Genomic DNA, 576,716 nt, shown 5'->3' on the forward strand with positions numbered 1-576,716 from the left:
CAAAGCCCACAAAATTACATACATTGTTTGGCATGAATTAGGATTAGAGCTGGCAAGAAGTAAGGGTGCTTGTTAAGTAGGGATTGTTTGGAGTCTGAAATGGTTGCATAGTTACAGGGGGAGATCTTGGGACTGTAGCATTGCAGCTATCAGCTAGCAGATATTGTTTTGAGAACAGCTGGTGGTGTCCTTGAGTCTGATACAGTTCAGAAGATTCAAGTTCTCATTAATACAGGAACATGTCTGAAACCACATCCACAATGACCACCCAGCTCCATTTTGAATGCCTGAACCATGGTTACTCCATTTTGATTTTGATTTTTAATGGTTAAAGCAGTTGTACAATGCATGTTTAATAGGCCATGAACAGGCTGTTTTGGTTAGCCCAAATTCAAGTCAAATCATGTATAAGCCAGAATGACTTCTCCATACCTTAATATGTGAAAAATTCTCCCATCACTCTTTGTGTGTGTGTGTGCGTGTGCATATATGTGTGTGTGTGTATGAAAGAGAGAGAGAAAATGACTCTCTGACTAGGTGAAAAGTTCTTTGCCTCTAGTTCATTACATGGCAATCCCGTATTCTGTAGGCACTGCTTTAAAGTTGCCATTTGACTGCTTCTTGGTGCAGGTCTGTCTATCCAAACACAACTCTTTCCAGTGTGGCAATTAATGTCAGTTTTGAACAACTTTACAACCCCAGAGTACCCTTAAATAATCCTCATGTAACTAACCTCAAAAAAAAAAAAAAGCTCAGACTGTTCAAGCTTCATGCTTCAGTGCAGGCAGGGCGTACCTAGGCTATAGAAACAATTGGGTCTAAAGGCAAAACTTCTCTCCCTTTTTACACTATTTCTTTTGAAAATCAAGGCAGAAAATGTTTCGTATCATAATTATGGTGATAATTCTGGTTTAGTTCTAATTCTTATTTTGTTAGTTGTATATTCCCCACTGTGTGTTTATATATGCAACACATATCCTAATTGTAGCTGATCCAACTCTTCTGTGGACAGGGGACATTTGGTAGAAGCAAGATGCTATGCTTAGCCCACAGAATGATAAATTTGGCTCTTTGATCTCTTAATAATCAAAGATTTCTGTTGCTTCCACACAACAGATTATAGCTAAAGGGTAGCAGAAAGAGATCTAGCTGCTTGTTCACTTAATACAAATATTTTTCCATGTCACTAAATAGCCTTAGAACTATTTTTAATGAGTAAATTTTATTCCAACTCCCAGATTTGCCTTACTTCGTTTAATTGAACCTCTATTGTTGTATTCAATTTTAATATCTAAAATTATCTTCATTTTTGCTTCTATAAAAATCTACACATGTATGTTTCACACACATTTATTTTTATTTCTTTAGGACAGATTTTTAGAAGTAGAATTACTGAACCAAGAGTTATATGCATCTTAAGGCACTTGATATGTACTACTAAATTGATCGGGGACATTTTTATTATTCCTCAGGTTTTCCAAAGGGATTCATTTGGCTTTAAAGAACATCATCAGTCATAATTGAATTCTCAAGTGCTTTTTTATATTGAATAGAAAAAGTTAACAAAAACTTTTTTTTAAAGATATAGACTGTGACATGGAAACATACTATAAAGTAAGAATCCTCAAAGATAAAATAGATAATAGTTCACCTAGGTGGATTCGTAAATGATTGAATCACTGCAATCGATGTGTGCAGCTTAACAACAGTCAATATCAATCTGTAAGTAGTCTATAGTGGCATGCCACAGGAGACTGTATTCAGTTCTGTCTTGTCCAAGCTTTTATTAATGATTTGGCAAAGAATGTCACCTTGTGTGTTTGCATATTGTTTGCATGTTTGGTTTACATTGTTTGGAGAGAGAAAACTAAACGTTTGGAAGATCAAATTCTAGAGAGACTCAGCAGACTAGAACAGTGGATAAAACTTAATATGAAAGTCAACTATGATAAATTTGCAAACTATGATGAATAGGAATATATTAGCATATGTGAAAATTAATAAGGATCATCATTTTACCAAAGCTGAATAAGAGGTCATTATGAGATAGATAATAAAGGTTTTATGATTTGAGATTTTATTACTAGATGTATATTCTCTAGAATGCGGGAGGTGATATAGCAAATCTATTCTATGCACCTCACACCAAGGACATTAGCAGTCTAGAATTTATTCAGAGATGAGCAACTGTCTTAGCATAAGTCCCTAGAAAACATGTTAATGTTTTATTGACTGATGCAATCTCTGGGCAACAAGAGTTATGGAGAATGAGAAGAGAGGCAGGGAAAGAGGGAAAGCTTACCAAGCCATCCAGAGCCTCACAAAAAACCCAGCCAGTTGCTCAGTCATATGGGATGTCTTTAGAGAGATACATAGAACAATCAGTAGGGGAGAGAAAGACGAACTTACCTGTGACTCCTTCCCATCTCTTGTCTGTATTGGATTAAAACTTGTTCACAGATTCGCAGACATAGAGATCAGACTTGTGGTTGCTAAGCGAGGGGGGAGGTAGAGAGGTGGACTGGGAGTTTGGGATTAGTAGATGAAAACTATTATATATATAATGGATAAACAACAGGGTCGTACTGTATAGCACAGGGAACTATATTCAATATCCTGTGATAAACCATAATGGAAAAGAATATGAAAAAAAGAATGTCTATATGTGTATAACTGAGTCACTTTGCTGTACAGCAGAGACTGGCACAACATAGTAAATCAACTATACTTCAATTAAAAAAAAAATTGTTCTACAAAACCATTAAGTGTCCTGCATTTCCAAATTGAATTTACCAAGCCCTCCGGGCAGCCACTAAGGAACCCAGAGACTCCATAGACCTGGTTGCTTTGACCTTGGGCTCTGGAGCTGCTGGAACTCTTTTAGCAGTAGATGATACAATGAAATCCTGCTGAAGCCCAGACCCAGTGGCAAGAGGATAGAGTTGGAAATCTTAGGAGATAAGACAATGGTGACAGTGATGGGGGCTCTCCATTGAGCAAGTACCCAAGGCCCAGGGAACAGGCTTTTCAAAGTAAAAATATGGAGGCACTGGATCCAACATAATCCACTACTTGATATAATTTACTACTTGAGCCACCCAGATGCATTTTCACCCTTTATTATATCCATATTCCGTATAAGAACTAGATGTTCTTACTTCTTCCTAAAATGAGAGGTGCAAGAACATTCTAGGAAGATAGTGACTAGTATCAACCTCTTAAAATCTAGAGACTGTCATACAGAGTGAAGTAAGTTAGAAAGAGAAAAAAAATATTGTATGTTAACGCATATATGTGGAACCTAGAAAATGGTAGAGATGAACCGGTTTGCAGAGCAGAAATTGAGACACAGATGTAGAGAACAAACATATGGACACCAAGGGGGGAACACAGCAGGGGGTGGGGGTGGGGGTGGGATGAATTGGGAGATTGGGATTGACATGTATACACTGATGTGTATAAAATGGATGACTAATAAGAAAAAAAGTAAATTAAATTTAAAAAAAGACTTAAAGATTAGCCCACCAAGCCCTAGCCCTTCACTGCTATAACTGTACCTGGGACCCTAATAATTATTGTCATCCTCCTTTATTATTCTTCCTGTAATTTCTCACCTTCAGCCAATATTTTGGCTGGTCTTGATTTCTTGCCAGGTAGAGTGGCACAAACCTTCCTTTTCAGGGGCCTTCAATGACCCATTCACGGTTATCATTGGGCATGGAAGCAAGAGTTCCCCTAGTGAATATTCTGGGTTCCAGACACAATTTGTTCTGCTCCTGCTGTGTAGTAGCAACCTGTTTCTTCATGTTAATCAGAATTTATTATCCCAGCCAATACAGAATTTCCTGCCTTTTTCTACCGATTCATTGGTATGATGTGTAAAAAATGGCCAGGTGGTAGTCTCAACTCATGCATCAATACAGCCATTGCTGTGTCCTCTTGTGGAAGTATCCTTCCTGGGAACCGGACTCCTAACTACAGGAATGGGATGCACCAGTTGTACAAGTGGGTCTCTGAGAATGATGGTGACAGGCACTAATTATCTCCTATTTCCACCACTTGGTTCCTAGACCCATATACTTTGTTTATTTGGGACATAGCACTACAAAAAACATGGTCGGTTGCTAGTCATACATGACATCTTGAGGCTAAGATAGACGGGCTCAGCTTTTTCCCCTCGCCCACCTATTAGTGGTCAGATTGCCCCATAGGATGTTCATTCTTAGCACTTCTGAGGTTTATTACCAAGCCCCTCTAGGCATGTTGAGGGAGTCAGAGTCTCTAAGGATCTAGTAAGATAGGACCTGGGCCTTGGAACTAATGAAGATAATAAGGAGAATTAGTGTGTGCCATATGAGGAGCTTTGGGAAGTACTAAGGTTATCAAACTCAAAGGATGGAATACTTAATTACTTTCACTAACTTAATATGTCCAATCATAAACTGGACAACTATTGGCTGAAGAATCTTAGAGTAGAATTTCAATAGTACCGTGAAGCAAGTAAATAGACATTAACAGGACAGTAAAGCTCTATTTATTAGGTAATTTTTCAACAGTTTCAAACAACCTAGAAAACCTAAACATACATAGAATATCTTTGGAATATATCAACAGCCAGTTAAATCCATTCCTGTTTAATGAGATTGGATATCTGATTTTTTTCTTTCTGGGACATGGAAGTAACCAGATTACAAGTGGAAACCTGACTAGGGCCACAGGTTGAACAGTGGTAAGTGAGTCTAGGCTACCTCACCATTAGGACCAGCAGTCTTGGGTCACTCATTATGGAAGTAACCGGTTCCTATAACCTTCACAATATGACTTAAAGGCACCATGATAAAATTAAATTTATGTTTGATTGACTCTGTTTCCATGTGATAATGAATACTACAATATATTAAAGTCTTTTTACCATATGTAGTTAAAATAAAATTATTTCGTGGAAAATATTAATTCAACTTATTTATAGAGCACTTACTTTGGATGCATCCCTATTGGTTGTCATATGCAGAACAGGAGACAGAAAGATGCCTCGGCTGTACCATAAGTATTTGCTTATTGATTATGGATCCACTTATGGCAAGGTCTACTCAATGATAATATTGTTTTTTAAATAATGACTAACTTACAAAGCAAAAAAGACATTTTTCTGCCTGTATATGATGTTAAAAGTGCTCTAAAATTGTAAGACCTAATTCTAAAAGTTATCTACCACTGTTCTGTTTATCTAATTCTGTATAACTCATCACACAAGAACTTAGTGGCTTAACAGAACAACAATCATTCTAGTATCTCTCATGGTTTCTGTGGCTCAGAGATTCTGGCAGGACTCTCAGCTGGGCAGTTCTTACTCAAAGTTTCTCATGTGGTTACAGTCAGACCATGGCTGGAACTAGAATAGCAGAGGTGGAAGGGAGCAGAATATCTGGGAATTGTCTTGGCATCTCTCTCTCTTCTTGTAAGTTCAGGCCTTTTCATGCGGTCCCTTTGCATGTGGTAGTTTGGGCTTCCGTACAGCATGGATGTCTGAGGATAGCTGGGTTGCCTACATTGCAGTTGAAGACTTCTGTGATGACTTAGCCTTAGAAGTCACAGAGGGTGGCTTCTGCCATAATCTACTGGTCGAAATAGTCACAAAAACCCACCCAGTTTCAAGAGCAGCAGGTTGAGTCTACCTCCTGATGGGAGGAGTATCAAAGTCACACCGTAAGAAGGGGCTGTGAATATTGTTGCAGCCATCTTTGGAAAATGCAATCTACTACAACCATGTTTAAATTATGAAAACTAAAAATTATCTGCTGAATCATCAGGATAATAATATATCTATGAAAGTTGCTTTACATTGTTGCATTCTGTAGAAAAACACTAATACTCCTTTAAAAATTAAAATAGTGCCTTTAAGAATGTGACAATACTACCCAATTTAACCTGCATATTCATTGTGCTCATATAATTCCAGATGTTGGGGATTAAAAAGGCAAGGAATAATTAAGACCTGATACCCTTTTACTCCCTTTATGTTCCCAAGTAGAGAATCAGAGCTCCTTTTACAGAAAATGGAACTTAATCACATATTTTGTTCATGACAAGTGAATCTGAAAAGCAGCAAAGAACTCTTGGCAACCTTTCACATTATGTAGTCAGAGTGATGACAAGTACCTCCAAAACGGGTGTCCTATGAAATAAATTGTTCATGAACGAAGAATCTGCACAACGCTGTCTCAGAAGGCTCTATGGGTTCCTCATAGCTGCTGGGTTACAAATGCACCGAAGCAATCTCAGAGATTCCTCTGGGGGTCCTTATAGCTAAAAAAAGAAAAAAGAAAAAAAACTACGAAGAGTTACATACACTGTAGGTTATTTGGGAATAAAAACACCAGTAAGCATCCTTGGGTTTAACCATCTCAGTGGATTTAGTTAACAACTCAGATCAGTATCTTGGTTTTAACATCTCATCTTTCATTGTAACGTGCCCAGCCCTTAAGACGTGTTTTCTTTGTTTCCCAAATTTGACTAGCATTTCAACTTTTTAGCTATTATGGATTTTTATGGATTCAAAAGTAATATGAAAAAAGAATTTTCACTTCATTACGTTCCATTATTTTTGTGTTCACACAATAACAGATTTTTAGTAATCGAAAGAGGGTTTCATTTTCTTTTTCATCTGTGAATAAGGCTGTAGTCTCTAGTTTGAGATCTTGTCAGTTTCCCCTTAGGATCAAAATATATAAACGAACATATTGCTTCATTTAAGGGGAAAAAGATGTAAATAAAGCACACAAAGAATTGGATGACTTGGCGGACTCATTCTAGACTGCTTACTTCTGTGAGGAAGGTAATGTTGACTATGTGCAAATATTTTTTGAAGGATATTTTTAAAAGCCTATGTTGTTATTTGGGGCCATCTCTACCTGGTGAGAATCTTTAGAACATAGTTATTTTGAAAATTTTATTTTTTGTTCCATTTCAGTGAAGGGAATCTCAGCCTTGGTATGAACCAGTAAGTAAAAAATTAATTCCTAATGTAGATTCCTAAAGTAAGCCACTGGAAATCCCAAATGTCAAAGTGGGAGAATTATGACTTTGTAATGTAGCCATAGCATTAAGGAATGATTCCTAAGGCATTTTTCAATCTGCAACACCTTTTTTAAAAATTAGTAAGAAAAATGACCTCTCTTCTTATTCGTTTTCCCAACACTGATGTATTTGACTTAGCAGTGTCTGGATCTAAATTAAGATTGGTCTCTAAAGTACCTTTTGGCGAAGGAAAACTATAATGATTTTATTACTCTTTTACATGAACTAAGAAAGGGAATTTTACAAGCATGAAGAGGTTCTTAAATAGAGTGGGTAATGCAGGAAAAAAGAAAGAATGAAAAGAAAAGCTAAAATCAAGATCCTTTTCCATTGCATTGTTTAGCTTCCCACATCACAGAAAGAAGGAAGGCTGTTTGCTCACTTGGTTAATCTCATTTTTCCATTATCAATGCACAGGGTGTGTTTTCCACCAGTTTGAAGCTGGAGTTGTAAAATGGACTCTAGAGTAATGTGAGTGAGAACAAACAAAAGGGGCTATTCTCTCCTCCCTGCTTGTGTGTCACTCCCATTAATGTCAGCAGGGATTATGTACTCACATGTAGGAAAATGTCTGTTTACAACTGGAGTGGATGCATTACTCTCCCCGTTACCACCATTTCAATTCATTGAAAATGGAATGGATTCACACGGGGTGTGTTTGTGTTTGCTTCAAAAAGGCATTCTTTTAGAATAGGCCACTGATGTTGTAAACCTAATTATGTTCTTTTTTTCCCCTGACATACTAAAGTAATACAGCTGGCTTTCACTATTCATTCTTGCTTTTCTGTGCCCTACCACCTAAACTTAAAAAAAAAAAAAGAAACAACAACAACAACAAAAAAAACAGGCAAAGCAACTTTTCAACTTCCAGCTCATTTACATTATTTTTTTAAGGCAAACAATATAGTTGAGTGATGTTAAGTTCAACAGATTGTAAATGGAACCCAAAGTACCTTGTTAAGACAAGATGTGTTTGCTGTCCACTTAAGCACTTCTTGTTGCTGGTAGTTTTCCCAAAATGATCTGGGTGTAAGTGATGTAGCTAGTGGTACTTGTGCCATGGAAATAGCCGTGACCTATATTTTCATGCTTCAAAGTAACCCTTATTCTGCTTAGGGTGCTGATATTCTCCCCCTCACTCTTGCCTCATTCTTTCAGAATAAGTCCTCTTGGCATAAAACAAAGCAAGCTCTCTGCTAACGTAGAAGCTGCAGATTTGTAAGCCTGCTGCAAAGATCTCTAACTTATCTTTGAGCCAGAAAAGTTGGTGTGATTAGCATGATGCCAAATCTGTTGGACCTCTTGCATGCTTCAGTTTCTATCAGTGCCCCAGTCAATAAGGCTAAAATTATACAGTCAGGGGTTTATTTACTTTAAAGCTGCTTGCAAAATATCAGGAGACTTTTCAAAGCATTAGCAACCAATTTAAGAGAAAATGAGTGGTAGAGGGGTCAGGGGAAAATATTTACTCTGGAAGGTCAATTGAATATTTGAAGAGAGTAACGGGTTTGGCTTCTAGGGTCATGTTAATGTACCTAGCTGTCTATTTGATCCTAAATAATTAAGCTGTAGAAGCAGGAGGTCGCAAAGTTGTTGTAGATTAGGTCCCCAGCAGGGACCATGCCTTGACATGGTTTGAACAAAAGGAGGGCTGTGTCTTGCATGTAAAGTATGGTTTGTTGCTAGGGCTGATCGATCCTGCTGTCCCCAATCCTTAGTCTGGGCAACTATACAAGAGATCAGAGCAATCACATTCTGTTCTGTAAAGCCATATGGGCAGCGTTTGTCCTGTGATCTGTATTTTATGTTACTGCCACAAATGATACTGATTCTATAGATGTGGCTGCTTCAGGGAGATGTACAAGCCCTCCCTGAAGCTGAGTATCACCAATCTTTGAGTCACACACACATTTCAACGCGGTTGGCTTTCTTGAAATTGAAGTACAACCCTTAATTATTTTAGTTAATTGCAATTACTGCACTTGAATTATATCCATGATAAATGAGCACTGGCATCTATCAAATTAACTTTTTTTTTTGTAGAAGAATTTGTGTTTTTTAAAGTGATTGTGTTATCTGCAAGAACATTTATGTTATAAAAATAAGGGGGTGGGAAGTGGAGAAGTGTTACACTTTTCCAGTGGTAATCTTACTATGTTTATGGCAGGTAAAATCCTCACAGATAGACGGCTGAGTTTTTCCTTTTACACATCACACTCTATGAATTTAGTGGTCACAAAGTTAATAATGATGAAAATAAGCAAAATGCTGTACTTTCTATTTTGATATTAATTTAATTAAGTTTTAAAATGTGGCAGAGCCAAAATCTTCTTTTCTTGCATTATCCAATTTAAAAGTCAACTGTTCAGTTGGGAGTTAGATAATTTTTCAGTCTCTATCCTTTGATTAAAGTAAACTGAAACTAAAGGTTTGTTTAGTTCACAGATTTGACTTTTAAAATTAAAATCATATTTTCCGGGAGAGATTTTTCCTTGCTGTTTCTATGCTCTGTACCTTAGTGGTTCTTTCAGGAAAGTGCAGGAAGAAATTTAAGAGTGTTTTCAGATACAAATCGTTCATGAACTCACCATGAATCTTGAAGGAAAAAAAAGTACGTTTCTTTGCAAACTGATATTTCTGCTCAAATTTTATGTATTATAGAGTTTCAAGTAAGAACTGGATTGACTCACCAGATTTTGAGTACTTTTTGGTTAGTAAAATCTAACCATGCGAAGTTCAAATTTGTGTAAATGGGTATAAATCGTGGTTGGATTGGGGTATTTGGTTTTAGGTAAAATAGAAAACAAAAGCTCTACTGACCTCAATCGAATTCAGGTGAGCAAAAGGAATTATATGGGGTTGAATGGAACAATCTTAAAATGTTTCATTTTATACCTCCTAGGATTACGCTCAAAGGTGTTTCTGAGATGTTTGTATTTGAGGTATCATCCTCACCAAAAATATGTTAAGTTTTGTAATAGCAATTATTGTCATCACATAATGCAGAAAAAGAGAATCATCAGCTAGCCTGACTCTGGTATAATCATAATATAAAATATATTTTACATTTAATAAAGGTAAATTATGTGTGGAAAAGTAAAGCAACCTATAATTAATAGGAACTTGGCTTGCACTAGCCAAAACACATCAAAGCTCTCTGTTCCTTATTGACTAATGTATGTGCTCTGGGCAATCCCCACCCCCCGTCGGTTGAGATCTTTTAAGTTTAATAGTATAAGATGTACATGGAAAGATTTTTTTAAATAAAGTATCTGCTTGTGGCTAAATTTTGTAGGTGCCCGATGATTATTCTAATAGGATTTTGACATACGAGAGAAGAGAGAAGTGTGTGTGTGTGTGTGTGTGTGTGTGTGTGCGCGCGCGTGTGTCGTAATTTCTCACTCTTTAATTGCAAGATGAAACGGGCACAGATGCCTTTTATTATCAGTGATTAAGAAGACACACACTTCTTGACAGAAAATTTTGTGTTTGTAAATGAAAATTAGCCCCTTGCTCTCTGCATTTAGCACTCCTTACGCCAAATGGAGGGAGAAGAAAAAGATATATTTAAGATATTAAAAAGAACTATGTGTTTATTACTCCTGAACATTCTCTCCTGTTAAATTATCAGGATAGAGTGCTTGTTTAGCCTGAATTATTCCTGTTAGTTTTTAAAGCACTTTTGAACGGTTTTCATTAAGACAAGGTATTGAAAGCTTCAAAACTGGAAGAAAATTGTGTCCCTCTTATAGGAAGCCATAAGATTAAAAAAAAACAAAAAAAACAAAAAAACCTTTGCCTGCTCTGAAATATGTTCTAACGGAGATTGGAGAACCAGACCAGAAGTTATTACAACCGTCTTTTTAAAAATGGAAATCAAGCTGAAACTGTTCATTTTATTGTTATTCTGGTGGTAGTTGCTGCTGTTGTTTTGACAGAGTGGAATCTTCCTTTAACTTAGCCCAGTGGAGACCTGGGTTTGCTGAGTGTCCTTGTCACCTTTCAAAAACAGGAATTTGATGAGTTATGCTGCAAGCAGGGGGCTTGGAGGAGTCTCTCAGCTGGCATATATTCCCTTTTTTAGAAACCGTGTGACTAAAGGTTTGCATAATTAAAGTTGCCCTGAAAGTGCTCACAGACCCCGGCTTCTTCCTTGCTTCCCTAACAGACTTTTGCTTCAATTCTGCCCAAGTAATCCATCTATTACAATTATTCTTACTAGAACCCCAAAACACTTTCCCCTATTTTCACTCTTATCGATCTATTCTAGACAGACCTGCTCCATCTTTTACTGTTAATTTTTTATTTTGTGTAATGTCTTTCTTAAGCTTTGCTTTATTTTTAATATCACTTGAAGTTGACAGAACTAATACAATGTAATATGATGTGTAATACGATGTGTATGTGAAATCATCTACATAATCTCTAACGGAGTCACCACATTTGGTCACAGAGCTATTTGATTTTTTTTTTCTCAATGCTATTTTCTTCCAGATGATAATCTCTACACATGTCTGAATAATGCCTTACTGCTTACTGAAGAACTTCAAAAAGCACTGAGAGAAAGCCTTCAATTTCTGTGAATCATCACAGGGCAAGAGATTATTGTAATCCGCATTTTATAGATGAACCCTCTGAGGTTTAAGTAATTTGGCCATTGCCTGGGTGTAAGACACGAAGCCAGAGTAAAACTCCCAGTGTATGATTTTGATCTCTGATGAACTTCTCTGTCTCTGAGCAGCGAGCTTGTTTTTCAGTTTTCTAACATGAAAGAACGAGGTTATTTGGTATGACTTCTATCTGTAAAAGGCGGAACTGACCTCATAATGTTAGATCATTTCCTAACCCAGTTTTAATTCACCTATAGCTGCTGATACAATTGAAAGCTTCTCTTCCAGTTTGCACTTGAGTTTTCTTATTAATCAAAAAACAGCTTAAGTTAGACTTTTGCAAGGGCCAAATATACCATTGCCAAAAATTCTATCAGTGGAAGAAGTGCTGACTGTATAGCTTTTTTTTTCCTTGTTGTTTAATTAAATGTTTGGATAATAATATCTGCATTACCATTCTCCCTAAATGGTAATATGTATAGTGTAGACTGCACTTAGGAGTTTTCTTAAGTGATGGCTTCAGGGTTTCTAGACTAATAATACAAGCACATCGTCCAGACCTCAGGATCTCTATGCTGAAATCTGACTCTACTATTCTAGAAATATTTATTTTTAAAAACTAACTTTGTTTGCTGTATTGCAGTAATAGCAGAATGTATAAGCCTGTGACATAAAAGGTGATTTTCATAACAAGAAAAAAAAATGTAATTGAAAGGGTTGAACAGTTAGTTCAAGCTTGTAATTAAAAAAACAATAGTTTTGAAACTTTATAGGAAAATAGTCTGGGATTTCTGTCAGTTACAAGTTCCAAATCATAAAATAGTTTTTTAAACAGAAGAAAAATTAATCAAAATAGTAAAATTAAGCCAGTTCTGGAAAAAATAAAACACCTTCATTTTAATCCACCTTGAAAGTGAAGATTAAGATTAATAAACTAAATAAAAGCTTTCTCTTCTATGTGGGACTTAGGATGTTACATCGTTGACCTAAAGATTCTCATTTATAACTCTAACTGCTTTCAGTGCTCTGAATAATTTTCCTTTCAGTCTAAAACTTTCCATCGTTAATCTCAGGCCAATAGTAACTTTTTGTAATTTAAAAAATATTTAAGGAAGAAATTAATAACACTATTTTGGTGATTCTTAAAGGGGACTTGACATATCCTCTTACATTTAAAATACTATCCAAATAATTCAAAATACACCCTCACATGTCAAACTTTCCCAAGGTCTTTAATTCAACAAAGAATTATTGCTCTTTGGAACTTTAAACATATAACAAATACATTTAGGTGCTAGAAATGTTTTTAATACATAAAGTATACAGTATTTCTAAAAATCTCTAATCTGTTGATTTTAGAAACATATACTTAAACACTGTACATTCCATAATTCCATAGTACCAGAACAGAGGATGTTACAAATCTAAAAGACAGTATTGCCTAAAGGTAGCGTAATTGGAGAAAATCGTAATTGTATTTTGCCAACTTGATTTTCTCTGATTAAAAAGAAAAACTTTAAAGTTGAAACAGTAAACATTAAAGGCAATTTTACATTACTAGCTTTAAGTGAATAATATGTAAATCAGAGTTGGGAAAAAATCTTTAGTAATTCAGTCACATGTAATATTCTTTTAATATTATTGCAAGACAGCTAAATGAAAGACAGAAGGTAATAGATGCTAATGTATTTGAGATTCAAATAAATAGCTTAGCTGCTATATTCATATTCACATTTTATGCAAAACTACTTTGAAACAATGCATATGTCCTATTTAAATAAAGCTCAATCAAGTACCTTGATCTCTACATAGAAGTAAAGCAGAGAAAATAATCAGTAATTAAAATGCAAGTTCCAAGGGGAAATAACTTTCAGAAGAAAGTCACAGAATCACCTGATTCTAAAAATGCCAGGCAGTTTTCATAACCACGAGTGCCATTTCTTAGCAGGTGGAAGTACAGTTTTTCTCACAGCATGTGTCTGTCAATAGCTTCATTATAAAGCTGGTAATATAATGAAAAATTTTTAAAAATGATTAGAATAATCTCTCACTCATTCTGGTAGCCACCATTTTAATCACTGCAAATTATATCCTTCTTCAGTGATACAACTTTCTCAGTTCTTCAGCTTTCTTCAAAAATTAGCGATTTTCATAATATGTTTCTGTGAAATCCTGAAGCTAGTAATCAGATAGACATCCTACATACTTCTTAAAATATAAAAAGACACTTCACATGAATGTATGTGTTACAGAGGGATCTAATAGGATTCATAACAATAGGAATAGAACAAAATAGTTCAGTTTTCATAAAAGTGGCCCTTTTAGTCTATCTAGTAAATATGAAAACAATTTAAGATTTGCATTTGAAGGCAGTAAAATGGCAGACAATAACATTCCCTTCATTATTATTGTAAAGCGATTAAAAAGATGAAATAAAACATCTACCTCTTGATTTATTTAGCCAGCATTTTATCTAAAATATTTTTTAAGCAGGTGAGTTTAAAATGGACTCTACCTACAATTTCCTTTTATGTTTAATCTTGCTTCCCTCGACTAATGACTTTATTATTGGAAAACTGCAGTTCATTGTTAGTTTCTCGTAACCCAAAAATAAACCTTGAGAGCTTTGCCCATTTGTGTTAACATTCCCCTGGTTTGTTCTAGGGGACTTTGCCTTGCACTTATCTCAGTCACTTCCCCAAAGCCTTAACCCTTCTGGTGTATGAACGTATTTTTATGTTCTCCCTTCCTAATGCTTCTAGTTCTCCTCATTTTAGCATTTTGGGAACTTCTATAAAGGCTCTGTAAATACCAAGTACAGTTAGTTGTTACCCATTGTTCATGGGGGCCAAGTGTAAACTTCTTCCCCCAAATCCTTGTTAAACATCTATTGTAAGGACTTAAGTGTATAAACCACTTTGCAGTTTACATTTGTGCTTCTGACTGTAAACCTGTTATACAGATAGAACCAAGGCCATGTATTGGATGAAGAAATAACAATGTCCATGTTGAAATTTACATAAGAATTATCAGTCCTGGATCCCGCCCTCTGTACTAAGCACTGCACTCTGTGCTTTATGTGCTGGTTCTCATATGTATGTCTTGCAATAAGCAAAGTCTTTGCAGTTTTCCTCATGCCCTCTTTTTCTTCCCCATCTCACAGCTGATCCCTCAGCAAATGCTGTCTGTTCTACTTTCAAAATATATCCAGAATATGACTGTTTCTTACCGCCTCCATGGCTACCATCCTGATTCAAGCCACCATAGTCTCTTACCTGGAATATCACAACAGTCTCTAAGGGGTCTCCCTGCCTGTATTTTCTCCACCACAGTCCCTTCTAAACACGGCAGCCAGAGTGATCTTGTCAAAACACAGGTCGGATTATATCATTCATTTGCTCACTGCCCTCCGTTGGCTGTTCATTTTACTCCCGAGTAAAAACCACAATTATGACTCTGCCTTAGTAGATCCTACAACACAGTCCATTCCCCTGACCTTCTACAATACACCAAGCTCTCTCTCAGCTCAGTCTCTGCCTCTGGTCATCTCTTTTCCTTAAAGATCTTTCCTCAGGTGTCATCTTGTCTGTGATTCCTCAGTTGGGTTCCCCACCTAAAAGGCAGTCATTTTCCCCATCTTGATTCTGCTTGTTGTTCTTAATGCTTTAGTTTCTTCTCCATAGCACTTAATACTATCTAACATACCATACATTTGCTATACATTTTACCGTATATTAATCATGGCTGAGCTCTGCCTGTCCCAATAGAATGTAAACTACATAAAGCAGTGGACGACACTCAATAAATATTTGTTGAATGAATGAATAAACACCTGCATGAGGTAGGCAATATTATTATTATCTGTATTTTAGCAATAGATAAATTCGATGTTTAGAGTGGTCAAATAATTTGTCTGAGGCCACAAAATCAGGTGCTCTTAACCACTACTCTGTTCAGCCTGTCAAACCAGAATGGTAATGCTTGAGTCTATTGCTTTTCCCATTTTACCATGTAATCTCCTACATGGCCTGTCCCTGTAAGACATGAGTCCAGACAAATATAAAAGTGTGAGATAGCACTCTAGCTGTGCTGAATATAATGGCTTGCAGAGAGTGGGTATGTAATGCATATTTGGTGGCCTGAGCTAAAAGGAAGGATAAGAATTATCATCTGGGTGTTTGCAACTTCTGTGAAATTTAAGGGGTAGAGTATTTATCATTAAATGACTCCATTTCTTCCTAGCTGGGTGACTGGGGGAAGGTCCTTCATTCCCCTGTGCTTCACTTTCCCATTTATGAAGTAGGGATGGTGAGAAGGAGTAGATGAGGTTATGGGTGGTACTTAACGCAGTGCCCAGCACATAGCAACACTCAATGAGTTACCTCTTGCTATTAGCATCATTACGGTTATTGCTGTTATTTTAGGTTAAATAAAATACAGACTCCCTACTGTGGGCTATGTATGATCTCACTTCTACCCAACGCTCAACTTCATTTCTTCTCCTCCCTCTCCACGTACTTGGCTGCAGCCAAGGCTTTCTTGCTCTTTCTTGAACCACTCATTTCCAGCTCAAGGTCCATCCACCGGCTGTTCCCCCAAGATTAAAAAACACCATTGCTGCCTTTTCACTCTTGAAGTCTCAACAAAATGTCACCTAGCTGCTGAGCGTGGCTTCTTTGAACGACCCAAACTAAAGAAACTCATGTCTCCCACCAATCACTCTCTCCTGGTTTTTCTTTCCATAGTTGGTGTTACTTAATTTTCTTTTCTTCTTTTTTTATTGTCCATCTGACCACCGGAATAGAAAATACAAGAGGAAAATGACCTTATTTCTCTTCTTTACTACATTTCCTTTGTACCTAAAGCAGTGCCTAGAACATATAGGTGTCCAGTAAACATTAGTGGAATAAATAAATGAGTGAGTAAATAAATAAATAGCATGCCTGGTTCAGTTTAGGACATTCAGACGTAGTAGAGCATGAAAACACATCTGACATAAAATAGTCTAGGAGATAGAAATGAGGGCTCTAAGGGTAGGACTACCCTTGAACAAAGATGTACATTTTGTTTAACCTCAGGTACAAATATTGTATGAAGCTCTTCAGATACAGCCCTTATATTTTCTCACAGCATTAAAGCATGGTATTCAGAAATGGTACAATTGCAGAACATTTTGAGGCTTGGTTCCCATCTGTCTTGAAGGGTATGATTTTGGTCCATGGCCCACTTTCACAGGGCTCTTTTCCCTAATATAGCCAGCATATCATTTGACCCCCTAATTACTGAAGATAATCTTAATCCCAATGCTTTTGAAGTACCTACAGGTAATGTGAATCATTAGAAGCATATGTCATAAAAACTGAAGACATTTTTCAAATCGCTTAAATTATAATAATTAATTTAATATACTTCATATGTTTAAACTATATTTAGTTTCAAGCCATATGCTGTCTTACATGAAATGGAGTTCCAGATTTTTCGATTGCTTTTAAAGTACAGTACCCAAACTGGAATTTGCCCAGCACATCAAGAGTTAACATGCCCACACTAGAGAAATGTCTAATATCTGTAATAAGTATTAAGAATTAAAAAACAAAACAAAACAAACTTGTCTTAAAAAAAAAGACCCACTTCTAGAGATACCACATCCCAAGTCGGTTACTGCTACACTGGTGAATGCTTGCTGCCTTCAGCAGCCTCAGCTTTCTGTTCAGAGTCCTGGGCAGCCGACTCTGCTAAGAATATTGATGTCAAAGCCTAAGATATGTTGCTGTCACAGGTTCTTAGCTCTATTCTTCAGACATCTTTTTTTTTTTTTTCCCCCGAAGAATCTGTTTTACAAAATAGCTTCCGATTTGTTTTGTCTTTTTGTCGTTAGATCTTTCTAGTTCTCCCCCATCCTTTCGGAGATGAGTTAGTTGTTTTAAAGTTTATCATTGCCTTTGTTTTTTATTTTGCTCAGTTTACTTTTCCACTGTTACCATGCCAAGGCCATGTAACAGTTAAATCGTGCCATTTGTGGCTTTCAAGATGAACCAGATAAAAGGCAAAGATTGCTGAGAATTTTCACAGTGGCAAATGAAAGATTTTATGACATACATGTAACTTGAAGTGGAAATATTCATCATCCAGCACTGACTTCTCTTCTTAGACTTGAAATGCTTTCTTTCGTTTAGGAGAGTATTTAATTTGTGGCTTATCTGGCAAATGCTAAGTAGATTCATTTTAATTTGCTCTCCCTACTGCTTTCAACAATTGTTGGGTAACTGGGCTGATGATGGGATGAAATGAAGAAAGACTCCTACTTTGTGAAATGACAAATCATGATTACAGGTATGATTAATTATTTAAATTCTACTGTATCAGTTCTTTGACTTTCACGGACTTATATGTAGAGAAACAATGACATCACTTTAGAAAACAATTTTGATAGAGATGGAATTTGTTTTCATCCTGATTCAGGACTTCCAGGGATTCTCTATTTTATTTAAGAGAAAAAGCCCCCTTGTTTCAATTTGCATACTTGGGGTTACTTCACTGATGTAATAACCTGTTCCACTGTCTACTGTCAAACAGTTGTACATAAAATCACCCTGATATTAATCTAGGGAGACACTGGCAACCAGAACTTACCACCACCTACATAGCTATATTTTGAAAGGTTCTTATTCCAAATACATGTGAATACTTGTGTGTTTTTTTTGTGGGGGGAGGGGTTGTTTTTTTGTTTTTTTATACAGACAAGTAGTTTTGCCACATGTGTAAATCCCAGGGAATCTAGCTGACAACATATGATATTCCCTATTCGATGTTTGTAAACTCAAATTAGCTGCAGAAAGAGTGATTTCCAGGCCAGTGTGTAACTCTGCTAACCAGCTGCATGGACAGGGCTGGCTATCTACTTCTGGACTTGCTTTAGCTAATGTCCACTGGAACATGAGAAGAAACATAAATAAGTTTTCTTTTTGTAAAGACTACTTCATTACAGGCCAGCTGTAACCGTAATGATCAACAGCTGTAAGTACACAGCAGCCAAAAGCAGAGAATTAAAGCATAATGGAGATTTAGGAAATAGAAGAATTGACAGGTGTTGGGAGGATGAATTATTGCTTAAAGTAATGTATGATTTAAAGTAGAATATTCTGGTAAAATGTTTATAGGAAGAACATTCCTGGTAGTAAAAAAATACTAGTAACCAGTACTTCAGCATTAAGAATTGGTCCTTAGTCTTTAATTATTTATTCACACTTTTAACTCTCATGCCCTATTTTTTACAAATGCTATGCCAACTAGGTTGGTGACCGACAATGGGTGAGCGTAGATTTTTATTTTGGTCTATGTGCATTTGGGGGAAAATGTGTCCTGCTCTTACCTTTGAATTATTGAGTACTTTTTGAAAAAAATGTTTCTGATCCACTTTATTTTCAAAGTTTTATTGTCTAATTAATTACATATTTTTCTGCTCAGAACATTAATATTAGAGCTATAGCTTTAAAAGCTCTGATTTTTCTCAGATAAAAGCCAACGTAATAATTTTATGATATCCCTCAGGATATTTCAAATATTACTAAACACTTTTATGACACATTTAAAATTTTGTCGGGCATTTCTACTGTACTATTTATTGAATTAAAGGAATTGGGTCCAGGATATCAAGTAATAAAAGCATTGTTTCCAAGAATTAATTTCAGCTCTACCAATGATTCTCTTTCTGATTTTAAAAATGTGATCTACCCACATTTGGTTCTCCAATTCATTAGATTTTTTAAAAGGTGATTGTCTCTATGAACTTTCAACATGCAATTTTGTGCACTCTTTAAATTGTTGCTAGTCAATAAATATTACTGGGAGTTATTTTATGTATAGTCTATTCAGGTTCATGCAATAAATTCTGCCGTTTGTAAATAATTAAAGAGCCGTTTGTAAATAATTTTTTAGATGATCGCTTTAGGTATAAAGTATTAACATTTGGGGATAGTTAAGAAGTAGGACGGAGGATGGTAGGGAAACAGTCTTTGCTAATCAACTCACTGTTCATTTTTATTTTTGGAACTGCCAGGTGATGATTTATATGTATATTTTCTTGTAAAACCACAATTCATTAACTTCCCTGAGACCTGTAGCTATGGAAATTTAAGTTACATTAAATCTGCAGCACCTGCTTGAACTTCAATAGGTTTGTGGCTAGACTCTCGGTCTCTTTCTGCAAACCTTCCACCGGTAGAAATGCCAGCGCTGCCTTCTGGCACCCTAGTAATGCCATGCTACCATTTTACAGCATATTGAGAACATGGTAAACACTTGAACCTCCAAAGCAGCAATGAGATCAGACTGCAGACTACTCTCTTATGGTGATGGTGCCAATGATAGCATTCTACAGAGCTACCCCCTCCAAAAAATAGCCTTCTCCTTCTCCTCACTGATACTATGTTCTTCTTTTTTTTTTTTTTTTTTAATGTTCTTCTTTTATTGAAAACCTTTTTCTCTTCTTTTTGCTATCCAATTTTACAATAAAAGAAATGAAAGGAGGCACACTTTACATAAATTAACATAAGTTAAAAGCATATCCTTTTATCTCTCCTAACTCTTGTCTCTATAACAATGAGGCTTATAGTGTCCTCCTTGTTCTTGCTGTTAAAAGAAAGTTTACAATTCATGCCGCAAAGTGTTCTGGTAAAGCCTCTGGCAAATGCATACAGTACATCAGCCCCGCCCTGGCCGAACTTTTAATTTGCATGCCTGTGTCTCTGGGAACATTCCGGAGCCTTCTAAGACAGCATTCCAGTGTTTGCCTCGGTAAGAGTCCATATGGCAAATGCCTCTGAGATCACAGAACTTTTCTTATTTGAGGCCAAACATACCCCCCTTTACGTTTGGAGTTCTCAGTAGGAGCCTAACAAAGATTCTGGAAATTATGAGAGAATAAAGGCAAAGTGGAGTCAAGATAATGAAGGAAGTATATTGGAAGACAAAAACCTATATGTGCTGATTAAGCGACCCTCACGTAATGCACATCTTGGAACAAGACATACTTCTTGCTCTTGGCTTCAGGAAATGAGAATGGAGAGGGCATATATCAGATGATGGAGTTGATTAGGTTAGCAGTTCAATTAAAATGTTTAAATGTACCCTCCGATACATACTGATTTTGCATTTATTTTACTTAGGGGGGAACCTCCCGTGAATGTCCTTTAAAATGAAAGAGCTAGAGATTTTCCGAGCATGTGATTTTTTGAATGTGGCACTTTTAGATGTCCTGAGTGTGCAAACAAAACTTTCAAGTGTGTGCTTCCTCAGCTCAGCCCTAGATGTAAAAGGCAATCATGCTTCTGGAAAAAATAAATCACAACATCAATTTGGTCTCTGAAATGCAAAATTACAACTTGGAAATCACATTTAGGACCTTGTCCTAATGATGAAGGAACTTAAAAGGAATAATAAAAGGAAAGCTATTTCTAAGCGAGTCTTTTCCCCTGAAGACATTGGTGGTTTCCATTCATTGCACAAGCATTCATCCAGTGCTTGCTCTGTGCTCTGCACTCCACGACGTGCTGGGGGGAAAGGGAAAATTACACCATAGTTCATCCCTTTAAACAGTCTAGTGGGGAGACAGACATATAATAGATGACTGTGAAACCACGAAGGGAGAGCATGACAGAGATGGCTACAGAGTTAAATTCCTATTCCCACCATCACTGCTAACCTGATGGGGTCAAGGGTCTTATGAAAAATAATCACTGACTGAGTCTTAAGGCTAGGAGTTAGCCAAATAAATTGGTCTGGGATTGGGATGGCAAAGAAGAGGGAGTGCGAGCACAGGTCAAAGAGGGGTAAGAAAGAGCCTGGAATGTTCTCTTAACCACTCAGAGTTCTGCACAGCTAAGGTGTTAAAGGTCAGGAATGGAGTGATGAAGGGTGATGTTTAAGAGGTGAGCAGGCATGAACCAGGTGATGTAGGCTCTTGAATGCTTATTAAAGAGCTTGGATTTTTTTTTTTTATTCTAAGTCTGGGTGTCCCAGAGTTCACGGTTTTTGTCATAGCTCGGCATCTCCTGAAATATATTCTTTCCATTTATCCTTCTTTTTACATCAGTAAATTTATTTTAAAGAAACTTTAAGTATGTTGGTCTCAGGATCATGATTTTAAAGGGGAGTCACTGGAAGTGCGTTGGGTGACAGCCATGAGGAGGTTTGGGGGTGAGATGGAGCTGGAGATGTAAACATGGAGGGAAGTGAACAAGTTCTCCGTTAGTGACGGGGACCCAGGACAGTGCTAACCACGCAGCTGGCCCTGAAGTCTGGCAGAAAGAGGAGCCTCAACTGTACAAGCCACAGAGACAAAATTTTCAGGGAAAACTAGGTTCCAGTTGAGGGCAAAGGCAAAAGAGTCCTCTGCCAACATTGGGAGGCTATAATAGAAGCTGTTAAATGAAACTTGTGTTCCAGAGGCAAGAAGCAAGGGAGGATGGTCTACAGTCAGGAGTTCCAGGGGAGGACATTTATGACAAGAACAACAGGTGGGGACCAGAGACGATGACAGTCTTTGTGGGGAGTAGAAGGTGTCAGTGAGAGCCTTGGAGAGTGAGTGAACTCGAATTGTCAAGTTTTTACCCAGTTGTGTCTATTGCAGAACTGATTGAGCCACTGGAGGTCCAGGATGGTATCAGAGTAGATTTGCGATGGTGGTTTGTTTTTTTTAATTTTTATCGGCGTATAGTTGATTTTAAATGTTGTCTTAGTTCCTGCTGTACAGCAAAGTGAACCAGTTATACATATCCACATATCCACTCTTTTTTAGATTCTTTTCCCATATAGGTCATTACAGAGTGCTGAGAAGAGTTCCCTGTGCTCTACAGTAGGTCCTTATTAGTTATCTATTTTATATATAGTAGTGTATATATGTCAACCCCAATCTCCCAATTTATCCCTCCCCCCACTTTCCCCCTGGTAACCGTAAGTTTGTTTTTTACATCTGTAACTCTATTTCTGTTTTTTAAATAAGTTAATTTATATCCCTTTTTTTAGAGTCCGCATACAAGTGATATCATATGATATTTGCCATAGTGGTTTTTGATTGCCCTTTATTGACCCTCTCCCGGAGTCCAAGCTACAAGGGAACCGAATTCTATTACAGTTAAGTCCTCTACATACGAATCTTCAAGTTGTGAACTTTCAAAGATGCGAACATGCTACGACCCAGACATCACTGGATCATTTTTTCAAGAGGGTAGATAGAATTGAATCCAGCAAGGAACCAGAACCTGTGCCATCAACATCAGGCATGAGTGACATTGCAGCTTGCCCTCCATCTCCTATTGCTGACGATCCTTCAGCTCTACCATCTCCCACCTCCTCTCCCTCCTCCAGTCAGTAACTCTTCTTGCCTGTTCACTGGGTGCCAGCCCCTGTATGCCAGCTGTCGTACTGTACCACTGCACTTTTCAAGGTACTGTACTGTAAGACTTATGTTTTCTTTATTTTTTGTGTTTGTTTGTTTTCATGTATTATTTGTGTGAAAAGTATTATAAACCTATTACAGTACAGTACTATATAGCCAATTGTGTTAGTTGGGTACCTAGGCTAACTTTGTTGGACTTAGGAACAAATTGGACTTATGAAAGGGCTCTCAGAATGGAACTCGTTCATATGTAGGGGACTTACTGTATTAGGATTGCAATGTTGACTTGGCTTCTTACTTGTGTGATCCCGTAGCTCAGTTTCCTTAGCAAAAAAATGGATATAATCACACATACTTCATAGAGTTGAGGCACTTGTTAAATGAAATAATGCATATAAAGTGCTAATCAGAGTAAGTGTCCCCAAATTTTAGCTAGTGTTAGATGGAACTTGAATCACTTGGAATAGAATGCTTTGCTCCATTTTCACTATTGCTTAATGAAGTTTTAGTGGAGTATCTTTATAGAGAAATACTTAGGGCATATATTACTCTTGGGTCGTATACAGAATACTTAAAACATTCCAGCATTCCAGGAACATTCTGTTGTTTTGTTTTGTTTTGTTTTGTTTTGTTTTGTTTTCTATTCCAGGCACTTAAAATTGTCTTTGAAAAATCAAAATCAATGGGACAAGCTACCTTCATGACAAATAATTTAGTCTAAGACACAAGATACGGTATTTTATAGCCAAAATGTACACCCATGCCTGCTTGGTGAGAGCTCCTTTTGGTATGTCAAATACCCTTTTGCTACCACTGCAATATGACTACCATTTCACCTCTGGGGAAATACTCATTTTTTCACTGTTTGCACGGCTTCCTATACAAAGTCCCTCCCAAGACATGTTCTTGTATTACTTATATATATTAAAGGAATGCTTTCCATCACTCAGAAATACAGTAAAGCCCTCAATATTTTTCCAGGAGCCAGCTCCTAAAGACTTCTTAATGGGAACAAACTATTGGAAAGGGAATGGTTATTACAGACAGGGAGGATAAAAGTTAGTGATGGCTGAATCCAAAGGGTAATATTAGGGGTGTTATGGGACCAAAAAATAGAAGGATGGGTTCTCCAGGTTTCCTTATCCTCATACCCTACATTTCCTTGCCTCTCCCAAGTTTCTCTGCCATCCTTATTCCCATTATAAACTTATTTGGCCAAATGTGGAGGGGTGAATAAAATAGAAAGCATTTTCCCAGAAGCTCAGGAAGCAATACCATTGGCTCCCGGAGAGATTGCCAGGCTCTTAGCTACCTCCCTATGGATCAAGTCCAAAGAAAGATATAGGAATTGATGGAATGGTGCAGTCAACTCATCCATGTTTCAGAACATGCCACGAAACAACCTGGATTTCCAGAAATTTTATCTATGCAGATTCTTACTATTCTCTGAATTGGCTCCTAAAAAATAGTAAGATTTATTGTCTTTGTTTCCATCCTTTTCTTTTCAAACTTCTGACATCAAATACTTAAAGCCTTCCCAGGATTTTCTGCCAGGAGGAAAAGTGATCTGATCAATTAATTTACATTGAAATGACTGTGACTACATGAGTTTATTCTCCCTGGGGTATATTTAAGGTCTGTTTAAAACGAAAGAAAAAAATCATTAATAATAAACCTTTAGAGAAATTGTATTGAAAGGGAAATTTCAGCCATCCTTAATTTTCATCTTCTCTGCCTATCCATAATATCTATTTACTTTCCAATAGTCTGTTCCTACGTGGTCCTTCACCTATCTGTAGATAATCCTAAAGGCAATATTAAGTTTATTTTTTTCTTTTCGTTTGCTACTTGATTTATGTGAAAATTATACTTAAAAGCATTTTTTCCTCATAGTTACATCATGAGAGCAGTTATGCCAGATTGTAAGCAAAAATGTAACTATTCATTTCAGCCTGATTCATCTTCACCTCTTCTTTCTCTTAAATGCCTTTCCTGCAATTTCCTCCTTGAAGTCTAATCTCATCTTACCTTCCAAGGTAATGAAGGGAAAACAAAAAACAGAAAAAGGGAAAAAAAATTCTCACCTGCAGTTATTTGTGTCTGAAAAATGAAACAGCAAAATACGTTTAATGTAATCTCAATATAAAAGTGAATATTTGTTCCACATATATATAATTTTACCTGGTAGAGGCTCTGTGTGTGCTGGTCCTTCATTAGCTCTCTGACCAAGTTTCCTATTTCCCTCCCCGACTTTTACTCAGCTACAACCACTCTGACCTCCTCGTTGCTCCCTCTGTTGCTCTCCAATTCAGAGCCTTTGTGTTGGCTTTTCCTTTTGCTGGGAGCAGCACTGTCCACTAGAATCTTCTACAATGATGGACCTGTCCTACGTCTGTGCTGTCCAGTATGCTATCCATGTGAGCCTAGGAGCCACTGTATTTGTACAGTATGTGTTTAGAGCCATTTTTTCCCTTAGCTACGTTACTCATTCTTTTCCTCTTTGGGGTCTTTAATGTCACTTTACCTAAAATTTTTGCACCCCCTTTCTCAGCATTTTCTATCCCCTTCTTTGATTTATTTTTTTCTTCTTAGCATTTATCACTATCTACTATACTTTACGTGTATTAGTTATCTCTTTAGTGCTTGTTTGCCTCACTACTATGTAAGCACCACGAAAGCAGGGAATTCTTTTTCTCTGTTTGTATTGGTTTTTGTTTGTTTTCATTCACTGTTGCATTCCCAAGAACCTAGAACAGTGTCTGGCACAGAGCAGGTTGCCCCAAATATTTGCTAATTGAATGAGTAAATGACTATAAATTAATTCTTTATAAAACAGACATCATGACTTTTGTGTTGGTCGTGACACTTGCTGAGGGTATTGGGGGGAAATAATAGAATAATTCAATTCCTCTAAAATTCCCTGTGCTTCTGAGTTTTGCACTACCCAAGCTCAAGGAGGAACTGCTATAATACCAGGCACTAGATGTTCCTGATGCTGTAAGTTACTGCACAGGCCTGTGTAATACTCCTGTGTAAATTTTGCTCGAGCTGGGAATCTGGGAATACCCTTTTTCTTTCTTTGTCCAACTACTTATTTGTCAATAAAAAAAAACTTTCAGGTTGGGTCAAAAAAAAATTCCCATTACTAAAAACAAAAAATTCTTTAAATGTATTTTATTGAAGTATAGTTGATTTACAACTTTGTGTTAATAATAAAAAAAGAAACATTTAAACACAAAGAAAATGACTCCATGATCACTTACTATTTTAAAAAATCAAACCTACTCCTTCAGCTGCAGCCACCTGGAAGTCTGTTATCTAACAGTATTATGTTCCCTTATGCTGCGCTACATAGGAGGATAGAAATCTAATTGACAAAAGCATACTTCCCTCACAAAAGTGCACAGAATTTTACTATATCCAATTAAAGCTCCGAATAACTTCCAAAAAAACCTGAAATAATACATAAATAAAAATTGCAAAATAATTCCTTTGGCCTTAACCATCTTAGCCCTCAGATGGCGGCTTTAAGAGGAATGGAAGAACACCAGTAACACACTGTAGATTTCATCTGATGCTAGAAATTATCTTGCTAAGGAAATATTAGGGAACAGAGCTTAAGTTTGATTTTATTTAACTGAGTATTGAACACAGTACCTTTATTTTTCTGGTTGATTTTGGGAGAAGGTGCTTTAAAACGTATTGAATGTGCCCATGATTCTAATAGAATGGGAGGGCAGCTGTCTGTCTGCACTTTTAACCACTCCCATCCCACCCTGCCCCCACCCAAGAAAAAATAAAGTCTGACACACATCATCAAGCTATTTCCCCATGATTACCTGCAGGTTAAACACTACCTTCTGAAGCAGATGGTCAATTGCCAGTCTAATAGAAGGAATTGTTATCCTTCCTCTCATCCATTTGAATATGCTTTTGATACTCTCAGTGCCAGCAAATTGCTACAGGTTCAAATAGTGCCCTGTGTATCATCGAGAAACTGAATAATTGAGACTGTCAGATAGCCTCTCTTTTCCCATCCTTTTCCTTTGTACAGGAAAATTGTTCTACTTTTATATAATTAACGTTCAAGAACACAGCACAAGGGAATACCCTGATGGGATCTTACAACTCCATCAAAATTAAAATCATAACAGTATGTAAGAAAAAGGATTAGCAACAAATGCAGAGTTCCCAGAGCAAAAAAAAAAAGTCTGTTTTCACAAGTGGGCATACTCTAGCATGAACCCAAATCCTTTTTGTTAGCCCAAAAAACAGAAAACAAAAAGTTAACTTGGATTTTTAGTTGAAGCTGTCACAAAGGTGAATTGTCCACCACGGTTCTATCACAGCACTGCAATTTTGTGTTGAAACTTATCTTTGGGAAATTTGTACTTATTAAAAGTGGGAAATTCTTGTCGATACAATGTCATTTATATCTCACATTGAAACTTAAATATTCTCAAATTCCACAGACAGATGTAATGATGTGGAATGAGCATAGAAAGAAAAAAGTTCGTTCAAGTTCAGTTATGCCGTTGACTGGCCATGTCATCTTTGGCAAGTTTGAATTTCGGTTCCTTCATCTTCCTACTTATATGGTTAATTTAGGGGTTAAATGTAAAGTAGATAATGTATCTGGGATGTTATGGATGCTAATAACTTATGGATATCATCATTATTATTATCATTATCATTATTAAATTGTGCAAGTGGTATAATTACAACTAAAACATATTTAAGAGAATGAATTCATAGAGAAATAAAGAAAAGGATCCACATCAAAGTGTCAACAGCAGTTGTATTTATGTGATAAGAAGCCTTTTTTCTAGTTTCCCATATATTTCTGAATTTTATTTAATAAATTTAATTTCACTGTTAATGAAAACATTTGTTTCCGTTTTTATACTAAAAATTCCTTCTATGCTTATCAATATGTTCTACCAGGAAAAGATAATCCAAATTATACATTGGTTTATATAAAATATGGAAGTGCTTTTTTAAACATTTTATATTTGAGAAATATCCAACTTAATCTGCCAATATAATTATCTCCTTAACACTTTTTAAATCTCTGTGAATCTGAAAGAAAACTAGTTTCAACTTATCAATTAACATTTTATTAAGAATTGTTTGATGAAGAAATGTTCTGAAATTTTTATAAATTTTCTTCTTTGAAATAGAAGTTCCTTTTCACCAAGACTGAACAAACTTCTATTCTGAAAACCACAAGATTTGAATAGAAATTCTGGGCAAACCATTCTTCCTATTCTAGTTTCTGCCTCACATCATAGCAGTTTAAACTTTCCACTAACAGCAGCTTTTCATTGAAACTGTATAGATTCACACATCTGAAAAAACTTCAGCCAGGGTTTAAGATCACTTCATTTTTGTAAGTTTAAGAACCAAGAGTAATCATTTTTTAGTAGAAAACTTTCCACAGTGTGTGTATATATATATTCTTGAATGCATACCGTCTCATAACATAATGGTCCCAGGAAAACTTTCTGCATTGATTTCTTTTGGCTCTTTTTTGGGTCATTTATCCTTACTCATTTATCCACCCCTTCTATTTTACTTGGTTTATTTTTCTTTGTTTGTTTGCCCTTTGTATAAGATATTACAGAGTGTCTTTGAGTTTGAAAGAAAAAAAAATAGAAAGAAATGATGGAAGGAAAAAAGGCAGAAAAAGGGAAAAGAAGAAAAAAGAAAAAGAAACCTACGACAAAAACTTTTCTTACTTCTTTCTGTTCGTGATTATCTCAGCCTTCAATGGCTGGTTAGCAAAGAGTCAAGTGCACAACACAAAGATTCAGTGAAAATTTGCCAGGAGGTGAGGGACCACTCTCTTTTCCCCGTACAGCAAAAAGACAAACAGGACTTCTTCAAATGTAAATCTCAACTCAACTATGAATATGAGGTAGCTGTCTCTTTGGAAAGATGCCTCCCCCTGGAAGCATCATTCCTCTCTCTGTGGCTTTCAGCACATGACGAAGGCTTGTTTGGCCTATTGTTCAACCTTTAGATCATTCTGAGACACCACGTAAGCATTCTTACCCCTTTCCCCCAGAAGGTGGCAGGTGCTTATTAAGCACACAGAAGGAGGTGTATTTTTCCTTTGTCACTCTATTTATCTTTCCTTGAGAGAGAAATCTAAATGTCCCTTGTCACCTTGAGCCTTCCACGAAATGGAAAGAGCTTTGCAAATATCCTCCACAGAACCCTCTGATTTCATTCATAACGTGACATGAGAGCTCAGAGCAGTACTTTATCTGTCATTAATCCCACGGCAGCATGTAGCAGTCATTAAGGGGGTTACTTACAGCTTTCTCACCAATGAATATACAGAAAGGAGTAGAAAGGAAAGTTGGCAGAGTCCATGACAAATGATCCCTGTGACTGGGAACTGAGACCCAGCTACTCCGACTGTTGGGGAGCTATTTCCCCTGTGTCAACACACAGCCCACAGGGAAGAGGTAATTTTACCATTTTATGATCTACTGTACTTGGCATCTGTTCTGGCACTGGAGACTGTCTATTTTGGGGATCAGTTGTATATTCCCAGATTGCCATTTTCCTCTGCCTTGCGCTCTGTTAAATATTCTACAGTATATTATCACTTCATTTGACTTCAGTTCTTTCCTCTGACAGTGGTGCAGGGCAGTCTGGACTCAGAGTCACTTCCTCTCTCAAACTCAATCTGTCTAAATGTCAAAAAGAAAAAAAAAAGTAGAACTCTTTACAATCCTAGCAATCTGGCATTTCTGAGGAAATATTTGATAGGTGTTGCATTTCTGAAGCTTTATTTGCTGGATGCAGGGGCGGGGAGGGGGGACACTTGGGGTTGAAAATACTGTTACTTTCAGAGTTCGCTTTTTCAGAAAAGTGATATTTTGTTCTTAAAAGCCCCAGTCGCAAAAACAGAGGCTGTGTTGACATAAAGGTTTTTTGTTTGTTTGTTTGTTTAGGACAGTCCTTCTTCCAACCTCTACTCACAGATCTCAGCTATCTGGCGACAAATTTGGGCAAATGACTTGGAACACAATTTGTAACACTCACGAAGCTGAGAATTTTCTGTGATTTCTTTCCTCTCTCCCCAGCTCCCCTCCTGGGTTCTCTCTTTATCCCCCTCCCCTTTTCCCTCTTTGTGTTTCCATGCTGAAAGATTGTCAAATCTACTGACATAAAAGGACAAATCCCAGAAAAGACCTTACAGAAGGTTTTGCTTTTGGGGAAGAGTGCCGGCATTAAATATTTTCAGGCTGTTTTGGAGCATCCTAATTGAAGGCTATCAGAAATAAAATTAGAGATGACTTCGCTAGGTCAGCAGAATTCAGTGATCACATATTACTCTGCAGTGGAGTAGCTGGGATTCATGAAATGCTTTACCTAAAAGGACTTCTACTGAGTAACTTTCAGGAATGCTCCTGTGCTTGGAAGCAGCGATGGATCGACGAATAATGCTGAATAACTCAAGCCACACAGAGACAGGATATGCCTGTTGCACCACAGATTTCTTAACTTTTAGAAGTCAGGGTAGCTTTTCATTCCTTTAGTTTCAGTTAAAAAAAAAAAAAAAAAGAACGAGAAGGAGGAGGAGGAGTCAGTATAGTCAGAAAGCAAGAAAAAGCAAGAATAGTGTGAAGGAGAGAAGAGCGCAAGGGAAATAATTTTGGTTGAGAGTCCACAGCATGAGTCAGGCTCCAAGCTAGGTATTTAAGAGACAATAACTCATGTAACTGTCAGGCCCTCTCTGGGAGATGTTTCTTTCTCCATTTTCAAAATAGAGAAACTGAGGCTCAGCCAAAAATAACCATTTGCCTAAGATTACAACATTAATAAATAGCGGAGCCAGGATTTTTTTTTTTTTCCTCTTTATTACTAAAGTCCATGCACTTCCCATAACTCTAAACTGAGATCTCAAGTCTGTGTTGACCAGGCTTTTTTTTTCTTCTTCTTTCTTTAGAGACTTGCCTGCTTTCTAAGACTTGAAGCAGATTGTTAACCTTCAAAATCACTGCCCACTCATCTGGCTAGAATGCATGCAAGGCAAAAGGAAAATTTATTCTGGATTAGGAAAATCATCACTAATTTCATTTTCTCACTCCCGAGGACAAAGACATGTTGGTCAAAAAAGAGGAATAGTCTGATAAATATTTTCAATTCATTTTTAATTTGAAAAAATATTGTGAAATATTTTTAAACTTTAAGCTATTTTGCATGGAAGGACTTTATCATTACTATAGTCGCCTATCTCTAGGCATTGAAGAAGAAAGAGGCTACATGAAAATATCGGCCAAAATTATGTATTAGGTTTCAGGAGATTACAACCCTAGCTTTGAAAATAAATAAAATTATTTTTTCTGTATTTTTAAAAATCTATTGCCATGAAAATACTCAGGATCACCTGAGTTCAATTTCTGACAAACATGACCCTGATTTTTTAAATGTCATCCAAATATGTTTTTAAATCAATAAAATTTCCAAGACAGAATTTCCTATTTTTCAAGTTTGGCAGCGTTTTGGTAAGGAATTCTGGGTCTCTTCCCACCCTTCCAATGTGGGGTTATTTTCCAGAAGAACGGCCAATAGTTCAGTTATCTTCTTGGAAGAAACAGAGTTGTCTGGTTCCCCTGCTGCCTTGTGAGTTATTTCTTAACTCGACAGGAATAAACCCATTCCCTTAGACTCACATGGCAGGGGCTGGATATCTGAGCCTGGTTTTTGGCTCTTTCGTCAGAACTCTTCCTCTGTTGGCAAGCCTGTGTTCTGGATGGTTCCTCTTTTACCAGAGGCACTTTCCGTCTACAGGTTCATGGTCCATATCTAAGCTTAGGAATGGTGGAGGGAGACAGCCATGGGGAGATCTGACCCTCATATTCCACACACTCTGTGACAGCAAAAATTTCTTTCAAAAAGAGCTCCAGTACAAGAGACATTTAGTCCAGTCTGGCTACAACATGAAGGATAAGCCTAGAGCAATTTACCCCATGTTACTCTTTCCTTTCACTCTGATTAAATGTGGTCTCTTTGAATACTCTTGAGTGGTAACTTCTAATACCACACCTAAACTTTTTTTTTTTTAATTAAAAGAAAAATAACGCCTGAAGGTACAAAAAGCCGTACAGCTTCTGACAAAGTAATTTCAGAAGGCAAATGATAGCTACAGACCCCAATCACTGTCATATAGTTAGACTGTACAAACAGAAAAAGGATGACTCTAGAATGTTGAATTCTTCCTGACAACATGATGTGACAAGTTTTGGATAATCTTGGGAGCAGGCTTGGGTTACAGTCATGGAAACTCATTATATACACACACAGACACTCATACATAAATACCATATATGTGTGTGTGTATTTGATGAATATAATGTGCTACTGTTCAGACAATTCTATTTAGGAAGAGAATAGTAAGTTTATTTAGGGAATATATGTACTTTGCAGTTAAGTGGGGATTATGTTTTTCTAAAGCCACTGGTAGGAACAATAAAGTTGCTTTATCAAACTATCATTAAACAAAGAAGCTGCCTTCTTCATCTCTATGTCACTCAGCCCAAAAGTAGTAAAAAATTCCCTGTCTCTGTTGCATCTTAGCAGTTTACAAACCACGAAAGGGGCAGGCACACCCCAACATTTCCATTTTAAACCATTTTTTTCAATGTGCATGTTGAAATGAGGGGACTGATGAATAGAAATTTATATTCCTGGTATAAGTCTGATTGATATCATTCCAGTGGTATTTTTGTTTTATTTCCACCGATCACTCAGATTTCTCTAGAAAAGCCACACTGCATTCACTAAATAGCCTCTAGCAAGGAGAATAAGAAAAGGACCATAGTTTTCTATCAGATTCATAGAAGAGGGTTCCTTTCAGGGAAGAAAGAACCTTGAAGTGTTTGCCAAGAATGTGAAATTCCTGGTTTATCTAGAGTTCAAGTGTCTTCTTGGTGATTCTTACGTAGGGAAAGAATTTGAAGTAAAGAGAAAGGTTTTTTAAAAAATATTATATATAGGGAAAGAATGTGAAGTAAAGAGAAAGATTTTTTAAAAAGTATTATATATTCCAAGGGAGCTGGACTGAGAAACTGAACAGCCTCAATGATCTATGGAAAACTTAGATGTACCTAAGAATTGTCACTGATCTCAGCTGTTCCTGAAACCTGGATTAAGCCATTTGTAGTGGAAATCTAACTGAGTTTCATTCACTTCATTTATTTGCCAGTATCTACTAGCTGCCACAAACTGTGCTGTGTGCTAGGGATACAGGAACGGAGTCCTGCTCTCACAAAGTTCATAAGCTAGTGGAAGAGAAAGCAATTAAACACAATGCGATTAGAAGAGATAAGTAGTATAAGAGAGATGCAACGAAAGCACTAAGTCTGGTGGGCTTTGCAGGGGATGATCAAAGAACACTTTCTGAATAGCATGGCACTACCATTGATTGCTCTAGGATGAATGTAGAAGGGATAGGGTGTTCCAAACCTGACCAGGAGGAAAAATCAGAAAACCTCAAGCCATTTATTAGCCATTTATTAGCTACTTGCTGGGGACAATGTGAGATCCTAAGCAGTAGAAAGGAATCAAATCTATTCCTTTACATATTCCAGTATTTGGAGTTTATCCTCAAAGGATTTTAATTGAAGGATTTTAAATAAGAGAGTGGCATGGTTAGATCCTTCTTCTTCCTTCTATGATTGGAGACAGGTTGCTAAGAGGCTTGGGGATAAGAGTTTGTACAACGGCACTAGTTTGTCAGAACCGTTGTTCAAAGCAGATTCACCAAAGCGGTGGAGACCCGCACATGGTTTCTGTGTTGGGATCTGATCATCAGACAGAAAAGAAAAACCCAGTTCTGCTCAGCAATTATTCACGGGTGGCTGTGGAGGAGTCACATGTGCTCTACACTATTTCAGCTAAGATTACTCTGCAGCCTCATTGAATATTTATCTCTGATTTTTTTTTTTTTTTTTTGGCAACAAAGACCAGTTCCGTTTCCTTTGAGTCTGTATGACTCAGGAAAGATAGATCATCTCTCATGACACTTAGGTAAAGCCAAAAGTTAAAATGATTTTTCAGGAAAAATAAACTTTTCATGTAAGCTTCTTTTCTAGTTAAATTTATCATTTCATTAACAGAGTGAACATAATGACTCATCTTTATCTATTTCTTTTCCTGTTTGGGGAAGTAAAGGTGGGACACATCTTACTTAAAAAGGCTTCAGGCAAGGACAGTTCCACTTTTGGCAGTAAGCCTGCTATTATTCCTTTAATAGGACACATTCACATTTCTTTCCTTATCACTACCGTTCTAAGCAAGCATTAGTTGCTAATATAAATTCATATTTAAACTTTTTTTCAAGTATACTTAACTTTTTATAAATCTGCATGGTGGGCTGTGCTGGTTCTTAGAATGGAATCCTCCACATAATCATTTGCCAAAATAAACCAATGCTCTTTTAATTCACTAGAAAACTCGTTATCATTTTACATTTGTAAATTAATCCATGAAGTTGGAATACAGTGCTGACCTTTCAAAGTGCCCCTTTATTAAGAATATCACTTCTTATGTTTATTTTCTGCCCCAGAAAATATGTTCTCTTTGTTTTTTAAGAAGACTCCATAGGACTTCCCTGGTGGTGCAGCGGTTAAGAATCCGCCTGCCAATGCAGGGGACATGGGTTTGAGCCCTGGTCCGGGAAGACCCCACATGCCTCGGAGAAACTAAGCCCATGCACCACAACTGCTGAGCCCAAGTGCTGCAATTACTGAAGCTTGCGCACCTAGAGCTCGTGCTCTGCAACAAGAGAAGCATCTGCAATGAGAAGCCCGCGTGCTGCAACCAAGAGTAGCCCCCCACTCACTGCAACTAGAGAGAGCCCACGTGCAGCAATGAAACCCAACATGGTCAAAAAAAAAGAAAAAAGAAAACCCCATAAAGACTTTGCTGATCAAGTCAGAACCCTCTAAAAGATATTTAAGAAAGTAATTGGGAAAATATGATTATGTTTAAAGGTAGAAAGGTCCCTTCTAAAAGTCAGATCCTGTTGTTTTTTTTTTTCCTTTGAGTCTCTCTTATGCATTTACACTACCCTCACCCTGTTCCAGGCTGTCTTTACTTCCCTATTGATTTCCTCTTCCCTTTTTCAGCTAGTTTATAATGTCATTGTCCAGCTAGCAAAAATAGCTAGAATTTATAAGACTCCATGCTAGGAACTAGGCATGTATTATTTCATTTAATCCTCACATTAATCCTAAAAGGTGGGTGTTACCTCCCCATTTCTTTACAAAGAAAATGAAGTTCAGAAGAGTTTAGCAATTTGCCCATGGTCATAAAAACAGACAGGCTCACCTGTATCCAAAGCTGATGTGCTCCCTGCTCCCACACTCAATCTCCCAAAGCAGGATCACTTAAACCTTGACATTTCCATGATCAAGAAGTCTTCATTAATTCATCATATTGAATCTATACTCCTCTGTTTGATTTTGAAAAACCTTTCCTAATTTGCTTCAGTTGAACTCAATAAACAGTCATTGAGGGCAGACTGTGTACCAGGCACTATTCAGGGTACCAAGGATGAAAAGAAGGATGATGTGTTTACTCTTCACATGCAAAGTCATTGGCCATCGCTCCCTGACCTCTTCACCTCTTCAGTCAAATCAGTGTCCTTCGTGTTCTTCGCGGCAGGCATGTTCTTTCTCACTCTCACACATTTTTTTTTTTTTTTGCCTCGTTGAACATTTTATTAACATGCCGTTTTAATATATAGGATAGACTTTCTCAAACTTTGCTCTTTGAGATATTAATAGGTGCTTTTAGAAAGAAAGAAAAAGAAGAAAGTAAATTTGGATACATTTGGCAAATGCTGTCAAATATTAACTACCCATTGGTTACTAACAATGATAACTAGCCTACAGAATTCTCTGAAATACCTGGAAGTAAAGAATTCCTAAATTTGTCTAAGCCAGTCTTTTCCATACTTTTTTGCCCACAGAACACATTTTTCTTCCAAAATTCTTAAACTTCATTGCATTTAGAGGAGAAAATTCTTAGGATGCATTCTCTCATTCTTCTTAAAATTTAGTTTACTCTTTTGAGTAAATAATCCATATGATTCAAAAATCAGAACAATATAAAAACGTTATATTTAGATTTTTCTTTTCTATCCTGTTCTTATCAATCACTCTCATGATTAGCCACTTTTTTAGATTCTTGAGTTTCTTTCTTCAAACACGAGGAAATTAAAACACATGTATATTTTATTTATTTATTTATTTTTAAATAGCACAATATATTACATTTTATTCTCTATGTCCTGTAGTGAGTTTTCTTTTGTATTTTCAAAGTATAGTCTTCTTGCGAGGCCTGATTTAAATCTCACTTCTTCAAGGAGGCTTGCCCAGTCCTTGCTGAAATAGCTGGTGCCTCATGGTTTAAACTCTCAGTATCTTATTGTTTCCTATCTGTTCTTTTGGTCTCACCAGTGAGATGATAAGCTGTGTTGAACATGGGAATCAGAGACACTGCTTTTATCACTTCTTACATACCACCAAGCCTGCAGTAACTGCTGAGTTAATCATCCTGTCTACACATTAGCAGTCAGGAGAGAAAGCCACAGAGACCTGTTGGAATCTGACTCATTGCCTAGAATTATGGGAACTTTCTCTCCACATTGCTGCGTACAGAGTCTTGTCCAGTATCATGAATCATAGAATATCACCAAATTAATTCTTCCCCAATATGAGAAAATAAAACATTGAACATATTAAAAAGTATGGTAAATCATAAGAGTAGGCTTCACGAAATATGGGCCATGTTCCTAGCTGTAACATTTCCAACCCTTGTATAAGCCAATAAACATTGTCTGCACCTATAGAATGAAAATAATTACTTATAGCTATTGACGTTGATACGTATAAGGCCAAGAATTAAAGTTCTTAAGATTTAGGTTACTTAAACAACAACAATAACAACTCTTGGAATCCTCATTATTATAATGTTTTGAACAAGCAGCTTTTTCAGAGAAATCCACTAAGATGATGGCTGCTGAAATAAATAAAGCATATTGCGATAAGATTCAAGTTCAGCCAGCAATGAATGACTGCCCACCTTGGCAAAGCCACATGCAAAACTTGAGGAGGTAAAGCTTGAACAAGACAGACTCCCTGTCTTCTAAGAGTGACAGTCGCAATGCCTCCAATTGACATTAGATATTTTGTGATGAGATGTAGAGAGGCAGAAATTGTTGTTGGCACTTGGACAGATGCCTGGGGGAGAGAAGTCTTCACGTTTATTTCCATAGAACAGATCTCATGTAGAGGACTTGAGAAAGGTTTAGGAATATTAAAATTTTATGAAATAAATAATTGTAAAATGATGAGATGCAAAACCTGGATATAGATATGATTGTTTTCCTTCCCCTCTCTCCCTTTCAATGTATTGAAACTCCGGTGCTTTTAAAGTGAAAGGTACTCCTTGATGGACACCCCTGTTGGTAAAAAATCAAGTTTCCAGGTAGACCAGGGAGCATGGTTTTCAGATTTTCTGATAACGCTATCAACTGAAATCTCAGTTCTAAGTACAGAATCAAACATCATTCCAATATCCTGCCAGGGTTGTCTTTCATAGAAAGAGAGAGATGGCAATCACATAACTAAGCCTCAGGTTAGAGCTGGATCATATTCACCGCCAGGAGTTTCTATGTAGGATATGGGAAGACTGGCAAGATAAGCCCTTCCTCTTTTGGCTACAGGGTTTCTGATGTGCCCCTGAGGTTTCTCTGTGTTAAATGGCCAATACTTTCCATTGCCTTTAAAGACACACACGATGCCCATTCCTTGTTTCTCTGCGCAGTACATTAAACACAGGAGGTTTTCTTCTGGTTCTAGACTGTCAAAAGAAATGAATTTAATTGACTCTAAAAAGGGCCAGAAATAAGCCTTTTTGTGACTGAGTTCTGCCATTTTTACCTGGAAAGAAGGATTATATCCTTTCCTGTGGCTGCAAAGTAGATGTTATGCTTGAGAAGAAGTTTTAGCCATTTCAAAACATGGCTTTTCTTTCCCAGTGACCCATCTGCACTCTCCTGTTAAGATTCTGAAATAAGGAAGTTAACAGGCTCAGAGATCCCACTGTTTCCTATTTCTATTTCCAGTAATAGCTCTCAGGGCTACTTTGTCACCAAGACCCACAGAATTGAATGTGATTGCAGCAAAAGGTACTATGAGTAGAAAATGAATTCCTTATGTTGAAAAGAGAAAAATGTGTGGGTGCTTTAGGAATGAGGCTGTAGACAATGGTAGACTTTTCAATAACATATTACAAAGGGATGGCTAAACTGACAGTTGATTAGATGATTGACATAATTTTTGAAAGTAATAAAACTGAATTTTCCAATTTATTATGGCTTTCATGCATTTTCCTTTTAAACTGCTGGTTATAATGCTTACCCCCAATTTTTATGTGCAATCTATTTTGATGTGTTTTGTCAGCAAAAATCCATAAAGCAATATGAACTCACATAAAGCTGACTTACCTTGTCGTTTTCTTCCACGAAGTAAAAGTCCTTGGCTGGAATCTTGACCAATGATTCTTACAAACAAAAGGCACCCAGATACCCATAGCTACTCAGTCAAAACTGAAATGGAGATGTCGTTTGAGATTTGGATGCTTAGTGACCTAATGAATTCAGAGAAAACTATTGGGAATTTGAACAATTATCTATCATACTGTGCCCTATATTTTCGTCCATAACATATGTCTAGGCTACCTTGTTTCACCCTTCTGCCATAACCAGTCTTTTTAAAATTTGACGAGCATATTCAGTGCAGTTGCATCGTACACAATGATTAGGTTAGAAATTCAGCTTGTAAAATCAATAATTACACAATAAAAATTACCAGTTAAAACCTCTTAAGTTACCCATGAGTTATAATAAAATGTGTATCATTTATATAAACAACCTCATACAATATGTGTACATATGTAATGTGTAAAGTACAGTATTTATTAGCAAATGCATTTTGTATAATTGTGGTAAAATATACATAACAAAATTTACCATTTTAACCATTTTTAAATGTTTAGGTCAGTGACATTAAGTGCGTTCACATATTTGTGCAACCATTACCACCACCCATCTCCAGAATTCTTTCCATCTTCCCAAACTGAAACTATGTACTCTTTAAACACTAACTCCCATCTCCCTAATGGCTGGCAACCACCATTCAACTTTCTGTCTCTGTGAATTCGATTATTCTAGGTGGCTCGTGTAAGTGGAATTGCACAATATTTGTCTTTTTGTGACTGGCTTATTTTACTCAGCATAATGTCTTTAAGATTCAACCATGTTATGGCAGATGTCAGAATTTCCTTCCTTCTTAAGGCTGAATAATATTCTGTTGTATGTGTATACCACATTTTGTTTATCCATTTATTTGGTGATGGATTCTCGGTTTACTTCTATCTTTTAGCTATTGTGAATTATGCTGTTATAAATCTGTGTGTACAAATATCTGAGTCCCTGTTTTCAAATCTTTTGGGTATATACCCAGAACTGAAATTGCTGGATCATATAGTAATCCCGTTTTTAATCTGTTAAGATACCACCAGTTTGTTTTCCGTAGCTGTATCATGTTACAGTCCCACCAGCACAGCACAAGAGTTTCAATTTCTCCACATCTTCATCAGCGTTTGTTATTTTCTGGTTTTGTGTTGTTCGGTTTTTATAATAGCCATCCTAATGGCTGTGAAGTGGTATCTCATTGTGGTTTTGATTTGCATTTCCCTAATGATTAGTGACACTGACCATCTTTTTATGGACTAATTGGCCATTTGTATATCTTCTTTGGAGATATGTATCTTCAAGTCTTTTGCCCATTTTTTTTCTTTTTAATTATTAGCACCTTTAATTATTATTCATTTATTTTTTTGGCTGCGTTGGGTCCTCGCTTCTGTGCGAGGGCTTCCTCCAGCTGCGGCAAGCGGCGGCCACTCTTCATCGCGGTGCGAGGGCCTCTCACCACCGTGGCCTCTCTTGTTGCGGAGCACAGGCTCCAGACGCGCAGGCTCAGTAGTTGTGGCTCACGGGCCCAGCTGCTCTGCGGCATGTGGGATCCTCCCAGACCAGGACTCAAACCTGTGTCCCCCGCATTGGCAGGCAGATTCTCAACCACTGCGCCACCAGGGAAGCCCTTTTGCCCATTTTTTAATCAAGAGGTTTTTTGTTGTTGAATTGTAGGGAAATTGATGCATTTTTAATGACATATACATTTGAACAAGTTGAATGCATGATATGATTCCATTACAATGCATTCTGGGGAATTCTGATTCAGGGGAACTTGAGATATAATGACTTACTATTCCACAGCCAATGCTTTGACAACATACTGGATGTTATCAATAGTAGAGGAAAAAGAATGAGTAAAGAAGATATTTAAGTAAAGAGAAGACAGGCAAAAACCACTGAATTGCTCATTCAGACAAACTTGCCGATCACTGTGTTAGTTCTGATGGGTAAGTTACAAATTTAGGAAGTGAGTGACTCATTTCTCCATTCCTTATGATTGCTACAGAAAGGATTGCGTGCACTCACCTACTCACCAGCAGTGAGCACCCAAACACACCGGGTCGGCTGGATGAGTGTTTCAAAGCTGTTGAGCAGGGCTGACTTCTCCGTTGCTAGGCTGTGCAGAAGCAGCCTCAGACTGTCTTCACCGAGCAGGTCACTGTGACCTCCAGTGTTCTGGTTCCACCTCTGAAATCCCTCCTCTAGCTCTGGAAGTTCTGCCAAACCCTCTTGACAGTAAATAGCCTACAACAGGTTAGTCCGCCGCCGCCGCCGCCGCCGCCGCTACCGGTGCTGCTGTGGTTTCCTAACTGTGTCTTCCTCACCTCTGTCTGGCCCCAACTTGTCGGTTCGCGTGTTTCTTCTGCTCACTCTGCCCATGCGCTCCTCACTTCAGCATCCTCTACAGCAGCGCTTGCGAACCCCGCCGTCATCCATCCCGAGCACGTGTCGCACATCATGGGAACCTGTTGCAGCAAGCACTGTTGGGGCCTGGGCTGTGTTCCAGAATCTGTTTGTCAGGGCTCCTTCTTACTGTGTAAGAAATGAGGATCGGGGATGACGCTGATGAAATTGTTTAGAAGGCTGAATGTCGTGCCTCTGGAGTAGGTCTAGGTCCTCTCATCGTTAGAAGGATGGGAGGGACTTGCCTTTCAAGTCTGGGTGGATGCACAATTGCAGGGATGCCCCGAGGACTTTCTACTTGAAATGCATGCAGGGCAAATCCCAGTTTGAAAACTCCAAGAGCTTGTTTACTTTGCCAACACTATGAAGGTTCTTCACTGATGCACAGACAGATTTTTTTTTTAACCACATGGAAGTCTTACAAGTTTTTTCATACTTCTCTCTATCATACACTTGAAACACTCTTCTTCATGCATTCCTTTCTTTATTCAACAGACAGTTCTTGAGCACTTAGCATGAACCAGGCACTGCGCTAGGGAAAAGGAAGCAAAGCATCTTGGTGGGTGAGATTGCATGCTTAGGGGCCATACTACATGCTTACGTGGCACTCCAGCTCTGCCACTCAGTAAAGGAACTCAGGGCAAGTGTCCCCACCCCATTAGTACTCATTTATCTCATTTGTAAAACTGCGAAAGTGATAGTATTCTTCATCACATAGCAAGGATAGCAAGGATTATCGGATATTGATGTATGTAAACTGCTTAGCACAATGCCTAGCTCGGAGTAGGCATTCAATAAATGAAATGACACTATCGCTGTTATTCTTGAATTGAGAGGTGGAATATAAGGTTTTTACCCTCAAGTAATGCATCAGCTAGTGTCGAGACAAGCATGTAATCAATTACAAGATAATCTAAGTACTATAAGGAAGATAGTGAGATAGAAGCTCTAAGAGGGGGCTAATTAATTCTGTCTGGAAGTTGGGGGTATGGAAGTTTTGAGCATGGCATCTCAAAGGAGGTTTTACTTGGGCTGGAACTTAAACAAAAAAGATTTTGACAAATCTTTTAATGTTGTAAGATTTTTTTTTTTTTTGTATTTAATGTGTTTCTCAAAATGCCCCTTCAGCCCTCAATATCCTTTCTCTCTTCCATTCCCAAGCCCACATTTTATCAGTCCTCTAATCCTTCAAAGGCTCTGCTCAAATGTCAAATCTTTCTTGATTCCTTCCCTGATGAATGAATAAATTAAATATCACTTGAAAGTATACTTGTATGCTGGGGCCTGAAAATAATTTTTCTTATAGAGAAATTTATTTTGTCAAGAGAATTGCTGTAATGCAATATAACCTGTATTAACATGAGTGCCATCAATCACTCTCTGAGATGAATATGATAAACATTTCCATTTTTGATCCAATTAAAGCTAGTGGAGCTAGAAAAAACCATATGGACTCCTTTTCTTTTTTTAAGTGGGGTATAAATTTTCAAGGCATAACTATCCAACTGATTCAGAGACAATAATATGCCAGTAGAGTTTGGATACAATCTGCTGATATAACATAAAGGTCTTAGAACAATAAACGAAACCCATAATATAAGGAACTGATGGCATCGGGATAATTAGATCCATCAGGACATTCAGTAACAACCAAATGAAAGAAAACCACAACCCAGCAAGCTAGAGGCATATTACTTGTCCCTTTCTGCTAAATAGCTCCAACTAGATAATATTCAGTGATAATAAGAATAATCAGTAAAGTTTACTGCATAAATAACCAAGGCAAATTATACCTATAATAATTCCAGAAAAATAAAACCCAGTAGGCAGTACACAACATACACCCTCGTTTTTATCTCCCACAAAGTATTGCCCAAGTCCTAGTGCTGAGAATGTAAATATCAGCTGCAACAAACACAGGACCATCATTCAGACATGAAATGATAAGCATATACCATAAGGGTTCTAGCAGAAAGGCATGAGAAACAGCTGTATCTCATGCAGCGAAGAGGAATATGTGAAGGGAAGATGGAGAGTGGGTTGCTGGGGTTAAATTAGCCATAAGATGCAGAACTGACATTTTTGCATAGAAAATGAATAATAAATGGATGAAGGGTTGAATTTTACAGAGAACACAAATTGGATATCTTATGTATAAATGCAGTCTATTGACATGTTTTGTTTGTTTGGCCCATCCAATATTTAAATTAATTTTTAATGAGAAGATTTCACATGAAAGTCCAGATTTCTCTTTTCATTTTAAAACTGGAAACTTGGATACTCCATGTGCAGATATTTGTAATGCTCTCACCCTCACCTCCTTTAATTCTTAACTCAAAATTCTAACTTCACAGATCACCTTATTTGCAGTCATCTCCTAACTATTCATTCAAAAATTGCACCCCACACACTCCCTATCACCCTCCTCTGTTTTGTTTTTCTCCATAGCACTTGTGACCTTTAATATGGTGCTTAATTTACTTATTTATGAAAGCTCCGGGTGGGCATGGATTTTGTTGGGTTTGTTCATTGTCTATTTTTCTCTATTTTTCACAGTGTCTAAAATGTGAATATAGTATACACTTAATAAATATTTATTAAATAAGCCAAGCTGCTTTCATTGGACAGGTTCCACAGCCCCCAACTCAGCAACCCCCAGTCCTCACACCTTAGCCCTCTCTCAACACATAGTTTAAAAATATCAGTTTCATTATAATCATACAGTACTCCTACAAGATTAAATGAACATACAAAATAAGTTTTAAAATACAATACACAATAGGCTGTGTCAAATGCTTTTACATACATCAACATCTGTTTTACAAAAGAGAAATCTGAGGTTCTGGTAGGTATGGTCAGTTGCCTAAAAAAGGAGACCTGAGATTTCAACCATGATTTGTCTCATCTCAAAGCTATGCTCTTAACCCCCAAGGGTCTTGGAATTTATTAAGACATAATATGAGTATTTTTATCTGTGGCAAAGAGAGATTGAAATGTCTTTATAAAACCAAGGCTTTATTCATCCTAAATCTAAGAAAAGCGAAAATACCAGCTCTAAGAAAAACAAAAGAAATGTTTCAGGAGATTACTCAAAGATCCCTCAGTAAAGTCAGAAATAATGTTTGAGGTGAGGAGTGGAACAAATACACCAGATTTGTTCTCTGGTGGGCAGTTCTCTGGAGGAATGGGCAGTCAATGGAAACACCTGCAGATTCTCCTAGTAAACTGTAAATCCTCCCACCAGCCCCAGTTCAAGACAGCGCAGAAGTTTAGAAAACTTCTGCTTGATATCACTCAAGTCTATGCAGAACCTGTATAATCCCAGAATCCTGATTTTAACGTCAAAAAAAAAAAGAGATCTGGCGGAATTGGCGATTCTTATCTCCACCATGGAAAAAGACTGTATGGGTGATTTGACTGTCAATCATGATCTGATTGGTGCTCTCACCTGACAAACGAGAAAATGTCAACTGTTGCATCCCTGTTTACTCTTCATGAGTTATGTGACTTTGGGCATATCTCCTCATTTTTTATTTTCCTTTGACATAAGCTTGGCTGCGGGAAAATTGCAGTTTCCATATGGACCTCATCAGTTGTGAAAAAAGACAAGGGGACAATAACATTTCCTGCCATCTTTGACTATAAATTCACAGAGGACAGTGCCTTGCCCCAAAACCTATAACAATACTTTCTGCTTCTGTTCATACTTGCTTTCCAAAATCCAACCCCAGGTAACATAGCTCTGATCACTCACAGGAAAATGTTGAGCCATAACTCCTTTCATTAAAGAATGGCCTTGGCGATTATGGATGAAAAACAAAAGAAACAAACAAAGTTATTTTGTTGTGTTGCTGCCATCATTAAAAAGCTTGGCTCAAGTCCATGCAAATATAGTAAGTTGATATTCAGAGAAAATAGCCACCCCTCGGGACTCCCCAGTTTTCTTCCTCTCCATTTCTGTCCTCATATGGCCGGAGGAAAGAACTGTTGCCTCCCTCTCACCTTCTTGCTTGACTGTTGGACTTCACAATCCCATCTCAATTGCCTGTTCTGCTCTTGTGTGAGGGTAATACTCATATTTCTGCATCCTCCCTTATATGTATGATGTTGGTATGAAACGAAATTTAAAAAATCACCTTGCTGGTAACTCCTAAAGACCTGTTTTTGTTTTTTATTTGGTTGATTGATTGGTTAGTTGGGCGGGCCTACTTTTGTTTTTTTTTTAATTCTTTTTTGATTATACTTTTTTCAATGTTTCTTAAGTACCATGATGGGGTATATGTTTTTGGCTTAAAGTGTTACACAAGTTTGATGAGATATAGAAAAATGTGAAGGTAGCCCCTTTGTTATTAAACAGCTCAGGTCCTGGCATGAAATGCCCCAGGCCTCAGCCCTAGGAAGCCTGGCATGACAGAACCTGTGGTCCCAGACAGCACAGCTCCAAAGGAAGTTCTCAGTGTGGTGTTTGTGCAAACAAGTGGCACCCCTCAGGTGGTGCTAAGATGCTAAGACACTTTAAGATGGAGTTTCAGAAAACTTCTGCTTGATATCACTCAAGTCTATGCAGAAGCTGTATAATCCCAGAATCCTGATTTTAATGTCAAAAAAAAAAAAAAAAAAAAAAAAACAACTCGGAAGGGGAGGTGATTTACTATGATTTCTCAGTCAAAATGAATAACTACTTGGTTGAATGGCACCAAAACCTGTCAAATTGAGGTCAAACGTAAAATGCCCTGATCTTAGGATATTGAACTCTGATCCAAACCATTCAGAGGCGACATGAGAGAGAATCAAAAGTTAGCATCCACAGTATTAATACAAAACATATTTAAAGATGTTCTTCACCCCTCATGGTATGGAAGGTTCATTAGTTCATTAACTGAACTTTTTTTTTTTTCAAAGAGATGAATTGATTTTGATATGTACCTTTTTCTTGCGATGAATAGAAAAAAAGAGGCCTTTTCCAACAGAAATATTTTTACATGCAGTCTAAGTAGGTATCCTCATGAAAACTTTCCTCAATTCTGGAATGTCTAGGCCCTCACTGTGTTTGAAGATTGCCACCGAGTGTGGAATTTGTTTTTTGCCCATCTCCTAGCTGCCCTGCACACTGAGATCATGAGGTACACTGCTCTTTGGAAAGGAAAAGTAAATATTGGGTTGCTCTAACTGAGGTCATAGTTTCTCCATGTCTAGACATCACTAGTAACTGGTGCCTTCTGGACCTGCTGTGCTTTCCATGGATTTATAAATGTATGAATTGCTTTCTATTTGGTTGTATAAAATGTACTGCACTTCCCGACAAGTTTGAAAATTGTATTTCAGATCTTTCCGATAAGTCTCTGCTTGAGCTATTTTTCCCTCCACCTAAAGCAAACGACTTACGTAATGAATTGGTGGACAATATGATGGACATTTTCCATATTTTCAAACTCACCAGGCAAATCATTTTTAATTTTTGTAAGCTAGCTATATTTTTATTCCATTGGTACGGTATCTTTCCTCAACAACTCTGAGTTTAAATGAAAAAGAGAGAGTAGAAAAAGAAATTTCTACTAAAAGTAGTATGAAAAAACAATTGCTTGTTGTAGAAAAAAGAATGAATGGAAATTATTTTTTCATTGTACACTTTTTTTCTCCTTGTTGATGGACCATTTGCTTTGGTTCTTTAATTGCCTTACTATGTCACAATATATAAGAAAAGTGAAGTATGGAAAAAGACACAGTCATACACATATGTTTTTAAAGATAGTCCAAGGAAATAAGTCTTTATGAATACGCCTGAACAATTTTACAAATGGTATAACTTTCGAATTCTATAGTGACTTTCTTAAACTCACCAAATAATCACAAATGCAGATCTATATATGTACTTCTGCAAACAAAAAATAATTTATTACTTGTTATGCCAATGTCCAAATAAAATTTAGGTTCTGTGTGTGTGCCTGCTAGAAAAAAAAAAAAAATGTGTTCTAAAAAATACCCTGTGAGCCTCTGTGAATATTTCAAGACACAAAGTATTTTTTTCAGCTTCTTTCTATTCTGTGCATAGGATATTGCATAATCTTTATGTCTCCAATTGATCCACATTATGTTATTTAGAGAAACACATTATAATGTATTCTTTGACATTTGATTCCTAGTGATCCTTCAGTTATTTGTGTTTTTAACTTGAAAATAAGATATTAGGAGACTACAAAACCGTTACAAAATCTCCTCCTTATACTTGCTATCAAAAAATTTTAAATTATGTTGATTTGCCTAAAGCTAATTGTTCTCTCTAGTAATCTCTTAGCAATGATTCCACTTTGTTGGTTTTGCTTTGGGGGAAGAGCAAACCTACCTTCATGCCAGCAGCAGCAGCAGCAGCAGCATAATAGTCTTGTCAAACTGTAGTATTATTGTATTAACCAAGCATTAATACAGAAGAGTATTACCCTTGCCTAAGTTTCAGGAAGGCCAAGCCGTAGTAATGAAAATACTTCCAGTTGGCTTTCTTCTCGATGTGTGCAGGGATTTTTGCTTTCTTGAAGGAACGAGGGGGTGTATTGATAATCCATACGTTGTTTCATTCACTTGCCCCATTTCTACTTGCCCTTCAGTTTGTCACCTTATAAAGCCTTCCCATTATCCTCCCATTTCTGTTAAGCAACCTCAGTGTTTCCTATAACATTTTGTACTCTCTATTAGAGTACTGGTCGTATTTTATTATATCAAGTTATTTCTATGTCTCTTTCCTTCTCTGAGTTTTCTAAAAGCAGAGACCTCCAGGGCCTTACCCAGCTCGTCAATAAGTGTGAATTAATTAACCAATTAATATGTATTAAGTGAATGTTTTTAAACTAGTTAGCATTTTGAAAGACAAATAATTTCACTCCGTAAGTTATATAAAGTAAATTACAGCTGAAACAAAGGATCGAATGTTAATAATAATACTATAATGAAAATATCAATGTAAGAATCAGGAAGAAAATGTGTTTTTCTTAGCAGTTGAATTTGCCTCTAAGAAATGACCATTTTTTGTTGATAGCTGCATGGGATAAGACCCTAAAAGCAAGACTGAGCAATAATAGTTATTTGCTAAGATTTAGGAAATCAAGTTCAGTTAAATTAAGAGCTTTTATTGTCCTAACTCAGAGTAAGTATGCAAAATTGGAGCAAGCACTGAATTGTTTCAGAAAATAGAAAGGATTTCAGATACTGAAAAAAAAATAAAAATAAAAAGAAGGAGAAAAGAAAGAAGAGATTTTTGACATACACAAAGGGAACTGGGGGGAAGAACAGCAATATCTATAGAAATACCATGTGAAAACCGTATGTATTTTGAGGGGTGAAGTGGAATCATGAATCCAGTTTCAAGATTGGTATAAGACAAGACCACACCACATCCGTGTTTACACTGGTCAATCTAAGAAGCATGCTTATTGATTTTGTGGAAGCATAGAAATGCTTTAGAGTCTAAAAGAATAGGAAAAATAAAGAATAATATTAGTATATTCAATTGTAAAAAATTAAAAATTTTATATCATAGAAAAATATATATAAAATTAAAACTCACCAAGAAAATATTGTAAGACAGGGTTAATTCATCTGTAAGAGCTCATAAAAATTCATAAGAAAACATCAAGACACTAATATGGTAAAAAAAAAAAAAGATGAAGAGACAGTTGATAATTAGTAAACAAACATATGGGAAAATGCTCAAACTCACTGGTTATTAAAAGCATGTAAATTGAAAAAAATAACAAGCTACCTTTTTATATTATTAAATAAGTAAAAATTTCAAGTATCGTTTTAACCTTGTATGAACGTAGATGTTTTCAAAGTAATATGCACACATTCTTTGCTATTGGCAGTTTAAATTGAGCAACTTTTTCAGGAAAAGAAAATGTTACTTTATGTTTCAAAACCCATAAATATGTTCATATTCTTTAACCTAGTATTTCTGGAATTTATCCCAAGAAAACAATCAAAAAGGCAGAAAATGTCATATGGATAAAGTTGTTCATGACAAAGCAAGTTAAAACTGTTGATTTTAAAGAGCAGTGATATTTTAAATGCTTTAAAAGTTTTACTTTACATTATTCTTGTGCTGTATATGAAGTTTTTTTAAAAAAACCTTAAAGCTTAAGTTTTTTAAAACAAGATTCTTCATTTTCTTTTTATCAAAACGTAATCAAGATCATTTTATTTTATTATGCAAATTTTGCTCAAAAATAGAGTGAACAAATACTATACCAATTAAAATATAGCTTAGAAAATAGTGCTTTGGTTTCAGAATTGTCATGATGTTGAAAAATACATTAATTGCTATTTCTTCCACTTAATTCATATATAATATTGTTCTGCTTTTAAACAAAACAAGATTGGTTTTACAGTACAATGCTGAGACATTATTACAGATTTCTAATAATATTTAGGCTGGGCAAGCCTTGTTTTTTAAGAATCCCTTTTTTATGATCAAAGAGTAACACATAATCACTGCAGTAAATTTGGAAAAAAAACAGAAATGAAGAAAAAAATAAAATCTTCAGCCTCCTATCACCCCAAGATAACCATTATAAATATTTTGGCCTCTACTCATTCTATATCTATGAACAAAAATAGAATCATAACGTGCAAAAATGTTTTGTAAACCTTTCTTTGCCTTCACATAACATGATGTATTTGTGCATTTTATTAAATATTCTGCCGCATCATAATTTTTAATCCCTGGGTTGTATCTAAACCTGCCTTTCTTTTTATGGATATATATATATTTTTAACATCTTTATTGGAGTATAATTGCTTTACAATGGTGTGTTAGTTTCTGCTTTATAACAAAGTGAATCAGCTATACATATACATATATCCCCTTATCTCCTCCCTCTTGCGTCTCTCTCCCACCCTCCCTATCTCACCCCCCTAGGTGGTCACAAAACACTGAGCTGATCTCCCTGTGCTATGCGGCTGCTTCCCACTAGCTATCTATTTTACATTTGGTAGTGTATATATGTCCATGCCACTCTCTCACTTCGTCCCAGCTCACCCTTCCCCCTCCCCATGTCCTCAAGTCCATTCTGTATGTCTGCGTCTTTATTCCTGTCCTGCCCCTAGGTTCTTCAGAAACTTTTTTTTTTTTTTAGATTCCATATATATGTGTTAGCATACGGTATTTGTTTTTCTCTTTCTGACTTACTTCACTCTGTATGACAGTCTCTATAAACCTGCCTTATTTAATTCAATATCAAGTGGTGAATTAGATCTGTTCTTCTAAAGGCAGAACGGAAAAAGAAAAAGTCATGCAAATGCCTCATAAAGAAAGATAAAATAATAGTACCAAAAAAACGTTTTAATAAAGAACACTTTTGTTCACTTGATCCCCTATAAGTCTGCTTTATGGAGCAGATGTCAAATGTTTTTGCTTTATTGTGATTTTTACCATAGCTCAAAGTCAATATTCTGCTGTCAGATGTGAGCTTATATGTGAATAGGAAAGGAACTTAACTAGGAAGTATGAAGCTCAGGGAATTGAATTTGCATCTAATTCACTAAGCATACATGTTTACATGACCTTTAGAAAAAGGAATTAAACCAGTTTTTCACTAGCTCTAGGCAATCCAAGTTAAAGAGGCGATTGAATCAAGAATCTGAAATACTCCTTACAAGATAGCCAGGCTAACAGAAAATTACATTAATTCAAATATATTTCACTATTAAATTCATAGTTGCATTAATGTGGTACTTTGAGCCTAGTAAGAAACTGGGTGTAACTTTTAGTTCTAGCTGAGTTGTTCCATGAACCATAGATTATTTTACAAAGCACCGAAACAATCCTACTTCTCCCCCAAAATTCAAAAGCAAGATTTTTAAAGTCCCATTTGGAAGCACCCAGATTTTCTTTTGGCACTATTTTAAATCAGTTCCAGAACTGTGAATAGAGATATTGTCTAGTATAAAATTGATGTAAAATCAGGAAGCATAGGTTAGGGGCCGCTTTCGTCATTAAATATCTATATGATATAAAGAAGTAACATAATCTTTGTAGGACTTACTTTTATCACCTGTAAAAAAAAAAATTGGGTTATGTAATCTTTGAGATTCCATTTAGCTCTAACACTTTGGTGTTCTAGTCTGCATTGCCCACCCTTTTTGAAAAGATAGCAAAGTGGTATGAGTACCTTGCAAGGGACCTGCTGCACTTTGCCGTTGCAAAGATGGGATAAAATAGCTAAATCTCACCTCGTTCTCAGACTTCCTGACTAATGCTGAGGAACATATGACTAAATATTTACTGAATGAAATGAATGTATGAGTAAACTGCTATAAATATGTATGTAGGGCAAAAAGAGGATTGGATTAGTATGCCAATACAGTATTATCTATTGCCAGGGTTGTATAAAGCACAACCCTATACATATTTTTTAATATTATTGAAGTATAGTTGATTTACAATGTTGTGTTAATTTCTGCTGTACAGCATAGTGACTCAGTTATACATATATTCTTTTTCATATTTTTTTCCATTATGGTTTATCACAGGATATTGAATATAGTTCCCTGTGCTATACAATAGGACCTTGTTGTTTTTCCATTCTATATATAATAGGTTGCATTTGCTAATGCCAAACTCCCAATCCAATCCTCCCCAGCCCCCCAGCCCCCTTGACAACCACAAGTCTGTTCTCTATGTCAAGCACACCTATACTAAGCAGGCATACAGTTCTCTTTCCTTTACTGTATACCAGCTGCTATATACAAAAGATTCTGACCTTATAGGAAAGGCAGTAAGAAGAGGACAGATTAGGGTCCAAATAGATGAGACAGGAATAAATATTCCAGTAGTTAAAAGTTATTTTAGTATTTGTCCTTTCTTAAAAAAAAAATCTATCTTAATTTCCTCTAAACATTTTACTTAGGAGAGCTGAAGAGATATGATCAGTGAACAGGAAAGGATCACCAATTTGGAGAGAATTCAGAAAAGAAAAATTAAAAAAAACAAGCTCCATGGATTTCAGAAAAAAATGATTAAAAGAATTACATATAGCCTGAGTGAGCAGAGACTGAGAATTTAACGATATTTTTGTTACATAGAATTAAGTTCGTACACTTGAGTAAGAGGGATGGGCAGGGTGGCAAAGCTAATGAAATTAATGTGAGAGTCCTGATATTTGAATCCATAGAACTGGATGAGATCACCTAGTAACTGATTGTAGGTAGATACAGATACAGATCTGTCACCATCAATTGTTGCCCTTGGAGTGTGTGTGTGTGTATACATCTATATATGTATATATATATATATATATATATATATATATATATATATATATAATTTTTAAATGCAGATGTTCATGGATTAAAAAGTGAAAAATCATTGTTTATTTCCTGCAGTTCTTCCACATCTAACTCTTCTCATCACTTCACCCTGCCAAGTCCTTCATCCTTATTATTTTATAGAAATTTTAAAAGTTTACCCTTCAAATGTATCACTGTCTCCCTGTGTAGCTTTTTTTGTCACTTAATTAAGACCTTTCCCACCTTGAGGTCATAAAAATATTCTCTAATATATTTTTTCCAAACTTCCAGCTTTGTTTTGTCATTACTGTTGTCATTGTTTTACTGTTAGATACTGAATATATTTTTGTGTGTGCTATAGGGTATGGGCTTAACTTGATTATTTTACAAAAACAACCAATTGTCCCAACAAAGTTAACAAAGTCCCTTTTTTCCCCACTAACTTAACCACTGTCTTTATCATTGTGTTGGAGAGCTGCTCTTTTTGTCACATCCAGCCATCTTCTACTAACAATAGCTCCACCTTCTTGGGGAGGTACTGTCAATCTTTGCTTCCACACAGTTCTCAAGGAGTTGTCAATGATATAATTCCATCTGCTGAGGCAAGAGGGATGATCAAATCACCAATCCAGGTCAGTCCAATTGTGTCTGTCAGGAATCTGAATTCTAAGAGCTGACACACTATGACAAAAGACAATAAATAGAGCCAATGACCAACATTTTGCCGAAGTCAATGACCATCCTTAGCCTTTTCTCACTTGCTCTCTCAGCAGCACGTCACATATTTGACCACTCCTTCCTGAACTCCTTTTCCCTAGTCTTCCACACCACTGAATCTAGTTGCACTGCTACCTGTCTCAGTGGCAGCCCTTTCTCAGTCTCCTGTGCTCACTTCCCATCCTCCTTCGTCCTCTAAATGTTACCTGGGGCTCTGAACTTAGCCCTCATCACTGATCTATCGCCTCTTTCTGAAATGATCTTACTTATATAATTGTTCAGGAATTTATTGTTTGCTTTCACTAAAATATAGTTTCTGGGAAGGCAGAATTTTGTCTGTTTTGTTCACTGCTCTATCTGCAACACCTAATATAAGTACCTGACACGTGGTAAGTGATCAATACATGTTTGCTGAATACCTGAAAAAGAATACAGCTCATTAAGAAGTTGTATTTTAAAGTATACATCTTTCAACATACATATTCCTTGTGTGTCTTCTGAGTATCAGGTACTATATTAGACACTGGCTATAAAATGACATAGAATATCATCTCTATACTTGAAGACATTATAGTCTAGTCAGTGGTTACCATAGAAAAAGAGATGCCTTGTAATTGCAATCATTGTTGCTTTTGTTGTGGTCATCCATTTACAATGCTTGGTGTCAGTTTATTTATCTCTTGTAAAAATAAAATACAGTGTGTGTGTGTAAAAAAAAAATAATAAATAAAAAAAGAAAGAAAAAGAAAAAGAGATGCCTTGAACATTATGGGAAAACCTCAGAATCAGGTGGGAAAAAGATAGGTGAGAAACTTTTCAGTAAAATAGAGCCAAGATATCCTCTGAGATTAGTATAGAAAGGAAAATAAGTTAAGTCCTTTGCACCAAGATAAAAGGCAATATCTAAGAGAAAAGCTTTATCTGGAAACATAGCCATAGATGGAAGCATCTGACTCTAAGTTCCATGACTATATTCTCACCATTTTGGCAACCATTAGCTAGAATGCTCCAAATGATCTAACTGTGAGGGGAATAATCCATTTCTAAAAACACCCAAATCACATAACACTTCATTACTCAAAGATAACATCTTCAGTCATACTAAGTAGTAAATCAGCAAAATTATAGCAACAGGCTTGCAATATATTCAAGAACTAGAGTACAATTAGTCTTGACTGAATTTTCATTATGGAGTTTAACATTTAATATATGATAATATTCATATATAGAAGTTTGAACTCTTGGTCCTAATGAGTCATTTTAGGGGCAATGGGAAGAGAATACAAACTATGCAGCACACCAGATACTGACAAAGGGCTTTACTAAGTCCTTCTACCATTCTGCTTTCAGTGCCTTTTTCTTGTCCAGGCCAGTTACCCTTTTCATGCTTACCTTCTCTTTAATCCAGAAGTCTCCAGAGACTCAGCCAACATCTCCCTCCTTTTTAAAACAGTTCCCATTATACGCCAAGTTGTGGGGAAATAGCCCATTCACAATAGCAACAAGAGATCTACAATATCAAGAACTAAATATAACAAATATGGAAGGAAACCCAACGTGAAGGAAAAAAAAAGTTTAATAGAGAGTATGAAAAAATATCTGAATCTATGGGAAGGCAAACAGACCATGTTTACATAAAAGGACTTATGTAAGTATGTCATTTCTTCCAAAATTAATTTATAGATTATTTGAAATTATTTGAAATTCTAATCTAACTGCCAATGATATTTTTGGAACTTGAAATGTTAAGTTCATATGGAAGACTGGGCAAAAAGAATAAAGATAATTTTGGAAGAAAATTAAAAAAAAAAAAAGAACAAGAGAGCATTTGCTCTCCAACAAACAAAATTTTGTAGTAATATAAATTATATACAACTGGTTTTGGAGTAGATGAACGGATCTAAGTAATAAACTGGAGAATACAAAATATGACCCACATGTGTAGAAATTAGCATATGATTATGTACATTCAAGTTCATTGGTTGCAAGCAACAGCCATGTGAAGTGATTAATTCAGAGATTTTCTGAGTAGCCCATGGAATGGAGAGTGTTTTAAATAAGAAATGCAGGAATAAGGGAAGCTCTGGGATTTTCAGTATTAAATAAAAAAGCACACAGCAACAACAACAACAAAATCTCATGGGTTATCTCTGCGTGGTGCCAGTATAGGTCTTTGGTGACCACAATAAGGTCAGTGAAGTGGTGAGAAAAAACTCTAGGTCGGTGTTGGTTGAAGAAAAAACGGAAGGGGAGAAAAAGAGAGATGATAAATGTATATAACCATTTGGAGGACTCCCGTTATGATGAATTACAGAAAAAATGGGTAGTAGCCAAAGGAGACAGTGGGTCAAGGAAAGTTTTTTGTTTGTTTTGTTTTGTTTTTTAAGATGTGTAATATTAAGACATATTTGTATGTCAAATTGAATGAGCCAGTTCAGAAAGAGGCATTAATAATGCTGGAGAGACAGTGTTCCATTATAGGAACAAATTTCTTGGGAAGGCAAGGTGGAAGTCAAGGTTTTTAACAAGAGAGAGAACATTTCTTTTATTTTAATAAGAAGAATGTAAAGTATATGGATTCCGATGCAAAACGATGGTAGAATAAGTAGTGGGAAGATAAAGCGGTTCTATTTTCTTCTGTGAAATATGCAATGAAGTTATCACCTGAGAGTGAATCAGGGATGGGAGAGTGGAGACTTAAAAAAAGAGAGAAGGATGAAATAGTCACCCCAGATTGAAAACATGAAAGCAAGTGAAGGGAGTTAAATGCAGTAAGATCTCCAGACAGTGCAGTAATGTGCAAAGTGAGAGCAATCAGTACAGATGCATGTTTGGGGTTTTTATCCTTAGTGTTTAACTTCTCTGGTACAGTAACGAGAACAGGGATAGTTAGATTTAGCACATAAAAAGCTAGGCTTGGATGTTTTCCAGACTAGATGAGAGGAGTGTTTAAAGGAAATCCAGGTTATATGCAAAGAGACGTTGTATGCTGAATCACAGAATTTAGGCTGGGTAAAGTGGGGAATGAGGATGTGAGGAGAATGATGCAGTGAAAACACAGTACAGTCCATGGATTAGAAGTACCAACCAGGTATCAGACTTGCTCGAGGAAGACTAGAGAAAGTGAAATAGGAAGAGTAGTAAAGAAAGCCAAAGGGTAGGATATTTGACTTCGAGATTTTGGATTTGCTCCAATTTCCCATGTTGTTAGGAAAAGGGAAGGGCAACTTGAGTGGGTAGCTGAGATCATTGGAATTAAAAGGTCACTAATTAAAGAGGTCAGAGAGATGGGTGGGTCAGAGACTGTGAACCTTCAAGTCACCAATTATAGTACTATCAGCAGTAGTGCTGAGGGAATCAGTGAGCTGGATGCTAATAAAACTAATCAATGAATGAGGATGACTTAGAAGGGGTCCGTGGTAACATACTTCAAAGAAGTTTTGAAGGAAGAAGAAAGAAGGAGAGTTTGGGAGCAGTAATATGAAGGAAGGAGGACACCCGTGCACATGAAGCCTTGAGGACAAAAATCAAACTCTGCTTAAGAGAAAAATAGTGAACAGAGCATCTTCAAAGCACAACCGTGTTTCAGTTAAAGCAACAGGATGAAGGAAATGTCCATAAAATAAACAGAAGATTAAAGTGGTTTATTGATGATGGACCATATGAGTTCCAGAAGGCCCAGTGGAAGAGTCCTGTCAGGGGAGAGAGGTGTTCTAAATAATACACTACAGAGAAGTGTGAGGATGAGTGCTCATACCATGCCAAGGCACAGAAGATGAGCTGAATGGCATGGGCCTAAAGCACCAGGCAATGAGCATCTCAGGGTGGTCTGCCACTCTGGAGAAAAAGAATTGAAGCAGAATGGAGCACGTAGAGACATTTTTCTTACATTTTTCACTAGGAATTCAGTTTGGGATTTTTAGATTCATCTTTGAATGAATTCACTGTAGGTGGCACTTACTAATCTATATAAAATCATCTTTTTAAGATGAAAATATTCATGGTTATTTTCATAACCATGAAGTTTAAAAACTTCAAATAGTATGGAGGGTTGTAGGGTGATATGTAAATGCCCCCTTTTATTCCAACTCACCATCGGATATATGCCCTTAAAGTAACTAGTGTTAACCATTTCTTACGTGTTTTTTCAGAAATAGTAAATCCAGAACCACAGATACAATTATGCATATTATCCTATACTTTCTTTTTTCCCTTTTGTTGAATAAGATGAAATTTCTTTAATTCCTCTAACAGCATACATCTCCATGCCTCATCCATTTACAGGCTGCATAGTATTCCATTATGAGATATCCTATAAAAGGGTATATGTAATATTACCATACTGGCCACTGTTATTCCTGAAGACTTAGAAGCATCAGGGCTAATTCTGATTAAGACTGTCAATCAAGTATCTTAGCAAAGACCTGACTCAGAGCAAATAAATGAATGGAAATACTGCCTTTCAGCAAGCATCTCACCTGGATCAGTGACTTGCTAGATATCCCTGCTACTGTTACATATTAAACAAGGAGTCAAAGCCATGATCAGGCTCAGTGGAACCACCATTCAGAAGGAAGCACTTGCACTGATGTTAATGAAACAATTTTTTTTCTGAATTACTGAGAATGGGAATGATGACTCATCTGTGAACTGGGATCATTTTATCTCCTGGTTTATCTCCTAGTGCCCTAGGAAATGGTACACTATTATCCTCTCCCTATGAATAATTTCTATGTGTTTTATTTAGCTAAATTTATATACTTTATGTACTCATTGCGGGGAAAAGCAATAACGAAAATAAAAACAATCACATCACAGTGAAAGGCTTAGCATCTGGCACTTTCTAGAACCAACGTTTCTACAAACTAGTTTTTGCAGAGATACTCCCCATTTTATAGAATAGATGTAGTCCTGGAAAATTGATTTAAACATGAAACTTTTTTTCCCACTGAATTTTATACAAAATGAAAAATAGTTTGCCTGATAAAATCCATAATCTGTTGATTTTTTAAAAATATTTTTAGAGCAGTTTTAGGCTAAAACCAAATTGAGAGGATGGCACAGAAGTTTCCCCTAAGCCCCTGCTCCAACACATGCAAAATGTCCCCCATTATCAACATTATCCATCACAGTGGTACATTTGCTGTAACTGATGAACATACGTTGACATAATCACACAAGTTTAATCACCTCCCGAAGTTCCCACCTCCTGACTCCATCACATTGGGCTTAGGATTTCAACCAATAAACTGGGGGAGGTAAGGGAGCGCAAACATTCAAACACGCAGCACCCCTCCTGAAGACTATATGGGTACTTTCTGTTACATTAGAAAAATTAATTCCTTTTTAAAAATTTTTATTGGAGTATAGTTGATTTACAATGTTGTGTTAGCTTCAGGTGTACAGCAAAGTGAATCTGTTATGTGCATACATATATCCACTCTTTTTTAATATTCTTTTCCCATATAGGCCATTACAGAGTATCGATTAGTGTTCCCTGTGCTATACAGTAGGTCCTTGTTAGCTATCTATTTTATATATAGTAATGTGTATGTGTCAATCTCAATCTCCCAATTTATCCCTCCCCCCCTTACCCCCTGGTAACCATAAGTTTGTTTTCTACATCTGTGACTCTACTTCCCGTTTTGTAAATAAGTTCATTTGTACCCTTTTTATAGATTCCACGTATAAGCGATACCATATGGTATTTGTCTTTCACTATCTAACTTACTTCATTCAGTATGACAGTCTTTAGGTCCATCCACGTTGCTACAAATGGCATTACTTTGTTTTTTTATGGCTGAGTAATATTCCATTGTATATACATACCACATCTTCTTTATCCATTCCTCCGTTGATGGATACTTAGGTTGCTTCCATGTCCTGGCTATTGTAAATAGTGCTGCAATGAACACTGAGATTCCTTTTTTTAAAAACTCATCATCAGCATGGTTATTATTTGTTTTCAGCCACTTTGAACAGGGCTTTCTGTCACTTGTGACTTAAGTATTCATACTGATGAAAGAAAAGGAACATGTGGGGAATTTTGATCTTCCTTAGCACAAACCCATAGTGCCCAATGGTAAAGAAGCAATGTGGAGAAGCAGATTGAAACCAGGCTCCCAGGCCACGTTGGTGTTTAAGGTGTTTATTGTTAGTACAGTAAGAATTTGTCCAAAAGTTGGCAATTGGGAAGTGATGTAATTGGTAGGGAGAGGCAAATGTGGCTACAGGGAGAAGACGCTCTAAATAATCCATGTGACAGATGACAAAGGCTTAAACCAAGTGGTGGTAATGGAGATGGGGAGAATTAGATGGACATGAAATATTCTGTAGAAAGATTTATAGGCCATAAATCATAGGCTTCTCCAGCTCTAATATTTCCCATTTATTTGACCAAATGACACAATTGCTAGTCTTCATTCGATATGCTTCCTTTATGTTCTAAAGATTTTTTTTTTTTCCATTTCAATTTTTATGAGTCTCTGGAGATAGCACTTGAATATCGTGGATCATTCTATTTCCCCCTCCCATTAACATCCCCTGCTCCTTCCTCACCCTTCCCTTCTCCAAAGGAATAAGATACATAAAATAATAATCAATGAAATTTGGACTCATTCTCCTAATAGCCAATATTATTCCTTAATTGTGTGTTTTTTTTTTAAATTCAGCAGTGTGTTTAAGGAGATAAATTAATCCAGCTGCCAGGATGACATGAAGGGAGACATAAAAGTTATTGCTTTGGGGGCTGCTTCAGGCAACCCTCTTTCATTTTGCTTTACTGTCTCCCTATCTGTTGGAAAGGGGAAAAATATCTTTGCTGTTCGCTGATCTCTTGCACTGTCATACACAACTAACCAAGAAATAATATTTTTCTAGGTAATGTACTTTCATGTTTGGTTTGATGGAATTTCATGGAGTCTTGACATAGTTTTGAAGTTCTCTTTAAAGATCCAGTGACTTTTGCATTTACTGAACTCCGCCTTACAGAAATGCGTTCTTTCAAACCTCCAAAACAATCTGCAGTAGCGTTTATTACTTTACTCCCCCTAAATCCAAATAAGCCAACAGTGTACAAGTCAGCAGCTTGGTAAATTATAAAGTGTGGGAATATATAGATTCACCTCACTTTACAGAAAGATGTGCTCCTGAAAAGTTAATCGGTTTTAAAATAAATCAATCCTATTTTTAAAACTCTGCGAAGTGGACTATTTAAGGGAACTCAGCAGCTAATCTTTTTTGTGTGTGAAGCTGTATCCTTTTGTAATGCAAATGTTCATGACTGAATTTATCTGCTTTATTATCTGAAAGCTTTGTATTTGGTTTTGGTTTTTATGAATGGCATATTTATATTACTTTTTAATGACCAGTAATTATAATGACAAGAATCTCTTTCTCAGTCAGGTACACAAACTTAGTACCAAGGTATAAATTCCCAAGAAAAGAACATTTCGTATATACTTCTGTTCTTTCTAAAAGAGCATCTCTACACTAAATTATCAATGTGGTGAAAATATCAATAATATTAACATTGGTAATAAGCATAAACAGCTAATTAAGGTCTTATTTAAATGACTATTGTCTAATATAACCACTTGCTTTTCACTCTTGTGATTCTCTTCATTAAGCTATTACTACCCCTAAACAAATTAACCGTTTTAAAAAATTTGTGTGTTCTTTTTTAAATTTCATATGCTATATATTTGAAAGCAGAAATCCAGACTCTAGACAACATATCCATGTATATGCACCCATAATCAAGGTACCATGTCATTATTTAGATAACAAATGTCTGGAATGGAAAGAAAACAGACATATGGGAGAAAAAAAAAAAAGTCTTGTGCAGTTACATGTTACAGGAATCTGTTTGTCATATCAAAGGTTTTGAAGCATCCCATAGTGAGAGGTACCAAGAAAGGGCTTCTTGTGCCAGAGCAGAGCTTCTGCTCTACCAGGCATAAGAAGCCCCTTCCGAGCAAAGGATAAAAAGTGGTTATCATAGATCAGGGAAAAGAAAATGTGTGATCAAGGGAACATGATGTGAACCCATAATTTTGGAATCACTTAGATGAAGAATGTGTTGGATAGCATGGGTCTTAAAAGAAAATAAGTGAAGGGCTAGAGAAGCATTTACATGGGCATGTTGCTACCATAATAAAAATTCTCAAGACTTCTACTGTAGTATGGGGGTGGGGTCCCTGAAAGGCTAAAACAAAACTTTAGAACATTAAAAGCATTGATTATTTAAGATAATTCTTCTGAATATTTTCCTTCAAGAGTGAAATTTCAGGGTCTTGGGCTAAAATTAGCATAATAAAGAGAAATTCAAGCGATGATAAGATCATTCCAATAATATGTATCTAATGAGTCAACTAACAATGAGTCTACTACTCAGCCCTCAAAATCATCATGTTTTCCTAACACAAATTATATGGATTTCCTTTCTAGTGAGAAGACACTGAGGAAATCTCAAGTATCCTCATCCTGAATCCCCTCTATCTTCTGATACATAATCAATTTCTTGAGCTGCACTGCAGTTGCCCCAGGAAACATTTCTTTTCCTTCCACTGAGCGTTTCCAAACTCTCCAGCTCTTAGTTGGCTTCATCTCACTAAGTCTATGCAAGGCTTGTGGAAATTTAACATCTCATAAGTTGGAATGTAAAACAAGAATGAAGATCTGTTTTAAAAAGTCATTTTAGACATATTTATAATGTCGTATTTCAGTTAACTTAATGGATGCCCTCCAACAGCACCAGATATCTATCTATAAAGTGCTTCTGTTAATTGTCTTGAGCAATTTTTTTTACTCTACCCAAGTCAGTACATTAAGTTTTCTCTTATTCTTTGACCATATTCTTTAAGAGCTTAAATAGTCATTCAATATATATTTATTAGAAGACACTGTTAATATGGTCAATAGACACGGAAGTACAGGATTCCTAGAACATAAATCTTGCTTCCAGGAGCAAGATGGTCTGGTAGGAAAAATAGGAAAGCAAAACAAGCAAAGAGCAAGAACATAGACAATAAAATGGGATAAGTGTTATGATGACCATAAGTGCAGGGTGCAGATGGTCTACAAAAGCAACTGTAATTTTCTGTGGAAATTACTTTTAGACTTGCTAAGACTATAATGTATAATGTTGAGTGGCAATGATGTTCAGCCGTTAATTAGAATTTTCATTTCCATTTGAGGGGAAAAAAAAGTAAAACTGAAAAGAAAGAAGATGGGTGATTTAACCGGTGAACCTATTAGATAAATGTCCCTTCATTATTCTTACCCCAGCCAGTCCCTTCAATACTCAATTGGGATGGTTTGCAGAGATTGTGGTGACACTTGATGACTTGTAAGATGTAAGAAGCAATATCCAGGGTTGCTTCTAAAGGATCATACTGAGATAAGAAAATAATAAACAATGAATGTGGATAGGGATAGAAGTCTTACTTTCATGTAATTAAGTTATAATGTGGAGCAAATAGAGACCAGATATTATACTTAGTACATTCATGTTCATACTTTTATGTATTTATACTATGCTTCTCTACAAATGCTTAAAATGACTTTTGAAATTTCATTAGCAGCGGGGAGGATATTGCCTACGTGATGAAACTGATGTGGTTTTGGATTAGATATGCTTAAATAGATTCAATGTTTGAACGTGATAGGGAAATTATAGATTATGAGATAAGAGTAGACATAAAGCCAATCACCTTATTTATGCAAATAGATTAATAAGAAAATATTGGTTTAGTTGGTTTGTACATACAACAAACAGAGGAAGATGATTTTCACATTTCTCATCTCAGTGACCTAAAACTCCAGAAGGTTAAATCCAACTAAATACAGAATATGTATAAAATATTCACCCTGGGAGTGGAAAAAAGTCTCTTATTTGTTGACTAGTAATATGAACTTCAATGAGACTGAGAACTCTAATATAGGGAAAACTCTAGGAAAAATTTTTTTTAGTCATCTTAGGAAAATAGAATGCTTGTAAACCACATTTTTATTCTTCTTCACTCTTTTTTTTCACTCCATCACCGGTCTTGATATGATGTAACACATTTTTTTAATTGCTTTTTTTCTTCTATCTTCATCTATCCTACTTACATTATCTGGATATTTAATTATTTTTCACTAGTGTGAACCACCTTTTAAGACAGGAGAATGAGCTGGTGATACCAGCTTTATGTATGGTTTGACTTGTTCTAGAATAATCCACTTACTTGATTTGTTAAAGCCATGATCCTTCCAGACTTAACTTTCAGATTTACTAGCCATGTAAAAGAGATGCTGTTCTCTCAGTGGGAAAGGATACCCTACAGAATGACTGCATCTCAGCACCCCTCCCCATGGAATGTTATAATGTTAACTCACACTTCCCTCAGAGGGAAAGCAATTCAAAGGTAAACAATCAGCTACCTCTCCCAGACATCTGACACATTATGTACAAAGTACCCTCAGTCCTGGAGGCTATTTTGTCAGCCTCAATCTTTAAAGTATATAGCATAAAGATTTAAAAGAGCCATCTGACAAGGGCATGGACATGCCTCAACCCTCACTTGGCTACATTTCAAAGAAACTGCACTGGCCACGTGAGCAGCTCTGCTTTATATCGTACAGAAAAGACAAATCTTCTGAACAAGGGGGGAAAAAAAATCTACCAGACTAGAAAACATTATGGCCAGCATGGTTGTGGAAGACACAGCATACCTGAGCAGTAATGAGCCTCATCCACATAATGTGAAAATGAGGTGATGTTTCTGGTTTGTTTTGTTTATTTCTTTTTTTGTTTGTTTGGGGTTTTTCTTAACCTGGTTTTTGCATCTGTAGGAGCTGAGTCTGATTGTGATCTCTTGGGGAGCATATGGTGATGTGCCATCAAGCAATGTAATCCTTTGGCTAGTTTGATAAAGATCTGTCCTTAATAGGCTATCTCATTTTCTTACATCGAAATACAGTTTTGTATTTTAAAATTATCCTTACTTGTGACACTTGCATTTCGAGTGTTTATATCAGTTTGTGCCAATTTACACAACTCCCAAGAATCCAGTTAATGGTCTAGAAGCTGGTTTCTTCAGAGTTTTTAAAAACTTTTATTAGTGCGTCAATAGCGTTTTTGGTGATCTTTATTATGTAATTATGAACAAATGCTCTATTATCAATTTGAATCCATTTGTCCACATGGGCATTTATGATCACGTCTATAGATTTTTACCTATGAAGAAACATTTTGGAGTAAATTGTTCTTGAATAGGAAGAATCACATTAAACTGCACAAGAGTCTGGCATTAGTCCCTAGCTCTCCGACAAAGGGAGCCTTGACAACCTTAGCAAGTATGGCCAAGCATGTTTTGGCCCACAAGGGTCCTCCTGTGTGTGTCCTACAGAGTTCCTGTTCCATACTGTTTGGTCTGTGTTACAATGGCTGCTTCTTGCTTTAAGGCCTTATGTGTAAGTTTTGGTTTTAGCACATGTGCTTGCTTTAAAAGAGTCTTTAAATATGAAACCTTCATCGACTGATGTCAATGGGAAGTTTAGCATTCTGCAAAGCATTTTGAAAGCCAGCCATTTGATGAGCACTTGCTTCCCTTTCTCTCTGTGTGATCAGAGATCCCCTCCTTCAGAGCTGTACAGTAATCTTCTGCAGTGTAGGCAATGGAATAGATGCTTTGAACTCCTTTTGCCCAAAAGATTATTTCCTACTTAATGTCTACACTGAAAAGAACCACTCTTTAGGCCCAACACCCCACTGCAAGCCCACAAAACTAGCCGAACGATGGCGTTAAAAGAAATAATAACACAATTTCTTCATTGGATGCAAAGAGGTGCATTAAAAAAGATGTCAGTTTTGAAGGCTTAGACTTGGTTCAAATTGCAGCTCCTCACTTACTATCTGTGTTGTCTTCAGCAATGCATGATTTAGATATCTGGGCTCCTATTTAACAGGGATTGTGAAACATAATGCCAAAGCAGCTGGCACATTAAACAGTTTTGAAGTACATGGCATTTGTGGTAGTGACTTGAGAATTGGAAAATTGGCAATAAGTGAAACATAAACTCTAACTACCCAAGAATGAAAGAGGAGATGGAAACGCTGTTTGGGTTTGCCATGTAGCTAAGGTGCCTCTCATGAAAGCACGTGTCCTAGACAAGTTTTGTCCCTCAAGGGCGTTGGTCCTCAAATGCCTAAGGCTGGGTTGGAAGTAGCCGTAATTCCTGACATGCATGATTCTCTTCTGTCATTGTGGTTCAGATAGCACTCCTCATCTGTTCTCCTGCCATCTGTGTTCAGGTGGGGTCTAGTACTGTATGTCTAGGAAAAAAATTGGAGGAGTAGGTAGACTTTGTCTTTTGTCCACCCTGACTCAACCATTTCTTTGCTTTTGCCTGATTAATCCTCTTGTCATGCCTCTCCACCCTTTCCTTATCTCCCTAATATATCCCCTTCAAACACTGTTTGGTTTTGTGAATCTTAATTTATGGACTTTAAAAAATATTTTAGTTCAAAAGGAGAATTATCAATGATAGATCATTGGTTCTTCACCCCATTCTCAACCCCTCTACTATTTCCTATGTCTGTCCTTTTGTCACAATTTTTATTCACTTTCAATTTGCATTCTTAAACTTTTGTTGAACAGGCTTATATGTCAGTTACTAAGGCATACAGACCCAAATCACACCAGTGCCCTGCCCTCAGAAAGCTCATGTTAAATGTAACAGCAAATGGTTAAAATCCATTCATGGATATTATAATGTATTTATTTATTCAGAAAACATATACTGAATGACTGCAAGGTGCCAGTCTCTCATTTTACCACTGGTAAGTGAAATGATTGCTTTCTATCTTGGATTTATAATATAGTGTTTCCATGATGGATTTATAATATACTGTGCGTTGGGGGGGCGGGAGATAAAAACTAATTATACAAATAATTATATGATTGCAAATTCTGATTAAGTGATGTAAAGAAATAACAAATGTATTACAGAGACTAACAAGAGACCAGAAATGCTAATTTTGCCTATCACGTGGTCTGGTAGGAATACATACAGGCAAATGGTCATACATACATATATACGGGAATACAGACAGGCAAATGAAGTTGGAAGCACTTTACAGCTTCTTTGCAGCATTGCCAGAAGCACTACTCCTATGCTTTGGGGCCATTATTAAGTGAAATAAGGGTTACTTGAACACAGGCACTGTCTTTCATAGCTGATTCTGTTTTTTTATCCACTTTGATCACTTCTGCCTTAAAATGTAATAATTATATTCTATTAACATTTAATATAATTATTGATATAGTTAGATATAGATCAACTATTTTATTAATAGTTTTCTGTTTGTTCCTCTGTGCTTTGGTACCCTTCTTCCCTTCTCATGTCTTATTTGAGATGATTTAAATATTTTTAAAAATTCCATTCTAATTTATCATTTGCCTTTTTAACATATATTTCTTTGTATCTTTTTAATGACTGCTCCAGGGATTAAAATATACAACCTTAACTTTTCACAGTCTAACTACAGTAAATATTGTATCACCCCAAATAAAATATAGGGAATTTGTTTATTCCCTCTACTTGAAACCTTTTATTCTAAGGTTGTCAAATGTAATCAATTTAATGTGCTACAATCCCCAAAAGAAAATATAAATTTTGCTTTAAATAATTCTATGAAATTTAACTGAACTTAGAATGAACATTTTTTTAAATATTTACACAGATATTTGCCACCCTCAAGGCATTTTGTTCTATGAAGATCAAATGTTCCTTCCTGTTTCATTTTCCTCAGAATAAAGATCTTTTATCATCTCTTGTACTGTCAATCTGCTATTGACAACTTGTTTAATTTTCTATTATCTGAAAATGTGTTTATTTTGCCTTAATTATTGATGGATATTTTTGGAAACTAAACATTTCTGAGTTGATAGATTTGTTTTTTTCTTTCAACTTTTGAAAAATGTTGGTCCACTGTCTTCTGAGTTACATAGTTTCAAATGAGAAGTCTTCGGCCATTTGAATCATTTTTCCTCCTATATATATGTTTGTTTTTTCCCTGGATTCTTTTAAGAATTTCTTTATATCTTTAATTTTTATCAGGTTGAGTATAATGTGCTTATGTTGGCTTCCCTTTATTCATGCTGTTTGGGGTATGCTAAGTTTCTTGATGTTGTAAATGTATGTCTACCATCAAATTTTGGAAGTTTTTGGCCATTATATATTTAACTGTTTTTTTCTGCTCTTTACTTTCTGTTCTCTTTCTAGCACTCCAATTACACACATGTTGTAACTTTTGATATTGTTCCACTGGCCCTTTAGACTCTGCTTACTTTTTCAATATTTTTCTCCTTTTACTTCAAATTACATAACTTGTCAGGATCTCTTGTCAAGTTTACTGACTCTTCAGCACTTTAGTTATCTTATTAAGGCCATCCTGTGAATTTTTAATGTTAGAGTATATTTCATTTCTGAAGTTTCCATTGGGCTAATTTTTTCATAACTTCGATTTCTCTGCACAGAGTTTCTAATATTTCATTCATTACCAATATACTTTTTGCATCCAACTGATGATAGTTCTACCAGCTGCTTTAAAGTCCTTGTCTGATAATTCCAACATATGATTCATCTTGCCTGTGGCCTCAGTCGATTGTCTCCTCCTTTCAGGACACTTTACATTTTCCTGGTTCTTTGTGAGGAGAATAATATTATATTGTTTCCCAGACATTGTGAATGTTGTGCTGTGGAGACTCAAAATTTGAATTTTGTTAGATTCCTCTGAAGAGGGTCAGCATTTTGTTTCAGCAGACAGTTTGCTTGCTTACGCCTAAACTGCAAAGTCTCACTCTCACCTCCGGTGAGGCAATTCCTATCTCGGTTACTCCTGTTGTCCTAATTTGAGGTGTCTGAAGTCTGCCTTGTACAAGTGTGAGTCGGGATATACAGTGGAATATTAGCTATAAAAAAGCGAAATACTGCCATTTGCAGCAACATGGATAGACCTAGAAAATATTATGCTTAGTGAAATAAATCAAGCAGAGAAAGAAAAATAATGTATGTTATCACTTATATACGGTAAATAATACAAATGAAAGTATATGCAAAACAGAAACATACTCACAGTAATAGAAAACAAACTTGTGGTTACCAAAGGGGAGAGGGAAAGAGGGAGGAACAAATTAGGGGTATGAGATTAAGAGATACAAACTACTACATATAAAATAGTTAAGCAACAAGATATACTGTATAACACAGGGAATTATACCCATTATATTATAACAACTTATAATGGAGTGTAATCTGCAAAAATACTGAGTCACTATGCTGTATGCCAGAAACTAATGCAATATTGTAAATTAACGGGGCTTCCCTGGTGGCGCAGTGATTGAGAATCTGCCTGCCAATGCAGGGGACACGGGTTCGAGCCCTGGTCTGGGAAGATCCCACATGCCGCGGAGCAACTAAGCCCGTGTGCCACAACTACTGAGCCTGCGCGTCTGGAGCCTGTGCTCCGCAACAAGAGAGGCCGCGATAGTGAGAGGCCCGCACACCGCGATGAAGAGTGGCCCCCGCTTGCCGCAACTAGAGAAAGCCCTCGCACAGAAACGAAGACCCAACACAACCATAAATAAATAAATAAATAAATAAATAAATAAATAAATAAATAAATAAATTTATTTAAAATATATATATATATATTGTAAATTATACTTCAATTAAAGAAAACATATTTAAGGGGGAGGGATAAATGTGGAGTATCAGATTAACAGATACACACTACTATATATAAAATAGATAAACAAGAAGGATTTACTGTATAGCATAGGGGACTATATCCAATATCTTGTAATAACCTATAATGAAAAAGTATCTGAAAAAATATGTATAACTGAATCACTTTGCTGTACACCTGGAACTAACACAATATAGTAAATCAAGTGTACTTCAATAAGAAAAAAACATATTCAGTAAATATCTCATTTGAGCTATTGTAATTTTCATTCTTAGACATTCCTCTTGTGTCTTTTCACAGCCTCCATATTTCTATTTCTTTATTTTCCTTTAAATACTACTATATATGATTACAATAGCTGTTTAATGCTTTTGTCTACTAATTTTTTCTTTGCTATTATTTTTATCTGTTTCTAGTGACTGATTTTTGTCACCTAGTTATGGGTCACATTTTCCTGCTCCTGGAATGGCTGCTAATCTTTCATTGGATGCTGAGCACTGTGGATTTTTAATGTTACCTTTCTAGATTTTGTTGTCTTTCTTTAATGGCTGTTGGCTTTGTTCTGAGAGACGGTTAAGTACTCACATTTTGATTTGCTCTTTTGAGGCTAATTTTAATTCCTAAACTTTGTTTGTGTGGGTCTCAAATAGCCTTTACTCTTGGGATATTTTAGTCTCACTACAAGAACCAGCCCTTCTACAATTTCCACCAAATTTTCCAGTTGACCATGAAGCAATTTCCATTCTGACTGGTGGGGACTTAAATGCTTCTCAGTCCTGTGTGAACTCTGAGAACAATTCAACTCACAGAACACCAGTTATAGTGTTGCACAGTCTTATGGATTTCTACCATACATACATGCATGTTTGTATTCCAGAGATTATAGAAATGTTTTTCATGATTCCCTCCTCCCCAGAACTATGCCACACAACTTCCCACTAGCTCAGACTTGATGACTTCTTCTCAGTTTTCAGACTTCTCAACTCAACAAGACCTCTACTTTCTACTTAGGATTCCAGCTTCCTGTTCATAGCCCAGAATGTGTCCCCAGTCAGGACAACGTAGTCTTAAGTTTTACCTCATTTTTCTCTTTCTTTCAGGGATTAAGGTCCTGCATTGCCGGTGTTTCAAAGTCTGAAAAGAGTTATTTTCTATATTTTGTCCAAGTTCCTGTTTTTTAAAACAGGAGGTTAAATATGGTCCCCATTCCTCCATTATCCCTTTAGAGTTTTTAACAAATATTTACTGCAGAAGATAAAAGTTGTAGCAAACATGATGATATAAAGAAGAGAGATGGTGTTTGTTGAGATGCTACAAATCCCATATTTGGTCATTAGTATCACATCTCATTCAAATTGCAAAGCAGAAAAATAATTGCTTAAATACATTTATTGATTGATTTCCTGGTATATTTTACTTAAAATATTATTAGCAAAGAGCAAAAACTCCAAGAATCTTCAAGTGTGGCTAGGAGGTCAGTTTTATATTCATATGATGCTAGAAGAAGAAACTTCAAGATATCAGTCATCATACCTAACAAATAAGATAGATGGCATTCCATACATATCCTTGATTACCTGTGACTGCGGGGTCAATAATTAATTAATTTTATTTTCTGCTTTAATAACTTATTGTAGCTCCAGATACTAGACTTAATTTAATGAAGAAAAAGATAGAATTTTTATCTAATATCCAAATACAAGACTCCAGCTCCATCATGCCCCTGCGCACACCAAAAAAACAAAACGAAACAAAACAAATTCTTCAGGCCTTTTTTAAGAGTCTTAACAAGTTTTGTAAGATAAATGTCAACAAATGTGAACAGTTTCAATCACACATACAATTATAAAGTTAGCACCAGCTAACATACTATTGTGCCTTTATTTATTATAAAGGATCATATTATAAATTTATTGGATAACCCTATGCTCCCATCAAACATAAAATGCATGACTTTAGAGTGTAATTAAACTATTTTAAGCTGTATATTTTACATGAACTTTGGAATTATTACCAGATATTTTTATTTTTCAAGGTCAACTTAGATGTTAGCAAACCATGGCTCACAGGCCAAATACAGTCCATTCCCTCTCTTTGTAAGTAAAGTCTTATTGGAACATATTCACTCCCATTTATTTCTGTATCTTCGGATGCTTTCATGCTACGATGGCAGAGTCCAGTAGTTGTAGCAGAAGCTGTAAGGCCTACAAAGCCTAAAATATTTACTGAACAGGAAAAAATAAATGTTTGTGGTGGTAGAAAGAAGAGATTAGAGAACAGGAAGGGAATGGTGGGCAATGAGTTGAAAGAGGTGGAAGAGGAATATGAAGAGAATTGTGTCCACATCGTTACTGTACATATTACTCTTTGATCCTCTGCCTCACTTAAAGTTAAAAATTTTAAGTTAATTTTTAGCATCTGGAAGAGAATCTAGAGAGCATTTAGACTTTTAATAAACTCCCCTAAATCCTACTGACTTCTTTCTTCACTCATGTGAAATAGGTTTGTAATCAGTTTTATACCAGATTAACATAAGACCAAGATGAAATAAAGAGTTTATGTGAAAATGTTTTCTAAACTGTAGAGTTGACCACCAGCAGGCACTCAATATATGTTTGTTGCGTGCATAACAGTTGTCTAGACCCCCTGGTTTTACAGAAGAGGAAATCAAGGCAGGGGGATTAGATGGATTGAGCAAGATCTCCCTGGTTATTTTGTGGTGTACGTGGAAATTGATCCAAGTCTTGTATTTTCTCTTTCAACACCATTTACACTGGAGCCCTAGATCTCCTTCTTCTGGATTCCTCTCCCCATTGCCTAACTTCAGGCTAAAAAAGGTTTACTCAACCCTATTCAACCTCCCATCCAGCTCATAAGTATATAGGTATCTTTGTAAATATTTGGCTTGAAACACTCATGGCTTAGGGTTTTGTTTTTAATTTTTCTTTTTTTGTATCTTTCCATCAGATTTGGGTTTTTTGTTTTATCTAGTTTTTTTTTTCATTTCTTTTTATTCTAGGGAATGAAATGGAAAGGAAAAACATATCCTGTGGTACCCACATCTTATATAATAACATATCATAATTAAGATTGAAACTGACACATAGTTACAGTGGATCTTAGCTGAAATAGAAACATATATGTATGTATGCGTACACTTCTATGTTGGGATACATATATGCACAGATGGAAAATAGATGCTTAAATACTACTTTACTTCCTTGAAGTGCCTATAGATTAGTACTGCCCAAACGTCAGTATCAGATCTAAATATGATTTTTCTTAATGTATAAAAGAAAGGCATAAGACCACTTTCTGTTAAACTATACAGTGCATCCCCAGGTATACTTTTAACCATTAGAAGCATACAGAAAAATCCTACTGAAATACAATACCACCCACACCAAGGGCACTTGAAATGTTCCTCCCAGCGAAAAAGATATTTTAGTCATTGTATCCTCAGTATCCGTAATGTCTATGATGTCTGGGGCTCGTGGTAGACGCTCAGTTGTTTAGCAAATGAATTTTTTCCTCCCTTGAATGATTCCTTCATTTCAATCTCTTACAGGGAAAAAAAATATTATATTAGTGAACAAAGAACTTTAAAAATTACATCTTTCAAGCAAACTCTAAGTTCAAAAGCATTTTAAAGCATTTTAATTTGTTTTGTTCTTTCTGTACTTGATGCCAAAGGCATGATGCTGCCTGCCTTTGATTGCTTACAGGTAGAGGCAACTTGAATCTGTTTTGTGGAGGATGCCAGGGGAGGTGAGAGGAAGCGTGAGATGGAGATATTTCAGAACCAGATTGTACTTGGACTTGTCACAAATCTCCTTTGGGGGAGCATGGCAGCTCCAATTCTCTCCTTGCTATGGGAACAACAGTAAAAGAGAGGAATGTCCTGACAGTTTGTGGGTGGGTGGACTCTGCCAGACCTGAAGAACCCACACTGTTCTCCACTTGAGCCCAATTGTGTCTGAATCACTTTTGTTCCCAGAGCAGCTGTCTTTCTCTTGGTAAAAGATAGTCACATATCCATACTTAGTAAACAATAGAGGCTTGCTGGTCACTCAAAAATTATTTAGATTCCTATTATTGGCATTAGTTGATAAGCACTTACCTCTGTAAAATGGTCCGCAGTGAGGGATCTGCATGTGTAGAATACTGTTGAAAAGAAAACCTGTATGAAAGAGGAAGGACTAGCATTTGGCAGGGTTATGCATGGTTTCATTTTTTTTTAAGTTTTTATCTTCTGAAATTTAGGGCAAAAATAAAAGACACAGAGAAAAATGCAGCTTGTGGGCAAGGCTTAGTTACCTTTAAAATGTAAACAGGGACAAATGGCAATACCACATCCATAAAATGGGATGTATAAGCAAAAGAGTTATCTTTTCTAAGAAAAAGTAAGTTGACTTACTTACTTTGGAAGTATTTACTACAAGAAAATTCATGTAACAACTTTATTATTGAATGAATAATATATATTAAATTTTAATTTTTTAGAAGAATGACAAAAATTTGGATTTTGGAAAAATATCAGCTATCAGCCATAATCCACCAACCAAATTTTATTTTTGCATATCATTTTAGAGTCCATGTCTACAAGTAACCATATTCTTGTCAGTAACAATTATTAAATACACATATACTATATAATTTTTCCATAATTAATTCAGTATGAATTTAAATCTGAACTATTTTGATGAAGACAACTCTCTATATGGCACTCTTTAGGGTATTGAAATGTCGGCTGTAGTTTTCAAAATTTCATTGGCAATAAATACTCCCTACCTATCTGTACAGACATCAAAATGTCTTTACACAGTCATCATTTATTTTGACTTATCAAATATCAGAGGGGAAAATAAATGAGTGTGTTTCTTAAGGCCATCTCATCAGTAGGTGTGGCTGGTATTCCCTGGCATGGATTTTCTAGTAGATGGCATGCCAAAGTCTTAAGGCTAAAAGTAATTATATGCAATGTAAGTTAGTTATTCTTTGTCAGTTAAAAGTGTCTTTTCAAAGAAGGATTTGACTCTACATATAATATAAACTATTTCAAGAACAGAAGTACAAGACGTACAAGTTAAATGACTTATTCAACTTTCAAACACAAAGTGAAAGTCAGAAAATATTGAGCGAGAGTAAGTGAAAAATACGTTGGAGTTATAAAGGCGTTTCTAGGTAAGGAATTTTACCTTGTTTACACTGAAAATAGGTTGGCAGCAGACTAGAAGTTATTGAGCACTGCCTTTTTCCTGTATTGTGTTACCCTTTTCCTCTATTGTATTCATTATATCCTAAGGAAAAAAATGTCATTGTATTGCAACTGTGTATTCAACTACACCTGTTATATAATATTACTTAATTTAGCTAAGTGATAATGTTTCCTAATGTTGACTAAAACATTTCATAAACTCTGGTAGTCAGACTGGAACATCCCCTGGTAGCACAATGATAATATGCTTTCAGTTAAATTATATGAAGTTGGGTAATATAGAAATATATTACTCTATATAATAAGACATAGAAATCTAATTATTTTAAATTAGTGTTACTTTGATAGCACTAAATTTCTTGCTAAGGACATCATGACCTTCTCAAGGGTTTTGGTTTAATCCAACTAATATTTAATAACAACTCTTTGAACTTACATTTTTATTCATCTCCTTTCCAAGTATTTTGTTTTAAATACATTGGTAATATTCTTTGAATCATAACTGTAATATAGTTTCTGACGTGTGCTAAACCAGGGATGTTTTCCTCTCTGGATCTTTACAATTTGTGTAAGTTACATGTATTATGCCCTTAATATGACACAATTATCACTCTAATTAGAGGCAGATGTGACTGACAATTATGGATGTAGTTTCTCTTACTTTCCGATCTAGTTTTAACACATCCCCAAATAATATGCTCCCCCTCCAAAAAAAATCCCCCCTAAAAAATCTGCAAACTTCTTTGTTAGGAAATTTCTACCTAAATGTTGCAACACTATAAGATTCTCAGTCCCAATAGGATTAAAAATAAAGAGATGAACTAGATTTGTGAATCTGAGTCTTCTCTTTAAAGCCACCAAACACCCCCCTCACCCCACTTCTTTGTGTTCACACCCTTGAAATATTTGCAGGCAGTTATCATGTTCCCACTTAGTCCTTGCTTAGCCAAGTTATACATACTCTTTTAATCTTTTTTCATGCAGTAAGTCAGACTCTTCCTTCTGATGTTGTCTGAACTCTTTCCAGTACATCCATATATTTTGAAATAGCATTCTAGTGTTGATGATATGTCCATTGTTTTCTATTTTAGAAAGCTTTTCATGGGACCAGAGCAACAAACTGAATTCTTTAGATAGAGTTTATTTCAGAGAGGACATGTAAATAATAGCATAATTATTACAAATTATCACTTGCCCATGTGACAATGGAGGGATGTCCCAATTTCACTTACTTTTCTACCTTTGTGGGTTATAGGGATAGATGATTTTTAAAGTCACATTTATTTTGTAAATTCTTTTTCTCCAAATGTATGTGAGGATGGGTTCTATAATATTTAATAATACCTTCCAAATGTCCCTTGGGTAAGTTTGTTTTTCACCCAATTTTATAGATGAAGGTCTAGTTTATAAATTATACTTTCACGTCTACTTATCTTTGCCTCCTCCCATTTTATGCGGGCTTGGCAATGGTATGGTTTTACAATGAAATCGACACACTGTACCTTGATCCATCAAGAGAATTTGAAATTCTTTATCTTGCTTTGCAGAAGACTAGGGGATTTTTATTTTACTGTACTTTACATTTTATGAAATGGAACATACACATTTCTCTTCTTTCTGCCTCCTTCCTTCCCCAAAGAAGTCCAAGCTTCCTTCTCCGATAATGCATATGAAACCCACCATCTCTAATACCATTTCAAATCATGGACTAAAGAGCTGTTGGTCCAGTTTTCATGTCTGTGTTTGTTAATCATCCTCAGTAATTTGGTGCGAAGGGAGATGAGTGAGGATGATAAGGAGACAGGAGTGGACTCTCTTATGTGAATATGATATTAGTGAGTGGGAAGCTGGGGCTTTCCTATTCCTAAAAGAACTAATTTCATGGATATAAGAGACAGTGGTTCTACAAGCCCTCTGCCTGAAGATATATGATTATTATCATCGTTACTACTCCATACTTCCCCAGAAAGAAGGCTGAACCAAAGAGCTGAAATCACTTGACAAAATCTCTGTTGATGAAAACCGTTGCCCAAATCTCTGCAAAAGGCACAAATGCGTTAGAGACCTCATCTTACTAGCTCATTATCATTCAAATGTATTGATAGTTTAATACTATCAGAATAAGATGAGGGCTGCATTGTTAATCAAAAAAGTTATAACCTAAGTAGGTTAGTAGGCAAACCTACTACTTATAACCTAAGTAGCTTAGTAGAAAAGATAAGTAGGCAAAGTAGGATTGAATGGTAAGAGAAGAGTAAACGGTCTGAAACAATGTAATTGGAAACATTAAAAAGGGCCACATAGCTGGTGTGTGTTTCCTTGAGTGTGATGGTTTGTCCAGGGAGAAGTTACCTAATGACAGTTTCTATCAAACTTCTATATGCAGATTTTTGGTATAGGAAAATAGGATATTCAATTTACTCTCTGAAATTTTCAGTTTTTATCAAAATATTTTGGTTATATAGACATAGTCACAATCTTATTATTTTTCCATAACTCTAAAATGTATTAAAAGACTCTAAAAACATTTTATTGAATGAAATCCCACTTCTTCAGTGAGCTGAGCCATTGAACAAAACTTACTTAGAATGTTGGGATAATTACTCAGAGATATTCTCTCACTGGTCAACCTAAAACTTTCATATAAATGCATACAAATTTAACTAGGGAATTCCTAGTTTCCTCTTTGAGGAAGCATTTCCTCTTTCAGGTGGAATTTTTTTTTTTTTTCCATAAGCAGATTATTTGGGAAAAGAGCCCACATATTTTTCAGGGAGGAATATTCTTCATTTAATTAATTTCTCTTTCTTTCCTTCTTCTGTCCTGCCTTCCTTCTTTCCTTCTTTCTTTCCTTCCTTCCTTTTTTCCTTTCTCCCTTTCTCCCTTCCTCTCTCCTTCTTTCTTCCCTCTCTCCAATTCTTTCTTCCTCCCTGTTTAAGGAAGAAAAGCATTATGTCCTACACCATTGCAAACTTTACAAGATACTGATGCACAATGTACCTAAACATGAAATGGATGCACGTGAAAGTCACAAGTGTGGTTTCGAATTGGAGGAGAGGAGTCCTGCCAGGATTGTCTCTTATCCTGCAATTTGTTGATTTTTTTTTCCTTTATCAAAGTACTTTTCTTGGCCAATTACAATCCATTTTGCAAGCGTAACTGCACATTAAGAAGTAAATATAGTAAAAAAAAAAAAAAAAAAGTAAATCTAGTAAAGATATAAAGAGCAATGTAAGGGTCAGTTTTCAACCTAAGCAAGTAAATATAAGGAAATATGAAAACTCAGGTAGCAGAGTGTAACTTTTTAAATACTACGTGGACTAAAGTAGAATCTATGACTTTGGCAAGGGTTGAAAGAATTAAATTGTTCTCAAAAGTGAACATGGATCCAATGATCATGTCGTTCCCTTGTTCACGTTCTTTTTCCTGAAAACAGACAGTTTGGTGTCAACTTCTCTCTAAAAGCCAAAGCATTGCTATTGAACTGGAAATAAACTCCAATCGTGTGTCTGAATTAGGAAAAGATTTGGACCTTGTGGGTGAGAAAATGTTCGGTGGCTTTCATTTCCTGCTTGATCTCCATTCTAGAGTGAGCTTCTCTCTCCAACTCTTGTCTTCTTCTTTTGGAGCCATGGCTGAAGGCAAACATGGGTCCTCCTGAGCCATGGAACAGAGAAGTGTTTCCCTCAGCCTCCTTCCAGGTTCTCCGACCTCTCACAGGTCATACTCCTAAGAACTTTCACTGCCATTTCCACTCAGCTTGAGAGGACTCTTTCCCAAGGGGAAGAATTCCAACAACATCTCGGGGAAGCTGAGTGGAAGGACTATCAAAGAAACAGATTTTGGTTGCTCTTCTCAGCCATTCTTTATAATGGTCACCGGCCCCCAGAGAGGCTAACATTCTCTGAGCATTTAGCGGGGCCAGGCACTTGGCACCACAGGGGTTCCACCTGGTGTCTTCACAGAAGGTGGGAGTTGAGAAAACCTTTATCCTTAAACTTCCCATTGATGGGATTTGCTGTTTGCTCTCCCACACTCACAGGGGCAAATTGGACCCAATAATCTTTAATATTTAAAGGTATTAGATACTAATATAATAACACTGTCAAATGCAGTAAACGTCAACTTTATCTTTATTTATTTATTTATTTTGGCCACCCTGCGCATCATGTGGGATGTGGGATCTTAGTTCCCCAACCAGAGATGGAACCCATGCCCCCTGCATTGGAAGCACAAGGTCTTAACTACTGGACCACCAGGGAAGTCCCTTCAAATTTATTTTTAGATGTCTTCTTTACTCAGATTTGCAAGGAACCAGAGAATGTAAATCCCTTTTAAGAGAACACTTTCTCTACTGTACAAGGAATCAAGTCACATTAACATTCACTGTAACTCTGCTGCTACCTGATAATAGAAGAAAAATGGTTTTAAAAGAATATTAGTAAAAAATACTTAAGATTTCTTGCTCAGCTTAATTCTACATGCAGGATCTAACCACTAAATCTATAATGGAAATGTTGCTTTTATTTTGGTTTTCCTCCTTTAGAGAAAAAAATTTTTAACACTGTTCTTTCAAAGATTCCCAAATGTAAAGCATATTGATTAAATGTTAACCTTTACCCATCATAAAATAGCACATATACAACAACAAAAAAAAATAGGGTAAGGTTTTCTCAGTTTTTAAGGATATGTTTATTCTTAACTATAGTAATTTCTCTTGTGGATCTTGATTCTTGGTCTTAGAAAAGTAGATTTCGTAGAATTATAGGCTGGCAAAACATCCTTTAGTTCGTGTAGGCTTCTTAAAAAGATACCTGTCTAGTATATCCTTCACAACTGGCAGAGAATGAGACTCCACACCCTTTCGTAGAAATACAATTCGTTAAGTCTCTAATCTGCAAGTTTTATTAAGAGGCTTACCTAAAAAACACACTCATAAAAAGACCAGTCTATTCTCATTTGGCTATTTTGAGGGGAAATAATAAGATCGTTTAGCTTTGTTCCTTGCAAGTATTTGAATATTATTAAATGTCAACTACGGCCTTCTCCAGGTTACATGACCAACATTCTTTTTGCCCACTTTGCCGTTCACAATTGCTTAGAGAGTCCAGAAAGAACTGAAACATCCTTAGAGCATAATATTGAATTTGAAAAAAAAAATGTTATGAAATGATTTGTGGTTAGAAATTAGGCTGTTGCTGAGTTTGTAGGATTTACTTATTCAGTAAACATGTCCAGAGTACTTAATATATATATGCCAGGCATTTCGCAAGACTCTAGGCATAAAATGTCATAAGACAGTTGGACAGCAAAAAATTACACTAGAATCTGGTAAATACTATAACAGAAATTTATATAACATGCTATGAGAACATAGGGAGAGAGCTCAGTCCAGAAGAGCTGGAAATATTTTCACACAGCAAGTGACATTTGAAATCGAGTGATAGCTCTTCACGAGAACTGAGCTTCATAGGCAAAGGCGGAGATTTCTAAAGTATCATAGTTAATAAGAAGTAATTCAATAAGGGTGAAACATAGGCCATGCATGTAGAAGTTTTGGCAGTTGGGACCAAAAGTTTATAATGAAGCCTTGAGTTGAGGATTATATACATTGCAAAGCATTTGGACTTTTATCATGTTGGTTCAATAATGTATGTATTCATTCAAAAAAGTCTTTGAACACATATGTACTGAGTACATACTATGTGGTGGTAATATAGTAAACACTGGAGGCATAGAAGCGAATAAAATAAAACTCCGTGTTGTTTAAGTGTTTATATTTTATGGGTGAAGACAATAACTAGTCAAGTAAACAATTGATATAATTTTAAAACAATAATATTAATATATTTGTAGTAATAATGTGTTTTTTAGATATTGTGTTATAAAGAAAATTAAAATGCTGTAAGGAGAAAGGAACTGATGTGAAATGGGAAGAGTGGATAGGGAAGTTTCTTAAGAAAGGTAACACCTAAAAGTTTATCAGTTTGTAGGGAAGTAGTGAGCCTTGTAAAGGTTCTGAGTAAAAAGTATTGAGGGCAGAGGAAAGAACAAGTTCAGGGACTGCGAAATGAATTTCTTAGATGATGAGAGACCATCACTGAAGTTGAAATACGGTGAGCCTTGGAGGATATGGCACTAACACACATTCAGAAACCCTGTCATTAACAAGAAGATGAATGAAAATATATTCTTCTTTATTAGGAAAAAAAAGCTTTACATAACAGAATTAAAATCCTTTCAAACTGTTAACTCTAAATTCCTTTTTATACTCATTGCCTCTCACCTAGAATGAAGGCTTTGGGATATGGGTAATTTTAGAAAAGACTAATTCAAATATTGAACATTTGCCTACATTTTCAGATCGTAAAGTTCATAAATGTTCATGGCCAGTATGGGAGAATGTTCCCTATTTTGACTTGGGAAAACTAGGCTTTCATTGAAATTGTTAATGAGAACAATTGCAGAAGAAATCTTGATAAGGTAAATAATGGCAACTCAGAGTTCAGTACATTCTGGGATTTCCCATTCTTTTGTTTTCCCTATGAAAAAATGCCGCTCCTCTCACTGTCATTCTAAGCATTTGTTATTAAGTCTTGATGCTAAAACACAGAGTGTTATTGGGAGATGGGATTTTTAAGGGTTGTTTCTGACAGCAGCTTGAAGTTTGCCTCTCTGCTCTGAATTGGATTTAGCTTCAATTTATGCTCTTGTTCATGTACCGTTGGAGACATGACAAAGGCAAATAGATTGACTAAAGGGACATCAGAGGCCAAGATGAGTTACCAAAGGAAGCATCTTTAGTTTCCCAGGCTCACAGCAGATTTTCAAGGCAAAAGAGAGTTTCACTCTCTACGTTCTCAGAGCTTTCCTTTGTAACAAGGACACTTGCTTTCCCCGTCCTGATTCTTTGTTGTTTTGAAATTCACGTGCAGGGGACAATATTTACCATGTTAAATGTCCTCAGATTTGCACTGCATTTGATTCTATGACTAACCTTCTCTTCTGTCACCTGACATTTGCCAGTGAATTTCTGTTCATAACTAAAGCCTTAGACAAAGACTTGATAGATCTTCCCCACAAGTGCACCCTATCCTGAATAAAACAAGCGACGGTTTCCCATATGTTTTATGAAGTGACACACAAGCTGTTTAATTACAGTGTGTCTTAAGAGAAGAGTTTGAAACTTCAGATTCAGGGAAAATGCCTTCCTTTTCTAGAGTAAAGCAACTCCCCAGAATTCCCATGGCCTCCCCCTATGCTCAAAGCAGGGAAAGATGTATCCCTGCTTCCTTGTACTATCACAGGTAAATAAGGAAAACGAATAGTAGCAGGTGTGTTAGAAACCAATTCAGGAGTGAGCAAGGAGGCGATGGCGGCATGTCGACTCTTGCGTGTCAGTGTCTCACGTCAATTTATGTTGAGTTCAGCCAAACTTCTTCCTCCTCTCTTCTCACTCCAAGGGCAAGCTATAAATCTCATCTCAGCACCTTAATTCTGGATAATGCTGCAAACACTTTATCAATAAATGTAGACAAATCTATATTTGTGTTTTATGAGTTGGTTGAGTTTACACTGTCGTAGGAGAGTTATAGCCACTGAGGGTTTAAAATATTTGCTTTGGAAATAGCAGAGTTTGAAGAACTCAAGTTCTCACTGACAAGGAGCAGAAGAGGACGAATAGGGGATGAGTCAAAGAGAGCCAGTTTGCTCTGTTCCAGACACTTTGCTACTCTTTGTACTTCCCACGGTCCTTCAGCCTGAAAATGAGATAGATGCCTGCCTGTCGGGGGAATGAACTTGAGGTTTAAGATAGAAAGTGTGGCGTTATTTTTCTACTTAGAAAGTATTTTGAATTCGTCTTTAAAATTTTAATTAGATAAACAGAAAAACTAAGAGAGAGTTGGATTTAACCAGTCTGTGGGACAAAAGCATCCCATAAAGAACTGTTAACCTCCTTAGCAACAATAGAGAGGAGAGGAAAACTGTGAAAGCACTCTTTTTTATATATATATAAATTTATTTATTTTATTTTATTTATTTTTGGCTGCATTGGGTCTTCGTTGCCGCACGCAGGTTTTCTCTAGTTGCGGTGTGCGGGCCTCTCATTGCGGTGGCTTCTCTTGTTGTGGAGCATGGGCTCTAGGCGCACGGGCTTCAGTAGTTGTGGTTCATGGGCTCTAGAGCGTAGGCTCAGTAGTTGTGGCGCACGGGCTTAGTTGCTCCGCGGCACATGGGATCTTCCCAGACCAGAGCTCGAACCCGTGTCCCCTGCATTGGCATGCGGATTCTTATACGCTGTGCCACTAGGGAAGCCCGAAAGTACTCTACTACCTTCTGCTTCCTTGTTCAATGCTGAGGATCATTTAAGAGCTTGTGATAATGAATGTGATATTTAGCTCCCTCTTTCTTCAAAGTGCGTGTATTTAAACCACACTGTATACCCATTCATTCCACAAGTACGTATTGAGTATATAATATACCATGTGCCTAGCACTATCCTAGGCATTGGAAACATAAAGGTAATCCATATAGACATTTTCCCCACTGTTCCATAGCTTATAAGCAAACGGTTAATTATTTAAAATGATCAAATACTCTCCTCTTGGGTCTGGAAGGGAGGGATTCAGGAAAAAGGGACAAAAAAATTCTAGTATAACGGTGCATTTGAAAAAAGTATTAAATAGGGAATCATGACAAATAGACCTAGAAAATAATAAAAGTGATTAAAAACTATTGGCAAAACAAACAGCCACGCAAAAAAGATGTATAAACATAATATCTACATGACTTGAAGCAAATGGTGTTTATGTGGTCATGTGCATGTAAACACTGATTATTAATCTAATTAAAATATTGCTATAAGTATAATAAGAAGCATGGGAAGAAAGAAGAGGGTTGGTATAAGTGATCTAAATTCCCATCTATCAAAAAGAAGTTTAAAGTACCAAAATTTATATATCAAGAAATTATAAGTATATTACTTAAAAATATGGAGATAAATTCCAGAAAATAACATCTAAAGAGTTAAATGTTTTTTGTGTCTCAGAGACAGGACTAAATAGAGAGAAGGCAGGGGGTAATACTTCTATAATAAATCTGTGGCAACAAATTGATTTTTTAAAATATGTTCATGTATTGCTTTAATTAAAATTAAAATAATATTAAAACTGTGCAGTCTTCCTTTGACCTCTTTCATATCCTTTGTGAGTCTGTAAGCTTATCAATGTTGAGCAGAGATGTAGAATACAATTGATGAACTCTTCACAGAATATTCCAAGTGGTATTACCCTCATATATCCCATGTTACTTATCAATTCAGTCATTTATAATAAAACTAGGAGCAAGGCTATAGGTCTTCAATGGCCTTCTTATCTGTCAAGTGGTTTTCAATTATAAATTAGCATTTTGGAAGGAGAGGTAACAGGCAAAAGATCATAAATATTAGAGGTGATCTAACTATGTGTATGTCCTAATACTAGAGAGACTTTGAGAAGGAAAATGGGGTGGTAACTCCTCCTACATAAATTGCAAATCACCTTGTACTTCCTAGGGAAATGTTTTTGGAATATAGGCAGCAGTTCCATTGCCCCTCACTATAACTTTGGTGATAATGTATGGTAATGAATGAATATTCAAAATTCTAGAAAAAACACATATACACATAAGCAAATTTGAAAGCTATCCTGCATTTTCCTATTTAACCAAACTCACACAATTGCTTCCTACCTCAAAAGCTGTTAAAACAATGCAAAAGGAAACAAACAAAAAGTCCTGGATACAGAATAAAAGAGATACCTAAATACAGAGAGTCATCTGTATCATTTATTGAAGAAGAAGCTTAAACAGCAGATGAACAGTTCAGTTTCAGAATTAAGGCTTGTTGCTCAGACTTTGAAATCCAACACATCTAAATTCAAATCCTGTTTCCACCTGGAGCAAATTACTTTAGTTCATTTAGCCTCAGTTTCCATATCTGCAAAATGGGGAATAAAAAGACAGTATTACAGTTTTGTGAGACTTACATAAAACAATGCCTATAAATCACATGGTAACCAAACACAGAAAACCACCTCTAAGTACAGGCAGACCTCAGAGATATCGCGGCTTCTGTTCCAGACCACCGTAATAAAGCAAATATCGCGATAAAGCAAGTCAAATGAATTTTTTGGTTTCCCAGTGCATATAAAAGTTATGTTTCACTATACTGTAGTCTATTAAGTGTACAATAACACAATGTCTAAAAAACAATGTACATACCCTAATTTAAAAGTATTTTATTGCTAAAAAATGCTAACCATCATCTGAGCCTTCATTGAGTCCTAATCTTTTTTGCTGGTGTAGGGTTTGAAATATTGTGAGGACTACCAAAATGTGACACAGAAACACAAAGTGAGCAAATGCCGTTGGAAAAATGGTGCTGATAGACTTATCCGATGCAGGATGGCCACAAACCTTCAATTTGTAAAAAACACAATATCTACGAAGCACAATAAAGCAAAGAACACTAAATTGAGGTATGCCTGTATAGGTTTTTTCCTTAATTATTAATGCCAAATCACACTATTGCATGCATAGTGCAGTTTTTAGTAATAATGATAACTGCCAGTCAGTGACTATCCCATTTGTACTCAGTGTTTTACGTGAAGGTCACTAATCCCCAGGAAACCCTGTGGGATTATCACTCATTTGACACAGAGAGAACATAAGCAAGCCCACAGAGGGAAAAAGGAACTTGCTCTGGGTCACACAGTTAATGTGTAGCAAAGATGGAATTTGAATCCAGAAATGTTTGACTCCAAAGACCCAGGCATTTTACGTTATTATTGTACATCACCAAGAATGCTGCATTTCTATCAGGAGGTCAGAATTATTAAATAAAAGTGCTACATTCAAAACGGGTAGAAGTCCCACGGAAATGAGAACAAGCTTCTAACTATGTTTAATATTAGTAACATTAATACAACAATGCTTTCTTACAGGGGCAATTTTAAATCTGTGTCCATTCAAATTAATTAAAGCAACACCTGTCTCCTTAAAAAAGAAAAATTAGGGCCAATACATTGAGCTGTATACGGGAATTACTTATTTGAGCATTAAGATAAAATTTAAAGTCTACTAATATGAGTCTCTAACAATGTAATATATTACACAGGTATGCAGGGCTTCTGACAGCAAAGTAATTTACATATATTATTTTAATAGTCCTCATAATTTTTCTGCTGGGAAGGTAAGTAGCAATTATTTCTCAGATTTTTCAGATAGTGAAACAAAAGCAAAGGGGAGGAAAATCTTTTATATGTATCTCTCAATAGATCTCAAATTTTATTTTTAACTTTGGGAGCATTTGCTGTATTTGAGGATGATTATAATAAAGTATGTCTCTATTTTAAGTGGGAACTAGTAATGACTAACCTTGAGGTATACTCTGAGTTATAACAAAATTGAGAAGTAAATCAATTTGTGTGTTCTTCCTACAACTACAAAAAATATCCAGGGGTACTCTGGCAACTGTTTCAATCAAATTAACAACAACTCTATCAAATAAGTCATTTTTGGATATCAACAGTTAAATTGACTTGAAATGCAAGTGACAGAACCACCCCCTGGAAAGCAATTAGCCATCAGATTCCGCATCTACCTCATACTGTGATATGCAATGCAAGAATATTTCCTTGGGATGGTTGTTTGTGATACCAGGATCACAACCCTCAAGTAAAAACTCAAACTATAGGGGGTAAAAAGTCAGCATGGAACTACCACTAGTTTTATTTGAAAACTCATCATATGGTTTTTATGAGTTTTCAAACAAACTAGAAAGATGAAACCAAAATGGAAGTAAGGAAATCTGATATCCCTCATGAGTCAGATTCTGTTTGCCTGATTGTGCCAAGTTGGGCTTTACTGCATCTGTGATGAGTAAATGGCAATTTAAGCGCACTAATTCGTTGCAGAATTCTCCTATCAGCAGTTTACTTAACAATAAGACTTAAATTAGTTGTCTCCGAATAGTGAATGATGTTACAATTTGATAGAGCAGTTGTCCTTTTGTTAATTTTGCTTTGGTGGGATACAGAAAGTTTTAATTTTATGGGAGAAAAGCTATAATAACTGATTGGTGCATTCCCTATGAAAGAAAATATAGGAAATAATAAAACTTTGCACAGAAGATGAATTTGGAAGTAGTCTCATTTTGCTCACCTATCCTACACATATTTGATGAGCACCTACTATGTGCCAGGCACTGTATTGGATAAAATGATAGGCAAAGACAGAGTCCCTCTGCTTATTACAGTTTTGAGGAGGAAACAGACATGCATCAAATAGTTATATGTAAATGTAAAATTAGAAATGAGGTAAATGTTATGAGAGTATATAACAGAGAATCTGACAATTTAGGGAAGTCAGAGAACACTTCCACTGGAGAAGTGATGACTGCATGTAATCTGAAGGGTGAGTAGGAATTGAGTGGACAGCAGGAGGAAAAAGCAATTTGAGCAAAGGAAAGACTATGTACAAGGGCCCTTTGGGAGTTAGCTCAGTATATATGAACACTGAATGAAGTTTAGTGTGCCTGAAATAGAGGCAGAGTGGAAAGGTTATATTGTACAATTATATTACATATAATTCATGTCAAGAGCTGTAGTGGAAAATTCTGTTTCCAGCCACAGTGGAGTAATGGGGACTAGATACACCCTCCTACCTTAAACAATGATAAAAAGAGATGAAAATATATGAAACAGTGATTTTTCAGGCATTGCTCAACAGGCAATGCAGCACAAGAATTACTACAGGAAGGGAAGCAAACTAGATAGGTGCTATGGGCCCCACCTACTGCCTAGAGAGAGTGTCCAGGCTACAAGGCAGGGAGGGAAAAACAAAACAGAGCCTGCAGGATTCTGAATTGAAGAGACCGAGTTGAGAAATTGGGGACAGCAGAGTAGAAAAGAAAAGAAAGATACACAGAAAAGGGAGAGCCACACAGAGAAATAATTTGAAAATCTACAGAAATCTGAAGAAAGCGCCTAACACCAAGAAAGAACCACCGGAAGAGACCAGGCTGAACCATACTGAAATATCATACAGAGCCAGGAATACCACTTAAAATAGTATAAAAAATTGAAGCACTCATATAAAAATCTAAAGGAATATATTCAGAATCTCTGTGCTGTAAACTACAAAAAATGAGTAAAGAAATTTTTAAAAGATCTAAATAAGTGGAGAGATGTATCTGTTTTGTGGATTGGAAGGACTCAATATTATTAAGATATCAACCTGATTTATTCAACACTACCCCAATCAAAATCCCAGGAAAGTTTTATCTAGAGATCAATAAGATGATTTTAAATTTTATGTGGAAAAAAAGAATAGCCAAAAAAAAAAAATCCTGAATAGGAAGGAAAAGTTGGAGAACTCATGTTCCTTGATATCAAGATGTTATAAATCGACAATATGACAATGTGATATGGTGAAAGGATAGGTACAAAGGTCAATGGAACAAAATAGAAAGTTCAGAAATAAACCCACAAAAGTGTAGTCTACCTGAAATTTTACAAAGTTTCAAAAGTCATTATAATAGAGAAAGAATAGTCTTTTCAACAAATAGTACTGGAATCATTGGGCATCCTTTTGTAGAAAAAGTAACTTCAACACCTGCCTCATATATTATATCAAAATTAAATCAAAATGTATCAAAAACCTAACTGTAAAATAAAACTATAAAACTTTTTAGATACAACTCCAAAAGTACCATCTATAAAAGGAAGCATGACCCATGCGTTAAAGAAGAAATCAAAAAGGAAATTAAAACGTATTTTGGACTGAATGAAATGAAAATGAGAGCATGATATGTAAAATTCACAGGATGTCATACTTAAAGAGAAATTTACAGCACTAAACCTCTATAACAGAAAGAAAAAATGTTTCTAATCAATGACCTAATATTCTATATTAAGAAACCAGAAAAATAAGAGGAAATTAGACAGAAAAAGTAAAGAGAGACATAAAGGGAAATAATAAAAGGTCGGAAAGCAAAGAAATAAAAAACATAAAACCAATAGAAAAAAAAATCAGTGAAACCAAAAGCTATTGAGGAGATCAATAAGATTGATAAGGTTCTAGCCAGACTGATCAAAAATAAGAGAATACACCAATAACCAATATCAGAAATGAGAGGAGGGGACATTATTATAAATACTACAGACATAAAAAGGATAAAAAGAGAATATAATGAATAATTTAGGTCAATACATTTGACAACTTAAACGAAGTGAACAAACTGCTCAAAGACACAATCTATATATACTAAATAAATTGAATATATTGTCCAATTCCTTCCCCCCCCCCAAAAAAAAAAAACTTCAGGCCCAAATGGCTTCCTAGATGGAGTCTACCAACTATTTAAGGAGTAAATAATGCCAATTCTACATAAGCTCTTGTAAACATTGAAAAGTAAGGAATAGGGACTATTTTTCAATGTATTCTGGGAGGTCAGCATTATACTGTCAAAATTAATGATATTACAAGGAAAGAAACCTACAAACCAATATCCCTCATGAACGTAGATGCAAAAATTTCTAACATTTTAACAAATTGACTCTAGTAAGAATAATATATCAATGGGGTTTATTCCCGGCAAGAATACAAAGTTGGTTTAACAAAAATTCAAATCATGCCATATTAACAGACTAAAAATAAAAAAGAAGAATAATTATTTCAATGGATGCAGAAAAAAAAAATTTGATAGAATTCAGTGTCGCTCTATAATAAACACTTTTAAGAAAGAAAACTGAGAATAAAAGGGAACTTCCTCAACCTGATAAAGGGTATCATCAAAAATCCTACAGCTAACATTACACTGAGTGATGAAAGATTAAATGCTTTCCCCTGAAGATCAAGAAGACCAGAGAGTATCCAATCTTACCATCTCTGTTCAACATTGTATCAGAAGTTCTAGCCAGTGACATAAGAAAAATAGAAAAGTAAAATTGTCTTTATCTCAGAAGACATGATTGTCTGTGTAGAAAATCCTAAGGAATATAACAAAAACAAACAAAACAAAGGCCGTTAGAACTAGTGAGTTTAGCAACTTTGCATGATACAAGATCAATATCCAAAATCAATTGTCTTCCTGTCATTCTTACAGTGAAACAGTTGCTATAATAGCAATTAAATCACAGACTCTAACACCGAAATTCATCCCACCTGAAGCCATGTTTTACATGCACTGTATTTTGTAGACTCATTAAATGTCTGAGTTAGAGTAGGTGATTTGATTTTTTTATTTTTACATCTCCATGACTTATTATTTTGTAGTTGGAAGTTTGTAAATGAGGTGATTTTAATACTGCCCTTAGACCTGGGTCAGGAACTTCTGCCCTGAACCCCATCTCCAGCTGCACCGCTTCCCACACTGGGGAGCAAAGAGGACATGCCCTCCTGGAGCCCTTGCTCCCACTTCTAGACCACACTCTGGGTACAACACCCTGCCCCAAATGGTCACTGAGTGGGCCTCTTCCCTGGGTCTGTCTTTCTAAGGGTGGACTGTACCGTAGTATGAATATTTCAAGGCCATTGGGTTGGCCCTGGGCTTCCCTTTGCTGTGGGCTGTTCAGATGTTGAACCTATAGGCTCAAGTGTCTATATGCATGGGCACAAGACGCTGTGGTGTGGAAGGAAGATAAGGGTGAGATAAGGGCGGGTAGGATGAGAATGGGTGAGCCAGGGGCATAGAGCAGCTCTTCACATTGGGCCACAGGTCTCCAAGTCTTCCAAGAATCCTACATTCAAACCTGGCCTTCTGGATATTGAGAAGTATATTTGTCAAGGGATGTGGATAGAACATATTTTACTTTAACCATTTCTTAAAACTTTTAAATGTTTAGATCCATGGCAAGTGGGCCACCATTTATATTCTTGTTCCAGGCTCTGCAAACATCCGAAGGAGGCCTGTCTTTAAACAGTAAAGCTTTAGTTGAGTAACTACTAGGTACCTATCGCTCTAGTAGAAGTTCTTGATGATGTCTACTCTTCTGACATTTCTAGACTAACCATTTTGATTTCTCACCTACGCCATAATCTCAGGTTAAGCAATTCACTGCCTCATAGTCAAACCGTTCATTCCTCTTCATCTCTTTCCATCAACAACTCTTCTTTTTCTAAGTCATCTTCTTTCATTGTGGTTTATGTTACCGTTGTTGATCTAGCAGACATTTACTTTTTCTCCATATGTAGTTTTCCATTTTGTTTCTGAACAGGTGCTGTTCGTTGCAGGAGAATTGTGGGTATTTTTTCTTATTTCAATCCTGCCTCTAAACCATCAGTTCTTTCTAACTGAAACAAGAATATAGATTTTGTTATAAGGAATAAAAAATAATTCAGAATTTTAAAAGTACAGGCTGATCATATTCTCTAAAATATTTACACCTGTTGCACTGATGAATCTCGTCTGGCTTCTAGCAAATGAATTATAATTTATTTTGTTTATTAAAAATGGCTTAACCAGGAATAAAAACATTTTAACACACTGAATCCAAAATGAACCTGTTCTGTCACATACTGTAGGTCTTAACTTCTCAGAAAAACAATTACTAATAACTCCTCAGGGGTTCATTTCAAATGTCACTTTTTCCTTTGCTGTTCTCTATCTTCTAAGTGATACTTTTGCTTACCTTTGGCTTTCTTTGGCATTGACAGCTGAAGAAAACCATCCTAATTAAAAAGTTTGGCTTTTGAGGTGAAATAGCCTATCTTGTGTATTTCACTGAGCCTCTTTAATTGAAAAATGTAAATATTTTGAGATGATGTGCTCCATTTCTGTCTTTTTATTATTTGCTTTAATTTGTGTCTGTATGCACCATGGTTATGATAATAAATAATCTGGCTTTATAAGTTTGTATTAATGTCTCCATAAAGCTACAAAAAGCAGCTGCTGCCTTCATCTCATTTTATCTTTTTAAATTCCTCTGTCGCTTAGCATTTGTTTAAATCAGTTTAACTTTCCTTACAAGTCATGCCTTGAATGTGATGCGGGGCTTCTTAGTGATTTAAAATTTGCCATTTAGGATCAATTACTTCTTCCTTTATGTTAACCTTGAAGCTAAAGTATATGTGTTAAAAAAAAAACAAAAAAAACCATACATTTAAGAAATGTTAATAATCTGCAGATTTTCTCCCACCAAGCTGCAGAAAGAACGAGGTACGCCTTAGCTATCATTGTCATCATCATTAGCATAACATTAGGTTTATTAAATTATTTGTAAAAGAAAATCATTTCTTAGAGCAAGAATCAGATAGGAATCAATAATGTGGAAAGGAGTGGAGAAAAAAGAATAAAGAAATCAACCTGAAAGCTGTAGAATCTACAGTTTGTAAAATAGTCAGCCTCCAGACAGTTTTTTGGAAGTGAGGAGCCATCCAGTTTTAAGTATCTGAAAGCCAGAAGATTGTGTTTTTACCCATGAAAATCTGTACTGTTCCTCCTGGTTAGGGTATAGTTTTACTTAAACAGGCCAGCATTTATTTTCAGGAGAGAAAGTGATAGATGGTGGCTTCCTGCTTCCATGTGTGCTCTTCTGTGCCCAGGCACAATCCAGTTGACTGGAAAAGGAGAATGTGACCAATCCTCCCATCCCACTATTCACCCACTGGCAGGGCTCAAGGCCTGGTGCCAAGGCTCTGGCAGGTTTGAGACTATTTCCTGGCAGCCATTGGCTTTGAGAGGCCATATGACTCTGCTTCTGTCCGCCTGGATTTTGTTCTGAATTTCTTAAGGGCTTACTTCTGAGCAGCATCTCGGCAGCAGCAGGAGCCCTGGGATTCAGTGAAGCCATGTTAGCCAGGAACTCTGGAGCCCTGAACTGCCCCAGGCTCCTGCCAGCCGCTCGCTTCAGGGCTTCAAAGGAGGGCTGGGCTGGAGGACCCAGGATGCTTTGCAGCGGCTGCCACAGCCCCTCTTTAGAAGCACCATGGTAGCCAACAGAGAGGATTCTGTGTTACGTACAGTATGACCCTGGAGGTGCCAGCCAGCTGCTGTGACTCAGCTAAAAACAGGGAACTCGCTGTAAGAGAGAGGGAGTAAAGGGGAGAGATTACTGAGGGGGAGGGAAGAGAGGAAAAGCAGCAGGAGTTTATGATGCCCAGAGTGTGTCAAAGAGCTCAAAACACATTTCTGAAAGAGCTTTCTGGATGGGCCAAAGGAAGCCCATCTCTGTGAGTCTCAAATCTGCTTGGGCAACATAATGTTTAATGGCCTTGGTATCTAATGAAAACAGGCAGCAGAAGGATTAGGGCAAACCAAGAAAATAAATTCTCTGTCCTCTGACTCTCAGGTGCCCTGAGGAAATGTGTACTACTTGGTCCTTCCAGATTTCATTTGTGATCAAACACACTGATGAAAAGAAACAATCACTCTGAGTGCAAACTTATTTTTTTTTTTTGCTTTTTGCTTTTTGCTTTTTCCTATGATGCCCTTAGAACAGGAGAGGTTACTATCTGAACTGATAATCTCAGAAGCACCTCTGAATCCAAATTGTCAAGAACATAACACAACGTGGGGGAAATTTACTTATGAAATATTCTATTATGCCACTCCCCTTGGCTCTGGACAGTTGTTTAAGGAGAAAATTGATGCTCAGCTAAAGGTAGGTGTTAAACAGCAATCTCAGTTTTATTTTGTGGAACATTTGCTAGTGTACATTGCTCAGTTCAAAGACGGAAACTTATAGACATGTAGAATATAAGATGCAAAATGCACCTTGGCTGAGAAAACAAAGACAGGCTTGGGAAAAGTGCTAGAGAGGAGACATCACAGGAAGAAAGGAACAAGATTTGATTCAATCAGCATTTTAAAGCAAAGACCAAGATACTCTCTCCTTAACATCCCATATGAAGAAGGCATCTCTGAGATGATGCAATGATCAGTCTGGTTGGACAGAGAAGAAAATCGAGTTTGTGTCTTTTATCCATCAGACTGGAGGTTGTGAGTGAGAAGGAAGCTTAGGGTTAAGACACCGGAATGATCAAGTTTGTTCATGACAAGCAAGAAGGCGCGTACAGCACATCAGCTCAGGCCTGGGTGTGTCCAATCCTGGCAGAGTTTCTAAGGTGAAAAAACCTTGAGCAAGTGGTGACAGCCATCCTCTGGGAAAAAAACTTGGTCTCCAGAATTTTCCCAACGATTTTTTTGCTGGTCGGTTCAGCTCTCATGAAACATGTCAAATTGATAGCAAAGGAAAAGAGGCTGGAACCAGGTCTAAGGTTTGGATTTGCTGTTTTATTTTTTGCTTTGCCTGTCCATGCCAGCTGGATAGGTAAGCAGATAGGTTTGATTCAAGAAGAATAATTTTCCTCTTGGATCCAATTCACACATAAGCTTATGAAAACTGGATCCTCAAAAGAAACTTAATGGGATTTCTGACACATTATTTTTATTGTGGAGTATATGTTCTTGATAAGGGGCATATGCTAAGAAAAGGAGAAGAGAAACATATATTTTCTTTTTCACAGGGGCTCTCTTTTGAAATTCTGTTTCCGTGTGAGAAGGAACTAGTATCTCCTCGGCAGGCCTTCTGATGAGTGCTTGAAAGCAAACTGAGGTTAAAAGAGGGCAAGTTAGAGTTAAGGACGGAAGCCTCATTTCTGCTTAATCCTAAAAGATTATAAATAGCTTCAATAGGAAAATGATATGAAAAGAAGCATATGATCAGAATATCAGAGAATGGTGTGAGGAAGGAACATAGAATCAGTAGAACTAGGAATTCCTCTAATTCAAAGAGTAAAAGAAAACATCGGGTGACATCTTCCCAAATGCCCACCATCTTGCCATTGAAATAAGAAGGCCATGAGAAGCAACAAAAATGAGGATGAAAGTCTGGATGATCTGCCTGACAAACTGGACTGCTTGTAGCCCCAGGTGAGATGGGGAGGATCAACTGGCTGGATTTCAATACTTATTCACATGGTTTATGTGACTCATTTATTCCAAGTCCCATTTGACCACACAGTAGTCCTTGCCTGATTCTGGGTATTTGGTGTGTGGTTTACTAAGCAACTGCCACTCCTAGTAATTTACTTGGAAATTTTAGGACCCAGTACTGGATTGAATGGCAGTCCTTGAAGAGAGTCATCCAAAACCTGTGACTATGACCTTCTATGGAAAAAGGTCTTTGCAGATATAACTGTGAAGGATATTGAGATGAGCTCATCCTGGGTTAGTATGGGCACTAAATCCAACAACACATGTCCCTATGAGAGAAGAAAAGGGGGAGAAAATGCGCAGAGGGGAAGACCATGAGAAGACAGAGGCAGAGATTGGACTTACACAACTATAGGCCAAGGAATGCCAGCAGCTTCCAGAAACTAAGAGAGAGGCAAAAACAGACTCTCTTCAGAGCCTCCAGAAGAAACCAACCCTGCCGACACCTTGATTTCAGACTTCTGGAAATGGTGAGAGAATACATTTGTTGTTTCAAGCCAGCCAGTTTGTGGTCATCTGTTACAGCAGCCCTAGGACATTAAGACGGACTCTCTTCAAAGCCGGCATTGCAGGACTGGATGTGCTGAAGATGGGACGGGGCAAAAAAAGCAACATGGCTTGATTTGAGCTGATTATAATACATGTCTATATGAATTCCTCCAGAAATTATAAATGGCTTGGTAAATCAACTCAAGCCATGTGTGAACTGAGCCCTTATTATGTGCTGAGCACCATGCTAGGAGGTCAGACAATAATCAGCTCTCCTGCCCTTAGGAAGTTGATAGTCTAGCTGCACACAGAAAGTTTTTACAGATCACCAAAATCCCCTGGGAGATGGAAGCTCATGTTTGGGGGATACGAGCACGTTGGGAATCACCAGGTCTGATTTTCAACATTGATGAACCCAAGTTTCATCCTGAGTACCCCACATAGTGTCTGGAGTAGTCTGGGTGGGGGAATGTGTTAATTGGATAAATGAATAAATGGATGCAATTCTTCTTGCTCGAAGGTAAGGGCCCCAGGGAAGATATCAACAGCAGATGGTTAATAGTAGGTGGGATCCATCAAGGCCACAAAGTGCGGAGGGGGTTTTGGGATCAGCCCCAGAATCCCTCTTCATAGGTCTCTTGATTCCTCAACTGCTCTATCAACACTTTAAAACTCCCTGATTTCTTTGACCCTCACTCAGTTAATTGCGTTCTGAATGAACATCTGCTCCAGGGTGCCGTGCAATTTCCGATGCTCGGTTTGGAAAGGACCCATGAGCACGATGGGGGAGGCGTCTCTGGAGGCTCCAAGTCTGAGAAGTCTGCTCTTTTCACAGCCGGCACTGCTGTTGGTTTTGCCTTCTGGCTTACAGGAATTGGCTTTTACGTTTCTTAATTTAGACACGAGCGGTATGGAGACATATATGTATATACATATATGTTTTTTTCCTGTCTGAGAAGAGCGATGTTTTCTGTTGCACAAATATGGACAACTGCCAGGAGCCAGTAGGCACACAGAGCAGCACACAACCCACAGATGCATCACCTCGTGGCATGAGGCTGGGCCCTGGGGACTCAAGGTCTTTCCTGGGATTGGTTTAGACTGTTCCTTTGTTTGTTTGTTTGTTTTTAAATCTGATTAGGAAGCAGGATGTTTAAATAATAATTATGCTCATTCCATAGCAGGGGAGTGAATCTCTTCTTTCTGGTGTTTCCAAATGTTTGAGAAGGCATCATGTTATCAGAATCCCCAATCCATGTAGCAAGTAATATAACAAATAGTATAGCTGATAATACAAATAGCTACACTATGTGCCAGGTGTTATGCGAAGTGCTTCAAGAACACTTCGTACCTACAACAAAATGATAAGGTCTGAGTTAGTAGCCGTCTCATTTTAACAGAGGAGAGACCAGAAGCAGAGAGGCTGTCACTTCCCAAATTCACCTAATGTCACAGGTCAGTTTCCCTAGAAGTAGAGCCAAAGTAGTCACTTATTTAGGAGAAGACTGGAGCCTCAGCTGGCGTCCACCGTCACTCTGATCCCACATGGAGTTCTGAAGTACAAGGCACACCATAGATTTGTTCCCACCTTGAGGCAAGAAGAGGTCTTCTGTACCAGGCTGACAGCCAGCCTCTGGCTCTCAGGAGGTCTTCGCATTTTCCCCAAAGGCAATTCTCTGAAGCATGGGGTGGTTTGAACACGGTTGGCAGCCAATATTCATAGCAGATGCCGTGCGTGCAAAGGTTGGGTAAAGGGAATCTTGATGTGGCGATCACAGCGTCCACTACTAGTTAACAAGCAGAAGAACTTGGCTTTAAATCCCGTGTGACTCTAAAACCCAGGCTCTTAATACTGTGCTAAATTGTAAACATGAAATCTCTTAACAGGGTTAAAAAGTGCCATTTTTTTTTATCAATCTCCAGCTTCCCAGGAATATGCAATCTCTTATACTGACTCCCAGAGAAGGTGTCAATAAAATCTCATACCTTTTCTTTCACAGTTGAAAATGACATGATCTCAGAGCTCTTCTAGGTGCTGCAGAATACAGTACCCACTCCTGGCCCCAAGGCTACTTGCCTTCCCCCCAGCTCACTCACAGCTTGTGCCTCCCACTTCCCTGTGGTCCCCAAGTTCATGATGAAGAACAGAGCCTGGGCAACAGCTGCATTTGGACATGTGTATCCCTGCTCCTTGCAACCAGCAATAAACAAGAAAGAGTAAGGAGAGAGAAAAACTTGTTAACACCATGCTGTATCTAAACAAGCAATCCCAGATGGCATCCTTTATGCCTTCTGCCTCTGATAAGAAAAGATTGAGCAAGGAAAATAAGCAGCAGCTGACAAGCCATACCCAGCATTAAGACCAACAGGAAGAACAGACCCCAGCTCTGTGTTCTGTCCTCAGTCATGGCTCAGCACCCAACCCAGAGGCCTGCCCGCCTTCAAACACCTTCAGCTGTGTGACTCTTACATGGAACCAATAGTCATGGAAGGTTATGGGCCAAAAGATTTTTCTTTCTGGTTCAACACTTAGTTTGCTGATGAAGACTGAGGCATGGAAGCATTAAGGTGATTCACTTAAGGGTATTTTGTTGTTAAAAAGACAGAGAAGAACTGAAATTCACAAGCTCCTGACTCCTGGTCACTGTTTTTCCTGGAACCCAAGGTTGACTTTTCTTTAAATGTGTGTCATTCATATATATATATATATATATATATATATATATATATATATATATGTATGTATATATAGGTACGTATGTAGATACATATATGTGTGTGTGTGTGTGTGTATGTATTCCTTGAACAACATTCCCTGCACTTCAGTTTTTCCATTGGCAAACTGAAGATAATAATTGTACTATGGAGGTTTGGGAAGCATTAAGTAAAACAGTCCATATGCAGAGCTTAGCAAAATACCTAACACACAGTAAACATTCAATGAAGTTAACACTTGCTAGCATTTGTCTATTGACTCAGGTAAAAATATTGAATACCTTCTTTGTGCCAGGGACTGGGATAAGTCCATACAATATGGTATCCTTACACAAAAAAAACTCAGTCCAGTTGTTTTAAAATGCTGTCTTGGAATTAAATGTAGCTTATGACACTTCACTATTTCAACATGGACATTGTTTATGTAAAGTGCAATAGGACATAAGTTTTAACAGGCTCCTTCCAAAACCCAAGTCAGCAATAGTGTTTATTAGTGAGAGCATGATGCTGAGATGAATTAATAGACGTGTTATAAAACGATGTGGAAGGAATACCTCAATGTTGCCACTAGACAACCCATTATATCCTAACCAACCAAGCATCAAGGATGGTTTTTATTTTCACAACTCGATAAATGTGAAGTAGTCAGAGATGGTGCTGAAATGATGCAAAAAATTTAATGAAAACCCTAGAACCAAAGGTCAAAGGCAATAGTGTGGCTTTTCACACAGATGTGAAACCCAACTGGATTTGACATTCTCCCATTCCTTACAATTCCAGAAGATGGCTGAATGTTCCATCTCAGCAAGAGACACTGAGATTAGACAAAGGAAGAATTTTCTGATAGTCAAATTCCAGAAAGCAAAGGTTAGGAAGTCATAGATGACACAAATGCATCCTTTGAAAATGCAAAAATGCAGCAACTCTTTAAAAAGAGCTTAGATAATGGAATGGAAATGAGTCAGAAATATGCAAATTAAATTCACTTGAAATATATATGTCTTTAAAAATTAAGTGATAAATTGCTTTGCCAAATGCTTTTTGTATGTGATTTACCACCCTCACACACCCATATTTAAATTGGAGTTTAAGATGCTTTTCTTAACCGCGAATGAGTGTTCAGGAGTGACTGAGAAGGTCAGAGGGGAGGTATTCTTAAAAATGTGAGAAGAAATGGCAGAGTTCTTAGTTCAGCATAAAAGGCAAAAGAAAAATGAGGGTAGTATAGCACAAGTAGAGGTAAACCAATACAATATCACAGGAATTTTAGTAAATTGGTCGGAGACAACTGAAGGACTTACATGCTGTAATGAGCCCAATGTGAGATGTTCCTTAAGAAGAGGGAGCTCTCATCATCCAATACACTATTCTTAGTAATTAACATAGAGCTTAGCACATTGTCCATTCATGAAATGCTTATTGAACAAATCTGTGTGCATTTTCCTGAAATCCTCATGCACGCCTTCTTTGGAAGTTGTCATCACAGATGAGCCTTAACTCTTCTAGGTACTGGGAGATGACAGTGCATTTGGTTGAGATGCTGTTCACTTAAAAAGACCTACATCTGATTGTTTCCAGGAAGAGCTACAATCAGGCCGAGAACAGCAGTGGATTAGGGAAACTAAGGTGCGGCAAAAGATGGATAGAACTCAGGCTAAGAATGAAAATGGGAAAAAAGAAGTTGAGGAAGTCAAAGTTAAAAGTTAAGCTTTCCAAACTGGAAAAAAAAAAAAAAAAAAACAGTGTCCCAAAGCTGACAGAAAGCGGAGAACGAAAAAGCCGGCACCTAGCCAGGGGCAGGTATGGCCCCGAGATCCCTCGTCAAATTGCATTCATTAAGTCTATGCCGGTTTTTGTATATCAGTTATACCTCAACAAAGCTATTTTAAAAAGTGATGGAGGCCATGCAGTGAATGAAAGCAAGGTGCCCAGCTGAGAAAGCAGGTACAGACTCATGGCTCCAGAAACATAGCCACCTTGAATTCAGCGAAGCCCTGATTCAGACAGGAAGACGTGGATGATGTTACTGCTGCAGCAGGCATAGATGATGACAAAAGGAGAGAACAGAAGAGCACCCAGAACCTCACAGTCAGCTGAAAGATGGCACCTGCCTTTACTGGGCAGCTTCTGACCCGGGCTATATTGAAAGCTATTGTGGAACCACAGTCAGCAGAGCTTAAAGGCTCCTTGAAAATTGATACATATTTTTCCAACGGTCTGTAAATCCCGAGAACATTGATAATGCCCTGCCGCTCATCTGACATGAAAGTGACTAATGCAGAGCTTCCCAGTGTCTCTCCTTCGTCCCATTGATTTCCTTCTCTGCACCATGAATGTGGGAACAAATGAAATGTGTTCTCTTCTGCATAATTTCTCTCTGCTTGCTTAAGCAGTGATCACACATCTTTCATTTTTTGTCACTGAACTTTCAAAGGTCTTAGCATACTCTAAGTTCACAATGTCAGTTACAAGAACCACTGACAAATGTATTTTCTCACCCTTCTCGAACCAGTTTGCCAACGTAATTTCTAAAAAAAAAAAAAAAAAGGGAATGTACAACAGATACTCAGCAGATATTTCAAAGAGTGTAAGACAGGAAGAACCTCTCCAGATGGCCAAACCAATTGCTTGCCCCATCTAAGGGCTCATGTGTAATTGCAATTCATAGGGGATTCATGTACAGTTTCCCCTAGAATTCCTCAAGAAAAATGGCAATTCATTGTACCTTGTTCCACGTGCTGTTAGAAAGTTCTATGATACAAGGAAGTTTGACTCTCTGGAGTTCATCATGTTTGATACTAGTTCTACCCTCTGTAAGAACAACATTTTTATAAACGTAAACCTTTAAAATATTTGAAGACACTTACCCAATCAGACAAACACAAATCCCCAACCCTGAATCATTTCTTCTGTGTGTTATAATACCCAAGTTTGCATATGTCATGATTTTCATGTCTCTCAATATTCTGGTTACTCTCTTTGAGTATAATCAGTCTGTCAGCGTCCTTCTGAAAATGTGTCACCCAGAAATAAGCTCAATTTTCCAGGTATGACCTAACCTGTGCAGAGAGTTTTATGTACTTTCCTACCTGACACCATCTTTGATGCAACTGTGATTGCATTAATTCTTCTGGCTGTGCATTACACATTTGACTCACTGAGTTTCCAATCAAGCTAAGTCTTGAGGTATTTTTTATATATGCTTCTGGGTAACTACAGTTGCTCTAGTCCATCAAATTGAACAAATAAATGAATGAATACAAGCAAAAATGCAAAGATCTTGAAAATGATATATGTCTTTCTTACTAATAGCAGCTTAGCTATTAGAAGACATTCGAGCAGAAAGAGAATTGGGAAAGATTATTTTTACAGTTAAAGCTGATTTTTTAAAAATGTAAGTCTAGGCTAATTTTTTTAATTTTATTTTATTATTTTATACAGTAGGTTCTTACTAGTTTCTATTTTATACATATTACTGTATACATGTCAATCCCAATCTCCCATTTCATCCCATCACCACCACCCCCCGCCACTTTCCCCCCTTGGTGTCCATACGTTTGTTCTCTACATCTGTGTCTCTATTTCTGCCCTACAAACCGGTTCATCTGTACCATTTTTCTAGGTTCCACATATATGGAACCAGATATGTGGAACCTAGTCTAGGCTAATCTTGAGTTTCAAGTTCATTAAAGAAATTATCTGGTTCACATTTACGTGTTGCATCTATAGTGGTTCTGACTTTTAATTTATACCTGACCTCATTTAGATAATTATTTTAGACAAATCACTATCTTCAACTAGTAATGTATTGTTATCAGGCCACAAAATGTCTTTACAAACTAGATTTCCCATTTGCTGAATGGTTTTAAGAGTTTTTAAGCACCACTGGGAATCTATAAGTCATTTGAAATTTGGTTGTTAGCGTTAAGCACCATATAAAGTTTAAACCAAATTAGTATAAAGCAAGTAGTTTAAAAATGATTTGGAATTTTCTGATAGGCTTTTGCTTAAAAACAGATTTGTTGCTTTGCTTCCCAAAAAAATCATTTTCTTGAAGTTTGAAGCACGTTTCTTGATAAATGATGATTAGGAAATCAGTACCTTACATTATTATTTTATATCATATTACTTTTCCTATTTTTCCTCAAAAGAAGGTTGAGGAATCAAGATGGTGGTCTACTTTATTGTTTGTAGGTTAAGTGAAATGAATTCTCAAATAAAATTTGACTAAAAATACCAAGTCCAAGACTTAGCCCCATAATGAGTTAAGAGAGGTCTATAAAGCCCTGAACATGTGGAGGACAGTTGATACTCCCCCTGCCTGCATGTCACGGGATGCATATTTGGATCTAGAGGAGAAAAGAAAGGGACATACAGAGGAGAGAGCATGGGACAAATCCTCACAACCGAACATGATAAGCCTCTAGGTATTTTTATTAACTCCTTCACAGTAAGGGTTGGGTGCAAAACAGTTTGCTGAACCTCGATATCAGAAATTTGGAAACCCCAGATGTCTCTGTCTTCCCTGGCCATAGAGCAATGCAACGCACCTCCATGCCCTGAAGAGGAATAAATATGTACGTTTCAACTAGAAGCCATCAATCCCTTGGAGCTCTGTCTGTCAGTCATGTGCAGATGACCAAGGGGAAGGGTCCTCAGGTGAGCACCCCTACGACGGCCACGAGAAACATTTTAGAACGACCTCATTGTAGAAGCACATGTTAATAAATACATTCGTGTCCTTATATATGTATAAGCCAGTACACTCACATCTACACATGCAGATAATTTTACATCTCTAGGTTCAATTAGACAAAATAGGTCTATTGTGTGAGAACAAGCCATAGGAAATCTGCCTGACAGTTACAAGTATCAGGGAAGGCCTAGTGGTACATAATGAATCACTGTTGTTGAAAGAAATAGCACAAAACAGCTATTATTTCTTAGATGAAGGTGAGGCTATTCTGGCTCTTTGGGTGATTGTAAATAAATCTTTTGCAATGTCCTGGAACCTGATCAGCCAACAAGAGAAAGAACAGTTGTGAAGCTTCTAAGCTGTTTGACCACAGCCTGAGCTGAGAAGGGAAAATATTCTCCTTGAAAATCTTCTTCCTTATACCTTCCGCATTTACAGGGCTTGAAACCAAAGTGCACCACCGCCCGTACTCCCTTTTTTCTCCTTATAAATGGAACAGAAGTGTTGTCCTCTTTACTGGGAAAAGTTCGCCAAAGGGTTCAAGTTTTTCTTTCATTTGATTGCCAGTAACAGCTTTATGTGATGCCAGTCGGCAGACGCAGTGTGATCCCAGGCTCAAACAGGAAAAGGTAGTGGGGCCAAGCGGTACGAAGCCTCGGGGGCATAAGAGAGCCACAAAACTGTTGAAACGGCCTTCTCTGATGAGTGGGCAAGATACGTGGAGAAGGCATGGAGCCCAGCCACAGAAGCACATTCGTCTTGGGTGGAGTCTTTTGTAGTAAAAGACGAGGTAGACGCTGACTGTCCCTGGCTCAAGATCTGAGTGGAAAGGTTGGAATGTCTGTTGTTCCCTGTAACTTGTGGATCAAAACATCTGGAAAAGAAGGAGAAGGAAAACAGGCAGGAACAAATGCCCATGTTGGGATCTGCTATTAAAAAAAAAAAAAAGATAACTTAGAGCAACACTCATTGGGAAAGTTACTCTATACTTGAAAAAGTTTGAATTTCCATGCCTGTGTCGACTCAAAAGTCCACTTCCCAACCCAGTGGATCACTGATCACTGCAAGGTTCAGGGCCCCATGGAAACGTGCATGAGTTGCTGAGCCCCCTCTGGTATGTGTCATATTCTAGACCCATACTGTCCAGTACAGTAGCCACCAGATGCACGTAGCTCTTTGAATTTAAATTAATTAAAAGTAAATATATTTTTAAAAAATTAGTTCCTTAGCCACATTGACAACATTCACGTGTTCAGTAGCTACGTGAGGCTGTGGTTGTCATATTGGACAACACAGAATATTTCCTCAGAGCAGAAAATTCTATCCGACTGCACTCTTCTAGAATATTGACAGATTTGTGAATTTCTCACAGATTTCCTTGGCGAGGTATAAAAGGAGCAACACCGGCGTGGAGCCACCTGAAATGGTGCCCTGCAGTTAATCTTGTGTGGAAAACCTGGTGCTCCATGAGAAAAACATTCCCTTTAAAAAAATATACCATCCTCTATGCCCAGCTGAGAAAATAGGAATACCCGTGACATGTTCTGAGAAGTCCCGTAGTAAAAACCTCACTTGTCATTGATTAACCCAAGTCCTTCCAAGATAACTTAAACATATGACCTCTATTTACAAGACATCTATTAACTTTTCACAGAACTTGGGTTCCGTGAAGCACATCTTGAAGACTTTTACCCTGAAAGGAGATCAAGCCAAGCCTCTACATTCACCTGCCCACCTAGGATCACCGCAGACAATTAGGACAGTCCGAACTAGAGTAAATTGACCAGGGTCTGACCAGGTGGGATTTAGGCATTCTGATTTTAGCGAAATCAAATTGGCAGGTATAAATTAGAAAAGTTCAGTGGTGAACATGAAATCAGGTACTTCTTAAATGTCATTCCTGGAGATACTGACCAGATACACACCGCCCTTTCTAAAACGGATTGCTGATTATCTACCTGAAATCGAGTCTATCACATAATCTATCCTGGCTTTATCTCCCATAATCCTGTGACATGGAGTCCTCTTATTTCATAAAATTTACTGAGCCAAGCTTGTCAAGTGGAATTCCTCATTGGATTTCTCTGTATACACGAGCTCCAGAATTTTTAATCTTCTCAGCTGACAGAGGCTTAACATTTCTTAAGAAAAATAGAAACAGAGTTTGTAAGCAAGCCATATATTCTCAGTTCACTGATCCAGCACCGGTGGCAGGGGCTGTGTGTGTCGGGGGCGGGCTTGCTGGTAGGGGGGGATCGTGAAGTCCCTGCCACTGAAACGCTTTGCCTTACTCCATGCAGCAGAACCGGGATTCCTTCAGGTTCCCTCAAGTTTCTTTCCTCTTCTTTCCTCCTCTCCTCTTCTTTTCTCTCTTCTCTTCCTTTCTTTTCTTGGCTTCACTTTCTTTTCCTCTTCCATTGAGTTGGTCTGGTGGCGGCATTGCGCTCCAAAGGCTCTTAGTATCCAGGACAGCCTCCTGCAAGTGTACGTCAATGAAAATAAAGAGGTGCCTAGTATCTCTCCTCTAAAAAACGTCAGCAGTTCCTCCTTAGAACTTTACACCCTGGTATGAGTGCTGTGCCATGTGAACAGAGAATTATAAAGTGAAATTAACTCCATACGGATTTCCGGGTTTTTCTCTCTGATGTCTTCTCACCTGAGGGATTTGTTCTTGCTCAAGGACCCTCAGGTATGAAGAGTGTTAATGCTAAAAAATACAAAAAGAAAGGAAAGAAAAAAAGCCTCTGTTGCTCATACTAATGCCACTAACACGAGGATTCCTGTTTAGAACCATGTTCTTCAAGCCTCGGACTAAAAGGCTTATTCAAGATGACAGCAAGATTCAGGTTAATAATATATTTGGGCATTTTAACTTTAAAATGTAACACGGATTATGTGGTCCAGAGTCAGTGATGTATAGTAAGAGAAAGCTAAGATAGAAGGTTTAGGTTCATTGGCTAAATTTATCTAGTGTTTATATTTGCAATACAAGTTGTGAGATTAAAAGGGTAATCATTTAACTTTTTATAAGGAATTTTTTTATAACAATACAGAGTGTTTGTACATTACCTATTGCTATAAGTCAACCACAACCCAAGAGAAGGTGTTTGAAAATATCCAGTTTCCCTCAATGGAAAGGAATCAATGTTAACAAATAAAATCCCAGCAAAAAAAAATCATTTTGGACAATATTATAATAAGGTCATCTCCCATGTGTTTTAAAAAATATTAGACAAGTCTAAATATACACTGACAGTATAGTTCCTGCATCATCATATTAGTGCTTTATTCTGGGGCACTAATTCAATAGAGCCTCTCTTCCATGAGTTGCAGAATTTTTTACTTTGGCAATATAAATAGCGCTACAATATAACTGGTTCACAAATCTTATTCATCTGTTGAAGACATGACCTGGATAGCTCTGCAATAAAAGCAAGCATAACAAAACTGTTTTGCTGAGAAAAAACCCCACGAGCCAGCAAATATAAAAGAAAGCTGAAGAAGTAAATATGGTGTTGGTGCTAATCCAAAATTATGTGGGTAAATGTCATCTAAGTGGATGTATTTTCTCCTTTTGAGGTTCTCATACTTCACAGTGAGTCCAAGCATCTCTTATCCACTTAGTAACTAGAAGCAGAATGAGTTTGCTGGTTTCCTTAATGAACTAATTTCAAAATAGCCTTGAATTACACCAATATTTTTGCTTCTAGAGATTGTACCCGCCTTTGTTGTTTCAGTGACTCCGGGCATAGTTTTCTACCATACAAACCCCTGGAGGAGCGTTCTTGTGAGAACAGGTTTTCTGTAATCTCAAAGCACCTAGATTCTAGGAAATATTCCCCCTTCTTGCCCTTGCTTCCCAAGAATCCTAACTTCAAATACCTTCATCTGAGCTTTATGTTCCCTGAAAGGAACGAAATTGAAAGAAAGCAGGAAATGAGAATTAGATGTTATTTTGTCCTTTCTAAAGTTGAAAGTACAATTTATTGAAAAGAGGTTTTACTATTTCAGCTACATATATCTCTATTTCTATCAATACTTTTAGGATCACACATATTCATTTCAGCGATTCCTCCTGTAAAAGCTTTGTTTAGATCATAGAACGTTCACTCACTCTTGCACGGTCATCAATCTGGTTCTTTTTACCTGCTCCCCGTTGTGAATGTTAGGAAAACACAAAAGCATAGACCTGCAGCAAATAATCAGTATAATGTAAACGCATGTACGCGTAATAGTAGCCAAAAGGAATAAAAGTAAGAGAAAACACATATCTTCTAGGCTTTGCTAATTTCCTAAGTGTGGGCCATTTTCACTGGACTCTTCAAACAGTGTTTTTCTGTCAGTCCCAGATGAAGATGTAGGACATCTAATTACTAAAAGGTCCCTGCTTTATTGCCCCCAGAGGACTATTTATTGTTCACCTTCTATGTGTTTTCATTGTACTATGTTTACACGACTACAGAGCTTTCTTCACATGCTATTACGTTTGCTTGTCTTTCTCCAGATAGATGGCAAATTTAAAAGGCAGGGATCTTATTCATCTTTGTCTCCAGCTTCTAGAATAGTACCTGGTACATAGTAAACACTTATGTTAAATAAACATTAGGTTGCATTTAATTTTTCCCAGTAGAGGTGTGTGTGTATGCACACGTGTGTGTACAGTGTACGTGTATGATAGCAACATTCAGATGAGTGATAATTTATTTTGAGCACATATATGCACACACACATATATTGATCATTTATATTCGTTTTGTACCCTCGCACACATGAACACATGGCAAAGACGATGTGATGTTTCAACACCGTGCACGTATGAAAATCGAACTTTGATTTCCAGCTATCAGGAGAAGTTATGTTTTATTTTCTCTAAGAAGCAGCATACTCTGCTTCCATATAAATTCTCCTAAATCATGACACTGATCTTGTTCCTTATCTGCTGAGAAATCTTCACTGAGTTCTCACTACCTACATATTAAAATCTAGATACTTTCACATTCTTTTTGGCTTAACCTTTTCCACTTCATTCCCCATTATTTCTGTCATTCAGTAATCAATGCCCTGACCTTGTTTACTCACAACTCCAACTCTGCACCTTTGATCCTGCAGGACCACCACACAGAATATTTTTTTCCATCTTTGCATATCCAAATGTTACCTCTCCTGCATGGCTCAGGTGAAATGTCATCACTACCTTCTGGAAAATTTCTCGATCCACTAGTGTAAAGTTAATTTCTCACCTCTCAACATCTGTAGCATTTGCATCTCCTCTGAACTCCGATAGCAGGTGTGTTTCCGGCTTATTGATCTTATTGAACCAGCATTTATTGAATATCCACAATAATCAAGCACAGTTAAAGTCTCAAGGGATTGCCCGTCTAATCAACTCACTCAGGGTTCTCTTTAGGAGAGAAACAGCAAATGTTGGGTGGATGTACTCTAAAAGGATCTTTTTAATTTACCGTTTAATATGACCAAAAGAACAACTGAGAAGAAAGTAAACTACATAACGAGGCTATGCACAAGGTTACCATCAACCCAATTTATACGTAATGTATGATCTTCATTTACTATCTATTAACTATCTATTATATCTGTAGGCATATACAAAATGTTTAGTGAATTATGAATAATATGCAGGCCCTGTGTGATTATAATTTAACATGGATACTGGTAACATCTTTAGCCAGAAGTCACTGGGCTAGACTTACCTCTTCACTTCATCCATCACCCTGATTTTTTTATTGCCAATCTCAGATATCTACTTGTGCACCTCAAAGGGATCTGCATTCTCCCAGACATTTCTTCATTTCAGTGGCAATATTAGAATTTCCAAAATGCCCACTCTAACATTCTCCATCTCTTTCTCAATTTTTAAACCCGGAGGGTTTCCATTGTGCTAGCTACTCACAGTTTCCTCAAGCAGTTGCTACAGAAGTACAAGGTGAGGAAACGGTAGGTGTTCCGTCTGAGTCTCTCAGCATTTTGGCCTCTGTGACACTCCCAGTCCTGGTCTTAGTGACGTTCCCCATCCTAGGTTAATATGTTGAAATAACCCAGCTCCTAGACACCCAGGTTCCCACTGTTGGCATGGGGGTCTATCTGTAAGAAAGGGAAGCTGTGTTAGCTACCCAAGGAGTACACATATCTCAAGTCTAATTCAGGATCCACGTTTCCCACGTGATGGATGCCCTTGGATACTGCACTGTTTCTTAGCCCAGGCTTCACAGTACAGCAAGGGTTGACCAGAAAGTGACAGTGGTTTGAAATGATCATAGATGAGCCTCACTAGGGGAAAGCATGAGATAACCACACTAAAGACATTCGTGTGAAGCAGATGGAGCTGTTAATTCCACAATCTTGATTTCTATGCCAGAGGAGAAGAAAGCGGCCCGGGAAGAACTAGAGAGGGGTAACAATCAACTGTTGGTAGTTTTTTTAATGCCTGAGCTGAGGGAAGGCAGAAAAGGATGAGATAAAAGAACACACCTACTACATCCAAACATTTATCCCCAAAACTGCAGGAAACTATTTTTCACCCCATAAGACTAACGAGGTGAACTTTTGTTAACAGTGTTGGTCCGTTTTCCGAAAGCAAAATTGGTGCTCAATAAACACTTGACACAAATTGCTTCTTCCTCCTTATGTCTTTATTATGCCTACTCAGATGGTATTTAATGAGAGACCCTTGCCTAGTTTTCTCAATTCTGGGAGGACCGCCTTTGACTGACATCATCTATACCTTTCCATATAACAGTGGCTGTAAAAGATGTGGTCCCCTTTGTGACCCCTCAGAATACACATTCACACACACACACACACACACACACACACACACACAAATATTGGATTACCTTCTGTGACAGTTGGAAGGAAGCTGTTGGTGCCTCCACTGGGATTAGAAGGGTAAAATAATATATTCCTGGCAAAAAGCTAACAAAAATCTTTTTCATCTATGGTTGTGTTGTGTCTCCCGCTACAAGTGTCCCCAAACATACCCTAGTCCTGTGTTCAGTCTAGTGAGCATTTTAACTGCTGTATATTAACGAGTCTCACTTTAAGGATGACTTCATACATTATTCATCCAGCTGTATTACAAGAAACTTGAAGGACAGTTCTGCTGTCTTCATATCCCCTCATCATTCACCCTATACAGAGTAAGAACTTAATGAATAGTTTTTTATTTACAATTATAGCCATAGTCTAATTCCTTAAAATTCTTCTTATTTGGGAGTTTCTTACACTGTACTGTTTTATTTTGAGCTGGTGCATGTGCTCTTGTGTGCCAGCAGCACAAAAGATACCATACTGACAGAGTGTTTCTTTAAACAGTTCTTTCATCCACCCTTTTTTGTGGTCACCTCATGGCAACTCATCATATTGAATGGTTATTTACAAACCTTGAGACTGCTTTCAACTTGGTCCAACCAGTAAAACTGTATTAGCATGAAACTAGTTTGCGTGCCAGTGGATTAGATATATACCATATTCTAATTAGTGATCTTTTATCATTTATGTCTTGGAGGTGTCTCAGGAAGGAAGGAAGGAAGGAAGGAGGGAAGGAAGGAAGGAAGGAAAGAAGGAAGGAAGGGAGGAAGGAAGGGAGGAAGGGAGGAAGGAAAGGAGGGAGGGAGGGAGGAAAAGAGAGAAAAAAAGGAAGAAAGTGAGAAGAAGGAGAGAAAGAGAAGGAAAAAATAGGATCTAGTAGTCCCATTATATTTTATAACCAAATTGATTATATACAGAAAGGCATACCTGAAGAAATAAAGAGAAACTTAAAAGATCCTCAAAACTTGGTCAGTTAATTCTGCAGACTGACCAACTTCGCCTCAAAGATGTTTACACGTTAGAGTGAGGAATTTGGTCATTGGTATTCAATCTACTGGGGCATGAACAGATTATTGCAAAAGATTTCTCTGAATCTTGATGTTGGTGTCAACTTGGAAATTAATAGTTAACAAAATTATGCCACTATTGCTATGAATTAACTTGTATCTTGTAGGATCTGAATAAGGTCTGTCCCTGGAAGGCAGCAGTCACTTTCATCCTTGAGTATTTATAACTGTTTTTAGTATCGAGCACTGAAAGTGTTGTCTTTGGCATCCCCCAGCACCTCTTAGGATAACAACTCTACCAAATATTTTCAAGCACGACGCAGGTTGTAAAGAATGCTTGTAAGTCCTATCTCTCCTTTGTATGGCTCACATTCTAAATAGCAAGTACACAGAAGTTTCCTTAATCCCTTTCTAAGAACTTCATTTTCCTTTTTTCTTAAGATTATTTGGCTTTGTATTCTGCTTTTTCTATTTCAGTGAAGAGAAACTTACCACAGTTTTCAGACTGGTTAGGGATGAAAGTTAAACATTCCTGTCTCTTAATGTTTCAGCAAACATGGGAGGGTCAGGAATTGAGTTAGTCATCAAGTATTTATCAGCCATCCACCATGTTAATAGTTCTTAGCACATGATTTAAATGATGTCCAAATTCTCCTCTTGACTTAAGGCTCAGGTCAAGTGCCACCTCTTCCGGGAAGCCTTCCTGACTTATTGGCTGCTTTCCATGTTCTTCTTCACCATCATGAAATCCCATAGCACTTTTTGTTTCTGCCATATTTGTTGGCCTTTGATTTTCATCTGCCATATGTTGTTGCCTGATTCCTTTTTTATGTCTAAGATTTTCTCCCCTGTGAGAGTATAAAGTCCCTGGGGGATATGTATAGATAATATTTGACTATAAAACTATAGAAATGATTTGTCTCATAAAGAAACCTGAACTTAGTCATCCAAGTGAGAGCCCTCACCTTCCAAGCAACCACTGTGCTATGGAATTCTTGTATTGGAAGGAAATTGCCACCACTCAGAAATATCTGGGGGCCTGCCCTAAGAATCTATGACCAAGCAGATTCTTTGGAATATTCCCTAAGATGACAAATCTTTGACTTTTGAAGGTGGATTTGGGTTTTGGAAACGGCCAGGAGTCATTTGGGGCCTGGAATTATGAATCGTCCAGTGATTAAGAAGGCGTCACAGTTTCTAGTGAGGAATAAAGTAAGACTCTAAAACATGGACACTGATTTTTTGTGGGTTATTTATAAACCAGCTGTGATGGCAACGCCAAGGGTGTAGGGATACATGTTTTAAAGAACAACACTTCATTATTCTAAGCGTATTTCTTCCAAAGGTGACTCATTTGAAGGAGATGGTTCTAACTGTGAACAAAATTCCTGGTCATTTGGTTAAAAAAAGAAATTGGTCCTATTGCTTCATACACATACATCCTAGTTCTGTTGATGTTTCTAGCCCAGTGCTGAGCAGTAGGTTATAAATAGAAACTACTACACATTCTGAAGCCAGATTGTCTGGGCTTGAGGTATGCCTTTGCTGCTTCCCAACTGAGTGACCTTGGACAGGTAACCTAACCTCTCTGTGTCTCAGTCTCCTCACCTCTAAAATGGTATGGTTCATTTGTACCATTTTTTTAGATTCCACATACAAGCGATATCGTATATTTGTCTTTCTCTGCCTGGCTTACTTCACTCAGTATGACAACCTCTAGGTCCCTCCATTTCACTGCAAATGGCATTATGTCTTCCTTTTTTATGGCTGAGTAATATCCCACTGTATATACGTACCACATCTTCTTTATCCATTCCTCCACTGATGACATTTAGGTTGCCTCCATGTCCCGGCTATAGTAAATAGTGCTGCAACTAACAAGAACCTCCTGTAGAGCATAGGGAACTCTACTTAGTACTCTGTAATGACCTATATGGGAATAGAATCTAAAAAAAGAGTGGATATATGTATATGTATAACTGATTCACTTTGATGTATAGCAGAAACTAACACAACATTGTAAATCAACTCTACTCCAATACAAATTAATTAAAAAATGAAATAATAAAATAACATAAAATGGTATGGGTTTCTGTGAAAAATTAAATGAATTTACATATGTGAAGTGCTTACAAACGAGCCTGGCACATTGTATTCACTAGTATATTAGTTATTCAAGTAGAATTGACTAATTAATATTAACTTATTATTTTATTGTTCTTTTTAAATTATAATCATCATCATTTTAACTCAAAGTTGAAATCACATTTTTAAAAGTCACCTTCTACAAATGTGATCTTTTTCAACTTATATATGGGAGGACATTCAAATAATGCTCTCCCCATGGGGTCATTACTTACTACCTGTGCCACTGGGTCTGCCCTAACATACTACAGCGTAGAGACCATCAGCCTGAAGATATCATGAGTCAGAAAATCTTCACATTTCACTGGGTGTTATCTGGTCTCGGCATAAAGCAGCACACTATACAAAATAGGAGGTAGAAAGGAACTTGGAAAGAGGCAAAAGAAAATATCTGGGTTCTGGACTGAGGCACCATACATGTCAAAAGGCTTTGAAATACCTGGCTGCCTTTCAACATTCTACCCTTTAAGACCACAGCTCTTAGTTACTCTGCTATATACAAGTGCAAGACACTTCTACTACCCATCTATCACTTGGGTTACCCCAAGAAACACAAATGAATTAGAGGCCATATATCTCAGCTCTCCAGTGCAAGGGTAAGTGTCCCTTTCCTCATGGATCACGAAACACCAAGGACAAGCAAACCCTCCTTCTCTTTTTCATGGCCTCAGATATCTGACCATGTGAGCAGGAAGACCCTGTGACTCTCCAGTGATGGGGCAGCTGCCCCTGCTTCCCGCCACCTGGAAGTGGGTGGCCTTAAGCTGACGACCCATTAGTGTTGCAAACATGTATTGTGTTGAGTCCATCATCCTGTTTAACTTGGCATCACCTCCAACCACTCCAACATTTGTGAATGAGATGACTGCCAAATCGGTATGTTTCGGATTCAGTTACACTTAGCCCATTATCTCTAAGTGCTTTCGTGGTGCCTATACTGATGATCAACCCTGCCTTCAATCTTCTTTTTTTAATAAGACTAAGTTTTCTCTTTCTGTCGAGGAGATTGAAAGCCACGAGACTCTTTCCAAACACTTTTCAGGATCTGCAGTGGCATTTTCAGTGGGAAATTGGCAAGGGCTTATGTGTGAATGAAGACAAAGAAAGCCAGTGAGCAGTCGAAGCTACGCAACTGAGCGTCTGCTTGTCCACATGTCAGAGAAGAAATGTGCAAATCTTCCTTCAACTCCTAACAGGGTATGTCTGCCTGAAACTCATGAGGTCTGATGCATTTTAGGAACTTAAACAGAGGAGGAAGAGAAGGAAAAAAAAAAAAAAAACAAAAAAACACAAACCACCTAAAGCATTAATGCAAGCTTGCCTGGAAATGTCATTCCTTTAACAACTGTGTGTAGTCACACCCTTCCTCTACTGCCTCCAGCAGAAAATGGAAGATATGACATAGGTTGTGTCTACACGGTGCCAAGCATCTGGGTTAAATTCGATCTTGGTGTTTTGATCTCATATGGACATAGGGTTATTTTTTTAACACCATCTGCAAAGCTGACATAATCTATGTCAGCTAAGATAGTACAATCGCCAGACTGCGGAGAGTTTCACCAGATCATAAAATTTTCACCAGCCTTTCTTTCAGTGACTACTGTTTTATCATCATTTTAAAAATAAAATTCAATTAATCACTTCCTTGTATAGGAAGCTGCTAACGGTTCTTGTTGAGATGGCTGTTTTACAAGCAAGATATATAATCATCTTGACCAGAAGAATCAGCTTCGGACAGTGTTTGAATGGCCAAATAGTAGATTCTGGAATGATTAGCCAAGTTTTCAGTTTTCAGCTCAGCTATTAGCCAAGTTTTCAGTTTCAGTTATCCAAGAACTTTGGAGTTCTTGACAAGCCTCAAAAAATACTAAGACATTAAAAGAGGTAATGATGTAAAGCAGAAAGAATATGGACTTTAGATTAAGATAAACTGGTATATGAATGCTAGCTCTGCCTTGTGATATCCTGAAAGTTATTTAATCTTCTAAGCCATAGCTTTCCCATATGCAGAACTGGGTTATAGTATTACATAACAAGTTAGAGTCGTTGTATGACTATCAGATTAAATGGTAGGTGCTCAAAAACATAGTAGCCATTATTCTTTTATTTTTATTCTTATTAAAAATGACAATATTCTAAGCAAAAAGAAACATGTAACTATTCTTAAATTCCTTGATCTGCTATTAGAGATGGGCTCAAAAGATGCGAAAGAGACATGGAAGAAAGAGCACTAAGCTGGAGTGAATTTTCAGTCAGTCAATGTTCCAGAACTTGTTGTGGTGACCTTGGACAAGTCAGTTTCCTTGTTTGGGCTTCATATTATTTATCCTCAATGGTGAACAGGTTAGATCTGCTGTCTAAGATCCCTTTAAGCTCTATTATCAATGTTTCAAAAGTTTCAATAAAGCTAGAGCTAAAATGGGTATGTGAATACAATTCCTCCATTTTTGGATTTGATTGTGCTTAATCAGTATTAGTTACTGAAACAGGTAGAAGTAAAGGGCAATCGTGTTGAGACTTTGATATTAGTCACCATTACTACTATATTCTGTATTGCTCAGATACTTTAGGTTGTACCGGTGGCTTTATTTTAAAATTCTTCACTATGACTTCCTGTCTTCACACTGGCTTTTACAATCTGATTTTAACTCAGCAACTTCACTGATATCCTGGTTGGAAAAGTCAACACTTCCACTCTTCTCCACATCTTACTTGGCACCTTGAAAAGATTGGGGGATCAGGTAGCAGCATCTAAAGTTTATGCTGATGTGTGTGAGAGTTCCATGGAATTTCATTCTTTTTCTCCACTCATGTGTGTTTTCCTAATGTCTTGTCTTGTGTGTGTTCACGGAGGGCAGAAATGATTAGCTTTCATCATTTTTTAACAAGGGAGGACACATCCAGTGGGAATCTGTTCTGTTATTGAAGGCGGAGGATTTGCTACGTCTGAGTGGCAGAACTTCACGTCAGTTGTGTATATTTCCTATCAACTGCTTCCATGACTTCAGTTGCCAAGTACTTGATTCTTGTATTTTGGTACCAGCATCACTGAGCTCAGCATGCTGAGATTTCTCCTCCCTCCAGTGAATTAAGGGGTGTTTTTAAGTCTATGTTTAGAAATGTCCAAACATGTTTTCTCTGACTAATATTATAATAATTCCCAGAAGAAAGGCAACATTTTTGGCTTTTTAACACTCTGTTTTGATCCATCATGAAGAAACCATATTTCTTACTTACCTTCATCAGCTTTTAAACATATATAAAATACTGGATTGAGTGAAATAATGTGAAATATGCCACAGAAATCGGGCTAATATTAGAGTGATCATTTTCTTAAAAGGATGGGTCTTATGTAAGTAAACACGACTAGAACTGAATTTTCTAGGTGCCAATCCAGCATAAGTCACTTACATGGATTAAGTAGTGAATACATGTTTGTAAAACCAAAGAATAAGTAACAGTAAAATATAAAAACATACAAAATTAAATTTAAAGGTGAGAGGACTATCTCTAAGAGTATGAAAAATGCTTCTTGAATATGTAAAGAATACCTGTCTACAATATGAAGTCCTAAACAAGACTCTTTAAAAAGTAATTATTGAAAAAATAAAAAAGGAATATAAAGGCCACAGATAGAATTTAGAAGAATTCTCTACCTTAGAAAAGAAGGCAGTCTATTACTCTAGAGGCAGGAAATAATGCAAAGTAGAGTCCTTCTCAAGAGACTAGACTTGAAGATGTTCGGCAACTTGAAGACTGACAAATTCCTAGAGTTAGCAAAATGTGTTTGTCCTATATTTCCCTTTCAAATGTTTAATATCACATTTTTTGCAGTCATTGAAAGTTTCCAAATATGAGTATAGCCATTTGACTTATGTCTACATTAGTCAGAAGAGTAGATCTAGAATACATGTTATCATTGCACTGTACATTTTAATTCAGATTCATCATCACTAGTTTTCTTTTTCTTCAAACATGGCTAAAGGATTTAAAGGCATCTAATATTTTTCTGTGCTTTATTATGAACTGTGTTTTCATATTCAACTTTCTAATATCATATTTTTATCCTATGCCTTTTATGTTGATTTTCTCTAGACTAACAACATCAACTGTTTTTGTTAGAGTAGACTAAGCTCCTGAGACTATTACACCCCCAAGAATCAGTAAGGTAACAAATAGGAGTTTACTTTTTTCTTAGGAAGCAAGCCTGGGCAACAGCTTTAAGTCAGCAGCATCTCTGCTTCCTGCATAGGCTTTCAGGGAAATTGACTAAGATGGACACTGCCATTTTTAACACATGGCTTCCATCATAGACTTCTCCATTATAGTCTTCAGAAGTCAGAAGGAGTATGGTAGCCCATATCGCTTCTGCTCACATTGCATTGGGATGACCTCAATCATATGGCCACATCTGAATTCAAAGAAGGCTGGGAAATACGGTCCAGCTCTGTGCCCAGTAAGAAGGGTAATGTTTACTTTGGTTCTCCATCTACCAGTATTTACCCACCATATCATTCTCTTCCCCATACTTCTCTTTTATAGCATGAATAGTTATTCCTCTCCATCTTTCTTCACTTTTACATTATTTCTAACTCAGATCCCATTTAATTTGGAGGGCTAAAACTGAGAAGAAATTCAACCCAAGAAATACTAAAAAGCCAATCTTGAGGTGGTTGTCTGGCTTAAAATGAATTTTTTGTTTGTCATCAATAAATGGGATTAAAATAACAAACATCTGAATCAAATTGTATAGTTTGTATCCACAAAACTTATGTGAGAAAAAGTGTAACATGGTTCTAATAATAATAAAGACTAAATCTTAATAGTTACTGAATTGATCACTCAAGAGAGGTAACAAGTAGAGCTATTGAAACAACTTCCATTTATATTTAGAGAGAAATCTAGAGGTTATCCAATGTTCTTTTACATTTTATTTTTAAGCCTTTAAATATATTCAAATTCAGCAATAAAATGACATAATATTTCTTATATTTGATATATTTGTTAGGTGATTGTCACAACCTCTCATGTTATTTAAGGACCTTGGTGATGACACATCAAAAATGAAGTACAGAGTAAAGCATGTAGAAGCTGCACAGTATGTACTAAATGCTTAATAAACCTTAGACATTATTATTTTTTTTATAATCAGGCAATTATTTTTCCTATCCTATTACTTGTTTTCTTTATAAATGGGCCCCAAATAGCTTAATTGAAATTAATGTAGCAAGAGGGAAGCACACTTTAAAGCAAGAGGTAAGAACTTGCCTTTTTTGGTGGAGGGAGGGGAGCATCTCTGAGATTTAGTTATCTCACTTTTGAAATGGAAGAGAATGCCTCTTCCCAATGCCTGGCATGGATCCTTTGAAATCAAATGAGGTTTTGCATGTGAAAGGACTGTGAAAACCCAAACCTAGTGGCTCTCTGACTTTTATAAATTTAGTTATTTGCAACTGGCCCCAGAGGTCCTTAGGATGAATATGTTTCTAATTCTGTTTAAACACAAATTTGAATCCACACGGTTCCTAAGTAAAAAAGATTCTGCTATTTTAAAAAGCATATTTAGCTACTGCCAGGATGGTGTACCTAAATCACATAGCTAGTAGATATTTTTGAAGATAGGATGTAATAGGAGTGAGGAGGAGGGGAGAAAGGGAACTAACCCAGTGTGTCCCTCTTGCATTCCAAATGCAATCACAAATATTAATATCCTTGCATGGGGATGATGAAGAGAGACCCTCAAGGGAACTGAAATCCTATGGTCCTGAGTAAGCACTGTCCTCTGTGGTTAGAGAGTCGGGAAAGCACAGTGCTGGCATGAGTCAGTTAGTCAGAAAGGCTGAAGGAAAGGGGAAGAAGCCCTGGCCAAGGCATCAGTTGGCTTATTGGTCAGAAACACCCTCACAAACCCTGAAGGCATCACTTAAAAATCATCACTTATTGCCTACTGTTCTTTACAGGGTAAATTATAAGCTATAGAGGTATCTATGGATTTAGGGATTTGAGATCCCTCTGAAGAAATCTTTTGCAAATATAAAGGGCTCTAAGGTCATCCTGAAGTTTTAAATGGACCCACACTTCCTGTATTTAGAGCAAACTTTAAAAATAATGTGGAATAAGAAGCCATTAAAAGACAGATATTCATGTCATTTATCACAAGTTAATTGATTTGGAGAAATATTTTCCTCCTCCATTCCAGCAGCTGCCTGTTTCTTTTTTAAACTACTTCACCTCCTATCACAGAGCATTGTCTATTGAGGTGCTCCTTAGCTATGCAGCTGGAATGATAGTTGGCTTCTTAAGAATTGAGATTGGAAACTTGCTGATGAAATTGCAAAGACACCGAGAGGCTGATTTGGCATTGCCCAATTCACTCTTTATTAGTAGATATATTACAATCAGAGCTAGTCTAGTCGATAGAGAGGGCTTGTGTTACTGCAACATTTGCCATACACATGCTGAAGAGAACGCAATATGTAGTAGGTTAATTAAAATTTTATTAAATAAACTGATGGTCCTATTTTATAATTCTGACTCTCAGGAACCTGTCTGGTTTCTACCCATTGGCACAATAATCAGGTTTATGTCACTAGCAATTTCTCATGAAAACTTGGATTTCTAATGAATCTACATAAATTTATGATGTAACTGTAGTACTTTTCCTCAAGCATAGATAAATGACTTTATTTTCATAGATTCTACTTTGTTTCAAATTATTCACTTTCCTTAGAAGGACTTCAGGTTGCCAAAATTCAGGTCCCCGTATTCTGCTCTTGAAAACTGTTTGCTCATGACCAGTGGACACAAAGTCAAAATAGAATACACATGACCTCTTGCTTATGAGATGGCTACACGTCTCATTAAATCATGATATTGAGACAATTGCTCAGCTGGCCCGCATAGGATGTGAAAAGAGCTAGTAAGAATGGAAATGGCTTACATGTCAATCCCAAACACCCTAACTATTCCTCCCCCCACCCTTCCGACCTGGTAACCATAAGTTTGTTCTCTAAGTCTGTGAGTCTGTTTCTGTTTTGTAAATAAGTTCACTTGTATCATTATTTTTTTAGATTCCTCATATAAGCAATATCATTCGATATTTCTCTTTCTGTCTGACTTACTTCACTCAGTATGACAGTCTCTAGGTCCGTCCATGTTGCTGCAAATGGCGTTATTTCATTCTTTTTAATGGCTGGGTAACATTCCATTGTATATATGTACCACACCTTCTTTATCCATTCTTCTGTTGATGGACATTTAGGTTGCTTCTACACACTGCTATATTTAAAATGGATAACCAACAAGGACCTACTGTATAACACAGGGAACTCTGCTCAATATTCTGTAACAACATAATTGGGAAAAGAATTCGAAAAAGAACAGATACATGTATACGCATAACTGGATCACTTTGTTGTACACCTGAAACTAACACAACATTGTTAATCAACTATACTCCAATATAAAATAAAAAGTTAAAAAAAATAAAATAAAATAAAAATAGGAAAGAAAAAGAATGGAAATGGCTTGGAAGATTGTACCAAGGACAGGAAGAGAAATGCATTGGTAGTGAAAGGAAGTTGCAAGGGTTTATGACCATTATGCTAGAGTTGTTTTTTTCCAACCCAGTGAGATCTTTGAGAAAGTCATAATGTGCTATGACAAAGCCCTACCTCTTCCTGTTACTTCATACCCGTCTGCTGTATTTAGCCTAAGCCATCTCTTGCCTGGTCATCTTGTGGTTCCTCTAGCACACTAAGCTGGAGTGCCTTTGACCTTGACATCCCCTTTCCTGAAAAAACTGACCTTGCTCTTGTGGCTTGCTGCTCACTTCATTCAGATCTCTCGTCTAATGTCTCACTTTGAAAGGTCCTGCCTCTCTACTCCGTCTAAAATAGCCCCCTCCCTCTCCCTACCACTCTCTTCTTTATTCTTCTTGAAACTATTTCTCTTTATCTGACTGAAATTACCTTTTATTTATGTTGGTTTATTATTTTATGGTTCATCTCCTCCACTAGAATCTGAGCTCCACAAAGGCAGTTTGTCATATTCTCCACTCTACCCTCATGGTCCTGAGAAGTTCCTAGGATAGAAGAGATGCTCAGTAAGAGTGTGTTGAATGAATGAACGAATCAATGAATGAATGATATTTTGCAGCCATAAAGTTCAAATCCTAGATTGCCTGAGATCTGATGTTGTTTCCTGGTCCTCCAAATGAGGACAAGAATTTTTCTGCTTCCAAGATACTATGAGAATAAAGTAGAATTATGTATGTAGAAAGACTTATAAACCATAAAGCACTATATAAAAGTTAGTGACTGTCACTGCTCAGGCACTGTGGTATGATGCAAAATTAGCTGACCCTGAGTTCAAGGTCAGACTGTTAATGGGGGCTTTGCCATTTCATATGGCATGTGCCTTTGAACAAGTATGTAACCCTCTGTACCTCATTCTCCTTTTCTGCTGTGTGAGAATAAAGTGAGATAATGTATATGCTTGCACTTGATCTGTAAAGCGATACAGGAATATATCACTTGTCTGTATAGAGCAGAACCACTCCCCTCACTGCCTTTATCCCTGATCTCCCATGTTCATTTATATACATGAAAATGTATACAGATGAGAGGGAAAGGTAAGCAACTTATTCTGTTACCAGGCTGATGCTTCCCCAGAGGTGGAAAGAGAACTTGGAAAATGGATGAAGGTATAATCCATAAATAAATAAGTCAAATTATCAGATAAATTTATATGCTACTGATGTCACCATGATGCCAGAAGATAACCTTTAAATTTGTTTTAGGTTAAATTCTAAAGTTAACCAATTCCCTGGAATTCTTCAGCTGCAAAGAGCCTGTGAAGATCCTTGACACTTTGGTTCAAGTTAAGCCATGCATGAATTGAACCTTCTTTAGATTATCTGCTCATGCTCAAAGCACTGCATTAATCAGAGAAGGAGGCTTCAGTCTTGGGCTTGTTCTCAGAGGCTCTGCCACATTGTGTTGCCTTTGATGAAAAGCTTAAAAGGCAGAGAACAGGAAATCCTCTCTGATTTCATTGTTTGCTTTGAACAGTTCTTTCTTCTTAGGAACAGTGTTGGTTTGATTAAAATGGCTAATAATCACTACTATTTATTGAACATTAATTCTGTCCCAGGCACTGCACAAAGTAGTTTCTATACATCTTTACATTTCACTCTCACACCAGTGCTCTGAAGGAGATTTTATTATCCCCATTCTACAGAAGAAGAAACTGAGACTGGGAGACGCAGAGAAGTAAAAACAGTTCTGCTGGGCTTCCCTGGTGGCGCAGTGGTTGAGAGTCTGCCTGCCGATGCAGGGGACACGGGTTCGAGCCCTGGTCTGGGAAGATCCCACATGCCGCGGAGCAACTAAGCCCGTGCGCCACAACTACTGAGCCTGCGCGTCCGGAGCCGTGCTCCGCAAAGAGAGGCCGTGACAGTGAGAGGCCCGCGCACCGCGATGAAGAGTGGCCCCCGCTCGCCACAACTGGAGAAGGCCCTCGCACAGAAACGAAGAACCAACACAGCCAAAAATAAATAAATTAATTAATTAAAAAAAAAAAAAAAATCTTTAAAAAAAAAAAACAGTTCTGCTGTGGTCACCTAGTGAGAGGAGCATAGCTAGGGGGAAACCACATCGATCTGGCTCCCAGGTTTATGCTCCTAACCACTAAACTAGAACCGATAGAAGCTGAGGCCTGGAAGGAGTTTGGGAAAGACCAAGGGAATCGTTTCACATTTCCTGGAACAGTTTTTGAGACCTCTCAAATTGTAGACTACCAACTCCATCCATTGACATTGGAAAACCAACAATTCCATATCTCATTTGGTGTCTTTGTATATCATTACTTATTTTGTTCTCTGAAATTTGATTACCTGATTTTGTACAATGAAAATATGTCACCTTGGAATAATTGATTCAGAGAGATCATTTTGAAGTACGGACATAGTGCCTGGCATTGGCTGGATTTCAGGCAATGTATGTCGTAGCCAGTTAACTAGAGTTATGTATATTGATGTTAGCACTGTGGTTGCAGTGTGGGCTTTGGAATCAAGCTGGACGGGCCCCAAGCCCATGATCTATGATTCTGAGCAATTGCAGAATCTCTCTGATGCTCAGTGTCTTCATCATTTAAATGAGGGTGATGATAATTCCTATCTCACGGGCTTATTTTGAAAGTTAAGTAAGATAATGCATCTTTGATGTGAAGATTACTTGAAATCAAGTGTGTTAAGCATATAATACAGAGGTAGCACTCTTTTGATAAATGTCAACAGCAGTAATTTTTTATAAAATAGAAAATGTTTTTTGCAGAATCAGGACTATCAGATATATTTTCATGTACAGTATAAATAAGTATATACAAGTTGTTTATAACCTACATATTTCCAAAAAGGATTTTAGATTGCTAAATCGATATTTTACCCAGTGGCTGGCCTCTAAGCAGATCACTGTCTTTGAATATTTGGGAAGAAAAATTAATCTCTGTAGCCTGAAATCAACCTACAATTCCTTCCAGCATTTTTTCATTACTCTCAAAAACAAAAAACAAAATCTCTGCTCAAGATTAACAAATTACCCTCAGTTTTTAAAACATATTAGCATTTTTCAACACTGCTTTCCTGTTCAAATTCTCTGCCCTCATCTATTTATTCTTCAAATTAAGTAGCCACGCCAAAATCTCCTCTCTTTTCTTTTCTTCTGAACTCAGCCAATACTAATGGACTGTCTACTCAATTGCAATTTATCATTTTTCACCTGATTTTGTTAGTTGGATTTTCATGTGATTTTATGTGTCTTCTCTGACCAGCTAGACGGTAAGCAGACGGTCCTATAACTTCTCTGTACCATTCACATTGTGGAATTTTAGTTTTATAAATATTTATTCATTATTAAATTTTCATATAAAATCGTTGACAAACAGTAGGTAAGGAATGAATGAATTCTCCTTTCCATGGTAGTTTGTGCCAAAATCCAGGCACTTGGATTATATTTACACTCCAGCATCCCAACTTTTGAAAAGTCAAATTTTAGTCATACAGCTAGATTTTTTGTTGAGCAGTGCTATGTAAATTTTATCTTCATTTGTTTAGTTAGTTCATTATTCATTTTTGAATATCAGCAATTGACTTAATTACAAGCAGTCAATTTTTTTGGTTACTACATAGACATAATGCTAACAGGATCAAATGCTGATGTGCCCCATTTAGTTGATACTGTATTTAATCTCATAGTTTACAAGAAGATGTATAATAGCTCTCGATAATATAATAATTTGGTAACCGAAGCAAAAAATGGATGCTTGCTCTGATCAACTAGCATACCACTTTGTCCCAGACAATGTTTTCAACAAAGAAATGAAACAAATTTTAGAATCTTGATAAACCTGTTTTTACACACCCACAGCTGATTCATGAAAATCCTTAAACCAATAGCCATTTTATCAAGCTTTGAGTGTCTAAGAATTATTTCTATTATGTTGAGGTTTTCAAAAGTGACCATTCAATTTTAATATTCTTGGTTGATTTGGTAAATGCTGAGAGCATGATTTACATTTTGGTCATGATGTTTTCAGGTAAGTTAATAGAATAGATAATTCAAAAATAGATTCCATGTATGCACATAAATCCGCCCTTATTCTCACTGCTAAAAAGAGAAATGTGGTGTTTGCGGGATTTCCTGAGATCAAATATTTTGATGTGTTCCAGCCAGGCACTCAATGACATGAGAGGTATTGACAAACGCACAGTCAATCAACAGTGGCTGAGTCTAGACAAAACTTGAGGAACGTGTGGGAGGAGCCAACACATTTTGGTCATTACAAGAGTTGTTTACACAGCTCCAACCTTCTGCAAAAACACAAGAACTTTTTCAAGGATCACTACTACCTGGATACAAAACCTTGAACAGCCACCCATGGAACCAATGTGGATATTGGAAGTTTTGGAAACCAATGTGGGTATTCCTGATGTGTTCCCACACTTCCAAAAATCCCTCTTTAAGAGCATTCATTGCAATTTGTGATATTACTTATTGGATTGTTAGTCTTTTATGCCAGGCTGTGAGCTCTCTGAAGAAATAGTTGTGTTTATTTTGCTCTCTATTCTACCCCTTGCATCTCCAAGGCAGTTGGCACATGACAAGTCCTTAGTAAATATTTGTGGAAGAAAGGACGCAGACAGGTTGAGAAGAAAATAGTGATGTGTGGGGTTAGCAGAGCCTGTTTTAGAAAAAAGTGGTGAGGTTTGGTTCCAAGGTTGGCCTTCAGTGCCCTTGTGTTTGTCCCGTTTCAGACTTCTTTTTCCCACTTCTGAACCCTGCCCTCCCATCACCCATGGCACTCCAGTGAATGGATCCTGCTCTGTACTCACAAAATAGGTAATTTTATTGACGAAGGCTACTCAGTATTATACCATCACTGCAGCCTTTATTCTTAATCCTTAACCCCAAAGTGTCAATCATTAACAGTGGTGTAGAACAGAGCAGGTAGAGCAGAAGTTTCCCAGTACCAGATACAATCAGCTCTGCTTACTGTAAGACCAACTATCCCATGTAGGCAAAACTTCTACATTCATTCATTCAGTTTTGTGAGTCATTCATTTAACCACTATTTATTTAACCAGTATTTATTGAGCATCTTTTGTACGCTAAGCTTAGTGCTGGTCAATGTCATCATAATCTGAAAAGAAAATAGCAAACTTACAAGGAAATGACCAAATTTCTCTTTGGGGGTCCTCTCTTGTTTTCTTGAACCAGCTTTCAAGATGTGAGAGTATGAGAGACCAATATTTATCCAGTCATTGACTGAAAAGGTACAAGCAAATCTTAAGTTGCTTTCAATCTTCAAGGAAACAAGCATCACTTAAGGAAGGAGAGCCAGTATGCCAGGCAACCTTTGGAAATCTGACTCTCCTTCACTGAGTCATCCAACAAACCCTGTACTGAGCACTGTCTGTGGGGCACCCACTGTACGAAGCCCCAGGACATGCAGATGAAAGAGAGTTCCCTCCCTAAGAAGGTCACAGTCTAGCGACAGACAAGAACAGACAAATTAACACTTACAATAAATACAGCCAGATAAGTACAGGGCAGACGTCAGCAGAGGGTACTATGGCAACCCCAAGGAGGGGCACACAACTAAGCCTGAGGCAGCGGGTAAGGCTTCCCAGGAAAGATGACACTAGGAAAGAGGGAGCAAGCCAGGTGAGAGGGTGTGGAGGAGAAGGGCTTTTTCAACAAAGGAAGCAGCAAACGCAAAGGCTCAGAGGTGAGAGAGAGCAAAACACTTGTGGGAATCTACACATCATTCACTAAAGTAGGGACTTACTCTGGAAAACAGCTGAAATGAGGTAGCCCAGCAGGGATGGATTATGAAGGACATATCTGGGGAGCCACCAAAGGTATTAGAAAGCTTATGATGTGATGGAAGTAGCCTTTTAGAAAATTTATTCCAATAAGATGGATTAGACAGAGGGAAATGGGAGGGGAGGGTCTAAAGAGGTGAGTATTTTTATTTATTTGTATGCTTTTATGTTTTATACTCAACGTTGCTCTTAAAAAAGATTTTAGAGTCTTAAAAAGACATACAGCGCAGTGACATAAATTATTAAGTAATGTTAGAAATAAGGCAAAGGCAAAATAAAGGTAGGGACATGAAATGAGATAGAACAAGAAAAAAAAGTATACTATGCACTTATAATCAACATCTAAGGGAGGCAAATTTAGCTCTCAGCTTCCTATGAGCCAATGATTTATATATCCATAGGATAAACATGTTGATCAGGATTGTCCTTGTGCTATGATTTGAATGAATATCTACTAAAGAGTCATATACAGGAAGTCAGGAACAATCTTACCCTTTGTTAAAACAAACTCCATGAGTATAAGGATTTTTTTTCATTGCTCTATCTTCAATGACTTGAAGAGTGATATATATCCAGGGAGGGATCAATAAATATTTCCTGAATACATGGATGAATGAATGGATGAGATTAAATAAGTAATTATGAATTAGAGTATTCTTTCTCCAAAAGTGAGATAAATAAAAGCTGGGTGAAAGTAGACCAGTATAGAATAGATCTATGGGATCCCTCAACCATTTAATCTATCAGAGAGATTAATGTTTCAACCACAATCATTCCCTGAAAAGAGAATAGTAAAACCAAACTTTCTGATTATTCTATCAAACTTTGCCACCTTGAGAAGAAAAGGAAGGAATTTAGACAATTTTCAGTCTATCTTAATGAGCAGCATTTTCATGAGGATTCTGAGAGTCAACCAAGCAAGAGTTTTTATGAAGGTATTTCAAATAAGACTCTAAATTTAGGATTAAGATATCATACCAAAAAGTAACTTAATAAAAATGAATTATGGGCTATCTACTCTGTTCTCTAATAGTCTGGCATAATCTAAGAATAGCTTTTAGAAGAGCTTCATGAATTTCTTCTAAAAAACATCATGAATTCCTCTAGAAATATTATTTCTCCTTGCCAAGCCATGCCAAGTATCAGGCAGTAGTGAATTTAGAATTAGACTCTCTGACAATTATCTACTAGGCAGCCATTTGGTTTGTCCAATTCAGGTTAAAGCCCTTAGCCAAACTGTGGATGAAGCTGATAACCTTTGAGACTACTGTAAAGCTTAACTAGGATAGTCATTGGATATAAGGAAATTCCTTTTCTATCCAGAAATAAGCAAAAGGGAAAGGAATAACATCAGGTAAAACCAATACATCACTGAAAAGATACTCACGTATGTGTTCTAACACAAAATTCTACATAATATGACATGACCGGAGCTATAGTCTGAAAAATGTAAAAGGTGGTTTGACTCTCCACCTAGGTAAGGACTCTCCTAGGTCCTTAAAATATATTAGTAAAATACACACAATAATGTAACTTTCATATATACCCTTGACACTGAGGTAACTGTATGGGGTGACTTGATCAATGAATTTATTGATAACAAAAAAAGTTAAAAGTTGTCAAATACTGATTAAAATGATGGCTTTTATTTTAAAATAGTGACCCATGGCCTCTTGTTGGGACAAATGTTATCCAGCTGGGCCAGTTTTCTTTTAAGGTCAACCTAGGTCATGGTAATAAAGCTGCATCATATGCTTAAAAAGGGATATTCACCTTTTATTGACAAAGAAAATGGACGTGCATCCTGATGATAAAAATAATATGAGACTACAAGATTAGAACATTAGAAGGAACTCATGCAAGTACAAGATCCAGAGGTTTAGGTTTCATCAGCTTCATGGAAAATTTGATTCTCCTGGAGGGTCTATTCACTAAGAGAGAAAATATAGAATGAGAAGATTTTCAGGGTCAGTGATAAAATAAATTTTAGATATGTCAAGTTCTGGTGAGTCATCAAAATGAAAATGTCCAGTAACTAATTGGATATACAAATCTTGCCTTTAAAAGAGAAGTCTGAGTTGGAAATAGATAATTTAAGGGTGATCATTTAGATTTAAATCTATGGCAATGACTTAGAGGGAAATCTGAACCTAGTTATTAAATACAGAAGATAATTTTGCTCTGTGAGAGTCACAAGTCTTCTTTTCAACTGCTTAGCTCTAAAGCAAGACCACAAACATTAGTAATTTATTAAGAGAAGTTTGAAGATCATTACGTAAGTAATCTCAATTCCTGATACCGTGTCAGGCAAAATTGGAGGTGACATTCTCAAACTCTGGTTTCATCATCTATAGTCATGAAGTGGAACAAATCAAAGGAGGGTAAAGCATTTCTGAGAATGAGTAATTGGTGCAGTAAAATTTATAGGTTAAAGGAAGTCTCAGTTCTGTGAAGATTGAGTTAACAACAAGTTTAAACAATGGAGTGATGTATCATGGCATGTTTCTTATATTCTGCATATGTTGGAAAGGCTGATAAATTCCTCAGAAGACTTTAATTTGGGAATTTTGAGAGTCAAAGTTGACCTAGGACAAAACCATGGAGTTAGCAGAATGTGGTTTTTAGACCTCCTTCCACTAGCCCTTGTAGCTTCCCCTTTCCCCATCCCCTCTCCCGAGTCTCAAGGGTCTTATTGCTGGTCTAGGTGCCTTGAGTTTCCAAGCAGAATGATCTGATAACCTTATTCATTTCAGTGGATTCATTCATGCATTTATTTATTCAACAAATATTTATTGAGTATCTATCTATTCTGTCTCTGTGTTAGACATTGTCCTATGTCTTAGAATACAGTGGTCAACAGATAGATGAAGAAATAAGTAGATATAGATGGATTGATTGGTGATGAGAGAGAGAAGAGCGGGAGGGAAGGAGGGAGGAAGGATGGGAAGGAAGGAAGGAAGGAAGAAAGGAAGGGGATATGAAGCAGGATACGTGATATATTAAGTAAGAATTTTAAAAAGCTGAGAGAAGAAAATGATACTATTTCAGATATAATTTTCATAGATGGGGATATTTGTACCTATGAAACAAGTGGAATGACATAATGGAGCCAGTTATACAAAGAATGGAAGAAAAAACCTATTTAGACAAAGTGAATAGCAAGTGTGCGGCAGATTGTATTTTCCAAAGATGGCCAAGACAATATGTGCCATCCAATATGCTCTACTTACAGTGTGCCACTGACGCTCCTCCCTTAAACCTGAGCAGAGCCTAGTGACGGACTCCTCCTCACTGGAATCTGGTGGAAGTGACGCTAAGTACTTTTGAGACTAGGTCCTAAAATTGCTATGCAATTTTCTCCCATTCTCTTGGGATGCTTGCTTTTATTACTCAGTTTCCACGCTGTGAGGAAGCCCAGGCCACAGAGAGAAAAAAAGCAGGTGTTCTAGCCAAGAGCCGCAAGTGAGTCCCCAGCCGATAGCCAGCATCAATCACCAGACATGGGCATAGAGGTGTTTCCAGGTGATACCAGAGTCCCCCCCCCAGCCTTTGAGTCTTTCCAGCTGAAGATCAGATGTCACGGAGCATACGCATGTTGCTGCCATGTCCTGTACAAATCTGTGATCTGCAGAGACCGTGAGCATAATAAAATGCTTGTTTTTTGGGCCACCAACTTTGGAGGTGATTGTAATTCAGCAATAGGTAACTGGGACTAAGTACTAAAGCCCATAGGTGAGGATGAGCACAGGATATTCAATAAACACATGAGGGCTACCGTGACAGAGCAGAGTAGCTTTGGACTGGCTGTAGGGATACGACAGAGAGCCTGGTAGGACAGAGCACCTAGGGTCTTTCAAGCCATAGAAAGGAGTTTAAATCTTTTCTAAGTGTGATGGGGCCCCATAACCCTATTCCTATTAATCTTTTGAACTCTTAGCTTCATCAGCAAAGAAAGGAATGAAAATAACACCTACTGCTTGACAGGGTTGCCGCAAGGTGATCTCGTGTGTGTGAAATCACTCGGAAAGGAAAAAGCATTCCAGGTTTTAAAAAGTTTGGATAAATATGATATACAAAATTAGTTAAAGTTTTAGGCCGAGAAATTTAAATGCATCAAATTTTCTTTTCCATGTAACTTTCCATTTACCAATTATACCATGCCTGCCCATACGGGATTATTAGCCAACTTGAAATATATACATCCCATACCTGACTTCAAGCCGATGGTCAAATAAATGTGGTGATATATCTGGTAGATAAATGGAAGATAACACTTGCAAATCTTGCTGGGAAAAGGGGTGATGGTATTTATATAGAGAGAGGGAAAACAGGAACTAGTGAACGTTTTGAACTCTTTTCTTTGAAAGCCACCACTCCTCTCAGAAACCCAAGGAATATGGATGCCAGTGAACTCTTCATTACTAGCTGGGTTTTTGACCCAAACTCCATGTAGAATTTCAGTGATCTAGGTTGGATTATCAGAGTTCCTTTTTATTTTGACTAGATTGGCTAATGCAGACGAGGACCAAAGCCAACTCTACAGGACTCTTTCCCCAAAGCCAACACCCAGGGGAAAAAAAATGATAGCAGTGGCGTGGTGATGGATGGAGAAAGACATGCACCTGTAGTTGGATTCCTTCTGCAGAGAGAAAGAGAGAGAGAGAGGGCGCGCACTGGGCTTAGACCAGCTTGACAGCTTCAGAAAACAAACACAGTCGAGAGAAAGAGCAATGGCTGGAGGTTGTCTCATTGGTGAGCAGCTTCGGCTCCCTCATTGATCTCCCCAGGTTAAGGAATAGCAAAGCTGTTATGAGCAATAATAATTGTAGTAATAATAACATTTATTTAATGCCTACTGCTTTGTATGGAACACATTTAATATTCACAATAATTTACAGATATCCAAGTAATCACTGATAATATTATTATCACCATTTTTCAGGTAAGGAAAAATGAGACTTAAAGTGGCTAAGTATTATACAAGTCAGTTCAGCTAGTAGGTATTGGAGCTGAGATTTGAACTCTGATTTATTCTGACAACAATGCCGGTAGTCTTAACTTCTAAGATGTATTTTGTTCCTAATTTCCAAAGGGAAACCACACTCAGTACATTCCAACTTTAGGTACTGCGAAAGTCCTTCCCCTCTGGCATTGTGCATCAATCTGTATGGTCACGCCTCTTCCTTGGGCTTGGAGTAAAATGTCTGAAAGTTGACCACTCCCTGTTGGGGGTAAGGGGAGTAGAGAAGTTGCACAATGGGAAGGAAGCTTCACCAATGGCTTTCAAAGACTGATACATTAAATTCATCAAACTTATCCACATGAAACTACTCCAGTTTCATCATCATTGGTATAGTTTATATATTCTTTAAAATTTTAAAAGCATAATCTACTTTTGGGAAAAATAAGTTATATATATATTTTATATTCTAAATTCAAGCCCAAAACAGTACAGGCAGTTGCCTATGTGAGATGATTTTATACCTTTACTTTAAAATATCCTCCCCTCCTTGGTCCCTAGTGCCTGAAATCCTATCATTAGATGCTCATTCCTTGGAGAGCATTGTCAGACATTCAGATGATGGAAATTTTTATTTTTCTTCTAGAAGTCTGACTTTGAAGACACAGCCTTCATGAATCATCTAATTCATTATTTGTGATAATAATGGACATTCTGACTAGTGCATGTTCCAACACAGAACTGGGTGCAGAGATCAGATAAAAGGCAAGCAGACAGACCATCACAAAAGAGCTTTCAAATCCCATTTAATGATCAGTTTCTAAATATTTTACAGCTTCAGGTACTGCCAAATTGGGCAAAAAAGGAGACAGTCAGAAGACATTGTAATGGAGATTTCTGTCCTTTTCACTGTGCATATTCCCATGAGTGAGCTCTTTTTGACTTCAAATAGTATCAATGGATTACATTTTATGTAGGAGTTAATCACCATTCTTTTCTTCCTTCCTTTCTCCCTCCCTCCCTTCCTCCCTCCCTTCTTTCCTTCCTTCCTTCCTTCCTTCCTTCCTTCCTTCCTTCCTTCCTTCCTTCCTTCCATCTTTTCTTTCTTTCTTTCAACTGTTGAGCAATTCCTCTGTGAAACACTCTTTTCTCTTGACGTTTGTGACATGATTCTCTGCTGATGTTCCCCCTACTTCTCTGGCCGCTCCTCTCACTTTCCTTTGTCAGCTCCTTCTTCTCTATCTGGTGCTCAATAGGCCTCAGCTTTCGGTGTTGTTTATCCTCACTCTCCATGTACATCTTAGGTATTTTCATCTGCTCCCATGTCTTTGAATACATCTGTAAAAGAGCAACACCGCATTCGTATTTCCAGCCTGCATTTCTCTTTGTAACTTCAGACCGGTATAAGTGACAGCCTACTTGAAATATCTACTTGCATATTTCAAATGTAACATGTTTAAAAACCAACTCTTTGATCTTCAACATTTCTTTCCCCCAAAGGCCTTTCCTCTAGTGTTAACCTTCTCCATAAGTGACACCCCCATTCCCTAAGATACTCATGCCAGGGGTCTGCCCTGGAGCCTCCCTTTCCTACACCCCTACAAACAATCATCAATTCCTTTTGTGTCTACACATGAAATATACTTATCATTCATCTGCTAAATCCATCTCTACTGCCTGCCTCCTAGTCCCCAAAAGTCATCTCTTCCCTAGATTACAGATTCCTATTAAATTTAGGAATGATTCCATAACAGTCTCCCTATAGCCAATTCTCTAATACAGCCCTTTCCATTGAACTTCAAGTGATATCAAAAGTCTGTAGAAAGGGATGAAAAGTCTATAAGGAACACCCCGTCTGGCAGGGGTCTTCTCAGTGTAGTTTCTTCACTCCTAAGAACGAGACAAAGGGAGGCAACTGTTTTTTTCTTCCTCTGGGCATGTTTGAGTCTGGATGTGACACACGGGCCTGTGGGCAGCCATCTTGCAAAGGTGAAGGAAACACAAGTGAGAGCAAAGCTGAAACACTGAATCTGGCAGAATCAAAAGATGGAAGGAACCTGGATCCACGACAATAGCATTGAGCCCTGATGAAGTTCATACCCTGATGCTCTCTGGTGGAGCTCATTCTATCTCTAGAATTGTTTATGTGAGATGATAAATGTATTTATTATTTAAACCAGTTTGAGTGAGAGGTTTTGCTACCATAGCTGAAAGCATCCTAACTGATAGAAGAGAGACCAAGAAATCAGTTTAAACCTATAGTAATTATAATCTAAATGAGAGACCACAGGAGAGAGGAAAGATGGATTATATGTTTAAGAGATTTAATCAATAGGACAGATACAGAGGAAAGAACTAACATGGGGGAAAAACATGAACACAAAGTAAGAGGGAAAATGTAATAATTACAACAAAAGTGCAAACAAAAGACTATGTGAACTCAAAGGAGAGAGTTCATTTCTCAGAAATAGGTGTTAGGAAATGCTTTATAATATAAAGATATATGAGATAGAACTTAACAGAAAATAGAATTTTGACAGGCACCAAGGTGAAGAGATAGCTGCAAGCATAAAAAAAAATTATAAAGGGAACATTCCAGGTGGGGAAAGTAAAATAGAAATGTAATACATTTATAGGAAAAAAAAGATTGAAAAGTTCCCCGAAGTTTGAGTTTAGAAGTTCAATGCACTATCCATTGTGTGACAGAGCCCCAAAGTTTGAGTTTAATGTGGTGGATGATTATATCTACTGAAGGTACATTATATTTGCTGCTAAAAATGTTTCCAATACCTTTCCAAGAAAGATTCTCTTATAAAGGTGCTCTTCTGGGTTGTATTCTGAATTTGATGGTCTGCTAAAGCAGAATTAATTAAGAATAAACTCATTTATTGCTAGTAATTTTAATAGATATTCATTATTTCCTTGGTAGATGAGATATTTAATATTTTTAATGATTTCCAAGTTCAATATGACAATAAATACTATTAATTTTCCCTTACTACTGGTGTTAATTTTCTGAAAGATTGTGGTGCAGGATGTTAAGATCTTATTTTTTTAATAGGATTAATAGGGCCAAGATCATGAAAAGACATGTGATGCCTTTTTGAATTTTTAATTAAAATTAAATAATAAAGGTAGAATATTAAAGAGATCAATGAAATGTTGTACTTACTAGGTTAATAGCAATGGATTTGAAGCACATTGAACTATATGAGATTATCAATATTTGGTCATTTGACCTACAAAGTGTATGTTTCAAACAGTTTAACCTGATATTCTATTGACAAGTTCTTATTTATTAACAAGGATATTATAGTTTTAAAATACATTAGTGAATTTATTCTGATTTGTAGTAAATAATTTTCATTTTAAGAGACATAAGTGCTAGTGATTAAGGGCATGGACTCTGAAATTAGAGTGTCTGGATTAAACCCTGGCTCCAACCCCCACATATGCTAGTTTTGAACAAGTTACTTGACTTTTCTCTGCCTTAGTTGCCTATTCTATAAAATGGGTATAAAGATAGTACTTACTTCATAGGATTATTCATGAGGAGTAATAATTACATCTAAAGTATACAGAGCAATGCTGGGCACATGGTAAATCCTCAACAACTATTAAATAGTAGTCATAGTCATCGTAGTAGTAATAGTATTCTTTATTTAATATTCAAAACTTTAAATTTAATGAATCAGAGTTATTGGTACCTATCAACTGAGTCCTGTTCTATATTCTTCCCAAGATAATAGGATAAAAACAACATCAGTCACTTGTATTTACTCTATTAAATATTACTAAATTGGATGTTTCCCATCTCTTTCCTCAAAGGAGAGCTTTAAATGGCCTCATTCCACACATGGGTGACAGAATGCCAAAGGTCATACAGTCTGTCCTTCTTAAACAGTCTCAATTTTCAACCTCTTCCAACACCAGACAATGCTTGCATAGTCAGATTAACTTCATTTGATCTTCATTTGTTTCTCTCTCTGATACATTGAAAAAGAAAATTCTATTTCCCTTCTGCTTTCTGGAATCTCTTCCCTTTCAATTCATCTTTTCAAATCTGACTTTTTCTAATGAGCCTGACCAAGGCGTCACTTGCAACTCACATATAATGGAACTGTATATTTCACATTTGCAATAAAATTTTACAGAAATAAATTAGCATGTGCTAGTATTTTATATGAGGGAAACCATAGTTTGGATTTGGGAAAGGATTATATGTTTTTTTATCAAGTATCTTTCTTATGATTTTAAGTAATAGAACCCTTAGCAAGTCATAATAGTCATGTAATCTAGTGCACTCAATTAAGGCTTTAAATAGGTGGACTTTGTTCTATTCAGGACTTCAGGTGATTAGATAAGTCCTATCCACATTATGGAGGGCAATCTGCTTTACTCAAATGTCATCTATTTAAATGTAAATCTCACCTGAAACCACCCTCACAAAAAATCCAGTATAATGTTTGAACAAATAGTTGGACACTGTGCCCAGTCAAGGTGACACATAACATGCACCATCACCTTTACCGAGAAATATAAATTTATGTGTTTAAGGACAATGGACCAGCTGGTCAGTTCCTCTACAAAGGGGATTTTACCATGGTTAGTTTATTCTTTTCAGGGTTTTTAACCTACCTTGTCTGATAAGAAACTTATGTTTACAGGTATAATCAACACAGATTCAATTCTTTGACTCAGGTTCACATTAAGCAAATTCACAGATTGTATAAATATAGTTATGTTTGTGTACACAAAATTCCAATGTGTTCCTTGACAATGAAGAAAAACTGTGAAGCCAAGACAAATGAGTGAGTCCACAAATATTTATTGAAGGCTGCCATGTTCCTGATACCATGTGGATGCTGAGGAATGTAATAATGAACACCACAAGCTTGAGTCCTGCCCAAAGGCAGCTTGCAATCTAACTGGTTGTATTGGAATGTGCCAGACTATGATATCTGTTCTTCATGTGTTGTATTAGTTTTTATTGATGTGTAACAACCTACCACAAACTTAGTGACTCGAAACAATGCCCATTTATTAGCTTACATTTTTGTGGATCAGAAATATGGCCTGCTGTAGCTGGATTCTCCACTTAAGAGGATCACACAGTTGCAATCAGGTGTCAGTCAAGCTGAGTTCTTGTTTGTAGACTCTGGAAAAAATCTGCTTCCAAGCTCATTCTTGTTGGCAGAATTTAGTTCCTGGAGGTTGTAGGACTGAGGTTCTTCCCTTCTTGCTGGCTTTCAGACAGGGAGCACTCTCAGCTCCTAGAAAACTCCCTCCAGGAGCAGTTGTACCTCAAAAGCATAGCATATGCTCTATCTGTCCATCTATCTGTCTATCTATCTATCTATCTATCTATCTATCTATCTATCTATCATCTATCTATCTATCTATCATGTATCTATCTATCTATCATCTATCTATCTATTTATCTCTACCTCAATCTCTATCATTTCTATCTCTATCTCTACCTCTCTGTTGTTGCTGAGAGTCCTTTTTACAATAAAGCAGGATTTCTCAACTTCTGCACTATTGACATTTGGGGCAAGATAATTCTTTGTCATGAGGGGGCTGTCCTGGGCATTGGGACAGTAAAATCACCCTTGCTTCAGTTGTGACATCCAAAATTGTCTCCTACCACTGTCAAGTATCTCCTGAGGGATGAATAGTTCCCACTGAGAAGCACCGTCTCAGGGCTTTGTTATATAGCCAAGGATCAGATGGCTGCGGAGTAAAGAGAGTTATGTGAACTTAAAAAATTCCTTTCAGTCTATCCATGTTGCTGCAAGTGGCTTTATTTCATTCTTTTTTATGGCTGAGTAATATTCCATCATATATATATATATACCACATCTTCTTTATCCATTCATCTGTTGATGGACATTTACGTTGCTTCCATGTCCTGGCTATTGTAAATAGTGCTGCAATGAACATTGGGGTGCATGTATCTTTTTGAATTATGGTTTTCTCAGGGTATATGCCCAGGAGTGGGATTGCTGGATCATATGGTAGCTCTATTTTTAGTTTTTTAAGAAACCTCCATACTGTTCTCCATAATGGCTGTACTGAGTGAAGTAAGTCAGACAGAGAAAGACAAATATCATATGCTATCACTTATATGTGGAATCTAAAAAAAAGGGGGGCATACAAATGGACTTATCTACAAAACAGAATAGAGTTCCAGATGTAGAAAATGAACTTATGGTTACCAGGGGGTAAGGGGGGAGGGATAAATTGGAAGATTGGGATTGACATACACACACTACTATATATAAAATAGACAACTAATAAGAACCTACTGTAGAGCACAGGGAATGCTACTCAATACTCTATAATGACCTATATGGGAAAAGAACCTAAAAAGGAGTGGATATATGTATATGTGTAAGAGATTAACTTTGCTGTACACCTGAAACTAACACAACATTGTAAATCAACTCTACTCCAATAAAAATTTTAAAAAATCCTCTCAGCTAAGGCAGCTTTAAATTTTCTCACCCTATGCTATCCCTTGGTGAGGAAACTGTAATCCTCAAGTTCCCTTAACCAAGGTAGTTTTCTTCCCCAACAGCACTTAATAATGTGTCTTGCCCTTTCTGATCACTGTGTCTATCTCCCAATCTATTCTATTGATTATATTTCTGCTTATTAAATGAAAACTCTGTCCTCCCTCTCTGGGATTACTTCATGCTCACCCTGATGGAAGGTTTAAATGTCTCTTACCTCTTTAATTGCACCCTAAGGGACCCCCACTTGGTTTACCTTGGTTTGCTTCTAATGAACACAAGCACAATCATCATGCTTGGATTTAGTTTAATTCAAAGGACATTTTCAAATTCTTACAACATGAGGAGAGGAAAGATTTCTCATATTTTATATTTAACATCCATTTCTCTTCTATCTTTTCTTTCTTTTTTCTATAATTGAAATTATGTTTTTTAGATGTATTTTTCTTTTTTCCCACTAGACAAAGGGCTCTCTGGAGGCAAGGACTTTGCCTATTTTACTCCACACTAAAAAACATAGACCTACATAGTGCCTGCCTTGTAGTAGTACTGCTCAATGAATATTTATTGAATTAAAGAAATGTGTGTGTGTGTGTGAGCCCTCACATATACCTATGTATTGATACATGCACATACATAAAGCATTCTGAAGAAACTTTAACATTTCTATCATTACAGAATATCCTCGCTTCACCTTCAAACAAAGTAAGGTGTCTAAAAATATACACTTAATACGTGTTGCTGTTGTTTCTGTTCGATGGGGAAAAAGGACATCGGATGGCGACTTTGAGACAATAGCATGGGTGAGGGCTGCTGTACTGACTTCAATGTTTAAATTCATAGCCATGGAGTTATTTTGAAAACTGGGTTAAGTCAGGGAGGCAAGCCATGTCTATCATAGTAATTCTCTCCAGTACCCAGCAGGCATATGTCTTTTTTTTTTTTTACTTTTCTAATGAAAATAAAATAAAATTTAGAAGTACATGCTTTATTTAACCAAGTGACACAAATAGCTTGAATAGCTTCCTCAACGCAGTTTCTTAAGTATAGTCACTATTATAGTTGAATTGCTATGATACATTCGGGTATGGTGATTAACAAGTAATATAAATGATACATTTTAAACCATAGCATAAATCTGAAGAAGTGAAGTCAAAGCTCTCATAATTTCTTCACTCCCCTTTCAAAGGTCAAACAATTTTCCCTCCAAAAGGTAGAGCATGTGGTGCCAGCTGTGATCTTACATCATGTTACTTAACCCCTTATGCCTTGGGGAGCTCATCTATAAAATAATGATCAGATTATTTACTGAACAAGGTTGTCATGCCTCACACATAGAAAGTGATTAATAAGTCCTAACTTTTCTTCTCTGTTGGCAGTCACCCTTTTGTAAGAAATACCCCTTTTTATGTACCATAAAGAAAAAAAAAGAAGGGGTTACCACTTAAATTGTGAGACAATGCTATCCTTTTATGTAGTATAGACTATAAGACATACCCTAGTTCTTGAATGTTAAAATATAAAAAACAGTGTGTTTTATAATGAAAGATATATACATATTTAAAGTTATTTAGAAAGGAATCATTCACACATTCACTCATTCATTCAGAAGACTTTTCCTGAACAGTATGGAGGTTCCTTAAAAAACTAAAAATAGAACTACCACATGACCCAGCAATCCCACTACTGGGCATATACCCTGAGAAAACCATAATTCAAAAAGAGTCATGTACCAGAATATTCCTTGCAGCTCTATTTACAATAGCCAGGAAACGGACGCAACCTAAGTATCATCGACAGATGAATGGATAAAGAAGATGTGGCACATACATACAATGAAATGTTACTCAGCCATAAAAAGAAATGAAATTGAGTTATTTGTAGAGAGGTGGATGGACCTAGAGTCTGTCATACAGAGTGAAGTAAGTCAGAAAGAGAAAAACAAATATACAGTGACCAGTATTTGTTATATAACACATATATATGGAATCTAAAAAAATTTTTTTAAATGGTTCTGATGAACCTAGGGACAGGACAGGAATAAAGATGCAGATGTAGAGAATGGACTTGAGGACATGGGGAGGGGGAAGGGTAAGCTGGGATGAAGTGAGAGAGTGGCAAGGACATATATACACTACCAAATGTAAAATAGATAGCTAGTGGGAAGCAGCCGCATAGCACAGGGAGATCAGCTCAGTGTTTTGTGACCACCTAGAGGGGTGGGATAAGGAGGGTAGGAGGGAGGGAGACGCAAGAGGGAGGAGATATGGGAATATGTGTTTATGTATAGCTGATTCACTTTGTTATACAACAGAAACTAACACACCATTGTAAAGCAATTATACTCCAATAAAGATGTTAAAATTTAAAAAAAAGACTTTTCCTGAGCACTAATTTCAAATGGTCAAGATAAAAGTTAGGTTTAGTTTCTTTTAGGTTGCACAGTTATTTACAGCATTTTAACAAAAGATTGAAATAAAAGCTAGCATTTTATTATGGTACTAGTATTAATTAACCATTTCTTTAAGAATTGACTTATTTTCACGTTCTGTGAAAAAATATCTGAACCAGGCTTTGGCTTAGATATTCAGGACAGAAAGATGATAAGGAATTGACCATGTGCCGGAGGCATTCACAGTCCAGAAAGGAGACAGACAAGTAATTATAATACAATGGAATCGACTCACTGTCAGGAGAGCACAGGGAAGGGAGCAAATACTGTGCCTGCTCCAATGTACAGTGACCGAAATGTAAGGTGATTTCCCCCATTTTCACAATAAGAAGGAAAAACAGAAAGAAAATAACTAAACAACGTTTTTGACCAACCTGAATTAATAACATTTTAGGATGATGATGAATTAGTTAAGAACAATTTCCACTATTTAATTTGTTGACCAGATTATAAAATCTATTTAAAATAAGATATCAATTTAGCAATTCTGTTTTTATACCATTCACATATTCCATGAAGCATTTTTTTCAAACTCTTCCTAGCACTTTGACATCAATATCTTTATCATCACTAGAGCTGCTCCTTGACCCATCAAACTGTTTTTTTTGGGAACTTGCCATCTTCATTTTGTCTGAATTATTAGAGGTATAGCATTTGTTTAATCTTAATGTCATCATTGAAAATTTTATCCAAAGTCTCAAGTGCCTATGCAAATAAACATTGGAATCACTTAAAAAATATTTATCCTTTACAAATAATATTTTTGGGATCTCCACATTATAACCACTTCCTATACTACATTTTAAGTGACTGTTAAAAGACTTATTTTCAATAATATAATTTTTCAAGTATGATATCACACAGGAAAAAATAATTTTAAAATCTGTGTAAATGTATTTGCCAGCTTTTATTACCCAATTTCATCAGGGGCGTCTCTAAGGACCAATAGCAGTGGGACTTCCCTGGCGGTCCAGTGGTTAAGACTTAACCTTACAATGCAGGGGGTGTGGGTTCAATCCCTGGTCGGGGAGCTAAGATCCCACATGTCTCGGGACCAAAAAACCAAAACATAAAACAGAAGCAATATTGTAACACATTCAATAAAGACTTTAAAAAGAAATGGTCTACATCTTTAAAAAAAAAATAGCAGTTATTTCTGCTTAATATGACTTCCCCCAAATAAATTGTTATTCAAAATAGAAATGCAAAGAATTTCCCATAATAGAAAATACTTTTAAAATAATTAAGGTGCCCCTCCTTTTTTTTGAAAGATGATTTTGAGAAGGAAACTCACTTTACATTCAGACATATATGGTACTCCCGAGACCATCATGGGAAAGTTGTATCTTTGGAGGATATGTGACCGAGTCAGAACTTGAAGGATTGGTTGGGTATTCCTAAGAACAGAATGAAGGAAAGAGAGGAAGAAATAAGGTACTCCCGAGACCATCATGGGAAAGTTGTATCTTTGGAGGATATGTGACCGAGTCAGAACTTGAAGGATTGGTTGGGTATTCCTAAGAACAGAATGAAGGAAAGAGAGGAAGAAATAAGTGTATTCCATGCAGAAGGAGAATGCAGACTCAAATACAGTATCTTCAGGAAAAGATAGCTGTATTCAGCAGGAGCACAAAGTACAATGTAGGCGAGAAGTGGGAAATAAAGCTAGAGAAGCATGTAGGTCATGTAGAGCTAATGGATTTCACTTTTATCTTAGAGGCAATGGGGAGTTTTATGAGGTTTTTAAACAGACAAATGATAACATTAGATGTTTTTAAGGTACGTAACATAGCTAAATGCCAGTGACATTACACTAAAGGATATTTGTAGTGAAATAGGTATAATGAAAGCTAGGCCTGTGCGAAATGAATTTGCTATCCACACCCATCATTTTTGTTTCTGTACCCAGTTTCCCCTCTATAGTATATTCATTTTATTCTATACAACTTGCCCAGTATCCCCATATACTCTGCTTCCTCCTCCTCTATCAAAAACTTCTCTTGGAGAAAGGAAACTTCTCATAGACGTCTCATTTAACCCAACAGACGTCATGAATAAGTCTTATTATCACGATTTTACAGACAACAAAACTGTGCCTTACAGAGTTTAGGTAAGTTTTAGAGCTAGAACTTCAGAAACAGGTCTCTGGGAACACACATACTTGTTCTTAAACATGGTATAATATACAGGTCTAAAACTGTGCTGAGTTTGATGTGCAATATCGGGGAATTTACAATCCAACCAGGGAGGAAAAACTAACAGATGGGGGAACAAAGAGGGAAGAAGTCAAGGGTGTATATAATTTAGTAGTACATTCAATTAGAGAATTAAAGAGATCTTTGGGAGATGTAAGAGTCATGAAAAAAGAACCTTGAACATAGAACTTAGATAGCCAATGAGCAGGGGTGATGGGAAATCTGACAGTGGGAAGTGCAAGAACAGACACATGGATCTAGAATGTTCAGGAACATAAAGAGTGACTAAAATAGGAAGAGGTTCCAGTTACAGGAAATGAGATTGGATATGGGTAAAGGGTTTACATATGAAAGACTCTGGTGTCAAATAGAGCTTACACCAGATGTGCTAGTCCTTGTAAGTTATGATATGCTGTAGGTTTTGATATGATGAAAAAGATAAATATCAGAAGATTCCTCTGGCAGCCATATACAGGATGGATTAAGTTTGGGAAGGGACAGAATAGAAACAATAATAATCCAGGTGTGGAATAATGACAGCCTGGACTTTCTTTATCCATTATGTAAAACTCATTGCAACAGTCATGTCTCTGAAGCTTTTCAGAAAATAATACAAAAACATGGCCTTGCCAACTTGGAGATTACCAGTTTCACTGGACAGAGGCCATGGACCAGTGAGTCACTGGAGACATTTTAAACAATGCATTCAGACAGTCTCACTTTGTATTCAGCTGCAGTATACCTGGAAGGTATGGCAAGGTTATCGTCAAAAACTGTGCTGAATAATTCTGTGATGCATAAACCAGCCATTCAACCTATAGAACTGCAGCCTATGGCCCAACCAGCAAATGGAATTGCATGTTGAGAAAAAAAAGTCATCTACTGTTGTACATTCACGTCAATAGGTTCCACTAATTGAAAAAAAGGTTGAGTTTATCAAGATTTAGAGAAAGCAACAGTTTCTGTGGTCACTCTCAAATGACAGGGAAAATCCCTCAATTTGCTGTCACAGACAATGTCTTTAATGTAGGAAAATGGAAGAAAAAATGTTAATGTTGTTAAGCACTTCAAATGTTTTTGGATTCACGTTCTTTTTCTATTTGCTTTTTTCAGAATGTTTCTGCCTGTGTGCTCTGTTTACTAATGTGGACAGTGTAATAAAGGCTTCCAGGATAGAGGTACTCTTCCTATTGGTATTCTACAGGGTAGACAGAATCTACTTTAGGAGCCTATATGGATAAGCAGCTGAATTTACTTAGATGCTCCTGGCATTTCAGAGAATTTAGTGCTTCTCTCTGCTTTATCCCTTTAGATCTTACAGGAGAGGCAGAACCTACACTTGCCTAAAATAATTCACCAAGGAGCAAGAGTAGTTCTAGGAGTGACACCCATGGTTTAGTGAGTGATGTCTCCTGAATTATTGTCTCATCAGATATGGAATGTACATTCTGCTGTTAGGTTGGAGTCATTCTGGGAGAAAGGAGACAAAGCCACGTGACATCTGAGGACAGCAACAGGGGGAGCTAGAGAGGAAATGGGGAACCTGAGAACTCTGGCCACAGTATTCATTCAACGCAGACCAGCGCTGTCCAACAGAAACGTCATGAGAGCCAAGATGTGATTTTAAATTGCATATGCCATTTTAAATTTTCTTGTACCCACATTAAAAAAGTAAAAATAAACAGGCAAAGTTCATTTTAATAATATATTTCATTTACTCTAATATGTTCAAACTATCATCATTTCAACAAGTAATCAATATAGACATTATTTATGTATATTCTGTGTTCTATTTTGTACAAAATCCGGTATCTATTTTACATCTTCAGCACATCTCAGTTTGGACTAGCCATGTTTGAATTGTGTAATAACTACATGTGGTTAGTGGTTACCCTGAGGTACCCTAACCTTTCACAAAACTTTTTAAGCCAAGAAAGGTGTTCTCATTCTGAAATAAGCATGGAATGTCACTGAGATAAGCTCATCAGGGTTGAAGAAGAACAAAGAGAAGGAGGTGCAAAAAATCCCTCAATATTACAATCATTCTAACCCAGTGTTGAAGTTTATTCTCACGAGGGAATTCTCTCCTTGTGTGAAATGCAGAGAGCTTACAAATGAGGACACAGTAGTAAAGGTGAATACCGACTGATGGTGAAGGTTTTGCTGGCCTCCAACAAAATGAGCAGAACAAAGAAAATGTAGTGAGATTTCCATAAAGTAAAATGTATTTAAGTTAGAGTGCATCCTTTTATTTTGATTGTCTGTTTTTCCTCTTTTGTGTGTCAAAAAGTCATCTCTTCTACCAAATATTAGTAATATTGTTGGAGGATGTGTTTTTAATGTCTCCCATGACAAAATAAATTTTGGCAAATGTATATTGATTCTTTAAAAATGTCTGTTTGAAATATGAAAATCATGAAAATAAGTCTAGAGACAACTGTTACAGGTGATAGAGACCTATTTTGGGAATCAGAAGTTCAAGTCCTATTTCTGCAAACACCTTCAATGAGTCTATTCCTATTTTGTTACAAACATTCCTTTGTCTTATGTTTTAAATTCCACATATAAGTGAAAAGATACAGTATTTGTCTTCCTCTGTCTGACTTATCTCCCTAAACGTAATACCCTCCAGGTCCATCCACGTTGTTGCAAATGGCAGACTCACAGTTACAGAGGACAAACTTGTGCTTCAGTGGGAAGGGGGTTAGGGGAGGAGCAAGATAGGGAAAAGCGGTTAAGAAGTAGAAACTACTACATATAAAATAAATAAGATACAAGAATGTAACGTACAGCACAGCGAATATAGCCAATATTTTATAATAACTTTGTATGGAGTGTAATCAATAACTGTATTGAATCACTATGTCATACACCTGAAACCAATATAATATTGTAAGTCAACTATATTCAATCAATCAATCAATTAATTAAAACAAAAACAAAACACATTCAATGGCCTGAATCCACTCACTGAGTCTTTCTGATGCTCACATATCCATCTGTAAAATGAGAGATTTGGACCAGGTTGCCACTAAGGTAGATTATACCTATGAAAATTTTTGCTTTTATGACTCAGCTAAGATCTTTTTTAGAGGGCAGTGGCAAGATACCAAAGGCAGACAGTGGCTCCTGACACAGAACTGGTGCATATTTCCACTAGAGGCAAATTATGTGATCCCTTTTTCAGAAACTCCTCCTTCAATGCCTATGAAAGAAGATATGTTACATAAATAATTATTATCAAAGGAAAGATTTGCTTCTAAAATATAACCTATATGTACATGGTGATGTAGACATGTAATACCTTCTGAGTCATACCGACAGAGCTGCCCCATCTCCTGACATGACTAATACACCTTCCCCAATCATTATGTGAAGCTACATTATGCTTTTGGCAGTTAAACTGACTGATATTTGGCTTTATCATTTTAATACTTCTATAAAATACCTGTTTAACCTGTTCTAATCTGTTGGTGAGTAGGAGTTGAAATAGTTTCCAATAGGTAAACTGAAATACCTCTCTTGATTTATTACCTAAAGTTAAAAGGAAGAGGAATTGAGGATATAATAGTATTTGAATATATTGTATAAAAATAAAACTGAAAATTATCCACTGTACAATAGTATTGATATTTCACTCAAGTTAATGATGTTAAATATTAAGCCCCTGTAGAACTTTGCATAGCTTTAAGTCTGAATTCTGCTACCTGGAACTTACTGGCCTTTGGTAGTACTAGCAAGGATCAGTCTTCCATGCCAAAGCTTTCAAACTGATCTTTTGTTTTTAATTGTCTTGGAAATGTGCTGGTGCCCAATTTTGAAAAGCAGAACTAGCTTTATAAAGTGTGTGTGAGAGGTGGACTTACTTTTTGTTGCTTAAAGTTTATGTGTGGCTATTATTTATGACTCTAGTTCCTTTCCATTTATATTCTTCATGACAGTAAATAATGAATGAATGAATAAATAAATAAATAAAAATAAAAGTAAATTTTAAAAAAGCTTGTCCCCAGTCAGTGGTCATGCCCCAAAACAAATTTTAAGTGCTTCAAACATCTATGAAAAAATATAAATGGAAAATATAAAAGTTAAAAGTGAGGGTTTTTGCAATAAAACTCTTTAAACCCTAACCTTCCTAGTCTGATGTTTACTTATTATAGAGCACACTTCCCAGTATAGACCTTTAGCTACCAAAGAGATAAATTTAGCTTGATTTCCATTTACCTTATGTATATTTAGACCTTAAATGAGTCAGGTTCAACAATTTTTAAATAAAAGTTTCCATGATTTCAGAAAGTGAAAAAGTTCCATATAATAGTTGAGAAGTGACATTTACTAAAAAACAGGCTGATCACATTATCATTTTCCTCTTCACATTGGAGAAATAAATAAGCTATTCTGGCCTTCCTTCTGAGTAGTAATTCAATTATTTGGAAATTACATGTATGCTTATTATCTGAGAAAAATAGCTGAATTCTAATCATTTTAAATAAAGATGAAGAAAATACATAGACGAATCAGTTCATCTAATATAATTTTTCTCTGCCACGTTAAGTTTTTGGTTGATAGATGTAATAGATTATATCTATGCATACATGACTAAATACAATAGAAAATATATGATTTTCTGAAAATTTAATATTTAATGTTTCAGCAAAAGCAAGGAAGTAAACCAGATTTTTTCCCCCTGAGTTACTTAAAGCAATTCCTCTTAATATATTTAGAATAGAACTAAATGTATGTTTCTAATGTGCCTTTTTAAATTTGAACAGATGATTTCTTTCATCTGAACAGTTGAAGATAATGAAGTCATTTCTGCAATAATAAATCTCTTCTTTGCAAGTATTTGTCCACCGGTAATGAGCAAGTTAGGCTATCTTAGCGTTTGTTGAAAAAGTCCACTTTCTCTTAAGCATATGAATTATGTTATTGAATCTGGACTTAATATTACTGAAGTAGTCACATTCAATCCTTTGTAGAAACAAGAATAAGAATAAAATATAATTGATCATTTCCTTGGTTCTGCACTTAAAACTGAGTTGTTTAATACATAGCGGGACACCAAACTGTTCATCCAATAAGCATTTCTTGAAGAGCTTTTGTTCATGCATTTGTTCCTTTGTCCTGCAAAAAGTTTTTGAGTCCCTACTATGTATCAGTCATTGTGTTGGACACACAGAACACGTTAATGAAGAAGACCTTAGATGGCCTCCATCTGCATGGAGCTTACAGTCTAACATGGGGAGTTCCACATCAAATAGGTGTGCAAGTGTGGTGAATGTTATAAAAGATAAGAGGGCATGGAGAAGATTATGAAAGACAAAGGAAAATTGAAATGAGAGTTTATAACAGCTCTTTCTGATCTGAGAGGCAAAGAGAAAAAATTCTCATGAGGTAGTGACATGTAAGCTGAGAAGTAGAGAATGGGTAAGAGTTAATGTTAGGTTGGAAGAAGAAAAGAGGGAACAGACAGAGCATTTTAGACATGGGTTGAAGGTCCTCAATCCTGAGAGATGATGGATGTTTGAGGCATAGGACGAGCAGACGGAAGAACAGTATAAGATAAGGTCTCCAAGAGCTGGTCAGGAGGTTCATGGTGCAGGATCTTAGGGGCTGTGGCATGGGCTTTGTATTTTATACCAAGTGCAATGGGAAGCCAGAGAAAGGTGTTAAATAGGAAAAACCAATCTCAGGATGGAGTGTGGAGAACAATTTGATGCAAGGCAAGAAAGAAGCAAACTGTTATAAGGTTACTGTAGTAGTCTAAGCAATAACGCAGACCAGCAGCATGGCTGTGACGATTGAGAGACGGTTGTAGATTTTAGATAATTAGAATATCAACCAGTAGGACGTGGCTATTAGCTATGTGGATAGAGATAGACTCCTAGATTTCTGGCTTGGGCAACTAGGAAGATGGTGGATTTTTGAGGAAACCAGACCAGGAAGACAAATTCAGGGAAAGTCAGATGAGCTCACTTTGAGCATGCTGCTTTTAAGGTGCCTGTGAGACACTCAATTGTCGATGACAAGTAAGCATTTGAAAACATGATCTGGGGCTCAGAAAAGAGGTCTGAGCTGGAGATATAAATTTCAGATTTGCTTTTATGGATGGTAATTGAAACCATGTGAGTATATGAGATTGCCTAAGGAGATTTTGTATAGAATGAGCAGGAAAGAAGTTACAGGACAGAGCTCTGAGAAACCCCACTACCTAAAAGTCAGACGGAGAGGAGCAAGAAGAAGAAACTGAGAAGCAGTAGTCTGAGTCATAGAAAGAAAACCAAGAGGGGAGCCCACAGAAAAGAGAGTTTGGAGGAAAAAATTGATCCAAAGTGTTGAATTCTGTTGAGAGGTCAATTCAGGTATGTGCTGTGTAGGAGAAATTGTGCTGAGGACTCTGGGGAATACAGAGATGACAAGACATGGACCTCACCCTCAAAGAGCTAACTAACCAGTGGGGGAAATGGGCATGTAATTAACTTTCGACAGAGTAGAATACGGAAGTTCTTGCTAGGTTACATGCAGACACTTGGAGAATAAGGAAAAATTAATGTTATTGTCTAAATGATTTGCAAATTTGGTTTTAAAAATTTTAGGCAAAATTCATATTTGAATGCTTTGTTGAGGTATTCACTTTAACAATGGCATTAAGAAAAATACTGTTCTACTTTATGTATGTGTTGTTTGGCTGGTACAAAGCAACCATGTATGGCAAAGGAGAAAGAAATACTTTCCTGTTCAGGAATCTGAGAGTTTTTTACTCTGGCTCAGTAACTCAGCTACATATTAGCTTATTCAATGAAGAGGTTCAGGATTTGTTTCTTCTGGAGTTGGCTTTGCCCCATCCCGGCCACTTCATAGAGATCCAGGAATTTGGCCTTAAAGAAGATTGGACCTTAAGGCAATGGAAGATATTGTTTTTTCCTCTTCAGGGTGACAAAATGGCCCATCTGTTAAAATGCTCAGCAGTAGCTGGGACAAATGTCATAGGCACTTAGTAATTCAAAATTGGAGATAATTTGGACACACCATAATTCAATTATTACTTAAACTATCATTAATTATTTAAAAGTTTTTCCCAAATATTTATACATTTTGTATGTATATTTCTAAATTTATCTTACAGTTCAAAATTTAAACTTTCAAAAGAAACAAATTCAAAAGTTCTTTTTAGTAAATTATTATATTTGCTATTTCCTTTAAATAATGACCTCTCCCAGGAATTTAACATTCGTTTTCTTTCATTTTCACCCTTATTTTACCAAAATTTCTGGCAGTTAAGCCTGTTTTTTTGTTTATTTGCTTTTGTTGTTGTTGTTGTTTTAGGAATACCTTTGTTGTGTGAATGAGACATTGTTGTAATATTCTTATTAATACTTTTTAATATCATACTGCCTCATGCTTAAAAGCAAGATTACATTTCAAGAAAGAAAATGCCTCATGCTTAAAAGCAATGATTACATTTCATTAAAATGATTTAATTTAGAATATTCATTAATTAGCTAGAATTTCTCTTTATTTTTATGATAAGTTGATAAAGCTTTATAGACCGTAATTAAAATTATCAACTTAATTTAAATACCTTGAGAGACTTTGTCTTGGACGTTGATTTTATCTTACCATAGGGCATAGTAGGCAAAAGGCCTTTTGGTAGCCCTGCTGATATTAAGATGCTCTTCTAGCCCATAGCCTCCCTCTTAGCCTTCTTAAATATGTCACTAAAGAGTTATCATTATAATCTGAAAATATTTAAAGTATGGAAAGAAACAAAAAAATACTGGTTGTCTTGGGCATAGTGAATTATTTCACATAAACTGTATGAATCTCAAACAAATTGGACAAGCCTTTATATTTATAGATGTATGTATTGAATCAAGTTGTAGTTCTGTATATTTTGATAAAAGTTCATATCTTAGGTGACATTTAAGGCTCTTTTGACAGGAACAAACCGGGAATTAAAATTTATTTTCTTCCTAATATATTCTAAGAGAGTATCCTTTTTGTTTCTCTGGGAAATTTTTTATTGACATTTCAGAGCATCTGTCACGAGAGTTTATATTTATCAGTTTGCTTAGTGTTTTTAAATTTAATCCCTAGCAATTTTGTCATCAGAAGGTAGCCATATTCATAACAACCCACTTTGGGTTTAATTCACATGTCAGAGATTCAACACATGTGGTTTCCTTTGGGCTCGACTGGTTGTGACTCAATATATAAAGAGCTAAAGGAATACAGGTGTCAGACGTTAAGCTGCATTCTCTGAAGGATGCTGGAAGGAGCCAGGGGAAGGGGGAAGCAGCACGAAATAGTGTGAATGGAGGATCCAATTTTTGTTTAAAAAAAAAAAGAGAGAGAGAAAGGGATGTGTTTAAACATGCATGTGAATAGGGCAGTGAGCTTGGAGATGATTTTTTAAAACCTTCTCTATATTTTCTATTGTGCTTGAATTGTTTTTACTGAAACATAATCAGTACAAATATCTATATTGTTTTCATTTTGGAGGAAAATGATGTAGACAGCTATTGAGAGGAGAATCTTTTATATATCAAATTTGAATATTTAATTATTAAGGACAATTTTGAGCAAGAAATAGCATTAATATTTTGTTCTTATGTTTTAACATTTAAAAATGACCAGTGTAAACCTGAGTTCTATTGCAATTCTGAGTCTTTAAATAAGACACTCAAATAGGTCCTGCATATGGATTTTACAGATTTTAGTTTCCAGATTTCAGATTTGAGGGTGCATACTTTCCTCTACAAATTTGCAAGAAATTTCTGCAGTGTTCATTGGTGTGCACAAAACATCATTTCCAAAACTGAACTCTCTCTTTCCACCCACAGACATTTTAAAATATTCTTGAAGTATTCCCAAATTAATCTAATTAATCCCCATAACTCTGTAATACTCCTCCTGTCTTTTTTCCCATTCCTTTTTACCTTTTGCTTCTCACTGTTGCTCTTGCTCATTCTTGGGAAAACACTTGGATGGACTGGAAAGAATTTCAAGTTAGACAACTTGGACTTGAGTCACATCTCAGCCACTTACCAAGTGAATAACCGTGAGTATCAATTAACCTTTCATGTAATTGTCTCAACTTCCTCATCTGCAAAGCAGGGATAATAACACCTGCCTTAAGTGCCTCATTGTGTGGATGTGGGGATCAAATTATAGGAAGTATGTACACTATAAAGTAGTGTACAAGGACAAGGTAGTGCTGTGATTATTAATATTATTTTTAGTAGGTTCAGGAAGGCTAACAAAGGTCATGTGTTATCTTTTGGCTGTCTTTATCTCAGACCATAAAAGATAAAGCATTTAGAATTTTGAAAATTACAGTTTTAGGAGCATAAGTAGAAGGTCACAATTGTCTGGACAATAACAGGGAGGTTGGAGAGAAATATGAAATATGTAAATATGAATGCATGCTTGTAGGTATGAGAAAATTGAGTTGCATGCTAACTGGGTCAGTGTATATTTCCCTTTGGGTGTGGAAATGCAGAGACAAATTTTCTTGAGTTTATCTCAACAGTTCTGTGTTCCATAATTTATTTCTTTCTATGTCTTAATTTGTAAAATGAACTTAATAATATCTAATAATAGGATTTTATGGTGGTACTGCTTTATGGTATTAAAGAAGGACTTAGTCTCATGACAATTTCAATAGATTCAACCCAACAAATACCGATTAATTAGTGACTATGCACAAGATATTGTACTTGGCAGGTAGAGAAACCACCAAAATGTAGGATGTAATCCTTGGCCAAACATACATTCTGAAAAGTAGATAATATGTACAAATAAATATGATGTAAATTAAAAAACCAAGTGCATAATGGGGGTAAAAACAAATTGCCATGGGATTCAAAGGAGGGAAGAATCAAACTTGGTTGCATTAAAATCCAGAAGCTTTATAGGAAGGCAGAGGAGTGTGAGATAGTGTAGTAGTGTAGTTTGGCTCCCAGAGAGGATTGTCATAGTGGCATCTGACATAGACCTCGAAGGATCGTGATAAGGAGGAAGAAAGGCAGAATTCATTCATTCACTTCTTTGAGATTCAGCATGAGCGTATTTTTGGCCATGCATTGTGCAAGGACCTGAGAATATGATGGTGGAGCGATTACATATGAGCTGTCATTAGGCAGTAAGAGCAGGGGAGGCAAGCATGAGGCACCTCATTCAGTTTGGTGGGAGCTGCAAGGAGAGAGGATGTGGTCATAGGATGTGTCCTGGGAATAAGGACATGTTGAAGAGGACAGAGAATGACCAGTTGAAGATGGAAAGGCATTTTTGAACCTAGAGATGAAATATCCAGGAACCGGTTTTGAAAGTTTAATCTGACAACAGAATTCAGAATGAATTGAGGTGATTTTAAATACCCAGGTGCATATTGAGGACTTCATGTGAACGTAAAACATTTTATGTATATTCTTTCCTTTACTCCTCACAATGGTACTTAGAGGTAGGTGTCATGATTCCAGTTTTAAGGATGAGGGAACTAAAGTTCAGAAAAGAAAAATGACTTCTTCAAAGCTATAGAGTTGATGACTGGCAATGCTGGGATTTCAATCCTGACATTGACTCCGAAGTCTGTGATCTTGAACTCTGCCCTACGCTGGGATCCCAGGGAGAAAGAAGTGAGCAGATGGGACCAGGCTGTCATCCTTGACCCTCAGCACTGACCATGTGGAGTCGTTCCATCCGGTTGACTCATTTTCACAATGGGAATTTGATGAGAAACTATGCAAGACATTCACACATTATTCATTTATTCATCCCTTCAACAAAATTCTTATTATGTCAAGTGTGGTGCCAGGTGTTTAGATATGAGATGAATGAGAATCTTTGTCTTCAAAGAGCTTAAAATCTAAAAGAGGGGAAATTTGGGTCAACAGGCTAATTCAGGGCACTGAGGTAAATACTATGGTAGGAGTCAAGGAGAGGATCTATAGGAACAAATAAGAGAAGCCGCTGATCCAATGCAAAGAGGGTCAGGGAAGGCAAGTGGAGGAGCAGCCTCCAGCATGAAATGGGAAAGGTAACGGGGTGCTTGCCGAGGAGAAAGCAGTGAAGCCCAGGGAGACAGACAAGGAGGCCGAGCACACGTGGGATATTGGCGGGCCTGTGAGTAGTTTAGTACAGCTGCCTAGTAGGGTTATCCTACTGGTGGTGAGAGAGGCGAGTTCTAGAGAGAGAATCTAGATCTTTCTGGGGCTGGATTGTGAAGAGCTGCTCAGCCTTCTGGAAAAATGACACCTACACATTACTAGTGGGAGTGTAAATATAGCCAAGTCTTTAAACAACATACTACAAATGCTTTAGAATTGTCATACCCTTTGATTTCATACTTATGACACCTCTGGGAAATTCCATTGAAGGAAATAATTTGAGATGTAGACATAGACTTATCCCCAAAGTTATTCACTGAAGTTTTACTTATAATACCAAATTTAATTAAAACCTAAATGCTTAACAACAGAGGGACGACAGTTCAGCCAGTCATGGTGCTTCAATATGAATGTGAGATACAGCATTGCTATACTATTATAGAGAGTTGAACCTCATTATTTGTGGATTCCATATTTTTTTAATTTTTATTTTATATTGGAGTATAGTTGATTAACAATGATGTGTTAGCTACAGGTGTACAGCAGAGTGATTCAGTTATACCCATACAAGTATCCATTCTTTTTCAATTTCTTTTCCCATTTAAGTTATTACAGAATATTGAGCCAAGTTCCCTGTGCTATACAGTAGGTCCTTATCGGTTATCTATTTTAAATATAGTAGTGTGTACATGTCAATCCCATGGATTCCATAATTTTAAATTGCCCAACTCACTAAAATTTATTTGTAAGCCCCCAAATCAATCCTCATGCACTTTACAGTCATTCACCGACATGCAGAGAGCAGCAAAAAAGTTGAGTCACCAAAGACATACATTCCCAGCTGAGGTTAACAAGGTCACTTTCTGCCTTATCCTTTCAGCCCTCATACAGTAAACAAGGGTCCTTTACACTTAAGGTCATTTAAACTTAATGCCACATTTTGTACATTTTTGTGCTTTTTTTTTCTTGGTGATTTTGCTGTTTAAAATGACCCCCAAGAGTGAAAGTGCTGAGGTGAAGTCTAGTGATCCTTAGCCCAAGAAGGCTGTGGTGTGACTTACACCACACATGAGAAAATTCACGTGTTAGATAAGATTCGTTCAGGCATGAGTTACAGTGCTATTGGCTGTGAGTTCAATGTCAATGACTCAACAACATATTAAGTAAGCTCTCTTTAAACAGAAACACACTTAACACAAGGTTATGTATTGATCGGTTGATGAAAGTGTTGTGACTGGAGCGTCCCAGGAATCTAACCCCGTTTTCCCCTAGGAGCAAAGGCTCAGGATTCGCTAATTCAGTATTATCAACAACTCTAGGAACATAACTAGCTCAAATAATGACTGTATTTATACACATACATACATATAGATGTGTGTACATGCAGGTACATACATACCTATGTGTGTGTATACACACAGACACACATTACCTAAGTATTAACTAATTATATATCTTTCTGTATTATAGGAGAGTAATTTTCTAGTGATTTTTTATAACATTCTGTATGCCCTATACCCCTAATTCAGAATGAAAGAAGATTGGAAACATGTAACTAGAGGATCTGCTTTGTTTTAGCAACATTAATTTAAAGTGATAGAATAATGCAACTAAATAGCAGCAAACTTAGATATTTAATTCTGCTTCAGTTGAACGGCATGGGGATAGCTAGAAGGCTCGTTCGATATTGTGTTTAGAGGAAATCAAGGGCTGAAGTCAATATTCCCTTAACCTCCCCTGCAAAGAAGGCTGAGACACTGTCATATCATAAGCTCGTTCTCCTTAATCCTCACCCTCCTCTGTAAATTACCTCAGCCTCTGCTGATGTCACGAAGCTGAGTTGATGAATATCTCAACTACAAAGCTGTTTATATCTCTTGGACAAAGTCCACATGGGAAGGGTGATTTGCTGAAGGGATGATTTGGAATATTTTAAAGGTAACCGAGAGAAAAATCATTTTTGCCTCGGTGCATGCCTAGAGAAGGTCTCTGAGACATTTGGCTAGGAAATAAAATCATTTGACTGGGATAAAGCCAAGAAAACATATATACACACAGTTTACAATGGCTGCACATGAAACCACAAGACATGCCCCACAGTAACAGGATTAATCAAAGGATTCCATCAAGGTCCCACCACGTGGTCAGAGGCAACAGAAGGAGATTCAGTGAGTTCTTCTAACCATCTCCTTAGGATTCTTCATTCTTGTTTAAGCAGGAAACGCCATGATGGCAGTTGTACGGTTATGACCAGGATGGCCAGATTTGGATTAACCGTGGAGAATTTTGACAACGAAACCTCACTGTTTAAGAACCTACGGTGGATCTGTGCACAATACAGCTCAAAGGAATCAACTAAATCGACTTTCTTTTTATTCTCCCCTCTTGTGGGAGTGCACCAGATTGGAGGCCGACTTTGGGGAAGCCGGTTCCTGGGAGCAGATATCTGAGGGGGGAATCCCCCTGTCATTTCTATTCCAAGTTTTAGCATAATTCCTCAAGCACAGACTCTCTAAGATACCTTGAGTTATTTACTAATATTTAAAGAGGTTATTTGGCATGAAGCATGGAGTATAATTCTTAAAAGGAGCTGACAGCAGAATGCATTTGTTAACTAGAAAGACATGTCTAAACTTTGCCAAAAGAAATACTGTGCACATCGAGCACTGTTGATGGCGAGGGTTGTTTTTCCTACAGACGTGTTTGTGTACGTGTGTCTGTGATTTTTTTGTTTCTCCTCAATTTCCACTGAACACGCCCCGCCCCTGTGTCTTGGACCCTTTTTTGAACAAAATACTAAAGATAAAGGAAAGACAGGCTTGCAATGGCCATGAAGACTCACCGCTCCCCCCATCTGCTCCCGGGGCAGTATCTTCTTCTGGTTTAGGATTTAATATTAGACCACCCCTACTGTCCTCCCATCTAACTTGTTTATACTTTGTTCATTTGCTTCATTTTAATGAGGTGATGAATAAATGCGCTTTACAAGGAAAAGGGACTATCAGGGCTAAAGACTGGATTGCTCTGTTCATTCATACACTAGGTGAGGTGCAAACAGGCAAAATGCAGCTCTATCAGTAATCACACATTTGGCCTGGGGGGAGACTCAGTTAAGTGAAGGTAATTAATTTTTCCTCCCGGCTGCTTCATTCCTGGGCCTCCTCAGAAGGGGAGTTGAGTTCTGGTTACTGATTTCTTTCTTTCCCCAGACCACTGACTAACACATTTTGTTTCTCCTGCAAGCTTCATAATACCAAGATTTTCAGCATGCAGTGAAAATGTTGAAGTGTGCCAATAGCAAGTAATGACAAATCAATATTCTATATAATTGTTTGAAAATGCTCTGAGAGCTATCAGAACTATCAAAATGAAATACAGTTTAAAGTATAATGTCTAGGGATTCATGCTTGGGTGCCAAACCATAAAAGTAAAAGCAAGGAAATGATTACTATAAAAATCAGGGCGGTGGTTACATTTGAAGGGAGGGAACAGCTACAGTTAGGATGAGGTACGTGGAGGGGTTTTTGAGTAGCTGGAGAAGTTCAGAATGTTGACCTGGGTGGTGGGTATTAAGAAGGTGTTGACTTTATAATAATTCACTAAGTTCTGTAAAAAAGTTAAGTAAAATTCAGGATAGTTGGTGCCATTGGTAGAGAGAAGGGACCGGCCTGAGAGGTACTTCTGGGATGCTGGCATTGCACTGTTTCTTGATCAGAGTAATGGATATATGAGTTTGTTCAGTTTGTAAAACTTCTTCCAGCTGACTACTTAGGTACAGTAGTTTATATGGAAATTATATTTCAATCAAAGTGTAAAAATTCAAAACTAGACTTCTCATAAGTCTTTAAAACAGTTACTAAGATTTCACCCCAACTCTGTTTCTACCTCCAATAAATCTCTTAGTGATTAACAAAAATTCTTTGATTTTCCTGAACTTTTCAGTGAAAAAGCCAAATCAACTACCAGAAATACAAACTGTGCTCATGTTGGGGGCTAGACGTGGAGGGAGGAATTTAGAAGGTGGATTTAGAGAAAAACAGTTTATCTAGGGAATGCCATAAGACTTCCCGAGGCTACGACTTTCTATATATACAAAACAACATTGCACAACCCAAGGCAGCAGGTCAAAATAAATATATAGTAGCTTCTCAAACTTTGACCTTGTATGTGTTAGGATAACCAAACAGCACTCAATGAGAGTGTTTTGATTTGTTTTTCAGTTTGCTGATAGGATTTTTCTTTCTCCTGGGCTGTGAGGTCCTGTTAGGACTGAAGCCAACAGAGATATTTTGGTAGCTGAATTAAATTTTTTTTCCATCTATTGAGAATGCTCCTCACTGAAAGTCAAGTCGGAGTCCATTTGGGATGTAATCTAATCTTTTTAATAGCTGATAAACGGAAATGAATAGCTTCTTGGATGCAACAGAGGTGCAGCAGGTTTGAACAGCTGGCATTCTCCTTTTTTTACATGTCCATGCAAAGACAAACAGCTCTTCTAAAATATGGTATGGCTAGAGAATCAAGCAAGCAGATTATTAACCATGTTCTGATTTTTTTTTTTTCCGCAGCATTTTACACGATGTTTTTTTTAAAATAGGTTTGTAAAAACATAGGAACAGTTTTGAAAATCCTAGTTGAAAAAAAAAAAAAAAAGACTGCATTAGAATGCTCTGCTGAAGATGTAGTGGATACAAAGACTGTAGGAACGATAACAATAAAGGGTGTGGGAAGACTTTCCCTGGCATCACGAAAATTAACGTGGGCAGATTGTCTTTAATCATCACCTAAACTGACAAAAAGAAAGGGCAAGGATTTCTGAGTGACGAGAGGAAAGTGCTCTTTTTCTAAACCAGGATTACCATACAGTTCCCCAAGAAAAGCCGGGGTGAAGGTAAAGGAAATACAGTTTAGTGTAACATCCCTTAATTATTTACAGATGTTTATGAAACTCCTAGTTGTCTCATCTGTTCAGCAGGGGAAAAAACATAAATGGAAAAACAGGGATCGTATCCCTCTGTCTGCTATCAATTAAATCATCAAAACAAAATTATCATTCAAATTACAGTGTATCATTTCACTTTTAGAATGTATGGAGGAAAACCATCTATGAAACAGAAATCTGTAAACCATCAAAGCAACAAAGCAACATTAAAGTTCAATAAGCAGTTTGTTCATGCATATTTTAATCTAGTTAAAAAATGGAAACCATGTTCACGTGGTCAAAATAACACTTGCGTCAAAGGAGTCTTTGAGGTTCAATCCAGTGAGACAGGCAAACGATTTTTGTGAAACCCCAAAATATTTTCAAGAGGAGAAAGGGTTCCCTAGAGATCTGAATACGGTGGCATTAGTGGAATTTTAATGTGGGAAAGTATCTAGCATTAAGGCAAGCTTGTTAGAGGGAGAAAATATCAAATGTTCAACTTCTAAATGTGTTCTTTTCAATGATTATGTAATTGAGAGCTGTTTTTTATTTTCTATTAATACTTACATTCTATTGTTTCCTAACATGCATATGCTAAGCTTGCTTTGTATTAAGTCCTGTGTTATTGTGTCTTGCCATGTTAAAGTAATTATCTGTCTCTACCAAAGAGATTTATTACCTTCATGAATCTGACCATACACACATCTTAAATAAATTAATGAACTGACAAACAAAGAGTGCCCCATCATTCTAAGTAGCTGACAACATTTAAAAAGCAGTCACATTGCAGTGGCAAACGTTTTAAAGAGATGGGCACCTCTGGAAAAGCAAAGGAAATTATTTTCTGAATAGTCATTTCGGCAAGTATCCTAATTGGATCTAAAAGTTAATCAAAGATCAATGCTACTACTCCATTTTTCTAGAATATGGTTTTGTTAGAGATCCTTGAGTTATTTTCTACCAAAAGACCATGTCACACTGGTGTTTCTCAAGAAGCAGTTTTCTGGATTGGCTTAGTTACTTTATCCAAAACATACTGACCAGTTTGATTTAGTCATTTGAGACCAGGTATGTGGAACTTATTGAAGATGAAAAAAGATTATTTATTTATGGACATGTGTAAAGAATTAGCAAAGAAAACAAACACTAGATATGTTTAAGCAGAAATAGTTTTCTCCAATAAAAACTAAAAAAAAAAAAAAAAAGATTGTATTTCCTTAAAAAGACTGCATTGTCATATTTTTAATCTGAAATTTAAATGGTGGCTAATCCTTAGGACTGCCAAATTATCTCTCACTCCCCTAAAGAATAAAAAAGGGTCCATTTCTCCTTGTTTATCCATATTGTTCTTTTGAATTTTTAAATATAATTGCAGGAGGAAAATAAAACAGAAAATTCATGACTGATAATTCAAGAATTATGTTGACCTGATTTTACCATAATTGAACTATAGGAGGTAGGCACAGAATTTTCTCTGAGCCAGATTACTGCTATGCTACTTTTCTTTCACGTAGCTAGCAAAGGGTATTATTTTCTTATTAAATTTTAAGTCGATAAAATGGATACAGCAAACATTTGATTCATCACAGGATCAGGGATGTCTCATTTCTGCATTTAAGAATCGTCATAGGAAGCAGGGAGAGTGTTTACTTCTGGGTCTCATGGATCACAAGTTTTGAAAAATTATTGAGACAAGTGGGCTCTGCTAGGTGCACAAGTAAGCAGTTCCCAAACATTCATTTTTATGGTCTGACAATTATTTTTTTCCCCATGAACAAGGCTCTTAGGAAAGATTTGGAAACTTGATTCCAAGAGAACTTCTAAAAAAAAAATGTCACAAAAACCAGTAATTCCTCCACCACACAAATGTCTTCACTGTTGTGATTTCTTAAGGATGCTAAAAGTGTTTTTAACCTGCCAGATTATATTTGAGGGTTCTAAAATGTATTTTGTAGAACTAGTTAACATATCAGACCCACATTTCAGAGACTAACTTTTCTAGTAAACAAAACGCTCATGTTCCCCTAGTGAAGTATACATCCTACATTTTCCTAAGCCGCTTGACACAATTTTTAAGTTTTTATTCCAATAGATTATCAAGGCATTTTCGATTTGCTCACAGAGGATTGATGTTGGTTTTCTTTCCTTAAAATTCAAAATGAAATGCTTACCTTGAAAAAGAAAACAAAATTTCTGTAAATTTAATTTAAAAGTGTAATTTTCATGAAGATATCAAAAATATTCATTGCTAATAATAAAAATATTCATTCTAATTCATTGTTAATAATCTTTTTTATAAGCCCAGTACCCTAGATCTTAAAGTGTAAGCTTGTAATGTTTTCTATGCATTAAAACATAAGTAACTATTGCTTGCAGTTTGGATACACTACAGTAGTTACTACCTGTTCTATATATCACTGTATTTTATCATCATCGTCATATCATAATGAAAATTTTCCAAGCACTTGTTGTGTGTGATGCACTGTGCTAAGTGCATTATGTGCATCATTTCATTTCTTTATTTAGCTCTCACTTCCAGGAAAGTCTCATAAAATCAGCACTTGATCAGGGATGTCTTAATGTGAAGTTGTCTCTTGGTGGGAAGATATCACCTAACAATATTGGTCCACATATTTAATGTCGCTATTTGAATTAATGGAAAAAAAACTCTTAACAATTTTGTTCCCTTGTTCTTTCCAGTGCCCAGTAGAAAAGGAGATATTGGTGGGAGGAGGGTGTGGGGAAGGAGGAGGGTAAAAATAATTGCATGGGGAGAAATAGGAGAGTGGCCTCTATTTAGATTGGAGGGAATGGAATTATTTTCAAATACGATACTTATTTTCATTATAAATTTCTCCTTACATGTAGAAGAATGCAATTTATTGTGAATGCTATTTTCAGTGAGTGTTCAAACATACACAAAACTGAGCATTCTGAGGCCTGTTTTAGAAATGCCATATATTTCCCTCCCAACTAAAAATTATTTCTTTAGAAAGGAAAAACCCCAATGTTAGCAATATTTTCTTTAAACTGTGCATTTCAATTTTGATTCTATTGTGTAACTTTAGGAGAAGGACTGCACCTGAAAAACATTCAAATTTCATTTTATCTTTCATGTCATTTGATACTATTCCACACTTCCAGGAATTCATTTTTGTTTTTTATGTTCTTTCACAGATGAAATAATTTTAAGTTGAGTTGAGCTTAATTTTAACCCTTTGGCCAACAAATAGAGCTTTTTAATCCCCCCAACTCAACTTTTTAAAAACGCTGATTCCATATTTCTTAGGTAATTTAGCAGTGGCAATTTATGGATAAAATTTTATTACTGAGGATAGTTTTTCTGTTACTAAAATTTCCTGATATTAATCTCGGTACAAATAATTTTCTAAGAATCCCTTTTTTCCTTCTTCCCTGTTTCATTTTTATTGACTATTTTTTCTCATAATGATACTCCATAAATATTCATGGGTAATAAAAGCTGTCCTGTAAACGCAAATATGCTTTAATGAAACTCTCCTCTACCAAAATGAGGTGAGTGAACATTCATTATTTTGCATGTCCTGGAAGAGAATCATTTCCAGAAGTAAGTTGCCGGTGGTATGAGTTCACGCAGACACTGGCCTCTAACGCATTCCCCATTTCAGCGCTTCACTAAGAATGTTTTCTAATAAGTCCAGCTTTGCTAGTTCCTTTCAATATATAACTTGATTTTAATGTCCTTTGGCTAGAATGCAGCACTGTTTTCAACTTTCAAAGAGCTCAGAGTAAATATAAAGTTGTGTGCTTCCAAAACAGTATGATCCTTTGTAAAAATTTCAAATGGGCCAATCACGCTTATTTAAATCCTACAGTGCAGTAAGAATCTTTAAAAAAAAAAAAAAAAAAAAAAAAAACAGCCATCTACGAAGAAAAGGAAAGGAAAAAAAAAAAAGAAAGACAAGCTGTTCCTTTAAGATAGAGAAGATCTTTTGGGGCAGTCCTCACCTATTCTAAAGAATGTAGGTGTGGAGAATTAAAGACTGTTTCACCTGGGAAATCAGAGGAACTAAATCCTTACATTGTAGGAGCAAATTATATAATGTATTTTTTCTATCGCAGAAAAATATGCAAGTCAGAAAGTAATGTAAACTATTCAATAGAAACTGGTTTATGATTGTAACACATTTATTAATTCTCCTAAGAGTATCACCTATTTTTTAAATCAACTGAACCAGCCCCAAAATGCATTAACTTAAAGGGAACATTGAATATCACAGTAATTTTTTTTTTTCAGTTTGTTGTCTTTTTTTTTTTTTAACATCTTTATTGGGGTATAATTGCTTTACAATGTTGTGTTAATTTCTGCTGTATAACAAAGTGAATCAGCTATACATATACATATGTCCCCATATCCCCTCCCTCTTGTGTCTCCCTCCCACCATCCCTGTCCCCCACCCCTCTAGGAGGTCACAAAGCACCGAGCTGATCTCCCCGTGCGATATAGCTGCTTCCCACTAGCTATCTATTTTACATTTGGTAGTGTATATATGTCCATGCCACTCTCTCACTTCGTCCCAGCTTACCCTTCCCACTCCCCTTCGTCCCAGCTTACCCTTCCCACTCCCCTTCGTCCCAGCTTACCCTTCCCACTCCCCGTGTCCTCAGGTTCATTCTCTACGTCTGCATCTTTATTCCCGTCTTGCCCCTAGGTTCATCAGAACCTTTTTTTTTTTTTTTAAGATTCCATATATATGTGTTAGCATGCAGTATTTGTTTTCCTCTTTCTGACTTACTTCACTCTGTATGACAGACTCTAGGTCTGTCCACCTCACTACAGATAACTCACCTTTGTTTCTTTTTATGGCTGAGTTATATTCCATTGTATATATGTGCCACATCTTCTTTATCCATTCATCTGTCGATGGACACTTAGGTTGCTTCCATGTCCTGGCTATTGTAAATAGAGCTGCAATGAACATTGTGGTACATGACTCTTTTTGAATTATGGTTTTCTCAGGGTATATGCCCAGTAGTGGGGTTGCTGGGTCATATGGTAGTTCTATTTTTAGTTTTTTAAGGAATCTTCATACTGTTCTACATAGTGGCTGTATCAATTTACGTTCCCACCAACAGTGCAAGAGGGTTTCCTTTCCTCCACACCCTCTCCAGCATTTATTGTTTGTAGATTTTTTGACATCACAGTAATTTAATAAGGTTCATTTTTCCATAAACTAAGTTTTTTAACTTTATGGTTTCTCATAGAGAGAAACTTTTAAAATCAGCTGAATTTGCCTACATGCAAACAGTTTTGAGGATAAAACAGTTATTTGAAAACAAGGGAAATTCAGTCTGCTTGCAGAGAAGCAAGTGTAGCATGTTTTTTTCCTTCTTCTAATCTTTCCACAGGTCATCAATCATGAATTTTCCCTGGTATGTTGCCGAAGCAGGCAGTGAAATGCGCAGCTGTGGGTCTACCAATAGGAGGGTTTCCCATACCTGCACATTTTAATAAGTCATCTAAACACAGCCAGAAGGAAACCCAAACTTTGTTTTTTTACCTCATCTGTGATTGTAGCTGACATCAGAGTGTTTTGGCTGAATGTATTATTCACTTCAAATAAGACACCTGCATGTTTAAAATGAGAAGACATAGTTTAAAATTTAATAACATTAATAAATTTATAAATTAACAAAGTCAATTATGTATTTTGGGCATAACTATAATTTTTATTTTTCATCCTTTTTTTAAACACCTCAGTCCCATTAAATCTGTGGCTTTACCTAGTACTTTCTGTGTGTTTCAATGTCTTCTCCTCTTCATTTGGCATTTATAATTATAAATCAGTTCATCAAAGCAATATGGCAGATAATGTGATAGGCTTTTCCATATTTCCAGATAATAAAAATTTAGGATATTTTCTAAGGTTCATGAACAAAATGTGCTACAAAGAAAGACAGGACTTAAAAGCAACCAGTTCCTAATTAATTTCTTGAATCATTCTCTGCCACTGTTTCTAAAAGTGGTCCAAGGCTTCAAAGCTTACACTACAGTTTTCCACTAAAAATGTGATGGCATATTCATATTTGCCTTCAAGAGGCTGATGCACTTTTAAAAGTGAAAAGTGGAAAATTTAAACATGTTCAGGTTAACTCAACAAACAATCACTGAGCATCTATAATATGCAAGCATTATCCTAGGCACAGTGGAGTACAAAGGTGATCAAGATATGGTCCTTCACCTTAAGGAGCTTATGATATATAAAAACAGGAAATAAACACATAGAAAGAAATATCCAGGAACATATGGGGAATATCATAATGAAAAGTGAAGCTGCTACAGATCTGAGAAGACTTCCTGAAGGAAGGGGCACTTAAGATGAGTCTTGTATTATTGGTGTATTAAAATCTGTGAGATGTTGTGGGATAGGTCTTGAGAGGTTGACAGGTGGGTACTAGGTCTTTAGAGGAAGAAGCATGGATTTTCTCCAGTGCCTGAGAAGGGCTTGAAGCAGCAGACATAGATTGTTTTCCAGCTCATTCTAGAGTCAACGTAGAGGGAGGATGACACAAGAGGACAAATATGGGGGCAATGTACCCACTGCTGTATTTAAAATAGATAACCAACAAGGACCTACTGTATAGCACAGGGAACTCTGCTCAATATTCTGTAATAACCTGAATGGGAAAAGGATTTGAAAAAGAGTAGATACATGTGTATGTATAACTGAATCACATAGCTGTACACCTGAAACTAACACAACATTGTTAATCAACTATGCTCCAATATAAAGTAAAAGTTAAAAAAAAAATGAGATGATTCCAAAGTGTGATCTGCAGACAGCAGCATGGGCATAACCTGGGAGTGGAATCTCCTCCGGTTCCACCCAAACCCTAATGAATCAGAATCTGTTTGATCACGAGCTCCTGGTTATTCACGTGCTCACGGAAGTTTAAGAAGCACTGATCTAGACTAGAGTGAGTGGGGCTAGGCAATGGGTTAGAGTTTGAGAGTAATTGAGAAGGAGGAGCCTAAGCCTGAAGGGGTGAGAGGCACTGCTGGTGTCTTGCACGCCTTCCACTGGAGGCTAACACACTAACGAGCCATAAGTATGAGCGTAAATGATCTGTTCAAAGGCTGGAGAAACTTAGCTCGAACACAGTACAAAGCAAATGCAGAGTAAAGAACAGGTGACAAGGAGGATATGGGAGAAGACATTTTTAAATTTTAGCAAAGCAAAATGTGAGATAACTGGGAAATTCAAAGGGAAATGTCCATTAGGAGTTTTGATTTACATATCTGTAAATCTGAGGAAAGGTCAGCGTAGAGCTAAAGATATGGGAACCATCAGTCTATATTTGGTTGTTAAAATCATGATAGAGGGACATAATAACACGGGGGGGACATGTTGACTTAAAAGAGAAAGAGGATGCAGAATTCCTGAGGACAACCCCAGTTGAGAGAAAGAAATTAAGAAAGAGAAGTCAAAGATTCCTGAGAACATCCAGGAGCCCAGGGAAAGGAGTATTTCAAGAGACTGTGTTCAACAAATTCCAATGCAGCAGGGTTCCAGGAAGATTTATGTCTACGGGATTTGGCAATCGTTTTAGTTCGAAAGCTGGAACATTCATTTCTTAAGGAGACTCAAATTCACAGACTCTGCTAGCTAGCTCATATTACTTTTATAAGTGAAATAGCAATCGTTACTGAGTCAGAGTCAAAAATGCAGTCTATGTTGGTGGTTTTACCCAGTATTTAATTTTCTTCCTGACATTGAAGATTACATCAGGTTTCAGTGGGATTCCCTAAGATGACACCTGAAGATCCAGGTGCGATGTAGCACAGGTAGCCCTAAAATCCCTTGGGGAGTGAGTCACACGCTAAAGGTTAATTTTCTGGCAGATTAGCTGGCAGTGCAATATTAGTTGTAGGTAGTGGGATCCTGAGCTTGGGATTTGAAATCAAGCATCTCTGTGGTCAAAACCCACTTATGTCAATTACTAACTTTGCTCATCTGGAAAATGGGATGAATAATGTTTGTGGAATCACTGAATTATTTAAGGGAGAGAAAGAGGAGAAAGAAGTCCTGCAATTTGGCAGACTCAATCATCCTCTCCTCCCCACCCCTTTAGAATCACATTGATTTTGTGACTATTACCAAAAGGTAAGTATAATTAAAAAGTTCCTTATCTCACCTTGAAATTATTTAAAAAATTATAGTTTGGATGATTATCAGAGGGCAACATAGTAGTTGTAATTGTATTTAGTATTAGTAATATCAGAAATACTACAAATATTAAGAATTTAGAGACCTGGATGGAAAGTTCAGTTTCCTAAGTAATTAAGTGAGCAATAGTCATTTATCTAACATATGTGTAGCACGCTCATTGTAGATCAGTTCTTTGGTAGGAAAGACAATGTAAATTCCATGAGGGAAGAGATTTGGTTGTTTTAATTCATTGCTGTAACTTAGCATATAGTAAGAACACTCAAATATCTATATGTATCTGGGTCCTTAAGAGTTTTAAATTTTTGTTGTACATCTGAATTATTGTAGACCTCAATTTTATCATCTATAAAATGGTATCTAGGGTCTTTTTCTGCTCTAAGACTCCATAATTTTACAGTCATGGACAGACTACAAGAGATAGACAACTGTATATATAAATCAGAGCAGGAGCAATGAAACTGTCCATTTAGTTCATATAATTTTTTATTAGGTTGTTGAGACTGGGCTGCCATTAATAGTCCAGGTAGAGAACATTCGGCATATATTTTTGTACCTACTGTGTGCTAAGCACTGAGAATTGGTAAACAAAGTTGATACAGGCTTTGCCCTCACGGGATCTATAGTTCACCCTCTCTTCTGTATCCCTGTACCCAGTGGCATTAAATGTGAGATGGCTGGCCGGGAGATAGCCTGCAGTTTATAACCATGATAAAAAATGAATTAAACTAATCTATACTAGAGTTAGTCCCATTCCACTGAAGGTTACCAAAAGACAGTGGTTTGCAGAAGATGAATTAGTACTAGAATAATTCCTTCCTGACAATTAACAGTTGTTTGAGATAAACAAAACAGATTATAGTCTACCATTGTAGCCATCAGCAACCAGACCAAGTAGGGAGAAAGTATGCAGGCAAGCAGAGAAGGAAAAAGAGAAGTAAATAAAACCACACAGAGGTAGAATCACAAGGGCGGTGAAAGAGCAAGGGTGACATAAGTCACGTTGACAGCCTACTTGGACTGAGCCTGATCCAGAAGAATGTCTTTGCAAGCAATGGGTTTAAATCCCATGGGCCCTTGCTGAATGTTTAGTTGTATTTCCTGGTGTCTGGTGATAACCCCTTACCTACAGCCCAGGAAGATATTCATCACTATGTATGTAAGCCTTTCCATAATTTATCAGCCCCCCCTTTATTTTGTGGACAGTATTTCACATATGTTTAGAAACACCATCTCATAGCTATTCCCACTGGTTGTTTTACTATTTATTTATTGTGTAACAATAATTTTGTTACACAGTGATGATTTATAAAGTGTTTTTTAAAACTTTTGTTTAATTGTGAAATGTGATTCCATTTTCTTATTTCTATATGTTTTCCATTTTTAGAGTAATAATGATTGAGTAATTACCATTTAATTTGTCAAGATTTTCCCCTAGAAGATGTTAACAGTAGTTCTTTAACCTGAGAAATTAATATTAGTAATATTACTCTTGTTTTTGATATACTAACATGTTGTGTGCATTTGTAACTTATCTTTAATTAGTTGAAAATTTTCAACTAGTGTGTCTGAAAATACACTGTTTTGGCAGATGTTTATATACAAAAATAAAGTCACATTTCTCTGAAGCATTAGTACTTTTATAGCAAACCTAAAATGTTTTCATATGTACGGTTTAAAACGTGATGTAGTGAAAGTGCCTATTTGTATGCGTAGCTGCTAATTAATGTTTCCTTAGGCTGAGAGTAATACATAAATGTGTACATATTGACATGTATTTAGTATAGGCAAACCTGTGTAAATAAATCTACTTAGCCATATGTTAAACAATCAATACATATCACCTCCTAAATACAAAAAAGAGAAGCCCAAAATGCCCTGTAACCTGTTACAAAGTATTTTAAGGACCTCAAAACACTGGTTCCTCCAGGATCATTAAACCTGAACGCCAGATAGTTTCCCATCTTTTACAGGACCACGTATCCATGTTGTCTTCATAGAACTTCTACTAACCATTATAAAGTCTGCAAAGTTTAGAAAAACAAGTTTTCCTGTCTTGCAGAATTTTTTGAAAAGGGGACTATAAAATCACAAAAATGAGCATATTTGCTAATAAAATCCAAGAACTTGATTTTGAATCAAGTTTTATTATATGATTTGAAAACAAACCTTTCTCCTGATTTTACAGCAACTTACTTAACTTTAGAAATAAAATAAAAGGAAACTATCTTTAGTGATCTTCACATCACTTAGAAGGAACAATGTGGAATTCAGATTTCATCTTGGATTGATCCCATGTGATTTCTATATGAGGGAGCTCTCAATTGCCATGGCATAAGAAAATCTCCATACACTGATTAATATTATTAAGACTTTTAATTACTAATGATCAGAGTGCTGAAAATAAAAATAGATTTTTATTGTTCTTGTTAATGTTACCATTTTATTTCAGAACACGAACAAGGAAGGGTTATCCTCATTGCTTAAGAAAAGATGTTGTAATGTTAATAGGCAACAAAAAATAAGCAGAACCACTCAACTTCTTTCTTTCCAACTTTTCTATCAAGGAGCATGATCTTCAAACTGGAAAAGTTAGAACAAACATTGTTAAGAGGGAATTGAATTCCAACATAGATGAGCAGATAGTAGAAAGTACCTAGCACTTCAAATGAGTTCAAGTCTCCTTATGAATAACATCCCATGGTGCTGAAAGAACTTGCAGATGTGATGATGAAACCAGTGTCAGTAATATTTAAGAAATCACAGACGACAGAAGAGGTGCCAAAAGACTGGAAATGTGAAAATACCCCAGTTCTCTGAAAGGGGTAAAAGCAAATTGCATCAACTACATGTTGGCAAACTTGTCAGCCCCCAGTCAAATTCAAGATTATGTTATCAAATAGATGGCTTATAAGTAAGTAAGAAAAAAATTCAGTAATACTAGAAGTTTTCATGGGTAACCTAAAAACAAATATTGCCCAACTCACCTCATTTCTGAATTTCAGTACAAATCACTATTAACTAAAATGATTGTCAAAAACAACTTAAACCAAAGCAGTAGGGTATTTTAGGTGATAAAATTATTTACTAGTTCAGGAGAGATAAAAATGTATATATCAAGAGCTGTCTGAAAGGGACTTGTGGTTCTTAATTGCCAACACGCTGTGTTAGGCGGCTGGGTGACAGCGATGCTGAAATGGTGACAACGTGGTAAGGTCTATTAATTTCAGGTGAAGGAAAACAGTATTACCGTTGCACCTTCAACTAATCAGAGCTCATCGTGACACTTCTCATTTCCAGTTTTGGGGGCACCAACATTTGGAGGATGTTGCCAAAGTGAAGCCTGTCTAAACAAGAGTGAAAAGGCTGATGAAGGGCACTTGAGAGTGGCAAACCACTGAGGGACTTCAAAAGATTGAAAGAGTCATTTTCAATGATGTAAGTAGAAGGACACAGTCGTGAATAGCTTGTTTTGAGCAGATACAGAGCCCATAGGCAGGAACAATTGGTGGATGTTGCAGGAAACCAGGGAAGAGGTTTCTTTCAATGAGAAATACCAAAAAATGGATCTGTCTCTCTTATGAGGCAATCATTTTCCTGTCTCTCTCTGGGAGTGTTCAGGGAGAGACTGCATAGAACAAAGGAACTTCTACATTGTTTGGGCAATTGATCAAGTTTTTAGATTCCTTTCAATTCTATGATTATTTGATTCTAAGTATTTCTAACTACCACTTAGTATTCTTTGGATACCAAAAAAAAAAAAAAAAACAGTAAAAGAAAGAAACAGAGACAAAATAGCTTGAACAGTCTCTAAATATTTAGAAAAAGTTGACTGAGTATAGTAGTTTTTCACTACCATGAAGAAATGCATTCAGATGTCGTCATACAAGATATCCCAGAAAAAGCTCTATTTTAGCTTTCTTCTTTAGCATAGGCACAACGTTTATGTCATCTTAACGATGAATATATATTTTGCCATTTTATCTGATTTGTTGTTATAAAAGAAACATGTTTAAGTTGTATACTTACACAAGCTCAGCATCATCTTCTCTTTACTGATTTAGTTAAATATAGATTGCAAGACTCTGAAGTGAGCAATTGGTTGATGATTCTCAGAGCCTTTTGTGCTAAAAATTTATGACTGAGAAAGTAAAGACTCCCAACCAAAGAAGATTGACTGTAGCCACAGCTCCTGACAGGATGGAAATAATTTGATAATGTGAAAAATACAACCATGTTTACTCTGTTTCCATGAGCTACTCAAATTCAGCCAATGTAGTAAGATATGTCTTCACAAGTGACAACCTATAAAAATTTTGGACTCCTAACGAAGGAAATTTGCATGTTGGTTAAAGAAAAAGTCTTTGAAATGTATATTCAAATCAATGAGCCATGTGCAAAAAAAAAAAAAACTCTCTCTAAAACAGAGCACTCCCTTGAAAAATGCTAGTACCTCAGTGCATATTTTAGATGGAACGGGAAGTTTTAAGATATGGAAAAAATTAATTTACCAGTTAGAAACATGTGAAGGTTCTCCTTCAAAATTAGAGAAAGCAGTTCTATTGTCTTACAGATCTTGCTCACTACACCATAAATATTTAATATACTTAACTATGGACTGATAACATCAAGGAATATTTTTGAACATATGCAAAACATAAGCAACTTAGCTAACATGACTTTACATATTCATTATATAAATTTCAATGCTTGCTCAAGTTGTGGGGAAGTAATTTAATCATCATAATGAAGTGCTTATAGGAGAATTACACTATTGGCAAAAGTTACTATATGTAGTTGAATTTTAAAAATAATGTTGTACAGCAAACTTCATATATAATACATCGCATTATAACAAGGATTCATATATGCCAAAAGGTAAATTAAGACCCACCCACCCATTCCAACCCCCAAGCCTATATGAACTATGTACAAAAAAAAAAAAGAAAAAGAAAGAACTTGATGCACCTCTTTAGCCCTTGTTTTGAGTATTACTCCTAAATCCTATATCCAAACATTGTGAGTGATTTCACGGTATTTCAAAAATGAGAAGAGTTACTGCATGTATAATTTTATGATTAAAATAATCAAACAGATATGAACAGAAAAAGAAAAATCTTAGGGTATAAAACCTTAGGAAACAGAGTAAAAATATAAGAACAAATTAGTTTTAGGAAAAACATAGCATTGCTCAGAAGAATGCCAAATGAGATAAAACATAAGATGAAACATTTATCTTTCAGAAAAGCATTAATTTTCCTTCCCAAATAACTCTCGATGAATTTGTTAAGCAACAAGATAAGAATACATGAAAGAAAAAGGGACCAAAATACAAAAAAATGCTCTGTGAAGGTATGTTTTGTTATATAAAGGTATTTAAAGGGCATTACAAGTATATTTTCCTTTAGCTTCTTAAAGATTGAAGAAGGGCATCTATATTAATGGAGTTTGCAGTTGGATGCCAACATTATATTAAATTGTCAACACTAAGAAATATGTTAAAATATGAGTCGTCCTAAAGAACTGGAAATGGTTACAGAAATAAGGATATAAATTAAACAAATATAAAGCAAAATGTCTGTGGAAAATCACTGAAAATGTACTATTCTGTGGTGAACCTAAAAGATACTTAAGAATTGTCATAGATCATTGGTTCCCTTCCTTGGGTCGTGACCCAGATTAAGGTTGCTGAGGGTCTACAGAAGGGTCAGGAAGGATCCTCAGGGGGAAAATGTGTTCCCTGACCTCCTGGATAAACAGAGAATGGCACAGGAGAAGGAGGTGTATTTTGGTCTTCTCTCCGCCCCTCCCCAGAGTTCCCTCCACCCAAGGAAAAAGGAAATAGTAGGGAGGAAAAATAGGATGCTGAGAAGTCTTTTTCTGGGCCACAGCATCAGAGCTGGCAACCAGTATTTACAGATCAACACCACACAAATACCTTCCTTTCTAGAGCTGGCTGCCATCCATAATCCTCACTGTCTACCTGGGACTCAGGGAAGCCAATGACCCACAATGTTTCATTACAATAATCCTTGTTATGTATTAATTTCAATAGCGCAAATAGGTGGAACTCTTTTAGTAACTTTTATAGTCTGGCCAATGAAACCATAGTGATGACCAGTTTATAGCTTCCTTAAGGGAAAATTGAGAAGCAGGGTAGTAGATGATAGAAATTGAGGGGAAATAGTTGGTTCACAAAGAAATATACTGAGGTCCAAAAAGGAAGCAGTGTTTTTTTTTCCTTTCTGGGATTCAAATGAGGAAATTCAGAGCAATTTTGATTTTTCTGACTGAGAGCCAAGAACAACTAAAATAATGAAGAAGCTCCAAGGATATGTTGGAGGAGAAAAAAGATGCGTCAGTTCAGCCGCAGAACGAGAAGCCTGCAAACAAATGAGTGTGGCAGGCAGTTCAGGTGACTGGTAAGAATAACATTGTAACTAACACTAAAAATTTAGTTTGAATAAACGGAGAACTATTTCCAAAAGATGAGCATCTAAACATCTAAGCTTGGATATAGGCTTTTAAAATGTTGGATGGCACATTCATTTCTTCATAAGATGAATCTTAGACAATAACTTAGTACTATACTTTCAGAAATGAACCGCATAATCAGTTGCTATTTCTCTAATGGCTAAGACTTCTGTTCTATTTACACTGAAGGGAGAGATAATTTCAACCTGATCGTTTTCAGCTCTGAAATATCATTTCGGGTGCACACTGCCAACCTGTAGACCATCTCGGGGGTTTGCACACTGTAATCAGGGTTGCACTGTCCAACATTCTTTTCCTAGAACAATAAAGCCCTCCATACCTTTTCAACTTGTCACGTTTTCACTGCATTATAGAATTTAAGCAAGCTTTGAAGATGAAAAAGACTGTACACAATGCTTAAGTGTTACTATTATTATGATGATGATGATACGATCTACAAGATGTACAAGGACATTTTGGGATGAATGTATTATGAGTCACAAAGTTGCAACTGAAGACAGCTGTTTGATTGCTACTTGAGAGAGTGGAGTTGAACAAGCCTGAATATGGATGATCTCATTTGGCTTTATAAAACTAAACAGAGCACAGGCAGTTAGTTGGATAATATATCTCCAAGGGAAAGAAGAGTTAGTGTAATTCATCTCTCTGCTGTAGTGTATATCATGCTCTTGCTTATAAATGCCAGATAGGATTTCTGTTTCCAAAAGGTCAGATTATCTTTAGCATGGTGACCTCCCTCTTCGGTCACAACACATAAGCTTGCATTTTATTATTGTTTTTAAACTTTAGTTATGTTTTTCACTTTCTTGTTTTCTTTTATTTCTCGCCACTCGATTTTCATTCTTGTGTTATTGATATTTTCCTTTACCATTTTCTCCTCCTATGGGAATAAAGAAAAAGTTACTTAGAACATTGTCTAGTATTTATGAGCTCCTGCTACAGTAAAGTAAGGAGAAAAAATATGGTTTAGAAACCTACAACCCACTTCACGATTCAAGACACAAAGAAATGAAGAGTGAAATAATTATATAAGATTAAATAACAAGAAATGTCGAGGCTATCATGTGGTCAGTTACCATATGAGTCATATAGACCCAAAGGACTAGAGATTTAGGCATGGAATTTATCACAATATATTAACCTGGACTAGTAAATGTTGTAACAAAGAAGTCAGACTTTCCTAAAGTCATAGTGTTAGGAAAACAGGAGCAGGAATGGCATTTTAGACTGGAGGAATGCTATGAGACAAGTCATAGAGGTGGAAAGGAAGAGGTGCTTTCATGGAATGGTATGGTTGGAATAAAGAGTCCATGGAGAGTTTCTGGGAAAAAATGTTGGGAAGGTTGCTGGAGAAAGATTTAGACAGTTGTTGAATCTAGATTAAGAGATGAAACTTCATTCTGAAAGTCTAGGGCAGTAAATATCATGGTATCACATCTGATTTACTGATTGATCTATAGATAGATTGATTTGTAGAGGATGATCTGAAATTTGTGTTAACAAAGATTATGAATTGGCTCTAGGAAGGATTTATTTTCAAGATTCAGCTGGAGAGAGTGCCATGAATGTGGACTTAAATGTAATGGCCATATGATGCAGAATGCACACTAGTGTTAACTCATCTGTGGGTAAAGCAGTATGGAGTCACTGAAGATTTCAATAAGAAGAACAACTGGACTAAAGGCTTAAAAAATTTCTTTAAGAAATATGTAAATCTGGGGGCTTCCCTGGTGGTGCAGTGGTTGAGGGTCTGCCTGCCAATGCAAGGGACACGGGTTCGAGCCCTGGTCTGGGAAGATCCCACATGCCGCGGAGCAACTAGGCCCGTGAGCCACAACTACTGAGCCTGCACGTCTGGAGCTTGTGCCCCGTAACAAGAGAGGCCGCGACGGTGAGAGGCCCGTGCACCGCGATGAAAAGTGGCCCCCACTCGCCGCAACTAGAGAAAGCCCTCTCACAGAAACGAAGACCCAGCACACCCCAAAATAAATAAATAAATAAATTATTTTTAAAAAAAGAGAAAACTACAGACCAATATCCCTTGTAAATCAACGCAAAGTCCTCAACAAAATACTAGAAAATCAAATCCAGCAGCATAAAAAAAAAAAAAAAAAGAACTGTGTAAATCTGGATTAGAGAAAAAAGACAATGGAGCAAACCAACAGGCATGAGATAGAGGCCTTAATAAGGGGAAATGGCTGTAAGGAAGGAAAAATGATAGAAATAAATGGCATGATAAAGGAAAAAAATCAATTAAGGCCTAATGACTTGTTCCTATGGGATATGGTTGATAATGAATCAAAGATGAATACACAGTTTTGAGCTTGGGAGACTGAGAGGTTTAGTCTCATAACTTAAAAATGTACTTTTGGGGACTTCCCTGGTGGTTCAGTGGCTAAGACTCTGCACTCCCAATGTAGGGGACCCGGGTTCAATCCCTGGTCAAGGAACTAGATCCCACATGCCACAACTAAGAGTCCACGTGCCGCAACAAATATCCCATGTGCCACAACTAAGACCCGGTGCAGCCAAATAAATAAATAAATTTTTTTTTTAAATGTACTTTTTCTTTGCATATGCCTCTCTGACTTGTGGAATATGGATCATTGAGCAAACGGATTGTGTATTCTGAGTGAGTAATACTCCAAAATGGAGTGGAAGGAATACAAGGAATGTTTGGTTGGTAGACTTGGAAAAAAGAAAAACATATCTAAGATAGAGGTGATTCATTATAATTATTGATAATATTTGACTGGTGATTTTTTTTTAAAGAAAAGAATACATGATTTTCAGTGGCTTATATTGCATAAGTGAAGGGTGGATGTATTACACTTTCTTGACCAAAATGCATTACAAGGGTTGAGTGTGTAAGTTCCTAAAAGGCAGAGATCATATATACTTTTGATAGCAAACACATAGAAGTGGAAGCTCTTTGGAGAGCTCCAAATGAACGTTTCCACTGAAAAGGAAAGTATTCATTTGATTTTTTTTTTTTTTTGTCCAGAAGTGGTCCGATGGACCATGTGAAAATGAGGTCTTTCATCTTCAGATCACACAGCTCCTAAAAACGTAGCTTTTTAAATCATAAATTTTTCTTACTAGGTTGTGACACTTTGGGTAGTACATAAGATAAATTAGGCACCAAATTATAACATTTGGGAAGACTATCAATGGGGAAATTGGTCAAAAAACATTCACCAAGTAGAGCAGTGAAACTAATCCCTCTTCCTCAAAATTTATCATTGACTCTATCTTATATACAGCACTATCTCAAGAGAGAACATCCAAGGTACACAAGGTCAAAATTACTAGTCATATACTATTGTTTCACTATAGAAATATTCATCAGAGACTTAGTCACATATTCCCATAATATGCTTAAATGTATTTTACTTGTAAGAATTTGTTTTAGGCGTAGTTGTGAGGAAAGATATTTGTGTTAAGTCGCATTTTGGTTTTAATTTGCTAATTTTTGAGAGCTGTTTCTCAAATCATGGATGTAGAGCTATGCCATGTGATATATAGCTTAAAGTCAAATCCTGAAAGAGATAACCTACTTCTCCAAAAGCCTGACATATCTAAGAATGGCTTGAACTCATATGACATAAGCTAACCTAGAAATGGATGGGGAAAATATCATAGCGCAGGAACTAAATTTGGTTCCGTTTCTTTTTTTTTTTTAATAAGTGGCTGTGTGAACTTGAGAATGTTACTAAATTTCTCTGGGTTTTCACGTCCTTAGCTGTGAAGGGAAAAGATTAGACTCGATGCTCTCTCATGGAACTAAATTTTATGAGGTTTTATCATGTGGAATCTATGTAGGTGGCCAAGCAGGCTGAACAGAAACCCATGAACTTTGATTCTGAACCCTATCAACACAAGAAAGTCTGGAGCTACTGGCTGACTGCTTTTTACATGCTACTACATTTCTTCACTGACTAATACATAGGGAAAAAATCTGAGAGGAATACTAAATGGAAACTTGATTATAGCGCCCCAGCAGCTCTAGAGGATCAAGGTTAGCTGCCTCAGAAGGTATGAAATTATAGAGCCCTGCCCAGTGTCTTCAAAATATTCTTCAAAATAGTCTTGGTTCCCATGGGCACTTTTATGCCATGCTGGTAAAGTTATTATCAGTGCTTTGTTTCTTGAGACGATTTGGGCAATATGTACCAGAATTTAAAATGTGTACACCCTGTGTCCCAGCGATCCCCCTTCTAAGAATTTCACCTAGGAAGATAACAATACATGGGTGAAATGTTCATGACGCTGTGGTTTATAATGTGAAAAATTGGGAAAAATCTAAGATTTAGGAGATGAAAACTCTAGCCATTAAAATAATGATGTAAATAGAATGGGAAAATGTGGAGATTTTATCAGGTATAAAAAGGAAATTAAGGACCTAGATGCCTGATATACCATTTATGAAAAATTTTGTATGTGTATACATATATATATACACACACACACACACACACACACACATATATATATATAATGAATTGGTAGGATTTCAGAATTTTTAAATTCTGTTTTGGAACTTTCCTATAGCACTTGAATTTTTTAGAATCAACATGTACCAATATTTCAAAAACAGTAAAATGAATAAAGAATAATGTTGGCTCCTAATGAGCTGAAAAGGAATACAGAAGAACACCTGGGTAACAGCTATACCAGTGGTGAGCATTCTTTTTGGATCATGGGTAAGTTGTGAAATATTAAAACTGGGAATGCCTTGTTTTTAGAAAACTCTTCAGTATCAGGAATTACAATGTCTGCAACTGTGCTTAAGTACTTGTCACATTATTGTAACTAAAGGATTTCCCTTTTTTTCTGGCTTAAAATCTCTGAACTTATATACCTATCAGGTATTATACTATATGATAACTTTGCTTGAGCTTTGAAGGGCAAGATTTTGTTGTGATTTTTTTAATGAGTATGTTTTGTCTTTCCTTGATAATCCTTGTGGGATACTTCTTTTGCCTGTCCAACATTTGAACCCACTCTTCACTATGTGACTCTTTGTAAGGAGTAAAGAAAAACCTCTCCTTATAGAAGCTAATCATGTGAGATACTTCTTTTATGGTATCCCTGGAGAGAAGGCACAGCCTCCACCATCAGACACTCCTGCATCAGACTTTAAGGGGCTATAATGGCAAGAAGAGGGAAGTAAGGAGGGATACTCCTTCTTTCTTGGTGGCAGAAACAGTGGTGATGGCTGCATGGGCAAGATTCTGGGGGCAAAAGTGCCAGCTGTGCTAATGTCGCATCTTGGGATCAGTAGTGGCAACAGAGATTTCTTTATCAGTCTAGTTCTGAAGACAGTTTCACGTGTTGTTTCTGAAAGCTAAGCTTTGAGTTGGTTTTCAAGCTCTCCCAATGATTGAGCAACTGAGAACACTTGTAATAAATTTATTTACTTCCTGATCATCCATTCAGCTTGCACCTGAGGACTCTGCCTGATACACTCATACTCTCTGCTTCCCATCATCAAATGTACACACATACCTGTATCTTTACCTTTCCTCTGATACCAGGGGGCGTGGATGCCCTCCCCTATCCAAGGGCTACAGATATGCCATCTGTCACAACCTTAAGGACTTGTCTTCTCACCTTATGTCCTCTTTTATCAATCTCTCCCTTTTCACAGAATCTTTCCCTGTGAACATGCAGACATGTTGATGGATCTGCCGTCTTTAAAAAAGGTGTCTTGCCCCCATACTTTCAAGTAACCAAGCCTCTGGCTCCTTAATTGCCAAACATCCTAAAAGGGTTATGTGCTCACATTGCTTCCAGTTCCTCACCTCTGATTCATTCCCAGCTCTCTCCATTATGGTTTCGGTTCTCATCATTCCACTGCAACAGATTGTGACAAGGTCTCCAACAACTGAATGCCATACAATCAAACTTATGTAACTCAACCTCTTAGCTTTCCCTTTCTTGCAATAGTTTCATTCCTCTTGGATTGTTTGCACCTTGCCCTTGTTTTTTATCCTTCACATGGGTTGTTTTCTTCCCAATCTCCTTTTTCTGGCTGAGAAGAAATTTTTGTCCCTGGTTGATCTCTGTAGTCTCGGTCCTAGGTGCTCATCTTTTCTGTAATTTTTCCAGGAATAACGTGATCTATTTCAATGGCTTGACATGTCACTTGCATACTGATGATGATAATGATGATGATGAGATATATATCTATATCTATCTATCTAGATCTAGATTTAGATCTAGATATATACATATTCTTTCCTTCCCAGATCTCTTTACTATGAGTTCTAGATGTCACATCTCCACTTAAAAGTTGCACTTGCCCCACTAAAACATATTCCTTCCCTAGCCTTCTCCTTCCTAGTAAATGGCACCGCCATCACCCTATTTCTTCAAGTAGATAAACTGGAAGGCATCCTTGCATCCTCCTTTCCTCTTATTTCTCATACTCAGTCCATCAGAAACACCTACTGATTCTGCATGTAGATTAAGTCTCAAGTCTGCTCACTTCTCTGGCCTCTTTGGGCACTACCCTAATCTCTTACTTAAAGTACTAAGTACCCTGACAGCCCTATAACCACTCATGCTTCAACTCTTGGCTCCAATGGCTTTTCCCTATAAGATCATAAGCTCTATGACAGACGGGTTCTTGTCGGTCTTGAATTTCTTGCTCTTAGCCCAGTGCCTTATACATAGTAATATACAATTGATTAGATTCAACTGGCAGCAAGCTGAGCACTAACTTGTTCTAGAAAGCTGAGTAAAAATCAGCAGATGGTGATATGAATCGGATTTGGATGCTTTATAAATAAAATTAAAATCCCCATTATCACAGCTGCCAACTAAAGAACTTCAGTGATAAAATGGAATATTCAAAGTAGGTGGACTGAGAGGTACATTCATGTTAATGACATTGCAATTTATCTCATTTGCAATGGAAATTGCTCTTAAAATAATTTAATACATCCAACTACTATTAATTAACTGATTAATATGACAAATAATTGCTGAGCACCTATTATATGCCAGTTACTGTTACCAATGCAGGAATCCAGCAGCAAACCAGACAGACAAACCTCCAGCACTTATAAAGCTCACAGTTAGTTAGGAAGACAGACAAATCAGGTAAATAAGTAAAATTCATAGTATATCATATACTGATAAACATGGAGGATAAAGAATAAAGCAAGAAAAGAGGGTGTAACGTGTGGAGAGGGATTTACCATTTTGAGTAGCCAGGGAAGGCCTTGCTGAGGAGCTGACTTTTAAGTAAACACTTGGATGAAGTGAGGGAGAGAGCCATGGGGAAAGCATTCCAAGCAGAGGGAACAGCAGGTGCAAAGGCCCTGAGGAGGTAATGTGTTTTCATATTAAATGAATATCAAAGAGGCCAGTGCTGGAGTGGAGGGAACAAAGGTGAGAGTAATAGGAAATTAATTGAGAGGCAAAGTGGGGAGTGGTGGTGGGATTCTTCCAGTGTTACAGTGAGGGCTTTGGCTTTAATGCAGAATGATATGGGAAGCTATTAGAATACTCTGAATAGAAGTGTGTTACATGATCTGGCTCAGGTTTTAACTGGATCATAAAATATGTTTCACTTTGATTAGCCTGCAAGGTTAGTTGAGTGATGCCAATATAAACCAGGTTCAAAATTATCTTAATTACAGAACTTGTACAAATATTCATTACAGTCATGTACTTTAGAGCATGTTAGTTATATGGTTTTCTGATACTTTGGCCCAAGCAAAAAAATAAAGACCCATTAAAGACAATGAAATAATGCTCAAGAGCACTTACAGTACTTATATTTCTTTATTTTAGAACAATTAATTCTAAAAAGAAAAAGTCACTTGATAAACACAGTATTTATATAACTGACTAATTTTTAGTGAGTGAAAAGATTATTTTTAGCCTAGTAATTATATATCATCATTAAGTATAAAATATAATATGAAATATCTTAATTACTTTTTTAGGGAAACTCTGGGGCCAGACTGCTTACATTTAAATCCTAGCTCTGTCACCCATCAGCCATGTAATCTTGGGCAAGTAATTTCTCTGTGTGCCTCAATTTCCTCATCTCTAAAATGTGAATAATAACTCCTTCAAAGAGTTGTTTTGACAATAAAGGACTTAACGCAGTGCCTGACACAGAGTAAATGTTCTATAATAATAATTATCATTATTATTATTATTATTATTACGGTTGCTTATTTTAAAGTTGTTGCATTTAAGAGGGAACAATCAGATGAAAGAATCTTTAAAGAACCTTTCAGGTCTAACATTTTATGATTGTATTTGGACTAGAGTAAGATTATGTTGCATCTTGCCTCACACCACAGTTTTATTTTTTATAAACAATATTTCATGGGTAAATTGGAAAATATATGTTAGAAGGTCAGAAGAATTCCAATATTTTACTTAACAGATTTTTTAGATTTGGCATAATATCCGGAGTCTAGGTATCTTGTGCTTTTAGTGTCTCATACATTGTCACAGAATAACCATGTTTTAATATGTGCTGTGTTTATAGGTAAACATAAAATAGACACCATCAGAGCCACATTGCATAGAGTTCAGTAAGTAATAATGAAATACAATGTAAGGGGTTGGTATTTAATCCCTATTAAAAATGATAACAGAAAGATCAGAAAGATCATTTGAGTCTGTCTCCCTAGATATCTTTAGGACAATAAACTTCTTTTAGAGCTGAAAGCTTATAGACGTGATATATGTAATCATCATTCATACACCGAGGCTAACACTAAATGTAAACCTCTTGCACTGAACAGATTTTTTTTCTTTTCCATTATAGTTTATTACAATTTATTGAATATAGTTCCCTGTGCTATACAGTAGGACCTTGTTTATCTATTTTATATATAATAGCTTGTATCTGCTAATCCCAAACTCATAATTTGTCCCTCCCCCTGCCCTTTCCCCTTTGATAACCATAATTTTGTTTCCTATGCACCAGATTTTAATCTTGTCCCTCATCATTCTGTGGCCACCAATGACTTTCTATGAAATCTCCATTCCCACATGTGGATTTGAATTCCTTGGTCATCTTCTTATGGATGCTTTCAAATATAGAAGGATTATCAACATGTTATGATAAACATTTTGCCTAGTTAGTCTCTTACTTCCTTCAGCATATTTTGAAGGGTATTGTACAAAAAACAGTCTTCTATTAATTCAATAATAGTAATTTGTGAAGTCAAGGACACATGTAATTTAAGATTATTAAATACAACTGCTGATTTAAACAAACAAATATCTCAGAGCTTCAGAGAGCACAGGGTATCTCAAACATTCTGCTATTGTTCACAGCAGTTATTGGAATTTGTTTTTGGAGATATCTACTGCATTTCCAAATAGTTTCTAACATCGTCATCGTCTTTGCCATTCGAGGGTGAGGGTGGATTTGATGTTGAATACTGTCAAAAATTACACAGAGCCAAGTCTGGCAAGTAAAATGGCTCATCGATCTGTGCAATACAATTTTGGGTAAAACATGAAAATTTATTTGTTTGACTCTCTTATAATTGGCTAGAAATGCAATTATAATTTTTTAAGTTCCATAATAGAACAGTTCTGTGATACTAATTCACATTAGTTTAAGCCATAAGTAAACGGGAGAACTAAGGGGTTAAGGCTGACTTGGGGTGCAGTGTAATTCAGGGATCCCAGCAATGTTGCAGAACCCAAATCTCTCTCTCTGTGTCTAAAGTCTGTTCTCTCTGCATTCTGTGGTGACAAGACAGCTGCAAGAGCTCCACCCTCGCATCTTCGCAGGACCAAGTGCGTTGGAATGAAAGATCCAGATTTTCTCTCCAATTGTCCCCCAGGTGTCCGTGGCTCTGACTCTGTCAGGTTCCTGAATGTGAAGCTCTGATAAGCAAGGCCAGAGTCGGATGCTTGCTTTCTTGCAGTGAATCATCATTATGGATTAGAAACGGGGGCTTCTCTTCCTTCAGAGGGAAACTAGTGGACCTTGCTAGGGAAGAGAGAAAGGTTGTTGGTAGCTGAAAAATAGCAAATGCTCACCACAAGTGGGGACACACACACACACACACACACACACACACACACACACACACACACTTCGTATTTGCAAGGTTAAGTGTCAAGTCAAAAATCATAGGTTTTAATTTGTTTCCCAGTTCTGCCACCAGAATTAAAATATAGTATAGTGGGGCATTAGACCCTTGACCCAGCTAGTTCTACACCTGACTACATGTGACTTTGGCTATGTCTTTGCATATGCCTCAGTTTCCTTATCTATAAAATGGAAACAACGGGAAAACACTCTACCTCTTAGAGTGTTTATTCAGACTAAATGAATTAATAGATGTGAAATACTTAGAGCCTGGCACATAACAAGCCCTGCACGAGTGTTAGCCATTATTATCACTTAAGTGTGTCCTTGAGCATTGCAGTCATTCACTGCCTAGGCCTCTGTTTCCTTATTTGTAAAATGAGAGGGAGGATCTACACTGTAATGGAAAGTCAATGCTCCATAACTGTGCTTTCAGAAGCATACCCTCTAAATAGCCTTTCCTAAGGAAACTTTGAAGCAGGAGGCCTAAAGCCTGGCACAAAGGGGCTAAATTTTACCATGACCTCAGTAGAAATTACATAACTTTCCTCTAATTATATTCTGAATGAGAAACGAAACCCACTGTCAAAAATATGGCTAAGGAATATGTATGTGTTAGAATAGCTTGTATGTAGTTGAGTCATAAAATATCTTCATAAAGCAAAATGATCCTCAGCACTTCACTCTGCTCTATCAATAGTGTATCATACTGGACACATGACAAAACACTGAGCAAGATTTTAAGTTTGACTAATGACATTAAAAATCACAGTATAGTATTCTGAGCAGTTCATGCAGTGTGGTAGCGCAGAGCATAGAGTTAACAACTGTAGCCAGTACTTGAACCATCTTTAGAACATATTCCGTATATTAATCTATACACATTGTTCAGATGTACCTCACAGACGGGGTTGTTTCTAGATGGTTACTTTATGTTCATTTTTACTTCTGTGGTCTAAAGGTAGAATTGCCTTTACTCACCTAACATGAGGTCAAGATATGAAGTGACATGTCTCTTTAAATAAAATAAGATTTGGTTTGAAGTACCTCAAATTTGCACTGGACTCTTAACTTATACAGCAATTAGAAACTCAGAGCATAATTGAAGTAGTAGTTGCATTCTTCATATGTTTTGATGTTTGAGAGACAGAATAGGAGATATGTTTGATGATGTTTCCTTGTTGAAAGGGCCTCAATATACATGTGAATATATGTATATGAACATTTATGTATTGTGGTATGATATTCTGTGTGACTGGTTAAATAATTTGACATGAGTAGTTCAAGGATCTTGCTCAGGACTGCTTTTAAAATAGAAGTTAAAGAAGGTTGAGAACATATTAGGTAGTACTGTCTAAAAACTTAGTTTAAGAATAATAGGAAAAAAGAATAATTAAATCATTTAATAAAAAGCTACTCACATTGATCATGTAACTGTCATCTGTAGTCATTGGCATGCCCCTTATCTAAAGATCTCAGATATTTTTGCAAGAGGTGAATAATATAGTTAGAAGTGAATAATATAGTTAGAAGTTTCAAATATTACCAGTGTTCTCAATCTCTAAGTCGTGAATTTCTTGGGGCTCAAGAAATTCCCCTTATTCCCAGGAGTCTTACCTTGTTTATCTTACTGACTTAATTAGCTTTGAACTATGAGTGTCTGTGCTTCTCTTTCCAGACAGAGCTAGCTCCAGAGTCTAGACTAGAGCAAACTGCAACAATTGTGCAGAGCTCTGCTCTGCTGGGGAAACCCAGCAGCTGGGGCTGCTGCAGCAGATTTGTGGATGCTGGCTGTGGAAGAAGGAGGAGGGCGTGGGAGTTAATACAGTAGAGCACAATGATCAAAGACAATTATCACAGTTTGTAAAGCATTGTCTACCCCTAACTTTTGACAACCCCATGATGATGCAGTAGCCCCAGTGCCTAAGCACTGCAAATACATGACCTTGCCCCCCATATCTGAACTACCTTATTCCCAAAAGTTCATGCCTTCTTGCATTCACCCAGCTAAACTTTATCAAGGTCTTTCTTTGTATCTTAACAGTTGTAATGAATTATTTAATATATGTCATGGTCAAAGGATCACTCTCTCATTCTTCAGTGAAGACAAAAATCACATGGTGTCCTTATTTTAAATGCATTCTCAGGCTCCACCTCCATTCAATAGGTGAGGCCCATACATGTGTACTTTTTAAAAAAAAGCACCCAAGCTAGTTTAAGAAGTACTTAATTAGACCATAAAATCCATAAGATGGGGGGCATGTCAGCTCACTTACCTCTGGGGCACCCAACACCTAACACAGTGTCTGGCACACGATATACTCAACATATATTTGTTTCACTTTATTGAACTATAGTTTATTGAATTATAAGGACTCTGCTAGACCCTAGGGTACAAAGATGATTTTATTAATCAGAGTCCAGGGAGATAAAACGAGGCACACTCAAAGAAAAATTTGAAAAGTGTTTCATTAAGGATCATTTACAAAGTAACGGCAGAGTTTAGGGACGCAAAAAGAGGTGGTGAAGCATCCAGGGCCTAAAAACCACCAGAAGCAGCTGCTCCTGGGCCTAAAATCACAAGGGGTCAGGGTGGGAGGGCTTATTACTGGAGCCCTATGAGAGTGTATCCATGGCAGATGGGCTGCTGGACAGAGAAAGTCAAGGGAATAAGTACCCTGACTGTCTCTCCTCCCATTCTTTGAGCTCATGATGTCATTGGTCAAATCCCTCCAGAATACAGATCGCAAGGGAGCCCAGGAGATGAAGTGGTTCTCCTCTCATGGCACAGAGCAGAGAAAATGTGGAGTGTTGCTTCCTTCCAGAAGCTGATAGTTTACTGTCCTCTGAGCAGTGTACAAGTACTGATGAACAAAGTTTGGAGTCAGAGTAATAACTAATACTTCTCATTTGATCATTTGTCCATGTCTACGTGGATGTCTGTACACCAGACCATTCAAATTGTCTAGATACACCAAGGATGAATCACTTGTGTGAACACCAAGGTGGAATGTCAACTAAATGGAAGTTTTCATTTACCAGGTGGTCACACACTCATAGACACATGCACATGTACACACACACACACACACACACACACACACACACACACTTCCACGGGATTCATGTGACCTTGTGAAACGTGATCCCTGTGAGAACCTGGAGGTTTGGATCTATACCCTCAATTAAATGTCACATGTGTTTGATAATTTAGTATATGGAAAAATGAACAGTTATCAGTAGATTGGCATATGCTAAACTGATTCAATATTTTTATGTTAAACAATAAAGAGAAAAAACACTGTGAATGTTTAAAGAGATTGTTTATCTCTACCTCACTTCTATAACTTTCCTAATGTATACTTCTGGCTCCTAAAACTACAAATAATCCCTTCCCATCTAAGAATTCTCAGCTTTCAGCCTCATTTTCTATACGCCCACATTTTAATGCCTAGGATTTAGTTAAAGATAATTTAATTCACTATTTTTAGAGCAACATGGAATTATGAACCCAAACTTAACGATAATGAGGACAATATTTCAGAGCAGGACAAACATCTTCTCTGATACAGTGCCAAAAATATGCTGCTGAGACGAAGCCCACCCTGAAGCTTCAACTGACACATAATGCATCAGCCCATATGTATTAAGGAAAAAAAGAACAGAAAGAAAGGAAGAAAAGGCCACATGGAGCATTTGAAACTTGCACTCCATAGTGTGTTTCTAAGTAAAATGTAAAGAGCTTGTTCCAACCTCCAAATTCAATTTAACAGATGTTACTGAGTACCTATGACTCAATGGTCTTCTGCCCTCAAGGATCTTACAGTTTAGCAGGGGAGGTGGTTAGGTCAACAAACGCCATTATATAAGTCACTGTGTTGAATCGCCACCTAGAGAGAGAAGCAAGCCTGTGGAAGCTTACTTCCTGCATTGCTGATTCTGATTTGGAATTTGGGAAGACTTCATGCAAAAGGCAGAATCTGAGTTTGATCTTAGAAGAAGACAGGGTATTCAGCATGGAGATCTGGCATGAAAGGGCCCTTCAAAGCCTTCTAAGTAGAAGGTGGTGGTAAGGATAAAAACAAGACATTTGAAATGTCAGATGGATCTGGGGAAGGGCGCAAGCAGTGGGTCAGGACCGTGTGGAAGAACGGAGTGAAGAATGAGGCCAGAAAGGTGTTGGGGACTAGGTTATGGGAGGCCTTGAACGCCCTCCGCCCTTTTTGGTGTAATTCTTTTGGCAATTGGGAGTCGCAGGATTTTTGTCATGAGGAATAAAAAATGAAGAAGGGCGATGACCTGATCTGGTAGCTCTGTATGATAATGAACAGAGGGCGAGAAAGGAAGGAGGAAAAGCTCCATGGGATGTCTTGGGGGAGATGATGACTTTTTAATTTGGGAAGGGTCCATGTGGATGGAAAGAAAGGCAGTAAGAGGTACAAAAGTCTTTAGAAAGGGAACAATGGGAAGACTGGGCAACTGATTGGACGTGGGCCCTGTGGGGAGGGTATTGCTAAAGATGTCAAGTGTCGAAGGTTTCTGGTCTGGATGACTCATGCCTTTACAGGAGATAGGGTTTGTCTCTTTCCTTCCTCCTTCCATGTTGTCTATCTTTATAGGCTCCTCTTCCTAAATTATGATATTCAATATGTATCACATCATTCAGATTCACAAGTTTGAATTTCCAGTGGAATATTTCAGTCTGAAATTTAGGCAGAATTGGGTGCTGGGCTTGCTTATATACAACTGAGAGTTCATTGCACAAAATTGGAAGAGTGAATGGGATGAGAAAGTATCACGGCAGAAGATCCTAGAGCAGAAGTTAGAAATATGGAGAAAATTGGAAAACACCTACTTTTCAGGGTCAGATGGTGAATCAGATGTAAATGCTCTCTCTGACGTGAGACAAGGGTAGTGAGTCCAGCTATTTCCCGCAATGGCTTGGTTTGGATACACAGTGCTGAGCTAGCCTATATAAATCTACTGTCACTCCAATGGATAGTATATAGTTGGACATTCATAAAACCTAATGAAAAAGCAAGAATTGTTATTATTATTCTCAGACACCCAGGCAGGGATTTTGTGTGTATGTTCATGTGTATGCATGCATGCTGTGTGTGTGGGTATGTGTGTGTGTGTGTGTGTGTGTGTGTGTGTCTACACCTCAGAAATTTGTTTCCTCTTTTAATTAAATAAAGCCCATATTTGTTGGCTTTTAGGGTGGGCTGCAAGGCCCATCTGTTTAACTAGGCAGTTGCCTGATATTGCAGGGGGAGGATTGGCAAGTGTTAAGTGTGAATTTGAAAACAAGATACAGGCTATTTAAAGCTGAATTTATCTTTAATAAATTCACCCAGAGGTGTTCAGGAATAGGTAGTTTGCAAAATGATCATAATTTTGCAGAAGAGTGTGTTTTCTAAAAGGTTGAGTGGTGTGTGATTGCAAGAAGAAAGGGACTCAGGGAAGTTCATCTTTGATACACACTCTGTTGCTTGTCTCACTCTGAAGTAGGGCAGCCTGCTTCAATAACTGCTTTTGATATGCTGGAAGGCCAAATGGTCTTCCATTTCCTATGATATAGTACGGTCTTGAGAGCAGATAATACATAAATATTTTCTTGTTAGTATGTGTTGAAGCAGTTGGCATTTAGGACAAGGGCTGTCAATCTTTGAGGTTTCTGAAAGGAATTGCAATTTATGATGCGTTAGAGTAAACAGTTGGATTACATTTCTGAAACACGTGTTCCATCAGGTAAAATCATTGTGATTACAGGCACTGGAGCTGTAAGTAAGTTATGTGCTAAAAGGTTGAAATGTAAAACAAGTAGGCTTGTGCTTAACTACTAATCCGTCGTTGTATCTCTGCTGAATAAACTACAAGAAAAGGGGGGAAAAAGAATGTTTACAATAATAAAACAGAAAAAAGTGTATTATGTAATTTTGAGAAATAAATAAGCATTAATACAGCGCAAGGAATTGTTTCATCAGTGGTCCAGCCATGAGAGAAAATTCCAGAATTCAAAGAATTAAGGAAGATTATAAAGAAGTTATTTCAGTTGGAAGTTATTCCTTTTATTTGCTTTTTAAAATTTCTCTTAATTTTTTCTTTATTTTCTGATGTATCCTACAAAAAGGCAGGTTGTCATTTTAACATCCAGGCTCCATTGTTCAGAAATGCATTGCAAATAAAAACGAAAGAATAGAATGGTTTTAAGAGCTTTGCATATGTTTGACAGCAGAAGATAATAAATGTAAATAAATCTTTAATATTTCCCCTAATTCAGTTTGTGCCATGCAAATGTCAGGACTATAAAAACAAATCAACAAACATTTGAAGGAAAACAATATACATAGCTTATTTTATATATTAAAAACAACTGTCAAACAATTATGACCTCATGTATTAGCTGGTTGTTTTGAAATATTCCTACTAGAATTAAAAAATGCTAATGCCATGAGGGCCTTTGAGATTAAACATATTGTGTCAATCAAGAGCATATGTAATATATCTAAACCATGAGGTAAAATTTTTCTTCATAAATTATTTCATAAATAAATAAGTAATTTGCTTGAAAAAGTTTACAAAAAATATCTGTGCTTCTATTAAGTTCTCCACAGATCTTTTGTGGTTAATGTAAATGGATTGATACAGACAGCATTTTGATCTGCCGTATATTCCAACTCAAAATACTAAAAGGAAAATGAAGAGATTCTTCATTTCTCAGGCAAACTTCAGCAAAATTGAGTCCGTGAAACTTCATTCATTACATTTTTAACTGACCATGAATTTGTTGGCTTAGTACCTGAAGTGTAACTTTATCTTTTCAATTAAAGGACATAATTCACCCTCAGACCTTTGGCTTTAACTTTTTATATAATATATAATTTGGTGTACACTTAATGGTGAAATTTTTTATTATTACAGGTGGAAAAACACCAGCCATCTCAAGGGTTTTGTGCTCGCAAAAGCGTGTAATTTTGTTTTTTTGAACCAAGTTAATCAATGACTGTTTCATGTGAGTAAATTTACACTCTTGACGATTGCCATAGACTTGAGGGTGACAGAGAGGAAGATCACTTCCCTTTTTAATATATCATTTAAATCTTGGCGAGCAGATGGAGATTAGGGGACGAATCCTTGTGATAGATTGTACTATTTAACTTTGCTGCTAAGATGCTGTAGCCTGTTTTTATCAGTTACATACCAGCTTCAGCAGTTTTAGGTGGTATTAACCCTTTAAATACACAAACGGTTTTACTATTCAGATACATATTTCAAAATTTATTTGATCTAATATTTTTAGTTAGTCATGGCTAAAGAATGTTTCACTCAGATCCTTTTTTTTCCTGAATAAAAATGCTTCTCACTGTGCCGTGCATATTTCCATAAAAGTTGGTAAGCTAATTTATGGCTTAAAAAAGAAAATAAAATTCTATATTTAATATATGAATACTTTTTACAGTGGAAATTGGTGGTGGACAGTATTAAATGACTCTGGTGTGGAAATACGCAGGTGGTCATTAGTAGCTGACTATGAGATTTACTGAAGATTTTGATATTAATTTTCTCTGCAAGCAGGACTATATGTAAATCTAACTCTCTTCCCAAATCCACTTAAATTGATGATAACATATGAACAACTCCATGCATACGAGGTTCATTGTCTTCTCACTCCTCTAGGGAATATATTGTTTGCCTCATTGTAAAACTGTATTTTGACTACTCTTTTACCTGACTAATTTCTCTACTGCAAAAGTACTATTGTCTTTCTACTCCTAAAGAGTGTATGGGACAGGATACTAAAATTCTGGAACAAAAGTGGTACAAAAGGAGTCACATGTCTGCCTGACTAGGTGTTATTAAGCAGAAATGAAGACCTTACAGAAAAAGCAGTAAAGTTCTAAAGAGCATATACTTTTTTTTATTTAATGATTGGATTTTTCACTTCTGATAATAGTATGTTTCAAAAATATACTCATCTTTTCTCTGAAAAGATGCAAGAATCATTTAGTGAAAATATTTTAGAGGAAATTACTTCATCTTCAACTCACAGATTCACGATTCGTACCTCTCTAAAACTCTAATTTTGATCATTTTATAGTTTGGAGAAGGAAGGATGTTTCTCCTTTTAGCACAAAATGAGTTTAAACTGACTTTCACTAGCGAAAAAACATGCCACTTAAAGTCACCCCACTGAAGAAAATGAAGTCCAAACGCCCAAGAAATGTTTACTTAGTTTTTAACACCTACCATACTTCAAATCCTGTCTTGGTCCTCTTTCATGTATTGTTGATCTTCAGAAGTTAAAGAAAAGAAAAAAGAAAAAAAACAAACTCTCAATTCAGTAACTTCACGTTGAGAGAATTTTATTTAACAATGAGGGTATCTGAAGATGTGAATTGGTAAAAAGAATGTCATGCTTAAGTCAGAATTCCTTATCTGCTACTAAAACCCCAAAGAGCAGCAGGTATTAATCTTGCCGCATTTGAATAATGTTCCCATTTTATCTATTTTGTAGTACCCCCTTTAAGCACCCATTGAGCTTGCTAGCTTCTCTCCAGCTCAGAAAACCATAGCAACCTCAGTCCTCACTTCTCCAACTCAGGATAGAGTTCAAGTTGTTCCCCTCCAGCCCTTTTGCCATCAAACGCAAGGGAAACCCTGACCACCGACTAGGTGTCCAAAGACTTTCAAGTCCTAGAAGAAGGGCGGGGGAGGGGACACACACACACACACACACACACACACACACACACACACACACACACACTCCTGCGTCGTTTAATTGGGAGCGAGAAGAGAAAGTAGCAACTGAAAAGGTAAACACTTTTAGAGTTCTTTTGATTGTTTAGGAGAGCATCTCCGAGTGTTTGGGGACCGTCGGTTGGGCCGCCGCGCACTGGCCCCCACCTCCCCCCCCAACCCCGCGCCACTCCCCAAGGTAGGTCCTTGTCTTTATCACATTATTCCTAAAGCTTGCGGATCTTTCCTCCTTGTCCAGCTCGCGCGTTCCCACATGGGGGGTGGGGGAGGAGGAGGGGGGAGAGGCGGGGCGGGAAGGTAGCCGGGTCCCTGCACCGCGCAGCTCTCATTCGCCTCGCTCCGACTCGGGCGAAGTTCTCGCGCAGCCGGCTGGCCGCGGCCGGGGCCGGTCCGGGCGGGCGGCGGCGGCGGGTGCTCGGAGCCGGGCGGGGCGGCGGCGGCGGCGGCGGCGGCGGCGCGGGGACGCGCGCTGTCTCTTTAAGGGAGCTCGGTCTGGGGTGGCGCTTTCCTCCGCGAAGGCTCCTTTGATATTAATAGTGTTGGTGTCTTGAAACTGACGTAATGCGCGGAGACTGAGGTCCTGACAAGCGATAACATTTCTGATAAAGACCCGATCTCACTGCAATCTTAAGCGTCCTCTTTTTTGGTGCTGCTCCTTTCTCCAGACCCCGCGTCCTCTCGATCGCTCTCTCGCCTTCCTAATTTTTTTTTTTTTTAAACAAAAAACAACACCCCCCCTCCCCTCTCCCACCCGGCACCGGGCACATCCTTGCTCTATTTCCTTTCTCTTTCTCTCGCTCTTTCTCTCTTTTTTTATAAGGGGGGGCAGGGAAGGGAAAGGGGGGGGAGGCAGGAAAGACCTTTTTCTCCCCCCCCCCCCCCAATAATCCAAGATCAACTCTGCAAACAACAGAAGACGGTTCATGGCTCTGGCCGCCGCGCCACCATCTTTCGGGCTGCCGAGGGTGTTCTTGACGATTAATCAACAGGTAAGGAGGGGAGGCCCGGGCGGGCCGCGGGGCCGGGGGCCGCGGGGGGTTCGGGGGGCGCGGGTGCCCCTCTGCCAGGCCCGGGGAGCCGCGACGCGAGTGCTGCGCCCGCTCGTGTGTGCGCAAAATGTGGGCGATCGCAAGCGGGGAGCCCTGGGAATTAAAAGTGACTTTCTTTGAAAAAAAAAAAAAAAAAAAAAAAAAAACGCAGAGGGAGAGTGTGCAGAAAGCCAAGCGCAGGCTTCTCGGGTTTCACATGCATTTTCTTTCTTCCTTTTTTGCGCGTGTGATTTCTTTCTTTCTTCTTTTCTGCTCTCTTTTGCCCCCTTCCTCCCTTCCTTTTGGTGGGTCTAAGGCATCTGAGTCTTAGAAACGAACGACTTCAAACTGCAGTAGCCCTCGGAGTCAGGAGGGTCAAGTTCAGCCGCCGGGGAGGAGGAAAAACAAATCCCCATTTGCCAAAAAAAGAAGTTTCAGTCCGGTGCCCCCTCCCCCTCGCAGCCCCACTCCCCCTCGCTGTCTCTTTCTGGCTGATTTTAATTCTCTCCTACCGGGCGCAGCGGAGGAGCTCGGGGTGGTAGGACCCGAGGGGCCGCCGCCGCCGCCGCCGCCGCCGCCAGTTTTCTGGGGCTCCTGACAAGCGGGGAGCAGACTAGGCACCAGCATGCAGAGTAGTAAGTTGGGCGAACTTGGGAGGGTTGGGAGGGTCTCAGAGAGGGGCCTTCGTGTGGTCCCCAAAGTGGGAAAACAGTACAGGACTGGCGTTGGCTTTGAAGAGTTTGCAAAGCCAGGCTTCAAACTTTTTTCCCTTAAAGGCCCAGCTGGGCTGTAGATGGAGGGTGTCGCATCCCCCGATGCTCCCGCCTCTGCGCGGCCCAGGGCAGCTTGACCGAGGGGTCTGTGCCCTGTCCGTGCCATGTGGCAGGCCTTGCAGCCAGGGCGCTTCCGTAGGGGCTGAGGAAGGGGCCGACTTCCTCTGCGGTGAGGATGGTGCGCCCTGTGTCGCGGGTCAGCGGACACTGGCCGGTGATTAAATGCCTGACAGCGGTGGGACATCCAGGCGGACGGGCGCTTCGCCTTCTGTCTAGTTCCTGTTTGGGTTCTAGAGAAACGCATCTTTGAAAGGCCAAGGCAAACACCGCTGTCCCTTCAAATAACTCCAGGATTATAGGACCCCATGAATAATTTGAGGGTGAGGCGGAGGTGGGAGCCCTTTGAAGTGCAAAGCTGTTTTTGTGGCTGGGAAAGCTTTTTTGTTAGTACCTGTGTGAGATGGTGGTGTTTCCCTTTTTCCCCCAGGGAAGTCAGTAACTGTTTTATGGCCCTAAGACTCTAAAGCAATTTAAGTTAGAGGGCGAGAGGGACTGGTGGGTGTCAGAGGGCATCTTGGACGTCTTACATTTTAGGTCTTGCTTTACTTCCTCATATCTTTTTAGGCCTCAGAATTGATACTATGAAAGTGAGTAAGAGCGATGGATCTTAATGATGAATCAAAATTATGGTAGCGTATTCATCCTTATCCTATTTTGGAAAATCACAGCTAGAGTTTTAAGTGAGGTAAGTGAAGTGAGAAGCTTAGCGGAGAAGTTAAATCCACTTAGGCCGATTCATTGAACTTTCATAGATTCATTGAACTTCTGTAAACGCACCAGGTGAACAGGAAAGGGTCTGAGAGCACAGCAAGTACAAAGGGAAAATGCAGATAGGGCCTGAGACAAAATTACCAAGAAATGCTTACTCTAGGCCTGCTTGTTGGCTTAAAAATTTGATTGTTCCTAGCAAAAATAAAATAGGAAGCTTCCAGCCACCTCTTTCGAGTCCTCCAGCTCTTAAGTTAAAACCTATGGATCTTGCTGGCATCATGTTACTTTTCCTGCTGGTTTTAGGAAAAGTTGATCATTTAGAAAAGTCTGCCAGAGTTAAAAATGCAAGGGGCAGCAAAGGAAAGTCATGCGGGCGGCCAGTTCTTGACGTGGACAAAATGAGAATGAAAGTTTCTGAGCTCAGTGTTGTAAAGTTTCTTACATGCTACTCATTTGCTTAGGCCACTTTCTCGGATGTTCCACCAGTTAATGTATAAAAGCAAACTAGCTCTAAAACGGTGTGGGTTTTTTCTCTTTCCCCAAGTATGCCAGGGTTGTGAATAAATACAGGGTTTGTATGGGAAGATGAATCGTTTCCTGTAAGTTGTGATGCTCACAGGACAGTCTGGAAACGATACCAACATTTTGAGGATTTTTTTTTTTTTTTTTTTTACCTTTAAGTGAAAGTTTATTAATGACGTGCTTAATCTTAACAAGTCAAACATATCGTTCTTAGAGCTTCTCTGTCCTCAGATTTCATAACTTCATTTTTAAGCTATACCCTTGGATGGAAACATCTCTAGATTCAGTTAATATACAGGGCCACCAACGTGCTAAAGTTTGACAATTATTTCTGGATATCAGTAACGTGAAAATAAAACTCCTAAAGGGAAACAGAGTTTTAGTGCCAACATTATGACTTGATTTCTCTAAATGAGAGGCATTCCCAAGCTTCATTAATACTCTGTTGGCAAAGTATTATTTACCATCGGCGAGTTGACGTTTATGGCTTCCTGATATATCTGTTATATGTTAGGATATGTGTGTGTAGAATACTTTTCCACTCATAGTAACAAAGTCGGACCCTCTCCAAATAAATGGTGGAACATAGCAAGTTCCTCACAAAAAAGTTAGTCACTCTTTAATTTTAGACGCTGCAAGGGTCTTTGCTGCTTTTTAGATTTTGTCCTTTGTCTCTTAAAGGTAACATTAAAAGAAGGAGGAAAGTGTCATAGTAGCTGGGAAGTCTGACTTGATTTTAGAGCTCAGCATTTTGAAGAGTAGGATTTTATAGGATTTTATAAACTCTTCTACATACTTGCTTAAAAATTGGTTAGAATCCGTATAAGTGTGCTAGTCATAAGTGACTTACACATGGCCCTACCATATTTTCAGTATTATTTTTACTTTTCTTTTAAGTCACATACCACTCCTGAGTTTCCTCTGATTTCCACAGGGTAGGTCTCGCTAATACACACAAGGAAATCTTCATTCATAAGGAAAACCTTCAAAGCAGGGAAATGAATTCATCTGTGGAAAAGCTGCTTTTTAAGATTCTAGTATTTCAGTGATGTTTCTATTATTATTGTTGTTATTATTTTTGATGTGTGTGTGTGTGTGTGTGTGTGTCTGTGTCTTGTGGGGAGGGAGAGCGAGAGAGAGAGAGCGCGCGCGAGAGAGAGAAGAAATACAGACTACAGTTTGCAATTAATGACCTGCACATTTGTACTAAATACATAGGGTGATAAGTTTTAATAAACTCTTGTCTTACCTTCTTTGTTGAAGTAAATAAACATTACTGAAAGTTTTCAAAGGGCTTGCAGCAAATTGTTTTTGAGCTAGAACTTTATTTTGAATTTGAAATGAGCACAGATATTGATAACAGGCCTTTAAATTTTTTTAATAATACATGTATGTAAAAATTTTTTTCCTTCAATACCCCTTTTGATAGCAAACAATGTAACAACACTATACTATTGTGTGCAAAACAAAACAGACTTTAAGAAAGTTAGGGGCAGGTGTTTATAATGGATTTAAAGGGAAAATTATTATTTTTGTAAAAAGTGATGCACTTAAAATAAAATGACTGGTGCACATTAAAACATATTCTTATTAAGATATTCTGTGGTGTGTAAAATGCAGCCATTCATTCAACAGGCTGACAACTTTCCACTTGGTATTTGCCTTTGCTTAATTTAGTTTCCGCAGGACAGCTAGTGTGGTAGTCTGCCTCTGTTTTTGGCAGGCATAGAAAACTATAAACTCAGACAGTTTTGTCCCAAATACTGCAGCTCACAAGTTACAATCAATTTGATAAAAACAGGCAAGTTTTATGGACTTGCTTTCTGTTGTTCACCCTTGGTCAAGCTTTCAGGTAACAGAGGGTTCTTTCTCTTCCCCTCTTTTGCTGGTTATAAGTACTAATAGCCTTGATAACTAATTCTGAGTCTTGTTTACTCATTTAGCTTCCTTATTTATTGCTGATTGAAATTTGGGGAAATTAATGACAGCATGTCTAGACTTGGTTTTACTTTTACTGTCTATCTATGTGATAACATAGATAGACATATTCTATATTCATCTTTTGATACCACCATACAGAAATAAGTGAATTCTTTGTTACTATTCTAGTTATGATTTATGGAATTGTAGGGTTCCTCTTAGATAAAATATGAAGCAACTCTTACAGCCTTTGTCAAGTAGAAATTTAGTCTGATTCTCTCAGGGCACTTGTAATCATCATGGATAGAGAATACTAACGCACTTTGCAGTTCTTTATGTTGAAAAAAATTGAGAACAGTTTTTTATAATTATCAAAATTATTTACCTCCTAAAAGCTTTAACCAGTAGATTAAAGTAAATATGTTAAAATACCAAGTGGTATTTTATACACTGTTCAGTAGCAAACAGTGTTGCGGAGGGAATAACCACTTTTAAAAATTTATCCTCGGGTGTAAGTGGGTCTTAAGCCGTTTGTTTATTTGTATAGGATATTCTATTAATTATATATGGCCTATCACTCAGTGGTTCTCAGATCCCTGGGAACCAAATTCGTTGGCCTTTGATTTGGTTCTCTGATGGATATAATAACGTAGAACTTGGTTTAGGTTAGAAAGAGCTTTGGGTTTACGGAAACCCCTTTGCTGAATTTGCAGAAGGATCTATGGATGAAAATGATCTAAATTGTTAAGAGTGAGTTAGATGAAGAAGCTGGCTGGTTGCTGCAGCTGTAGTAGCTGTTATGGTAGCAATGTCTACTTTTTGTCGTTAAACTTTTTTTTTCCAAAGAGCACAAATCCAGGCAGCAAACTGAAGATGAAATTATCTATGTACTTCACATTTGAAGCATCAGTGGAAATCATTTTCTGATTCAAAGTTATGATCGAAATACAAATAACATCAAAACACCCCAAAGAAAGACATGAAGGATACGCTTTTTGTTCCTAAGTATGTTTCATTAAAAATAAGAAAGAAAACTTTTAATTTTTAAAATGTTTCTAGCTCTTTAAAAACCTGCAGTAAATACTTTACAAGTGGCTAGACACCTTCCCTGGTGGTTTAGTTTATACAAGCAGGAAACTTTCTCTCTTACTCTTTCTCTCTCTCTTTCTTGTTTTCTTTAAACCAACTGACGTAATGCCAAACTTTGCTTTAAAAGAACAGACAGAAGTAATTGGTAGCTTTTAACTTTTAATAATGTTCTGGATTGGTTTTAGTGGCCAAAATGCCATTTAAAAAAAAAAAAAAAGTTCAAGTAAGAACGGGCTTGTGGCCTGAGGAAGAAAGGCTCTGTTGATGCAGTTATTTTTATTCTGTTTTTCAATCTGTTATTAAAAATCTTTCCTGCTGAGCCCTGCTGGATTTCTCCAATTGCTCTCTGTGATGGCTGGTGCATTTCAGGTTACCGTAACTTAAACAGTTTTTGGGTTTTGGGGAGAGTGGGTATTTGTGTTGCGTTATTTCTTTCTTATTTGGGGGAAAAAAATTTGTTTTTGTTTCATTTGACATGAATTAATTAAGATTATCAATGGCGACAGGTCAATGAATACGTTTATATAAAGAATGCTACACCTGTTAGCAGGAGTCTGAAATGTGGAAGTTTAATTGTGACATTAATCATTTTTATGTGCAGAGGAAGGAAAATAGATGAAACTTTACAAAAATATATTTTTAGATTGAAAGCGTTAATTTTAAGGGTCATTTTGTTTCTATGGGCGGCCCTTTTTGCTCACAAATTCAGATGATAGTTTTTAACCCTATTATCACACAGTGTTTTTAGTTTCCTTTTTTTTTTTTTTTTTTTAATAGTCATTTTCTCTCTTCCTGGTCTTGTATAGGCAAACAGAACTTTCTCCAGTTAAGAGATAACTTGGTGATGTTGGTTGACATCAGGGCAACTTCAGAAGCTGGCAAGTAGGAAAATCTTTTCAGAGGGCAAAAAGATTTGTGCCAGTTTTTCCTTCCTTGGAGAAAGACGTTCCACCCAGAAATGGGGCCCTGTGCCCCATTTGGTGGGCCAGAACTGACTATCGACATTTCTGGTAGGAATTGTTCGGAAGGTTTAAATCTTATGGTTACTTGTCTTGGTTTAAATCTTACAGTTACTTGTCTTGGACTTTGCTTTTAACCCCAAATTTGTTCTGAGGGTTTTTGTTTTTGTTTTGTTTTCCTTTTACACAGAGTGTGTTTTAGAAATAATACATACTGAAAATTAGGTATCATACAGATACCTTAAAACGTCTTTTAAGGCATTAGTAATTATCATGAAAAGCATTCCGTATATTCAGGGAAGTAGAAGAGTTCCCTGCGTGGAAATTTGATGGTTTTGATTTACCTTACGTTTTTCTCATTTTTTCTTGTGAGAACTACAGATTTCAGTTCAAATCAGGCATTTTTTCTCTGCTAACCACTCCTTTACATAAGGATGTGTCAGGAAAAACTGTAGGAACTTAAGCTATAACTTGTTCGCATCAGCATAGAGAGAGTATCTTAGAGTGAGTCTTGATTTATTTTTTACAAAGTTTTCAAACAGGAATTTCAGGTGATGGGTCTCTCCGTCACTACGTTTTTATTGAATGAATATTGGTTTATTACTGCAAAACTGAGGGAACAGTAATAAAGTTTGGTGAGAAGAGAAAAAAAAGGAAGAGAGAGGTGTTCAGAGCTGCAGTCCTTTAATATCAGTAGTTTGTTTACTGTTCAGTGGTGGGGAGGGGTTGGAGAGGCTTTGTGGAAGATGATACCAAAAAAAAAAAAAAAAATCCATCAATTGCGCATAGGATCCCCTCCCCTTAAGGTTTACTTAAACAATATGTTTCGGTTTTGCCTCAAGCCATTCCGCACCACTTCTGCTCCAAGAATCCACCACTATCTTGGTTCCTGAGCAATTAAGGATGACCCTTTCTGTTATATAATGAACTGCAGTATTGTTTGAACAAAGGTAATGTATTTTGATTTGTGTGATATTCTGGTAACTAGCAGTAGGATGTCTGTAGTATGAGAGGAAATCTAGCATTGTGAATGCTTGCAAATGGTTGATGTATCCACGGTATGTTTAAATTACTGCTGATATGTGTGCATGCTATTGAAGGTATGTGTTATGTATGTAGTATTTGTGGATGGACAATACGTAGATACACCTTGATGGTGGAATCCACTTTGCTAAACAATTAACTCTACACTTTAAAACATAAATCTTTTAAGGAGATACATGACCTACTTTATAAAGTCTCGAAGTTTGAAATGAGTTTGGAGTTTAAACATAATGAAGCCATCACGATCATAATACTTATACCTACGCTGAATTTACTAAGAAATTTAAGAAATGACAAAAAAACTGTACATCAGAATGCCACCTTTCAGTGTATCTAAGAAATGCTTCTGCAGATAATTTTTTTAAAATCCCAAATTTCTGTTGAGAGGAGCAGTTAAGTGACGGTGCTGTTTCTGAATATGTCTTTTTAATGGATAGCACTTTATAGTTTACGATTCTGTCATCTTAAAACGTTATGTAGAAATAATAGGGAACATGTAAAGACTTTGTACTATGATCCAATGCGTTTATCCCTAGGGTGATGGATTCTGTGCGTCACCCAAATGTGATGCTATTTGCCAGGCTTGTAATACTGGTTTGAGGGTTGCTGTATGTCCTATTTCATCAAGCAACACAATACAACAACTTTGGTATCTAGGTAATTGACGGTCAAAATACGTTCTGGAAAATGTTCTAAATACTTTTAAGTAAGTCAGAAGTTAACTTATAGATTCAGTTTATTTAGCATGAATAAACAAGTGACTCACTGTCAGCTATTTAAGCCTTCTATTATAGACAGTGTTAGAGGGAAATATACAAGTGTCCATAGTTTATTTTCTGATTCTTTTTTCCTTTATTTAATGGGAGCATGGTTCTCTTTTTTGCATTTATAATTGCTTTATCTGTTAATTATTTGTATCCATGATAGTGAGTAGTATTATAAAGAATAATAAACATATTCATATTACCTAATGTATATGTCCCAAGCTTTAAAAAAGCATTAATATTACATTATTAAATTATTAGAGTAACCAAGAATGAACCCAGTAGAGGATGATAGATATACCACAACTGCTATTTAGACATTAAATGTATTTTAGCTGTAGAAAAAGGAGAGGAAAAAAGATTTTTGCCTCAAAATTTTTTTTCACTTGTAGAATTTGGACAGAATTTATGAAACTTACAAATCAACAAACATTTTTTACTATAACATGTGTTTCTTGGTTAGATTCTACAATATGGCTTTCAGTGAATCCTTGTGAATCAGTATTTCTGTTTCGCCTTATAGAAGCATGTATTATATCTGAGATCAGATACAGCTATAAATAGTGTAAATCTATACGGCAGACGTTAGTTTGTGGAATCTGATTTCTCTATTACATGATACACTTCATGTGTAAAGGGATCAAGCATTACTAATCTATTTTAGCTTTATTGTTTTCTCTGAGCTATGCACAAGTGTAGCATATGAATTAGTGACTTCATATGAACTATGTACATGTACATGCATATGTCTGTATTCTCACTCGTATAGAATGTTTTCGCATTACAGGCACCGAATGGAATTTTAACATAGTACATATTTTTTTTGAAATGACTTTAGTCTTTGTAATATCCATTTTAATTACTTAATGCATCCCAACACCTATCTGAGGGTTAATTTAATTAGAATTTTGGTTCTGAAATGAGAGTGAGAGTGGCAAAACAAATTAAAACTAACTTCTACTTGTGACTTCTTTGTGATGTCAGTATCCACACATCTTTAGCTCTGAAAGATGCAGAAAGAAATACATCAGCCTGTTTTTTCTTTCAATATATATATATATATATATATATATATATATATATATATAAAACTTTTAATCAAGGCCCATGTTATTAAATTTTCTCAATGCATATTAGTCTGATTGTTAAATAATTAATAGTTCTTTACCAGTTATTTATAGATATATCTTTGAGATTGTTTAAAATCATGTATTTTTCTGTATTTGGCTGCTAAATTTTTATGTTAATAAATTGATTAAATTATAAATTGAAAAAACACAAATTATTATGTTTAATACTGTCTTTAACTTATTTTTGGAAGTATTTTTTTTAAAGATTATTGCAAATTTTACTCCTCAGGTTTGCCAACTTAGGTACGTTTTAGAAGCTAACTTTAGGTACAAGTGGACAGTGTAAGCAATAACACATTTAAGTAATGAGTAATATGAAACCTCATTTTTCTGTAATTTACAAGCAGATAGTAAGGAGATGTTTCTCTTTTGTATTTAGAATGAATTTGCATTACATTCATTGGATGCAAGATGTAGTAAATTACTTTAAGAAGCTCGCTGTCATCTAAACCCCAATTACAATAAACTCTTTATTTTACTCTCTGTCCCATCACTGTTTATTCTACTTTTAAATGTCTCGTTCTTAAGACAATTTATGTTGTTGAAAGAGTGTCCTCATTATTTACATTTTACTTTTCCTTTGTACTTTGATAAGCTTTAAATAAGAAAGCTGTCACTCAAGATTTCAGGCCAGTAGTAAAAAATCATAAAGTACACATTTTATGTGTAAATGTTTGTGTATGATCTTGCATGTTCACTTTGTCAAAACATTCCACTCTTTAGCATTCCCCATATTTGTGTACACTCTGTACACACCTGTCTTGTACTTTTTACTCCCAGGATAGTTCAGTAGATCATTGTTAACATTTAATTATGTGTATACATGCTTGTCTCACTCCCTGAATAATTCCATTGGCAATAATAAAAATTAAAAAGTGAGACCAGTGATGATCAGAAATGGAAAATAGGGGGGTAGATATTAGCGTAAGCAGATTTCCCTCCTTTTTGTTTTTCCCATTTTCGGTTCCTATTTAAAAAGATTTATGTATGTATATCTGAGCAGAAGAGGGATTTGGATACTGCACAATCCATTATAACATAAGGAACTGTTGCTGTGTATGGCTTTCCTTATTTATATATTTTTGACATGGAAAACTCTGACCTCTTTGCCTGTGGTACTTGGGAATTTTAGATAAACCCCACTGGGGTCCCACTCATCAGTTCTGGCTTTGCGTGACAAAAAGCATCCTCTAGCTTCTGGTGTGCTACTGTGCTGTTTCCCTTCAGGAGTGGAAGCCCTGTAAGTTAATTTGGCATTTGAAAGCACAACTAGAATTTTTCGTTTTTGAAAATCCTCTGGATGGTTTTCAGAGGAGTAAGCAGAGATCATGGGCAGCGTGATGTTGTTCATCTCAGGATGCTAAAGAAAATTATGCTGAGAGCAAGCATGCTTCCTCTGGATTATTCTGCCATGCTTTATTACCTTTTTTTTTCCTCTTTGGGATCTAATATTTCAGGTTTTGGAGGAGTGAGGCTTTCTCCTTTCAGTGGAAAAATGTGCCAGCTCTAGGATTTTTACTTCCATTTCTTTATAATATTTATATTTTTAGGGAGAGAGGCATGAGAAGAAGAACTTATATACTGTAAAATAATAATTTGATTTTATTGTTTGCTCTTGAGCAGGCCTTTGCCATTCCATTTCTATGAGGAAATGCATCCAATGAAATTAAATAAAGTTGTGGTATAATTTTGCAACAATTCTAAGCACCAACTGTGACATATTTCTGGCAAAAAAATTAAGGCAATTTTAGATACTCAGTGCTTCCACCAAACTCTGTATTCCAAGTTTATAAATATGAATTTGATCGTTTGATCATGGATGATGCTTGAAATGAATGTATCTTGATTCAGGGAAGAGAGTACTTAAATTATGCTCACCATCAATGTGCTTTAGATTTGCAAGAAATAGAATGCCAAGCATCATGCTTTCAGCCCTTTGAGATCTTTAGGAAAGAGTTTTACTTGTTTATGGTAGCTTATATTCAATAACATCAAGCACAGGCTGTTTATCATATTTGTGCCTTGAGCTGTAGTGAAGTTCAGTAAGTGATTGTATTTCCATCAAGGTTTGGGGAGTAATGAACACTTAGTAGCCATCTGCTAAGGATGGTTCTGAGGTTTGGAATTTGTAACTGATTTTTAGGAGCTACGGCGCAAGTATAAAATAGGTGGAAATACTCAGTGATCTCCTTTTATAAAAGTTAGTTCTGTCTTTAATGTCTAGGAAAATATAGCAGTGAATATTTGCTTTTTGTATGTTTTGTCTCCAAGCAGAGGAAACTGACAGTTTTATGTTTTAAGTGCCGAAAGTTGTTCTTGGCTATGCACCCCCTAAGTTAATCACTGAGATGTTAACTTGATTTTCTGTCTTTAAAAAGTTTTCAAATTTTAAAGCACAGTACGCTTCCATTATCTCCAAATTGACATCCTGCGTTCTGGATTGGTTTTTAGAGAAATGTTCTCCAAATTCTCTTGAATTGCTTTAAGTCCATTGATTTTGAAATACTGAGTTTTGCTTTTTTAAGCTTTTCAGAAAGGAGAGGAAATACTTCATCTTTTGAGGCTTTTCTTATTATAGAACCCTTTTTATCTCCCATAAAATGCAAATTAATTTTGCATTCATTTTTTATTCTTGTGTGTGTGTTATCTTTTCAGAAACTCATTTTGAGGCATCAGAAATTGATCAGTGATTTGAGCTTCCCTTTCACACCTTCCTCTGATAAGATATTTTGGTCATTTCTAAGGAGTCACTAAGGATAAATCCTTTCTTATGTCATTTGCACAGTTTTATTTTTACTTCAAATGAGTGGTATTCGAAAAGCATATATTTATTCCTTGAGGTTAATTGCAAAAATTATGAACAGTATAAAATAACATGACATTTAGTTGTTTCTCATTTGCGTCTGAGGCAATTTGTATCTAAAAATTTGATTGAAGGAAAAAGAAAAAATATTTCAACCAGCCTTGAAATCAGTGTCAGATAGTCCTACGGAATTTTCCAAAATTAGTAAGAAAATGTGAAATATTTTCAATGCACAGGGTTAAAATTAAACTGCATATATAGTGGATACTTTAACCTGACATATTTTACTGTAAAACTGTTTTAGTATAAAGAAAAATTCCTCTGGTTTTGCCTGTATTTTATTTTTTTGCAAACTGCTTTGCTTAAAATGATTGGCATCCTTAAATTATAGTTTTGTGTAAAACAAATAAGGCTGCTACTTAAAGAAGCAGCGGCTCTGCACATTCATCTTAAAGACTATTTTGAAATATTTTCATTTGGAACAAGTGCATCAAGCCCTAAAGAAATAGGTACCAAATTGCAAACTAGTATCCCAAACACATCACCCAGCTATTCACTGAAAGTGGGATTGACTCTGAGAAAGCACATTATTTCCATTCGCAGTGTAGTGTTTTTAACAGTATTTTGGTGTCTCCACTGGTAGAAACGTGGACATTTCAACCAACCACCTCCTTGTTTGGTTCCCGTGATGTCAGGTGAACATTTTGCCAGAACTTTTGGTCTGGTGTAATCAAACCGTGTTGTGGAATTAGGCTAATATGATGATTTCAGATCATGTTTAATGTGTTATTTTGAAAAGATACTTTAAAAAAATTCACCTATTTGGAATATAATGGAAGAGCCTGGGCAGTGTTTTTAGATTTGATTCCAAGCCTCTAGCTACAGATCAAGAAGGACAAAATTCCACAGATATTTCTTCTTTTCCTAATGTAGGAGAAAATGGGGCTTATTTGCATAAACACTTCTGTAGAAATAGTTGTTCAACTTTATTTCGACCAAAGATGATTGTATAAAATTGGAGCAAACTTTCTGAGCCCGACAATATTGTGCATTTTAGTTCCTTCGGTAACATGGATAAAACCATGTACAAAAGGAAACTAAGAAAAGAATAAATTTCATCTCCTGTTGGAGGTTAGATGTAGAGTGAACTGCTTAGTCTCTGAGAGAATTTTCCTAGCTCTGTGCCCCATTTCCTTGGCTGGCGGGTACATTTCATCATGTGCATGAGTGTACAATGTTCTGCTTCCCGCATACATGTGCACATGTGGATCTATTCTGAAGAGTCTTTTAACACTTTTTTGTTGAGGAAAAGTAGACCGTGGCCAAGGAAACACTTCTTTCCTCAATGGCTGAACTTTCCTTGGATGGTCCGTTTTGTATCTGCTGCTCAAGTTTAAATTTTGTTTCTTTGTTTTTCTTTAATTCAGGTATTGTTCAGAGTGACCATAGGGTCCTGCTTTATTTTGAGTGATAGAAGCGGCATGACCTCTATCCATTTGAGCAGACTCGTCTTATTTTACAAAGGAGAAAACTGACAATTAACTGAATTTTCCATGATCACACAGCTAGTTAACTAAAGGACTGAACTAGAATTCGTGTTTGATCACCATCCTCATTTATATCTATAACACTAAACAATTTTGACGTTTGTTGAGGAAATCTGCCTGCTATTTGCTATTCACTCATCTTTATTTTTCCTTTTGTGGATGGATGGGAGAATAGAATTAGAATACCATTTAGTATGCATTGGGGAATTGATGATCATATAATAAGTCAGTTGGTATATTCCATATTATTTCTCTATCAATATCTTATGAAGATATGGGAATCAGATATTTAGTCTAGAGGTTACCCTGGAAGGTTAAAACGTTACTGCAGAAAATCTAGGCTTAATGTCTCTTTCACACACCTGAGCAATAGATGCCTCTTTGGGTTCATATATATAAAATCCGGTTGGTCTGAAGAATTGGTTATAAAATGATCATTAATAAGAATTTAACTTTGTATTATTATTCTCCTTTTAACTTAAAATACCTCCAACATTTATCTATTTTGAGACCAGTTTAAAAAAAAGCAATCCATTTGAATTAAGGACTTTTTTTATCTTCCAAGAAACTGAGAAACTGGACTTTTCTTTACTCATAACACCCATAAGCCCCTTGGCAGGTTGAAAACTACAGACAACATCTGTGAGATTAGGCCTGAAATGTGCAATGAGTTATTAAAATGTGGTTGAGAAACCATTTGTGGCATTTTACATAGACTCCTCAGCATTTATAAAAACAAATTAACAAAAGAATAATGAAGGAACCTCATTTATTTTAAATGCTTTTCTTATCCTGTCTTTTGAATGATAAATTTCAACCTACATGTAGTGAAAATGAACTATTTTAAAATATAAATTTAATCTATATTTTTTATCATTTCTTTAACATTCCATTTTTATCTATGACGCCGCTGTACAATATGGATGCAATTAACATTTCTTTATTGGTTGTAGTTAAGCTAATTTTAATCATTTAATCTGTTGCATTGGAAAAACGGGAAAAAAAATCTCTGTCTTTTTAGACATCTGAGGTATTTCATGTAAATCTCTTGTTTCTTTTTAGCTTTCAGTCCTAATAGCTATATTATATAATTTAAAATGTTAATGCAACTCCCCCATCAGTGAAATTCGTGATTTCTACCCCCCCATGCCACCATTTCCATTTCTGTTTTAAAGAATTGTGGCGAATGCCATGCAGAAGGGTATTGGACCCAAGACCTCCCCAAACTCTTTCAAAAGACAGCTTCAGAAGCGGCTTTGGAAAGCAGGAGGAGGTGTGTCCACCGCTGAAATGGGCTGGTTTGGTCCAGGGTCTGTATTTGAACTCGCATGTTCAGTTGCAAGGTGAAGATACCTGTTGGTCTGGCTTTTGTTTGTCTGGGTTTTCCTCTGTTTCTTAGCCAGAGGGCAGACTTTTTTTTTTTTTCCTTTAAATATGGTTGTTTTGTTTCTTCAATGTTTCTTTCAGGTGAAAACCCTTTATAAATGGCTGTGGATAGTTATTCCTGTAAAAGGATATAGTTTGCTTATGGAAGATTATCATATTCAGTTAGTTAGAGAGTAATGGAATGATCTTTAACATTAAAAAGCAGTTCTTCCAAAATGGATTAAGGAACCATTTTGATTATTATGCTGATCATCCTACAGAGCGAAAATCTCTTTCTTGGTGTAGTGAGCATACTATACAGAGCAAGGCTGAAAACTTCCATTATTATTATATAAATATCTAGGATTTTCCCCCTTCTCCTCCTCTGGCTATTATTTCTTTATATAGGTTTTACTTTTTACTTTTTTTTTTTTGCCCCGGCTGTAAATTACAGTTTAACATCCAATGTATACCTAATCGAACCATAGGAAACACTATCAGTGCCTATCTCGCCCTAGTCTGTCTTTTTATTTATTTATTTTATTTATTTATTTTTGGCTGCACTGGGTCTCCGTTGCTGCACACAGGCTTTCTCTAGTTGCAGCGAGTGGGGGCTACTCTTCGTTGTGGTGCACGGGCTTCTCATTGCAGTGGCTTCTCTTGTTGTGGAGCACAGGCTCTAGGCGCATGGGCTTCAGTAGTTGTAGCATGCGGGCTCAGTAGTTGCGGCACACGGGCTCAGTTGTTGTGGCTCGTGGGCCCTAGAGCGCAGGCTCAGTAGTTGTGGCGCACGAGCTTAGTTGCTCCGCGGCATGTGGGATCTTCCCGGACCAGGGCTTCAACCCGTGTCCCCTGCATTGGCAGGTGGATTCTTAACCACTGCACCACCAGGGAAGCTCTCACCCTAGTCTTTCTTAATGATTTTCTTAATGTTATTTTGGAATTTATTTTTCTACTTGATTCTCTCCCTTATATTCCAGCTATCTATTTTTCTCCTTTGACTTTAGGAGATTGGAACTTTATCCTGTATTCTTGGCATTGCAGATCAAAATAAATTTAAAGTGGTTCTTACTCTGAGCTTTGTTTATCAGAAAGTACTTTTTTGTTGGCTTTTAAAACAGATCAAATCCAGATAAGGTTTAAATGAGTTTTTTGTATTTCATTTTTTCTTTCCACTTATTAAGGGATTTGCTTTCCTGATAAATCAGTATACATTTAATTTTATTTTATTCCCCCTGAATCAAAACTATTCTCCCTGAATATATTCACTTACTTTTGGTAAACACCTTCTCAAACAACTTTAAACCATTTTATACTTGTTCTCACAGCACGTATTTGTGAACAAAAACTATCCTGGATATTTTATAGAAGGTAGTTAAATGGCATTTATCTTCTGCTCTTTTGGATTATAATCCAATTGCAGTTCTTGGAATCTAGGAAAAGTTCAGTTGCAATTATATAGCTAATGTATGGTTACTGAAGCTGAGAGATAGGTTATGGTTTAAGCACTGTATTGATTTTAGGTAACAGTCGGCAAATAATGAAGGTAGTTCCCTTGACAGTTTAGAAAAATACAAGGTAAAATGAAACAAAAGGCTACTTTTTATTTATTTCCAGATGGATTCCATCTCCTACTGGGCATGGCACAAAGTCAAAACGCTGCTCTTTGAGGTTTATTAATTAGAATGTTTCTAAGCCAGATATGGAATCCTGTCTCCTTTTTCAGATAAAAGGTAAACCTACTCATATATAAAAATAATTTTAGAGGGGGAAAATATTGAAAGCCTGAATCTGGGGCTCTTTTCATGTACATCTCCCTGACTCCTCCATCTGTGGACACTGCTATATTGAGGACACCAGTGGCCTCATGGCAGCCGAGCCCAATGGTCTTTCCATCCGACTGCACCTCTTAAATGAATTGGATGCTGCCAGCCACTCTCATGAGTATCTCTCTTGGCTTGGCTTCCGGGGCACTGCATCCCTGCCACACTCGTTCTAGTCTGTGCTTGACTTTCCTCTTAATCTCTGCAATTTTCCTTGAGGATTATATGCTTTCACCTTTTGATCTGAATGAAATCATTCCAGTGTTTTATCTCTAGACCCAAGTTGACTCTGAGTTCGGGTTTATCACCTGTTTGTCATCATTAGCTTGGCATGCGGGACCCTAAACTCTGCTCCCAGTTTATCAGTTCCATCTTTACAATACCATGTGTTCTATCCTTAAAGTAGTATTGAGTTCCAGAACATGGCCAAGCCTACCTTCCTTCATGTTCTCCCCTCTCTGAAATGCCTTTCTTTCAACCAGGCTTAACTATAGGAATTCTACCTATTCCTCAGATGTTGACTTTTGTATTTCTTCTTTCTGAAGCCTTTCCATTTCCACTCATTTAGATTTAAACATCCTTGCCCTATGCTTTCACTTATTTATGGCTTTAGTATAGCCCATACCAGAATCCACTTGGCATTGCAAGTGTGAGGAGAGTAAAAGCATACCCAATTTCTGTTCTTTTTACAATGCCTTGGATACAGTGGGTTCTCAAACATGTTGTATTACATTGGCACTTAGGAGAAGTACACTTTGGCCAGAAGAGCATAAGACTTTTAGGGGTTGAGAAAATTGTGAAATTGGATTGTCAGGTTTCAGAGAGGAAAAGGATTATCTGATGTTGCATAATTGATAGACATTTTTTGAAGTCTGCCCTAATGTATTATTCCTAAAGTGTCATACTGCTGGTTACAACTTATGTTGTATTTTGCACTGTGGTTTCAAATTCTGTCTTTTACTGATTAATGTCCTTGAACCAAGTGTGACGGGGTCAGTGAAACCGAGGCAAAGGGAGACCCAAATACATTGGCGAACCTTAAAAAAATGAAAACCCACACCACGTTGTTGCGCTTTATTGATATTGCAGTTGAGGTACCACAAAGTAATCAAAGATGCAAATTGATAAATGTTGTGCTCTTAAAATATGAGGGATAACAGTGTTAGCCTCTAAGGCCATGAGTGGGGAAGGTATAGTTTTAACTTCCATGTGTTGAATATTTGTCAGCCAGATGTTGTGTTCTGATATTTGTGGCTTATGTATTGGCTTCATGGTGAAAGTTACCTGTAAGTGGTTGATACTTGGATGCTAAGTGGGCGAGGATGATTTAGACCTTCAGAAGGAGATATCCTAACGAGGATATTGATGAGTAGGGTTTGTCAGGAGCTGAGAAGAACCATAAGTAATGCTGCTTTGGGAAGTTCAGGTTTATGGCAGTGAGAGGATATTGAACCCCTCTTTGCTCTTTTTAATATCCATGTCTCCTTGAGAGATGACCAGTAAAGTGATAACTAAATAATAGCTGCTGAGACATTTCTCATGTTGAAAGAAGAGTGTCTGAGACTTCTTTGAATACTTGATTTTTACTAATCACTTTAATTTCATCTTAAAAGCCAAGGAACAATTTTTGAAGCTTTTTTTTTTTTTTTATAAGACCATACCCTTAGCCTTCTTCTCTCTGTAGTTTTTTCTTTTTTAAACTAAAAAACTTTCTTTTATCTGAGAATTGGGAAGTCCCTTTGATTTCATGTGTGAATCTGTTAAGCACTTAAATATTCTTTTAAACAGCTTTGGGAAAGTATTAAGACTTGCTATTATTGTGTATTCCCAAATCTGTATGGACCTGGAGCCATGAAGGCGAAATCAAGGAGAGGATCTATTTGATGAATTTCTTTACTTCTAGGACAGCTCATTACTTGTAGGCCTGGTATTTGTCTATTTCTTCCTTAATAACAAAACATTCCAAAGCTTCCTAGAAACCGTAGCTAATTGCATCTTTCAAACATAGTTTTCTGATGTCACCTTGTGTCTATCAGCAACTTTAAAAATCTTTTGAAGGAGATAGTTAAAGAGTTTTAAAAGTAATATCTGTCTGAGATTTACAAACTATTTAAGTGACAGGAGAAAGCGTTTCCTCGAAGAGTACATTCTAGTTAATGAGTAGGGGCTTTTAAATCTTCTGTACTTTTCCACAACTGAAGGGGTGCATACTTTTGGTTGAAAGTGAGTAGGCGAAATTTAGTCCTGCTGTTCTGGTAGTCTTGGTGGTTTAGAAATCTCTTTATTGCAGTTTTATAATCCCTGACATGACTGTCCAGCTCTCGTGTCTGCTAAATACAGAAATAGAGGAAGGAAATGTATGTTTTGGCTCCATTCAAATGGAGCTTATCAGACTGTATGTAGGAGGAGTGGACTTTGTTGAAGATGCCTCTGTTTGCCAGCTGGATAGCATGTGCGCTGGGCGAGTTTCCTGTCTGCTAAAGCTGTGTGCTGCCCTTTAATGATGGGCAGGAGCACATTATTAAATGGGTCGTGGTGTTTTCACTTGTGAAAATCAGGGTGCAGAGGGCATGCAAACTTTGCCCAGAGGCTGGCCACAGTTTGCATAGAAACGAGTGACTCGAAGCAACAACTGATTTGGTGGGTGCGTGGCGAGCACTGATCACTAAAAAAGAAATGAGGGCCACCACCGGCCACAGGTGAGCTAGCTTTTGCAGGGGAAAGGCTGCATCCCAAGAGGTTAGTTTTCCATTAGGGGCCACCTGCAAATGATGATAATGGTTCACAGTTGTCGAGCACTGCTTGAGTGGCTTGTCTCCACTTGAGACAGGAACTGCTGTCATCCCCATTTCTCAGGGAAGTTTAATCAACTGCTTAGGCTACAACAGGGTGCAGTCACAGCATTAGGACTTGAACCCAGGCAGTCTGGCTGGAGCACTCAGGCTCGGTCAGTTCTGCTTTATTTCTCATCTGCGGTGAGCACGGACTTGCGATGCTGTATGTTCCGGGGATTTCAAACACTAGGTGACTGTCATATCAGCAGTGTTCCATTCGGCTTTCTACTTAAGCCCTCATCTACCTTTGTTTATTGTCTGAGAGATAAAACCATCGCCTTTATATATAAGACATTTTAAGTCTGGTTTGCGTCATAATTCATGTTCAACTTGCATTCTTTCTATAGCGATAGCTGTAATCTCCCGTTAAAAAATCTATATTAGTCTAAGTGACTGCCTCTTCTTGGCTCCATTACAGCAAAAAGGCTGTGATCAGCAAACTCTCGTAGGGGGAAGTTGTTGATTGACGTGGGGCTGTGGTGCTGTCCTGGAAATCCTCTGGGCTTTGTGTTTCTTAAATTATTTGCACTCCTGGGTAACTGCCCCTGCACCAGATGGGGTCTTGACAGCGTGGCTTTCTGGCTTGGCTTCTGTTTGTTACAAACACATAAAAAGCAAAGGTTGGATTGGGTGAGACATACAAATAAACAAGCAAAACCTTTCGTCATCTAAATATCAGCCGATTTGTCTCTGTTGGATTAATAAAAAAGTAATTTATATTTTATGAATGAGCTTTAAAGCCCCAGTGTGTTTTAGTGGTTAGTACTGCCCCAGAATGAAAAGCCAAGAGTAAAATTGCCTTCTTATTTTGAGGGAGAACTAAAAAATCAGAACCGCAGATCAGTAACAAGAATAGGATTCCATTTTCTTGCAAGGGCTTCTCAAGAAGCTCGAGTCAGAGTGAATTGCTGGTGTCTGGGAAGGAGGCTGCTTGCTGTCAAGGGCCCTGCCTTTGAAGCTGCAGCGACCGACCCGAGCTTTGGGTGTGTCGGTGGCGCTCGCTGTCCCCTGCGCCCCGGGGCCGCTGCAGCCACGCGTGCTCCCCACCGGGCTGTGGGCGTGTTGTCGCAGGAAGTCCTACGGAAGCAGCCGCGCTCGCCGTCCGGCTTCCTCGCCCGCTTCCCGGTGCGCGGAGCTCCCCGCCGCGCCGCCTCCCCATCGCCCTCCCTGCGCCCTGGCTGCACGGGGACCCGCGTCCTACCCGCCCGCCGCCCGCCCGGCCTTCCTCGCGTTCCTCCTCGTGCATCTCCCGTCGCCTTGCCCTTCTCCGCACTTCCCAACTTGGTTCCCTCTCTCCACGAACTCTTTCTCCTATCTTGGTTTCTCCTTTGCATCCTCTTCTTCTGCTGCCCCTGTTGGATGTGACGCTCACATTTCACTTGCTTCTGCCTGCCGATCCCCAGATGGGTTTTTCAAACCCTCACTCCGCTTTAGATCTTCTGATTCACCTGTGATCAGTGTACCTTTGCAATTGACATGGAGAGACAGTGGCCAGTGGAGATAACTGAAGTTCTTGTTTTTCATGAATTGAAAAAAAAAAAGAAAACTATTATGAGCCTTTCAATCAGTTACATACTTTCTCATACAGAGTTTTCAAGGAGCTGCTTAAACCTCTGTTGCTGATATTTTGAAGTATGTGTATTTACACAGACCTTCTCGAGTAGATGGAGGGATTGGATCTCCTGCATTCTCAGTCAGAAAGCTATGAATAAAATGAACACAAGAAAGTCATATGCACCAAGTCACAATTCAGGTTATAATTTAGTAGTCTTCATAAGCACATGAAGCCTTTTTGGAGTGCCAGAGGCTTCTGTTTTATTTTTGGTGTTCTGGGAATTGAGGCCTTTATATTTTTCTTGAATTACAAATTTGGAGACAGTTGCTCTACATGGATCCCTATCAAGTTTAATCCCTCTCTACATTATCAAGTTTATTTTTAAATTAATTCTTTTTAGAGCCATGCTTTTTATATCCTTTCTGTTTCCTTTTCTGGAAGCCCCTATTATTATGGCCATATCATGAAACATCAGTACTTTTAGTAAACTTGCTCTTAAATTCCCTACTGCAAGAGATATTTAATAAGTATTGAACTTTATTGAGTCATATAATTTATATCCATTTGCTTCATTTTTGCCTTGATGGTTCCAGTATGCCTGACATGAAGAAAATAGTTGATATATAGCTGGATCTGAGGGGTCCATTTTAACTTGTAGATGATAGGATTTCTATATTGATGCCTTGGTTAATTTTAAAATTAAGAAAAAAAAAAAGGAAACTTAGATCCTCCTTTTTAACTTGTAACAAATTAACTTCTAGTATTGAGTTCCATAGGGAGAGTATGTAAGTTGATATCATAAATTGATTTCATAAGACAGTATGGAACTCGAGATGTTTGAAAAAAAGTTGACCCTTAAATATGTGAAGTGATTTAATACAACACATCTTTTAAAAGTAATACATTGCAAAGAAAATGATAATCTTATGATAAAAATGTCAACACATAACTAAACCCAATTATTAGTAGGCACTGTTCTGTCCTCAAAATTCTTAACTGAATAATAACTCTATGAAAACAAAGTACTGAAGTCACAGCGCCAGGAGCACTGGTTCTCATATACAAATAATAAAGACTGAGCCTACCATACATTTTTCTTATTGTTGGAACCACTATTCCTGGAGTTTAAGAGGTATTTATTACTTCAGCGGTCATAAACATGCATCACAGTATGTTTTAACCTTTTTGGTTTTGGTGATTTTTTTGTTTTGTCTTTTTCTATTATCTGAGGACTTTGTCCTCTTTCCAAGCTTATTTGTTCACCAGCTATGTAGAAAATAAAATAAAGACGTTTCAGCCATCTCAGTGCCTCCAGGGCCATCTGATTGTCTGGAATAGGTTTATGTCCAGCTGTGTTCGGAAGATCCATAGGTGGTAGCTGTGTTTTCTTATCTGTGGAGTGGCTTTGTTGGAATAAAATCAGAATTAAAGTCTCTAACATCTCTAGTTTACAGCCTCCCCATCTATAGGCTGTGAGTCATATTACTTGGGCTCAGGTTGTGCTGAGAGGGGAAGAGTCAATTTAAATAATACATGTAGAATGGTTTCGGTGAATGCCAAAGGGCTGTGTGAATATTTATTATTATAATAATAATTATAATCATTGTTCTGTTTCTAATCTTTATAATTTTCATATATCATCAACTATGTGAGTACTCATTAGACTGTTCAAAAATGGTATTTCTAAGGCCTTATTTTAACTTTTAACTTAAAGAATTATAATTAGGATAGATACAGAGCGGAATTCTAGCTGTCAGGTATTATTGGGAAGTGTGGCATCAATTTATTCCAAAAGACTAGCTGGCATTGTTCCCTTGGAAAAATATATGCCTTAATTCATCAGTTCTTCTGTTTGGATTTCTGTTGTATAAACTTTGGTGTTTGAGGCCACTCTGAATTGTAAAAGTTCTTGAAAGAAATGTTTTGGGTTATTTTTTCACATTGTCCATCTGTGCCTCATTCTTTGGGTCATTAATGACTTATGCCATCATTTTTATTTTAAATTGCATTTGTGCTGATACTTAAGTTTCATATATGACTTTTTTTAATACATGACTTTTTTTTTTTAACATCTTTACTGGAGTATAATTGCTTTACAATGGTGTGTTAGTTTCTGCTTTATAACAAAGTGAATCAGCTATACGTATACATATGTTCCCATGTCTCTTCCCTCTTGCGTCTCCCTCCCACCCTCCCTATCCCACCCCTCTAGGTGGTCACAGAGCACCGAGCTGATCTCCCTGTGCTATGCAGCTGCTTCCCACTAGCTATCTATTTTACATTTGGTAGTGTATATATGTCCATGCCACTCTCTCACTTCGTCCCAGCTTACCCTTCCCCCTCCCCATGTCCTCAGGTCCATTCTATACATCTGCGTCTTTATTCCTGTCCTGCCCCTAGGTTCTTCAGAAACATTTTTTTTTTTTTTTTAGATTCCATATATATGTGTTAGCATACGGTATTTGTTTTTCTCTTTCTGATTTACTTCACTCTGTATGACAGACTCTAGGTCCATCCACCTCACTACAAATAACTCAATTTCATTTCTTTTTATGGCTGAGTAATATTCCATTGTATATATACAGTGCCACATCTTCTTTATCCATTCATCTGTTGATGGACACTTAGGTTGCCTCCATGTCCTGGTTATTGTAAACAGAGCTGCAGTGAACATTGTGGTACATGACTCTTTTTGAATTATGGTTTTCTCAGGGTATATGCCCAGTAGTGGGATTGCTGGGTCATATGGTAATTCTATTTTTAGTTTTTAAGGAACCTCCATACTGTTCTCCATAGTGTATCAATTTACATTCCCACCAACAGTGCAAGAGGGTTCCCTTTTCTCCACACCCTCTCCAGCATTTATTGTTTGTAGATTTTTTGATGATGGCCATTCTGACTGGTGTCAGGTGATACCTCATTGTAGTTTTGATTTGCATTTCTCTAATGATTAGTGATGTTGAGCATCCTTTCATGTGTTAATACATGACTTTTTGAAAGCCAGAGATTTTGTCTCATACCTTACTTTTCGTATCAATTTTATGACATTTCTTCCTCTTCTCCAAAGTGAGTCTTACAGAATTCCCCTTCAGAATTAATCACTGTCTTATTTGTAAGTAGGTTGTGGTAACTTGTTCAGAATGCATCAGACCCTTTCCTGAGGAGTAGTTTCTCACAGATAATATTTTGTGATTCTCCCTGGACATTTCAGAATTTATCATTTTTTTCCCATATATGGGATATGTGCTACATGATCATATACACTTTGTGAATAAAAATGATTTTTTACTACTGAGGTCGCCCAGTTTTTCCGCAGGAGAATAATAAATAGTTACATGATTTCATAGCCACTGTAGGTTGTATTCCATGGTACAGTGATTCTGAGGCATCATTTGCAACCAAATGTCCTAAGTTTTCAAGCTAAGTGTGTGTGTGTGTGTGTGTGTGTGTGTGTGTTCTCTTTTTTTTTTTTCCAAGAAGTAAGCATGCTTTTAACATCAGCGGTAAAGATATTTATTTACAAAATATGTCTATCAAAAATAACAAAATGATTAAAATTAATAGAGGTTTTTTTATTAAGGTTAGAAGCCCAAAGCAGTTTCTTAACAGTGACACATAAGATGCCACTTATATTTTCTAGGGGAAATTACAATGAACCATTAGAATTGTTTTTTATTTGATAGAAAAGAGATCCCTACTAAGAGCACTAATCCTAAATTTTTGTTGGCAAGTGCTGCTGTCAAATTATATTTGGAATAAAAAATTCATAAGTTCTGACTAGGGGCTTGTATTGATGAGGTGACTTGAATTTCTCTTTTTGCTATGCAAATTTTCAAATAATGGAGGAAGTTTTAGAAATCATTCAAGAATTTCCCAAATGGGACTGTCAGAGGGTCTGAATGATACTGAGTCTCTGCAAACTTCTTTGTCATTTTGACACAGTTCCCTATTTATTTTGTGTTCTGCGCTACATGACTCAGTAGGTTCGTATCTATATTTGTGTTTGTATTTTATATTGTATTTTGATTATTATGCACATATATAGTGTTTGTTAATAAGTATGTGTCTATTTAAAAATACTCATATTCCTTAGGCTTTGGAAATTAAGGAAACTGAAAATGGGACTTTTTCCTCTCCACGTCAGTTTTTTTCCTATACAGATCTTCAGTAACTGGAAGCCATTCTATATTCTGGTAATCTGATAACCCATTTTGAAATGCATTTGTTGAGCTCATCGTAATTCCATGTGATTCTAATGAAAGGCATGTGAAGGTAAAGATTGAAAGAATGAACCATAGTTGGTCCCTGTAGAGACCCTGCTGCTGCTTTTGGGCCATCTTTAACCTGGCACCCACTTGTGTTTTTACTAAAACGGAGTTTTCTAAAATTTAAATGATGTCACATTTGAAAGCGATGCCAAGCAACAGTGTGGCAGTTTCTAAATTTTGTGAAGCTAAAATCCCTGGTTACAAGAAAGCATACATGTCACAGATGAGTAGTTAGTAATGACTTCAGTTTAACAGGAAAAGAGCAATTCCCATATGCTGATTCTAGTCTCAAACAAAGAATGTTATAGAAAGATTGCACAGTATTTAACAAGCTGTGAGTTAATGTGACAGTGTCAGTGGATCTAGTTCCAGAAGGAGAATCACTTTACCATATTTCTTCAAAAATATTTAAGTTCTACAGCAAACTTGCTGCAAATGAATCCAGACTGTTCCCCACTGCACCCCATCCCCCAGTTTAGGCAGTAATGCTGAGTTTAGTTAAGCAGATTGCTCAGGACTGCCTTATCCTAAGTACCTGGATACCTAACTCTCATTGTCAGACTCTGAACCTCAGAGGCTTGCCTCCCATGTAAGGGAGACTGGGTATAGATGAGAGAGTTACCCCTTGAACCTTAAGTATCCAAGACTTGGTTTTCAGTACATCAGTTTATCTCTTCCTGAGAGCTACACCCCATTTGGAAATAGACTGTATCCCTCCACATTGATGGACACCTTAGAAGTCAGGACAGTGAAGTAAAGTTGTATTGCTTTCAACCCTTTGGAACACGTACTGCGGACAGTCTTTGATTTGACTTGTTATCAACAGTTCATTTCCAAGGCCTTTCCCAGAGACTTGGTCTCTCTTGTATTTTCATATTGGCACTATGATTTCTGTAGAGCTATGAGCTCTAACAAATGGGTGGGTTTAATTTTGAATTGTAGGCTTGACTGTGTCCCTTTAGAGCTTAGAACTCACTCATTATTTTGCTGTTGCAAAGATTCTTAAAGGCAGGGATAGAGAGGAGCTGGGGAATGGGGGAGAGGGTCTTATTTCCGTCAGTGATTTAGAAAAAAGTGCATATTTTCTGTCAAGGAAAAAGATAACCTTTTTCAAAATCAGAGAACATTGTTTTATCATCTCAGTAATGAAACTGTTTCTCTTTTTCCAATTAACATACATCATTGGATATTAGGAGAGGGAGGTACGTAAAATTAACAATCTATCATGAAGAATTTTTACAAAATGCCTTTTATAAAGGATGTTTTTTCTTTGAAAGCAATTATAAACTTGATAATTAAATGAGATGCAAATATGATTATATTTAAATAATATTTTCCAATCTTCTTATTGCATAAGACATTCCCTGGTAATAGACTGTGTAATTAAGGCGTTCTGATTCTATAAATATACATTCTGCTACTACTGGGTATTAACTGCTTTAAGAAGTTAAGGGCTTCTAATTTGTTAAACGAGACAATGCTTACACTGATTACCTCATGAAGTGACATAGGCGACAGACATTCTGCTGCCACTCTTTGATTTAGCCTGTACTTCTAGTACACAAACTGTTTAAGAGAGATGCTGACTTAAAGCAAAAAATTCAGTGACTTTTGAAAAAAGTGAAAACGAGAAATATAGTCAAATTTATTTTTTTTTCTTTTTCTACCCCAAAATGTTTGGTTGACTGCTTTTTAAAAAATCGTATAATGACTGTGAATTTACCTGTTCAAGAAGTACATCTTGCCTCCCAATAGATACTGGCATCTTGATGTCAGTTTTCATTCAGAGTATGTATAGTGTGCTTGCCCTGTGTGCTGTCTACGCTAGGAGCCTGGAGTCTAGCAGGGAAGAGTAGAATGCAGGCCAAAAGTTATACCACATTGCCTTTTACAGTCTCTTGTCTTACGCATTTAATTTGTATCCGCTTCTCTTTTCATTTCCTTTAAAAAATAACTTTGTAGAATAGACACGTGACACATATTTTACAGGAATAAAGACAATACAGGTAAACTCGAAGAGGATAAAACCTGGCTAGAACCACTCCTGATTGTGGTTTATATGCTTCTGTAATCCTTTTGAGTGTGTGTGTGTGTGTGTGTAACTGTGTGTGTTTAAGTGTGTACAGTTCTCTATTTATCCTATTCAACCTCAAAAAAGAAGCAGTTTTGCCAGGGGTTGTTTTTGGAAGTACAAGGAGATCTCTGCCCACAACTTTTTGCAAGCTCTATTACTTCAAACCTGTAACCTGAAATTTTCTGGCTAAAAATGCAGTGTGTCTTGTGCCTAAGGGTACCTTCTTGGCCTTAATACAGATTGTCAGGTCACCTTGTTTCATGCCCTGTGCTCACTCTTCAGGTTTTCTGCTATAGTCTTAGAGGAATTGTTTTGAGTGGGCACAAAGAAGGCTGATCTCTGCCTAAAAGTGACCTGATTTTGGAGTGTTCCTACTTTAAAAACAAATTCCATCTGGATTTAGAAGAATGGGACACTTGAGTGGTGACCAGGAAGTAGTGCTGTGAAACGAAATTTTAGATGGATCTTTAGTACTTAAATCTGAGGTCTGCCAACTCTTCCTCTGTGTAGATCTGGCTTGAAATCTTTATTTAAAGGTGTGTTGTGCTGGGGTCTTCCTGGCCATTATTTTAACTACTGACTTCCATGGATCAGAATGTACTAGTTGGATCGTTACAGAGTTTCTGACCACATTCTGACTGAGTTCCCAGTGGGACTATGAAGATCTGGGATCATTTTGGAAGGCTTGTTTTTAAGTTACTTTGGAAAACTTCATAAAAGGCCGCAAGTCTAAGAACTGAAGAGTTAGAATGGAGTCAGGAGAAACAGGGCTAAAATAAAACACTAAATATGGGCAGGCAGTTCAGAAACAAATGGGTGTCAAGTAGCTAGGTTAGTTAGCCGATTAACTATTTTTGTCTTTTCAATAAGCTTCAGAAGCTTATTCACTAAATTTCAGTAACTTCAGTAAGTCCACTCAACAAATATTTACTAAGTAGCACCTACTCATTTATGGGTACTGTAGTTGGTCATGAGACTATCAATATGAATGACCGAAGGAAAACACCGTCCAGGCAAGGATTTAAAGTTGGAAGCAGATACATAAAGTAGTAATAACTCCCAATTTGAACTATAGAAAGATATAGTGACACATAAATGCTTAAATAATCCATATCATTAATGTCTTGCAAAGGTATGTCAGTAACCCCATCCTCTCATCTGAACTGGTAAGAAATCTCTGATGTTTTTTAACGAATTCACCCTTCTTTTATGATCAGAGTTGAAACATAGTTGATTGTCTGAAATACATAGCATTCTTCATTTTTCACTTTTCTTCAATGAACACTTCAGACAAGGTCTAGTTCAGTTTTCCTAATCTCTTCTACTTGGAAACTTCAAGTGGGTTCCTGTTTTCTACAAGTGCTCCAGCCTCATCAACTGGGATGCAAGATTCTGTCTTACTAACCTTTGCAACCACATATTTTAGTAATTCCGACTCTTCCCTTGACATGTTTGTATTGGAGAGTAACCCTTTGTTTCTCTTACATCCTGTTTTCTGAAGCGCTGTTTTCTCTTCCCCAGAGCTGTGCATTTCTTATTTCTTCCTCAGGGTCGTCTTCACTCTCATCTCCCTTAAATGTTTCCACTGCTCTTGGCCACATTTCATTCTTTTATTATGAGTGAAATAAATAGTGGAAATAATAATAATACTCATAAAAATAATAGCAGACATTTAGGACCTAACTGTTTGCCTCCAAAGGAATTTATTGTTTGCACTGCTGATTTTGGTGCATAACCCTATCTCATCCTGTATTGTTACTGAGATGCTTACTGTGAACTTTCCTTCTTTGACAGAGGGAGCTCGTTTCTTAGAAAGCAATAATTTTCTCTTAAAATTTCTTCTCTTTTTGGTAATCAGCAACATTGTTTAAAATATACTATGTGCTCAATAAATTTAGACTGTATGAGTGAATTAATTGATTAGAAATTTTAGTATGAAATGCCTTTGCCCATAAGCAGAATGTATATATGATATTCAGCATTGCTGTGGTACCTTATTTTCCAGACTGATGAACCAGAATCGTTTTTTAAACCATTAATATTCTGCATTTGTGGCGGAGTAAACAGGAACCTTATTGAGAATGAAATGTGAATTAAATGAGAATTAAATATCAAGCTTTTGGGAAGAGATCAATTTTCAATAGATTATACATATACACATAACCATTAATATATTAATATATAAATGAACATAAATTCATTCAGAATATAATAGTCCTATTTCCAGGATTATACTTAATTGCTTATGATAAGAAACTATAGGACTATTGGCACTATCTTATCATATGGTAAAAAAATTGCATTGAAGTCAGAGACAGTATTTTTAATATTAAATTATTTTTATCTCAGTAATGCTTTTTCCATAACGTAATTATATAGAAGATTTATCCATATTCCAGTAGTAAACACTTTGAATGAAGAGTTTATCTAAAGTTTTGTGAACATGGATGATAAGTGAATTGTGTACTCTTTTCAGAAAAATAGGAATTTCCCACAGGATTTATGCTTTAATCCTTTATTTCACAGAATTGAAAACTTTAACCGAACACCACTGAAATGGCTAACCCCTCGGAACCTCCTTCAGTTGCATTAAGAAGCCACGTCCCCTCTTGAGGGAGAATGGCCTTTTCCACTTGCTCTTTCTCCTGCCTGACTCCCTTAGTTCTCTGCTCTCGCCTGGCCAGCTTCTGCTCTTTCAGTTTGCACTCATTTTTCACCCCAGGACCCTCTCTTGTTATACCAAATCTGGATCAGGCACCTCTCTGTCCTGGTTTTCTTTTCTCTGGCTAGACTGGAAGCTCACGGAGGGCAGGCTTCCTGCTTGCCTCCTTCCCAGCTTCTTCTTAGCACCTAACTCGATGCCCACAAAAACACAGGTTGAATGAATAAATGTGATGTTAATTTATTCTTGAGTATAAGTATCAGTAATCATAGCATATGGTCATTTTTGTCATAGTTGCACAAAAAAATAAGATTTAGTGCTAAACGGGTACTGATGCCTGCAGAAACGCATGACCTGGGTTGCTGGGAAAAACATTCTGGTAGTCGCTTGTTTGGGTAATCATTTGCAATTTTTTCATGAGAGTGAGGTGAAGGATGCACAAGGGGATAAATTATGAGACATTATTCTAAGTATAAGTTACTGAATCAGACTAAAGCGGTTCTCTTTCAAGCAATATTCTGGGTCATCAAAAAATATTCTTGAGTAGTGCTATCTTTTAACTTGTTAGCACTATCCAAAGTATTTCCTGTATTTTTTTCGCCATTGATACTCTGAACTGTGGGCCTTACCTGCCAGAGTCCACCTCCTCTTTTAGCTCATTTGGATCATATTGATGATACTTTGTGAAGGAGAATTCCATGTTTATTTTCATAAACCAGGGCAGGATATTTGGGGACCTACAGCCTGTTTTTTTTTTTTTTTTCCCTCCAGAATATGGTATACACTTAGTAGGCTACAATTTTCTTAGAGATTTCTGTCATGTGTCACTTGTAATGTAATTTGTTCTATTTCAACCTTAAAACAGGGCATTCTTAATATTATAATAAGATTAAAAGGACTGTATGTCACTGTCATGATATATTAACTTTTTCATGAAGTCATTTTGGTAACAGCATTTTATTTTCTGAATAGAACCCTGATTTGTAGCCTAAATAACCAAGGCATCATTTGCAGGTATGAAGATAATAATAATATTACCAGATCCCAGTATTGTTTGTTCAGGTGAACTCTGCAGTAATCTTGATTTTGAAATAACTAGGTAAAACTGTCATTGTGAAATGTCAGGTCACAAAAAGTTCAAAAGAATCATGGAAGCAGTTAATTTTAAATAATACAACATAGTGCCACTGTTTTCTAGGCATTGTGTTGCTCCTTTCTCAAACAGCTTTTCCCATCCATACCTCAACTTGTTTCCTGGAGTCAACAGGTAAATATATAGAGCATTAATGCTTTGATGTACAGGAAGCGTACAAAGCGGGGCCAGCCAACCAGTTCTTGTTCTGCTTCAACCAAAGCTTCTTAAGCTCATTTAGATGACTATATTCTCGGACTTTATGGTTCTCTTTGAGAAACTCCCTGAAATAGTCTTAAATTATCATATCACACAAACCTGGAGCGATTTCCGTAGGATAAAATGTGATTGTATTATATGTCTGCTTGTACCTACAAAACAAATACTAAACGTCCCAGGAAATATATTTAAGAAATGCTGTGTTCGAGTTTCTCTGTTAACGTTTGTATGCTGCTTGTTCATTCCTTTTTGGAAGCCACGTGATAATAGAAGCCAAAGTCTTAAGAAAATATTAACCAGGTGGAAAGTTTAAAACTGATAGAATTTTACCTATTAACTTATCTTTTTTGTGCAAGATGAGAAACACCTATCATTGTTCGATGTGTGAGATGGAATACCTTATTACATAGACTGAGAGCAACTACCTTAGATCAAGGTAGAATCTGCTACACTTCATTTAAACAGGGCATTTATTCAGCCTTATAAAAATACTCAGGATTTCAATGTGTGGATTCTCTGAAAAAGCCACAGTGTTGTTTGATTGGCTGTTTTTCATTTATTCCAATCCAGTCTTCTCAGGTAAGCGGGTTACTTTAACCCCTTTTCAATTCCAGTTTTCCTGTTTGTTAAAATAGGGCGAATAGGTTCCTCGCAGGTTTCAGTGAGGACTAAATGAGAAAATTATGTGAGCCAAGAAGCAAATGGCTGGTACATAATAGATACTCAACAAATATTTGTTCTCTTCCACCTTTCCTTAGCCTGTCTCTGTGGTCTTATGCATGTAGTGTGTCCTAATGATACACTTAACAACTACAGATATGTGTCTTTGCTTTGCACCTTTCTGACACCCCTCCACTACGACCAGAGTCCAAGACCAAGATCGCTCTCCTGTTTCCTTGGATATTATCTTTTCCTTTCTTAGGGTGTCTGTTGCTTTTTGCTCCTGTTTTTACCTCTGACCTCTTTTTAAACCTTTCACCCTTTCAAATCTCTTTTTCCCAGAACTCTTTATGTTCTTCTCCCTTCATTTCTCTTTTGTTCTTTCTTCTACTACCTTGTTGCCTACTTGGCACATCTGGGCTCTTTGTGCCCTGCAACTTGGCTTGAATGGTCAATGATGACATTCCACTCCATTGGATGGCTTGATTTGCCCATAAAAAATATCAGCTGACAGGATTCCTCTCAATATATTATGTACTCCGTGGTCCCTGCAGAGCAACTGCTATTTCACCGAAAAACCACACACACACTCTAACTTTTTATCTGAAAAATGCATAAATCATAAGTCTGTACTTCAGTGAGTTATTACAAAATAAATACACTTGTGTAACTATCTCTCATGTTAACAGAGACATCGCTAGGGCCCTCCAAGCCCAATTGTTGTGCCCCCTCCTCTTCTGTTCCTTTCCTTCCCACAGGAGTTAATCACTCTCCTGACTGCTCACACTTTAGATTGGTTTTGCTTGTTTGAGGCTTTGAGTGCGTTAGAGCACAGCATTCATAATGTATTAAAAGTATGCATTATTTTATGTCTGACTTCTCAGTCAACATCCCGTTTGTGAAATTCATCCATGTTGTAGTATGTAATTTATTTATTTTTATTGCAGTATAATATTCTATTGTATGACCACACATTCCATTGTATGTTGCAACTTTTAAACCTGTTCTGTTGATGAACACTTGAGTTGTTTCCAGTTTTGACAGTTCAAATAATGATGTGAGCATTCTTGTGAATGTGTGTGTGTGTGTGTGTGTGTGTGTGCGCGCATGCACACATTTTTAAATTGAACTTCTGGCTTTCTGTCAGTCCAGATGCTTTAAGTTGCTAGGAGTCTGATCCAGATGTTTGAGACTTTTCTGTATTCTTTTATGTTCCAGTCTGTTCCTTTAAAGACAGACATTTATTTATTTTTATATATTATGCTATTAGTACAGAATATTTTGAATTTTGGAATGTTAGAGGATACATGGTGAAAAATTTGTAAATAAAATTTATATATATAAATGCATGTAGTTATAGTAAATATTAATATATATTGTAAATACATTAAATACCATATGATATTCACATATAGAATAGAAATAATCATGCAGATATATGAACTTGTAAAATTCATTTTACTGATTATAGTAACATTATTATAGAATTATTACTATATAGAGTGTGCTTGATTTTTAATGAACCTTCCTCTATGTAATTCAGTTCACAAATATTTTCAGTATGTAAATTTATATAGACATATATAGGACCCAAATCAAACCAACATAGTTGTGTGATTCACAGTTTAAAAAAACAAATTTAATAATTCTTATTTCTTACAACTTATGCATTTATTGCTCTATGACTATGGATCCAGAACTATGATATTTGATTCTTTGTTCAGCTTAAACAATGTCAAAATTAATACTTTGAGTCTCTGTATGTCTTGATTTGATTTGTTATTAATTATGTTAACGAGACAACTGTAACAATATTCTAGTTTTTATTTTTGAGAGACTATCTAATGTCCAGAGATTCAGGCCTTCCTCGAAAAGATAAACACTAAGCAGAGATTTCTAAGTGTGCTAACATTCATCTATCCAATAAGAACTTTTGTGAGTGTCTACTCTGGGTAGTAGGCTAGTCTCAGTGGGGAGGGCCATGTTAGTATCATTGAACTTTTAAAAAACTTGTATGTCCCTAGCCTGAGTATGCTACTCTGTTTCCCTCTAATAATCATTATCATAGTGTGTCACTGTTAATGATGAAGTGTGTTGTAGCCTCTGAGAATCGTTGATAACATATAGATATTTGAATATATAAATTCATTTTTTATCAATTTTTATTAAGTAGTCACATACAAGAATGGATATATATTAATACTTTGAATTGACATTAAAATATTAATAATGATATTTTCTGGTCTGGAGGACTTCACAGTCTAGGGAGGTAGCCTAAAGCATAAACTCATAATTACATTGTGTGTGACAAGCACTTAAAAAGGAGATGTGCATACATTGCCACAGATGATAGTAGAAAAGACTCAACTTTTGCTCAGGGGAATTGTAAAGACTTTGTAGAAGTGAATCCATTTAGGGACTTGAATAATTTCATAACCTTAGTGATGTGCTAGGTGTTAGGAGGAAAATTCAAACATTAGAATAACCCAGTAGTCCATGAGAATATTGGGAAGATTGTATATTTGCTTGACACAAGTATAGAGTAATTAGAAATTACTAATTGGGGTGCAGGTGGTGAAAGTCTTTTCTAAAGGTATGTGTGGGTATGTCTGTGTGTGTGTGTGTTTAGATAGATTCTTAGGTTTATATTGAACTTAAATGGGAAGATTGAGTAGATTAGCTATACAAAATATTTAATGAGTGAGCTCATTTCTGCCCTCACTGATTCTAGAGCCCCACTTATATGCATCATACCGCCGTTCTTTCTTGCTTGGTGAATGGTAAAGGAGGTGCTGTGGCGTCCATGAGTAACCTGAATATGTGGTCATCCTCTCAGACTTGGCCCTTACCATGACCTCACCACTATGTCTGACTTTGCATTTAAAATTAACTTCAAATAAATTCCCTGTTTCACATTTACTTTGGCATCTACCCAGCCTATTTCTATTTTTAAATTTATTTTTAATCTTTGTTTTCATCTTTGGGGGTAGGGGGAAAGCAATAGCAATAAAACAAAATCCAAGAGCCCATGAAGAAAGAGCTGAGATTTGCAAGGGTGAGGTAGAGAGGCCGCCCTCTCTATATACATCGTTGCTCTTCTGCATCACCCAGAAACATGAACTCGACTCTATTAAGCTATACTAGAAAGGATGCAGTCACAGACTCAGTGCTAAGACACATGTTTCCTGACTGTGGTCCAGACACTGGTGTTTTATTCTTTATTATGGGTACAGATGAATCTGGAAGCAGAGGCTGAGTTTGGGGGAATGGGATTTATTAATAACCAGAGAGGAGCATGTGGGCTAGACGTATTCTCTCCAGTATCTTCAAGCAGTTGAGAACTACTGATGCTGTAAGTTCCCTCAGTGCAGTCCTGGGTCAGTCTCTGACTGCTTTCCACACACCATAGTTCCTTAAACTCCCTGCCATATTTCTGTTCCTAAGTTTAATCAGATACATTTTAAGTTATTATAAAAGACTGAGACACATTTAGTGTACAAGGTGGTAGTGCTTTAAATTGATGAACTGTAGTGCACAGCATTAGAAAGAATAACTGAAAAAATAGGACTTTTTTATGCAATGATATCTGTGTAAACTGTTTAGCTCAGAGATAACACTGGGCTTATAGCCATACATGCTTATGCATATATGATTTGGACATTGGAGATCATAGTGTGCATTGATGTTTATCTCCTGCCTTTTTTTCCCCCTGATGTCCTAGCATGACTCTTACCCTCTGCCATTACACATTCTTTTTTTTTTTTTTTTTTTTTTTTTAATTTTTATCCATTTATTTATTTATGGCTGTGTTGGGTCTTCGTTTCTGTGCGAGGGCTTTCTCCAGTTGCGGCAAGTGGGGGCCACCCCTCATCACGGTGCACGGGCCTCCCACCATCGCGGCCTCTCTTGTTGCGGAGCACAGGCTCCAGACGCGCAGGCTCAGCATTTGTGGCTCACGGGCCCAGCCGCTCCGCGGCACGCGGGATCCTCCCAGACCAGGGCTCGAACCCGCGTCCCCTGCATTGGCAGGCAGACTCTCAACCACTGCGCCACCAGGGAAGCCCTACACATTCTTTTAAAATACTGAATCTAAATCTTTCATGATAACAGAGCCCGATCTTCTTCTAGTGTTGATAACCATGCTGGAAAAAAACCAAAACAAAACCCTTCAAAATTGTCAACTTCATATCAAAGCATCCTAGTTTCCTTGCCAAATTGATGATAGAATACTTATTTTGTTTAAAAACATTACCTATGCTTTTATTTAATATTTTAAAATATTCCGTATGCATAAGGCAAGAGGATAGTTACCGTCCAGAGCAGCACCTCCCACTGTGCTCAGCGGAACATTAGTTTTGTTGGTAAGTGGTAGAATGTGACTTAAAGCCAATTGAGATTTGGGAAATTCCAGTCCAAATTGAACGGACTCCCCACTGTATAACTCCCAGGACTTTTCAGAGCTGTAATCGCTAATGTACATTGTGGATCTATGAAGAAGGGGTATAAAGTAATATACAGTTTCCATTAAACTTATTTTGACCAAGGAACCTCCTTACATTTCTTTTTTTGAAGCTAATATCATGGAAAGAATGTAGAGAAAATTCTTGAATTTCTTGTCATCTGTGCTTAACTAGTTACCATAGTAAAATTCCAGATAGAGCGTAGCTAAATTTGGGGTGAGCATAGGCAGTGTCCAGAAATAATGGTTTATTCAAAAAAAGTTCCTGCAGCTGAAGATTTCTAAGCCTGTTACCTACCCAAATTACGAAGGAATTCTGTGTGTACTTTATTTTTCCTTCATACATAAAAGTTTTCTCATCCTAGGAGTCAGGAAAAAGTGGTTTAACCTATTCTATCAGAAGTTGCTTTCCAGTTTTAAAATACTTCCCATTTAAAACAGGACCAGTTTTCTTTGAAAAATTTCAGTGTACTTAACAAAAGAGAAAAATGATTCCAACCTGTGTGTGTATAATTTGTTTTTTGCTTTTATCAGAAGGGAAAATGATGCTAAGTTGCTTACATTAAGCATTTAGCAATAACTAAGGGGGTGTCTAAACCAAATTTCATGTCATTAGTGTGTATTCATTACACAGTGTGAAAGATATCTTTGTACTGTTTGTTAACTTAAGTGAACTTTTAAAAATACATACTACACAGGGAGATCAGCTCGGTGCTTTGTGACCACCTAGAGGGGTGGGATAGGGAGGGTGGGAGGGAGGGAGACGCAAGAGGAAGGAGATATGGGGATATATGTATATGTATAGCTGATTCACTTTGTTATAAAACAGAAACTAACACACCATTGTAAAGCAATTATACTCCAATAAAGATGTTAAAAAAAAAAAAAGAATCTAAAAAAAACCAAAACAAAACTAAATAAAGATCCCTGGCCTCTTGGAACTTATATATAGAGCAACACTCTGAACTTACTAATAATTTCCTTTCATTGCCTGTATGCATTTGCTGATTCCTCATGATATTTGTGCCTTACCTGGTAGGTACTCATTGGACTATTGGTCTCCGATGGGTGAGACCTTTTAAGCTGCTTCCTTTGGTACCTTAGGGATGAGCAAGTGGTACCTTAGTGGTTTGCAAGTTACTTACCAGAGTTGTAAGCAAGAACTGTTGAATATGGTGGCACAAATTTATGTTCCCCATCACTTTGGCTATTTTATATACATATATATATATATATACACCCACACATACACACATATACATGTATACATTATGTTATGTATTATATATGACATTTGTTAAATATCATATTATGATAGTATATTTAACACATAGATACACATGTGTTTAAAATACATGTGTGTGTGTGTATATAAAACCAGTATAAGCTCACAATATCCTTCATGGCGATTGTTTTAATCTTGTATCTAGTTTGGCACTCTTAAAAAAATGAGCAAAAACTTTGCCTAATACACTTAAACAATGCTGTGAAGACAGTGAGCATTCGTTTTGAATTGTCATGGAATGCATCTGTTAGGTTCACCATATTGTACATGTATGTTAATTTACCAAATGGATTGGCAGTGATTGACACAGATTTCTTACGGGAGGACACACACAGCTGTAAGCCAGTTACATAGCTGGATTGAGGTAATAATTGAGATTTTCTTTACAATTGAATAACAGATTAGAAAACAGTCAAAGCAGCATCGATATATTAAAATTAAATTACCTTTAATATACAAAGTTTTTTTTGGCAAATGCTGGGAAGAAAGTCAAAGGCATTCCTATGGAGCACAGAGCTCATTATTTTTGTTATCAGTAGAAATCTAATTTACATACAAATAAAATGTCAATTCCCATCATAACCATCAAGATAAAGAGCTGCATGTATACTTTTCTATGAGCTATTCTTTTTGAATTTAAGTGCTGTGTTTGGCTCTTTGCCGGTGGACCAGTTGAAATATTCTCAGTTTAACAGAGAAGAAAGGATAAAGTTGAGCCTGGCCCATGCACACTTGCAAAGTCAGACTGGCCTGTTTGAATCAATAGTTGTCATTGTAGATTATTTTAATTATTTTTTTTTCTTGGAGAGGAATACAAAAGGAAAAATGACTTATGTATGGGCAGTGAATGGTAACGTTTCTTAATTTGCTTAGTGAAATTGTAATCTTATACAAATCAGAGTCTTTAATACATTTGCCTCTCACCTGTTACGAAGGGAAAAATAATGCCCTTTCTCTCTGATTTTCCATGATGTACACTTGCTCTATTTTAGTTATCCCATTTAGTGAAGTAGGCAGATGCTTCATTTTTTCAGATATATCCTACAGTTTCATTTAGACTTCTAGTATAAAGTTTTTAAACGCAACCCCCCAAAAATTTTTTTTGTAATTTTTTTTTTTTTTTTAGACTTTTTGTGTCATGCTGTGGAACTTGAACTTTATCTCATTGGTAATTTTTCAGCAGGGAAATAGCATAGGCAGAGTTGTGTTTTTATTTATTTATTTATTGTTGGCTGTGTTGGGTCTTCGTTTTCTATGCGAGGGCTTCCTCTAGTTGCAGCGAGCTGGGGCCACTCTTCATCGCGGTGCGCGGGCCTCTCACTATCGCGGCCTCTCTTGTTGCGGAGCACAGGCTCCGGACGCGCAGGCTCAGTAGCTGTGGCTCACGGGCCCAGCCGCTCCGCGGCATGTGGGATCCTCCCAGACCAGGGCTCGATCGAACCCGTGTTCCCTGCCTTGGCAGGCAGACTCTCAACCACTGCGCCACCAGGGAAGCCCTGTAATGTTTTTAATAAAAGTAAGTACTTAATGAAATTCTTTCTCTAAGATGTACATGGATACGTGGATACTCATTTTGGCAAATATGACACTATTACTTATTTACCAGACTGTCTCCTTTTACCTAAACTAGTACATCTGAAATGAGATATTTAAAATATAGAGAGCATAGCATGATGAAATAAAAGCCTAATAAAATGTGTTTGGGCCAGGATCAAAATTCTTTGAAATCAGATATCTAAATAGTGTGCATTTTATCTCAGAAAGGCTCAGGGTTAGTTCTAGTGTGCAGATGACTGTTAATGGGCTTTGTGCTCTGAAGCGTATGTTAATAGAAGTGATCATTATGGATTAATTTGATGTGAATTAATAAGAGATTTATTTGATGGGAGTTGTTTGAAGGTGATGACATTTAAATCTCAACAGGATTTAAGATGTCCAGAAATACCTTTAAAGATTCAGGAATAATCAATTCAGAGAGAGCAAATTAAATAGACATGGATAGCAAAGAATAGGATCTGACACTGGATTTATGAAGTTTGAAGCAGTTTACAGAAAAAGCGATCTACCATTGAAGTATTGCCCTGGAATCTGAAGAAACAGAAAACATTTAAACTCCTTCAACAATTCTTGGGTTTGTGAATTGGATAAACAATGTTCTCTTGCATTTTATAGTTCACTTAAGCAATCTGATTTTGATCTGTATATATGGAGTAGACAGGATTCAAGTTTGTTTTTTTTTTTTTCCCTAAACCAATGAGCAAACACATATGTTCTTTAAAAACTGAACTTTATATGTTGTTCATATGGAAGCTATCTAGTTTGCCATGAGCCCAAGATTCGACCTTCCTTTTATTTTGCTATCACTTGCTTAATTCTTTAAATTCTTTGTGGGGGACTTTTGATCAAAAGAAACAATTTGCTCTTCTTTTTTCTTTCTTTTTCATTTTTAAAATAAAAGCTACATGAAATGTGTAATTAATAACTCAGTACTCTTGGGCTGTTGATACAAAGAAGCCTGGAAGAAACACATATTAAGGAGAAGACTATGATATCTTTTCTTTTTGTGTAAAGCTTTGATTTTAAACCCTTGAAAGATTTATTATCTGGAAAAACAATAAGAAAATGTCATCTGGTATTATATATTATGATGATAAGAGCTGCTACTTATAATAAAAATCATACTCAGCAGAATTAGAGATTGAGGTCAGATTACATAGTCTTGCTTCCCTATCTTTTTAGTCTTGTTCGGGTTTTATATATATATATATAAAGATGTGTGTGTTTATATATACGTGTGTGTGTGTGTATGTATATCGATATACATACACACACATATATATGTATATGTACATACATAGAGAGAGAGAAAGTATCAGTTGAAAGTGCACCTACTTGAAATTATTGTTTGGAAAAGTACTCGAAAGTTTCAGCTTTTTTTTAGAAAGAGGAGTTCCTTATAATTTTTTCTTTACTTTTGAAAAATAGCCTTCCTCTCTTAAAATGATGACAAATAATAAAATGAAGTCCTCTTGCTGGATGTGTTCAGCACATAGCTGTCGTTGGATATACATGTGTTGAATGGATGAATGAAAGTTGGAAAAAATGGAAAACAGTGAATGGTAGGTGTCAGTGGTATTTATGCTACCCTTAGTTGTTGATGGCTTAATATTTTGTAATGTTTCAAGAAAATTAGGTAAAGCTTTTCTAAGGTAAAACTAAAGTGCTTAAGCTATTAACCAGAACCATCATGGAGTCTTAGAGGCAGAGTGCAGGTTAGAAATAATTTATTGTAATTCCCTCATTATACGGATAAGAGAGGCTCTGGGAAGGGAAAGGGCTTGCCCTTGATTACATCAGCTGGTGATCTGAATCAGGTTCAGAAACTGAATGTGATTTGTGTACCCTTCTGCCTTCTTAGGTTTTGATTCTTTATTGTGTTTCGGGTCAAGATGCCACAAAGAACATAGAGTTTATATCTCTTTCCTTCAAGGAGTTTCTCATCTAATGGAAATAAATTCTTAACTTCATTTGCATTGGATGGTTTTGTGATCTCAGCTCTCTTTTTAAATTACTGTGATAGTTGATTCCTTTGGTGGGATAATTCATTTGATTATCTATGGCAAGGTTATTTGAGCAAGAGTATTTCATAAATGTATGTGTGTGTATATATTTTTATACATACATATTTATATACATACGTACTTATATATTCATATAGATGAAATAAAACTAAATAAGTAATAGTCAGTTTAAAATATCTGGGTAATAATAGAAAACTTAGATTCCTTTTGCTGTGAAGGTGCCATTCTGGGAACATAAGTCCATTTTTTTCTTGTTATATTTAAGCATTTTAATCAGTGAGATGATGTAGTTACCGGCATTATATTTTAAGCTCTAATGCTGATTGTTTCCACTGCATAAACCTGTCTCAGTGATACTGTAACACAGAAACAGTGCAGTACGCTATTGCTTTTTTCTAATAAATTCTTCTACTAAAAATGCAAAGAAGACTTATAGATTTAAGTTTTAGTTTAGGAGGAGATAAGAATAGGAATTGAGATTTTTGCAAATGGAATGTCTTATATCTCAGTAATAAAAATTAATACAGTTAGAGCATTTTTAGGAAGCTAAATACGTTTTGAACCTGCTTAACAATCTTGGCACGTGATATGCATTCATGTGTTTGTACAGGTGGAAAATGATGTAAATGTGGAAACGCTCACTGTTACCCTCTGGCCCCCTAGCCAGCCCCCAGGTCGGTTTTTGTCTCATAATGAAGTAGAGGACTGAAGTGGGCACTTTTGAGCCTCGTAGCGCTCATGTAGGTTCTTCAGCTCCTCCTTGTCCAATTCACTTTTCGTTCATTTTTTGCCCCGTTGTCTAAACGGTTGTCTATAGTGGACCTTCTGTAACTGGCATTTTGAACTTTTGTGGTAGTCAGTGTGAGGGATATTGCTGTACAATAGAATGAAAAAGTTTAAAACAGAGTTGGCAAAACTGATGAGTAAGGCTCATTGATGTGATTATATATATTTTTGTATATATACACACACACACGTGTATATATGTAGTACATCTGTTTAATTATATTATGACCATTAATGCAGTATCTGCCTCAATAATTTCATTCAGATTAAAAAAAAATGATATAAGGATGGTTGAATGCTGGTTCAATCATAGCTTTACAATCTTATTTATCAAGAGTGAAAATATGACTTAAAAATAACTAAAAAGATAATACATGTTATAATATGTAATGTTTCTGTAACTCTTTGTAAGGCGTACTTAGATCTGATGCAGAATTCCTGATGGCATTGAAATAGCTCTTTTCTCAGCCTCGTGGTATATGTACACTGGTACTGTGAGTCTGGAGGAGACTGGTTATGGGTACCACTCCATGTCTTTAGCTGTGACGGTGCAGATAGGCAAGTGCACTTTGTATCTTTTCCAGAAGCAGGCTACCTCCATGATTACTAATTAAGATGTTTTATCCCCACCCCAGAGTAGGTAAGTATTGTGTTCCTTAAGGTTCAGCGGGAGTTCGAGGTTAACTAATTTTGCCAACAGCACAGTCTGCTGTGAAAATGACTTCTATAATCTTTTATATCATGGTTCCTCCTTCTCCTGTTGCTTTATTAAAACCCAGGGGAGGGAGAAAAATCTTGCTCAAGATTTACTCATGCTTTTATCAGGTATCTTTCAAGCAGCTTGCGGTGCTGGCATATTAATGTGTTTTAGGTGTGATCCATTAAAATATGTTTACATCATTTAGGAAGGAAAATATTTTTTGTTTTGTTTTGCAGATGTACAGATCAGCTCTCAAAATGTCTTCTGTGTCTTCTGAGCGTCTTCTAAGACAATTGCATTAGCCCTCCTGCTAGTTGACTAATAGAATTAATAATTGTAAAAAAGCACTCTAAAGCCACATGCCTTATGAAGTCAATGCTGGGTATGATTTTACAAGTATGTGATCTATTTTTTCAAGTGAAATTGTTAACTGGAAAAGTTCTTGGCACACAGTACAATGTCATGCAATCTGTTATTTGTCTTAGAGATAATAACTTGAGGGTGGGTCTGGTCTTACGGTATCTAACTTATGAGTTGCTAGGGGAGTTTCTTCCACTTAGAAGTATTGCGAATGTGCTTATATTTACATAATATGTCATTCTGAAAAATTATAGCGATGTAATTCCAGTAAAAAATTATTTTTTCTCTAGCTACTTCAAAGTGTAGTCAACTAAATTAACCATCATTTTTTTAAAAGCAGCTAAAAAGAACATGCCCCTTCCCCCCAGAACAAAAAAAATAAAACCCAAATGACCTTTCTGATACTTCTTTGAAGTTTTAGCAGTTTAACATTCTTTGCGATGTATATTATTAAGGGCCCTATTCAGTGAGTCATATGGGTTGTAGAGGTCTGTTCTTGGGTGAAAGAATGAACTGAAATTTGAAAGGATGATAATTTAATCCAATCATATTTTCTCTCAGTCACTATAGATGCTGGTTGAGTAGTTTTTAAACTATGACCCATTACTGTTCTTCATGATGATGATAAATCAGCAAGATCCAACTTTTTGGTTCTGGAAAATACATTAATTTTTTTCAATTATTGACATATTTATATCTGTTCATTTCTAAGTATTTTATCTTAGTTCCCTTGCTGTGTAAGATGTCGCTGTTTTTCTCATCGCCTTGACCTTAATATATGGGCATAAACCATTTTCTTTTCATTTGAATGGAAGGATAATCTTAATGAATTGGATTATTTCATCCTTTTTTCTTCATGAATCCTGCCTTTCATATAGATTTTTATCTTTTCTGTGTAGCCTTATTTATTTCATCTTGGTGCATCACTGTTAGATTTTATTTATATGATGGAGGAAATGTTAAAATCCAATGGAAAAACAAACAAACGGGAAATTCTGGAGGGAAATGCATGAAATGCTGTATCAAATCATCACATTTTTGTATGCAGGAATGACTGATACTCTATAAACTAGTATTTCCTTTTCTGTAGACCAAGTTAAAACAGTATATTTTTTACTCAAACTCTTATATTTTAGACTGTAACTTATTTCTTTTAAGCTTCCCTTTTATTCTTTCCTTTTTAGTTTTCCCTTTGTTGACTACCAGTAAAATTGCCCTCCAATCTTCCATGTGTTGGTACAAGTTCCCAAGTTCTGGCTGTTCTGACAGAGGAATAGAGGTCTAAAATGTCAACAGCAACAGATAAGACATTAAAATGCACACATTAGAAGATAAATTAGTTAGCTAGTGTTCCATTTTTTTTTAGCGATGGTTACCTGACTGAGTTAATTTTAGGAGCTAATGGTAATGACACCAAGGTGAAGACCATACTGCCTCCCTTGCCCCCATGCCAGGCAGGTTTACATGCCTCATGACTATCACCTTCACTGGAAACCCCAAATGGTTTTTCTTTTGGTTGTTGTTCTCGTTCCAAGTGGGAGATTCTATGGATATTTTGATGACTAACATTCTCGGTGTATAAGAAGAGCAGTATACTCTCTTAAGTACAGTTACACTGTTTTTGACATTGTTCAAGAAAGTGAATTATTACCTTGTAACTGATTCCTTATCCTGTATCTAGTGCATTATCTTGGTTCAGTGATTCATATTATACAAATTTTGCTTGACCAGCTTTTCAGAAGCGAAGATTTACCCATATATCCAAAGCCAGTGTGGTTCCTCAGCACTTGTGGGAAATTATAGATGAGAATGACTAAAACATGCTATTAATTTAGATTTTCTAAGGACATTTTGGATAATCATGGTGTAACTAACTCTGTTAAATCTGCCCTTGTGGTAGCGTCAGCTAGTAAAGAAAGAAGGTGGATTTTTCCAAGAGACAGTTGGGGTGACGACATACGGAGCCCTTGCAGTTTTTCGGCTGGAGGCTGAAGGAACACGGGCCATGAAAGTCAATTCTCCACAAGCCTTTGTTACTGCATTCTTTTATTGACACTGTACAATTTGTCTCTTATCTCCGTATACCCTTAGAGTTCTGATTCATTAGACTCCCCACAATGTTCTTATGTGGACCCTAACTTGAAAGGCACAGTTGAGCTAGCATGTGAAGGTGAACCATAGGAAACTGCTAACAGTTTGCCATGTTGAGCTACAAAATGGCAATGTCACATGGTTCAATTGAATATTTTACTTTAGTCAATTTCCAGTGTGCTCCTGATGGTGGGATAGGTACTGTTTCCAGCATGCTGTGCCTAGAAACCCTGGCCTTAGGTAGGTTCTCATCATGCCAGATGGAGTCCTAGTAAAACCCAACCTGGCCACTATGACGTGTACCAGGTCCCCCTTCTTTCAGGCAAGTCCCCCAAAGGGGGCTTAAAGTAATTTATCGGTATGGCAGAGATGAAACATTTGTTATCCTCCATTTCTGGAAGTAAAGGGGCAGTTTTCACTTTGTTTATAACATGCTCTTTCTGTCTTTTGACTGTGAGGATATTTTGGTTGAAACTATATTGGTATCTTGGTTGCACAGTGTGTAACAATATCGAGTTTCACTTTATAGTTGTTTGTATACACATATACGTATCATAAATAAACACATAATGTATATTCTATAAACATAAACAGGTGTATATATTCTATAAACATAACGTGTACATATTACACATAGTATATAACACGGATAAATATAGAAGCATTTATCTATCAACTCTTAAGAAAGAAGCTGAGCAAAAAATATAATTGGCAGCCAAGATTAAGTAATAGGAATGATGATAGAGCTAGTAATAATAATACCTTGGTATTCATAAAACCATTTAAAAATAACAAATGAGCCACCCTTTGTGACAAAAATAATTCTAAATGTAAATCGTTGGCATCAGTCTCAATTTTTTGCTATTTTTTAAAAAAATAGCAGATTTTTTTTTTCCTAGAGAAAATTTTTTATTATGTGCCTTAAAAAAAGCCTTGCATAGAGTAAGTAAAATGTTCTAGATTAGATTACATGCCTGCAAATTTCAAATAACCCTGTATCTTCCTTTTCCTTGTATTTTAACAGATATGGTCCGGAAAAAGAACCCCCCTCTGAGAAACATTGCTAGTGAAGGCGAGGGCCAGACCCTGGAGCCTGTCGGTACAGAAAGCAAGGGATCTGGAAAGAACAAAGAATTTTCTGTAGATCAGATGTCAGAAAATACGGATCAGAGTGATGCTGCAGAACTAAATAATAAGGAGGAACATAGCTTGCATGTCCAAGATCCGTCTTCTAGCAGTAAGAAGGACTTAAAAAGCTCAATCCTGAGTGAGAAGGCTGGCTTCAATTATGAAAGCCCCAGTAAGGGAGGAAACCTTCCCTCCTATCCACATGATGAGGTGACAGAGAGAAATATGTTGGCTTTCTCATCTCCAGCTGCTGGGGGAGTCTGTGAGCCCTTGAAGTCTCCTCAAAGAGCAGAGGCAGATGACCCTCAAGATATGGCCTGCACCCCATCAGGGGACTCCTTGGAGACAAAGGAAGATCAGAAGATGTCACCGAAGGCTACGGAGGAAACAGGGCAAGCGCAGAGTGGTCAAGCCAATTGTCAAGGCTCAAGCCCAGTTTCAGTGGCCTCAAAAAACCCACAAGTGCCTTCAGATGGGGGTGTAAGACTGAATAAATCGAAAACCGACTTACTGGTAAATGACAACCCAGACCCGGCACCTCTGTCTCCAGAGCTTCAGGACTTTAAATGCAATATCTGTGGATACGGTTACTATGGCAACGACCCCACAGATCTGATTAAGCACTTCCGAAAGTATCACTTAGGACTGCATAACCGCACCAGGCAGGATGCTGAGCTGGACAGCAAAATCTTGGCCCTTCATAACATGGTGCAGTTCAGCCATTCCAAAGACTTCCAGAAAGTCAACCGTTCCGTGCTTTCTGGTGTGCTGCAGGATATCAATTCCTCAAGGCCTATTTTACTAAATGGGACCTATGATGTACAGGTTTGTGCTTTGTATTGTGATCTCTTTGTACAGAAAATGTTGTTAGTAACGAAATGTGAATTTTTACATGTTCGTTGAAATCAAGCTCCCAGTACCAAAGGGGTAGCCTGCTCAATGGAGCAGAAGAGAGACGCAGTCTGTAGCTGTTTCATCCAAATGTGTATTCAGAGTTATCTTTAGCCTCTCATCATGGAAAATAATCCCAACATTTCTATTAGGCTGGGAAAAGTTTTTTCATGGAATTAGCTTGGCTTCATATTTCTGGACATATTTCATGGTAATTTGATGTTTTCAGAGTCTTCCAAAAATGGCACTAATCTTTATGGTTCTACATGATAGTAATTCGTGCTTTGTTCTAGTTTTAGATTATAAATCTTTTGCTATAGCCTTTACTTCAGGGAGGGTCTTTCCTGTGTCTTGGATGAGGATTTAATTTTACACTCTGCCAAACTGGACCAGAGTTGGGTCACACTGATGGTTGCAGAGATGTACTACTGAAAAGGCAACATAATTGCAAATGAAACTTTGGGAATAAAATTTTACATTGATTTAAAAAGAAGTCAATGTGAGTAAGTACTAGGGACACCAGAATGACCTTGGTGTGGACCAATAAAGCATTCCTTCCTGCATTTAAAGAAAATCATAATTTATGAAAGCATTTAGTAGTAATTTAGATTTCTACTTTTATTAAAACTGGCATACCTTTTTGATCTACCCCTTCTGTGTTAGCTTATGGCATATGTGAGATAAAAAAAAAAAAACCTACCATTTCAAATAGAATGAAATGCAGAACGGACTCAAGTAATGTATTCATTTCATTTTAGCAATTTTAGTATAGTTGAAACTGACAATCAGCTTGAGAAAGTGTATTAGTTTCTGTTACAGTCTGTAGATTTTTATTGTATTATTAGGCCAGGGTTTTCAAAACATATTCGGTTTAATATTAACCTTCTTTAGGAATGATTAGAAGAAGTACCTGAGAACTAATGAAATCGCATCACACTTATTTGACCTCCTCAATCCCTGAAAATATCAATCATTTTTATCAACTCAGTGGCTACAGCACATTTGTTCTAGACCTCTCTTTTGACCTAGTGCCAATTAAGAAAGACAGGCAAAGGGGTTATAAATAACAGGTAGTGAATATATTTTGCAATACTTGTAAGAAGGATCAGAAGAGAAATTTCCAAGTCCTTTAAAAACGTCAGAATGGCAATCTTTTCACTTTAAGGGAGATAAAGAAGAACTCTTAAAAAGCCAGTTTCATCTTTGTAAAGCTCTCAAAATTCCATCTTACTTTGTGAATTTCCACAAATAGAATGATTTCTGTGGCGCAGCAAATTAAGCCAACATAGTTATTATGCATGAAAGCTACATGCTTTGAACTGCTGTCTTATTAAAGATCATTTCACTGGCTTGTGTCAGATACACTCTGCTGTCAAACTATGATTGGAAAGCAAATACGTGTTTTAGATAAAAGGGTTAGAAGTGAATAATGTCAGTATGTGAAATGGTGTTTTATAATTAGCGGGGAATATGATGTTAATACCTGGATTTCCGGCCGGGGTTTCAGTTTGTTCACTCTGGGGACAACTTCTGAGGGAAGCTGATCTGGGCTGTCAGGAAGGCTCTAAAACGAAGATTACTAAGGGCCTATAGTTTGGAAGAATTCAGATTTTTAAACACACTTCCATTTCCCCCAAACAGTTATTTGTTAGGTTCCTAGTTATTTATAGTAAAGTTTATGTTTGGGTAGAACGAGCTGGACACTTTTCCTGGGCAGTGATTTTAGAAATAAAACAGATGTGGGAGCTATCTGAGTTTGAACTAATAGAACTAGAAATAAAACAGCTGATCCTAGACTCTGCTGTCTCCTAAATCCTCGCAGCAGTGCCCAGTAAAGAAGACAGAAATGGTAGGAAATCGCACGGAGGGAGATAATCTTGTTAAAATCAATTTTTTTTTTCAAAGAGAAATAATATGGCTAAAAATAGAAAACAGCGATCTATGGAAAAAGTGACTGATTCTTTCGAAGAAACAATTGGAGAGAGAAAGAAGCCTAAAGAGAGTTAACTTTCTTCAGTTTGGGAAAAGCACACTAAATGTACTTTAGGCCAAATGTTAATCTTGAATACTTTACACACACACCAGATGTTGATGCAGAAACATGTCTGAAGATAAATAACTTATTAATATTTTTATGCTGAAATAAATATCAGGCAGCTTCGCTATATGCGTAAATTGAATAAAAGCGCATCTGAAATCCCCCTTTTTCACCCACATATGTTTGTGTTGCTGAAATGCCGTTTGAGAGGTTCTTTCCTTGGCATGTGTGCTGTGTGGAGACTAAAAGCTGTGGGATGTAAAATGCTGACTGCAGAATTTCTTTAATGCAGTTTTGTCAGAAATTGATAGCAAGTTAATGGCTTGTGTGTATTCTGATAAAGAAGATGTTGGTAAATACGAGGATTAAAGACAAATAATCATTCCATTCCAGGAATTATTGATATCAATCTGTAACTTAAGCTCGTTGAAGTAATAGATGAGCGATTCATTAATCTCTTTAAATTAAACTTTTTTTTTTTTTAACATTCAGGACAGTTGGTGGTTAATGATAGATTTATGACATTTTAGGCCAAGAAAAAAGGAACAGAAGCCAGAAGTGGAGGACTTAAGGACTCTGTGGCTTTGATCTATATTTTGGTTTGGCATGGATGGTTTTAAATAATTCAAACTGACTTGAGTGCAAACATGAGATATACGGTTGGGGAAAAAGAAATAATTTAAACAAATTTTAAGATTTCTAGTTCCAAGTTCAGATTATTTGACATATATTGAAGTTAATAATTGAAGTTTTGACCTGCTTTTACTGATGGTATCCACTTCTGTGTAAGTTTTATTACACATCATGAAGTCAAAGAATTACGAATTTGTAAAAATAGTGTCAAACAACGTTTCTTTGTACTTCATAATCGACAAAGCCCCGGCCAGATAATGGAGGTCATTTTAAAGGGCCATCATAAAATCTGGACTGTCACTTCTGAGTCTGTTGAATTCAGATCCCTCACACACCATGAGGTAGCATACCCAGCCCTGAAATCAGAAGAGATATAGACCTTTACCAAGAAAAAATAAGGAAAGATACAATGGCTAGCTTAGGACTCATTGACTTGACCCGGATGTTAGTTTCTCAATTTTTAAATTTCCCCTGCGTGTTTTATCAATTATTGTGCTTAAATTTTTAAAAATAATGGATGTGGCATGGTGGCTAAGCCCTTCATGCAATTTTTACTACCTGTATTCAGCCCTTGAGGCTCACATATAGACCGATAATAGGACAAGAGATTGAGTTCTTCAGAAAGTAATTACAGCCTCTTTCTTTCTAATCTGCTTTATTATGCTTATATTTAAACCATCGCTGAATGGAGGCCTGCGTTGCTAAACGCGGACTTTGCTGTTTCATTAGGGCTTAATGTGTGGTGCATTAGGGTGTTTGCATCATCTTTATGGGGGAGCTCTCAGATCAAGTTATAAAAGTCGGAGTCTTGTCAAGTTGTGCTTCCCACGGGAAAGTGTTTAAGCTAGCCCAAGTTTATAAATGCTCACAGTGTATATGGTGCCTTTTCATATTAGGAAACCTTTCCTGTTATTCTGCATTATTCAGGCCTCTAAGAAGGGAGCTACAGGATGCCAGCTATTAAATTCATTTTGGCCCTGAATGAAATTTTAAGGTTAACAGAAGAATCTCAGTGATTGTCTTGTGTTTGAGTTAGGAGCCCTGCGTTTCTGTTTTACAAATATTTTTTATCAGAGTTGCACAATATGTCATGTTAGAAGCAGGAAGAACAGATTTTCGAGCTAGGAAGTCATTTTCTGTGTTTGCATTTTCAACATATTTAACTCCATGAGCTTTATAAATTCTTAACATGTGCCCGTACATTCATTTGAACAGGGGGCTACAGTTTGGTCTGGAAAAAAAGAAAACTCCAGAGAACATTCATCTTATTTTGGTCTATTTTGAATTTTCTTGAATTTTAACCTCCAAATATTTATTTTTTGCCTGGCTGTTTCCTTTGATCCTGGAGCAGGAGGGAAGCTGTAGATCTTAGCAGGTTCTGTTGCTTTGTTCTTCTGAGTTGAGGACAATTGCTCTTTAGAAACGCTGGTGAATGAGACTTGAATCACTTCAGACTCTCTCTAGAGTACGGAATGTTTGGCATATGAACCCATACTTATTTTCAGGACCGTGTCTCTTTAACAAGTAATAAAGTGTGCAAAATAAAACATATGCTCACCCTAAGGCCATAAAAGCAAAGCAGTGTTCTGGCATTTACCAGGTTATTTTCATCATGAAGATAGCTGAGCTTTATAATGTAGCCACACGGATGGAACAGTTTGACCATCTTCACTAATCCTTTTACCTGCATGATGGTTAAATCTCCATTTGGCTTTGTTACAAGAGGGTCAGTATGATAAATGTCAGTCCCTCTTTGATTTTCAGTCTATTTGCCATCGTTTAGAGAACATGTATCACTTTCTTGAATATCTGTATTTCTCTCTAAGCAGAATGTTTAGAAGAAGGAATCATGGTTATCAGTGCATTCAATCGAATTTAGCATTATTCAACTCAATAAAAATTTTATCTCCAAATGGCATGTTCTGCTAACCATATCAAGTCAGCAGATTATTCAGTGCTTTTTGTTTCTTGGGTCATTGTAATTATAGCATATGTGCAGCTGTTGGAAACACAGATACATAAGTAGTATGCTAACTCCAGGAAAGTGGGGAGAAAGAGCCGTTCTCTTTCATTTTCTGATTTCCTTCCTGGAGTCTGTGTCTGAAAATCGTTAGACCATAGACCTCTTGAATTCTTCATCATATGATTCTGAAGTTTAAAGTCAATGTTATGCATGTTCAGAATATCAGAGAAGACCGTGTTTAATTTTAATTGGAAATCAAATATAAAATTTATTTTTCTGTATTACTTTAAATATGATCTATCCTTCTTTTATTTTTTAGCTTCCATAATCAAAATTACACATATGTCCTGTTTTGTCCCCCAATTTTGGATTCAGTCCTAATAAGAGCTAGCATTTATTAAGGGTTTCTTATGTGTATATGTAGATCTAAGCTCTTTATGTGTATTAATTAACTCATCTTCATAAAAACCTTTGAAGCTGACACTACTATTACGTCCATTTTAAAAAATGAGGAAACAGACATAGAGGGATGAAAGTAACCTGCCCAAGCTCACAGAGTTGAAGTGGGGTAAATGGGGTGTAAACCAGGGTAGATAGGCTACAGAAAGTTGTCTTCACAACCACTATGATATATGGCCTTCCCAATTGTAAGACTGAGTTTACTGCAACTAGAAAAGCAATGGAAGACAGACCAGCCGCATGTAAGGGAGGAGATATAAGACTGGTACGCCAGGGCTGTTTGATGCATACTCTGTGAATTGCATTGAATTTGGGGACTTCAGCGATTTCTTTGAGATGATCTCTTATCCAAACCCTGGAGTGTAATGCTGCCTTATTTGAACTTACTAGCTTATAATTGAAATCATTGAAAAGAGAATTAATTTTGCTGATTTGTCTTTTCTTAATTACTGTGATTCATTTTCACTGGTACTTTGGCTGCAGAAACTAGTTCTGATAGAGTGCATAAGGGCCAGATTTTGATTTTATCAATTAAGGATGCAGTGCTTTATCCCCACATTAAGGGACACTTCATCCATGTATTTGATTTACTTCATAGTTCCCTTGTTTGAAGGACTTCGTTTTAGGATTTTATGATTCAGTAGATGGTCTGAGAGTTGTATTCCCCTCTTTTGATTACTAGGCACAATCTAGGTTGGTTTTTCTGTGAAGATTCAGTGTTAAGGAGATGCACCCAGCTTCCATTTATGTTCTCCAAGGCTGGGTAATTAAGGTTTTACTCTTTGCCTTTGAGTAAGTAATGGAATGGGTGTGGAGGCAGAGGAACTCAGAATACTTTTAGACTGTCTAACTTGAGTGTACTCATTCCCCAGCCATGCTCAGAGCTGTGTGAGGTCCCCGGATGCTGAAAGTGAAGAAACTGGGGGCTACCATGAGGGGCTTGAGAATTCAAAGAAAGTCTAATTGTCCAGCAATTCTCCTTTAATATTTAGATGACCTGTTGATGTAAGATAAAGAACACCTGCATTCTTTCATGAGTCCAGTAACATATTGGGAATCTTAATAATAAACAGTGGTTTGTTCTAAGACCTGTTTTTCCAGCTGATGGGCAGGTAGCTCCACCTCGATATTCCAACTGGCATCTCAAAATCGACATGTGTAGAAGTAAAGTTGTTAGTTCCTTCCCTAAAACAACTTTGTGTTCCTCTCCTTTTTTCTAGACTGCCATTTTCAAGTCAGTCAGGCTGGAAATGTCAGTTCTCCTGGATGTCTTTCTGATTTGTATCTCTGTCCAAATAATGGAGTGATTTGTCCTGTCTTTCCTTCTTTATTCTTTCCCCGGCACCACCCTTTTTTGTTTTTTTAATTTATTTTATTTTATTACTTATTTTTGGCTGCGTTGGGTCTTCGTTGCTGTGTGTGGGCTTTCTCTAGTTGTGGTGAGCTCGTTGCGGTGCGCGGACTTCTCATTGCAGTGGCTTCTCTTGTTGTGGAGCGTGGGCTCTAGGCGCGTGGGCTTCAGTAGTTGTGGCACGCGGGTTCAGTTGCTGTGGCTCGTGGGCTCTAGAGTGCAGGCTCAGTAGTTATGGTGCACGGGCTTGGTTGCTCCGCGGCATGTGGGATCTTCCCGGACCAGGGCTCGAACCCATGTCCCCTGCATTGGCAGGTGGATTCTTAACCACTGTGCCACCAGGGAAGTCCCCCCCGGCACCACCCTTAATGTTTACTTAGTAAATTCTTAGTGGCTTCTTTACTTATTTACTTTCTCTTTCTGTTCCCTTCTGTTCTTTCTCTTCTCATCTGCTCTCCCTTCCTTCCTACCCCTTCTCGCCTTCCTTTGGTTTCTGTTTCTTTCTGTTCTTTTTCCTCCCTCCTTCCTCTTTACCCTTCCTTTCCTCCATCTCTTCTCTTACCCATCCTCCCTCCCTCCCTTCCTTCCTTTCTTTAATGTTTAAAAATTCCACTTAGAGATCTGTCTTCCTGTGTTTTGTAGGAAGTATAGGTCTACTTTCTATAAAAAAAAGCAGATCGTTTTAATTATACTTGTATAATTCAATGTAGACTCTCCATTAAGACATCACTTTTCCAAATTCTCTCTCACCCCCAAACTTCCTCCACATTTCCTGAAAGCAACTTGCACTGTTTCATCTTCATTTATGCTTTACTCATTTTGTTTCCTGCACCTGAAAAACCTTTCTGAGATCACTGCCTTTGAGGCTCATCCCAAATGCCAACTCATCTGTCCACAGCTCAGTTGTCACCTCCTTCCGGAAGCCTTTGTGGACCAGTCAGTGTAGGTTAGGTGCTTTTCCTCTGTGTGGTCATGGAACTTGGTACAGCTTTCAGCAGAAGCACATATTCCACTGTTGTCATCTATTTACCTGGGAACTTTATGCACTAAAATTGCAGACACGTTGGGGGTTTGGGACTTTGTCATTTCCTTGTGTCTCCCAGTGCTTGGCACATAGTAGGCATGCCACAAATCACCCTTCCCTGGAGGAAGGATGTTCCACAGTGATTCAACTCTGTTTGCTCATTAAGACCCTCTTTAGGACAAACATGCAATTATTGTTTATCTCCGTTATGAGCCAGCGGCAATGGCAGATCAGCTGGAGGAGAGGAACGCTGTGGATAATGTACTCCACTTGCACTGCATTTTCAGTTTTCTTTTGCATATTTTCCCCTAAGAGATTACCTTCTAAATTAGTGAGACTGACTTCAAGGTTTACCGGTTTTCTATCTGTCCAAATACCAAATAACCATAGAAAATTAGATTGATATTATGCTGAGTAAAATGAGAAAACCAGTTTGGGATAGACTGTTTATTATTGTAAATACAAAACATTTATTATAAAAATGTAGATAATTAAGGATAAGCAGTATTTTACCCTTATATTTGCACCTCTACCAATTTAGGTTTTGCCCTCACCCCCCAAAAAATTAGTTGGCTCTTATAAATCCAATGACAAAGATGTATATGGGATTTATTCCAGCGACACAAAGAATAGGCTATGATAGCATGCGACTGAGCTGACTGCCGTTTAATTAGATTTGTTATTGAAATTTTTAAATACTTAATTTCCATCAAAGGTACATCGTTGAGGCACACTCTATATTCTGCAGTGTGTTTTGAAGCATTGTACAACGCGGAAACATTCCCTATGTAGATTAGCACATTGATTCTGAATTTAGTTATTTTCAGCCAAGATTGGCCCTGACAGATTTCTTCACGTTATTTGTGACTTCAGTATTTGAACAGTGATTTTTAACAACTTAGTTTTTTACAGTCGTGGTTTTACTTTTTTGACGATCAGCCCGTAACCTCAAGTCCTTTTAAATTAGTACCCTCCTAATTGTCTCTGTTGCTATCAATTACAGTCCTTGAATATGAACCACATCTGAGGAAGAGTTTGTGTTTAGTTCAAACAACTCTTTTTGTTCCATTGAAAATAAGTACATTTGCTAAAGTGTCATTTTAAGAGTTCTGAGGCTTTAAAAGATCTTTCCCTTTGACATATTCTTTTAGATACTTTTCTTACTAGTTTTTGTTCCATATTATTAGGAGGAAAGAGCTAAATTGAGGTTAAAGACCTTGAAAAAAAGCCAACCTTTTATATTTTTAACTTCTGTAGTGAAACATTTTTGTGAAAAGCCATATGTAGATAAATTATAAATGAAAGGCATGGAACAAACTACATGGAAGGAAGAGTTTTTAGAACTGAGGTTAAAATAGAATAAAAAGGCATCAGAGTCCTCAATCAGTGAAAAACAACTTAAAATTTGTTCTTTTTCATGCCTTAACAGGTATCTTGGGTGTTTCTGTATAGCTCTAATTCACAAGCAAATGACCCCATAGTCATTTGTTTTTGGGTTGAAAGATGCAATTTGTCTTGTCTTTTGAAGAAGCCCATATGTCAGGTTGAGTCAATGATAATAGGGCCGTGAATTAGTATAGCTCCCGTAGCCCAAGTAAGTGGGAGATTTCACATCTCCAATAACTAGTTCGTTCATTCAACCAAAGTGTATCGAGCTCCTGCTTACTTCCAAAGATGAATGTAATACCATTCCTTCAGTCCAAGAAGGAATGTAAATGGAAGCATTAGCTTAGTAACAACAGAATTGATCTTTTACGTTTACAGCTAAGAATACTAGGGGTGACAAGTATTTGAGTTTGACTTTACCACTGCCCCTTCTGTTTAGTCTTTTCATTTCATTGGCGGGAGAAATTCAAAGAGATAGTTCATTTTATTAAATAATAGTCCCATTCATGTGAATAGTACTGTAGAGTGTGCTGTCTGATATGGTATTCACCAGCTACATGGGGCTATTTAAATTTCAATTCATTAAAGCTAAATTTATGAAAAATTCATAAAAACGACAAATTAAATTAAAAAAAATCAGTTCTTCAGTTGCACTAGCTCTGTTTCAAGTGTTCAGTAGCACTTAGCTAGTGGCTGCCGTATTGGACAGGGTAGACTACAGAACATTTCCATCAACTCAGAGTTCTGTTGGACAGCAGTAATGTAGACTTTTGCAGATCACTTTTTGGATGCATTCTCTCACTTTATCCTCACGATAATCCTATAAAATGGCAAAGTGTACAATATTATTTATAGCCACAAAGATGATGAAACTGAGGTGCCAGAAGGTTAAATAGTGTGTCTTTCTACAGGATTTAACTTGAGAACTTCCCTTGGGAGCAAACAAATGCAAGTAAAGATAAATACAAATAAATAAAGGATTTTACCTACAAATTTTGATCTTAAAATATAAGTAATTTAAAAGCAGAGTTGCGGTCTAGCTTTTCACTGTTGTATCCTGATGTCTGTCACAGAGATTGGCACAAGCTAAATACCCAGTAGCTACTAAATAGATGAATGAATACGTGTAATTTTTAGTCCAAACAGAATTTGCAGTTTAATAGGAATTTTTAAATGTGGATATCTGTATCAAAGGCACTGCTGGATTATGGGTTATCATGAAAGTTCTGGTTAGCAAAACAAGAAAGACTGAAGTTTACACTCTTTGTTCTGCTTGTGGTCTCTTTTTAGTATAGCCATAGCTAGGGAATAAGTTTTTCTATTCCTTGCTGGGTTCAACCGTTTGGAAAGTTTGAAATAATTCTCTGAGTGTGTAGGTGCTGTTTCCTGGCAATAAGATTAAATAAACTGTTGCTGCAAAACATTGATTTTGCATTAACTGTTCTTGCTGTGTATTTGGGTGTAACCTAGAAAAGAATTGTTTTAAGTCAGCATTTGTGGGTCATGAACATGAAATGGGTATGGTTTAGTCTTAGGTATGGTGTCCTAAAATAATAAATTATATTTTATTTCAGAATTCAGTTAAATGATATATTGTACAACAGTCATATTTCACCATGACTTAAGGTACATCTCTTATAGAGATAGCATAGAAATGGCCACAAATGTAACCTTAAAACCTTATTTTGGAAAGAGAAAAGGAATAGAACACTGAGTAATTATGTTTTCCAAAGTTGGCTTTTATAATATGTAAGATATGTAATTCTAATATTATATTAGCTTTTAATAATAGGTAATACTAATATGATTAACTGCAATTTACCAGGAAGGCAAATAGATAATCTGTACAAGTGTCAGTATTTTTGTTCTTGCCATTAAGTTAGATCCTTGTGTTATTTGGTTGCTTGGGTGGTTTTTGAAAGGGCAGTGGGTAGTCTGAAGGCACTTTTCAGCATAAAGTATATAAGCATTAAAAGCATCCTAAACAATGGAGTTGGCTGAAGACACAACCTTTAGACACATAGACACTGCCAACTTTAAAGATTTAATGCAGTTTTCTTAGTAGCTTAGTTAATCCCAGACCAAAATGATTTACTGGCGGTTTTTGGTATGAAATGTTCTCTTCACCTGATATTAGTCTTTCTTAGCGTGGATTTTCTGACTCTTAAAGTTGATGTCAAATACTGAAAGGGATGTTGTGATGCTTCATAATAATTTAAATTCCCTTCAAAATCATAAGTTTAGGGCTTTCTTAAGATTGTATGTGCTCTTTGCTCAGCCCTCTCAGTGTGGGCATGGAACATGAGGCTTGAAGATTGCAAAATCACAGAAATCGTGATGATGTGTCATGGTTTCTCAGGAATCCCTGTTCTACAAGCAGAAGTTCGAAACATTTTCTGTTAAGGAAACTCAGCAACTCTGAAGCAATGTGGTAGCTCAGAGAAGCAAATTTCCATGTCTAGAGCTTGTACACTAGCTTTCTTTGCTCACATTAGAGAAGGTTGGGATAGTTCTGAATTTGCTCCTTTTGATTCAAGTTGAAGTTCCTGAACCAAGTACCTGAGTAGGTGGCATCCCACTGAAAGGTTCATTTTGTTTTTGAAAACAAGGTTCTTCTCACCTCTATCGAATTGCGAAATGGATGAATTTTACAATATTATGCATTACATTTCAGTGCAAATTTTATTTGCTTTGGTCACTAAAGTGTTAGGTTAGAATGGTGTTAGACTTCTCTTGTGTCGTCTGGCTTTGACAATCTTTACACCAGTGATTGTCAGGTTGCTGCCTGGGAGGGTGCCCCCCATTCTTGCCCTTCTGCTTAGATAATGCTCTGCTGTCAACAGACTGAAATCTGGGTGTTTGCCGTGGTGAATATAGACACTGTTTAAAGTGGAATATTGTCATCCTTCGATTAACGGCTGTGGGAGAACTTCATAATTTATTAATCTTAGTGTACAGTAAATGAGCTGTTGATGCGTTCATGCACATTTCCTCCAACTGTAATATTGGAAGTAAGTTTAAAGGTGGCCCCCAGTGAGGAAGCTGTTGGCCAGAGAGGTTAAGTAATTTGATCCAGGTCACACCTCTCTTTAAGTGGCAGAACGGACTTCAATCTTCGTCCTGTATAGTAGAGAACAACTATGTCTCTCAGTGCGCTAAAAGAATATTATTTGCATATTAAGTAGAATCTTTTAAATGATTTTGAGATGCTCGAGACTTTTCTCATGGAGTGATTTGGATGTGAGCAGTGATCACACATGTCATTTTTGAGCAGCTGTGGAAGAAGGAAGAACATGATTATGCCACGTGCTTAATCTATTACATCTGGTTGCTGGAAAAATTCAAAAATTCCCTGATTGTTGAAAGAGGAAATTTCTCCCCCTTTGGAGCATTTCTGTCAAAAACTCTTTTAAACAATGAATTTTGGCTGCTGGGTGGTGGCACTTAGTTATGCTGCCTGATGTGGTGCACCCAGAGAAGAGTTTTAGATAAAATGCCCTTTGAAGGCCTTGATTGCCCTAACACTATACACAATTTTATAATTTTGGATAGAAAACAGAGCTGTGGTGATTTTTATGGTGAAATTGTTTTATTTTGGCCCTTGACTGTCCCCATGACCCGCTCATGGGAGGGGCTGAGTCTTTTCTATGAGACAGAGCCTTAATCAAAAAAAAGCCCTGGAAGGTTTTCTTTATTTCATTTGTCCTAGATTGGGAAACATTTTAAACTCCTTACATTGATCCTCCTTCACCAAGATTTCAAGCCCACCGATGATTTCATTTTACTTTCAGTCTAATTGTGCATGCTCGGGCTTTAACCATAAGCCATTTTGTGTGGTCATTTAGCACCTTTATTTTACCCAAAAGATAGACTTCATCTTTGCAGCCTTATTGCTGTAGGAACTGAACAGAGGATTTCCTTGGAGGACACCTGCGTTGAGTAATCTCTGAGCAACTGCCCCTGGTTTTGATGGCAACCCTTAGCTTTGTGAGAAGAAATCCCCACGTGATTTGGCTGCTTCCGTGGGAATGGGATTTGAAGGAGGCAGTAGTAAAATCTCTTTAAAATTGAAAGTCTTCTTCATAGGTTTTTTTTTTTTTTTTTAAGTATATATTATTAAATCCTTTGCATTAGTTATAGTACTTTTATTACTTACCTTCATCAGATACTTTGGCCAAAAATGTTTTGCATAATGAGCCTCTCATAGAGTTGCTATTGAGTAACGAAGAGTGAATTTCTTTGGCTCTGATTATTCAAGTGATTTCATAATAAGCAGAAGTACTATTGTATTTTTGGATGTGGAATACTTGGCAGTGTCACCTCCTCCCTCCCACAAAAAGCACTGAATTAATGATACCTTTAAAGTAACATCCATTTCTTCTATGCCAGGTCACTTCAGGTGGGACATTCATTGGCATTGGACGGAAAACACCAGATTGCCAAGGAAACACCAAGTACTTCCGCTGTAAATTCTGCAATTTCACTTATATGGGCAACTCATCAACGGAACTAGAACAACATTTTCTTCAGACTCACCCGAACAAAATAAAAGCTTCTCTCCCCTCCTCTGAGGGTGCAAAACCTTCGGAGAAGAACTCTAACAAATCCATCCCTGCACTTCGGTCCAGTGATTCCGGAGACTTGGGAAAGTGGCAGGACAAGATCACAGTCAAGGCAGGAGATGACACTCCTGTTGGTTACTCGGTGCCCATCAAACCCCTTGATTCCAGACAAAATGGTACAGAGGCCACCAGTTACTACTGGTGTAAATTTTGTAGTTTCAGCTGCGAGTCATCGAGCTCACTTAAGCTGCTAGAACATTACGGCAAGCAGCATGGAGGAGCACCGTCAGGTGGCCTTAACCCAGAATTGAATGACAAGCTGTCCAGGGGCTCTGTCATTAATCAGAATGATCTAGCCAGAAGTGCAGAAGGGGAGCCAATGACCAAGGCAGACAAGGGCTCTAGTGGGGCAAAGAAGAAGGACTTCTCCAGCAAGGGAGCAGAGGATAATATGGTCACGAGCTACAATTGTCAGTTCTGCGACTTCAGATATTCCAAAAGCCATGGCCCCGACGTTATTGTAGTGGGGCCACTTCTCCGTCATTATCAACAGCTCCATAACATTCATAAGTGTACCATTAAACACTGTCCATTCTGTCCCAGAGGCCTTTGCAGCCCAGAAAAGCACCTTGGAGAAATTACTTATCCATTTGCTTGCAGAAAAAGTAATTGCTCCCACTGTGCGCTCTTGCTTTTGCACTTGTCTCCGGGGGCGGCCGGAAGCTCAAGAGTCAAACACCAGTGCCACCAGTGCTCCTTCTCCACCCCCGACGTGGATGTGCTCCTCTTTCATTATGAGAGCGTGCATGAGTCCCAAGCATCGGACGTCAAACAAGAAGGCAATCACCTGCAAGGATCGGATGGGCAGCCGGCTGTCAAGGAAAGCAAAGAACACTCATGTACCAAATGTGATTTCATTACCCAGGTGGAAGAAGAGATTTCCCGACACTACAGGTAAGCCGTACGGGGGAAAAATAGTGAGAAAATGATAGAAAGTCTCCAGAGGGCTGACCCAAGAATTGTTGGGAATGATTGTGGTGACCTTGGGCAGTTATAGAACAAGATCATGTTCTGTAAGATCATAGACTGCAGATTCTATATTGGTAGATGTAATAACCACAGATTTTAATTTGGTCACTTGTTTCAAACTGTTTACTCTTATGTTTCATACCATCTACTGAATATATTTTAAAATTCTCAATGATGCTGATATTGCTGATGGTTTTACCGCAATTCATTAATTTGTCCTCGCTAAGTATGAACCCATATTCCATGATTTTTGATGGAGCGGCTTCCAAATGAAAGATACCACTATAATATGTACTATTCTCTATTCCAACTGGGAAACAATCCGCTTGAGAACATGTTGCTCGTTTTTCTTTTAAAATGAAATCGGACATTCTTCTAGTTTTAAAAAATTAAGCAACATCCTTGTTTTGCGTACAGACAGTAATGTGAAGCAGAGAATTCTGTAATATGTGTGACTTTGGGTTTCTGTACACTCTGAGCGAGTAAAGCTGCTTAAGTTGTTTCAGATTTGTAAATAGATGTAGGGTGTGTTAGTGTTTTCCTTCTACTTTCATCTTATTCTCGTTATAGACATTAACTTTCCCAATTCATCTTTCATACTTTCTAGAGATGAGTTTAGAATACATATCTTTATTTCATTTATGTATTCATTTCTTAACTAATTAACTCCAAAAATACACATAGTGCCAGGCATTGATTATAAAATAGGAGAAAAGAACATAAACATAGTGCCCTTATGGAACTTATGATTTAGTAAAATCCTGGTTGCATAGTGCATTCAGATATTACTTCCAGAGTACTGGGTACTCTTGTTATCATGCCTCTAAGCATCAAAGTCAAGAGCTTTATTTACTATTTTTAAGGGCTTTTCCATATGCAAACTCAATATCCTAGTTTAAAAATCTGGTTATTTAAATGTTCCCATCCCGAGATTTTAAGTAGTTCCTCCTATTCTTTTAAAAAGTTGTGTGTTAGTACCAATGTGTGTCTGTTTTCTCAGTCACCAGTAACGAAGCAGTTTATGTCCAACAATAGGCTAACAATGTTACATGTTAATTTGAAGGGCATCCTAATGTTCACAGTGGATCTAAACGTTCAGAAAACACTTCCTTGAGATTTTACACTGTTTAATTTATAAGGTCAGCCCTGGGAAAGACACAGTCCTGCGATCAAATATGTGTTCACACTTGCAGTGAGTGTTTCTGGCTCTTTTGATGTTAGCTGCATGCTTATTTTTTTCTGGGGCAAGCAGACATTAGCTTTCTTCCGAGCCTTGTTTGTGTGTATACTGTGCATGTACATTTCTTAAGCGATGTAGAAATTAGATAACCCATTCTTTTTTTGAAGGAGGAGGCTTTTTTTAATCATGAAGAAATTAGCCAACACACACACACATTGATGCATGTAGATACCAGATCCCTTGGATGAGTGGCTTTTTTTGAGGAAGCTGAGGCTATTGGTTGAAAACTTGGCTGGAAAAATAGAGATTCCATATGTTTTGGTTAAACAAACAAAAAAAAATCTAAGAAATAAATATGAATAAAAATACTACTGAATAATCTCAGAGTTTAATTAATATTCAGTAATGAAAGTAAGCTCCAGAGGGAAGAGACTAGTCCTATTTTGTTCATTGCTGTATCTGCACGATTTAGCATAGTAGTGCCAGGATGGTAATAGGTGCTCAGTGAGTACATCTAAATAAATGAGATCCCTGTGAGATTTTGACTTCACAGTATAATAAGTGACTTCATGAATAAGTCAAAATCTCCATGGTGAGTTTTAATTTAATCTTTGACTATTGTATGGTCTTGGAACCCTTCTGAGGACACACAAAATGAAAGTACATTTTGAACTTAAGTCAACTTAAGTCAACCTTCTCAGTATTTTATTAGATTAAAAATAATTAGCAGCACTTGTCTCTAGGTCATTATAATCCTCTCGCACTTATTCTTAAAACCTGATGTAGTTTGTGTGATCCTAGGTCCTTTAAGGTGCTCTGCTTGAGTTCTTTTAGAAATATTTGAAATTTGGAGACTTACTGTTTCAGGAGCCACAGCTTGGTAAGAAGTATAAAGAAACTCTACTAAAAGTTGAACAGTGGAGGCTCCAGGGATGTGAAAACAAATAGTCTCATGAATGTTGAAAACTTAATCTGCTATCAAAGCACTTCGCCCAAATGCTACATTTTGAAGGTAGTGTAGGAGGAGAGAAGTTTACCACATCACAATACTATCTTTCTAGTTACATTTATATTTATTCATATTATTCATGTTGGGAAACTTTTACCACAACTCTGTTATTACTGGGGAATATTCTAGGCTTTTGAGTACTTTATGTACAAGACTTACAGTGTACTAAAAAAGATAGCACAAACAGAGAGCTGTACAATGTGTGAAATCATGTAGCTATAAAATAACTACAGCTAAGAAGCAAGAGAGTTGATTTAAAGCTATCAGAGAAAAACCTCAGTGTGGATTTCATTCCATGGGCATTTTCCTAAAGAACCAGTTTAACCTGAGTTGAACTGCCAACATTATCCATTTAGTAAGTGAAACTTGGCCAGTTCTCCTTTCTTTATGTTTCATATTTACTTATGATACCCTGTAGTTCACATCATGGACAGAATTGTCATATTCCACTCATGTTTGTTTCTCACACTCCATTTCTTTTATTATATATTATTTAATTAACCAGTGTACCCATTCTCTGACTACCATTCTCCTAATCAACATTTTCAGTGTTATAACTTTGTGTTTCTAGAGTCGTGGGAGGAATATCTCCTTACAAAGCAACTATACCAGATAAAACATAATTTCTTAGCGACTTGTTAGACTTCCATGAATTAAGTGAAAGTTCTGAAGCTTTTCTCTTCGCCCCTTCACCAAAAGTGAGCTAAACCCAGACTGGGGAGAGCAAGCAGGGAATGCAAGTTTGCATGGATGAAAAATGCTGACATTGATACTGCAGTTATATTGAGACTAAGCCCAGAGTCACTGGCAGAGAGAGGGCGTTGAATCCATGGGTTTCACTCTAAGCTGGCACCTTGAAGTTGGCTAATGTGATGCGACATTACTGCCTTCCTCTGACTCCTGTCAGAAGTAAACACAGATTTATCTCCAGGAAATTATTCCAGTTTTCACCTCCATGTTACGTATGGCTTAAGATAAACCTTATATGAGCTTCCACATTACAACAGTTTACCATATGAGTGTGGATGTAAATCACTACATGTGAAATCAGTAGGAAAAGCAAATAATAGCTTTAGATACCCAGGAACTTCAGATCAGCAGTTTTCATTTAGAAAATAATAACTAATAAATGTTTAAAGAAATGAAAATTACACTTATAAATTGATCAAGCTACATGAGACTATAAATAACCAGGAATATTCAAAAAAGAAACAATAGCATTTTTGAATGGACAATCTAATTATTGAAATTTAAAACATGTGGATAAGTTAAGTAATATATTAGCAAATGAGTTAATCAGAGGTTAAATCTGAAGATATTAGCCAGAATACTTAAGAGAGGGGAAGGGGATGGAAAATATCAAAAGTGGATATTAAGATATGAAAATACAAGAAGCTGTTCTGACATGCATCTAATTAGAGTCCCAGAAGAAAAGAATATTGAATGGAAGATAAGCAATCAATATTTGAGAAGATTATGGCAGATGAGTTCTTAAAACTGATGAAAGACATAAACACACAGATACAAAATAGGATAGCTTATGCTGAGCAGAATATGTAGATCTTCCTCGACTTATGATGGGTTTATGTCCCAATAAACCCAGTATAAGTTGAAAATAACGTAAATCAAAAATGCATTTAATACAACTAACCTACTGAAATCATAGCTTAGCCTAGCCTAACTTAAATGTGCTCAGAACACTTGTACCCTATAGTTGAGAAAAATCTTTTAACACAAAGCCTATTTTATAATAAAGTGTTGACTATCTTATGTAATTTATTGAATACTGTACTGAAAGTGAAAACCAGAATGGTTGTCTGGGTACAGAATGGTTGTAAATGTACTGGTTTTTTCCCCTCCTGATCATGTGGCTGACTGGGAGCTGGGGTTCCCTGCTTCGACCCAGCATCATGAGAGAGTATCGTACCACATATTCTGCATATTATTAGCCCAGTAAAAGATCCAAATTCAAAATTCAAAGTACGGTTTCTACTGACTGCATATGGTTTTTGCACCATCCTAAGGTTTAAAGATTGTAAGTCGAACCATCATAAGTTGGGGGCCATCTGTATACAAATAAATTCAGTCATAGACATCTTGTAGTAAAAATTGACATGCTAAGGCAGAGAGATTCCTTAGAGCAGCTAAAGAGAAACAACAGCTCAACTATTCAGAAAAGACTATTAGGTTAACAGTAGACTTTATATCAGCCACAGTGGAAACCAGAAGATGGAGGAATACTATTCAGTTTTGAAGGAAAAAAAAAAAGTCAACCTAGTATTCCCTACCTGTCAAAACTACCTTCCAAAAATAAGAGCAAAGACATTTTCACATAAACAAAGACCAGGGAACTGTGAGTAAGTCTCAACAGCCATAGCATGCCTAATTTATGCAGTTAAAAAGGGATAGACTGAGTTATTGGGCAACACTATTATGTGAGTTCGCAGGGAGATTGATCAGAATTAAGGTGTTCTAAAGTGCTTGAATTGTCTGGAGTTAGTGAGTTAGGACTTTGTTATGCATATTTTGATAACTTTAGGGATAACTAATGAAAGAGTAGGAAATGAGTACATAACTTCCAAAGCTTTAGAGGAGAAAAATGGACAACAAAATAAACAGCACCCATAAAATTCAATCTTTTTTTTAATGTATCCTTTTTTAGAGGATACATGGGAAAAAAGTAGACAAATAGAATTTTTAAAGGAAGATGGTAAAAAAAAAGTCCAGATATCAAAAATCGTAATGAACCTGTGGGGATTAAACTTTCCACTTAAAAGATATTATCAGACATATTAAAAAAAAAATTTAACTATAAGCTGTTTATAGGTTACACACTCAAAGCATAAGGCTATGGAGAGTTTGAAAGAGCAAAATAGACTAAGTTATAGGCGCAAATATAAACCAAAGAAAAATTGAGGTAGCTTTATTAATCTCATACAATTTAGACCCTAAGACAAAAAGCATATGCGGGAAAAGTCATTACTAATGATAAGAGGTTCAGTTCATCAGGGAGATATAATAATTCCAAATATATAAAATATAAATATAAATAAATATATATGTAAAGCAAAAATTGATCAAGAACTACAGGGAAAATATGACAAACCACAATCACAGTTGTACATTTTAGGAAACCTCCCTTATTAAAGGTTGAACAGAAAAAATTTTTCCAAAATATAAAATATTTGAGCAACAAATTAAGAAAAGTATTTATTTATTTATTTATCTTGGCAGTGCCGTGTGGCTGGCGGGATCTCAGTTCCCTGACCAGGGATTGAACCTGGGCCACGGCAGTGAAAGCCCAGAATCCTAACCTCTAGGTCACCAGGGAACTCCCTGTTTTTTTTTTTTAACTTGATTCAATTAAAATACATAAATTCTACACCCAACAATTGGAGAATGCACATGCTTTTCAAGCAGATATAAAATGCTTATAAAATTTGACACATACTAAGCCAATAAGAAATCAGATTTCAAAAAAACAGTATCATATAGAACATACCCTTATACTCAGTGTAATTAAATCAGACCTCTATAGCAGAAAGGTAAGGATAGATGAAATCACACAAGGCAAATATTAACCAAAGAAAAAAATGAGGTCATTTTATTTATTCCAGGAAACATAGGTGTTAAGACAAAAAATATATAATGGATAAAAAAATGGATAAAAATTGCCAGTACTTATGATTTTATAAAGTGAATTTAGCAAATTCTGGCAATATCAGATGCCCGTGTTCCCAAAGACCATGTAATTTCACTCCTCAGAAGAAAACTTCTTGTATGGGAGCACTAGGAAACGTGTGCAAAAATGTTCAAAGTAGTATTTTTTTAAAGAGCAAAACAACCGAAACAAAAATTAAAAAGCAAAACAAATAAGAAAAAAACCTCAACTATACATAAGAGGTTAGTTAAGTAACTTATAGGTTTGTCATACAGTGGAATATTATACAATAGTGAATTTGAATAAATGACAGTTGAATACAACATGGATGTCTTATAAGTATAATTTTGACCGAATAAAAACAAATCAAAGACAACTATTTGTAGCTTCATACCACTTCATAGAAGTTCATAAAAGAAGTTCATAAAAACTAGCAAAACAAAACTGTATACATATATTCATATATATTTATATATGTATACACCATGTGTATTTGTTACATTCATATACATATATTGAACTGTACCATAGACATTATTTTCCCTCCATAAATATATCATTCTTTCTTTTTCTGTATATATATATGTGTACATAGACTCTTTGTCACTCTGTATCTCTCTATAGATAAAGAATATATATACATATATCAATCATATTTTATGATCCTATGATTATGTTCATTTTCATTTTTTGCTAAACCTAGATATGAATGTGTATATATGTGTGTGTACACGTGTGTGATTAATATTACATGATAAAATTTTAAAATAAAAATGAGGCATAAATTCTCATCAATACACATATCCAATAAATATTTGAATAAATAGTCAACTTCCCTTATTATTAAAAAACTACTTGAAAATCAATGATATAGTCATTATCTACCTAATTGACTAGAATGTGGGAAAATGTATATATTTTTTGGTAGTGTATGTGATGAGAAGCATATGTCTGTTAGAGATTTATGAATGCATTAAAATTTTTTAAACAGTGATTGAATATTTTATACATAAAATATATATCTCAGGCTAAAGCAAATAACATTGGATGCAGCAGCTGATTAAATTAATGTAGCTACTGCACAATTTCTACCTTAAAAGAGCTCTGGGAAGGAACATGAACTGTGTGCTCTGCTAGTTCTGAAGAATAGATTTTATGATAAGCACTTAATTATCAGCACATCTGAAAAAGCTAAGTACACAGTGCATTAGTACAGAGTTTCTAAAAGGGTGAGTACCAAGATGGTTACATCTAGATTTGTGTATTTTATGTGTCATGTTCTTTTAAACAATACCTAATAAATCAGTTGCCTGTAAAACCTTGAAATGGACATCATGGTTCAAGTTGAAAATTCCCATTGTGAGAGAGAAAGTTACCCAAGGTATTATAGTCCATCAAGAAAATAACCCACAATTGCACTACCTTTATTTGGATACATTATTTATTAGAAATTTCAGATTTAATGGTCCTGAAGACTTTATATAGGAACAGTTATCAAGTCTTAGAATAAGATAAATTTTAGCCATGATTTACATTTCATATTATATAATTTATTTCCCTTTTCTTGTTTACTGTCTACTTCATGGGAAGATTTATTTTTCTGTTTTGAATGTTTGGTAGGGATATCTTCTTTTTGAAAGTGAATCATAAAGTGAGATTTTTCAGCTATGACATTAGTTGTGTTTTCTTCTACCACGTGAAGGTGAAATCACCCCGTACCCTTCTAAAAAAACCCAGGCACTCCAAATGAGTAAATACTCATCATATTATTTCAGTATAAAAATACAAGATGAGTGGATTGAATAGAATCTTATTCATTCAGAATTTCAATTTTCCTTAGATTATATTTTGTAGACTACTCCTTTGCACTTGACTAAGGCTGAATATTAAATTTTCAACTTTTAAAAGTTGATTATCGGTTACCCACCTATACATCTGTAATTCCTTTTCTGTTTTTGTCCCTCAAATACTTTCTTCAGATGCTTTTCATTCCAACATTCAACAGTGCCAGTGACCTCCAGTGCCACACCTGTAGACTCTTATGACACAAAAAATGACTAATTAGTTGTCACATGTACTGAACTATATTTAAATTAAATCACTTCATTTACTCTTTCTTTGTGACAATTTATCTGTAGGTATTTGTTTCCATAATTACCAAAAAATACCTTTGAAGTCTTAATTGATTAGTATTTATAATTTATTCATTTACTTTGATGTCCATTTAGTCATTGAAGAAGAAAAACCATGGTTAAAACTATTGGAAGTGAAATACAGTTATTCGGTGAAGGAGAGCTTTTTAAGTCATGGCATAAATCTCTGGAAGTTAACATTAAAAGGAAAAAAACAAAGCGTTGTTTAGAGCTGACTCCACAAATACTGTGAGCTGTTTGTTATGAAAATCGAAATATTATCAGAGTAGAGCAAAAGACTAGCACCTTTTAGCTGATTTTTTTCTAGAATCTAGAAAACCTCAGTTCTTTATGAATTATGAAAATAATTTTTAATCTCTACTAATGAATAAAATGCTACTGCTAGGATAAAAGGTATTGAAATATGAATGGATCTGAAATAAATGCTTTTTTATAGCACATGAAAATTCTGTCAAGTAGGATAAGGAATAAAACATCTTTTCTCAAAGAAATTTTAAGTCACTTGAATTAAGTACAATTTGGTTTTTTTATGCAGCTTGATGTAGTTTTCTCTGGAGGCAAAAGATGATTATCTCTTTTATCAAAGTTGATTGTGTTCATTGTCTAAAGTTTTGCACTGGAAAAATTGAGATTTTATGTAAGTATGTCCCAAACATTGTATGGGACATACTTACATTAAAATATTATTTGTTTATTATCTGAAATTCACATTTAACTGGGCATCCTGTATTTTATCTGGCACCGATAATGGTAGGGAGATCTACAGACTGCCATCTTTTTTCCTCAGGTAGCATGAAGAGAATGTTTGCTATCCAGTTGGCAGCAGAGTATAGAATTTAAATTAATGCAAATATATTTGCAGTGTCTTTAAAATTAGTTGGGCTTAATGTAGCTAGAAGTTCTAGGAGTTTTTAAATAATGAAGAGTTTATTCAGAGAACCATTCAAAATATACCATCTGCAAAATATCTATGTACTTCTTAATATTTCTCTGCTGCTTTATGACTTTACATATTAAGTCTAGCATTACCAGAGCTGTGGTGGTTCATTCCTTTGGTTATTAAGTAGATATTTACTGTCTGGATGTTCGGGGTGGAGCTGGAAGGGATATAGAGATGTGTGGGCTTTGATCTTGATTTTAAGGCAATTACAATATAACTGTAAAGTAAGACATACATGATTATTTGGTAAATGAGAGCTTTTTAAATGATGAAATAAATCTTTTTATGCCATCACTTAAATCAAAGGCCATTCATTTTAATAAAACGCAATGTGAAAAAATTCCTCTGGATGACAGAGTTTCAGAGTAGCTCAGAGGATGGTAGGTTTACTCTTGGGTTTGAGTCATTTGGGAAGTCTTTACGGATGAGAAGGTAGTTAAGGTGGGTCTTGAAAAATGAAGAGAAAACTCCCTGAACCTTCTGAGGTTTTCATATTAATGTTGATAAAATGAAATGCATTCAGTAGGTTAGAGCAGAGTCCAAACTAATGTAGTTTCTCAATGACTAAACTTTAATTCTTCAGTAATGTTTCTTATACTAGGCATTAAAATAATCTTTTTATTTTGGGGGGCCATGGCATTAAGTTGAAGGGCTTTTCAGTTATTGTTGAGAGTGACACAAGTCAGAAATATACCCAAATCTTTCAGGAACTAATTCCTGAACAAGCCAGTAGTGTTGCATCAACTACCAAACAGCATACATGCAAGAATAACTATGGACACGAGCTAAAATACTGCATCACGCGCTCCGTATTATTTTATGAATTGACTTGTCTGTGCTTCACATTCTTATTGTGTGAAGTAGGGATGGAAATAGGTACTATGTGTGATTGTTGTAGAGTAATATATATAAATGGCCTAGAACTAAAGAATACTAAAAGATGATCCCCAAACAGTGAAATAAAGAAGATGAATGACTATTTGGGGATTATGCTTGACAATGTCATGTGTATAGTTTTAGCTTATAAAGCTGTTAGGGTTGACTTTCGGAGGTGGGAGTATGTGCTTTAAGAGGGAAGACGATGTTACTCATCATAAAGAATTCATTTGGGAATGTTCTTTCAAGTACTGAGTATACATACTGAGAGTTCATTCCAATCTAATACTCATCTTGACGTATTTCTGACTATGGTGGCTTCATGACTTTTGCTATTTAAGGTGTGGTCTGGGAACCAACAGCATCAGAATCATCTGAGATTTTGTAAGAAATAGAGACTATTGGGTACCACCCCAGATGTCCAGAATCAGAATCTGAATTTTAACAAGATTCCCAGATGATTCTTCTGCATGTTAGGGTTTAAGAAGCACCGCTCTAGATGTTAGCATAGGTGATTGAAAAGTTCCATGTTGCTCCCAGCTTTTGAAAGTACAGTGATGTTGTCTTTTTAATATATTTCCTATCATTTATTTGATGACTATTATATGGAGAAAGAAGTCCTTCAGTTCTCTAGAGTATTATGCAGCAAATTGCCTTTCCTGCTTCACCTCAGGGTGTTCAATGGCCTGAAAGATGGAGCAGTTTAGCAGTTTACTGCTTAATTGTCAAGCTTTACGCTCTTTTCATTAATAGGAGTCACACTCAGAATCTTATGATTCTGAATAACAAAGATAGTAAGGGCATTACCTGTGTTTTATTAGAGTCACAGGTGGTAGAGGATGTCTTTGAGTGTGTTCATTCAGTTGTTTTGAACCAGGATATATCTACTAATGCAGTTTGTGACTGGTCCCTGCATGGGTGTCCCCTGAAGACCTTACTAAAAATTCAGATTCTCAAGTTATGTCCAGGAGATTCAGATCTTCAACAGGGCAACTGAGAGGCCCTGGAATCTGTATTGCTAAGAAACTCCTTCAGTTGCAGCGCTGCTTGCAGCCCGTTTTGCAGACCATTGCTGTAGTCAGTCTCACTTCTGCCAGTTAGAAGACCTTTCCCTTCTCCTCATGTTTTCAATTTTTAGCCCTCATTTTTCATGGTCAGTATTGTCAGTAATTTTATTTATTTTTGTATAAAGTTAAAAATTCAGGCAACAGAGGATAGAAAAATAGAACATCAGTCTGGAAGGTAGAAGCCCTTTATTCTTGACTTGATGTTGACTAAATGGACACGGCACTGTCTTCATTTTACTTATCTATAAAATGGGCTTTATACCTCAGTGGAATGTGAGATCACATATGTGTGAGTGCTTTGAAGTCTTCAGAAGAAAAGGTGTGTGCATTGAGCTTGTTATTGCCACCTCGTTTTAATATCCTTCCTGTTAGTATGTGTTTTTCTTTTCAATGTAAAACCCAGTTCTCACTGAAAACTTATCTCTGCAGTTTCTGTCTCCTTTCTGCTTTACACCCAGCCTCACCGTCCTCTGCATTCGGACAGTCCTCCAGCACCTGTATCACGGAAGGTTTTGCCTTGATCAGTCAGAATAAGAGCTCCTCTGTGGGCAGATCAGAACAGCTCTTGCCGAGACCTGCAAGGAGTCAGGGAGTTGTCCGTTGGGACAGGAACTTGAAACTAGAAAACCTAGAAGCCCCCAGACACCTTGTTTCAGAGTGATACGTTGTGATGAATTCATTGCCTACACAGGACACACCCAGAACTCCTTGTATATTTAGGAGGACATGTCAGTCAAATACCAGTTAAAGGTTGGATGTATTCATCTTTTTTTGGTGAAGGAATAGGTTGGCTCAAGGACATTTCTAGATTGCAGAGTAAGTAGATATTGAAGGCACATAATCTTAATTACTGAGATATATTACTAGATATATTATGGTTCTAAACCACCCTCCTGAATACACTTACAAAGCATCCCTACCTCTGAAGACTTCAAGAAAACACAGGTAATGCCCTTTCTGTCTTTGTTATTCAGAATTTTAAGATTATGGGTCTGACTACTATTATTGAAAAAAGAGTAAGGCTTGACAATTAAGTTAACTGCTAAACTGCTCCATCTTTCAGGCCATTGAACACCACTAGATGAAGCAGAAAAGGCAAAAAATATATTCCACCTGGTAATGTCTTAAAACAAAGGATCTTCTAGGAAATAAACATGGTTTTAAGAAAGATGTCTGTCATGGTTAAGGTACCTGGGGGAGTGGAAAAGAATGATACCAAAATGCCAGTTGGTAAGTTTTAGCTCCTTTGACTAGAGTGCAGAATGCAGATTCACACAGAAGGGGGGCTTTATTTAATTTTAGGATTTATACTGGTTAACTCATACTAGAGGCACTATTGTTTTCATTTTGCAGGTGAGGAAATTGAGGCAGGTTCAGTAAATTATCCGAAGTCACATATATAGTAAAATACAGAGCCAAGCTTGAAACTTAGGCATTCTGGTTCTAGAGTCTTACTTTTAAGTGAACTAAATTGCTTCTCCAATAGAACTATGAATCTGCTGTTTTAAAATAATTTGTCACATGGTACTCTAGTGTCTCGCACTTCTTCTCTTGTGTGTTGAAACTTTTTCCTCGTTGCTCTAGAATTAATTGTCTTTATTTCTTGAAATAATGTCACTGTAATTCTTGGGAATATTTGTTCTTTGGAATTTTTTTGTACTTTGGTAGAAGTAGCAGTGGCCATTTATAGTCTTAATTTATGGGCAGGGATCCCATCACAGTTTTCAAGCAGAGACTCCACCAAGTCAGGGAAACCATAAACTCTCTGCCACAGTGGGTAGTGAGCTCATTAGAACTGTCTTGGGGTGAAGGTCAATCAGAGCTTGTGAATGTGCTTCCTGAAGGTTGTTTGTTTGTTTATGTTTAACTTTTATGACTGAATAGATTATGTGGTATATCTTCAGTAGGGTATTTCCTGAGTATGTTTTGAGCTTTGACCATTCTGATAAACCCATTTTCATCTGTCTGATCGAGCTTCATAAAAGCTAAGCTAATAATTTGGGGGTACAATTTTTGAGTTTAGGAGTTTATCTTCCATTGTTTCAGATTCAAATATAGTTATGGTAGGAAGGTTCTCTGAATGAGGTTCCCAGAGGTTCTAGGTTCTATATTTTGAGTCTTGCCTATTGTCCTCTGTGATCTTAATTCCATTTTGGGTTTTCTGGCCTCGACTTTGGTGGCAAGATTCTTACTCGTCATCCTGTATATTCTCTCCTTAAGAGTTAGGTTTCTTTCACTTGAGAAAAATTCATTTTAATACTTTTATGATCAATTCATCATCAAATTATTTTTCATTTATTGTATTTCCTTTTATCTTTCCTACTTCATGAAGAAAAATAGGACAAAAGATTGAAAACAACCTCCTGTAAAAAGTAGAAGTTAAATATCCATATTTATTCAACCAAATGTAAGCTCTTAATCACAAGAAGATAATCATGTACCAAATTAAGTACTCTCTACAAATGTTGGCTGAGATTTTGTTACATGTCTTAATACCTTTGAATTTTGCTTCCATAAAATAGGAACGTTCTTTTGGATTTTCAGCCATCAGACAGGTCTCGGAATGAAGTCACCCAATAGAGAAACTTTTACACTCCCAAAGTGATTAAAGCACACATTTAACTATGCTACTCCTCTGCCTATAAGCTTGCAGTTGCTTCCCTTTCCCTTTGAAGATACCTACCTCCTTGCCGTGGTCCACAAAGCTCTAGATGACCCTCCGGCTTGTTGATTATTATGCTTGTTGATTATTATGCTTGTTGATTATGATGCTTGTTGATTATGGTGCTTCCTCTTATTTATTCCTCTCAAGCATCAGTGGCCTCTTTCAGTATCTCAGGCTTGCTGGAATGTACTGCCCTTTCCCCTTCCTCCTCCTCCAGCAAGGATAGCTCCTTTCCATCCTTGGCTTTGATAAATCGCCCTCAGAAAGGCCTTCCTGAGGACCTTAAGCAGCCCTTCCACCCCCTTACCATCCCATCCTTTTCATTCTTAGCACATATTACTCTTTGCCCTTACATGTTTATTTAGAGACTAATGTGAAGCTTGTCATTCCTGACTAGACTCTGAACACCAGGTGGACAAGGGCTACGTGCCTTGTATTCACCAATGTGTACCCAGTGCCTGGCAAAGTAATATTGTGATGATTATCTACAGATTACATATAGGGGTACCCACTTCGCAGTAGCTTTAAGTAACAGCTCTCAAAACTTATTTTGTTATTTTAAGTTGTAACTCCTAACACATTATATCGTGGAGTAGCAAGTGTTTCACGTGGTTATTTAATTAGAGAGCCATACAAGGTTTTTACAGTTAAAGACTGTATGCCTTATTCCCAGTTATTTGTGTACCTTTCCGGTATGCCTTTTAGGATACAGTGCTTCGGTTCTTCTTTGTTAATCAAACATTTTTCTTAATTTAACAGTTACCGTTCTGTCTTTAACAGCAGGAGATGCTATGAAATCCAACAATAAGGTCTCCTTGTTTTGTGCCTTATAAAAAGAAAACACACACATAAACATACATTCACACACACTCTTTTAATGAATATATCTGTACAGCGCCTATCATGCTGCTTGGTACCCAACAGACACTCCATTTGTTGAATGTTCATAAGTCCTTACAGATAGAAAAAATTTGTCTTAAAAATCTTGAGCCTCTGGTATATCTTATTTACTAGATTATGTAGCTCAGTCAACCACATTTCATTGATTAAATGGATTTAGATTTTATGATAGAAAAGAACATTGTAATCAGTTCAGTAGAATTTATTTTAATATATGTAAAAGCTGTATAGAGCACTTCAGCACTAGCAATGTATATATATTTATAGTGAAAAATATCCCAGTTTAGTTTAAATAAGCGGAAAGAGAAAAGTCCATTGATGAAATCAAGTGTAAACATTTATGAATATCTATTAAATAATATAGAATTGATGATTATCCGGTCACAGTAAAATGAACAGAGCAGGTCCTTCAATAATAAAGCAAATCAACCAGTTTTAAATGTGACTTGTCTGGAGTGTGTACGCATAGGTGTGTCTGTGTGTGCAGGTACCTGTTATTGCTAATATAACAAACGGGAATATTGCATTCCTTACCTAGAACTGAAGATGCCAGTTAATTACATGCCAGTTTCTAGGTATTGAGACTATTGTTATTTCATTCTACCTATTACATTACAGGAGATAAAATTCAGGTGCTTGAAGACTATTTTTTAAAGCCCTTCTGAATGCTAGATTTCGAGTAATGGTTTTCTTCTTCTGCAGGAGAGCACACAGCTGCTACAAATGCCGTCAATGCAGTTTTACAGCTGCCGAGACTCAGTCACTACTGGAGCACTTCAACACTGTTCACTGCCAGGAACAGGACAGCACTACAGCCAACGGCGAAGAGGACGGGCATGCCGTATCCACCATCAAGGAGGAGCCCAAGATTGACCTCAAGGTCTACAGTCTGCTCAATCCAGACTCTAAAATGGGAGAGCCGGTTGCCGAGAGTGTGGTGAAGAGGGAGAAGCTAGAAGAGAAGGACGGGCTGAAAGAAAAAGCTTGGGCTGAGAGTTCAAGTGATGACCTTCGCAACGTGACTTGGAGAGGGGGGGCGGACATCCTACGGGGCAGTCCATCCTATACCCAAGCAAGCCTGGGGCTTCTGACCCCTGTGTCCGGCCCCCAAGAGCAGACAAAGACTTTAAGGGATAGCCCCAACGTAGAGGCTGCCCACCTGGCGCGCCCTATTTATGGCTTGGCTGTGGAGACCAAGGGCTTCCTGCAGGGGGTGCCTGCAGGCGGAGAGAAGGCTGGCGCCCTCACCCAGCAGTATCCTGCATCCGGAGAAAACAAGTCCAAGGATGAATCCCAGTCCCTGTTACGGGTAGGAAGGTTTTATTTTTTTAAAATAATTCCTATATCTTGAAGGGAAAATGGGGAGAACGTACATTCTCTAGAGTTAGTATCATGACTTACCAAGTGCAACTAAATGATGTGTATCAGTCTGGGGATGTATACTTAATAAGGCCAAAGTGGTAGAAAGCAGCTCACGTGCGTTTGTGTGTACTCTACACATACTCGATCGAGTGGGTAGAAGTCACTTGTTTGTCACTACTCTCAGCTCCGATTGAATGTTTGTTAATCATTCCTGGTGATTATGCAAAACGATGAGGCCACTTTTGGAGAAGGGAGGCTCAGAATCCCAGAAGGATGCACATTTGTTACATTAAAATAATGAAATGACTTGTAAATTTTAAGGTGGTGTGGCACCGTCTATGGTTAATAAGGAAATTAGCAGAGATTTAAATCGCTAAGAATGCAAAGCCCTCAGTGAGACGTTAATACAGAAATGTAGTGTTTTTAAAACTCACAGCGTAATTATGTACAAATGACAATGCTTGTTGTTTTGTTGCCAAGAGGGGGGAGAAAATGAGATAGACTTAAGTGTGAATGGCGTGAAGAGCATCCAAAGAAGAGAACCATGAATTTTACATTATCGGGCTCTTGTAGGGAGAAAGACACAGTCCTGGGTGAAAAAGAAACTAAACAAAAGCTCTGTAAGATAAGATCCTTGCTCACTCTCTTCATGCTGTGTAGACTGTGAATTGTTGAGAAATATTTTAGATTTTGAAAATTCAGGAGCTCCCAGTTGAGTGATGCTTGCTTTTTGCCTAAGGCACTACCACTTCAACATCTCACCTTGACTTTGAGAAGTTTTGAGCTTTCCGGATGATTTCAAAGCTTTGTTCCTTCATGGAAGGTAGGATCAGAAACCAGCTAACCTTTACAAAAGAGCTGGTTAGGAAATACAGTTCAGCCAGCCCAGTGCTTTGACCTGGAGGTAGGAGACCACCGAGTTCTCTCTGGATGTATTCTGGGGAGAAAAATTACTCTTGCCAATGTCAGCTTGGCTACTCTGCTCTCATTTCGTGTAGATTCTCCGAAGCTTATCTGTGCTTCTCTGGCTTTCCCTAGTGGAGTTGAGAAACGCCCCTTGGAGGAGCACAGTTAATTATAAAAGTTGTTACCTTTCCCATCCGCAGTCATGCCCTGGAGCTAAGAGAAGGGCTTGAATGCAGAAGAGGAGATGCCTCCTTGTACACTGAGAAACAAAGAATCCTTCCTGCCCGGAAGGAGCAAGCTTATCATAAATAACTTTGGAAAGAAGAGAAATAGTTCCCGTGCTTTTCAAGTGAGTGTTCAATTTAGGGAGCTTCTTTCATATATTATGCATCTTTATCATTGTAAATGCTCATCATTTTCTTAATATATGAGGACTCTTCTGATCTCAAGTGGCTCTTATGGTTTCTGGTTATAAGTCAGGAAAGACGTGTCCTAGGATTTTTAAATTTCGTGTTGCATCTTGAGAGCGTGGTGGAATTGATTTCCTTACATCTCTATCACTAGAACTCCCCACTCTTTTTTCTTTTTTTCCATTTAAAACTGTTTTCATCCATGACATCTTCATCTGATACCAAATTGTGTGACTCTTTTAGACTGTTTCTGGAATGTTACCTTTTCTGCCACTGTTTGTAAACACTAAGAACTTGGAACGAGCAGTAATTTATGAAGCAGTGCAATCTAAAACCTGAGCAGGATAGTTCTATTCTTTAAGCAGCCTGAGGATGATAATACTTTTCTAAAAAAATTGTTTTTCTCAATTCCTCCACTTCCTTAATTCCCTGACTTCAACTTTCTGTTACATCATTTTAACTGTCTTTTCAGTTCCTCCACATTAGCTGCTGAAGTAGGAAATCTTCAGCAAGAGGCTACTTAACTGCGTTCTACAGTGAATATCAGATTCCTAACTGTAGGATTTGTGATACTTAAAGGCCATCGTCTACTAAATTTTGAGAGCTGACAAAAAAGTATATATATATATATATATATATATATATATATATATATATGGCATATTTTAAAGTGGCCTGGATCTTTCTTCTGTGATTTTAGTAAAATTTGATCTTTAAAATTTATATTTTCATTGCATTTGAATAGTGCTTTTGGAAATCACCCATTTTATTGGACATTTGCGTTAAGGAGGTGTAGCTGATTTGATTTATTGTGAAATATTGGGTCGGCCAAAATGTTCATTTGGTTAGTGAATATGCTGTTCAGTAAAGTTCTTGGTGAAATGAAAAATGTGGCTTTTATTTTTACTTAAAATCTAATGAACTTTTTGGCTAACCCAATATTTAGTATATTAACTGAATTTAAAAGTTTTAATTTACACATATCTTGCTGATCAGCTTTTTAAGATAATTGAGAGCCCATTCTGATTGTGAATGTGACAAGAATTCTATTTTGGTGAATTCTGATTGTGAATTTGACAAGAAATCTACTTTGGTGGTAGAAATTGGTATTGCTAAGTTATCATGGCAAACATATACTTCTCATTCCTTCCTCTGCCATCAGTCAGGGGAAACCCAAAAGAATATTGCCATCATATTTACTAAGGCAAAACCAAAGTACTTTAATTTTGTAATTTTAGAGGTCTAGTTAGTAACAAAGGTGTCCTGTAAAAATTTATAAGTACACAAGTGAAATATGCACATACAATTTCCATGTTTTAAATGAAAAAACAGGGGTCTGTGTAAGTATATATCTACAGAATGTAATATTCATGTTTGATTTTAAATAGTAGAATGAAATGTGAAATTAACTTGCTGTTTGGTATGTTTGTTTTGAAATAGTAAGCAATTTAAGAAATGGAAAATAGGTTTTAAAAGCGATTTTTTAATTAGAGCATCCAGTAAAGCATTAATAGGACAAATATAAATACATTTATACATGTAGTTTCTGATACTAAAAGTAAAAACTTGACTATCATCTTTGACTACTGGGCAGAGTGATTTCGAGAATTAAGTGTGGAAAATGTGTCCAACAGAAAATGTTAATTTAAAATAGTTTAACACTATGTTGCTAAATAATGGAAACATTTTAAAGAGTATGCTGAATGGAGTTAGGGTCATGTCACAAAGCACATCATTAAAATATCACTTTCTGAATATTAGTCTTTCTGTTACATGTTTCTAACTGGTTGCAGTTATGAAATTCTGCTGCACTCAAAGTGAGGAAGGAAATATAAGAATCACAGAGAAGAGCTCAAGTTTCAAAATACTCATTAGTTTTCTTCACTTCTTTCTTTTTCTTTTTTTTTTTTTTCTTAGGTCAGTGTTTGGCTTTTAGTTTGACATTCAGTGGCAGCTCATTTATGTGTATTTTCATTTGGTGAATGCCTTTAGACTTTCCTTGTTACTAGAATGGAATTGATCTTGTTATAAAAAATTCTAAATTGTGTATGTGACCTGTGTTGATGATTGTGCTTTGAGTACGGCAGGGAGCACATTAACATAAGCTTCATCTTGTAAATTGCTTTATGAAAATCAGGGTTTTGTGTGCACTAACAGTATTTCTATAAAATCATGTTTTTTCTTTTTATGAGTAGAAAGAAATATTAGCCCCTTTAGATGCTTTGCTAGAAATAGTCCAAGTTTATATGTAGAGTTTAATTGTTCCTCTTTTAAAACTTCTAGAATAGATCTTACAAAACATGAATAAGCTCCTGAAAATGTTTTGAAAACGCAGCATTTAAATTGGGCTCCATGAAGAGGTTAACGTCTTTAGTACCGTCTTGCTAAAAGCAAAAGTTAATTGGTTTTTTATATTCAAATAGATGTTCCTTTCTCATTTTAAACTAAACAGTGTAGTATAGTCAGAACTCAGTATAGTCGGTGCTCTTTTCTGATCAGCTTCTTGTATAATTTTTATTTTAACAAAGGCATTTATTTATTTAATTATTTGGTAGCTTCTTAACGCAGATGTAACTGTGTTCGTTTTATTATTTCCTGGTTGAGAAATTCTAGGTTTCATTCTTGTAATTAACGTGTTAGATTGGATTTTATAACACAGAAAGCTTTGTCTTTTAACTGATAACCCCATTAAAAGGAAGCAAACACCTGTTATTAAATTTCACAAAGATTTTGCCAGTATCAAATGCATTTTTTTCAGTTTTCAGTGAAACGCAGAAGTATAATTGTTTAGTTGGCAAATCTATACTTATGTAATACACTTCTGCATGTCATGTCAGGACAGAACGTCACAGTCAGATAACTCATAGGCTCTAATTCTTCCACCAGTTCAGATGCCCTAGTTATCAGTCCACTTTCCACATGCACCTAGGGGAAAAATAAATCTCTTTGTGAATGATTTCGGTTTGCAGTGTAAATTTATTTACGGATTTGTCCGTTTTAACATGTACAGTTTGCACTGCTTGGTTTGGGCAGAGATGCCTAGCCATGGGCTGTGGAGTTGAGTTTCAGGTTCTTGGAGTTGAGATCCGAGTTGAGCCATTGGCTCAGAGAAAGGGCCTCCCAGGATCCCGTTCATTTGTCTGCTAGAGAGGATCATGATGCCAGCCATCCTCTCAGGAGTGCTGCGCAGCTTAGTTAATTAATGTTTGTCAGGCCATTTGAGATCGTCAGATGCAGGGTTCTAGATAAGTGCAAAGTAGTATGATTATTTGTTCGTTTTGTAAATGTGATACCAAGACAGTACAAAGCAGATGTTATTTCCCCCTTTCTTCAGCAGCGTTAAATTTATAGTTTAAAGATTGTTGATACCGGACAGCCCATTGAGATGCAAAAATGTTCTTTTGGGGACAGTCCATTGGCAGTCAAAGAGACGTTTAAACAAGCGACAGTGTTGAATGCCTTTACAACCATTGACAGAAGACCGCAGGAACTTTTTTTTAACTAAAGATGATCTCAAGTGAAAAGTCTGATATTTATTGTTTTGCTTCATGTTTAATGAAAATAAAAGCAGCTATCATCTAGGTACTGTTGTCTAAACATAGTGTTTACATACATAACCATTTTCCTGACCCCATTTGAATTTTTTTATATTTGCATATATTGAATACCAAAGAGAAAGGTCTATACCAGGAAAAATAGGAAGTATACACCTCCCTAATCATTAGCTATGAAATAGTAGTTTTTAGGCCATGTTGGTAAAGTTTCTCTTTAAGTAGCCGCTGATATTTATTTTGCCTAAGAATAAAATGTTAAAAACCATTTACTGTATCCAGAGATTAACAATCCTTGTATATCTCTGTGCTTCTGCCCTAGATAGATGCATTTCTATTGTCACCTATTAGAAAAGGATATGGTTTAAATTCAAATATATAATAGATTTATTTTAAAAATAACAATTATTCATCTTCTTAGTTATGTTTAATAGTGAACATGACCATTTTAATTGTTTTTATTAAATAAAATCTAAGTAGCTTTTTTTTCCTTTGTTGGTTATTCATCTTTTATATTGGTATACCATATTTGACAATAGATCACTACTAAAATCAATTTGATACATATATGTTTGACTAATGGGATTTTCTATTATTCTGATTTCTTTCTTTTAAGTCAACTCCCCTGGCTAAAGTATTTTTTAAAAGCACATTTTTTTTTCTTTTTTTGTAACCTAGGCTTTTTGTGAAGTCTGGCATAGTTCTGCTGGCCCAGGTTTCTAAGGCAGGGGAAGCAGATGTATCTTTTAGTGAATTGGGCTGTAAGTTTGTAGTCCCTGTGAAATGGTATCCTTCAGCACGGTATCTGTTAATTATTTCCTGTATAACTATCTTTTGCTTGGCTTCCTTTTTTTCACGGACGGCATGAGTCAGAAGATAACAGGGCCCAAGAAGGACCCTATTGTTGAGTGTTCTGAGATGTTGGAAGTGAAGAGTATACAGAAGGTGGCCCAAGTTTCAGGAGCACAGATGCAGAATGATTCAAAAGTGTGTCAGCCATGAGCTGCACAGCCTCGATGTGAATCTAGTATTTTTCTGGCAAAGTCCAGTCTGATGGGTGGGTTTAACAGAAGTGTTGATTACCTAAAATCCAGGAAAAATGTTTACCTTGGATTTTTGTGTTTTGGTATTTGCTCCCACCAAAAAAGTGAATATTGTTTCCTTTGTCATATTCTTTTACTCTCCCTTCCCTTTGACTCTGTTAGTGAACTTTCATTAAGTGTTTATAGACAAGGACATTGATTACTAAGATGGTCTACCAATAAACTCAAGGAAGCTTGGCAGGTAGGCTACTGCCGCGTGTGGTTGGCTACTAGTTCAAGGAGATGCAGATAGTTTCAGTGAGGCTCCAAGAACCTATTTCCTTCATTTTGGCGAAGTAACATTCTCATTTATAGATGTTTATAATTAACTATAATTTACAAGTAAAACAGAATCGGGGTTATGACGTCATTTTGGAAAAAATCCACAACACTTTATCTTACGGCATATTTTTTATGTTGTTATCAGTGATTAGGAGTAAGGCAAAGGAATCTTACTTTCGTTTTGTTTTTGTAAGTACAGGACATTTGTGATGTGATCAGTTGAGTGGTATCATCTCTCATGTTAGGATGATCAAATAGCTCTCGCACGTAATTTTACATGTTAACTTGCCTTTTTAAAAAGAGTTTCTCAATTTCTAAGATTTAATTTGGGCATATTAATTATGAAAGCGATGAACCATTTCATGCCCTGGAAATTTACCTATCTGTAACATCATGATTAATCAGAAAAAACTAAGGATATACAGATATATTTCTAAAAGGCAGAATACACTGTATAATATTTAAATGAGAAAATACGACTGATAATAAATGGTGTCCCATGTCCAAGTCACTGTCATCGAAGTGGGTCATTTTTAAGATACAAAATAAATTCACTCATAAATAATGCTTAGAGAATAATATCCTAGAAATACGTAATTAAGGAGAGCTGTTAAACTAAATTGACTTATTTAATGATGAATGCAGATAATCGAGGAAAAAGCAAATGATAATCTTTAAGAGCTATTTCTTATGTATATGAAATATGACAGATATCCAATAGCCAGATAATGGTATGATATGCTTCCCTTATATTATGTGTACAGCACAGTTTATTTTCTAGAGGAATTTATTTCCAAGTACGACCTATGTTCTTATGCAGATTTGAGTCATGTTTCTTAAGGGAAAGCAGTCAACTCAGATAGGCTTATCTTTTTTAGGGGAGAACTCTCTCTTTCCTTGTTTTCCTTTTGCCTCCCTGGATGATGTTTTTACCACCCTTCACAATTTCTCAACCCAGTTTTTGCCTTCCTTGGATGTGTGTTGGATGTGGTGGGTAATAGTGTGGGCTTTGAGGGAATATAAGAGAGAACTTGATTTTTCTCTTTAAAATATGGAATTTAATGATCTTTAGTTTTATTTGTTGCTGAAATATTTACATTGATTCCATTAGAAAGTATTTTTTCTTTCATAGGATTATCAGAATGCCACATAGAATAGTCTTTATTATTTCTTAATAACGTGTTAAAAAGACAAGGGAAAGAATACTTTCTCAATTAACATTGAGTTTGTGATTGCTATAGGCTAAAAATACAGAATCTCAAGCCATTCTTTTTTTTTTTTTTTTTCCTATTTATTTATTTTTGGCTGTGTTGGGTCTCCGTTGCTGCGCGTGGGCTTTCTCTAGTTGCGGCGAGTGGGGGCTACTCTTTGTTGGGGTGTGAGGGCTTCTCATTGCGGTGGCTTCTCTTGTTGCAGAGCACGGGCTCTAGGCGCACGGGCTTCAGTAGTTGTGGCACGCGGGCTCAGCGGTTGTGGCTCACGGGCTGTAGAGTGCAAGCTCAGTACTTGCGGCACACGGGCTTAGTTGCACCGCTACATGTGGGATCTTCCTGGGCCAGGGCTTGAACCCATGTCCCCTGCATTGGCAGGTGGATTCTTAACCACTGCGCCACCAGGGAAGCCCTCTCAGGCCATTCTTAACCCGTTAATGACGTTTATGAAAACATGCCCTGATGTTATTTATATGCACAAGTTAGGTCAGATTTATGTATGGGAATCTAAACGTTTACAAATATTACATTTGAGAGAGCTATTTGCTTTACTTAAAAATAATCATTCGCTTTAAAAAAAACCCCAGAACCTCAGTATGGGACTTTTAAAATTTCTTCCCTGATACCTTGAAAAATGAAAATGTTTTTATTTACTTATAACTTTTTAGAAGCTTATCTGTTTTGCAAAGCATGCTACAGTTGAAGCAGTGTTGGTCATATTATAGAAGATACACATGTTTGGCTAATCTAATTCTTAATGTCAGGAATTTACAACCTAAATTTTTCTTGATAATTCAAGAAAATCCATTACTTCGCCTGAATCATATAACTGATTCAAAGAAAACTGGAGGTTTTTAAAATGAAGACTGTCGCAATGGGCAGTCTATGGTCTACAAATTAACTATCCCCTTAATATGCCTCTCAAAACTTTATACTATGATAATATATCTCATGTAGGATTTTTTAAAAAATCAAATCAAAATTTAGAGCTTACCTCAAATTTACATATGATTTAAATATTTTTCAAGACTCCAAAATATATCTGAATTATTCTTTAGTAGTGTGCCGAGCCCTTGGAGGTTACAGCTGGGTTTAGAGGTGGGTGTGTTCCACCTTTAATGGAGTGTCTCTGGTTGTGATTCAGGCTTGACAGGATTGTATTTTCCAGTAAAATTATATTTTATGTTTTCTTTTTACTCTTCCCTTGTGATGTAGTGGAAAGAGTACTGGATTGGAGGAAAAGAGGCTTTGTGTTCTAGACTCACTTGGTGACTAACTGGCCGTGTGACCACCATGGATGAGTCACTCAGTCCTTATGTCCTGTTTCCTTCTTTGGAAAATTATGGAGATAGAAGCATACAGTTGCTCACATCTCTTTAAAATTGCAAACTCTGGGGCCAAGCACATTTTCTATAAAACCTTAAACATTTAGGTCTGTGAATTGATACCCAAGGCAACTTTAAGACAAATATCTTCTATTGTAGACTTAGTGATGCTAGTGTCCAAAGAGATATCATGTATTTGATGTCCAAGTTCCTAAGTTAGATTTCCTTCTAATGACTAAGAACCCATAAATTATAAACAACTGTCACAATACAGTCTAAAATCTTCAACAGGGGCTTATCTTATACAAGAAAGCTCATTCTTTGAAAATAACTTTGTTTCAGGGAATCATGCTATTAAGGGTACACTTATGAATCCCGATAAAGGGAAGTCTGCACAATGAGAAATAAAATAATTCTGGTGAGCATATGACATGTTCAAAGTCTATTTCTTCAGTTTCTTGGCATTGAGCGATGTTGCCTGTTTTTTTCACAGTCAGATGTTCAAATCAGAATTTTGGATGCAGAAACTAATTTTAGTAGGTGGGGTGCAAATTTCTTATGAGTCCATGAATAGACTCTAATCCCAGCTGTTTCATTACAATTATAAAAATAAAATTGGCTGTGAATCATTCAAACTCTATTTAATGGATGTGAATAATTCAGTTTCGCCTCACTGAAATCGTAAAACTATAAACCTATCTTAGATTCTTTGTGCTCCTTCAGAGTTAATACCTCATTATTCATATATGAATTATTTGAAGTGTTGGTGGTCATGATGAAAATGACCATATTTCCACTCAGTTCCTGTGGGTTTCAGGAGAGAAGGTGGCCTCTAGGGCGGCGCTGGTGATGGAAACAAGAAAGAAATTAGGAAGAGTCTATGAAAAGAGAAAAGGATATCGAATTAGTATTTGTTGGCATTTTCTTTCCCATGGAAGAGTCTATGAAAAGAGAAAAGGATATCGAATTAGTATTTGTTGGCATTTTCCTTCCCATTATATGTTCATTACATACATTTTAGAAAATATAAATAAGCAAAAAAGAAGAAAATGACTACTCAACACTTTAATCTATCCCTTTCTGGAGACACACACACACTCGAAGACATGCACATACAAACATAGACTTATATGTTTATTATTAAATAGCCTTCCATTTCACTTTATAATAAATTGTAAACATTTTCTCATATTAGTGTTTATTCTGTTAGTATTTATTGACTTCATAATATTTCATTATGTATTGTACTAGTTGTACCAGAAAAGATGATTATTGATTCCTTGTTGTCAGACATTTAAGTTACTTCCAGTTTTTGCTGTGGTAAATAGTGCTGCATTGAATATCCTTGTAGCTAAATAATTCTGTCTTGCTTGCAATTTTAAATTGTTAGAACTGGCTTCCCTATAATCAGGTTCCTCCATGGGGTGACACAGTAGTGGAGTTTATTGTCAAGTATTGGTCACTTTACCAGGCTATGTGTATATATACTGTTGGGAAATGGGAAAACATTTTATTGGTGAGAATTGCCTCACAGTGGTAGCTAAGAAATAGAAACCCCAACATTTTCTTTAAACATTATTGTGGGGGAAAAGTTAGTATGAAGGTTTGAATAAGGTGCATTTCTGAAGCACCAACATAGATTCAGTGAAGTATCTATTTCACTTTTACAATCAAAACATTCCTTAGTCACCTTGACATTCAAAGAGTATTTAAATAGTGTAAGGTACTGAAATGAGTCTTACAAGGTAAATATATATATAATATGTATATATATGTATACATGTATACTTAATATATATGTATATATGTATTTAATATATAAAGGGATTTCACTGTCTCCAAAAAGATTCTTAAAGTTAATATGTTTTGGTGATCACATAAAGTTGGTGCCAGCAGCTATTTAGTGAAGTACTTGGTACACACACAAACTCTGTTTTAAACTATTTGAATTTATTTTAATTTACTCAAGGGTCATTTACATAGTTTAAGGTAAGGTAAGAATGAAACTCAGGTGTTAAAGGGAAGTGTAGAAAACCATTCTAAATCCCATTTTCATTTTCTTTTTCAAGCATCTCACTGCTATATGCAAAGTCCTTTCAAAGACTAGAAACTATTTGTGTTTATAGTTCATGAAATTTTAACAGTATACCCATTTGTTTGGGGGATTTGAATGCATAATTGGTTGTATCTAAATTTACATACATTAATACTCATCTGGGTTCAGGCTTTATTTTCAAAGAACCAACATGTGTTAAACCAAACTAACCTAGACTCAGACTTGAAAGAAATAGAAATCCAAAGCAAAAGATAACTTTTGTAGAATCATTCCCTGATGTACTGGTCTCTAACTTTTCTTGTCCCATAAATAATAATTTAGCACCTACTTTGTTTCAGGAACCATGAAAGATCCTATAAAGAGTATGGATATAAGTAAATCAGGGTTCTTGCCCTCAAGTAATATACAATCATGTATAAGTGATAAGCTAAGTATACAGACAACGATAATAAAAGTGAGACTTCCATAAAAGGGACAAGGAGAGGAGAGCAGTGGTCTTTGGGTGTTTAAAGAGGAACAGACCACATTCAGTTGAGTGATTGAAAACAGTTGTCATACATAGAGTTTTCTGAGATGATTTTTGAAAAAAAGACTAAGCTTTCAGCAAGTGAATATGACTGCATGGAGGGCAAGCTCTGTAGAGAGAACAATGTGAGTTTAGCTGAGGGCATTTTTAAGATATAGATGATGGAAAAGCTTGATCAAAAGGTATGTGCAGTATAGTTTGTGTAGCTAAGACCTGACATATAGGTTAGGAGAATTTCCTTAAATGCTTATTTGAAATTTTTTATTTCAGAAGGAAATAAGGAACCATCACAGGATTTAGATCAAAGATACCTTGATCAAACCTTTACCAAGGTTAATATCTATCCCATTTTACATAGGATGGCTTGGAAGGGGGTGGATAGGTGGGCAGAATTGTGATAAAGGAGATTAATTAGTAGGTTAATCCCTTATCCTATGACTGATAACAAAGGCTACACTAGGATAGTGAAAATGAGAGATTATTTTTATAGATATGCTAGATGTAGAATATTCAAGAGGTAGCCAAGTTGACATGTGTGGGTGACCAAGAGGAGGGAGGTTATGATGAATGAGGCTTTAAGTTTGGATGACTGGACAAGGAGACCAATAATAGCTAACATTTGATAATCAACAACTATGGGCCAGGCTCTCCTTTCTATTTGTAATAACTCATTTAATCTTCCAAGTAACCCCATGCCATAGAGGATATCTTTAATTCCATTTTACAGAGGAAATAGAGCCTCAGAAATATTAAATCACTTGCCCAAAGTCACCCAGCTAGTAAGTGACTGGGTCATGCTAGACCATGTCCATATAGGCTGACTTCAGAGTCCATACTTTTCTAAATTGCTTTTTGATGAATGGTAGTGCCATTAGCAGAACTCTAGCGTGAGCTTTTTTGTGAGTGTTAAATAAGGTAGTCTTAACACCTAAAAGTTTGCAGGGCATTCAGATGAAAATATCTAATGGATAGCAAGAAATGGCATTTCTCATAGGAGGAGGAGAGAGGAGTTGGAACATTCCAACTCCAACAGAGGAGTTGGAATGACTTCTAAATGAACCGACATTTCTTTAATAGTTGAATTTATATTGAAAACCTAGTTTGTACAGAATATTCTAGGAGTGATACCAACATGGACAAGCTATGGACACCGATTCTTTAAACCATTTGTAAACCAGTCTGGGAGATAATGTTCAGAAACATGATTATGGTATAAGGAAAGGAGTGCCAAGTGCCATGGAGTGAAACAAGTAAGCTGTAGTATTTAATTTAATTTAATATTTTAGCATTTTTTATTGAAGTATAGTTAATTTACAGTGTTGTGTTAGTTTCAGGTGTACAGCAAGTGATTATATATATATTCTTTTTCAGATTCTTTTCCCTTATAGGTTTTTATAAAATATTGAATAAAGTTCCCTGTGCTATACAGTAGGTCCTTGTTGGTTATCTATTTTATATATTATATATATATGTATAGTATGTATATATATATATAGTAGTGTGCATGTGTTAATCCCAAATTTAATTTTTTTAAGAGGAGGAAATTATTCTTAATTGAGCCATCAAGAAAGGCCTCCTGGGAGAGGTTGCTTATTGGTTGGTTCAGAAAGGGTTGGGGTTTGCATAGGTGGTGATAGATGGGGCAGGGGATTACTGGGGTGTAAGAACGAAATAAACCAACAAAAAAGAACTTTGGTGTTTGGAGAACTTGAGGAACAATCAAAGTACAAAAGTCTAAAGATAATCCAAGTCAAAGGTGAGCTTTGTAACTGCAGCTTAAAAAAATAGCATAGTAGATGAGTCCTGCTCTAGAGTGACAGTTACTATTTTGACATTTATGAGATTAAATTTTAAGATCCTCTGTGTATGGAAAAATCTTTTGTTAATTGATAGGGTTCAGAAATTTGCAGAAACATTCATACCTCAAGATCTTATTATTTGCACGATAAACCCAAAGGAAAGAATAAGCTTTAGAACAGAGTTGGGTTATTTAAATCAAAGTCTGAAGGAAGAATTTAATAAAATCTTTAATTAGTGTAAATAAGCATCAGAAAGTTACGTTTAATATATATATATATATACTTTATGCACAGTATATATGTAAATTACTCTTTTATTCAAATATAAATTAAAAATAATTCTACATAGGACCATACCATACATAGGTTCAAAAGAAATATAAATGAAAAAAATTCTTGAAAACCTGTTTAAAGTGTATGCCATACATACTATACTCATTTGATTGATTCATTATATATAAGAACTATTGTCTTTTGGTTTTATATATTGGTGTTCTGATTTATTCACTAATCATTTCTCTTAGCTTTGATTCCTTGGCTCATTTTCATGTCCTATTTAATGTCTTATTTAGTCATTGAGAAGAAAGAGAAATCCTTGCCTGTGATATGTCACCTGTTGTTTAATGGCTAAAACTGTTACATATCTTTATACTGTATTACATTAAGTCATTTTAAAAGCATTGCTTTCCCTTTTGTTTAAAATTCCTACAGTCCCTGGGATATTGGTAGGGGGTTAATGGAAGTCTTGATTAAAATCTCCCAAGCTTCAAGGCTTTCAGTTCTGTAAACAATTTAGATCTGAGAGATAGGCTTATGTCTTTTTACTAGTCTATTTACTGATTTAATGTTAAGAAAAAATCATAAGTTTATTCTTTATTTTTTCGGTAATAAGTATAAATTAAAATGCATTTTTAGAAAAATCAACCACAGCCCACTGTGTGATGATCACAGAATTTATGGCAGTTCTTTCAAAAACTCTCTGTAGACACAACATCATCATTTAAAAGTAAACGGGCTGTCTTTGGTGTACTGATTTTCCGTTATTAAAGATAAGCCTTTTAAGTTTTATATCTAGAGTGTTTCCAAGAGATTCTTTCTACACTTGCAGGACCATGAACTCTAATCATGACTTAATCAATCTCACTTGCTTCATAATATCTAACCAAACCATAGGCGGATAAAGGCTCTGAAATAGGTAAAAGTCATAATGCACTTGAAGTTTACACTTAGACCCACAAGCTTAGATTCATTAATTATCCATCTTTGTGACCAGCCCAAACCGCTCCCACCTTTCTATGACTAGACAGTGACCGCACATTATTCAGGTTCAGTCAGATGTCTTAACTGTTCTATATTTAACGAATCAGATGAGTTTTAAACATGGCTTTGAGTTGGGATTCGCGTGGAATTGAGTTGGCACCTCTGTAGTTTCCAGTCCTTATGATTTTAATGTATGAATTTCATTGCAATGTTGAGATTTTTGTGATATTCTCTGGACCTGAAATTGAGATCCACTGAAGTACGTGTCTGTGTGTGTGTGTGTGTGTGTGTGTGTGTGTGCGCGCGCGCGCGCGTCTGAGGTTTTTCCCCTGAAAGCAAGGGGTATTTGGACAAGTTTGGAACACAATAGAGCAAAGATATGACAGAAACAGCAAATATTGGATCTTATAGTTTATCCCTTTGTGATTTTTTCTCCCTCAATAGATTGTGAGCTCCTGAGAGAGAAGGGCTATGCCATTTTTATATTTCTATTCGTCATCGGCCTTGCCATACTGCTCATCTCTTAGGAAGTCTAGAATCAATGCCTAATTAATTGAATGGAATTCTATGACTATATATCCACTTTTTTAAAAATTGGAAAACTACCTTTTAATTTCTGTGTGAGCCTACAATACTGCTAGTATAATTTTTACCGTTAATTAAGTTTATAATTGCAAACATTAATATTTGAATACTCTTTTTAGGACTAAAGGATTAGGTAAGTTATTACTTACATGCAATTTTTTCCAATAGCCTTTAAAGTATAATACTATTTGGTGAGTTGTTTACGCTGGGTAAAAACATCATAAAATTATACCAGTTTTGGTTTCACATTTTAAAAATTGAGCTTTACTGGACCATTTATAAATTTGAAACTTTTTCTGAGTTATCTGGTGAAACAGTGATTTCTCAGGGTTGACAGAGTTTTTTGATACAGGAATCTAGAGAAGCAATCTGCCAATGTGTTTCTAGGCTTAGAAGAGTTCCAGTAAAACCTGTTTATCTTTATTTTTAATTCACTTATCCAAAATTTATTTTCTTTGTGTAAATTCTTTTTAAAATAATAACTCTAAATCCCATTTTGGTTGAAATAATCAATCTTCTGCACAGCTAATGGTTTATAGAGCATGATGCTGAACACTGCTGAATCTCAAATGTGGGAAGAAAGTTTCACTATTCTTCTCTACGGTTCCCTCTAAGGAAGGGAAACGTTTTAGAACATCGGGTACTGGGTTCAAAATAAGAGGGAATGGGCAGTGGGACCATTTATTCCAATAATTTTATGATCAAGTCAGGGAATCAAAGGCTTACAAGACTAGAAAATGTGATGTGAAGAAGAGAAAGATATTCATAGATAATATTTTTCCTTGAGCCTGCAGCATCCCATTTGCTAGAGACGAACCCAGAAAGGAGAGTTCGAAAGCTTTTGTGAACTCAGGAATACATGTGTTGTTTTTACTACTAACCCAAAATCATCATCTTAATCTCCTTGCCTGGAAGAAATGCATAAAATAATGGGTTTTGTCTATGGAATTGAAATCTACGAAGTCAGGGAGCTTTGTTCTTTAAATGGAGTTCTTGTTTGTTTTCTTGACCCTTTAGGAAAGTAGTAGGGGGAGAGGAGGGAAAAGGGGTATAGCTGTAATGCAAAAGAAAACTGGTGAATTACCCTGTTCTTCTTGGCCCTGATGTTGTTGAATTGTACCTACACTATGGTATCCCTCTGGTACCAGATTCATTGCCTTTCAGGGTTGGAATCCATGCAGAGAGGAAGGATTCATGAAGAAATAATCAAAATCATAGTCTTTTACTGTTGTCTTGTTCTATACAGTCGGTTATTTTTGTCTGGGTGGTTTACAGAGATGTAACTCCTTCAATCATCTAAATGTGATGTAGTAAAAGTCATTTGCAGGAAGTGAAACCTACTTTGTTACTTTTTTTCACTCAAAGGCTAATGTGATTAGCTCTAAAATATTTGTTCATCTTTTTTATCGAGTATTTGAACTATGCCTATGGAAGACATATGGATTTAAATAGTACTTGGCTTACCATCTGCTGATAAGGGAAAGTGAGATGCTAAATCAGAGTGGCAGGAAAGTCTATTTCAGTAGACGCTATTTCAATCTGAAATACTGTAGGCAATCTTACAGAGTATTTTAATTGGGATTATATTGACATGTGTTAGTAAAAGGAGTATATTTGCTGGAATGGTTCAACTTATATAATCATTAAATTTATATATCAGTGTAGAGATGTGGGGCAGTGCAAAATTTTGATCCCATTAATTGTAGATTTTTCTTTTTTTTCTAAAATTGTCATTTGTGGGAAAACCTTTCTGATTCATTCATTTTAGAGCAATGGTACATTTTATATCTCATGCCAGAAATCAAAACATAAAACATCAACTTTTCAGATAAATTAATTAGAAATTAAAAACCATAATTTATTCTTTTAATACAGTGCTCATTTGTTGAATATTTTTATTGTAAACTGCATTTTGAAAATCCTTTTTAACCTTGGAGAGATTAGAAGAAGAAAAAGAGAATATCTGCTTTTATGATGATAAAATGCTGAAAGGTCTATAATTGTGCCATATGTATGTTTCAGGTTAAAATTTCAAGAATGTAAAGTCATCTAGGCATTAAGAATTCTATGAAATATAGTATAATTTGAATCATATACAAGTATGTGCATATATATGTATATGTGTATTTATATATTATACATGAGTATATAATTTTGATTAAGCCTCACACCGGGTTTATATTTGTTAATAAGTAAAAAGTTTTCAAGTTAATCTGTCATTCTTTTATAAAACATGTGTCTGGCACATCACTTATGGTTGTGGTGACGCAGGGGTCAATATACACATAGTTTCTGCCTCCTGGGAGGAAGTACAGTAAAGAGTGCTTCACCATGTCCAGAATTATGCCAAAAGCCTTCATAGGCATCATCTCACTTAATTCTTTGAACAACACTGTGATACTGAACATTTGCAACCCCATTTAAATGAAGGCACAAAGAGGGCTTCCCTGGTGGCGCAGTGGTTAAGAATCCGCCTGCCAATGCAGCAGACACGGGTTCAAGCCCTGGTCCGGGAAGATCCCACATGCCACGGAATAACTGGGTCCGTGCACCACAACTACTGAGCCTGCACTCTAGAGCCGGCGCTCCTTGACAAGGGAGGCCACCGCAATGAGAAGCCAGTGCACCGCAGCAAAGAGTAGCCCCGGCTCGCCTCAACTAGAGAAAAGCCCCGGTGCAGCAAGAGACCCAGTGCAGCCAAAAAAAAAAAAAAAAAAAAATTAAGGCACAAAGATATAGAGAAGTTGAGTAAGTTGCCCCAAAATAACATGCAGCTAGTTGAATTAAGTTTGAAGGTTATGTGGCAGAAGCCCATTGTGCATTGGGCTCTGTGCTCAGTGCTAAGTGCAAGATGAATAAGACAAAGTCTTTGCCCTTGAACAAAATCTACAAGATGCCAGAAACATAACAGGGTGATTTATGCAAAGCAGAAAATACAGCAGCAGAGAAGGCGGTGCTGAGTGCAGGTAGCTATCTTGGCCTGGGAGGTCCTCAAAGACATACTGGAGAAGATGATGTCTAAGCTGAATTTTGGTTTGATGAATAAAGGTGGAACAAGAGGCCAAGGAATCACAGCATGTGTCCGGTGCTGGAGTCATGAACTCGTATCCGAGCAGTTTATCTAGAGCAGTACTGTGCAGTCCAGTAGGAACTCACCACACTTGGTTATGGAGCACCTGAAATGCCACTAGTCTGAACTGAAATATGCACACCAGATTTCTAAGACTGGGTCTGAAAAAAATCAATATTAAAGCTATCACGTTATACAATTTTATATTAATTACATTTTGAAATGATAATATTTTAAATATATTAACTCCAGTAGCTGTATTTAACAGGTTTGCTTTGATTCAGTGAATTTGACTCACTGATTGAACAAATCAGAGATGGTTTGGTGTCTTGGAAACCTTAGAATTTCTGCATACTGTTGCTTCTGTTGATATTGTTTTGTTGGTGCATTTGAGTTATTGAGTTGACAGATTTTGGATGCGTTGGCTTTATTCAAGAAACTTCTGGGCACCTCATCAGTTTATTTCCACAGGAAAATATAAGTGAGGTCCTTAAATCGTATACATAGTACCTCATTTCTTAGAACTCGTTTTTTTTAATTTGGAAACTTTTCATTCAGTTTCTTGCAGGTAGGTCTGTGGTTTTTAAGATATTTAAGACTATTCTTTTTCTAGTCTGAAATAATTGCTGTTTTGAACTTAAGTATTTTCTAAACATTTTTTTGCAAAAGTATATTATTTTCAAGACATGGAACCTCAGAAATTTCTGTTATACTTTGTTTGGTGCCAACTTTTTTCTCCCCTATCATGAAATTTACTACATTAGTTTTCTTTACTAAGGAGCTTACGGGGGTCTAATTGAGAACAAGATCTTACAATGTGATTGGCGAAACACAGGTCAGCACTGCAGAGTCTCCCGAGAAGCTCTCCTTCCTTAGATTATGTGATGCAACTTGGTACTGAATGAACCCCATTCAGTTGACATTGCCGGGTTCCACAACGAGGTCTCAAGACACGGAAGGTTTTTCTCAAAAGAAGTTATTATTTATTTTTGTAACCGTTCACTCTTAGAAAGACCACAGTTAGGTTTAGCAGAACAATATTGTCATTGATTTATTACAAACCACCCCAGAACTACTGATGGGTTAGTCATGTCCTTCTTTTTTTTAATAGATCTTCATTGGAGTATAATTGCTTCACAATACTGTGTTAGTTTCTGTTGTACACCAAAGTGAGTCAGCCATATGCATACGTATGTCCCCATATCCCCTCCCTCTTGAGCCTCCTTCCCATCTTCCCTATCCCACCCCTCTAGGTCATCGCAAAGCACCGAACTGATCTCCCTGTGCTATGCTGCTGCTTCCCACCAGACAACTGTTTTACATTCGGTAGTGTATATATGTGGATGCTACTCTCACTTTGCCCCAGCTTCCCCCTCCCACTCCGTGTCCTCAAGTCCATTCTCTATGTCTACGTCTTTGTTCCTGCCTTGCAACTAGGTTCATCAGTACCATTTTTTTTTTTTTAGGTTCCATATATATGTGTTAGCATACGGTATTTGTTTTTCTCTTTCTGACTTACTTCACTCTGTATGACAGACTCTGGGTCCATCCACCTCACTACAAATAACTCAATTTCACTTCTTTTTATGGCTGAGTAATATTCCATTGTATATATACAATGCCACATCTTCTTTATCCATTCATCTGTCAATGGACATTTAGGTTGCTTCCATGTCCTGGCTATTGTAAATAGTGCTGCAGTGAACATTGTGGTACATGACTCTTTTTGAATTATGGTTTTCTCAGGATATATGCCCAGTAGTGGGATTGCTAGGTCATATGGTAGTTCTATTTTTAGTTTTTTAAGGAACCTCCATACTGTTTTTCATAGTGGTTGTATCAATTTACATTCCCACCAACAGTGCAGGAGGGTTCCCTTTGCACCACACCCTTTCCAGCATTTATTGTTTCTAGATTTTTTGATAATGGCCTTTCTGACCGGCGTGAGGTAATACCTCATTGTAGTTTTGATTTGCATTTCTCTAATAATTAGTGATGTTGAGCATCTTTTCATGTGCCTCTTGGCCATCTGTATGTCTTCCTTGGTAAAATGTCTATTTAGGTCTTCCACCCATTTTTTAATTGGATAGTTTGTTTTTTTGACATTGAGCTCCATTAGCTGTTTGTATATTTAGGAGATTAATCCTTTGTCCATTGTTTCATTTGCAGATATTTTCTCCCATTCTGAGGGTTGTCTTTTCATCTTGTTTTATGGTTTCCTTTGCTGTGCAAAAGCTTTTAAGTTTAATTAAGTCCCATTTGTTTGTTTTTGTTTTTATTTCCATTACTCTAGGAGATGGGTCAAAAAAGATCTTGCTGTGATTTATGTCAAAGAGTGTTTTTCCTATGTTTTCCTCTAAGCGTTTTATAGTGTCTGGTCTTACATTTAGGTCTTTAATCCATTTGGAGTTTATTTTTGTGTATGATGTTAGGGAGTGTTCTAATTTCATTCTTTTAGATGTAGTTGTCCAGTTTTCCCAGTACCACTTATTGAAGAGTCTGTCTTTTCTCCATTGTATGTTCTTGCCTCCTTTGTCATAAATTAGGTGACCATATGTGCATGGGTTTATCTCTGGGCATTCTATCCTGTACCATTGATCTATATTTCTGTTTTTGTGCCAGTACCATACTGTCTTGATTACTGTAGCTTTGTGGTATAGTTTGAAGTTGGGGAGCCTGATTCCTCCAGCTCCGTTTTTCTTTCTCAAGATTGCTTTGTCTATTTGGGGTCTTTTGTGTTTCTATACGGATTGTAAAATTTTTTGTTTTAATTCTGTGAAGAATGCCATTGGTAGTTTGATAGGGATTGCATTGAATCTGTAGATTGCTTTGGGTAGTAGAGTCATTTTCACAATATTGATTCTTTGAATCCAAGAACATGGTATATTTCTCCATCTGTTTATGTCATCTTTGATTTCTTTCATCAGTGTTTCATAGTTTTCTGAGTACAAGTCTTTCACCTCCTTAGGCAGGTTTATTCCTAGGTATTTTATTATTTTTGTTGCGATGGTAAATGGGATTGTTTCCTTAATTTCTCTTTCTGATTTTTTGTTTTGGTGTATAGGAATGCCAGAGATTTCTGTGCATTAATTTTGTATCCTGCAACCTTACCAAATTCATTGATTAGTTCTAGTAGTTTTCTGGTGGCATCTTTAGGATTTTCTTATGTATAGTATCATGTCATCTGCAAACAGTGACAGTTTTACTTCTTCTTTTCCAATTTGTATTCCTCTTATTTCTTTTTCTTCTCTGATTGCTGTGGCTAGGACTTCCAAAACTAGGATAAGAGTGGCAAGAGTGGACATCCTTGTCTTGTTCCTGATCTCAGTGAAATTGAAACCGTAATTAAAAATCTTCCAACAAACAGAAGTCCAGGACCAGATGGCTTCACAGGTGCATTCTATCAAACATTTAGAGAAGAGCTAACACCGATCCTTCTCAAACTCTTCCAAAAAATTGCAGAGGGAGAAACACTCCCAGATTCATTCTGTGAAGCCACCATCACCCTGATACCAAAAGCAGAAAAAGATATCACAAAAAAAAATTATAGACCAATATCACTGATGAACATAGATGCAAAAAGCCTGAAGAAAATACTAACAAACAGAATCCAACAACACATTAAAAGGATCATACACCATGATTGAGTGGGATTTATCCCAGGGATGCAAGGATTCTTCAATATATGCAAATCAATCAATGTGATACACCACATTAACAAATTAAGGAATAAAAACCATATGATCATCTCAATAGATGCAGAAAAACTTTTGACAAAATTCAACACCCATTTATGATAAAAACTCTCCAGAAAATGGGCAGAGAGGCAACCTACCTCAACATAATACAGGCCATATATGACAAACCCACAGCAAGTGTCATACTCAATGGTGAAAAACTGAAAGCATTTCCACTAAGATCAGGAACAAGACAAGGATGTCCACTCTCGCCCCTCTTATTCAATATAGTTTTGGAAGTCCTAGCCATGGCAATCAGAGAAGAAAAAGAAACAAAAGGAGTCAAGGGATCAATCCGAGAAGAAGATATAACAATTATAAATGTTTATGCACCCAACATAGGACCTCAATACATAAGGCGAATGCTAACAACCATGAAAGGAGAAATCAACAGTAACACAATCATAGTTGGGGACTTTAACACCCCACTTACACCAATGGACAGGTCATCCAAACAGAAAATAAATAAGGAAACACAAGCTTTGAATGACACAATAGACCAGATAGATTTGATTGATATTTATAGTCATGTCCTTTTTATATATCAGAGAAGAGCACTCTCCTGTCTCCTTAAGTGAGAAAAAACCAGGTTGCCATGTCAGTATTTTAATGTTGGTGATGGCAGATGGCCCAATCACAGTAAATGCTTTTCCTAGTCTCCCCCTTTTTCTTTCCCATCCCCATTCTTCCTTGCACTCCCTTCCCTTTAGCTATTACATTGAGTAATTCTGTAACTACCCAGAAGCTCCCTTTGCAAAGGAATGATTTGAAACTCAGTGTTTGAGAGGAATTAAAGCCTAGTCCCTTAGAACTAGAAGATCATTGCTCCCAATGTTCTCCTCTCTGCCCCATCATGAACACTGAAAGAGGAGTTATTTAACGGTACTCCACAGCCATCCTGAGAGAGTTGCAGGAAGTATGGGGAATCATATCCACGTTGTGGATTCTATAGTGAGAACAGAAATGGAACCAAGGATCACCTGAGAAGGCCACCTTGGTAGTGAGAGGTAGCTGGCACGTGCTCTCCTCTTCTGCCCGTATTATGTAGGTGTAACTTGGTAGGTGGTACCTTTCTTAGCCAGGCTACTTGCCTCAGGGATTTGGAAGATTTTATGTTATCAAGCCAGTTAGAGCTTAAGTCACTGTACCAGTGTGCCAAATTCTCTTTCCTATATTTGCCTTGAGTATGTTTCTGAATATATAGGAAGACTTTGTCTTGGATGGAGAGTTATAAATTTTTTTTTAAATACTCTTTACTGAGCAACTTCCATCACTGTTAGAGTGTTGTCAAAGATATCTTGTTCACAGATTCTTCCAGGCTAGACTTCTAGAAGTGGAATTTCTACATCAAACGATATGCACCTGAACATATGGGCAGGTAATGCTGGATTACTCTCCTGTTTCTGATATCAGCAAATGCTTTGAAAAATAATTGTGTCTCTTCCGAATTTTGCTAGATCAGAATGGCAATGAAGGTAGGAATGAAGAGTCAATGTGTGGAAAAAGTGTAACTAGGAATTCTTGTACTGACATTTTTTGTCATGTTAGTCCCTGGATGGCATTTATTGGGAATCACTTATTTTCATGACGTGGTGAATCTTTTTATCCCTCTATCTCTCTGTCTTTGGAAAGAGTGTATCTTGGATTTGACTGATACATATGACTTAACAGTGTCAACCAGCCTTACCTTTCGATGGTGCCAACTGCTACAGTTTTAAGAAATATTCAGGAAAAAAATGTAAATTTTTTCAGATGAGTAAGATGTGCAGGGTGATTTAAGGTAAAAAGTGGAAACATAAATGCAGCAAACATACATAAGGTACTGAAGTGATTATTATATTTAGCTCAGATATCAAAGCAATGGAATTGTCTTAGTTTCCCAATTTTTTCCTCCATTTTCCATCTTATTTCTTTTCTTTCATAGAACAGTCTGATGAATTTATAGGTACCAATCCATTTTTAGGTACTCATCTTTTGGAAAAATTTTGATTTCTAACTAAACCTAGGCAAACCAAAAGTGTATGACTAGCCCAGATTTTATTATCACTTCCGTAGCTGTCTTAGATTTTTACAGATAGTCAGAGGATCACATTGCCGTGACTTTGTGAAGAGTCGTCATCCCTATTTGGAAGAATAAGTGGCAAAAGTGATGACATTCTGGTTCTTCTCACTGTTCTCTGATTTCTGGAGCACTGCCATTCTCCACATTTCCCCTGGCCTTAAGAATGCCAGCTGGCTGTTTGAAAAAAGAAGAAGAAAAAAAGAAATGCAAAAACAACAACAGAAAACCAGAAATCATGGCTTAGGGAACCTGGACGCAGCCCCTCCCTTAGTGCCCTATAGCCTGTAGCTCATTGGCCAGGCTCTTTCTGCTCTTTTGATACTCTGCACACCTGGATCCTTGCCATTTTCACCTGGATCCTTGCCATTTTCTATTCTGCCAACTGGCCTTGGGCAGTAGGTCAACTGCTCTCCTCTTTACTCCAGGCTTGGAGGAGTGGAAGTGCAGCTTCTTTCCACAATTCTGATCTCCCTGCTTTGGGGAAGCCTTGTTGAAGACTTCATTTAATGAAGCCAGCCTGTCTGTAGATTGCTTACATGCAGCTCTTCCGATCATCTGCTAAGATCTTAAACAAAGGGGCTATATGACATGTAGACAGACAGACACACACATATATATGCACACACAAACTTGTGCCAATGATTGTATGGCTAGATACGCATGCACACAATTCAGCATGTCCATTTGGCTTTAGTATATCATTTGACCACGCACTTGCCAACATATGTGTTATAGTGGAGGTATACCTTATGAGAAAATGAAATTGCAAGATTAGGTAGACAGTGTTGTTCATACGTGAACTTAGAAATACCTTCCCTTGAAAGTTTCAAGGAAATGTTTTTGTTTCCTTTAACTTGGTGTGATAAAAAAAATGTTGCCCTTTGGAGAAATCAGAATTATGAAGCATATGATGCTTTTCATTTCTTGGTGCTGTTATTTTTACTACACCAAATAGGTATTTCAGATGGGCATTGTGAATTACCTCAGTTGTCAATGCAGTCCATAAACCCATGATTCAGTTACCTTGCTTTTGCTCATAGGATCATTTTCTCAGCTAGTGCACCTTGGAAAGACAACTTCTGCAGTTTCCACCAAATTACAGAAGCTGAGACAATCGGGTGGAATTTTTTCTTTTCGTTTTGATTTACTTTGCGATCCTTTGCTTTGTAGTACTTTGGCGAGCTCACTAACATATGAAAGCACAGGCTCATGAAATGGAAAATAAAATCAAAACAGGAAACTCCAGTCTGTATCGCAATAAAGAAAACAAAAATGCATTGTCATTTTTTCCAATGCAATTAAAGAAAAAGAGACCGCTGATATTACATTTATCTAATTAGCGTCTCTGCAATGCGAATGCTTCATCTTCATCCACTTCTTTGGACATGTGTGTATGCTGTCAGACTTTCCCAGCAGAATACCCAGTTGAGATTTTGAAAATAGCCTTTGAATCTTGTTGTAGGCCAGCCTGCTAAAAGGTGGTGTTGGAGGAACCACTTGTGAGCGCTTTCTGAACTTAAGAAGAAAAACACCTGTGCCGTCAGCACTACTTCCAGTCTAACAAGCAGTTCGCCTTGTCATGCGTCATTTAACTACTTTCGCTCTGTCAGCCAGTCTTTGTTTCACACCTGAGGGTTGTCAGGTCAGAAGTCAGAATAAAAGCCCAACGTCTCTAACTTGAATTTCAACAGCGAAGGAAGATGAGGATTTTTAAAATACCGAGCCAATTTAGTGGTCCAATGTGTACCCAGGGGCATCTTATACCCATGTGGCGATAACGTGTTAAACGTCATTTTTCCCTAAGAATCTTCCTTTCACTCAGCTGTCTTCTAGAAACCCAGATGTTTATTAGAAACCTCTATTTCTATGTTAAAGAGCATGAAGAAGTGTTTGACTGTCTTTGGTATGACCCTTTTCTCAACATTCAAGGGTATGTGCCATTATTTAGAAACCTGTGCAAGTTACATCCAGTGACGTTAATGTTCAAAAGATAACCGTGGGTGCAGACAGTGGTCAGAGAAATAGCCTTCCTCAAAAGGACAGACCTATCTAATCAGTTCGTGTATTGTGGCCCCTTGCTGTAGCGAAACGTGTTTCTCTCATCCAAACCTGCTGCACGAATGGACAGAAATCTTGGGGTCCCAACATCATGAGGGGGTTGGTTGAATTCAGCATTTTGGCACCAAAAACTGGAAAGAGATAATTGATGGCCCATGCGGTATGTGTAATGGGTACTATCAGCTGTTTAAACATACACCAGTTATTTTCAAGCTTTCCAAACCCATCTGTCACCATATTGTCCAGTCACATGAAATAAATTGTCATTTCTCTCTGTATAAACTGATATAGTCCTAATTGATTTCTGCTTTAAACTTTTGTGTAAATAGACCTGTGTCATCAGGCTCTATTGTTTATTTGTTTCTGTGCTTGTTTCCCCTACCAGTAATTTATTGCACAATTTTTGCATATTTGAAAAAGGAAAAAAAAACAGGTATAACAGATGGCCACATCATTTAAAAGAAAGTGTTAAAGACACTTGATGTGGGATTAAAAAACACCTTGTGAAAATGACAGCATAGCTTCTTTTCCAATGTGTAGAGATGAGTCAAGAAGAGCATAGTATGTCTTTATTGTAAATCCGAGTAATATATCTCATGGTGTCTCACTTAATCACTGATATTTTTCTCTCTTCTTCTTCACAATGTAAAGTGTGATTTGACATAAAGTCCTGGGCCTTTTGGCAATGTTGGCAGGCTCAGTTCGTAACTGGGGGTGATAGGAGAAAGGTGTGAGCACTTCTCTCTGCAAGATCTGAAGAATGTGTAGGATGCTTCCAGTTCTCTAGAGGATTCTGTGGGGCATTAGGAGGTGTGTAACCTAAGAGGAAAGTGCACATTTTTTTTTTTTTTTCCAGTGGTAGTAAAAGCAGATTTCTTGGTAACTGATTCACTGGTTCCTGAATATGTTTTACCTCCGGCAATGTTAAGTAGACCCAAGATTGCATTGGTTCCCGTAGGAGATATATACTCCAGAAATACCCATTATCATTGCATGAGTTATCATAACACCTAATACCTCAGCTGGAGTTTAAGCATTATGACAGTTAGGGGACTAAAGTGAGTACAGTAAAGACTTAGGAGGGCCTGTGTATACAAGTTAAAAATCACGCAGTTGGATCCCATAGAAGATTTAAATTATTACAGTAAACGTGTATGGTCACTGGGAAGCCTTAGCTTTTCCAAGTAAATTAACAAAGAAGTATATCATTCTCCTTAAATTTCTATGAGTTTATTTCTTTCTCTTTCACATTTGCATAAGAGGAAATGAAACAGTACAAAGTTTTAATTCCACCCCGCCCCCTTCCAGCTAATCCACCGGTTTAGTGATTATCAGAGGAGAATTTTATATATGTTTTGAGCTCAGTTCCCTGGCTGCAATTCACTCAACCTTGACGTAAATCTGAAATAAGTACTTTGTAAGGGGGTTAGCCTTTTGTGCTGGGTGTGTGAGAAATCCTGCCGGACCAGGTTGGTTACAGAAAACAGTGTCAAGTTGCCTTTCCTGAGGGGTGAATAAGAAGTGCAGACAACAGAAAAGTAGGGGGAAAAAATCTTCCAAAGCACACCCTTACCCCCCTACTTCCGAAAGGCTTATTGTCTCCCTTTGAGGGACTCCCAGTCCGGTTTCATGATAAGTATGTATTGGGTGGGTTATTTTTGCTTTTTTTTTTTCTTTTTCAGAAACTATCCAGTCATTGCTAGTGGGTACAGTATGTCAGTACAGTAGGCAAGAGTTCCATTCTCAGAACCCACATTTTATGCGGTGCTTGTTGAGGCTGGTTGCCTTTCATTGAATCCATTTGATCGTGCTGTTTGCCTTAGGTGATCAGCAACCTTTAATGTAAATCTTAGCCAATCTAATAAGACTAATGGAAAGAGAGAAAATGCACACGCACACACACAGGAACTGTAGGCATGCCTTCACTGCTTATGTCTGTGTTGTCCTAGAGCATAGATAAATTATATGTCTCCTCCCCACCTTTGAAACAGCTACTCTTTTTCCCTTTTAATTTTTGTTAAAGCAGGTACTTTGTTGTTTAGAAAGAGAAGTATATTTTCTTATCAGTGCACTGACTTGTACTTGGAAACTTTAAAAAAAAATTCAAAATTTTGTTTAGTCCTGAATACAGTCTATTTCCAGTTAGTCTGAAAGTTGTTTTAAATAAATCATGTTCCTAAAATCCAACCAAAAAATATTTTTCCCCTTATATAAACTTCAGTTCAGCATGCGGTGAAGCATTTTTTTTGGCAGTCACACTGACCAACTGATTTGAGTTTCAGTTCTTTTTGGAGAAAGAGAAGAGGGAATAATTCTTTGATAAGTCCAATTACAGAATTCTAATAAGTGCAAACACTAAAAAGTGTTTTTTTAATAAGAAACTTTTTAAAAGTAGTGGTCAAAAATATCCCCCCCCCAAAAAAAAACACCATGACAAAGGTAAATAGCCATGTTCTTTATCCATCAGAACAGTCAAAATAAAGGGGATGTTGAGAGCTTGAAAATACAGGGAATGATCTCTCTGTTTCACATAAATACTTTTAAAGGGTCCTGCTGAGTTAGGATTTTCACTTTTAGTATCATTGAGTTACTTTAAAAAATCATAATGTTTAAGAGCATGGATTTTACCTGCCTGCAAAACAATAACTTCTCATAATTACCTTCTTTGACCCCTTTATTATTGTATCAACTTTTTTTTTTTGTCCACACTGCTAGAGTCTTGATGTATTGTCATAGCTGGTTACTCAGGGAGCACTTACACAAGCACCAGGAAAATTTAAATCCTTTTTTGTAATTAAGTTTTGAAAAATATTTTTGTATTTGTTGATCAAGATCTGCACGTGATTAAGGCACTTGGCTTCCCTTCCCTTGGTAAGCTCTGTGTAGGTTGGTAACAATCAGGTGTTTGTTTTTACTAGCAATTGAAGACCTTCTTTTTAGATGGCGTATATATTTTTCAATACTTCAGGACATGCTTGGGAGTATTGTTAACGGTGATCAGAACAGTTTAGGTACTTTTCCTTGTGTTTTTTGCTTTCTTCCTTTAGTAGCTGTGCGTGATTTGAGCCAGTACCTTAAAGATGTGTATTGGGTGTGGGTGGATCTTGAGACATTATTCATGCTATTGTTCTCACCTTTAGCGAGTTTCATTTAATCCATTCTATTCGAAAGCTCACCAGGGGTAAAATTCTATTTTCATTACTTAATTTGTGTTTTTGTTTCTTTATATGCCCTCAAAATTGCACCTCATTTTGCTACTGGAGTTCTGCAATAATTGAGGAAAAAATAAAAACAAGATGAAGGAAGTTGAGAGCAAAATATCACCTTTCCTCTGATACAGCTAATATAGAAGAATGTGGCTTGTCCTGTATTCAGACAGGCTTCCTAAAGTTGAACCACCTGGCCTTGTACAAGTAGCAAGTGTCATGTGTGTGTGTGTGTGTGTTTCTGTGCGTGCCAGACCCCACAGACTCAATATACAAATAGCCAAGATGAGCCCTTGCCTTCTTGGTGTTTTTAGTCTATTAGGGAAGATAAGCCATCACTCAATGACCAGAATATAGGTTAATATTTCATAAGTGTCAAAAGCAAGGAATAAGCATTTCAAAAATAGGTCTAACATTCACACTTATCTCACTTTGCACCATTTGGAATTCTGTTTATAAAATGTTTGGAAACATTCAGATAGAAAAAGGTTGTGTTAGTACAAAGTAATCGTAGCATGATAAATGTTAATGTTACTTTAGTCTTTATGAAAATAAAGCTGTGCCTTTTGTACCTTGAGTTTTAGTAGATTGTTAGAGGTAATAAGGGAAGAGAATGTTATGTCAAAATGGTAAGGAGGGTTAGATTCCTTCTTTTTTAAAAATTTTTATTGGAGTATAGTTGATTTACAATGTTGTGTTAGTTTCAGGTGTACAGCAAAGTGAATCAGTTATATACGATTCATTTTACCACCTTCTTTACCTCACTTTACCTTCTTCTTTACCTCCTAAAGCAAGCTTTCTGCATTTGGGCTGAGGTATTTTCCATGTTACCAACTCAGCAGGGACTTTTTGTCTGCTAAGCTGATGGTTCTTAATACTTCTGCAGTCAAAAGGGGAGTGAAAATAGTTATTTGTTTCCTCACCACGCTGTCTGCCAGGTAGCATTGTGAAAACATAAATATGCATATCACTTCAGGGCGTTTGTCCAGTCTAGTTTCTAGAAGGCCCCGAAGTTCTGCCTAGAGTTGATAAAAGTAAACTTTATAACCTAACAGGCAGTTTACACCAGTGTACAAATTATTTTACCCACTCACGGTTGTCAGCGTTTCTTTTAACTCTTCTCACAGTGCGTGCAATTTTGAGTTTGGGACATCCCTAAAATGGATTCAGCAGCAATTCCCTGGAATGTTCAAAATAGTTTGAGGCACAAAGTAACCTAGATATTTAAACGGCCCCTTTACACCTTAGCAACGTGGTTGTTACGATTTTATGAAAACAGTCTTTGTTTCTTTTCTCTGCTAACTCCTGGCTTTAGTCAGCAAAGATTCCTCTGCCTCATTAATGTTGTAAGGACTCTAAATAAAATTTTTCTCCATGGATTGCTTTTGGGACAGGCCAGATATTGATCACTGATTTTACTGCTTGTATTTTCCTGACCCATTTTATAGTTTGGGGAAGTAGCCTTGTTACATTTTGAATGCCCACAGTAATCCTTTTTCTATCTTTGGGAAATGACTTATATAAGTATAAACTATTACTAAAAGAATTGTATAAAGAGACTTACAAGGCTGCTTATCCATCACTGGCTGTTATTAAAATTAACAATTTGATGATTCAGTTTCATACTAAGGATACACACACAGAAAAAAAGTGCATTTAAAACACGACTGTAAGATTTTTCCAGGAATTTGCATTTTTTTAAGTGTGTGGAAATTGATGTCAAATTTTATTTTATTTGTAAACACGGCATTGTCCTAAAAATAACGTCCTCATGTGGCCTCAGATAGGTTAATGCTGTATTTATTCACACATTCAATAAATACATATCAGTGCCTACTAAGAGCAGGGCCTTAGGCTGGGGACTGGCTAGTCGGGAGTAAACCAGATGGAAATATCCCTGCTCTTTTGGTAGTCACTCTGTTTTTGTATATATGAACATTCAAGGCTAATAAACATAAAATACTTGTGGTGCGTGAGGCTCAGGAATAAATCAAAATGAACTCACACCTACTGAATTCTTATTATAGCCCTAAAATTGACGCTTTATGAATTTGGTGTTATCCAAAGAATAATTCAATATGAAAGTGAATATCTAGATTTAAAATGTTAAAACCTGGTTTTACAATAGAGGGCCAGTGAGTAACATGCTCTCACTTTTGTATCAATACTCCAAGGGCTGCTTGGTAACATGTTGATATGTGGACACCAACCATGGATGATAATAAATAGGGTAGTTTTATTCATATTAATAAACTGGATAAAATAAATGGTGCAGACATCTTCATAGGAAAATAAATGGCTCAAGCATCTTCATAGTATTTCAAAATGGGTTTTGTCATTCATAAATATTAATGTATTTTGCAGCGCTGAAGCATTAACACGAAGGAGTAAAAGCAGGCTTTATCTTGAGATTTTATAGTGTTTAGTAGATTTTAAAACATGAGTATATTTTAAATAAAGCTCAAGCTCCTGAAGACCACAGGTATTCTGGCAGGAACATTATCCTTACAAATTACATCTTTAGGTAGAGTGTCTTTGTAAAAACAGTTGTTTCTAAACTCACCTCCCTGTCCTTTTTCTAAAAAAAAAAAAATACCATATTAGCATTCCAAAGATTCTTTATCGTTTCTAGTGCCAGCAGTTATTTTTAAATTAGCATGGTGCTTTCATATATCTAGCAGGTTTGATTCTAGATAATTTGATAACCCTAAAAGCACATGCAATCTGTCATAAAAGTATGTTACAGAAATATCTTTTTACGGATTTGAAAAATCTTAGTTGTACGGACCCCCACTGACTAGATAGATGGTGAGAAAAAAAAGCAGTGATTAAGTACAGGCCAGTAATAAAGGAATATAAATCCATAAAGTGAATCTTTTGTATCACGAGTGTTTTCTTGTACTTTATTGCTAAAATGCTTTGAAGCAGTGAGAAATACTGAGGTACAAGCCTCCTTATGCCAGACTTTAACTTTGGATTCCATGTATGTCTGGTGCCAAGGTGCCTGGGTGGCACAGTCTCTGCTCTTGGGTCTGGCTTTCTCTCAGTCTGGGAGAGCTAGAATAGCTGGGTTTAAACACTGAGCTGCCGTTGTTTCCCCTCCTCACTTGTTTTCTGATTTCCGTTTATAATAATCTAAAAATTCGAGAGCTTTCATTAGAAGCCAGTAGGAGGTTTTATTTTATCAACCTTTCCCCGTGTTAACAATAACTAACTTCTGTCTTTATCAATACTGTAATTTAAGTTACTCAAATATTGTTTACCATCATGTGCCCATTTATCCCTGGTCATAGGCTATAGTTTACAGACTATCCCAGAAATTTTAAGCATATAACACTTAATCTTTCAGTTGTGTCAGTAAGAAGGGCAAAACCATTCCTTTCTGTCTGTTTTGTGGATTGAATTTAGGATTGCCCTTGTGGTTAGGAATCTGGTTACTTGAGTACCAATGTAAGATTTTCTTGGTCATCCCCACTTAATTATACCATAATTACTAATGTTACATTAGGGGTTAGAAGTAGTGCTTTTGTATGTCTTAGTGTCACTGACAAACAAACATTCTTAGAAATATATTATTCTTCCCAACTCTGAGATGAAAGACAATAGCCATGATGCTTGAAATGTGCTGTGATGTTGGGATCGGGGATAATAATAGCATTTTCTGTTTAAGGGTCATGTTTGCACATCTTCTTGGATCTGGTGCACACTTTTACATTTTGGAGGGGACAAAGGACAGTGTGGTTCTCATTTATCCTCCTGTGAATTTGAGACACCTGAGAATGGGAAATAGGGTCTTAAGTAACCAGTAAACTTCAGTGCTGAACCTGTCCTTTGCATGGGCTGACATATTAATTACTGGGGTCAGAGGTGCCAAGGCTGTGATTATAAGCAGCTTGGAAATATGGCATGTTGCTGTACTTAGCATCATAAAAATTTTAAAATGCCGCTAGACATGATTGAATTTCTAGAGATCCTGGACAGAATATTTCCCAAATTAATTAGGTTACCAGATTTGCTAAACGGATGTTTGTGTGTAAAGTAGCAAAAATATTAGGAATGTATAACAATCGGATGTGCTTCGTGGCTTAAGAAGCGTGCATCTCTTTTGGAAGGAAGAACGTAGGCCCGTGGATGGGCACAGGAATGCCAGTGGCCATCCCTTTTGACAGCTATGGTATCAGTGCACCTAGAAATGTCAAAAGGACACAGAATAAAGGACGTTGATTTTTAGCAGAAGGACATTGATTTTCAGCAGAAGGACATTAATTTTCAAGACCTGTACAATTGACTCTGGGATTTGGAGCGAGAGTCAGTCCTACGAACTGGCTGTGGAGGCATTGTAAGTGTAATAGTAGCCAATACAAATACGCTACTTATGTGTCAGTAAAAAAAAGTTGGGGATTCAGAATATCAAGGTTTTTCAAAGCGACCATTCAGAAAAAAGTATACCCCACAACCAGTTTTTCCATTATACAAATATTTTGTCAACTTTTAGTTTTTAAAAAGACCTCATTATTCAAGAGACAAATTCAAAACTTTTGGGGGGAAGCAATAGTAGCCAACATGAACCTTGATATCTTCAGGTTGCCAATATACTGGGTGTTCTGTCTTTGAATGGTTAATCTTTTTTTCCCCCCTAATGTTGGTAAACATTTATTTAAAAAATACTGAATGGTTAATCTTTTACTATCTCTATGTGAGATCAGCACACAGAGTGGTTGGAACATATTGAGATCACACTTATTCTTTAAAGTTCTGTGAGAGGTTTAAGCATCGTCTTAGCAGAAGGTGTTGTGTGCTGGCTGCTGGTTTGCATATGTGGAAATAGACTGGTATAAGCTCCACCTACCTGCCCATATGCTGATGCTATGTGTCGTTATCCTGGCCCCATCAGCCTCCTGCTTCACATGGTCTTGTCTGAAGAGAATGTATCAGCTGGCGGGGAGAGGGAAGGGGTATAAATACTTGCCAAAAAAATCTGATTTTTAAAATCCGCGGAAGAGGTCACTAGTGCTTGATAAGATATTGGAAACGTTATGAATAACTGTGAGTTTTCCTTTCTCATTTTTGATAATTACAAAAGAAATCTTGGTGTTGAAGTGAGAAACAGAAATGTCGAAATAATCTGTTTCATTTACTCTATATGCTCCTCCATTTGGAACATGTAACCTGGTAATGAAAACTCTAATTGAAATTCTACTTGGTACTTTCCTGAAAGTTTTAACAGCAAGGTTAGCAGAGAGGCTGGGGGAACAAAAACTGTGTCATTTTAGCTAAATTGTTAGTTTGGAATTATCCGTTTGGAAGAGCTTTACCTGTGAAAACTCAGTGCCAGTTGTACTGTGTTCGCTTTTGACAGTTAATAGCTCTAGGGTTTGGGTGTTTAGGGAATGAGACTCCTGAAGATATTTTGGGAAGAGATAAGAAGGTATCTGTAACCATGAAGTGGAAGAATAGCTCAGTGTTTGAGGTGGAACCATTTATTTTCACCCCTTTGCCCTGTTTCATTATACTCATTATCCAGCTGGTCTCCGTCTCCCTGGTCTTTCCTTTGTCCCTCTCCTCACCTACCCCGGGCCTCCTGTTCTCCCTTGTCACATTGTCACACCTCTCAAAGGGCCTTCTCTGAACCTGTGCCATCTGGAGCAGGCACCCCTTATCTCAGAGCTCCGTTGACTTGCCTCTTTTTCTAATCTCTTTGGAAGACTTATCTCTTCTTTTGGCCTCCGCTCTTAATTTATTTCTGCTTCTATTATTACAGTGATAACTCGCACATTTAACCAGACGCTGAGGGGTGGTGCTATGGAACTGATGTGAACCTTTAGTTCGAGACAGTGTTGCCGCCCCCATTTGCCATAATGTGTAGCTGCTTTTGCACGTTGTAAAAATCGTAGCTGTATCTCAGTTTAACATTTAAAAATGAAGTACAGTTCAGGTTTGTCAGCTTAAATCAGTCGTTTTATTTGGCATGTTGTTTTCTCATGTTTTTGGAGTAGGATTGATTCCGAGAAAGGAGTGGTCATTGAATTCAGGGCCATAGCAATGCCCTCCTACAGGTGCCTTGGGTTAGGAGTGGGGCTCTGGATGGGGCTGGGAGGTCTGACTGGTCTGTCATTTTAAAAAGCTCCCTTTTAAGACAGGTGGGGCTTCACCCTTAAGTCTACTCTGAGGGATTGAGAGGAAGAAAAATCCGCTCCTATTATTCATTAATGCCTAGGAATGCTGAGCCAGTTTTACAGATTTTCCTTCGTTTGTTTACTTTGCATTAACTTTAAGAATGCTTTTGAGGAACTAGTTTAGTGAATGAGGAATAACATATAAACGCTCGCATGGAAGTGTTTGTTAATATTCCATACTGTTGAATGTTTCACAATATGAGCATTATTTCTTTAAAGTTAAAAATGTTTTCCTAAAAGTGCTGTTATACAAAGAAATTTTGAGGACTTTAGGAAAAAATAGGTGCTAATAAAGTCTATAAATTTAGAAATTGAGCTTAGCAAATATTTAGTCATCAGAGTTTGGTAATAAGTTTTTTAAAGGAGTAATTGTATAGGGAAGATCATGAACCCCAAATATTCCCCATTTATAATTAGATCAGAAATTTAGATACTGTCTTCCAAAGGCCAGCTCTTATTTGTTAAAGGATTCAGTAATTCTAATATGAATTTACTTACTCCTATGCTGTGAAAATGAGGAAAAGCAGTCAAAGTTTCTGAATATCAGTAATACCTATTGTCATAGTATTTTAACCTAGAAAAATAAATGAATTGAAAATTAATCCACTTAATGTATGTAGTGATATTTACACTCTCCTAAATAGTTTATTTACTTATTTTTATTGCTATTTACTTATAAAGGTTACCTCCACATTAAAGAGGAAAGTAGAATATTGCAAAATAATATATATTATCACAAACTATAAATAGCAATAATGGTTTCCTATTCTAGAAAGGTTTTTAACAGCATGCTAGCCTAAACTTCATCTTGATGTATTAGTATGTTAAGTAAGAAAGGAAGAAATATGAACTATTTTTTGAAGAATTGACATATACCTATATTTAGAGTGAGTTAAACATTAGGAATATGGACAAGCCTTTACTCATTCATTCCTTATTTATTTTAACAAACAGTTTTTATAGCATTTCCTGTAAATGAGCCAGACAGTGATCTGCACATTACAAGTTGTTATATACAAATATACAAAGTCCCTGATCCTTATAAAGGTTACATCACAATAATCTTTGTAAAAGGCTATTATTTTTTGAAAGAGTAGTTACTCAACTATATAATGCAATAGAAAATATATAATTTGATATTATTTTAAAATAATTTTTATATAAATAAAATAAAATAATAAATATATTAAAATAAATAAAATAATAAAATAATTTTTTATATAATTTTTGTCCCATTACTGTTAGGACACACGCTTTGAGTTCCTTTTGCAGTAGATGCAACACGTTTGTAAAGATCCTTCCATTCTCTAGGACACCTCATCTCCCTATTAGATAGTGATGCCTTTTTATGCTTCAGCATTCTGGCACCAGGGTGGAGGGGTTGTAGTCTGTGACCATTGTACTAGGTCAGATTTAATTAGTCATTTCTTGGATGGACCTTCCCCTCTGGATATGGTCAGGATTAAAGTTTGAAGGTGAGAGTGCTTTGAAGAAAAAAAAAAGTGCTGACAAATAGTATGTCTTCAATCAGTCATGTGAAAGGGAGAATGTAAGCTTTATAAGAACTAATGGGAACACTTTTTATAACAACCAAATTATTACAGAAATTAAAAGAAGAGTGTTAATGGTACAGCTCAGTGACAGTGCAGTTTGTGGGTTATTTTTAGTTAACTGTCTAAAAATTACTGTGCTGCAGTTTTGAATTAAAAATACTAATTTATTTCTATACCCTAAGAAAGGGATGTATTACTATAAACCACTGTCATCTACTGTGCAATATACTGAGAAATTTCTGTTGAAAAAGTATCCTTAAAATTCTTAGTTTAATATGCAATTATCCTTAAAATTCTTAGTTTAATATGCATTTTATTTTACACTCACGATAGCTAATCTTTGCATGAAAGGTGGCAGAATTATTATTTTCTTCTGATATGAACAAATAAAGTGATAGCAGCAGACAGCAGATCGGAGCGTATCTGATGTGTCTCTTTTTTTTAAAGAGAGATGAAGTAACTCTCCCAAGAAATTCCAGCATTTTCAGATTATAAAGCACATTATGTAACATCATACACTAGCATGGATGTCAGACAGATTCTTTAATTTTTTTGGAAAGGCCGTGTAGCACACTTAATCTGCAGATCCTTTCCGGGAGGGTGGGGGAGAAGCATATCCTGTTAGATTTGGTGACATAAAGGTCAAAAGATAAACTGTAAGTGATACCTATGTTTATTTTTTTGACAGTGTTAAATTAGCAACCCCTCAGACCTCTCCTGGAGAAGTACAACCTGAGTAATTGAACATGTCACTAGGGAGTATGCTTGGTTAAGCTGATTCCTATTATGTTGACTTGTCAGGGGCCAATAATTAAAGCTGAGGAGCGATGCTCATTAGTGTCTGCAAGATGATTCAAAGAGTAAGAGGGAGAAGTCCTTGAGGCACACCTGCAAAAGGCAGGCGTTGCATGGAGGTGAGAGCGGACGGACTGGCTTGCTTTTCTGCTGTGTTAGCGGTCCAGCTCTAAAAGGGATGCACTAAATTAAGTGTTGCAAATGTATTCTCCTCAACTTCGATTTTAGAATGCATTTTACTTCTGCCTTTGAACATAATTTTGTTCCATGTAATCATATTCTGCTCAATTATGTTTTTATGCTATATACGATGTTTTAGAAAATAGATACAAGTCTATTCAAAAGCACTTTGAAAAAATTTTATACGGGTAATCATTTCATTCATTTTACTGGAAGCATCATAATAATCAAAATCTGCTTTGCTTCTTTGAACTCTCAATACCCTGCACGTAAAGCATGTGAGTTATCCAGCTTTGACGATAAAGGCTTTAGCAGCATACATTTGTCACATTTACTTTGCAAAAATGGAAGTTTTTAGTGTATATTTAGCGTGAACCAAAGCACATGTACGTGAGCTTTGGCTCTGGAGAAACCTAGAAGAAAAAACTACAGAGTATGTGTGGAATTTAAATTTATCACAACTTGAGCAAAGCTGTGGGCTTTTCTGGAACAACCCATACTTTTTAGCACTGGAATGGTATGGGAACTTGAATCATAAAACCATGAAACTCTTTTGTTCGTCTTCTTTTGAAATTTGCCTTAGATAGGCACGGTTTTTGCAAACCCATCATGGAATCATGAAATACCCTAGTGTTTTTGGAAAAGTAGGACAAATAATTTGTTGAACATATTTTTTTTTCTGTAATCTGGTTTTGGAAAAAAAGTGTTTTGGAGTGGTGAACTGGCCTTTTTTTTTTTTTTTTCCCCAGAAATAAAATTGTTTTAATTTTAAGAAATTTATAATAGGGTAATTCACATTAGTCAAATTTAAATAAAGAAATCAATTGGTGTTTTAAAAAATATTTGATATAATGTAACATCCATTCTTTTTTATTTTTGCATTTTATTTTATTTTATTTTTTAACATCTTTATTAGAGTATAATTGCTTTACAATGGTGTGTTAGTTTCTGCTGTATAACAAAGTGAATCAGCTATACATAAACATATATCCCCATATCTCCTCCCTCTTGCATCTCCCTCCCACCCTCCCTATCCCACCCCTCTAGGTGGTCACAAAGCACCAAGCTGATCTCCCTGTGCTATGCGGCTGCTTCCCACTAGCTATCTATTTCACATTTGGTAGTATATATATGTCCATGCCACTCTCTCACTTCGTCCCAGCTTACCCTTCCTCCTCCCCATGTCCTCAAGTCCAGTCTCTACATCTGCATCTTTATTCCTGTCCTGCCCCTAGGTTCATGAGAACCATTTTTTTTTGATTCCATATATATGTGTTAGCATATGGTATTTGTTTTTCTCTTTCTGACTTACTTCACTCGGTATGACAGACTTTAGGTCCATCCACATCACTACAAATAACTCAGTTTCATTTCTTTTTATGGCTGAGTAATATTCCATTGTATATACGTGCCACATCTTCTTTATCCATTCATCTGTCGATGGACACTTAGGTTGCTTCCATGTCCTGGCTGTTGTAAATAGTGCTGCAATGAACATTGTGGTACATGACTCTTTTTGAATTATGTTTTTCTCAGGGTATATGCCCAGTAGTGGGATTGCTGGGTCGTATGGTAGTTCTGTTTTTGGTTTTTTTTTTTTTTTTTAATACTTTATTTATTTATTTATTTATTTATTTATGGCTGTGTTGGGTCTCTTAGTTTTCGTGTGAGGGCTTTCTCTAGTTGCGGCAAGTGGGGGCCACTCTTCATCGCGGTGCGGAGGCCGCTCTTCATCGCGGTGCGCGGGCCTTTCACTATCGCGGCCCCTCCCGTTGCGGGGCACAGGCTCCAGACGCGCAGGCTCAGTAGTTGTGGCTCACGGGCCCAGTTGCTCCGTGGCATGTGGGATCTTCCCAGACCAGGGCTCGAACCCGTGTCCCCTGCATTAGCAGGCAGATTCTCAACCACTGCGCCACCAGGGAAGCCCTGTTTTTGGTTTTTTAAGGAACCTCCATACTGTTCTCCACAGTGGCTTTATCAATTTACATTCCCACCATCAGTGCAAGCATCAAAAAATCTACAAACAATAAATGCTGGAGAGGGTGTGGAGAAAAGTGAACTGGCCTTTTTGTTTCCCGTGTTGCCTCTATGAAATCCATCCTTCACACTTCAGCTGGAGGGATGTATGTGTCTTTTACAAGATTTCAGAACTAAGGCTGGTGTCTTTAGCTTAGCACAGGGGTCCCCCCATGTTATGTGTCCTCAGGATTTAGCCTTGAGGAGGATCTTTGTGAACCCGAAGTTTGTAGAGCTTGTATCACTGAAAAAAACATGTTAGAATGAAATTGTCTATGTTTCTCTCTCCCCCAATTGAAGGGCAGGGACTGATTCTTGTTAATGTTTTTATGCGTTAACAGTGGTTGAAGCTCAGTTCAAGTTGGTTAAACTTAACTTAGTCAAGGTGCAGAAGAGACCTTCAGGGATAGTTATAGATTTCCAAGAATACCAAGGGCTGTAGAAGTCAAGTAGAACAACCTCCTGCCCAATGCCAGGAATTCCTTACATGATGTTCTTTAACAGATCCTTGCCAGGCATGGTAGAAATTTTCTTGTGTTAAGGAGATTACTACTTTGCAAAGCAGCTGTTTCTAGATTGGGCAACTCCAGTTGATAACAATAGCACATAGCAGTTAAAAGAGATGTACTGTGCATGAATTTTCATTTAAGTGACTGAGGCACAAATTATTATCACCTCCTTTTTGGAGTTAAAGATGCTGAACTTTAGAGAGGTTGAGTGACTTGCCAAAGTCCCACAGCTAATTAGTGGACCCCCTGGCACGGGGTCCATGTGTGCCTGACTCAAGAGCTGGAATGCTTGGCTGCTAAACCCATACCACAGCTGCCCCTCTCTGTGTCATTGTTACAAAGCTATTTTTGATTACATTCCTTTCCAAAAGCCCACTGTTAGAGATTTTTAAAACTCCACAAATCATGTGTTACCACTAGAAATCGTTCTTGATTTTTTTTTTTTTTAAACAAGGAGAGACTTTAGCAACATTTGTTATCCATCCAGGCTTCCGAAGTCAACATTGCCCATCAGATTGTTATTGTGACATGAAAAACACTGCCCAAAACAAGCGGCTTCCTTGAGTTTCTCCAGTAAAGCTGTAATTTACATTTAATACTTCATGTATCTTAAGTCTTACTCTGAAGGGCTGCTTTTAACAAGGTAGTATAGTGGAAAGTCTACTTGACCAAGATGCCTAAATCTGTCTTAACCAGATGGAAAAACTTGTGTGAGCCACCCAATGGACATATAGTCCTTTAGCTGTCAAAAGGGGCATGGGGGAATCCCTTTTCTACCCATCTTCTGGGGTTGATATTAGAATAAAACCGCCTATATATGAGAATACTTTTTATCAGTGTATGTATTGAAACTTTTTGCTCTTCCTTAGAAGTGCTTATGGTATTGATGCCCTCACCTTATACAGTATGACATTTCCCTATGACCTGTCATATTGGAGACATAATCAATCAATATTGACTCTTGTGGCAATGGTATAATACTGAATATATACTCATTTTCATGAAGAAGATTGACAGTGCTTAAATTTAAAAGGCTCTGGCCTAAGCCTTGAGCATTTTTCCTTAAAGCTTCCTGATAGTTGGGAGAGGATGGAGAGGTGTTTAATTAGACATTTTCATTTTTAAATAAATTTATTGATTAAAACTAGAAACAGCTCAGCTTCCACCTTAACTCATAAATTTCAAAGATTTCTCTTTGCGATAGAGTGAGATAAACCAATTATATATTCTGCCCAGTATGTCTCTCATCTGTTCCTTTAAAAAATGTTAAAGCGCCATTGAATCAATTTTTACGGTACTATTAATCAGTGTAATCAGTATTAATACACTACTTTACCAGCTCAGTGCCACTTGTCAGTAATATGACAGGGCAAATTTTACATCTTCTTCACAAAACCTTTCATCTATTAGGGGAAAAAAAAGGAGATCAGGATTTTAATTGTTAGCAATCAGAAGCCTATGTGATTAAGACTGGCATTCTGAACAAGACACACCAGAGATTTTGCTGGGAATATTTTTTCATCCCTTACTAATTCTTTTATGAATTTGAATATAGTTTTATTTAACAAAACCTTGAAACTTTAATTATAGCCCTACTGGAAAGTAATATGCCTGTTAGAAAGATAAAAGAATTTAATGTTAGAGTTCAGGGTTTTTAAATGTGGTTTCTACCTGCCTCCTTCCCCCTTATGTCTTGGTTTGTAGGTTTCTGAAATATACGTTCCTCTTCCTCAATCCTCCAAATGAATCTTACTGATTTGGTTTATAATAGTCCCAGTTTAAGACTTGATTTCTTTAGGTTTCAGCTTGTTATGAGTAAGTGTTTTCTGTGAAAATAGAAGTGATCCTTTGAGGAGCCATATGTTAATTTATTTCTAGCATTTATACCCCAGTACAGTTTAGTTTATTAGGTAATTAATTAGCTGTTCGAAGCGGAGAACAGGATCCAAAAGAAAAATCCAGTTAAATGCAATAGGCAAGGAAAGTGATGAAGAGATGGCTAACATAAAGATTACCACTTTTCAGGGGTTAAGCCTTTACTGGGATGACCGTAGATCCAGATCTCTTTACAGGGAACCGGATGGGAGAAAGCAGGGTAAGAAGAGGGGGCCAAGAAAGTTCTGATTTTCCTAAAGCTGATTATGGTGATTGCTTCCCATCTGGACCACTTAACAGTGTGCTATGCTTTTAATGACCAGAGGACCAGGTCACTTGCTTAAGATCCCAGAGCTAGTGACAAGAATTCACACCCAAGTCACTCTGCAGCATAGTGCATGAGCTTAAACCCCATGCTTCACTGGCCCAGTGAAAGCTAGAGAGACTCACTGGAGGATTTCAGTTTAGCACAGAGAATAAAATGAAAGGGAGAAGGGGGAAACAGAGAATGCAGTCATCTTTTGTACTCTTCCTTCCTTGATTAAAAAAAAAAAAATAGTGATACTTAGAAAGTCATTTTAACAAAGTATGGGTAATAAAAATATCTTTTGAGTGTTTGCTGTTTGATATGGCATTTTCATGATTTTATCAGACATGAATTATACTATTTGATATATTTCTTAATATAATTAAAAAGTAAAATTAAGTAAACTTCCCGTAATTTGGATGCTAGATTAAAACCCTAATTTCTAGGAAATTACAAAGTCAGTGATAAACTTCAAATGTAGTTGACAACTGTACTGACAGTTTTATTATGTAAGCATTTGAACTGGGCCTTTGTGGGGAGAGTTAGCATGGGATTCGAATTTTTTTCTCAGAATTATTTAATAACTGCCTCTTGTCTGTACTTGTGGGCATCTGCCCTTCTTTTCACCCCCCTAGATCTAAATCTAGAACGAACAAACCTCTGCTCCGTGTTTAAAAGTTAGCCAATTTCAATCAAAGTAGAAGTAAATTCATTCACAGTCATGGAGAGTTATGCAGATAACTGCTTTGCCCAAGTTTATGATGTCTGTTTGTATTAAATAACTATAATTGTAGATAATTTGAAAAAATTGTAAAGTAATTTATGGAAATATTAACTAGCTAAACATTAAAAACTCTGTGGGTTAGCTATATTTTTACATGCCAAGATCATTACATTTATATTTCTTTCCTCCTTTATCCAATAGGCGTACAGTGTTTTCTTTTCTTGAAGCACTAAGGATAAAACATGTCAAATTCAGAGTGACTTATAAAACAAATACTATTATGTACGAGCTATTGTATTTCTGAAATTAAAACAAGTAGTATCCCAAGCGTAACTTACATACATGGGAATACTGATTTTGATTGTTAGAGGAAAGTCACTGATTGGTACAGGGTTTTTATGTTTTTTTGTTTGTTTGGGTTGCATTTTTTGTAGGTAGCAGTGATTTTTGTTCAAAACATATTGCAAATGCCTTTTAAATATATGTGTATTTATGCATGTGTTTATACATAGATATGTATTTAATTACCTGAAATGATTTAATTATATATTATATATATTTCAATTCATGACATTTTATTTCTTTTGAAAGTTGCTTTCTGCCTACTCTTGGCATTTTCTAAATAGGTTCTGGCATATAAATAATGTCAGGTCAAGTTTACAATTTGGACAATTTGAAAAGGCTTTGTTGTTTTTCCTTAAGGGAGGGATGATAATAAATTAAAGGCATTATCATGCTATTGTTGTATATGTATATTTTCAGATTAGAAAATGTCTTACGTTGTTTTCAGGTTTTATTGTATTCTGTGATATCTGGAGATGAAAGAATCAAAATTGGTGAAGTGAGTTGTAATATGTGTGTTTCACTCATATAACTTTATATTCATTTTCACTTCTTTGAATCTATTCTTGAAATGAACAGTGAAACCCTTTGTCCTAAAACTAACTTTGAATAATGGATTTATAATGTATCATTAAAATATACTTTGAGGTTGACTGTTGAAAGATTATTGGTTGTTTGGATTATTTTCATAAATCCTAACTGAATCATCTACAATATGCATAATGAAATGACTACCCTGTGTTAATATAATCATTTTTAGTAAATATAGAATATTGTATAGATCTGTTCAGTTGTTTTTATTTTGGCTTTAGTTTCAAATAGTTTCAAGAGTAAAATAACTGATATCACTGAATGTTTTGTGGTATTTTACTGACTATCTGTTCCTTAAGATTATTTGATAGTGTCTACCAGCAATGTCCAAGGCCCTTAGGCATAGTAAAGAAGGGATATGAATTATCTAGATGAGAATTAAAGACACATTTAAGAAAACACAGTGTTAACTATTGAATCAATTTGAATTCTTTGACCATCCAGTCAAAGTACTCCTGAACAGAGGATAGAAAAGTATAATTCGTGTGGTTTAATTACACAGGTTACCGCATTGACATCAGTAGAAGGAACTTTAATATTGGATCCACGGAGAGCAGCATCTTAGGTTTCTTAATTTCAGCATACTTGCTCATCAAGATGCTATTTCTTGTGTTGGACCGCATGTGATAGAAGTAGTTTCTGACAGAGTGAAAAAGTGACAAAGTGAAAGCGTTGTAAGGAAATACCTTCTCAAATCATGCATAAGCATCCACTTCAGAAATTACATATAAGAACTGCAAATGATGAGATTGATAAAGCGGATTTTGTTTGGAGAATTCTCATAAAAACAATTGTGAAAGGAAAATTTTCTCACTTATCTTAAGGGACAGTACATACGCATTCAGATGTCATGTACTGTTTATCTGTATTTTCAAATGAGTGTATTTAACCGTAGGAACTTTAAACGATATATGAAAAGATGGAAACAAAAAAGTTATTTCTTTTTCTCCTCCTTCCTCTCCACTCTCTTCCCCTTCTCCTGCTCCTCCAATTAGTTGCACTTACTTGTAAGTTCTGAAGTCTTTTTGTGGTTCACAAAAAGCAAAAACCAAGAATCCCACAAAAGTTACACTTTCCTGGAGAATGAAGTGATTAAATATAAAAAATGAGACATTTGAACTAATACAGATGTTAAAGCATTAGTGGACTTCAGTGCCTCTGTCAGACAAAAATGGTTGTGCTTAAGTTTATGTTGGTATAAATAACTAGACGTTACTATAAATATTGTCCATGAAGTGGATTTTCTGAGGTTGCTGGATGCCTATTAATTTTATTGAGTAAAAGAGTACACTACAAATTTTAGTTACTTTTTTCAGGTATAATTAGAAGATATTCTTCCCACACTGGGATGTTAGCTATAGCACTAGCTGGCATCTCAACTGGTGCTGGGGAGACACAGGAATTAGAATTCAGTGCCTTCCTGATACTCCTACGTGTGTGCAATCCGGCATCATATAGGTCATGATTACAGAGTTCCTGAGGGCCAGGTGGGAAAGTATTTTATATATTAATTCATCAAATCTTCGCAGCAATCCCAGGAGTTAGATACTATTACTCCCATTTTACAGATGAAGAAAATGAGGTGTGAAGAAGGCAAGGGGCTACTTGGTGTTGGGCTGGAATTTGAATTTGAGATTTGGTACTAGATCTTTCCCCTTAAGCACCAGTCTCTTCTGCTTCCTTCCCATTGTTACAGCCACTAAAGTGATGCTTCAGGGATTAAGAATTACTCTTCTTTTGGCCTGAAATTTCCTTTAAATCCTCTGATATCTTGTTAGGATTTTATTTCACCTTTAAGGTACATTTTTTGTTCATTTTGCCTTGATGAATTGTAAGTAACGATTTGAAAAAAACCCGTCTACTGTTGAGGCTATTTGCATTTTCATGTTTTATTGTTGAGGGCGCTGTCAGTACTGTGTTGAACAGACAGGAGCGTCTAGAACATGCTCTTAGAGCAGTTTCACGGAAATCATTCCTCAAGTTATTTTTGTCAGAGAAAAACCTGAGGATTTTATAAGATGAGTAAATGATCTACACACAGATGAGAGGGCCATTTTAAAATCCAAAATAAATTAATTTAGACTCTTAGTTGTCTTGAAGTATCATTTCATTTTTGCTTCATTTTAATTTGATCTCATCGTGCATGGAAAGAGAAAAGACTTTTGGCTTTAAACAAGTTACTAAAGTGAGTCTTAATGAAGAAAAGCATAGCATCACCATTTTTCAATTTGATAAAGAGGCAGCCTCAATTTTTAAAATCTTTATTTTGGTGAAATCTTTTTTTGTTCTCACTTGCATAAACTACAATCAAAGACCTAGTATTTAACACAAAATCAACACTCAGTTCTTTCAGAAGGAAAATCATAGATGGCTAAAAAATTTAAAAAGGAATTTTAAGGGGTCTTTGAAAAGCTAATGACTTGGCAATTTTTAAGTTATTCCTAATCTTCAATGAAACAAAATTTACAAAAACTTGATAATAGATGTGGATATACGTATCCCAACAACAGACGCAACAGAACTCACATAAATTCAAACTTAATTTAATCCTTATCACCTCAGTGTGGTACCCTGAGATCTTTGAAGATGTATCTTTTCTATAGAACCATGCCTACCTCCTTAGGAGAGTGATGGTACTTGCTCATTTTCCCCACATGCTTCAAGTGCTGTTGAAAATATCCTGAGTCTTTTATTTTTTTCCCTCTCCCTCCTTTGGGCCTCCACATCCTTAGGACGCCAACCTGCTTCAAAAACTGCTATATAGGGACTTCCCTGGTGGCGCAGTGGTTAAGAATCCGCCTGCCAATGCAGGAGACAAGGTTTTCATCCCTGGTCTGGGAAGATCCCACATGCCGCGGAGCAACTAAGCCCGTGCGCCACAACTACTGAGCCTGCGTGCCACAACTACTGAAGCCTGCACGCCTAGAGCCCGTGCTCCACAACAGGAGAAGCCACCGCAATGAGAAGCCCGTGCACCGCAACAAAGACCTAATGCAGCCAAAAATAAATAAATAAATAAATTTATATTAAAAAAAAACGTAGCTAGAAAAAAAAACTGCTATATAATGACTTCATGAAATTGTTTATGTCAAGCTTTTGGAGAGTATGGATTCTCTGCTTTTTGCAAGTAATAAATAAAAGGCATAGGTTTTGTTCCTGGTTTTTGTTCAGTAAACTGAAAAGAGAAAGCTAGAGCTGGTGCTTCTCCTTGTGGAACTATGATCATTTTGGAGTAGGTCATATTGTGAGACTGAAAATTGTTTAATTGTAGCGTTTGACAGTTCTCTTGTAATAATAATAGTATTTATATAGCCTGTTTCATCTTCAAAGCATTTCACTAATTTCAAAGCATTTCACTAATTTCACTAAGCACTAATTAGTTCTCACAACATGCCTGTGAGGTGGGTAAGTATCATCATCCCCATTTGACAGATGTGAAAATCGATGCAAGCAAGTTAAGAGTCTTGCCATTGGCCATAGTGGGAAGTCAGGATCTAAAACCAGGATGCAAATGCAGGAGTGGCTGGTGCCTAAATCCCCTTCCTTAGCCCTAAATTAGGCCTCCTCTCTCTTCCTCCCCATCTTCTCATCTTTTCTTTTTTTTTTTTTTTTAAGTCCTGAAGGGACTCTGTGTGGTGTTTTCCTTTTCAGTTTTCCTCTTAGAGAGTAGTTTTTTTAACACTGCCCCAGAAATAAATAAATCATCTTAGTGTAACAGCTTTAAAGACCTAATATGTCTAATCAGGATATAAATATTTCGGAAAGTCAGGAAATGAATTAGGTTTGGGTGCAAGAAAGGATTCCAAATTACATTTTGTCTAATAAATATTGCATCCGTAAACAGTAAAAGTAATGATAGTGATTAGTTAACAGTATCAAATAAAACATGCATTTAAAATGAACCTGACCGGACATTTTTGTGTCATCCTGGCTGATGTGTACACAGTCCATTCTTTGAAAAATCAGAGCATTCATTTGAATTGTAAATTGCCAACATCGTAAATTGCAGTAGTCTTGTTGTGCTGAGATGTGACAAATTACAAATGGAATATTGGCTGGGCTTCCATATCGTGCATTTCTCCTCCACTAGCTGCTACTATCACCATTAATCTCTTTTGCAGAAGCTGCATGGAGAATTGTTCTGGACATGGAAAGAACATTAAGCTGCATTGTTGGCTTTTGCAGGGCTCTGTGTGGCTTCTCTGACCTCTAACTTTTCATATTGGTGTAATTCAGTACAGTGCTACTCATGTTGGGCCCTGCTGTGTGTGGATAGAAGGGGTTCTGGCACAGTTTATGGCTGACAGCTCACTTAATATTATGTTACAGTCCAGAATTTTAGCTATAATGTGTCAGATATATCTTAAAATGGAATATGGTCCTTAAAAAAAATCTGTATCAGAATCATAAAATGTATCAAGGATGAGTGGATTCTTAGTCTTATCTCTCATTTTACAAATGAGGAACCTGAAATTGAATGCTGCTTAATCAAGATTGGCTTTGGGGTATGAGGCAACCTATGTATCTGTCAGAGCTAGACAGTGTAGTGTTTTCAAGTGGAATGCTTGACCTCTGTACTTATTTAATTTTTCTAGCTGTTGAGTTTTCTTCTTAAAACACAAATGAATTGTGCATGTAACTTTGGAAGTGGGTCTACATAAAGAGGTTACATTTTAGCTGGGCAGTGCGAAATGGTTCTACTGCCTTGGCATAACCTATGAAAATTGGGTACACTAGAATAAAGATTATTATAACTTTTTGTTTTTAATGGTGCCTAGTGAAAGCATTAATGTGTATTGAGTGAAGGTGAAGTTGAAAATTTTGCACTATGATGATAAAGAAAGATGGATGTTAAGAAAGTACAGTAGAAACCCTCTTAACCCATCTCCATTTAACTAGTGCTCCCTGGATCCTCTTGTAAAATGCATCCTCTGATGGCCGCAGCATGCTGAGGGCCTCCAGATAGTAGACGGTATTCAGTAATGTAATCTGTAGACACTTCTGGAACTACTAGTTGACTTGTGTGTCTACCAAGAGTCTGTGGGGATTGTTCCAAGCCTGTTATGGCATTTAAACTTATTATTATATTCACATAAATACATTAAAAAGTATATAAAGTTATGACATCTGAAATGAAAAGCAAGTTCTTCCATGACTGCAAAAATGAATACTTTAGAAAGATTTAATAAAGTGTATCGCTTGAAGTATCAAATTAAGTGTGGATGAGATCATTATAAAAGATTAGGGAAAAGATCATAAGCATTCAGAAACCTTAGAGGATCCATTTGTGCATGGGTTTATGTAAGAAAGACAACTTGGTATCTAATGCAAAGATTGGCAAAAAATATATTTTATGTGTTTTAACATATGACAGATGGTTTAATTGAATAATATGATAACTGATTAAAATAAAAAATAATACTATATATGGCACTTTTTAATGATTCCCCACTTCAACTGACTTTTTCAATTGTACTGTTCTGTCAGCTGGTGAGGTGACTTCTACAGTGATGAAGATCAAGAAATGTTACTCACTGGTCTTCTTTACTTCATGTGTGTAAAATCACCAGTCATCAGTTGGTTGTTTTGAGTGGACTTAGCTTTATAATAGTACTGATTTTTTTTTTTTTTTTTTTTTTTTTTTTTGTCTGTGTTGGGTCTTCGTTTCTGTGCGAGGGCTTTCTCTGGTTGTGGCAAGTGGGGGCCTCTCTTCATCGCGGTGCGCGGGCCTCTCACTGTCGCCGCCTCTCTTGTTGCGGAGCACAGGCTCCAGACGCGCAGGCTCAGTAATTGTGGCTCACGGGCCTAGTCGCTCCGCGGCGTGTGGGATCTTCCCAGACCAGGGCTCAAACCCGTGTCCCCTGCATTGGCAGGCAGATTCTCAACCACTGCGCCACCAGGGAAGCCCCAATAGTACTGATTTTTAAACATCCCTTGATATTTACTACATTTTCTTACAAATTATATACTTTCTCACTAGTATAATATTCTGCTTTGACTATAACATTTGTGTATTTTAGAATATTAGTATTGATTAGAGTGTCCATTATGCCATTTTGCTATTTTGTACAAAAACTTAAAGATGTTAGTATTTCCTCCCTGATGGAGTTTGTAATCCAAGAGACAGATGATAAATTCTAGATTCTGAGAGATGAAGGGAGATTGGCAGTCTGAAAAACAGAACAAACATACTGCAGTCAAGAGGTGGTGTGTGGAATTTGAAGGTTTCTCTTGCCAAACGGTACCCAATTCTCATTCAACCGAAAAATAATTTGCACAAACTTTGAAGAGTGAGAGAAATGTGATTCTTAGGAGCAGGTTTTCAGATGCTAGACGATGGATAGCTGAGATGGGATGAATTATCCAGGAAAATGAGAAACTGGAAGAGGTTGGGATTAGACATAAGGATTTGGAAGTGGTGGCAAAAATTGGATAATCGAAGCTAAAAAATCCAGAGAGATTTTTGGAGCTCTAGATTGGAAATTAGAGTGAGCTCGATCCTGATCCCCTTACCTTTCATTGTAACCATTGTTGATACCTTTCCAGTGAACCTGTTGTGCTATGTTATGGACAGCTCTTTGCTGAAGCATCTCCCGAGATGGAGTGAGGAAGGATTCTTTGATTCCTTTTCCTTCTATTTCTAGTATCTGAGACAGTATAGGCCATCAGTAAATTTCAGCTAAATGCAGCAAGAAATCAAAAACTAGAGAATTGTTTTTACATACTGACTTTTAGTTGACTCAGTTTTAATGCGATGTGATATTTATAGGCATCTAGAATTTTGAGTATGTGCATTATTTTTTTCCTTGTGGTTTCCTTTGATGCAGATCTTCATGGTAAGTGAATGCTTTACTTTTTTGATTTTGTGTTGGCAAGATTGGTTGAAAAAACAAAAGCTTCAATTTAGAAGAACTGAGTCAGAACTATAGGTCTGTCTCTTACTAGCTCAGTGGCCATAAACAGGTTACTTTGGATTAATCATCTGTAAAATAGGAGTTATTATTCCTGCCTTTCAGTATTTTTAATACTTATGGATAGAAATGATTAAATTAGAATATTACAAGGCATATGTTATCTGGCACATAGTATGTTCTCTGTAAATGTTTTCTGATTCTAAGTATTGCTTGCAGAAAAATGAATGCATCTCAGAAGAAATATTTGGAAGCTCACTTTTTTGTTTTCTGAAATTGTGGAGAATTTGACACTTGCTTCCACTCTTAAACATTACTTCCTCATGGTCATTTAGGTAATTGCATTATCTTCCTTATGATTTCATATGTATATGTATATATTGAATATATATATCCATACACACATACTTATATGTATTTATGGCAAAGAAAGGCCTGAAATACTGAGAAGTACAAAATGGCAATACTAATGCAATTCATGAACATTTCCCAAATTTGCTGGCAAGACAGTCTATAAAATGTGTCATTTGCACATCTTGTTCATAGAACAAACAAAATAATACTTAACTGTGTAATAATATACAGTATTAAATCCCCCTGGGAAAAGAGTTGGTTTTAAATACTTTGAAAAGAAACTTTCAAGTTAGTGATTTACATAGTTAATTATAAACAACAAGGCTTGTTATTAAGTGTTGCCATTTTGGGTGGAATTGGTTTCACCCATCACTAATCCATGTATCCTTGTTTTTGGCCTTTGAGAGATTACGGGAAAATGCACAGGATGAAAAGTTTAACTTGTCAAGTATAAATTTAGATGCAAAGTCAGGAATATCAAACACTGAAAGTGATAATTATTGCCACCTGGAAATAATTTGTACCAGTGAGTTAGTAAAGAATTCTCCCTTTCTGCTAATGGGGAGTTTTTAACCTCCTGATCGCTGAAGCACTCCCTGCAGTTTACAGTGATGTATCTTGTGGTTCATTCCCAGTAGTCAACATAGCACCAAGCAATTAGTAGAACACTGGAGGATAAGTGTTAGCTTTGTGAAATGTGAGTAAGATTAAACCAAGAGCAAATTAGAAGCAAGGATGATCGGCTGTCCGGTTTTTAAGTTACTTGAAGTCCATCTAGCTCAGTTACCTGTCAGTTTCAACAAAGCCTGGACCTTTTGTTAAAACGGTGAATAAATAAAAATTTTACATGATTGGGTTTTCTGGATTATATCTTAATATCTTACGGACATATTTTCACCTATGTTAAAAAAATCTTTTTGAAGTCATAAGATGTGTCTGTTTCATAGAGACTTAATTTGGAGTCCCAAAGCATGGCGATCAGAGAATAATTTTTTATAATAAATAAATATGGGTTTTAAATACCCATAAGTAGTTGACCTACTTAGACTTAAGAGTTTGGGAGGCAAAAGTTGTTTTTATTCCCTGATGGCTTTTTATATATGATTGAGTTTCTTAGCTTTATTGAGTTTTTGTGATTGTTAATGGGATTTCTGTATAGTCCTCTGTAGGCAAGAGTTGATTTTGAAATTTTTGACTGCTTGTGTTTAACAAGATTTGATTCCCATTCTCAAACATTTACATGTATAATTCTGAGAACACATTTTATTTAGCACAATATAGTAAACAAAATGAGTCATAACTATGAACATTTCCAAAGGCATTTCTTGGATAAGTTCTTATAAAAAGAAAAACTAAGCTACATGTAAAAGACTTATGGAGTGGAGGAACTTAGGTGTTTGAAGTTAGCTTCCGAGTTGATTTAAAATTATATCTGGCCCTTTCTCTTTAAGAAAAGATTTTATTTTTAAGGAGTCATCTAATAGAAAATTTAAAACAACCTTCATTTGTCTAATGAGAAGGAGGAGATGGGGGGAAATCAAATATGTGTGAGCTCCCTCTGTAGCTCTGTAATAACATTTTATTCATGCTATATGATGTGGTATGGAAACTTTTTTGCTAACGTGTCAAAACAAATTGACTTTTCTCCAAAGGCAATTTATAATTTTATTTTAATAAATTTTAAAAGAAAGCCCTTCACAATGTAAAATTCAGATCTTTGAATTCGTGTTAATATATTTAAAGTGATGAAAACATTAAAGTACATCTATTTCTCACCAATGAGATGGAAAGAAACTTCAGCTATGTTTAGGAAGCACTCACTTAACTTCTAAACATTACAGTAAAATGCAGGGTTTAATCATGTTAAGAATCAATTTGGATTATATTGGTGACCAGATTGGCAAACTAGCCATTTGAGTTCATACTGGCTTTTATATTAATTAAAATAAGGAAATAAAATATGAACACACAAAAAAATGTATTGGTGAAAATGAGGAGTAGTTTGAAATTATGTAAATAATATTTTATAATCCTGTGAAATACTATTTTATGGTACCCTAGGTTAATTTTTTAAATATGCCTTAAAAGTTTAGGGTTCAGTGAACTGCATTATTATAAATATTAGCCTTTTCCTGTATCGTGTCCCTGTATGCATTTGAGTGATTTCAGAAACAGATACCTTAGTACTTTACCTTAGTTACCTCAGTAATTTCATATTTTGAGTAAGAATCATCTAATCTTACTCTTTTAGAATTTAATTTTAAGAAATTCTGTTATGACGAGAAATGGTAGAATTCTTGACTATATGTATCTATTTGTGTCATAGTGGGCAATGTAATCATCACCCAAATTGAAATGTGAAATTTTGGGGTTTGAAATATTATTCAGATTATAATACTCTGAAAATTTTTTTGATAACAATTAACATTTACAGTGAGCTGAAGCACTAATTTTATCTGGTATCTAAAGCAGGTGAATCAAAAGTCTTGACTCTGATGTGTGAATAACTTTTTACTCTAGATATTACATTTTTTATCTTTTTTTTTTCACCTTTTAAAACCTGACATTTTTGGGGCGGCAGCAGGGGAAGTTCCTAGTGAATTTTTAACTTTATAAAGAGTATTTCTGTTTTACCTAAATAATTATTAGAACTGGTAATTGAAAAAGAAAGGAATGTATAATGCAGTTTATTTCTCCATGTTTCTCCCTTCAGATTCAATTCATGTCAGTTAGTATCATATGTCTTTAACACTTTCTGAAATCATTGTTGTTGATTTACTTAAGATACCTTGATCTTTAGAAAAGAAAAAGGGCAAGAAAGGGATTGAGTTTTGGGGCATTGTCTTTTTTCCCTTTACATGTGTGGAAAATGTTTTTATCTTCAGAAGTCTTTTGCCATATGTTGTGGACTAAATGTTTATGTCCTGCCTAAATTCATATGTTGAAGTTCTAACCTCCCACCTCCCCAACCATGTGATGGTATTTAGGGGATTTTGGGAAGTAATTAAGGTTAGATGTGGTCTTGTGGGTGAGACCTTGGTCTAAAGGGATTAGTGCTCTTACAGGAAGAGACACCAGAGAGCTTGCTTTTGCTCTACGTGGGTGTGTACAAAGGAGAGGTCATGTTAGCACAGAGCAAGAGGGCAACTGTCTACAAGCGAGGGAGAGAGCCCTCACCAGAAACTGAACTCTGCTGAATCTTTGATTTTCGATTTTCCAACCTCCGGAACTGTGAGAAAATAAATTTCTGTTGTTTAAACCACCCAGTTTATGGTATTTTTTATGGCAGCCTGAGCTAAGATACCATGTTCAGAGGGAATTTAAAATGAAAATTTTAAATTGACAAAATAATGTAACTACTTTTGCTAGCTAGGAAAAAAATACATGCATAGTTTGTAGGAAACCCTTATGCTTTTAATTCTAATTATGTAAGCATTATATCCTCGTGACAACTGAACACTTAAAATATTTTATTTTAACTTATTCACTGTCTTTTGGAAACTGTTTTCAAAAAAGACAAGTTAGATATAGGAAATGGGGCCCTTAAAATTTGGTCCCGTTCAGTGTCAAAGCTTTCATATAGGTACTCCATGTGTGACATTATAGATGGATTTTAATCATTGGCAACATTTCAAATATTGGGGCTCAGTTTCCACTGATGTGTTCACAATGGGGTAGAACGGTACAGGGAAGGTATAATCTTAAGAGTATACTGGACAACCTAGCAGATAACCTCACAGCTTAAGGCTGTGAATCTTTCATCTCTGAACCATTAACAAGCTGCTAAAAGTTTTATCAAGCTAGAATTTACTCTCAAATCCCAGCGTTCAGCACTGTTGCTGAAATATAAAAATTTGGATCATCCAGTATAATTAGAGTGCAGAAAACTTAGAACTCCTCACCTTTTTTCTTTATCTTTACTCACATCTCACATCCAGTCAATCACTAATGTGTCTTCTCATCCACTTCTTTACTTTAGACCTTGTTCTCTTTTCTCAACTTTCACAACTGGTGAGCTTCTCTTCTTGCCTTTGGGTTCGCTCTCTGTAATCCATCCTCCACTCTGCCAACAAGAGTAATCTTTATGAAATCGGATCATGATCCTGTTTTGCTCTTGCTGAAAGCCATTCACTGCCTTCTTATTGACATGGCAGACAAACCCCTTCATGGGCTGGCCACTCTCTTCTCATGCAGCTTATCTCCTGAAATCCCCCCTTTCATGTTTTGCAGCCCAGTGAGATGAACTCATTTACTAATCAAAAATTTTAAGCCCTTTTTGCGTGGCCAAGGATACTAAGATAATTAACACACTGTGCCTGTATTCTGAATGGTGGCGGTATGATCATATTCATGCTTCAGAACTCAGCCCAACCGTTCACCTCCAAGGGGAAGCTTTCTCTGGTCCTACTGTTAGGTAATAGTTCTGCCTACAGACCTTACTGATAATTCTAAAATTGCACCATATTGTCACTAGTTGTTTACAGCTCTGTCACCCTTCTAGACCCTGAGCTTTTAAGACAGGGGCTATGCTCTATCCATATGTTCCTGATGCCAAGCTTAGTGCTTGACTAAAGTAGTCTCTCAGTCTATGTTTGTAGAATTTATTGCACTGGAAAATGCTTGAAAAGCCTGTCTTTGGGTTGTAGCTTCTTCATCTATTCTCTGATTTATAGTTTTTATCAGTAAAAGTATTTGGTGTATTGTTACCATAAATTGTAAAAATTACACTCCAATTTCAATTCCACCTCCCTCCTAGACCGTATAGGCTTGTTTTAGAAATATTGGGTCAATTGTAGCTAATTTCAAAAGAAAGTCATGGTTCAAACATGAACATAATCAGGATCTGATTATCTAATCTGTGGATTATTTTGTATACTTTGTGACTCTTCCAATATTTTTTTCTCCGAAAAGGTCAACCTCTTCAGTGTCAGTAACCTTTACACTCCTTTCTCTTCAGCTTTTCACAGGCATGCAATACCTCAGATTTCATCATTCTGTACAAAGACATCCCCTTAAGACCAAGAACTCAAAAACCCCAGTCTTTGACCACATCGTCCCATTCTTTCTTTGACCTTATCAGCTTTCTCAGTCTTTATGAAAGGATGCCCAGTCTCTGCATCATCAAATGTTTTCACGTTCTTTATCCCTTGCTGGGCCTCCATGTGTATTTACAGTTCTTATACTGGTCTTTATTTGATTGCCTACGATCTTCTTCACAAATGAGGGTCTTCTCTTTATTCTACCCGTCTCAGCTATCCATTCCAAACTTTCTCATTTTTTTGTAAATAATTGCTTCTGTTTTATTATAAGAGCTTCTGGAGCTTCATCTCATCCTTATAGGAAGAGGCGCTTTCCCGCTTCTTTCTAACCTAGCTCTTTAATTCCATTGATCTGTTCTCTCCTGACTCTTTCATCAGTCCTTCCTTTTCAGTCTTCCTTTCTACCAATGCATTTACATCTGCATAAAAATGTATTAAATTATCCCCTATCTTATTAACATTTTGCTCTGAAATTGTTTGGGTTTTTGGTTTTTCCCTTCAGTTTCCAGCCTCTCTCATTTCGAGAGATGTCTGGAGCTGAAAGTTTCCTGAAAGTTTAGTATCATAGCTAATGGGTTCAGCCAGGCCTATGTCATCAACACGTTACTTAAACTGGCTAGTCTGTCAGGTGGCTCTACTTACAAACATCTTTGGTTACAAGAATACTTTGGTATTAGTTTAATATCGGTAGTAAGTTAGGAACTAGACAGTCTAATGTCCTCAAGAAACCTTCTCTATTTCAATCTACATGATTGTTTCCTTCTCTGCCTTTCTTTTAGTGACTATCTTTTGCTAATTCATAAAATCACTCAACCAGAAGTTCTTTAAGCACCTATATGTTTTCATATGAAAATTAATTACGTATTCTTTAGGGCAATAGGCATGCTTAATAAAGGGGTTATGTTTCTCACGTAGTTACTGCCTTTATCTTGATATTACTTTATGTTTTCACTTTGATATGCACATGTATCCAAGTGTGATAAGCACGATCATTCCAGTTTTCTTCCTACTTACCAAGGACCACACAACTGGCTTATTTCCTCATATTGGTTAAATGCTCTTTCTATACCAACTCCCTGGGTTATTCATGCCTAATTTTTCCCAATCAGACTGCATGTTCTACCATGGCTGGATTTTATCTTTAATTCCTCTATCTCCTCTAAAATATCCAGCATAGTACTAAAAGTGGAGTTGACACTTGCTGATATATGTCAATCTTTAGAAAATATCTAAAAACAAAGTCAGGTAAAATAAATGTTGATATATTCTTTGTGATAGAATATTATGATGGCATTAAAAGTCAGGTTTTCAGAGAATAATTAATGACAGAAAATGGTCAGATTATGAAATTTATTCAAAAAAGAAGCCTTCAAAAACTAAAACATGAGGAATTTTTTTCTTCTTTACCATTGATGTTTCCAGATTAGGAGGAAAATATAGGAACCAGGTAAGCAATCTCAGCTTTTCCTTATGTTATTCTTTCATTACGCCAGCGCTCATAGGTTTGAATGCTCATTTAAGTATTTATGCTGATTTATTGGGTTGGCCAAAAAGTTCAGGTTTTTCCATAATGTCTTACGGAAAAGCTCGAACGAACTTTTTGGCCAACCCAATAATTTTTCAAAGATCTTCTATACACAAAACACCTTTATATTACCCTGCCAGTTGCTGTTAGATGTCTGTTTTTGTGTGCTTTGTATCCTGTGCATATTGAGGACCTGTGCTTTCCACAAGCTGGTTTACCAGATGCTGAAAACTAGTGTTATCAAGTAACTACCTGGATTGATCTCTGATTTTCTATTGTCCTGGTCAACATCATGGGTACTGTTTGCACAAAATAAATACACCAAAGACTTTCTGTAATACAGATTTCATGCTGTGGGAACACCGTGTGGATGGCTCCACTCCCTCATGAATGTGGTACAAAACTGGTGTGAAATCTTTCTGCAGGATAAGCTTTCTATTCTTATTCAGGAGAGTTAGTTGTAGATGTTTACTGCATGAAGGTGTCCTAAAAAGGCACTTATTTTCTTCCGAATAAATTAAATGCTTAAGACGTCTCTTCCTCACCAATTTCCGGACCATGTCTTTAAATTACTATAAAAATATGGGGACAGTTTTAATGCAAATATATATATGTGTAATTTTCAATGTACATGTTGTATATGCAATTGTTATTTTAAAGTTTTACTCAGAGCAGGTTATTTAAAGCCACAGTAAAACTTTGCATAGGTGTTTGAAAGTGTACTCTTAGATTTCACATATTTGCTCACCGACCCCTCTCATGTACACCATTTCTGTGCTTTCCCTGCTAGAAAGTTCAGTTTTCTTTTATTCTTGCCTTGAAGCCAGTTGGCCAACATGTCTTCTGTCTTCCTGTGTTCATATCCATTTCCATTTATTCCCTGTGTCACTGCCCCAATCCCTGTGTCACTTAATCATCTCCTTCCTAGCATCGCTTCCTGAGTGATATAACCCACTGCCTCCAGTGATATTGTTCTTAATTCCACTTCTTTGCATTTGATTGTTAACTGTCACCATTCTGTGTGTTGATTTGTGCTCATAATATTTAACTGCTCTGTTATGTGATTCCATTCTAATTTCATTCAAATCCTATTTTGAAATAGCTTCTACAAGATTTATAAATAAATAACTCATTACATCACCTTTATATACTACATGTTGTATCATATCCACATTTGAGTAGTATTAGATATAAAGCTCTAGTTGACTTTTATAAGAGTTAAAGTGATTAGTGGTTGAAGACCTACCTATTAGCTAGACCACTGTTTTTCCACTGGCTTAGTTTTGGTGTTTTTTTTGTTTGTTTGCTTTTTTATTTTTGGCTGCGTTGGGTCTTTGTTGCTGCACACGGGCTTTCTCTAGTTGCGGCGAGCGGGGGCTACTCTTCGTTGCAGTGCGCGGGCTTCTCATTGCGGTGGCTTCTCTTGTTGTGGAGCACGGGCTCTAGGCGAGCAGGCTTCAGTAGTTGCGGCTCGCAGGCTCTGGAGCACAGGCTCAGCAGTTGTGGTGCACGGGCTTAATTGCTCCACGACATGTGGGATCTTCCCGGACCAGGGCTCGAACCCGTGTCCCCTGCATTGGCAGGCGGATTCTTAACCACTGCACCACCAGGGAAGCCCCGCTGTGTTAGTTTTGAATTTTGTTCTTTACTTATCATTTATCCCCCTAGGATTTTAGCACCATTCTGAGGACAGTAGCTGGATTAATAATCGTCATTGAAGTTGAAAGTATCATGTGAATGTATCATCCAAATATTAAAGTGAGATCAAGAGTGTTTGAATCTTTATTATCATTTAAAAATGAAAGTCAGTTTTGCTTTTGTATCATTATGGAGTCAGACTTTCTTGGTTGTAATCCTGACACCCTTCCTCCCTGGCTATGGAAGGGCTTTACTCTCTGAGTATTGTGAGGATTGAGAGAACGTGTATAAAACTCACTTTAATGCAGTGTTTGGTGAGGCTAAGTGTTCAAGGCATGTTAGTTATTATTGTAATCAATTCCCTATTATAAAGAGATATGCATTAGGCTTATAGTTACTTAACAAAAGATTAGTGTAACAACTTTTGTCACTTGAATTTCCCAGCTTACAAGTTATCATGCTTAGTAAAGAGTTAGTTTTGAGTTTTACTTTCGTCTAAAAGGACATAGTTGTCTTTTATGTTGTCTGTTTGGGTTATTTATTTACTTTTTTCCCCAATGATTGCTTCTTAATGCTAAAAGCAGAGAGAAGATGAGTAAGAAGATCAGACATATTTCAAATTATGGTTTTGGGGGTCTACCAACAAGTAATTATTTATGTTTTGATTTTTCCAGCTTTACCTATCCATCGAAATTCAAGATGGCTGGAAACAAAATTGTCCTTATTTCCTGGTAAAGGAATAGGAAGGCTCTAACTTTGGATGCCTTAGTCAGATTCTGACACTTTGAGAATGGATAACAGTGACCATTTGATTTTTATGTAGAGGGAACAGTTTATCTCAACTCTCTTAGCTCAAAGAAGGTAATGTCAGCTGAAATGGAATACCAGAATGGCTTCTTTTTATTAATGCTCAATTATCTTGAACATTTGCGGAGGTAAATATCTCCTCATCTGTTAACTGCATTTTTTTTTAAGTTGACTTTTCTCCTCAGGACCATTTTCAAGTGAAGGTAGGTATAATTGGCTAGTGAAAGGGACCTTTACCTCATATAGTTTCAGTTTTATTATAAATTGCCCATTAGTGTATTAGAAACGAAGTGAAGGAGTACAATTATAACTTCTTTTATTCTCTTTGTTCCAAGCCTGCCACTGAATTTTTCTTTCTTTCTTTCTTCCTTTTTTTTTTTTTTTATATAGGAACTCAGCATGAAAGATGTGGGGAGATTGAATGCATTAATTGGTTAGATTGTCAGAAAAAGTATGATCCTTAAACATTCATTTTTCTGATTCAGTGGTGAACAAAGCTTCACACATTTGGGGTTAAATTATTTCACCTTCTGCATGAAGTATAATTTTGTCTATCTGAAAAATAGATGGTGATATACTTACCTAAATGATGTCATTCTCATGCAGAGCACACATTTCCTTAGGAGACTAGAGATTAGAGAATAAGGATTTAAGTGACTGCTAAAAATTAAAAAGGAGGCTGAAGTCAGAATGAAAAAAATATGGCTGAGGGTTGAAATCTCTGTTTACATCACTTACATAATCAACACCTTCTCATCAAACTCTTGAATCCACAAGTAATGAAAATTCAAATTTCTTATGAAACTTGATATCCCCTGGAATACTTGGATACAAAATGCACAGTCTTCTTATGTTCCCAGAGGGTGCTGGACCCTTGAGAGAAATACATAATATACACACTTTGGAGTGTAGGTAGGTAGCTGAAAAAAATTTGTAACAGGAAGCCTCACATCAATATCTCTCTGCTATGAATTAAACCATTCAGATTCTCTTTACTAAAAATTCCTTGGTAGAAGACCAAATTTGAATTATTGTTCAAAATTGGGCTACTGGGCAGTGTTTCAAGGGTCAGTTTTGCAATTAATCCTTATGTGACTGGCTAATTTATTGCTAGTAGAAACAAATAGTCTGGTTCTTTGCCACATAATTTAAGGCAGGGCAAGCTGGGGATTCCTTTTCTAATGTACTAGAACTAATGTTTTGTCTTTAGCACATAGTTTATTGCCTTCTCTTAAGTGAGGCGTGCATTTGTGATTTTTAATTGTGATTTCATTATTTTTATATTTCTAGTACTTAGCCCGGACTGTCTCCTCTCTCTGCACCCTCTCCAAACTAATTCTATTAACCCCCTTTTAACTTTTTTGTCTTTGTCCAAATTATAGAAGTAGTGTATTGCTGGAAAAGAGAACAAAGGGAAAAGAGATTTAGGCCGTTGAAAGATAATAACACTGGTGCTTTATTTCTGCGTTACCTACTAGTTCAAACATCTTCAGGTTATAGAAAAACAGACCCAAATAAAATCCATTATAGCATTACCATTATAAACTAAATGACCCAGAAATTTCTTGAGTATTATACATGTTTCCATTTTAGCCTGATTTAACCTGGTATTGTCAAGTCTTTGCAGTTGGTTTCCTACCCTACATGATTTCTCACTGTTTACTCTGTCAGTCTCACCATAACTATTTTAGGTAAAAGACTTGCTTAATAGACAATTGTCATTGTTGTCATTTTTTAAGTTTTATCTGTTAGTCATATCAAACAAATGAAGCCCTATTTTGATTTACACTCCTATAAACCCCTCTAAATTTCAGTACCTTTACACTCTCTATCTCTCCTCTCCAATAGAATTTTCTGTGATGTTGCAAATTTTCTAGAATCTGTGCTGTCCAAATATGATAACCACTAGTCACATATGTCTATCACACCGAATGGAATCTTTAATTATATTTCGTTTTAATTATTTTAAATTTAAACAGCCGCGTATGGCTAGTGGCTACCATACTGGAGATCACAGCTCTAGAAAATTAATCTCTATTACCACTGTTTCTATTATGTGTCCATGCTATTCAATTCATCAAATACTTTGATCTCAAAACAATATGGTAGGTTTATAAGACCTAATCTCAAGTAGTCTCAGACTAATACACATTTCACAATCTTTTAATCATCTTTTAGAAACAAAGCACTGACGATCTATGTAACACCTGTGATATTTGTATCATGTAGTTAAATGTAATTAAAATATTGAAGGTTCTTCCTTCCCGTTATACCATTTGATCTTTCTTTTCCTGCCTTCTGTGAGATTTTGCTGCATCAATTATATCCCTTGATTGTATCTTTGTTTTCTCCCTTCTCACCCACTTACCAGCATAAAACCTCTTCTAATAATACCTTAATAAGACCCTATTATTCAAAGGAGAGTATAAACTCCATGAGGGCAGGGACTGTGTTGGGTGTGTTATGGCCCCAGGGCTTAGCACAGTGCCTGGGTTATTGCAGGAGTTCAATTCATTTTGTGAATGAGCAAACAAACGTTATCCCCTCCCAGTACTCTCTAACCCAGTGTGGTATAAAGACATGGCTTTGAAGTCAACTTCAAACTTAACTTTTCTGAAAATCATTCTTCATACCTGAAAACAAAGAAAATAATTTCTGTTCTTAAATTTGAACTATAAAGGAATAAACTGAGGAAAAATGGACTAATGTATAGTAATAAACTGAAATAGGCTAAAGAACAAATTGTAAAACATGGCAAATAGTAGTTGTCTCATATTTGTTGAATAAATGAGTGACTTTCACTGATGTTACGGTTGGTATTTATGAAACGCAAATGAAGTAAGTTACAATTTACGATGGTTTACTCTCACAATGTCTCTTATTTATTTATGAAAATAATAAATTATTATTGGGTTTTAAAAATTATTGCTATATTTATTTAATTGAATCATTTTAATCTTGAGCAACGTATGACTGGTATTTGGCTTAATGGGTCAAAATCCATAGCACGTGTGTTTGCCATCAGAGTTTTGAAGATAACTGTGAAGACAACATAAAAGGAATAATTATTGCTGTTACATCATTTTTCTTCCTTCAGAAGCTTTGATTCTACCCACTTTCCCATGTTACTAAGGTGTTAACAAAAATGAAAGCTATAGTTTTCAGGAATCTATCACATAATCAGGCTGAATGGTTATTACTATTATACCCATAAACCCATAAATTGTGTTTCTGTTGCTATTTTCCATCCCACAACCACCATTTTTTAGGAGGAAATATCTTCTCCACAGTTTTAAATGGGCTGTGCTTATGAACATAATCGTCACACCAGGATGGGGAACACTGTATGAGCCTGTTGGAATACAGACTCTGCTTTCCTGGTTTCTTAGTAATGCAGGCAAAGCCTTACTGTACCTGTGTTTAGAAGTCAGTTAGAATTGTACTTGAATTCAATTGTAGGGCACTAAGTTAATAGTGTTTTCTCTCATAGGCTTTCTATGTTTTATGGGAAAATTTTGAACTGTATACAGCCCCATGTGCACATAGGGAGAAGAACAGGTCTGATTTCATTGAATCCAGAGTACACCAAAATACCTAACCAGAAGATTGTCCTTAACACTAAATTTCTGGTAAAACGGAAAGATGTAATGCTCAGATAAAATGCATCAGATGCTTTCAAAGAAGTCCGAATACATTTTCATCTTTAATAGATGAGCTTCTATATATTGGCAAGAAACAACCTTTAAAGGACAGAGTTGTTTGAACTTAAGACTCCTTTGTTAGAAGCCATACTGAGATCTGTGTAAAAGTTAGAGAAATTCTAAATTTTAGAAAGGGATTATCACCTCTGTAGTAAGGTTACTTAAAGCTGTCATCAACTTTGATCACTGGTCTGAGCCAGTACAATTTTGTTGATGACATTAAGATAGTTATTGGGTGCTAGTTAATTTAATTGCGTTTGTACACCATTTTTTAATGTAACCAACATTTTAATGCCATCTTTATATTATCTGAGAACTTTCTATCCATTGTTTATTTAGTACAGATTTGTATTTGAGAAGAGTTGATACTAATGCAAATGACATGGGCCTCTTCTAATTTTATTCTTAGAAATGTGAAGAAAATGAAACCAAAACAAATGTTAGGATTATGTGAACTTTGTGATATGAAACAAGTCAGTAGTCTATCAGCAGTGCCAGCTATTGCTGAAGAATAGACAATAAAATGCCCGCTTCAAGCCAAATCCTGGCTTAATGTATGTACTTAACATCTATATGGGCAGGTAAAATAAATTTTACCCACTTATCTGATTATTTTAATAACCTAATCATAGTAATGATTCAATAAATCCAATTTTTATAGCTTTTTAAGGAGCTAGAATAAAAGGAATTTTCTCAACCTACAGTTTTTTTGGTTATGAAAATATTGTCATATAAAGGGTCCTGATAAATGCATTCTTTTTTTAAAAAAATGGAGGATAGACCATTCTTAAGATAATTTTAGAAGGAGAATGGAAGATTCTTTTATGTATCTTGAGTTTAGCAATAACCTTCTGAACCTTCTAGTGGCATTCATTACAGTTCACAACTGATTTGAGTACCATTCCTGGTGGTTCATTGGTGAGCTGGAAATGAAGCCTCCTCAGTTACCAGCCAAACCCTAACTGGAGACTTACCCATGTACCAGCAGATAACATTATTATGATACTGTTTCAGGTAGTGATTTTTTTTTCAGGTCAGCTTTGCCGTGTGTTAAAGCCCTAGTCTCTAGAGAGACATCCTAATATTCAGAATGGGATTTGGGGGATAGATCAGTGGTCTTTCAAACTAGAGTTTGCATTAGAGTTTGGGACAACTTTCCAAGTGGTTTGCAAAGACAGTTTTAAGGGACCTGGTTTCTAGATAGTATGTATACTTTTATAATCACTTTAGAAAAGAAAGGCATAGCCATCACATATCCAAAATCTTAGCATGATACCTCTCTCTAGGCTATGACACCCCCTGGACACCAAACCATGGGGTAAGTCAAGCATTGGTCTTCTTGGATGCTTCTTTAGACTTAGCAGAGCACTTTAAACCTTAAAACTTCCTGCTTTTCCCTGTCTTTTACATTTTTAATATATTTCTGCTGTGTAAAGCTTAAGTATTTTGGACTATGTTGGATGTTCTGAGTACAATCTCTTTTCTCCCTGAATATAGGATCTGATCTCTGAAAAGTAAAACAAGAAGGGTATCAGAGAAGCTTTGGGTGACTAAGATAGGACCAAGATGCCTGAGAAACAGTAGCTTGGCTACCTGTTGACCAAAATGACAGTACAAATTCCTAAATAAACATAGAAATAACATAATTGTAAGGAACCAGACATCTTTTAGAATCAAGGGCATGCCAAAGAAAGCTCACAGCATAGAAACTTATTCTGGTGAACAGAATCTGTGATATCTGGGTTTATTACATGGAAGGTAAAAAATAACCTTTTAGTAACCTTTGCTCAGAACAGACTAAATGCTCTAAGACCAGTTTATCATTTTAGCAGAGATAAGAAATAGATCTAATTTTGCATCAATAGAATATATAGTGGCAAAGGATTCACAGGCTCCTTTATGTTTTATACTGTTTTATGAGTAAGTCTGTCAACTTGCCAAAATTTAACACATTTTATTATCTTTTCAGGCTCTTTATTTGCTGGTATTATTAAACCAACTCAAGTAACGTTTCCTGCCCTCAACTCTTACACAACTTATTGCAGACACTCAAGTTTTATCTTTTATTGTAGTTGGTCATATTATGAAGCAACCAGACACTTCACTTTGGAAACTACTTTCTTTTTTTTTATTATTTCCCCTTGGTAGACAAAGAACATGTTCCACAACTTGCTTACACGGTTAGACTTTTCTGTCACTGTTGCTTATATGAAGTCTTCATCACCCATGTTAACTATAATGTTTAACCAGATTAAGTAATTTCTGTTTCACAAAGAGTGCTAAGAGGTAGATATAAGGTATGGCTATTATTCACAATCATTTTAGCAGATTCGCAGAGCTCACAAATGCCATCACACAATCTCCTGCATTCACATTCATTGATTTTACACTTTTGTTAAGTGCAAAAAATGAATACCTATATTAAAATGACTCAGATATAGTGATGCTCAAATTTTGACGGATTGGTGATTAGTTTAGTAATACCCTATCTTACTTAGATATTCACCAGTCATCTAAAGATTCCTCATTAACTCAATTACGTTTAGCCTGACAAACTACAGAATGTAATTATTATTGATATAAAAACCTTTGGTTGAACACAGCTTTACATTTTTCACAATCCTAGACATAATATTGGGAAAATGTTAACATTTAAATTTAAGACAGCAATGAAACTAGAGTCTTTAAAAATAAAAGCAATATTTTAAATCTGTAAAAAAAAAAAATTAGGAGTTCAGATTAACTGGTCTCTTCATGAGGACACAGAACTAAATTTTATATAAAATGAAATGTAAGCTTGAATTACACTTACCATCAATAAGATTAGGGAAAGTTATGTAGTATTTTCAAACCAAAATGATCACAATAGCCATGGTAATCTAAGACTGTACCTCAATTATATAAACCTGGATTTATATTCTTATATAAAAATACTCTGAGCTAGCAGATTCTATGTGGATTACACTTTTTTCTTAAAATACCAGCTCATTTAAATTTTAGAAGTTCAATTTCTTTATTTTCTTAGAATCTGAGAACATTAGAATGAATGTCATTATACATCTCTCAAAAGCAATAATAACACAACTCATTTAACTTAGACATTATCATATAATTGTTAATACACTCTGAATATAGGAAATTATTTATTGTATAAATTTACACAAATTGATGGAGTCCCTTTTCAGAGAAACACAGAGTTTTCAGCTTCAATTCTTCAACCTCAGGCAAGGGTCAAGAGTAAATAAACACAAAACTCACTGGTAGAGATCTGAAATTTTTGTTCTATTTTCTATGGTATGAAATGTGTTCTTGCACAAACAAATTAACATAAGAGACCGACAAAACAGAATTTCTGTTGTCTCACATCCAACAGAGAATAGAACCCCAGTACTTAGAGATCACCAAATGGTCAGTAATAGGATTCCCTGTCATTGGTATCTCCAAAGGGGAATAACTTATTTGCTATGTGCACATCAGAACCAGAATCAAATAACTTGGCCAAGAACCAGAAACAAAACCAGGAAAAGAAAGAAAGAACTATTGAAGGTAAAGTTTTATTGTTGTTTGGGATTCACTCCTGGGACCAAAAAAAAGAGTGCCTTTGCTTAACTACTTCTGGAAGGTGAGTGCACTCAGGTATCTCAGTGGAATCTCCAAAACTGTCAAAGAATAATTTTAGAAAAGTTTAAAATGGTGTACTTGTACAAATATAGGATAAACACATGTTAAAGTTTTTTTTAACTCAATAAAAGAGCCAGTAAGATGGCAAAACTGCTTTGAAGGAAAATTAGAGGAATGTGAGTTATATAGTCCCTCAGGAATGACATTCTGACTTAGGGACAAGACAGTTAACAGTGTTCAATAGGACAATGGAACCTTAACCTTTGGGGTTATCTTTTCTTTTAGACAGAAAATTAACATATAATTTCACAGAATCTGAGCCTTTAATTAGCAGTAAATAGCAAAGTCAAACACAGGTACATTCCCCTAGATAATTCAACAATCCTTGTGTGAGCGTTTAAATAATTCCCCTGTATGTAATTGAAAGAACATGATGCCTACTCCTTTTTTTGCCTTATTCCCAGGTTTTGGATAATTTTTCATAATAGGGCTAATGGAGAAAAATTTTTAGATGTCAGCTTAAAAATGTGCATGTTAAAATTAGGTTTTCAGTTTTCTTAAGGCCTCCATAAACAATAAATTTGTCTACTGAATAGGCTGTCCTTACCGTCTACATAACATAGGTGGCTTGACGGAGAATCAAGAATCTACAGGCTAGTTATGGGAAGGAGAGTTGGAAGATACATGATCTGAGATGAGTCAGGATAACACCCAGTCCTGTGTTCGTTCTTCCTGATTTTTCCTGCTCCTTAGTCTATTTCTTCTGGTCTCCTAGTGCACAAAGTGTATGTCTGTGCATGTATACAGAGCATTCCTGGAATTTAAACTTAAGGATAATCGTCTTGAAACTGCTGACAGGGTAAAAACCCCGTATAATTAACACTGCCAATCACAATCAGGACATATATTAATGCTGCTTTTTTAAAGTGTTTCCACCTTTTCTGTTGATGAATTAGCAAAACAATCATGATTACATTGACAGTAAAGAGGTATATATATGCACCACTGTCTAGAATCTAGATCAACCCTTTGCTGAGTTGAATAGTTTACATGGAATCAAGTGGGAACTAGAAATGCCAAAGTATAGTTAGGAATTTTATAAGAGGTATTTCTTTTTTTTTTTTTTTTAATTATTAGCACCTTTAATTATTATTTATTTATTTATTTATTTATTTTGGCTGTGTTGGGTCTTCGTTTCTGTGCGAGGGCTTCCTCTAGTTGCGGCGAGCAGGGGCCACTCTTCATCGCGGCCCCTCTTGCTGCGGAGCACAGGCTCCAGACGCGCAGGCTCAGTAATTGTGGCTCACGGGCCCAGTTGCTCCGCGGCATGTGGGATTCTCCCAGACCAGGGCTCGAACCCGTGTCCCCGGCATTGGCAGGCAGATTCTCAACCACTGCGCCACCAGGGAAGCCCAAGTGGTATTTCTTAAAAAGCGCATTCTAGGTTTTTGTGTTTAATAATTAGTATTTCTGAGTTTTGGAAAAACCTTGTATTCATTATAATTGACCCTTCTTTTCTTTAGAAGTGTCATAGAACCTTACTCCTTAATCTATGTTTTTAATAAATATATAATTCAAGTAACATCCTTTACTTTTTTGTTTTGTTTTGGTTTTAATTCTTTTTACATTATCATAAGTGTCTGCACAATGTTAGGCAAAGCTTTTTCAATTTAAAGTTATAATATAGAAAACATTTTTACGTGTACTGGATTTCATAGCCAAATAATTTAGTAATTTTTGTTGGCTTCACATCTAGTGTGTATTTAAATACATTGGAAAGAGCAAAATGCACATACTTTTAAATTGCAGCTCTTAAGGTTTTTATTTAAACCAATGATCATTTATCGAAATGGACTTAGAGTCACTAAATAAATTATGTTGAAAGAGAATCTTTTTATTAGATTTTAGTTTATTCTAAGCCCTTAACCGGAACATGATTTCTAAAGGCAACATATTTCAAATTTACATTGTGGATTTCAAAGCTAATTAAAAATTTAAGTTCAAAGGATCACTCTAATGAGCATTTATGAGAGTAAATCCTCCCTGGGAATATTGTTAAGAAGTTACATTCGTCTGAAGGATGTGTTTCTACATAGTTTGTACAGTGTGTGCCTTTATGACTGAAATTTGACTTATTTTTCATGACACATTTGGTTTTTCGGGTTTTCTCCTGTCAAGTTCGCTGCCCATGAAGATACTACTTTTAAGTTGACAATAACAAGAACAACAAAAATAGCAAGCAGAGAAAGTTGAAATATATTACTGTAAAAATAATACATCAAAGAAATCTTAATGGATTTTTCATCATATGATTTCAGTGGACACGAGTACGTATGTACATTGAAATGGTTCCTGCCTTTTAGGAAAATGCTGCATAGTGGCACATAACATACATGACCTTGGCAATCACAAAAGGTCAATAGTATTCATGACTGACATCTTTACACATTATATCTGTGTATGAACAGTTATTTGTGTCTGTTGATGTTATGAGAAAATAAGTTTGTGTTTCTATCTGATTATTTACTTTGAAGTTGGCAGAAAGTACTACAGGGAAAATATCACTATCACTCTTCTAATCTATTAATTTTTAATTTTTTTTCAGATGGCCATACTGTTTCTTTAACTTAACGACAAATATATCCCCTGTCCCTAATAATTTTCTCCATTTAGACTAGCATCCACAGGGTGGATCTCGGTTTTGTGGGACCTTAGTTAAAGCTTACAAAATTTAGAGGACCTCCTTTAAGAAAAATAATTCATAATAATGGCTACACAATTAGGCTAAAAATGAATATTTGTTTAGAATGAGAAAAGAAATCACAGCACATTACAGAATTTTAAAAGTTGACAAGTCCCATAACTATCATGAAAATCTAGAAAAATAACATAATATTTGTGTTAATTATCTTCCTGACCACCTCTCTAATCCCTTTCTCTCACATTTTTGTCTATATGATCTTAGAACACTTCATCACATGACAAGAATTTTGTAACATTTTCAAGAGAGAGAATAATTTTTGCTTTAGCCTGGATAATCAAAATTCGTTATGTATGAATGATGTTATAGGAGATTTCCTTTCGCTTCTACTGGATTCAGTCTTATTATGCTCTCTTGGAGTCATACTAAATAGTCAAATAATAATCATAATTAACACGAATATGTGTCCAAAACAATCCTAGAAGTAACTGCTAAGTAGTTCAACAACCAATGAGGCCAAAGAGGTCATGGTGAAGAGCACAGTCTGGAGTCAACTGACCCCGGTTTGAAACGAATGAAAGATTGTCAAGTCTCTGAGTTCCCCTTCTCTCCAAAGTGGTCTGGAAATCAGAATTTGGAGCATTAAACTTTAATATAGTTCGGATACCAGACATGTTTAAGGTTGTTTTCTTTCATGCAGAAAGATAAAATATTTTGTATATGATTACATTAATTCAAACCATTTATCTGACTTTTTTTCTCTATATATTGAGTCCTGGAAGCTTCTCCTCACACCTATTGTTATTGTTTTAATGCTGTCCTTGCTAACTAGGTCTTCAGAACCCGTGTGACATCCTTTGGCATCTTTACTCTGCCTCATTTTAGTAGCAACTATTGTATCATAATTATGTGAGAAAAAGATCCTCAAGTTGAGAGCCTTGATCTTTCCTCTTATGGGCAGAAAAAAGCAGGCATCTTCCAGGGAAGGTGTGTGTTTATGCAAAGCCTTTCAGGGGCTTTTTAAAAGTGAAGTGCATGATTTGAATAAGAAAGTAATTAGAATACCTATCTAAATGATAATAAGAATCATTGAGTACAGACTGGCACTTTGAAACTTATAGGAAGAAATAGATTTCATATTTTAAAACAATTTGTTAGAAATATCAAAGCAGAAATCTTTCCTGTTTTTGACAAGGTGATTGTTCTAGATTTAGATGAACAATCATAGGTTTTGGTTTAAAAGCGCAAAAGTCTCAGATTATCTTCTTGCATTAGGAATGTACATATCAAAGACTATGGAAAATGATTTTATTTTACCACTTCTTTTCTCCTGCAAAGATAAGAATGAAATAGAATGTTCTTCCCCACCCTTTGCTTTTTTAATTGTAGGAGTCTATTAATTTTTCAGGCATTCTACAAAATATTTATAAAGTTGCTTCAATCCGTGATGTAATGTTATATAGTCAAAAGAACACTGGACTGGGATTAAGAATATCAGTGTTTTAGTCTGAGTCTCAAATGACCTTGTTCATACTCTTTCCCCTTGATGAGCCTCAGTGTTCTGCATTCGAAAATGGGACTAATTATATATACCTTGCTTACTTCTAAGTTTGTTGTGAGGATCCAATGATAAAATGTGTGTGAAAAGGACAAGCAAATTGCAATTAATAATGTCATCCCTGCAATGACTATTGTTACTGAGATATTAGCAAGACACCAATGATTAAACTTTTAAATGCTGTTCATGATTTATCATTGATCATGTTCTTTGTTTTTGTTGTTGTTTGTTTTTTGGGCGGTTTTTTTGGCCACGTGGAGCGGCATGCGGGGATCTTAGTTCCCCGACCAGGGATGGAACCCGTGCCCCCTGCCATGGAAGCGCAGAGTCCTAACCACTGGACTGCCGGGGAAGTCCCCCAATCATGTTCTTTGCTATTGGAGTAAAGTTAAGTTCTCAACAGCAGCATTACTGACACTTTAGGCCAGATCATTCTGTTTGTTTTGTTTTTGTTTTTTAATTAATTAATTAATTTATTTTTGGTTGCATTGGGTCTTCGTTGCTGCAGGTGGGCTTTCTCTGGTTGCGGTGAGTGGGGGCTACTCTTCATTGCAGTGCACAGGCTTCTCATTGTGGTGGCTTCTCTTGTTGCAGAGCATGGGCTCTAGGCACGCAGTCTTCACTAGTTGTGGCGCATGGGCTCAGTAGTTGTGGCTCATGGGGCTCTAGAGTGCAGGCTCAGTAGTGTGGCGCACGGGCTTAGTTGCTCCACCGCATGTGGGATCTTCCCAGACCAGGGCTCAAACCCGTGTCCCCTGCATTGGCAGGTGTGTTCTTAACCACTGCGCCACCAGGGAAGCCCCAGATCATTCTTTTTTGCGAGATGGAGGCATTGTAGGACGTTTAGCAGCACCCCTGGCCTCTACCCACTAGAGGCCAGTAGCACCCTCCCTCCCCAGTTGTGACACTCAAAAATGGCTCCGGACATTGCCAAATGTCCTTTTATGGCAAAATCACCCCAGATTGAGAGCCACTGGATTACTATAAAGTGATAGGTCTTAGGTCAGTTGGTTATTGAACAGACAACCCCCCAAAACAAAAAACAAAAAAAATGGATTAAAGCAAACAACTGTTTAAAACGTGAATACCTTAAGCATGTTATTGCAACTGAAACAAACAGAACATGTGCTGAAGTAGAATCTTTTCTCTGAGTCAGCTCTACTGATTGTAGTCTTACCTCCTGTTTTCCTAAACCAATCCTTTAATGTGTCTTTTCCAGCTTGGGATATCCAATTTTCAACAGTTGAATGAAAACAGAAAGGCAGTTAGGAAATAATTTCAGGGTAGAAGTTGTAGGAGAGGAAAAACAATTTTCCCTCTACCCTTCTAGGTTCTTGGCTAAGACCCCCCTGTAATAAAAGACAGACTAACAAGGGAAAAACAAACAGAAGTTTAATAACATGTAGACCTCTTGTATACATGGGAGATACCGAGGAAAACTGAGTAACTCCCCAGATTGGCCCAAACCACCACTTTAAATACCATTTCCAGCTAAAGACAGAAGAAGATGTTTGGGGAGTGGATTGGGTCTGGGGGGGGGGGGAGGGGGAAGGGGGAGCCGGTTTTGAGAGAAACCAGGAAAAGCACAGTAAACAAGGCTAAGGTTGTTATGCAGATCCAAGTCCTTGCCTTCTCCATTGGTAAGAGTTTCCAGAGATTTAGTGTTATTCTTCTCTTCCTATAGGCAGACACACCTATAAATGGAGATTTCTCTTATAAATGTAAATGTCTTTTACAAAAGGGTAACTTCTCAGTTTTCAGAGCTTCTGCTGTGTTTACTGTTTTTTAAAAAATAACCAGTGCAAAGTAATCAGTATACTAAAGAGGCATGTTTTGGGGTGGTATATTTTGCTCCCCTTTAGCCTCCAGATATTATAACGTTTCTTTATTTTTTTATACATATCATCTGTATCCAAACCAATGTTAATTTTGTGGCAGCTTGTCTTTTTCAAGTCTTTTCAAAGATTTTAACTTACTTTTCATAAAAATATCAAATATCAGTTCCTTAATGTTCTTAGGAGTACTGACTAGAGGTCTACGTGAAATATAAAATTTACAGTTAAGAATAAACATATATTTAAGATCCAATACTAGGTATTTTAGATTCATTTGTGCATCTGAACAAAAAAGCTTCAAATAATTTCAATACCTATAGCAAAATTCATTCATTCTGTAATCAGATATTTTAAAAATGCCTACTGCCATATATTTCTTTAAAATTTGTCTTAACATTGTTAACACATTTATAATAAATGGATGTGTGTGTGTTTCCCTTTTCCCTCACTATGTGTACCATTTGGTAATGACTTAGTGAATGCCAGCATAGATTCAGAGACCAGTGGTGTGTCTGGTCATTTTTAATGATGTGCTCTAGTATGCTTGGGTTAAAGGATGCTTGCCAAGGTTATTTGTCCTACACAATATCATTGGGAAGACTTTGGAAAGTTTTCAGGGAATCAGAGAAAACTGAGTTAAAGAAGACAATGGGGGCTTCCCTGGTGGCGCTAGTGGTTGAGAGTCTGCCTGCCAGTGCAGGGGACACGGGTTCGAGCCCTGGTCTGGGAAGATCCCACATGCCGCGGAGCAGCTAGGCCCGTGAGCCACAATTACTGAGCCTGCGCGTCTGGAGCCTGTGCTCCGCAACAGGAGAGGCCGCGATAGTGAGAGGCCCGCGCACCGCGATGAAGAGTGGCCCCCACTTGCCGCAACTAGAGAAAGCCCTCGCACAGAAACGAAGACCCAACACAGCCATAAATAAATGAATAAATAAATAAGTAAACCCAAAAGTTAAAAAAAAAAAAAGAAGCCAATGGTCTTAGAACCCAAATTGATTTTTACTCCGTTGAGTAATGAGTGGTAACTGACAGGAAAGCTTTAATGTCTATCAGCTAATGTTGGCCTTCCGTTTTACATGGTAACTAGAGACAGCATGGGCATAGGTACGTATATTCTCTTTCATTACTTTATAAAGATATTTAAGGCATAATCAAAGGTGAAACAGCTGCTTTGTTATTTAGCTTTTTGTACCCACAATTACTATGCAACAGACATTTCCTCATATTAATGTTCATATGAAAGAATAAGCCTCTCTTGGTACACATGACTTTTGACATTTATTTATTTATTTATTAATCAAAACTAGTCCTTCATTCAAGAAAGAAGATAAAACAACATTTAGAACATCTTATAATTACAAAGCATGTGATTCTATACATTATGAATATGAAACACTTAAAGCTTATTGAAAGATTCATTATATCTTGATTTAGGTCAGTTACGTTAAAAAAGGGGGTTGATCTGTGTTTACTAATGCTACATGCCAAACTAGTTACATTTAAAGTCATAGGAAAAAGGTATTTGGCATTTAATTCAATTTATTCTTCATGGCAAAAGGCGCAGATTTGAGTAATCTGCAGATTATTAAATTCTTTCCACATAAAATGGTAAGCTAATTCTAACTTTTAAACTAAACTTGTTAATGTCACCGCATTAAATTTCTGGATCTATTTGGATAATGGCTCTCAAAGAGGAGTTTAGTCTTTTTTTTTTTTGGCTGCATTGGGTCTTTGTTGCAGTGCACGGGCTTCTCATTGTGGTGGCTTCTCTTGTTGCGGAGCATGGACTCTAGGCGCGAGGGCTTCAGTAGTTGCAGCATGCAGGCTCAGTAGTTGCAGCACGGGGGCCCTAGAGCGCAGGCTCCGTAGTTGTGGTGCACAAGCTTAGTTGCTCCGTGGCATGTGAGATATTCCCGGACCAGGGATCGAACCCGTGTCTCCTGCATTGGCAGGCAAATTCTTAACCACTGTGCCATCAGGGAAGTCTGAACGAGGAGTTTGGTCTTTAAGAATGTCAGGTCTCCTTGACTTTTACAAGATGTCTGTCACAGGGGTGACAACAACAAGATCTTTGTGTCATTTAGGCAACGGAATAGTAAAGAGTTTGGACAATGAAGATATGTCTTTGTATTCTAGCTTGACTCTCTCCAACTTACTCTATGGCCCTGGAAAAGTTACTTCATTTTTCTCAAGTCCCCAACAAATTTCCCTTATATACCAGCTTAATTATATCCAATATGTACTTGTATGTACTTGTATGCCGTCTCTGGAGATTCCTTCTAGCCTTTGGCTCTACTATTCTTTGTCATACAAGAATAACATTTTAAAAAAAAGCATCAAAATATGTCCTCTTTTTCTTATATTGGAATTGACACATTACAGTGTAAAGATCTTGTGATGATAGACATCATGCATTTGAACATGAGGATATTAATGGAACCATAGCCATTTCCTATCCTTGCCTGAGAAGTAACTTTTCCTATTCAACTGTTTTTCGTGTGCTTGCTATTTATTTGAAAGGCTAAAGTGGAATGTGTTTAGAATTATGGTGTGTAAAGTTCACTGCAGAATTAAACTATAATGTATACAAATGAGAAATAGCATCAGTATGGTGAACTCAAATCATATAAAGTAATGATAATCATAATAATTTAAGGAAGTTTTAAAAATATTAATTATATAGATGAAATTATTAAAAATCGTAATAGCTTGGACCATGGGAATAGACCATGGGATAAGAAAGAAGGGAAAGGGAGATTCATTTTAAACATATGCTTTATCTAATAAAAGCAAATTTTAAAGACTAATTACACCTACTGCTGTATTTTCAGTGAAGATCCTTGAAGTGGTCAAGATATTTTCACTCTAATTTTGTGTTTGATTTTTACATCAAAATAGTATTTTTGTTTTTGATTTATCTTTAACACGTTCACCTCCTTTTCTTGTTTTGAGGTTCTTCAGATGTTGATCTGCCCATTCAGTTTAATTCTTGATAGAATCTATTTTCAACCGATTTCTAGTATAAGTAGGAGGTAAGTGGCAGTTGTGAACTAATTCAGCTCACGGTTCTACAGTGAAAGTATTAAGGCTTGAGCCTTGCATTTTTGCAGACACTCTGGGGCTTAGATAACTTAGCAAGACCAAGCCGGCTCGCCAGGCCAGCGGGAGGGAACTGAAGGCTGGCCCTGTATGGGTCAGACTGTGGAAGGGGGTTATCAGACTGCAGAGTGGCATGTGACAGAGCCATTGAAAGAGAATAAATTAGAAAAATCACACGGGAAAATGGACTTTAGGTTTTAGAGTTCTAAACTCTGATAGCAAAGTCCCAAAGGCAGAAATGACACCTCTGAAAGGGAAGGAGAGTGAATTTTGGGAAGAGCAAGGGAGGGTCGGCCCCTGTGTCAGCAGGATTGACTTATTTCAAAAAAAGGATCGCTATGGGTGTGAGACAAAGATTTGGGGTGATAAAAAGTGTTCTAAAACCAGACTGTGGTGATAAGGTTGCATAACTACAGAAGTGTTCTAAAACTCAGGTATGGAAGAAAGACAATAGGCCTATGGAGGACATGTTTGTTGAAAAATATTTCATAGGGAATTTGTATAAAAGGGTATGGATACAAGTGTTTTCATTTCCTGTGTCTGAATCCACAATTAGATTATGGACATCTTAGAAGTAGGAACCAGGCCTTATTCATTTTTTTGTGTGTGGCATTCCCATTCCTCATAACAGCATTTGGGACAGAGTAGTTAGATACTTTGAGAGATGAAATAATAATTAAAATTCTCATATATATTGGGATGTGTTTAATGCAATAGTAGACCAGCCTTATTAGGACATATATGTAAGATAAATCATGTATTGTATACATAGGTATACAATAACCTTACTTTTGTATGCATGTATTTATGGAATTTAACATATGCACACAAAATTCAAGGGAGCTAAATTTTGACCAAAATCTAAGGCTATGGTAATTAATGACAAATAAATAAAATTATTTATTTATTATATATATGTACACACACACAGACACACACACACACACATATATATATATACACACACACATAGGTTTTTGGTGGAGGCAGAGATAGAAAATATAGTATTCTCCGACCAAAAATATGATGGTGATTCACTGAACTTTTTCACCCATGAAAATAGCTTCTTTAGCTCAGAAAAAAAAAAAAGAAGTGATGCATTTATCTTTCACATCCATATTGGAGGGATGGTCGGTATAGTTATTTCTGGGAACAGTCTTCTGAGAACAATGAGTTTCTTCCCTTTGTGATAGGCTCCATTTTAAATTATTTTAATTTATATAAAATTTATGAAGAAACAGGGCCAAACTCTGAATTTATAGTCTGCAGATTTCCATTTTTAAAAACAAAGTAGTTCCTGAGGAATGCAGATTTTTTTTTTAAAAGGCAACTAAAACCTCAAAAATTCTCTCCTTTTTGTCTTCTTATGCTTAAAAAAGTACATGAACATACTGTTTTTAAATTTAGGCTTTAAAAAAAATGTCCTCATGCTGAGTTCTTGTTTGCCAAGTTTCAGCTTGGAGAGAATTTTTATAGCTGTTATAAACCCCTGAAAATAGAAAATTTTAAGTGGAAATCCTTACACACCCTTAGTAAGGGCTACAAATCTTGCCACCTTTTGAGAATGAAGGTAACTTTTCATTGTTTAAAGAAGGCAGCAGTGACTTGTCATCATAGTTTTTCTAAGGACAAAACTTTTGTTTAGCTGTACATTTGATATGTCAAATTTTGCATGTGATAAAACATTTTTAAATTTTAAAACGCATTTGTCTTCAACCAAGTGTAGTTTATGTGTAGAAGCCTTTGTCTTATCCATCTTGTGAATGTCACATATAATTTAACTTGTTAATTAAATATATCTTGTGAGTTAACTGCTAAATGTGGTTTAGATTCACTGTGGAAGTTGGATTTGTTGTGGTCAAATTAATCATGGCTGAATATCTTTGGAAGTATAAAAGATCCCCTATGAAAGTCTCTCTCCTCTCATTTTTATCATGTAAACCAAAGGGTCCCTTGTCCTTTGGGGGAACCCAGAGTATGTCAGACCTTTATTGTGTCCCAAACCTGTCGTGGGGATTTTAGGCCATTGGAACCCAAAGTCTCACTTCCATAGTGATAGCATGTGGTACTTTACCACAAACAGGGGTCAATTTTAGACTGGCAAACAGAAGGGAAAGAGTAACTAATTGAAACTTTGGGCACAAAGAACGTGCAGTGCTGGGAAGCAGATACCCAGGAGGGAGAGTTGGTTATTTTTGCATGAACCTAAACAAAATTGAAGACATACTGCCAAACAAAGACCAATCAAATGCATGCATACTATTTTGGTTACCTCCCGAAAAGAAAGATTTCCAAGTAACAATAAATATTTATTTTGAACAAAACCTGATAGAGCAGAATGTTAGTCATGTAGAAAATTTACAGACCTCTGATAAGTTTTGTTGTAGCAGATAATTCAGATTGAAAGAGACAAAAGTCCTTGTTTTTCCTGGTACATGTCTGTGGCTTTTTTCCTCCACTGGAAAGACAATAATTTCAGATTTGGCAGGAGGTATGCTTTTTAAACTCTTGACATGCCTAGCCTTTGGCACAAGTGCCCCTAAAAGAAGACCAAGCAGTTTGATGAAGGACAAGTTTAAAGGAAAAAAAAAAAAGTAAAACAGACTACTCTAATATTTAGTCCTTGAAACAGGTACATGAATTAGTGATGCACTATTGCTTGACTACATCCTTAAAATCCTTTACATTTATTTCTTCAATTGAATGAAACTTTCTAACATCTGTATCTGGAACTAATTCTGATAACCTTGACATTCAAAATGGAGATAAAGGATAGATAGCTTTCCTCAAAATGCTTCAATATGGCAGGAGGAATTATCTAATATTGATAAATAAAGCAATGTGACATCTGTGTTGAATTCCAAATCGACTTGTTGAACTGTGTAAGAGGTGAACGAAGGACTTATTTTCAAGATGTGAAATGCATTGGGAAAAGCCAAGGTCAAAGCCGAAACAGGACTCCCTGCAAAAGATTTTCAATCTTAATGAAAATCTCTTTCAAAAAGAAATTGACAGTTGAGGAGCAGTGTCACTGTCAGAAGTTTAACATTCTTTTTAGAGCCTAAGAGACAAAGTCCCAGAGAACCGAGTTGTATTAATAGCTACTTCAAAATTTATGGCTTGGGAAGAGCAGATTAATAGCTTTTGGAGTAAAGCCTGAATTATAGAGGGATGACCTGGGCTCTGGCGTGAGTGATCAATGAGTTCAGTGTCTGCAACTGCAGGACTTTAAGAACTCTTAAAGGTTCCTCGTTGGCCACTGAAAAATGCATCATAGACGATAAATTTGTCACAAGCCAAGTTTTGTGTATGTGTTTATGTGGCTGTATAGGTCCAATGTTTCTTTAAAGAGAAGAAGCAAGGGGTAATGGCACATGGAAGGTGGTTTCCAGATCTGTATGAGAGGATGTGACTGAACTGGGCTTTGAAGGATGGGGAAGACTAAGATAAGTGGGATGGATTGGGTATAGTGTGGATACTGGAGAAAGTTGCAATCTATTTTGGATCTAGGAGATCTTTCATCTTAAGGAAATAGAGTTGAAGACACAGAGGTAGAAACCTTGCATATCAAGCTGAATGAATTGAACTTTACTTATGGGAAAAGCCATTGATGTTTGCAGATGAGAGTAGTGTTTCATGCAGGTGAACCCTGCCACGGTATCAGGGGGAGGGAGCAGGACCCTGGAAACCCATTTGAATAGCAGGTATTACTGATATAAAGCACAAGCAAGGCGGTAGAATGGGGGCCATGGCATTGGAGAGAAAGGCAAGGAAGCTTCATAGATGAGAGGAGAATTCCCAGGACTCCAAGAGGCACTGTATATTGAATAAGAGAATGCTAGGAAGAAAAGATCCCTCAGGTTTAGTTCCACTCACTAGGGTATAAACAGGTTCCTTCTCTGTTTTCTGTAATTCACTTCTTTTGGAAATGGATCAACTTCCCAAGTGAAAATTCTGTTTTGGTTATTTTCTTTCTTTCTTCTCTGTAAAAAGACAAGAACTTTAGCCTTGCAGGAACAATGTACTGCATTGTAGATGACAGAAAATTGACAATACTAACAAAAAATAGAATTGGGATTACTAGGTTTAATATTTGGCCTAAACAAATATGTTTCACCTGCTCTGTGCCACCAACATTGTAAGGTCCTGTGGTAGTTATCAAGCCCTTCCTCACACTATACAGCAAATTCCTTGATGACAGAGATCTATCTGTCTCTGAGTTCTTAACCTTAACCTCATGCCTGGAACCTAACAGACGCTCCATAAATGATAATCAAAAATAAGTGGAACCATATTATGATTTCCAGCATTGATTGGTTTGTCATAAGCCTTCTCATTGGAGCGGGCCTTGTTCTGTTAGGAGCTGTTCTACTTCTTTAAAGAGATGATGAGAATTTGGCTTTGGGGAAAACATCATGTAGATTCATTCAGCATTACTCTTCTTGGATGTTACCATACTCAGAAACATTTATTACTACTCCCTAGCACACTAAGGTTTTAACTCAGCATAAGGAGTCAATGAGAGGAATTTTAAGACAGAAAGGAGAATATTTAATGGGGCAGTGTTTTTGTTTAGTTCAAGGGAAAGAAAGGCGGGCCCCAAATGCTGCACAAATGCTAAAATTCTAGAAAGGTCTAGGTTCAGAAACCATAGTGGAGTTATAAGGAAAGGTTTTCTAGCTTCTGTTTCTTATGCCATTCAACAAGATTGAAAAGGAAATGCAGCCAAATTTAATGGTCGTTACCTGATGAAAAACAGACATCCTTTGGATTATCCTCATGCAGTACTGAGCAGGACTAAATGCAATTAGAAGACTCCACCGAGGCCAAGATGGTTGAGGAATCACAGAAAAACTATTGCATATGAAATATGGTCTCACCGTGTTAGGTAAGCCATGCGTTTTCAAAACAGTATTATAGGAAAAGTATTAGCGCAATTGACTATGTCGTGAAGAGCACGTTAGATTCATCAGCTGAGTATAGCATTAAGTCAGTATTTTTCAGGCGGTTTGGAGAACTTTGCTTTTAATTAGCTCCTCAAAGAATGGAGGAATCCTTTAAGCTGTGCATATCATTCTCTCTGAATATTCTACCCCTTCAATCTGTATTATGACATTGTTTTTCTCAAAAGAAAGTTCATGCCATCTACATTGATCCCTTTATATTTGTAATATGTGATACTTTTTGTTTTTAAAATGACAAATTCCTTGTATATCTTTATAGTAAACTTGGATTTAGTCCTTGTGTTGGACCATGCAGTAATTTTTGCATTAACTGAAATATGGGACCTATCTATGTAATTTAAATGAATATGGTAAGGTGGTCATTACTCTTCAAGGGAAACTAATGTTTTGCTTTTTTATTTCAAGAAGGCAAGTTGTTAGAATTTTTTTCCAGGGAAGAGAATGCAAAAATCATTGTGATCAGAACTTGCTCTTGAGAAGCTAGACCAGCTCTTCGCTGTACACCAACAGTGGAATGGCAAGACACTTTAGTAACTTAAGCAGTCATTAGGATTCACAGCCTATGCAGAGGCTTCACCCTCGGGCCAGACCTATCGTAGTTGTAAGAAAATGATTTATGTGTTGTAATAAATGTTACTTCTCAATCTGTTTGCTTGTTCCATGGTTGAGGTCCCAAAAGAAAAGGTCTATCTCAAATTAGGACTGGCATGTATTATCTGTCAACTTTATATAGTACTGTAAAAGTCATTCAGCTGACAGTAATATTAGCAGAATGTTTTATAGGTTTTGTACTGTGTGAAGCTTTGTATGGGTGAGGAAAGGCGATGGGTCTGTGGGGCTCTGCGGTCCGGGATAAAGTTGCGTGTAGATGAGTCGTTTCAATGCTTCTCTGTAAATGAACATCTGGCTCACATATTGATTCCATGTGTGAAAATGAGATCAGCCCATATAATGACCAGAATCAATCAGACTTCAGCTGAGGAGTAACATACACTGGCCTTGATTTGTTAGACAACCCGAATTGGCAGCACCTTGCATAATTTGGCACCAATTGACAAAGATTAGGCTGTTTGGGGGCCTGGGTGGTTATTAATTTGAAACCCCCCTTAAATATTTTGCAGAGTAAAATCAGCTGTAACTTATTTGTCCCAACCTCCTTTTCATACTAGCTCTAATTGTTTTAGACAAACAAGTGAGCTTGCGGCCTGTTCACTTTACACAGGAAGACATGAATTCTTTGATCCATACAATATTCTTTAGCTCAACCTTGGAGCTATTTACTGAGGAGATTTATTTGCAGACAGACGGTAGAACAGTTCTTTGTGAGTAGAAATGAGTACAGCTTCCATGGGTTTTCGGCCTCACGTTTCTGCTACTTACTGTAAGAGAGAAAACTAAGCCATCTTTATTTTTAATCTGAACCATTCTTTTCTTCATATTTATAAAAACTGAATTAGACTCTCAACCTTCCCGTCTTCTCCTCACATTTTACAATTATTAGAGCAGAGATCGAACCCAGAGAATGAGCAGATATCATTTCATGTTTGCGCTTTGCACAATCGTGAAGAAAAAAATTGTAAGATTTAAAACAGGACAGATGTTGATTGTAAACCTTTTACAGATAGGTCTCACTCTTCTTTCTGGGTACAAAGGAAACTACCTGTGCTGTATTAACAGTAGATATTTGAAGAAAAGAAATAGTTATAATGGTCCAAATGTAATTTAAAAAATTGATTGTTGCTGCCAGTTTTAAAGATACAGACTCATTTACTTTGAATTTAGGTCATCTTATTTAGGTAAGTATCTAAACCAATATTTAATTTTTCCTCCAATTAAATAAGAGTTATTTGAGCAAAACCTCTCTAAATGCTTTATATATAATGGGCCAGACAATGTAATAGTAACAGTAACAAGACAGCTCCATAAATATGTCTTTTTATAATGCTGTAAGATATGAGCTCCATTAAGACTATTTGATTTCCACCTAGAGAAATTTGATTCGTGAAATCAGTTCTAGGGATAATTCTCAATTCTTAATTATCTCTGACAATTTATTACTAAACTATATTCTCTTCTGTTATCTCAGAACCACATTTGCTGGGCCTCTTGTTAACCAGTATATGAAAAGTCATCTCCCTCCTTTAATTTTTTTTCCATACCAACTTGTAAATTATAATTTAAAATGTGTTTCTTCAGAGAAAAGTCAGGATCTTCTGATTTTACCTCCTGGTCACTTAGGTTATCAACATCATGTATGGCATTCTTTCCTTTCCATTTTCTTTTGAATAATTTACCAATAACATTTTAGAAAGCTATGAGTGGCATCATGTAAATCTTTGCAGTTGATTAATGAGATAAACCGCTCTCACTGAAAAACAAAAACTATTTTGACTCCTAAAAAATGATCACATGTTAATCAAACATTTTATTTTCTAAAATACATTTTTAAGTTATGGATTAATGTTTATAGATTTTCAGATTTTCATTATAATTTTGAAATGTACTCCTTTCCACTTATGTAAAACTTTCCAAATAAAGAAATATAACTTTGAGAGGAAAGCATTTTCAGACACTTAAACATGCATTTTTTTTTTTTTCAATCAGGAAGCTTTTAAGTCTAAACAAGCATTCAGTCGGTAAGTCCTAGTTTTTCAAAATCTTTCAAATTGCCTCCATAAGGGCTTAAGATCTAACTTTGATAAACAAAAGTGCCTAAGTTTTTGCCAAATGCTTTACAAAATCGCTTTTTAAGAATAATGTCTAAAGACTTTGGAACCAAATGCATACCTCTGGTCAGTAGTTAGATTATTTATTTGTTAAAAATAAAAGGATTAAGAGAAAGTTTTAAGAAAGAATGCTTGTATGTATAGGTAGAAATGGGCAGGCCAAAAGGCTTTATAATTTCAGACCATTAAATAACACAATCACACATAACTCTTATTATAGAAGATACCCTATCAAGACATCACATGCAATTGACATTTTAGAAAAAGGAGAAATGTGTGGTTGTCTCACACATTAAAACAATTTCAGCACACATGCATTTTCCTGTCTCTTATGACTAGCCTCAGGTAAGAATTCTTGCATATTAAAAATATTACCACCATGATTTCAAAGTGAGACCAAGTCCTGTTAGGGGAATGTGTGATAATTTACCGTCCTGTCTACACTGTAAGTGAAACCATGTTAACAGCAGCCGTGCTTAAACATGGTTTTCGTTATATTTCAGACATGGTGTGGACAGCTTTATATTTCAAGACACTTCTTTCTTGTCTTTTTGGTACATTGGTTCATTTGGCATAATTCTTTCACTGAAATCATCCATAAATACTAATTGATAATGACAATAACCTTCAGAGCATTCTTCCAGATATCCTGAGAGGACTGTCTTTTATTTCACTTCTATTTACAGAGGCTTGTTGAACGTGGTAAGACGAATTTTTTGCCAGAATAATAGATGATATGGCTCTCAACTTGGATCTGATGGCATGTATCTTGTGCCTTGCAAAAATGTCAGCCAAAGACCTCCACACGATTGCTGTATCTTTGAAGAATACACTATCCTATGGTCATTTGACAGTGAAAGATTTTCTTACACCTGAATAAGTTCTCATTTTTACTTTATTTTAATTTTGTTTTATTTGAGGTGTAACTTGAATATATATGAACTAGCCGTGAATGAATTCTTGAAGTAGGTGTTCATGCATTTCAAAAGCAACAATCTTTGGGGGATTTCAGAAATAAATATGCCTAACAGACAATAATTTCATGGAAAATGACTCAGCGCTATCAGTATCACTCAGAACCACATGGCCTGACCTATGCTAAGAAAATTATTTCCCTTAACAAGATTACTGAAGCTACCTATTCTACCACTTTTTTTTTTTTTTTTTTTTTTAACAAATGTATTTAAAGGTGGGGAAAGAACCAGCTCTCCAGTTGAGTGCTTTGGGTTTTTTGCATGAGAGCAGTGAATGACATGAATAAAAAGTTGTTTAAGTTCTAATGATGGAGGGGATCTTGAATACGCTGAAGTCATCTGAACTTTGTTTTTTAGGCAGTACAAGTCATAGCTCCTGGCCTTGTTCTACCCGTGTATCATTCAGTAGTTTAAGAAAAAAAAAAAAAAAAAAGAATTGTGGACAATGGTTGTCTTTATGGTAGTCCCCCAAAATTCCAGTTTCTCAACCCATTATGCCTGGTTCTCATTTCTTGTGTCCTAGGATATCTTGGGCCGCAACTCTTCTTCCCACAGGACAGGCTAAAAACAGACCAGACTGTATATATATATTTCTTTTTCTGATAGTCTAGGTAAGACCTAATAACTTTCTGAAGTAGGAGCATTGTAGTGGAATTGACCCACAGGATTTCGTGACCAGTTGGCAATGAGAAGGGTTTGAGGGATGATAAAAAGGATGCAAGGAAGGAGGTTATCCTGCCTGAGGTAGGAAACAAGGGACTATAAGCAAGTTGTGACTTTACAAAGGCTCTTGGAAAAATGTGTAAGTTGTCGCCTATAATAATAAGCGTGCATAATTTTCATCCACTGTCATGATAATACCAAATAAGGGAAAACATGGTTTTCATTGCAGTAATAAGTTGGTGGTACAAATTATATTACCATGCTAAGAAAGGAATGTTTGTTCTTTTCTGTCAACCCAGAAATAACTCCAGAATCAATCAGGATGACAAAATGCATATTGTTTGTAGGTTTGCATCCTTGCTAATAAATGAATACATTTTGCCTCTTTCAAAGTTATTTTTAACCTCTTCATTTTGTCAACGTGAATTATAATTTTTCTAGAGCTGAGGCAACTTCAAGAAGCCTGACCCAGCCATCTAATTTTTAAATAAAACTGAATTTTGTCATATATTTTAGCTTGGAGACTATTATGCTCTAAGATATCATATATATACATTCATATATATATATGTATGTATTTTTTTTACCCTATATTTTGCTCTATTTTGGGGTATTTAAATTTATTCCTTTGTGTTTATCAATTATTCCTAGTAATTTCAAAAGGGGCTTTTTCTTAAAATGTAGAAAATAAGAGAGCTTTATCCAAATCAATGATTAGATTTGAACTATTTCTTTTCACTGTTGTGTCTTTATTTATTTATTTGATGATAGCTTTTTTGACAGCTAACACTAAACTGTGGTTGAATTCTCTAGTAATTCACCTGCGTTTGTATGGTATCTTAAGTGTCAATCTTAGAATATTTTACACACAAAGAGAAATGCCATCCGGTAGGGTTTTAGCATTATGTTACAAATCAAGGAAGCCAGATTATTTCTGGTATTTACATTGAACACTTAATGAAAATAAATTATCTAAAAACAATCTTCACTATTAGTAATGATGAATATGCATCATACTCATGAAATATTAAATAAATGAGATGCCATTTAAAAAATGTGTACATGTACATATATGTGTATTTATAAATATTCTAAGCATGATTAATTGACTTACTGTTTTTAACAGTTTCATTATATAATGATTCATACACCACATTTTGGTGAACACCTACTGTGGGCCAGACACAGTGTATTGTTTCTAGATATTTTATTTCAGCTCTGGATTTTGGTGTGAGCCTGGATACCATATAAGCTGGGGTATCAGAGAGCCTCTGGGTGCTTTAACACCTCAAGCCTTGTAAATGTCCACATTTCTGTTCTGTGGCTTCTCTGTTCCTGTCCCTTGTGTTTTGCCTGGATCCTGCATCAAAGAGATAAGGGGGAGGGAGTCAATGATTGGTAGTAATAAGCCTTTCATTATTCTAGTTTTTGAAGTTAAGGCTGATTAGTGCCCAGGCCTCCAAGATGTTCTCATCAGCTTTCAGCTGCTGGATTCTATCGTCTGTGGACTTTCTCCAGTTTTTATCACTGTGCTTTAGAAGACTAAAACCATAACTCAGAGGAATGGTTGTGACTTAAATGATCTTACCCTGATCTTCTGACTGTACTTTGCTCTATCAAGGAAAAATGGGCTCAAATCTGCAGCATATCCTAAGGGGGTGACTTTATTCTTCTAGTTGATTCCATTCTTAACTCACTTGTAATCCACATAGGAGAATTTATTTCCCATATAGTTTAAAGTATGTGTTGGCTCTGTAATGCCAGGAAGGTAGACTTGAAAACTTTGTTTGATAGTAAATCACTGAAAATTTTAGGGAAGGACAAGATTTCTGCATTTTAGGATTCTGCTGGCAGTGAGGAAGGTGTCCAGATATGAGGAGACCAGTTAGAAATCAATTGAAGACCTGAACTAAGGCAATGGAGTAAATTTAGAGAAGGGTGGTGTTTCAAAGAAATTTAAGAGGTCAAGTTACCTAACATTGCTAAAGATTAGATACATCCTATGAGAAAAAGGGAAAATGACTTCCTATTTTTCCCTGACTGATGGTGTGAAAAGTTGTACCATTTACAAAGGTAGAGAACTAAGACGTATGGGTTCTTTTGTGTGTGTGGATGGGTGGGAATCATATTGATGATAATGATATTGTTTGTTTGTCTTTGAAATCCACATGTTTGGGTCCAAAGCAGGTGAGACTGTGGCTCCAGTAGATATTTTTGTTTTGACTGTACAGACCTGGAAATCAGGGGTATTTAAGTATTAGTTGAAGTCATAGGCATAAATGAGATTTCTCAGGGTTCAGAGCTCCTACTGGAGTTTGTGGATACCTAGGTTACAGCAATTACACTATATTATCTTTTTTATTTGCATGTTAATCTCCCCACCAGCTGGTAAACACCTTGAGGCCAGAATCGTCTTTCTTCCTTTCAAAGTCTCTAACCCCCTAATATAGGACCTGGAACACGGGCAGTATTCAATTATGTGTTTAGTGAATGAATAAATAAACAAATATATGAGTAAACCCAGGGAGCACAAAGTGAGAAGGGACTCTGGTTTGGAATTGCAGTGCTAATTCTGAAGAGTAGTCTCACAATATTGATGACAACTAGAAGAGACTGGTGGGTATTGTTGCAGCCGAGTTAAGAATTCAGAGTTCCTGGTCATAAAGCTCCTTAAACTCCTGCACCCCTGACTCCATGAGAAAGAGCAATGGAAGAAATTACCCCATAACTAGTTCTGTATACACATTGGGAGGATGTTTGGTTTCATATGCTTGAAATTTGGGTTTCTCTGTCACCGTCAAGAACACATGCTGTGACTGGACTATATTGGCATTAAAACCCAGTTCATCTTGTGTTTATATTCAATTTACCTGAATACTGACGACCTCTTCTATGTTTTTCCACACATCAAATGATCAACTGGCAGGAATGTTTTTAAAAAATACTGTTTCTACATCTGAAGAAATTATTTGAAGGTGCACACGTTTAGCGTGAAGATTCTTGCAGAATTCAGTGAGGTTGTATTAATAAGAGCACGCCGAGCATCTAGTTAGTTGCTGTTGCAATAGTGGAGGTTGATCGCTGAGACAAATCTGATTAGACAAAATCCTGCCCTGACTGTTCTGCAATGACAGAAGGATGGCAGTGAACTTGTTTAAATAACTTAAGAAATAAATCCAGCATTTTCTCAAAGCCCTTCATGTCATACCAGTGTCACAAACAACTTCACATGATATACCAGCTTCCTATATTCTGCAACAGTTGTGTGCAGATATCTTTATACTGTCTAATCAGTTATGTTGCTCAGGCACAGAAAACAAACTCCATAATTTATCTTAATCTGTGTCATTAAAATTTTTTTAACCTACAAGAACACTGAAACAGCATTTCTTCTGCCCCCAGGAAATGGTATGGAAACACTTCAGACAGACCAACTCCATTACTAAAGAAAACTGTGTGTTTCAAGAGACACACCTAACTTATGGTTTTGATTAAGGATTCTTCTTACATTCTCATTACTTTTAACTTTTTTTTGTTTTTGTTTAGAAGTAAAGCCTGATCTATAAAAGATCTCAATTTGAAAATCTTAGATTTTTAAAAACTAGAAAACTTTGCCTGCAACAGCTGAAGTGAATGTCCTCTGGAGGGTAGAAGGCACACAAGCAAAAAAAAAAAAGGAAGGAAAAAGAAAAAACCTGGTATTAAAACACAAGAAAGCTATTGGCCCTGGTCAGTCTTATTTTTGTGTATCATTTTGAAAACAACCAAAAATTGTTTTGTTTTCCAAAGAAGCAGGGCAAATTGATTCATTGATAATACATACATATCACTAACATAGCACCTTCCACTTGCTGAAAATTTTTGCTCAATAATCTTCAAACACATTATAAAGAAGCAAGAAGAATTTTATTAGTAGATAAATTGTAGTAAATTTGAGTCAATTGCCCTTTACTATTTATCAACATAATTTCAGAGTTTAGGAAATAACCAAGAAGTGTATCATCTCTGAACTTACATAATCCTTGTGTCAAAGTAGCTCTTCATCCATTCCTTAATTTATTCTTCTATTAAATAAAAATGGGAATAATAATAATTATATCACGGGTTCTGCTTGAGACATAAGAATACTATTAAATGCCAAAAATACTATGTAGTTTCTGAGAACTTTTATCTGTTTTGGATATAAAGGTACTTCATTTTTCAGAAAACTTTAATATAGTAATGAGTAGGCTAAAAGGATGAGTAAACATTTCTAGTTTATGAAATTTATTCTGAGGTCTACCACACTTGCCAGGTGGTAACTACTTGTGATAGAAACAGTTTGCTTTATTACAATTTCAGTAAACAACCAGGACTGGCTCATTTCTGTATGGGGTTATATGTATTTTCTTTTAGTGACAAGAAGTGTATTGTGATGAATCGTAGTTCCATCAGCCCTGGCATTTCCTCAAAGAACTACATGGCATGAAGTTCCTTTTGTGTTTTCAAGCAAGGTTTGATTTTCTTTACTTTGTGTAACATGAACCTTTTTTTTCAAGTACATTAAACTCCACACTACAGGATTCAAATATATATTCATGCCTTCTAGTACATGTTTTTCTGGCTTACCAAGTGCTACATAAGTGAATTCTCCAAATTCTGAAATTATTCTCCAAGCTTAAAAGTGAAAAAAAACTCAACGCTTTTGGGGTGAAGTATTCCTAAAGTATTTGGTAAACTACCTAGTTGAAGTCAGTGAATCAACTGCAATTTCTTTTGTGACTTCATTGATTCTTAGTATCATAAGGTAGCAAGCAGTGCCCATTGCTCTTCTTACTTTGCACCTGTTTTCTATGTTTTTGTTTTTGTTTGTCTTTTAATTCAACATATGACTAATATTTCTGCCTTGCTAGTCATGTTAGATGACCTTCCCTACCCGTCACCTCAGCTTTCTCTTTTGATGTGTCCAATCTGCTGAGGACTTCAAAACCATAAGGAGAAGAGAATCTGATGAAGGACATGACCCAGTCAATTTTATTCTTAATAAAGCCATGATCTTCATGTGTCCTTCCATCTGTTTTGACTGGGAAGCTTTTATTATCTTTTGGACTTTTATCTTATTTGGAGAGAAGAATTTATTTTCAGCCTTGATTTTGAACTTCAAGATTATTCCTACGGAGAATAGGGCTAGAGAACCAATATAACTTTTAATCTTGGGATCGATTGTCTTCTCAAACAGTAAGACTTCGCTTTCAAAAGAGCAAAGAAGGGGGCTTCCCTGGTGGTGCAGTGGTTGAGAATCTGCCTGCCAATGCAGGGGATATGGGTTCGAGCCCCAGTCTGGGAAGATCCCACATGCCACGGAGCAGCTGGGCCCGTGAGCCACAACTACTGAGCCTGCGCGTCTGGAGCCTGTGCTCCGCAGCAAGAGAGGCCGCGATAGTGAGAGGCCCGCGCACCGCGATGAAGAGTGGCCCCCGCTTGCCGCAACTAGAGAAAACCCTCGCACAGAGACGAAGACCCAACACAGCAAAAATAAATAAATAAATTAATTAATTTAAAAAAATTTATTTAAAAAAAAAAGAGCAAAGAAACCTCAGGTGAAGCACATTCACTTACTAATTTTCATAATAATCTGCCAACCATTGTCTGTAGTTCTTAAACACTGGTTTCAAGTATCTTAGTATAACATAGACTCCGGGTGGAAGCATGGCTAGGTCATGAATTCTTAATTCCACCGTTAGATACTTAACAAAACTCATTTGTTACTAATCTGACACTGTTCTAGGAAGACACTGGGGATACAGTGAATAAAAAAATCCTAACTTTTATGGAGCTCTTTTATATGCGGAGACATCACCAATAATATAAGGTCTTCTTCTTTGAATGCTTTTGTTCCTGCTCAGATTAAGATCATAAAGCTAACTGAAAAAGACCAAACAATAGTAAATGCTATTCTTGGTGAAGTCTTTTCTCCTCTCTTATCTGTACTCTAGGAACATTTGTATCTCTCTTAATGCCCTTGGCAAACTCTTATATTTATTGTAAATAAAATTTTATAAATCTTCCACTTCCTAGATTCTAAACTCCTTGTAGGCAAGGTCCATCTCTTAAATATCCCCATATTTCTTATAGGGTTTTTATATGGAATAAGCTCAGATATTGATTGAGCTCATCCAGGCTCATAGTTCCTTGACACCATCGAGAATGTCTTCTTTTTTTTTTGGTGCCTATGGCATCTATAAACATTCAATAAACATTGATTTAATATGTATTCAGGTAATATTTTAATATCACAAGAATGCACCTTGTTGGCATATGCCCACCATCAAAGCCTAAGCTTGCAATAGATGCCTTTTACAAAGGCTTATTCATGTAACATAATTTTAAACTCTGATATTTTTGTGTCATATATGTTGTAAAAAATTGAGCAAGCACGTGGTTTGTCTTTGAACCTGAGCAACATGAAATGGGAGAATTATTGCTCAGGCCAGATGATTATTCCCCAAGCAGAACTGGTAGAATTATCCCTTACCCTTTAACCACTTTTTCTATCTTGCCTCTGTATAATTTCCTCTGTTTTTCAGAAGACTAAGAACTTGAGGGCACTCGAGCCTACGATCTCTAGACTTTATGTAAGCTGCAAATAGCATAACTGAGGGAAGGAGGGAATGAATGTTTTCTATGGCACAAACAAACACTGAATTATATTAATACTGTGTTCACTTAGAGAAATATTCCATGAGCAAGGTGAAGATAATATTTGATGCCTATATTTTTTACCTTCATTTTCTAATGTTGTATCATCAGTTTTTTTTCTCCTTGCTTTGGACCCATGAAAACACTACTTGAGATAAAAGGTATTTTTGAGATTGATATTTGGTGATTTAGCATCAGAATTTTAAGCAGCAATTGGGGTGGGAGGTGTGTAATAAGTGTAAAAATACATTTTTATACACACATAAAATATTTTAAAAAGTGTGATCTAAAATTGAGATACAAATGTAGGAAACTCTATGGAGAACAGTATGGAGGGTCCTTAAAAAACTAAAAATAGAATTACCATATGACCCAGGAATCCCACTATTGGGCATATACCCAGAGAAAACCATAATTCAAAAAGATACGTGCACCCTCATGTTCATTGCTGTGCTATTTACAATAGCCAGGTCATGGAAGCAACCTAAATGCCCATCGACAGACAAATGGATAAAGAAGATGTGGTACATGTGTACAATGGAATATTACTCAGCCATAAAAAGGAACGAAATTGGGTCATTTGTGGAGACGTGGATGGACCTAGAGACTGTCATACAGAGTGAAATAAGTCAGAAAGAGAAAAACAAATATCGTATATTAATGCATATATGTGGAATCTAGAAAAATGGTAGAGAAGTAGAGACACGGATGTAGAGAACAAACGTATGGACACGAAGGGGGAAAGCAGGGTGGGAGGGGGGTGGTGGTGTGATGAATTGGGAGATTGGGATTGACATGTACACACTAATATGTGTAGAATAGATAACTAATAAGAACCTGCTGTATAAAAAATAAATAAAATAAAATTTTAAAAAATGTTGGAAGCTGCTGTTATAATAAATATTTATTGAAACTTCGTATATGTGCTGCTGGTCAGGTTGAAAATTCATGCTTCAGTGGGTTTGTTGTTCTTGTTGTTGTTGCTTTTTCTGGATATGAAGTTGGCATCATCCTTTCTTCACAATATTGAGAAATTCACCCTACCTCATGTTTTTTATAAGACTTGACCAGAAAAATTGCTGACAGCAAAGTTTAATTTACAAGATTTTCTTCTCCCCTGGTTATTTTGTAGTAAGTGATGACCGTTATATTTCAGACTGAAAAAGCCAAGTACTTGCATACTTTTTATGCAGACAAACATTATAGGATATTAATCACATTTAAAGTCTTTATCGTCTTTCAGCCTAAAATGATTTATATTTCTGTCTTTTAATATTAATGTTGATATCAATGTAGCAAAATAGTTACCCCTTTGGAAAGGAAAGAAATCTTATCCAGATGTAGGCTGTGCTTTTTATATTTAACAATTGCTTGTTATATTTAAAGACTTTATTACTTATTGTCATAATACAAGAACTGGAAAATGCTCTTATTTCCAAGGTGATCCATTGCTTGGAAAGAGCTTGGGCTTTGGAGATTAAAGAGGTAGATTAAAATTGTGATCTGCTAATTGATACCTGACTCTTGTTGAGAGTTCCTTAGACTTTCTAAGTTGCAATTTTATTTTCCACCTAGTGGAAAATTTGTGCATAATTATTGTAAGGTTTTTCAGATGCAGGTTTTGACATGTAGTTGCTCAACAGATATAGCTATTAATTTATTATATGAGCCATGGGAAACAGTAGGAGGAGTTGATGAGGTGGCGGTGGTAGAAGACTCTATGATGTTGCATCATTGACTTTACTATAAAGTGACAATTGGAAATAATCATCCAAGAAAGGAACTAAGGGGCTCCAAATACTCCCTTTTTGAAGATACCCCAAAATTCAAGAAACACCATGCTCAATTCAACTTAGAATTTGGACTCTCTATAGAGTTTTGTTTGAACAGTATGATTAGCTCAGTATAATCCATTACTTGGGGTTAACATGGTCCTCTGGTTTTCCTGTAGCCCTTTCATAGATTTTTATTTCATGTTGCACAGGTGATGGCGAAACATGTTTAGTAGCTGGGAAGGTAAACCAATACTGTTTTGCGTAAGCAGTCACCCTCTGTGTAAAGAAGTTGTTTCCATTCTTCAAATGGAAAACATTCCAATTTCAAATTCTTTAGGAATAGGAAAAAGTTTCAATAAAATCCCATTCAATAAGTGGTTAATTTAGACCTATGTTATTTTTTCTCCTCCAATTTCTGCCATAATTTAGCTTTTGTTTTTCTGACATAATATCTCTTAGACTATAGTACAGGTTTCATCACAGAAGTAAATAACAGCATGTTTCCTTGGGAGCAATTGAACAACAGAATAAAACAGTACTTACTGTTTTTTGAAAGTTGTGTCAGATTGTCATGGTAATACAGAGTTGCATTATGTTGTCATAGCAACCAGAATTATTAAATGGATTTAAAGAGGATGAAGAGATACCCTTCGGTGTGGTGACTTGTTTAACTTTAAAGATTTCATTCCTTCTCTACTTCTGTTTATTTCATTTTGCTTGTTTTTTGTAAAATGTGGAAGGGGAAGCATGGCTAGAGGGAATAATGGGAACCCACCCATACTTCTTCCCAAATGAAGAGTTGCAACATAAAGGTTTAAGTCGTCACATTCTCTTTGAGCCAGGTAGAATTCAGGAACACGGAATCAGATAAAATGCTGTGTCAAGCCATCCCAACCCTGAGCAGGCAGAAGTCTCACTCCAAGTGGAGTTGAAAAGGTATTTCATTTTTTTTATGATTATTCATCGCTTTTCTCTCAAGTAAAAACATCCCAATCTTCCTCCGAACAAAAAGCAATATTGAGCATTGGGAGCTGATTCATCAACTTTATCAGGCTTTGGGGAAGACTGTTTCTTCTCTGTTATTAGAATGATTTCGGTCATTAGACTTCTTCAAGAGGTTAAACTTTGACCCTTGAGGTGAAAAACTAATTTCAATGCTAAACCATTTCCATTATTACACAGTGGGGACCAAAAAAAATAAAAAAGAGCTTTGCAAGGCAGTTGAGATATTTGTTGCTGGAATACAAGCAAAGACAGATTCCACAAATAGTAGCGACTGGAAAAAATTAAATGTGTTAAATGTAAAACTTTGCTAAAAATCAGCCGTTTTAAGTATGTCTTCTCTTAACTCAGCCCTTACCCTCTTGGCGTAAGCAATTTGCTCTCATTCTCTTTGTTGCTGCATTGCCTCCTCTCAACTTGCTATTTAACAAACTCTGCAAGTTGCAGCAAGTTTTAGGCATTAATAGTGGCCAGGTAGCATAATACTATTTTTAATGGACGTCTGTTTTCTATTCTTTAACGTGCTTTCTTTGGAAAGAGGCCCACGAAACAAAGTATTAAGAAAACACACTGTTGCCCTGGAATGTGTGTATTAGCTGCAGATTATTTCCTATTAGCAGATTAGCTGCAAGACTATTGGCTCAGAAAGGTCTTTGAGAGTATTTTGTTTTGTAACTGATTCAAGCCATGGGAGAGAATTGCCACCATGATTGGAAAGAAGAATTAGCTACTGTTGCCATGGACACTGGAGTTCACAGTCCCATTGTTAAATCTAGTTCTTGAGAATGTGATGCCCCAGCATGAGTTCAAGCTTTGTTAATGAAATGATCGAATATATTTTTTCGGCACTGTGACAGAATCTTGTGAAAGATATGTGAAATACATTTTGGCTACAGAAATATTTAGTTTCCTTTATAAATCAGTGTTTTCCACTAAAATGAAATAATTCTGTGCTCTAGCACTCCACGTCAACTAATACCTGCATCTTAATCTTTAATTACCTTTGTAGTACATAACCATTTAGAGCATGTCTTTGAAAATTATATTTTGTTTAAATATGTAAAAATGACATTAATATTCAAATGTTTGAGTAATTAGAAGATCCGTACCAGTATGCTTTCTAACAGTATAAATAGATGATAGTATTATATGTGAGGTCTGTCTTTTAAAAATGTCATTATAGAATCATGAAATTCAAAGCTGCCCAGTATGTTTTAAAGGTGGGCTGTAGACCATGTGACATACAGTGGATTTCAATTTTTAAAACTGGAAAGAATTTATGAAAGTTAAAGATGAGTGGCTTATTATGGTGATGTGGGGGAAACCTGTGAAGTTCAAAGAGAAAGTGACAAAATGTTATCAGTCCCAGACTTCTGCTAATGGTCCAGTCAACAGATATTTAGTGTAGGCGAGAAGCCAGCCATCATATTCTACACTTCAAAGGGAGCTTGTGGTCTTAACCAGGCTTTCTTTTTTTATATCTTACCCGTCCTATCCATCAAAACCACTTTTGTTCCATTTTCTTCCCTTCACAGTACTGTTTTGTTCATTTACTTTTCAGAGAGATATAGGTCCAGATCATGTTTCTGCCACTTACTCATCATGTGACTTTGGACCAATTAATTGTCTAAGACTCAGTTTCCTCACCTATAAAATAGAATGATGAGAGCACCCACCCCATAGTTTCATGGATTGAATTAAATAAAAATGATAAATTTAGTGATGCATGGTGCATGGCATTCAGTAAATACAATTATTTCCCAAAAAATTCAGTGGCTCCTGTTTCTCACAAAATGCTTAGATATTCTAGCAATGAAACTTGGCCTGTTGCTGCTAACTTCTCTGCCTCTCTGACTAACTTGTGCAAAATATACCTAGTTATTGCCCTGATTACCCCTAAATATATTTTATGAACATTCTCCCCTCTGAGTCTTTGCTAAAGCAAGGTCCCTTTTCAAGAGCACCCTTGCCCCTTCTTTTCTACCTAAGGTCAATATTTTCTTTAAGATTCACAGTCTCTGAAGTATTTCCCACTAATCCAGCCTCCTTCCCCCCAATTTTTTGATTCTCGTTTTTTTTCAAATTTTTAAATATGTCTATATTAGAAGCCAAGGGAGACCTGGTTTGAAGTTAAAAGACTCTTAACCCTTTATAATCATCAGGCCCTCCTTGAGGTATTTTATTTATTAAAGAAACATCACACACAAAAAAGTATATCCCACGGATATTAACTTTCTACAGATTTCATTTATTCTAGAAGTTTGAATTAACTACTTTGTGTTTGGCTTTATTCTTCGCTGCTAAACCTGTAATAGGTTGGGTTAACTTGTCCTCTCGTTATTGATCATTAGACAGTGACTCTAATGGCCTCGTTGCTGCCAGATTCTCGTCAGCTGGGAAGGCAGCATTGTCAACTGTTCCATGATTCCTTTCTGTTGGCACTGTGAGGAGAGAAACTACAGCCAAGCCAAAGCTAAAGGACAAAAGCAAACCAATAGTACTTCAAAATGAATTGAGTAACAATATAATGTGTTACGAGACTGTTCATACTCTCCTTCCAGTGGAATATCTTAGAATCTAAATTGCATGCAAATAACTCCTTTATTTGGAGATAAAATCTGGCAAATTCTGCTACCTGTGACATTATGAAAAAGACACAAAGGTCTCATCAAAGAAGACAGTGAGTAACAAAGCTGCACTGGAAGTTCAGATGCTACTTCGTTTATCTTCCAGTTAGCACTTCTGAAGAAAAGTGTTACTAAACAAAAAATGGCATCCTGAATACTATATTGAAGAAGTTTTCTGAAAAGTTAAAATTGAGAATATATGTTCCAGTATTTTGTTATTTCTTTATGCCATGTTTAGATAATGGTGGAATTAGATTATGAGTACAAAGGATCCCGCCAGGTTTGTACTCAAAGAGCTGTAGTCTATCCTCGATTTAATCTGGATAGAGGAGCAGTTGCTTTCCAGTTTACAAAATAATAAACCAACACCCAAAATGCTGGAAGAATATTTTTTAGTCCTTGATAGCAACTTAAAGGAAAGATTTGTTAGAGGATAATCACAGTTTCAAATTCCATGAGATTAATTCTGTGGTCTGGGACAATGGAATTATGTGGGCAGATCAACCTGTGACCGTTGGCAACAGCAATAAAAGACAAACACAAGTTTTAAAAGCAGAAAGGTAGTCCTTTGACTCAAGAAGGATACAAAATAAAAGACTGAAATATATTGATTGCTGTACGAAATGTACAGCTTCTAGTAGAAATATGAATTTATACTCTGGAATTCCAAATTGTTACAATACTATTCATTAGCTCTATTAGGAAAAGAGTTATTTTTGCTTGCATAAACATGCATTACATGCACGTGCATATATACAGTAGGTTTTATATGGATTTTAGGGTGCGGCATGTAATTGAAAGATCTTGAATAAATGCAATGGCATAATTAACTAAACCTCTTTAGCCTCATAATAAAGATATTTTAAATTATCCTCACCTTAAGGAAAAATTGTGATGCAAAGAGTTATTTTACAGACTTACTACTTGCTTATTATAATTTCTGGATTTTATGAGAATTGAGACATTTACGAATTCCCTATAAAACCTGGTGTTGCCCCGGTAAAATGCCCTTATTTTAGTAAGATAAAAATTTGTTTGACAGACCCTCCGTATGTGCCTTGCACTGATACCTATATAAAAATAAAAGTGTAAAAACAAAAGGGAATGAAGTGTAGAGATAGCCATCAGCCAAATTCCACAGACATTATTTCATCCTTTTTTCTTCTACACTTACATTTAGGTAAAAAAGGGAAATTAGAGGATCAGTAACTTTTCCCTAGCAGAGGATGGAGGGACACAAAACAATACATTGCATCTTTATATATATAGCATAGGAAATGGCTTTTTTTAAAAATTAAGTTTAAGATGGATCAAGAAACATTAGTTTCTTATAAGGAATTAATATAAGAAAATAAGAAATATGCTGCTAGAGATATAAAAGAATGGTAAAATATCATACACTTTGAATGTTTTTAAAAAACAATGTGAATGTTTCAGAAAGTTGTAACTTTAAAGAAGCTCTTTCAAAAAACCTAATTCATACTAACAGGGATTCTAACAAAAGTATATTTCTGATAACATTTAGTGTCCTCTTCAAAATGTCATAGACAAATTTTTCTTCCTGCTTAAAGCCACACTTTGCTTTGAAATCAGAACATAACGTGTCCTCAGAGCGTCATAATTCATGATCTTTTGATACAAGTAAATGAAAACAAAATGTACGCTCTTTAAGCAATGTTTAAAAATCTAACTCTCTATTAGTAAACCAAGAAATATGTGATTGTTGAACCGAATTCTGTCAGACAATGGTAGGCTGTAGACTTTTTTAATTAGAAAAGATTCAATGCTACAGGAATAATTCTTCATCTTTTCTAAAAAGCATAATGGGGAAAAGGTTTAATTTGTTTTTCCTTAAAAGCTTGTTGCTTTTTAAGACTAGGATTCAACCAGAGTTTTAGTTTTGGTTTTGTATGATGGGAGAAACCGGGCAATGTGACCACACAAAAATGAAATAGGAAAATACGTCCCCACGTGCTGTGATGAAAAGTGCTAACATTTTAATAGCATCCCGTATATCTCATCTGTTTCTAAATGAAAATGTATACACCATGTAATTCACTTGAGACTAGATATGTATCCAAGTTTAGACAGAATGGGAGCAGGATATGGAGGATACAAAGGCCAAACTAAGTCACATAGATTGTTTTTCTGTAGACAAAGGGTGTTATTATGATGGGGTGAGAGTGAAAATCATCAGAGTTGTACTTTTAGAGGACAGAAATGTTGTCACGATTAAAAAAAGTAGAAGTAGGACTTCCCTGGTGACGCAGTGGTTAAGAATCCACCCGCCAATGCAGGGGACGTGGGTTCGAGCCCTGGTCCGGGAAGATCCCACATGCTATGGAGCAACTAAGCCCGTGCGCCACAACTGCTGAGCCTGCGTGCCACAACTACTGAAGCCTGCTCACCTAGAGCCCGTGCTCTGCAACAAGAGAAGCCACCGCAATGAGAAGCCCGCACACCGCAACGAAGAGCAGCCCTCTCTCGCTGCAACTAGAGAAAGCCTGCGCGCAGCAACGAAGACCCAACACAACCATAAATAAATAAATAAATAAATAAATAAATAAATAAATAAATAAATAAATTTATAAAATAAAAAAAAAGTAGAAGTAGCTGTGACCTACCAAAAAGAGTATGTAGTTATTCTTATGAGAACATTTTTTAAGTATTGAAACATACATACCCTAACCTCAATTGTAATAAGCCTCAGTGACTTATGAGCTGATTAATTTAATCCTGAATTATCCAGTCTCTGTCATTAAATATCTTGCTTTCTACCTTTGGGTATGAATTCTCCAAAGGCATCTTGAGTGAGAAGGAAAATTTTAGTCTCTGAAAGATTTAAGAGTGGCTCTTTTAAAAAATGGCAGTTACTCGTTGGCTGCCTTACTTATACTAAAACTAAACCTAATTGATGGGTCACCATGACCCTTCCCCAACACATACACAATGACAATAAAAAAAGAAAAAGAACAATTTTTTTAATTGAGAAAAACATGCTTTTTAATCCTCTGTATGAATGGCCCTGAGTGAGTTACTTTAGCTTTGTGCCTTGTTCCTAGCACTGGAAGCGAGAAAGAGGCTAGCTATTGGTTACATTTGACTTGTAGATATGGCTTTAGATTCTCTGCTCACACTTCTGCTATTACTATTCATGTATATATATATACACACATATACATATATACACACACACATATATCGTTCTTTCATTTGTTTCAATTGTACTTCTTCATTTAAATATTGAACCATGGCAGCTGTTACAACTTTTATTATTTTTTATGAGAAAAAAATGTCCTTAATTGATAATCACTTGGCCAGTCACAGTTAAGGAAGGGTATCATGTCATAGACTATGAGGTTTATGTGGGATTGCTGCTGGGAACATAGTGAGCCATACCAAGCCCTACCTTAGTGTGTCCTGAAAGGGCTAAAGTATATCCTTTGCTACTAATATTACCAGGAACTGAAATGAGGCATTAGGAATAGTCTCCTTTATTGTGTATGTCATTTTAACCACTTCATATTTTTTGAGCAGATTTATGATGGTGAACCAGGTTTTCTCAATGTATGAGTCATTAGGAAGTTGTGGAAACTGAGAACAGTAGCACACATTTTCATTAATACTGAAACTGAGATGTGCAATTCACAAATTTCACTTTACACAGGCAGGTTTATTCTTTATTGGATTTATCCTAAAGAATTAATTTTCAGACTCGTTTTTTAGCAACAGTCATTCATGTCAAATCCATGGCTGTACTTGGGTTATAAAGATTTCTCCATATGTGGTAGGGCAACATTTCTCAATCTTTTTAGTCCATGCCCTTTTTTGATGAATATGGAAACCGTCACCTGCTCCATCAGTTGACTGTCCGTCCATGTTCCAGTCGAGAACCGCTATTTCTGATGTTTAATAAATATCAGAAAACACAATTCAGTATGAATTTTGAAAAAAATAATCCATCTTTCTTGACTTCAGGTTTAACAATAACATCTTCCAGTCTGCTACCTTTGTTTAATGCAAGATAGAAATAATGTGTTTCCTTTATAGTGTACATTTACCAGTGACTGAGAAAGTGGTACGGATAGTAGTCATTAGTGAATTTTTTAAAAAGAGCAAATAATTAAAACAGTAGCTTATTCTTACATAGTGATTACCCTCTACTGTGCTCTATCCTAAGCTCTGTGCATATATTAGTTTATTTGTTCCTAAGAACCCTATTGAGGCAAACACTACGAGGCAAACATTATTATGCCCATTTTATCAATGAAAAAACAGGTACAGAGAGGTTTGTTTCAGGTTTATTTTCAGGCTCTCTGTTTCTTTCATTGGTATTACCTTTTCTTCAGTCTTTCTTGCACAAAAACTCAGATTGTGCTTGACTCTTCACTCTCTTTTTCCTTCTTTCTCATCTCTCATCTGTCATCCTTCTTGCTTATTCAACAATGCTAGGCTTTGCAACAAGTAATCCAAATTTAGCGCTTTCTGGAATTACATGATTTGTCTGCTTTTTGACTTTCTGCTTTTTCCCAGAAGGGAAGCTCCTTAAAGGCATGGCATTTGCCTTGCTCTCTGCTGTATTTCTAGCACCTTCAATGTGCCTAGCACATAGGGGGGTACCCAGTAGACACTTGGTTGCATGAATAGATTGCAAAGATTCCTCTACCCTCTAAGGTGGATATAAACATCTCACAGTGTGATGAAGAAGACAGTGGGGTCTAGTCTTCTTCTTTCAGTTATGTCACAGTGAATTCTTTCTCTTTCATTCCCACGGCTCACCATAGGCCTCTTTCCTTCTCTTTTGATGGTAGTGCCTGTGGTCTATTACCTGGTCTTCCTAGTCTCTTTCTTCTCTCCTGTCCGCCAGCAGTTTCTGCCAGGATTATCTTCCCAAATCGTATCATGTTCTAGGTCAACCCCTTCCGATGATTCATGCTGTAACCTGGGTTGTCATTGAGCTGTTTCTTATGTCTGTGCCTTGTTCCCTCATCTCCACACTAAACCCTGGCAGGGATTATGGCAGAGTTCTTTACCATTCCCCTCCTGAGTGGCTGTATATAATACTGACTATATCAGTTGACAATATATAGTAAATACATTTTTGAATATAGAAATGTATTTCTATATAGAGTAAATACATTTCTGTATATAGAAATGTATTTCTATATACATTGTATTTCTATATCCATTCAGGAAACATGGGATACATTAAAAAACTAAAGAAGCAGATTGCTTTCCTATTGCTGTGTAACAAATTACAAACTGAGCAGCTTAAGATATGGCAAATTTATTCCCTCACCCATTTCTGTAGGTCAGGAGACTGGATACTCTGCTTAGGGTCTCACTGGGCTGAAACTGAGGTGTCATCTAAGGCTGTAGTTTTCACCTGGGCTCAGAGACCTCCTCTGAGCTCACTGGCTGTTGGCAGAATTCATTTCTTTGCAGCTCGAGGACTGAGGTACCATTTTCCTTTTAGCTGTTGGCTGGAGACCACTCTCAGCTCCTATTGGCAGTTTCTTGCCCTCTTGGCCCCCATAAATGTTTGCTTTCTTCTAGGCAAGGTGGGCTACATCTCTCTTTTTCTTCTGAGACCAGAGAAATCTCTTTGTTTTTATAGGACTCATGTGATTTGGTTAGGCCCACCTGGGTAATCTCCCCATCATAAGGTCAACTGATTTGGGACTTTACTTACATCTGCAAAATCCCTTCACAGCAACACCAAGATCAGGGTTATTGAGTGACCGGAGAAGGTGTGCATCAGCCAGGGCTGGGAGTCTTGGAGGCTCATTTTAGGATTCTGCTTATTCCAAGGAGTTCCAGATTCCATAGTCTCAAAAGGCAATGTAGTTCTAGAGGTGATGCCTCAGGACAACTGGTTCTTCAAGATTGGTGACACATTCTTCATTCAACTGGTATTTCTGGAAGTTCTCTTAGAATGCATCAAGCACTACTCTAGGAGTTTTTGAAGGCTCTATCAGTGAGATAAAATTGGGAAACTAATATAGCGTCTTCCTTCAAATACCAAATTTTGAAGATGGCATTGTAGAAACTTATTCCCAGGAGAAGTATTACTTCTGTGATGTTATTTTAGTTGAAGCTGAATAGCTGAAGTATTCTCAAGAAGAATACTTTTATAATATGTTACAAAGCAAATAACATGGAAGCAACACTCTAAAGAACTGAAAGGAAACAGGACAAGGATTTAGGAAACCTGACTTCTAGTCTCTGATTGCTTCCTGTGGCAATATTTGAGATGTCTTTAATATCTTGATACTATAGATATTTCTTCAAAATATTGTATTGACTTGCTTCTCCCAGGTTAGTGTTACAAGACTAAAAGTTGCAAATTTATATGAAATATTGACTATTCTCACTTTTATTGAATCTTTCAATATTGAATATTAGATACTTAAAATGGATATAGAATGAATATAGACAGATTGTGATACTGTGTTTACCTACGTTTTCTCTGCCAGAATCTTATTTTAGGCTTAAGCTCAAAAAATACATGGCATTATTAATCGTGTTAAAGATGGAAGGAATGCTTAGACTTTCTAACTGGGAAGTAGTCTGACTTGTTTCGAGATACACTGATGCTGGTTTATCTTAATGAAAAAAGATGCTTTCACTATATAAAAGATTCGACTTTTGATGACCTCATCCCATTCTATAGCAAGAATAAAATTATTATATTTTTCTCCAGAATTATAGTATTACAGTGATTAAAGAGGAGAAAACATACTTTACAAAGCAACTATGAGTCAAACACACACTTTTCCATGAGAGAACATTTGAAACTGGGAAGTAGCCTCCCTTGTTCTCAGCTGTTTTTTGTCTGGAGGAAATCCAGTTCTTGTCACTTATATGCCTTTCAAACCATCGTTCATTTTAGAGGCTACTGTGAGCCAATTATAGTGCTATTTGTTTGCTATGTTAAAGTGCATGAATGAAATTTGCAACTTGGTGTGTATTTGTATCTATAGCTGGCTTACAATTTTAGAAAAGAGGTAGGTAGTGCCTTTTCTTTTTTATTTATTTATTTATTTATATATTTTAACATCTTTATTGGAGTATAATTGCTTTACAATGGTGTGTTAGTTTTTGCTTTATAACAAAGTGAATCAGTTATACATATACATATGTCCCCATATCTCTTCCCTCTTGCATCTCCCTCCCTCCTACCCTCCCTACCCCACCCCTCTAGGTGGTCACAAAGCACCGAGCTGATCTCCCTGTGCTATGGGGCTGCTTCCCATTAGCTATCTATTTTATGTTTGGTAGTGTATATATGTCCATGCCACTCTCTCACTTTGTCCCAGCTTACCCTTCCCCCTCCCCGTATCCTCAAGTCCATTCTCTAGTAGGTCTACGTCTTTATTCCCGTCTTGCCCCTAGGTTCTTCATGACCATTTTTTTTTTTTTTTTAGATTCCATATATATGTGTTAGCATACAGTATTTGTTTTTCTCTTTCTGGCTTAATTCACTCTGTATGACAGACTCTAGGTCCATCCACCTCACTACAAATAACTCAATTTCGTTTCTTTTTATGGCTGAGTAATATTCCATTGTATATATGCACCACATCTTCTTTAACCATTCGTCTGTCGATGAGCATTTAGGTTGCTTCCATGACCTGGCTATTGTTAATAGTGCTGCAATGAACATTGGGGTGCATGTGTCTTTTTGAGTTATGGTTTTCTCAGGGTATGTGGCCAGTACTGGGATTGCTGGGTCGTATGGTAGTTCTATTTTTAGTTTTTTAAGGAACATCCATACTGTTCTGCATAGTGGCTGTATCAATTTACATTCCCATCAACAGTACAAGAGGGTTCCCTTTTCTCTACACCCTCTCCAGCATTTATTGTTTGTAGATTTTTTGATGATGGCCATTCTAACTGATGTGATGTTTGTCATATATGTCCTTTATTATTATGTTGAGGAAAGTTCCCTCTATGCCTACTTTCTGGAGGGTTTTTATCATAAATGGGTGTTGAATTTTGTCGCAAGCTTTCTCTGCATCTACTGAGATGATCATATGGTTTTTATTCTTCAGTTTGTTAATATGGTGTATCACATTGATTGATTTGCGTATATTGAAGAATCCTTGCACTCCTGGGATAAACCCCACTTGATCATGGTGTATGATCCTTTTAATGTGCTGTTGGATTCTGTTTGCTAGTATTTTGTTGAGGATTTTTGCATCTATGTTCATCAGTGATATTGGCCTGTAGTTTTCTTTCTTTGTGACATCTTTGTCTGGTTTTGGTATCAGGGTGATGGTGGCCTCGTAGAATAAGTTTGGGAGTGTTCCTCCCTCTGCTATATTTTGTAAGACTTTGAGAAGGATGGGTGTTAGCTCTTCTCCAAATGTTTGATAGAATTCGCCTGTGAAGCCATCTGGTCCTGGGCTTTTGTTTGTTGGAAGATTTTTAATCACAGTTTGAATTTCCGTGCTTGTGATTTGTCTCGTAGTGCCTTTTCATATATACCTGCAGTATATCTACAAAGGTTTGGGAATTAGACCAGAATTTGAATATTGACTCTGCCGCTCACTAGCTGTGTGAGCTTAGGCAAGTTTCTTAACCTCTCTGAGCTTATATTTCATCTGTAAAATGGGGATAGTTATTTCTTTATCATGGGATACTTAGGATGAAATAAAAAGGCATGAGTACCTAACACGATGTCTAGGGCATTCTAATCACCAATACTGACCATTTTTCACCGACCTCCTCTCTTTCATAAGTCATGGTTACATGGCTGTTTTGATAGTAAGCTCTTTATTTATTAGCAAACAGGTACTATTTATTCTGTGTTACAATCTGTATTGGGTTGCATAAGACATGGCCTCTGCCCCCAAAGAGGGCATGACCAACTTCTATGGAAGAACAACGTATATGCATTTAAAATTCAAAACAGTTAAATAATACTCATGAAAATGTCAAATTGCAGCTGTTTATACAGAAGATAGTAAGTTATATTACAAGTTATATTGATCACATGGAAATAATTACATTAGTCTTCTTTCTGGGTTTTGCCATGGCTTTCCATTCATTTCGGTTGCAGTTAAGGTGGGGTTCTTTTATCTGAAATGCCCACAGGATATGGAGGCTGGCTATTGAAGTTAAATTCTTATTTCCTTTGCTGCTAGAACTGTGGTGATGGTCAGCCGAAGCTGTTTTCATACTCTCTCTAGATTTGATGTTTGATGAGAAGAGCCAGAAAGAATTCAAAGGAGTCACCTTGCCTTAGGGACTTCCTTCTATTAAATTAAATTGATACTAAAAGACCCATGTTTATTCAGTTTTGACTTGAAAGTTGGGAGGTGGGTGTGCTCTCCTAGTAATGCGATGTTTGCAAGAGTAGATATAGCTATTATTCATGATTTAACGCACTGTTTCTTGCCTTAAATATTTTAGATGTTCTTAGTAATTGAAGCAAGGAAAACTGCTTGGTAAAGTGCAAAATTAATTCTTTATTTATTACTGTAAGATTTTGCAAAGTCAGAATTGACCTGCACATTCAATTATGATTCAGTGGAATCAGTTTTCATATATAGGCTAGGTTTCATCTTACGCATAACCAAAATGTGGCAAGCTAGGACTAAAAATGTCTGAACATTTATATGTTACCCTATTTGAAATCATGTGTTTTTTTAATCCCCATTGAATGGTTAGTTTTCGTTTAAAGTTGATATCAAACAGCAAAGCTAACGACCTGATTTGGGAATGGCCCAGTGAAATATATCAGTTTGGGGTCCTGACTGAGCCCCTAATTTATGCTCAATCTTTACCCCAAGGATTCTTTACCTCCTCTGTCCTTCCCTTAGCATTTTATGAGACATGAAAAACACTATCCTATCCTGCCCTGTACTGTTTATTTGTATCATCATTATACTTGCTTCCTAATCATACTGAAATTTCCCAAGGACCGTCTTTCATCTGTGACTTCGTCATAATGCCTTTTGTAGCATCTCATCTGAAGTGGTACTCAGTAGAATTTTTCTTAATCGGAGCCTTAAGGGAAAAGTTTGATATTTGAGCTGTACCAAAACATTTTAGAAAAACTCAGAGGGAGGGAAAAAAAATCACTTTGTCAGCAGATATACGTATTCGGGTTTCCACTGTGTTCCTGAAAGCAGTTCTAAACATAGTCAATTTCTGTTCCGCAAATAGTGATCCTCTTTATTTGTGATAAGCCGACAGGAGGTTTCCTTAAACAGTGAAAGTAGTTGCTCAGATTTTGGCATCAATCGAGCTCTCATAATAGTTTTTATGCCCTAGTTTTTGGAAAGATCCGGTACAGTTAGAAGAGGCGCTTTACTGCTTAAATTATGAAACAATATCGTTTCACTTCCAGCATGTTTTCCCACCCTTGTGATTGTTCAGGGCAAATAAGTAAAATAATTACTCAGTATTGGAATTTTTTTGGGAGAATGGTGAGGTTGGTTAAGATCAAAGGACTGTTTGGGGTAAAATGAGGGACTGGTAAACAGCACCCTGAGCTCCATTTGCTACACCACAAAAGTTTTGAGACAAATTGAAATTTAAACTCCATGTGTTGGATGAACAGTACTTGGCTAGGGCACACTTTGCTTCTTAATTTGTTTCATTAATTCTCAGCAGCAACCCGCCTTTTGAAGAGCTACTTGTAAACCTGAACTTTCTGATCTAAAAATGGGCAAACAAGTCAAACCTGTATATATCTTATTTACCAAATAGTTACCTTTTTCTGAATCTGTTCTTTCTCTTGATACTTGGGGAAAAGGGATGATACTTAGAAAAATATCAACAGCAAATAAGAAAAAGCAAATATCAACACATTGCAAATGATAAACCTAACCTAATATTTCTCTTTATGATGGTAAAAAGGAGCATAGCATTTGATATTTATTTGAATCTAAAGTACTTAAAAATATTTGGTAGTAAACCATTTTTCTAACCAATGTTAATAATTCTGTCTATTTATCTTAATGGTTGAAATGCACATAAATTTAGTGTTCTTATTGAATCAAATCATTAGCATGAAAAAATTACACAACAGCAAGTCCTGTTAACTAATTATGCTAAATTGGCACTTCAGCGGAGGTTCATCACATACAAGTATTATCATCTATAGAAAGGAATCGTTTCAAAGAAGGCTTCTATTTTAAAACTTATTAATGAAAGGAATTTTTTAAAAATAGATATATATGTATGTGGAGATTGTTTCTGAATATAATATATGCATCCTTTACATGCATTCATCTTACAATGAGAGGTTATGCATTAAGATAGATTGTTTCCCAATTTGATGGAATGTTCCAGATAGATTTCTGATCTTTGAAAGAATTAAGTAGAATAAAGGAAAAAAATGAATCAAAAGGAAGGAAATAAAATAAATCTCTCCCCAGATAAAAACTCAACATACCTAGAAGACATCAGGTTTCTCATGCTTTATAAACGTTGATCCTTCATATTGAAATTAGCCACTCAGAATATAATCTATGAACTGACATTTCCCCCTCTAAACTCTATAAAAGAATATAGATACTCAGCCAATTTCATGTTGAGCTCTTATGTTTAAACATCCTAATAATAATAGCTACCACTTATTGAGTGCTTCCTTTATGCTGAGTGCTCTGCTAAGTGTTTTGTATAGTATTTCATTTAATCTTCCTTTTAAAAGCTATAGATTAGGCGGAGCAGCTCAGAGGGAAAAGTGAATTTCCTAAGATCACATGCTTCTAAGTGGAATCAGGATTTGTGTTCCTGGTGGTCTGACTTTCATGTTCATCTTCAGTCTGAGCAAAAGAAAATCCCTGAACACATTTAAACTGCATCATCTATATAAAGCAAATTGAAGCAAATGCTATGAAATTTGAGTAGATAGATATGAATAAAACTATATCCCTATGACCCTGCTCTCTTCCACCTCTCAGCTGTTTTTAGCCTCTGCTTCTTTGGGGAATGAATACCATCACTGGCTCTGAGCACTGCAAAGTTATCTAGTCCTTTCTGCCCACAACACTATTTTGAGGACTCTCTGATGCTGTGATCAGTTGCTTTGGGGGAATCTTCTAAGAATTATATTTAGAGTTTATGTCATGTTTTCATTGCTTATTTTTCTGGCTTCAGTTATTTATTAAATGCAAAATCCGTGACAAGTTTACTGCTTGTTAATATAAAAGCTTCTCTTTGCTACTCATTTATTCCTTTAATATATATATTGATATCCTGGCTGTCAGTGGTTTGTGATGCCATTAAATATAGAGAAATGCATATAAAAGGGGTATATTAGGGATAAGATTTTAGAAAAGATCAAATTCTTCAAGAAGTTTACAGAAGTCGTAGGTTTTGTGCATGTGTGGGTTTTTTTTTTTAATACTGATTATCTGCATTCTTAGGATTAGATCATAAATAAACATTTCACAGGGAAAGGAGAATTTTTTCCTTGGTTTAATTTTTTTCGCCATGCAGACCACTTCATATTTTTTGTGTCAGACAGATCCAGGCCAGATACTTTTTCCTCTAGAGAGCTTTTCCAACTCAAAGGAATCTTTAACTCACTTAATATTTTCTCACCTGAATTAGTGTTATCTGTCCCATTGTGCTTCTTACACCAGACCACAAATTATGTAAAATCAACATTTAATTCACCCATAATCTTGGGTAAGTGCTCAATTAGTGTTTGTTGAATCGATGGGTATTTATTATTTTAAGTAATAAGTCTCTTAATTGTGTAAAGTATTCTTAATTTTTAAAAACTGTCTTCTTACATAACTTGAAAAGATAAACTCAAGTCAGAAAATTGTGCCTGATTTATTATTCTATCTCCCAAACACTAGAGCCTTGCACATAGTATATGTTCAAAAACTGTTTATTGAAAGTTAGCTGAATTAACAATTTTAGAGTAGAATTTCTTAACACATCTTCTGTGCTCATGTAGAAAATCTCACTGCTCCACCTGCAAACACATAGAAAGCAAACAATGTGAAAGGGCTAGTAATATTTCTAGTGTTTAAGATTCAACTTATAACGTGTTCAAAACATGTTTTGGAAAATGGATATATGGCACTAAAACTGAGCCAGTGAAATTCAAAAAATGAAGAAATACAGATGACCAATTAAGCGTATTAAACCAGTTTTATTCTCATTATTGGTAAAAGGAATATACATTTGAATAAAGATCAAATTCTGTTTTTCTACCACATTGCATAAGTTTGAGCTAGTGGGTACTTCGATGATGTAAATCGGTACGGTAAGTCACCCATATATGAACGAGTTCCGTTCCAAGAGCACGTTCGTAAGTCCAATTTGTTTGTAAGTCCAACAAAGTTAGCCTAGGTACTCAACTAACACAATCGGCTATATAGTACTGTACTGTAATAGGTTTCTAATACTTTTCACACAAATGATACATAAAAAACAAACACAAAAAAATAGAGAAAACATTTTTAATCTTACAGTGCAGTACCTTGAAAAGTACAGTAGTACAGTACAGCAGCTGACATACAGGGGCTGGCATTGAGTGAACAGGCAAGAAGAGTTACTGACTGGAGGAGGGAGAGGAGGTGGGAGATGGTAGAGCTGAAGGATCATCAGCAATAGGAGACGGAGGGCAAGCTGCAATTTCACGAACGCCTGGCGCTGATGGAACGCACGTTTGAATCTTTGAAAGTTTGCAACTTGAAGGTCCCTATGTAGGGGCCTTACTGTATATCTTTTTGGATGTCTTTTTGACAATACATAGCAGAATTTTAATCAGCATAGCTTGCTAGAAATTCTGCAGGTCCACTTCTTCTAGTAATTTAGTCAAAAGAAATATGAAACATGAATGCTCATCACATATTGTTTGTATTAGAGAAAGAAAAGGGAAAAGAGAGGAGGAAGGACAGAAGGGAGAGAGGAAGATTGGGAGTAATTGAAACATGTGATAGCCTGGAGTTGGCTAAATATACCATTGATACCATAGCATGGATACTTACGCACACATGAAAAAGGGCAATGTAGACTGCTTTGTGTTTATTGACCTGAAATGATGTTAGATGAGAAAAAAAAGTGTAGGTTGAAGAAACAGTCTTTATAGTAAAATCTTATTGCCTTTTGAATATTTGCTCTGAGATATGGGAACTAGAGATACAGGGATGGAAACAAGAGACCATGTTCTAATGGAACTTACTACTATGTAACTCTGAGCCTAAGGAGCTGACAGTGGATATTTTGTGCTCAAAAGATATGACTTGGTTCCAAAATTGTGGGTCTAAGCTGGAGAAGCATCAATGTATCTACAACACTGAAACATATTGGAGTTCAGTGGTTAGAAATTCATCTCTGTGGTAGAGCTTCCAGATCAGTCTTTAGTTAGAATTTCTAATCAGCTGGGAAGAAGTCATGGGCTGGTAGTTGAGAGATGTCTAACCACTTTCCCCTAGAAGATGATAATACAGGAGCAGTTCTAGGCACTTGAGGGCCTCTGCAAGATGTAAAAGCAACCCAACTAGTCCAGAGCTAATGATGTATAAGCCATTGGAAAAGCACAGTAGGATATTGGTACCTGTTGGCATATCTCTATTTTATGCTGAGAAGGTGCATTCCTTAGCGCTCATCACTTTCCTTCTATAACATATTTGTTCATTATAAGTGCATTAATCTTTCAAGTTTTATGCTTTCTTCCACATCAATATTTTTTTTCTAAATCCATATCCGGAAATGATAAATAGTGTCCTGATATTTCTGTGACACATTTCTCTCAATCTATTCAAGTGTTATTTCACTTTTTTAACCTAGGAAAAGATACAGATGCTGAAGAAACTATTCTAACTAGCTTCAGCATATTACTGTGTTTCTTTAACAGGGTCTATAAAATTTAAGGTTACTTTGTGATGTGATGTTTTTGATAATGGCTATATTTATTCTATTTTTGAAAAATGCAGGCATATGAAGGAATTATTTTATTTACAATATATTTATTAGCTAGAGAAAAAGTAAGCATGTGGTAAGCAGTCTTTGAGTCTTATTTCGAGGGTATTTTCAGAAATAGAAGGTAATATTTTTTATTCCCTGTTAAGACTTTGGATGGAAATCAAGGGCATCATATCAACTGCAGCTCCCAGTGTTGTATGGTTCTTTGTTTTGCTTGATCGTGTTGGTCCTTTTGAAAGTCAAACATTTATGAAAATTCCTAATTTTGTGCAAATATTGAGGACCTAGATTTGCAAAGTCTATATAAACCAAGAACTGCTGCTTGCTGGTTAGGCAAAAACGAAATTTCCCCCTCACTCTTCCTTGCATTTTTAATTAGAATTACTTTTTTGTTACAATACGATTTTCTTCAAAAATATATGCTCTGAAGCAAAAGAGGAACCACAGGCTATATGTTCAATAGGAAGTTGATTAATTGGCCAAACTTCAGTAGTGGGAGCCTGCCATGCTTCCTAGGGAAATAATTCCTTCTATGAAAGTTTATCGTGCTAATTACTAGTCCCAACTTGAGTTCAATATTGCCAACAATTGTTTTACAGCTGCTTCAGCTGCAACAGTTTATGCATATTTCCTTGTGCCTAAACAAAAATGTATTTTCTGAAGATCCCTTTGAGGTAAAGTGTATATTATCATTAAAAACCTACAACGTTGTGTCTTTTTTTTTTTTTCTTTCTTTTTTTAAACTCTCCCTGCTTCAAGTTTATTGGGCTACGAGCTAGGGCATATCATAGATTGTAAATGTGAAAAAGGTGGTACACATGAAACTCCTTCCACATAGGAGTAGGATAGGTGACTACATTGAATGGTAAATGACAGTGCGAAGCATTCCGTGGCGTATTTTTATTGTGCTTATTTATAAGGTACAGTCCTGGTATTAAATGATAACTATTGAGATAGCACTGCTAAAGTGTATGACTGGGGCAAAATATAAACTGGGAATAACAGAATCTTGAAATGATATTTGCTTTTTTAAAAAAAAAGTACGTAGTCACTCTATTAGCATGTCATTTATTAAGACTGAACTGCTTTCTTTTCAAATTTCCTGGACCTTATTAGGCTTTTGTTTTGTGTGCAGTACTTTACAGGGGCTAATGCAGTTATGATAGTTTCCAAGAGGAATTTCAGATTGGTACCAACTAACTGTAAAAATAAAGCGATCCAGGTTTCATAAGGAAGGAAAAGGAGAAGGAAGTAGGAAATGCGTGCACGCGTACATGCGTGTGTTTTCTTTATAATAACAGAAACCATAAAAAACTTGTAAAATTACTTGCCATCATCCCTAGAAGTTATTCAAATTCATTCTTGCTTTATAAATAGTACATGACTAAATTTGTGTTTTATGACAAGAAAAGTTCATAAAGTAATGCTTTTGTTATGGTGCTCTATTAAATACCATTTATGCATTTTTTATGAACCTGATTTTTCACTTAATCCTCTGCTTTATGCACTTAGAGTTTAAAAAGTTCTGCAGTAAAAAGTTATTGTCTTTAGTTTTCCATATTTTAGTTCAGAAAGAAAGCAAGTTCATTCTACACTTTTTAATTTCCTTTTGAATCTGGGGAGCCATTACTTTTTTTCTTTTTTCTTAGTGACCAGAGAAGCCTGCAACATTATGGTCTGCTATTTTTATCTCTAGTCTTTTAAGTAGAGTACTAAATCCATATGCATGGCTTTTAAAATACTCCCTTTCCCATAGTTTTTTTTTTTTTTAACTTCTTTAAATTTTCTTTGTTTAAAATTGAAAATTTGCCTTGACTTTCCATATACAAATTATAGAAATACTTTGTATCCCTTCATATTTTAATAAGTGAAATTTAGGTGCTGCTTAGTTGGCAATACCATTGTACCTTATATTACTCACTTCTGCTTACTAATGAACCACTTCTAAATAGATACTTTTCACTGTTCTAAGAGGAGAGTAAAGAACTATTCTGTCTTCTCACTGATAATGGGACAGGAGAAAGATTTAAAGTACAGTGTAAGAAAGAGAAATGCACAAGCCAGTTCTAGAATAGTATCAACTGCTAGAAGGAGCTTTGCAGAGGGCTGTGAATTCTCCCCCTCTAGGAATCCCTCCCCTCATCCTTTCCTCCCATCCATCCATCCTGGAGTATGTTGTCCTGACTCAGTGGATTTATTTATGGTCCTAAACAAAGTCAAAAAACAGACCTTTTGAGGTCCTTTCTATCATTATGATTATACAACGATGGAAATAAGCTGTATGCTTTGTGAATTACTTTTGAGAAGTTTCAGTAATTTAAAATTTTTCAACTGATTTTTTCTTTTCTTTCTTTTTTTTGGGAGGAGGTTAATATTTATTTCACCATGGCTACCAGAATTGTTCTAAGTTATTTTAGTAAGATCTTGTAATAGTAAACTCTTGTCAATCCATAGTGAACAATTTTCAGTAAATATCACAGGAAATTCTGTTACTTACCGGACTCCACATGGCCAAATCATGAAAATAATTCAAAATGATTTATTTAAAAGCTAGCAGTGTAATGACTATCAATTCTCTGAATTATGGACTATCCCCTGCACACTATGGTTACACAATTTATAGAACAGAATATTTCATCTAAACCTGGCATCTTCCTTTATTGTTGGATTTGCCACTCATAACTTGGGATTTTGAAATTCCCATAGCAGAAAGTTTTGCTTCCTTGTCTGTCTCAGAAAGGCATATTTCTAATGCTGAAAATCAAAACAACTCCTTAGAGCACAAAGTCAGAACATATAGCTTATTTCAGACCACATCTCTAAATATTAATGTAACTTACATGAATCACACATAACATATACTGCCCCTTTGTGCTGGGAAATGCCACACTTTTTATAGCCATTGCTGTACAGCAAGGATAATAGGAACCAAAGTCATAAAACAGTAATTAATATACTTCAGAAGTGAGCTGTTTTATTGGGTAGATGCTAATTAAGGATGATAGATGGCAGTGATTGAAATAGGCATAAAACCATTTGGTCAACACAAGTGAAAGGTCAGGTATCATCTTGAATGCTTTAATTAAGGAGGCTTTGCTTTTTTCCCCCTCTTTTAAATATCTGAAGAAACATGGAAGGAAAGATCCACAGTAACTAAAAGCAAAATGATGTGTAGTGCATATCCTAGGGGTCTGAGGGTGGGATAGATATGTGTTAAAACTTCTGATTGATCTGACTCCCAGTGAAATTGTATTGTTCTCTGCAAACAAATAACACTAGTGCTTTCGACCCTGGCACAAGTGAGTCATGTCTTTATGGGACGTTTGCATCAATCACAAGAGCACAGCCTTATGTTATGGAGACTACTGCTGCCCACATTTAAAGCAAAGATTCTATGCCCAGAAATAAACTCTGAAAAGTTAGAAACTGGCTCAAGATCAGCTCCATCTAATGGAATGCTTACTATCTATGAAATCATCTATAATATAAAATGAAAGGAACTTCGGCAGGATGCAAACTAATAAAACCTAATGCATTTTCACATATTTGGCATGGAGAATATGAGCCGTAGATATGTTAGTTATTAACTTTAATTGGGCAGCTGCCTATTACCCATTTGGTTACATTTGTTTACCTTTTGTCTTTCTTAAATGATATATACTGCTATCATTATGTTTAATAGAAAGATTCTTCCATTTCAGTGGTTAATGTTAAAATATCTTAAATGACTGGCCTTTGGTAAAATTATATTCACCAGACCAAACAAAGGCACTGTTTTTTTTTTAACCAAACTAATGCCTGACTATAATAACACACAAGTACTTGTTATTCTGTCCATATTATACACATAACATTCATAGATAAGCCTATAGTTAGACAACAATCTTTTGTGGAATTGTATCCCAACATGTATAATTATATTCTTGATATGTAAAAGCATGCATTAAAATGTTTAAATAAGTGCAACATAAGAATGAGTAAACAGAATTCCGTATTTTCCAATTTGAATAGTGATCAGATCTTGCATAGAATTATTCTAATTGTTGTGTGGTATTGTTTCTCATTTCAATGTCTTCGTCCAATACTGGAGAGGACATTGTGTTTAAAGCAAGTGTGATTTAAGATTGCTGATCCATAGAACATTCCAGTCTCTGAGTAGAAGCCCTAATAATACTGCTAAAAAAAGAATAAGGAGAAAAGTTCTTGAAGTTGATATTCCTCATCACTTGGGAAGCAAAGAGTAAAAAGAGATGTCATCCTTTAAAACCCTGTCCTTGTCACCCAATTATAAAGAGAGTCAAGCTGTCAACGACAAAAGCACATACAAGCCTGGACAGGGAAATACTCAATCTGGTTTCAGTAATAACCTTTCATGAAATGAATGGAGAGGTTTATATTTCAAAAAGTTTTCAACGGAATTGGACTAGGTCTGTAGCCAGGGGGTAGCACTGATGTGGTGTAGTGGTTAATTTTTTTTTAATCCTGAGTACATTGATATATAACCCATAGATAGTCTTTGGAAGAGAAGTGATAATATCATTCTGGCTATATTCATTTGGCCATTATGGGCAAAGTCATAGCTAGAAAAAAATTTTTCCTCAAATAGCGAATTTACTGAAGACAACACCAGGCACTGTCTTCTTCCCACCAGTTAATGACATTCTCGTTAATTTGCAGCTTGCACAATATCTGTTCTTGCCATTGCTACCAAGCATATTGCAGATCAAGGAGCCTGTTATGCAACTGTGAATAAGAATCTTGGGCCACTTCACACTGTTTCATCTTGTCAATTGGGAGTTTTGTTTTTTTGTGTGTGCGTGTGTGCACGAGTATGTGTACATGTTAACTAAAGTCTAATGACTTTTAAGCAAACAAGTAATGGACTCTGTATATCCTGTTTTCAAAATGTATCATGAGTTCTTCAATTTCTAATTGCTCCCTGTGTGCATGTATGCTTTCGGGGGGAAAACATCAGTATACATGCACTTTACTTCTGCTTTTCAAAATGATGGGCTAGCAAGGTAGCCTCTCTGTTCTACTCTTCCGTTTTTTTGTGCTGTTGAGAAGTATGAAGCTTTTTACAAAGTCATTTCCATTTAGCTTCGGCAAGGGTTTTTTATTGTTCAGTGGAGTCTTTCTAATCTGAAAATTCTCCATAACTCAGACACTGTAACCACACAGCTCATACGTGGCTCATGTAAGGCTGGAAACACTGCCTAATTTTTCCACCCTGTCCTTTGAAATCCATTTTATTGCTACTGCCACTTTATTCTGGGAGTCTACATTCATGCAGATGTACTATTTGCTTGTTCCTATGTGCAAGGGAAATTATTTTTATTCCTAGAGCATTTCTCCCTCCTAAAATCCTGGATTAGATTAAGCAAATATCCCATTTATGTAAATAAACGTTTAATTAAGCAGAGTCGGTAACAATGTCAGAAACAATAAAACGGATGATTTGTCAGAAATAAACTGCAGGGCATCTGATCCTTTGAAGATAATGGAAAGTTGACTATTTAAAAACATGAACTGAAAAAATATATAGATAGATCTTGATGAGTTCCAGTTACCTAAATTACTGTGGCACGAGTATTTTGGAAAGTAAAACTCAAAGACAAAAACAGAGGTCTAGTGTGTCACTTCTCATCAGTAAAGTGATCTACGGCAAGTAGTAGTAGAATCTTCATGGGCAATTTCTATAGGTGAGAAAATTCTAGAGTGTCAGCCATGGAGGAGGATGGCTGGGTTATTCACGGTACAGCAGGACCACAGTTGGATACCATTTCTGTTGCACCCAAGGTTACAAAGGCTTTCCTGCAGTCAGAGGAAGGAGTTCAGTTATGATCAGCCTGGAGAAAAATGATGACATTTCTCGCTTAGGTAGCAGAGAAGGTTTAGGTGTGCTCCAAGCACGGGGTTATTTACACAGCGAGGTAAGTGCGGTGATAAGGAATTTTATGTGTAAGGCTGGTGTCTTATCCTGTTGAACTTTGGTCTCATTTCCCGGAGTGACTTTTTAAGGTGCCAGCGATCCATCCCTTTTCATATCTGTTAACATCATTTTCAACGCTGTACATCTAACTTATCCCTCCTCGGTTTTTTTTTTGTTTTTTTGTTTTTCATGTCTCTTACTCTCTATCTCAGCTCTCGGATACACATATATCAATTCAGATCATAAAAAAAGAGTTTAGAGGGTTTTATTTGTATATAAAGAGCAAATTAGGAATATTGATTTTTTTTTTCTTAACTAAAGGCCAAATTCCTTTTTGTCAAGAGGTTCCACCATTCACATCTCTGTACTACTGATTTCCTAGCAAGGCAGCGTTTCTGGACCAGTTTTTGTGACACAGCAGGTTTTACCATCACTGTTGTGCTTGTCACTTTGCCTTCCACATGCCAGAGCTGCTTTTTTTATTTTTAAAGATGTGGGGAAGAAAAAGGGCGCCACCACTCTGTATGAGGGAATCAGGTAACGTCAAATGTGATTTTTTTGTGTTGTAACTTCTCCAAATTTTCAGTAAATTTGTTGTGGTCATTTCCTTTATGTAAATGATTTTTGGGAGAAATAAGAACCTAATATGGGAATATGATTCAAAATTTCGGAAAATTCAAACCTGGCTTCAAATACAGGTCTATGGTGAGATCTTACTAACCATTACAGTATACGATTACAATGAGAAAATTATTTTTATTCAATTCTGAGGGGAGGTCTATTAAAGTGGTGCATAATTTCAGAGCAGTTCTCTAGAGATGAACTTTTTTATGGTAAAATGAAGCAATGTAACATAATGCAAATCATACTACCATTACAAAAAGGAAATTAAAGTGGGAAGAATCTGTCCAAATATTGTGAAAGATGAGGAATCAACCTTTATTACTTTATTTTTAGAATCTGCAAAGATGTTGCACTGCAGAAATGCCTCTGGGCATTTGAGAAATGGGAGGGAAAGAAAAAGAGCAGTCCTACTAAAATGCCTGTTCCTTCGGCCCTCTGCCCCTCCTCCTAGCTTTCATCCTGCTCCTTCTTTACCCTGACCGTTCTATCTGAGCAAAGCTACATCCCCAGCCAGTATCTGTCCAAAAGGGTTTTGTGATTTCACATGTTTCCTAGAGCATAAGCTCTTCGGCATACTAATTGTTTCTCATGTTGAAACTAGATTGTGTTTCATTAGAAATCCTTCATCACTTTGTTGAAGAGTTTGCATTAAGGTTTCAGAAAAATTCTCAAACTCTCAAACATTTAGGGAAAGGAGAAAAAGCGCTCGCTTATAATACATTTGTCGACAGTTTCCTTTTGCGAATATATTATGGCGGAGTTTATAATATTACAGAGTGATGTTTCCCTTTCCCCTTTCAATCAAACTACTGACAGCATTTTCTTAAAAAATAAAATTAAATCAGCACTGTCTGGTGTTTGCTTTGTCTGTGGAGTCACACAGGTCCTAGTAAATTCATTTTTAAAAAGTTTAAAAAGTCAAGCAGAAGTGCCGTTAGCTACTATTTTCTCTTTGTCCCCTTTTAATTACTGAAGCCAGATTATAATTTATAAATTAAAACTAAAATATTGAGGAGATAATGTATAGACAGTTTATGGGTTTAACAGTTTGTGAGTTCTGGATTGAATTTGAATGTATAAGCAGGGTTTGTGCTATGTGATTGTAACTACCTACTTCATTAGAGGTAGCCTTAATGATCTAAAGTCACAAGCTCTGAATCTCCACCCTTGAGTGAAGTAAATAGCTCAATGATTTTTTTCGGTTTTAAGATACATATTTAATTTTTAAATTCACTATAATAGGTATCAGAGATTCCAATTAATTTTGTCAATTGTTGCTTTTTTATAATAAGACTCTAGTATATGTGAGCCCTTATAATCTCAGATAAAATGAGCCCTCATCTTTAAGTAGATTTTGTAAATGAGAGCCCAAAGCTTCTGTGTCATTCTCAGTTCTTATGTGTGCAATAATAGATCATACCTTTGCACAGAAATTAGATGTGTTCTAGAATAATATTACAACAACTCAATTCATTCTCACAGTTTAGGGTTAAGAATATTACTGAGGATAGTTTATGTATCTTTTCTATTTTATATATACATATATATTACATATATTATATTTAAAATATATATAAATATAAAAATTTTATATATAATATATAAAGTATATATTTTATATATATTGTGAATGGATGTATATAAGAGAATACGCAAAGACATTTATTTTTTGTATAAATTTAATATTTGAGAATTTCAGGGACTTAGTGCTTCAGAATTCTAACTAGCTGAACTGCTACTTTTGATGGTTTCTGTTGGCCAAGGCAGAGAAAGCCAAATGTATTATAAAAATTTATATTGAAAAATCTTAATTATGTGTTTAAGCATGCATTTTTGATGCCTGGAACTGTGTTGAATTGGTTTCCAAAAGCATTTAGAATTTTTCTTAAGCCCTGGAGAATGCCTTTTGAAATATTACCCCGATTTACCAACAAAACATGGCAATTATAATAGGACACATTGTAAAGATTTTTAATTTTCCATTTGTGATCTTATATTCTTTGGTGGTTAGGTCTTTAAAACCCCAACTCTAAAGTGAAATTGAAAAGTTCTTAAGAAAAGAAATCTGTTGTTACAGAGTCTAGGGTGGGAGAGAATAATTACACATAGCTTTTTGATAAACAGTCTAAATTGTGCTTCAAAGGACAGATGTGGCTTTAATAATCTGAAACATTTGCATTTTCAGATTAAACTTTGCTTGATTGCATTGTACTTGATATGTATACTTAAATCTATATGTTAAACGTTATACTTTGATATAGCACATCTTGTTTGACTTTGTTCCTATGATCTGACAAGCTTCATTATATAATAAACTAGTTAAAATAAATCTTAAAGACATAAAAGTGTTCCTGACAGTAAGAAAAAATTTAAAGCACACAAATGATATATCGGTTAGATGTTCCAGAGAGAGTCAAAGTTTTTTCATTCAAATCTTTGAACATGTGTTTTGAATAAAGCTGTAAGGCATTTTCCAGTAACCAGTGTTGTATTACAAAAATGAGTAAAGTAAAACAAAAGGAAAACATGTTTCAACATTTTATTCAGTATTGTCACATATTGTTGCACATTTCCTGCTGGAAGTCAATGTGACATTTGTAATGCTAATTTTTCAAACCTAACCTTTTATATCATATAAAATATTACTGAGAATACTGTGCTCTTGCCAGACAAGCACAAATAATGAACTACTCCATCAGAGTTCAAATGGGTTCCTAATAGTTTGTGTGCAATTATATTGCAACTCTGATGTAAATCCTTCATTATAATTTTTGTATTTTTCTACTAAATTCCATCTAGGAATAATCAATGATATGCAGGTTACAGAATTTTTGACCCAATATCGTAGCCTTTTACACAGGGTTGAAACCGGGAAATAATATCACTATAGTTAAATTGATTGCCAGAGTGGACAAAGCATTTGGATAATATAATCTGGTGATGTAATGAAAAAAAAAGCAAGAAGTTTATATAAAAGTAGGAAATTCCATGCTCTAGTACTAGGCCTTTTACTGTTTTTTTAATTGAAAATTAATGACTTAATTGACTCTGAAGTACAAAAACATATCAGGACATCTATTTGGTTAGTTTGCTTTCCATAATAAACAGCTGTCAGGCGCTAAATACATAGCAGTAAGGAGGCAAAGTATTGAGCATGTGCAAACAATTTCAATATTTAAAATGCCAAATTGGGGAGAGAGGTACTTAAAATGAAGCTATGAACTAATTTCGAGAAAGATGCATATAATTTATTTGACCATTATATTTTGTTATATTATATTATATATTTTAGTAAGATATTAGCTTTGGAACAAAATCTGCAATGTGTACTTTGTAAGCAATCATTAACAGTACATTTCTATGAAGGGAAGCTACTTCTTCTGAAATAAGGAAAACTGAAATTTAATATTCAAGTTGGGGAATGTTCCCTTTTTACAATGTTAATTTATAAAGCTGTTTTAAAATTTAAGGTTGACTTAAAATTAAATTGTTTTGAATAATTGGTAGCCTGAAATCAATGAAACACTTTAGCCTGTTCCTTTAGCAAAGCTGGGAGTTCCTATAATGAGGGTTTCCAGGTTGGCCAGCCTGGGGATGGGTATTTGGATTCATACACTGAGTGTGGTCAGCAGCTGGCCAGACTCCCTCACACCACTCCGTGGGGTCCCCAGATCTGACCTCTAAGGTTAGGAGTATTTACGTGAATTCTGTCATTGTTGTGTCTAGGAACTTAGAATTTATGAGGAGTGTGGTAAAACACATTACTTTTCTCTTCACTCTTCCTCCGAAGATAAAATAGTTAAGTTTCTTAGAACAGAATGAACGTGTCTTTTCCTCGGTGTTCGAGTTCATTATACTAAATTTCATTTTTATATCCAGCTGTTGTTTTTAGCTTATGTTCAGTCCACGTGAGGGAAATAGCGGTTGTCGGGTAGGTTTCTACCTAAGCTTTGTGGCACGTGGCTTCCACGATTCATGCCCTGCTTGAATAGACTTGTGAATAATTGTAAGGGAACATATCTCAGCAGCCAAGCCAAAGTCAATGTCATGAACTCTTTGGTTCGGATGGTGTTTCAGCTTGCACCAAGTTTGGTTATAGAAGTGATTTTATTTCAGCTCACAGCAAGATGAAGAAGAAAGAGAAGGTGTTACTGACCTTATTTTATGGATGAAAAAGTTGAGGTTCAAAGTGGGTGAACATTTTGGGGTAACAAATGAAGGATCCTACATTTAGTCCAATGTGGGTGCAATTGTGTGTTTAGTGCATGACTTTGGGGCGGTCTGGTTCATCACGCTGTATCCCCCGTGCCTACAGAATGATGTTTCATTGGTGCTCAAGAAGGGCATCAGATGAATGAACAAAGACTAGGAGCAGGAGAGTGTGACTCTGTCATCTTCCGCTGCAGGTATCGACCTCTAGGCTCCAAAAGTGTGTGTTGTTTTTCGAGGAAGTGCATGCCTGCCTCTGAGAGACTTCTGCAGATGATGAAAAGGAAATAACTCTTCCCTTTGTAAAATCTTGCTTGTGAACCTAGGATTTAATAACAGTTAACATTTTCCGTGAACTCACTGTGTGCCAGATACTCTTGTAAGCATCTTACATGCAGTAATTCACTTAAGCTGAACAGCTCTGTGAGGTAGACACCATTGTCATCTCCATCCTATAAAGGAGATGACTGCTGTACAGGGGAGGTTAAGTAACTTGCCCACGGTCGCAAAGCAGCAGCAGTGACTCCAAGCCCCAGCTGTGACCACTGCATTATACTGCCCCTTGCTACCTTATACATTCCCAGTCTATTGGTTTAAGTCATCGTATGAAGGAGCTGTGACTGAGCACAATGATTTTTCTACTTAGGCAGCTGCTCGATTGTCTGCAGCGATCCTTTGTCCTCTGTGGGTACTGGAGTTGCTTGGGAACTGTCTTGTTCCTTGGCGGCCATTTGTGATGACCCACGACATTGTCGAAACTTTGAAAATGAGATATTTCTTCAGGGTACCCTCATTATGAATTTTATTTACTTCTGGCTGTCAGCTTTGCTCTTTGGGGAAGAGAAAGATACACATCAAATTTAGGATTGCCGTTATCCCTTGGAAAGGAGAAAGAAAGAAAGTATTGGAAACAGGTAAACAGGAGACTTCTACTCCATTGATAGTGGGTTTGCTTTGTTTGCTTGTATGCATATTGTTTGTTTGCTTTAAGGTTAGAATTTTTAGATTATGCTTTCATTACATTATTTTTATATTTGTTCAAACTCATTCCTAATTTTAAAAGAAATTAAGGAACATAAACCTGGATTTATAGACAATCAATAAGCATCTTGAACCTGGCACTGATGAGTTCAAGAATAATGTTTGTATGAGCAGCTTTTACTTATAGCCTGGAACAATAATATTCTTTTTTTTACCCATATAACTGAGGTTTATAGAAATCAGTTACTCAATATGGACTTAGAAGGAAAACTTCATAATATTTTTTTACCTCAAAAGGCCCTTAGAGACCAACTAGATTGAAAAAATCTGAGGCATAGAAATATTAATTGACTTGAGAGATACCACAAAGATACTTGGTTCAAGTGTTCCTTAGTTCAAGAAACTTTTATGGAATGCCTACCATGAGGAAGGAACCTTAGATGTTGCTGGGGACACATAGACGAATAAGACAGTGTCCGTGAGGGATTCATGCATGGTCTTTAGAGGGAAGGCATCTGAGTAAAGAAATAATTATAATGCAAACTATTAATTGCCTTAACAAAAGATGGAATTGATGGTCTATCTATCTCTACCAATCACCTATGTATCTACCTATGTATGTATGTAAGTATTTATCTGTCTCATCTGTTTATCGTTAATACATATAAAGCATTTAGCACAGTACCTGGAACATAAAGAGTTCTTAATAAACAGTATTTGTGTGATCTGTTACTACCTCTAATTGCCAGATTTTTCATTTTATTTTGTAGCATTTAGAGAGAATTCTGCCAGGATTGCTTGTTCAGCCCTTATGTTTGTGAGACTATGAAACCTTCCTTAAAGTTCTCTGGCAAAACTATAAACCGCTCTCCTATTGAAGGGCCTTGTAAATATTCCTGTAGCTATGCTTATTTGGCCATAATTTAATTATTTGTTACATAATTTGGTTTCAACTACAAAATAAACTCATTTATATAAGGCACTGTCTCTTACTCATATGTGTATGATCAGGGCTTAGAATATAATAGGTGATCAATGAATACCTGTTCGTTGCTTGAATGAATGCATCTTACAAAGGATTTCAGCCAAGTGCATGGGGGGTGGGAGAAGTGGTAGAGAGGTTAAGTGGTCCAAACTGCTTCTTAGACCTTTCTTTGAATAAAAGCACTTTAGAGGCTTGTAGAATGGGAATATCATGGTGTTGGTTGTAAGGCTCGTCTTGGTTACAAAGGCTTAACTCTTAAAAACAACTCCTTCCTAGATCACATGACTGGCTCCTTTTATGATTCCTTCGCCACGTAATGTCCCTACAATCTAGTAGCAAAATTCTGCTCTACGATAATGTTCTTGCCCTAGTAAATATAATTTCTAGTGCATATATTATATGAATGTAATATCAATATAAAGAGAAAAATATCTATAATGTAGAAGTTCTATAAACCATAGGGTTGTACAGAAAAAAATAACCTGATTTTTGGTTTTAACTCCAGAGAAACTTGAAGTTAAGGTTCAAATAGCAATTTTATTTATTATTTTTATTTATGGCTGTGTTGGGTCTTCGTTTCTTTGCGAGGGCTTTCTCTAGTTGCAGCAAGTGGGGGCCACTCTTCATCGCGGTGCGCGGGCCTCTCACTATCGCGGCCTCTCTTGTGGCGGAGCACAGGCTCCAGACGCACAGGCTCAGTAATTGTGGCTCAAGGGCCTAGTTGCTCCGCGGCATGTGGGATCTTCCCAGACCAGGGCTCGAACCCATGTCCCCTGCATTGGCAGGCAGATTCTCAACCACTGCGCCACCAGGGAAGCCCTCAAATAGCAATTTTAATCAGATAGGATGAGCTTCTCACTGAACTTCCAACAAGATAATTATGTTTTATATCTGCTATGGTGTGTGTGTGTGTGTGTGTGTGTGTGTGTGTGTGTGTGGCTTTACATACTGTATAAACTAAGATATTAATATTTAGAAAAGGAAATTTTTTTTTTTACCTGCAGTCTGATCATAAATTTGAGCAGGTGTTTATATTTAGGGATTTGCGGTTCACTCACTTATCAATTATTTATTGAACTCCTACTACGTGTAGGTCACTGTTTTAGGCACTGAAGATATATATTAGGCACTGATGTAAACAAAAGAGAGAGAGGTCCCTTCCTGCCCAATACCTTTCTGATATTTTTAAAAATCCGATTATTAATGGGTAGCTAATGTCTGACAAGAGCTCACTAGTGTGTTATTGAATTACATATTACATATGTATTTCATACATAATTCCATATTACATATGTAACAGTTTTTAAAATATCTCTATATGATTGGCCACATTTTTGCACAATTTTTACTTACTCTGCTGGTATACAGAAAAGGCATGGATATCCATTTATTATAACTCAATGTGCTGACAAAATCCTAGCTTCAGAGACACGTGGATAACTTCAGTGGTCTGAATTTGATTCTGCTCTACATAAGTGAAATAATCGAAGTAGTGTATAGGGATTTCATAGTGTAACTCCATTAAAATCAATGAGAACTCTGCACACCTAAACACCTGTTCACAATTCAAAAATTCAGGCAGGCAGGCAGTTCTACTTAAAAGATCACTAAATCAGTAGTCTGATAGTCTTTGGGGGTTATAGTTTTATCATCTCACTTGCTTTCTCATTTAACTTTGTCATTATACAAACCCATTATTAGGGGTAAGAAAATTACACAATTCTTTCAGCCCAGTGTGATTCTGGGGGTGTTGATCCTGTTTGAAGTAAGGCTCAAAAACTAGATAAATGGCGAGCTATCTTAGAAATATCACCAATTGGAACTTTGAGAAATATAGTGAACTGCCAGCTCTCCTCAAATATGAATTGGTTAAAAAAGAAAAGGTAAATTTTAAAACTTCTAAGACTTGTAAACAAAATTCGTTTTTAAGCTATGAATCTTTAATGAGTAAGCACTTATTTTGCCAGTGGCATTACAATGAATTGAAATCCATTTGGAAAACCAATAGCAACAAATTAATTACTTTCATTCACAGTGACTTTCAAGTTTCTTAAATTTTAGGTTTTCATGGGCTATATCTAACTCTTAGAGTGTCTTAAGTTCTTTTCCATTTTCAGAATCAGATATGCTGGTATTTTACCTTACATTGCTCCAAAGTTTTATTTTCTACCATGAAGAAAAAATGTTAAACAAGGTAAAATGTAAACAAGGCAATAAATGGGTATTTAAGATTTTTTTAGGATCTTAGCCTATTAACTATTTGTCTGTTTACTGTAAATTACAAGTTAATTTTATCTACTCTGGTTAACACCAATACTTGGCTTCATTTTTGAACAGTTAGCTTAAATTAATAATATGCATTGGAGAAGCACAAACATGCATTAACATGCAATTAACAATTCCATATTTTTTTTAAAAACTGGCCTTAGCAATTAATTTAATAGTTTTATCTTTTATTATATTTTAAAAATAGAATTTAAACATAGTTTTGAAGGGATTTATTTTCTTTTTAATGGCAAATAGTTTTCAACTCCCCATAAATGATTTTAATTTAAAATAGAATTATAGATGTCTACCATAATCAAGCGATTCTCTACTCTTTCAAAAAAACTTCTCTAAGTGCTAAATTCTATGTTCTTATATGCTTCCCTGGTGCTGGATGTCATACCAGGTGCTGCCTTAGTCATTGCTCATTAAATAAGTAATTCCTCATGTTCTAAGTCTCATCTTTGATTTTCTACAAGTGTATTGTTAAAATTTGAATTGAAGTTTGGCAACATTATTTACTAGAATCATAGCCTATGAGAATGAAGGAACATCATTATAATGTATCCAACCCTGTCTGTTTACAGATGAGACCCACAGAAGTGCAATGAATGACCAACAGCAACTGGATACTGGGTTTAGATTTTGCCCATTTGGTTCAGCTGGTCACTCAAATTGTTATTAGTGATATGATTAGATAGATTTATATATATTAAGAAGAGTATACTATGGTGTGTCTTTTAAATTAGCTATTCATTTAAGAGAGATCTAGGTTCAAATATGCCATGCACATTTACAAAACAAAGTTTTCTGAGCAACTCAATAGTGCTTCTATTTTTGGATCCCTGTAAACAATCTAAGAGCACAGCCTCCTGTGAGCCATTCTGTGAGCTACCAGATCATATCCCTAGGGAGCCCCCTCTTTGACTGCCCCCCTTCTATTTCCTCACATCCAGTCATTGAACATCAGGGTTGAAAAGGAACTTTAAAGTCATGTGACTTCATGCAGTGCCAAAATTTCTCTTGGATTTAACCCCTCCTTTTGGTTGTCTCATTGTCACGGCTTAGTCATCAGAGCCTCGTGGACTTCCTAAAGGGACTGTAATTTTTACTACTCCAATTCATAGTCCATACTTCCCACAAATGTATATGCATAACACACAAACAGGATTATATTATAGTACCCAGCTCAAAACCCCTTAATTGTTCAAAACCCCTTAATTGTCCTCCTTGCTTTAAGTAATCACCATCAACTCTTTTACTGCGCTATTCCATACCCTTCTCCCCATGGGTAGCAACCCACTGCCCTTCTAGCTTTGACAGTCACTAAACTCTTGCTGGGCAATCTAGAACACTGGTCACCATTCCCATCCTTATGAATGTTGAATCTGAGCCAGACTCAATGGCATTTTTGTTTTTGCTTTTTTTAACCTTTAAAGTAAAGCTACCAATATTCTAATCAATCTAAATTAACCTAAATTGTTTACCTTTTAAAGTAATGCTACCATGCTTTATCTAATCAGTCTAAATGAACCACTTCCTCTTGTTTGCATCAATACTGTTTTGGGTGCACACTGTACTTTCTCTCTTCATGGCTTTTTTAGGACAACAGTGTTTTAGCATTACTGTTCTCTCCATAGCTTTTGAATAGTGTTTTTTCTCCCCCACTAGAATGAAAGCAAGAATTTTTGTCTAATTTTGTCTCTTGCTCTGTCCCCAGACCACAGGATAGCTTGTAGACTCTCAGTAAACACTTCTTAGATGAGCAAATAAGTTTGCTCATTACTAGATGCTAGATTGCACTGATTTGAATAGAACTTCTTGAAAAAATATATTTCCATGTACTTTATTAAGATTTTCCTAAGTCATTCTCTTAGCAAATTTCTTAACAAATTTAGATGCAAATGATCTAAAATGGTGAGAATTTCATTATATCTAAGAAAGAAGTGTGCCCATGCATGTTTCTTTGAATTTTCTTGGGGAATAAAATAAAGGAGCCATATATTTTTTTATTATTTCTTTATGATTTGCTTAAAGATATACTAAGAAATATTCCAGACAGTCTTCCCAAATTTACTGAGAAATATTCCAGACAATCTTCCAGTGTATAAATCTTAAGATGACCATTGCCAAAGTGAGTAGTTTGGACAAGATGTTAAATTCCCTTCATTTCTAAAATATTTTGAATTTATTTCTTAATCCCCAACTATTATTAATTTGAATACTGTAAAATACAGGGTATAAAACACATCTTTAAAGTTAACAATATCTTATAGGTTAATTAAATGTTCAGCATACAATTCAAGTTCCAGATCAGAGTAAGAATTTAGGAATAAAAAGCAATATCAAATCTGAATCATCAAGAAATAAAGGGCTAAAAATTCCAAAATAGCAGAGGGACACCCTGAGAAGTTAAAGCATATAATTCAAGGTCAGCTAAAATAAAATAGGATGTATGCAGACGTTCATCATAGGTTGTCTAATTTTTAATCTAGAAAAATTTGCAATTACTTATAAAAATACATTGTCCATGTATTATAAATGTGGAAGAAAATATTTTCCTCTTTCAGAAAGAAGCCATATGGCAAAGAAAAAAACAATTCCAGCTTTAGAGGAAAAAGAAAATACCCAGATTTGAAGCTTATTAGATGTATTATCTAGTCTCTCAGATCGGTTTCAAAGTCTGGAAAATGAGTTTAGTTTCACCTGTTTAAGTTTGTTAATAAATGCTTTAGTGTTCAGCCAGGATTCCCCAAACTATCTTAATTGTGCAAGCCCAGTGGAGCCCTAAGAATTTTATCAGACCTTCTCCCTTCACAACTTCACTTACACTTAATTATAGAGGTTGAGCATCTATGCAAGGTTTGAAAAAATGGTTTCACTGGTATAAAAAAGCTTGAAAACCCCAGAAATAACGTATATAAGCCAGAAATTAGCATGTGCTCATAAATTATAGCTTCCATTATTTGGTAATACATGCTAAATCTATTAAACATTAGAACCGTGAACCTCCTGTTAGTAAATCATAACATCTCAGGTCACTGGACAAAATGTCTCACAGAGGAGCACATCTCATGTGGAATTAAGCCCTAATTCAGGCATTGCTACAACCTGAGGTTTTATAGTCGCTTAAATTTCTTTTGCCTTTGTTGCAATTGGCGCCATTAAATTAGGTTAGTGTAAAACTGGGCAGTGAGAACAACTATATAAAGACTATTATGTGCTTTAAAGTGCAAGAAAAGTAATGTGAAAATACCAACAGACCTTTGGCATCATTCAAAGCTAGGAATGAATTCTCAAGACCTTTAAAAACACAAAAGAACTTGGAGCAAATGATGGTGTTTAATTTGATCAAGATACTATAAATGTTCTTTAAAAAAAAAAATTCGTACACTATCTGGAATCCAAAAGCTTAGAGACCTCACTTACAACTCTACTAACTAATCTAGTAATGGATTATTATGAAAAGTTTGGGAAATGGGAATACGTTTTTAAAGTATACAAAGTTTAAGGTGAAATGTTTGTATTACAAAAGATTTACGTTTCACGCATGTAACAATTTTCAGAAAGAAGGATCTTCTAATGTTCTTGTATTCTGTTCTGTAGAATTCTTTTCTTTGAAAATATTCTATATTTCAAGAGAATTCTGGGAATTTCATGAAAATGACACAATAAAATTGAACTCAGCAAGCTTCCACCTCACAGAGTTAATTAATGAGGAGTGTTACAAGATTCACAAATAATCCAATCCGTCAAAGCGCAGTTATAATAATATCACTGTTGACTACATCAGATTGAGATTAATCAAGCATCAGTGTCTCGGGCTCTGGGAAAAATATTAAGTAATAGAGTGTTCTATCACTGCAGTAGTGTGAATGCTGATGAAAGAACTGGTGGTCAGAATCCTCTTGTGGAATTAAATATGTCAAAACAGCTTATACACAGTGGAGCTTACTTTGCATAAAAGCCAAAAAACTTGAAAAACTTAAAAGACAAACAATCATAGCATGGAAGTTCAGTAGTACAAGTGGAATAATTTAAAACATTACTAGAAAACTATTTGAATGTTTTTAGGCCAGCCAATTTGAATGGCTGTATCCAGGGTGATATACAAAATATTGAATAGACAGCATGACAGTCACTGATCAGTCCAGCAGACACGCCGTGTGGTACATCTCCATCCAGAGTAAGTGCACAGTGCAAACTTGTAGGGGGTGGGGAGGCTTAAGAGAAAATAAGTACACCCCAGTATCCAAAGATTCCAGGGGACCATCCTAGAACTCCTGACCTGGGATGAAGCCCAGGCATTTATTTACTTCTTAATAGTAACCAAGGTGATACTATTAAATAGGAGTTTGGGAGTGACCAGATTAGACACCCTATTTCAGCTTAACTCAGTTTGAATGACCAAGTAAATAAATTCCCTTGCAAGTAAAGATTTCTCTTACTCACAGGCTTCAAGTGAATTAACTTGGGTCGGGCCAGATGTATAGACCACAATAAAAATGATCTCAGTGCAAACAGCAGTTCATAGGTATTATGTAGTCAAATTCATCCAAATCAATTGCCTGTTTATAGTTTGGGTACTTTAGAAATTGGCAGGCTTTTATAGTTGACACTGCAATAGGTACGTGGCTCCGTGCAGGTGTTTTGAAAACCACGTTCATTTTAATGTCTCTAGTAGTTACTGTTGATAGAGTTGATGTGGCTTTCCCAGGATGCCAAGCCGACAATGGGTTTCACATTCTGAACTGACTTTCAACTTTATCTAAGACACGTGATGAATTGTCTGAAGGCAGGTGTGGGACAGGTTCACTGAGATATCTACATGTGCACGCACACTCATACGCACACACACACACACACACACACACACACACTGACATACCTATTAGCAAAATTGAGAAACGGATCGGAAATCATGGGGGGAACCTTCATGTGGTTGATTTTGTTTTTGTATTTTGCCAGTTAACACTGAACTGATGTAACTACCTACAACCTGAGGTTTAGGAATTGGGGGTGAAGGACATGTAAAATTCTATGACGGCTAATACTCTCTTCCAAATACCCACTGAGCTTTTTTGGTTTTGTTTGTTTTGTTTTCCGTTAGCCTAGGTTTGTTAAGAATCTCTTTCCGTACTGATACATCTAGAGCATTATTAATGGTGATGCAACATTTTATATGTCAGGCTCTTGAAATGATTTAGGTAAAAGAGACATTAGTTTCCTCAGTTTCAACTAAAATGATAAATTCTTACTTTACATCTGTGCTCAAGGAAATGCCACTAATATCGTCTCATTTATTTAAATACTTGTCAGGTGACTGCCTAATTTTACGGGCTTCTGAGCCTTCTCCAAGCATGCCAAGGCCAAGGTCCTTGGAAGTGTCTTTGTACTTCAGTCTATGGCATCAGACACAGCTCTCCCACCTTCCCGCCCCATACAAAAAAAGCAGTTTGAATGTTATCACATCAAAGGAAAAATGCCATTGTCTGTGAACTGTCTTAGGTCTGTCAGAATAAATCAATTATGGGACAGAATTCATTTGAGGTACCATTTCTTCCAAACAAGAGAACCCTCTCCCCCATTTCCTCTCAGAAATGTAAATATATAATATATAATATATATATTTTGTGTGTTTGGTGAAAAGATACCAGTAAAGTGATAACATCTGGCTGGAGCAAAACGCTGCCAGCTAAGGAATGGTTTCCTCTCTGCGGGTCTGACCAGAGTCTGATGTTGTACAGATGTGCACCCAGGCCTGACTGTAAAAGTTATAAACATTGTCATAACATTGTTCGACTTCTCTAGTATTTCCTGTCTTCTGCTTAGCACTTTATTACTAAGTCTGGCTCACCGCCAAGTGAAATGCAGGGAGTTAAGGCCTCTGGCTTGAAATTTAAAACAAGTCCAGAATTCATTGGGTTTAATTTGATATGCGAACTCTGATAACTCACACTTGTTAAAATAAAGCCGCTTACCATTCAAGTTAGATTTACACAGCTTTGAGAGAACACGGGAGAAGGGGCGGGGGGGGGGGGGGAAACACATTTTTCAAAACTTTAATATTGGCTTTTAGCTCTTGGTTTTAGAGGTGAGGGTGGGGGAGGGAGGAGGATACTGAGTGCGGAACAGCTGATTCAGAAGCTGGACAGCTTACAGCAAACTTGTGTTCATTTCCTGTATTAGATGCAGTTCCCTGGGCACAGAATGGGCCTTTCTTTCAACACTTCTGAGCACGTTCTTTCTCTTGGCTCATTTTCAGATTAGGAAGGCCACAGGAGGCTCGTTGCCTATACATCATAACAAAATGGTGAGGTGAAAACAAACGAACGCTACACCACCCGGCTGTTTTTCTGCAAAGGGTATCTTATGCCAGGGTGGAACAGAACATCATTGAAGCACCAGCATGAAGACATGTTAACCCAATTTTTCCTGTAATGTATACATGATTGATTGGCAATTTTGGGACCACAGGCTGTGGTTAGGATTACATCAATCAGGAAGCAGTAACTCTGGAGGGACTTCCCTTAAACCATCTAGTGTTTATTGGCGAAAGTGGTTGCATTTCTTGCTGTCTGTTTCTTTCATGTGTTCATCAGTTCCATCCTTGTTTGACATGTGGTATCCATGCATGAGATAGGTCACTTTTTCTCCTTTTATCCCCGTTAGTCACTTAAAATTAAAGATGACACGCTTAGCACAACGTCTGGTACACAGAATGCACAAATTTGAAAAAAGAATGAATTTTGAATGAATGAGAAATGAATAGGGAAACAAGAATACGTTTAAGTGTATTTGGACTCTTTGCTCTTCACAAGTGGTTCAGATCCCTCTGTGAATTAACAGCGTGCCAGAGGTTTAAGTGGAGAGCATCACTGCCCTGAAATAGAGCACTGCATGTATAAATCTATCAATTAACATCAATATGCAGTTTTTAACTTCCTTCCATAATTATATTACATCATGTAGTTCTAGTAAATAAAATTAAAAGTAAATATAGGAAAAAGAATAGGCTAGAGGAGGAATTTGCTGGACACTGGTAGTCCTCCATGTTCAAACACACCACACTTTGGGGGGCAATAGGAAAAATTTCATCTGTGATGTGCCATCTGAGTTCTGATTGCTGTCTTTGTTGTTTTGCGGGTTTCCATCATGGTCTTGAACGTATATAACTTGCTATGTTCCCAAAAGGATATGTTATGGATCTCTGAAATTTTTGTAAGGCGTGAATACTAAAAAACTGTCCCAAGGCTCTGCGGTTAATTTGTTTTTATTGAAGGGGAGGCAAGAATGAGGCACATGTGAGCACGACCACTTTTCCCTGCTCTGTTTTTTCACGTGTAATGGGTGTTCAGGGATGCCTGGGTGACACATGAGTTACAGTTCGTAACTCTGGAGCAGAAAAAAGTTCCTGACACAGATCTTCCAGGCTGTCAGATTCTAAACTTATAAAACGTAAAGGTAGGAGAGAGCAACATCTGTACCGTGACTTCAAGTTCAAGGTTAAAAGTTATTTTTAAAAGAGTCAGAGCATTAGCTAGTGATTTGGTGGACGCGGTCCTCACAAAATCATTGGCGCTTAATTGTATTATCTAATTTTTGGAAATGGAATGTAAGGCATTTGAAAGTTAAATAGCGTGAAGAATGAAAAGCATGTTCAAAGCATTTAAGATGGTCGGCTAGGCCTGTGCCATTCACAGCAAGCTCCTGCGGACATAGAAGGATTCTGAATACTGATCATCTAATCACATCGGGTTTGGAATTCAGTTTCTGGCTCTACATCACGATCAGAACAGATGTTTCCCAGGCTGCATAGGTGGGTGCAAGAAATGGATTTCAGAAATAACTCGCTAAATTTATAATCAGATTTTTGTAAGAAAACTTTGGACTCATGCTTCTCAGAATTCTCCATTACACACAGACTAGTGGCTCTGAACTAGATGTGCATGTGGATATAGTTCATCACATTCCCATAGACTCTTTTTTTCACACAAGAAATTTCCTCCCTTTTTTCATTGTGCCTGTGTATGTCTGTGTCTGTGTGTGTGTGTATTTTTTTTTAAATCACATATTGGCATCTCCGCGTGAAGACAGCATGCATTTTAAAGTGTTATGTGTGAAGTTCAAAGTATTTCCTGTTATTTGGGACTGCTGCTTTGACCATTATTTTTCTCCCAACAGTCTGATGGAAACACGGCATTAATTATGTATGCCTTTATTGGAACGATCAAGTGAAACAGCTAGTTGGTGTTTACCAATCTCCTTTGAATATTAAGTAGGCAGATAAGAAAAGCTCACCTTAATATTATGCTCTTCATCTCTGGTAGCCTGTTACAAAAGAAGTATCTAGCAAAGAATACAGACCAGAAATCATGAAATCTTGGTGTCAGGCCAACAGACCTCGAGTTGGCTGCTGGATTGGTAAGAAAGCAGCTTTCTGCTGTCAGAATCAACATTACTCAGACAGTTGCAGAAGCTCTGAAGCCTTTGGATTTGTTTGCAATGAGAGATTTGTTGTGGATTTTTAACAAGGCTCCTGTGTGTGTGCCATACTTAGTAAATATTGTCCTTCAGGGTATTTTGCAGTCACGCTGAATGGACTGTTAGTTTCCCCAAACTGCAAAGCGAAGAAAATCCATTTCCCTGATTTTGTTGCCACTGAGATTGCATCATAAGTTTTGCAGTATAAAAGCAAAATTAAATCTAGCAAAAATCTTTAGAGCGCTGGAAAAGCGATCAGGAAAAAAGAAAGATACCTGTGATTATATAAACAAATGGGCCTAGAAAGGATCTATAGAAGTATTTCATAGTTAAACTGTTCAAACTAAAGTAACTGCTGAAGCATTTTGATTTCTTTAGAATGGGGGAAATGAATAATACCGTTAAGTATTTTGACTAATGTAATCAGTTACCTTTTCCAATATTATAATATTGATATGTTGAACATACTTTTCGAAGCTTACCAAAATTTATTTTATAAAAAATAATCAGAGATAATCATGGTAGAACGTATGTGATGTGGCTTCCCAAAACAAAAACAACTCAGCCTGTCACCAAATGTTTTCTTCTTTTATGTATAGATTTGCGGTTTTCCTCCAGCAATTGAGTCAATATTGGCAATTATGTTGTACTCAAGGATTACTTGATATTTTTAAAATTGATATTTAAAACTCACTTTCAAAGGGTAATCAAGTTCTTTTTTCAGGAGATATCACAGTTATATCAAGGGCAAACTAACATTGGAGGTCCAAAAGTTTCATTATAATTGTTCAACGGTGAACAGTTCCCAAAAAATGAAGTTATCTAGCAGAACTAGTGTGCTTAGATACTTTAATGTTCTTTTAGAAAATGATCAACATTCCTATAGAAAACACTTAAACTGTAGGACCTAAACTCTCAAAATTGTGATAAGTTGGGGATGAAGAGAAGTATTTAGAGACACCCATTTGAGCGTGGATTCTAGGAAACTTTCTCTGGCCTACATTTTCTACCAAAGGCCTTGCACATGGAAGAATAACCGGAAAGAGGGTACTTTTCCATATGTTGTCCATTTGGCTGTCAGCGCTTGTTCTGACAAAAAAGGAACAGGGTCTTGAGTGACTGCTAGTCTGCCTTAAAGTATGGTAATGAGGCTAATTAGGAGAGATGAGAGCTGAACTAGATTTGTGAAGGCAATTATCCATCTAGCTTTTGTGCCATGCTTTATCTTTATCAGATCCCTTTTCTCTAATTTTGTCATTTCTCAAACATCACAAGAATAATGAAGGTGTCTAAAGCAATATGAGCAATGTGGTTGGTAGGAAAGAATAAAATATACTAATGAAATTCTGTAAACCTCCTTTTTATTTGGACTCTTCCGAAATAAAGATTTGGAGCATGGCTAAGATGGTCCTTGCTAGTATCCTTGTTCTTTAGTTTACATAAATGAAAATTAATTGCACTTTATTGTCATGAGTCTATATATCTTCTTTGGTAAGTGAACAGTATTTTGCTTGGTTCTTTTATGTTAGTCATCATGGCAAGTTAGTAATTTAGTGTACTTGAAAGGAAAAGACATCAGAGGCTTGCAAAGCAAGCATAAAATGTATTCTCTTTTATGTGATTTAGAAAGTTGAGACATTTTAGTTTCTATTTTCAAAGGTTTAATACATTTTAACTTTAACAACAATTATGAAAGTAAACTAATGTACTCAGATCTCTACACAGCGATTTCATAGTAGATGACATTGAACATACGTTTCGTTTGTTCTAAGTATTTAATCACAACAGTTAACAGTTAAAATACGTGTTTAAAAAAAAACTGAATTATTTTGAATAGTGCTATTGACATTTCTTCTGAGATATATAAAACATGGCATTCTAAGAACAACACATTATTTCTGAAGTGTAACTGTAATTTTAACCCCCTGTTCCCCCCATAAAAAAAGAAACCTGGAATTATTAAAGATTACACAAAATGTTTAAAAGTTTACAAACTCATAGAAAAAGAGATCAGACTTATGTTTACCAGAGGCGAATGGTGGAGAGAGAGAATTGGAGGAAGGTGGTCAAAAGGTGCAAACTTCTAGTTATAAGATAAATAAATACTAGGCATGTAATGTACAACATGATGGCCATAGTTAACACTGCTATATGGTATACAGTTGTTTAGAGAGTTAACAAGAATTTTCATCACAAGGAGAATTTTTTTTTCTTTTTTCTTTTCTTCTTTTTATTGAATCTGTGAAATGATGGATGCCAGCTGAACCTTTTGTGGTAATCATTTCACAATATATGTAAACCAAACCAGCATGCTGTATGCCTTAAACTTATACAGTGATGTATGTCAATTATTTCTCAATAAAATTGGGGAGGGGAGTTGGCTTGAGAAAAAAAAGTGTTGGCTTAATCCACTAAAACCCCAAACTGGGTTTGATTGGTGATTGTTTATGCCCACATTACATCTGGGCATATTTTTAATTACTTTTAGCATATTTTATGATAATTTTCATTACTTCTGTCTTTCATACAAAAGTTCATTAGCCTATGAGCTTCTTATGGACATAAAGGAGGAATTCAGGGGGGGTTGTTTTGTTTTGTAGAATTCATGGCAAAAATCTAATACAGCAAGAACAACGTATAGGCAGATAATCTAAATTGCTAAATAATTTCCTACGTATGAAATTCCATTACCTTCTAGTAATTCAATAGCAAATCAGGGAAACTCCATTTTATCTCGTATTTCGATGATCACAAGGCTAAGATACTAGGGAGCAGGTATGGAGCAAAGGTGTATTAAGTATACATTTGGTAAAGAACTTGTAGCAGAACTTGGACTTGGACTTGGACTAGGTCATAGTGCAACTGAAGTTGAAGGACTTAGAAGGACTTAGAAGTGACTCAAACTTGAATATGACCGAGAATCACTAGGGGACCTTGTTAAAAATACAGATTCCAGATTCATAGACCTTATAGCTAGTGATTCTGAGTCAGTGGGTCTTGAATGGGGCAAAAGACGCCACATTTTTTAACAAGTATACCTGGGTGATTTTGATGCCAGTGCTATGGTGGACCACACTTTGGGAAACACTATTCTAGATCAAGAGATTTACCATCCCGAATATCAGGGCAAGGCTAAGTGATGAAAGCAGGGAGGGAAACTGAAGTTGAAGCACAGGAAGACATCGGAGGAAAGCAGAAAGGAGGCCTGAATCGGCAACCTGAGAAACTACATTCTACTGGGTCAAACTCTATAAAAGGGCGACTGCATAAGGTTTGATCTATAATTCTGCTTTGTCAGAATGAGATTTTGTAATCCCCATGACTGGTTCATGGTCATCATCTATAAACTAGTTCTAGTATTTGGGGATTCTAGAATAGCCGTGGATAGAGAGAATGCAGAGTATGACTGAAATTAGGAGGATGTTCACATCATGGACTGAAAAATACAAGTGATTAGAAACCACGCCAGGAGCAGAGAACCAAGAATTTTAGAGGAGGAAAAACAAGGAAACTAAATTGATGCAAGATTCTTGCTCCTAACTGAAGCAGCCTTCTGCCTCAGGCCCAGGTCACTTTCCTGGTTGTTTTTGAAACAGGAACCAAACTCAATACAACTAGATGGGGTCCTGCAGGTGGAAGCAGGTAATTGGAAGCAGCTGGTGCAGGTGAAAAGTGTGAGATCAGGGGAAGCAGCCGTTTTTTTTTTTCTTTATTCTTTTTTTCTTTTTCTTTTGGTTTGCTAGGAAACAAAGTCAGAAAAGAAAGTGTTTTCTTATAGGGGAAACAATGAGTAATAAACATGTAATAGTAATGTATACATGGCACATTGCTTTTTATGTAAATGGTGTTTCTAAAATAGCTTAAAAACACTTACCTGAGTGTTTTAAACATTCCCGCTGTACACATCCTTACATTTTTTTTTTTATGAACTCTATAAAGAAATACTTGACAAAGGTGAAGCAAAGGGCAACTCACATACCCACACCCAGCATTACAACATCCACAAGTGTGCTAGCCCAATGGTCATTTTACAGCACTTTCATCCAAATTCAGAATTTTAAAGTAGTCAGTGTTTGAAAGGAAAAATTTTTTGCAACAAACAATAGTATTTACTTAACGGGAAAACCATCATGATAAATATATGCATCCTATATCTATCCACCCTGTTATAAATGAATCCATGAGTGAAATTGTGGTTAATGACCTGCTGCATTTTATATTAAAAGCCTTATGCATTGATATTTATAGGTAAATTTCTTAAATCTGTAGTGGCAGTGTAGCAATAACGTATTATTTTAGTGATTTTTCTTTGGTACCTCCATCTCTCTTTACACAATTTTAGCCTTTTGAAACAGCCATGTTTTGAAAGAAAGACTGTCTTTAAGTTAAATCAGTGGGCTCCTTAAGTTTAGAAATTGAGTCATTTTATTCTTCTCAATTCTTTACTGAACAAAGTTTCGCTTAGTTCAAAGTCATAGTTTCCTGCCTCCTAGAATTCACAATCTAATACATAAAAAAACACTTGATTTTTTCATCAGCTCTTTGTTTCCTTAAGTGAAGGAGGGATTTTGGTGCAATTTAATTCCAACATCTCTGGACCACCTTAAAGAGGTATATGATTTCAGGTACATGATTAGAGTGGAGAAGGATTCAACAGGACTCACGGAAGGGAAGTTTGGGGGATGGTGGAGAAAAGGATAAGTAGAAAGAGAAAATAAAATGTTTATTTAGCTGATGGGGTCAGCTTTGACAGCATAGGAGCAATAAAGCAAGTTACCTGGAGCTTCCTTAGAAGGAGTGCTGGAAGCCACATTTTAGCAGTGAAAGCTTCTTGAAGTCTGAACTCTTGGGCTGGGCTTTGAAGGTTACAACAGGTTTCAGAGGTTGAGAGGAGGGGAATGTATGAGATCTGTGTGAGGGAACTTGGAGTAAGCTAGTTTACCTGGAGGGTTCAGGGAAGGGTGGGGGAAGTAACTGAGTAATCTAGGTTGTAAAGAGCATTAAGAATGTGGAACAAAGGAGTTTGGAATTTATCCACTGAGTTGTGAAATGATGAAAATTATGAACAAGGAAGTGATAGAATGAAGATTGCCTTCAGATAATTAATCTCGAAATGGTACTCTTGATGGATTGGAAAGCAGTGGAGCCACACAAATAATGAGAAAGAGGAGGAACCAGTTGTGGATAAAAAAGATTTTCTTTAATCAGTTATTGGGTTTTGAGATGATAAAAAAGCATGATTTAATTGAATAATTGAGCACTGATGATTTGCATTTTTAAAAATGACCCCCCAAAAGTGTGCCCTCTGTCCTTTATTAACTCATAGTTTAGTGGAAGAAGTAGCCATGTTCACAGACAGCACTGAAGAAGTATAGTTTGAAGATGGTGGAACTACCAACAAAGTGAAATGAGAGGCTACAGGAGAGACAGAGCCATCTTCTTGGAAGAGGAAGCAGAAGAAGTGTTCTGAGCTAGACCTAAAAAGATGGATAGGAAGAACTTAAGTTGGATTCATTCTTCATTTGCTCATGCATTCAACGGAACTTTTGTTGAGCACCTGCTCTATTGCAAGTACTATGTTGGACACTGAACAGGGTGGCAAGAGAGCACAGTCTCCATCAGAGAAAATAAAGTCTGGCAAGTACAGAGTCTGAGTGAATGGCATGTGATCCCAAGTGGATGGAGCTAAGGGGTGAGGATGGAGGGAGTTTGTACAAGATAAGATGGTAAAGATCAGCTAGACCAAACGGGGATGGAAGGCGGGTATTTGGTTATGTTGTTCACTGAATGATGGAGAACTTTAAACGTTTGGGGCGGGGGGAGATCTGTATTTTAGATCTCTATTGAAGACATTGTAGACATATATTTTAGAAAGGTAACAAAATATCCAAGTTAAAATATTTATTTACAGATAGATTAGGCATGGCCATACACTTCAGATGATCATCCAAACGGTTGGATCCATTAGTCACAGGAGGTACAAGTGTGCTAAGTTAGTATGAGGAAAGAACCAAAGTCTGAAACTGGAGTTATAATAATATCATTTATTGAGTACTTACGATTATCTAAGCACTGAATTAACGCCTTTACTCTGTGAAACAACCTGTCAGTTAGGTGCCATTATTATACCCTTTTTACAGATGAAGCAATGGATCAAAGTGAGTTTAAGCAACTAGCCCAAGGTCACACAGCTAACTAGGGTCAGAGACAGAATGTGTATCTAGGCTGGCAGGCTCCAGTACCTCCAGATTACAAAGACAGCTCAGACAGAAAAGGCCTAGGATAATTAATATCAAAGGACTTGAAAGTTATCATGGCAAAATTAAATGCTTATGGTAGCTAAGCAGGTTGTATAAATGCCAAGGCTCAGAGGTCCTACGGGGGAATGCAAGTACAGTCTCTAAAAGAGGCGGTCACAGCCACCTCCACTATGTCTTGTCATGAGAGAAAATGAACCTAGCAACATTGGGCTTTACAAGTGCCAATAAAACCTAGGGGAAAAATGGATTTATGTGAGATCACCCAATTTTTAAATATTGATAGCTAATTGAAGTTTTCCTGTCATACTACCTTGTGTGATCTACCTGCCTCCACAAAACAAACAAACAAAAAACACAACCTACTGCCCAGATTGAGTCGTCTGTTCACCAGAAAGAGAACTCTGATTTACAACAAAACCCTTTGAAATTTTTACATACATTACATATGTATTCGTGAAGCCCCCTATTTCTTCTCGTGGACAGAGTTAAAGAGTTTTCAAATATAGAACTCACTACTGTTGTCCAATTTTAGGTGAAAATTCATACTAACTTTTCTCCCACATTTCTGCAAGCAAAAACAGAAAATCAGATGTGTGTTTTTCCTTCAGAAAATCAATGGGTGAAAATGTTTGTTGCTGCCCACACTGTGTCATCTACTCAGAGAATTTGACTATTTATATAATACCAGTGAATCTAAATCTGACATTTGAAGTCAGTCCTCCAAGTTTCCAAATAGCCACATGCCTTGCATCATGTAGACTCAGTAATGAACTTTGCTTCAGTTGTTTTTACTCAATTTTACCCAGAAAAGTTAAAATATTAGTGATCCTACAGGTCCATTCTTAGGCTTTGTGAACCATGGTAAGAAACTTGTGCATTTATGAAGAAGTTTAATAATAATAAAAAGCTATAAAGTTGTGTCAGTGCTTCAAAGGGAGTAACATCAAAAACTTGTGGAGAAAAGCCACAGGCTACCATCAACCTCAAAACACACACACACTTGGTTGGGAGAACTATTTTGGTAGAATGAGGCCTGGTTCACCAAAACCTGGTTCACCAAAGAAGAGGCATAATGAGGCCATTTTTCATTATTTTCCCAGTGGATTTTAAAATAGTTACCTCATAAAATAAATAGTTTAAGTTTCCACATTACTTTTGCCGTTAATCTGTGCCTCTGATGCAAATAAATGAGTGGAGATTTTTATACTCCCGAAGGTTTATACAGAGGCAAATACATTAAAAAACAAGCATCCAAGGTAAGTGTAATTTCTTACTCAAAACAGCAGCTTACAGAATGCTCTGGTTGATAGAGGGAAGATGCTTTATTCAAACGAATCTATAAGTAGATTTATTTTTAGATGCATCGTTCAAGTAGATGCTATACTACCCGATCGCATCTTCACAGTGATATGTTTCTCTAACTTGGACTTGGTCTAAGTGGAAGACGTTAAAACTCAACTGGGCTGCCCAAGCAGAGAAATATACATTTGGAATGTGGGTTCCTGTGGAAAGGTTGGACCCAAACTGCTTTTGATATGAACACCAGCAAGACCAAGGTGTTAAAGACCAACTCTAAGCTTTCATAAAAATTAAAAACCCATCCACTAAAATTAGAAATAGTTTACTGTCTTTGTTAAGAGGCAGCTGAATGAACCTAGCTATCTAGCTAATAAAGAGAAAGAGTCCACCTTGGCCAAGCTCTAATTACAGCCTCTGAACCTTTCAGTAAGTTTACAGCTTAAAACATCTGAGTGATTCTGCCTTTTGAAAGCCATGTGAAGTTAGAAAGGCGGCCTAATTAAAACAAATCTTGGATAAACCACTTCACGGAGATAGAAGTTTGATGGTTGGATATATCAAAAATTGTTACCAGATGTTGTGTTGAGGCCTTAACAGTTTAAAGATCATGAGGGTTTTTTTTGTTGTTTTTTTTAACAAAGCAAAAATTTTCTAATTGAAGTTGTCAGCAGGAGTGAGACTAATATGCCTGTATTTGATTAAATAATAGTTTATTTAACATTCAGTGTGGCCCAAAATTGGCCAAGACAAAAGTCAGAAAACATTTTAGCCAGAAGACATAAAAAGAAAAACACAACAAACTGACAGCGCTATGTAGGTAACTCTCGGGCGCGGTGGTTTGATAATGTCAATTTTGAAACTGTTCTTGCCCATTATCCTCATATGCTATACCAAATGCATTCTGCAGCAGTGCCTCAGAATCGATTCTTTAATGTACTTTTGTATTTTCCCAAAAAGAAAAAAAAAGCTAGGGGACCAATACAAACTTATTATAAGACTTATGGCTAAAACCCTGGAAAGCAAACATCATGTCTTTTTCCATTATAAAAATGTAAACATCTATATTTTTAGGAGTTACGTGTGTTATGTGGACTGCTGTTCTGACTCTCACTGGGCTGTGGGGATTTTCTCTGTATAAAATAAAAGAGTGTAAGACTCACGTGGTCTGTAACAACTTGCAGGAACCTTTTCCTGATTACACGATAGGAGCACGTAACTACTTCCTTCCTCTTTGGTGGGCAGCTGTGCACGGCTCTCAGATGAAACCAGGCTTGTCCTCCTTTAGAAGAATGTGGAGTCTTGCCTCATCCACACAGCCCTTCCTCTTGACTTGAGCCTCTCTCTCCCCTTCTATCTTCTTCTTCCCAGGTACACACCTTGCCTTGCACCAATGAACAGGGAGGCAATACCTTGATTTTTCCAGAATCAACATTTTAGACTTTTACTTGACATAAAAATGTAAGAACTTGTCTGCAAAGAATACTGGGGAATGGATGCATCTTTTTAAAAAATGAATTTTCCACATAGCGGTCAATGCCTGAGCTCTCACTTGCTCTCCATAATACACAGAGGTCTGGATTTTCAAAGTAAATTGCAGCTTACTCTGTGGCAATTATGAGAAGACAACTACACTGGAGGGTCATTAATCATTTAAACATTCAAATAAAACTCAGTGTTTCCTTTTAGATCTAAAGTGCAGCCCATAACACAATCGAAACAACATTAATGGGAGAAGGGAACGAAAAGACAGAAAACAGCTGTTGCTGCCTGGGCCAGGGTGCTGTGGGCTCTAATCAGAGGGTGAGACACTGTATACAGTCAGGGAGAGGACTCTGGTTGGTTCCCTTCATTTCCTACCGTCTTGAGCTCTCTCAGTTTAAAGGAAGTTAGGCTGGATGTTCTTACATGCCATAACACTGCATTTCTGGACATTCAGCAGAAGAGACCAACGGCTGGAAGGTTTAGTTTTCCAGCTGTTGCAGAGGAGTGTTTAAAAGTTGCTTGTTAGCTGCAAAGTGCTAATAATAACGTAAACAGGGTACAAAATGTCTCCCGTGGCTAATGAGCAAAAGCTCTGCTCTTTAAATATAACATCTTCGTTATGAAAATACATTTCAGTTTTACCAGCAGTTTACTTTAAAAACAAACTTGGTGAAGACCTGAAGGACATGACATAGTTAACCAAATGTGTCCTAGATGATAGCACGGAAAATAACTTACAGGCCAGTTGAAAAACTAATGACTCCATCATGTCTCTGCGCTATTTGCCATTTTAACAAGTTCAGTTTCTGTCTGTTTGATACTCTTTAAAATGCCTTGACTTTGTTGGTGTGATTTTTACTTTCACGTCCATTTCCCGTGTCCTAATTTTTCTTATCTTGTTAGTGTCCCTGAAAATGGCAGTGGCAATTATGAGAAGACAACTACATTATGAGATCATAATTATGAGATCATACCTTCTTTTTTTTTTACTTTAAAAAAAAAAAAGTGAAAGTTGTGAAAGAGAATAACAATTTGTTCCAGTCCAAAAATAGTCCCAGGTAGAAGCAGGCTAGAATATGGGTCTCCAGACTCCCAGGTTCCTGTGCTTGTCAATATGCTGTGCCAGGGAATGGAAATCAACAGCACTTACCATCCTGAAAGGCTCACTTCTTGCTCCCCCATGCCCCGTGGGTGATGAGTTCCATTCCTAGTTTATAGAAGCGATGACTGAAGCCAGTAAGGAACTCGTCATCTGCACTCCAGCTCAGGCACTTTGTTGACTGTCTGAGCTTAGCAAAAGGAACACATCTAATGCTATCTCCACAGGCAGTTAAGACCATTTGAATCCCTCCCCTCAACCAACAAAAGACGAACCTGGAAAGAGTGATGTGTATTTTACTGAGTACTCAACAAATATCTGTTAAGAGAACAAAATCAACATTAGTTCATCCTATTGCTGCATATACTATGAATATGTCTTATGTTAGGTCAGATCAGTCACCAGTCGTATATCTGGATCATGTTTTAAGTACTGCCATAAGATGATCTTGAAGTGTTTCTTTTATTGAGAAATAAAGTTTTCCTTAGAATCACCAGTGTATAATGCCTGGAACTTAGTAGTCTGAAAAATGACAAATGAACAAAAGAAAGAAACAAGGAAGGAAGAGGATCAGAGAAGGAGAGCGAGGGAAAGGAAGCCAGGAATGGGGGAGAGAGAGGAAATGAGTCTCAGAGCTAATGAGGTTACTCCTGATCATCTAGGAAAAGAATGAACTATTCATGGATTACTAGAGCTGGAAGGGACCTTGGAGACCATTTGTTATTTACACTCTCTGCCCTCCCTTTTATATAAATATATAAAGAGGGAAGGAGGGAACTAATTTATTGAACACCTTTTATGCGACTGGCCCAATGCAAGATGTTCTACATGCATTTTATTCATGACCCTTCGGAATGGTTGGCCACTTGCTTTTTTCTTTTTCTGAGTCAGAACCTAGTCAGAAGCTATCTAATAGCTTTATTAGAGAGAGCACTTATTGGGTCTTTACTTATATGGCTTTCCTGATAGCTGGTGAGCAGCTTGAGACCATGGGTCATGTCTTTTACAGCTGTGTGTCCACAGTATCAGCATGGTGCTGGGCACAGGGCACATTCATACTCAGTGAATGGTATTAAATATTAATTAATGAGTAAATGAATTACAGCTAAATACCACCCGATTATCGCATTTAGTGTGTGTCATGGGCCTTGGTGCTTATGCAGTTCTGTGCATGGAAGACTTCTTGGTGGTAGATTTACATGCTTTTAGCAGTAAGTGAGCCTTGCATTGTTTATACTTTTTAGACTTTTGAGTTTCTTTTGGATGATATTGGTTTGCTTTCATTTAGATACAGAAAAAAATATGCCACATTTTGATATTTTGGCCTTAATACCCTCATGTAACACTTATAAAATTCACTTGCTAGATTATAAGATGCTTTCAGTTCATAGAGGAAAACAGAACTCATAGCTTTTCTTTACCTTAGAAAGAATATGGAAAAGTAGTCTCATGGTCTCCTTAACTCTGAATTATAACCCAGACAAACTAGAGACATGCCCAGTGATGCAGAATTCAAACAGAAGAGTCTACCAACTCCTTAAGGATGTGAATAGACCAGAAGTTGAAACTGATGGTAGCTAATCTAATATTGACAGTGTAAATATGAGAGAGTACCAGAAGAGGTGTATAGTTTTTCCCAGTCCATTTAGATACCTCATATCAAAGAAGGTAAGCCTTTCTTCTTCTTCATGTAGTTATTCAGTCTTTCTAGAAATAAGGATGATACTTTGTCAATTATTTATTTTTTTGACATATGTGCCAATGGGAACAGTTATTGACCCATTAAATACTTTTTGATATTTGACACAGGATAGTAAATACATGCATTCAGAAAACAATCTGATGCTACCTTTGTCATCATTGTGACACCTGAAAAGCTCTTTTGGTCTTTCAAGTACAGATAAACCTTCAGGAGAGTTCTCAGGTGAGCTGTCCACAAGGGCTTTTATTGTGAACCTTCCACACGTATCCTGTATATTCATTGTGAACTAAGGAAGTGGCATGGATTGAATCTCAGATCGTTGATCATGGCGTCCGTCATGGTGCTATCCTTGTTTTTTGTGCCAGCAACGTTTTGCCAAGTTCTTTTAAACAGACTCTTTGGTGGTATAGTGATCGTTATGCTATTTTCTCATAGTGTGGCTTTTGTAGAAAAAAAAGAAAATGGCATGGATCGATTTTGTCAGAACAGTTACATGAGAAGTGTAGGTAATGATGAACTCTTTCAAGGATTATTCGCACCAAAGAAAATACTAGATGGAATGGATGGACTACTCAGATGAGATCGGTACTGACTCTACTTAAGTATAGAGGCTCTACTTACTAAAAGAATTCTCTTCTGGATAAATAACATGCAGATGATCGGGTACGTGCGCGCGCGTGTGTGCGTGTGTGTGTGTGTGTATTTATAGAAGAAACATGTTGTTTTATTTTTTTAATCTTTTACCTCATTTTTAATGCCTTACTTCTGGTAACAGTCCTTAATTTTATTTTGAGAATCCACACTTCCCTCACTTTTATTTCATCTAGTTCATATGAAGCTGATTTTGCCCCAGATTCAGGGCTTAAGTGCGTGCTAAGATCCATGTTACTTAGACAGGAAGCTTATTAGAAATGCCTAATCTCAGGTCCCATTTCAGACATACTAAATACAAATCTGCATTTTGATAAGATCACCAGGTGATTTGTAACTCACATTAGAGAAACTGCTCTAGACCTAATAAACCAATCCAAGCATTCATCCTATATCCCACCTGGCTGTAGTGGGACAGGGACATGACCTGAATTTGGCCAACTAGGCCCCTATTTGAGGACACTGGGTTGAGCCATCAGGAAAGTGGACTCAGTGCTTCCCCCTCGCTTGTTCAGTTGAGTACATGGCTCTCAACGTGCAACAGTGATGTTGCCATCCAGGGACAAGAGCTATGTGAGTAAGACTGTAGTCAGCATATCATGATAACATTTGAATCCTAGTTAAACTATGCCTAAGTTAGTGTTTTTCCCAGTTTTCAGTTGCATGAGTCAGATTTATCTTCATGTTGATCTGGTTTGGGTTGTATTTTCTGCCACAAGCAACTGAAAGAAACTAAAAGATACAGTGATTAGTAATGATTAAGAGCTTATTAAAAAAAAAAAAAAAAGAGCTTAATGAAGTCCACCACCTACTTGCATGGTCTCCTTAGCTGAGAGAGATACAGAGAAAGAAAGAGAGTGTTTGAGTGTGTTTCACATTTTACATTAGTTGTAGCACTTAGAAGCAAAGGAATCATAAAAGTCTTGGGATTGAGACATGTCTCCTTTCTTGCATCGTTCTCTTAATTGCTTCATGTATATTTACCTTACCTCCCCTCAAAATTATAAACACTTCAAAGGCACTGAACTTTTCTTACATGAGGTGATAATTGGAAGTAATAAGACATTTATAAATAAACATACCAGAACTTACACCAAGTGAGTGTAGGCTTTCAAAACCACCACCTGAGGAAGCTGCCAATTTATTCAGGTTTTGCTGACTTTGGAGAGAACATTGTTGTAAGTCTTTAGAATAATGATCAACACCAGTTTCTGAGCCATGAGATCACATCAGTGAGTTGCTAGTAACATCTGATTTGTACTAAAGTGACACAACTGGCACTGCTGTTCCACCTGGTCAGGACACTTCAATCCTGATTGACTATCATCAGCCCTGTGTCCCCAGAGCTGAGGGGCCTTGATACCCCTAGTATCCCAGCTACTCCCTAAGCACTCCCTGGGAACCACTGCCATCTAGTAATGAAGGGGCAGAACCTGTCCTCATGGAGGGTCCCACCGAATTCTGCTCCTGTGCTACAGCCAGTGGGGTTCTGATTCTGATGTGTCCAGGCCATATGGGTCAGTTACTGCTTTAATATCACCCTTGGGTACTACCAAGGTGGTTCTGCCATCTTATTCATCAGCTTTCCTCTGAGCAAATGTTGCCTTCTTCCAGAAATGAAATTGACTCCAGAATTTTTCTACAGCTGAGAGAACCAGTAGAATGAATGTTATGACTATATACCTCTGAGCAACTTAGAAAGTAGAATTATGAGTTTAGATTCAGAGGCCTTGTCATCTTTGTATAATAAAGAGTGCCTAGCAATTGTATTCACAAATAAGGGATGAATAATCTATAATGAACTAGTAAATAAGAGCATGTTTCTCACGCTCCTCAGGGTGTTGCAGTGACTTGACGGCTTTGATTTCGTGGGAAGCAGACAGTTTTCATTTCTTCTCCTAAAAGAGGAGAGGAGGCAGAGTTGATAGAGAAGTAAATTCCTAACGGAGAAAACCCCTCCTTTATTGATTAAATATCAGGCATTTAGATTGTGAGTTTTTCCTTTCCTGTCTGTGACTTCTGCAAGCCAAGAAGATTTCAAGAGGCAATAAAAATTCAAAGAAATAAAAGGGTGGAACAGGCTGTGCGTTGGTTGTTAAGGAAAATCTAAATCAACTGAGAAGGAAGGTGAAGGAAACCAATGTTTATGGCTGGGACCAAAATGAATTTTATTTGGAGTTCTAATGGAAAATTATACCATTATCAGCAAGTTAAAAATTATATATTTATCTAATAACAGAAGCATGTCCAATCATTTAAGCTACAAGCTGAAAAATATATTTTCAAAATAATGATTTTTGTGATAAAGTGATGAAGGCATTTTTTTTTTTTTATGAAACATAATGTTATTTTATGATAACCTGGTGTAAATTATTTTCTTAGACTATTAAAGCAAAACCTCCCTGCTAATAGTCAGGAATTACATTACAATAGCATATTGCATAGTAAAATAAAGTAAAAGAATGGATCAGCTTCCAGAAGCCCCTCTATTGTAAGTGAATATTGCTTTCAGAATTTGTTTTGAAGTATGAATTTAAGAACTATACATAGAAGACAAAACTTTTAATAATTGTATTATACCTTAGACTTTCAATATTACATTCCCATCACAGATTTGTCTAAATATTTTTCTTAACTCAGAATGAACCATTTAGAATCACCCATGTAGAATATATATATGTGTATACATACACACAAAGGTAAGTGTGAATGCATATATGCTGGGTTAATTACTGTGCTATGTATGGACATTAATTATGCATGCTCAATTATCAACAGCAATAGCAGGCTAAGTGTGATATAATAATCATTTTTAAATAATCCTAAGTCTACTCAAGTTGAAAAGATTCTGACAGCAGGAGCCTTAAACAGCTGCCCTGAGCAAAATAGACACTGCTTTCTTCTAAAGCTGAAAAGGAGAAAGGTAACAATTATCCCTGAGACACTGGAAACAGAGTCGTCTGATTTCTTTTTTTTTTTTTTTTTTCTCTCAAATGCCTCTGCCTCTTGTGAAAAGAACAGTGTGCTTGGGATGCAGTAGGCAATGGTGGACCTTTCAGAAGCAGTACTCAGATAAACAGATAATTAATGTATTAAAGGTGTAATTGAAATTAAGAATAGCTTTCATATGTGCTTTTAGTACTGTGCAACAATTTATTATTTGTCTGAGGTGCTTTCTTGATTTTTAAGTCAAGATGCCATGTGGAGCCAAGGTGGAAAATAACACTTAAACATAACTACCTCTAAAGGTTAAACTTGATACAGAATTAAGTAGGGGTAGAAACGGAGATTATTAAACATTTGTTTTGCCCCTCCATATTTCTTCCATAAATCCGGTGTTCCTTTTTATCATTAAGAGAATTCTGAGTCAGATCAGTAGTCCAGTTAAATCAAACTATTTAGTTGCTACATTAAATGTATCTGTCCAGAGGTATCTTTAGCACAGATTAAAATTCCCAATGTGCCTGCAAATTATTTGCCCTGTAAGAAATTTAGAAAAAAAATTTCCCTGAAAATGTCTAACTTAATTCTGATTTATGTTTAGTTTTAAAAAGTAAAAACTTGCAGAGAGCCTTCTTAACTTTAAACATATTACAATTTGCAATGAGTATATAATGGCATACACTCAGTGGTGGGAGTTTGCAGATCTGAACGTTCCAAGGAATTGTTTCTCTATTTTAATAATCATACCTCCTTATATTAATGAATTCAGTTCACTGTGATATTTTCAAATTCCTTCTACATTATTTCTTTAACTGGCCACAGGTGTTTGTTTGTATTACTTTAGTGTTCTTCTCTAAGTTTCAAAATGACTCGCTCATACAGGAACTCACATTATTTTTCCATTTTTGATCCCTCCCTTCCCCCACCATCACCAAAGAATACTCATGCCTTAGTATAAATCAGTCTATTTTCATGCTTTAAAAAAAAGAAAAGTCAAGTTCGAGAAAGAATAGCACAGCTGTTCAAGATGTCATATCTTATAAAACAAATCTATTAAGAAGGTCGAATCCTGGAAAGGGTCAAGTTAATGATATAAGTGGAATAATTTGGTCATTTTCTGAAATTTGTCAACCTACAAACATAAAAGCCCTGCATTAGATTGACTAATTAGCTAAACCTCTGCTAAAGGTGATTTTCTTCTTTAAAAGTTAGGACTTTTATGTTTAAGGCACACTTTTCTTTACCTTTTTTTTTTTCTCTTTGGTAAATGTGAATTGCTTTGAATATTAGTCTGGTACCAATCAGTCCACTGTGCTTATTTTTGAATTATTGCCTTCATTTGGGATGAATTTAAAGGAAGATGGTTATTTCCATTTTTATTTTGCCAAAGAAATACACACACGAGCAACAAAAAATATATATATATATAATTCTAAGTATATATGTGTGTATGTATATATTTGTATATATAATAACAGTTAATAAAATAATAAAATCTTGGAAAATAGGTAGAAAAAGAGGGATGACCTAGGTCAGATCTAGCCACTTAACTTTTTGGAGCATGTAATATCTACAGATTCCTTTAATCATACATAAATTATTAATTCTTCACCTCCTGGTTTCTTAAGTTTCATTGATTCATTAATTCTGCCATTACACTTTTTCATCAGAGATATTTTATCTTCTAGCCTGTTATAACCCTTTAACTTGGGAAAGAAGTATAACTTTCTGATCTTTAAAAGCAAGTATTTTAAAATATAAGACCATCAGTCCCTGAATTTTTTAAGTTATTAAACTGGAAGACCTTGAAACCACTTTTTTTAAAAGGAAATATGTGCATGTATTCACACAGATACATATTTTAAGTATATGTTTGTATGCACGTGAATATATTGTATATATGTGTGCATTTTATTTATATGTGTTTATATTTATATATGTGAATATATTCTATATGTATATGTATTTTATATATATATATATATATATATATATATATATATATATATATATATATATATATAAAAATAGAGGATGTCAAATTCCAAATGGTTGTTTACGGACATAAATTTATCCAAAATTATTTCTTGTCCAAAGATTTCTAAGTCTTGATCTATATAAATCTAAATGAATCAACTTTGTGTAATCCATGAATTAAATATACATTGTCATATTTTATGATAACATATATAATCTATGTGATCACACCATATGAAAAGAACACTACATTCATCTAGAATGAGTAATATGCATAAGGGAACTTGACCTACAGTGCATTTCTTTATGTTCTAGAAGATTCCAACAGCCACTGATTCCTTCCCCAAATTTCCACTTAGCTTTTAGGATGAGAAATATGTATCTTTGACAGACTCATGAAACTCGTGTAAGTGACTAAGTCACCACCAAACTGCCTTATGTAATGAATCCTTAAAGGTCTTTTGGAACACAGTCAAAAAAGAAAGGAGAGAGAGAAGTCAAGAGAGAGAAGAGAGCTATTTCTATTTTTAAAATGCATAATTAATGTTATAAACTTTCTTTAAGACAGTCACCTATATGTGAGAGTTTTAGGATCACTATTCATACTTATTTTCATATTGTAAAATAAAATAAATATGAGGTCCTTTGTATATGTTTTGCTCATATTGTTCATAAATATGTAGCTACAGATGCTGAACTTTTTATGCATGTATATATACACGTCCAAAGCTTATTCAGTTATTCAGTGTCTTCTAAAATCTGATATCTATTGATACTTAGTATCTTCTGAAATTGAGAGAGAAGGAATTTAATGCTCACTGAGTGTCTGCTACATGTTAAGCATGGCATCCATTATTCTCTCATACATAATTATATTTGTTAATTGTGTATGTGAATTGACAGAACTCTAACATAGTAATAAAAATAAAGCACAGAGTACTGATATCTTATTTTCCACCTAATAAAATCAATAGTTATTAGGCTGACATATAAGACACTCTCCTAGCCTAGGTACTCTTACTGCCTTCTTTTTTTTTTTCACAGTCTTTTGTGCAAGTAATTATATTTATTCTCAACTCTCCAGGAAACTCATGGAATTTTTTTAATCTAACAACATCATTGGTATTTTAGTTTCACTTATAAAATATTATATTGCTTTAATGAAAATAAAAGTAACTAGTGACATCTCACCATGTGTTAGTACTGAAAATGTTTTAATGGATTCATATGTGTATATGTGTATATATACACATATATACGTGTATGTGTATATCTGTATGTATATGTACATGTATACACACATACACACACCAACATATGCCACTTCTACTAGTTCTGAAAATTGCTCAGAAGCTCAAGCAAACAAAGCTCATTCCTTTTCTCTCCTGTCATATAATGCATCGTTTAAATATGGTACAAAATTTATTAATTTTCTTTTATGTTTCACAAAACTGAAACTGTTTTCAATTTGAGTCCTATTTTCTGTGATAATGGCTGCCATTTGTATTTCATGAGTACAGCTGCATTTAAAGTGATAACACTTTGATCACAGCATGTACGTATATGTACACATGCACACATATTTTAACAGACTGTTTATTAAAATTAGCAGTATCCTCTCTTCTGACAGAGGTCAATTCAATTAAACTGTCATTAATTAAATGCCTACTGTGTGCAATGCACTGATAATATGAAAGAGTAAAGGAAAAAAAAAAAGGCCCTTCCTTCAGAAGTCCCCAGTCCCTTGGGAGTGACTTGCATATGTATCGATAAATAATTGGAATCCAGCGCTCTCTCTCCTGTACCTAAATGCTGAGAAAGCAGAGCTGTTTGATGATTTAAGACAATTCAATATATGAATTGAATTCTAAGGCAGAATTGGCATTCTAATGTTCCAAAAGCTAAGCTTACACACTGACAACAGAGTGCCTTTTATGAGGAAGAGTAGTTTTGATATATTTGGGGGTAAACTTGTAAGTGTGGATTAGCACAGGAAAACAACTAAACCATTTTGGGGATCTCTTTTGTTTTTTCTTTTGTGTGTTTTAAATTTCAGCTTCTCAATGAATCTTTTTTTCAAATATTTTTAAGAGCTTAGTGATTGATGGCATTTTCTTTGCCATTATTATTCATGTCACTCTACAATAGGGAGAAATGTTATTTTTTGTAGGCAAATCACTGTAAAAAAATAATAATTTGAGGTCATTTCTTGCTTTAATTTATTTGCATCTTCTGCAGAGATCGTGGACAGTTTAACAGTGTTCACCCAGGGAAAAAATAATGCCAACAGAAAAAGAATATAAACATGAGGGAGGGGAAATAAAGTTTTAAAAACGTTCGCACTGTTGTAATTTTATGTCTCATGACATAAAATCTCATTCACCAAGAGGTTTGTGTCTCAGGATGTACAGCCAGGCCTCAGTACTGGTTTCCTTATATTCTGCTCCATGTACAAAATGTCAAAGTATGAAATGATTTTAACTGTTCCTTTTGGTAGGAATGACTGAGGGGTCATCTCCAGAGAGAGTAGTTCTTGCTTTGGTACGTGATACAGTGTGATTAACAAACTCCAGATAGCACAGAGAAGCAGGTCCGAGTAAGGTTTTTAAGTGCAGTTCCCTACCCAAGACGATGTATTGCCTGGCGCTGATATGGCAGTACTGGAGGGGGAATATATGCATCTATATAAAAGCAAAGACAATCCTTGCTTTCTTCTTGAGCAGCTGCAGCCAGTCCCACTAATGGACGTGCAAAAGCAGAAACGAGCAGCACAAGGTATGTGTTCGTTTTCACAGATGGTACTGCAGACACGTTGGTAATGGAAAAGGAAGTCGTGTACGTGAGCTATTTGACCATGGGGGTGGGGGGCAGGGAGCTACAGAAGGACAGCCCGATTACAGTACTTTCCTGTGTAATTGACCGTGTGAGTTATTGAAGCAGTTTTCCCATGAAAGATTTCAGTTATTACAAAATTACATCATTATTGTTAAGGAAATGCATAATTCCAAGTTGTCTTTTTAAAATAATGTTATTAAAACTTTAAAAATCAGCTTAGATTTCCCTGTCTGCCCAGACCCTCAATAATGAAATTATCTGCTAGATCTGGGTTTTACCTATAACAGTCACAGAATCCTTATTTAAAGACACATCTTTCATTTGAACAGCAACAAAATGTACTAGGTACTTATTATAACTCTTGGAAAGGTGTATTTAAGTACCTGATTGTATGGGTCCTGAGAGAATACAAAGTTGAATAAAAAATGAGATAACATTTTAAAAGAATTATTTATAGAATCAAAAATTAAATGAAGTTTAGGTTTGTTTCCCTTAGGTCCCACCCCATGTATTTAAAAGTCACAGAGAATGAAATAGTACAAGAAGTATTCCCAATATAGTCTTATAAAGTATTTAGTTATTTAGTACAAATTGCATATTTGGTATCAGGGTCTCTCGTTGATACATTTGCAGATTTTTAACATGGTTCTTAACTGTTTCAAACTTCAGTACATTTAACTGTATTTCCATAAGTTTTGTTGTTGTTGTTAAGAGGAAATAAGCAGCAATTACCATCCTTCTAATGAGCAAGCTATATGCTATGTTTTAATATCTGATCTCAACTCAATAGCCTGTAAAACATGTTTATAGAGTTAATAATATTTTAGTATTGCTGTTATGTAATGAAATGGAAACTATATCACACATGAAAAGTATAAATAGACTCCATAGGTCACTGAAGAACATGTACTTTTATATCTAATAATGGGGGAAATGGTTAAGGGAAAAGAATTGTAAATATTTTTGTATTATTCAAATCTGAGGAATTTGATGAAATGACCTCATTTTTCAGAATTGGCAGCACTTTATCTTGAATAATGAGGATACCACACATTACAAAAGGTTTCTGCCAAGGAACATACAAATATATAAATTTACTATATAAATCTAGTTAATTTTTACCTGAACATGTGTGTTTACAGAACTTGTCAAAACCCTAGCACCATTTTTCCTGCCCCATCTCTAGCTATGGTGAATGCAAAAGAGATCCTGGTTCACAGCTGCCTTTTCATGCTAGCATTTTAGGGACTAAGTCAATGCACTAATTTCTGCTTTTAAACAGAGGCTTTTTTCACATATTTTTTTATTCTTATTTTTTGAGACAGCAGGATCAAAACTCATGCACTGCACCCATCCCCCTTCCCCACCACTACCTCTCCATCAGGCAAACGCTGCGCTCTTCCTCTGGCTTCGGCTGTATCTACCAACTTCAAAACTGATCGTTGCCATATCTGATCAAGGATGAGTCATTTCTTTCTGGTACCTCAAAACTTGGATAATTTGATCAGCTGTTATAGGGTGGTTTGAAGAGATAAGGGTTCTTCAAAGCCAAACTATGGTGAAATATTTTTGGTAAAAATTCCCCAATCAATTCTTTAGTAATATGGCCTGAAACATGGTTAAGAACTGTAGCTCTGAAGTGAGGGAGACCTGGGTTTGTATCTTAGCCTGACTATTTAACAATTGAAAAATGTTTGAAAACCTCAGTTTTCTCATCTGTAAAGTGGATAGAATAACAGTAATAATAATAATAATAGTAACAATAATTCCTATCTCTTAGGATTGTTTTGAAGATGTCAGATAATGAAACTAAGCCTTTAGTATATTATCCTATGCAAAATAAATACTTGATAAATATTAGATGTATGATGGTGATTATTAAAAAGGGACAAAAAGTAGTCAAACAAGAGAATTCTACCAGATAATTGATTCAAAAGTGGTTTTTAGAAAAAGTCTTGTGCTTTTGCCTAGACTTAGAGACTAGGATGTATTTTTTGATACTAGGTAAGTCAAAGAACCATTCTCAGTCTTTTACCTCACCAATAAAGTGAGAGAATAATAATCCCTGGTAATTCATTTTGAATCTAAACTGAGGTAATATATGTCAGGAGTTCTTAACCTTGGGATCCATGGGCACTCAGATCCATGTGAAATCTTTGGATACATTTTGTGAAGGACATTCTTTTGAACAGCCTGAAGTTTACTTGTAAAATACTTTACATATTTTTTTAATTATCTGGGGAGAGTGTCATAAATTTTATCAAGAGTGTATGACTTCGAAGAATGTTAAGAACCATTGATACAGATGTAAATGCCTTGAGGGATGGTAACACCTCATGGACCAGCTATTATCTGTTAGCTGATACAAAAAGAATTACTGATTATTATCTGTTATTTTCTGTTTCTTTCAAAATGACCATATCACCATCACTATCATATAACCAATCCTACTTAGGTAATACATAAAATACCTATATTTGTTTCTTAAACTAAATGCTTAGAAACTGAACCTTTTGAACTTCAGGCTTTTTCTAGAAAAGTCCCTATCACCAAGATTTTTCTTTTCTATAATGTGAAGAATTCCCATAGTAAATGTTTGCTAAATATACTGTTTAAATAAAATTTGCAATAAATTTATTAAAACAGAATCAATTCTTGTATTCTCATGCTGAGGTTTACTTTAGAGGTGCTAAAGTTGTGCCTCCAAAAAGCCTTTTTTTTTCCTTTTCAGTGTCAGATTTTGGCACTAGCATAGAAGAAGGTCCCTGTAGAAACTCTCTCAGACCATTGTTGTTACTGCAGGAAAGGTGGAAATGGATCTGTGGTGACAGAAATAGAAGCAGTGAGAGACATGAGCAGTTCTTTTGACAATAATGACTTCCATGTGAAATGAAAAAAGACAGTGTAGACATAAATCTTCAACCATATTTTCAGCTGTCCAAATACATATTGCTATAAAGGCAGAACATTGTTATAGAAACAGCATGGGTTTAGAACTCCAAAGATCTGGATTTTTCTAGTCCTGGTCTGTTATGTAATATGTGTGTGACATCAGATGTTTGCTCGTTTACTAAATATGGAGTAAGTCAAAGTATGGAGATGGGGGTCCTTCAGACCTATGTAATGGGTTATATATCTGTGTGATAAATTTCTAAAATCTGAAGATTTGAAGAATCCATATGAATAATCTAAAGTGTGAGATTTACCTGGGGAACTCTTATTTTCTGCAATCCCACTCCACGAGTCAACAATTGCGTCTCAGAAGAAATGGAGCTAATGTGTTTTAGCGTGTCCTGATATACTGGACAACTCCCATGTGGTGACGAGTCAGTGGAAAGGTCTTAGGCACATTCGTACCTGGGTACAATGTATGATTACTAGAGTATGAATTGCCTCATGTCCTGGAACAGAAGTTGTTCCATTGCTCCTAGCCAAGGATGTCAGTTTAGTTTACACTGGTCTCCATTAGCTTTGCTGATGTGTTGAGGAAGTGAATTTAATAAGCAGGTAAACAGGTTTTGTTTCCAAACTCTGAGATAGGTAATTACAAGATGGATGCTTGGCTGAACCTTGTAGAGTCTCTTCAGTTTTCTGGCAAGAAATCTGAGGGCATAGAGGGCTGTTTTCAAGCAGGCATAGACTTGCTGTTTCAATCAATTCTTCACGATTTTATTTGGAACAAAAGCCATCCAAGGTATTAATATCTGTTGCTTTTTGCTGGCAGAGCTCTTTCCCTGCTTTTGCTAAAATATTGGCCAGCCCATGCTTCTGATAAAATTCTGGCTATGAATTTAAAGGTGTTCATTGCAAGCCAGCATCTGTTTTAAGTGGTTTTAGGTACTGCATTCCTTATATTCTGCAGGGTCTATTGGTGTGTAGTCATTAGTCAATTAATTCCTTAATGGGCGGAAGTGGGGGAGAGTGGCCTTCTATGTCTCTTAGTGGTGAATAATAGTGGTAATGACTAAAATAATATTTGTCATTTATTCAACAATTATTGAATGTCTATTATATATGACAGTCATGAACACATTATTTAGTTTATATCAACTCTTTTGGTGGTTAATAGGGCAAAGTTATTGATAGGACATTATTACTGATGGGACAATAAGCAAGGATCTTGCTTCTGAAATGACTAGACTATTACCCATTTTTATTAAGGAGCACAGAGAGTAAGCCCTCTGATTATTAGATAACTTTCAGCCTTTACATGAGATTTATTCGTGAGAGATGCTTTGGTTTCTTCAGGAATGTTTCCATATAACTTACATGAATTAAACTGTCAATGTTCATGAACGATCTCAGTTTGTATCACGTTAACTCAACACGTAGTTAGTTTTTAGCAGATGGTACTGGAAACTGAGAGATTACAGATCATGTCTGCCATATACATCACTGTAACCCCAGCTTCTAGCACAGTGTCAGGCACATGGTGGACATTTAATAATTATTCCCAGAACTGAACTGAATTAAATTTACCACTGAAATTTTATTACTGCAAAGTTGTACCAGAAGGTTCTATCATAGCCATCTGTGCATTTCCCTAAAATGAAGTTTTCAAAGGATTCTTGATATAATCGAATAAACATAGAAATTATTTAAAGAGTTAAAAATACTTGAGGTACCTCCAGACTAACAGCATGTATATCAAATTTCAGATTGATTTGATTTAAAATGGCTAAGATATAAAACCATAAAAAATGTGAGTAAATGCTCTGCCTATCAAGGCTTGTTATGTAATTACATGGTTTCAGTTTGGTTCTTATTCATAGAAAACTATTACAAAGCATCATTTCTGCACAAATAACTCCACTAGTAGGGATTTTTAATATCTTGAAGATGAATATCCATGTCTCTAAATGTTAAGCCACTTGAATTAATAATTCACTCAAATTTACTTTTTATTAATCAAATGAATAAGTTCTGTGTTAATAATGAAATTTGAAAACCTTAAAATGTTTCTTTTTGGCTGATCTTCAAATAATAAAATAAAATAAGCAATAAAAACAGATGAACCAATTTGAAACTTTTTTTCCCATTCTTATTCTTTTCTAAAAACACATCTGGGTTTACCAACATATGTGTCAGGGCTCAACACAGAGGGATCTGCAACTGACTGAGGATTTAAGCACCATAGAAGCAAAACTTCAATCAGAAGCTTTGAGAAAAATTTAATGATAGTGATGCCATGCAGTGGTTAGCTGTGAACCTAAAGACTAAAGGTTTTTTTAGTTAGTCATTACACTTCTTGGTGTACTCTACAGCAGGAAAAGGAAAAAATTACATTGGATTTAAAGTGTACGTATATTAAAAGATGGGTGTGTCTTTTTCTGTTTCAAATCCTGGCATGGATGATTGTCCAAATTCATCACCTAAATTGCTGTTGTGAAAATCAGTATGGTGGTTATAATACATTTGAAACGTGGAAAGGAAACAAGTGATCCAAAGAATTCTCAGTAATTGAAAAGCCCTTGCGAGGCCAATCACTGGGCTGGCCTCGGAATTCCTTGCAATTAACTGTTCCTACCACGGTCCATCCAACAGAAATAACATGAAGGCCACACAAATGCAACCTAAAAGTCAGTGGGCAAACTATCTAAACTTGAAGTTAAAAGCAAACAGTTCCTTGTTGATTCCAGAATTTCCTCTGTAGAAATTTTCAGTTGAGATGGCTTTCAGGTAGATTTGGGTTCTCAGCCGACCTTCCTTCACTCTTGCCCTCTGTTGAAACCACATAGAAACAGAAGGTGCACTTAGAGAAGGCCAGGGGCAGAGGATGCTATGACTGTGTGTAGCTTTGGATGTGTAAAGGACAGCTTTCCTTCAGCCTGAAAGGAGCTCCTGTCAAGTATGCCACCGGTGTTAGCCACTAACTACTTATTCCTATCATTTCCTCTCCCAGAAGTGTCCTTATCCATATCACTCCATTCTCCTCTCTCCTGCACAAAGTCATGGAGGTACAAATTATTATCATCTCTTAAAAGCAGCCTGTAGGAAAAGGAGAAATAATTTATTATTTAAAACATACACACGCACATATAGAACCATCAGCAATGCATGACTCTAATTATGCATATACAGGAGAGTTGGAGCTTTGTTCTACCTGACCTTGTGTCCTCAGGACATAGCAAGTATCTGGCTTCAGCTATTTCTCAAAAATAAGTGTGGGATGTAGGATTGGAAAATTAACTCTCTTGATTTTATTGTCTACAACCTCATTAGCCCTCTCTGACCAACTGAAGATAGATTTGTCAATCCAAATTTGTCAAATCCAAATTTGTCAATCCAAATCCAAATTTGTCAATCCAAATCCAATTTGTCAAATCCAGGTTGATAGATTTGTCAATCCAAAGGAATATTTTTTAAAAACTTTTTTTTCAAAAACAGGAGTGATGACTAGTGATAAAAATAATAGCAAGAGAGATTATTTTCAACTTTATTAATGTTTAGCTGCTCAAGACAGCACTGTCCTAGGTGCTTATTACTTAGACTATTTGATGACTGTTAAGAGACATGATTTCTGTCTTTAACATAGTAAAAAGGAGAATGACAGAATATTTTAAAACTCTGTTATACCTGATAAACTATGAATGAAATAAGATCTTTAGTGCCTTTCTTTCTCTTTAACAAGTTCATTTTTGAAAAGTGGGGCAGGGGAAACTTCTATTCTGCTTCCTTCGGCAGCAGACTGCTTCTCTGCACTTGATTGGGTTAAGGATGTTGGTGACTTCAGCCATACTCCATCCAGCCAGGTTCTCACTGTGGGTCAGGGCTCTCATCTGCGTTGTGATTTAGAGAGTTGTGGCACGGTGTACAGTTCTGTGCTCACACAACTAAGGACATTGCCCACTTCTCCCACCTTCTCTGTTGCTTCCAGTAATTCCAAGTGCATCAAACATAAGGTTCTACGGTGCTTACCAAAGTGATACATTTGCTTAGATGGGAGGTAACTTACTATGTGAAATATTTCTCACCTACCTCCCACTCTCCTCCCGCACACAGGCACGCCCCTATTGAATTCTAGGTGTGAACACCTAGACATTTCACTCTGACTCAACTTTCCATTCTCATATTTGATAAGATTGGCACAGATAAAATACATGTGATTATACCCAACTATATGCTTTAAGCATATCTAAAATGTGCAATAAGTAGATTAAGGAGATATAAACGAAACCAACAAAATATTTTTCTCTTACAAAAGAAATACAATTGAATCCCCTTGATGGATAGCTAACTTGAGCGCCTACTACATACCTGGCATTGTTTTATTACATCCATTTGTCCACATTAATACTCACAGCAGCTCACACTTTAAAGATGAGGAAATTTAAGCATTGCCAGGTTAAGTAACTTGCCCAAAGTTGCACCCAAGCAACTCAAGACAGAGACATGTTTTGAGTACAAGTTGTCTGACTCCTAAATCTGATTATTAACCCCCCCATGCCATACTGACTCCGAGTAAGTGAATCCAAAGGACTCCTGATGTATTTAAAATAAGATATGGTTTACGTAAAATATACCAGCCTTTATTGGAGCCTAAGTGCTGCTTAAAGCAAGATATGCCTGTGGAAACCAGTCCTGTAATTTCAGGATTTTCCCTCGAACTAATGAAGGGCATTTTCTTTGCAACAGAATCAAGCACAAAGTTGTGCAAGGATTGAAGCGTTCTCTGAAACCAGGATTACACCCACTTTGGCATGCTGTGTCAAGCAGCTAGGGCATAAGGAAAGAAAAGCAGGCTGCAGTGAATGGTTATACATTCAGATTTGAGCCTCAGCCATATATGTGGGTCCGTTTCCAAATGGACATTTACATTGCCTTTATATGGATCAAACTGGTGTTTATTTGCAAAACGTGTTATTTAGATCTCGGAAAAGAAGACAGCATGGCCCCAGGGAAGTTTCACAATTATAACCTAACTAAGCTCCCCGACTTACCTCGGATAAAGGGGGCCCCCAGAGTGTTTGATAAACACAACCTCTAATAGTTCATTGATTTGGGGGAAACGGCAGTCTGTACTTTTGCAGTAGGTCCCAATTTGGACTTTGAGGGCCAACACCCAACTTTTGTGCTGCTCTTATTGAGACTGAGAAATTTATGATACATTCCTGGTCCTGATTTGGGGTGGGGGGAGTAAAGAAAAAAGGGGAGCCAGAGATTATCTTTGTGAAAAACTCGAGCTTTTATTACATCACCTAAAGTAGCCCAACCTGCTACCCTAATGAAATTGTGTTCTTGGTTGAAAAGGACAATTGTTAGCCTGACTTTGTGCTCACTACAAACATTCCCCCAATCTTGTTAAATTATTGCTCTCATTTCAGATTTTTATGGCTATGCAGCTTACCAGTCCTCATTTCTTTACATTTCATTCATTTTCTTTGTATTGATGATTAATGGAGGATGTTGAATGTTAGAGTGAGCAGGCATCAGCAATTGCAAGATCATAATTAGTTTAGCTGACGAGGGCCTCTGATAGCACTTGCATCTGGATGGAAAAATTACCCTATAGGGAACTGGCTGCTCACCAGGTCTTTTTAGTGATACATTGTGAAACACCCGATGAATCAAATGCCCTTTCAATGCCAAGAAAGTGTTCCAGTCTTGAAGCCAAAATTATGTCTGCAGAAAGCTTTCCATTTGAAATGTATCAGAGTACAATTATAACCATTGTATTTTCTTGGCAGGGATACCACTCGTCTACAGTATGGACTCAAGTTAAATAAATTGCCTAAATTTTATGAATCCCTGAAATTTTGACTTATGGTGTTTGTAATTTTAAATTTATAACAAAATTGGGCTCCAGCAAGACTTTTTCCACTCCTTATCTAACATGCATATTTTATCATTAAAGGCTTTACTTCCTAGAGAAAGGAGAGCAGAGTTGCAATTCAGGCTCTTTTTTTTTTTTTTTTTTTTTTTTTTCAGCAAGAGAGTTCCATTTCCTGCCTGTTAGTATTTGCGCCTAGGAACACAGCCTGACTTTTGTTTCAATGAGAAGTTTAATGGAATCATTACTTGATAGCAAGAATGGAACAAGCAATACTAATGATCTACTTTCAAATATTCTTGGATTATTTTTGAATCTGGTGATTAGAGAATTCAGCCCACTAAAATCAATTTGTGTTCAGAAATGCTTGTGATTTCCAAGTCTGAGTCAAATAAAATAAATAAATAGCCATTGATGGGACTATGTTGTCTGGCTTAAGTAGGCCCCTCATAAGGATTCTCATTAGTAATACTGTACTTCTAGTTGGCAGAAGTTTCTACTATTCCTCTCAGCTTTGGGAGATAGAGGGTGTGTTCTCTTTCAGATTTTACAGTTGCAAACCAAAAATTAGAACTGAGTGTCTTACAGTCTCTTAATACTTATGTTACATGAATGACATCCAGAAAGACACACGTCAGGTTTAATTGTAAGTGGTTTACGTGCCGCATTTATTCCAAGCTTGACTACATTTTAAAGCTCAGGTAGCCTGTGCGCCTCCCTTTCCAGAGTATATTAAACATATTGCCAGGCTCTGTCTTTGGACTTTTGTTTTGACACTTTTAAAAGGTATATTTTAGGGTTCAGCATTTAGGAACCATCATTAAAGGCACAAAACCCAAAGTTCAAAAAGTTAAAGCTGTTTCTGTGAAAGGCCTTTGGTGTTGCACACACCTCATCCATCACTGCAGGGTTAATTATAATGAAAATCAGTGGTGCCTATTAAACACAATTGAACCTGACCTCATTATGGGCAGTGTGGTTTTATACTGTCATTGTTGCTAGTCTAAAGACAAAACTCCTGGGTTGATTTGGTCTAACTCCACTGATCATGTGACTCACCTCTGACCTTGTGTTTTTTTTTTTTTTTTTCCCATTTCAGAGGCGTAGAGGCTCGGGTGTTTTTTGTGCCAATTGCTTGACCACAAAGACCTCTCTCTGGCGAAAGAATGCAAATGGCGGATATGTATGCAATGCGTGTGGCCTCTACCAGAAGCTTCACTCGGTAAGAACTTGTTAGACTGTTTCAGGAAAAGCTTTATAAAGCACCCTGGTCTGTGGCGTGATAAGTTCCATTCCCTGGCTTGCAGTGCCTGCCCCTGCAGAGTTTAATGCAGTCGCTTTGAGTGCACATGTGATTTATGGTGGACCGGCCTTAGAGGTTATGGGGAGATACATTTGAGATCATTAGTAATGCATTATGCTTCTTTTGATATAAAAGAGGAAAAAGATTGATTTCTGGGAACGTCACATAACAGATAGTTGAACAAGTGGTTATCAGAGTTCGGTGAAATTAATTTAGGTAGAGAGGAGAAACCTCAAAAATGCAGAAGTACATAAAATGTTTAAAATAAAAAGGGGGACTCTCGCATATTCATTATAACATCTAGGGCAGGGGGGGAAATGCTTATTTTCCCGTTTACCATTGGAATTTGCAAGTGTCATTTGGGCTGCTTTGGGGGCTGGAAGTTGGACACGTTCAGAAGAGCGGTTCTAAACTGGGGCCCAGGATGCCAGTGCTCTACAGTGCTGCCAATGGCATCTGAGGTACCTGAGGGCTTGAAGAGCACACAGCAGAGCAAGATGCAGAAGTGCTTTGTGTTTTAAGATCTCTGGCTGACTAATTTCTAGGGCTCTCTGAGGTACCTCAGTTATTTCTAACCAAATTGTAGGTGGAATCCTCTAATAAAATTTAAACTCACAAATCTCCCATCTTTATATGCATTTGACTTCTTGGATATTTTTTTAGTTTAGATAGTTTATCTGCTGACCAGAGCTGCCTTTAAAAATAGGAATGCCGGGGCTTCCCTGGTGGCGCAGTGGTTGGGAATCCGCCTGCCAATGCAGGGGACACGGGTTCGAGCCCTGGTCTGGGAGGATCCCACATGCCGCGGAGCAGCTGGGCCCGTGAGCCACAGCTACTGAGCCCGCGCGTCTGGAGCCTGTGCTCCGCAACAAGAGAGGCCGCGATAGTGAGAGGCCCGCGCACCGCGGTGAAGAGTGGCCCCCGCTCGCCGCAACTAGAGAAAGCCCTCGCACAGAGACGAAGACCCAACACAGCCATAAATAAAACAAACAAACAAACAAAAAAATAGGAATGCCCCATGTAGTAAACAGAAATCTATTTCCCTCTGCCTTTTTCATTTTGTTTGGCATTTTACCACAGCTCTTAGCACCAGCCAATGAATAGATTACAGCTACGGAGAATATAATTTTAGACAAAATGTCCTCCTAAATGGACCATTGGAAGCACTCTTTTAAAAAATGCATGCTGCCAACAATGCTAATTGGTAGTAAACTGTAAAAACCTTAGTTATTAGCATGGAGCTAATAGAAGGATTTCTGCCCCCCCCCTCCCCCGACACACACACACACCACCATCACCTTACTTTTTCTTAAACTTCACCACTTAAGCACAGCAATAAGCTTCCATTCAATGGGTACTGACATTAATAATTTTAATTGAACTCAGACCAATCAAAGGCCAAAAATTAATTAAACTGCTGCTCTTCCAGGTTATGGTAATTTAACAACTGCGATATAAACTAAACTTTTTTACAATTATTTTAATATTCATCTCTCCAGAGATGAGATGTTTCCAATTCTGAGGTTTTTTAAAATCACAAATTTAAACACATAAAGGTTATGCTCACATTTCATGTCAAAGACTGCCACAAAAATTATGAAAGTTTAAAAGAGGTATTAATGCATATTTCAGATTTCTTTAGAAGATAGAGATTAACTACTGCATTTTATATATATATATATTTTTTTTTTTAATTAATTTATTTGTTTTTGGCTGTGTTGGGTCTTCGTTTCTGTGCAAGGGCTTTCTCTAGTTGTGGCAAGCGGGGGCCACTCTTCATCGCGGTGCGCGGGCCTCTCACTATCGCGACCTCTCTTGTTGCGGAGCACAGGCTCCAGACGCTCGGGCTCAGTAGTTGTGGCTCACGGGCCTAGTTGCTCCGCGGCATGTGGGACCTTCCCACACCAGGGCTCGAACCCGTGTCCCCTGCATTGGCAGGCAGATTCTCAACCACTGCGCCCCCAGGGAAGCCCCTGCATATTTTTATAATATGAATATGAGCTCTTTATAAACCTGAAATTCTGAACAAAGTAAATGAACATGGACTATCCAAGGGGATGTGGCATTTTCATTCTGAAATGAATAATTTGATTGTCAGGAACAAGTGTGTTATCCATTTTCCTTCAAAATATCTTTGTGACAATAAAAACACTGCAAAAGGTTTTGTATTTTGTTTAACATATAAAAAGTACTCTCCTGCATTGAGGTGCATCCTTTCTAGGTATAATTCACAAGTTACATATTGTTTATATTCATATTTTATGTAGAGATTACTTCCTGATTTCAGTAATCTTTTAGAAAAATCAGATTTTAGCCCATTTAAAGATTCTCCTAAATTTTTAATCTGTAAATATGCATTGATTTATTAAACATATTCTCTTGATTTTATAAATCAAAATTAGAGCTCTTACTGCAAGTAAAGTTTTTATTATAGTCTTATCTATGGATTTTAATCATGTAATATAAACACCTGTTGACCATGTACATAAATACGAATCATATAATACTTAAGCTGAGTGAAAGTCAGCATTCTATTTAAGTACAGAGTAGACTGACAGATAGGATATTTGAACCGAGCCTACCAATAAATTTAGATTGTCAACAGAAAACAAATGCTTCCCCTGTTAACAAGTAAAATCTTCCATAGTGAGTGCTTACATAATTAAAGGAGAAAAAAACGTGAGAGATTTTTTAAAAAACCTCTCACTGATAATGGCTTTGATTACCTGATATCTTTCCTTACAATTCTGTCAGTTTGTCTTTGATTATTTATGTTCTGATGTTTAATATTCTATATTTAGTCAGCTGGGGCTGGCATAACAAAATACCATAGACTGGGTGGCTTAAACAACAGACATTTATTTTCACACAGTTCTGGGGCTGGAAACCTGAGATTAGGGTGCCAGCCTGGGTATGTTCTGGTGAGAGCTCTCTTCCTGGCTTGTAGAAGGCTGCCTTCTCACTGTGTCCTCATTTAACCATATTTACCTCCTAAAGGCCTTATCTTCAGATACAGTCACATTGGGGTTAGAGCTTCAACCTATGAATTGTAGGGGGGGGGCGGGGAGAGGGGGACACAATTCAGACTGCAGCCATGTATCATTTTTCCACAGTTGTCATCAAAACCTATCTCCCATGTTACTATGTTGACATCTTGGTGCATGACTCAAAAGTTGAGAATATTTCAGAAAAATCACATTTCTTCAAGTAACTTTAAACACCGTTTTATCACGAAATAATGCAATTCCAAAATCTATTGAGTTTGGAAAAGCTGTTTCCAAGTAGCTTAAAGTTTTTCAGTCCTCCCTGTAAAGATGGGCATGATTTAATTAGGGTAAAATAATGTGCCTTGGTTACTTCCTCTGATCCTGCTTAGGGCAAAAGGAGGAGATTTAGTAAATCTATAACGTAAAGCCTATCTTTGCTTTGAACTTAAGCATGGTTTATATTTGTGAGGAATTGTTAATGCATTTTAATGTGTTTTTTAATGTTTTCCTTTTGTGTATTGTGTGTGTGTTCCCCGCAGACTCCCAGGCCTTTAAACATCATTAAACAAAACAACGGTGAGCAGATTATTAGGAGAAGAACAAGAAAGCGCCTTAACCCAGAGGCACTTCAGGCCGAGCAGCTCAACAAACAGCAGAGGGCCGGCAGTGAAGAGCAAGTCAATGGCAGCCCCTTAGAGAGGCGGTCAGAAGATCACTTAACTGAAGGTCACCAGAGAGAAATTCCGCTCCCCAGCCTGAGTAAATACGAAGCCCAGGGTTCATTGACTAAAAGCCATTCTGCTCAGCAGCCAGTCATGGTCAGCCAAACTCTGGATATTCACAAAAGGATGCAACCTTTGCACATTCAGATAAAAAGTCCTCAGGAAAGTACTGGAGACCCAGGAAATAGTTCATCCGTATCTGAAGGGAAAGGAAGTTCTGAGAGAGGCAGTCCCATAGAAAAGTACATGAGACCCGCGAAGCACCCAAATTATTCACCACCAGGCAGCCCTATTGAAAAGTACCAGTACCCCCTTTTTGGACTTCCCTTTGTACATAATGACTTCCAGAGTGAAGCTGATTGGCTGCGGTTCTGGAGTAAATATAAGCTCTCCGTTCCTGGGAATCCGCACTACTTGAGTCACGTGCCTGGCCTACCAAATCCTTGCCAAAACTATGTGCCTTACCCCACCTTCAATCTGCCTCCTCACTTTTCAGCTGTTGGATCAGACAATGACATTCCTCTAGATTTGGCGATCAAGCATTCCAGACCTGGGCCAACTGCAAACGGTGCCTCCAAGGAGAAAACGAAGGCACCATCAAATGTAAAAAATGAAGGTCCCTTGAATGTAGTAAAAACAGAGAAAGTTGATAGAAGTACTCAAGATGAACTTTCAACAAAATGTGTGCACTGTGGCATTGTCTTTCTGGATGAAGTGATGTATGCTTTGCATATGAGTTGCCATGGTGACAGTGGACCTTTCCAGTGCAGCATATGCCAGCATCTTTGCACGGACAAATATGACTTCACAACTCATATCCAGAGGGGCCTGCATAGGAACAATGCACAAGTGGAAAAAAATGGAAAACCTAAAGAGTAAAACCTTAGCACTTAGCACAATTAAATAGAAATAGGTTTTCTTGATGGGAATTCAATAGCTTGTAATGTCTTATGAAGACCTATTTAAAAAAAAATACTTCATAGAGCCTGCCTTATCCAACATGAAATTCCCTTCTTTTATTATTCTTTCTTTTGATGAGTAGGTTACCAAGATTAAAAAGTGAGACAAATGGTCAGTGAGAAAAAAATGGAAGATGGTATATGGTCCTGTTTAGAACCTAGTAGGTCAGAACCATCTTGGTGAATGTGTACTACGGAAACCATCCATAAGAAGTACCACCAGACTATAATTATTATGTTTGTAAAGAAAGAGATCAAAGCTGTCTAGAATTTGGAAGGGTTTACATATTATGATCCTAAAGCAGTATTGGGCTGGCCATTGGCCCATTTGTTCAAAAACCATAAATTGTTGCCTCAATTTCGAAGTGTCTTGAAATCCTAGGCAGATGAGGAGAAATCTAATCTCCAGGGCAGTGAAAGGAAAATGGCACCTTCCTGGATGAGAATTCTCTCATTGATCATGTTTCGAATTTAGACCTAGCAATGCGAGCTGTGGTTAGGCTTGGGGAGAGAACAGCGGGAAAAGTGACAATGATTTTGGCCAGCCCTGCCTGTACATACACATGCACACCCTCTCTGATATTTTTGTCCTTTAGCTGTTCAAATACTCCTTTCAAAAATAGTCCTCTTGTTTGCAATTTAGGGTCATTTTGTCCAAATATATATGCATTTTTAAAAACAATGTCCTCAGTGCTTACGTAGTAATTTTATTTTAGCCAGATCTTTTCTTTCTTGTATGTGATGAACCAGTTTGGGTTTGTTTTTTAAGCTTCCTCTTGGTCACTAATCTCACTTGGCACGTTCTAACTAAAGGGATCCCCTCCGTTCAAAAGACTAGATGGATGCAAAAGTTCAGACCATGGGCTTCATTGGTTTAGAACACATGGTATTTCTCCACAAGGTAACCTGCTGTATTTATTTATTTTCTTTTGGTTTAAGTATAATTTCCAAACTTTGTGGTCAGGCAGCGTCTAAAGTTACGTTACCACAGACTGACAGTTGGTATATGTACCAATCAATCCCTTCATTAGATTTATACAGGTTTAGTTAAGTAGCATTAAATAGGATTCTTAGAAGTTTGCTCTTCATAGTACTTTTAATACACAAGGCTTTGTAAAACTATCCATGAAGGGAAAGCCTCAGCATAACTGCTCAGGGAAATAGGGCTAAATAACTGAACATTAAATAATTGGTTAAAGGTGCTGTTAGTCGAGCCTCAATGCTTGCTACACAGATGTATGTACAAGGACTGACTTTAATAATTTGCATTATATTGTCCCAACCAGTAGTTTATTTTTTGCCACGGAGATGTAGAAGATATTACAAGCTACTGGATGCACTGTCAGATTAACTTATTTCATTAAAGAAGTTGGGAGAACAAATAGGAAAAAAAAAACCTTATTTTTCTAGTAAATATTAATGTATTACATTTCAAATAATGGTGCCTGACATATTGAATAATTATTTTCTACAGTGTACGTATGCAACAAAGATATTCCATCATGCATTAGAGTCAGTTCTGGCTCTGCCTAGCTGTTTACATTTGCAAATGTAGCAAACAAGGTAATGAAGCAACTATTTCTATTGCGGTAGATATCTTTTGTGTGTGTGTGTGTGTGTGTGTGTGCATTAAAGTTGTAAACGGTAACATGAAACAAATGAAAGTTCTTGATATAATGGTATGGAAAACAAGAAGGAAATGAAAATATTTTTATGCCTACTTAGGAAAAAAAGGGTAGCACTATTCATTCCAAGTACTTTTTTTTTTTTAATTTTTAAGCTCTTAACTCACATTGTTATGCTTAAAGTGATAAACATATATCCTCTTTTTATTGCTTTGTCTATGTTTCAGATGAAACATTTCAGAAATTATTTTGATAAGTGCTGCTGGAATCTGCAGCACTGATGTTTTTATTGCATTCTGTAGTCGCATTTGCACTCCATTTTTACATTAATGCGCAGTTGCTTTGTATTGTTTTGTTTTGTTTGGGTTTTGTTTCTTTTTCACAGTGCCAGGTCTTCGTTTCTTTAAATGGATGGCAGGTAGAGTTCAACCAGTTTGTGACTGTTGTAGTGAATGAAGTTAAAAATGTCTTTCTGATGTTGTGTTGTCATTTCCATTCTTGCATTTTCATTTTCATGTTAAAAAAAAAGAAAAGAGAGAGAGAGAGAAGGAAAGAAATCAGGACTAAGACTTCTGCTTCAGTTTCATTTTTAAAGGGTCCTATTCCAATCTTACCTGTCAAGTAGCTCTAATATAATTCACATGAACTGAGATAGAGAGGTGGAATGAGGGGCTTGGACATTCAAATTATGTGATGTCATTTATCTTTCTTAGGAATTTTGATGAATGCATCTCAAAATGTACAGGCAGATTGGAGAGGTGGTGATTAAAGATCTAAACAAGAGGAGATTTCCCAAACAACAAAACTATATTTAATTTTTTTAGTGAAAGGACTAGAAACAAAGTGCACTGTGGCAATCTGCAAGTAACATGATATGTGGACTGCTCAAATCAGAAAATACCCGAAGTTTGGTTAACTTGGGCAATAGTACAGGTATGACTTTTTGGGCAAAACTACTCCTTAAGCAGTTTCTCCAGTGTGTCAGACACAAATAGGTTGTTCTTTCTTGGTATATATGTCTTTTTTTTAATCTGTTTTTTTGTTTTTGTTTTTATTTTTCTCAGACAGACAAGTAGTAATGGTTAGCAATGGAAATACATATCACTATTCTTGTAATACTTATGGTCAGTCTACTTTTGGTAGAATATTCTTAGATAGCATTGACACAATAGATCTTATTCCGTATTCCTTTATTATTGATTATTTTATTTTATTTTTCCCATATTTTGATGGGGAAGAGGTTGGGCTATAAAAAAAGATGAAAATTTATCACAACACTAAAATACCTCTTATTTTTTTGACTTGTGAAAGAAAGCCTTTGTTCCAGCTCTCAAAATATATTACAAAACTGATTGGTTAGTATCTTTATTTTTATTTGGGTTTAAGATTTCTGAATCATTTTGTCTTAAATTGTGATTTTAAATGAGCTATTTAGGTACTTAACTTTTTTTTTTTTTTAGGACTTTCAAAATGACTTAGGAATTTCCCCTCTTGGAAAAGGCTTTCCCTATGATAAAAACTATACGCCAGTTAAAATTGTATGTCATTTAAAAACTGTAAGTCTTTTAAAAGTACATGTCCATATTCTGAATTGGGCTTTGGATCAAACTTTAGGCCAAAACCAGCTCATGCATTCTCATTCTCCTTTTTCTCACTCTTTCTCTCTTCACCTCTCACCCATATATTCATATTGTTGTTTGGGATAGAAAAATCATAAAGAGCCAGCCCACCTCAGAAGACTGTGGATTGAGAGACACTACATGACTCTTAAGTATATGAGAAAAGGATGGAGCTCTCACGGTTAACACGTTAATAACTCTGTAGTTCAAAAGGAAAAGAGTGTGCCCATTCTTTCTATATGACATATTGAGATGTTCTTTTAAAAAATCAACTTTTAAGATAGTGATGTTTTCTTCTAAACTGTTCTCTTTTAGTAAAGGTAGTTTTTAGAAAGCAAGCATGGGGATTTTTTCTAAGGTAACATTAATGAGAAGAAGAAAAAAAGTGATTATCTTTAACAGCTCTTTGTTGAAGCCTGTGGTAGCACATTATGTTTATGATTGCACATGTGCACATAATCTATGATGATCCAATGCAAATACAGCTCCAAAAATATTAAATGTATATGTTTTTTTAAAATGCCTGAGGATATATGTTTTTCTTAATTAATTGAAGAGTATCAGTACTGCTACTAAAATAATGATTAGCCTCCTCCTGTGTGGCTACAAAACATCACCAGGTGACCTGTCTTAAGACCTCTGAATTGCCTGCCTGTTTAGTAAGTGAACATGAACACAATTCTAGAGAGAGAAGATCTGACAATCCGCGGTGGAAGCATGAAGGAGCTGGTGGTCAGCTTCTGTGCCATATGCCAGCTTTTTGCCTAAAGTTTACTTTGAGCTCGCAGCTTCCTGTCTTTGGGTTGAGAGCCATGACAAAAAAAATGTGAGGCATCTTTGGTGAGTGAGTAGGTGAAAGCTTGCTGACTGTCCTAGATCACAGGAGAAAATGGAGGAATTGAAACCCAACCTGAATGTGAGACTAAAGATGCTAACCAAAGGTAGGTACTACTAAGTGGAATTCTATCAGCAGGCAACTGTAAATGAGAAGAGGATAGAAAGACATGCACCGGGACTTGGAAGGGCTGTGTTATTTTCCCAAAGAAAGACTTGGCCAAGGGCAGAAGGCATGGCTTCTTTGCAGTGCACTTCCTTTTGGTTTTCAGTTAGCGTTTCATAGACAGCAGACCCACGTGTTCCTGCTAGCGGTCAATGGTTTAGAAAACATCAACAGTTATCTGCAGTAATTAGGACCTATGGAAGATGCTAGGTTGAAGTGTGTCAAGTCAGGGATGAAGAAAATGTGAAATTCAACATTGGTCCACACATGGAAACTGGATAATGTATGCTCACATGTTGTTCTCTTGAAAAGTAGAGCTAGAAGCTTCACTCCGTCCTACACCAGAGAAAAGCAGGAGTAACTTTACAAGGAAATAACGTTTAGCCTTTCTTCATCAGAGAAAATGGTCCCTCAAGACCCATGAGTCCCAAAACTGTATACTGATTTTTTACCCCTGGTTTTTTTTTTTAATTGTATGACCTGCAACAAATCACTTTTTTCTTTTTGTGCCTCAGGTTCCTCACCTGTAAAATGGAAAAAAAATATATTAATAATAATAATATTAATAATAATAATAATAATGGTAATGTAGTACTTGTTTGTAAAGCACTTTGAGATCCTTGGTTGAAAGGCACCATGGGAGTGCCAAGTATTATTATATGGCCAAGGGGCTTATTTAAACTCTCAGTTCCCAAGGGCCAGGAAAGGTTGGGGTCATTTTTATTAAATATGAGCTGTAAATATCATAATTAGGCAGCCTATAGCGTTGACTATGAAGAGGCAAAACTATTACAAGGCTGATAAAACCATAGTTTCTTAATGGCTACCAACAGGGCAAGTATCACAGTAAGAAATGCCAAATTTCTTTGGGTGACAACATGAATAATTTGGGGGGGTGGGATGGGATGGGAAACATCTCAAAATGCCAATGTAAAATTCACCTACAGCAATATTCACCAGCAGAAAATGTCTTTCATATGGAATGATTTCATGTTGCTAAGAAAAAATTCAATTTGTAGTCCTGATTTGAATACTAGAATGTTGGCTATAATAGTTCTGTTCTTACAACACATGGAATTTTTTTTTTGTTTTATTTAATTTTGTTTTCATAGTGCATGTTCATTTCTACTCACAAACATGTTCTTGGTGTATTTCTTATGCAAACAATCTTCAGGCAGCAAAGATGTCTGTTACATCTAAACTTGAATAATAAAGTTTTACCACCAGTTATACATAATGGTGTTGGTATGTTTTATATGGATTCACTTTCATCCATGTAGCAATAGGAAATTCAGACCATTGTAACATATAGACAGGTTCTGATGAATTGAGACGGTGAAATCAAATCACCATTTTCAAAACAATATGACTAAGACTGAAAAAGCCTGGATTCTCTCAACTTGTTTTGTTTTGCTTTGCTTTTTTTTTTCCTTTAACCAATCAATCTCTTATTGATAGATTTTGTGTAAAAAAAAATTATACAAGTTTTCTTTAGGAAGATTAACAATAAAAATTGTGTTTATTTCAAAAACATTTATTGAGTATCACGTATTGAGTGTCGAGTATTGGGAAATGATTGTTACAATATGTAAAAAATCCTGCTTTTGAAGTCTAAGTTTGAATTCAATTTAGTATACCCACATGAATATGATGTGAAGATCTTGATAAATCATCTCAAGAAGTTTATGTTAATATATTACATGCCTTGTGTGTTGCCTTAAGATGAAATTAATCAGAGAGGTTTCCGGAAGGTTGATTTTGAAAGAGGAAAGAGGCAGAAGAAAACTAGGTAGGCAAAGAAGACTCACCCAAATGTTTATGGCCAGAAGGAAAAACACAAAAAGGACAGGATGTAAAGTATATAAATAACTCCTTGCTTCAGAAGATTTATTTTGGAAATTTCGAATTAATTAGTGTTTACCCTCCTAGCCCAATCTTCACTTCTCATTTTTGTGAACCCAAATTAACAAATCCTTTATTTTTTCTAGTTCTTTCTCTTTTCCCCTGTTTTGAAAACAGCAGAGTAAAGGCTTTGAGGGGCTGATCATAATGGTAATAAGCTTGTTTCACAGCTGGAGGCAACATTCTCTAGATAAGAGTGTAATAAGAACACTTAATGTGATTTGTTTTCCTTATATAGAATTTGATTCTTCTCTCAGGGAAGACTTTTCAGGTAAAGTTAAATACACTTTATTCTCACCCAGGACTGTCAGAATCCCATTCAAGGAGAACTATGTGCCCATCAGCTCTTTACCATAGTTTGAGGGGAGGGAAGAAGAGTGAATCAGCGTGGACATCCCACCCTCACATTTTGGTATCCCATATCCGGGCTGGGGTCAGAAACTCAGTGCACAAAAGGAGCAGGCAAGTGGCCTGTGTGGGTGAAGCCAGGAACTCTATATAAAGGTAGCCTTTCCTCAGCTCTAAGAATATTGCCAAGCTGACTTGTGTTCCCAGATTTGCAGTTTTCAAGAAAATCTGGACAAAGGAATTTTCTATGAAATCTAATTTTGAATGTCAGTGACTGACCTTTTTTTTTTTTTTAATACCGCAAGCCAAACAAAACACTTCTTCAGAATACATTCCACCCCTGGACAGGCAGAGTGTGAGCCCTGGAGCGTGAACAATAGTGAACTCTGGTAACTGGCAGGGAGGAAATTGGGCAAAAGGCTGAGGTTAGCTGTGGCTCCTCTGGGTTTTGTCTCAGGTCCCAGTTCATCACCAGCTCTGCCAGGAAACCCGAAAGCACTGTGGCAGCACCTGCCTGACTCTTTCGCAGCCAAATTTGCTTAAGACGAAAAACATTTGCACAGAAGAGAAAAAAGCCCTATTTTCTTTAGCATACTGCTAATTACTTTGTACTTTTGTTCTCCATCTTTGTAACCCCAAGTACAAGTTTTCTTTCTTTTTTTTTTTTTTAACACACTGGTAGGAACAAAAAAATCTCAAAAACTATTCAAAGTTGCTAAAATTAATGTCCAGTAATGTCCAAGATGTCCTTATTTTCCTCTCCAGGTCATATTTTAGAGTAAAAATAACAGGGCTAGAAAAGTAAAGAATAACAGTAGATAGGAAGGGAGGGGCTTTTGCATGTTATGTAGAGTTTCATGTTATGTAGAATTTCTTTAAATAAAAATAGGTAATTTGTATATGAAATCTTATTGTTAGATTTATAATGCTGTTCTCCAATATACTCAGGATGTCAGTTCTGAAAGCCATTTTTCATAAACGTTGTAGTACAGTTGACCCTTGAACAACATGGATTTGAACTGCATGGGTTCACTTATATGTGGGGTTTTTTTTAATAGTAAATAACCATAGTACTGCATGATCCATGGTTGGTTGAATCTGCGGAGGAAGAACCTCAGATATGAAGGGATCGTGGATGTGTTGGGCCAACTATAAATTATGGGTGGATTTTCAACTGCACAGAGGGTCAGCGCTGTAAAACCCCAGTTGTTCAAGGGTCAATTGTATTTATATAAAATACTTTACGTGAGGTAACAACCCATTCACCCAACTTCCTGCTCAACAATTAACAAATATTAACTTTTTCCTTCAGGTAAGCAATAGAAACCAGGAGAGCAAGGATTATTAGAAAGTATAATAGAAATTCTTTAAATTATTTCCATAAATGGAAGGTACATTTCCAAGTTAAAATTGCATAAGCACTAAACTATAAGTAATTTCCCAGGAATATTTTTGAACTCAACATCCACCAATACGTAACAGGCATTTTCTCAGAACTTGTACCATCTCTTACATGAAAGCAGTTTACACATCAGTCAGTTTGTATTTGGGGTTTTTTTTTTTTTCTTTTTTTTTGGCCACGCCACATGGCCTGCAGGATCTTAGTTCACTGACCAGGGGTGGAACCCACGCTCCCTGCGGTGGAAGTTCAGAGTCTTAACCACTGGACCTCCAGGGAAGTCCCCATCAGTCAGTTTCTAGAGTTAGTGTAATATGCAAGCAATGGTATTTTCTTCAGAGCTTCAATTTCCTTAGATATTTTCTTTCTATATAGCATACATAACCTAATGAATCGATGTATTCTAAAAAGCATACAGTGAGTTTACAAAGCTCAATTTGATATCATGATGGTTTGTTCTCTATAATTTTATCTTTTATAATTGCCTTGATGATTTTTTTTTTCTCTAATGAAATGATCACTGTCGTTGTTTTGCTGGTTGTTGGTGATGACATGCTGTACAAACCCAGGCTTCATGCATTCATTCAACAAATATTAATGGAGCTTTCCCTATGTACCAGGGATTATTCCAGACATTTGGACTATTTAAAAAAAAAAAAAAAAAAAGACCAAAACTCCTGTTTCTGCGGGAGGGAGAGAGACAAAAAACATACATATACAATAAACAAATTATAATATAAATAAAATTTTATGTTAGAAGGTAATAAATGCTCTAGAGAAGAAAGTAAAGCAGAATGAAAGGGAGATGAGTGGCTAGTTGTCATATTCAATAAGCTACACGACAGTTCAGCCCTCATTTGAGCCAAGACTTAAAGGAAGGACCGGTAGAATGGACAGCTGGTGCAGCGGCCCTCAGGTGAGAGAGTATACCTGGTGAGTCAGGAAGAGCAAGGAGGCCATTGTGGTCCAGGCAGAGTAAGCTACGGGGAGAGTATTTAGAAATTCACTCAGAGACAAACACTGAGGTGGGAGGAAAGCAGATCATTTAGGACACCGTAAGCCACCTCGAGGATAGTGGCTTTCCTTCTGTATGAAGCAGGGACGTATTTTCGTGTTTCGAGCAGAGGAGTCTTACTTGATTTGTGTTTTAATGGGACTCTCCTGTGCTTGGCATAAATCAGGGGAGGTATTTATGGAATAAATCATAAAAGGAGAGAAACCAGGAGACAGGTTGGAAGCTAGTTCAGTAATTTCTGCAAGAGATGTAAGGGGCAGAAGAGCAGTTAAAATTCCACAGATCGTTTGAGGACGTAGAACCAACTAGATTGCCTGGATGTAGCATGTGAGAGAAAGAGAAGAGTCAAGAAATAGGCTAAGATTTTTGGTCTGAGCCACTGGAAGAACAGATTTGATTGATCAAGTTGGGAGAGTGGAAGGAAAGAAGTTAAATTTAGGACAAACTAAAGTCTAAGAACCAAACAGAAAGGTCCAACAGACTATTAGGTCTATGAGTCTAGAGTTTGGAGTTGGAGAGGCATTAGCATATAGACGCTATTTAAAATCATGGGACTCACTGAGATAATCTAGGGAGTAAACAATTAGAGAAGAAAATATACCCAATACTTGTAATCAGGGAAAGGAGACACAGAGACTGAGGGAGGAGCCCCTGAGGTAAAAGGAAAATCAAGGTACCTTGGAAACCAAGGAAAACAAAAATGTATCATGAAGGAGGGAGTGACTGACCTTGGAAGATACTGCTGATAGGTCAAGTAGGATAAATACAGAGGATTGGCCATTAGCTTTAGCAACGTGAAGGCCACCAGCAGACTGGTCTATATAATGTGCGGGGCCCAGAGCAAATTGTTCAAAATTTAAGAATTTCAGGATGGTGACATCAGAGCATTAAACGAAGCTCAGGGCCCTGGGCAGCTGCACTGGTTACATGCCCATGAAGCTGGCCCTGGTCGATGGTGACATTGACTAGAGCAGTTTATTTGGAGGGGTGGGTGTGACAGCCTGATAGAGTAAATGTAAGAGAATAGGAAGAGGTTTGGAGAACTGAGTGAGTGTAGAAACAATTTGGGGAGCTTTGCTGTAAAGAAGATCAGACAAAAAAAGGTGATAACTGACAGATGTTGAAATCAGTAGAAAGTTTTTTTTTTCTGTTTTAAGGTGGGCGAATTAAGAACATGTTCCTTTGCTAGATGAAGGCTTATTCATCTTCAGCAGAGAGAGGAAAAAATAGTTCTTTAATAGGTGAGTAGGTGAAAGGAGATAGAATCTTATGCCCAAGTGGAGAGGATGGCTTTAGAAAAGAAAGGAATAATTCTCACCTTCATAGTCACAGTTGGCAAAGCAGACTATGTAGACCCAGATGTCGGTACATGTGTGGATGTGATTGTGGAGTCCCCGAAAGCTCGATTTTCTTGATGAAATGTTTTTCTTGTGGCACTGCTGTTCTTATTACTCGAGTCAGAACTCCAAAGCACTCCATTCAGAAACAAGGCAATTTATACATTAAATAAGCAAAGATAGTTTCCTTACATCCCAGTGGTGTTTTTGGATATTTGGGTAAAGTCAGAAAACTGTCACTTTACTGAAGATGGTATTTGAATCTCACTTCAAAAACTGTTCCTATAAAAATTTCCCCCAACATATTGATTTTGTTTAGTTAGTTCAAAATATTATTTCTCATTTTCTTAATTCTACTTTTAAAAAGACAGCATGCACTTAGTTATGCTAATAAGGATCACCACAGGAAGTATAGCATTCTTAGTTTCTCTTAATACCATCTTATAAATTCCTGAAGATACCCCCAATAAAAGGCAGGTTTTTACTAAGTTTTCCTTGTGACTGTGATTGATTTTTTGAGTGAATTAATTTATGTTTGTTGAGTACTGATTCTGGATCCAGAACTGTGCAAGACCAGTAAAAGACATAAAAGAGGTTTAAAATGAGTGCATACTTCTGAATTTTTCCACAAATGTACAGGCACACGTCAGAGATACTGCGGATTTGGTTCCAGACCACGTCAACAAAGTGAATATTGCATAAATTGAGTCAGATGAGTTTTTTGTTTCCTGGTGCATGTAAAAGTTATGTGTATACTATTCTGTAGTCTAAGTGTGCAATAAATTATGTCTAAAAAAACAAGGTACATACCTTAATTAATACTTTATTGCTAAAAAATGCTGTCATCTGAACTTTCAGCGAGTCATAATCTTTTTGCAATACAACATCAAAGATCACTGATCACAGATCACCTTAACAAATATAATCATAATGAAAAAGTTTAAAATACTGCAAGAGTTACCGAAGTGTGACTCAGAGACATGAAGTGACCAAATGCCGTTGGAAAAATGGTGCCAATAGAGTTGCTCGCATGAGGGTTGCCACAAATCTTCAGTTTGCAAAAGACGCAATATCTGCCAAGCACAATAAAGCAAAGGGCAATAAAATGAGGTATGCCTGTACAGCGATTAAGTTTTAAGGTTGCTTCATTATAAATCTTTTCTCATGTGGGAGTATTTTCTGAACTTTAGTTGTTGCATTTCATTTCATTGTTGATTTTAATATCCTTGACAAAAAGTCTTCCAATTATCTTAATAAAATTTTATTGAAATTTTAGGAGAAACTCATCTATTATTATTCCTCTATGACTTTTAAAAATGAGATAATATATTTGGTGGAAAGGCTGTGGTATTTGATAACAGTACAACTTTTATGTAACTTCTTAGTTAACTGTGTAACTTCTAAGAAAGCGCTTCAGGATTGATATCTTACCTTAGATATCTAATAGGGTAAAAATCAAAACTTGAGAACTGAAATCAAGTGATGACCCACAGATGTTTTAAACAATGAAATTGGTTTCGTTTTTCCTACAATGTACAGCTCTTTAACTTGTAATCCCGCAATCAGGCAGTGCAATTTTATCGATGAGTTTTCCTTGCCAAACAGCAGCTGTCTGTGCTCTGTAATCCAGCAATCACACTTCCTGCGTGCAAGCAAACTTTAAGCTAAAGCAAGCCGCTCCATAGGCAATGGTAAGTCTTTACCATCATTGGAGAGCATGATTACAGTAGGTTGCCTGATCCCCTTACATGACTGACCAATGATGGCAATTTCAATATTCTCAAATGCAGTGGAAAATCTTTTTTTCTGAATGGATGCCAGCTGGCCCTGATTTCCCACACAGTCTTACATTTAAAGACCACAGTTAAGCTTTCCTTGATATGTTTGGTTGAAGCTGTCCACAGCAAAAGCATGCGGAAGCCTTTCTCACTTGATGCTTTTGTGTCCTTGGCCATCTATGCTCCTGTCAAATACTATCACCTTACTAGCATCTTAACATCCAAAAGGAAATGAATTGTCATTTGCTTTTGAAGACACTGGATTCTTAGTGATGCATAGTTTTCTTTGCCATTGTAAACCTTATGTCATGAAACTAGTGTGGTATAATACAAACACAACCTCCAGGAGCATTTTCTTTGATTGAAATCAGGGGCCTTAACAACTTAGACTCTGAGCAGACATATTTTCATTTCAATTAATTAATTTCAAAATAAATGCATCATTTTAACAAGGCCCACTCCTGAATGTCTCTTTGCCAGACGATACTCACATGCACTCAAGTATTGAACCGCTAAAACTTCCTCTTTTTAACCTTCCTGCCCCCAACCACTTTAACCTCAAAAACAAACTCTAAAATGTTTTTAAATTAACAAGAACTGTTCTTTCAAGACAAACACCAATATGCAGTTCTGTTGCTAGTTAAATTCAGTTATAGAATGGTCTTTTACATAGAAATAGATTTTCAATATTTCTTAAAGGTATAAACACCAGAGTAAAGAGTACTGCCTATTGACACACGCCATTGTCCGTGATGATTTTTGATAATTGATCATTTTAAGATGGACCAAGGCAATATGAATCAACATTTTATAAGCATTAAGACATTGAGTCATGTTTTAAATTTCTTTGGTCTGAAAGGAAGACACGAAAGATAACAAAAACAGCAAAAAGCTATAACCTTAAAAGTTGTTTTAACTTGCTGACTTCTAATTTGGGCACAATTTTCATGGAATTCTTGGAAGGTTTTTATAAACAGTTCCCATGATATCAAAAACTTGAGGTACTAATAATGAATGTTTAGGATCCAATCAGCCATCAAAGAGATTCTTATTTTCCTTTTTTAAACTGTTTTTTCCCCTGAAAGCATGTTTGTTTATTGACTATGTTTATTAATAGAAATAAATACATGGTGATACTTTGCATTTTGGCAAGTCAGTTTACATATAATCAGCCATTTACCACTTACCAAACATGCAAAGTTTACAAAAGCAGACAACCAGGGCAATCTACTCTGTCTTACTATATGCATAAAGAGCAAAGGCTGGCTGGTTCTCCAGGGCTTCTATATAGATTTTTTCATACAAAGAATTGAGCTCTGCAGCTTCTAGACACCTGTTAATTTTCTATTTCCCAGATGACTAAATCAACTTGACCTTATCCACACACATTTCTAGAAATTCTGTTGGTTATGGGCAGCATCTTTACAGATGGGATCCTCATGTATGGAGTTCCATCATGATGGGTTTGATGTTAAATAAAATAACTAGATCATTATTTAATTTTCAGATTGTCAAAACATAACTTCAAATGTAACAAACAACAAAAACATCATTCTCACAGGCAGAGTGAACACAAGCAAAAGTTTTAATTAACTCATTAAAGAGGGAACCAGCAATATGACAAAGCTGGTTCAAAAAAGGATATGAAAGACTGAAAAAAAAAGAATGATGAAATAAGATTGCTAAATTAGATGCATATGCTTCATGTTCTATTTGACAATAATGATCATAACCTTTTGGGTTATCTTCATTACTGGGTAAGAATCATTGGCATCTCTTCTGGACAAAAAATAATTATGACTGATCATCATTTTTCTATAAGGTAACTTTATAAAGATGTAAAATAGTAATAATATTTGTTATAGTAGTAATCATTCTTGGAGAGTAGAATGATAATAAACCTTAAGATAATAAACCTTTTATTTAGATCACGCTTAGTATGGCCTTGAAAGTTCAAGCAGTTATTTTTGCCCCATTTCCAAAGTTGGTTATTTTTCTAAACAAAATATAGAAAAATCTAAAAATAAGTTAAACATTTTTATCTTTCCACAATACATACTTTCTAAAAATAAAAGTTACTTCTCCCTGTGAGCTATGAATTACAGTTATATCAAACAACATAAATGGAGTCTTTTCCACAATTATAATCGAAATTAAATTCACCACAATTTAAGTCTGAGATTACTCAAGATTTCTGTGATCAGTTATAAAAAAAATCCCATACGGAAAAATATTATAAAGATAAAAGCTAGGGTATTCTAAGTATATTTATGGGGAACGTAAATAGGTTTTTTTAATGCTTTGAGGTGAGTGATGTCTCATTGAAATGTCACAGAAGACTAAAATTCAGGAGAATTTACCTGCTCTCACTGTATATTTTGTAAATCACTGTAGCTTCCTTCTTTTCCAAAGCACAAGGAATGTACCAAAAATTCTCCTTTGGACAGAGAATATTTTCAATATTTCTCTTAGGATATGACAACAAAATAATTCTCACGCCCACTATTATTTATTCCTATCTCTGCTACGCTAGCCATTATTTTTTAAATAAGGGACTGATGCTACAGATGCTAATTACAGACAATTTCTCCTCCAACTACTTGCCTTTGGTCTATTTTAGAAAACTTTTTTATATCTACCAGAAGAGGGCAGGGAAGAGAAGAGGAGGTAAAACTGTATTAGGATACCTTTTCCGCTTAGTCAGAAAAGACAGAGTTCATTTCTTCTTTGTTCTTAGTTTTTAGCATTGTATCTAGTAATAGTGAGCATTCAATAAGCATTTTGTTTTAGATAAAATGGAATCACTTGTTAATGGCTCTAAAAATGTCTCCTAGGGGAAGAGGTTTTAACAAAAAAGAAAGTAAAATTTGGGAAATATTTGAGGATTAAAAGTCTTTGAAATTGCTTTCCTCTTTTCAGTTTAATACCTACTGAAGTTATTTTAAATGTAATAGTCACTGAATAAATACTTATTGATTAAATCATGAAGGGTCAAGGATTGGGTGTATTTAAGCAAGGATTTAGAAGGCAGGGGAACAATATCACTAAACTGTACACGTGAGAAACTGCCAAACCCAAGTTTGTTCTCGACTTTTTCTTTTTTTCTAATTGAAGTGTATTTGATGTACAGTATTATATGTTACAGGTGTACAATATAGCGATTCACAAGTTTAAAGGGTACACTCCATTTATACTCCACACAACTGCCAAGTAAAGTCCGTAAAATGCAAAGCTGACCTTGGTATTCACCTACTTAAAACCTTCGTGCTTCCTGCTTATTTTACAGAATAAAACGCAAGTGTATTTGCATTGTAAAGCCTTCAATGCCTGACCCCCATCAATCCTGACAGCTCCACACATGCTACTCCCTAGGAGAACTACACTGCTTCTCATTTCACAAACACAGCGAGGACTCTTGGAGTCTACATCCTGACTCATGATGTTACCTCTGATAGGAGTGCCCTTCCCACATTTACTTGCCTGTCTTCCTCATTACTGGAGTGTCAAGACTCAGGTCAGGAATGATCTCTAGCATGACTTCTCTGAAGAGTACTGAAAATTCCCCTCCTCTGGACTTCCTGGCACATGCCTTTCTCCTCACTCACATCATACTGCTGGTCGTCCTTACCCGAGAGCCACACTTGAAATGTGGCCAGTATAACTGAGCTACTGATTATTTTATTTTATTTTATTAAAATTAAATTACCACATGTGGTTGGTTTCTGTTGTACAGGGCAGTGTAGCCCTAGACTCTTCCCAAAAGGGATTTCATGCTATACTGCTCTACTGGAGGCAAAATATCCTTTCTTAATATCCTTTCTTGCACTTTGTTTCTATGTAAAAAGCTCAGTAATTAATTATAAGCACTTCATATTTATGTGTATTAATGTTTAAGCATCAAAAAGGGTCATTTTTAAAAAAAGACATCATTTTTACTAATTTTTTGAATAATTTGCTTCAGCAAATATATTAAAGTCATTTTATATTATAATAATAAGCCCCTGCCTCTGTAGTCAGCTGAAATATGCTTTATTCCATGGGCCTTTTTAACCACTGTGAAAAATTGATTACACTTCATTTGAACTGGGGTTTACGGTATCAGAGTATACATGTCTTTCTGGACATTATTGGTGGTTTTATAAAACAAGGAGAAAGCAAAAGCTGTGAATAATTTTCAAACTTCAACTTTAATTTCAATATTTTAAAATTTAACTGACAAGGTAATTATCCCAGAAATTGTCCTAACCAAATGATTTGTGAAACTATGATTGTCCCATTAAAATGACAGAGTACTCAATCAGAAGACAAAAATGGTTCTCTGAGGTTTGGCCCTATTAAACAGGTTCTTTATATTATTATCCACTTCTCCTTTTGAATATAGACAGCTGTGTGTTTCTGGGTTCATGAGGAAAAGTGTCACAACCAGAAGATGGCTAATGTTAATGCAGAGCAGTGAAGCAGGGGATGAAGAATACAGAGTCTGTGGGGAGATTGCCTGATTGGAACCCCACAAGGCTACATCACGGGGGGGTGTGATAGAAACCGTTCAGTTGTCCTTTCTCTACCTGAGTGTCTTCATCTGTAAATGGGGATGATACTTTGACCTGTCATGTTGATCTGGATTGCGCTACAGTAAAAACCCTCACATCTGAATTTTATAAAACAATAGGTGATCCTTTTTGCTAACACTACCCGCCCATCTCAGATCAGCTGAGGGCTCTGCTCCTCTTCACGCTTACTCAGAGACCCTGGTAGAAACAGCAATCACTATGTGGAAACTTGCCAGTCATATAGCACAGGAGAAAGAGCGCAGGAGGGGTGTCTGCAGCAAGTGCGCTCACCTAGAAGCCACCCATATCACTTCCCCTCATAAATCACTGGCCAGATGCAGCTCCAAGGCCAATAGTGCAATTCTACCATGTGCACAAGAGGGAAACTGAAATATTCAGTGACAAGGCTCTAATGATTACCACAATAATTATACATATCTCATGTACTAAAGAGTTATTTCACATAGATTCCTTAGAGCAGGGACCTGAAGTAAGTTATTTTGATAAACTAATGGAAGAGTAAATGCTTGAAGTGTGAAATTAGACAATTTCAATTTCATGTCAAACTAAATGATTTTAGGACTCCAAGTCTGCTAAAACCAACTAATCTGAGGGGAAAAAGTTGATAAGTTATCCAGAAGGTTAATACTATACTTCCATCAAGTATGATTTATTTTAAAAGGATACATTGATTATAACTCCTTCGTGTAAAAGAATGGTCATTTATTCATTCATTTGTACATTCAACAAATATATACGGGCACTGTGTTAAGTGGTGGAGACACAATGGTGAACAAAACAGAAATGGTTTCTGCCTTCAGGGGAGATTTGATGTTAAGTATATCACATGTAAACAGTTACTTAGGATTGTGATAAATGCTGCAGAGAATTTCTATATAGGCAATAGAATCAATGATAAGTATCTGGGAATTTTACAACCCTTTAAAGTATACTATATAATAATGCCTTCATCATACATACATTTAGATATTGAACATCAACAAATCTTATGGTCTGGGGAATTCCTGGCGGCCCAGTGGTTAGGACTCTGTGTTTTCACTGCTGAGGGCACAGGTTCAATCCCTGGTCAGGGAACTAAGATCCCACAAGCCCCAGTGCAGCCAAAGAAAAAAAAAAAATTAAAAAAAATATCTTATGGTCTGGACCTGTACTAGGCATCAGAAATAAAGACATTATTAAGGCATGATCCCTTCCTTCTTCAAGGAGTTCACTGTCTCCCTCAGAAACTACCACTTAAATAAATAATCTTGGTATGACACAATAAATACCATGATTGAGATAAACCGAGCGAGTACCTAGGACAGGGAACTATCCCCTGCTGGGAGAGTGAACATGAGAAATGGCTTCTGGGAGGAGCATACACCTGAAATTAGGTTTGATATATCATCAGCAGCTAACTAGACAAAATGATGAAAACCATTCCAGGTGAAGCATGTACAGAGACATGAACTAGGAGATAAAAATTGTATATATGAGGAATGAGGAATTACAAGCAGTTCATGGTGCTTGGAAAGAGGAAGTGGTAAGCAGTCAGCCTGGAGATCCTGCTAGGCCTGGAGATAATCAAGGATTATCTAATGCCATGCTGAGTTTTGGTTTTACACCAAAAGCAGTAAAGAGAAATTAAAGGAGTTTAATATAAAAGAGTGTTACTAAATCAGATTTGTATTTTATAAAGAAACCTCTATTAGTAGGATGATTTGATAGAGGTAGAGGTGGGGGAAGACAGACCAGTTAAGAGTCTTTTGCAGCCATGACTCAGTGGGATTTATTTCAAGAATCCAAAGGTGATTCAACATACAAATATAAGTTAATGTGACTTATTACATCAATACAATAAAGGGCAAACACCATATAATCATCTCATCAATGTACAAAAATCATTTGACAGTACTCAACACCTCTCCATGATAAAAACATTCAACATACTAGGAAGGGGAGGGAACTTCATCAACCTAATAAAAGGTATCTAAAGACCTACAGCTAGCATCATACTTAATGGTGAAAGATGATTTAATGCTTTCCTCCAAACATCAGAAACAAGACAAGGATGTCCACTCCTTCTACCTCTATTCAACATTGTACTGGAGGTTTAAGCCAGGTCAGTCAGGCAAGAAATAAAGTAAGGAACATCCAGATGGAAAAAAAGAAATAAAACTATCGCTATTACCATATGACATGATCTTATATATAGAATATTCTACTGAATCTACTAAAAAAGTTAGAACTAATAAATAAGCTCAGCAAAATTATGACACAGATATACAAAATCAATTGTATTTCTATAGAGTAACAATAAGCTACCTCCAAAAAATTAAGAAATACATTTATTTACAACAGCATGAAAAACAAATAAAATACTTAGGAATAAATTAAACAAACGAGGAGCAAAACTTATGCTCAGAAAACTACAAAGCAAATTTCTGAAACAAATTAAAGATCTAAATCAATTGAAAGATAGCCCATATTCTTGAATAGAAAGACTTAACTATTGTTAAGATGGCAATATTCCCCAATTGTTAAGATGGCAATACTCCCCAACTTGTTCTACAGATTTAATGCAATTCCTGTCAAAATCCAAGTTGACTTCTGTGCAGAAATTGACAAGCTGATTCTAAAATGTATATGGAAATTCAAAGGACCCAGAATAGCCAAAACAATCATGAAAAAGAACAAAGAATTAAATTTTCCAATTTCAAAACTCACTGCAAAACTACAGAAATCAAGACGGTGAGGTATGACCATCAGGATAGACATATGGATCAATACAATAGAATTGAGAGTAAGGAAATAAACCCTCACATTTATGGTTAATTGATTTTCAACAAAAGTGCCAATACAATTAAATGGGGGAAATAGTCATTTCAACAAATAGTTTGGGGATAATTGCAGGCAAAATAATAAAGCTTAACTGTGACCTCACACTATATATAAAAATTATCAATAACTCAAAGTCTATCAAAGATAAAAATGTAAAAGCAAAACTATAACATTCTCAGAAGAACACTTAAGTGTAAATCTTTATGATCTTGGATTAGGCAATGGTCTTAGATAGGCTACCAAAAGCACAAGCAACCAAAAAAAAAAGATAAAATGAACAGAGTTATCAATGAGTTGTGAGACAACTTCAAGAAGCCTAATATATGTAAAATTGGAGATGAAAATGAGACATGAAAAAATATTAAGTAAATAATATGTGAAATATTTTCAAATTTGATGAAAACTATAAACCTACAAATTCAAGAAGCTCAATCAATTCTAAACACACACAAAAAAATGAAGAAAACCACACAGACACATCATAATAAAATTACTTAAAAATATTAATTAAAAGAATGTTAAAAATAGCCATAGACAAAAGACAAACTTTTTACAATTGCAAAGATAAGAATGACGGCAGATTTCTTGGAAATAATACAAGCAGAAGACAGTGGAGCAACAACTTTAAAACAATGAAAGAAAAATTGTCACCTAGAATTTTACCCTTGGTGAAAATATCTTTCAAAAACAAAAGTGAAATGAAGACTTTTTTAGACACAAAATAAATGAAAAGAATTACTAGCAGACTGCTCTACAAGAAATGTTACAAGAAATCCAGCAGATGGAAGGATATGATAACAGATGGAAATTTGGATCTACATAAAAGCCATGAACAAAATTGAGAATAGTAAACGTGCAAGAGAAAGCAGATCAGTAGTTGCTGTGGTTGGGATACTCAGTGAGGAAATGGAAAGAGATATTACAATGAAATTTGAGGAAATTTGGAGGATGTTGGATATGTTCATTATCTTTATTATGGGGGATGGTTTCATGAGAGTATAACTTGCCAACACTTAACAAATGATATGCTTTTACTATGTGCAGTTTATTGTATGTCAATGATGGCTCAGTAAGTCAGTTAAGTAAACAGAAAAAATTTTGAGTTGCCAATTCAAGTAGATCAGATTTAGGTTAGAGCAGTACAACAATTAACTTGTTAGATATAAGGGTCTGTAACTTCAGGGAAAGGACTAGATTTACAGAATTGTTTGTGTTCTTATAGCTTTTGAATTGAATGAGAGCATCATGTTTAGAAGCCTGAGTTCTGGATTCAGTCAGCTTGACCTTGAACACTGGCTTTGCTGCTTACTATGCATGTGACTTAAAATTCTTCTAAAAAATTCCCCATGCCTCATCTGTAAATAGACAGAATGATAATACGGATATCACAGATTCATTACTTGAAGTCCTCAATAAATGCTATAGAAACAACAGCAACAAAAAAGTCTTGGGAGTGGATTAGAGTTTACCTAGGAAGCAACATATTAGAGCAGTATTTCATAGCCTTTTTCATTATTAATGTCATAAGGAGACTTTTTGAAGACTTTTTTCTAAGCTCAGCCACCTCATGAAGTTTTAACACCACAGTTGCACTATGTATCTGTTTTTCTACTGTGGCCTTTGGAGTGTCACAAACCATTGTAATAACTACAATATTTTTCCTCCCCAAGAATCAATTTTCATTCCCTTGGGGAAAATATTCTCAGTCCCCACTCCAAGTTGAGAATGAACGGATTATTAGAAGATAGAGATGGGCTCATTACATTTAAAATAAAGGGTGGAGGGGAAATAGCTTAGGGGTATGACTGAATTCATCAGACTTTTTCTAAATAGTCCAAAAACTGCAGAATAACTAAAATAACTCAGAACTGTAAAATAAATGGTACCATTATTTGCCTATATATACATATATAGCTATAGATAGATCCCACTGATCAACTGTAAGTGTCTTTTTAGGTGTTACATGTGAAACAAGACAGTGCCTGAAGACAGTCTCAAAAGCGATAAGGTGACTTTGGTTGATAAAACCACGTAGACCACAAGAAACCCTTCTCCTAGCAGAGCATTAGTTCGTCTTCTCTCAATTTTAGTCCCTTCCTAACACAACACTATACCATAATTCATTTTATCAACAAATAGTTATGGTTGTTTATGTGTGAAAATTAAGACATTTCAGTTTTTCACTTCTATAAATAATAATGCAATGAACATCTGTATTTATAAAATTTCACTACATCGATTTCAATGTTAGCCAAGCCTTCAACAAAATCTCAGTTTAAATTACCACATGAAAATAGTAACTATTCTATTTAAAAGAATTAATTGGTACATGGGCAGTCTATGTGATAGCTCACATTTTTCAGCAAGTATAATAGACTGATATAATGGGTGATGGTGGTCAAAAAGTACAGACTTCCAGTTATAAGACAAATAAGTCTGGGGATGTAACGTACAGCATGGTGACTATAGTTAACAACACTGGATTGTGTATTTGAAAGTTGCTAAGTGAGTAGGTCTTAAACGTTCTCATCACAAGAGAAAAATTTTGTAACTAGATGTGGTGATGGATCTTAACTAAACTTACTCTGGTACTCATTTTGCAATATGTGCATACGTCAAACCTTTATGTTGTACACCTAAAACTAATACAGTGTTATATGTCAATTACAGCTCAATTTAAAACAAAGAAAAAATGCAGGCTTTGCTTTTTTCTTTTTAATTTGTTAAATTACCATCCGTATTTTTTTAGCACAGTAGAAAAAAGTGATTATTATGCTTGAACACCAGGAAATTGGTCAAAAATTTCTCATATTAAATTCTGTGATAGGGGGCTTCCCTGGTGACGCAGTGGTTGAGAATCTGCCTGCCGGTGCAGGGAACACGGGTTCGAGCCCTGGTCTGGGAGGATCCCACATGCTGCGGAGCAACTGGGCCCGTGAGCCACAACCACTGAGCCTGCGCGTCTGGAGCCTGTGCTCCGCAATAAGAGAGGCCGCGATAGTGAGAGGCCCGCGCACCGCAATGAAGAGTGGCCCCCGCTTGCCGCAACTAGAGAAAGCCCTGGCACAGCAACGAAGACCCAACACAGCCAAAAATAAATAAATAAATAAATATTAAAAAAAAAAAAATTCTAGGGCTTCCCTGGTGGCGCAGTGGTTGAGAATCTGCCTGCCAATGCAGGGGACACGGGTTCGAGCCCTGGTCTGGGAAGATCCCACATGCCGCGGAGCAACTAGGCCCGTGAGCCACAATTACTGAGCCTGCGCGTCTGGAGCCTGTGCTCCACAACAGGAGAGGCTGCAACAGTGAGAGGCTCGCGCACCGCGATGAAGAGTGGCCCCCGCTTGCCACAACTGGAGAAAGCCCTCGCACAGAAACGAAGACCCAACACAGCCCTAAATAAATAAATAAATAAATAAAATTAAACTTAAAAAAAAAAAAATTCTGTGATAAATGTGCGTTCTGGTGTCAGGGTTTGGTGGTAGTGAAGTGTAAATGATATAAGGATATGAGAATATTCCTTCATGTGTAAAAAGGCTCCGTAAAGCTCTTTCTACAGGAAGACAGACATTGAAATATCTTACTTTTGATACAAGGACCTTCTACTAGAGAAAGCTTGAATTCTTAGCAAATTACAGATGCAGAAATCTCACAATATGTGCCCACCTCTGAGTAGCTGGGCAGGAGAATGTCTCTGTTGCTTAAGGATGGAAGAGGAAAATGTGAGACCAGGAGAAGATCTAGAGGACTATCAAATCACTTACTCCACCTCCCTTATGAGTTTTAACCAATTGCAAAAAAGACACAGTAAGCCAAATGTTGGTTAAGCAACAGTTTTATCATCCAAAGTACAAAGTTCACTGTTCATCCTGTGTGGGAGGACAATGGCTTAGGCTTAAAAGGAAATGAACCTATTAGCCTCTCTTTGTATAATTAGTTTTCTTTTTATTTATTTTTTTATTTATTTTTATATTTATTTTTGGCTATGTTGGGTCTTCGTTTCTGTGCGAGGGCTTTCTCTAGCTGCGGCGAGCGGGGGGCCACTCTTCATCGCGGTGCGCGGGCCTCTCACTATCGCGGCCTCTCTTGTTGTGGAGCACAGGCTCCAGACGCGCAGGCTCAGTAGCTGTGGCTCATGGGCCCAGTTGCTCCGCGGCATGTGGGATCCTCCCAGACCAGGGCTCGAACCCGTGTCCCCTGCATTGGCAGGCAGATTCTCAACCACTGCACCACCAGGGAAGCCCTTAGCCTATCTTTGAATTAAAAAATCACCTGCACAGGTAAGAGACTTACTTGAATTACCTGCCCGGGCAGAGAAGGAGATATTAGAACAGAGATGGTGGAAATCTGGATAATTGGTGAAAACAGCCATTCCTGTTTTGTCTAGCAGAGTGGTTCTCAAAGTGTGGTCCTAGGACCACAGTATCAACATCACTCGTGAACCTGTTAGAAATGCAAGTCTTTGGACCCTAACCCCAAACTACTGAATCAGAAATTCTGGGAATGGGGCCCACAATCTGTTTTATCAAGTCTTCCAAAAGATTCTGGTGCTCACAAAGTTTGAGAGACGCTGGTCTACAGATGGAGAATGGAAATGCAAGACTCACGTGGTCCCTGTGCAGAAAGCCAGTCCTGCCTCCTTTGTCTGAGGAAAAGTCACCCACCCACACCTGGGACTTAACCAGTGGCTCTCACCAATCAGGTGAATTCTCTCTGCTTGATGGAAGAGAAGAAGTGGAAAAAAGCTGACTTCTCCAAAGGCCAAAGTGGGAAGCTGAGAAGAGAAAAATTATTCGAACTGGGAAGAAGTTGACTGTTTTTCTGAACCTAAGGTAAATGCAAGCACCTCTCCATCAATAAAATGTGAATGACTTAAAAGGCTCCACTACTGTATGAATTTGCCTTTCCTTTCTGGCCACTTTGACCAGGTTTCTGAAAGATGCATGACCTTTCAGACACTCCTGTCTAAGAATCCAATTTGCTCTCAAGGGTAAGTGTGTGGATTTAAAAAGTGTGCCAAGCAGGGACCACATAGAACAGTTACCTATACCCTTCCCACCTTAGTTGTACTGAAGGTGTTTGTTTAACTCACATTTCTTAAATCTTATAAGTACTGAGCTAGGCACAAGAATACAATGCGAGACATGCTTTATGGGAAAGACAGACAAATAAATTAGCAGTTACAATATTTTGTGATGCATGCAGGAACAGGGAGAAGCCATAGAATTTGAGGGTACATCTATAACAGCGTGAGAATATCCGGGATAGAAATGGTGAGAGCCTTGAGCTGATTCTTATAGGAGAAGTAAGAGTTCCTGAGGAGGGCACCAGAGCTTCAAGCAGAGGATGAAACATTTGCAGAACAAAGATAGCTTAGAACACTACACAACACTAGGGAGTTTGCTATTCCCACGGTGTGAAGTCTTTATTCAAGAACTACCAGAGAGAAGGAAGTCAGGCAGGATGAGTCAAATCACAAACAGCTTTAACACCTTCATGAGTTAAGGATGTCTCCTCAGGTGAAAGTCTGACTCGGAAGAATTTTACGGAGAAAACTGATGATCGGATTAACTTTCCAGAAAGATAACTCCAGAGGCAAGGTAGAACATTTAGTAGGTAGAGAGATAAGTGTGGCGGCAGTAAAGTGGGAGACACTCGCACGGTTTAGGGAAGTTTTGATGCTTTCTTAAATGAGGGGAGTGCCCTGAGGGTGGAGTGAACGTGGGAAATCAGAGAGGGAGTTTTGAGGTTGAATTGTCCCAGCTGAGGTGAACAGGGGAATTCAGTAGAGAAAGGTATTCAAATTATCTTTTACGTTTCTGGCACTAACTGGAGAACAGAAAGTGAGTGCAAGGGAGAGAAGGAGCAGGAGAGAATGTGGGCACCACCATGTGACATGTGACCTGCCTTGGTCAGTCTGGGTCCCAGAGTAAAGACCAGGTGAAGCAGTGCTTCCTCTGGGCTGTGAAGACATGATACATACATCCCGTGGGATTTGGGTGTTGAGTTATATCACTGTCTATCCTCAGCAGATCCTGTTGAAGTTTTCAGTAGCATTTAATTTTTAAAAATATTTCCCTTTTTAATCTTTAAAAATATTTAAATAATATAGGTATTTATAAAATAAAAAGATTAATAAAAACTTCCCTTTACCATGTTTCTCTCCAGAGATGACCACTGATAACACTCTTTTTTTTTTTTTGCTTAAAAGAGGAGGCAAAGAGGGGGAGATGGGACCAAGCAGAGGTAGTCAGGCAGGTTTGGAGGAGAGGAACAGATTTTTTTTTTTGCCTCGCAGCATGAGGGATCTTATATAGTTCCCAGACCAAGGATCGAAACCCTGTCCCCTGCAGTGGAAGCACTGAGCCCTAACCACTGGTCCACCAGGGAACTCCCACTGATAACACTCTTTCACACATTTTTGTTCAATGTATTTACATATAAGTAACAAACATGTAAATGTAAACACATAGATTTTAATCATACTATGATACATATCTGTCATCTGTCTATCTCTGCCTTTTCCTTTTCTATTCCTGTTCTAATTAATAATATGCCTTGGAGAGAGTCATATATTAAAACATACACTTCTTCCTTATTCACTTAAATCTTTGCACAGTATTCTGTTATGAGAATTTATCATAATTTAACTACTAATCTATTGATAGTTAGTTTGATTCCAGTTTTCTGCTTAGTAAACAATATATAATGAACATTTTCCATGCCTTTATGCACACGTGCAAATGTATTTCTCTAGATTAGGAGTCTAGAAGTAGAATTATTGGGTCAAGGAGTAAGCACATTTTAAATTTTCATAAATACTGCCAAATTGCCCTCCACAAAGTCCATTCCAATTTATATTCTCATCAGTAGTGTGTAAGAGTCAGATCTTTATCTTACTTTAACATTTTCTCTCTATTCCCCTTGCCCAACAGCTCAGATTTTTGCTTTACAGTTATGCATCATGGGTTTGGGTGGGATGCGTGTGTGTGTGTGTGTGTGTGTGTGTGTGTGTGTGTGGTGGTTGTATGGGGCAGGGCGGGAAGATTTTAAACAATCCTCATTTTCTTGCCTTTCATTATTTATAAGGAATTGTTTCTCATCATCTTTCTTAAAAATTACTATATTATCCACAGTGCTTCGTTACAAAATCTTTTGCTATGGCGGGGATCATTATGTCCTTAATTCAATTCATACTCATATTTTGTATCTCCTCAAGAGCGTTATGGAGATTTTCACATGGAGTGTGTGGCTGACATACGTTGAATGGCATGTATTCCTCTTCCACGTCAGAAGGTCAAACCTTTGAGGCATACATTCACAGAGTGCCAGTCAAGCCGAACCTATTTTGATGTCTAATAGATGGGAGACAGATTCAGCTCAGTCGTTGGGAATCTCTACTGATATGCAGAAAGCCTGTGATAAAGGTTCTCTCTGGTTCCAAACATGAGGGTTGAATTGGAATTTTACTAAACTGACTTGTAATTGCCAAATGCTCTTCTAAGCTTACTAGCCATGGGCTTCCAGGCTTCTAAACTGGCTTGTCTCCTTCCTCAAAAGAGTCCCTCACAACCAATGTTTTCCCAACCATCTTACTCCTCCTGGCTGCATGGCTTAAGGACCATCTCTCAAGATTCCATCTAATGAAGAGCCACAGTGGGTTAACCTGAGTTCAAGTTCTGCAAGATTCCCTTTATCACGTGTAACTGAGATTTAACTTGGGCCAAAATCTAGACATCTTGCTCTTTAAATTCTATTTATTTAGCCATAGTTTTATACTGGAATGAAAAACCAAGAGCAATCATACCATCCCAGGGTACAAAACTGAGCCCAGGTATGGCTACAAACTCCTCTGCTGTGCCATGCATGTCCTCTCTTACGTTTTGCTTTGCCGTGCCTTGTGGATATTTTCAGAGCCTGACACTACAGATGGTTTGGAGATTATGTCTAACCACCAACTGATCTATCCAGGCAGTTCCTACTTTTTAAATGGTTAACTGAGACCAGTATAAGCATCTCATTTATCAGTCTTTTCTTGGTGAAGGGTAATTTTTCCTCTATTTTTCAAAATAGTCTCTATTCATTTGGTTGTCAAGTAGTCCTCCCTGACTATGGGCAAACAGGTTATTTATTGCCAAGCTAACTTCCTCTTTGCACAGGAAATCACTGGGAAGGTAGGCTGGAAGCTGAGTCCGCTCATCTTCAGGATCATTAGCGGCAGTGTAATGTTTTGCGGCTGTCAGCCTCAGACTCCTAGCATGGTAGAGGGGGTCATCCTTCGGGGAGAGCATAATGCTCCCAGAATGCAGGCTGACAGGGTCTTGATCTGTGCTTTTATTATGTTCAATTTATCAGTCTCTTTGGAAAGAATTGACCATGGGACTCTTTTAAAACATTTGAAATCTTTGGATAAAAGCTCAGAGACAGGCTATTCCTACTTCCATTAATTTCATAATCAATGATGTCAATTTGTCACTATTAATCATGTTTCCACAACCACTTTCCCCAGGCTTTTCTGAACTTAAAAGCTTTAGATAAACTCCTCCTCCTCCTCTCCCCCTTCTTTTTTTTTCTGACCTTTGTTTTCCTCATTCTACTGACTATACTCAAATTTACTTCACTTTTTCCCGGCCATCAAAACGTTTTTTATGTTCTTGCAAGACATCACAGTATAGTTTACAATACCCAGTTTAAGATGAAATTTTTGAAAGCTGACAACATGAATTATGACTGTCTGTTTTTAACTTTTTACATTTTACCCATGTGGTTAAGTTTAGCTTTTTGGATTTTTCTCACAAAAGCGATATGTATGCTTGTTTTTCAATTTATTGAGAAATTCTTTTCATGATATCCTAAGTCTCTCCAGTCTTGCTTGTGTGATCTCTCTTGTATGTTATTAAAGCAAAACAAAACATAAGCACTTTTTTATATTTTTATATCTGAATAAAAATATGATTTATTAAAACTTTTTGAGTCTTAAAGATGGCTAAATGTGAATTACTAGGTGATACTGGTTAATGGTAGTTTGCCATCAACATGCCTGGGTTGGAATACGGCATCTGCTTTGTAATTTTGGGCAAATTACTTCTCCGCTCTGGGCTTTGGTTTCCTTATGCATACATAGTACTATTAATACTAATTTCCTAGAGTTCTTTAAGGGCCCGACACATGTTATCTATAATAATACTAGATAATAGCATCATAATAATGATATATAAAATATAATCATAATGGTGCTGCTACTGTAAAAATATGCTCTCCTGTAGTATAGTTCTAAGTTCCTTTGGCTGGATCTCCTTCTCGGATGCAAACAGGAGTAGGCTTGCAGATCACAAAAAGCCAGGAAGCCATACTGTCTTTGCAAGCAGCCTCATTAGGACAAAGTACAGGTGAGAGCTGTGTAGGTATTTTAGGAGGAGGAAATAAGAATATTAAGGAGTTAGATGAGGAAAGGAGAGGAGACTGGATATCTGGGAGTCTGCGAAGGACAAGGGAGAAACTGAAGCAGATGTGTACCTAGAATTAAGAATTCAGGAAAAGAAAAAAGGTAAAAGGAACTCAATTTCTAAGCAGAGAGACTGGGACACAGGAAAAGGTTTTCTGCATCCAGTAAAGAGATGGATTCCGATGTGGGCTGGAAGGCTCTGGGCTGTTCTTGCCCACGCAAGACTTTCTTGGAGCAGGAATCCACACTTTATTCCTTCCAAAGAAATTTTTTTTTTGATTCCAAAGGGCAGTTAGCGTTCAATATTTTACCAAAGAATTTATGGAAAAGACCAAAGGCTTTACATTGCCTAGTATATAACATTTCATTCCAAAATTCTCCTTCTCAGTCTGTTTTTCTCCCAAAGCCACACTTAAGCTTTGGCTTCTCCTGACCCTCCTCTTCATACCCACAGCCTCTAAGAGTCTCCCACCTCCAACGGCATTTCTTTTCTCCCTTTTCCTTACACAGAATAATTTCATTTCATTGGTTCTGCCAATCTCCCAGCCTCACGCCCATCACTTAATACTGGAAGCAACCAGCCAAGAAGAGATTCTCCAGGATCTAAGACCTACATTTCTTACTGAGTAGAAAGAGACATAGCAAATGGTTTCCTTTGATGACAAATTTTTTTTTCCTGGCAAAATTACATTACTCTGTGCTAGCTTTTTGCTTTTACTAGGTGGCTTTTTCATACCACCCCCGTTAGAGGAGATGACAATTGCCAAGCTTCATACTTGGGTCCCAGGCCTACAGACCAGTAGCAGCAGTAGCAGCAAGTGACAAGAGAAGAGGGGCAGTTTAGCATGGTTTGTTTAACACCCAGGTTAAATAATTGTATTCTGACCATGGCCCCAGATTTTATCCGGAATATCAACAGTTACCTCTCCCAACATGCCCATTCATTTAGCCATGAAACTGTAGGTGAATTAATATAAATCTGTTACTAGTATTGGATATATAAGAAGCATTTGCTTTTTTTTTAATGCATCTTCATTCTTTTTTTATATATATAAATTTATTTATTTATTTATTTATTTTTGGCTGCATTGGGTCTTCTTTGCTGGGCTCAGGCTTCCTCTAGTTGCGGTGAGCGGGGGCTACTCTTCATTGCGGTGTGCGGGCTTCTCACTGTGGTGACTTCTCTTGTTGCGGAGCATGGGCTCTAGGCGAGTGGGCTTCAGTAGTTGTGGTCCATGGGCTTAGTTGCTCTGCATGTTGGATCTTCCCAGACCAGGGCTCGAACCCATGTCCCCTGCATTGGCAGGCGATTCTTAACCGTGGAGCCACCAGGGAAGTCAAGAAGCATGTGCTTCGTTGAAAATAGATCAGTAGGATCAGGGTTATATATGGACAAGACATATAACATGCAATGCAGCCTTAAAACACAGGTCAATTTGCCTTTTTTTCCCCTAATGGGAATAGAGTTATATTTGTCAGAATAGTGTTGTCATGTAATGTTATTTTATCAACTATTGAGTGTGTTTATTTTATAAGATTCTAAAACTTTATGGGTTCTGTTTATTTAATTAGTAGTTATTTACAAAATATTAAAGGAGGCTATATGTTGAACTGTCTTCTATGCCAAATCTAATTCATGGTTTCCCACCAACCCCAAGCTGAACTTCTTCCAAAGTGTCCTGCTTCACTAAATGACATCAATATCTACTCATTGTGTGAGTCACAAATGATCTAACAGTAACTCTAAGATGGACTTGGAGGTTACTTAGATTCCCAGTAAAGTCTGTCATTCCTTCTCCAAACCACACATCCATATACATACACCACCTGAGTAAAAATGGTCTTCTGGCTAGGGAAAAACGTTTTCAACAAAAGTTGGTTTTGTTTTTTTTTTTTGTCCAGATCTTTAATTTTTCTTTTTAAAAATTTTAAAAATTTTCTTCTTTTTTAGAAATTTTGCCACCATGGCCTACATCTCTATGTCCATTCCGATTTTTTAAAAAACCTTTGAATTATCTTTTCATTACCTCTAATCACCTCACCTCTACTGTCAAAACATGGAAATAACATCAGCTTCACCAGGCCTCCTAACTAGTCTTCCCACATCTTCTCTAGCTCTTCTATTTTCCATAGACAACCAGGTTTTTTTTCACAAAGTTAATCTCATCATATCTTGTCCCGGCCCTCCACACCTATACTTCTTTGTCAAAATGCTTTCTTTGCCTTCCTATGGCTCTTAGAGTAGAGTATATATAATCCTTAACATGGCCTCCAATGCCTGAGGTGGTCTGGGCCCTAATTTCCTCCCCAGCTTCATTTTGCCCCATCCTCATAGCCTTCCTTCCCATTCTCTGGCACCACTGGACTTCTTTCTTCCACAAACATTCCACACTCCCATCTATTACAAGACTTTGTACACGCTATTCTCTCCTCCTCAAATTCTCTTCCTTGTGCCCCTTACACTTTTTTTTTCACTGAACCATCTCCTAATCTTTCTTCAGATCTCAGCCCAGGCATCACTTCCTTAGGGACAACAATTTCTTGATGTCTTTCACGATGTCTCTTCATTGTTTTATTCACTTTGGTGGTACCATGACTCTAGCCTTTGAAGCAGTAATCACACTTGTAATTTCACATTTATTTTTTGATTATTTACTTAGTCTCTCTCTGACCTTAGGTCGTAAACTTCATGAGAGCAGAGTTAATAAATATTTTGTTTGTTTGTTTGTTTGTTTAATCACTGTTTCCTCTGCAACTAGTAGAGTGCTTGGAATTTAAATGTGTAATAAAGAAAAGATTTGTTAAATGAACATCTGGAAAAGATATGCTTTAAATCAAAGTTTATTCCCACCAAATACCTTATTAATAGCTACTCCAGCAGCATAGAATTACTTTGTTTCTTTTCACACACACCATAATATTTTTTCTTCTTTGCCGTTATCCATGCTGTTCTTTTGCCACTAGTTCTCTTTTCTCTTAGCCTGGCTAGCTACTATTTATCCATTTATTTCAGAATGATCTCTTCCTGAGGACCTTTCCAACTCTCCTAGATTGAGTAGTTAGCCTATATCTATATTTTATTAGCAATCAATAAATATTTCTATTGTACCAAATGTATTTCTAGTTGCTCAGGTTCATCCTTGACTCCTTTTTGTTTCTTTTTTTTAATAACTCACATAAGAGTCATCAACAAATCTTATATGATCTGTCTTCAAAACATCTCCAAATTCTAAATATAACCATATTTTACTAATTCTGACCCTCTAATCCCTATCACCATCTAATCTGCCATCTTGTTGGCATTATTGCAAAAGCCTCCTAACTCCTGGGTTCCACTGTTTTCCCACTACTGTCCATTCTCAACCTAGGAACTATAGTAGTCATTTTAAAATGTAAGTTATATGAATACTAAGCTAAAAATTTTCTGATAACTTCCTATGTCATTTAGAGTAAATCCAAATTCCTTACTGAGGTGTTAGCTTACAATATGGCCACCAATGATTTCTGACTCCTGGTATATATGCCCTTAAGTCGTTTCCTCCCACATTGAATAATGCTGACCTATGTAACCATTAGGATGTTGTAGAAATGATGGTGTGTGATTCCTGAGAGCAGGTCATAAAGACAAAGTGCCTTCTGCCTTGCATTCTCTTAGATCACTTTCTCTCTGGGAAAGCCACCCGCCATGTTGTGAGGACATTCAAGCATCCCTATGGAGAGGTCTATGCGGCGAGGAAATAAAACATCCTGAAAACAGCCAGCACTGCTACCAGGCAGTGAGTAAGCCAACCTGGAAATGGATCCTCCAGTCCCAGTTAAGCCTTCAAATGACTGCAGTGCTTATAGACATCTGACTGCAATTTTCTGAGAGAACTGGAGACAGAGTACCCAGCTAAATGACTTTTGGATTTCTGACCCACAAAATCTTTGTGAGCTAACACATATTGATTGTGTTACGGTGTTAAGTTTTAAGATAATTTTTTATGCAGCAATAGCCAACTGATACACTTTCTATCACCAAAGGACACCCATTATATGACCTACCATTACTTCACTAGCTTCAACCAGCTCTAGCTACGTCAGGCTTTTCTTGAAACCAGGAGTGCTTCTGTCTCAGGGTCATTGCCCTTGAGCTCCCTGACCATTTAGGGTCTTTGTTTGACCCTCCTTGACCATCCCTTGACTCCTTTTTTTGTTTGGTTTTCCTCCACAGCATTGATCAACACTTGACATGTGGTAGGTATATTTTACTTTGTTGTTTTTTCTCTCTCTGCATAATAATGTAAGCTCTGTTAGAGCAGAGATTCTGTTGTTGTTGTTTGCTGCAATCACTTTAACACTTACAGCAGAGTCTGGCAAATATTGAGTGGTCAATAAATACATATTAAGTGAATTAATGTTATAGTATTCTGAGTTTTTGTTTGTTTGCATATTTTCCCCACTTGACTCACCACTCCTTAAAGTCAGGCACTATATCTTATTCATCTTTATATTTCTGTCATCTATTTGGTGATGTATGGAATAACAGATTCATTTTCTAAAGTAGAAAAAAGGGTCTGAGTTATTTTTGGAGTTTATACCACAGAGAATATTTTAAGAAGTTAAATACAAGTTTAAAAATGTATGGATTGAAAAATAATATGAATGAGTCAGTGATCTTGTGAAATTAGCAACGATTACTTAAAAACAATTAAATTGCACAAAAATTGAATTTAAAAGCAGCAAGACCAATTTATTATGTAGTTTTAAAACAATTGCATTTGAACTCAATAATACATTATATATAAAAATTAATTTCACTGTATTTTTACCCCTTTTGAGATTTTTTTCCTTTGCTTAAGCAGGCTGTATCTACCAGTTTGAATGAAACTCCTTTTATAAACTGACAAACTAGAACTCACTGAAAAATATGAATTTTTTGATAAACATTTTTAACTTGGGGAAAATTTGCAATTATATAATCATTTTCTCCATAATTATATTTTTGTATTTAAATGGTTTCAACTTGAAGACAAGTTGAATTATATATGTTCGATATTTCTTGTGTGATTTTCTAGCCATTGTTAATTATAAATATCACAAGTGGAAAATCAATCATTGTGGAATTGGATCTCCTAAACCATGTGTCACCTTCTAAAGACAAATTTTAAAAGATAAGAACTGTATTGTTTCATATAGAGAAGCTATATCAGGGTTGAACACATCCTGGTAAATTAGAGAGTTCAGATGACTTATCCAAAGTCAAATATGTAGTTAGAGGCAGAAACACAGCCACAACTCAGCTGTCTAAACTCATTATCAATTGTTTTGCTCACTATCGGTATTCTGTTTCCTAAAGTGTTAGGGGATGTTGTATATAACAAGTGTATCTGTCCTCTGGGAGTTCAGGATGCCATTATGTGAAACAAACTCTTGTTACTAAGAAAGTCATAGGAAGAGGGAGAGAGAGATATGGGAGGAGGGAAATTAGGCATGTACATAATTGAGCTAAACTCTGCAACATTAAAATGCAAAACTTAGAATTTGCTGTCATTAATATTCAAAGACCATTTGGGGCTAGAAGCAGAGGATGGAAGTGGTTCAGTAGGGGAGGTTATCCCTTCTGGCTCAAGAGTTGTGGGATGCCCAGGAGATTATGAGGAAGGTGGGGGGAAGTGTATAGCCCTAGCGAAAATTTTGTATTATTATATCAGAAAAAAACCAGATACATTCTTTATAAGAATTCACAGAGAATTATACAGGAGGTAGTGGAAATCAATATGTTATTGTTAAGGAAGCATAATAGTTTGGTATTTACTAAATTTACTCACTTGGGTTTTTGGAGTCAGACAGTTCTAATGCTTCTACCATTGAGTATGATGTTAGCTGTGGGTTTGTCATTTATAGCCTTTATTATGTTGAGATATGCTCCTTTAATACCCAATTTTGTTGCGTTTTTATCATAAAAGATGCTGGATTTGGTCAAATGAGTTTTCTGCAGCTATTAAAATACTTATGATTTTTGTCTTTCATTCTATTGATGTGGTGTATTGCATTTATTGGTTTGCATATGTTGAACTATCCTTGCAATTCAGAGATAAATCCCGTTTGATCATGGGCTAGAGCCAGTGGTGTGCACATACTCAGCTGTGGGCCACCTGCGGGTGTCTGCAGTCACACACATAGTGGCGGGGGCCAGGGCCAGCAGCAAGGGCCAGGGCCTCCTGTGGGTGCGTTAGCAGCTGTGGAAGCCCTGGCTGTTGGCGTGCTCTCCTGTGGTCATAGGGTCTCACCATGGGCATGGCGTGCAGGCTGGTGAATGACTCAGGGTGGTGGGGTACAGGCGCACAGACGAAGGATGCAGGCGAGTGGTGCAGGCCAGTGACAGGAGACAGGGCAGAAGCTGAGCCCACAGGCACTGTGGGAGCCTTGGCTGTCAGAGTGCACTCGCACGGGATCCATGTCAAAAGCTGGCCAAGGGCATGGCAGTGCACAACTGGAGGGCACAGTGGGGAGGGTCAGCCACAGGGGTCAAGGCTGCTTTCTTGCCCTTTTGCAGCTGCAGAAGCTGGGGATGGCTGCATGGTATTAATCCTCCCAGGCTGGCGGTGGAGGTGAGGGAGGGAGCTGGGAGAGACTCAGGCTGGCATCTGAGAACATGAAGACCTGTGGGGCAAAAAGGAGTGAGATCTGCAGAGGGTCCTTGGCAGCTGTACTGACCATTAGTTTCTTCAGTGGTGAAGCTCCTGGGGTTCTTGGCAGAGCAGGTAACTGGGAACCTCAGTCTCCACTCCACTGTGTAGCTGATGGACATCTCAGCTTTGCTGGTCTCTGGGTGGGTGCGGTGAAACCAAACAGGGCATTTGTGTAGTGCCTGAAAGGCTTCGGAAGCTGGGTGTTGACCCACTCTCCCTTTCCTAGGGAGAGAAACGCTTTCTAGCTGGGAAGTTCCCACTTGGTGCTGAGCAGTCCCAAGGGATTGTGCAGGCAAAATGAAGCTGTTCTTCCTTCCTTTTCTGTATGGTTATTCTCAGGTTTTTATTCTGCTGTTTTGCTGAAGTTTCTTAAGTGGATTCCGGAGCTCTCCTAGAGCTGTTTTTGTTCATGGATAGCTGTCTAATTGTTGATCTCTGCTAGTGGCATGGAGTCTGGAGTCTTTTATACTGCCACCTTGGTGACATCTTCCTGAGTTCAAGTTTATTAAATCAATTTGCTCGTTGTCTTGTAAATGGGGAAAACATCCAACTAAAATGTTCTTTATTGTACTAAGTTCACTATTCATACATTTATTTTAGAATCATAATTGGAAAAGTCTGTAGATAATCATCTAGTTATGAATCTAACTCATATTACTAGACAAAAATCACCTCAGTTTGAAATATAGGTAAATATGTGCCTTAAAGCCTAGGATTTGATTTTAAAAGCAACTTGTGTGCATGGCTGAGCAGCTCATGTATGTAGTGGAATTGATGCCTGTATGATCACCCTTGACCATGGGGGCATGAGAGCTGTTGGGTGAATGCTTTTCCCCTTCCATTCCCTAAGGGGACAGTGCTAAGATGAATTTTATAAGGCTCTAGTTAGCGTACCATGGGATTAAGCATCAGCGACCCACTTGGTAATGCACACTTGAATTGGTTATCAAGAAAGCACACTTTTTCGGGCATCAATTTTATGTTTGATAGGCTTTTTATTTTGACTTGTTTGTCTGTTGAATTATTTTGATAACTACTCTTGGATGTGTTTAATGTAAAGCATTTTGTTTCCTAATTTATAAAGCTATTTCTTAAGAAAAGATGTTTAAAGCATGGATCCAAGTATCTCAACATAAGATATTTTAAAAAATAATGGATATTCCAAAGTCCAGTATATGGAGGGAAATTTAATAATTCTATGTGTAAATATGTATTATATGATAAAATCTTCTCTGTAAATAAACAAATGCAACTAACCTTATTTTCAATAATCATCTGTCCCTTAGAGCTGGCATAAACTTTTACATTTTATTTGATCAATACTACCACATTACAGTTCTTGCCCTCTTTTCCTTCACAAATTTTGATAGTTTTTATGCCTTTCAGAAGATGAATAGATTTCATTAACACTGTTCTTTTTGTGAAATAATAGTCTTAAAATTATCCTTAAAGCCGTATTTTAAAAGGCTTAACTGTTTACAAGAAATATAGTTTCAGGGGCTTCCCTGATGGTGCAGTGGTTAAGAATCTGCCTGCCAATGCAGGGGGACACAGGTTCAAGCCCTGGTCCAGGAAGATCCCACATGCTATGAAGCAACTAAGCCCGTGCGCCACAGCTACTGAGCCTGCACTCTAGAGCCCGCGAGCCACAACTACTGAGCCCATGTGCCACAACTACTGAAGCCCATGCGCCTAGAGCCCGTGCTCCACAACAAGAGAAGCCATCACAATGAGAAGCCCGCGCACCACAACAAAGAGTAGCCTCCGTTCTCAGCAACTAGAGAAAACCCGCGTGCAGCAGCGAAGACCCAAGGCAGCCAAAAATTAAATAAATGAATAAATTAAGAAAAAAAAAAAAAAAAGCTCCTGGAGGCCATTAAAAAAAAAAAAGAAATATAGTTTCATCTTTGATTTTAAAGTTGAATTTTAAAAAGCTATTCACTATACTTGTTCAGAAGTTCATTCACTTAATCATCCTACACTCCACTTTGATCACAAATCTAAAAGTGACAAGGAAGCGAGTTGAGTTTTGCTCAATTTAAGAAAGTACAATTCTGGGATGAATAGTTTCAGCCCCAAATCTCACATTCTCTACAGCTATAAGAAGTATTGGTTATTATGAAGGCTTTGAGCTGGGTAGTCAGATAAAATACAGTACACATACTTAAATGTGAACTTCCAAAAAAATGAATAATATTTTTAGTATAAATATGTCCCAAATACTGCATGGGACATTCCAATTTAACTAGGCACTATGAAGTTTTATTTGTTAAAGCTTGCAATCCTACCTTTGTATGATTTTTTAAAAATGGTTATTTTTATTGAGTACACTTGTGTAATATGCCAGCATAGATTTAATGACTCATGAAATAGGAAGTCTTCCACCTTAGACAGGTTAAAAAAAAGCTTGATAGCCACAGTATTTGTAGTAAGTGTTGTGACTTCAGCTATATTTAGCTTCAATAGTGTAGTTCTAAGCCAACTAATTAATATCAAAAATAAACTTTTTACAATTTACAAATAAGACTTGTTTCTCAAATTTGATGGGTTGGCATCCATTTGGCACTTCCCTACTGACCACAGTAGGGTGTTGGGGGTGAGAGAGGTGTTGGATTCTTTAAGGTAGTTACATCTGTTAGAACTCAGATGTGAATTTGCCTTGTAATCAATTTCTTCGAAGTAGGTGTTTTCATCATCATTATGAAGGTTACAAATCAAGGATTAAATTAACCTCTGCTGCAATGCCACACGCTGTGTTGGTTCTCCTTACCATTCATTTCATTTAATTGGAAGAGGAATTTCAGCATGTGGCTAGATCTGTTACTGACTTTCAGTGTAGTAAAGAAGTCTTCTGGGAAGTCTCTATTTTAGTCATTTTGTTTTATTTTTTTTGATAGAAAACCGTTCTGCCTCTAAATAGTGGAACTTAGCACTCTTTTTTGAACTGAAACTAATGAAGTCTCCACTTCTTTACTTGTAATTCAGATCTCTGGGAGTAAGGAAAGTATTTGCAAATATTTAGCACCTACACCTCAATCTTTCATCTTCAAAAATCTTATTTTTATTTAAGAGTAGAGTGTATGACCAAGAACAACAGTTTACAGTGTTCCTTGATTAAACAAAAACATTCATGGAATTCAAGTGGTTCCATCTGAAATAGACAGTTTAGACTGATGCAGTGTGGAAATGATGTGGAATCACAGAAGAATTAATGTGAAGTATATGATTTGGCACCAGGAAGGCCTTATGAATACCATCAATTTGAGATTTTTTTTTTAAAGTATCTAAATGTGTTTACACAGCTGGATATTCAGTTTCGGCTTGATCTCTTTTCTTCATGTTTCCAGGTTATTTACAAATGTGTTTCCCTTTGCTTTTTTCCTTTATGCATTTTATTTTCCAAGTTTGAATTTTAAAAGCTCAGATAGCAACATAATATTGTGAAATACTTTCTGGGAGTTTTGTTTGTTGCTGTATTATCAGTATTAGGAGAAAAAGAGGCATCTGGAACATAAACATTTTTTTAATATAATCTTACAGCTTTTTCTAATTAAGGAAAATAAGAATTCATTAAAAAATGCATTTCCATATGGAATTTTTGTATCTTGGATTAGTGTTGACAATATCCAAATTTTAACAATATTCTGAAATAGCAACTCTCTTTAAATTTATATTTTCCTCTTTGTATATCCTTGATTACTGCCAGAATTCTTTAAACTTAATCTAAAGTCAGTGCAATGTAAGGGATGGAAAATGTGATGTGAATTTTAAAGATCTCTGTCCTTGTCCCAGGCCCAATTGCTGGCTGTTTGATTTAGAGAAGTTATTTAACCTCTCCATGCCCCAGATTTATCTCTTGTGAAATGGAGTGTTATTTTTCAACTGCCTTCTTCATTTAGTATCAGGAGGCCTAATGAGATAATGTGCCAGAATCGTTATCCTGAATCATCTTTTTTGGGAGAACATAAGCTCACAGGCACAAAGGCCAATCCATGCGAGCTGGACAGAGGCGTTCCTCCTCCATCAGTTACGTGTAGATTGAGAACCTGCTGAAACTATTCTTGGCCACAAAATCCACAAAGGCATGCATGTACACAGAACAGGGAAGGGCAAAGCTCTGGGAAATCCAAGAAGGGAAGGTGGTGTAGTCTAGGGGCAGAAAAATTATTAGAAATCCACAAAGACCTACATTAAAATATATTACCAGCTATAGTAATTTATGTTTTGTTCACTGATGAATTTGTTAGCACATTGCCTAGCACATAGCAGGAGCTCAATAAATATTTCTGGGGGGGGGTGTGAATGAATTACTATGAGTTTATTTTTCCAGATGTGCTAGAATTCTTCCTCTAATTGACCTTTAATGGCCTTTTTTTTTTTTTCTCTTTGTGCTTGAGAGGAATCTTAGCTTGCAATAGTATTCAAATGCAGTATTTGCTTTAGAACAGATTTTTTTGGTGTAATTGTCCTCCTATTAATACGTGGTGTTTGTCTTTTCCGATATATTTCATCTATACCTAGGCTTGAGATGTTTTCTACATACTGTTGCTCTACCCATTCCTTAGAAGATTTTTCCAGTCATATAGAGCAAGTAATTCTGCTTTAATAAACAAATCCGTTAGCAGCAGGCAAATAGAATACCTTGCAGCTGGAGCTGGATCTTTCCCTTTGGCTGAGAATAAATCTGCCTGAAAAGGTGACTGTGGACAGAGCTGGAGGGAACATCTCTCTTTTGGCCCCCGAGGGAACATGTATTCCCTGGCACAAAGGGGAAAGTCAAATTTTCTCATTCTTCCAAACGGAGATGAGTGCATTTTTCCCCTATACTAGTGCTTCCCAATCTGTTTTGGCTTGAGGCCCACCACGGTCCCCGCTTCCTGTAATGTACTTTTACTAGAATTCCCATGGCAGCTGCTGCTCTTTTTTTTTTTTAAATCCTCTCTCTGTCTAAAGAAAACCTTAGTTAATAAATGTGTAAACTTTCCTTTTGCTTAAACCCATGTGTCTGGCTGATGATCACATCATCTTTTCCAGATGAGAGCAATTTCAGTGACTTCACAGCCTCCCACGCATACATGCACCCCCTGGGGTCCATTTCCACGCACTATCGTGAAACGTAACTCCACTTTTCTATGCCAATTTTGTAAGTTCCTTTTTCCTTGAGGTTTGTGTATGGCATGTCTGGCAGCCAATAAAGGACAACATAACAAATTATGGGTCAAAGACTTCTGCTTCTGGCATTAGGGAGGACCAGCGAGTCCGAGAAAGCCCTCTCATTATCGAACACCTAAAAAAGAAATGCTAGATTAAATATTAAATCTTATTAAAAGCCTAGCTGAACAAGCAGTAAAATAAAGGAAATAATCAGCGCCCAGAAATGTTTAAGTCCAGATGTGTACGCAAGTGCTAGGTTTGGCATTTGCCTGGGAGCAGCTCGGATCACTGGTCTGGAGTGAGTTGTAATAGGCACACGTTAGCAGAGGACAGCAGACAAAAGTTGAGGACCCAGGTCAGAGCGCCAGAGAGCAAGGCGAACCTCGAATAAAATTCAGACACCAAAGGATGACCTATTTTTAAGGACAAAAACTCTTATCTAGAAGGCCCAGGCATACTTGTCTGTGCCAATGTTGACTATTGCTGGGAGCAGGGAAAAAGAGATCGTTGAAGATTCCTAACCACAACGTGGCATTCCCAGAGATTTGCAGCTGAAATCTACCCTGCTTTTGTGACCACTCCCCGATCCCTGAACCACCCCCCTCCCCCGAAAAAAGCTGAAAATTTAGCTTAATGTAGTCCTATGTTGACACTGCACATTTAACAGCAGGATCGTGCTGGGTGTTGACAATCAGAGCTGTTGACCATAACATAGTATACCCATTCCGTACTGCCAGGCATTATGGAAGGAATGGAAGGTCCTGGGAGGGGCCGGGGCTGTAGGTGGGGTGGCACTCAGGGGGTCTCAAGGCAGCCACTGTTTACCGGTTGGCACTGCCATATTTGGTTGTTGAATGATTGATGTAGGGATATCAGCCTTAGCCTTGCTAGGTCACTCAACTGTTCGGAGTCTTGGTTTCCTTCTCTTTTCCGGCCTGCTTACCTTACACGGTTATAAAATAATGTCTGTGAAAACGCTTTGCACAAAACAACAAGTAGCAGTCAATGCAGGTCCGGTTTTTACAGTTTCCCTTCGGTGCACCAGGTGATGTCTTATGGTCTGAAATAATTTAGTTAGTTCCTCAATGTGCTCAAAGTGGAGGTTTCGTATGATTTTCTCATCTGAATTTCTATTGGGTGAATAGTGCTCGCTGTTAAAGAAACGTGGTGAAAGAAGGTCAGTAAAGTACGCTTTGGGGAGAAATTTCACAAAAGCATAACTCTCTTCTTGGAACAAACCTCTCACAAGTACTTGGAAATGGGGATGAATGGTGGAGGTGTTAATCAGGAAGGTGACAATTCTGAAGGTGGCAGTCTGGGGGGAGGGCCTTGCTGAAGAGGCTCCAATACCTTAGGAGCTGCTGTGAAGACCAAAGGAAAAGCTGCTAAAAAGGGTGGTGAGTGGCATGGGTGAGCAGAAGTTGGCTTCTCTCCTCTACAAAGGAAGAAAAGAGATCAAAGGGAAAGGTTAAAGCCCATTAAAGGAAGAGATATCAAGGAAAGGTCAAACATTAAACCAAGGAACAAAAGACCCTAAACTTCCCCGCTGCATGTGGACTGAACACCACCTTTAGTATTAAGTAGGTCAAAGCAAACTTCTTCTTTAAACTGATAACCATTTTTTTCCTTTTGTTGCCGGGAAGTAGAGTCTGGGTCATAAATGGGGTCATCCAGGGTGAAGCAGAAAGCAGTCAGTGACTGCCTGCTCAATCAAAAGAAGGCTGCACTGGTGCAAAATACAAGGTAAATTGTGACATCATCATCCAGGGAACCAGCTCTCATTGCTGGTGCAGGCTTGAGTGTTCCAAAATTTCTAAATAGCGGTATCCTGAAAAAGCAAAGGAATTGGAAGTGTGCAGTGAAGGAAGGGAATCGTGCCAGAGAACTTGTCTTGAAAAATGCTTTTGAGTAACAAAGACTAAGTTTCTATTTAGATTTTCTGTTATAGCTTAAAAAGAAAGAAAAGAGGTAAATCAGTCTACATATATTTTTACTCACACTTGACATAAGGCTGAGAAACTCAATTGTCCTTATTAAAGGATACTTAAGAGGCTGGTAGAAATTATGAGAGAGCTTAAGCTCTGCTAATCCCCCTCCTTGTCACCCCCTCACCCCTGTGCCACCGCTGCTCAGAGAACTAGAAAAGGAAAGAGGGACACCTTTGTGTCCCTGCCTGAATTAGCATTATTTATCTCCGCCAGTCTATTTTTATACACTGGGCTTCTTTCCTTTTTTTTTTTTTCTTCTTTTCAGTGTCCCTTTTCTTGGAACTTCTATATCCTCACCTCCATTCCCCCAATTCTGAAAACCTATGACCATGACGGCTCCCCTACCAAAATAATTTTTAAAAGATTATGGTGAGAGATAAACCAAGTGAGTATTAGAAGATTAACTGGCCTTTCCTCTCAGTTTCTATGCACAGGGACCACTCTTTCAGGGGCCTTAACACTTGGATTTGAGTTTTAGCTCTGCTGTTTATGAGCCGTGTAATCCTGGAGCCCATCATATGACCACATAGGGTCTTAATTCTTTTCAGCTATTAAATAAGGGTTTGAGGCTTTAATAGTTGACCCAATTGCCCCCATTTCTCCTAAATATCCTGTGACTAAATTATCCATGAGGATGAGAGGTTTATTTTGTTTTGTTTTGTTTTGTTTTGTTTTACCCTTCAAACTCTAGGACAGCAAAATAACATATATTTAGCATAGCTTCCTCTAAACTTATCTCGGGTGGGTCAACTGAGTTTCCCAGTGGTATTCCAGCCTATTCTATTCCTCAAAAATTTTAATTAAATGTTAGGTTAGATCACACTACCTCAACTGCCCAAGCCATCTGTACTACTTCAGAATTTTTCTTCACATTTTTAATTACTTGCTCCATGTCGTCTTTCCTGCTATATTATAAGCTTGTTGAGGGTAGAAACCAAGTATATGTTTGTGGTTCATCATTATATTCCCAGCACTTAGTGCTTGGTGCATAGTAGTTACTCAATACACATTAGATAAATAAATACCTGAATGAATGATTTTATAAATGAAAGGGATAAACATCTAAAATCCAGTAGGAGTTAATAGTCTTAATCTAAAATTCAAAAAAAATTGCCTGCTTTTGTTATTTAAAGCCCATTAGAAATAATGATCACATTCATCTAGAAGGACTGGGATTCTGGCTGTTTGGTGAAAATCTTAAAGAGATAAGGGATTATTTATCTCAGTAGTTTTGACTTTCAGCCTATTTACTAATCTCAGTGGATCTCCAGTGTCACTTAAAGTTCAGAACACAACCTCCATCTGATTATCCCTCTGCTACCTAAAGGCCAACGTGGTGGCATCCTTAGCATCTTACTGCCCCAGGTACCATTTTACAGACAGTCCCAGGCTAGTCACTAACAACTACACTAATTTAAATTTAATTTGCCTTCACGACCTATTTATGTCAACTGAGGTCATTAACTCTCCTGTGTGACATGGCTTGGGTGGGTAATGCGATATTCTTCTGACATATGAACTATCCGAGGAAGTCTGTTAGCTAAATTTCCAAGTTCTATTAATGTTCTCAAGTTACTATATTGTCATCAAGGAATTATTGATCCTTCACTCTTCTAGTATATATAATCATGAACTGTTATCTGTCCCGGTGAGGTTCTTTTGTTCATTCATTCACAGCTTGTAAGCACCTGCTATGTGCCAGGCACTACAGGAACAGTAGGAATTATTATGAAGTTTCTGCCCTCAAAGAGTCCCTGTTCAAATGTCTAGTGGGAAGTGTGGTTGCCTGGTCAACCGATCATTACAATACAGTTGCTGAGTGTTATGCTAAAGGTTGATCTAGAGTACTCTGGGGCACATGAGAGGAATACATGACAAAATTGTGGGGAGGGGACACTAAAGGCTTCTCAAAGGAAGTAGAATCTGAGAAGCAGGTAAGATTTTGTCTCTTGCTTTCAATTCATGCTCTAAGAATTTAATCTTCCACTGCCAAACAGCTCACTGAGGTATTTTCTTTAAGTAGATAATTCTTTTCCTAAAAGAAATTCTCGTATTAGTTATCAAAACCATGTTTTAAGAGGCTACTCATTAGTAACTGAATAATAAAGAAGTAGAGAAGGAGGGATTTAAGTTGAATTTAATGGAGAAACTGTGTGTATGCATGTATGTGTGTGTGTGTGTGTGTGTGTGTATTAAGTGTATCAAAAAAGTGACAGCCAAAAGCAAAGAGGAAGAAGAATGCATGGCATATTTTGTGAAAGAATGAGTAGACTAATATTTTTGGAAAGGAATATTTACAGGAGTACTTGAGGATAAAGTTTTTATTATTTTTTTAAAATTAATTAATTTATTTATTTTTGGCTGTGTTGGGTCTTCGTTTCTGTGCGAGGGCTTTCTCTAGTTGAGGCAAGCGGGGGCCACTCTTCATCACGGTGCGCGGGCCTCTCACTATCGCGGCCTCTCTTGTTGCAGAGCACAGGCTCCAGACGCGCAGGCTCAGTAGTTGTGGCTCACGGGCCTAGTTGCTCCGCGGCATGTGGGACCCTCCCAGACCAGGGCTCGAACCCGTATCCCCTGCATTGGCAGGCAGATTCTCAACCACTGTGCCACCAGGGAAGCCCAAGGATAAAGTTTTAAAGGTCAGTCTGGGCCCGTTTCTTCAAAGGCTTGACCATCAGACTTAGGAGTGTGGATTTTATATGGAGGCATTTGGACTTATTTTTTGAATGAGGTATTACACTCCCCATCCCATCCAGCTGCAACTCAAGACCTTCATATGCACATGTGGTCCTTCATGATTTTTCCAGTTTTACCTTACTGACTACTTACAGTGTCACCAACACATCACTTGGTTTCACAATCACAAACCTTTGCATATGCACATCCATTAATGGATTCCTATTCAAAGTCTTGTCTTGCAATAGCCGGGTGAATATTTCACTGCTCCTGCACTTCCTCCTCATCTGCCATAAAACTAGCCATTTGTATATTCTTTATTATCTTCATACAATATAATATATGATTATATTCATTTTTTTGCATATATATTGCCCCTAATAGACTATAAGATATAGGAGACCAAGCGTCCTCCTTTCTTTCTCCTCCTCCTCTTCTTCCCCCTCTTCTTTCCCCTCCTCTTGTCCTTCCCCTCCCCTCCTTCTTTTTTCTTTTTCTTCTCCTCCTTCTGTTTTGACACCTCAGATCTAACTCAGTGCCAGAATTACAATAAATTCACCTTAATGCAGTATTTCACCTGCATTAATCCGAAGTGCTATGTGACTATGGAAAATTTATGAAACCTCACTGAATGTCATTTTCCTGATTTTTAAAATGGAGATAGAAATTACTTTATCCAACTATCTTGGCTATTAAATGCGATTGAACATGTACACAGCTTAGGACAGTACCTTGTGCATAAGATACATTTAAATCTGTTTTTCTGTTCGTTGTTTTTAGGATGTTAACTGAATGTAATCTCCTAGATATTTGGTACAATCTTGGAGTAGTGCTGCAATTCAAAAAAACCCTAATTCTATAGCCAAAAATAACTTAAATCTTTTACATATATTTCTGAGAGAAACTCAAATGAGACCAGTTATAATCTACCACATATTGTACCAACGCCTTTCCTTTCCTTCCTGATATTTTCAAAGCTCATAGATACTTCATAGACGCTCTCTCCTCAAACCACTCAAGTGGGAGAAAAATTAAAAGGGGTATTAGACCATCTTTAGCACCTGTGTCAATTTGTGTCTGCGTGTTTATGCATTCACATGTATTTGTACCTTCACCAGTGTTTGATCTTTATCTGATTATATGAGAAGGTGCTAGAAGAGGTAAAATCATTGTTAAAAGAAGTGATGCGGTAGAGTTTGACTAGGCATACAGGCAAGTGGAAGATATTACAAGAGCCCAGAAACAGAATGGACAATGTTAAGGTAAAGAACAAAGAATGATCAGATATGTAAGGGACAATTTGTAAAGTGGCTGGGTGCTTTGGAAAATTAGATAAATGAATTCAACACTGCTATTTAAACTGAATTGTCTCCAATGCCACTCAGAGGGAATGTGGTAATGAATAATCATAACAGAGAGTGAAGACAATGAGATTAGACCTAACAGATTTTCCTAGTTAGTCAATGTGTTGTATTCAGTACAAATACAGAAGCTCATGGTATCCTGGTTGCTCAAATTCTGTGACCTTGACAACAGTCAGATCTCTAGGTCCAAACTTTAAAAATTAATCACAAACACATTATGCCAGGACGTGAATGGGATGGACCCACAATTTATAAGTGATTCAGCAAACATCAAAGCAACATAAGGTTTGCATCTTGTCCAATTATTTTTCTTTAAAGTCTCAATACATTTTATTCACGTACTTAGAGTTGCCAGAAGGAATACAGGCTGTAGCAAATATTTTTAAATAAGTATGTATCAAATGTTTCAGGGTGCATGCTTACACTAAAGGTTTGTCTGTTGTTTATCTGAAATTAAAATTTAACTGGGAATCTTGTATTTTTATTTGCTAAATCAGGCAACCTTACATATACTATGTGCATATTTCACAGACAAGGATAAGAGTTTATAGTATTTAATAAAGCAATTCACATGCCCAGTCAGGTTTTTTTTTTTTTTAATTTAAAATGAATTTTAAATAACTTCTTTTAAAATATTCCATCCCCCACCTCATACATGCACCTACTGATTGAGATGAAAAAAGTCCTCAATGAATTTTAAGGTGTTTTAGTGAAAATGTGTAATTCTCTTTGCTAATGCCTTTCTTTGTTTGATGGATGTGATTACCCTGTAAAATCACTTCATTTATATAACATTTTAACAAAAACAACAACAATGAAAATCTGACATAAAATTCTAGTTTTAAATAATCTCTTTTCCTGAAATCTATTGCCTATAACTCAAAGCAGGTTTCTTCAGAGTTGGATCACATGCAAAAAAATAGACAAGTATTCTGTGTCTGAAGGGAGTTTTAAAAAAGCATGCTTTGTCTTAAGGATAGTTTTGATGTATTATTCAAATATTTGACTTAGATAAATAAAAGATATGAAGATGGAATTCTTCAGACTAATACATTTCTTAGGAAAACATTCCCAACTGGAACTTTAGATTTGAGTAGAGAGTAATTCAATGTCCTCCTGTAATTTCTTATTGTTGGAGGGCTAAACAATTTCGCCAGGAAACAGTTCAGAGTAAATGCAGTTTCTCTCCATGTCCTACACTGAGGCTCACCAAATTAGTTTCAAAAATGACAGTGCAACATTTTGAAAACAGGGCATGAGGAGACTTTCAACCATCTATCCTTGGTTGAGACGAAATCTTTACAACTAGGTAGATGTTTTTGCTTTGCTATGGTTATTAAATTATTATACTTTAGGAATGTGAAATAATTACAAGGATTATAAAAATAGAGTGTTATAAGAACATTCTTATGACTTGGAGAGATAGCGATGGCAAGATGTACAACTAGATAGTAGCTATGAATTAAGTTAAGCTGGCATATGGTAGGCACTTGAGAAATGTTGATACAATGAATGAATGAATGATTATGTTGATGTTTCTAATATATATAAAAATACAGAAAAAAAATTATTAATTTAGAAACTCTCCTTTTAAAAAGAATTGAATAATTTAATAAACTACTTGGAATAGAGGGATGAGATTAACAGAGGAAGTGATTGAAAAAAAAGATGATAGCTGCAGGACCTTTGTTATCCTGAATGGGGTACACATGTTGAGGGTAAAAATTAAATTGCTCAGGATGACTGAGGAATTTTTTTTTTTAGAAATTGGACAAAGGAAAGAGGAAGAATGGCAAAATGGCAGTAGAGGGGACTAGAAATATTTAACTGTGAACTTTTTATTATTACTATTGTATGGAACAAGCTTCCCTATGAAATTTTCTGCAAAATATTTGCATCTCTGTTTAATGTGTTGTGGAGTTGGATCTATCCTGGGAATTGGTCAAAGTGGTAAATATAGTTACAAGGTAGGAATTGGGTAAGAAGTGATACCCAGTGGCCATGGAGGACCTATACATCTGGATAGGAGGCAAATCTCTTTATTCATTTCTTTGCTCAGAATTAGTCAATGGCTGTCCAGAATCCACAACAGTGATTTTTCAAATTAGGTGGAAAGGAGGGGATGCTGTATCAATCATCTGAGACATTTTTCAGAACACATATGGTAACGATGTGTATTTAGAAAAGTGTTCCCATGTGATTCTTCTATTTTCTCCCCAGAGCCTTTGTCCATTTGTGAGTGACTGACAGACAGGATAAAATTCAAATTAGCATAGTATAGAAGGCTGTTAAGATGTGGTCCACACTTTTCTGTTCACCATTACCTGGCCATTCCTGCTTCAAGTTTTATACTCCAGAAATAGGAAACAACCTACACATTTGGTGTCCAGCCCTATCCTTTTCTTTGCATTTGCAAATGCTGTTCTCTCCTCTTGGAATATCCCTTTCTCTACTACCTCTCCTGGTCAATGCCTATGCATCCTGCAAATATCATATCCCTGTTCCTGTAATACTTTGTACCTTACTAGTTATACATGCTATTTGCATATCTATTTGTCTAAGCTTTGAGACTTTCAGGGCTGAGACCATGTCTTTCTATTACTGTACTCTCAAGAGACATTATAAGGTCAAATACACAATAGATTCTTAATAAATATTAGTTAGTATTGAATGAAAAAAGCAAAGGATAGAGCTTGGGGTTGATGGGATGGTGGCAAAGGCAGATACACTGTGTCTCTGCTGCCTATTTTATTTCCAAAAATGCATCAAAGATAAACCCCATAAGCATATTTGTGAACTCCAACCACTTACCTTTTTAAACATTTCGTAGATCCATATGAGAGAAATGATCTGATACAATATTTTTGTTTGTTTGTTTTCATAACTCAGGACCTAATAGATTGACTTATACTTTTTCTCTTTTTAAAAGGAGAGCAAAGCTATTAAAAATGACAACCATTTAAAAATCTCGAGTGATATAGATATTAAGCCACCTCAGAGAAGACTTTTCTTGGACATTTAGAATCCATAATTCTTTTTGCCATAAAAGAGAACCAACAAATTGATATGTGAATGGAGGGGGAAATAGGGTTGAGAGAAAAAAAATTAATTGGAATATTATACTTGCATAGTGTTGGAAATGATTCAGTAGGAGAGAAAAGAAAATGATATGAGGAGGAGACGGGAGAAGCATGGGAATGAAAAAGTAATGAGTTAAGTATAGGAGTTGGCTTTTAGGGAGGACAGGACTGAGCCACCAGGATTGATGGTCCATGTTTAACCCCAAAGCCTAATTGACTGAGGAAATGCTACTTCAGGCATATCCTGAGCTTGAAATTAAGACTGTGCCTATTCCAGCCACACTGACCTTGTAGACAGGACTTGGGTAAATTGAAAGACAAGTCTTGGGTAAGCTGCCCAACTATTAGCAGTTCAGGCCTATAAATTGGTGGGGCAAGAGGCTCTACTGCCAACAGCCTGAAAACTGGACACAGGGAAACTACCGTCACAGAGTGTCATGGTGCTTTCCTCAACGCCAATTGTTGTTTTCCCAGTAGAAAGAAATTTGACTGGACTTTGGTTTTGGTTATGAATCATGCTCAGATGACATGAAATCTTTCAGTAGAGGACAGAGAATTTACTAAATTGCTTCAGTGATATATTTCTGTGTAGTGTACCTGGATGTTGCCAGCAGTAGGCAAGAAAATTTGGGCTACAGAAGCTCCTGTTTTCAACAGTGATGCCATGTGTAGTTGCACTAATGACCGTAGCAACATATGGGACCCTCTGGTGGGTAGATTACATTTTTTGTTTTTTTTCTCTACTTACTGACAGTAAGCAGGACTTAGTAAGCACTCCCAGGGAACTGTTGAATGCATCACAGAAAACAATAGGAAGAACCAAAATTTATCTAGTATGGTATCTTAGCTCTTTTAATGCACTATTATGTAAAACGAGACTTCATTTTATACCCAAGTTGATGAAACAGGACATATAGGTTACAGTCATAAATATGTCACACTCTTCCCTATGAAGTTCACCATCTACACACATATAACAACAGACTGTAAAGTTAAAATCTCATCTATTTATTCTATTGATAGAATATGTAGCATATTCTTTTTTCATCTGAATACCTTATGAGTATAGTGCAACTGATGAAATATATATAATACTCTCTACTGTTCAAGCCAAAACAAGTGAAAAGTTATCATAAGTTTATAAAGAAGAAATAGTTGAAAACCACTTAAACAATTACATTTTTGCTTCCTACTCTGTTGATTTATAATCTCAGTAGACATGGTGCCTTGAATTGTCTGGGGACTAAGTGATGGTTATATGTAAATTTGAATTATAAGTTTATAAACTTATACTCTTTATGTATGTTATCTATAACATCTTCAGAACGGGAAAATAACAAGTATATTTGTAGTGCTAATTCTCATGTCCAAGTTTAGCTCTCCAATGTGTTGAAGAGGCTACAAAACTATCTATGAGATTATTTGGAGCTAATATGTTGCAAAAATGGTATTCTTCTTGTTATATTGTCAGCTGGAGGAAAGAATATTGGATGTGGAGTCTGAGAATTGAGCTCTGGTCCTGGTCCAGTTTATAAGTACTTGTGCAAACTTTGGCAGGTCGCTTCTCCTAGATTTCAATTTCCTGTACATAAAATGAAGGTGTTGAACCTGAGAATCTCTAAGGTTCTTTCCAACTCTGATAGTCTGGGGATATGCTGTATCCATTCTCTCCTGTTGCATGCACTACTGCTAACTGGCTAACATCTAGTGAGGGTCAGAGTTTTGCTAGACAATAGCCAGGACATGGAAGCAACCTAATTGTCCATCAACAGATGAATGGATAAAGAAGATGTGGCACATATATACAATGGAATATTATTCAGCCATAAAAAGAAACGAAACTGAGTTATTTGTAGTGAGGTGGATGGACTTAGAGACTGTTATACAGAGTGAAGTAAGTCAGAAAGAGAAACACAAATACCGTATGCTAACACATATATGGAATCTAAGAAAAAAAAAAAGGTTCTGAAGAACCTAGGGGCAGGACAGGAATAAAGATGCAGACGTAGAGAATGGACTTGAGGACGTGGGGAGGAGGAAGAGTAAGCTGGGACGAAGTGAGAGTGGCATGGACATATATACACTACCAAATGTAAAATAGATAGCTAGTGGGAAGCAGCTGCATAGCACAGGGAGATCAGTTTGGTGCTTTGTGTCCACCTAGAGGGGTGGGATAGGGAGAGTGGGAGGGAGACACAAGAGGGAGGAGATATGGGGATATATGTACACACATAGCTGATTCACTTTGTTATACAGCAGAAACTAACACACCATTGTAAAGCAATTATACTCCAATAAAGATGTTAAAAAATAAATAGAAAACAAAACAAAACAAATATTGTTTTGATATATTACATTTCCTAGGAAGAACAATAGGCTTCCATTAAATAAACAAATCATTAAGTGGAGACCAGTTCACTGAACAGAAGCATAATCTATTTACTGAACACTGTGAGATATTAACAGGTTATAGATAAACTAACTGGTCCAGCAAATATTTTTATGTGTATCCAAGATTTCAATCATTTGTTTTATGTATTGCTACCTTGGCAAACTCCAGGGTTATAGAAATCAATTCAGGAATTAATGGACAAAGACATTCTATTGATAGAAGACAAAACAGTGTATGGTTGAGTTCTCTAGGCTGCTTTCCAGACATTTACTTGAGTAGGAAGAATCTGATAGACAAAGATAAGAAATAAATTTGTCCTATGACATATTTATTTAGAAATGACATATTTAGAAATGACTCTTTTTTTCTTATCATCCCATCCAAGCTCTTCTTCTCAGCCAAGTTAACTTCTTTAATTTAGAATGGATCTTAGATATTTTTAAATAGTCAGTTTATGAAACCATTAGGCAGTTTGATGTATTTTCATTATCTGTTCATAAAAAGAATACTACAACCTCTATTTGATATTTCTTGTATCTTATATTACCTTTGAAGGAACTTAATCACTTCTTCAAAAAATACTATTAACTTTATTCAAGATGCTCATGGACATTTAGGAAGAAAACAAAAATAATCTTGGACCTTAGTCAAATTATACAAGGAAGTTAAACTTGGGGATAAATGTCTTTATTGTGTTTGTTTATTTTTGTTCTTTTTTAAAACAGTGAATTATGCCTTTCATTATAAAGGAATGTGTACTATTGCGGTTTCATATATAATGTTAGTTATCCATATACGCGTTGTATATACCCATGCTGAATGTTATTTGATGTACAGAATCAGAGCTGGTTGGAACTTTTAGATGAAAAGCTTAAGGCCACCTAACTTGAACTAGTGATTACTTCAACAAATAGCTATCTGCTTTCATTTAGGAAATGTGCATTTGGGAATACGCATTTCAGTAAATTTAAAAAACAATTCTTTAATGCCTACTCCTTACAAAAACAAACACAAACTTTAGTGTGAAATTGTGAATTTGGCTCTCACACAAACAATTCATGTAGTACAAGGGATAACCTGTACTTTACAAAGATGGTTCAAGTTATATTATATCCCCAATCTCATGCTTTATAGAAAATCTAGGCTTCTGCTTAATTAAGAAAGTCGAGGATGAATTAATCTACAACTTTAGCTATATCCACGTCTTCAAAAATGGTAGTGTGTTAATCTCTCTATTTTTTAAAATCATTTCTTTATTTTTCCTATCATTCAGCTCAGATTTTTATGTTGTTGTTTCTATAACTCTTTCCATTATAAAAAATACTTTTTTTTTTTCTCATACCTCCTGGTAAAACCCTTCAGATTGTCAGTGCAGGTACCACTGAGAACATCTGAGCATTACTGGAGATGGTCACCCTGGAGAGCACATATTTTCTATTATTAATTTGGAATCACTGTGTTCAAATGGGTTTTGAATACTGCTTGACCATTCCCTACATTTTTCTGGTGACATATCTAATCTGCTCTTTTCTATGGCCAGTTTTGTACATTTTCCATCCTCCTTAAACATCCTAAGCACCGCCTCTTCCTTGTCACTCTCAGCGGATAACACAACCTCCTACAGAAAATCCTTCCATTCACCACTGCCAAACTAGAGATTTGCCCACATTTGCTTTGATCATTTCCTCCTCCATTCCAAGAAAACTAAGAGCTTTTACTTCTTTTTAACGATAATCCCTTCTTCTGCGTTGAAGCTTTCGATCGAATTCCTTCCTGCCTTTTCAGGAACCACACATTTCACTCTTACTTTCTCATTTGTCTGTGTTCACCCTCCCTTTCCCTTCAAGGGAACCCTTCTCACTTTTAAACATGCTTGAGTATCTTCAGTTTTAACAAATCAACCACACAGGACTTCATATCTACTTTCCCATTATACCTGTCTACCCCTTTTCAGCCAATCTTTTCAAAATAATTATTTTTACTTGTGTTCACGGTTTTCTCAGTTTTCATTCTCACTCCTGCTCACTGTGATTTTGGGTCCTACTCCCATTATTTCACCTGAACAACTTTTGCTAAACTCATCAATGAATTCCATAACAATGGTAATAGTAGTAATATAGTAAGAGAAGAAATAATACTAGTAGTAACAGGATGCGTCACAAAGTGCTGACAGGGAAGTCTTGGGCAGTGATGAGATGAACATTTGAAGGGTTGTCTCACTGATGTTGTCCCAGGAGCGGGTGTCAGGGCGGTGGCTAGAACTAATTTTAGCTGAGAATTAAAAAAAATGGCAGTGTGGGGTGGTGGTGATGGCTGTGGCGAGAGTTAATTATTTAATTACTTTGGTGTAAAATATTGAGGCATGAAATGAGATGTAGAGTAACCAAAGCAACTTTCCCTAAGTAATATATTCATATTTATAAACATTTATAAATATGAATATATTACCTTATATTCATATTAATAATAAAATATGAGTCATATTTTACTAGGTTTCTATCCTGCTTTCATTATTTTTTCCTATCTATACAAAGACTGACAAACTTTATAGGAATATAGTACAATAAAAATATACTTGCTTAATATAAACATAACAATGAAACATTAAGAAATATGGCTTCATGTCAAAATATGATTAAACGTAACATAATTAAAACATGGCTTTATGACATAATATGATTTAAAATGATTGTATTACTTTATCTATTGCAAAATTGTTGTTCAAACAACTCTGACCTGTTTACAGCAGTTATTCGTTGAAAAATTGCCCATAGAAACCTGGTACCATTTCTTTTCTCTCTGCCTATTGTGTGAAAAACTACCAAAAGGAGTGTTCATACAAGAAAAGAATTGAGAGCTAGAAATGGAGAGGAGTGCGAGACTCTGAGCAGTGACCATACGTCTTATCAAAAGAGTTTATGAACATAGTAATTGTGAAATACTCTTTCAAGATTCGAAGGGAAATTAAAAATACCAAAAATATACTTTACTCAGTTTTCTAAATGTATTTCTAGTTTATTCATTTACTCAAATAATGGTTCCAACCCTTCTCTTATGCATAATTTCATCATAATTTTGGGATAAATATTGCTTTGAATGTTTGTTTAGTCTGTTTTGGGTGTGAGGTTTATGCTGGGGATGAGGGAAGGGGAAGGGGCAAGGAAAACGTGTGTGAACCAACATGGTCCACTACATGTTATAGTACATGTAAAATTTTAGTACAAAATCGCAGGAAAGTGTTACAAATGATGGAGAAAAAATTATCTTTTTTACTCACTAAAAATCTTTTAAAAGACAAACAGACAAAAAGGGTAAAAATGGAGAAAATTATATCTTCAGTCATACAGGGAGGTGGCTCTAAATCCAAAACAAAAACTGTGTAATACTGTACTATTACATTTGAGTATTAGTGAAGGAAAGTACTGAGCATTGGAACATTCTTTCTTGAAACTAGAGCAGAAAAATATTTTCCTAAAATTGTCTGCAAAAACATCTACATAAGGGTCTATTCATTAATCAATGAAATCCGAGAATGTGGGTGGCTCATAAGATAAGTGAAAACTATTCCTGTAAAGCCTAGCTGGAACCCATAGACTGGGAAAATGATGGAGCTGGAGGAGCAAGTATGTGACGTAGACCCATGATGCGACTTCTGTTGTCTCTGACGAGTCAGGGCAATTAATATTGGAAAACCCATAACTATCAATGACTTAATTTTTTGCTTGTGTAAAGTTTGTTACGGGTTGGACAACTCTTGTTCACTTTTATCTTTGCCATCTGGAATGGGTCCTTTGAGGAGGGGACATATATAACTTCTGCTCACAACACAGTCATTGTAAAGAGCTACATGCCTTCCATTTATCAGCAAGGAGACTGGGGATGTGGGGAGGATGTAGAAATTGGGTGAGCACTAGTCTTCTCTGCCACAATGACAGTCTTTAAGCAGAAGGACAGTAGAGAAGGGAGAGAGGAGCAATTATCACCACATTTCAACAAAAAGTGCTTGTAACTTAAGTGGTTCTAATTGAAATGCACGAACCTCTTCAGCAGGAAAAAAGAATCAGAAGGGAGACATAAGAGAAAAGGAAAGAGTAGTTTAGGTGAGAAAATGTTCAAAAGGAAAAATTCTGAAATCCTGGATCAGAGCTACAATGTACACCTGTTCGTACTTTCTTGCTTCACCCCACATTGTGCTCATTCAAACATACATAACAATTCAAAGTGGAAAGCACCAGAATTATGCTTGGATACCACATACGTCGGTTTTGTCTTTTGGACCCCAGCCACACTTTGTCTTTCTATACTTTTTCCTGTATTTCTGAGGGCTGGAAACCTATAATCCCTACTTCACAGGTCCCTTGTTGGTGGATTCTAGTGAGGATCGTCCAATAAGAGGTACTGACAGGAGACGAAAAGGCAAGAGGGAAGGAGAAGTCACTTTTTGTTCCGGTAAGTGGTATTTTGCAGGTGACTGGGGCCTCCTGCAATAAAGGTGTTTGCAAGCATATTGTGGTGGGCAAATGCAGTGGCTGCACTGGCCTCAGCAGTGGGACCTCTAATCACAGCAGTGACAGAACTGTCACTCCAGTAACCTCAGTGGCAGCACACTTATGGGCTCTGGGTAAGACTATTTTCTTCCATTTGCTTCTCCAGCCCTAGAGATGGGAGTGGTTTCCTCTAGTTAGGGAGATCTGTGTAGCACTGGCATCACCCATTTGCTTTTCCTGCCCTCTCAATACATTTGTACTGGAATCCACTCTGTTTGAAATACCTACAGTAGTCCTCACTGGATTCTACCCAAGGCGCTGCAAAGCAACACAAATTCAATGGAAGAAAAAAACATAAGGAAAAAGCAGAAAAGTCACATAAAGAATAAACATACATTGTAAAAAGATTTACTCAAGGACACAGAAGAAACATTCTGACAAACTTATTCCAAGTTCTTAATTAAATTGTAGGTGATGTGATTTACCTTAAATTAACTGCTCAAGAAAGAGATACAAGGGTTCAAAGATGAGGGCAACACAAGAATACAACAAAAGAAAAGAAAAAAATGGCAAAATTTATGAAAGAATTGGAAGAGAAACAAAATGATGCAGGAAGAAAATCATATTCAGTGCAGTAAAACAAGTTGAACAGCGAGAGAAATCACACAAAACAAAACTCCAAAGAAGAAAAGTATAGAAATAATAAAAGAGAGATTTAGATATGGAAGATAACTTGGAAACTATAATTGGTACAGAAGACAGCAGAACAAATAGAACAGATAACAATGAAAATTTTCCTTAAGGAAATATTCCTGCAATGAAGGAATACTTGAATCTTCAGATCAAAAGGAAACCAGGAAATATTGTGGTAGAGTTATTCCACATCAGCAATGAAGAAAAATTATATTGAATTACATTCAAGCAGGGGGAAAAAATAAAATAAAAACAGGTCAATAGGGAAAACTTACACTTACCAAAAGTGCACAGGACTCAGTACCAGAAGGTAGCAGAGCAACATATTCAAATTTTTCAGGGGAGAAAAAAATTTTTATTTACACATTTTTTGTTGTTGTTGCAGCTCAGGCATAAAGGGTAAGAAGCAAATGGTGTCAAGTGTGGAAGGACTAGAAAGCACCGTGCATCCTTCTTGAAAAAAACACCTTGACAACAAAATCCTTCAACCAAGAGATGAATCAAACAAAGAATCTAGGAAAGGAGAAGCCATAGAAATTGAACTAGTGGAGATTATTGAATCTATTTAAGTAGATTAATATCATTATAATATAGCTAATAAAACCCAGGAAATTTTTAGGAGGAAAAATAAGAGGAAGTATAGAGAGACTAATTTCTTTATTTTTACAATAGATAGTCAATAGATACTGTATGAATTTAAACAGCAGGAGAAGAAAAATAATTTTCCCTTTACCCTTCTAGGCTCTTGGTTGAGACCTCTCCTGTAATAAAAGACATAAATAGGAGAAAAATAAACAGATGTTTAGTAACATGTACACTTCATGTTTACACGGGAGATACCCAGGAAAACTGAGTAACTCCCTGAAATGACCCAAGTCATCACCTTAAACACCATTTCCAATTAGTGACAAAAGAAAGATGTTTGTGTGTGTGTGTGTGTGTGTGTGTGTGTGTGTGTGTGTGTGTGTAGTGGGGGGAGGGTGCGTGAGTGAAGCCAGTTATGGGAGGTTACCAGGAAAAACACAGTAAACAGGGGTATGGTTGTTATGCAGATCTAAATTACTTCCTTCTCCATTGATAAGCGTTTCTAGAGATTTAGTCATACTTCTTTTCCTGGTACAGAACAGGGAGACATCCATGCAAAAAGAGATTTCCCTTATAAATGTAGATAGCTCTTACAAAAGGGTAACATATCAATACTTGGTTTTCAGAATTTCTCCTCTGTCTACTGTTTTTAAAAAAAGAATCAGTTCAAAATAATACTTACGCCAAAGAGACATACTTTGGGGTGACAAATTCTGTTCCCCCTTTAGAACATGTGGTTTAAAAATTAATAACATATCTCACAGTTTTCTTTATAACATTATCTTTTCCATCTATGGAAGACTATGTTTTAAAGAAAGTAATAGGTCTTATAAAGGAGACATATTTGTAAGCAAATAGGGTAGAGGGGCCCCAGAGAAAGAGAACCAGGCATGGCTTTCTTGACATAAGAGAAACCATTTTTGGCCTAAGCCATTTTGTGAGCTAAGCCTGAGCACAATGCTTATCCTTAAACTGATTTCAGTAACTAATGATCTTAAAGTGTTAGGGAACCATCGATTGAAACTGCCCACCTTGGCCAGGCACAATGATAACCACTTGCATGAGTTGTCTCACAACAGGAGGTCCTGACTGATAAGGAACATGGTGCTGCCGAAAACTAACTGGGAGAATTCAGGAGAGGCCAAAAGGAGGAGACGCCAGCCCATAATATTGTCCTACCAACCTCCCAGAATCCTTCGTGTTTTTTTTTTTTTTGGCTGCACCTTACCTTGCGGGATCTTATTTCCCCAACCAGGGATCGAACCAGCGCCCCCTGCAGTGGAAGTGTGGAGTCCTAACCACTGGACAGCCAGGGAAGTCCCCCAACCTCCCAGAATCCTTTGCGCTGAAATCTGTCTTGGCTGAGAGATGCATTTGCCACCAGGAAGGACCCTGAGTCAGACCAAATATGGGCCAAGCGAGATGAGTGGCCAGAGACAACCCAGAAACTAACCCCGTTACCATAAAACCTGAGACTGTGAGTCATGTGGCAAAGCAGCTCTCCTGGTTTCACTTATCCTGCTCCTCTCTGCCCAGGCACCCCTTCCCAATAAAGTCTTTTGCTCTGTCAGTACGTGTGTCTCCTCAGACAACTTATTCCCAAGTGTTAGACAAGAGCCCACTCTTGGGCCCTGGAAGGGGTCCCCCTACCTGCAACAAAGGGAACAAAAGGACAAACTTATCAGGCAAGAAAAGTAACAATACCAAGAGTAACAAATCAGTTGTAAAGACTCCCAGTTCTATTTCAATGGTAAAGATTAACCTAAAGCACTGTCTCAATTTAAGTCCTGCCTCTGGAGCTCAACCACCAGATCAACTGGAATCTAAGGGATGATAACATTGACCTTTTCTGACCCTCATGACTTCAATCAACTGATGCTTGGGCTCTGTCTACTGCCCAAGCCCTTCATGAATATGCATGTACCCTTAGCTTAAAACTTCCCCAACCTTGCTGTTTGGGGAGACACTGCTTTAGGAAAAATCCATGGTGTTCTCCTTACTTGCTACCAGTAATAAATCTTCTCTTCTGCTCTTTGCCTTGGTTGTGTCTTTTGGCTCAACACCCACCAAGAGGAGGAACCCAGTTTTGGGGTAACATATTTACCTAAACCCAAGTAATAAGAATTTTTCAACCCTTCAGAAGCAAAGGGATTTTTCTAAAATATAAAAAAGAATGGAGGAAATTTCAAGACCTCCATGTAAGTAACTTTATTTTAATTATAAATCAAGCCCGAAGGGGAAAAGTATCAAAAGAAAACAAAACAAGTCATCCACACACATTGCTTGTTTGTAAGGTCTTTTTACCCTGCTATGGAGAAAAATCATAAGATTAAGCCAGAGAACTGGGCCCATAAAAGTAACTGCTACAGCATATTGAGAGTACCCAAATGAGCTCTAACAAAAATTCCAGTGATAGAAATCCATTTCACGTTCCAGGGTTCCTGCTGGGATGACATTCTTTGCATTTTGTTAATTTGGACTATGTTATACGATGTTCCACTAATGAGTAGAATAAATGTATCTACATAGTTAAAACCAAACCTGGAATTTTAAAATATTTAATTATTTAGAGTAGTACATGAAAGACTGGGCAACATTTCCATTAAAACCCACAATGTTGACTGGTTTAATACCAGACTCTAAATATTTCTTTTAGGATAAATCTAGAAAATCAGAGCAAATGCATATTTTACATGCTTAGATAGTTTATATTTAAACACACACACACACACACACACACACAAAGAAGAAAGTTCAATCCTTTAGTTCCTTTTGTTAACCTTTGCTCACAACTACCAGAATGAAAATTAAAGACTTTGGGAAACATTTAGTCTATAACTTGACCTAATTTTTTTTATCATTTATGAATAGAAAAATTTTAAGTGAGTATTCTTGTAGGCCAGCCAATTCATCAACACTTTTAGAAGCATAAAAATCTACTATACTAATAATCCCAAGGCTGAAAGGCTTTTACATGGAAAAAAAAAGTAATGGATCCAAGGAATTATTACAGTTTGCCTTGTCAAAAATCCATTCATTGAATTGTGTGGAATGAAACATAATGACTTCTTTACAGGTCTAATAGCCAAAAAGTAGTATGTTCATTGAAATCTGCTGTTGCTTGTTACACTAATGCTTAAATACTTCACATATATTTTAACATTTTCACTTCATTTATTTTAAATGTTGATGAAGAGGTTACTCTGAGAGAAAAGAATGAAGAATATGAATACATTTTATTAAAATAAAAATCAATATAAGTCACAAGGAATAAGAGGAATCTAGATTTTATTTACTAATTGAATTCAGAGTATACAGTTTTTCTTGGTGAGAAATGATGCTTTCTCAAATATTTCCCTTTTTAACCATTTTCCCTATAGATAACTGTTTGTGTGTGAATAATGTGTGTAAGTGGAAATACGTATTTTTTTTTAAGTCTTTTGTTGAATTTGTTACAATATTGCTTCTGTTTTATGTTTTGGTTTTTGGCTGCAAGGCATATGGGATCTTAGCTACTCGACCAGGGATCGAACCCGCACTCCCTGCATTGGAAGGCAGTCTTAACCACTGGACCGCCAGGGAAGTCCCGGGAATATGTATTTTTTAATACATACCTAGGCATTTTTAGCCATATTCCCACCAGTATAGTACCATTAAGTTTTAGGGAAAAGACTTCCTGTTGGATTGATAAACTTTTTTTTTTTTTGCTAATTCCATTCAGGCAAATTTGTATTTGTATCTCTATCCAGATATAAAGTCTGACATATTGGAATGGCTCACTTTCCTATAATTGAATAATTGAAATGTAAAACAATGTTTCCCAAACCTTGCCAAGATATTTATGTATAGCCCAAGAAAAAGGAAAGTAATTTGAATATTTCAATTCAAGGGTGTATAAACATGTTTATTTTTTATTTAACTTAAACACAGTCCTAATACTATTTAGAAAATACATGGAAAATGAAAACCACAAAGAATCTGAAAATTCTTTGGAACTATTACTTTAAATTCCAAGATATTAAAAATAAATCAGGGTAATCAATCAAAATACATGACTTTAAGTTAACCTCCATGTATTTTTTATTACTCCATTATGAGACTATAGTCATCCCTTGCTATCTGCAGGGGATTGGTTACAGGACCTCTGAGGATACCAAAATCCACAGATGCTCAAGTCCCTTATAATAAAGTGGCTTCGTTATCTGTATATAACCTAACACAACCATATCCTTTAAATCATCTCCAGATGACCTATAATACCTCATACAAAGTAAATGCTGTGTAAATAATTGCTGGTGTGAGGCAAATTCAAGTTTTGCTTTTTGGAACTTTCTAGATTTTAAAAAGAATATTTTCGATCTGTGGTTGGTTGAATCCATGGATGCGGAACACATACAGAAGGCCAACTGTCTACCCGTCAGGGTAGGCTAGACCAGGGATTGGCAAATTAGGGCCCCACAGACCTAACGTGACTCACCAACACCATGTTTTTATAAATAAAGTTTTATTGGAACAAAGTCACACCTATTCCTGTATCTTCTTCCCCCTACAACTGCTTTTTCAATAGCAAAGTTGAACAGTTGCAATGGAGATGTTATGGCCTGCAAAGCCTAGAATATTTATTATCTGGCCCTTTACAGAAAAACTTTGCCACTTCCTGGTGTAGGCTGTGCTGTAGGAATAAATAAACAATTCCCAAGTTGCTTGGTCTGAAGATAAGAACATTTATTTCTCACTCACTTTACATGACTAACGGGGGTGGGCATGCGTGCTAAGGCAGGGTCCCAGGTTGACAAAAGTTGCATCCCGATACATGCTTCTAAGAACAGGGGAATTGCACTGGGGCCCTTAAAATTTCCATCTGGAAGTGACACAGCAATTCCACTTGTACTTCTTTAGCCAAAGCAAGTCAGAGGACTGTGCTTATCCTCCAAGGGAATGGATAAGGGAATGTCACATAACCGGAAGGAAAACTTGAATGTTTGTGAATAGTCCTAATAAATACCACATAGGGATTATCTGTACAATCCAAAGGGTAGTTATCAGGATGGTTAAGAGGTGACAATAATTGGACTGAAAAACTAACCATGAAACAGAAGTTTAAAACAAAATTAAAATGTGTGTAGCAGTTGTAAAAGAAACTCTGTTATTCACCTTGCAAGCAAAGGATTTAAATGCATCCATGACATATATTTACAAGAAGATAATGTTACATATTAATTATTAACACACATCTGTAATGATTTTACAATCTATACTGTAAATTATAAAGAGGTGATTAAAGATGTTGCATAAAATATTTAAACCATTGGTGGATATTGCTATTTCATAACTGTTTAAAACTTTAATGAAGGCTGTAATAGTTTTCTAGGTCTATGTAGTATGCCATAAACTAGACAAGAGTTAGATAGTCAAGTTATTAATTCTGCTTACAAGCAACATTTTAATGCCCTGCAAATTTTCAGTGTCATTAATGCAGTAAATATAGCAGTCTATTATATTTTATAACACAAGAAAAATAATCAATTTAGTTAATTTTTATACATAATTTTAAGGCACAAAAGAAAAGCTGATTGCCACTTAAAATCCTATGTTGTACTTCCATTCAACAATAAATTATTAAAATGAACATTGACAAAAGGACTATTTATGTTCATTTTTTTCATTCATTCAAAAGTAACCATTATGTTGAAAGAGTATATTGCTATAGAGTGTAACTTCATAGAAACTTCTTAGAAAATAACTTCCTCCACCCCCATTACAACTGTCTGATCAAACCCACTCTGTTAGGCTTATTCCTTCTCACATCTTGAAATTTTGAGACAGATCTCTACTTTTCTAGTAATTTTCACATAATAAAAATCCTCTTGGCATTTTCAGTGTCACCCCAAAAAGTCTCATTTTGTAACTATTGTTTTCATTCCAGTGTAAAATTAGAATTCTGAACTTAATAGGGAATTATTGTTTCCTCAGCTAGGATCTGTTTCAGGCTGGAAACTGCAGGGGGAAGGGGAGTTTTGCTACATCATCTTTTCCTCTTTCCTCTTCCACTCTCTCACCACTAGGCTGTCTCTGTCTCTTACAGGATTAGAGATCGGGCAAGTGTAGGAAGTTGATGTGAGACATAGGAAAAATCCTCCTGGAATTATTCTCTCATGAAACACTTTCATTTCTGCAGACTCACTAGGAATGTTATTTCACCCTAATCTCTTGTGATATGGATTATTCATCTCCTCTGGTTGGGCATCTTACCCTGTACATGAAGGATCTACCCTGTATGTTAAGGTCAGGTAATCATTTCAGGAAGTCTTCTTGCAAAGAATGTAAAATGATTCCAGCCTGGCAAGAAATAGCCATTCATCCTCACTGTCAACCCAGCCCAGGCTGATAGCCATAGCCTCTTACAATTCAATTTCTCTGGTGTGTTTCAAACAACAGTCTTGTGTGCTGCAAACTCCAAGGACCACGTATTAATCATTCCAGTGGTGTTCTTGGAGCTCTTCCCACAGGTTAAAGGTGAAAGAGAACTCTTTCCTGTATCTGATTCTTTTCCAGTATCCCTTTGGGGTTTTTCATATGGCTACTGGGCAAGTGTCCCAGATTGGTCTTTGGCCACTACCTTTGCGAGTCCTGCTTTGGTGGTCTAGTAAGTCACTAGAAAGATGGGTTCACTTGCAACCTGTTCTTTTGTTCTAGGCATTAAGAAGCCTCAACTAAAACGGAGACAGAAAGAGTGTGTCTACACAGTGCACATGTGTACGTACCTATTATATGTCAGATATTATTTGGACAGAGGGATGCACTGCACAATGTCTCTCCCCCCATATAAATGATGGAGAACAGGGTGATGATCAGACAAACATGATAAAATAGTTTTTAAATTGCAAGAAATGTTATAGAAAAAAATGACATGGAAAAATGAGAGTCTGTAATGGTGGATCTGGATTAAGGTGTCAGAAATGTTTCCTTGAGGAAGTCACAAACATGCTTATTTAAAGATGAACATGAGTCAACCTAAAACTAATGAGGATGAGGGTTGTTAGAAGGTACAGAATATTAGTCTCGCATTAAAAGAAGTTTCTCTGAACTCTCTTTTCCTTGTGGGGGGGTGCACATAGTCCAAAAGTAACCTCCTTGCTGGGTGCCCCTCTTTTCCTCAAAAGAGCCTTTTACCAAAAAAAATTGGATTCCATCCCTTTGTGGGGGTTTCAGACCTGTAATTTCATAATGGCTCTATGACTGGCTATCATCACCATTCTACAAACAAGAAAAGTGAAGCACAAAGCCACGAAGTCTCCAGCGAAAGAAGGCAGCTGGAAAGGGGTAAAACCAGGAGTCGCATCAGCTGTCTGCTAGCAAGTCCCTGCTTTGGGCCCTGCTTTGCCTGGTCTCTTCAAGCCTCCTCACCTGGGGCTGCCCTTGTCTTGGAAGATCATGTAATAGCCCCAGTGCTGTCCAGTGGTCAATGCTGTGCACTGCACAAGGACATCTGCCTGCAAATCTCAATCCCTCGTGGGCTGTTTCATCTCTGACTTGGAAAATCCATCCTGAATGTCTGCTCAAGTAATTTACCAGCATTGTCCTTTTTGGTTTTAATTGACATCAATTATTGAGGCGCCTTCTAACCCATTTTAAATGGATTTCCCATGAACAACTGAATAGAGTTTTCACAGGTGACAACTTTTCTGTTTCAGAGACCTGAGGGCCAGTGAGAAGGGGTTTCAGAGCTCAGCTGACCTGGTCCAAGTCTGGCTTGCTTTGTGACACATCCATTAAACTCTCTGAGGTTAGTCTGTCTATCCATTAAATGGGCAGAGTAACATTTACTTCAAAGGAATGCTGTGACCATTTATTTAGATTACACACACACACACACACAGACTGTCTGTTGTATAGGCTTTAAAAAATATTAGACACTTAATGTAAATCATTAATTTATATTTGCTTTAAAAATTAGAAATACCATATTCAGGTTCTGGGACATGTATTAGGCACTAGGAAAATGTCTGACTAATAAATGAAGGTCACTCTAAAAAAAAAAAAAAAAAAATTGGATTTTTAATGGACATTATCCAGCCTTATCATGTGGCTTTCATCTTAATGCTCATCACTTTGTGGTGACAGGGGGCTATTGTGTCTCCAGTATCATACCCTCCAGCAAGCGTCATTCAAGGCTGGAAGAATGATAAGGTCAAAGGGAGAAAGGGACACATCAACTGAGTCTCTTCCTTTGCCTTGTCTCCTTCCTAGAAGTTCCTCCCTGCTTAAACCATCCTCTCCCACTGACCCACCTCATTGATCAGGACTTGGCTTTTCCTAGCTAAAAGAAAGACTGTGGGATTTAGCTGTTTTCCGGGAGGGAGGCAAGGAATATTATTGACACACACAGAATCAGTAAGGTAGAGTAGAATAGATATTAGAATGGCAATAAATAATGTCTGCCACTGTATCGAATCATCCATTCTAGCTTGTCAAAAACAGGTTCTAGTTCTTTTCACAACTGTCTTTAAGATTTCTCTATCAATTTCCTTTCTACTCTTTGTACTTTCCTTAAAAGAAAAGAGAAATCTAATTTAGTTTTCCTGGGGCTATTTTCTCCATCATAAAATCAACATAATACAAATTTGTATTTACATACCTGATTATTTATTGTCTCTAGTGTATTCAGACAGATTAAAAAAAAATAAGGTATATGGGGTAGAGAAGAGAGGACATGAGGAAGTGGATTATTACAAATAATTATATTAATTATTGAAGTCTGTCTCTATGCCCCATCAGTCTATTAACTGTCCTATCTATCTATCATCTACCTAATATCTATGCCATGTATTCAATTTACATAATTTTATAGTATAATACTGCTTGGTGCAATTGAATACTCCAAGAGATTCTGAGAGATGATTCACATGGGTTTAACTCCACCAGTTACATCTGGTCAGTCCAAAAACAAAACAAAACACAAAACTATATACCATGGTTTTATATAAGCTATGAGATGATATGTATTATTTAATATTGTCCCATTTTGTTAAAGTTAGAGACCTATCTAATTTTAATTGTGTGGAGTAGAAATGAAAAGTAAAAAAATATTTCAGCAAACATATATTGATTGCCTCCTCTGAATTTTTCCACAAAAAGCCCCATCAGTTGAAAATTTGTGTATTAAAAATGGTATTTTCATGGACATCAGAATTCAAATTTATTTTTAACTGAAATGTTTTTGTTCCATTTTCTTTGAAAAATGTTGAACACATTACCACAACTAATGACATGTTTACTTGGCTAATGCTATACCTGTGAATATCCCTGGGGGCAAAATACTGTTTCTTTAGTATTTATGACATAAACAAAGCTCAGTATAAATGAAAGCATCAATAGAACCATTTTTCTAAGCTAAATTTTTGACTCCAAAAGTCATAATTAGTCAAGTCCGTTCCTCTGATTTTCTTTAACCAAATAATACTCTTCAATTTGAATATATTTTCCTGGCATGTGGACCAATGTAGATAAATTAGGCAGTTGGTTGTATTAAGATCCACAGATTATAGTCTGCCAAAACTCAAACAGTGCCATATCATCACTAATTAGCTGTTTGCAACACAGAGTTGAGTAAAAGAAGATATCAAATGTGAAGCTGTGTTATTTTAAGTTGAGTTGAAATGCAAATGAATTCTTATTCATCCAATCAAGAAATATTTACTAGGTGCCTACTACAAGACCAGAACTGTGCTAGGAATGATGGCAGATTTTTAAAAAGTGATAAATGGACCCTATTATGAAGAAAATTATAATGTAGCTGGAGAACCAGTAGTAAAATATCTGAAATGTTTGAAATTGAAATACTTACATGTAATACTAATCCTAGTGTAACAAAGAAAAACAAACCTGACTCCATATTGAATCTATTCCTTTAGCTCTAAACTTTGTGCTCTGTTGCCTGTGCTTAGTTATGCTGGCTCTGCACTTTTGCAAAAGAATGTTGCCTACAGCCTAAAATATATAGGATAGCTCATTCTCAAGGCTCTGACCTTTAAAGTTATAGCACTTTTCCATTCATATGGAGCTAAAAAGTTGCAGAACAGAGAATAACGATTGTCTTGTTGGAAGTTTACAGGAACGTTATAACCAGACCTATGTGGACAGCTGCAAAAACAAAAGATTCCGGCACCAAGAAGTTGGCAACAATCAGCCACACTCCCTCCCCTTTTAATATAAAAGAAGCCTGAATTCTAACTCAGCTAAGATGGTTCTTTGGGACACTAGTCCACCATCTTCTCTGTCTGTGGGCTTTCTGAATAAAGTCGCTATTCCTTGCCCCAACACCTCATCTCTTGATTTATTGGCCTGTCATGTGACGAGCAGTATGAGCTTAGACTCTGTAACACCAGCAATGCCAGTAATGTTAGAACAATCACTAGTACTATTTCTACCACTATTAGTACAGTACAGTACTAGTAGCAAGAGTAGTAATACTAAGACCCTGTATTTGCTGAGTCTTTACTATATTCCAGGAACTGCACTAAACATTTCACCTGGATAATCTTCATTTCTCACAGCAAACCTGTCGATTATTATTATTAATCCTATTGTGCAGATTGGTAAAATAAACCTTAGCAGGGTTAAAAGTAATTTGCCCAAAATTACATACTTAAGGATAAGTGTAGGTAGAATTTGAACTCGACTACTCTTGACTGCATGTGAAATCATGTGGTATGCCCACAGGGCATCAACTTTTCAGTGCTGTGCTACAATACTTCCTATCACTATTGAGTAAATGTGTAAGGCCCATAAATTGATTTTCTGGAGAAAGGAAACCAAAAACTTTAAGTGCCAAAGTTTTTAAAAAATGGAATGTAATTTCGATTGTGGCATTTCTAAGGTTATTTATTTTATTTATTAAATACAGAATGTGGAAGATAGTTTAATCATTTGTTGGTGATTTCAAAAATTATGATGACCCTCTGCTATAGATTAAGATAGTTCTTATTTTCTTTCCTATATGAATACACTTTTGCTGCAGTGTGATCCTCTCTATCCATCTTCCCCGTTCTCATTTAGGGCTTGGACTTCACTGGGTTCTAAAATATCAGATAAAATGTTGGAAGTGTATAAAAATGACTCAACACTCCTTTCTCTCTAGACCTAAGTCATCTGCCCTAAGATTATTTTCTCTACCTGAATATTCAAAAATCTGAACTTATATGCTTTTTTTTTTCTCCCTGTATCCCAAAGATAAGGGCAGTCAAATAAGCTTTAAGAAGTTTGACATGTTTGTTGAAGAGGGGATGAATTGATAAGCTATGCAGAAAGGAACTTTGTCAAATGTAACTTAATAAAAAATTTAAATCCTGTCAATTTATCTATCATTGGCTGAGCCCCTACTGTGTATCAGGTACCTATTGTGTATCAGGTGCTTTGCATGTATCATCACTAATTTTTCTAATAATCTTGTAAACTAGGTGATTATAGTTGGCCTAACTGAGTTGCAGATATGTTTAGTAACTTATTAAATTTATTATTCAAGTTATTGATACAACTCATAAATACCAGAGCTAGGATTCAAATCCAGGCTGCCTGACTCTCTAGCTCTTTTAGTGCTGAATCAGTTACTTCAGAAAACTTTTTTTTTTTTTTTTAACTTTTTTGAGTTTCTCAGCTATGTTCTCAAAGTTGACTTTGCTGCAAGTTTGATTTCAAAGTCCATAAAGAGATCAGCACGGCTCAACATTTCACAAAAGTTTCTATGAAGGGGGCTCAAGAGCGGATCTGAGGGGCAAAGAGGAGGCCAGATGGATGCGGATCTGGACTCTCAACTCAGGCTTCAACCAAAATACCTTTCATTTTATAGGTTGTGTGTGTGTGTGTGTGTGTGTGTGTGTGTGTGTGTGTGTGGTGTGTTTGAGTGTCATATTTCCTTAGGGAAATCAAAAAAGCTCTGTTATTAAAAATTGTTTAAATCCTACCTCCCCCTTCCCCTCAGTATTGTAGACTGTAATAGAACAGCATTTGGGACCCCCGTCTCCTAGGACAAATTGTCTTGAGTAAAATTCATCTCCAAATCCATTTCTGATCTGTACTGTAATAGGGATAATTTTATTCAGAATGACTTGAATTTGCAGAAATAAAACTTGACTCAACTTGCTTGTGTGCTCACAATCCATTTCTACTTTTGTCAACAAAAACAGAAAAAAAATCTTAGCCACTCTGAGGAAGCACAGTACCATCCAATTTAGAATTTGGTCTCTCCCAAAATAACTTAGTTAACTTTGAGTAAATACTCAGCTTTTCACCTCTTTTGCCATTCTTTTCTCCCCAAGATAAAGTGAAGCTTGCATACTATCATGATCTTGGGTAGAGTTCTCTGGTGTCTTGCTGTTCTCTGGTGCAGTGAGCTGTAAACTGGAGATAGGTCCCCCGACAAGTACCACGCAGGGCACATGAAAATTCTCCAATGAACTGAAAAGTTTTTAAGGGAATCAATTTCTAGTGTCTCATCTTTCATATGTATTCTTCACTAAAGCTCATTGGAGGACTCTCCTGCAGTTGATTTTTTTTTTTTTTTTGCCTGGCTGTGAGCCTTGGGGGATCTTGCCTTTCCCCCACTTACAAAGATAAAGCATCCTGAATCTTTCTTGGTGCTTTGCTCCTGGGTGTAAAAAGGTCTAGGGGCCCCCAAACAGATGGGCACTTTGTAGGATGTCAATGAAACCTCCTTTATACAAAGGAACAAAACCCATGGTGTCCTAGATTTCTCTCTCTTATATGTGTGTATTTCAAGGGTGAAGGGTGATATGAGAAATAACGTAATTTTGTCTATATCAGTATGTTCTGAATTAAGAAAGCACAGGGTGAGACAATAGGAGTGATGATTTTTATTGATTCAAAGCTTCTGCCTGTTCCATTCCTTGACTACTGTCAGAAAATGCATTGCTCCTGAATGAGAATACAGTAAAAGCAACACAAAGAATGCTTTGGTAAGAAATACTCAATGCTATGTGACCCATTAATCTAGATGACAAATTCCTGGCAAGGGTCTCTGCCTTATCTATTTTAGAATTAGGTAATCAGCAGTGGATCATTGTCAAGAGAAAGTATATGCTTATCTGAATAGAAATAACAAGTTAGCCATTTTCTGGCAGAAAGTGAATCATACTGGGCTAATGAATCTCACAATAAAGATTAGCCTTTCCAGTTAGATTATATGGTAAGACATTTAAGTAAATTAAATAAACTAAATCTGCAGCTTCAAGGTTTTAAAGAACATTTATTGAAAACATGGGAGAAGATAAAACTATTTCATTAAAAATATTACAGTGGAAAAGTTATTGACATTAACAATAATTTTATTTCCTCAACTCTTTCTTAGTGTTAAAAAAGTGCCTCTAAGTAAAAGAGTAACAGGTATCAATAATAGTCTTGATGACTTTTTACAGCATCTTTATAGGCTTCTACAAAATTGAAACAGTTAATGACATTATTATTAGAGTCCAGGTAACAAATCATTCTTCAAATTAGATGTTGTCCAGTTATTGGCTTTAAACAAAGCAAAAGGAGGAGTTAATTCAGTTATTATCTGATAATTAAACTTAATTTTTATGATAGTTCACTATAGGATTTTTGGCATAAAACGTAGAGATTTTTTTTAAAAAGGGTGCAATGGCCATACAAAATTCCTTCTCCCATCTACTTGCTGTATTGCATAGAAGGTTTCTCAGCAAATGAACTATATCATGAAAAATAGGGTAGGAGTAGAATTATTCCTGTTACATTGTAGTGGTAAATAATATTAATTCATACATATGTAATTTAATTGGAAAAATCCAGCCCCATTCATCTCATTAAGTGATACATTTTCATTGAAATGTATTTTTTGGTTATTAATTATTTATCAAAATTTATAATATTTCAGAGTGTTTTGCCATGATATATTAGTAATAATCTCTCTCTCTCACACACACACACACACACACACACACACACACACACACACACAAATGTATGTATGGCAAATATTCAAAGTTTCAAAACCCAGAATTAATTGTTATTTAGTGAACATTCTTCAACCACCCTTGTCTCATCTCAACTCTACCATATGAGTATCATATGTGATGACTTCATATTTTCTTAATAATATTTTAGAGGGTATTTTTTTTTTTTGCTTAAGAAATCAAATCTGCATATAAATTCTTATTTTACTCTCTGTTTAACACATTATTCTGTTCCTTGCTTTTTACTTGACCTACCTTAGGATATGCTCTATATTAGTCTATAGAGACATAGAGAGTCACCATTGATTTTTTTTTTTTTTAATTATTTATTTATTTATTTATTTTTTGGCTGTGTTGGGTCTTCGTTTCTGTGCGAGGGCTTCCTCTAGTTGTGGCAAACGGGGGCCACTCTTCATCGCGGTGCACGGGCCTCTCACTATCGCGGCCTCTCTTGTTGCGGAGCACAGGCTCCAGACGCGCAGGCTCAGTAGTTGTGGCGCACGGGCTTAGTTGCTCCGCGGCATGTGGGATCTTCCCAGACCAGGGCTCGAACCCGTGTCCCCTGCATTGGCAGGCAGATTCTCAACCACTGCGCCACCAGGGAAGCCCATCACCATTGATTTTTAAGCTGCATAGTATCCCACTATATAGTTATGCCCTGATTTAACTGGACTCTTAAAATAACACTTTTTCTATTTTTTTTTAACTTAGAGCTTCATGATCTTACGAAGTCAAAATAAAATGGAGAATTTCAATTTATATGCATATTTTTGTTACAATGGCATATAGGTTGTTTAATAAAATACTTTCAAGCATAGTATTGCATTATCTCAGATTAGATTATACAGTGAAATTAAAATGAAAATAGATGATAAAATGGAGTTAGTAGATAGGTTTAAGTGACTAAATGCTTTTGGTCCTTTAACTCTTTCCATCACTCCCTCCCCCACAAAAACTCCTCATGGGCTCAACTAGGAAATAATATTCATTGATTCCTTGGAGTTATGTGACCATGGGCACCATATATCCTTCCCAAATTAAAACTTTTTTTTCTAGTCTATAGCTTTTCACATTGGCTAAAAATAAAGTGGGAAACATATGGTTCTATGTTTTCTGTGTCTTCTACACTTTCATGAATCTTTTAAAGATACAGCTTTGTGGTTATAAGTTAAACAGAGGAAAGAGTTTTGTTTAATTGTAGCCTTTTGTGGGAAGGATTGGTTGAGAGCTGGAATCTTCTGCCAAACACCTCTGGTTTCTTAATCAGAAAGGTGTCTCAGGGTGGAGGTCAAATTCTGAATGCTGTTTTTGGCAGGGTTTGACTATGTAAGTTTGTGGGCAACTTAGGTGAACAGATGGTCTGAAATCAAGAAAATTTACAAAGGGAATTTAATGAAGATAATATGACAGAGAGGATGAGAGAGCTTGGGCATGAAGGACAGAGATGTAAAGTAAAAACTGGGGCAAATTTGTGGAAAGTCTGCAAAGCACTGAAACCGCTGTAGAGCCCCAGGGTTTGTAGAACACAATGGCTCAAGTAGGAACAGGTTTTGTGGCTTAGGCTCCTGCCTGGGATGAGATTACATTTTTCCATATAATTAGGCACCTAATTGTGCTCCTACACTTAGCGGACACACTTACAGCACCATGTAATTGTGATTTATTTCAGAGTTCTTCATGTGGACCTACCACCTCTTACATATCAACAGACCATATTTGATTGTTGAAACTATTTGTGATGTTTTCTGACTTGCTCTGACTAGATTTTGAGTAATTTAAAAGGCACTTAATATTGCTCATTCAAAAGAGAATCTAAATATCAAAATTTATGTCTCACCAATAAGCTCACAAAGGTGTTAAAAATGATCAGTATTTTCTACCAACACTGAAAATGAGAGCATTGGTCAAAGGACACAATACCGCAATACTTTTAATGATCAAACTATTCATTAGGAAAAAGATTTAAAACATCCGTATCCATTGTAATCAATAATTTCATTTTTAGGAATTTTTTCTAAGGAAACAATTAAGATTATGTATAAGCAAGTATGTACAAAACTACGTTGTTCAGAAGAGTAAAAACATAAACAAAATATTAATGTTTAACATAATAAGGAACACTATAGAGCCATTAAAATGATATTATAAAAATATGTAATTGACATGGGAAAATTTACTCTTAAATATTGTTGATAGGAAAATCAGGTTTATGATTCTAACTTTGCAATAACTAACTAAATAAGCATCAATATCCATCTAATTCTATGACAGGAAAAATGTGGAGGAACATATGCAAAAATATTAACAGTGATTTTTCTTTTCAAAGTGGAACACATTTGCTTTTTTCCCTGCAATGAATATGTATTGCTTTTGTTATAAAATTCAAATTATTATAATAAGAGATTTGAGTGACAAAAAAATATCCATATCAGCTAATTTATGCCTTACTGAGAAGGCATAAAAATATGGGATTTCATGAGTAATTCAAGGATCAGAATTTGGGCATATAAAAATAAATATTTATTTGTTAAGTGATGTAGCAAAATTTTAAAAAAAATAAAAGAAAGTTCTAAAATTGTACTGGTTCATCTGCTGGAGAAATGAAAACATATTATCAAGAGACAGAGGCTTGCTTATGTAATGAAGTCCTGTACAGAATAGTGAGGACACACAAAAATAAGGGAAGACCGTTTTCCTCAAAGAGCTAACAATCTGCAGGGCTAGATTAACAAGCTCACAGTGGTTTAAATATCTGCAGGTATGCTATGCATCAGAGAAAATGAGAATTTCCATCAGACTGAGTGATCGTATAGGCATTGTTAGAGGAGGTGAGAGTTAATATTTACATTTCCCTGATTATAAAAGTTATATGCTAATTTAAGAAAATTTTAAAAAGAGAAATAAATATAACAGAGATAATAATCCCATACCACCATGTTGGTTTCTTCCTCCTTCTCTTTCTCTCTCAAAATATATAGCTAAATATGGGAATTCCCCGGTGGTCCAGGGGTTAGGACTCAGCACTTTCACTACTAAGGCCCTGGGCTCCATCTCTGGTCAGGGAACTAAGATCCTGCAAGCCGTAAGGCCAAAAAACCCCTAAAAAGTTATAGCTAAATAAATATATAAACATATGTATATATGGCATTATAAGGTCAAACTACGTAAATATCAGTTTACTTGACTGTCATCTGCAATGCCAATATATTTTCTTTATTTTTTATTGACTTTCATTATGATATTGCACAGCATTCACTTACTCTTCCATCCACTCAAAAGTATTTATTGAGCTCCTAGATTGTGGCAGACTCTATTCTACAATTCTAGGGTCATCAGTCTATAAAACAAAGATCATTGACCTAAAAGAGCTTACATTTTAGTGGGAGGAGAGAGGGAGACAGAAGGAAATACCCTTGCATTGCTGAAATAAAACTAACTTGGTCATAATGCATTATTTTTACTGAAAATTTGCTAAATCATGTTTAATAATTCACTAGAGGGGGTGAATAGTAGATTTGAGATAGCAGAAGAAAGTGTCAGTGAATTGGATTCAGGTCAATAGAAATTGTACAATTGGAAAGTCTAATCTGAGAGTTTTTGCCTTTTATTGAAAAACTTGAAAATTTATTTTCAAAAATAATATAGCTAAGTATTACCTTTGATCCAATCTTTTGATATAGTACTAGGTACTGGGATTATAATATTAACTAGATATAATCTTGACCTTTTTGTGATTACAGTCAAGTGGACAAATACAGACCAGTAAGAAAATATTTTCAATACATGGTCTATGAAGTGCTATGATAGGGTAGGTTAGGGTATGTTATGAGAATACATAGGAAAGACACCTAACCTAGGCTCAGTAGGTAAAGGATGGGTCCTCAAAGGCAGTGAAGTGTAAACCAAGATTTAAAGAATGATTATGTACTAGTCAAGTGAAAGGGGATGCGTTAGGAGAAGAGTTGCTGTCAGAAAGTGCAGAAAATACAAGTACTCAGAGACATGGTATAGTAAGATAAATTTAAATATTTTGATGGTTAAAGCTTAGAGCTTAAGGAGAATAATGGTGAGAGATGAAGGTGGAGAGGTAAATGGATTGAGGGAATTTTCTAAATCTTTCAAAACAGATTAAAGAGTTTATATCCCACGGGAAATGGGAAGCCAACATGCTTTTTTGCTTTCTTTTCTCTTCTTTGAAAAGCAGGGAAGTGACATGACTAGGTTTAATTTTAGAAATATCAGTCTGGTTGGTGATGGACAACACAGGGTCAGAGAGACCATATAGGAAACTGTTGCAGTAATTCAGGAGAGAGGTGATAATGGTGGCCTGAATTAGGAAAATGGCAGTGAGGATGAAGAGAAGTGGGCAGATTTGAGGGACAGATTTAAGGATCACTTAAAAGATAGACAAACTTTAGAGATAGTTTAGATGTGAGAAGAGAGGAATACAGAATATATCATTTAAGACAGTGCACTCTCCATTACTTGGAGGTACTGAAACATCAGGGAATGTGAGAGATTTAAAAAAAAAAAAAAAAGAATGAATGTCATTGTGCCAAATAAAAAAATACTGAATCAAGGCCTGTAGTTTTCATTATTTTTTAGTTTCAAATGTTTTCTAATTTCCATGGCAATTAATTTTTATCCACTGGGTTATTTAAAAGTATATTTTAAAATTTCTAAACTTATCAGGATTTTCTGCTATTTAACAAAAAATTTGTTAAGTCCCTGATAGTTGTGGGTTTTCCACTGTTAATTGCCTTGACTAGTCAGAGGCAATAGAAATAGCATCATGAGTCTTTTTAATTTCTAAATTCATAGGGTTTTCTGCTATGCCCTAGTTTAGAACATAGTCTGTGTAATTTTCAATACTTTGATGTTGTTGATAATTGTTTTATGACCTGATACATGCTCAACTTTTAGCAATGTTCCTGAAGTACACATTGCTAGTTATGCTGTTCAAATTTTCTATATACTTAATTGCTTTTTGTCTGATTTTCCTACCAGTTATTGAGAGAGGTGTATGAAAATCATCCACATAATGGTACATTTGTCTCTATGTATCTATCAATTGTGATTGATATATGTTAAGGCTATACTATTATTGCATACAAATCTAAAATTGAGGTAACTTCCTGGTTGATTGATTCCTGTTCATCATTATGAAGTGACTTTTAATTCTACCAGTATTTCTCCATAAGATCTATCTTCCCTGACACTATTCCAGCTTCTTTTTGTTAGGATTTTCATGGTATTTCTTTTTCTATCCTTTAACTTTTAATCTTTCGGCATTCTTCTGTTTTATATCTTCCTTTTTCATAATCCAGTTTGGCAATCTGTGACTCAACTAGAATATGTAGTACACTTATATTTAATATAATTCATTATATATGTGGTACACTTATATTTAATATAATCCATTATATATTAAGTAAATTCACTGTTTAATTTACTTAATATGCTTGGGATTTCTTGGAGCTTTTTGAATATTTGTAGTGATGTCTTTAATTAGTTTTTTAAAAATTTCAACTCTTTTCTCCTTAAATAATGCCTTTATTTGATCCTCATTCTCTTCTTCTGGATTTTGATTAAACTTATGTTTGACTTTCTCACAGTAGTCTCTCTTTTATCCTCCCTCTTTATTTTCCAAATTTTTGTCTCAAAATATTTTCTTCTAATTTATCTTTCAATTCAGTAATTCTCTCCCTAACTGTTTCTAGTTTCCCTTTACAACTTGTCTAATTAGTTATTTATTCCAATAACTAGAAAATGTATTTTGTTTTCAAATCTTTGATGTCATTTCTTATAGCTTATAGTTTTATAGTCACTGTCTTAGTTCTTTAAATGTAGACATATAATTATTGTATAATCTGGGCTGAATATTTCCCAAATCTGATTTCTATGCAGATTTGTTGCTCTTGTTTGTTATTTGTTCCGGTTATTGCTCATAAAGTTTACTTTCCCTGTGTGAATCATCATCACTGTCTGTGTGCTGCACAATGTATTTGATAAAAATCTTTTCAGAAATAAAATGAAGTCTATAATGGAAATACTTTTCTCCAGAGAAGATTGACATTTGTTTCTGCTAGAAGACCATGGTCACAGCCTCCAGTACTACTTTAATACATTTTCAAGGTTTAAAATATCCCTGAACAACACGGAAGATTAAAATCTGAGTATAAATCCATGTGGGATACACTATTTCTGATTCATCCTCACCTTAAGAGTATAGTCTATTCAGCTGGGTTTCCTGCTTAGCTTTCCACCTTATACATGCCAGGCTTTGATTTCTGTCCCCCCTTCTTTGTGAAGCTGACAAAACAAATATGGTAATTTTCCTGAATCAACAAATCCTCTTGGGACAAAAGCAGATTCCAAACCAGCTTTCTTCCCTTAGTCCTCAATTTTCCTTCCATTTGGGCCTAGTAATTCTTTACTGTATGGCTGCTTTTTAAAAATATTGTTAAGACTATATATATATATATATATATATATATATATACACACACACACACACACACACACACACACACACACACATAGTCTAGCTATTAAAACACCAAAGGTCAGGAATACACTTATAGATAATGACAAGGAATAAAGAACAGAAACTGTCTGTGTTTCTGGAAATTTCTTCGACTATGAGCCTGTGTCAAGGCTGCTATCCAGCTGATTTGTATGAGCTATTTACAGACAGGATCCATTCTGTAGTTTGGCAACATTCTGATTAAGCATTATCCATATTGAATGGATTGTTAAATATGCTTAATATTACCCATTTCCTCTGCTGTTAAAAAAGAAAAAAAACTATAGCTCCCATACTATAAAGTTATTAATGCAAAGATGTTAGGTAAGAAAGGAAGAAAAACACTAAAATCTTGGTTATGTCAATTTTCCTTCTGTGCCTAAGGACATATCAAAGAGAGGTTAACTGCACCGTAACCACCAACGATGCAATAATTGCTATGCTTAAGTCTCTCAGAAAGCACTGTGGGGATTTTCATATAGCCTCTGGTATTTTACAGATTTTTATACAAAGTAGAAGTTAGTCTTTTTTTTTTTAATTGCATTTTAATTAGTATCTGTATTGGTCAAGATTTTTTTTTAATCTTTTTTTATTTTATTTATTTATTTTTATCTGTATTGGGTCTTCATTGCTGTGCACAGGCTTTCTCTGGTTGCAGTGAGCGGGGGCTACTCTTCATTGTGGTGTGTGGGCTTCTCATTGTTGTGGCTTCTCTTGTTGTGGAGCACGGGGTCTAGGTGCATGGGCTTCAGTAGTTGTAGCATGCAGGCTCAGTAGTTGTGGCACACGGGCTTAGCTGCTCTGCAGCATGTGGGATCTTCCCAGACCAGGGCTTGAACCCGTGTCCCCTGCAATGGCAGGCAGATTCTTAACGACTGCACCACCAGAGAAGCCCAGAAGTTAGTCTTTTACGAAGGAAGGTTTGGACTTTTTTAATGGCAACTTATTTTGACGTACAAATTTTAAGTTTTTCATGATTTTGTTGCATTATTTATTCATTAACAGCAAATAATAAATCAAACCCTGAAGGGAAACTCCTCTACCAATCCTTGGAAAATAATTCCCAACCTTATATGTCTACATAACTATCTGAACTTTACTTACTGTGTGACATGGTGACTAGTGCCTTGAAAGAGAACACAAATACACACACAAAGTTAAAAAAGGAAAACCTGAGAAAAGTATAAATGTATGATTAGGTGTATTAAAAATTCCCACCTAAAAGAGAGATGTGGAATGAGAATAATAGTAAAGCTGTTGACCTGAAAGAAAGATAACATTTTACTTGAATTTTTACCTTTCTGCACTTGTGGGAATTTCTTTGTGATGGAGATTTGTGGGATGTTGTACATCAGAAAAGCTGTTTTAATTCAGTAAATGATGGTTGTAATATTACCTGCACATGTTTAGAATTAAATTTCAGAATAACTCCAATAGTAATTGCAACTGCATACAAATGTGATTCTTTTGGGGGGAAAAATAACAGTAGAAAAAATACAAGGACAGCAGTGGAAATATACATAATTTAATTGAAAATAAAATATCATGGGTGGGGTATAGAATCTTTTTCAATAGTTACATTTGTCGTGTTACATAACAAACATACATACACTTCATAACATACTCTTGACTTTTTGTTTTCTTTTTTGGCCTCACTGTACAGCATGTGAGATCTTAGTTCCCCAACCAGGGATTGAACCCATGCCCCCTACATTGGAAGTGTAGAGTCTTAACCACTGGACTGCCAGGGAAGTCCACTCCATAACATACTCCTAACAGTAATAATTTATCTACTTGATGATTGGTCTAGTTTTTTCAGTATATAAGCTACATAAATTATGGGAATGAATCATTTTAAAAATTACTTTAGTTTTATCATTTGCCTAAGTCAAGACTTAGTTACTCTGGAGAGTTATATGATTTGAAAGTCTCTGAAAAACTCTGAATGAACACTAATTTAATTTGTTTTCTCAGATAGCTGGAAAATAGTTTCCTTGATAATTTCTCTAATAAAAGTGTTATCTACATCAATATTATTTTTCCCTTTTGTAAATAAGTTAACTAAAATGTAAGTACATTAAGTTAATTATTTAGGGTTTCATAGAAAATTGCTGACAAAGCTTGCCTCAGAACATCTAAAGTTAAAGAATTCCTAGAGGGGAAAAAAGCAAATGAGCATGGTCATGCACATTACCTAACAAATGGATATGTGCACACACACATCTCCCCATCAAAGGTCTATTCTGGGCACTTGATGAACAATTTGGGAACTATAGTGGTTCATTAGGTAGAAAATAACTTATTCAAAGCAGAAAACAGAAGTGCAAGTATTGTGAGTAGATCTATCAGAATGTCAAGGAAGAAGAACTTTTCCTTTATCCTTCTAGGTTCTTTTGTCTCACCTAAGAGTTATGTTGACCAGAGACAGATTAACAGGAGAAAATCAAACAAAATTTTAATTACATGTACACATGGGAGAGAACCAGGAAAACTGAGTAACTTAACAAAATGGCCAAAGCCCTCAACTTAAATACCATCTTCAACTAAAGACAAAAGAGGATGTTGGGGATAGGGGTTTGGGACTTCAAAGTGGAGGAAGGCAATTCACATGGAGATGGACAAGCAAATGATTGGTAAATAAATGTTTGCTTAGCCATGCAGAGAAAATGGGACACAGAGTGGACTCTGATCTCTAGACTCTGCTAAGTTTCCCCCTATCACACCTGCCCCATAATTTTTGTAGACATCACTGGTGCTAGCTCTATTCTGGGAACAGGTCCGTTATTCAAATTTTTAGGCAAATGGTGGGGGGCGTGTAAAAAGAAAAACTTTCTGAGTCTGCTATTTTTTAAAAATAATCAGCCTAGGGGCTTCCCTGGTGGCGCAGTGGTTGAGAATCTGCCTGCCAATGCAGGGGATACGGGTTCGAGCCCTGGTCTGGGAAGATCCCACATGCCGCGGAGCAACTAGGCCCGTGAGCCACAACTACTGAGCCTGCGCGTCTGGAGCCTGTGCTCCGCAACAAGAGAGGCCGCGATAGTGAGAGGCCCGTGCACCGCGATGAAGAGTGGCCCCCGCTTGCCACAACTAGAGGAAGCCCTCGCACAGAAACGAAGACCCAACACAGACATAAGTAAATAAGTAAATAAAATAAGATAAAATAAAATAAATCAGCCTAAGTTAATCCTCATGCCAAAGAGATACATTTTGGGTCGGCAAATTTTGCTCCCCTATAAGAACATCTAAATTTTTAAGTCCTCTTCCAAACCTGTCTCAGATGATTGGCTTTTAAGACTCTAAAGCAAATGTTAACATTTTCATGTCTTTTGATTATTTTAAATTACTAGATGAACAAATTTGCCATCTAAAAATATATTATCTACCTCCAGCTCCTATGTTTCCAGAAGGTTCTTCTTGCTCAGCTTTCCAGTGTCTATTATGGAGTTGTGAGTATTGCATTGTTAGTCATGCAAGGGAATTCGGATCCCATAGCAATCCACTTCCATCAAACTGGTACATCAGAAAAATCTTTGTATATCTATTTTTTTTCTTTTACACATTCTCTAAGATAGAAATATTAATAAATATTTATTGAAAGTAGTATGCCTATGATAATGTAAAAAACTAACCCATTGTCTTAATAGTGAACATTTTAGGATAGCATAAAAATAATCCCCCAGATAGCTCCAAGACATAAAAACAGAGCTGAATTGAACTGCTCACTCTAATATAAGTGGAAAACCTTGACAACTTTCAAATCCTTTCCCAGGGGAAGTCTGGGGAAAATGATGGCTATTAAAAACAAAATCAATGGTAGTACTTGTTTTCAGATCCCAACTGTTTGAAGACAAACCCTTCTCCAAACTGAATCCATTACCACTTTAATTTCAGACAAAATTTATTTGTTTTTTAGAGTAAGTGAATGAAGAGCAGGGACAATCTCACTGACACATATTTGGAGACTTCTTGAGAGATTAAATATACATGACATAGACTATTGAAAGTCTAAAGAAAAATCCAGAAGGAATGTTTGGTATAAACATAAATAGCAATCAAAGACAAGCTTTTACCTTAAAAAAAAAAACAAAAAAAAACTGGAGATGGGATGAATCATGTCTCAACTTAATGTAATTTTTTTGCCAGGCTGTGACAGTCACAGGATGGTTTTATACCCTTGTTGCTTTTGGTGGAAAGAATAACTTGAGATTGAGTTAAATTTGAAAAGCCTTTCCTACAGTGCATAAATCACGGGCATCCTGAAAGTCCATATGTAACACCATTAAACAGCCTCTGTGGCTATAAAATCTGAGTATTTTCCTTAGGGCATAAAAGTGGAATTCCACTTTAGCAGTTACAGTGGTCAGAAAAAAATCACTTGCTTCCTACACTCTCTGAACCTTGATGAATCCTTATTGATATAATTCTAGTGCAAAGCTTTCCTCTAAAGTTTACTTTTATTTGTATATTTTTTAATGGATCCTGCATCCAGAAAACATAGAAGTGTTTTTTGTGTTGAGCACATGTAGAGCAGAAAGGTGAATTCCAGGGGCAAAATTCACAAAGAATAAAGTGGGAATAGCACTCCTTAGAGCATAACATGGTAATCTCTGTGAATGCTGTGTCCGGGTTCCGTGAACGTTTTATACATTTTTTTCAGGCTGCCTCTTCCCCTGGCTTCAGGGAAGGAAGCTCTGGTAGAAGCGCAGGAAGAAGCTCCGGCAGTGTGCTGAAACCACTGGATACTGGCTGCAAGAACATATTGTGAAATCCTCATTAATTTTTCAAGTGGGTTGTTAATTCTTGGTACTTTGAAATCAACGACATTGGAAGTATTTACAATATGGAAATTGGCAAATACTACAATTGGGGATTTATTTTGCAGAGGGAGAACCTGATTATCAGCACACCACTGAACCAGAGGATTTCTCCCCCCTCTCTGTCTCTCTGTGCTTCAGGTACTGTCTCTAGCAGAGATGATTCTCCTCTGTGGCTTCAGCTGTGGGTGGAGAACTTTCCAGTGAGGTCTGCTTCCCACCAGGTATACTGAATTATTTCCTTCCAGCAGGAGGCTCCAGCTCCCTTGTTCCCTCCATTCTTAGAAGTAAGTGGTAGAAGCTTCCTGCTGTTGATGACATCTGGGTGACTTCACAATCCCCTGCTTAGTTTTTCAGCTCTTCAATTACCAATATAGTCTATCCCCTGTATTCATGTCTCTCTTCTTCAACTATCTGGAATGGCTTCTGTTTTCTGACTGAGCTGTTGTTACCATTTCACGTAACTTTTCCTTTTCAATCCCCACGTGCACTCAGACGGAGGGACAGTATACTTTATTGAGTTTTTTTTTTGCTACATTATGGATGCTTAAGCTCTAGGGAAAATTCTCCTGACATTTGTATTGCTTCAGATTCATATGAGAGGGGCATTTTTAAAGCTGAGTTAGCTGATCGTAGCCTATCTAGGTCAGTGAATCTTGAATTTTGCAATACAGATTTTGTGACCTTCATTTATTCATGTAATAAGATTTTGTAGTTTGAACCATGTACCAGGTACTGCATCAGTTCTATAGCAGAAAGAGGAATAAGACAAGGTCCCTTCCATCGCCTCCAATTTTTTCTTTTATTAGGTCTGATAATTTCCTAATATCATTGAATTTGATGAAGTATATTGTAATTGTAATTTTGTCTATTACTCCATCATTAGAGAATGAGCCACATGAGAGAAGCAACCTTATCTTTCTTATTCACTGTGGTATTCACATATCCCAACATAGTTAAGTACCCAGTGTGGAATTAAATTAACTCCTTTTCATTCTTTAAGTTTTAGCATAAATGTCACCTCCTTTATAAGGAGTTCATGATGTCTCCAGCTGAAGAGAAATTAGAGAATAGTAAATTTTTTTCCAATGTTCTCTGGCATTGCACTTACTATTTTGTTTTAAAGTTATTCGTTTAAAGCTCTCACACACTAATTGACTGAACATTCTTGGAGAACACATGGAGCATACAAATAGGTTTCACTATATCAATAGATGAATGAATGAATAAGTCTGGTCTGGTTATACAGGCAGGAACAATTATGATTCCTGATAAAGAATAGAGTTAGTAAAAACTAACCAAGAGCAGTACATGCAGTAGTGTACTCACCTGTCTAAATGCAGATTGACAGGGAAGTTGTGACAGTACTGATTCTTGTTGAAATTCGAGGGCCTGGAGCAAAGTACATTGGCAAAATACCTAATCTTCATAAATGGGTCTAGTTTCAATTCTCTGCCCTTTTTAATATTACCCTTCCCATGATGGTTAACCAGGCTGTTTCAGAAGTGCCTTCAGAGATGAATGTGTTTAATCATCTAGCCATTCATTTGGCAAATATTAAGTAGCTTCTACCAAGTGCCTTCTCAATACTTGGCATAAGCAGACAAATAAAACCCAGCTTACACCTTCAAAGAGCTCAGAGTCTGTTATAATCATTAGCACTAAGCCAAAGACATTTCTGCACTATTTGGTGACATGCCAAAGAGTCTTTTCTTGGCTTAGGGAAAAAAAAATTCTTATAGAAGTTCATGATCAGTACATCTCCTAAACAGAATTGTGATGCCCTACTCTTGTGGGACCACTAAAGCTGCTTTATCAGTTTGGGCATAATTTAACTCTGAAGATGATATTTATTGTGAGAAGTAAGCATTGGCTCTCTTGGAGCCATCCTGTTCTTAGGGAAAAGCCCCGTTCCGCAGTTGAAAGGAAAGCATACATGTCCAACTTCACACTCACGGTCTTGTAGCATGCTTACATGTATTTTTTTTAGGAGCAGTATAGATATTTTGAGGTTAAAAAGAAAAAAAAAGGCATGGCCTGCTTACAAATTCTGTTTTCTGTACGATTAGTCAGACTAAAGTTTTCACTGTGCTTGTTTGATTAAATTAACAGAAAGTAAGGTTTTTAAACAAAAATTGGTATGGCACTGAATACTCAAGGTGGAAAAGTAGATTATTATGCATATTATGTAAAACTTTACCAAAAAGCTGTAAGCTAGGAACGACTTAGGTGGAGTAGATGACAAACTTTCTGCTTTTCCTGCTTTTGAGCAGAAAGGTCAATGCTATTTTCCAGAAGACTTAGCACACAAACCAAATATAGGAGCACTAAACTAGCTCCCTGATCAGTTGCTAAGTTCATAAAACAAACAATCACAACTCTTCAGTGGCGTACAACAATAAACGAAATATTTATTTAGCTAAAGCATGTCACATAATCAGGTCCTACGCCAGAGCTGGGGAGATTATAAGTTTATATGACAAAAATCTGGGACACAGAAACGGGTGAACTGGGGACGGGAAGGCTGCGTTAATGCAGTCAGTCTACTGCACTCCTCCGTGTAACTTGCCATTTGAAGAATCTGCTGAAAGGTCCTGTAGTAAAACTATATTGATGAAAATAAAGTTAGTGGTATGAACCACTAAAGATGATGGCCGTTTTACTATTGAATAGAAATTTATCATATTTTTAGTTTTATGTTTAATTAAAAGCCTATTATGGGTCAGCTATGGTACTAAGGAGTTGGGATATAGTGATGACTAAGACATTCTTAGGCCTAATGTAAGCTTATTGGGAAATTTCAACATTGGCACATTCACGCACACCTGTGAACTCAATGTGGTCCTGAAGAGTGGATGCTGAGCTCAGAAAACTTGTCAAGGAAGCTTCTAAAAAATTTTTTTTGTTTAATATCATCAATGATTTTTGATAAGCCAGAGTTGGAATCAAAACCTATCTTGGACTTGGCATTTATGAATACTGTGGTAAATATTGCAAGGTCCTAAGGCTTTATGGGATGATCCTTGTGGCTTCATTCTCTGGTGAATAATCAATAGCTTCTGACTCTAGGTGATGTAAATTATTATGATAATGTCTGGACTTCATTTTAATACATTTTGAAAGGTTGGATGACATAAAATTCTTCAATATTCCCCAAAGGAGTCATTTCAATCACAGCATGTACCACTGGTCCAGGCAGAGGCTGCGTTTAATAGTTTACCAGTACTGCTAGAGAGTGGATTTATACTGCTTACTATCACTAAACTTTTTGACAGGATCCCATCTTTATCACCAGAAATATGTTGGACTGCAGTAAACAATAAAGCATAAACAGGCCCTCAACTAAACTTTTCAGGGATGCATGGACAACTTTTGGGCTAATCCCACCCTAAATCAATATTGTATGGTTCTGTATGAACTCAAAAGAACCAAGAAGGAATATAAATACCACACTGATTTACATCGTCTTCCTTTTTCCCCACTCGTGGCATTCATGACAGTGGCAATGTTCCAGAACATCTCTTGCTGCTTTGATAACTCCTAAGTTAAGGAAGACAGAGCATTATGGGGCTGCTTTGGAGAATAATATTTTATATTCCTTTGGAGAAAAAGGCATAGACTCTTTAAAAAGCCAGTTTTAGCATGTGTTAATGGCTGCACATCTGGGAATGTCAGTACCAGCTTTAGTAGGATTTCTTTCTATTCCTGTCCTGCCACATGGAAATGTGAGATCTGAAATATTATTTCATTAGCCTGCATGCTTTTTTAGATCTGTGTTCTGAATAAGCATTTGCTTAGTCTGGAAGAATAAGCATGCCTTTTCCATGGGGGGAAAAGTCATTAGGAATTTAGTATGCTGGAAACAAGCAGTGAGGTATTCTTTCACAGGGCTATTTGGTAATCCTAGAAATGGGAAATTCTTCTAGGTGCACATGGACTTGTCACTTTTACTAATGGGAATTTACATACCAGAGACAGAATGACTTTCACACTATGTAGAGGCAACAATTTTATCCCCTTGGCAGCCCAATTGCATTTCATATTTCAAACCAACTTTCAATTATGAGAGTTAATGAAAGAGAAAGATAATGAATATAGGAAGAACACATAGAGGGTTTAAAATTTCTCATCTGTCAAAAACCTTACAATAGACATTGGCTGAAATATATTTACCTATCCAGTGCTTGCAGTTTATTAATTGACTTGATAAATACTTTTTTTCCCTGCACACTGAACCCATGGCTATTTCAAACAGGAGTGAATGTTTACTAACTTTTCTTGATTTTTTTTTTACTGTGAATGAGACACATGAATAAGTGTTTTATATATATTCACTCGTCTCATTCTCATAACAACCATATGAAATAGGTACTATATTCATCCCATTTGACAGTGAGGAAATCGGGCGTAGATAAGTAATTTGTGTAGAGTTCCATGGCTAGCATAATAGGGGAAGAATTCAAAGCTGGATATTTTGGATTAGAATGCATTTAACCACATTTAGCCATGCATTTAACCACTACACAATACTTCCTCTTCAGAACAGTGTTTTCCAATGGGCCATGGGTGCCAGAATCACCAGAGATTCTGAAAAGGAAAAATTCTACTTCTCTGAGGCACCACAGACCTATAAAATTTGAGTCTTTAGATGTACACCCTGAGCATTAGGTCCACATCACTGAGAGGACCCTCTGGGCCTCCTTTATTCATACTCCTCTCTGTAAGGTGAGGATTCCTTAGAGTCAAGGGTGCATGCTCCCCCAGAGCCGGTGCCCACCCTTTCAGACCACATTCTGGGTACTCATAATTTCTAAATTCCCTGGACAAATAGTTCTGAGTAGGCTTCCAGGATCTGCACGGGTCTCTGCCCAGGGCTCTCCTCTTTTTTTTTTTTTTTTTTTTTAACATCTTTATTGGAGTAAAATTGCTTTACAATGGTGTGTTAGTTTCTGCTGTATAACAAAGTGAATCAGCTATACATATACATATATCCCCATATCTCCTCCCTCTTGCGTCTCCCTCCCACCTTCCCTATCCCACCCCTCTATGTGGTCACAAAGCACTGAGCTGATCTCCCTGTGCTATGCAGCTGCTTCCCACTAGCTATCTATTTTACATTTGGTAGTATATATAAGTCCATGCCACTCTCTCACTTCGTCCCAGCTTACCCTTCCCCCTCCCTGTGTCCTCAAGTCCATTCTCTACATCTGCATCTTTATTCCTGTCCTGCCCCTAGGTTCTTGATAACCATTTTTTTTTTTAGATTCCATATATATGTGTTAGCATACGGTATTTGTTTTTCTCTTTCTGACTTACTTCACTCTGTATGACAGACTCTAGGTCTATCCACCTCACTACAAATAACTCAATTTCATTTCTTTTTATGGCTGAGTAATATTCCATTGTATATGTGTGCCACATCTTCTTTATCCATTCACCTGTCAATGGACACTTAGGTTGCTTCCATGTCCTGGCTATTGTAAATAGAGCTGCAATGAACAGGACTCTCCTCTTGATGGCATCCTCTGTCATCATGGTGCATATCCCCAGGTACAGGGTGAATAAAGGGTTGCTGTTTGTAGGGAGTGTGGACAGAGCTTGGATGTGCAGTGCAGACTGTTTATACATGCCTTAGTCAGCTTGGGCTGCCATAACCAAATACCATAGATTGGGTGGCTTAAACAACAGAAGTTAATTTTCTCAAAGCTCTGGAGGCTAGAAGTCTAAGATCAAAGTTCTGACCAATTTGATTTCTGGTAAGAACTCTCTTTCTGGGTTGTAGATGGCCAGCTTCTCCCTATGTCCTCATATGGCCTTTCCTCAAGGTGTGTGTGTGCATGCATGCAAGTGGGAGGGATGGAGAGAGAGAGAGAGAGAGAGAGTGCTCTCTGATAGCTCTTCTTATAGGGACACTAATCCTATGGGATTAGGGCCCTACCCTATGACCTCATTTAGCTTTAATTACTTCCTTGCTTTCAAATATCGTCCACACTGGGGGGTTTAGGGCTTCAACATATGAATTTAAGAGGGGATGCAAATATTTAGTCCTTAACAACACGTGTGTTTGTGAGGCCTTTCACAGTTAGGGATGCAGTCTGGGTGGTAAGAAAAGGGGGAAAGATTGGGGGAAGGCGTAGGAGTTGAATCTATCAGCACCTTCATGTTTTGGTGTGAAACTTCACAGAATCCAATAAGTCTAAATTTGAGTCAATTCTGTGAGTTGGTAACATGTTAGTAAAACTAAACACCTTTTATTTATCAGCTTGTTAGCTTTATTTATAAGTTAAAAAAGTCAGGTCTAAGGTGTGTGGGCCTCCTGACAAGCACTAGAGATAGACCTGCTCCTTCCTCTACTCTGTCATGGAGAACACATGGGATAACTTCCTCTCTGTCCTCACTCCATGTCATCTGAGGGATTAGGAGAGTTGGTCAACAGAGTTTCGGGCAGTCATGGGAATTTGAATAGTTGTTAACGTACTATAGGAGGAATTCTTTGCTAGGGCCCTTCCATTCCCTACTTTCCCTTACCTTTAATTTTTAATTACATTTCTCTCTTTGCTTTCTTTAACCTCTGAGAACGTCAGAAGCGTTATTGTATGTTTCCTGGGATGCTTGGTGTTAGTTTGGTTATCATTCAATCACATATAGCTATATGAACCTCTTTTCTGATATACCGGATGGCCTTGCTGAATTTTTTAAAGTCTATCAATTATTGGGAGTGAAATAATTGACAGCTCTGTATGGCTATGTGGATGTACATGTTTTGTACTATTTGTTTAAGAATAATATTAACTTACCCCCTTTTAAGTAGGAGATAATTTGGATAACCAGGCTGTTAAGATTGGTAACGTAGAATGATGCTTTGAACTCAGGAATTGACTTCTGAAATCATAGCAAGTTTTTATTGAGCCTGTATTACTACACACTAGGCATTCTGTTTACCACTTCACATATATCATTTGATTAATCCTTTTAAAGCCCTATGAGGTAAGTACAATTATTACCCCATAATAAAGTAAGAAACTAGGGCATAGAAAGTTGAAGCAATCTTACCAAGAACGTACAACTAGTGACAGGCTGAGCAATTATTTACTTAATATTCTTCTTTATATACACTCATTTTTATGCACATATGTGTATTTTGAAGGCAAATTTTTTATCACTAACTTTAAATGGAAAAGCAACATATTGTTATAAATAAAAGGCAGTCATAGAACAAAGACAGTGAAAACAAATCACGTTAATAAGTTTTAGGTAGACATGCTTACCTGTAAGAAATCTAGACCTGAGGTCTGCTCTCTCTTTGTTGACAGGGAGATTAGTAGGTGCTAGAGAGATGTTCAAAAGGCAGAGGTTTTAGTACCTACTGATACTTTCCCCTTGAGTTAATTAGGAACTAAAAGAACTGAATGAGAAAGAACTCTCTCAGCAAGGAAGTCAGTGACATTTAATGCCATGTTTGGCTACTTCCTGTCCTGTAGCCACTTTGGTGTCATAACATCCTAACCAGTTTTTGCCTGATTTGGCACTATTCCTACTTCATGGCACTAAACCCTGCTGGCACATAACATTAATACTGTCAACACTGCTTGCTCTCACTGAACCATTTTTCTTTAGAAAAATATTCGTTAGAAAATTTGTTAGTTTTTATTTCTGTTTAATTATAGGTCCTCCCCTCAGAACTCAGGCAAAGTTCCTTGTGTCTTAGGTCCTGGGGCAAAGTGAGTCAAGATCCTGGTGACTGTGATGATAATATTAATAATGACTGACTCCTGTGGTTGGGCATCTACTATATGCCAAGGAAGTGTGAAAGTATTTATAAATATTCTCGTTTATCATCACATTAACTTCAAGGGATCAATATCATTCCCATTTTACTGTGAGAGCAAAACTGCGTCTCAGAGCATGAAGTAAGCTGTTTAAGGTTACATGTTCCTTCTGGTCCATAGTCTTGTTTTTGAACCACATGTGAATTCTAGAGTGAACTCAAGCTAAGAATTTATATCCCACGTAAGAGGCTTAGAATGACTTTTCACAGATAAAAATTCTTTCACAGGTATTTTAAGAGTCTCACAGTTCCTAAGTATAGATTCAGATTTCTTTAAAAGTTTCATTTTGTTTTCTTCCAAACTTCCTGTTGGTAAATGATTTAGCTATTTTCTACCTCGGTTCTTGACACCGTTTTTCCTTCTTGTCACTCTTATTTCAAAAATGTATTCAAATCGAGAGGCTCATCTTCTTCATTATCCAAATTTACTGCCAGCTGATTTCAAAAAAGTGTCCTATTTCGTGTGGAACTGAGTCCTTTTGCATAATGAAATCCCCCAGAAGAAGCAGAGTTGGTTTTAATCTGCAGTTTGCCACATACAAAAGACTCATTATTGTTTATTTTTACTTTTCAGCCTATCCTCCAGTTTCTTGTTCCTGTGACTGTTAGAAGACTCGAATAAACGTTCAATTAGACCTGATGTTTAGTAGTTGCCAGATCTGAGGCAACATTTTATTAAACTTCCTGCAGGGCGTCACTGGAATGCATCTGCTTCTTCCCACTGTCAGACTCTAGCCTTCTTTACTTTACTATCTTCCCATAATAATATTTTTTCCTCCCCTTTGTGGTATTTCCCTGGCAATGTAGGATCCCTCTTGCTAAAGTGTGGAAACAGCATGTGCCATTCACCTTTCCTCTTTGGTGGGATAAACCACTTTTATTTTTTGGTAATCAATTCCATGGCTGAAAATTAGCATGTTTTTTCCTTTCCTTTGAAGCCTTCGGAATTCCAGTCTCTCTCCACCCCCTCAGTTTTTACAGGAAGCTTCTGATCTTGAGGAGTTCTAAATGTATCTTCCGAATTTCTTGGAGATTTCTGGGAACACCACGAATAGAAAGCTCTTGTGTATAGAGCATCAAGCACACGACTCTGAAACACACCTTTTCAAACAAAAGAGGGAAATGGCAACTGCCCTCGTCCCAGTCAGGTAAATGGCTCATTATACACCAAGTTGTGATAAAGGCAAAACAAAAAGTCACAATGCTGTTGATATTTGAGCCTAGTTGGGACAGCTTTTTGACTAGCAGGGACTTTGTACACTTTCAATGGCATTTCAACACTTGCCTGTTCTTTAAACTGCATCATCTTTCTAGCCGGAATATAAATGCGTGATGAAAATTTCCACATATTTTACACAGTCAGCCTCTTGGTATAGTATTTCCCAATAACAGAAAGTTGGTTGGCAATTAGGAAGTTATCTGAATTGTTCAAGTAGCTCTCCTGGTTTAGATAAACCCGTGTTCAGCAACTTGTTTTCGATTTGTAAAAACAAGCCAGATAAGCCTCTCTTGCTGGGGTTATCTCAGCTCTTTCAGAGGATTCCAGACTAATTGTGCACCCATGCAGTCTGTTGCCAAGCCTTATTTAACAACAGTTTTCTGCCTTGCAAATGAGGCATGAAAATTTAGGCAAATATGCCCAGAAACCTCCAGATTAAAACAGGAAAAGACAAGACAACGGGTTTGTTGAGCTAGGTAAGATATGAGAGTGAAGCCTCAAGGGGTCCTATTTCAGAAGATTGATGAAGAAGCTTCTCAAAGGTAATGAGAAAAAAATTCAATAGCTTCTTTGAGAGATGAAGGAAGAGTTTTATGTTGTTTCTTCCTTAAACTAGCGATTTTGCCTATTCTTGAGAAGTAGTACACCTTTGGAATAATCCTACCAGAACAAAACGGTAGTACATCCTACATTCTTAGGCACTTTACCCATATTCTTCCTGGGACACTTATCTGTACCACTCACTTTGGCATTTGATTACCCATTCTGGTGATTTATTCTCACATTTCCTATTATTCTTGTCTTTCCAAAGACAATGAACATGTACTGGGCAAGTCTTTTATGGTTTATGGTCGATATTCTTGCATACTTTATCTCATTCAGTACTTAGGACAAATTTGTGAAAAATGTTTTATTATCTCCATTGTTTTAGTCTTGGAAAGAAAACAGAGCGATTTAAGTCACTTAGGTGGAGGAGCCTGGACAAGAAACTCCATTTATCTGACTCGGAATCTCTCCCACACTCCTCATCCCTAATGATACTGTAAATTCTTTGGAAGAACAGATGGATCCCAATTGGATTGAATTTATTATACTTGGAAGGTTATCTCACTAAATCAGTTCTCTCAGGCCTGAGAGAGGTAATGCAAATGACTAGGTCACCAATATTCATAATAAATTCTTTATATACATTATCTCATTTGATCTTCAAAATAAATCCCCTGAGTAGGAACTATTATTACTAACATTTACAGATGAAAAGATGGAGGTTTAGTGAAGTTTAGACCAACCATGTCCACACAGCTAATATGTGACCGAATAGAAATTCAAACTCATGTCCATCTGATACTTGTTTCCAAAGTTTTATCCACTCTACTTATATGTCGATGAATGAATCATTGAGCTTTTAACACCCAGTCAAATGGGCCCCTTGATACTATAGACCTTGTGCTATAGACTGAATGTTTATGTCCATCCACCCCCCTACCCTACCTCCCACCCTACAAATAAATATGTTGAAATCCTAACCCCCAAGGTGATGGTATTAGGAGGTGGGGCCTTTGGGAGATGGTTAGGGCAAGAGTGTGGAACCCTCGTGAATGGGATTAACGCCCTTATAAAAGAGGCCCTAGAGACCCCAGGCCCCTTCCACCATGCAAAGTTATAGCTAGATGGCCCTCACCACTCACCAAATGTGCTAGTGCTTTGACCTTGGACTTCCCCGCCTCCAGAATTGTGAGACATAAATTTCTGTGGTTTATAAGCCTATGGTATTTTGCTGTAGCAGCTCAAAAGGATAAGATTCCTTCTTGCCCAAAACACCTCCTTCTTCATGGTCTGTGATTCCCTGTGACCACAGTTATCCTCATACATCTCTCATTGCTGTTTTAAAAATAATGTTTATCATAACACATCTCATGCATACCAAAAGGCACAGGGAATCACATCACAAATATTCAAGGTAAAGGCAACATTTTGGTTTCCTATTCGCTTGGCTTTTTTTAAAGTAATAAAATATTACAAACACTAGCTAAAACTGTCTTTCTTACTCCTCTCCTATTTCATTCCCCTCTCTTACCTGAGGCAATAGTTATCTTGAAGTTGCTGTTTCAATTCAACACAGTTCTCATTCACCTGCACATACTTTAATTACATGGGTATTAATAATTGTATATATACACTATTAATTTATTTGCTTATAAACTTTAATAAATGGTATCATTGGAAATGCTTTATTATGAAACTTTCCAAAATTGTATTTTTTGTAATTTATCCATGATGACAAACAACAATAATTTATCATTTATAGTGCTGAACTGTATTCCATTATATAGTACTACAATTATAGTACTACAATTTATCCATGTTTTTATTAATAGTAATTTTTCAAGTTTTTGTGAAGTTTTGCAATTACTGTTACTGCTGTTGAATAGGAATGTTATTGAGTTTTTAAAAAAATGTTGTCCTTATATCCAGAGCCCTTCTGAAGTCTAATAGATCTAAAACTTTCTCTCTAGATTCTCCATGAGGATAATTATATTGTCTGCACATAATAATAGCTTTTTGTATTTTTTTTTTTTAATTATCATGCTTATTTCTTTTTCTTGCTTTGTTCTTTAGCTAGGACCTTCAGGACAATGGTAAATAACAGTAGCAATAGGGCCACCCTTAAATTATACTTTATTTTGAAGGGTAAACTTCGAAAGTTTTATCATTTGATGTGAGTTTTTGATAGAATACTTAGGTTAGAGAATGTTGTTTCATTTTTTGTTCACTATTTTTTTTTTTAATTCACAATTGAGTATCGAATTTTATCAAATGCAGTTACAAAATCTCTTGAGCTTTGTTTACTCTTTAGTTTCCATTAGCCGTTCCTTTTGGAGGCCTAGAAATGTAGGGTGCCCAAAAGCCCGTGGCATATCCTCCTTCTCCATCTCTATCAGGAATTCATAACTCACTCCGTGTGCTTGAGTGGGGAATTGGAAGAATCGCAGATCTCAGACTCTATCTCAAGAGACTGAATCAATTGTTCCAGATGGGGTCTTGGCTTTGCTACTTTTAAAAGCTCCTTCGGTGTTTTCACCTAGAGTTGAGAAGTACTATCATAAAGGTACTTTAAAAATGTTTGTGGTGGGAGAGAGGTGGAAAGATCAAGGGAGAAGGATGTTTTACCAGAAGAGTGTATACTTTTCTTTAAAAAATATGTTATTCACTATTATAAACTTGCTCTCTCTCTCTCCAGTAGCAAATTCTTTTTATGATTTTATCTTACAGGATGTAGGATGAGACCTTCAAATGAACAAACTGTGGCTGGCTAGGGGCTTTTCGATAGCTATAACATGGAAACTTCACTGTCTTGATTTTATTCTATACATTTGCTACAGATAAAATATTGCCTTTTATCTTCTGAGAGAGTTTGAATATTATCCCCTTCCTTCCCTCAGACAAGTGAAAGTTATTTTTCCAAGAGCCAGGCTCCAAGACAAAAGGATCATCAGGATCTACTGAGACAAAAGAAGCAAAGAGGGTTTGGGAGGAGTATAAGATAAAAAAAGAAAAAAAAAGCTTGCTAAACTGGTCACTTAGCTCTGTGCACCACAATAAGGGGGAGGGAAAAAGGATTTTCCTCCTCCAAGAAGTTTAAAGGGCACTTTGCTACTCCAGGTACTGGCATTAGCATCTCCTGGGAGCTTGGTTGAAATGCAGATTCTCAGACCCTTAACTCAGAACTACTGGGTCAGCATTTGCAGTTTAACAAGATTCCTGGTGATTCATATGCACAATAAAGTTTAGAAACAGTAGTTAAATGAAACATTAGTTCTCAACCTTGGATACACAATGAAATCACTGGGGGAAATTTTAAAAATGAAATGCTGGGTCTTCTCCAGAGACTTTGATTCAGTTGGACTGAGGTGGGGCGTACTAGAATTACTAGGGGAAGAATTAGCTCCAGTTGATGGAGAGGAAAGCGGTAGTTGGTGCATTCCTAGTGACCTGACATGGAGTAGTAATATCCAAGAAGTTAGTGGAGAAATTGACGGGGACTCCTGGGATTTTAAAGAATTGGGGAAACTGATAATATTGCTGATAATCCTTCCTGCTGTTTCACTCCTGAGATTCCTGATTAAAGGTACCTCTTTTTGCGCAAAAGATACGCATTTATATGGAACCAATCTTCCACGGATACTGAGGGACAGCTGTATAAACTATACCCCTAAGAGTGTTTTGAATCCATTTATTATAGTATCCTTATTATTTCATTGCCCTAAGTGATCCTAGAATGCTTTTTTAAAAAGTGTTCTCAGAAAGAGTTATACTTTGTCCCAAATCTGAGGTTCTGTAGAAATAAAATCTCACTTCTGTGTATTTGATTGTTTTGCTCATTGTATTTTGTTAATTCATGCAATTTCACTAGCTATTTAGTCAAGAATTTCAACTTCATAAGTATTTTAAAACACATCAGTTGTGTATGGGAAATGTCAGTATTTATAAGTCTGTGAAAGAAAAAATATCTAGACTGTGGTTTTAATTAGCATCTAAATAGTTTCAGTTATGTTATGTAGGCTTTTTTGTGTCATATTAAGGACCTAAATCTTATATAATTGCAGTTTAATTATTTTCAAATTAAGTTATTAAAAAAAATTGAACTCTCTTGTTTTAGTTATTCACTTTTCAGTCATGTGTTTCATAATGGTAAAATTTATTATGTTTAGCTCCTGGCTCATTTGGTCATTAAAATGCATATCTTTGCCACTATTGTCTCTTCCATATTATTCTTTTGAAGCCCAACATACATTGAAAATATCGTTTCTTTAATTTTATTAAACAGTTTCAGTTCTTTTATAGTTCTCTTTCCAAGTTGACAAATAGAATTACCTTTTATTCAGTAGAATATCACAATATAATTTTACTTATATGTCAGTATAAGAGGAATAATCTTTCTCACTCATTTTTTGGATTATTTTGTAAATCTCTTCGCAGTCAAATATAAGATTTGTACCCAATTATGGTATCTGCAGACTTAAATCCACTCATTTTTTTGTTGTACCTCATTTCAAATAGCACTTGAGCCCACTACCCGGAATTATTGTTTGTTTCTTATGCATTTGATAATAATGCGATGCTTCTGCTTTTATAGGCACTTTCCACTTAGAATGACATTCTAAGCCTCTTGATCCTGCTTTATAATCATTTAAACCATTACTGAACTCTTTTTCCTTCATCTTTCCTCTTGGTCTTTTCTGACAAATTTGATCTACTTCTACAACCACAGGTGCCATTCATCCTGACTCACCCTTACTCAAAATTACATAATCAGTTAGTTATATCTCCTTGGTACAAATTATAGTACCAAGGAGATATAACTAACTGATTATGTAATTTTGCTTCTGTTTTTTACTCTCAGGATAGAAGAATTCACATTGTCCTCTTTCATGAAATTTCTAGCTTTGGGCGCTAGGTACTGTGTGACTCATATAGTTTTCCTATGCTCCAATTCTGAATATATGGCTCCATTCAAGAATATATTGACCAACTGAATACTTTTACAAGAAGAGAAAAAATTAAAAGAAATATATGCACTTTTACTGTATTGAAAAAACACTGAAGAAGCCTTCATTTTTTAAGTATAAGGTGATTTTGGAGAGCTGGGGTAGACATTTTGACATTTTTCCAAGTAGTTCTAGGTTTGTGTATAAATCTGTAAATAGTATCTGCCTACCCTGAAAAAGGTATTGAAAATTCCCAATGTGTCGTCATGAGTATCTTTTCTAGTTAGTCCACAGATAAAAACCTCACTGATAAATCTTCCATATGGTTTTCCTCCTCCCTTTAACAAGGTAAGGCTAATATTCTATGGCTAATATGTTTCCATATAGTCTAAAAATCTAATGCCCAGGTATTTCAATAGGGTGTTCTGAAAACTCGCTCCTACCCTCGAATTACAAGGTCCTTAAGAATCCATTTTTGGAGTTCCTATAAATCAGGGTAAACTCATGTTTCTGAGTATATACTGGGTGAAGAGAAGGGACAGAGAGGCAATTTTGGAAAGTGAAGGGATGGAAAGAATAGTATCACGTGAAGTTACCAATCATATTTCTCTTATTCTTTCTCTACCTGCTTTAAAGATCCTTTAGTTCTACATTTCCCTGAAATAGCTCTAAGGATCCTAATGGGGAATCTTGTGTGCTTGATGGATGGCCATTTTGGATGCCTTCTAGCTTCTTCTCTTTCCCCTTCCCAGCTCTGGATGGGTATGATGATGACTTCTAATACTGACAATGTCCAGAACTAATTCCTGTAATGCTTGAACGCACCAGCCCTGCTTCTGGGGCTCCACAAACGCAACACCTGTACATTTAGGATTGGCTCAATGCTCCTACTGAAATTGGTCCCCTCTGAATCTGTGCTGAGCATCCCAGAGATCCAAGTCATCTCCTGAGAGAGGTATTCCTGATCCCTTTATGTAGGAATGGCTGTTCTTTTGTTTCCTACATTACAGTTATTAAGTATTTTTCTTGTTCATTGCCCAATGCCAGACATAGTGCAATATTTGAATGAATGAAGATCACCTAGGCATTTTATTAAATATATCTATTATTAGGCTTCATCCCCAGAGATTATGAATCATTGTCTGGAGTTGAATCTAGGAGACTGATTTTCACAGAGTGCTCTCATGTGATTCTGCAGGTGATCTGTCTAGGGACCATGGGTTAAAAAACACTGCTATAGGAGCAATAAATATGGGACTTGGCAAAATTCTGCACATGAATTGGGTTTTTCCTTTGGAAAAAAAAAATAACTTAAAGGAATGCCAGAAGGTAAATGATACTTGGATTTACTTAGCAGTTTATTTACATGTATCTATACCTAATTACATCATTTATTATACAGATGCCATGCCAATTTTGAATCAAGTGCTATTTTCATTAAGAATGAATAACCCAATGATGAGTGATCAGAGGCAAAGTCCTAGCCCTGGCTCTTTTCTCTCTTATCCATCATTTTTGAGTTTTTTTTTTCTTGGTTGTAATATTGTCTTGTATAGTTTTGTGGCTACAGGGGCTGCTGCTGCTGCTTCCTTAAAATCATTTTGCCCACGTTAATGCTACCTTGCTAATATACTTCTTCACTTATCTCACTGGACATCAATTGCTCACATTTTGCATTTAAACTTTTGTTAAATTGTATTTTATTGCTGAATGTGATGGAAATCTGTCTAGTTAGGAAGATATTTATATGCTGCATTTAGCAGATGTGATTGTTTTTTTCTGAGCTAGGTTTCCCTGTAGGTTACACTAACCTGAGCTTCCTCTTTGTGATATTTGTTGTATGTTTCTGTAGGGGCCCCTTGTGTTTTAAAGTAATCCTGCCTTCCTAGTCCTCTGTGGTGGTGTTTCTCAAACTATAATGTGCAAATGAATTACCCAATTCAGAAGGGGTGGGGTGGGCCTCAGGATTCAGCATTTAATCACAAGTTCCCAAATGCTGCTGGTCTACAGACCAAACTTTGAGTAGCCAGGCTCCAAGGAACCCAAGAGTTGGTTTTATAGCCATACAGCCATTGGTTTCACTGATCATAATCCTTTTCAAGAAAGGGGTTCTTCTTGAATTCATAAAAATGTTGTGAGTAATTTCTCTGAAAAAAAAAACCCTTTTGGCTTTCTTATCATCTTGGCCACGTATCATAACATATATAATCACACTAACAAGTTTTGACTATAAACTGTACTCTTCTCAATTCAACTGCATTATCTCTCAAGATCTTACTCAAATCTTAGCCTCTTCTCGATACCTTCTACCACAAGATTTAGATCTTCATTGTTTCTCATTTTAATTACTATAAAATATCCTAAAGGGTTTTCTTTCCTCGCTCTTTCCTTCCTTGTAATTCGTATTCTATTTATCTTCTCTTGCCTCCTCTTTCTTCTCCATCCTCCCACATGAAACAGCTCCTGATGTGCTTAACACAGGTGCAGATGGAGCCTAAGCCAGGAAGGAGGTAGAGTGTGACGGTGAATTTCCATTCCACCTAACCTACAGGCTGAACTGCTGCATCTCACCCTCTAATTGAGTGCAAAACAAAAGCAGGGCACAGTCCACCTCTCATGCCCTGGATCCATCATACCTGTGTAATTAGACAGCATTGCACAAGGCCAGCGAGACAAGGCACATCCCTATGAACTGCAGAGGATTAAGCCCACAGACGCTCAGTATGCTTTAGTGACTCCAACAATGAAAAGCTTCTCCTTTCCCCAGCAGCATCATAGGCTGTGCTTGAGGTAAACGGGCAGGTGGGGGAAAGGGGTAAGTTAATAGGAGCAGCATTTTCAGAGGATCATTGAGGTTGCTATTTTTGTGACTTAGAGCCTTAAGCAGTATGTGTGAATTCCACCCCACTGGTAAGAAGAGATGACCAGGTATGCTCTGTAGACACAGGAAAGCATCCCAAGGAATCTCCAGAAATATGTGGGAGGAGCTCCCCAGAAAGAGTGGGCTCCTGCCAATCAAGCTGGTGGGTCCCAAAATGTGGAGATTTAGGAAGTGGTATTAAATCAATGTGACCCAATTTTATACACAAAATCTTTTGAACTTTTGGCCTTACAAGCTGTCTATACATCCTCAGGACCTGTCCATGCCTGGTAGATCTGGGATGCTATTAAATACTTCCTGAATAAATTTAAATAGCTAAATAATTTTTTTATGTATTATATTCCACAGGTTCCCTGGATTAGCTACCTAACAAGTTGATTGACCACCAGGAATGATGACTTTTCTTAAAAAATTTTTTGTGAATATTATGTTTATTTCATTTATATGAAAATATTTAGTAATCTTTATTCTAAATTAAAAAAAAAGAAAATTGAAATCTTCATAGAAATGGCTTATATCTATTCTTTTTCAGACTATGTTCTGGAAAGCCCTGGAGTTCCAGACCTCTGCTCAGTAAGCAGACCTCTGTATTCCCCATCCCATTTCAAACAGATTAGATCTTCTTTTTTCTGCTTTATATATTGGATTTCCAAGTAGAACTTCATTTGGAAAGGGAGATCGTCTGCAAATGAGTAAGTAAATAAATAAATAAAATAAAAATGGAAATTCGATGATTGACAGGATTCTGGAGTGTGTTGGTTGTGTTAGTTTTCCTGGGGCTGTTCTACAAAGTATGTTCCCTCCTTTTGTTTGCTACCAGCATGGCATTACAGCCTCTTCCACTGGGCGACTCCCTTGTGTTGACAGAGCTCCAGCAGATTTCACAGGAAGCTGAACCTCTGTAAAGTGTGTATGTGAGGAAGCTGTGTGCTCTCAGATCTCAGTGTAGCCACTGAATTAATATGGTTACTTCTGAAGAGAGGTGACTCCATGAAATATTAACCAGACCTGGCTTCAGAAATAAAGGCTTAATTCCTGCTGTGTCATCAGCACTTTTGAGCATAAAATTTTCAAGAGCTGGAAAGTTTCCTTCCTTCCTTCATCTCTTTTAGTGTCAGTATTATTCTCCCTGGCTTTTTTTTTAGCTTGGTTAAGTGACTTTGTGATAAAAATTAGTGAACTACACAGAGGTCAAGTTCATCAGGGGATTCATTTTATTTTTTTAAGAGATCATATCACCACCCTCTGTGATCTCAATTTCAAATAGGGAAAATTTTGTAATTTCAACTAATTTCATTTGAGGTTATTTTCTGCTCATTTGGTAAAATAATTCTTGAACTTATTTATATTTTTCATCTGAACTACGTTTTCAGATAGCAAATTCCTGAGCATAATTCAATAGTTTGTTCAGTTTACTGTTTGTCTTAATTTCATTGTTTCAAAACTTTAGAAGAGTCCCTTCCTATAGTTCCAAAATGGTGGCAGTAAATTTATATTTATCTTACTAATTTCCATTATGATTTTTAAAATCCTTTTTTATTGTGGTATAAAAAACAAAAGCTTTTAGCTTTTCACTGTTGAGTATGATAGCTGAAGGCTTGCCATATAGGTCTTTATTATGCTGAGGTACATTCCCACTATACCTTCTTTGTTGAGTCTTTATCATAAATGGATGTTGAATTCTGTCATTCGCTTTTTCTGTACCTATTCAGATGGTTATATGATTTTTTTCCCTTTATTTCGTTAATGAGATGTATGACAGTGACTGATTGGCAGATGTACCATTCTTGCACTCCTGGAATAAATCCCACTTGATTGTGGTGTATAATCCTTTTAATGTATTTTTGAATTTGATTTGCTAATATTTTGTTGAAGATTTTTGCATTTATGTTCATCGGAAATATTGGCCTGGAATTTTCTTTTCTTGTGGCGTCCTTGTCTGGTTTTGGTATCAGGGTAATGCTGGCCTCATTAAGTAAAAGGAAAAGTTTGGAAGAGTTCCCTCCTCTTCTATTTTTTGGAAGAGTTTGAGAAGGGATTGGTATTAATTCTTCTTTGAATATTTGGTAGTACTTACCAGTGAAACCATCTGGTCCTGGGCATTTGTTTGTTGGGAGGTTTTTGATTACTGATTCATCCTCCTTACTAGTAATCAGTCTGTTCAGATTTTCTATTTTGTCATGATTTAGTTTTGGTAGGTTGTATGTCTCTAGAAATGTATCTATTTCTTCTAGGTTTTCCAATTTGTTGATGTATAATTTTTCATAGTGGTCTCTTATGATCCTTTGTATTTCTGTGGTATCAGTTGTAACATCTCCTCTTTCATTTCTGATTTTACTTGAGTCCTCTCTTTTTTCTTTTTCTTTTCTTTTTTGGTGAGTCTAGCTAAAGTCTTGTCAACTTTGTTTATCTTTTCAAAGAATCAGTTCTTAGTTCATTGATCTTCTCTATTGTCTTTTTAGTGTCTATTTCATTTATTTCTGCTGTAATCTTTGTTATTTCCTTCTTTCTACTAACTTTGGGCTTCATTTGTTCTACTTTTTTTCTAGTTCTTTGAGGTGTAAATTAGCCTTTTTATTTGAGACTTTTCTTGTTGAGGTAGGCATTTGTCACTATAAACTTCCCACAAATTTTGGTATATTTCTATTTTTGTTTGTCTCAAGGTATTTTAAAACTTCTCTTTTGATATTTTCCTTTGACCTATTGGTTGGTCAGTAGCTTGTTGTTTAATCTCCACATATTTGTAAATTTCCAGGTTTCTTTGTTTAATTAACTTCTAGTTTTGAAACAGGAGGGAAGGGGGCAGGGCACAACCTTTAAAAGAATGACATACCCTGAGGACATGACATAAACTGATTAGAACGAAATAGGTCCAAGATGGCAGAAGATTTGGCTTCTAGTGGACCTTGAGCTTCATTATACACTCATTATTATACATTAGCATATGCTGACACACCCACCAACACCATGACAGTTCTGAGGCCGACCATCAAAAATCAAAAAGTGGGTGGTGGCCCAATTCCTGGAAATCTCCTCCCCTTCCCCAAAATAGCTGGAATACTCCTCCCACTCATTAGCCTATGAAATTACCCACCCCTACAAAAACTGACAATCCCATACCCTGGTGCTGCTCTCACCTTCTGAGATGGCCCATATTCTGTCTGTGGAATGTGTTTTTGTCTAAATAAATCCACGTCTTTCCTATCACTTTGTCTCTCATTGAATCCTTTCTGCGCTGAGACATCAAGAACCTGAGCTTTATTAAGTCCTGAGACCAGGTGTGTGATCTCAGTTAAAAGAACTTGGGTTCAAGTCCCAGTATGGGTTTTGGCTGGGTTCAAGTCCCAATCTGAGTTTCACAGTTTCAGTTTCATACCTTTGTACTTGGAGAAAATGCTTGATATGATTTCAGTCCTCTTACATTTATTAAGAATTGTTTTGTAGCCTAACATATACTCTATCCTGGAAAATGTTCCATGTGTACTGGAAAAGAATATGTATTCTATTGCCTTTTTTTTGTTTGTTTTTAAAATACATTCAGCCACTCTATGTCTTTTGATTGGGGAATTTAATCTATTTACAATTAAAGTAATTATCGATAGGGCAGGAGTTACTATTGCCGTTTGTTTATTGTTTTCTGCCTTGTAGCTCTTTTGTCCCCTTTTCCTCTCTTGCTGTTTTACTTTTTGTTTCATTGATTTTTTTCTTTAGTGACATAGTTTGCTTCCTTTCTCTTTTTCTTTTGTTTAATTTCTATAGATATTTTCTTTGTGTTTATCATTAGGCTTACAAAAAATGCCTTTTAATTACAGCAGTCTGTTTTTTTTGACAACCTAACTTCAATCACATACAAAAATTCTACGGATTACTTCTCTCACCCTCACTTTATGTTATTCATCTCACAAATCACATCTTTTTATATTGTGTATCCATTAGTATATTTTTATAGTTATAGTTACTTTTTACACTTTGTCTTTTAACTTGTATACCAGAATTAAAGTGATTTACCAACCACTATTACAGATTTACAATATTCTGTATTTTTCTATATATTTACCTTTAACCACAAGCTTTATACTCTCATATGCTTTGGGGTTGTTATTTAGCATCTTCTCATTTTATCTTTTTTTATTTTTTATTTTTTTATTTTTAATTAATTTTTTATTTTTTTTAACATCTTTATTGGAATATAATTGCTTTACAATGTTGTGTTAGTTTCTGTTGTATAACAAAGTGAATCAGCTATTTGTATACATATATCCCCATATACTGTCCCTCTTGTGTCTCCCTATCCCACCCCTCTAGGATGTCACAAAGCACGGAGCTGATCTCCCTGTATCTTAAAGGACTCCCTTTAGCATTTCTTGTAAGGCACATCTAGTGGTGATAAAATCCATCAGCTTTTGTTTATCTGGGGAAGTCTTTATCTCTCCTTTATTTCTGAAAGACAGTTATGCTGGATATAGTATTCTTGGTTGGCAGTTTTTTCACTCAGCACTTGGAATATATCATCTCACTGAATACAATTTTCAGTTTAGTTATTGTATTCTTCAACTCCAAAATTTGATTGGTTCTTGTTTATATTTCCTATCTCTCTGCCAAATTGCTGTTTTCTTTTGTTCTATTTTCATTTTTGAATTTGCTCTATTTTCATTTTATTCATGTATCATTTTCCATAGCTTGACCATCTTTATGTGTTATTTTGGATTCTTTGCCCGGTAATTCATACACCTTATTTCTTTTGTGTTTTTTTCTGGAGATTTTTTTTTTTTTCATTTGATTGAGCCATTTCCTCCTGTTCGTGTTCTTTGTATCAATAATTTTGTGTTGGTACCCGTGCATCTGAAAAAACAGTCACCTCTCCCAGTCTTTATGGACTGGCTCCACACAGGGAAAGACCTTCACCCATCAGCCTGAATAGAGATTCTAGGGGCCTTTCAAACTTTTTCTGTGGATGTGTCTCTAACTACAAATCTACACAAACAAGTGCTTTGTGTAGATTCCTGATTAAAGGGATACACTGTTTGGGTTTTTTGGGGGGTTTGTTTTTCTTAAAGGAGCTTGTAATCTCTTGCACCCTCTGGCATCTGTCTGCTATACCACAGGTCCTTTGAAGCAGTGGCATGACACCCAGCTCTTTTTTGTTCTCAACAGCCTGTAGGCATTTAGATTATGTCAGGTCACATCAGGTCCCCAAGTTGGAGTAGACAGAACCAGACCCTCAAGCAGCCCCTGGAAGCCTGGAACATTGAAGGCATGCTCCACTCTTCTCTTTCCCCCTGAGGATGCAGACGCTGAGCTATGCCAGCCTGTGTCTGCTGTACTGTGTGTCCTCTGGAGCAGCAGAATGCTGCCCAGCTTTTTTGTTTGTTGTTGTTCTCAGTGGCCCCCAGGCATCTAGCTTGTGCTGGGTCCTGTCAGTGCTCTAAGTAAGAAGCAGCCCGCACTGCTCAAGGTCAGAAAGTTGGATGTACACTCTTCAGTCTTCTGGTTACCTCTCTGTGAAGAAGCCAGAAGCTGGGAGTTTTATTCTGATTATGTGAGAGAGCTCATGATGAGAAGGCTCCGTCAATTTTCCTACTGGGTTTGAAGCAGCTGGTTTTATGCTCACCTGGGGTGCAGGGGTCCCTGAGCTCTTTTCTAGATTTCTCATAAAGAGAATTATTCCACATGTTTTTGTTGAATAACTGTCTGTGGGAGAAAGGAGGGTCTTGAGCTTCTTATTCTGCCATATTGCTAATGTCACAATCTTTTTATTTCATCTCTTTAGAGGATTTGTGTTTACACAAATTAATCAACTTATCTTGAATATCACTTAAGGGCTTGGTGCTATGGAATGAGTACAATAACCTATGAGTCCTGGTCTTCTTTCTTCAAAATTTACTATCTAACTGCAGAAACTAGTAATATATGTTTTAGATAGTAATAAAGTAAGAATTAAATAACAAAAGAGGGGAAAAAATGAAGTAACTTCACAGAGGCTGCTTTCATTGTGCTCAGAGCCTTTTGTCCTCTGCAGGCTCAGTTTCACCTATTTCTTCAGGTCACTCTAAATAGGGGAGGAATCTTCTTGATATAATCAGTGGATACGATTGCAAACATCAGCACTGATATTGGTCTAGTTGCTAATCCTCCCAGGAAGACAAATGCTCCCCTTCTGCTAATCAAACCATGATTGTTCAGTCCATGTAGCTGCTCTTGGTTAGCACAGTAAACTGGAAATCTTGCTACTATATGCCCAGCAATAGATTGAAAGCCTTGGATATTAATGTTAGCCCAAATGAAACCAGATTTCAGCATATACAGCTATCCCTTTGTGAATAAAACTCTTCTGGGTTGGTAAGCACTTTCCTAGTCCTGGTTATTTGCTCTTCTCTAAGCAGACCACAGCATTGAGTTTCCAGCCTATTGTGTGTTGGGCCCCCTAGGTCATGGCAATTTCAAAGCAATAGTTAATTAACTACTGGCTGAATTATAGTCAACAATTAATGATGAATTTCAAAAGACTTGGAGATTTCAGGTTAGAAAACACTGACCACAATTCATGATTTAAAAATTCTATCTTCAGATGGAATCATCTAGTTTTATCCAGATCTTGTAAAAATAAAAACAAACTTTTCTTAATTCTAACTCTGTCTTTTAGGCTGAAAAGTGATAGGCCTTCTCATCTCATTTCTTATTTTTCTCTTATCCAGTTTCTTTTCTGCCTTTTCTGGTCTGCTTTTATCTCCACCATTTCAATCAAATGGATCATTATTAAGTTCTCCCACAACCAGTCCAAAGTCATGCATGTTCTTAGAGACTTCTCTGGCACTTTAGAAAAATTTTATAAATTTTCTACTTTAATTCTAGTGTTGGAATTACAAGGTGTTATCTAGAGAGATTAATTTACAAATGTGGAAACATTATTTTCAGCAGCTCAGTGAGCCTCGTATCTGATATTACTTTTCTCAGGAAATTCCTCCCTTTGTTGCCCTCCCCAGTACCCATTACCTGAAGCTGCTGGATTATTTTCTTCATCAAGCCCTGCATTTGCCTCTGATTTTTTTCTTTCTCCGGAATGTCCTTCTTTCTCTTAACTTCAAGGATCAATTCCTCTGAGAAATATCTGACCCTGTTTCTATTGTTTTTCCTCTTTGCTCCCCAAATGTGTTCTTTTGTCCACCTCTGTGACAAGATGACAATGTTAGAACTAACAAATCATCACCACCACTGCTCCTCCAAGGGCATTATTCCATCATTACTACCTGTAAGCCTGCCTTGAAGTTTTATCCTGATTTCTCTTTTGTTTAGGTTATGACACATATAACTTCCTCATTCCTTGGACCCCAGTTTTATGTAGCTGGCTTTTCCCCTTGCTTTCTTAGTTTCATTTAATTGCTGTGAGAACGTCCACAGTCACCCCACGGTGGAGATTGCACAATGATTTGCTTAAAAGCCCCAGCGCTAGAAACCATCATTGTGAGTTCAGGTACTGGCTCCTCCATTTATTAACTCTGTAACCTGGGGCAATTTACGTAAAACTTTGGAACCTCAGTATCATCACCTGTCCATTGGCTTTTTTCAGTAAAAAGAGAAAGATTAAAAGAGAAATTATTTGAAAACTATTTAGCACAATGCCACATATTTAGTAAACACTCTATAATGGTTAACTTATCCTTTATTATTAAGTCAAGATGAAATAGTAAAGTCAAACTTGTGTTTTCCTTTATCTATTTTAATATGAACTTACTTCCTCCTAATCTATAGATAATAATTTACTTCTTTACTACATAATTTATATTTGCTGGTGTGGCCATGTACAGGTGATGTGGCTTTCTTTTCCCAAACAAGGAGAGCTCTTAGAGAGACGGTTCTGGTAACAAATAACAGGTCGAAAGAATAGTTAACTCTGCCCAATCTCATCTTGTAGTACTTAGTAGAGATTCTCCATCTTTTAATGGTTTTATAGCTTATAATATTGACAGCAAAGCAACTGAAAGGAAAGCTTATTTTTCAAATATTTTAACGTGGGTTCACATGTTAGAGACATTTTGTTCATTTTTCTTTTTTTTAGTAGTCAGTGTTGAAATTGTGTAATACTTCCTTAATTTTTTTTCATGTTAAAATCTTTATGTCTTTTTATGATGTAGAATTTCAAGGACGTCTAGTCCATTTGTATTGGAGCAGATTCACAATCGTTGTCTAGTGTATTTGCCATATCCATGGATGTTCCCTTGGATAAAATCTGGGCCAAAATGGAGTGGCTTTTATTTATAAATTGAATCTTTTAAAGTTTTCAACTATCTCAAGAGCAGAGCAAACCTACTTTGTACTTGGCTGATGGGTACAGAAGATTATTATCCTCCTCTGTAGCTCACAGACAACACTATATCTTCAGTCATCTCACAGCCAGCCAATACTTTCCTCAAATTTATTTGGAATAAATTATAATCCTGTTGGATTTTCTTAATTTATCCAGAACTCAAAATTAGTATTTAAATTAAACCAGATTATCAGAGAACTTCATATGTAGGCTATATTTCATTGACCCTTTGTAGAATTGTTTTTACTTAGACTATTGATCTATGTTGAAAGACTTGATAAGAAATGGTATAAAACTTTTTATTATATTTACTGTAAAGATAATTTTGAAGATTTTACTGCATTCAAATGTTGTCAGGTCCATAGGCAAAATTTCTTTCAGATACCAATATTTGGATAGCTGTGCTCTTCTTGAACATGTTAAAGAGGTCGATTGCCAGGTCTTAGAAAATAGGTATGTAAACTCAGTAATTCAAATGTAAGTAAGATGTCTCACATCTTGATCATTCTAGATGTTCAATATTTTTAATGGTACTAGAGAAAATCAAACTTATATCTTTTAATTTCTTCCTATTAAAAGGGCAACTGGCTATATATTATAACTATAAAACTGATTATAAGAGTTTGATCTGGTAGAGATTGATACTGATACTGTAGTATAATGTCAATGTGGACATAACCAAGAGATTTATGGCCCATTATTATGCTAGTGTGTTCATTATTTGACCCATAGAATAATTTTATCTGGGCTAATTTACTTTATTTGACTATATTAGATATTAATGTCATTCCTTACCTAAGTCTACTGTTTGTTTTTTCCTTTAACCAAATTTATTGACTGAGTCCTTACTATATACGGAACATATTTTTCGTCATTCTGAAGAACAACAAAAGAAAAGCAAGACCTACCACCCTTTCTTCAAGAATCATTTGGATTACTGAGAAAGGATTAAAAACACATTTGGAAAACTAATTGGAAAATTTTCTTAGATTACATGAGATTAAACAATACATTTAAGTGCCATGGGAATATGGGATGAATGCAGTCATATAGCTTTATGAAGCAGTTTTTCCTCAAAGTTCAAAAAGAAAGTAAAATATAAAAAAAGAACAATGTACATCTCAGAGAAGTAGGAAATAAATTTTGTTATTCTCACTGACAAATAGATGAAGACCAGAGTGTTAATGCTTCTGTGATACTTTGGAATTGAGGAGAACTTAACTGGCTAGAGTGTTTGGCAAAATTTGGAAAAGTGAACAAATGTTTCACTTTGAAAACTGACTTCTATTCTTCTGAGATCCTATAAGGATTGAATCATCTTTCTCAAGCTTACTCATCAGTTCTCTTTCACTGCTTTTTATGGACATTACATTGTCAAATGTAGAGGAGGGGACTTATTTTTGTTATTTTAATATGGTTTGTTCAGTATTTTGATGTGTATATTTACATTATGTGCTAGAATAGTGTTTACAAAAAGCCCTGAATGGATGGATTCACATTCAACCACAATTACTTGGTGTGCAATTTTACTTTAAAAAACCCAGAATAATGAAATATGTTTTAACTAGGATGACAAATTTTTTTGGTAAGGTAAGAAGTCAAGGAGAGCTTAGTGCCTTCATATTATGTGTTTTTTTCTCAAAATGCAAAAATCTAGAAAGAATATTAGCTTGTATCTTCGTTCAACTTAAGGCATTTTTCTCTCCTACTATCTAAAGAGGGTCATTGATTCTAACATGCAACTTTCTCATTGCACTTTTTTAAACTGGAAAACTATATTGCCCTGGAAATGGCGGCAACTGTAAAACATATGCTCCTCTTTATATGTTAAAATGCTGCAAAGATGAGAGAAAAATTAACGTGTTCTATTAGGGGAAGGGCAGGTGGATATAGACTCTTAAAGATTTCATTTTGAATAGGAAAATACTATTTTTCTGGAGTTCAAATGCATGAGAAAAAAATTCATTTCGTTCAAATAGTATTGGAAATTTAGAAGGAAAATATGCTGAAATACAGTGAGTCTTCTTGGGGACGTGGGTGGAGATAGATGTGTGTTACCCTGCTTTCTTAATTTTTCGTAATGATCTTATTATTAATTTTATAATCAGGAAAAAATGTAGAACTGCAAACAATTAAGAATGAGGTAGTTCATGATATTGCCTATAATAAAATAAAGCATCGCATATTTTAAAATTAAGATAACTGGGGAACCATATGGGTCTTGGAAGCCTTTAATGAACATTTGAAAGCCCTAACACAGAATTTGGAAACCAAATAAGGCAAGTATTAATTTGGGCTTCAGGAGTGAATACTTTTAGTCTTTCATGATTGTAGGCAGATTTCAGGATAGATGTTCACGCAGAGCCAGACTATAAATGGATTGTAGTCACTCCCCTGAGTAGTTTCATTTTCTGATAAATTTAGAAAAATCCTGAATCTCTTCCTGAGTGAACATCAGTAAAGCTGGGAATCTTTCCAAGAGAGCATAAAGGGATTTATCCAGAGTCTGAATTTCTGTTGCACTAGGAATGTCAGATAAGTACTTGGACTAAGAACATCACTATCAGTGGGTTTGCTGGTCTCTATAGTAAATTCTGCATTTATAAGCTATTTGTGAGAACTTTATGACCTCGGATCAGAGAACAGGGCTGGAAACATCTCCTGGATATATAACAAGTGACATTAAAATAACTGGCTTTGCTAATCCTTCTAAAATGGGGAGGCCCTAAATATCACAGTCTTCAAAGACAGGAAAGGAAAAATAATTGACAGACAAAATAAGAAGTAGCTAATTGAATATGAGTGGTCAAGACTCAAAAGAAATAAGGACAGTATAGCTTGTGTTAGCTACATAGTAAGAAATATATAAAAATAGTAAGACATTAAATAGGAAGGAAGGAAGGAAAAGAAAAGAACAAAAACTGAAAATCAACATTAAAGCTTAAACCATACAGTTTGGTTCAAAGACACGTACCTATGTTTGTATTGCCTTATTCTCTATTATGGATCCTACTGTTGTACCATATGACTGCACTGTTTTAAAAAAACCTAAAAGAATTTTTACTATAAGAGTCTGGCCATAATAATGAAACTTAATTCTAGACTTGGTAGATACAGAAAACAATGTTCCCCAGTGTTAAAGACTTAGTTTAGTAAAGACTTGGTTTAGCTAAACCAAATAATAATGATTACAATGGCCACCACAACAAAAAAACCTGAATTTCCTGTAACTGGAACTTAAGAGATCTTTGCAAACAGTTTTTGAAAATGTATGCTGGTGCTTCAACCATGATGTCCATCTGCTTTACATTGTACAACTTCTACTGTGGGAATACAAAGAATTCCTGTTCTCATCCTACTGTATAACTGAGGATGTAGTTGAGAGAAGGAAACTATAATAAATATCATAGATATTTAGGCTCTAATTGGGATTAATAGTAAAAATAGCTACATTTCTGTAGCATTTCCTATGTGCCTGGCACTACCATAAGCTTTTAAGATTAAATAATTAACTATTTAATCTTTACAAAAACGATAGTCAATACTGTTACTTTCCCTATCTTATAAATGAGGAAATGGAAGTTTTCTAAGATCAGACAACATGGAAGTCACAGTGGAGCTAGGATCTGAATCCAAACCATCTGAGCCCAGTAAGCACACTTTTCTACTTGGTGCTTTGTGTTCCAGTTTCAGTAGCTATTTTATTTTATTTTATTATTTTATTTTTCCTCAAATGAACCAGCCTATTTTCCTCCTTAGGATGTCTATTCTTATTAAATTATTAAATTAATTATCTTTCCTATCTTCCTCCCTCACCTAACTCAACCTGCTCATTCAGATGTTAAGTGATCTTTCTTCAGAGAAGCATTCTTAGTACCCTGGACTTCACTTTCACATTGCTTATCATGGTTGTAATGAAATAATCTTGACTTTGGTTGTGTAATTTCTGTATCACTGCCTGTAACGTTAGTTCCCCAGGGGAGAACAGATGACGGTTTTATTTGCCTTCCTGTTCTAGTTCAATGCTTTGACCAGAGTGGGTGCTCAGTAGATAGTTGGTGAATGAATGAACGATGTAAAACAAGACTAAATTTCTGTGCTTAAATGAAAGCATAAAGCCCAGGAAATATATATTTTTAAAGAAAACAAAGCATATATTTTGATTCAATTTCAACAAAATAGAGGCTGACACATTTTTAAAGAGTAATTAAGTATTTTTACGTGCCATTTTTGTCTCACTGTGGTAAACTTGAAAGCTTACAAATACCTCCTGTCTTCATTCTCCTACAATTAAAAAAATTAAAAAAATTCAAAACGTGAACCAATTTTATTAGTAAGCTTTACATTTAGTCTGAATCAAACTGGTTGGAAACTTAGTAATTTTCATTCATTGGTTAAATTCTCTGCGAATATTTCCTTTCATAATGAAACTATTTCAACTTAATGACGTGTTAGTTACTGGAACAAAAATTATAGCCTCAAACGAATTAATGGTCCCACCGAATCGTGCCTGCTTTAACCACAGCCCTGTTTGTGGTAGCAACCTAGGGAGGTTTTAAATAGGCCAGAAACAGGGGTGTGGGGTGGAGGGTGGCAGGTGACGGGTGGCTTATCATTCCCAGGAGTTGCAGTACTGTGGAAACACAAAGTAAAGATACATTTGAAAGTCGAAGCAAAGCAAAACAATTAAAAAAAAAAAAGATTTTAATTTCACAAGACCCTACAGCTAATTATTTGTATAAAACCAAAAAAATCTTGGCAAGTTTATTAGCATTAAAACCTATTTGATCTCAAAACCATAGGATTTCAGATGAAAAATATCTGCATTCAGACCTTATGGTAAGTGTACTGATCTTTAAGAAAAACTCCCAGCTCGATAGCTCTGCCCTGCTTTCTGTGAGAGTTGGGTTGTATTAACCTTTTTTCTGATGAAGGAAGTAATAACTGATTGATATTGATATGCTAGGGAAAATAGAACATATTTTGTTTCCTTATATCAGTGAAAAATGAGAAGCTCTGTCTGCTTCTGTGTGAAAAAAAAATCTGATTTTACATAGGAAATTCTGAAATCAGTGTTTGCTGAAAAGCATTTACAGTAAAAAAAAAAAAAAGCCTCTTTAGCTTTGCTTAGTTCTAAAAATTGAGTTAGAAGATATAGGGAATCTAAGCAGGTTTATAAATATTCTTTTCATAAATTTGAATTTATTTATTAGAGAATGAAATAATTGTTTACAGTTTGCTAAACACACGTGAGACTATATAAACAAGGACAGAGTCTTGCAAATAGAAATAACTTGTGAGAGTGTCATTTTAAATGTTTGATTTTTTTTCCAATGATAATAAAATGAATATTGTAGTTTTGTTTTACAAGCCTTTCTAAATAGAGCTAATATTATGAGTAGTACATTAGGTTAGAAAATGTTAGGCTATTATAAATGATCCAAATACATTTTAATATTAAGTTGAGTGTTTTCTTAACAATAGATTTATTGTATTTACAGCTTTAAAAGCAATTATGATTCGGCCTCTATTATAGAATTCTATGATTCTTACACCCTTTATGGCCTGTCTTTTTTAGAAGTAAAGGAACATTGCTGTTGTTATTTGTGAACAAGAACTAGATTTTGATAATGTTCTGAGGACAAATTCTAACCTATTTCATGTGAAAACAGTCATTGAATAAATGCTTTAGGTTATGAATATTTATAAGAAGCACTTTCCCTTCTTTATGCAATTTTAGCTCTCTTTTAGTTAATAAGAAAAATTCTTTAAGCCTATTCATAAATTATGTGTGTGCTTGTAGCCCGGAAGTGCGTATAGACTGTTAACAAAGGGGGACTTAAGTGTATCAGCCCGAAGGTTCATGCCATAGAAGTTTTCATCATTGCTAATGACTAAATTATCAGATAGATAACCAACACTTTTAGATGATCAGCTCATACTGTTATTTAATTTTATCATGTTGACTTGGATTAAAATTCTTTTAAATCCCCATTCTTTTATCTCCATTTTATTACCCAATTTTATTTTGAATTGAAGGAAAAATCAGGACACTTCTTTTATTCCAGTTGTCCATTTGTCTTTTCTATTCTAGGACACTAATTATAGAGGTAGTTCTTTTTTTTTTTTCATTGAAGTATAGTTGATTTACAATCTTGTGCCAATCTCTGCTGTACGGCAAAGTGACTCCGTTATACACATATATACATTCTTTTTTTATATTCTTTTCCACTATGGTTTATCACAGGATATTGAATATAGTTCCCTGTGCTATACAGTAGGACCTTGTTGTTTATCTGTAGTGGTAGTTCTTCTGTCTGCTTTTCGGTGCTCTTTATAGAAACTAGTTCCATTGTAATTTATCTTTATTTTTTTTCTTTCTACATTTTTTAGTGTATCTGGGGATCTTTTAACATTTTTATTAAAAAATAGTTATAGAATTATGGGCTGTTTTTATATCTAAGTGTATAAAGTTCATCAGTGATATTTTTAGAATGATCATATATATGTCTCAGTTTGTTTGGAAACAGTCCCAACCTAATTATTAATACTGCTCGCTTTCACTCTTACAAGTGTCCTAGCTTGAACAATACATATAATCACCCTAATGTTACCATCTTAAACAAAATGTCCAGAATTTTTCCTATGGTTTCACATGGTAAACTTGCCAAAGGATATTTCAATTTCCCTGGCAATTTTTATTTACAACAGTAGCAGATGCTTCAATTTTACTTTACATAATGTATTTGCCTTATTTTAAAAAGAAAAATATTTTCCAGTGATTGTAGTTCCATATCTTTGATCTTCACTCTTTGAAATGCTATTTGGGTATTTAATTAGTTTTCACAAATTAAGTGGTTTTGAACTGTTCCGATCCTTATGCCCTCAAGCCATGTGAGGGAGTTGAGGGGTTGGGTTTCAGAAAAGGAGGATGTAGGGTTACTGAAGACTAAGATTTTGAAACCAATATTTCTCTACCTTTGATACTGATCACCTAGAGATACTTACCCTTCACAAAATTTTCCTGATTCTCTAGACTCAATGCCTTAAAGAGCTATTGTTTTACCTATTATTTGAGGAGAGTAGAAACATTAATGAACATAGACAATTTACTAAAATGAAATATTTTTCTTTGGAGGGGGCCAAATAAATTTAAAATGTGTCCTACATCAGTCACACCACATACTATACATTCACCCAGATTTTTTATTACAAAGACTACCCAGTTACAGATTTCTCGATAAAGGGTTAAGGAATGAGTACTGGGAAACTACGTGGAGTAGGTTAATAAATTATTATTATGAAAGCCCTAAACAAGAATTAAGAGAACAAAGAAAATGAATGCTAGAATAGAAAAATAAGTTCCGGACTTGACCAGAAGAAATGCCTCACACAGGGTTAATATGGTAGATCAATACAGCTCCAAGAAATGGATGGTTTATTTTTAATTTTTCTTTATGTAACCAGAATTTAATGGGTACTTTGATAAAATGCAAAAGAAATAAAATTAGAAATAATATAAATTTTGAAACTGGAAAAACAGCATAATCACAAATAAAAAAGCAAAATTGCAAGAAAAAATGAGTAAAAATATTATAGTGATATGGATTCTACACTTAAATTCTGAGAGAGGAAGGGAAAGAATACAAAGATCACTGGAGCCAGGTTGGGAATATGAGTGCCAAGGTCCTTTGGCTATCTCTGAAGATGTAAACCACATGAAGTCCTTTAATAAATTCCATTGTAACAAAATCTCATAAGAATATATACTTTCTATCCTTTAGACATTGCAGGCTGGCAAAGCGCTCTTTGCCAAAGTGCTCGAAGAAGCGCGCTTGGCAAAGATAAAGCTTTAGTGTATAAAAATTAAAAACAAAACAAAACAAAACTTAGGTCCTTCTTTCAAAGCATTTTCCATCCCCTTGATGTCCCTCTGCCAAGAAAACGTTCTAGCCTTGGGAGATTTCACCCTATGTATTAAAGCTTTGGCTAGGATTACTGTCAAAGGGATTGAGTGGGTGTTCACTTGGAACTGAAATTATAATTGTGTGTTAGATGTCGGAGGTCAGCTTTCTGTCTACCGAAAATGTTCTAAGATTCTAAATACCAAGAAACATGTAGCAGACAAATGTAAAAAAAATTAAGTGGATGGGTGTGGAAAAGGCTTGGGGAATTCAAAGAATACCATTCCTTGTCTCCACCGGCACTGTAAGACTTCATAGGAAGTTGTAAGTACTCAACAGGAAGGTAAAAAATATTGGGATCTAACATTCAGTTCAGACCAAAGTTGTTCTTTCCTATTATTTGAGTGTACCTATCCATAAATCATTTTCTTCTCCACATTCCAAATTAACAAATTCTCTTCTCACATTCCAAGTAGAAAAAATTTCTCACATACATACCAAACTATTTTTTTTTCAGTTATCTTCTCTCTTATACAGTAAAATCTGAGAAGAATTTCAATCTTCTGATTTCAGTACAATTTGACCTTAAAAACATAATTGTTCAAGTTATGGAAATAGGTTTGTCAAGAAGAATACTTATCTATCCCGGGATGAGAAAACGTCTATGGTTAACCCGTGTGGTATAGAGTCTCTCACTCTCTCTCTCTCTCTATATATATATCAGGTAAAGATGGTGCTATTTTAGTTGAAGAGTAATTGATGGGCCAGAATTCTTATTGCTCAATTATTTTTTTGCTCCAGAGGCAGCCTAGGAACATCTTGGCAGAATATTAAACCTTAGCAGAGCAAGTTTTTAAAAAAAAATATTGCTAGACTAATCATACTATATACTTAAACTTAAAGATACTATTACTATGGTCCTTTAAAAACAAAACAGAACAATTACAAAGTCTTTTTGTGTGACTATAAAGATACTAATAATACCAGGATGTGTCTCTCTATCTTTTCAGTGATGAACAGATTTTATACCCTGGTTTTAGCTTGTCTGTGGCTACCCAGATAGAGACTACATCTCCTAGTCTCCCAAGGGGCTATGTGTAATCATGTGACTAAGTTTTCTTACACAATTGAGTTTCCTGTAATTTGTAACCCAATGTCCTAAATGATACAGAAGTCAAAAAGAAGTAAAAAAGTAAAACTACAAAAGAATATTTTAAAAAAATCACTCTAACAGCAAAAAGAATATCAACAAGTGTCAAAAGATCACCTGAGAAATGTTACATCGATCAGCAGACTATTGAGATTAGGAAGGTGCACATGTATTGGTCATTGGAGAAAAGAAACAACTCAAGTTCAACTTTGACAAGCTTTGGTGACAACTGACCATATGGAATAAAGGAAGAATAAAAATATTTGAAATTTTGAGCTTGTGAGATCAAATGAATGTTGGTGTCAAAGAAAGAGTAAAGTTTGAGTTCCAGCAGTTTGCTAAGTAAGGTACCCATAAATTCCAATCTGGAAAAAAGTGTATATACTTAGGTTTTATGAGAATAAATTAAGCGATGTCTCAGTAGGCATGTTGGAACTAACTCTTATTGACCTACAACATTTCGACTGCCAGTTATTTCTCCAGCAAAAATGGGTTTATTTGGGATTGGCAGAGAATTGCAATTCAGGGTCTGCAACCATGGCAAGCCACCTGCAAGTCCCCACTCCCAAGGGAACAAGAGCCCCTTTTATAAAGAGAAAAAGGAAGCTGAGAGGGCTATAGCAAACAATGAGTCCGTAGGTTTTTATTGGCTGAGTCCTTGCCAGGCAAGAAGAGTCTTTCCTCTTCCTGTTGGGCTCTGCTATCCTCACAGGGTGTGAGAGCTCCCTTTCTGGTATCTCAACTCTACTTAATTGAGGTTTTTGCTTATTAATTTTTTATGCCCTACTAGGTAAAATAATGGCTATTTCTTATAGTTAATATAATTAAGATTTTCTAAAAACTGGTTACACTTGTACATTGGTACATATCCTATAAAGATTGAATTTTATTGAGACATGTACCTGTTTCCAAGGGAATATCCATTTAGCTTTGATCTAAGGCTGAGTCTTTTTTTTTTTTTTAACATCGTTACTGGAGTATAATTGCTTTACATTGTTGTGTTAGTTGTTGCTGCATAACAAAGTGAATCAGCTATACGTATACATACATCCCCATATCCCCTCCCTCTTGAGTCTCCCTCCTAGTCTCCCTATCCCACCCCTCTAGGTGGTCACAAAGCACCGAGCTGATCTACCTGTGCTATGCAGCTGCTTCCCACTAGCTATCTATTTTACATTTGGTAGTGTATATATGTCCATGCCACTCTCTCACTTTGTCCCAGCTTACCCTTACCCCTCCCAGCGTCCTCAAGTCCATTCTCTATGTCTGAGTCTTTATTCCTGTCCTGCCCCTAAGTTCTTCAGAACCATTTTTTTTTTTTTAGATTCCATATATATTTTATTTTATTTATTTACTTATTTATTCTTTGGTTGCATTGGGTCTTCATTGCTGTACGCGGGTTTTCTCTAGTTACGGTGAGCAGGTGCTACTCTTTGTTGTGGTGCACGGGCTTTTCATTGCAGTGGCTTCTCTTGTTGCGGAGCATGGGCTCTAGGTGTGCAGGCTTCAGTAGTTGTGGCATGCGGGTTCAGTAGTTGTGGCACGTGGGCTCAGTAGTTGTTGCACGCGGGCTCAGTAGTTGTGGTGCATGGGCTTAGTTGCTCTGAGGCATGTGGGATCTTCCCGCACCAGGGATCAAACCCCTGTCCCCTGCATTGGCAGGAGGATTCTTAGCCACTGCCCCATCAGGCTGAGTCTTTTATCATTTGTTCCTAGATATAAAACATCCCCACTGAAAGCTACCCAGAGGCTGAGAGGAGCTAGCTTTCTGTCTCTTGCTTATCTTTTTTTTTTGCATCCAAATATCAAAATTTATACTTGTTTATATAGTATTTTCAGATTTTATTCATGATATTCTGATTAATCAACCCTTTTTATTTGTTCACTTATTTTGGCAAATTCTTGCTACCTTAAAGCTTAATTCCCTCTATATGTCATCTCTTCCCTAAGGAACTAAGATCAGCTGAGGTAATTTGTTGACCAGCTCAAGATTTTACCTTTTATCAGTGAGACTTTAAAAAAATAATTGGGACATATTCATCATAATTGATTCCAAAAATTTTTGAAACTTGTTCTTAATATTTGGTGCTGGAGGGAACTAGTAATTCTCAATGTGATTCTCTAAAACCTGTTGTCTTTCATTCCTTACATCCCCTGGCTATAACCACAATATGTTTGCTCAGTTACTTAGGGACAGAAATATAAACATTATAAATACAATTTGAGGAAGAACTGTCTGTGCAGGAGAATACAAAGGAAAGGACCTAGGGCTTGGTTGAGTAAATTTTGAATTAGTCAGCAATGTGATGCCATTGTGGCAATAAGCCTACCTGATTTAGTGTACAGAAAAGAATGCAACAGACCAAAGGCTGTAATCTTTTAATTTTATTTTTCTATACTTAAAGAGATGTGTAAATGGAAAATTACAAGATACTTAAAAGAATGAAAATGATTACATGGTTTGGGGGCTTAGGGAAGTACAAAGGGTGTTTTGATTTTTGTCTTTATCTGTACATATATTAAATTGAGGAGGTTTGCTCAACAGTTATTCTCTATAATTCTGGACCACAAAAATATAATAAATTTCAGTAAAAATAAAGGAAGGAAGATTAGAATTAGGCACAAGGAAGAAATTTTTTAATGTGAAGGTGATGAAATTCGGTATCAAGGGATATTGCAGATGTTGAGATTACATTTGTTAGGTGCTCAATAAATCTTTCCCTTCTCTCCCATCCCTTCCCTCTCTGAGGTTTTCAAGAAACTAAGAATTTGTTCTGGGTGTCAGACATTTACTAGTATGAAGGATTGAACCAGGTGATCTTTTGCAATTCTGTCCTCTTCTCCACTTCTATCTCTTTAAAAGTGGTCAGCTTTTGGGGTGAAAACAAACCAGCTGGAATGATGACCTTGAAGGAAGAGGTTCTGAGAAAGTTTGTTCGCTTTTCTCTTGGACATTGTTTAGACCTCCAGTAGTACTCTCGCAAACCATTTGAATCATGGGGACCACACTAGGATAAATTAGATAGGAATGGTAAGTCAACTTAGCAGCTAGACAACCTCTGGGTTAAGTACACTGCAGGTTAAGTACACGGTCCTGTCTTGTTGAAGCAAAAAGCTTGTCTGTAGTGAATCTCACTTCTGAGTCATTTCAGAGAAACAGAATCCTTAGAGAAAGCTTCCCTTACATTTATTTGTTTTACCTACTTTTAGGTGTATACAGTAATCTTTTAAAATATCCTAAATGTTGTTTCTTCTACAAATTCTGGATAAGATTGAGGGTCTATTCAAAGCAGGAATCTCCCTGACACCCTTCCCAGTCATTCAAAGGTAGTCCTGGAGTATCTTATTTGCAGACATGGTTATAATATTAGTATGCCATTTCTTGTCCACTGACTAAGTAAAATGCTTTCTAAATGGGTATTTGTGACCATCAAAAAGACCTTAGGGGACTTCCCTGGTGCGCCACTGGTTAAGAGTCTGTGCTCCCAACGCAGGGCGCATGGGTTTGATCCCTGGTTGCAGAAGTTCCACGTGACACGGGGCATGGCCAAAAAAAAAAAAAAAAGACTTTAGGGCTTTTGACAATTTTGAGAGACAAACTGAATTCAAAGGAGGCAATAATAAAGTTCAAAGATTTGGGATTAAATCATGGAATGTTTTTCCCTTTTTAGTGAAAGATCTGCTGGCCTCAAGTAAACTATTTTTGACAATGTGAATTCATTAATCTTTTGAGAATTTAGGTTTTTCTCTACTAGAAGGCAAAAACAGGGAAAGACATAAACAGTAAATTTGGGAAATCAAAAGTACTGATTTGTGTTTCCTTCTAACAGGTACATCTTGAAAAAAGATATTGGAACACATAAATGAAATAAAAACATGCAGACAGAATTATAGAGCACTACAACCTTTAATTCCAGTCTTTTCAGGGGCATGTTTCTCACATCAAGAGATGCATACAGCCCTGGTAATGTCTGGGCACAAGGCAAAATAAGATTTGTGAGGTTGTCAGGGAAGATAAAATTTCCCAGGTTGTGGTTTCCATGTGGCTCTGTGACCCTGTTGTGCATTGCATTGAAAAGGAAATGTAAATATCATGTTTAAAGTTTTCAGGTGATTTCAGAATTTGAGGTTATTGATTCTCAGTTTATTTTCTTCTTGGCTATTGTGTGTTGTGCTGAATAGCCTAAGACTCTTGTTCCAATGTGGTTTCTGAAGGTTTGGGTCTCTGATTCACTTAGTTTCTTCTACAACTCATGCCCCCAACAATTTCCTTTCTTTTCTTGATCCTTGCCAGGCTTGGAGCATGAAACAAATTATGATATGTAAAAGATTTGACACTTGGATTTCTTTGTGGGTTTAGATTACCGTACTGTAATGAACATGTAAAATGAAAGTTTCCTTGATAGGGCTTGAATCACCACCACCATTCCTGGAGTCCCCTGGAACCTAAAGGGTAAATCTTAAAATTTCCCTTTTATGAGCTAGCCTTTTATTGTTCTATCTTCATGCATGACCATTGGGACACTAAATTAGAGACCAGTTTCTATCTAGTGGTGACATGCCCTGAGATGTTACCCTCATAGACATGTTCTCTCTGGGTCAGTTTGCATCTTAATAGCTAACGTTGCTTTTTCACAAACAGAGAATGTATATACCACTTAAAAAAAAAAAAAAGCCTCAAGATTAAATGACTTTTATTTGGCCCCCTTCCCTTCCCTTCCCTTCCCTTCCTTCCTTCCTTCCTTCCTTCTTTCCTTCCTTCCTTCCATCCTTGCGATGTCTATTCTGAGATACTAGTATGAGGAATTCACTGCTCATTCCCCTTTCACTCCAGAATTGATCAGTTCTTTTATGCCTCCACTCTGCCTTGCTCAGACTATTATCATAGTATACGTGCTATTTCTGGGCCCAATGACCCTCTGAGCTATTCTGTGTCTCTCTCTTCCTCTGCTCTGTCTTGAGGGGAGCTTAACTGATGTGGGGTGAATTTTTCTGGTTCCCATGTCAGCTAGATCCCAGTTGGATTTGCTCAATTTGCCAATGGAACACACTGGCTGAAAATCCAAAAGGGAGGATTGAGAAAGTCAAGATATTTCCCCTTCCTTCTCTGCCTCAGACTGCTTCCCCTGCAGGAGCTCTGTTTCCTCTATGGCTCCAGCTCTGTCTCTTGGCTGGTCAGCCATGGTTCGTTTCTGTAAGGTGATTCTGGCCCCTTTGTTTTTGCGGTGATGGAGTGACTTCCTGCTGTTGTTAATCTCTCATTTACCTACTTGTTCCTTGTTTGTCTCTCACTTCTCCTATCACCCATCTAAGAATTCCCTGCATTAAATTCCTTCTGTTGTACTTAATGTGATTTTTAGTGTCCTGGGTAGACACTGACTGATACAGTATTGTTGTGCTTGTTTGTATGTTCACATTCTACCAGACTCTTAACTTCGTTGGAGAATGGACTCTTTTTAGCTTGGTATCTCTCCTATCTAACGCAACAGCTCCTGACACATAATGGGTCGTAACTATTTGTTGATACATTTTAATACATTTATTAGTTGCTTGGCTGAATACAACCTATATACTTTCAAAATGCAATGACTTGCTTATGTTATGTTTCAGAATTGCATTACATTTATCACTATAATCTAGATCTTGAGCAATTTTTATAATTACAAATTTATTAATGGGCATAAATAAATAAAAATTGATGTTTAGCAGAGAAGAGGAAGCAAAAATGAAAAAAGAAAAGATAAGCTTTATAGAAATAGGAAAGCATGAGAAACCAAGAGTTATTTGGGTGAGTTTAAAGAGGTAGCTAGAGCTTATGGAATCCTTAAGAAAAGTGAACATCAAAAACAATAGAGAAAAAAGAGATTTTTTCTTTTCTGTAGTTCTTTGTAACTCCCCAGGAATTCTTATGATATACTTAGCAAAAAGATCCACTTGATAGATATTGCATTTTGAATGATTCGTCTGCTGAAGACCTTCCTCAAACAAAATAAAGAAATGATACATATTGAAATATTTTAATACTTCATCCACATTACTCTTATATTTGGCCTAAGAAAGGTAAAAGAACATATAAGGAAGTTTTGTGGCTAGGGACCCTAAAAGTGAGCCAGAAGATTAGTGAATAAAGATCTGTTTCTTGAAGACAAAAAAAAAATATTGAAAAGAAAGGGAACATTTAAACAGGCATGGGAAGAGATGCACACAAAGTACTGAGGTAAGAGTAAAATGTCTCCTCATGAATTTCTCTATTTGTGCAGAGGAAATCTATTTAATAAATAATTCAGCATCATCTTACTTTTATTTCATGTTTTTTCCACTTAAAATTGATGACACCACTTTTCATGTAATCAGTATGTAGGAATACTAAACTGATATTTTTATGCTTCATTAATTAGTTCACTAAATGCATGGAAGTGAATCAGGCAGAGGCAAGCAAAAAGTACTAGAGCTCAGATCTGCCATTTTGGAAGAGAGATTTCTGAGACATATGCCTTAGCTTTCTTCTAATTTTTTTTATTTTTTATTTTGTATTGGCAAAGAACACAAAAGAGGAAATTAAACTGATTTAATTTTAAACTGATTTAAAACTGATCTGAGGTTTGTAACAAAAGAAGATTTAATGATGTGCGTCCATTTCTTCTCACTTATATTTTTCTAATTTCCAGGGTGATAATCTAAGTCTTGATTTTCTTAATTACACTGATTGTTAAGTGGTCAGTTGTGTTCAGGGTTTATGACAGTCTTGGGAAGACCATTTCCCCTGTTTTCTATACCAATAAAAAATCTGAGATTCAGTGAGGTTAATTAACCTGTCCAAAATCTCACATTTAATAAATGAAAGAACTAGAATTCCAATCCGAGTACCATGGACTTGGATCCTTATATTATGCCTATGTATTTTCCCCACTTTTGTTCTTATGCTTTCTCTATTGGTTAGAGTTCTATCAGTTATGAGTATCTAAAAAATTGCATTAAATCTGCCTTAAAAACTAAAGGAAACAAATATTGGTGAGGATTAATATAACATGAACTCTCATTAATTGCTGGGAAATGCAAAATGGTACAACCACTTTGGAAGACACTTGGCAGTTTTTTACTAAGTTAAACATAAGCTTATTATATAATTCTGCAATTCAACTGAGCTGAAAATTATTCCACACAAAATCCTGCACATGAATGTTTATGGTGGCCTTATTATAACTGCCCAAACTTGGAGGCAACCAAGATGTTCATCAACATATGTGAATGGACAAACTGTGATAAGTCCAAAAAATGGAATACGATTCAGTGATAGAAAGAAATGAGCTATTAAGCCAGGAAAAGGTATAGAAAATCTTGAATGTATATTTCTAAGTGAAAGAAGCCAGTTGGAAGAGACTAAATATTGTGTGAGCTAACTATATGACACCCTGGAAAAGGTAAAACGATGGAGACAGTAAAAATATCAGTAGTTGCCAGGAGTTTGCAGGGAGGGAGAGAGGGATGATAGTAGATGGGGCACAGGGGGTTTTTAGGGCAATGAAATATTCTGTATGATACTGTAATGGTGGGTACCTGACATTATGCATTTGATAAAATGCATACAACTACACAACACAAAGAGTGAACCCTATTGTAACCTATGGACTTTAGGTAATAACGATGTATCAATAATACTTCATCAATTTTAACTAATGTACCATAATAATGAAGGATATCAATAATAGGAGAAACTGTGTGTGGGGGAAAAGGGGTATATGGAAACCCTCTGTACTTTCTGTGTAAGTTTTCTATAAACATAAAATTGATCTAAAAACAAAAATAGTATACAAAAAAAAGGAATATTTGGCTAGGAATGAAAACCTAAGAGCATTTTGGTCCAAAGCTCACATACATATTTCCAAGACCTGGATTCTCTTTATAGTGGGCTCCAATTTCTCAATTTTGGTTATTTTCTCCATGCTACAGAGTAATTGTTTTTATTTCCTTGGGTTATGTCTGTTCTTACTTATATGCACACAGAAACAAAAGTTCACTTTCCTGATAACTCACATAGAATCCTAGAAGTGATTTTCATTGGCTTTGATTGGCCTGGCTTCTGTCTTGTGACTGCTTCTGAACCAACCACTGTGGCAGAAGGATGAGATTTTCTTCTAAGAGGAAGGAGAGCAAAGGCTTACCTCATTAGATGAATACAAATTAATTCCATCCAAATCATACAGCTGGGAAACCCAGAATATCATTAATAAAGGGAGAAAGAAGTAAAATACATGCTGGGAAGACACCTAGCAAATCTCTACTGATGCATCTATGTAAGGAATACAGATTTTCTATACACTAGCCTTATGCTTAAGAAGCTTATACATATTTGCCTTCAAGTGTGAAACTTCCGTATCACAAAAAATGCTTCCTCTATGGTTTAACGATGTTTGATATTTAAAAATTGCAATTATGTTATTTCAGCTTATTCAACTAACACACGTGTGTAAAGCACCTATAAAGATCAATTGTAGGGAATAAAAAGTCATATAAGACACAGCTTAAGATATAGCTGCTGACCTCGTGGGGCTTACATTCTATCTAGTAGGAGAAACAGACAAACAGAGGTATGTATAAGGGTTGTCAAGGAGAGAGTAGTTGCTCTTAAACAGGTGCCAAGAGAGGCTTCAGAGAGGAGTTCAGACTAGGGTTAAGTCTTTTGTTTTTGTTTTTGGGTTTTTTTTTTTTGAATTTTATTTTTTATACAGCAGGTTCTTATTAGTCATCTATTTTATACATATTGGTGTATACATGTCAATCCCAATCTCCCAATTCATCTCTCCACCACTTGAAGGACCAACAGAATTCCACTCGATGGATCAATGGAAGAATTTATTCCAGCCAGACAAAAACAAAACAAAACAAAAAAACAAAAACCCTGAACAATACATGTCAGCATGAAACACTGCGAAGTGTTTGGAAATTGGTAGAAGATGAGTAAGATGCAAGAGTGGTATAGGAAGGGATAAGGTCAGAAAATTAGATACAGTTTAGTTTTATCAAATACTGAGTGGAGAACATTTTGAGGCAGGGATGTGTAACAGGATGAGCACTTCTTTTTAAAAAGACTACACTGGTGTAGTTTGACTTGGATTGTAGGGGCAGCAGCCTATGGAGAAAGGGAGATGGTTTGGGGGCTGTTGTCAGAGACCAGATGAGAACTTGTCAGGGTTTGAGCTGAGACAGTAGCAGTAGTCACAGAAGAGGGGACTGGCTTAAGGTTTTATGCTCAGTTAAATACACATTGCCCCACAGTTATAATATGTATATACATAGCAGTCCTTTACACTTTGGTGTGAACTTATATCAGACTTAATGCATAGTGTAGGGTTCCTTAGGGAAAATGAAGAGGGGCATGAGGATGTTAGGAGCCTGTAGGTAAGAAAGAGTGGTACATTCAATTGCGGTAAATATCCAGAAATGATGCTATAAGCATGGAAAAAGTCAGCTCCTTCCATGTCACCATTTTTCCTGCAATGGCCTAATATAATGGGATATCAAGAATGTAATAAAGGGCAGAGAGCAGAAGCAAGAAGAATTACAGTCCTGCAGCCTGTGGAACAAAAACCACATTCACAGAAAAATAGACAAGATGAAAAGGCAGAGGGCTATGTACCAGATGAAGGAACAAGATGAAACCCCAGAAAAACAACTAAATGAAGTGGAGATAGGCAACATTCCAGAAAAAGAATTCAGAATAATGATAGTGAAGATGATCCAGGACCTCGGAAAAAGAATGGAGGCAAAGATCGAGAAGATGCAAGAAATATTTAACAAAGACCTAGAAGAATTAAAGAACAAACAAACAGAGATGAACAATACAATAACTGAAATGAAAAATACACTAGAAGGAATCAAGAGCAGAATAACTGAGGCAGAAGAACGGATAAGTGACCTGGAAAACAGAATGGTGGAATTCACTGCTGCAGAACAGAATAAAGAAAAAAGAATGAAAAGAAATGAAGACAGCCTAAGAGACCTCTGGGACAACATTAAACACAACAACATTTGCATTATAGGGGTCCCAGAAGGAGAAGAGAGAGAGAAAGGACCCGAGAAAATATTTGAAGAGATTATAGTCGAAAACTTCCCTAACATGGGAAAGGAAATAGCCACCCAAGTCCAGGAAGCACAGGGAGTCCCAGTCAGGATAAACCCAAGGAGAAACATGCCGAGACACATAGTAATCAAACTGGCAAAAATTAAAGACAAAGAAAAATTATTGAAAGCAGCAAGGGAAAAACAACAAATAATATAGAAGGGAACTCCCATAAGGTTAACAGCTGATTTCTCAGCAGAAACTCTACAAGCCAGAAGGGAGTGGCATGATATACTTAAAGTGATGAAAGGGAAGAACCTACAACCAAGATGACTCTACCCAGCAAGGATCTCATTTAGATTTGATGGAGAAATCAAAAGCTTTACAGACAAGCAAAAGCTAAGAGAATTCAGCACCACCAAACCAGCTCTACAACAAATGTTAAAGGAGCTTCTCTAAGTAGGAAACAAAAGAGAAGAAAAGGACCTACAAAAACAAACCCAAAACAATTAAGAAAATGGTCATAGGAACATACGTATCGATAATTAACTTGAACGTGAATGGATTAAATGCTTCAACCAAAAGACACAGGCTTGCAGAATGGATACAAAAACAAGACCCATATATATGCTGTCTACAAGAGACCCACTTCAGAACTAGGGACACATACAGACTGAAAGTGAGGGGATGGAAAAAGATATTCCATGCAAATGGAAATCAAAAGAAAGCTGGACTAGCATTACTCATATCAGATAAAATAGACTTTAAAATAAAGAATGTTACAAGAGACAAGGAAGGACACTACATAATGATCAAGGGATCAATGCAAGAAGAAGATATAACAATTATAAATATATATGCACCCAACATAGGAGCACCTCAATACATAAGGCAACTGCTAACAGCTATAAAAGAGGAAATCGACAGTAACACAATAAGAGTGGGGGACTTTAACACCTCACTTACATCAATGGAGAGATCATCCAAAATGAAAATAAATAAGGAAACAGAAGCTTTAAATGACACAATAGACCAGATCGATTTAATTGCTATTTATAGGACATTCCATCCCAAAACGGCAGATTACACTTTCTCCTCAAGTGTGCACAGAACATTCTCCAGGATAGATCACATCTTGGGTCACAAATCAAGCCTCAGTAAATTTAAGAAAATTGAAATCATATCAAGCATCTTTTCTGACCACAACGCTATGAGAATAGAAATGAATTACAGGGAAAAAAATGTAAAAAACACAAACACATGGAGGCTAAATAGTATGTTACTAAATAACCAAGAGATCACCGAACAAATCAAAGAAGAAATCAAAAAATACCTAGAGACAAATGACAATGAAAACACGATGATCCAAAACCTATGGGATGCAGCAAAAGCAGTTCTAAGAGGGAAGTTTATAGCTATACAAGCCTACCTCAAGAAACAAGAAAAATCTCAAATAAACAATCTAGCCTTACACCTAAAGGAACTAGAGAAAGAAGAACAAACAGAACCCAAAGTTAGCAGAAGGAAAGAAATCATAAAGATCAGAGCAGAAATAAAGGAAATGGAAACAAAGAAAACAATAGCAAAGATCAATAAAACTAAAAGCTGGTTCTTCGAGAGGATAAACAAAATTGATAAACCATTAGCCAGACTCATCAAGAAAAAGAGGGAGAGGACTCAAATCAATAAAATTAAAAATGAAAAAGGAGAAGTTACAACAGACACCACAGAAATACAAAGCATCCTAAGAAACTACTACAAGCAACTCTATGCCAATAAAATGGACAACCTGGAAGAAATGGACAAATTTTTAGAAAGGTATAACCTTCCAAGATGGGACCAGGAAGAAATAGAAAATATGAACAGAGCAATCACAAGTAATGAAATTGAAACTGTGATTAAAAATCTTCCAACAAACAAAAGTCCAGGACCAGATGGCTTCACACGTGAATTCTATCAAACATTTAGAGGAGAGCTAAAACCCATCCTTCTCAAACTTCCAACAAATTGTGGAGGAAGGAACACTGCCAAACTCATTCTATGAGGCCATCATCACCCAGATATCAAAAGCAGACAAAGGCACTACAAAAAAAAGAAAATTACAGACCAATATGACTGATGAATATAGATGCAAAAATCCTCAACCAAATAATGGCAAACAGAATCCAGCAACACATTAAAAGGATCATACACCATGATCAAGTGGGATTTATCCCAGGGATGCAAGGATTCTTCAACATATGCAAATCAATCAATGCGATACACCATATTAACAAACTGAAGAACAAAAACCATATGATCATCTCAATAGATGCAGAAAAAGCTTTTGACAAAATTCAACACTGATTTATGATAAAAACTCTCCAGAAAGTGGGCATAGAGGGAACCTACCTCAACATAATAAAGGCTATATATGATAAACTCACAGGAAACATCATTTTCAATGGCGAAAAACTGAAAGCATTTCCTCTAAGATCAGGAACAAGACAAGGATGTCCACTCTCACCACTATTATTCAACATAGTTTTGGAAGTTCTAGCCACATCAATCAGAGAAGAGAAAGAAAGAAAAGGAATACAAATTGGAAAAGAAGAAGTAAAACTGTCACTGTTTGCAGATGACATGATACTATACATAGAGAATCCTAGAGATGCCACCAGAAAACGACTAGAGCTAATCAATGAATTTGGTAAAGTTGCAGGATACAAAATTAATGCACAGAAATCTCTTGCATTCCTATACACTAATGATGAAAAATCTGAAAGAGAAATTAAGGAAACACTCCCATTTACCATTGCAACAAAAAGAATAAAATACCTAGGAATAAACCTACCTAGGGAGACAAAAGACCTGTATGCAGAAAACTATAAGACACTAAACTATAAACAATTAAAGATGATACCAACAGATGGAGAGATATACGATGTTCTTGAATTGGAAGGACCGATATTGTGAAAATGACTATACTACCCAAAGCAATCTACAGATTCAGTGCAATCCCTATCAAATTACCAATGGCATTTTTTACAGAACTAGAACAAAAAATCTTAAAATTTGTATGGAGACACAAAAGACCCCAAATAGCCAAAGCAGTCATGAGGGAAAAAAGCAGAGGTGGAGTAATCAGACTCCCTGACCTCAGACAATGCTACAAAGCTACAGTAATCAAGACAATATGGTACTGGCACAAAAACAGAAATATAGATCAATGGAACAAGATAGAAAGCCCAGAGATAAACCCACGCACCTATGGTCAACTAATCTATGACAAAGGAGGCAAGGATATACAATGGAGAAAAGACAGTCTCTTCAATAAGTGGTGCTGGGAAAACTGGACAGCTACATGTAAAAGAATGAAATTAGAACACTCCCTAACACCATACACAAAAATAAACTCAAAATGGATTAGAAACCTAAATGTAAGACTGGACACTATAAAACTCTTAGAGGAAAACATAGGAAGAACACTCTTGGACATAAATCACAGCAAGATCTTTTTTGATCCACCTCCTAGAGTAATGGAAATAAAAACAAAAATAAACAAGTAGGATCTAATGAAACTGCAAAGCTTTTGCACAGCAAAGGAAACCATAAACAAGACGAAAAGACAACCCTTAGAATGGGAGAAAATATTTGCAAACGAATCAATGGACAAAGGATTAATCTGCAAAATATATAAGCAGCTCATGCAGCTCAATATTAAAAAAACGAACAACCGAATCCCCAAATGGGCAGAAGACCTAAATAGACATTTCTCCAAAGAAGACATACAGATGGCCAAGAAGCACATGAAAAGCTGCTCAACATCACTAATTACTAGAGAAATGCAAATCAAAACTACAATGAGGTATCACCTCACACCAGTCAGAATGGGCATCATCAGAAAATCTACAAACAACAAATGCTGGAGAGGGTGTGGAGAAAAGGGAACCCTCTTGCACTGTTGGTGGGAATGTAAATTGATACAGCCACTATGGAGAACAATATGGAGGTTCCTTAAAAAACTAAAAATAGAATTACCATATGATCCGGCAATCCCACTACTGGGCATATACCCAGAGAAAACCATAATTCAAAAAGACACATGCACCCCAATGTTCATTGCAGCACTATTTACAATAGCCAGGTCATGGAAGCAACCTAAATGCCCATCGACAGAGGAATGGATAAAGAAGTAGTGGTACATATATACAATGGAATATTACTCAGCCATAAAAAGGAACGAAATTGTGTCATTTGTTGAGACGGTGGATGCATCTAGAGACTGTCATACAGAGTGAAGTAAGTCCGAAAGAGAAAAACAAATATCGTATATTAACACATATATGTGGAACCTAGAAAAATGGTATAGATGAACCGGTTTGCAGGGCAGAAATGGAGACACAGATGTAGAGAACAAACATATGGACACCAAGGGGGGAAAGCAGCAGGCAGATGGGGGTGGTGGTGTGCTGAATTGGGCGATTGGGATTGACATGTATACACTGATGTGTATAAAATTGATGACTAATAAGAACCTGCTGTATAAAAAAATAAATAAAATTCAAAAATTCAAAAAAAAAATAATGTATAAATCTAGATGTTGTAAAGATAATTAGAGAAGATGTTGATTTGCATGGCATAAAACCAATTGCTAAGCACAGACCACAAATTCACCATGATTGGGTGAATCTATTTGATGTACAGTACGTTTTTCTAAATGTGTCCCCAAATGTAAATATGTCCCCAGATGGATTTTAAAGAGTAGTGCCAATTCATGTTGGCAAAAATACACCATAAACCAGATTGCAAACATGTACACTAATATTTATGACTGATCTATTCCATTATGATGTTCGTTAAAACAAGTTATCCCCAAATAAATTTTGAGGGGAATAAAAATATATCTTTGCTAATAAATTATGCCTGTAAATTATTGCCCTTGGTTAGTCTTTTCTAATGGAGGCAGAAGACAAATTTTGTCTATAATTCCAAAAGAATGATTCTCTTGAACTTTCTAAATCATCACTTACTTAACAATTCTGAATTTAGAATGGTAAATAATTATTGTATAGAATTTTGATCTGGTCAGACACTGGTGTTCTGAGCCTTATAGTTGGAATATTATGGCAGACCAGGGGAACACTAATGTATATTTCTTTTACTGATCATGAATTGGAAAAGGATAGGCACAGTTGGAGAACGGCCCATCTCCAGCCACCATCTGCTTGTTGTAACATAGTTGTATGTTGTCATTTTTTCCTCTTTATTACTGTTATTAACACACTATAAAAAATACATTTAAATAACATTAAGTTTGCAACACAAACCAGCAAAATGGAGTCCCTCAGTGTTTAGCTTGTTGTGTGGAAATTGCTTCATTCCTCCTCTTAGACATTGTTTGGAGTCATGCAGTATCCTGCTGTTCAGTTATAGTAAAAACAGGTGCCCAGGAGAGGTAATTATCAGTCTTACATTTGGTGCTTTCTTTTCTTTTGACTCAAAGCCTTTTGTTCATTTACTGTGTACTCCAATTGGTACCAGATTAATGTATGCAAGGACGTCTTAGAGTAGAATTGATCAAAGTTAAGAGAGCTTATGCTTTAATAGAAGAAATGACAATGACACACAATATGATCAAATTAAATTAAAAAACAAAATAATATTAATTTAATAAACATTTATTAAATCTATTAGAAAGGCACATTGTGGTCACATTATTTTACATTGTATCTGATATTTCACCCCCTATTATTCACATTACATATCCTGTCCAATTAATATAATCAAATTAATGAATATAAATTTTTATAATGCATTCATGTGCTTTTAAGATATTTGAATTTTTTCAAAATAAAAATAGCTTTATGAAATGATACCTATTTTTAATATAAAAAATGAGAGTAAAAACCATTAATGTTCTCTACCATGACATGAGATAATTGTTAGTGTGATGATCCGTATGAACATCTGTGTGTGTGTGTGTGTGTGTGTGTGTACATTTTTACATAAAAGGAATTATACTGAGATATGATCCTCTGAGAATACGCCTTAAGGTGTGTGTGTGCGCGAGTGTGTGTTTGTGTGTGTGTGTACCATACGTACATATAAGACCAAAAATTTGCAGAGTCTTGTGTGGAGGGATGTTTTTGAGTTCCCACACTCCTGGCAAACCATCAGAAGATTGAGGAGACTGATTAACAGACAAGTGCATCAGCCAAGGTCCAGTCAGAAAAATAGAAAATACTTTAAGTGTTTCAAATGGAGGGAATTTAATGTAGGGAATTGGTTACACAGTGTTGAAAGGGCTGAGGATGTCAAATGGGGAAGTGAGGTAATCCAGAGATAAATAATAGAAGGAAACAGCTACTCTAGCTAGGGAAACAAGAAAGGAGATGGTGCACTAAGGCCTGGGGCAGTCAGCCAGTCTGAGATTGTGGACAAGGGGCACTGAGGCAAAGGCTTGGTTTCTGGGAAATTGATGCAACTTCAGGAGCTGCTGCTAAAAGCAGCAAGACAGAAAAGAATATAGAGGAGAGACAGAGAGAAAGAAAGAAACACGCCTTCTTCATTCTTCTTGCTTATGAACCTGTCAGGCCCTCCTATTAGGACAGGCAAAAAGGCAGCAAGCCAGTTGGCAAGGGAGCCTGAGAAATGCAGTTTACAAAACCCTAGTCCCAGCATTAGAGAGTAGAGAGGAAAAAGATGAGTGTAGGGCTGAGAGCAAGTCTAAGTAACCAACTCCACAAGTGAAAAAACCTGAGAATATTTGGGAGGAGAACCCTGGGAGTCAACTCTTAGAAAATTTAATAGGTAGGGACTCAAAGTCACTAAAGGGAGATTAAACGACCTTGCTTTTGCATTCACAGGCAGATGAGATCTGAACATCTGGCTGTGTGTGTGTGTGTGTGTGTGTGTGTGTGTGTGTGAGAGAGAGAGAGACAGAGACAGAGACACAAGTGCTTGGCTCATAATAATGTCCCAAAGTGTTAGTTATCATTGTTATTTGAAAGCCTTTGTTAACTGTTTGAAGTTTTCATAGTTATTTTTATAAGTAAAAACTAATCACATTCTTTTTCCATCTCCCATTCTTTCTTTCCAAAAAAAGTAATCTAATATGTTGGATTATTCCTTTGCTTAACAGCAATCAGTTTTTCTTAAGCAAAACCAAAAGGGTAAGAGTGAATTCTTCAAGATATCCACCTAGTTATGTGGACTTCAAAGTGCTGATTGGTGATACTAGTCACAAACACTTATAGGGGATGTGTGATGCCATGTGTAGGACCCCAAGACACAAAGGACACAGAAAGTGCTACTAGCAGTGACAGGGCTTACGTTCTATATGGCAGGGGTGGGGGGTTGTCTTAGATGTAAAGTGCAATGAATCACCACAAACAGAAGCAAAATGTTAAGCTTTACTATTTTTTCTTTTGTTTGTTTT

The 576,716-nt window shown here is 36.5% G+C and overlaps 1 protein-coding gene across 4 annotated transcripts; it reads left to right on the top strand.

Annotated features, from left to right (window-relative positions):
- Positions 1-191,783: 191,783 nt before the first annotated feature.
- On the top strand, positions 191,784-442,926 carry TRPS1 (transcriptional repressor GATA binding 1). 4 transcript variants are annotated; one of them, XM_059902014.1, is made up of 7 exons: positions 191,784-191,926; positions 234,927-235,086; positions 238,166-239,094; positions 252,404-253,530; positions 268,759-269,365; positions 436,309-436,431; positions 440,039-442,926. In XM_059902014.1, exons 2-7 carry the CDS (start codon positions 235,050-235,052, stop codon positions 441,098-441,100), a joined length of 3,885 nt encoding a protein of 1,294 aa, XP_059757997.1. In that variant the 5' UTR covers positions 191,784-191,926; positions 234,927-235,049; the 3' UTR covers positions 441,101-442,926. The 4 variants fall into 4 exon arrangements, with proteins under 4 accessions (XP_059757997.1, XP_059758000.1, XP_059758001.1 ...); XM_059902017.1 differs by having other exon boundaries at positions 234,927-235,072; XM_059902015.1 differs by lacking the exon at positions 191,784-191,926 and adding an exon at positions 198,890-198,949.
- Positions 442,927-576,716: the final 133,790 nt, after the last annotated feature.

This window comes from Balaenoptera ricei, chromosome 17 (assembly GCF_028023285.1).
Source record: "Balaenoptera ricei isolate mBalRic1 chromosome 17, mBalRic1.hap2, whole genome shotgun sequence".
NCBI classification, from domain to species: domain Eukaryota; kingdom Metazoa; phylum Chordata; class Mammalia; order Artiodactyla; family Balaenopteridae; genus Balaenoptera; species Balaenoptera ricei.

Bases quoted from the DNA above. Each gene is read 5' to 3' on its own strand.
- TRPS1 (XM_059902014.1), top strand. From the start codon at position 235,050: ATGCCTTATGAAGTCAATGCTGGGTATGATTTTACAA. The intron at 239,095-252,403 runs GTTTGTGCTTTG...CTTCTATGCCAG, and splicing joins ATGGGACCTATGATGTACAG to GTCACTTCAGGTGGGACATT. The intron at 253,531-268,758 runs GTAAGCCGTACG...CTTCTTCTGCAG, and splicing joins GAGATTTCCCGACACTACAG to GAGAGCACACAGCTGCTACA.